This window comes from Delphinapterus leucas, chromosome 18 (genome assembly GCF_059928025.1).
Source record: "Delphinapterus leucas isolate spDelLeu-1000000601 "Yukka" chromosome 18, BTC_Dleu_Yukka2, whole genome shotgun sequence".
NCBI classification, from domain to species: Eukaryota; Metazoa; Chordata; class Mammalia; order Artiodactyla; family Monodontidae; genus Delphinapterus; species Delphinapterus leucas.
The window spans coordinates 30,215,491-30,792,206 of record NC_143146.1 but is presented as its reverse complement, the minus strand read 5'-3'; the positions used below and the strand labels follow the sequence as shown (position 1 = coordinate 30,792,206).

The 576,716-nt window shown below is 38.9% G+C and overlaps 3 protein-coding genes and 1 pseudogene across 16 annotated transcripts; 1 reads left to right on the top strand and 3 right to left on the bottom strand.

Moving 5' to 3' along the window:
• Positions 1-240,881: 240,881 nt before the first annotated feature.
• TBC1D4 (TBC1 domain family member 4) lies at positions 240,882-487,910 on the bottom strand. 9 transcript variants are annotated; one of them, XM_089899442.1, is made up of 21 exons: positions 487,880-487,910; positions 478,275-478,333; positions 411,648-411,709; positions 320,244-320,831; positions 318,709-318,798; positions 315,266-315,370; positions 307,593-307,725; positions 303,510-303,601; positions 303,117-303,227; positions 297,462-297,581; positions 289,957-290,031; positions 288,407-288,633; positions 269,018-269,178; positions 266,737-266,946; positions 262,949-263,107; positions 259,137-259,295; positions 256,554-256,798; positions 250,574-250,733; positions 248,434-248,603; positions 245,088-245,264; positions 240,882-242,934 (listed from the first exon to the last, which is right to left on the bottom strand). In XM_089899442.1, the coding sequence occupies exons 4-21, from the start codon at positions 320,784-320,786 to the stop codon at positions 242,701-242,703; spliced, it is 3,171 nt and encodes a 1,056-aa protein (XP_089755568.1). In that variant the 5' UTR covers positions 320,787-320,831; positions 411,648-411,709; positions 478,275-478,333; positions 487,880-487,910; the 3' UTR covers positions 240,882-242,700. The 9 variants fall into 9 exon arrangements, with proteins under 9 accessions (XP_089755568.1, XP_089755566.1, XP_022432742.1 ...); XM_089899440.1 differs by lacking the exon at positions 487,880-487,910 and adding an exon at positions 482,784-482,810; XM_022577034.3 differs by lacking the exons at positions 411,648-411,709; positions 478,275-478,333; positions 487,880-487,910 and adding exons at positions 275,266-275,289; positions 286,459-286,623; positions 453,121-453,624.
• On the bottom strand, positions 455,711-456,083 carry LOC149746840 (MORF4 family-associated protein 1-like; annotated as a pseudogene).
• Positions 487,911-493,259: 5,349 nt separating the features above from the next.
• Positions 493,260-506,828, bottom strand: COMMD6 (COMM domain containing 6). 3 transcript variants are annotated; one of them, XM_022577038.3, is made up of 4 exons: positions 506,643-506,828; positions 506,543-506,554; positions 495,797-495,949; positions 493,260-493,475 (listed from the first exon to the last, which is right to left on the bottom strand). In XM_022577038.3, the coding sequence occupies exons 1-4, from the start codon at positions 506,826-506,828 to the stop codon at positions 493,425-493,427; spliced, it is 402 nt and encodes a 133-aa protein (XP_022432746.2). In that variant the 3' UTR covers positions 493,260-493,424. The 3 variants fall into 3 exon arrangements, with proteins under 3 accessions (XP_022432746.2, XP_089755573.1, XP_022432744.2); XM_089899447.1 differs by lacking the exon at positions 493,260-493,475 and adding an exon at positions 493,482-494,661; XM_022577036.3 differs by lacking the exon at positions 493,260-493,475 and adding an exon at positions 494,668-494,855.
• Positions 506,829-513,917: 7,089 nt separating this feature from the next.
• UCHL3 (ubiquitin C-terminal hydrolase L3) lies at positions 513,918-557,794 on the top strand. 4 transcript variants are annotated; one of them, XM_030762626.2, is made up of 9 exons: positions 514,045-514,066; positions 525,092-525,220; positions 528,037-528,193; positions 528,542-528,627; positions 530,461-530,508; positions 547,185-547,376; positions 552,122-552,197; positions 556,785-556,843; positions 557,584-557,794. In XM_030762626.2, exons 2-9 carry the CDS (start codon positions 525,146-525,148, stop codon positions 557,665-557,667), a joined length of 777 nt encoding a protein of 258 aa, XP_030618486.2. In that variant the 5' UTR covers positions 514,045-514,066; positions 525,092-525,145; the 3' UTR covers positions 557,668-557,794. The 4 variants fall into 4 exon arrangements, with proteins under 4 accessions (XP_089755571.1, XP_030618486.2, XP_089755572.1 ...); XM_089899446.1 differs by lacking the exon at positions 514,045-514,066 and adding an exon at positions 514,073-514,719; XM_089899445.1 differs by lacking the exons at positions 514,045-514,066; positions 552,122-552,197; positions 556,785-556,843; positions 557,584-557,794 and adding exons at positions 513,918-513,939; positions 551,415-552,115.
• Positions 557,795-576,716: the final 18,922 nt, after the last annotated feature.

Below are 576,716 nucleotides of genomic sequence, written 5' to 3'. Positions count from 1 at the left end.
CCTAAAGACTCAAAAGAGAATTCCATAGTTCTGGAAAATGAAGAGAAAATCCTGGAAGGATGGATTCAGAGAGAGGGAGTCTCACATTCCAGGTATGTCCAAATATCTGACCAAACCACAAACCATACATGTAAAGGGCAGACTCAAAGAAGCCTAGAACTAGAACTAGTCAGAGAACTGAACTGAGATTTGAACTGTTGTCCAAGACACAGTATTACAGTATTATAGTTTGAGTCCAGCCAAGTTTAATGTTCCATTAAAAAAAAAAAAAAAAAACACATAACTCTCTTTGGAGGTAACAGAATCCATAGTGTCTACTACATAATGTTTGCAATGTTCCGTGTACAACCGCAAATTACTCAACACTAAAATGTGATCCATTCTCAAGAGAAAAGATAGTCAATAGAAACATACCACAAGATGATCCTGAAGTAGTATTCAGCAGATAACAATTTTAAAGCAGCTGTTATAAGTATGCTCAATGACATAAAGGAAAATATAATCAAGAAAGAAATAAGAACTATAAAAAATCAAATAAAAATTTTATAACTGAAAACATAATATATAAAACTTTAAAAATTCATTGGATTGGCTTAACAAGAAATTTGAGAGGACAGAGGAAAATGTCAGCAAATTGACAATAAAGATATAGAAATTATCCAATCTAAAAATTAGAAAAATAGATTTTAAAAATGAAGAGATTTGAAGAATAATATAAAATGATCTAATATATGTGTAAATGGAGTCCCAGAAGGAGATAAGAGAGAGATGGAACAAAAAAACCTACATAAACATAAACGGATGGGGGCTTCCCTGGTGGCGCAGTGGTTGAGAGTCTGCCTGCCAATGCAGGGGACACGGGTTCGTGCCCCGGTCCGGGAAGATCCCACATGCCGCGGAGCAGCTAGGCCCGTGAGCCATGGCCACTGAGCCTGCGCGTCAGGAGCCTGTGCTCCGCAACGGGAGAGGCCGCAACAGTGAGAGGCCTGCGTACCGCTAAAAAAAAAAAGAAGAAAAAAAGAAAGAAAGAAACAGATGGAAGAAAGACGTATCAGTGGAAATTGTCTGTTTGTTCTAATTTCTGCACTTCAAATTACCACAATCTTAGCAGCTTACAACAACACACATTATTATCTCACAGTTTCATCAAGTCAAAAGTCTAAGCAGGCTCAACTGGATTCTTTGCTCAGAGTCTCAAAAAGCCATAATTAAGGTGTCACCCAGGCTAGGGTCTTATCTGGAGGCTCTAGGGAGAGCCTGCTACCAAGCTCATTCAGGTGGCTGGCTGAATTTTGTTTCTTGCAATTGTAAGAAACGTGTTCTGCCTGGCTGTCAGCTGGAGGTCATGTTCAGCAATGCACAGCCTCTCTCAGATTCTTCCATGTGATTTCCCTCCATCTCAGCAAAGGGGAACCTTCCTTAAGTCAAGGCTCCCTCATGCTTCAAATCTCTGTGACTTCTGCGGATCCGCCAGAGAAAGCTATCTGCATTGATCAGCTAATGATTAGATTAGGCCCAATCCAATTATCTCCCTTTTCCCATATAATGCCACATAATCATGAAAATGATATCTCATCATATCCATAGTTAGTGTCTAAGAATTAGACAGTAAATCTTTGGGGACCATCTTGGGATTCTTCCTGCCACAAATAGTAACTAAAAGAAAGCTGGGTTGATTATATTAATATCAGATTGAGTTTAGACACAAAAAGAAAATTTTAATAATACTAATAAATGGGTCAATTTAAAAAGGGAAGTAACAGTCATGTATGAATATACACCTAATAACAGAGCTTTAAAATATATAAAGCAAAAATTGACAGAATTAAAGGGAAAAATAGGCAAGACCAAAGCATATCTGGTGATTTTAATGCCTCTTTCTCAAAAACTGATAAAACAACTAGGCAAAATTTAGCAAAATATAAAAAACATGAACAACACCATCAAAACCTTGACCTGTTATTTAAGAGAGCACTACTCTTAGGAACTTCAAAATACACATAATTTTAAAGAGTACCCATAGTACATTAACCAAGCTATACCATATGTTAAGCTATAGAGCAAGTTTAACTTTAAGGGGATTGCAGTCATATGTTTGTATGTTCTCAGCACAAGAGAATTAAATTAAAAATCAATAGGAAGAAAATATATAATATAAACAGAATTTGGAAATTAAACAACAGACTACTAAATAATCCATGGATCAAAGAAGAAATCACAATGGAAATAAATTTTAAAAAAACTTTGAATAGAATGATAGTGAAAATACATATCAAAATCTATGTATCTCAAAGAAAATATAAAGTTTTAAACATTTATATTAGAAAATAAGAAAGGTCAAAAAAAACTAAGACTTAAAATTCTACCTGCAAAAGAAGAACAACATAAAAAGGAAATCATCAAGAGCAGAAATAAATGAAATAGGAAATAGACAAATGACACAGACAATTTTAAAATCCCAAAGCTGTTTTCTGGAAAGATAAACAAAAATATTTTTTTAAAAAGCCCTCATTAAACTGATTACAACAAAAGGATACAAATCACCAATATCAGGAATGAAAGAACAGTTATCACTACAGATTCTACAATCATTGAAAAGAAAAAAAGAGGATACTATGAAACACTTTACACTAAAAAATTCAATAATTTAAGTAGAATGAACTGGCCTCCTCCCATGCACAGAAACAATCTACAGCCATACACAGAACAATTCCCTCTGAAAGAAATCCAGAAACTAGCTGAGCAGCAACTTCTACAGAACTGATGAATGAAAAAAAAAAAACCACACTGAAATGGGTAGAAAAGGCTGAGACACACTCTTGCCATAAACCCCACCTGGCACAGCAACATACAATCAGCAGGGAACTTACAGTTCCCACCTTCCCTTTGCAGAGTGAAGGGTTGGGACCCAACATCTAGTGCCCCAACTTTTAAGACTCCCGCCTAGGGGAGTTTTGATATATTGTATTTTCATGATCATGCATTATGGTCTAATTTCCATTGTAACTTCTTTTACTAATAATCAATTTCTAAACATCTGGGGGATTTTCTAATCACATTTACATTATTAATACCTACTTTATACTATGGTTAGAGAATATGCTCTGTATTATTTCAGTCCTTTGGAAATCATTGCCTTAACTATTGTCCAGCATAGGGTATATTTTGTAAATTTTCCACTGACATTGGAAAATAATACACATTCTGAATTTGTTGAGTATAAAGTCCTATATATATTCTATATATTTCAATTTCTTAGTTGTAAAATGTAAATCTTCTGTATCTTTAATGACATTTTCTGTCCTCTTTTGTCCATAACTCAAAGGTACGTTAGGTCTCCATCCCTGATTGTAAATGTGCTTATCTTTCCATTTTTGTTAACACTTTTTTTAATATATTTTGAATTTTGTTACTGACTGAATACAAATTTAGGACTTTTGTATCTTCTGGTGGAATTGAAACTAAGGACTATGAAAGCGTCTTGCCTCAAATTATATTCTATCTTATATTAATATAGATGTATTAGCTTTTGGAGGTTAGTGTTTGAATTGTATTTTTTCCATCTTTTACTTTCAACCTATTTTTGCGTCAACTTATTTTCAGATTGTTTCCTATAAAGAACATACACTTGGGTTTTGAGGGGTTTTTAAAATTATTCAGGTTGATAATTGCTTAACTAGTTGCTTAGTCTATTTACATTTATACAGTTAAGAAAATATCAATAGTTGAGATTATGCCTAGAACCTTACTATTTATTTTCTACTTTTTCTGTTTTCTTCTTTGTTGCTTTATTCTTCTTGTTTTCTTTTTGATGAATCAAGTACTTTTTATTACTCTCTTTTACTTCTCTTAGTTATACATTCTTGTATTATTATTTAGTGGTTACCCTAGTGTTTACTATGCACATGCTTCACTCATTACATTTTATATTAACTAAACTTCCTAAACAATGTAAGGAACTTACAAGCATTTAATTCCACTTATATTTTTCTGCCCTTTTCCTTATTTATTTATTTATTTTTTGGGTGTATCTTACTTCTAACATTTGTTAGAACCCTACAAGACATTACTATTGTTGTTGTTTTAAAAGGTCAATATTATATTATCTCTACCCACACATGTATCTTTCAATTGCATTTTATTGTTTTATTGCTTTATTCCTCCCTACAATTTCTGACAGAGATCACTTTTCTTCAGTCCAAACTTCTGTGAATCTTTTTTTACTACAGGTGTGCTGGCATCAACTTGTCTAATATTTTCCTTGTTTTAAACAGTTTATTTAGCCTTCAATTTTGAATGATATTTCCACAATTCATATGATTCCAGGTCGGCACTCTGTCCTTTCAGCTTTATAAAGACGACAAGCCACTGTCCTCTGATTCTCATACTATCTGCAACAAAGTTGGTCATCAAGTTTATTACTGACATTTTTCGGGTAACATGTCTTATTTTCCCTGCCTACTTTTCAGATCTGTCTTTGGTCTCCAGCAATTTGACAAATTTAGCTTTTATAAAAGCTCTTAATATGAAGATGTTAAAACAATTTTATAAAAGTTTATCTAATTGTAATACCTGTAACCAATCTTCCCAAGAGATAGGAAAAGGAAAAATGTAGACTTCAAACTCAGTTAATCCCATTATCCCAACTCAGCAAGAGAATTCTTAACTATTAAGAACAATACTCCTAAATCTCAATTTTAGAAGATCTAAAAATATTGCGATATTTGGAAAAATAATTCCCTTGAGGAAAATACTAGAAATTTCTGAATCCTTTCCATTATCAATGTCATCCTCAATCCATACCTTCGCAAAAGTAGCAATTGTGTTTTAATCAGACACAAAGGCAATTGATCCTCATTATTCATGGATTCTGTATTTTTTTAATTTGCCTATTCATTAAAACTTATTTATGACCTCAAAATCAATACTCATTATGTTTTCATTATCACTTATGGGCATGTGCAGAGTAGAGAAAAATTTGAGTCATCCAGTGTATACATTTCCAATTGAGGTCAATTTTTTTGCCTTGTTTCAGCTCTCAGACTGTAAACAGGTTATCATTTTCTTGGTCTACTTAGTGCAAGGGTTTTTGCCAGGTTTTTTGCATTTTTGTGCTTTTTGTTGGTTATTGTGCTATTTGCAGTCATTTTAAAAAATTGGAAACAACAAAATATCTTTGTAAAGTAAAATTACCAAAATCCAATTACCCACAGATAATGGTATACATCTTTCCAAGTTTCTTCTGGGCATGTAGATTTTTTTTCCAAAAATGTTATGTGAGAGAGACATTGCTTTGGGAAAGATCCCCTTAGTTCTCCTTACTTGCTGCAAGTAATAAATCTTCCTTCTCCCCCCCCTCAAAAAATAATAATAACGTTATATGATATATTCAGTGCTTCAGCCTCTTTCTAAAAGGGAATCTTACCATGTCTAAGAATAAAGTTCTACATTATCAATTTGAAAAAAATAAAAAGATCCTCAAGCATAGTGCTTAAGTACTGTCTTGTGTTCCTAAAGACACAAAAGCTAGGATGTGTCTAATGGAGAAATATATGTGATAGATAAGCTTCATTCAGGCATGAGATTAGTGCTTCAGGCTATGAGTTCAGTGTTAGTGAATCAACAAAATATATTAAATAAGGTGTCTTTAAACAGAAACATACATAAAACGAGATTACATGTTGATTGGTTGACAAAATATTGTGTCCAGAAGCTCACAGGAACCTAATTCTGTATTTCCCCTAGGAGCAGTGATTCACTACTCACTAATTCAGTGCTCATAATGACTTTATGGAATATAACCACCATGAATAACAAGAACTAACTATAAATAGAAAAGTTTTAAGACCAGTAGGAAAACTGAACATCAAGTAGAATATGGATATTCACAGATTTAAAACACTCTCTAGTTATGAAGAGAAGTTCAACTGGTGAAGTTCAACTATTAATAATATAATCTGCAAGAACACACAACTGGGCAATTTTCTGAAGAATAAAATGCAATTAAACTACATCTGTAACTTATTTTTGGAGGAAGGGAACTTTCTTTACCTATTTAACACATTTCTCAACTGAAATATATTCTCTCTCAAAATGGCAGCAACCACCTGAACTTGCTATTCCTATCTTTCAGTGCTTATTGCCATAGACTGAGGTTACTTACAAGTGATGTGAGTATCTATGACACCAGCCCATGAAGTAGAGGTTACTTTTTATATGGTCATATTAGGTGACAGTCATTCTACACTGTTCTAGATCTTTTGGGATAGCGTAGGAAAGAGGTTCAGAGCATGTCCTCTGAGGCCAGACCTCTGAGCTGGAGTGTAGCTCTGCCACTTACTAGCTGTGCGACATTGGACATACTATTTAAATTATGTGTCCTTGAGTTTCCTCATTTATAAATGGTGATGAAAATAATACAACCTCAAAGAGTTAGGAAGAGAAATAATTAACATTTCTAAAGCACTTAGAAGAGTGTACAACATAAATGATAAAAATGGTTCAACTATCATTATTATTATTATTAGCAGCCCTGTGTACAAATAAAGATTCACTAGATGGAGATGTGAGTGGCTGAGTTATCTTACTGAAGAAGGTGTAAGTGACTTGGAAGGAGGAGTTTGGTCCACCCTGTGGGACTGTGTCTTTCTCCAGTTCCTGCTCAGCATGTGTATTATAATAGTATGTCTTAGATGTAGACATTGATTGACTATTGATCAAATCTATGGATGATATAAAAACAGAAAGAATTCAGTCAGAAATCATTTTCACTTATAATACATATATTTTTTGCTACCAAAGTTACTTTCATAAAACTTGAACCTGATTTTACAATTTCCCCCTCAAAACCTCTCATGATTTCCAATGCACATAGAACATTTCAAACTCTTTATTGCAATTTGTCTCCAACCAAAGATATCCTGATTTATCTTTCCTCATATCAAGAGAAAAATATGAGAGTAAATATTTCTACCATATTCCATACAAGGTGCACAGCTAGAGTACTGGTTTCAGGTCTAGATAATACACTACCAAAACATCATCAACAAATATAAGTTTGAACAACAACAAAAGCAGGAAGAAACGATTCAGCACCATGTCCTTATGACCAATTCAAGGAGCAGTCTCAAAACAGATCATTTAATGGGAAAGGAGGGGTAGAAGAGCCATGTGTCTTTGGCTGATGTCCAGAAGGAATGAACTGAAGAGTTCTGACCCACCCTGTGTGAAGGGGGAGGAGAGTGACAACAAAAGAAGGTGAATTTCCATTCAACAAAAGACAACTTTATAGCAGTTATACTGGGTTGGCCAAAAAGTTCGTTCAGGTTTTTCCGGAACGTCCTATGGAAAACCCGAAGGAGCTTTTTAGCCAACCCAAACCTATCTGAAAATATAGAAGGCTAACTCAAAGTCTATGATTTTTACAATGTGCTAAAAAAGTTACCTAGCCTCTGAGAACTGTGTTCGTCTTTGAGCAGTTCTGATGAATGAAGTGGGAACTGGGAGAATATGTAAACTAGGAGCAATAGTTTAAAACCAAATTCTAAATCGTACCTTTCATGGATAATCACGATTATGTAGTGTTCATGGGCATAGTCTCCAAACATTTTCCAGACAGTAAAGAGGAAATTAAAAATACATGAAGAATTTTATACATCTTAAGACTCCTTCCTTTTGCAAACTAAAAAGGTTTCCAGGCTCTCCATATTACACAAGTGAGTTGTTCCTTCTAAGTTTAAAACTCATGCAAACACTGCAATAGTCTGTAATCAAAAATCAAAGGTCACTTTAAATCTCATTCTTTATCAAAAACCAAGTTTAAAAGATTAAAAATTGATAGAATATTTTGGCCTTCACAATTCTATTATATTCATCTTAGAAAAGAAATCCTAACTGACATTCAGTTAAATCTCTGGGCTCAAAAATTTTCCTTTTCTCGGGGGCTACACTGGGTCTTTGTTGCTGCACTCTGGCTTTCTCTAGTTGCGGCAAGCGGGGTCTGCCCTTCGTTGTGGTGCACGAGCTTCTTATTGCAGTGGCTTCTCTTGCTGCAGAGCACAGACTCTAGGCACGGGCTTCAGTAGTTTTGGTGCACAGGCTTAGTTGCTCCACCGCATGTGGGATCTTCCTGGACCAGGGATCTGCCTGCACTGGCAGGCAGATTCTTAAGCACTGCACCACCAGCGAAGTCCAATAATCTTTTTTTTTTAACTTTTTATTTTATGTTGGAGTATAGTTGATTAACAGTGCTGTGTTAGCCTCAGGTATACAGCAGTTATTCAGTTATACCTATACATGTATCTATCCTTTTTCATATTCTTTTCCCATTTAGGTTGTTACAAAATATTGAGTAGAGTTCCCTGTGCTATACAGTAGGTCCTTGTTGGTTATCCACCTTAAATACAGCAGTGTGTACATGAAAGATGGACAATCTTAATGAATGCTAAGGGAAAGGAAATACAATACTGAATAACTCCTAGGAAAAGGTATATTGAATTTCTGTTACTCTCAAAGCCAAAGAAATATGAACTCATCTTATGTAAGCATAAGTGAAGAATGGATGAGGCTTCATCATATTATGTTTGCTAAATGAATTCATTTTCCTGAGTACACATTTTGTGCCAGATGCTATGTATGCCAAGACAGGCCTTCTTGCCTCTAAGGCACACACAGTCTAACAGAAAATAAAATAAACTACAGTACAATGGGTCAAGTGTTTTAAGTCATGGCATCGGACACTTGTTTGCAGGAGGTTAATGGGTGATTGGGAAGTGAAAAAGTGAGGCTGGACTATTTTTTTCCTGGTGTTTGCTGAGGACTTAAAGTTGTGAAATGAATTAGCAGAACAAAGAGAAAGGAAGACTTAAGTGGGATAAAGGAGATGGTTTGAAGGCTGCATGGGAGGAGCTAATGAAAGGAGTAACAGAGAAGTTACAGGAAGAAGAGAATTGATGGAGGATGACACAGACACTGTGACTTATCAAGTCCTGGTTAGAGTATGAAAATATAATGTTTTAATAATTAAAATTATTTCTAATAAGGTCCTGATGAATTTTTATTGCCTTCCATCACATTACTGAAATCTTGAGATAAAATAAGCCATCCAGAGAATGCTTATGAAAAGATCAAATAAAAAATTAAAAATTATTGAGGAAATAACTCAAAATGCATGAGAAGCTCAATGTAAAAATATCTATAACAATATATTAAATAAGAATGCATTTGAGGGCTTCCCAGGTGGTGCAGTGGCTAAGAATCCGCCTGCCAATGCAGGGGACACGGGTTCGAGCCCTGGTCCAGGAAGATCCCATATGCCGCAGAACCAAGCCCGTGTGCCACAACTACCGAGCCTGAGGTCTAGAGACCGCCAGCCACAGCTACTGAGCCCGTGTGCCACAACTACTGAGGCCCGCGCACCGAGAGCTCAGGCTCCACAACAAGAGAAGCCACCAAAATGAGAAGCCCGCGCACTGCAACAAGAGTAGACCCTGCTCACCGCAACTAGAGAAAGCCCACATGGATCAACGAACACCCAACACAGTCAAAAATACATAAATAATAATTTTTTTTTAAAAAAGAAGGCATTTGAGGCCAAAATTGAAAAGAGGAATGGCTAATTATAATAAAGCCACATGATGAAATATTATGCAACCACTGAAATTTTCACGGAGATTTTTTTTTTAAAACATCTTTACTAGAGTATAATTGCTTTACAATGGTGTGTTAGTTTCTGCTTTATAACAAAGTGAATCAGTTATACATATACATATGTTCCCGTATCTCTTCCCTCCTCTATCTCTCTCCCTCACACCCTCACTATCCCACACCTCTAGGTGGTCACAAAGCACCGAGCTGATCTCCCTGGGCTATGCGGCTGCTTCCCACTAGCTATCTACTTTACATTTGGTAGTGTATATATGTCCATGCCACTCTCTCACTTTGTCCCAGCTTACCCTCCCCCCTCCCCGTATCCTCAAGTCCATTCTCTACTAGGTCTCTTTATTCCCATCTTAGCCCTAGGTTCTTCATGACCTTTTTTGTTTTACATTCCATATATATGTGTTAGCATACGGTATTTATTTTTCTTTCTGACTTACTTCACTCTGTAGGACAGACTCTAGGTCTATCCACCTCACTACAAATAACTCAATTTCGTTTCTTTGTACGGCTGAGTAATATTCCATTGTCTATATGTGCCACATCTTCTTTATCCATTCATATGTTAATGGACACTTAGGTTGCTTCCATGTCCTGGCTATTGCAAACAGAGCTGCAATGAATATGTGGTACATGATTCTTTTTAAATTATGGTTTTCTCAGGGTATATAACCAGTAGTGGGATTGCTGGGTCGTATGGCATTTCTATTTTTAGTTTTCTAAGGAACTTCCATACTGTTCTCCATAGTGGCTGTATCAATTTACATTCCCACCAACAGTGCAAGAGGGTTCCTTTTTCTCCACACCTTCTCCAGCATTTATTTTTTGTAGATTTTTTGATGATGGCCATTCTGACCAGTGTGAGATGACATCTCATTGTAGTTTTGATTTGCATTTCTCTGAGGATTAATGATCTTGAGCATTCCTTCATGTGTTTGTTGGCAGTCTGTATATCTTCTTTGGAGAAATGTTTATTGAGGTCTTCTGCCCATGTTTGGATTGGGTTGTTTTTTTCATATTGAGCTGCATGAGCTGTTTGTAAATTCTGGAGATTAAACCTTTGTCAGTTGCTTCATTTGCAAATATTTTCTCCCATTCTAAGGGCTGTCTTTTCATCTTGTTTATGGTTTCCTTTGCTGTGCAAAACATTTTAAGTTTCATTAGGTCCCATTTGTTTATTTTTGTTTTTATTTCCATTTCTCTAGGAAGTGGGCCAAAAAGGATCTTGCTGTGATTTATGTCATAGAGTGTTCTGCCTATGTTTTCCTCTAAGAGTTTGATGGTGTCTGGCCTTACATGTAGGTCTTTAATCCATTTTGAGTTTATGGTTGTGTATGGTGTTAGGGAGTGTTCTACTTTCATTCTTTTATATGTAGCTGTCCAGTTTTCTTAGCACCACTTATTGAAGAGGCTGTCTTTTCTCCATTGCATATTGTTGCCTCCTTATCAAACATAAGGTGACCATATGACTGTGGGTTTATCTCTGGGCTTTCAATCCTGTTCCCTTGATCTATATTTCTGTTTTTGTGCAAGTACCGTACTGTCTTGATTACTGTAGCTTTGTAGTATACTGTGAAGTCAGGAAGCCCGATTCCTCCACCTCCATTTTTCTTTCTCAAGATTGCTTTGGCTATTTGGGGTCTTTTGTGTTTCCATACAAATTGTGAGATATTTTTGTTCTAGTTCTGTGAAAAATGCCAGTGGTAGTTTGATAAGGATTGCACTGAATCTGTAGATTGCTTTGGGGAGTAGAGGCATTTTCACAATGTTGATTCTTCCAATCCAAGAACATGGTATATCTCTCCATCTGTTTGTATCGTCTTTAATTTCTTTCATCAGTGTCTTACAGTTTTCTGCATACAGGTTTTTGTCTACTTAGGTAGGTTTATTCCTAGATATTTTATTCTTTTTGTTGCAATGGTAAATGAGAGTATTTTCTTAATTTCACTTTCAGATTTTTCATCATTAGTGTATAGGAATGCAAGAGATTTCTGTGCATTAATTTTGTATCCTGCTACTTTATCAAATTCATTGATTAGCTCTAGTAGTTTTCTGGTAGCATCTTCAGGATTCTCTATGTATAGTATCATGTCATCTGCAAACAGTAACAGCTTTACTTCTTCTTTTCCGATTTGGATTCCTTTTACTTCTTTTTCTTCTCTGATTGCTGTGGCTAAAACTTCCAAAACTATGTTGAATAATAGTGGTGAGAGTGGGCAAACTTGTCTTGTTCCGGATCTTAGTGGAAATGGTTTCAGTTTTTCACGACTGAGGACAATGCTGGCTGTGGGTTTGTCATATATGGCCTTCATTATATTGAGGAAAGTTCCCTCTATGCCTACCTTCTGCAGGGTTTTTATCAGCAACGGGTGTCGAATTTTGTCGAAAGCTTTCTCTGCATCTACTGAGATGATCATATGGTTTTTCTCCTACAGTTTATTAATATGCTGTATCACACTGATTGATTTGCATATATTGAAGAATCCTTGCATTCCTGGGATAAACTCCACTTGATCATGGGGCATGATCCTTTTAATGTGCTGCTGTATTCTGTTTGCTAGTATTTTGTTGAGGATTTTTGCATCTATGTTCATCAGTGTTATTGGCCTGTAGTTTTCTTTCTTTGCGACATCTTTGACTGGTTTTGGTATCAGGGTGATGGTGGCCTCATAGAATGAGTTAGGGAGTGTTCCTCCCTCTGCTATATTTTGGAAGAGTTTGAGAAGGATAGGTGTTAGCTATTCTCTAATTGTTTGATAGAATTCCCCTGTGAAGCAACCTGGTCCTGGACTTTTGTTTGTTGGAAGATTTTTAATCACAGTTTCCATTTCAGTGCTTATGATTGGTCTGTTCATATTTTCTATTTCTTCCTGGTTCAGTCTTGGAAGGTGTGCATTTCTAAGAATTTGTCTATTTCTTTCAGGTTGTTCATTTTATTGGCATATTGCTGCTTGTAGTAATCTCTCATGATCCTTTGTATTTCTGCAATGTCAGGTGTTACTAATCCTTTTTCATTTCTAAATCTATGGATTTGAGTCTTCTCCCTTTTTTTCTTGATGAGTCTGGCTAATAGTTTATCGATTTTGTGTATCTTCTCAAAGAACCAGCTTTTAATTTTATTCATCTTTGCTATTGTTTCCTTCCTTTCTTTTTCATTTATTTCTGATCTGATCTTTATGATTTCTTTCCTTCTGCTAACTTTCAGGTTTTTTAGTTCTTCTTTCTCTAATTGTTTTAGGTGTAAGTTTAGTTTGTTTACTTGAGATGTTTCTTGTTTCTTAAGGTAGGATGGTATTGCTATAAACTTCCCTCTTAGAACTGCAATTGCTGCATCCCATAGGTTTCGGGTCATCGTGTTTTCATTGTCATTTGTTTCTAGGTATTTTTTTTATTTCCTCTTTGATTTCTTCAGTGATCTCTTGGTTATTAATTAGTGTATTGTTTAGCTTCCATATTTTTGTATTTTTGACAGAATTCTTTCCTATAATTGATATCTAGTCTCATAGCATTGTGGTCGGAAAAGACACTTGATAAAATTTCAATTTTCTTAAATTTACCAAGGCTTGATTTGTGACCCAAGATATGATCTATGCCAGAGAATGTTTCATGAGCACTTGAGAAGAATGTGTATTCTGTTGTTTCTGGATGGAATGTCCTATAAATATCAATTAAGTCCACCTTGTTTAATGTATCCTTTAAAGCTTGTGTTTCCTTATTTATTTTCATTTTGGATGTTCTGTCCACTGGTGAAAGTGGGGTGTTAAAGTCCCCTACTCTTATTGTGTTACTGTCGATTTCCCCTTTTATGGCTGTTACTATTTGCCTTATGTATTGAGGTGCTCCTATGTTTGGTTCATAAATATTTACAATTGTTATATCTTCTTCTTGGATTGATCCCTTGATCATTATGTAGTGTCCTTGTCTCTTGCAATAGTCTTTGTTTTAAAGTCTATTTTGTCTGATATGAGAATTGCTACTCCAACTTTCTTTTGGTTTCCATTTGCATGGAATATCTTTTTCCATCCCCTCACTTTCAGTCTGTATGTGTCCCTAGGTCTGAAGTGGGTCTCTTGTAGACAGCATATATACGGGTCTTGTTTTTGTACCCATTCAGCCAGTGTGTGTTTTTGGTTGAAGCATTTAATACATTTACATTTAAGGTAATTATTGATATGTATGCTCCTATTACCATTTTCTTAATTGTTTTCGGTTTATTATTGTGTTTCCCTTCTCTTCTGTTTCCTGCCTAGAAAAGTTCCTTTAGCATTTGCTGTAAAGCTGGTTTGGTGGTGCTGAATTCTCTTAGCTTTTGCTTGTCTGTAAAGCTTTTAATTTCTCCATCAAATCTGAATGAGATCCTTGCTGGGTAGAGTAATCTTGGTTGTAGGTTTTTCTCCTTCATCACTTTAAATATGTCCTGCCACTCCCTTCTGGCTTGCATATTTCTGCTGAAAGATCAGCTGTTAACCTTATGGGGATTCCCTTGTATGTTATTTGTTTTTCCCTTGCTGATTTTAATATTTTTTCTTTGTATTTAATTTTTGATAGTTTGATTAATATGTGTCTTGGAGTGTTTCTTCTTGGATTCATCCTGTATGGGACTCTCTGTGCTTCCTGGACTTGATTAACTATTTCCTTTCCCATAATAAGGAAGGTTTCAACTATAATCTCTTCAAATATTTTCTCAGTCCCTTTCTTCTTCTCTTCTTCTTCCGGGACCCCAATAATTCAAATGTTGGTGTGTTTACTGTTGTCCCAGAGGTCTCTGAGACTGTCCTGAATTCTTTTCATTCTTTTTTCTTTATTCTGCTCTGCAGTAGTTATCTCCACTATTTTATCTTCCAAGTCACTTATCCTTTCTTCTGCCTCAGTTATTCTGCTATTGATCCCTTCTAGAGAATTTTTAGTTTTATTTATTGTATTGTTCTTCACTGTTTGTTTGCTCTTTAGTTTTTCCAGGTCCTTGTTAAACGTTTCTTGTATTTTCTCCATTCACTTTCCAAGATTTTGGAACATCTTTACTATCATTATTCTGAATTCTTTTTTAGGTAGACAGCCTATTTCCTCTTCATTTGTTAGGTCTGGTGGGTTTTTGCTTTGCTCCTTCACCTGCTGTGTTTCTCTGTCTTCTCATTATGCTTAACTTACTGTGTTTGGGGTCTCCTTTTCGCAAGCTGCAGGTTTGTAGTTCCCTTGTCTTTTCTGTCTGTCCCCAGTGCCTAAGGTTGGTTAAGTGGGTTGTGTAGGCTTCCTGGTGGAGGGGACTAGTGCCTGTGTTCTGGTGGATGAGGCTGGATATTTTCTTTCTGGTGGGCAGGTCCACATCTGGTGGTGTGTTCTGGGGTGTCTTTGGCCTTATTATGATTTTAGGCAGCCTCTGTTCTCATGGATGGGGTTGTGTTCTTGTTTTGCTAGTTGTTTGGCATAGGGTGTCCAGCACTGTAGCTTGCCGGTCATTGAGTGGAGCTGGGTCTTTGCACTGTGATGAAGATCTTTGGGAGATTTTTGCTGTTTGATATTACATGGAGCTGAGAGTTCTCTTCTGGACCAGTGTGCTGAACTTGGATCTTCCACCTCAGTGGCACAGCCCTGATGCCTGGCTGGAGCACCAAGAGCCTGTCATTCACTCGTCTCAGAATAAAAGGGAGAAAAAAAAGAAAATAAGAAGAAGATAAAATAAAAAATTATTTTAAGAAAGTAATAAAAAATTAAAATAAAGAAAGAAGAGAGTAACCAAACCAAAAAACAAATCCACCAATGATAAGAAGTGCTAAAAACTATAATACAAAAAAAAAACCAAACAGATAAAACCCTAGGACAAATGGTAAAAGGAAAGCTATACAGACAAAATTACACAGAGAAGCATACAGATACACACTCACAAAAAGAGAAAAGGGAAAAATATATATATATTGTTGCTCCCAATGTCCATATCCTCAATTTGGGATGATTCACTGTCTCTTCAGGTATTCCACAGATGCAGGTACATCAAGTTCAGTGTGGAGATTTAATCCACTGCTCCTGAGGCTGCTGGGAGAGATTTCCCTTTCTCTTCTTTGTTCTCACAGGTCCCGGGGTTCAGCTTTGGATTTGGACCCAACCCTGCGTGTAGGTCACCTGAGGGAATCTCTTCTTCGCTCAGACAGGACAGGGTTAAATGAGCAGCTGATTCGGGGGTCTGGCTCACTCAGGCCGGGGGGGGGGGGAGGGGTACAAATGCGGGGCGAGCCTGCGGCGGCAGAGGCCAGCATGACGTTACACCAGCCTGAGGCGCGCTGTGCGTTCTCACGGGGAAGTTGTCCCTGGATCACGGGACCCTGGCAGTGGCGGGCTGCACAGGCTCCCAGGAGGGGAGGTGTGGAGAGTGACTTGTGATTGCACACAGGCTTCTTGGTGGCGGCAGCAGAGCCTTAGCGTCTCATGCCCGTCTCTGGGGCCCGCGCTGTTAGCCGCGGCTTCCGCACGTCTCTGGAGCTCCTTTAAGCAGCGCTCTTAATCCCCTCTCCTCGCACACCAGGAAACAAAGAGGGAAGATAAAGTCTCTTGCCTCTTAGGCAGATGCAGACATTTTCCCAGACACCCTCCCGGCTAGCTGTGCCGCACTAGCCCCTTCAGGTTGTGTTCACACTCATGGAGATTTTTATACTATAACAAGCATTTTTACTGTATTTGTGGGAGGGGGAGGTATACTGCATAAGATATAGAGAGGGAAAGAAGAGAGAGACAGGGAGAAAAAGAGAGAAGGGGGAAAGCAGTAAAAGCAGATGGAAGATGCAGAAGAGGAGGAAGCATGAAGAAAACAGTGCTACGTTAGATATAAAATACACCAAAAATCTTAAGCCGTAATCTTTAGTTAGTTATTTTTGTAGTGGAACTACAGACAACCGATACCTACAGGCAATCTGAAACAATTTCATTTTAGACCTATTATTTTAATATATGATCCTTATTCAGCTGCCTAATGATAAACAAGAGTTATTCCCATGTTTTCCTGCATATGTTCTTGGTAACAATCATTCTGGAGAAATATTAATAGGTGTTGCACACACCAAAAAGAAAGTTTTATGGTACGAGAAGCTTGAGAAATACTAGGTTACACTGGCTTCTTCAATGCAGCAAGAATTCTCAGAAACTTATGGTAATGGGCTTCATGAATCTCCAATAAGGTATAAATTTGACAGCATTTCACAAATACTTGACCACTGAATAACCTGGTGTGTTTGAATTCTTTCATGGAGCTAATTTTCTGCCAAATATATGTGCAGGAATTTTTCACTCTTAAGGATGGTATTTACTTTTAAGTAACAAAACAAAATTACTGGAAGCATTAACAGCATACATTTCTGTGATAACCAAGGTGACAACAGGTTAATGAATAATTTCAGAGCCTTCCTCTGCTATCTTCTCTGACAAAAAGTTCCTTCCAGTTCTCTCTTCCTGGGGATTAGCTGAATATACTTGTCAACATTTTCAATTCCCTTGCCCTCCAACTAGACCAACCTACACCATTATTTCAGCTCCGAATCCTTCCTTGAACTTCATATTCGGGTATCTGACTCCTTCCTAGAGAGCATTTTCTCAATACCTTATGGTCCTCACAATATGATGAACTCGACCAACCTTCTGTCTTTTGTATCTTAATGTTAAAACAGCTACCTACCCAGTTATCCAAGCCAGAATCTAGTGCCCTGCTCTCACTCTGACAGTGTGTGCCCTGATGACCAACTGGTTCCCTCTGCTTACTCTTAGTTTCTGCTCCTACATTACTGGGCCTCTGAGACACCAGATCAAAACCTATCTGTCTCTAATTCTTCTTGATGAATTCTCAACCAATTATTGCAAGACTGCCAGGATCGTTTGCTTAGATTTTCTTACTTCAAACTTGAGGAAAAAAATAAATTGGTTCAATTCATTTTTTTAATGTCACCACATAGATTGCTGCTCCATCCATGAATCTATGAGGCAGATTTAGACACTTCTGACTGAAGCACTTATGGCAGTGGGGCCAAGGTCACATCTAGGTAGCTAGAAGAAAAAAAAAAAGTGGCATTGGAATGGCAGATATTCAGATGGGTGGCTTATCCAATGCAACGTGGCCAGCTAGGCAGCAAGGGCTATGAATTCCTGAACTGGAATGTTAGAATTTCTAAATCAAAATAAAGAAGCCCCCAAAATAACATTTCACTACCTAAACTGAGATAGAAGTTAAGTCAAAGAAACGTTCTGGTAGAAGCTCAGTAATTTATCATGATGTGAGAGGATGAGAGCAGAGAATGGGAAAGATAAGATCTACTCTACTTCTGCTATTAAAGATTATTTAATATCTCTTGTGCCAACTGAGTAATCCAAGACATACAAAAGAGGGAAGTTGACCAGATATGACAGGTCTCTTCCCTGATGCAGTGGTTAGTAGCACCAGGAAGAAAACTGCTTGCAGTCACACCAAGTCCCTGGACGTGAAGCTGCGCTGACAAGAAGTCTGTGTAAAGAAATTTACCTGCATACTTTGACATCAACAAATATTAGAAAAAAATACAGAAAAATTAAAAGTCCCCTGCTGGGCATATCTATGATCTACTCCCTTGCTGTCTATTTCTCCCTTTTAGAGCTGTGTTGTCCAAAAAGGTAGCCACTTGGGCTTCCCTGGTGGCGCAGTGGTTGAGAGTCTGTCTGCCGACGCCGGGGACACGGGTTCGTGCCCCGGTCCGGGAAAATCCCACATGCCGCGGAGCGGCTGGGCCCGTGAGCCATGGCCGCTGAGCCTGTGCGTCCGGAGCCTGTGCTCCGCAATGGGAGAGGCCACAACAGTGAGAGGCCTGCGTACCGCCAAAACAAAAACAAAAACAAAAAGGTAGCCACTAGCCACATGTGCCATTTAAATTTAAATTTAACTAATTTAAATTAAATTAAAAATTCGATTCCTTGGTTGCACCAGCTATATTTCAAGAGCCCAAATGTCACAGGTAGCTAGTGTCTACCATACTGGACAATGCATTTCTTTCTTTGAGCGTTAATTGACAGTAATAGATAGCAAGTAATAACATCAAGTTATTTTGAGGAATTTCAAAAGTTCCTCTGGAAAATATATTTGTGAGAATCAGAAAAACACCTAAAAGAAAAAGATTAAAGTGGGGGAATTTGCCCTGATATAGTATGAAAATATATGTAAAGCTGCTATAATTATAACAGCCTGGGAGATGTCAAAAGGAATAGAAAAACAGATCAATGCACAATTTGACAGTACAGAAATACGTCTAAATACACATGGGAATTTTAAAATCATAAAATGTGTCACTTCAAGTCACTGATATTGGAACAACTAGATATAAATTTTGGACTAAAATAAAATAATTATTAGCTATTTATTTCACATCAATAAAGAAAATATTCCATATAAGATTTAAGATCTAACTGCATTTAAAATAGCTTAGTAATCTTGAGATGAAAAAGACTTTCTAAGGAGGACATGAAAGCAGGAATAATAGGCATAATTATAGATATAAAACAGGAAAAAAACCTGAGGTAAAAACCTGCACTTGCAAGTTAAAATGGCTTGCTGTGTAGCATGCATAGTAATGACAAAAGGCCATCATCTAGAAATGGCTTTAACATTTTCTGAATTCCAAGGATAAGGAGAGAATTCTGAAAGGAATCCATGCAGGAAAAAAAAGAAAAAAAAAAAACAAAAACAGCTTCCCAAAGAAAAGAATACATTCTATTTAAGATTTCTTTGAGCAGTAACAAAAATTGACTGTATAATTAAGCGATAAAAATAACTTCAAATTCTGAAAAGTAGAAACAGTATAGGTTGCTTTGACCATGATGCAATAAAAGTAGAAAAAGATTTTAAAGTACAAATTTTTAAACCCAATCAAATAGAAATTTTAGGAAATAAAACTACACTGTTCTAAATAATTTGTAGGGCAAAGACAACTTCAAAGCTCTAATTACAGACTATTTAGAAAATAAGGAGACTAACAGGGAACTTCTTGCTCCTGACAGATGATGAACTAGCTTGAGCTGCGGGGGTTCCTCAAAAAAACAAAACAAAACAAAACAAAATTAACAAGTAAATAAATAGTAATGAAAGGAGAGCTCGAATGCATCCAAAGAACTAATCTGCAAGAGCCCCTTGTAGAGAAACAAAGGAATAATCTCCTGGAATCTTTTACCTGAACAAAGAGGAGCCCATCTCTGTTTATTTTCTTACTCACCAAAAGACACAGAAGCTAATGCTCAGGTTCACCACACTTCTTTTCATATTACAGAAAGATAGTTATAGCCCTAGGAGAAACTGAGCTCACTAGACTATGAGTATATGACAAACAGTATTTTACAAAGCTACCCACATCTATATGTTCAACCATTTCCCTACACTCTTCTTGCAACGTAATTGACATCCCTCTCTCCAAGATATATGGCCTATGTTCTTCCCTTTTGAATTTGGGCAAACTCACGCCTGCCTCAAACAGAGGAGTAGAGCAGAGGTGATGCTATACGACTTCCAGCCAGGCCTCCAGCCAAAACCTACATCAACTACCAGAAATGTGAGAGACTGCAATTCACATAATTCCAGTCCCCAACCTTCAAGTCTTCCCAGCTGAGGGCCCAGACACCATGGAGCAGAAACAAGCCACCTCTGCTATATGCTGTCTGAATTCCTGAACCAAAGAAACCATGAGAGACAAAAAAAAAAAAAAGATTACTGCTTTTTAAATTCTCCAAGTTTTAGAGTAATTTGTCATGAATTTGTTATGCGGCAATAGATTACTAACTTTGTAGTGCATTCACGACAAAGAAGAGCTCTATTGCATAAAGCAGAATTAAGAGACAGAATAAACTTCTCAAAGAAATAGGGCAGGTTATAAATAATATGAAACAAACCAGAAGTCAAAAAGAAGAACCGGGCTTCCCTGGTGGCGCAGTGGTTGAGAGTCCGCCTGCTGATGAAGGGGACACGGGTTCGTGCCCTGGTCCGGGAAGATCCCGGAGCCTGTGCTCCGCAACAGGAGAGGCCACAACAGTGAGAGGCCCACGTACCGCAAATAAAAACAAAAAAAAAACAAAAAAAAAAGGAGAACCAAGTGGAAATATTGGATATTGAAAATAAAACAGTTGAAATACCGAATATAATAATGAAAGAAATTAAAGAATATATAAAGACTAAGAAGGGATAAAGAAATGAAAATTAAGAGATATGGGGAATAGAATAAGATGCCAATATACAGATAACAGAAATCCCAGAAAATAAAAAAAAAAAAGATGGGAGAAATATTGAAAGCTGATTATGATATATTTCCCTGAATTACAGAACGATTAAAGATCTTAAATCCAAAAATCTATAGAATGCAAAATTGATAGTTAAGGGGAAAAAATACTATATACATGTTATAGCAAAATTTAGGAACATCAGATTCACAGATAATGGATGATTTTTTGCTTTTTTGTGTTCTTCATTGGTTTCCTGTGTTAAGTTTGTGATTAGAAAATAATGCAAAATACTTGGGAAGGTTAGGTATCACTTTCTCCAGAAATCCTTCCCTATCCAGCTCCTCCGAGGACAGATTAAATGTCCCTATTTTGGGATTCTATAATATCCTATTCACATCTCAGAAGTTGTTCTTACCATGCTGTGTCTATCCCCACCTATTAGCTTGTTGAGTGGTGGTTATTAACTAGAGTGACACATCAAAACCCCAGGGAAGTCATTTTGTTATTGATGACGGAGTTTCTTAATCTACTTGCTCTGGTCCCACTGCAGGGCTTCTAAACCTGAGTCTCTAGGAGTGGAATACAGGTTTTTAAAAACACACCAAGATTTACATTCATCAAAACCACCAGTATAGCAGGAAGGGACCATATGTTTACCTCTGTGTCCTATGACTTTACAGTGTCTGGTATGTAGGATATGATCTGAAAATGTCTGTTGAATGAACACATGGAACATAGATGCACATTATTTTCAACATGTACAAGCTAATGACATGTGTCTCCAAACCCACAGCAATTCGTTTTGCTGTATGATAATTCAATGTCATTTATTAATCCTAACATTGTCATCTGCATTGTCTCATGCTCTTACGTATTTTGTCAGGGGTCAAGCTTTATTTCACTATTAACATACTGTTGAGGACCTTGGTCTCGAATGGACATTTTCCTTCTAATGCTAGATATTGGACAGCTTAAACTGACATCTCTCATGTACCTTTGCATTCCAGATTTAGCTATGATACAAAGTTGCTTTATTCCACTGACTAGATTTTTCACCTTCCCCCAGAGTAATCTGATGCAAGTTTCTGCTTTAAAAAAGGCACTAATTTAGACCTCATAAATAGAAAAGGGATTAAAATTGTTGAATGTATCAAGAAGCAAATAGCTTGTCCTTCCTTAGAATTTCAAACAAGAATAGTAAATACTGTCATTAAATGTGGAAGTTTCTATAAAACAACCGTTCATTTTCCACTATTCCTTCTGAGAAGAATCCACATATGTGTCTCCACCCACAGTGATTATTTTAGTTTTGAAATGGTTAGGAAAATCTGAACAATCCCTTGGCAGTTTTAATACCTTACACCTGTGTAACATCTTCCAATTTTTTAGAGCATTTTCATGTACGTTATTTCATCAGGACATTACAAAACACTATGAGGTTTATACAGCATTATTACTGTTCCTACTTTACAGATGAAGAGCTAGCTTGAGATTCCAACCTGATAAGTAATTGACTCAGACACTTGAAGCAGAGCTGGAATGAGGACCAGATCATATGCCTCCCTACATGGTGCTCTCTCCATCATGCTATGGTGTTTCCAGTAGATTCTGCCCAAAGAAGCAATAGAACATGGGCAGTTACTTATTTAATTGTCCTGTACTCTCAAGTTCGCTACTCACTTCTTTCAGTTGGAATTTTGGGAAGAAGCACATCCTCAATCATGTGAAATGGTCAAAGAGACTAGATAAAGGACACAATATAATATCAAGAAAAGAGACTCTTCATATTCTCTTGTGATGTGCTCCCTATGTGATATATTCATGTGAAGAAGTTTCTTTTTTCCAAAATTTAAAAAAATATTTACAATTTTAAAAGCCAATTAACATATTTAAAAGCACAGTCAGCTCTAGACAGTATAGACAGATAGGAAACACTTGCTGTATGCCACGAACTTTGATGTTTTCCATAAATCCCACTTAATCGTCACTTCAGTCCTACATCATTTATGCTATCCCAGCTTTCATAAGAGGTAAATGCAGAGTCTATGCTCTGTGCCAGCAATAAGCATGGAAACATGTTAAACTACGTTTAATAATATGCAAAAACTGGGTTTCATAAAAGTGAACTGTCCATGATTCAGTTGGGAGGTGAGGGCGTGCACAGCTGACTGGTATGGAAACTTGTAGGAAGTTAACGCCCAGAGGAAGCATATAAAGCAGATGTGGAAATTCACAGAGGAGTTCATGGCAGGACTTTGCGCTGTGAAAATGGGAAAAAAAAGTTTTCCACTTACCTAATTCACAGGACTGTTACAGGAATGAATAAACAGACTCACAGACTTAGAAAACAAACTTAAGGTTACCAAAGGGGAAAGGAGGGGGAGGGAGGGATAAATTGGGAGTTGACATATACACATATACACACTACTATATCACACTACTATATTTAAAATAGATAACCAACCAGGACCTACTGTATAGCACAGGGAACCATGCTCAATATTCTGTAACAACCTAAACGGGAAAAGAATTTGAAAAAGAATAGACACATGTTTATGTATAATTGAATCACCTTGCTGCACACCTGAAACTAACACAACATTGTTAATCAACTATACTCCAATATAAAATAAAACTTGTTAAAAAGTGTCAATGAAACACTGAACCGTTTAGGTGAGAACAACTGAGCCACCCCAACAAGACAAAAGAAAAGTTAAAGATTCAACTAAATTCTAAATTTCTGTATAAAAATCTGTGTATCTGACTAGATAGGCAAGAAGGACAGGTTAATGACCCTTTCAGAGCTCTCCTATTCCTGCACTTGGAGTTTTTAAATTTTAGAAATTCAGGCTTAATTTTAATCCTTAAAAGAAATTCCAACAGAGGAGGAAGGAACAGCTGATTCCCTCTGGTTCAGTGGGCTACTTTTCCATTCGATTTTATCTTTTCCGAGCAGCCGTTAGTAGCGTTCCAGGACTGTGACGTCGGATAACATGCCATGCAGATTCTGTACCACATTGGTGGGCCAGCAGTTCATCCAGCCTCCTACCCCCATAGAGCTGAGCCCAAAACGGAACTCTTGTCAGCCTCAAAACCTCCCGCTGACTCATTCTTGGATTTTCTCTAGGAGACCACAGAGCAGAACAAGAAATGCCTGGGGGTAAGAAGGCTGCACGCTCATTCCAGACCAGCTCAGACAGCTGGGTCTCCACCGGGTCTGGGCCTATGCATGGGAGAGAAACAGCAGAACTCCCACAGTAAATGATGTCCTCTCCTCTCAGATCCAAGGTGAATCCAATAGTAATAGCTACGGTTTCTACCTTAGCCAGCTGCTCCAGCTGAACTTGGAGCTCTGGGGCTAACGTAGTGTGGAAATCCAGATTGAAACTGCCTTCCCTCCCCATCTCATGAGCCATGGATTTCAGCAGAAGGTACACGATACTTCACTACTGGAAATGGAATTAAAGTAGAAAGCACACATTCATTCCATAGTCATTTACTGAGTACATACCATGAGCCAGGCACTGTGCTCGTACTAATTATTTTATAGATTTACATCAGTAACTTGAATTGTTTCAACCTCATAATATACGTTAAATCATGCACGGGCAGCTGAGGTACAGTAAGAAAGAGTCATCACTCTGAAAACATACTGCCATTCAGAAAATGACCATCTAACTGCAAATGGGACAGTTCTTACATCACAAACTGGAGGGAAAAGAGCAAGAGGACGCTTGGTCTTTGCTGCTAGTGTTGATTCATTCATATTCTCTCTTGTTAAAGGGTTAATCAATGATTTGACATTCCAAATAAGTTAAAACTTTATTTTAAAAAAAGATAATCTCTAAATACTAAGACTTTAAAATCCTCATTCCCAGATTTACACAAAACCTTTTTTTTTTAACAGCATACTGTTAGATGGTAAATTAGCAGAAGACATGTCTGCAAACCATGAAAGAGTTGACAATATATTTTTGTTTACTATAACCAGGCTGACTTAAAAGAAGGTAGATCTTCCCCAGTTAAACCAAATAGAGATAAACTTGAAAAGATAGTGCTGAATAAATATACAGATTAATAAGAAGTCTAAGATCTTAATCTATCATACATATTCCTCCATTATGAATGATTTCATTTGCTTTTTAAATAGATAAATACAAAAACAGCATTTTCCCTTGGCAAGAGAGTAACTGTTTTGTATTATTTACCTAGACTGCATCTGTGTTTCTAAAAAGAACAGTAAATACATTTCTGGAGCAAGACATGTTTCTGTGATAATGTGAGTAATGCTCCTTAAACACTTGGGAGATTATTAGAATGCCTTCCAGAAGCTGCTATTGAACTCAGTTAGTTTAGCAGGAACACAAGAAAAAGATGAAGAGACACTCTCAGCATTTTTTACTAAACTATTAGTAGAATGATGTGATTGGAAGTCCTTCAAGAGGGTGACTGCCAGAAGGTGAGGGCCAGGACTCTGCCCAGGCATTCAGAAGGCAATCTGGTTCCAAGCCAGACTGAAAACTACATAGAATGAAAACTACATACCCAGAATGCCTTCCTCAGGAGGCCCCTCTGAATAAACAATCCAGTCTGGGTGACACCACCCACCCCAAATACTGGGCTAACTTTCAGCCTCCCTAAGAACTTAGATTCACAATATGGGAGCTGCAGAGTCTTCCAACTGGTGTTCAAAACTTAATTAGGGAGCACTTCGCAAGAGTGTCAAAGAGAAAGAAACTAGCTGATTAGATTAGGTCTTGTATACACTCCCTCCCAAGCCAGGCTAGACCTGGGAAAATCATGGTTCAAAGCAACAGTCTTCTTGGATCTCTCAGATACCCTAGAACCGTGTGGTGCTGGTGGTGGTAGCATATATGCACTCATCCTTCTAAGTCATCCTTCTGAATCTAAGAGAGATTCATTCATTCATTCAACAATGTTTATTGAGCTGCTATGATGTCCCTACATGGACCTTATATTCAAATGTGGAGGCAGGGAGACAGACAAATAAGTGACAAACTAATAAATACCCCAATAATGATAATTTGGTTGATATCATGGAAGTGTTATGAAGAGAATGAGAGTGCTGCTAATCTGAATGTGGGTGGTCAGAGATTTTACTGAGAATTACCACTTAAGAGAGATATTATATGAATCATTTGTTAGTTCTAGTTACTCAGGTCTTCAAAGAATTTTTCCTAAGTCACCAAATCATGAGATGTATTTTTAAACTTCGACATTACACACACAAGCATTTCATTAATTTTTTCATCAGTTCTTTTAGCAAAAGTTAAAAAATGACTTCCAGATTTTCCATTTACAAAAATTTTCTAAGAATCTCTAGGTATTTGACAATATTTGCCTCCCTTCCTCCACTTACTTGAAATATTTCTTCTAATGATGGCCAACAGGCACACGAAAAGATGCTCAAAATCGCTAGTTATTAGAGAAATGCAAATCAAAACTACAACGAGGTACTACCTCACATCAGTCAGAATGGCCATCATCAAAAAAAAAATCTACAAACAGTAAATGCTGGCAAGGGTGTGGAGAAAAGGGAACCCTCCTACACTATTGGTGGGAATATAAGCTGGTGCAGCCACTATGGAAAACAATATGAAGGTTCCTCAAAAAACTAAAAAGAGAGTTGCCATATGATCCAGCAATCCCACTACTGGGCATATATCCAGACAAAACTATAATTCAAAAAGACACATGCACCCCTATGTTCATAGCAGCACTATTCACAATAGCCAAGACATGGAAACAACCTAAATGTCCACTGACAGATGAATGCATAAAGAAGATGAGGTACGTATATAAAATGGAGTAGTATTCAGCCATAAAAAAGAATGTAATAATGCCATTTGCAGCAACATGAATGGACCTAGAGATTATCATACTAGGTGAAGTAAGTCAGATTGAGAAAGACAAATACCATGATATCACTTATATGTGGAATCTAAAATATGACACAAATGAACTTTCTACAAAACAGGCTCACAGACATAGAGAACAGACTTGTGGTTGCCAAGGTGGCTGGATTTGGAGTTTGGGACTAGCAGATGCAAATTATTATATATAGAATGGATGAACAACAAGGTCCTACTGTACAGCACTGGGAACTATATTCAGTATCCTGTGATAAACCATGATGGAAAAGAATATGGGGATTCCCTGGTGGCACAGTGGTTAAGAATCTGCCTGCCAATGCAGGGGAAACGGGTTGGAGCCCTGATCTGGGAAGATCCCACATGCCACGGAGCAACTAAGCCCGTGCATCACAACTACTGAGTCTGCGCTCTAGAGCCCGCGAGCCACAACTACTGAGCCCTCACACCACAACTACTGAAGCCCACACTCCTACAGCCCATGCTCCACAACAAGAGAAGCCACCACAACGAGAAGCCCGCGCACCGCAACGAAAGAGTAGCTCCCGCTCACCACAACTAGAGAAAGCCTGCATGCAACAACGAAGACCCAACGCAACCAAAAATAAAATAACTTAAAAAAAAGAATATGAAAAAGAATGTATATATATATATATATGTATAACTGAATCACTTTGCTGTACAGCAGAAATTAACACATTGTAAATCAATTATGCCTGAATAAAATAAATTTTTTAAAAATATTTCTTCTACTGAGATCTCCACAGATTCTCTCTGACCCTTTAACCTGGTGCTTGTTGATATGTTTCCAGGATTGACTATAATAAATAAAGTTTCTCTCTGTCCCCTAGACTTTTTCCTACAGTTCGATTCCCAGATCTGTGACATTAGAATTTCGTCACTTTGAAATCCAGCTTATCCCCAAGTTCAACATTTCTAAAACTAAATATATCACCCTATCCCTCCACCTTCCCTCCAAACCAAATATTCCAGCTTTATTTCATTGTTCTGTTAAGGGTATCACCATCATCTCTTTCCTTGAGATTTAGAACTTCTGTGTCACCTCTGAGGAAGAATCGCATTTTGTGGTGTTGTTTTGTGTGTGTGTGTGAAATTATTCCATTAAAAACACATTTAATATTTTCTCATATAGACTTATACTTAGAGAAATGCTTTTAAATGACATTTTAACCTTAAAAGAATTTTCAGATCTCATTTATCAGTTGCTTAGTTATGACTAGATCAATAAAATTATATTCAGCAAGTCAATGTCAAAGGTAGTTGAACAGATTCAGACTCCAATGGCAATCACAGCTTACTCATCTAAGAAAACAAACACAATTCTCTAGAGTAAACATTCTAACAAATGTATTGTTGGGGTTTCTTTAAACAGTCAATCTGAAGTTTATAAAACATCAGGCTCTGGACCTAGTGAAACCAATTTTTGACTATTACAGGAAAACCCTATGCCCTTTTTAGTGAACAGATTCACAGAAATTCAACTTTAGAATGACAAGATAAAGTACCTGTAGCTTAAATTGGGGTGGGTACTGTGTTTAGCTTCTAATTCTATATGGGTACATATGCATAGTACCTATTCAGTTACTGGCAAAAAAATGTGGTTTTTTGATACTTTTTCAAGTGACTCAGTTGAAATTTGATCAAATCACTACATTGACCGTGGGACTTTTCCGCACAGATTTGCTAAGGGGAAAGCTTTGCTCAAGCTATCTAAACTCAAGATTCAAACGTGGATGCTTAAAAATGTCTCTATTCCTTCTTTAACACACACAAGTGTTCCCCCATCCACTCACCCATATCCACACAGCTCCAGTTAATATTCTTCCCTCCCCTGAAGTCAATACGGCATTCAAGATGTCATTTTGTTTTTATTTTGTTCAACTTATCTTTTTTTTTAACCAATCAAGAAATTCTCTAAGTTTTACACGCGCACACACGCAAGTCTCCAAGAAAAATAAATTTCAGAAGTCACATGTTAAATCTTCCTCTTGGAAGAATACGATGCTCATTAAGAAGTCTGAAGAATGTACTTCAGAGAGAATCTGTTTAACATCACTTAAACTCCTTAGACAATAGCAGTCTTTTTTCATAAAGCACCTTTAAGATATCAAAGAACAAGAACCCTAAGGAAAACCCCTTGGAAAACCTTTTCACTGAGGTTTCGATTGTTTTACTTTCTTATCCTTCCTTCCCAGAACTTCTCCTCCATCACCTTCTCATCATGGCTAACCACCCTCCCTCACCCCAGAAATGAACCTCTTATCCAGTTCCCCTATTTCGAGATGTTTGGCAGCTTTCCACAATAGCTAACGTTTCATGCAAAGCTAAGAAAAGAGAATGAAGAAAAATAGCACGCCCTCACACCAGAGGCATGACATTCCTGGAGAACCAAGTACATTACGGCATCCCTCATACCACACATTTCACAGGGCGTGGTACACTTGTCATCTTGAGGGCAGGATTATATTCATCTTACAAATTCAATTGCTTAATAATTTTATGCTCTAAAAGGTTTATTCAGTTAGTGATAAGAGTATAATGTTAAATGCGGATTTGTACTTAATTAGTTGCTAGGCCAAATAAGTTACAAACATTGTTCTTGCCTTCAAAAAGCTTACAGTCTGTGAGACAGAGAAAAACATAGACTCTACAGAATAATATAAGCATCCAGCTATCAACTAAAATCATATCTTATTTAACCCACATATACTTTGCACAAAACAGTGCAGGCATAATAAAGCATAATTATGCCATTATTGAAACCATGAGGCTAAAAAATCTAGTAAAGAGAAAGTCAGATTCTTAAAAGATATAAGAGGCATAAAATATACCATAAGGGAAGCAGAAATATAATACAGAGTGTGGCAGACATTCTAAGGAGGCTACCATGATCCTTAAGGTATTCATGCCTTTGTGTAATTCCTTCCCCCTGAGAGTAGAAACGACCTGTGGCTTGCTTCTAACCACTGGAAAGTGGCAACGTTGACTGGATGTGCATTATTACATGAGAGCATAGACCCCATTTACTGGAGTCCCCCTCTCTCAGTTGCCTGCTTTCAAGAAGCAATCTGCCATGATTCCTACAACTACAAGGAATGAATTCTGCCAACAAAGGGAGCCTGGAAACAGATCCATTCCCAGTTAACTCTCTAGATGAGAACCCAACTCATACAGGCTGACACCTTAATAATATCTTTATGAGACCCTAAGCAGAGGATGAGCTAAGTTGTGCTGGAACTCCTGATCTACAGAAACTGTAAGATAGTATATGCCTACTGTTTTAGGCCACCAAGATTGTGGTAATTTGTTCAGCAAAAGATAAGCAACACACGGAGGTTCAAAGGGAATAATATATAATTATAAACAGTAGGACAGTTTTCACTGAGGAGGTAGCAGTGTTACAGATGTTATGGATGTTAAGGAATGATTCTGATTTGAACACTTAGAGAGTAAGGCAACAAAAGTCTCAAATTCAGGGAGCTATTAAATTTAACTAAAAATGTTAAATTAATAAAAGTATGGTATGTCAATAAGAAACAGCTCATACTTAATGGTGATAACTCAAAGATTTCCCACTAAGATTAAGTACAAGGCAAAATGTCCCCTTTCAACATCCATTCCACTTGAACATTCGACTGTAACTCCTTCCTAATGCAATATGGCTAGAAAACATAAGGTATCCGTATTGCAAAGGAAGACATGAATCAGTCTTCTTTTCATGATCATCTATGTAGAAAATCCAAAAGAATCAGCAAAAAAATTCCTGGAACGAATAAGCCATTTATAGCAAGATTTCAAGATACAAGGTAAATCTATAAAAGTCAATTTCTTTCCTATATACCAACAACGAACAAGTGGAATTTGACATTTAAAACACAATAACATTTATATTCACACCTAAAAATTGAAACACTTAGAAATAAAGCAAAATACATATAAGATATATATGAGGAGCTATAAAATTCATGAATGAAATCAAAGAAGAACTAAATAAATGGAGAGAGAGTGCATGTTCCTGGACTGCATGACTCAGACTCAATACTGTCAAAATGTCATTTCTTCCAAACTTGATCTGTAGATTCAATTCACTCCCAGTCAAAACAACAGCAAGGGCTTCCCTGGTGGCGCAGCGGTTGAGAGTCCGCCTGCCGATGCAGGGGACACGGGTTTGTGCCCCAGTCCGGGAGGATCCCACATACCGCGGAGCGGCTAGGCCCGTGAGCCATGGCTGCTGAGCCTGCGCGTCTGGAGCCTCTGCTCTGCAACGGGAGAGGCCACAACAGTGAGAGGGCCGTGTACCGCAAAAAAAAAACAAAAAAAAGCAAGTTTTTTTTTTTTTTAACAAAAGGGAAAAATAAGTCATTTATTGATTTTATGGGTCTTTTATATTCTTTTGAGACTTTTTTTCTTAACATCTTTACTGGAGTATAACTGCTTTACAGTGTTGTGTCAGTTTACGCTGTATAACAAAATGAATCAGCTATATGTATACATATAGTCCCATATCCCCTCCCTTTTGCATCTCCGTCCCACCCTCCCTATCCCACCTCTCTAGGTGGTCACAAAGCACCGAGCTGATCTCCTTGTGCAACGCAGCTGCTTCTCACTAGCTATCGATTTTATATTCGGTAGTGTATATATGGCAGTGCTACTCTCTCACTTCATTCCAGCTTACCCTTCGCCCTCCCCATGACCTCAAGTCCATTCTCTACATCTGCGTCTTTATTCCCATCCTGGCCCTAGGTTCTTCAGAACCATTTTGTTGTTTTATTTTTAAATTCCATATATATGTTAGCACAGAGTATTTGTTTTTCTCTTTCTGACTTATTTCACTCTGTATGACAGACTCTAGGTCCATCCACCTCACTACAAATAACTCAATTTTGTTTCTTTGTACGACTGAGTAATATTCCATTGCATATATGTGCCACATCTTCTTTATCCATTCATCTGTCGACGGACACTTAGGTAGCTTCCATGTCCTGGCTATTGTAAATAGAGCTGCAATGAACATTGTGGTACATGACTCTTTTTGAATTATGGTTTTCTCAGGGTGTAGGACCAGTAGTGGGATTGCTGGATCATATGGTAGTTCTATTTTTAGTTTTTTAAGGAACCTCGATACTGTTCTCCATAGTGGCTGTATCAATTTACATTCCCACCAACAGTGCAAGAGGGTTCCCTTTTCTCCACACCCTCTCCAGCATTTATTGTTTGTAGACTTTTTGATGATGGCCATTCTGACTGGTGTGAGGTGATACCTCATTATAGTTTTGATTTGCATTTCCCTAGTGATTAGTGATGTTGAGCATTCTCTCATGTGTTTCTTGGCAATCTGTATATCTTCTTTGGAGAAATGTCTATTTAGAAATATTTGCTCATTTTTGGATTGGGTTGTTTGTTTTTTGGATATTGAGCTGCATGAGCTGCTGGTATATTTTGCGGTTTAATCCTTTGTCAGTTGCTTCGCTTGCAAATATTTTCTCCCATTCTGAGGGTTATCTTTTCATCTTGTTTATGGTCTCCTTTATGGTGAAAAAGCTTTTAAGATTCATTAGGTCCCATTTGTTTATTTTTATTTCCTTTTCTCTAAGAGGTTGATCAAAAAGGATCTTGCTGTGATTTATGTCATAGAGTGTTCTGCCTATGCTTTCCTCTAAGAGTTTTATAGTGTCTGCCCTTACATTTAGGTCTTTAACCCATTTTAAGTTTATTTTTGTGTATGCTGTTAGGGAGTGTTCTAATTTCACTGTAGCTGTCCAGTTTTCCCAGCACCACTTATTGAAAAGTCTGTCTTTTCTCCATTGTATATTCTTGCCTCCTTTATGAAAGATAAGGTGACCATACGTGTGTGGGTTTATCTCTGGGCTTTCTATCCTGTTCCATTGATCTATATTTCTGTTTTTGTGCCAGTACCATACTGTCTTGATTACTGCAGCTTTGTAATATAGTCTGAGGTCAGCGAGCCTGATACTTCCAGTTCTGTTTTTCTTTCTCAAGATTGCTTTGGTTATTCAGGGTCTTTTGTGTTTCCATACAAACTGTGAAATTTTTTGCTCTAGTTCTGTGAAAAATGCCGTTGGTAGTTTGATAGGGATTGCATTGAACCTGTAGTTTGCTTCAGTTAGTATACTCATTTTCACAATGTTGATTCTTCCAATCCAAGAACATGGTATATCTGTCCATCTGTTTGTATCGTCTTTAATTTTTTTCATCAGTGTTTTATAGTTTTCTGCATACAGGTCTTTTGTCTCCTTAGGTAGGTTTATTCCTAGGTATTTTATTCTTTGTTGCAGTGGTAAATGGGAGTGTTTCTTTAATTTCACTTTCAGATTTTTCATCATTAGTGTATAGGAATGCAAGAGATTTCTGTGTATTAATTTTGCATCCTGCTACTTTACCAAATTCATTGATTAGCTCTAGTAGTTTTCTGGTAGCATCTTTAGGATTCTCTATGTGTAATATCATGTCATCTGCAAACAGTGACAGTTTTACTTCTCTTTGCTAATTTGGATTCCTTTAATTTCTTTTTATTCTCTGATTGCTATGGCTAAAACTTCCAAAACTATGTTGAATAAGAGTGGTGAGAGTGGGCCTCCTTGTCCTCTTCCTGATCACAGAGGAAATGCTTTCAGTTTTTCACCAATGAGAACGATGTTGGCTGTGGTTCTGTCATATATGGCTTTTATTACGTTGAGGTAGGTTCCCTCTATGACTACTTTCTGGAGAGTTTTTATCATAAATGGGTGTTGAATTTTGTCCGTTTTTCTGCAACTATTGAGATTAACATATGGTTTTTCTCCTTCAATTTGTTAATATGGTACATCACATTGATTGATTTGCGCATGTTGAAGAATCCTTGCATTCCTGGGATCAACCCCACTTGATCATGGTGTATGATCCTTTTAATGTGCTGGTTGGATTCTGTTTGCTAGTATTTTGTTGAGGATTTTTGTATCTATGTTCATCAGTGATATTAGCCTGTAGTTTTTTTTTTTTTGTGACATCTGTGTCTGGTTTTGGTATCAGGGTGTTGATGGCCTCGTAGAATGAGTTTGGGAGCATTCCTCCCTCTGCTATATTCTGGAAGAGTTTGAGAAGGATTGGTGTTAGCTCTTCTCTAAATGTTTGATATAATTCGCCTGTGAAGCCATCTGGTCTTGGGCTTTTGTTTGTTGGAAGATTTTTAACCACAGTTTCAATTTCAGTGCTTGTGATTGATCTGCTTATATTTTCTATTTCTTCCTGGTTCAGTCTCGGAAGGTTGTGCTTTTCTAAGAATGTGTCCATTTCTTCCAGGTTGTCCATTTTATTGGCATATAGTTGCTTGTAGTAATCTCTCATGATCCTATGTATTTCTGCAGTGCCAGTTGTTACTTCTCCTTTTTCATTTCTAATTCTCTTGATTTTTCTCCTTTTTTTTCTTGATGAGGTTGGCTAATGGTTTATCAGTTTTATTTATCTTCTCAAAGAACCAGGTTTTAGTTTTATTGATCTTTGCTACTGTCTCCTTCATGTCTTTTTCATTTATTTCTGATCTGATCTTCATGATTTCTTTCCTTCTGCTAATTTTGGGTGTTTTCTTTTGTTGGTGTCCTTCTCTAATTGCTTTAGGTGTAATGTTAGGTTGTTTATTTGAGATTTTTTCTTGTTTCTTGAGGTAGGATTCTATTGCTATATACTTCCCTCATAGAACTGTTTTTGCTGCATCCCATAGGTTTTCGGTCGTCGTGTTTTCATTGTCATTTGTTTCTAGGTATTTTTTGTTTTCCTCTTTGATTTCTTCAGTGATCTCTTGGTTATTTAGTAGTGTATTGTTTAGCCTCCACGTGTTTGTATTTTTTACAGTTTTTTTTCCCTGTAACTGATATCTAGTCTCATAGTGTTGTGGTCAGAAAACATACATGTTATGATTTTAATTTTCTTAAATTTACCAAGGCTTGATTTGTGACCCAAGATATGATCCTGGAGAATGTTCCATGAGCACTTGAGAAGAAAGTGTATTCTGTTGTTTTTCGATGAAATATCTTATAAATATCAATTAGTCCATCTTGTTTAATGTGTCATTTAAAGCTTGTGTTTCCTTATATATTTTCATTTTGGATGATATGTCCATCCAAGGTTGGTTCAGTGGGTTGTGTAGGTTTCCTGGTGGAGGGCACTGGTGCCTGTGTTCTGGTGGGTGGGGCTGGATCTTATCTTTCTGGTGGGCAGGGCCAGGTCTGGTGGTGTGTTTTGGGGTGTCTGTGAACTTAGTATGATTTTAGGCAGCCTCTCTGCCAATGGGTGGGGCTGTGTTCGTGTCTTGCTAGTTGTTTGGCATGAGGCATCCAGCACTGGAATTTGCTGGCCATTGGGTGGAGCTGGGTCTTAGCACTGAGATGGAGATCTCTGGATAGCTCTCACCAATTGATATTACGTGGGGCCAGGAGCTTTCTGGTGTTCCAATGTCCTGAACTTGGCTCTCCCACCTCAGAGGCTCAGGCCTGACACCAGGCCAGAGCACCAAGACCCTGTCAGCCACACGGCTCAGAAGAAAAGCGAGAAAAAGGGAACGAAAAAAATAATAAATTTTTTTAAATTTAATTATTAAAAAAATTTTAATTACTAAAATAAAAAAGTAATAATAATTTTTTAAAAAGGGAGCAAGCAAACCAATAAACAAATCCACCAATATAACAAGTGCTAAATACTATACTAAAATAAACATAAAAATCAGAAACAAGTCAGTTGCAGACAGCAAACCCCAAGTCTACAGTTGCTCCCAAAGTCCACTGCCTCAATTTGGGATGATTCGTTGTTTATTCAGATATTCCACAGATGCAGCGTACATCAACTTGATTATGGGGACTTAATCCGCTGCTCCTGAGGCTGCTGGGAGAGATTTCCCTTTCTCTTCTTTGTTCGCACAGCTCCTGGGGTTCAGCTTTTGTTTTGGCCCAGCCTCTGCGTGTAGGTCGCCCTCAGGGTTCTGTTTCTGCCCGGACAGGACGGGGTTAAAGGAGCAGCTGATTTGGGGGCTCTGGCTCACTCAGGCCGGGGGGTAGGGAGGGATACGGATGCGGCGCGAACCTGCGGTGCCAGAGGCCAGTGTGACGTTGCACCAGCCTGAGGTGAGCTGTGCGTTCTCCCGGGGAAGTTCTCCCTGGATCACAGGACCCTGGCAGTGGCGGGCTGCACAGGCTCCCGGGGGTGTGTGGATAGTGATCTGCGCTTGCACACAGGATTCTCGGTGGCAGAGGCAGCAGCGTTAGAGTTTCATGCCCGTCTCTGGTGTCTGAGCTGTGAGCTGTGGCTCGCGCCTGTCTCTGGAGCTCATTTAGGCGGTCATCTGGCTTCTTTGGGCAGACGCGGAAGGAATCCCCTCTCCTCTCACACCCCGAAAAAATGGTCTCTTGCCTCTTAGGCAGGTCCAGACTTTTTCCCAGACTCCCTCCCGGCTAGCCGTGGTGCACTAGCCCCCTTCAGGCTGTGTTCACGCCGCCAGTCCTCTCCTTGGGATCCGACCTCCAAAGCCCAAGCCTCAGCTCCCAGCCCCGCCCGCCCCGGCGGGTGAGCAGACAAGCCTCTCGGGCTGGGGAGTGCTGGTCGGCACTGATCCTCTGTGCGGGAATCTCCCCGCTTTGCCCTCCGCACCCCAGTTGCTGCGCTCTCCTCCATGGCTCCGAAGCTTACCCCGCTCCATGGCTCCGAAGCTTCCCCCGTTCGCCACCTGCAGTCTCTGCCCACGAAGGGGCTTCTAGTGTGTGGAAACCTTTCCTCCTTCACAGCTCCCTCCCACTGGTGCAGGTCCCATCCCTATTCTTTTGTCTCTGTTTTTTCTTTTTTCTTCTGCCCTACCCAGGTGTGTGGGGAGTTTCTTGTCTTTTGGGAGGTCTGAGGTCTTCTGCCAGCATTCAGTAGGTGTTCTGTAGGGGGTGTTCCACGTGTAGATGTATTTCTGATGTATCTGTGGGACGGAAGGTGATCTCCACATCTTACTCCTCCTCCATCTTGTACGTTCCAGCAAGTTATTTTATGAATATGAACAAACTGATTCTAATGTTTATATGGTAACACAAAAGACCCAGAATAGTCAACACAATATTGAAGGAGAGCAAAGCTAGAGGACTGATACTACCCAACTTCAAGACTAACTATAAACCTACAGTAATCAAGACAGTTCGTTATTGGTCAAACCATGAAAAGACATGCAGGAAACTTAAATGCATATTACTAAGTGAAAGAAGCCAATCTGAGAATGTGCCATATTGTATGATTTTTACCTATAATGACATTCTGGAAAAGATGAAACTATGGGGACAATAAAAAGGATCAGTGGTTGCCTGGGGACAGGGAATAGATAAATAGGCAAAGCACAGAGAATTTTTAGGGCAGTAAAAATACTCTGCATTATATTATAATGATGGATATATGTCATTATATATTTGTCCAAAACCGTAGAATGCATAACATCAAGAGTAAACCCTAAGGTAAAACTATGGATTTTGAGTGATTATGATGTGCTGATGTAGGTTTATCTTTGGTAACAAAATGTACCATTCTGGTGAGCGATGTTGATAAAGGTGGAGGCTATATAGTGTGGCAACAGAGGGTACGTGGGAAATCTCTATACCTTCCTTCAATTTTATTAGAAATCTAAAACTGCTGTAAGAAATAAAGTCTTCTTTTAAAAAAATAAGAAACAGCCATAGCCCGGGCTGCCTAGAGTAAAGGTATACCCCTGGAAGAAGTAACCAATATTCTCCACAGGGTAACCCTAATTATTACACTGAAGAGTTTGTAATTTATTTGAAGAGTAAATAGGGAGTCACTGACGATTTTTGAACTGGCAATGATGTGACCAGAATGTCTTCAGAGAAGATGATTCTGGAAATACAAAGCCTAAACATTATGTTGGAGAAAGGAGAAAGCCCACAGGAATCTAGAGCAAGTGAGTGAAGAAAAGGTTGGGTTAGAGGAGTGAGAAGGAGGAAGTGTAGTGGAAGAAGTTTCCAGAAACATGCACAAGTGGAAGTGAAAGAGCCTAGCAGCTGCTCAGCATGAAAGAGCAGAGTTGACTCGAAGGTTTCAAACCTAAGTTTCTTAGGTAAAAAAAGATCAGATAAAAAAAGATCCATGAATGGTGACAGGAAAGGAAGGCAGAGGAGCTATTAAACTACATGATGGCACTGCTGCCAGGCATTTTTATCAATGTGCCTTGATGAAAGAGTCTCATCCAAACGTCCAAGTACCTCACCGAAAATGTCTCACAACAAAGCAAAATAGTTCTAGGTGGCACTTCTGGAAATAAGAGTGAATCAAATACTGTTATCAGCTACGTCCATACCATGTCCCGTAATATTTAATATGCATGACTTTGGATAAAATATGAGTTGGAGTTAATAATTTTGTTATCATTATACTACATTTCTCTAATGTATATGCAATGTGAATTTTTAAAAATATAATGAGTAGGGCTTCCCTGGTGGTGCAGTGGTTAAGAATCCACCTGCCAGTGCAGGGGACACGGGTTGGAGCCCTGGTCTGGAAAGATCCTACATGCCGTTGAGCAACTAAGCCCGTGTGCCACAACTATTGAGCCTGCGCTCCAGAGCCCGGGAACCACAACTACTGAGCCCGCACGCCGCAACTACTGAAGCCCACGTGCCTAGAGCCTGTGCTCCACGACAAGAGAAGCCACCACAATGAGAAGCCTGCGTACCACAGTGAAGAGTAGCCCCCGCTCGCCGCAGCTAGAGAAAGCCCATGCGCAGCAACAAAGACCCAACACAGCCAAAATAAATAAATTTAAAAATTAAAAAAAATATATATATATGTGTATATATATATATATATATATATATATAATATGAGCTACCAGACACCTATCTTCAATCATGGGTGAAAAAAATTGAGTTTCCAATTTTCAGCACGCTAATTACAGGTCACCAGATTACAGGTAATTCAGAAAAGCTACAAAATCCAACATCTCTATTTCCTCCATCACAGACATTGAAACCACTGTGACAATGCTGTCATTCTCCTTTTTGAGACCAAGGCAGAATGGCAGGCTCTAAATAATGCATAAGCTACTAACATTCCTGCTCATATCCCTTTCAAAAAATGGTGAAGTGTCTCTTTTATAGTCCACAAAGAATTGAAATCATATGGTGAATCCTGATAATTGCTTTCAGGAGGAGCGCTTGGCAGGAGCTGCAGGTTCTTCAGTTCGCCCATGGTGGGAACACAGACTGCCACTGCATACAGATGAGGACAGCAGACAGCGCCCAGAGAACCTCCTGGCTGCAGAATTTTCCCAGGGCTGGACGAATCCACACCAGGTTAAAATCCTGCCTCTACCTCTTCCTCACCAATTGGCATTTCCCTCACCCACTTCATTCCTGTCCTGTGAAGTCAGGTTAGTAGTTTACACAAGTCAGCAGTGCTCTTGGAGAAATGGACAACTCTTTCCTTTACCTCTGAATACAGATCCCAGGCTAAGTAGATGGAAAACAGAAAAAAAAGTAGAATCAATGTATCAATTAGCACTAGCTCTCAACTACTGGCTGCACAGACACACAATGACATTTCAATGTTTCCCTGAGAGTCGGACCAGAGAAGATCTACGGACAGGGATGAAGCGCTGGGGGGAAACAGCCACTGCCCAAGTGTAATGTGTCCCGCCCCTTTGCTCTCTTCTGTCTCTGGATCCTCCCTAGGCTTTTAACTTTCTGGACAATTTTTTCCAGATCACACTAACCAAAATATCTCACTGTGGTCCCTGAATTCATAGTAACTCTAAGAGCAAGATCCTCCACTATGAGATTTCTTATAGTGTTGCTTTGTTTTTCCATTTATTGGGTGTATATGACTTACTTTCTCTACCAGGTAAAGGCCATAAGATAGAGAATGTATTATCTCCTGGTTACCACCTAGATTCCTTCCTGGTCACAGTACTAGGAACATAAGAGATTTTCAATAAATATTAGTGAAACAAATAAAAATTAATTTTAGAAAAACCGCTCTCCTTGGAGGAAGAGATTAGTAAGATGTACAGGGTTTCCCAGAGAGTAACCATGTTATTGTACTCTTACATCAAGAGAGGTCGATGTAATTCCTATTAGGGGAAGAGGAGTAAGCTGGGAATTAGGGGCTGAAAACTTCACGCTGCCCATGGTGCATTCACTGCTAGGGCCAAATGTTTCAATTTAGCCTAAGACCATAGAAAGTTTACTATTCAATAGAGATTTACATGTTAAAGATTATAAAGACAAATCAATTTATCAAGGCATATTATTTTATTATTTGCATGACTTTCTTTTGGAAATGTATTTTCTAGTCATTTCTCTTCCTAGTCACCTAGCACAGCTTAGTCTCTTGTCTCATAGCCCTGGGTGCTAACATATTGGTTGGCTGATATCACACATGCAGCGGTAAATGATCCTGAAGTCTACTTTGTGTGTGAAGAAACAGGCACAAAAGGGCCAAATATTTTGCCCGTGGCCTCATAACGTAACAGCAGACGTCACAAACTGAGTCTTGTTCTTCTGCGACATACATATATTTAGTCTTCAGTCAACACGTACTACAGAGGTGTGAAGTACGTTACAGACCTGCTTTTGAGATCCTACACCTACCTGATTTGGGGCAACTCACTTTATCTCTCTACCATCCAGTTTTGACATTAAAAAAGAGGACAATTCCTAATAGGCAGACATATTATAATTGGAGATACGTCTAAAACAGTGGTTCTCAAACTTCAGAGTCCATTAGCGTCACCTGCAGGCTTGTTAAAAGACAGGTTTCTGGGTTCCACCCCTCAATATTCTGATTTTGTAGCTCAGGAGTGGAGGCCAAGAATCTGAATTTCTAATAAGTTGATGAGGTGACGCTGATGCCGAGGGTCTAGGGACCACACTTCGAAAAGCTTTGGTCTAAAGCAACTAACATAGATACTCAATTATCAGTTGCTATTATTATTTCTGAAGCATAGAAAGCAGTTTAATGAAATACTTGATGATGGAGAAGACGTTGAATATCCACAGATGATATAACCAAGAGCACACAAGTCCTGCCAACTCAGAGCACAGATGGAAGGTCTTCTCAGCCACAGCAACTCTGAGAGCTTTAAGAAGGAAGTACTGCTCTTTAGTTTTTATGCTAGAAGAAAAAAATCCCTTCATTTTACAAATATCTTTTAGACATTTTTTAACGGCTCATACAATACACTGCATGGAAATGATTTACTTGCCTCTCTTCTTCCCCTTCATGTGTGACCTCTTCCTCTGAATGTGGTGAAACATTAATGGCCAAGGAGTTGAATGATTAACATTAATGGGAGTTGCCTGTGTTAATCCCTTGTGCATAACTGGAACAATGAATTTTATCTGTTAAACCTTTCCAGATTTAGCCCTTACATATGTGATATAATGTAATGTCAGAAAAATTCTGTAAATGTGTTTTATGTAAAAGTGAACACATGGAAGTTGGGCTCTTGGCTCGTAAATACTACTGAATATCTAATAGGTATAATTTTAAACAATGTATGCACACATGTAGGGGCAATTCAAGAAAAAGAACTGCCTAGTGACACAAAAATGTCTTCTGAAATTGCATAGTAAAGAAAAGCAATTATTGAACCAGATGTAAGTTTGAAATTTGGGGTCATACCTGCGTTGCCTACTTCTATTAATTCTCCCAGTCAAAACTCAGAAGAAGCAAAGATAGTACAAATATTCCTATTTTTCCACCCTTCATATCTGAGACTCATTCATTCTGTCCCTCAACTTCTCTCTCTCAATTGTCCCCTCTTTTCCATTTCCACTTCTCCAGTTCAGAGGCTCATTATTTCTCACCTAGATTATTTCAATAACCACTTAATTCTTCATTGTTCTATTCAAGGACATCTTATACCTAATGCCATATAATTTTTTTCTTATCATGTCAACCCTCTATCCATAAGGCAATCACTTGCATTGCCTAATGAATAAAAGTCTAAACTCAGCCTGGCAATCAAACTTCCATGATTTGGCCCCAGCCCCATTTTCCAGTGTTTCACTGATCTTTTTACATTCATCTGACTCTAGCCATATTGAACAACCAATGACTTCCGGCAAATCTTGGGCTTTCATTTTCTATGTTGTTCACCGCATTATGCCTGTGTCTTTAAATAATAAAAAAAATTAGTGTTTCATTATTTATGAAACAATATCATAAGGATGGTCTCAATTCATCCTCAAAGAATTAAATAGAGCTAAAAACTAGGCATTTTCCTTTCCATTTAACAGAAGAGTAAATAGAGACTTAAAGAGATTATATATTGATAGAAATAGCCCAGCAGAACTATAGCAGCAATAATTCTAAAACAAAATCAAACCAAACACACACACACACGCACACACACACACACACTTGGGTATTATTCCAGCCTTGGACAAGCTCATCTTGTAGATCATAATAAGGAAAGAAGTAGCAAGACCTACACATCAAAAGTGTTCCTCTGGGAATGTGTCTTGATAGAACATGAATCAATTCAATGATAATTACATTTAAGGCAGAGTGATGTAGAATGAATCCCAATAGCCTGAATATGGATCGTCTATGGCGCTACCAAGTAGACCTAATGAAAAGTTCATGACTAATGGGTTATTTATTCATTTCAAACTTAGGGAGTCTTTCACTCCCAGCAAATAGAATCTCCCCTCCTTTTCCTTTCCTAAGCTTCTTTTCTTTGGCTTTTATATCCTCTTACCCCTCAAAAAGGAACTGAAAAGTTTGTGATAATGCTAGCTGTCTTCTCACTGTTTAATGTTGTTGTCAATGAAGGGTAAACTTATTTAATCACAAAGGAATAGGTATACGTGAGGTTTTAACCTATCGAATCTAAAAAAATAGAGTTTGACTGCAGGACCAACTATGTCAAAATTATCTGGAACTTTGCTGAAAATGCATATATAAATCAGAATCTTGAAATGTGGGTCCCAGGACTACACTTTTCAGGCACTTTGAATGATTCTATGCCCTCTAATCTTTAAGAAATAATAGAGATCTTCTACTTATATCAACAGTGGAATAGTTCATGTGAAATTAAACCTTCTGCCATGGACAACCATACAAGATGTATAAAATGTAAAAGACTAAACATCTGTATAAAGGCACATGAGAGTGACCAGAGAAGGCTGGCTTGAAGAATATCTAGGAGAGAAGAGGTGGGCATTGAGGTAAACCCCACACTCACTATTATTTTTCCTTTGATAAATTTGTTAATTCCTAGCATGGTACATAGAAACCAAACAGAAAGTTATAGCCTCGAGCTTATGGCAGTCACGCTGGGCCTGGAGGTAAAAATTTGAATTCAAAATCCTCAAGGCAGCCTGGAGTTGGGAAGCCAAAATCCAACAGAAAGGAGAACCATAGAGAAGGAGCCAATGTTCAGCTTGATTTTTGGCCTTTTAGATATTGGCAGAACAAAGTAAGAGGTAGAAAAAGCTAGCATAAAGCTGCTAAGATCTTTAAAAGCTAGGCAGAATTTCACATCTTCACAGAGCTTGGAAGTCAAAATATGAGTTTCAGGGGCTTTGAAAGTAGGGGGTTACGGTAAACTTCCCAGGGTTTCAGATAAGACCACAGAAAGACAACAGACGAGTAGTGGGAGAAAATCAAAAAGAGATCTGCCTGAAAATCAGTCCCAGTTCATCTCATTATAGATTGGATGACTGGTATTTACCCTTACTGCCTTCTGGAAAAAAAATTAATTCTCTCAGAAGGAAGATGATATTATTAAGAGACTTCAACTTTTATGTATAATGTCAAGCATGTAATCCAAAATTTCCAAATATGACTGGAATTAGGGTCAAATGACACACACACACACACAAAAAGAACCATAATGGTAACAGACCTACAGTGATGCAGGTATTGGAGTGATCGTAAGAGGACATTAGAATAACTGATTTGTATGCTCAAAAAAAATAGTTTAAGTTATAGAAAACTTCAAAAAGAACTGAATCTATAAAAATAATAAATTAATTACCAAGAACTGAAATTAAGAAATTAATAGAAGAGTTTAATACCTAATTAGACACAGCAGAGGGAATGTTAGTGAACTGGAAGAAAGGTCATAATAAAATATCCAGACTGAAGCACAGATGGATCCTAAATAGAAAAAAAAATAGTATGCAAGGAACATACAAGACTAGGTAAAGAGATCTAACATAAGAAGATAAGAGGAGAAGAGAAAAAATGTGACATAAGCAGTCTTCAAAGAGATAATGACCTGAAAAAAAAAAAAGATCCAGCAGACGGGAAAAAAAAAAAAGACACATTCCCTTCAAAGGAGCAGCAACAAGGTCTAAAGCTAACCTAACAGAAATGATGGAAGCCAGGAAACAATGGATATAAATATTTAAAGTGCTGAAAGAAGATAACTACCAATCTAGAATTCTATGTTCAGTGAAAATATCCTTAAACAGTGAAGACTAAGTTGGGATGTTTTTAGACAAAAACAGAGAAAAGTCATTGCCAGCAGGTGTGCCCTAAAATAAATAAATCTTCAGGCAAAAGGATAGCAGTTATAAATATGGTAATTAAAAAAAATGAAAATCTTTGGGAAAAGTTAAAATGTTGGTAAATCTAAATGAATATTCACTGTTTAAAACAGCAATGATAATTTTTCTGGGGTTTAAAATATATGTACGTTAAAATAAATGACAACAATTGCACAAAATTTGTCAGGAACGAAAGTGCTAACTTATTGCATACATACTTAGTCAAGTATACAAGTTTCAGTCTCTAGGGTAACAACTAATTGAATATACACCTAACAGGCTAATATAGTGAGGGAAATGGAATAAAAGAAGACAGGAAGAGAGAGGGAAAAAAAAAGAATATATTGGTCAAATAGGAAAGATAAATAATAAACATGTGGGTTTAAACTCAGTAATTAGATTAATTATAAATGAACTAAATGCCACAATTAAAAGACAAAGATTATTAGACTGGATAAAATAACAAAATGTATGCTGCTTACTGGAGACACTTTAAATATAAAGATACATAAAAGTTGAAAATAAAATGATGGCAAAACATATACCATACAAACACAAACCAAGAGAACGCTGGTACTGCTATATTAATATTAGAAAAAACAGTCTTTAAGACAACTAGTGGTACATTTCATACCAATAAAAAGTATTAATTCTATAGGAAAAAAGAACAATTTTTCAGTGTGTGTCTAGCAGCACATTCTCAAAATATACACAGCAAAAACTGATGGATTTAAAGGAGAAATAGACAAATCTACAATCATAGTTGAAGAATTTCAACAATATCTCTCAGTAACTGAAATAAAAGCAGACAAAAATTGGTAGCAATAAATATGAACATGATTAACAAATCTGACTTAATTGGTATATATAGAACCCAACACCTGAGGAATACACATTCTTTTCAAACACAGTCAGAACATTTACCTAAACTGACCATGTACTGAGCCATAAACCAATTCTAAAAAAAACATTTAAAGGCTTGAATTCACACAGAGCATGTTTTCTAAACACAGTGGAATTAAGCTAGAAATCAATATTTTAAAAAAGATAATTAGAAGGTCCAGAGACAGAAAATAAGCAAAAGACTTCTAATTAGCCAATGGATAAAAGAAGAAATCATGATGAAAATTATTAAATGCTCTGTATTAAATGAAATTGAAGCTATGATATAGCAAGTTATAGGATACAGCTAAACTCATAGTTAGAGGGAAATGTATAGCCTTAAATGAGCATATTAAAAAAGAAAAAAAAAGGCTTAAAATTAACGATCTAAGTGTCCATCACTAGATGCTAAAAAATAACAGTATATTAAATCTGAAGAAAGTAGGGAGAATAATAAAGAGCAGAATTTAATAAAATAAAGTGTACAATGGGGAGAATTTTTTAAATTCCTTCTTTAAAAAGATTAATAAAATTAATAAAAGACTAATAAACCTTACCAAGCCTGACAGAGAAACAGGGAGAGAGGAAAGAAGGAAGGAAGGGAGGGAGGGAGCGAAGAAGGAAGGGAAGAAAGGAGGAATGAAGAAGAAAAAGAAAACACAAATTACCACTATCAAGTATTTTAAAAATGGACTCTTATCCTAAAGATATTAGAAAGATACAGAGGATGAACAACTTTAAGACAATAAATTTGAAAATTTAGTTGATATGATCAAATTCCTTAGAAAATACAACTTAAACTGAAAGAGGAAAAACAGAACATCTGAATAATTTTCTATTAAAGAAATTAAATCTGTAATTAATTTTTTTCCACAGTAAAATATCAGGATGGCAGATGGCTTTACCACTAACTTCATTTAAACATTTAAAAAAAGAAATAACACCAATCTTACCAAATTCAATCACTGAAATTCACTACGTTAACAGAATAAAGAAAAAAATGTTATATGGTCATCTTCACAGTTGAAAAAAAAGGGGGGGCATTTAATTAAAATCCACTCCACTTCATGATAAAAATCCTTCAAAAACTAGGCATAGACATGGTTTTTCTCAATATATAAAAAGTATCTACAAAAAACCCAGAGAAAACATATTTAATTGTAAAATATTAGAAGATTCCCCCCTGCAATCAGGAAAGAAACAAAGGTGTTCCTCGGTATCATTTCTTCTTTCATTATATAGGAGTCCTTGCCAATGAAATAAGGCAAGAAAAAGATAAAATTATAAGCACTGGAAAGCAAGAAATAAAGGTATCATTATTCACAGACAAGACTGTGATGAAGAAAATCCAAAACAATCTATAGAAAAATTACTAGAATTAGGCAGTGAATTTAATAATGTGAGATGCACAATCAATATATAGCAAAAACAGCTGTATTTCTATATAACAATTTACAATATCAAAAACGTAAAATACTTGAGAATAAATGGAATTACATTTCTTAAGTTCTCTCTACACAAACACACACACATACCCCTTTGCTGAGAGAAATTAAATTAAATTAAATTATGAATTGGAAAGCTCAATATATAAACATAACAACTCTCCTCCAAATTGACTGATTGATTCAAAGCAATCCCAATCAAAATCTTAGCAGGATTAAAGCATCTGCTTTATAGAACAACTGCTGGTACCAATGGCTGTAGGTAAGGATTCCTGAAAAATAGAGCTTTAAACTCTGGAGATTTGCATGCCGGAAACTATTGGGCAGTGCTCTCAGGAAAAACTCTCAGGAGTAAATGCCACAATATGGGGCAGAGGAAGAGGTTCAATCGCAATGCAGTTGCACCAGACCCTCAGTCAATCCTAAAGGGAGTTCTGGATCCAGCATGCCCATTCATAATCCTCCTAATTGTGGCAAGATGGCTACGCCTTTCACCCCTGCAAAGACCAGTCATTGGATACAGGCTGCCCCTATGGAAGGGGGTGTATCCTTGGGTTAGACAGCTTCCTTTGTTCCAGAACAATTCTTGAGGAGAGCCTTAGATATAAGCCCTCAGCAGCCAACATTCCAGGCATTTGGGGTAATAAGTGCCTCAGTCCTAAAGGGGGATCATCCGGGGGCACACCACAGCATCCACTACAGTACTTTACATGCACCATTTCATTTGTTTCTTACAACAACTCTGGAAGGAAGGTGCTGTTATTATCAAGTGGCAGATGCAGAAAATAAGGGTAACAGTTAAACAACTTATTCAGCATTGTCATATTTTGCTATCAATAAAACCTGTACTATTTACCACTCATTATGCTAGGGTTAAATTGATGAATGCATACATCCTTTTAATCAAATTTACTAAAGAAAAAAAATTTTGTCCTCACATCTGGAGAGTTAAATTTATGTAGAAGAAACTGTTATTTATCTGAAAAGTACTTAGATATTCTACTACTTTGAATGTCTTCTACCTAATGCTTTTAAATTATTCTACACCCATGGAAGGGTTTTCTCCATCAGCAGATGTTTTAATAAGCAATTGAGATTACATTGTTCAGGCCCTTTAATTATACATTAAGACAAGGCATTTATTAAACATCCACTATGATCATCGCCTTACTGTTCTAAGCACTGAGGGGACAGGGGCTGAGCATGGGAATTAAAAGATAAACCCATACCAAACCAATAAAAAAAAAATCTTGCCTCTTAGATCTGTTTATCCTTCTCAGCCAAGTAAGCAATAAAACTAAAATTGCAGTAGTCCTCACAGCATGAGGCCTCCTGAAAGATGAGGTTATTTGTGAAAAACAGCATTTAAATTTGATTTAAACTTCATTATTACAGGGATTCTAATGAATGCTAGTTATCCTAAGACAATGCAGGAAATTAGATTACTTGCTCTTCTTTGAATTATAACCAGTCACCCCATTTTACAGTTTTCAGGCATCAATAGCCTTTTTTGTATATTATTTTATTCATGCTATTGAGATAAAATTTACATTCAGCAAACTCTACATATTTGAAGTGTACAATTTGATAAGTTTTCACACACGTATACACCTGTGAAACCATCCTAAAAATCAAGACAATGAACATAATAACCATCCATAAGATTTTCCTCTTGTTGCTTGTAGTCCGTCTTCCCACCCCTCATACATGCACCCCATGCCAACATGAGACTTCCCCATTTTGGTGGGGGTATCAGTCCTTCTGTTGCTGAGTAGTAGTCTATTTTAAGAATATACCACTATTTGTTAATCCATTCACCTGCTGATAGACATTTGGATTGTTTCCTCTTTGGGATGGATACAAATGAAGCTGTCCAAGTCTTTATTTGGACATGGACTTTTAGTAGTCTGGGGTAAATATTAGGAGTGGAAGGACAGGATCATATGGTAGGTGTATGCTTAACTACTAAAGAAATTGACAAACTTTTCCCAAAGTAGTTGTGCCCTTTTATATTCTCTCTAGCAGGAGGGGTATATTCTTTAGCACTTACTCCTCTCATCCTATTGAGATAGGAAGGCAGCACCAGAGATATTCACCCTAGAAAGATTCTTCTTCCTCCACCAGGACTTCTGCCCCATGGCCAGACCACCACAAGCCAATATGGCTTGTCTGTGTAACTCCCCACTCGGCCTTGCCTCCTCCACAGTGGAACACTTCATGCCCCAAGTCTCACACCCTCAGGTTCTGTACTTACTACTCACTCCTGCTAACAAGGAAAATGCCCCTCCCTCTTGAGAAAGTGTACTTTACTGGCTCTTTTAGAACTGAATACATGTTTATAAAATATTTACAATAGTTCTAGGAATATATGCTTTGGATTTTTATATCCTTCTCCAAACCAATGGATATGTATCCTTGTTTATGTGGCAAAATATTTAATAAGGCATGATACCTAAAACTACATATAGCTCTCTAGTAGACTCTGGTCCATACCCAACCCAGTGGGATCACAGCCTCCCTTGCCTTAGACACTTCATTTTGTTCATGTAGCCTAAGATACCCCTAGCGTTCTTGGTAACCAACTCATATCATTACTGACTAGCTGTAAACACTTTGGGCAGTTGCATAGAGATTTTTTTCACATGAATTACTGCCAGGCAAATTCTCCCCTTGTACTTCCACAGTTTTTTAACTTCAGTGCGCAACTTGATATTTAGTTCTACTAAATTTCCTCTTTCTCATTTTTGCTCATCACTCATCCATCAAAAAACCATTTGAATCCTGATTGTCTTCCAAAATGTTAGCTATTTCTCATCAGTTCTTATTGCTCATGAATATGATTAACTTGCCTTCTATCTCATCAACACTGCCGATAACATTTTTGAACAAAGCATAGTCACAGATGGGACCCTACAGCCTGCCACTAGAGACCTTAGTCCAGGTTGATCTCAACCGGTTTTTTAACACCATAATCCAGGGATCAGCAAACAAGCGCCTATGGACCAAACTGGACCTGCCATCTGTTTCTGTCAAGAAAGTTTTATTGGAACCTCTGCCACTCATTCATGTATGTCCACCTATGGCTGCTTTCATGCTACAACGGCAGAGGTGACTGGTTGCAACAGTGACCATGGGCCACGAAGCCTAAAATACTTACTCTCTGGCTCTTTCTAGCAAAAGTTTGCTGACCATGGCTCTAAGTGACAACCAGGTATAAATACAGCTTAATGGTGCAATCATCCTCTGTTTAGTCATATGAACGTTGTGCAAATGTCATCTTGCTAAAATAAAAATAACTTTTATTTAAAGCATTCTCTTGGTCCACAGAATCTCATAGCACCATCCAGAAAGGAAATGCAATTATTTCTGTTTGGGTCTTCCCAGGTCACTCCCCAGGCTTCTAGTGATTATCGCTCCCTCTCCTCAGCTGACAGTTTTCCTGCTTAAGATCTCATTCTAGAACATGGCTAGGAATCCTCAAGCTATAGTTTTTAAATTTCTTTTGGCCAATTTTTTTGGAAGTTGAGCCTACCCTACTTTTCTGCAATATCTACCATTCTCCATGATAATATACAGGGGTTCCACACTTAGATAGGGAAGCCAATGCATTTAGCTATTGTAATACCAGAGCAAAGTAACTACTGTGTTGCTTCTGTATTTAATACCGAAGTATTTGTAGAAAAATCAACGTTTTATCTTTCATAATGATTTCTTTAACATTATGAAATTTAAGCAATCAACTAAATAGTGCATTTATTGCAGATATAAATTTTTCTAAATGTTATGAAACAAGAAGACAAAAAGATAAATTTATAAATGTGTAGAGTAAACATATGTTATCATTTTTACATAAATTATTAGCTTCCCCTGGCTCTGATGCCTCTCTCTCTCTCATTACCCCCTCTAACCCAGGAGGCTCTCAGAGTTGTCATCTCTAACGTAGGTCTGACTGGGTATCAGAAGCTTTGAGCTGAGCTGACTCCCGACAGAGAGGTTTCAGAACTGCTTCCTCCCAACAGGACCTCTGGCCTGCAAAGTGGGGTCATGTTGCCCTAATCACTATCCATCTTCCCACCAGCCCATGGGGACTGGCCTTGGTTTAGTCTACATTTTCCCCAAAAGAAATATCTACCCGTTTCAGAGAATTTCTCCTACCAGCTCTGTGCTTACCGTTTCCCATATTTTTGGAGTCAGGGACTGGGCTGGGGAGAGCTGAGGGCCTGGGGTTGTGGCCAGAGCTCAGAGGAGGAAGAGTATGAGAGTGTGACAAGGAGGCGACATGAGAGGAAGGTTGGAGAAAGCAGTCAAAGGGTGAAGGAAGCTGCTGACCAATGATTGGAAAAATGGTATTACACCAAGCAAAGTTCTTTTACTGGGGCACTTAAAAACAGTAAGGTACAGTATATGGAGACCTTTATTAGGTACTTTAAAATAGCAAGCTATATGGGAACTTTAAGAAACAATCATGAAATAGCTAAAGACAGTATCATTCTGGGCCTCTTTCTCCATTCTGCTACCTCATTTCAGGCCTTCGTCTCTCACCTGGATGAACGCAGTGACCTCTGAAGCCACCTGCTTCTGCTACCCTGCCCCACGAAGCTCTTTCTCAATGCTTTGAATCCTCTCCAGGCTCCTCAACATCCACAAGGACAATCCCAGGCTTCCTAATGCGTCGCCCTCAGTGTTACCTTCTACCACTTCTCCCCATGGACCCAATTACTCCAAGCATAACACACTGCATATCCTTGAGCAAAGGATGTCCCTGTGTCTGTGTACTTACTTCTTCTTTCTGGAATGACCCTCACCCACTTTTCCATCAGAATCACTGCTGTTGACCCTCCAAGTAAATCATCATTTAATTTGTTAAGTAGTTCCTAACTACTACTCAATATAGCTCTTCAAGGCTACATTGGAATATTATTGTATTCTAATAATATTCCACACAAGGGTTTTAATGGGACTTTTAACACCTTATTATAGCTACTCATTTGTGTATGTTTCCCCGAACTCCTTGAGGTAAGGGCCATTCTTTCTTCAGCTTTGTGTCTCTAACTGCTATCACAGTGCCTTTCACATGGCCAGAGCTGAGTAGTACTTAATGACTGAGGAAATGCATGGGTGAACTCATTCAAAACAGCCTGGTCCATTCTCATAAACTCTCTATCCATGTTAAACTCCAATTATGTTTTAATCATATTTATTTGATCCTTTCTGTAGTTGAATGTGGTCAGATCATCTGTAATTTCTATACCTGCAATTTGCAACTTCTTTAATTTCATAATTCTAAATCCATTTTAAATGGATCTTTTCTCCTTGTTTACCTCAAGTCAAACAAATTAAAGTCAAAAGATGGCTCTGCTTGCTTTCACATCCATCAATGCCTCCCTTCCCACTGGGGCTAGTTCTGCTTCACAGCCATTCCCCTGCACACATGACTGCATCGTCCCCAAGGGTCCCTTCTTGATTAGTCACGTGCCCATCATCACATGTGTGCCTGTCACTGCTGACTGCCCCCACTCTCTGTTCCATTTCGTCTTCCTCCTTCTCGTGTTTCTTTGTCTGCCCCACAAGACCCTTCTCTCTGCATCACATGGCAACATGAGAAGGAGCTGAGAGTCAGAAAACCTAGAGCACAGACCCAGCTCCCACAGTAACCAACAGAGTAACTTACAGTAACAAGAGCACCCATCACTGCTGTTGAAGCAGCTGAAGTTTACTGTATTAGACGTTTCCCTTGTGTTCTGATTGAACTGTCAAACCACCCTGCAAGGTATGTACAAATATATCCATTTTAAAGGCAAGGAAACTGAAACTTAATTTCCCATGGTCACATGTCATGTAAGCTGTGAATTCCAGTGAGGTAGTTTGGAGGAAGCCAGGCAGATGAGTGTTCAACTCCTGACTCTGCCATCTATTAGCTGGCCCACTGCCAGCCAATTCATCATTTTAAGTAGTAACTTTGTATTTATTAAAATGTGGATAATACTACCAACCTTGTAGCACTGTGTGTGATTTTTTAAACTAGATGTTGAATTCTTTTCTTTAATTAATTATTTATTTGGCTGCGTTGGGTCTTAGTTTTGGCATGCGGGATCTTTCATTACAGCGCGCAGTCTCAGCAGTTGCGGCGGGCGGGCTTAGTTGCCCCATGGCATGTGGGATCTTAGTTCCCCAACCAGGGATCAAACCCGCATCTCCTGCATTGGAAGGCAGATTCTTAAGCCCTGGACCACCAGGGAAGTCCCATGTGTGTGACTGATAAGTGAGAATTTTGTAGTGTAAACAGCATGGCAACTGGCACACAGTACATGCTCAATAGATGGTAACTCAATGTGACACAATGATGCCAGGCTTCAAGCCTGGTTATAAAGTCTTTGTCCCTAGGACCATGATGTCCTGCCTCTTAGGCAATTAATTTCTCCATTAAGTACGGATTAAATAAGATGGCTCTAAGAATTGCAAAGACCTGGCTTTTTCTACCTTAGACACTTGCTAAGATAGGCTTGTTATTTAACCTCTGAACTTAAGTTTCTTCATCTATGAAACTGCGGGAGGGTGAATCTTCCTTGGAATTTTTGAGGGTCTGATTACATAAAGCAGAATATTTTGAGAAGTGCCATAGGTAAAGGAATCTCTCCATAGGCATTAACTGATTAGGACTCCCTCAACACCACCACTTCAGAAATGTTTAAAGTTTAATAGGGTAAATAAGAAAAATAAAAGCTATAAAGAAAAAAAGTATAAATTTCTGATGTTTGAGACCCTAGACATCAACAGGTAGTGTGAGAAGACAGCCAAGCACTCGGTGAGGCCCTCAGATAACACTGTGTGATTATACTTGGTTTCCAACTCATGGAGCCAGACCTAAGAGAGCATCTGTTCCTATGTTTTGAAAACTAGTGGGTTCCTTTTCTTACCTAGAGAGTAGATCTCTATTAAGTAGGGAAAAAATGTTCCCTATCAAAAAATAAAATAAATCAACTGCAGCATGCTGGAAATAGGGTCCAACATAAACTGTGTGCAGTTACACTGACTGCATTGTGACTGTGCTTGGACAGAATTCTGTGCTCCTGAGCAATCTCACACCACAGAAATATCATAGGATTGTTGAATGGTTAAATATCTTATTGAATGTGATTGGTGTTATAATGATGAGATCCACTGAAGATTTGCTCTGAGAATGGGTGAGAAGTTGGGGCTAAGGCATACATAAAGACCTACATAGCCTGTATTTCATTCTATGCCCTGTCTTGTTCATGTTGGACCCAGATATAAATAAAGCTGACCTGATACTGGTCACATTTCTACATTATTCTGGAAATTTCCTATACTCAGAAAAACTGTAGTTACTTATGAAAAAGCCCTGGAACTACTGATTCCGGCCAAACACTGGGAACAAACCCAGGGTCCTACAGGTGCCTGGCTGCAGGGGCATTATTCCAATGATCCAGTTATGAGGTTTGATTTATTTACCCCTAAAGAAATAGGGAGATGTGTGTGGTACCGAACGCTAGATAAAAATTCAGTGCAGAGTCAGATCAACATTGAAGCCCTCCCTCCAGTTCTGCCTGGCAGTGGACTCCCTCTCTTCCAAGCCCAACTCTTCCATCTGGCTTTTGGAGCCCATCCCCTCCCATCAGCTTTCCTGCATCAGTGATGTTTCATCTCACGTACATCAATCCTGCAGTCTTTATTGTTCCTCTCTCTTTGTCTGTAAGAAGATTCTCAGGTCCTGCTGACACCTTGAGTTTGCCTCCCATTTCCTTTCTTTGAGGGCCATTAATCTCAAGAGCAGCTGGTTCTCTACTGCTTCTACCTCCTCATCATACATTCACTGAAGCCTCTTCTAATATCATTTCTATTTCCAGTATTCTATGGAAAATGCTCTCCCCAAATGCAAACAATGATCTCCTAAATGTTATCTCCTGCTCTGTCTTCTCAGCCATCAAACTATTGAAATTTGGCCCCTTGCCACACCCACCTTCTTGGACCATTTATCCTCTGCTTTGGGACACTGATTTCTGTTGATTCTCTACTACTCGTAACCATTCATATTTTACTCTTCTGTTTCTCTGCCTAGCCTTTAGTGCCAGTATTACCAGCACTCTATCCTCAGCCTTCTTCTAATTATTTTCCTTGACTATGATGATGAATATCATCATAGTCAACTTGGTTGCAACAACTTGGTTGCAACAATCAAGACAGTTGCACAATACCTGACACTAAGCATTCAATAAGTAACAGCAATTTTAACAAATCTTTTCCACTTAGGTTCCTGCCATACTTGGTCATAAAATCTATGCTCCAATACACAGATTTTATGCTTCCCAACAACAACCTGGTATCTCCTGAGACATTATTTTCCTCGTGGAATGTCTTGCCTCCTCCCGCAAGGACTCCTTACAGCCTTCGAAAACCTGTTTAAATATTATCTTCTCCTTTCTCAATATCCCATCAAAATTTTACTCTGGGCCCACAGAGCACAGAGTTACCTCCATTCACTAATTACTTTATGTCTTCAATAACAACGTAGCCTGTCAAAAAGCCAGGGTTCCATGTGATTCAGTCTCCACATGAAGTACATTCAAAGGGCAGTCCAGCAATCAAACTATTTAAAATATAATTCCAATTTGTATTTACATTTCTCTATTTGTACTCACTATCCAATTTATAACCCAAAATAAAATTTCTCAAGTTATTTTGCCATTTCTTAGTTCCTTCTCATTATCTCCAACTTCTCTAGAACAATTCAAATGCTAAACCTTCCAAAATTCTCCCATTCACCCAGTACCCATGGAGTTTCTTGCTTTACCTTCTAGACTGAATTAGCCTCTTATTTTATTGTGGGTTTTTTAATGCCAGTCTTCAGATACTCCTGATTCTGCATCTCCCAAAAGGTACCGGTGGATGATACAAATGTAGGGCAAAGAGAAAACTAACACTGACATATGAAGAAATCACATCCCAATTTTAATTGTATGGTTTTCTCTCCTTAGTTTAAAATGGTGCTTAGAGGGAGATTATACATCATTTGCATCCTTGTAGCATCAAAGTGCCCATAATTTATGCATTTATTTATAGAACACGTAGTATACATCATACAGTGATAGAAACTGAGATACTAGGAGAAAAAGAAGGAGGAGCAGAAACAGAAGGAACAGGATCAAGAAGGATACTGTTCTTGAAGAGCTTATGATAAGTGACCAAGAGTAATATACCTAGCACATTAGAGATGCTCAAAAGTTATTGGCTGAACTGACTGCACTCCCCCAGCTACTCATTTACATATAGAAACTATTCTCTATTGTGCAGCAAACTGGCATATAAAATTTCATAAGTAACTTATTGAAGTTGTCCTCAACCTAAGTAACATAATTGGCTGTGAGAGTTCTGAAAAGTAATTTACAATAATAACAGTTAAATGTTCAAGGATTTTTTAAATTTTTAAGATAAATTAAATGGTTATTTCTGTAACATGATCACTTCTACCCATTTGCTTATAATATACATTCTTAGCTGAAACAGAATAACAGAATTAAAATCAGTGTGTTGGAAACTGCTCATAAACCTGGGTACATCCATGTGAGTGTATCTTACATGTGACCACCATTCCCACATGTGTTCACAGTGAAAAAAGAATGATAATAAGAACTGATAGTCTAATAAAGTCCCCATATTTACTACTCATCCTAACAGACCAGCGAAAAAAGAGCAATCTCAAAATGACTAAGAGACTCTGGCATTCTCATCCTTTCTGTTCATGTTTTCCCTCATCCTTTCCTCTCCCTCTAATATCATTTTAATCCTTTCACAAACTCCAGTTCTTTCCAAATTCTTCATTCCCATTTGAACTCTTTTTTCTTTTAATGTTCCTCTTCCATCCTTTTATAGTTTCCTCTTCTTTGCCATGTTTTTCTCTGCTCCCTGCTCTCCCCTCCCGCCCCCACATCCCTGCTTGGTGAATGGAGGAGCTGTGGCTGAGAAGGCTAGGCAGGAAGGGGCAGAGTGGAACGAAGCTGATGAGCTGTATGAATGTCATTCACAAGAGCTTGTTAGCTTTAACTTACAACCACACAGGCACTTTTGGGGGAGGTGACACGGAAGAGATTTAATCCAAGGGGAGATTAAGCACACACTGACTAACTGGTCAAGGCCCATCTGGATCTCATTTTTCTTGGAAAGACACTTCGGATGTCACGAATTAAAGCCCATGGTTCTCTTCATCCAATCTCAATCAGTTTCTCCTGTATGATGATTGGAATGCCCTCTTCACTCTACCTTTTCAAAAGTTCTTCCTTTACCATCTTTCAAAATTTCCTGAAATCTCCGCATTATCTTAAGAAATTCTCCCTCAACTTTGAAGGAGTGGAGGCCATTTGTCCTAATATTCAACTTTCAATCCATTATTCCCCATTCTAAATGTGCTTATACCTTGTCCTTATAGATAATATAAATACTTAAATAAAAACTAAATATGCTTACAACAAACCTTGAGGTCCTGGGGAAGGCAAGTTATTTCATTGACTAAAAATTTACATCTCAACTTTTTTCATTAGTAAGGTTTTAAAATCCCTTTCACCTAAAATTTTTCTTCAACCTCATGGATACTATGAGTCTCTTGAACACTCCATTTTCCTGACCTCATCTTCTTCCCTCTCCAAGCACAGCCACTTGGGCTAATCTTCTAACACCTTCAATGGGGTCCTTTCATCCAAATCAACTCTAAACTCCTCAACCCTCATCTTAACTAATCATCTCTCTTCTCCACTCTCCTACCCAGACTACTAAGTGTACCTGTTCTGTTCAGAAAGGGAGGTCACCTGACAGTAATTTCAGGGATGGGGGGCATAACCATAATCCATAGTGGCTTAAATATTATGTGGTTCTTCAGCACCACTTGCTAAACTTATATCTGTCAATACTAATTTCTAATCCCTCAAGCAGTTATTTCAAACCTTCATCTTTCTTCTCAAGAACCAATCAACTGATTTCATAGTAGACACCCATCTCATTATTAGCTTAGAGGTTCACTAGAAAAAAGACGAATCCTCAGATCTATTTACATTCATTCCCATTCTAACAGCCCTCCCTCCAGGCTCAGAGAAAGAAGCATCTTTTCAGAGCACTCAAGCTTTACTCCCTCAAATTTTCTTATCATCCATTTTTCTCTCAGCCTATGTACATTCTAAAAACAAATTTTTAAATATATATTGGGTAACTGAATTGGTCTGATCACTAATCCAAAATTCCCCCTACCCTTTCTTTATTTTTCCCTTCCATTCCCAGTCAACTTTCTTGAAAATTTCCTAGAAAAATGGACTATACTTACTCTTCAATTTCCAGCCTCCTATTTAAAACACTTCACTAAAACTAGGCTGAACATGGTCAATGTTTACCTTCATCTAGTAATATACAGAGATACTTGAAAACTCAAATAGCATTATAAGACTTTTAACTAACACACACACACACACACACACACACACACACACACACACGTCTTCTGTCTTCTTCATCTTCCACGGGGCAACCATCTTCCAATTTTACTTTTGGAATTTAGTTCAAAACTTCTAAATAATATACATATGGTGCCGTCTCTTTATTACTTTCAGACAGTATTTGTTAAATTGCTATTATGAGAGTTTACATTCTCCTCTTCACCCTATCTTTTTACACAGTTATATCACAAATTTTGGTTATTTTCATTTCAGTGTTTATAATTCTATGGTTATGCAAGTTGTTATTTCATATTGAGCCAAGTAACAAACTAAACTAGATCTCCTTTCTTGAACAATTTTTTTTCTTTTTTCTTCAATTTAAAAAATGTCTAATGTTTTCATTTGCTCAGTTTCTCTGTATCTTGGGCTACATCTCACAATCTTACCGTCTCTGTAAGAAGGCTCCTCAGATTTTCTCATCATAAAACTTTACATTTTTTCATAAGTTCTTGTTTCTTCTGAGAATTCCTCTGAGAGCTCTCAGTCTTCTTCCTCCAATCTGGACTACTTGTTCCACAATGGACTAGTTCACTATATAGCAGTTGATCTGCAACTTCTCATCTTCTTTGTACTAAATAGAATTGTCTCTTTCCAGCATCCCATGTCATTCTTTTTCTTGACTTTCTCATTTTCACAAAAGATATATTTCAATATATGAGAACAGACTTGAGAAAGGGTACTTGGGAGGTAAATTTTAAGATTTTATTATCTGAAAATGTCTTTATAAGTTGGCTTTGTGCAAAATTTTAGGTGCTCAGTATTCTGAAAACACTGCATTTTTTAATCAAATGGTATGTTGAAAGGACCAATGACATTATAAGTCCTCACCCAATACAAAGGAAATTTTTTTCCTATGGAAACTAAAACTCTTTCCTTATGGAACTGTAAATGGAAATGAAGGATTAAGGACTTCTGAAAAGACATTCCTCCATAATAGCAATGAAAACACTGGCAAAAGTTGTCAAAATTCAACTTTTCCAGAAGTCTGAAAAACTAACCAAAGGCTTGTAACAATCCAATGAGAGTTTGTTCAAGAAAAATGATTGAATCTCAGTAATAACAATGACCTTTATGGCATTTTAATGTGTTCTAATCCTATCCCCCTCTTTGCAGCTCTGTGATATCCTTCAAAACCAACCACTCCATGATCATGGTAAAGCAAGCAGCCTAGCAGTCACTAGTGGGTAGAATAGGTTTAGAGATCCCTCCAAATACCATATTCAGAGAACTGTCATTATTTGACATGTCTGTCAATTACCTGAAAAATTCATTCTCAGAGTTTGTTCTTATTTGACCTGACTCAGACCTCATTCAGTGCCTACAGCCTTTTCTATGGCGCATTTGTCAAAAACAATCAACAGCAATTGCTTAACCTCGCAGCTGCCTGAGGGAACATTACCAGTTGGGGTAAATAAGAGCTTGGCAAAGAAACGTAAAGGAAAAATCTGGGGAATGAGATGTTCAAGCTTTGAACATCACATCTCCATTTTATTACTGGAAATCTAGAAGGCCATGGATATGTGTAGGGCTGTACACAGGCACAGGGTTGTACATATATCCAGGAAAGACCTGAGAAGGTCCTAAATTGATCTTGAAGCACTGCAAAAGCAAAAAAAGTGAAAGCAAATGCAGAGGTGTAAACTGCCTGACTGAGCAATGACGGAACGTCCCAAAACACATCCAGAGCCCTTTGTAAAGGTTGGGTGTCTTATTGATCCAAGGCATTTAAGAAAATCTCTGTTCAATCATTAGTTGACTACAGAATTAGCTCAGGAAATTTACTAAATAAAGAAACAGCAACAAAAACAAACCTTAGGAGAGAGGAAGAATTTGTTCTCCCAAGTTGTCAAATTATATTACTTTAAAAGTCTAGTTTTCAACAGAAAATGATGAGACATGCAAAATACAACAAAGTTTGGCCCACACAGAAAAGAAACATCAATATAAACTACCTTAAGGATTTTCAGATGACTGACTCAGTAGACAAAGACATTAAATCAACAATTTAAAACATATTCAAAGAACTAAAGGAAATCTTACTTTAAAAAAAAAACCTAAAGGAACAATAAATTAAATAAATAAATAAAGTATGAGAACAATGTCTCAGCAAGTATAGAATACCAATAAAAAGACTGAAATTATAAAAAAGAGACAAATAGAAATTCTGGAATACAAAGTAAAATAAATTTACTAGAGGGGCCCAACATCAGATTTGAGCCAGCAGAAGGAAGAATTAGCAAACTTGAAATGACATTACCTAGTCTAAGGAACAGAAAAAAATAAGAGTGAAAAAATTAACAGATCTTCAGAGACCTGCGGAATACCATTCAAGCATACCAACATATGCATAATGTGAGCCCCAAGAGGGCAGGTGAGAAAAGGCAGAAAGAATATTTGAGAAAAAAATGGTCAAAATCTTCCCAAATTTGATGAAAGGCATTAACCTACACATCCTAGAAGCTCAACAAACTTCAAATTGGATAAATTCCAAGAGATTCACACCTTAAATCATAATCATAATAACATGAGGACTGGGGAAGGAAACCAAGATAAACAGAAAATAAAATTATGTACTATTGAAATTAAGTTGAGAATAATCAACTCCATTTAAACGGAAGTCTCCTAATACCTGTTTAATGGACCTTCCTGATTTACCTCAAGTCCTACAGTGCATCCACCTTAGTGTTGCTGGTGTGAACTAACAACATAATTAATCATCTCCCTCTCCTGCTCAAAATTCCTTATGAGGCTACAAGGTATGTTGTAAGTTACTTTGTGTGGTATATGAAGTTCATCAAGATGTGGTGTCTGTCTACCTAATTCCTCTTCTTTTAGCTCAAATCCCCTCTTGTTATAATCCAGCCAGATTAATATACACGAAGTCAGAGAACTGCAAATATCCGCACAACTTTCACACCTTTGCACGTGGTTTTCTCTGTAAAATATCCTTCCCCCTTTTCCCCTCCTGGAAAACCACCATTTTACCTCCAAAATCCATTTCAGATCAGATGTCCTGTCTGAAGTGAAGGGAGTTAATCACTCCTTCTCCTCTGCTCTCTGTACCTGGTACGTGAAGTCATCACACTCTACAGTAATTATTTCCTTATGTGAAATTCTCACTCCTTTAAAATTATATATCATGTGTTCAACAGACAGTCTTTCAAATAATTTATTCTTTCAAACATTTACTGAGCAACATCTCTGTTCTAAATATGAAATGCTAAAAAAACAAAATGCCTCATGCCTCTAAGGAAAACAAGGCCACATCGTTATTTAATCTTAGATGATTTTATGTCATGTATCTATACTCTAAGCACCTTGGGGGTAAGAACCATGTCATATACATTACTCTAGAATTGTCAGCACTTAACAGAGTCTTGCATATTGTGGACATTTGATTTTGCCATAGTCTATGAACTGGTCTTCTATCTTCAGTTTTGCTCTGATCCCCACCCCCAAACTATTCTTCGTAAGAAACTCAAAATAATATTTCTAAAATATAAGGCTAGGGAATTCCCTGGCGGTCCAGTGGTTAAGACTCAGCGCTTTCACTGCTGTGGGCCTGGGTTCAATCCCTGGTCAGGGAACTAAGATCCCACAAGATGCACATCCAAAATTAATAATAATAATAAAAATAAAATACAAGGCTATATAAATCATACCCTGGCTTAAAATATTTAATTACTCCCCTTTGCCTTTAGGACAAAATTTGTCTTGCCCGTTAGACTATAAGCTCATTAACAAAACTTACATCTTCCTCTTGTAACCCCAGTAAACAGCCTGGAACCCCAATATTTGATAATAAATGTACTGGTTGGATTTGTTTAAATACTGGTTGAAATTAATGGATGAAACTTAGGATTGACTATGTTTTATTCAAAGACATTTTAATTTCCCTGTTTTTGGAGTAATTAGGACATGACTTGTATTCTATCTAGCTTCTTCATATTTATGTTACCAATATCCTGGACACATCGTTCTCACTTGACAGGAACCATGACTTATTTACAGTGTGTTAGATTGAGCACACTAACATGCTCAAATACACAGCAACTGTTCACAATTTTGTTACACTTAGGTCAATTGCCTAGTTTTTGAAAAGCAGACAATAACAAAAAACAGATTTTCTAATGTCATATTTTTTGTTTAAGAACATTTGCAGTTTTACAGTTCCCTGGAATCTGATTAATATTTCACAAATAACTAAGGACATACATCTTTCTCTAAAGAGCTTAAAAGTAACTGTCATTCTTCTTTATCAAAGGAGGGTACTGAGACAGAGAGGGTGAGTTATATAACCAACGTCACAAATATAATCATGAGGTGCAGTTGGTAGTGACACAAACAGAGTCAGATAACGATCCACAGAACACACGAGGAAGGCCAGGAATACTAAACTGGGAATAATGATGGGGATATTAGACAGATAATTCTACAAACCAACATGCCTCATCCTAAACAACAAAATCCCTGACCACACAAGGCAGAGACCAAATCAGGAATAAGAGAAGCAAAATCTGAAACCACACGTAAAATAACTGTCTTCTCACTGAGGTTTTAAAATCAGAAGAATCCTATGAACAAAACCCAAAGATCAGGAACTTCCCTGGCAGTCTAGTGGTTAGGATTTTGCCTTCCAATGCAGAGGGTGTGGGTTCAATCCCTGGTTGGGGGGCTAAAATCCCACATGCCTCGCAGCCAAAAAACCAAAACATGAAACAGAAGCAGTATTGTAACAAATTCAATAAAGACTTTAAAAATGGTCCACATAAAAACAAAAACAAAGATCATGCTCCTAACAGAGTCTTTCCCAATAGACCATGTTCATCAGGAAATGACATCTCTATTTTCTCAAGATAACCAATATTACATAGGTCTAACCTAGTCCATTTAGTCCTGTATAATATCCAGACTCTTCCATTTTTGATTCTGAAGAGATGGCCTGGTAGTCAATCTCACAGTCCATCAATAAAGTTCTAGATTTAAAATTCTTTTTAAAAGTGTATGGTCTTACACTACAATAAAAGAATCTGTATTCCTTTATTTCCCTACATGGATTTAGGTTTCCAAAGTCTCTTTATCCTCTGCTCTTCAAGGACCTAATCAGCTCTATTGCCCTGGTGGTTGGTCACAGCCTTGATAGCCCTGACCTGGGGAGGAGCTGGTCCTTCTCAGTTAACTCTAAAACTTCAGGAAATCTACACTGTTGTGCAGGGGCTTATGTTGAATTTACGAGAAAGACCAAATAGTGCTAAAGATCACTGAGCTTTTAAAGGTATTTCTATCTGGCCTGGCAACTAAGAAAATCATCCTTTAAACCATGTCTTATAGAACCACAGAGAACAAATATAAAGAAGCAAGCCCTACAGATAGAGTCCAAGGCGGAAAAAAGGAGCGGGGAGGGTGAATTCTGTTCAGCTATACTAATTCTTCTTTCTAAAAAAATGATGAGTGGGAAGAAGCTGATGGAGTCTCTCTTTCCCACTAACCTGCCCTATTGGCTATGTCAGTGGTCAATATGCAAGCCACTGGAAATATGTGGATCTGTCAGTGCTACTTGAGAGTTGAGTGTGCAGCAGGGGAGAATATCATATATTTCATATTGTGACTAACAGTGATTCTAGCAACAACATTCACATTACTGTAAGCAGCCCCATCATGTGTACATTCCATAACCTGAGCTAAGTGAATCCTACTCTTAAGGACTCTTACTTTTAGCACCTTTTATCTTCAGAATGCAATCCCTACCAAGGTATATATATACAATGGAATATTACTCAGCCATAAAAAAGAACGATAATGCCATTTGCAGTAACATGGATGGGCCTAGAAATTATCATACTAAAGCAGAGTAAGTCAGAAAGAGAAAGACAAATACCATATGATATCACTTATATGTGGAATCTAAGATACAACACAAATGAACATATCTATGAAACAGAAACAGATTCACAGATATGGAGAACAGATATATGGTTGCCATGGAGAAGCGGGGGTAGGGAGAGGAAGGATTGGGAGTTTGGGATTAGCAGATGCAAACTATTATATAGAGGATGGATAAAGAGCAAGGTCCTACTATATAGCCCTGGGAACTATATTCAATATCCTGTGATAAACCATAAAGGAAAAGAATGTGAAAAAGAATATATATATGTATAACTGGATCACTTTGCTGTACAGGAGAAACTGACACAACATTTTAAGTCAACTACACTTCAATAAAATTAAAAAAAAAAAAAGAAAGTAATCCCTGCCCTGCCTGTCTTCTTCTGAAATTCTCTATCAGTTAACCATTTGACTGTTTCTCTTTCATTACATCTATGCATCTCACTCAAGAGAACATTTGATTATAATTGTTGAATCACCTTTGCACTCAACAAACTATAAAACCTTCCAGGTGTGTCTCTAACGTGGGGTCAGTAACTCTTCAACACTGCCAAGGCAGCAAATCTTCACACCCTCTCGTTCCCACTTTGGAGCAGGAAGTATTCCAGCTTTCAAGAGGGCCCATGGATGGCAGGGGGCGGGGGCAGATATGGAGGAGGCCAGCCCTCTTTAACAGAATAGAACATGGTTAATACACTTTGGTTTGAAAAGGCTTACCAGAAATGTCTCTCCTACCCTGCTTAACATCCCTTTCATATCGTCACACAGCTTGAGAGCCTGCAAACTAGATTTGTTTGGGTTAGTAGCATTTGCTTTCAAGATACCAACACTCCCAGGAGGCTCATTCAATTGTTTTATTCCTAAACTCAAGCTGAGATCAACCCTTACACATAAAACATGAACATGGATGTGGGAAGAAGAGAACGGATTTTGTAGCAAACAAGACCTCATCGTAGAGTGTTTAAAAAATAAGGACTTTAGACAGCCAGTGGTCAGCAACAGGACAATGGGAACAAGAGTTGGAGGGGGCAAGAAAGACTGACCACATTATGTGCCAGTATTAGCTCATTTTGTCCCAAAACAACAATATAAGGTGTTATTTTATTATGTATCTTTTTTTCACAAATGGAAAAATGGAGCTCAGAAAGGTTGTCACTTTTCCAAAATCTCCTAATGACAGATCTCCATCTAGGACTAGGATTCAGGTGTGTCTGGCTCCAGAATCTGTGCCCTTGAGTGCGCGTCACCTGGAACTGGCCCCAGTGGGAAGGGCCGACAGGGCTCTGGAGTCAGGGTAGGAGCAAGGACCACCAAGTCTGTGCTCTCTCTCACGTTTTCCCCTATTTCCCTGGAGAGCTAAAGTCTAATCTCAGCTATATTGTCTTTAATTGCTTCCTAGGACCAACAGGTCAGTGTACTTGGGGAAATGACACTTTTTAATATCTTACTCTGATAGAGTATAATCAATTTGGCATAAGCAAAGTAACAAAATTTTTGAAGATTCTGGGTTCCAGTTTTTTTTTTTTCCAGTCCCTCACCCATCTGCTACCCAATGGACCACAGAATCAGAAGAGTTCAAATCCCTGCTTCATCATTTACCAGCTCCTCAGCCTCTCTAGGCCTTAGCATCCTCATCTTAAAACGGGGTCAATGAAAATTTCTGTTTCTTAGGATGGAGGTGATGATTCAATGAGTTGGCATATGTAAGACACATCTGGCAGAGAGCACTTGGTAAAGGTCAGCTATAGGTTACCTTACCTGAAAACCATTTTTAGGCTCTAAAAATTTAGAATTTTTCATCTCCGTATATGTATAAAGAACATATTTTTTTACAAAACTATTTTAACAGCTCATTTAACATAATAATAAATAAGCCAGAATTCTAGAGACAAAAGGAAATTAAGTCTTTTATCAAAGATTTTTTTCCCTCAATGGACTGAAAATTAAGCAGTGAAAGCTGTATTATTTTTTGTAGTTACTTTCTCAAATTTAGATGTATTCTTAGGATTATAGCGACCTGTCATCTAAATACTGCAGTTTGGCTTAGACTGTCCAAGTTCAGTAAATCTAGACATTAAAGAGTGCTATATAAATTACTCTTGATTGATCCACAAAGGTATTTCTGCAACTTACGTCTTCTTAAAATCAGTTCCATTCTTTAGCACCATTCCATTAAATTTTAGTATGTAGTTAATGCTTTTTTCTTCCAAATATAAGCTAAGAAATAACATGATTAAAGCAGCATTTTTGATCTGGCAGTCTTCAATTTTGCAGTTAAGAATGTGTTCAACAAGCCAGAGATGTACAATTCCCTAAGCAGGTGAAAAAATGTGATTGTGAGGGCTGAGATGACAGTTTTCGTACCATTTTCAATGCATGTCCTGTGAATCTCTTTTACACTTGGTAATATGTTTTTATATATTTCTAGAGAAAATTAAATAAGCAGTTCTATGTTTAGTTTTCCAGTTATCATAAGATACATAGAAGAGAATACGGAAACTAAAGGCCAAGGAGATACTTATCTAAGTGAAAAGCACTAAGATTTCAAGGATGATTATGATCCTTAACAACTTTTGTCATCATTATGAGTGTCTGTCCAAACAGTGATGAACTCACTCTCCACAATGGACACTGAGTAGGACCTTGTGTTCATGTTTAAAGTGAGTAAGTTCATTCATGTAGAGCTTGTCGGTCACATCGTTTGCAAATATTTTCTCCCATTCCATAAGTTGATTTTTGTTGATGGAGAGAATATAAATACCTCATGAGGTTGATGTGTGGGTTAAATGACACAACACATTACTAATGTACTTCGCACAATGTTAGACACAGAGCCATCACTAAAAACATGCTAGTAGTTGTTCCAGTTCTTGTAACTGTTTACAGAGGACAACGTCATGAGTAGATAATCAGTCATCTAGCCAAATTTGAAACCCAGAATCCCATTTCACAGTAATTTTCAATCACAAGAAACTGAGATATCAGGTAGACCCTAAAAGTGTAATACAATTTAATTCGTGTGGTATCAACACATCCATAGAGCATAGACTAGTACCTAAGTCTCTAGATTACATTTAGCGGTGGTTCTAAGCATTCAGTAACACAAAGTAAAGAGCAACTATTGCATTTGCTCCTAAGATGATGGTCTAAAGAATGCAAATGGACATAGCTATATTTTAGATAGACTAGACATACTCTCGGTATTTTGAATGCACAGATCTGGTACAGTTTCCTCTGTATTAAGACCTTATCGAGTTTGCAAACATCTGTCTGTAAACTTTAAAAATTGGTAACCAGGAAACTGCAATTATTTTACAAACCCTAAGACAGGCTTTCAGCCAATGTCCTTCTACAACCGTGGATGGTTAGCACGCCAATCCCCAAAGCCTGAATACAAGCCATAAACTGAAATGCCAGGCACTAACCTGGGACTAGCAGTGATGTATCAACAGCCCTAGCCCTGGGTAGATTTCTAGCCTTAATATTCTGAGCTTGTTGTAAAAGCAGCAGCAAGAAATCTGTCACTGGGGTGTTCTAGGTCAGGTTCTCTGAAAGGGTGACGATTAATGTAAATGTATCGGTCAGAAGAGGCAATTGCTTTCTTCTGGCACTGCTTCTGAAATACACGGTAAGACACTCAACAGAAATATGGAGAGAAAACATGGAAACTAAAACGACCCTGAATTTCTTCCTGGAAGAGGGGCTAAATGATGTTGCTCATCAGATTTCAAACCAGAGAAATTTTTAACTGGATAAAGTCAGTCACCATCTGGCTACCTTGGGCCAGAGCTCAGCCAAACCACAAGACAATGCAATAATCTTCCTGCCAAGACCTAAGTAACTGAGGACAAGTGTTCTCCTTAACACCATAGAAGTCAAAAGGCTAGGCCTTGGAAATAATTAAAACAGTGCTTTCTGTGCTGTCTATAAGAAGTGGTGCCAAGATGGACCTTCATCTAATTATGGCAAGAGGGGGAAAAAACAACTCTGACTTCTCTAGAGTAATCAACCGAGTTTTGGAAATAATTCACTATAGATCAAGATTAAATGATGATGGATGATTTACCTTACTGAAGTATATTTTATTCAATATTTTATTATTCCCTTTTATATTTTTTATTATACTATTTAATAAACACTTAAGTAGCATTTACTTTGCCAAGCATACTTCTGAGCACTTTACAAATATTAGCTCATTTCCTCCTCGTAATAACCTTATGAAATAGATACAGTTATCAACCTCATTTTGCAGCTTGAGGATGTTGGCAGCTATGTGCCTTGAGTTTCTAAAAGAGTTCCTAAAACTGGTGAAATAAAGATATTCAAGAAGACTCCAGATTTCTCTAAAAATGACATTTTAAAACACCAATAAGTAAACAGTAGTCTTATCAGCATGAAACAGGCCTAAGAATCTGAAGATAAAAGTATAAAATATTCCTCCAAAAAAGCCCTTATAAAGCCAAGCCCTGGTTATTTTAATGGTACATATTGCAACTAAAATATAGTTGAGCTAGACTGAAATGCCAGTGGCTTTCAGACTCACTCTCCACTTCTCACCACCTTCTGGAGTTCTTGCTCTCTCACTCTCTCCTTGTCTTTGTTATCTCCTTCTCTGCCTCACTTCTCTTTGACTCCCTCAAAGAAAGCCCCCTCCCTCTGATAAACTGCAGGGGCTAATGAAGAGACTGGTGAAGAGGGGCACCCAATAGGAAAAGATTTACTTCAAAGGCACAGCACATCAAAGTGACTTGCCAGGAAGCCATGGATCTTGCTGAGTTTGGCTGGCCCCCTTCTCCCCTCACCTCCTTGCTCAAACTTCCACTTTGGGACTATGATGGAAGGGATTTCATAGCTCCAGCTGCCTCCTTCAGCACCATCTGGGGAGAGCGAGGGGTTCATACCAGGTGTCACGTCTTTTGATTAAGTAAGTGCTCTCAATAGATATCACTGAATAATATGATCACCTAATTCTCCTGGGGTTTCTTTCTCCTTCTTGAAGTATTTGACAGGAGTTTTCAAATTAGGTAGCATAAATGCAATGAGGATCAGTGTCAGTGTGCCCTGGTGCACTGAGTGACAGAAGTCATAAGGATGCAGCCTCTGTGGCGTCATCAACAGTATACCATTGGAGCTGCTACAACACATGTTACAGGAAAGGAAACAAATGAACTTGATAGCACCTATCACACTACAAAACCAAATGAAGACTTCATCTTCAGAACTGGGCCGTGTTAACAATACAACAAATATCCAGATGGCAACAGAAAGATTCTGATTGTCACACAGATTATTTCAAACATATTGGTTGATGCTGTCACATCAGTGAAGCATTTGGATGCTTTTGTCACTTTTCATCCATGTCTTAGCTGTGCTTTAGCTACAACCTCAGAGTTGCTTATGAGTCTCTCTTCCTCCTTAATATCAAGGCCCACTGCACATTTCCCTCTGCATTCTTTCTACTTCCCAGCCCAAGCCCTGCCCAGAAGAAGGACGAGTGAATATTGCCTGACTGAATGATGATGAATAACACAGAATGTAAATGAAGTCTTTTCTGTGTAAATTTTTCAAGGCCTCAGGTTGATCTGGAAGATTTGGCTTTAGCATGCATTGCCCAATTGCAGCAAAATGTGTACCCCAAAAGCCCATTTTATTTCAGGCTTTGGAGAATTTTTGCTATTTGTTTTGCATCTTATCTTTCTATGAACGTGGACTTGAATTATAAACGGTTGATGACAATAAAAATCTATATTACCTTCTACACCGTCTACCAACTATGTAATTCTACAGTACAAACAGGGTGATAGAAAAGAACTTGGAGACAAAATATCTTTTTCATCTCTTTAAAGATTGAAAAATACGATTGACTCATGCCCAATGTCACGTTTAAGAAACTTAGAAAAATTCAACATTAGACTTATAGTGCTGTCATCAGTGTTACACCTGCTGCTAAAACCCGTATTTTTCTAAACCTCCTACAGCTTTTGATTTGCTGGGCTATCTGCAATAGAGATTTAGTTTCCAACGTGTTCAGAAACTGTAATAAACCACTGTTATTTTCAGCTGAAAAGCCCAGAAGCCAGTGCAGGCTCTGTTTCTTTTCCTTTGCCTCTGAAGACAAAAAAAAAAAAAAAAATGCTAATCAAATTATATGGTTATGTTATTTGATGTAGAAAAAGCATTTGATAAAATCTAACACCATCATGATAGAAACTCTCAACAAGTTGGGAACAGAGAGGTGTTAGCCTCCACTTGATAAACAACATCAACAAAAACCTATAGCTAATGTCATACTTCACGGTGAAAGGCTGAATGCTTGCCTTATAACATCAACAACAAGGCAAGGATGTCTGACGTCTACTTTCACCACTCTTACTCAGTATACTACTGGAAATTCTGGACACTGCAATAAGGTCAAAAAATAAATGCATAAATAAGAGGCATACAAATTGGAAAGGAAGAAATAAAACTGTCTCCATCTGCATATGGCATGGTTATCTACATAGAGTGTCCCAAGTAGTCTACAGAAAAGATCCTCGAACAAATGAGTTCACAAGATTAAAGGATACCAAATCAACACAAAATCAATCACATTTCCAAGTACTAACAATAGACATGCAGAACCAAAATTAAAATCACAAATGCCATTTACAATTTCCACAAAAAGGAAATAAAATACTTAGGTATACTCAAAGCACAGCAGGTACAGAAACAATATGCTGAAAATCACAAAATAGTGATGAAATAAATCAATGCCATAAAGAAATACAAATCAAATACTACAAAATCAAAGTTTACAAAAGTTAAAAGCTAAGAGGTAAAAGAGATAAAGAGCAAAATGTAGACTTATAATCTAAATTTCCCAGTAATCATCTCAGTAAAATGACCTTTAACGCAAGCAAATATTTGAGCAAAAAGAACACTAGTGTCAGAGTTTAATAATATTTGGATATTAATCTTGGCCTTGGGAATCCCAGTTATGTGCTCAGTGATTCACTGCAAGAATTATACACATTCAGCTTCCCCCTCTGTAACTAGGGGATAATTGCACCTACCTCACAAACATATCGGAAGATTGAATTACGAAGTAAACATAAGAACAGCTGGCACAGGGCCACTCAGGAAGGCTGCGATATGTTCAGTCCATGGTAGCTGTAATTTTATTGATGATACTTTGAGGCACCAAACAGTTATCAGTCTCCAAGTGGGGGGAACATCTTATTTTCACCACCAGGAAGGTATGAGGAGTGAAGAAAGGTGGAAATTGCCATTTACTGAACATTTACTATTTGCTAGGCATTGTCCAGTACCAAGAGTTTTACAGGTGTTCAAACATTCCATCCTCAGGCAATACAGTGAGGAAGGTACTGTTAACTGCATTTTAGTGACAGGAAAACTGAGTTTAAGTACCTTGCTGCAGATCATTTTGCTGACCACTAATAGAACCAGGATGAGAACATATCTCAGTGGGCTCCCTTATCCACATCCCTTTACTCCAGTTCCCCCATGACAAGAACGACTGCCAGCACCCCTGCTCCCCGTTTAACCGAAAAGATCCCCTGCAATCTCCCCCTCCAGCTCCTATTTTAGCTACAGGGGCCTGTGTATTTCACAGCCTATTTTCATGGAACTGAAAGTTGGTGCCTTTGAGCTCTAATGAATTCTTTTTTTAAATATTTATTTATTTTATTTATTTATTTGGCTGCACCGGGTCTTAGCTGTAGCACGCGGGATCTTTGTTGCTGCATGCAGGATCTTTAGTTGCAGCATGTGAACTCTTAGTTGTGGCATGTGGGATCCAGTTCCCTGACCAGGGATTGAACCCAGGCCCCCTGCATTGGGAGCGTGGAGTCTTAGCCCCTAGACCACCAGGGAAGTCCCCTCAGGTCTAATGAATTCTTAATGCTTCCTTGAGCAAATTCCTTCTTTCCTTTTGTAAAATTTGAATTAGCTTCTGTGAGTGTTATCGGGAGTGACTGAAAAATTCTAGCTAAGTTTTACAATGTGCAAACCTTTATGGCTTGTGTATATACTGTAAGAATAATATTCAATACATAAATAAGGTCATTACCAGGGGATTAACCTTAAATCTTATCATTAAAACTCAGCAAAGGCGTTTGAACTCTAGTGGGCATCTCACAGATGAACGGAATAGAGAAAGAGAGAAAAGCAAAGTAACAGGTCGGAAAAGATGGAAAGGAAAACTTCGGAGGATTCCAAATTGAAACGGGGCCTGCTGAGCAAGACTGTCAATGGTGACTTTTACTCCACGTGACGTGTCATCATTATCATCACCCCACTACTCAGATCTCCCCTCTATGTTCTCATCTGCTGTATGCTTTAGCTTTATCAATGCATACATGGTTTAAGTTATCCGCATTTCCTTCACGTCTGTCAATTTTGAAATTTTTCTCTCTGAGATGGTTGGAGCGTAGACCATACTGACGAAGAGTGTGGGCTCTGGAGTCCCTATCTCAGTTCTGTTTCTTATTAAATAGATAACCTTGGTGGAGTTATTTAACTTCTCTGTGCTTTAGTCTCCTTAACTATAAAAATAGATTCTAATAATAACATCTACCTCATTAGATTATTACGAGAATTAAATGAGACAAGGAAACACCTCCAAAGACATGGCCCAGGACCCTGGGATACTCCCAATGCCTAATATGTGTCACCAACATTGGCATCAGTATCAATTTGTGAGCTCAAAATTGCACTGACACAAGTATATTTTATACAGAATAGGATCGTATGTGATGTTTGATGGTATTAATGATACAAGATGATGACGCTACAAGAACCAACCAAATGGAGAAAATGTTTCAAGAGAAATTGTTTGAAGTATATAATTGGAAGACAGTTCACAATAGTCCTCTGTACATAATAAGAGCTACAGGCAAAGCCTGTCCCTTACGTTTTCAGTTTTTGTATACTGTATCCCTTTTCTTTTTCCTTTTTTTGTCTCAATTTATAAAATAATTCATCTTATTTTAGCAAGTATTCCAAATCACCCCACAGGAAATAAAAGAGGAATAAGAAAAAGCGACGCAACAGCACATTCTTTAATATTTTTACTTTGTTTGGTATCTTATTTTTCCCCCAAATGTGATATAATTCTATATCTGAAAAGAGGTATTCTTGGTGATTTCAGGCTCTGCAAAAGAATGAAAAAAACCCTCCCACTAATTTCTGGCAGTTTATTTTACATACATATGGGGAAGTTCATTTGCCTTGAACTTTTTTTCAGACCCTGATGAGGCTGCTATTGATTTAGTACTCTACTAGAATACAAACCTGCAAAACACATAACATGGGAAAAGCTAATTATGGTAATAAGAATCAAGCATGCATAATTCCATTAAAAAGTCACTGCTCTTCGTAAATCATAACACTTTTCTTCTTTTTTTTTAACAACTCCTCTGCTCATTAGGAGAAAATAACCTGTTAGTGTTAAGTGGACTATAAACGCACTGTTTACACTGAAAGTGGAAAAAAGCTAACGTAACGTTTCATGTCAAAATGATTATTGCTATTGGTGTTGCCTTACTGTATTACTTCAGAAGAGCGTGTAATAAAATCCAAACTTTGCACGAGCTGAGTCATTATCTGAGTCTCCATTACAGAAGAACATCCCGCTCACTGTTCTTTGTGGGTAGACGTTTGAGTCCAGGCTCACGTAAGTTATCAAAAGTTACCTTACTAGCCCTTACTACCTATAAGGGGCAGGTGTCTTCTAATGATATTCAACTCAAGACAAAGTTAATTTTTTTTTTTATTTCTCCAGAGAACAAACAAGGAACGATAATGCAAAATGTTTTCTATGGAAGTTCAAACGGATTCCAGGGTTTCAGAGGTAGAACAGATAGCTGAATTTTTTTTTTTTTAAACATTATTTGAGTATAATTGCTTTACAACAGTGTGTTAGTTTCTGCTTTATAACAAAGTGAAACAGTTACACATATACATATGTCCCCATATCTCTTCCTTCTTGCATCTCCCTCCCTCCCACCCTCCCTATCCCACCCCTCTAGGTGGTCACAAAGCACCGAGATGATCTGTGTTACGCGGCTGCTTCCCACTAGCTAGCTATTTTACGTTTGGGAGGATATATACATCCATGCCACTCTCTCACTTTGTCCCAGCTTACCCTTCCCCCTCCCTGTATCCTCAAGTCCATTTTCTAGTAGGTTTGCATCTTTATTCCCGTCCTGCCCCTAGGTACTTCTGACCACATTTTTGTTGTTGTTTTTAAGATTCCATATATGTGTTAGCATACGGTATTTCTTTTTCTCTTTCTGACTTATTTCACTCTGTACGACAGTCTCTAGGTCCATCCACCTCACTACAAATAACTCACTTTCGTTCCTTTTTATGGCTGAGTAATATTCCACTGTATATATATGCCACATCTTCTTTATCCATTCATCTGTCGATGAACACTTACGTTGCTTCCATGTCCTGGCTATTGTAAATAGAGCTGCAATTAACATTTTGGTATCTGACTCTTTGAATTATGATTTTCAAAGGGTATATGCCCAGTAGTGGGATTGCTGGGTTGTATGGTAGTTCTATTTTCACTTTTTTAATGAATCTCCACACTGTTCTCCATAGTGACTGTATCAATTTACATTCCCACCAGCAGTGCAAGAGGGTTCCCTTTTCTCCACACCCTCTCCAGCATTTATTGTTTGCAGATTTTTTGATGATGGCCATTCTGACCAGTGTGAGATGATATCGCATTGTAGTTTTGATTTGCACTTCTCTAATGATTAATGATGTTGAGCATTCTTTCATGCCTTTGTTGGCAATCTGTATACCTTCTCTGGAGAAATGTCTATTGAGGTCTTCTGCCCATTTCTCGATTGGGTTGTTTGTTTTTGTGATATTGAGCTGCATGAGTTGCTAGTATGTTTTGGAGATTAATCCTTTGTCAGTTGCTTCATTTGCAAATATTTTCTCCCATTCTGAGTGTTGTCTTTTCATCTTGTTTATGGTTTCCTTTGCTGTGCAAAAGCTATTAAGTTTCATTAGGTCCCATTTGTTTATTTTTGTTTTTATTTCCTTTTCTCTAGGAGGTGGTCCAAAAAGGATCTTGCTGGGATGTATGTCATAGAGTGTACTGCCTATGTTTTCATCAAAGAGTTTGATGGTGTCTGGCCCGACATTTACGTCTTTAATCCATTTTGAGTTTATTTTTGTGTATGGTGCTAAGGAGTGTTCTAATTTCATTCTTTTACATGTAGCTGTCCAGTTTTCCCAGCACCACTTACTGAAGAGGCTGTCTTTTCTCCACTGTATATTCTTGCCTCCTTTATCAAAGATAAGGTGGCCATATATGCATGGGTTGATCTCTGGGCTTTCTAGCCTGTTCCACTGATCTATATTTCTGTTTTTGTGCCAGTACCATACTAACTTGATAATTTTAGCTGTGTAGTATAGTCTGAAGTCAGGGAGACTGATTCATCCAGCTCCGTTTTTCTTTCCCAAGATTGCCTTGGCTACTTGGGGTCTTTTGTGTTTCCATACAAACTGTGAAATCTTTTGTTCTAGTTCTGTGAAAAGTGCCAGTGGTAGTTTGGTAGTGATTGCATCGAATCTGTGGACTGCTTTAAGTAGTAGAGTCATTTTCACAAGGTTGATTCCTCCAATCCAAGAACATGGTATATCTCTCCACCTATTTGTATCATCTTTAATTTCTTTCATCAGTGTCTTATAATTTTCTGTATAGACGTCTTTTGTCTCCTTAGGTAGGTTTACTCCTAGATACTGGATTCTTTTTGTTGCAATGGTAAATGGGAGTGCTTTCTTAATTTCACTTTCAGATTTTTCATCATTAGTGTACAGGAATGCAAGAGACTTCTGTGCATTAATTTTGTATCCTGCTACTTTACCAACTTAATTGATTAGCTCTAGTAGTTTTCTGGTAGCATCTTTCGGATTTTCTATGTATGGTATCATGTCATCTGCAAACAGTGACAGCTTTACTTCTTCTTTTCCAGTTTGGATTTCTTTTATTTTTCTTCTCTGATTGCTGTGGCTAAAACTTCCAAAACTATGTTGAATAATAGTTGTGAGAGTGGGCAACCTTGTCTTTTTCCTGATCTTAGTAGAAATGGTTTCACTTTTTCACCACTGAGGACAAATGTTGGCTGTGGGCTTGTCATATATGGCCTTTATTATGTTGAGGTAAGTTCCTCAATGCCTACTTTCTGGAGGATTTTTATCATGAATGGGTACTGAATTTTGTCAAAAGCTGTCTCTGCATCTACTGAGATGATCATATGGTTTTTATCCTTCAACTTTTTAATATGAGGTATCACACTGATTGATTTGCATATATTGGAGTATCCTTGCATCCCTGGAATAAACCCCACTTGATCAGAGTGTATGATCCTTTTAATGTGCTGTTGGATTCTGTTTGCTAGTATTTTGTTGAGGATTTTTGCATCTATGTTCATCAGTGATATTAGCCTGTAGTATTCTTTCTTTGTGACATCTTTGTCTGGTTTTGGTATCAGAGTGATGGTGGCCTTGTAGAATGAGTTTCGGCGTGTTCTCCCTCTGCTATATTTTGGAGGAGTTTGAGAAGAATAGGTGTTAGCTCTTCTCTAAATGTGTGATAGAATTCGCCTGTGAAGCCATCTGGCCCTGGGCTTTTGTTTGTTGGAAGATTTTTAATTAGAGTTTCAATTTCAGTGCTTGTAATTGGACTGTTCATATTTTCTATTTCTTCCTGGTTCAGTCTCGGAAGGTTGTGATTTCTAAGACTTTGTCCATTTCTTCCAGTTTGCCCATTTTATTGGCATATAGTTGCTTGTAATAATCTCTCATGATCCTTTGTATTTCTGCAGTGTCAGTTGCTACTCTCCCTTTTCATTTCTAATTCTATTGATTTGAGTCTTCTCCCTTTTTTTCTTGATAAGTCTGGCTAATGCTTTATCAATTTTGTTTATCTTCTCAAAGAACCAGCTTTTAGTTTTATTCATCTTTGCTATCATTTCCTTCATTTCTTTTTCATTTATATCTGATCTGATCTTTCTTTCTTTCTTTCTTTCTGCTAACTTTCGGGTTTTTTGTTCTTCTTTCTCTAATCGCTTTAGGTGTAAGGTTAGGTTGTTTGAGATGTTTCTTGTTTCTTAAGGTAGGACTGTATTGCTATAAACTTCCCTCTTAGAACTGATCTTGCTGCATCCCATAGGTGTGAGGTTGTTGTGTTTTCACTGTCATTTGTTTCCAGGTATTTTTCGATTTCCTCTTTGATTTCTTCACTGATCTCTGGGTTATTAAGTAGTGTGTTGTTTAGCCTCCATGTGCTTGCATTTCTTACAGATTTTTTCCTGTAATTGATATCTAGTCTCATAGCATTGTGGTCGGAAAAGATACTCTTACGATTACAATTTTCTTCAATATACCAAGGTTTGATTTGTGACCTAAGATATGATCTATCCTGGAGAATGTTCCATGAGTACTTGAGAAGAATGTGCATTCTTTTGCTTTTGCATGGAATGTCCTATAAATATTAAGTCGATATTTTTTAGTGTCTCATTTAAAGCTTGTGTTTCTTTATTTTCATTTTGGATGATGTGTCCATTGGTGAAAGTGGGGTCTTAAAATCCCCTACTATGACTGTGTTACTGTCGATTTCCCCTTTTATGGCTGTTACTATTTGCCTTATATACTGAGGTGCTCCTATGTTGGGTGCATAAATATTTACAGTTGTTATATCTTCTTCTTGGATTGATCCCTTGATTGTTATGTGGTGTCCTTCTCTGTCTCTTGTAATAGGCTTTGTTTTAAAGTCTATTTTGTCTGATATGAGAATTGCTACTCCGGCGTTCTTTTGTTTTCCATTTGCATGGAATATCTTTTTCCATCCCCTCACTTTCAGTCTGTATGTGTCCCTAGGTCTGAAGTGGGTGTCTTGTAGACAGCATATATACGGGTCTTGTTTTTGTACCCATTCAGCCAGTGTGTGTTTTTGGTTGAAGCATTTAATCCATTTACATTTAAGGTAATTATTGATATGTATGCTCCTATTACCATTTTCTTAACTGTTTTCGGTTTATTATTGTGTTTCCCTTGTCTTGTGTTTCCTGCCTAGAAAAGTTCCTTTAGCATTTGTTGTAAAGCTGGTTTGGTGGTGCTGAATTCTCTTAGATTTTGCTTGTCTGTAAAGCTTTTAATTTCTCCATCAAATCTGAATGAGATCCTTGTTGGGTAGAGTAATATTGGTTGTAGGTTTTTCTCCTTCATCACTTTAAATATGTCCTGCCACTCCCTTCTGGCTTGCAGACTTTCTGCTGAAAGGTCACCCATTAACCTTATGGGGATTCCCTTCTGTGTTGGTTTTTTTTTTTTTTTTTTTTTGCTTGCTGCTTTTAATATTTGTTCTTTGTATTTAATTTTTAATAGTTTCATTCATATGTGTCTTGGCATGTCTCTCCATGGATTTATCCTGTATGGGACTCTCTGTGCTTCCTGGACTTGAATAACTATTTCCTTTCCCAAAGTAGGGAAGTTTTCAACTATAATCTCTTCAAATATTTTCTCAGTGCCTTTATTTTTCTCTTCTTCTTCTGGGACCCCTATCATTCGAATGTTGGTGCTTTTAATGTTGTCCCAGAGGTCTCTGAGACTGTCCTCAATTCTTTTCATTCTTTTTTCTTTATTCTGCTCTGTGGTAGTTATTTCCACTATTTTATCTTCCAGGTCACTTATCCGTTCCTCTGCCTCAGTTATTCTACTATTGATCCCTTCTAGAGAAATTTTAATTTCATTTATTTTGTTGTTCATCATTGTTTGTTTGCTCTTTAATTGTTCTAGGTCCTTGTTAAATGTTTCTTGTATTTTCTCCATTCTATTTCCGAGATTTGGGAACATCTGTACTATCATTATTCTGAATTCTTTTTCAGGTAGACTGCTTATTTCCTCTTCATTTGTTAGGTCTGGTGTGTTTTTGCCTACCTCCTTCATCTTCTGTGTGTTTCTCTGTCTCATTTTGCTTAACTTACTGCGTTTGGGGTCTTCTTTTCACAGGTTGCAGGTTCATAGTTCCTGTTGTTTTTGGTGTCTGTCCCCAGTGGCTAAGGTTGGTTCAGTGGGTTGTGTAGGCTTCCTGGTGGAGGGGACTAGTGCCTGTGTTATGGTGGATGAGGCTGGATCTTGTCTTTCTGGTGGGTAGGTCCATGTCTGGTGGCGTGTTTTAGGGTGTCTGTGGCCTTATTATTATTTTAGGCAGCCTCTATTCTCATGGATGGGGTTGTGTTCCTGTCTTGCTAGTTGTTTGGCATAGGGTGTCCTGCACCGTAGCTTGTTGGTCGTTGAGTGGAGCTGGGTCTTTGCGTTGAGATGGAGATCTCTGGGAGATTTTCACCGTTTGATATCATGTGGAGCTGGGAGGTCTCTTGTGGACCAGTGTCCTGAACTTGGCTCTCCCACCTCAGTGGCACAGCCCTGACACCTGACTGGAGCACCAAGAGCCTGTCCTCTGCATGGCTCAGAATAAAACAGAGAAAAAAAGAAAGAAAGAAAATAAAGTAAAATAAAATAAGGTTATTAAAATTAAAAAAATAATTAAGAAAAAAACTTTTTTAAGTAATAAAAAATAATAATAACAAATGGAAAGACAGAACCCTAGGACAAATGGTAAAAGCAAAGCTATACAGACAAAAATCACAAACTGAAGCATACACATACACACTTAAAAAAAGAGAAAAAGGGAAAAATATATATATATCGTTGCTCCCAAAGTCCACCTCCTCAAATTGGGATGATTCGTTGTCTATTCATGTATTCCACAGATGCAGGGTACATCAAGCTGATTTTGGAGCTTTAATCCTCTGCTCCTGAGGCTGCTGGGAGAGATTTCCCTTTCTCTTCTTTGTTCACACAGCTCCCGGGGTTCAGCTTTGGATTTGGACCCGCCTCTATGTGTAGGTTGCCTGAGGGCGTCTGCTCTTCACTCAGAGAGGACGGGGTTAAAGGAGCAGCTGATTCAGGGGCTCTGGCTCACTCAGGCCGGGGGGAGGGAAGGGTGCAGAATGCGGGGCGAGCCTGCGGTGACAAGAGGCCGGCAGGACGTTGCACCAGCCTGAGGCGCCCGACGTGTGTTCTCCCGGGGACGTTGTCCCTGGATCACGGGACCCTGGCAGTTGTGGGCTGCACAGGCTCCCAGGAGGGGAGGTGTGGAGAGTGACCTGTGTTCGCACATAGGCTTCTTGGTGGTGGCAACAGCAGCCTTAGCGTCTCATGCCCGTCTCTGGGGTCCGCGCTGATAGCCATGGCTCGCACCCGTCTCTGGAGCTCCTTTATGCAGCACTCTTAATCCCCTCTCCTCGCACACCAGGAAACAAAGAGGCAAGAAAAAGTCTCTTGTCTCTTCGGCATGTCAGGACTTTTCCCTGGACTCCCTCCCAGCTAGCCGTGGTGCACTAACACCCTGCAGGCTGTGTTCACACCGCCAACCCCAGTCCTCTCCCTGTGCTCCGACCGAAGCCCGAGCCTCAGCTCCCAGCCCCGCCTGCCCCGGCCGGCGGGTGAGCAGACAAGCCTCTCGGGCTGGTGAGTGCCGGTCGGCACTGATCCTCTGTGTAGGAATCTCTCTGCTTTGCCCTCTGCACCGCTGTTGCTGCGCTCTCCTCCGCGGCTCCGAAGCTTCCCCCCTCCGCCACTCGTAGTCTCCTCCCGTGAAGGGGCTTCCTAGTGTGTGGAAACCCTTCCTCCCTCACAGCTCCCTCCCACTGGTGCGAGGGTCCCGTTCCTATTCTTTTGTCTCTGTTATTTTTTTCTTTTGCCCTACCCAGGTACGTGGGGAGTTTCTTGCCTTTTGCGAAGTCTGAGGTCTTCTGCCAGCATTCAGTAGATGTTCTGTAGCAAATGTTCCGCATGTAGATGTATTTCTGATGTATTTATGGGGTGGAAGGTGATCTCCATGTCTTACTCTTCCGCCATCTTGAAGCTCCTCTGAATTCTTCTATTTTAAACTTTCTAACGAAAGAATCTCCAAAAAGAGATGTTTCCAGTAAGAAGTCTACTGGCTCAAAAGGTAACCTATTCTACTTACGAATAATCCTAACTGTTAGAAAGTTCTTTGCTTGTCTGATCAGCTCTGTTGCTCTTATCTGTTGGAACAAGTTCTTCTATATAAACATAGATTAGGACCAGGTAGACACAGACTAATGATATGAAATAAATGGAAAAGTTAAACAAATTGAACAAATACCACAAGAGAGGTAGGACATATTTATTGTGCCATAAAAATATGGAAAAATTGTCTACATTTCTATTATCGAAGAGACACAAATTAGTACAATAAATTCCTATTTTTATCTATCAAGTGGACAGATATTCCAGAAAAGTAATAAATGTTGGACAGTTGGATGAAGAATAAGGAGTGGGGAATACAATGACAATGGAGTGTAAATTGTTATGTTTTCAGATGCCCATTTCTGCAATAAGTGTCAAGAGCTTCAAACGTATGCTAACCTTTGACCTCAAAGTTCCACTTCTATTAATGGACTCAGAAAAAAAGTATACAATACTGTTCATTAAAGCATTATTTCAATATAAAATGAGAAATTATATAAATATTAATAATATTTTTGTGACCTTGTTTAATTCAAGAGAATTCAAGGGATTCTCAGGATCAACGATGGTTTATACTAGATGCCTGAAGCTCTCCTGTCAGCTTGTTTAAAAGTCACTTTTGTGGAATTAGTCAAAGCAGGTCCAGAAACTCACAGAAGAAGGAAGTAAGAAGTCTTGAACTGTCATTCTGTATTATCATCCTTCAAACTGGAATCTTTATGAAATTCTGAGTCTTCATAAGAGCAGTAACCCTAACCTGTTTCCCCCTTACTCACAAGAACCACCATCATTCGAGCCTCTTTATGAAGATCTTCAAAATTAGTTTCCAATAAAATAAACAATTAAGAAATCTTACATATTATTGTTACCTAAGTAGCTGAAATTCCCCTTTAACATTTTAATGTGGCCTGCTCTGCAATTTTAATAGGACCAGTCTACTAAAGGTAGTTATGTTGGCATTACTTTAAATTACATTAACATTCTTAAATACTATATACTTTGCTTTTTCTTTATTCATAACTTAAGCTTTCCAAAAATGATTTAAGGAAAAAGTGTGGTGTTAACTACGATTTCTTTCAAATCCATTAAGCAGGAAATAGATGTCCATTGAATAGAATATAGGTCCTAAATGTGTGGGAATATAGAGTTTATATGACTGAATGTAGGTTACCTTAATTGTAAAGGTCCATAAATCTTCTTTATTTTGGTTTGCTCATGGTAAATAACACAATCATGGTAGAAGTCACGCAATCATAAAATTTCTTACAGGAAGCACCTACTACTGAAATCACTGTACTACTTAATTAAAACTAGGGATCTCAAATGAGAAAAATTGCTTGCTGAGTACAAAGTGCACACTGTTCCTTCACTGAGTCACCTGTATGAATGAAAATACCCACATATTACATTAAAAGCAATGTAAATAAAATAGAGCTAAAAATCAATACAAGCAAAACTGAAGGGACTAGAAAAACTGTGCTTCTGTGATAGTGACTAGATTTTTAATAACCTGGGGTAGGAAAAAAATAGGTATTTCTTTACAGGAGGCAGGGAAGAAATAAGACAGGAAAGCCAAAGGCTATGCTGAGCCAGTGAAATTGTCCATTATTTAAACTATAGGTGGTGACACTCACATAAACTGGTGTAGCAAGATGCATCTAAAAGCAAGTGATGTGAGGAATTTAGTGTGAAATACACTGTGGGATTCTGTAGTTGAAGGGAGGGTACAGGTGTGCTATAACTTAGGAGAATGTGGTACTGGAAATGCTAACCTTGAAAGAAGGCAAATTAAAGGCTAAGTGCATTGGATCTATCATTTCAGCCCTGTTTACAGATTATTAACAACTAGGCAGGAAATGTGGGGAATTAAGATTCTTAAAGTAGAAAGAGAAGGAAATGATGGCAGGGGAAAGGAAAAGAAAAAGGAAATGAAATAGAAGAGGAAAGTAGATGCAGGGTAAGGGGAAGACAAAAAAGGAAAAAGCAGGGGAGAAATGAAGACTATATTGAGGTGACATATCTAGGAGAGAGGTAAAAGAAGTAAGATCCAGTGTTGCCAAAATGCTGAAACTATATTAAACAAAATCTCCAAAAAAGTCTTCATGCTTCCAGACAAAACTGTAAAATCAGTGATGATGGTCTTGATCATGCCCACTCTAAGCCTGTATTTTAGGGATCACAAGTATTTTCTTAAAGGGCCTGATAATAAATGTCCTTGGCTTAGAAACTACTCAACTCTGCCGTTCTGGCATAAAAGCAGCCATAGACACTGTGTAAACAAATAGGTGTGGCTGTGTTCCAATAAAATTTTATTTACAAAAGCAGGCAGGCAGGACATATTTGTCCAACCAGCCCATAGTGTTCCAATCTTACTATATTGTATTGCTCCCTTTAACACTGCCTGCTAAGCTTTGCCCCATCACCCAATGCCTCACTGACTCAGCATGTTTTACAATTATGCTCCCTGTCTTCAAAACTTACCTTCCAATCTCTTCTCGCATTATAGTAAGTCTTTCTGTATCTTTTAGGTAGCAACCAACCACCATAATAAAATTTCCCTGCTTAAAATCTCAGGAGAGGAAGAGTACTACAGTCTAGAGGGCACCACAAGATCCTTCTATCACTAGATACATGCGTCCCAAGTAAACTGTGCTTGGCTCCTATCCAACATCTACATTGTTCTTTATTCAATCTTCCAAGAATTGAGTATCTGTTATGCACTTTAACCTATAAACAAAGATAATTTTAAAAAATAATTCTTGACTTTAGGTTACTTGACATAGGATAGAGATTACTATCATACCCACTACCTTCTTATCTTCTCCCACCCATCAAGTCATTAGAAAGCCATTAGTAACCTCAATAGTGGGAAAATCAACCTGAAATGGGGAGATTAGAACTAGGAAATACTAACAGAGAAGTTACGTTAGGACCAAAGACTTGATAATTTAGCAATTACTTCTCCCCATAAGGGTTTCATTTCTGGTGGCCCTTCACTTCTAGACCATGTTGGGTAGTAGGCATCAAAGAAGCTCTGGCCCAATAAGGCAGAAGAGAAGAAAACCAATTTATCAGACAAAAGACTGTCTTTACTCTTTCTTCTTTATGTCATTTTGCAAAGAACTTCCAAACAGAAATGGTTCATGACTGCCAATACTTGCTACCAAACTATAGTAAAAATTTTGTTAAAACAAAAAAGATTCAAGAGTCTGCTTATGGCTATGGAACACTATAGTGCATCAGATTAACCTTCCCACCAGGAAGTTATGTAAGGATAAAATGTAAGAACATCAGCTTGAAGGCAACAAATGGCTACCATGGCAGCAAGGACAGCCATGATGGTAGGTGCTCCAACCTGCCTTCAAGAGAGAACAGGAAACAACTTAAATGTCCATTGACAGATGAATGGTAAAGAAGATATGGTGTATATATATATATATATATATATATATATATATATATACACACACACACACACACACGCACACACACATACACACAATGGAATATTACTCAGCCATAAAAAACGAACGAAATAATGCCATTTGCAGCAACATGGATGGACCTAGAGATTATCATACTAAGTGAAATAAGTCAGAAAGAGAAAGACAATTATCATATGATATCACTGATATGCAGAATCTAAAATACGACACAAATGAACATATCTACTAAACGAAAGCAGACTCACAGATATATAGGACAGACTGTTGATTACCAAGGGGGAGGAGGTTGGGGGAGAGAAGAATTGGGAGCTTGGGATCAGCAGATACAAACTATTACATACATAATGGATAAACAACAAGGTCCTACTGTAGAGCACAGGGAACTATATTCTATCCTGTGATAAACCATAATGGAAAAGTATATGAAAAAGGATATATATATATATATATGTGTGTGTGTGTGTGTGTGTGTGTTTGTATAACTGAGTCACTTTATTGTACAGCAGAAATTAAACACAACATTGTAAATCAACTATACTTCAAAAAATATTTTTTAATGAAAAAAAATCCATTTAAAAAAAAAGAACACAGAGCAAAGATTGCAGTCAGCTAACAGCATCCACATGCCGCAATTTGGAATTCAGTGAAGTACTCATGCTGAGGCCACATCCTCTACAGGCTACTCCTGCCCAACATGGAACTCTCCTAATGAGTCCTCCTTACCCTGCAGCTCCTTACCAGCCTAGCTGAGCCCACCTGAGAGATGTACTGGTCTGAGACTCTTCCTACCCAATCCTGCTCTTTCCTTCCTCTGCTCTCAGAGGCATCAGATCTGCATCGCAGTCTCTCTGCCCATTCCTGCTCTCTCTACCCTATGATTCACATTTACCAACCTCAGAAACGATGACCCTTCCTCAGTAGTGCAGCCACATTCCACAGGAGCCTAAGAAATGGTATTTTAATCAAATACTTTGCTTTGCACATAACCAACAGCTTGTATAAAATAGGGAACTGCTTCTTACCACGTGAACCTTTGGAGTGTCTCGCCAGCAAAATGGCTGCAGTTTTCTATTAGTGAACATGTTTTTCCTGAATGGAAATGCATAATTTAGGTTTAATAAGACTTTTCAACATAGGCTACACATACGAATGTGTATTTTCTCCTTTCCTTGTGTTTACAGCATGAGATAAGCTGTAGACCAATTTTAGGTAGCTATTTTATATGCAAATAGAGGTTATTTTTGCATGTTTTCGGTTTTATAGGAGACAGGCAAGAGAATTTCAAGTAATGCAGTTTTCCACTCTAGTCAGAGAATTGACTTTTCTATCTTCTGCTTTCTGCAGGCATCTTTATCTCTTGACAGCTGATGAAAAAATATTTAAACATTAAAGCCTTGAGAAATCAATACAATTTTGTAAACAATTTCATTATTTTAAAGTGCAATGAGCTCATTTTGGCTTTTTCAGCATGAGTCTAGATGATCAGTTGACCTCTCCCTCCATTCAAAAGCAAGAAGCATCTTCCACATGGATAATTCCCAGGCTCCCCACATGGACAGATGGGAAAATGCTCCTATGGTAATGGTAACTCAGGTCAATTATGGCACCTGCCTCTGTCCTCATAGAATGGGGCTGAGGAGTTCATTTACTGGCTGGCGTTAATGACCATGAGAAGAGTTGAGAAGAGGATTCTGACATGAACAGACTAGAGTTCCCAGAGCTGGGGATTTGTTTTTGGCAAGATGAACAGATTTGGAGGGACCCATAGACCCAGAGAGCATGCTGTTGATCCAACGATTCTCCAGCAGGGACCAAATCTGCCTTGGCCAGTGGCACACTGAAGGAGCCAACAGCCATTAGGCTGAGGCTCAGGTAAGCAGGTGGTTTCTGTCAATGGCTGGCCTACAAGTGGACAAAACGGAGCATGAAGGAGGGAAAAAAGGCAATAGGTAGAGGTTTGAGGCAGTCTATATGGATGTGGTGTGGCAACAGGAAGCAGAAATTGGAGTTCAGCAAGACTCCTGTCCTGAGATGACTGAACAGAGGCAGTACCCCAATCAAGAGGAAAAGAAGTTCTAAGATCAGTCACCAAGACTGAGCAAACTCTACTTACAGAACTGTCATAAAGGGCCATAGGAGAATCACCAGCAATTATTATGGGCTACTTACTCAGGACTCTTCAAATCCCCCCTGAAGAGTACCTGGTCTGACGGGGGCAGGGTGGTCAAGAGAGTTGCTCGAATTCCGACCTGTGAATTCTAGGGGATTCTGTAACAGGAAGCCAGACAGAAGGTGTAGTTGGAGGGACTATGGGGCATTGGAAAAGAATGTTTCCTGATCTACCTCACTCATCATCTGGAACAGAATATCAACTCCTAGAGCTGTTAAAATGACTGAATGCAAAATGGTTAGCTCGGAGTTAGAGCTCCAACTCTAAGGAAACAGCCCTTTCAGCTACTCGTGGAATTGTACGATGACCAAGGACATTCTCTAAACTTGGGAGCCTTCAACAGGTTGTAAACATTGTGGCAATAACAATAGCTGACATTCACTGAGTACTTATTATGGACCAGTCACTGTCTTGGTTCTTTACATTTATTATCCCATTTAATCCTCTCAACCCTATGAGATGGGTAGTAGTATTAACTCCACTTTACAGATACAGAGAGCAAAAAACAGAGAAATTAAGTGACTTGTCCAAGGTTACACATTAGCAAGTAGCATAGCAGGATATTAACACAGGTTCAGGAGCCCCGCTAATAGTTTAGTTACACATAACACCATACTTCCACCATGGGGGGAAAAACAGAGAAAACTATGTAAGAGCAAAACTGGTCCATTCAATCTCTATTTGGAATACCAGTGGTAAACCACAATGAGACACTAGTGAAAGTAGTCAAGCCATGGCAGCACATTTTAATATAAGTTTTTCCAGTAATCATTTCCCTGGCTTTGCTCCTGGCACGGAGCTCTGTCAGCACAGCCGTGGGAGGAGCAGGGAGTTTATGGCCAGGGACTTTTTATTACCCAGCATGAGCAATGGTGGTATTTGGCCAGCATCATTTCTGGTTTGTGGTCCTCTGTGGTACACAGACACAAGCAGCAGCTGGATCATTTTTCCCCTGATCTCTAAATTCCAGGATGGCAGAATTCCACATATTAGATCATTTTACAACTTACTGACAGAAACTTTAAATATCAGCCTATGCCCCCCCAAGGATCTGGAAGATTTAATATGATTTCCAAAGGCATCCACTTAAAAGGACTTTTGATGGTAATTCACTAAAATAAAATAAAACTGAAAGAATATTTTAAGCAGCCTGACACTCATGATAGATCCATGGTGTATTTAATACACTTTGATGTAATTCTTTTTACTTCTGCATAAGTAATTCATGCTCGTTTTAGACAAAGTAGATCTAAAAAATCACCTAAAATATTACCAACCAGAGATGATCATTATACTTTATTGTTTAGCCTTCCAAAATTCTGTCCTAGTCATTTAATATTCAGTAAAAATAGAAATATACTTATTATATTTCTACTGTGTAACTGCCTCTCTCATTTAGCTATATTCTGAATATCTTCCCATGTCCTATATAAAATTATACTTTTAGGACTAAAATATTTTTATTTTGTTTTATGGATGCCCATAATTTATTTATCAGTCCTCCACTGTTGAGTATTTGGGTTGTTTCCAATTTCCTTTATTTATTTTTAAAAGCACATCTTACATTTAGGAAATTAACATTTAACCTATTATGCAGAAATGTCATTATTCAGTTTCTAGTTTGCCTTTTAACTTTATCATGGGTTTGCATTCAGAAGTTCGTTTTTAATTTTTGTTTAGTAGAAATGCACGAGCATTTCAGTTGTGAATTCTGCCTTTTTGTGCCACGCTGAGAAAGCCTTTCGAAAACAAAGAACATTCCTCCTTCCCCTCGATATGTTTCTGAAGGAGTGGATACTAATATAATCTTGGAAAATCACATATCAAAAACCGCCAGATAGCTTGATTTCTAAAAGCATACTAAGATGAATCTTCTTTGTGGGAGAAAAGGGCCCTTGTACGTTACAAAAACTCAAAGCGGAAGACATTGGAGTTCCTTCTGCGAAAAAAGGGGTTTAGATTACATTTCTATAAAAGTTAATAAAACTACGGGAATCTTTTATCATGTTATCCTAAAGACATGGAAATATTATCTCCAGTATAGGTGTCCAGGCTGGACCACCTGAGACTAACAAGCATATCCATTCCCTACACCAGCTGTGAGAACTGGCTTCAAGTCTTCCATTCTCTTCTCCACATCTAAGGTATCTCTGAGGGCGCTGCACCTTCCCACCAGCTTATTATAATTCTTAATTGACTACCTCATCTATTTCTTCAGAGGATGTGAGGGGTATTTTTACATCATGGAGTACACTGGTCAAAAAAGAGAAAATAAGTGCCACGGCACTACTCCTACTAATAGTACTACATTTCCAAACCATGTAATTTGACTACAGAGATTTTTTAAGTAGCAGCTAAGAAATCTGACATGTCATGTGCAAACTTCAAAGGCTTGACAAGACTCTTTTCATGCTTTTTCTTTCACTTATTTCATTTCTAAAGCAATTTTTTGAGGTCCTACAACGCTTCCACGGTTAAACTTTAATAACTTTAAAATCTATTCATTATTCCATGGCCACCTTTAAGACAACAGTCAGTGATATCACTAACCTCCCACTGTAAGAGGTTTTTCCCCTGGGAAGAATCTGTTCATTACAGTAGTTAACAACTACTCAGTTATCAAGGAACCCTAACACAAAGCATGGGACAAGTTAACGGTGTAACAAATCAGTCGTTAAGCTAAATGGTCAGTTTGTATAGTACAGTATTAGTGCTTTACTGAATCCAACTTAAAGATTTACAGCAGTTACACTTTATTCCAGGTACAAGATATACAAATGAAATACAGAGGGGTACAGTTTTGTTTTATGCTGCTTTCATTAAGAACCCAATTGCATGGCAAAATCAGTTAGTATATATCTCGTTCTATGTGACAGCCAATTTTCCTCTGAGATTGGAAACTCTTAGAGCTTTTTAATCCTTGATCTTACTCTGGGAGTACAAGGGGTGGGAGTTACAGCATGTTTTTAAATTGTTTAAAGCTTCGGTGGTAACAAGCTCTTATCCCTGACTCCTGAGCAGTGGATCATCTCTGGATGGACGGTCCATAGCCTTGAATCTACGTCTACTTTGATGATGAAATCTGTCTGGGACATCATACTTCTTGGCCCAAAATGCTAAGGTATTATTTTTTCCTAGTGAACATCTTTTCAGAAAAAATATGTAGCAATATAAACACAGCTATCACCAAATAACCTGTGACACAATCAACTTGACCATGTAAAGGCCCAAAGCTAATGACATCATCATTTATTTCACAAATATTTCTTTCCATCCGTATTATATGTCAAATACTTTCAAAGATCTAGGCATAGAGCAGGTATCAGTCCTCATGAAGTTTATATTCTTATGGAAAAGGCAGATTTCAAAAGCAAATAAATACATTAAGATAATTTTGCAAGTAATATGTGCTATAAAGAAAATAAAATGTTCTCAGGAAGAGTGTTCGGTGAAAGGCAATTGTTAATGTAAAGAGTGCAAACTCTGTTATTTGGAGAACTGTAGAAAATCAATCAATCAAGGGTCCCGTAGGTAAAAACAAAGATAAATCAGTATTTAACTGAACATTTAGATAACATCCTTTCATATACTTTCAAAGTCCTGTCTGCTGCTTTTAGTTTCTCTTAGCAAACATTCTTTCTCTTCAGAAGAGCTACCGCAAAAGATTAAAGCTTAGAGTTTAGGGATAGTATGTGCTTAGGATTCCTGCTCAGTGCCCCGTACTATGTACAAAACGCTTTTTATAGCAGTAAAGACAATGATGAGAAAGGTCAGAATAGCTGGGGTTTTGGAAAAATTGCTTGGTTCAGATCTACAAAAAGCTTTTAAATCAATCCGCTAGAGGATAACGCATTTTGTTATTCTATAAGGGTGTAAGTGTAAAAGTTCTCCAGTGTACAGACTAATTCTGGACTTCAGCATAATATCATTTAATATATTTATGTTCTACAGTTGCTTGCAAAACCACAAACTAACTTTGAATGTGTTTAGTAGGACTGAAATACCACACAATAAACTATTAGACTTTGTGTGTGAAATAACATCTGACAATCCTCACTTTCCAGGCTGGGTACTTACAAACCAGCAACGAAACATAAAAGATTTTCAGAAAGCCTGTGTTCAAAAAGTACACATACTATTTGAAATATTTTAAGCATGAATTCTTCCAGTATGAATTATTTCATTTTCATATTGTGATTAGCAAGGTAAAACTTTGCCTTGACAATATAAAGACTGTTTACATAAGACATGTATAGCTCAGATCATATGGTATATTTACATAAATGTAAATAACATCATTTTAAGTTCCTTTGTTTCTTGCTCCACTGGTACTTTTCCCAAATACAGACTGACAGTGTTCCGACACTAATTAATCCATTTGTAAAAACAGGCAGAGCAAAACAAAGCCCATTGTCCTTGCCCTCTTGGAACTCATTGAAAATTAAATGAGAATTTCCTATCATAGTTCTCCTGCCCTTGGCAGAGGAAGGGAGATGTATCAATCAGAGACCCAGCAGGAAACAAGTGGCAAGCTCTAAAAGGTGGTTCAACAGAGTGTAATGAAGGGGACATTTTACAAAGACGAAGGCAGTTAAAGGAGACCACCAAGGGGTGGTGAAGCAACCTGAAGCCTGCAACAGCAGGAACAATTTCCACTAGGTTTGAAAAGGCAAAGGGAGTGTATTAGTCTCCTATTGCTACCAAAAACAAAACAACACAAACAAATAAGTGAAAGTCAGAACAAACTTAGTGGCTTAAAACAACAGAAATATTTTCTCTTCTAGTTTTGGAGTTCGGATGTCCAAAACAAGTCTTACTGGGCTAAAACCAAGGTGTTAAGTGGGTCCCTCCTCCTCTGCAAGCACTAGGAGAGGATCTATTTCCTCGCCCTGTCCAGGCATCTAGAGCTGAATTCCTTGCATTACTAGGCTCGCGGTTCCTACCTTCATCTTCAAAGCCAGCAGTGTAACACCTATTCTGACTTTGCTTCCACCTGGCTTTTTTCTCATCTGTGTGTAGTCAAATCTCCCTTTATCTTCCTCTTCTAAAGATACTTATCTCCCTTTATCTTCCTCTTCTAAAGATACTTGTCATCACTTTTAGGGCCCACCTAGATAATCCAGGATAATCTTTCCATCTGAAGATCTTCAACTTAATCACAACTGCAAAGACCGTTTTTTCATACAAGGTAATATTCATGAGTTCTAGGGATTAGGATGTGGATATCACTGGGGGCCATTATTCAGCCAATCACAGGGAAGGGTCTGGAGCTGTTGCTGGAATCCAGGGCAAACCGTAGCAGTAGGAAAAGGCTGTCTGACAGGAGATGTGGCTTAGAACCACTCTCACATGTGGTAGTAGAATGCAACCACTACCAAGAGATGACCAAACACAAGAGAGTCCAGTAAACAAGTACCCCAACCTCTCTCTTGTCCCACCCTCCAACTTCTGCCAGTGCCTCTCAACTGGAAACCCAACTGGAAAGTAGAGGGCAAGGAAAGCCAGACAATGTGCTCCATAAAGTTCAGCCTGCTAGAGTTCAGAGGAGGGTAGAGAAGGCTAAAGAGTGGATCTCAAGAATTAAATGGAGAATATCCAGCAAGGATAAGGTCCAGGAAGAAGGTGACAACAGTTCTGAGGCCATGTGTAAAGAACGAGAACTCCTGCAAGGGACACAGGAGGTATGGGCCAGATTACCATGGCTAAAAATGCCCCAACCAAGCAGCCTGAATTCAGAGAAGTAAGGTTCAATTCAGGACCCACCATAAAGGCTCACCTGGAAATTGAGAAATCATTCTAGACTTAAAATAATTCAAGTACCTCTGCAAGACTCATTCCAAGGTTTTGGAACCTTAGCCAGGTTTTTCAATGAGAGGTTTACAAAAGGAAGAAAAGAATGTATTTGTTTTAATTTGGTGGGAAGAATCCAATAACTCTCACCTTGGTTTAGATTAATGATGACATAAAAGTCAACCTTGTCTTTAGAGTCTCCTCTTTTTCTCTAGAAGACACTTAATGCTGAAATTGAGGTAGATGCACTTAGAGAAAAGCAAAACTTGGCTCCATTTGACATCTCACTGACTTTAAGGCCAGTAATCAACTTGCCTGTGTCAGGGACTGATTTAGTGTTATTTCTAGGCTAAAATCTCCACAGAGAATTTAATCCATGCTCCCCAGAGTTTTGAATCTCATGCGGACTGGACGTGGTGCTTTGTATTTCACTGACCAAAATATTAAGACCCAAAATAAGAGTGCTAACTCTCTGAGCAAAGCCCAAGAAGCAAAAATATTATGATAAAAATGTATATCATAGGGCTTCCCTGGTGGCGCAGTGGATGAGAGTCCGCCTACTAATGCAGGGGACACGAGTTCATGCCCCGGTCCGGGAAGATCCCACATGCCGCGGAGCAGCTGGGCCCACGAGCTATGGCCGCTGAGCCTGCGCGTCTGGAGTGTGTGCTCCGCAACAGGAGAGGCCACAACAGTAAGAGGCCCGCGTACCGCCAAAAAAAAAAAAAAAAAAAAAAAAGGAAAGGAGGGCTTACCTGGTGGCACAGTGGTTGAGAGTCTGCCTGCCAATGCAGGGGACACGGGTTTGTGCCCCCATTCAGGAAGATCCCACATGCCGTGGAGCGACTAGGCCCGTGAGCCATGGCCGCTGAGCCTGCGCATCCGGAGCCTGTGCTCTGCAAAGGGAGAGGCCACAACAGTGAAAGGCCTGCGTACCACAAAAAAATATATATATATATATCATAAACAAATTAAATATTTACATTTTGAAGAATAATAATCATTGCAATCTCTTGTAGGTAGTAGAAATTCTAAAGACTACCTTACCTTATTCCCACTTTAGAAGTTAATACAAAATATCCTTTAATAAAAGAGCGGACAAATGTAACGTAAAACTCGCTCAAAACAAAATGGCTGCAATATAAGACTTGGTCTATAGGCTCAAAATACATGCTATTTAATCAGAAGAGTTCCAAAAGACCTTGATTTTTATTCTTTCCAAGTTGAACATAGTGTAACTCTTACATAGAGAATCATAACCACAGTGGGGTCCTCCTAACCCAAAGCCTACATGAAGAATGCTGCTGCTATGGCTGCCAGAGGCCTGAGAACCACAGACACGATGGGATGCTCAGCTGGCAACACAGTAAGACTCTTCTCTCACCTTCTTCTGCCACACTTGATTGTCTTGTCTGATTCCCTCTTACACAGAGAGGGGCCTGGAAACTAATTACCAGTGGCTCAAGATTTGAGAGTAGATGAAGAACAAGAGAAAGATTCAATAATGAAAATGAAGAAACTGAGGTTTGGGGACGGAGCTGTGAAGGAGGAAAAGTTTCCACACACTAGGAAGCCCCTTCACTGGCGGAGACAAGGCGGGGGGGGGGCGGGGGGGAGCAGCTTCAGAGCCACGGAGGAGGGCACAGCAACAGGGGTGCAAAGGGCAAAACAGAGAGATTCACGCACAGAGGATCAGGGCCGACCGGCACTCACCAGCCCAAGAGGCTTGTCTGCTCACCCGCTGGAGTGTGCGGAGGCTGGGAGCTGAGGCTCGGGCTTCGGTCGGAGCGCAGGGAGAGGACTGGGGTTGGCTGCGTGAAGACAGCCTGAAGGGGGCTAGTGCACCACAGCTAGCCTGGAGGGAGTCCGGGGAAAAGTCTGGACCTCCCGAAGAGGCAAGAGACCACTGTTTCAGGGTGCGCGAGGAGAGGGGATTCAGAGCGCCGCCTAAATGAGCTCCAGGGATGGGCGAGAGCTGCGGCTGTCAGCACACACCCCAGAGACAGGCATGAGACGCTAAGGCTGCTGCTGCCGCCACCAAGAAGCCTGTGTGCGAACAAAGGTCGCTCTCCACACCTCCCCTCGCGGGAGCCTGTGGAGCCCACCATTGCCAGGGTCCTGTAATCCAGGGACAACTTCCCCGGGAGAACACACAGTGCACTTCAGGCTGGTGCAACTTCACGCTGGCCTCTGCCGCCGCAGGCTCACCCCACATCTGTACCCCTCCCTCCCCCCGGCCTGAGTGAGCCAGAGCACCAGAAATAGCTGCTCCTTTAACCCCATCGTGTCTGAGTGAACAACAGATGCCCTCAGATGACCTACACACAGAGGCGGAGTCAAATCCAAAGCTGAACCCCAGGAGTTGTGTGAACAAAGAAGAGAAAGGGAAATCTCTCCCAGCAGCCTCAGGAGCAGCGGATCAAATCTCCACAATCAACTAGATGCACCCTGCATCTGTGGAATACCTGAAGAGACAACATATCATCCCAAAATTGAGGAGGCGGACTTTGGGAACAACTGTAGACTTGGGGTTTGCTTTCTGCATCTAATTTGTTTCTGGTTTTATGTTAAACTTGAGTTAGCATTTAGATTTGATTATCATTCATAGATTTGTTTATTGATTTGGTTGCTCTCTTCTTTTTTTTAATATATAGATTTTTTTTTCCTTTTTCTCTTTTTGTAAGTGTGTATGTGTATGCTTCTTTGTGTGAGTTTGTATCGCTTTGCTTTTACCATTTGCCCTAAGGTTCTGTCTCTCCACTTTTTTTTGTTGTGGTTTTTTTTTTTGTATAGATTTTAGCACTTGTTATCATTGGTGGATTTGTTTTTTGGTTTGGTTGCTCTCTTCTTTCTTACTTTTTTTTTAAATTAATTTTTAATTTTTTTATTTTCAAAATTTTTTACTAACGTTATTTTATTTTATATTATTTTTATTTAATATTATTTTTCTTTCTTTCTTTCTTTTTTTCTCTCTTTTCTTCTGAGCCGTGTGGCTGACAGGGTCTTCGTGCACCAACCGGGTGTCAGGCCTGTGCCTCTGAAGTGGGAGAGTCAAGCTCAGGACACTGGTCCACCAGAGACCTCCCAGCTCCATGTAATATCAAACAGCAAAAGCTCTCCAAGAGATCTCCATCTCAATGCTAAAACCAAGTTCAACTCAACGACCAGAAAACTACAGCACTGGACACCCTATGACAAACATGTAGCAAGACAGGAGCACAAACCCACCCATTAGCAGAAAGGCTGCCAAAAATCATAATAAGATCACAGACACCCCAAAACACACCACTGGACGCAGTCCTGCCCACCAGAAAGACAAGATCCAGCCTAATCCACCAGACAACAGTCACCATACCCCTCCACCAGGAAGCCTACACAACCCGCTGAAACAATCTTAGCCACTGGGGGCAGACATCAAAGATAATGGGAACTACAAACCTGCAGCCTGCGAAAAGGAGACCCCAAACACAGTAAGTTAAGCAACGTGAGAAAACAGATAAACACACAGCAGAGGAAGGAGCAAGGCAAAAACCCACCAGATCTAACAAATGAAGAGGAAATAGGCAGTCTACCTGAAAAAGAATTCAGAATAATGATAGTAAATATGATCCAAAATCTTGGAAACTGGCTGGAGAAAATACAAGAAACGTTTAACAAGTACCTAGAAGAACTAAAGAGCAAACAAACCATGATGAACAACAAAATAAATGAAATTAAAAATTCTCTAGAAATAATCAATAGCAGAATAACTGAGGGAGAAGAACGGATAAGTGAACTGGAAGATAAAATAGTGGAAATAACTACAGCAGAGCAGAATAAAGAAAAAGAATAAAAAGAACTGAGGACAGTCTCAGGGACCTCTGGGACAACATTCAATGCACTAACACTCAAATTATAAGGGACCCAGAAGAAGAAGAGAAAAAGAAAGGGACTGAGAAAATACTTGAATAGATTATAGTTGAAAATTTCCCTAACATGGGAAAGGAAATAGTCACTCAACTCCAGGAAGCGCAGAGAGTCCCATACAGGATAAATCCAAGGAGAAACATGCATAGACACATATTACACAAACTATCAAAAATTAAATACAAAGAAAAAAATTTTAAAGCAGCAAGAGAAAAACAACAAATAACATACAAGGGAATCCCATTAAGATTAACAGCTGATCTTTCAGCAGAAACTCTGCAAGCCAGAAGGGAGTGGCAGGACATATTAAAAGTGATGAAGGGGAAAAAACTACAACCAAGATTATTCTACCCAGCAAGGATCTCATTCACATTCGATGGAGAAATTAAAACCTTTACAGATAAGCAAAATCTAAGAGAATTCAGCACCACCAAACCAGCTTTACAACAAATGCTAAAGGAACCTCTCTAGGCAAGAAACACAAGAGAAGGAAAACACCTACAATAATAAACCCAGAACAATTAAGAAAATGGTAGTAGAAACATACATATCAATAGCTACCTTAAATGTAAATGGATTAAATGCTCCAATCAAAATACACAGACTGGCTGAATGGATACAGAAACAAGACCCATATATATGCTGTCTACAAGAGACCCACTTCAGACCTAGGGACACATTCATGCTGAAAGTAAGGGGATGGAAAAAGATATTCCATGCAAATGGAAACCAAAAGAAAGTTGGAGTAGCAATTCTCACATCAGACAAAATAGACTTTAAAACAAAGACTATTACAAGAGACAAAGAAGGACACTACATAATGATCAATGGGTCAATCCAAAAAGATATAACAATTCTAAATATTTATGCACCCAACATAGGAGCACCTCAATACATAAGACAAATGCTAACAGCCATAAAAGGGGAAATGGACAGTAACACAACCATAGTAGGGGACTTTACCCCACTTTCACCAATGGACAGATTATCCAAAATGAAAATAAATAAGGAAACACAAGCTTTAAATGATACGTTACATGAGATGGACTTAATTGATATTTATAGGACATTCCATCCAAAAACAACAGAATAGGGGTTTCCCTGGTGACGCAGTGGTTGAGAGTCCGCCTGCCGATGCAGCGGACACGGGTTCGTGCCCGAGTCCCGGAGGATCCCACGTGCCATGGAGCGGCTGGACCCGTGAGCCATGGCCACTGAGCCTGCGTGTCCAGAGCCTGTGATCCACAACGGGAGAGGCCACAGCAGTGAGAGGCCTGCGTACCGCAAAAAACCAACAACAACAAAAACAAACAGAATACACGTTTTTCTCAACTGCTCATGGAACATTCTCCAGGATAGATCATATCTTGGGTCACAAATCAAGCCTTGGTAAATATAAGAAAACTGAAATCGTATCAAGTATCTTTTCCGACCACAATGCTATGAGACCAGATATCAATTACAGGAAAAAATCTGTAAAAAATACAAACACATGGAGGCGAAAAAATACACCACTAAATGAGCAAGAGATCACTGAAGAAATCAAAGAGGAACTCAAAAAATACCTAGAAACAAATGACAATGAAAACATGACAACCCAAAACCTATGGGATGCAGCAAGATCAGTTTTAAGAGGGAAGTTTATAGTAATACAATCCTACCTCAAGAAACAAGAAACATCTCAAATAAAAAACCTAAATATATACCTAAAGCAATTAGAGAAAGAAGCCCAAAAAAAAACCAAAGTTAGCAGAAGGAAAGAAATCATAAAGATCAGATCAGAAATAAATGAAAAAGAAATGAAGGAAACAATAGCAAAGATGAATAAAACTAAAAGCTGGTTCTTTGAGAATATAAACAACATTGATAAACCATGAGCCAGACTCATCAAGAAAAGAAGGGAGAACATTCAAATCAACAGAATTAGAAATGAAAAAGGAGAAGTAACAACTGACACTGCAGAAATACAAAAGATCATGAGAGATTACTACAAGCAACTATATGCCAATAAAATGGACAACCTGGAAGAAATGGACACATTCTTAGAAAACCTACCAAGACTGAATCAGGAAGAAATAGAAAATATGAACAGACCAATCTCAAGCACTGAAATTGAGACTGTGATTAAAAATCTTCCAACAAACAAAAGCCCAGGACCAGATGGCTTCAAGGGGAATTATATCAAACACTTAGAGAAGAGCTAACACCTTTCCTTCTCAAACTCTTCCAAAATATAGCAGAGGGAGAAAAACTCCCAAACTCATTCTACGAGGCCACCATAACCCTGATACCAAAACCAGACAAAGATGTCACAGAGAAAGAAAACTACAGGCCAATATCACTGATGAACACAGATGCAAAAATCCTCCACAAAATACTCACAAACAGAATCCAACAGCACATTAAAAAGATCATACACCTCGATCAAGTGGCGTTTACCCCAGGAATGCAAGGATTCTTCAATATATGCAAATTAATCAATGTGATACACCATATTAACAAGCTGCACGAGAAAAAGCAAATTATCATCTCAATAGATGCAGAAAAATCTTTTGACAAAATTGAACACCGATTTATGATAAAAACCCTCCAGAAAGTAGGCATAGAGGGAACTTACCTCAACATAATAAAGGCCATATATGACAAACCCACAGCCAACATCGTTCTCAATGGTGAAAAACTGAAAACTACTAGACCTAATCAATGAATTTGGTAAAGTTTCAGGATACAAAATTAATGCACAGGAATCTCTTGCGTTGCTGTACATTAACGATGAAAAATCTGAAAGAGAAATTAAGGAAAAACTCCCATTTACTATCGCAACAAAAAGAATAAAATACCTAGGAATAAACCTACCTAAGGAGACAAAAGACCTGTATGCAGAAAACTATAAGACACTGATGAAAAATATTAAATATGATACAAACAGATGGAGAGATATACCATGTTCTTGGATTGGAAGAATCAACATTGTGAAAATGACTATACCACCAAAAGCAATCTACAGATTCAATGCAATCCCTATCAAACTACCAATGGTAGTTTTCACAGAACTACAACAAAAAATTTCACAATTTGTATGGAAACACAAAAGATCACATACAGCCAAAGCAATCTTGAGAAAGAGAAACAGAGATGGAAGAATCAGGCTCCTGACTTCAGACTATACTACAAAGCTACAGTCATCAAGACAGTATGGTACTGGCACAAAGACAGAAATATAGATCAAGGGAACAGGATAGAAAGCCCAGAGATAAACCCATGCACATACTGTCACTTTATTTTTGATACAGAAGGCAAGAATATACAATGGAGAAAAGACAGCCTCTTCAATAAGTGGTGCTGGGAAAACTGGACAGCTACATATAAAAGAATGAGAGTAGAACACTCCCTAACACCATACACAAAAATAAACTCAACATGGATTAAAGACCTAAATGTAAGGCCAGACACTATAAAACTCTTAGAGGAAAACGTAGGCAGAACACTCTATGACATACATCCCAGCAAGATCCTTTTTGGACCACCTCCTAAAGAAATAGAAATAAAAACAAAAATAAACAAATGGGACCTAATGAAACTTAAAAGCTTTTGCACAGCAAAGGAAACCATCAACAAGACGAAAACACCACCCTCAGAATGGGAGAAAATATTTGCAAACAAAGGGACTGACAAAGGATTAATCTCCAAAATTCACAAGCAGCTCATGCAGCTCAATATCAAACAAACAAACAACCCAATCCAAAAATGGGCAGAAGACCTAATTAGATATTTCTCCCAAGAAGATATACAGATTGCCAACAAACACATGAAAGGATGCTCAACATCACTAATCATTAGATAAATGCAAATCAAAACTACAATGAGGTATCACATCACACCAGTCAGAATGGCCATCATCAAAAAATCTACGAACAATAAATGCTGGATAAGGTGTGGAGAAAAGAGAACCCTCTTGCACTGTTGGTGGGAATTTAAATTGATAGAGCCACTATGGAGAACAGTATGGAGGTTTCTTAAAAAACTAAAAATAGAACTACCATATGACCCAGCAATCCCACTACTGGTCCTATACCCTGAGAAAACCATAATTCAACAAGAGTCACGTACCACAATGTTCACTGCAGCTCTATTTACAATAGCCAGGACATGGAAGCAACCTAAGTGTCCATCGACATATGAATGGATAAAGAAGATGTGGCACATATATACAATGGAATATTACTCAGCCATAAAAAGAAATGAAATTTGAGTTATTTGTAGTGAGGTGGATGGACCTAGAGTCTGTCATACAGAGTGAAATAAGTCAGAAAGAGAAAAACAAATACCGTATGCTAATACATATATATGAGATCTAAAAAGAAAAAAAAAAGGTTCTGAAGTACCTAGGGGCAGGACAGGAATAAAGACGCAGGTGTAGAAAATGGACTTGAGGACACGGGGAGGGGGGAAGGGGAAGCTGGGACGAAGTGAGAGAGTGGCATGGACATATATACACTACTAAATGTAAAATAGCTAGTGGGAAGCAGCCGCATAGCTCAGGGAGATCAGCTGGGTGCTCTGTGACCACCTAGAGGGGTGGGATAGGGAGGGTGGGAGGGAGACGCAAGAGGGAGGAGATATGGGCATATATGGATATGTATGGCTGATTCATTTTGTTATAAAGCAGAAACTAACACACCACTGTAGAGCAATTACACTCCAATAAAGATGTTAAAAAATAATAATAAATTTTTTTTTAAATGGAGGAATCTGTGAATTCATAGTAGTGTGAATAAAGAGCTTCTTTTCTCTCACTCAAAAAAACGAGAAAAAAAGAAAGAAATTGAGGTGGAAAAAGCCAGATTTTTCCAAAGAAGGAAGATGTATTGGGGGATACTGAAGCCTCACCAAGAGCAGAGACATCCATCCTATTTATAAATAAGAGAATAAAATGGCATCATTAAGTTCCTTATAGACTTGACACACAAGGGTACACAAATTTTTCTGTTAATGAGATGCCTCACCTCATTATCCTCAGCAGTACCAGTTTTACAACCAGAATATCACAACTCTTTATGTAAACACTGTAGGGCCATTCCAGAGACAGGCAACTGTGATTCTTCTTTCATTCCTTTTTGAGAGCTCATGGATGGGTGGCCCTGTGATCAAGTCATGAATCTAATAGGAATGGCAATGTATTGTATTCCAAGATACTATCTTCAATCAAACAGTTACAATGAATTAAAGAAAAGGATGGGTTAGATGAAGAAATGATCTTTACATATGTTTCTTGCTGATTTTGAGCTACTACTTGTTGTTTGACTTTATCAACTTGTAAAACCTAGAAATGAAAAGAGATCCATAAAGAAAATAGAAATAGATGCCTCAAGCCAGAGGGATGCTAATGGGGATTCATTCACCACAAAATTTTCAATCAGACTGATAAAGATTCAAGCAGAACTTTTCCCAAAAAACAAACACAGAAGAGATCAAGGGGATCTGGTGCAAATTCTCCTATGGGCAACAATTCAGTCTTTACTTACCTGCCCCAGTATTTTTCATTTTGAAGGGTAGAGAAGCAACATCGCCATAGAAGGGAGCTGCAGTAGATGTGTGGACTGAGCAGAGTCAGTGGCCAAAATAACTCCCAAAATGTATCACATTCACTTCTGTAAAGCCACAAATTTGCTTTTCTAAAACCACTAGAATCACTATGTGCGCATGAGATGTGTGTCAACAACTGGTTTCATTAAAATTGTTGTACTACTTGAAGTATGCCTTTAGGATACTAAATATAGTGCCTGTGTCTCTTCTGATGGACAGTTTCTGATAGTTCTCTCACAAAACACAATATGTATTTGCCCAACATGATGGCAGATTTCATGCCTAGAACTGCGTGAAGGAACACTATTTGTGTCTTCTTCCAAACAGTTCCAAGTCCATATTGAGGACACAGATTAACCTGTTGTTTTTTTCTTTTATAAACAGTATTCTAAAGACACAAGGTAGAGTAGCTACTTTTTAGCAGTAAGAACTGCTTTTGTCTTTTCTAGCTCCTTAATATGCATGTTGAGAAATCTTCCCAAGAGTTCAAGAAATTTGGGGGCCCTTCCCACGGCAAAATTGTGAACCATGAAAATTTCTGCTGACTTTGCCATATAAGCCTCACCTTTATTTTTTAACAAAAAGAAAATATCAACACACACACACTCACACATACACACACAACAAACTTTGGGTTAAGTGGAAAACACTGACTTAGGTGAGAATAATTTCTAAAAGGTTCATGATTAAATAAACACTGATGAATAAACTTTAAGTTCCAAAAAGTACTCACTAGTTTTCATAAATTCTCAAATATATAAATGATACGTTATAGCACTTATTGTAGAAACTAAACAGATCACTAGGTAATTTCACTGAAAAAAAGTCTCAGGGACATCCAAATCAAAATCTACTCTTTCTCTCTTCAAATGTCTCCCAAGTACAGTTATATGCATCTAACTGGATGGATGGACAGACCAAGTGTCTTCGCAAGAAGTCACCTTAAAGACTTTTGATTCGAGATGGCCATCTGAATCCACCTCTTTAATTCTACTTCCTCTACAGGTTCCCATTCAAGCATCCAAAGAAATATACTCAGCAATCATTGCTGGAAATTAGGTAGGAGTGCCACCCACATACTAGAAAGTTTTAAGGACTTCACTAAGAACAAGATTGAGGCATAAACCTACCAAACTACGGCCACTAGAAGGGATGAAAAACCTGTGCGGGGAGTAATTGAAAGAATCTTCCATCATAACTTAATTAACCCTTTCTTCATCCCCCAACTCAAAACAGAAGAGGAAGAGAGTTATCAGCTTTTAGAAGGCAGAGATAATCTAATCAGTCACAGTAAATCTCAGGAAGTGGCCAGATTCCAGAATCTGAAGCATCTGAAGCCTCTCTGGCTCCCACCCAGCATGAGCAAAATGGTAAGTTGAGCAACTGGGGACACTACTGTTCCTAATATGGGTCCATTCCCCTGTTGGAGAAGGCAATTACCTTCAAGAGAGTGAGAAAGCGTCCTCAGACAATGAGAGAAACAAGGGAGAATTTTGCCTTTGTGATTCTACCTTCGTAGGTGATATAACTGTTCTGCTTACATACCAATGGATTTCATATTTATCTTTAAAACCCCAAAATGTCAACAGGCTTTATCTAAATGTAAGTTAGGTTTTATCATTCTGCTTGATACTTGAATCTTCAATGTAGCAATTGCTTTTACATTTTTGTGACAATTTCTATTTCATTTTCTCTCATACAAGTTTTATTATACACATATTAGATATATATCCTTCATGTCTCTTTTCCTGAATATCCATTTTTGAGTCTGTCTTCTAATAAAGCAATTTGGTTTTCATAAAAGGTAATCTACAATTCATTGTTGCACTTTTAATTAGACAAACACACAGAGAAATTTTTCCTGGTCTTACACAGCTCCCTTTTTGTGTTGTCAGCTATTTTAGGAGAGCAATGTCCTCTTAAATCTCACTGAGAAAATAAAGTACTGTAAATGTTTGTTCTTATTTATTTATTTATAAATGATTATTTACCCAAAATTTATCAGATAGACCCCGTGTTTTAAATGATAAAATCTGTATTTTGCCTGTTGGTTTTCCTGTTTGACCATCCTTACCAGAGGCCTATGTAGATGAAAAGAGAAAATGAGATGTACTGATTTTTACCCTCCATAATATAGATTCATTAGTATGCTCCTTCGTTATTAAATAAAGATAAGTGAACTAAATATTTACCTCAAAATCATAGAAAAGGAACCCTAGAAAACTAGAATGATGTTATTAATAAAGATTAAAAGCTGAACTAAATTAATTAGAAAATCAATAAACCCAATTAATCAAAGAGCTGTTACTTTTGTGTGTGTGTGTGTGTGTGTGGTACGCAGGCCTCTCACTGTTGTGGCCTCTCCCGTTGCGGAGCACAGGCTCCGGACGCGCAGGCTCAGCGGCCATGGCTCACGGGCCCAGCCGCTCCGCGGCATGTGGGATCTTCCCGGACCGGGGCACGAACCCGTGTCCCCTGCATCGGCAGGCGGACTCTCAACCACTGCGCCACCAGGGAAGCCCAAAGAGCTGTTACTTTGAAGCAAACAAACAATACAGTAGATAAAGCCTTGGTAAGGCTAACTGAGCAAAAGTGAGAAAACAGAAGTATAACCAAATTATTTTATTTTTGAAATACATTTAAATTTTCTCTCAATATATTTGAAAATAAAGAGTCTTCTAGGAAAATATGAAACACCAAAACTGACTAATCAAACAGATAGTAATTCAGAACAGTCCAATAACCACAGAAGATATTTTTTAAGTTGCCAAAGAAATATCACCTCCCCTACATCTGTGCATCTAACTTAGATATTTTAATGGTTTAAAAATCTGACCCTTCCTGCAGTATTACTGTTCTGAAGCATAGAAAAACAAAAGAAAACAAAGATAATTACAATTGTTTTCATATATTTGACTAGCTAAGCCTGCTACCAAAAACCAACAAAACAACCATAACACTACAGAGCAACCTCATTTGCGAATACATAGTAAATATTTCCAAAATACTGTCAATTGAGTCTAGCAGCAAGGTAGGTGTATTGACTGATAAATGAATAGTTTCACTGATAGTATAAAAGATATACATTCTCCTTGTAAAAACCATACCATTCAAGAAAAGCAAAAATCACTTGAATTTCCGTTATCAAGATATAACCACTACTAACATTTGGATAAACATTCCTCCATTTTCTCTCTCTCTCTCGCTCTCTCTCTCTCTCTCTATGTACCTATAGGTCAATGTAAACAACTCTGTGTGAAGGGAATCATTATGTGTGTACATAATATATGTAACCTGAGAATTTTACTCAACAGTATATCATGGACATTCATCCATGTCAATAAATATAGATCTACACCATCTGTACTAGTCACCTACTATTCGACTATATTTATGTACCATAATTTATTTAACCAGTTTAATGGATGTTTGGGTTATTTCCAATTTGGTGCTATTATGAATAGCTCTATGATATATTCCTTGGGCATAAATCTCTCCCCATTTTGTGATTACTCTCTAAAAGTAAGGTTGCTGGATCACATAGCATACATATCTAATATTTTTCTACTACCAGACTGCCTTCTAGAAAGCTATACCTATTTATCGTTCTATTAACTATGCTTGAGAGAGCAATTGCCTCACACCCTCACCAGCACAAGGTATTGTCAGTTATTTGGTAACAGACAGTGATTTGAGAAGGCCAGCTGTGTAGTGAATTTACCCATCATTTTTGACATTTATTTATTCAACAAATAATATATTAAATGTCTGTAGGTGCCAGAAGCTGAGCTAGGCCTAGGCACTGGTTACTGTCAATAATCAGCAAGAGAGATGTGGTCACTGGCCTCAAAAAACATTTTCTGAGAGGGGTGGGGAAGACACTAAACTAACAAATAAGTAACTAAAGAAAATAATCACACATTGAGATTAGTGGTCTGCAGGAAATAAAGATATTTTAAGAACTGGAGAAGAACCTACTTTGGTTAGGAGAGTTAGAAATTGCATCTCTGAAAAAGTGATACTTAACCTGAGGTAAGAAATATGGGGCAAAATAGGTTCTAGGCAGAGGGAACTGTAAAGGGCGAAGATTCCAAGGCAGGAAGGAAAGTGTATTCAAGGAAGGCAGGAAGTCAGCCTAGCTAGAGAGCAGCAGAATGAAGAGAGACGTCAGGGGTGGCAGGAACCAGCCAGGCACAGCCTTGAAGACCACAGTAAAGATTCTGAGTTATCTTCTAAGTACTGTGGGAAGATGTTGAAGGGCTTTAAATATGCTATCATCAAATTTACCTTGTATAAAGTCTCACTGTCAACTTTGTGAAGATTAGTTGAGTGATTCCCGGCTTATACAGTTGAGTCAATAGTGATGCTACTCACGGAAACGGGGACGCCTGGGTGACAAGAAGTTTGAGGGTAGATGAATATCCAGGGTTCCATTTTGCACATATGAAGGTAGAGATGCCTGTGAAACATCTAAGTGGAGATGCAACATTGGCAGCTGCATGTGTAAGTCTGGAGCTCAGATTTTTGAAAAGCTGATGTATATTTGGGAGTTTCCAGCATATGGTTGGTATTTAAATCACACAGTTGGATAGGCCTATCTAGGGAAAGAGTGTACATTGAGAAGAGATTAAGAAAAGTTTTTAAATTAAAAAAAATTTTTTAAAGGCACACCAGAATGTAAAAATATTGTCAAAGATAAAACATCAGCTAATAAACTGACAATTTTTTTAACTTAAAAAAATATTTTTTACAATATGTACACCAGCATTACAAGGAATTAGTACTTATTAGCAAATACCCAGTGCCATGTTTCATACTAAAAAAAAGCACACATCACATGGTTAAGTTTTTCATCTTTTAGATTTTACTACTTCAAACTTTGGATGAATTGGAGCTGCATCCTCCTGAGGTTACCTGGGACCAAGGAGACAATGAGAAGGCTGTCCCCGCCTCATGATGTAGGCTGAGTGCTCCTTATAGGGAGGCCAGCGTGGACACAGAAGGGAACTGAGAATGTGCCAGTGATGGTGGACTACCTCTCATTTTCTTCTACCCCAAGAAAAGCATGCAAACATTCTACCTAACCATGACCCCCAGTAGCAGTGGTGTGAGAAGAATTCATACTTCCTACTGTGGAACTGGGATCATCCTTCCTCAGGAAGAAGATAAAGCACTGGGCATCATAGCACAGCATCTAGCCCTTTCATTCCTGTAAGTTTCTTACAGAGAGTGCCAGCCACTGGTAAACAACAGTCTTCACTGATGTGGCCCCTTGTAAGTTAGGAAAGTTTCCTTATTGGTATTATTTTTTCCTCACTGGCATATAACTGGGAAAAGAGAGCTCCAGGGGGATTCCTGATAAGCATTAGTCTGTATTATAAAAAGATGTAACTACAGGTGATGTTACCTGTACAAGCAACTCTAGACATTGGAATACAGCAAATTACAACATTCCAGCCAAAACAACATTTAGCTAATGATCAATTCCTATTACACTGGGTCAAATACAAGCCCCAAAGAATGGAAGATAAATTTATCTTTCAGTGACCTGTGTAAATCCCTTGATGGAGGGACAGGGATGTGAAATATCACTAAAAAAAAAAAATCAATATCTTTATTGATTAATCAAGCTACTGTGATTTATTGGGCACTCATTCATTTGTTTGTTACAGTCATCTCATCCATTGCCTCTGGCTGTGATAAATGGTCTGGATTCTTCTTTGGGAAAGAGAGAAGCTTTTTAGCCGTTGTTCTTGCAGTGTGGGCCTTCCAGAGGCCTGCGTATCTGCTTCCATGGCAAGTTAAAGCCTACAGATTGCTGTGGAGTGCGGTCTTGAAAATATCAGACTCCCACAATATAAGGAGCCCAAAGAGCAGTGCACACAGACATCAACTCTGGATTCTTCCAAAGTGGAAACAGGAAGCCAAAGCAGAAGCAAGCTTGATATCCAGGATGTATGAGACTTACTGAGCTGGTGAGGAGTTACTGCCTCAGAACCGGCCTGGCGTGTGAGTGAGTGAGTGAGTGTGTGTGAGAGAGAGAGATACAAATATTATATACTTTTGTCTCTCAGGTCCCTTTTAACTGCATTCAGTAAACATAATCCTCCTTCGCCTCTGGATAAAAAAGTCTGCTGTAAGGCATTATTGCTCACTCTTGGGTAATAGGTAAACTCTGATTACTTTAAGCCAATGCAGTGGCAAATGCAGTGATAAGAATGTCCAGTTCAAGATATCAAAATTCCAGACCTGACTTAGTATTATGTCTGCTCTCTTTCATGGTACTTTCTGTAATTTCATCCAACAGACTTCTGCCCCTACTTAACTCCCAGCTGCTGTTTCATGAGCTGAAGCAGGAGGGAGTGAGAATGGTTCAGTTCTTCCCAGCGTAGGAGTCTTTCCATGCTCTGGGCCCGCCAGATGGTGAAAGCTACATCCCCAAGTGGTACTCGGCAGACTGATGACGGTGACATTTTCTCTCCAGGGGTGCTTCCATTGGTTCTTCAGAAGTTCCCTGCTAGATCCTGCTGGCCTACAGTTACTCTGCCCCTGGCCACATAAAGATCTATTCCAAGAGGCCTCTTGGGCTCCTTTCTAAGGCCCTGGCTATGCTTCAGAATGCTTTCTGCTAATGTTCCCTCATTCTTCCTGGTGGCCTACTGGACCCAAGATGCACTTAGGCCAGCTCTCTCTCCCACGGGGCTCACACTTAGGCCACAGGAAACACCCAGGCCTCCCTCCCCTTACAAGTGCTGCGAGTGCAGGTCAATCTCAAGAGAACATCTAAGGTGAACAACAATCCTACTTTGCCCAAGACTAGTTTGGTTTTACTACTGAAAGTGCCAGGAATAAGGAAACTTCACAGGCCTGAGAAAACTGAGGCCTTGGCAGCAGAGTTTTCTTGGCTTCACCTCCACTTCTCACCCTCTGATTACCTCTTACAGTCAGACCCACCCAAGGCTCTGTGATCTACTTGAGCTTTCTTGGTCCTGAGCCTGGCACTAGCCCCTTGTGTCAACCACAAAGCATGGCTTTCAAAGTTCACAGGGGATCCTCTTGAAGACCCTCTTGTTTTACTGACAACAGAAGGTAGCATCCCCTTCCACTAACCCAGGAGGGCACACCTCACACACCCACAAAGAGAGGCCACCAGGGGCCCAGAGAGGCTCTCAATTTATAAGATTACCCTAGTTGGTGAACTGATGGGTTGAAAACATCTTTCTGGGAATTTATTTCCAATTAAGTGGAAAGTTTACATCTTATTTAATTTGTATGACACAGATTCACTCTTTCAAATTCAGGAAGACATAAGCAACATACACCTCTAGGGTTCACCTGTCATCCCTTCCTGAAAAACGTCTCCTGCTCTCCAAAGCTGTACTTTCTCCTTTCCAGCTATCTATCAGTGGAAATGGACACCCCTTGAGGACCGAGTGTGGATCACTAAGTCTTCATCCAAAGTGCCCCCTCACTTGGCACAGAATGACTCAGCAGACCCCAGGGAGTCATCATGGCACCAGGGTAACTAGAATGACTACAGTGAGAGTGGCTGGACTTGGTGCTTGAGACAAAACAGGCACCAGAACATAACTGGGAGAGACACTGCTTGTATGGATAACAATTTGGTGCCATCTAGAGTTTCATAAATAATTTTTTCTCCACAGACCAAGGATTCCCATCCCTTCCCATCTCACATCATTACTAAGCTCAGTTGAAGTGGAAAAAAAAAAAAAAAGCTTCGTTCAGCCACTCTTTTTCTCATGCGGCAGGCAAAATAGCTCTACTATAACTGTAGTGATACTTGGGTCTCTGGGACTAACTTGCAAATTCCCTTAAAATTCTACCATTACTCAAAGGCTAAACTATTTCTCACAGCCATTTTGATTCTAGAGACTTGAGGCCTTTTGCTATCCGGACCCAGATTCACACTAGAGATTCAATTTGAAACTTCCCCTGTAGCTACACAAACCCTCAAACTGCAGCATTCTCTGGACACCCCTCATGAAATTCTTCAACCTCTCCTATCCTAGGCTCATAGCCAGATTCCCACATTTCATGACTTTCTCCCTTCAACCTGCACATCTGTTCCTGCTTTAGGATTTTTTTCTAATAGGCTGATTGCTCAAATACTGCCAATCAGAAACAACATTTCCTTATTCTTCCCAAGTCCTGTTTGTTTCTGCAGAGAAAAACCTTCAAGTGTTCCAACTACCTACTTTAGCATCATTATCAAGGGCTCCCACTGACCTCTCCAAGATTGTCACACCCTCCCTCAGGACACCAGTACTCCAGAAATCGTATTTGGGTACATAGGTCTTCCTAGGCAGCACTAACATAAAACCACAAAATATCAGGAATTAAAATACACTCCAGTTCATCGGGTTGCAGCCAGATGAAGATAATCTCAATTTCACACATGACTTTATGAAGGTTGTAATATGCAAAAGAGCTGCTGCCAGAGTTCATATGCATAGCAGGCAGTATAATGATGCATTTTCCTCAACCATCATTAACACAAGCGTATGCCATAGTGATCCCAGCCGCCTCCTCTACTGGGCGGGACAAAGAACAAGAATGTCAAGGTCATTTCACAATGTATACAAATGTCGAATCACTACATTGTACACATGAAACTGATATAATATGTCGAATATACTTCAATTAAAACATTTTTAAATAAAAATAAAAACCAGTAAAATAAGATTAAAAAAAAAGAATCTCAAGGTGTCTGTCTGCTGAATGCCAAACATCCCAATTTGTGCAATAAGAAAGAAAAGGAACTCTGACAAAAGGCTCTAAGTTAAAGAACAGGGAGTTACAGAAGTTGGGCCCTAGGTGCTACTGTTCAGTGATGGCTTCTGAGTAGAAATGCCTCCACTAAGTAAAAGGGGGGTGGGGGGAGGGCCGGGGGGCGGGGCTTCAGCCCACTGTGCCTGCTGGTCTATTTAGTCCAGTCTCTTATTTCCCTAGAGAGGGCTTCTTTGACCATCCACCACCCCTGTTCCATTCCATACATGTTCCTCTATGTTTCTTATATGTTCTTATAACAACGCTTGTCACAGGAGCTACTGCACTTTGTAATACCTGCTCGTTTAACACTAGTTTACCTGACTCAGGTATGACCAGTGAGCACGCAGACCATGTCTGCCTTAGCTGCTGCCCCATCCCTGGGGCTCTGCATACTTCCTGACAAATGGCACAAGGGCAATACTACTTGATGGATGGATGGATGAAAGGATGAATGAATGAAGGAATGAAACTATGAATGAGCTGATTACCATCACAGATGTTCAGGGTGCTTGAACTAAATTTTTGCTTCACTATGATCATTTGATTCTGAAGGTATGTAAGTAAATAATATGCCACTGAATTGATATAATTATCCCTCATATGTGGATTCTTCAAACTTACCTATCCCATAAGGGAAAATAAATATAAAACACTAATCTAATTATTGTGATGAATAAATCTTAACACCTATGAATAGTTTACAAATATTCACTTTGCTCCATACCAACCTAGTAATTTGAAGTTAAATTTGGATGGGTATTGTTCTTTTTAACTAAATTTTCCATTTATTTAATTTTAAAAATATACTCCAGGGACTTCCCTGGTGGTGCAGTGGTTAAGAATCCACCTGCCAGTGCAGGGGATACGGGTTGGATCCCTGGTCCGGGAAAATCCCACATGCCACAGAACAACTAAGCCTGCATGCCACAACTACTGAAGCCCACGCACCTAGAACTCGTGCTCCGCAACTACAGAAGCCACTGCAATTAGAAGCCCGCACACCACAATGAAGAGTAGATCGCCTCGCCGCAACTAGAGAAAGCCCACACGAAGCAACGAAGACCCAACACAGCCAAAAATAAATAAATACATTAAAAAAAATACAATTGAATCAACATTTAAATATATATATATATACTCCAGTAAGAACCATAAGTGAAGACTAAGTTGCAACTACTCAGTATATATATTTTTTTAACATCTTTATTGGAGTATAACTGCTTTACAATGGTGTGTTAGTTTCTGCTTTATAACAAAGTGAAACAGCTATACATATACATATATCCCCAAATCTCCTCCCTCTTTCCTCTCCCTCCCACCCTCCCTATCCCACCCCTCTAGGTGGTCAGAAAGCACCGAGCTGCTGTCCCTGTGCTCTGCGGCTGCTCACCACTAGCTATCGATTTTACATTTGGTAGTGTATGTATGTCCATACCACTCCCTCACTTCATCCCAGCTTACCCTTTCCCCTCCCCGTATCCTCAAGCCCATTCTCTACATCTGCGCCTTTATTCCTGTCCTGCCCCTAGTTTTTTCAGAACCATTTTTTACTTTTTTTAGATTCCATATATATGTCTTAGCATATGGTATTTTTCTCTTTCTGACTTATACTTCACTCTGTATGACAGACTCTAGGTCCATCCACCTCACTACAAATTAACTCAATTTCGTTTCTTTCTATAGGTGAGTAATATTCCATTGTATATGTGTGCCACATCTTTATCCATTCATCTGTTGATGGACACTTACGTTGCTTCCATGTCCTGGCTACTGTAAATAGAGCTGCAATGAACATTGTGGTACATGACTCTTGTTGAATTATGGTTTTCTCAGGGTATATGCCCAGTAGTGGGATTGCTGGGTCATATGGTAGTTCTATTTTTAGTTTTTTTAAGGAACCTCCATACTGTTCTCCATAGTGGCTCTATCAATTTACATTCCCACCAATAGTGAAAGAGGGTTCTCTTTTCTCCACACCTTCTCCAGCATTCATTGTTTGTAGATTTTTTGATGATGGCCATTGTGACTGGTGTGAGGTGATACCTCATTGTAGTTTTGATTTGCATTTCTCTAATGATTAGTGGTGCTGAGCATCCTTTCATGTACTTGTTGTCAATCTGTATATCTTCTTTGCAGAAATGTCTAATTAGACATTTTTGGATTGGGTTGTTTGTTTTTTTGATATTGAGCTGCATGAGCTGCTTATACATTTTGGAGGTTAATTCTTTGTCAGTTGCTTTGCTGACAAATATATTTTCTCCCATTCTGAGGGTTGTCTTTTCGTCTTGTTTATGTTTTCCTTTGCTGTGCAAAAGCTTTTAAGTTTCATTAGGTCCCATTTGTTTTTGTTTTTACTTCCATTTCTCTAGGAGGTGGGCCAAAAAGGATCTTGCTATGATTTATGTCATAGAGTGTTCTGCCTATGCTTTCCTCTAAGAGTTTTATAGTGTCTGGCCTTACATTTAGGTCTTTAATCTATTTTGACTTTATTTTTGTGCATGGTGATAGGGAGTGTTCTAATTTCATTCTTTTACACGTAGCTGTCCAGTTTTCCCAGCACCACTTACTGAAGAGGCTGTATTTTCTCCATTGTATATTCTTGCCTCCTTTATCAAAGACAAGGTGACCATATGTGCAGGGGCTTTTCTCTGGGCTTTCTATCCTGTTCCATTGATCTACATTTCTGCTTTTGTGACAGTGCCATACTGTCTTGATTACTGTAGCTTTGTAGTATAATCTCTGAATAAGATCCTTGCTGGATAGAGTAATCTTGGTTGTAGGTTTTTCCTTTTCATCCCTTTAAATATGTCCTGCCACTCCCTTCTGGCTTGCAGAGTTTCTGCTGAAAGATCAGCTGTTAACCTCATGGGAATTCCCTCCTATGTTATTTGTTGTTTTTCCCGTGCTGCTTTTAGTATTTTTTCTTTGTATTTAATTTTTGATAGTTTGATTAATATGGGTCTTGGTGTGTTTCTCCTTGGATTTATCCTGTATGGGACTCTCCACGCTTCCTGGATTTGACTGTTTCCTTTCCCATATTAGGGACGTTTTCAACTATGATCTTTTCAAATATTTTCTCAGTCCCTTTCTTTTTCTCTTCTTCTTCTGGGACCCCTATCATTCAAATGTTGGTGCGTTTAATGTTGTCCCAGACGTCTCTGACACTGTCCTCAATTATTTTCATTCTTTTTTCTTTATTCTGCTCTGCAGTAGTTATTTCCACTATTTTATCTTCCAGGTCACTTATCCTGGAAGATAACTTTCTCTGCCTCAGTTATTCTGCTATTGATTCCTTCTAGAGATTTTTAAATTTCATTTACTGTGTTGTTCATCATTGTTTGTTTGCTCTTTAGTTCTTCCAGTTCCTTGTTAAATGTTTCTTGTATTTTCTCCATTTTGTTTCCAAGATTTTGGATCATCTTTACTATCATTACTCTGAATTCTTTTTCAGGTAAACTGCCTATTTCCTCTTCATTTGTTTGGTCTGGTGGGTTTCTGCCTTGCTCCTTAATCTGCTGTGTGTTTCTCTGTCCTCTCATTTTGCTTAACTTACTGTGTTTGGGGTCTCCTTTTCACAGGCTGCAGGTTCATAGTTCCTGTTGTTTATGGTGTCTGCCCCCAGTGGGTGAGGTTAGTGCAGTGGGTTGTGCAGGCTTCCTGGTGGGGAATAGTGCCTGTGTTCTGGTGGATGAGGCTGGATCTTGTCTTTCTGGTGGGCAGGACTGCATCCAGTGGTGTGTTTTGGGGTGTCTGTGACCTTGTTATGATTTTAGGCAGCCTCTCTGCTAATGGGTGGGGTTGTGTTCCTGTCTTGCTAGTTGTTTGGCATAGAGCCAGGTAGCTGGAAACACAGCCTATGCTCACTGCCAGAGTAACTCAACCTACTAACAGGACAAAAATGCTCCCAGAGACTGAACATGTTTCAAAATGGGTAAACATTCTTCAACAGTCGTTTTTAGTGTCTTTTTCTATCTAATCTCTCTCCCCAGTCTTTCAGGAGAGCTGAGGAAAATGTATCTCTGAGGCATTTGCATGTTTGTTCACTCTAGATCCTGTCAAAGTGACAGGAGCAGCCAGTATTAATTTGAACTGGTCTTATGAAGACATATTTTCTCCCTGCTTTTGGCTTAGAAAAGCACTACTTTCCTTTAGTGGATGCATGATGTGTTAAATAACCTATAGCAGATGGTGTAATAACATCAGCCTCACTTGAAGAATTCTGCACGTGTTAAAAGTCATCATAAAGACATTTGCTCTCATGCTTCCTTCCCATCTACTCTAGCCAATGGCTAACAGAGTCTCCTCAGGGTTCTGAAGTCAGTGGCTATTGACATTCCTCAGTCAACCGAAATGTCACCCATGATTGGAATGAACACTGTTTAAAGACAAGAAACGTGAAGTTCATCTCCCAGGAGAAAGTCATTATTGACATTTCTTTCTGGATTGGCTTCTCCATGCAGGTCCAAGAATGCTCTCAAAATGTTCTTCCATGACCCTTTTCAGTGCCCAAGTGTATGGCTTAAAGGACCATCCAGCCTCGATCTGAAAGAACTTCCAATATATGGCAGGGAAGTGTTGAAAGATTTTCCTCAGAGACATGGCTTAAGGACATGAATCAGTGAGTGTGTATGACTTGGAGAACTGCACCTAAAATATGCCCCCACTGGGATGGTAGAATTTATTTTTATTATTAACTGTAATAATTATCTGTATTCATAGCTTTGTGAAATTATTAAAAGTTGCATTTAGTGGCTATCTCATGATTTAGTAAGAAAGGTCTTTTATTAACTTAATTTAATTTGTATCATTATTCTAAAAGCCACAGAGCAACCAGCCCAGAATCAGTACATGTCTGACCAAAATCATTAGGTCAGCACAATCAACTTTCATCTTGATCTCAATCTAATGGGAAATGATACTGGGTGTAACATTCCATCTGATGTTGAGAGGGAGTCTGTGCACTGAACGTAACCCATCTGTCTGAAAGCCTCCAGTCTCCACAGCGAAGATCATGACGGGCACTCAGAACTCTGGAAAACTCTCATGCCCAACACGCAGAGCCTGGCCGAAATTAAGCACCTGGACACCATTAACTGACCATAGGACAGTCACATCATGCCAGTTTCAGCATACTCAGGCCATCTCTCCTTCCCAAGACTCTAATCACCAGATGGCTCATTCCTTCGTTGTCTTCTCCTCAAACTTCCCAAAGCTTCTCCCCATCCTCATTCTCTGCAATGACCTTGCTTCTGATTTCACTGTTAATTGAAGCAATTTGAAGATAAACGCCACGAAGTCCCATCATCATATCCAATCACCCTCCTGCATTTGGGCCCAGATCTGCTGCTCTTGCTCCTGTTTCTGTGATTTTCCCAGACCCCTAAAGTCAGCCAACCAACGTATATGCCGAATTCCATACTCATTTACCCAAGATTATCACTCTAGCATTTCTCCCCTCTTTCTCTTGCATCATCAATTCATCACTCTCACTGATTTTCCCCATTAGCATACAAAATACTATTATTCTTTCACTGTAAAATAAAGAAAAGAACCCTCTCACGATCCCACTTTACCCTCCAGCTACTGCCCATTTCTTTCCTCCTCTTTATACCACATTCCTTCAATTGGTTGTCGAACTTGTTGCCTCTAATTCTCCTGTTTGCTCTTAAGCCTACTGTAATCAGGCTTTTGCTCCTAAGACTTCACGAAAACGAATGTACTTATTACTGTCACCTGTGTTCTATTCTATTGCCGAGATCTTTGGGGATCATCCTTACCAATAAATGAGCCATTTCTGTGACTTGAGAAACACTGAAAGAATCCATCACGCATCTTGATAAACTGAAACTTACGTTTCTGGATCCTATGCTCTACCTATGATGCAAGATCTTTCTTCAATTGCAATTTCCTGAACAAACATATTACACAGATTAGCAGGTATACAGGTCAATGAATATCACCCTGAATAACAGAAAATTGACATTCTGTGCCTGTTCGTGCAAATATACAATGAAGGGATTGGTGGGGCATGTCAGTCAGACTACATGTTAGCATGTAAACCTCTTCCTGCCATATGGGGCAGTCGTCAAAAAGGCAACATTAATTTATGTGAACAGATTTGTGTCATTGTCTCTCTAAGGAAAAGGGGTCAGAAAAAAATACTGTTTTTGTTCAAAAATATTCCCCTCCCCTAGCCAGGCCTATAATTGACTACACTGCTAAGCATTCATCTCTAAGGGTTAAAACATTGCTGTCCAATGAGATAATCAGTTACCTAGCCAACACATTAACAGAGAGTTTTTTAAGGTAATTAATAAGCGACTGACACCCACTAATACATATCAGCGAGTGGGGCTCAGAGGGGGAAAAAAGAGTTTGGGAGAGAGGAAAAACCCTAGTGGGATGAGGCCATGGTAAGGAGTGAGGGGGAAATTGTCACTTGGCAAGAAGGTTCGGCTGGCCATGGCATCTGAGGAGCACACACCATCAAGGGATGTGAAGAAAAAAACATAGCAAGAAGGGGTAGAAGGATATCTGACACTCTCAGCTTTCTTCACACATTTGCCCAAGAGTAATCCTGCCTTTAAGATGCCTGACCTTCCATTTTTGCCTCTGTCATATTTTTAAACTCCAAATAGATTAAGTTCTGATAGAAATTCTTGTCCCCAGAACCCTTGCAATGCCTTTTTTGAAAAAAACTAAAGTAGGTTATATTTGTTGACTCAAGATTGGCTTCCAAACATCCTTTTCCCATTTAAATGTATATTGCTTAAATTTTAAATGTGTCCTTCCTCCCCTCTTTTGGTCTCTCAGTCTGGCATCCATTTATTTTGCTCAAACATTGCCTTTCTTTACATGGCGATGTGAAAATTCTCCACCTTCAACTTATCTTCTCTAGCTTAACACTTCCCATTCACGTTTATTTTTTTTTTCTTTTTCCCAAATTACCTGTACTGCTTAAGCAAATGGTTTTAATAAAGCCAATGTATTCTTAATTTCTGGTATATGGATCACTCTCATCTCAGCTGGTAATGGAGATGACTCCTAAAAACATTAGGTGGAGGAATTGGGGCCAACCCTGGAACAGGACAGAGATTTATCTTCTCAGGACTGCAGTTCCCACCCTGAACCTCAGTAGAAGGGGTAGAGCTGGGATCTTAGAGTGTTAAAGCCAGAGGGAAATTGAGCAATTACTGTCACAGACCAACCACCTCCACATGCGGATAACAAGATGGATGGCCAGAGAGATGAAGAGATTTTTCCAGAGTTTTAAAACTCAACTCTCACAGAAGTTGTTCCTGGGGAATTTTCTTGGGTCAGAGACCCCAGGAAAAGATTATAAGACAAGAATTTATGTACAAATGATAGAGCAAAGTAATGTTCCCAGGAGAAGTGGTGAGGTTAGTAACTAAGGTCTGGCTGGTGAGGGGCAGGAAGCATCAGAATCTCCCAGAGCCTTCTGACTCTCTATACATGTGCAGGCAAAGCAGCTCCAGAAGCCCACGGGCAGTGGGAACAGGCCGTTAGAAGCGAAAGCTCACAGGAGCTGAGGCCAGGGCACTCAGAAGGAAAAATGATCCCAGAGAGCCGGGCAAAGCATCAACAATGTCTGCTCTAGGCATTGTCTTCAACTCCACAAGTGTCATCCTCAGCCTATCACAACTGGATGGGAGGTTATTTTCCCCTTTTGTACCTTCACAGGGCTTTTGCAATTACCTTCTAGGATTCTGCATTTAAGATATCACACTCAGATTTCACCTTGATCATTTTATTTCCCTGCTGTGGCTCCCTGTTGCTTAGAGATTCAAGTCCAAACACTTCAACCTGATATTCAAGGTTCCCAAAAATATCCTAACTCCACTTAAAGCCTACCTTCCACAAATGAGGAAAAATGTTGTGTTTGAAGCAAAGTATTAGCCATCTCGCTTACATTTAACCTTTCTGCCTCCATCCTTTTCTCAAACCAAGCAACCTCCCAGCACTGCCTTAATCAGCAAATCCCCATCAATCTAAATCAATCTCGCAAAATCCCACTTGAGAGTAGGTATTTTGCATAATCCTTTCTGATCACATTTACTTGAAATAATACCTCTCTCCTCTGAGTTACCATTACTAGTTTTGTCTGAACTATGCATCTGGCAACACTATTCTGTGAAATCTTTCCTTTGGAGTTCTTTAGCAGTTTTATTTTTAATTAATAGACTTTATTTTTTAGAGTATTTTTAGGTTTACAGAAAAATGCGTAGAAAGTAGAGAGTTCCCATATGTTCCCTGTCTTATCTGCCTTCAGTTTCCCTTATTATTAACATATAGCATTTGTGTGGTATTACATGTGTCACAGCTGTGGAACCAGTAATGATCCATAACTATTTGTTTACATTAGGTTTCACTCTTTGTGTTGTCCAGTTCTATGAATTTTGACAACTGCATAATGTCATGTGTCCACCATTATATTTTCATACAGAAGAGTTTCACGGCCCTAAAAATCCCCTGTGCTTCACCTGTTCACCACTCCCCACCCTCTCCCTGAACTCCTGGCAACCACTGATCTTTTTACTGTTTCCGTAGTTTTGCCTTTTCAAGAAATGCCTTCTTAAGCTATTTTTAAATATCTCACTACTGCTCAAAAGTTCATGCACTTGTGCCTTACCTCCCCAAACAGATGGGAAATTTCTCCTTATATTCCCATTAGCATTTACTAGAGAAAGAATCATGTACCTGTAGACCTTAGTAAGTATGCACTGATTTTATTTGAATGAACTTGGAATCGTCTTCCTTTTTTCTTTAGGAAAGTTATTAAAATACCTAAGTCTTGAAGTGGAGAATTGGCTTCCAGTATGAGGCAGAAAAAGGTTGTTAAAGATTAAGAAAAGTAATCCTACCAAAGAAAATCAACTCAAAAAAAAAAAGAAAAGTAGTCAGATGTAAATAAATACACTAAAGCCAATATATTTCCCAGCTGACAGAAATAAATTGATTCAAAATATAACAGGAAAAAATGTGAATAATATTAATAAGGAATGTCAATATCTTAAGAAAACTGTAACTGATATTTTATGGAGAGACATGAAAAAAAGATTTAAATAATGATGAGTAAGCCATATTCATGGATGGAAAGATTCAGCAATATAAAGAAGTCAATAATTCCAAAACTAGCTTAAGGCTTACTTTTTAGTACTTGGCAACATACTTCTCAAGTTCATCTGAAAAAAATAAATGATACGAATACCCAAAAGAGACTGTTAAAGAAAAACAAGGAGGATCTTCCCTGACAGGTATGAAAACATATTAATGATAAAGGTAAAAATTTTAGAATCTAAAATGACTGTAGCCTTTATGTTTTCTAAATGTGTCAAAAACTAAAATACGTTTCATAATTTTTTAAATCATAAAGGAAATTAATGCATAGCCTAAAGAGAAGAGATAGAATCTAGAAAATAGAAATAAAGAATCATGGAGTAAATAAAGGATACTTACTAACAGATACATTAATACTAAGACTAGGGTATAGTGACTAAAAACCCTTTATGAAGAGGGTTATTAAATACTTTGATTTTTTTGCATTGCTGTGCAAAAAAAAATCACTAAAAGTCTCCAGTAAAATATGTACATAGACCCATACAATCATGCCACAAGGAAAGAATCCTAAAGACTTGAGGAACAGATGATGTATCAGCCGTGTTTCAGTGCAGGGAACAGTAAACACTTTGGATATTTCTAGAAGAAGGGAATTTAAGAAAGAATATTAGATGTCTTTAAAATCTTCAGAATGGCTGAAGAAACGGGAATCAGGAAGCTACAATAAGGCTTTCACCTTGAAGGTCATATACTAGTGTAACCAGGCCCCAAATTCTACTCTGCCGAGACCTTTGCTGCTAACATCATAAGTGCCTGACACCCATGAAGCTGGCGACTAGACCATGGAATGTGGAATCTGGGCTCTCCCAACATCCACACATGCTGGAGGCCACAAGTCCACCAGCCCCGCTACAGAAAGGTGGCATCAGCTCCCACTTCCACCTTGCAAAACTCATGCTTGTGTATCTAACTGGTACAACCCAATTCACATTTAGGAACGAGGGAAAAAGACAGATTTTAGCTTCCCAACCACTCTGAACAGACAAAGGGTAAAACGGAGATTGCAAGAGCCTTTGTAAGCATACAAGACATACAAGCTAGAGAAGAAATATGAATGGTACATTTTTATGGAAAAAGAATGTTCAATTTTACTTCTCATTAAAGAAATATAAATTAAAACCAAAATAAAGTATGATTTTCTTCTAACATTTTAACGATAGGTTCTGAGAAGAGTACAGTGAGATGAAAATTCTCATGCACTACAAAAGAAGAGTAAATAGATACAATCCACCTGGACAGCAATTTGGCAATAGGCACCTAGATCCTTAAACATGATTCCATCCTTTGATACAGTAATCTACATTAAGGAATCTATCAAGAAATAATGTGGTCTCCAATTTGTAATTGGAAATATTAATGAACATGATTCCATCCTTTGACACAGTAATCTACATTTAGGAATCGATCAAGAAATAATGTGGTCTCCAATTTGTAATCGGAAATATTGGCAATCAGAGAAAATAGGCAGCTACATTTATAAATGTGAAAGATTAAAAAATAACTAGTGCCCAACAGAAAGGGAAATATTTAAACAAGTTGTATTACCTCTATGCAACAGATTCTTATAAAGCTTTGTAATGATGGTGGAAAATGCTCCTATTAAGTAAAAACAAGTAGGACATGAAATTATTTATAAAATATGGAGCTAACTTTTCTAACTATTTACAAACTTGATGTAACAGAGAGAAGGGACTGGAAGAAAACACATAAACATGCTAACACTCTATCTCTGATGGAGGAGGGATGGGGATGATCAAACTTAATCTTCATCTTGTCGGTGTTCTGCATTTTCCAAATATTCTACAGTGAAACTACATTTTCTTTAGCACTATTGAAAACAAACCAAAAATTATCATTAAAAACAGAAAGTAATCGTTTAAGAAAATTAAATTTTTTGTCTTTCTTTGTCTCTAGTTTGAAAATGTTTAAATTTTTCTTTTTGTAGATTAAGGATTTCCTCTCAATCTACAATTAAGACTTAACATGCCCTTGATTTTGGGAAGCTGTATTTTTAACATGTCACAAAGGGGTAGGTGGGGTGAGAGGGGACTGAAAGTGGGCAAAAATACTGCCTGAAGTTCAAAGCTGTGAGGGACTTCCCTGGTGGCACAGTGGTTAAGAATCCGCCTGCAAATGCAGGGGACATGGGGTCAAGCCCTGGTCCGGGAAGATCCCACATGGTCCGGGAAGATCCCACATGCTGCGGAGCAACTAAGTCTGTGCACCACAACTACTGAGCCTGCACCACAACTACTGAAGCCTGTGCTCCGCAACAAGAGGAGCCACCGCAATGAGACGCCCACGCACCACAATGAAGAGTAGTCCCCGCTCACCGCAACAAGAGAAAGCCCACGCGCAGCAACGAAGACCCAATGCAGCCAAAAATAAATAAATAAGTAAATTTATTTAAAAAAAAAAAAGTCCACAGCTGTGAAACTTCCCAGCCTCCTCAGCTAAGACTGCAGTCAGCAAACCCACTGGACACATTTGTTTTCACATCTATTTCACCAGTTTAAATCCTGTAAAGAATTGAGAATCTTAGAAGAAAGAAAAAATAATGAGAGTTCGCCATTTGTAAGATAATATTTGCCTCTTACAGCGAAACCTCATGAAGATATGAATCTACCAGATGTCACATTTTGTGTGATCTCCTTAAGAAACAAGTTTTAGAAAATGGTGAATAGGAATCCTTCCAGTTTCAGAGCCAATTTCACAAGAACTGAGTGGATCAGGGCTGTCAGATGAGAACCATGAAAAAAAGTGAATAAAGAGTATTGCTTTATGCAAAAAGAATGTCAACACTAGAAGCCCCGCAGTCAACCCCACCCCCCATGGTTATCCAGGGTCACTTCCTTCTTCCCCACAGGCCTCTTCACTCTTCAAGTGTCCACAGTGCCCTCTGCTGTTCTGGATCTCCCCTGCACCACACCAACAAGTAACCGCACAGACCCACTCCCCAATTTCTGACTCTTCACAACTCATCAGGCAAACAGTATCCAGCTGGCTTCCTTCAGCTTTCCAAGTGCATGCTGTGGTGTGGGATCCTCACCCAGGAAATCGCAAGAAAACTTTGTCTTCAACCGTATCTTCATCTAAACCCAAGGTCTTGATTGCCTTTTCCAGACCATTTCTAGGTTTCTGGCCTCCTTTTGTTACTTTACATGGTAATTAATTCACGTAACCAAAAGTTATATCCCATTAGTTTCATTTTTTGTCGTTTTGTTAAGCATCTTTTAAGAACTGCCTGTGTTATACATTCCAGAGAATCCTAGCTTTAGCTGAGGCAAAGTTTCAATAAACACATGGACTGGACTCTTGTTATCAACCTAGGAACAAGATGTTAGAGCATTTGCTCTAACATTGGCCCTGGCGTGGGTTCTGCTTGGGAGTCTGAGGACTGTGTGTAGTTTGGCTGACAGTTTTCTCTCATAAAAAGCTGAGATGCTTGCTTCCATGTATAGTACTACAACTGTAAAAACAAAATGCAGTTTTCCAAAACTCCATTTTTCTCATTTTCTAACATACTCTTGAATTAAACCATCATAGTTTATCGATCAGAATTGCTCTACCTGCTTATGTACAATTGTAACTATATACTGCTTCATTAATGGAACCTAAAACGATGGTGTAGTCTCACTGGAACAAAAGTACCCTCGTTGTGTGAATTTTACCTCAATAATAAGTCTCTGTGCACCAAACTGATTAGATTTCTTGTAAAAGACTACCTGCCGTTGCAAATCCAAGATAATAGATGGTTGACATGTGACACTAATGGTAGCCAATAAAACAGCTACAGGAAAATTTTCCCAAATGCTTTGTAAATTGATTATCTATAATATCCTATGATAAACTGACCTATAATGTCATCTGATGGCTATTTATTTAGGCAGAAATTCAGTGTAGGGAATTTGAGAAAGAAAATCCCAGCACTGCAGTGATGATGGTGATGCATTTCACAGCCTTCTGGAATGGCAGATATGAGTGTGATTTACTTTGTCTTTGCCCATTTGCCCTAAAACAAGACTTCTACTAGTATTAGTCTGGGCAAGAGATAAAGCTACTCTGAGTAGCAATTTGATAGGTTCTCTAGCAGTGCCTCAAAAATAAAATCAGCTTACTGATTGCCCTATTTCATTAACAGGAATAGCATCAGCCCAGGCTTCCAGGGTCAAAATGAGTTATCTTCAAGCTGTCCTTTTCAGGTACCTCACAGTCCAGTGATCACCAAGACCTGTTCTTTCCTCTCATTGTCTCTCTCACATAGCCCTTCCTTTGAAGCCTCACAACCTACGTACAGTTTCAGTCATTATTCCTCATTCTCAATACTGCAGCCCTCCTTCACTTGGCCTGTCTGCCTCTAGATTTCCCCTCCATTCCGCCTTATGAATCCCACACGAATCTTCTGTGAGGGGTCATTCCCCTATTCGTAATGCTTCAGTGAGTATCTCTTGCCAAGAACAGCAGTTTTCCTATTGTTTTTCCACTTTGACATATGTTCCTGCCATACAAGCTGGAGTGTAAGTAGGATATGTAGTCTGTCTCCAGGCACCCAGCTCTTTACGAACTATCTTCTCTCTGTGCCTCCAGCCAGAACTGGTTCCTCGCCCTGTGCATTCCTATTTAGTTTCATTCACCTTAACCGCATCATTCATATATATCGAAAATATCTGTATATGTATTACAGTAGGCAGACTGAGACAATGTCCTCCAATGATTCCTGCTTCCCGCTATTCATGACTTTAATTCCCTTTCCTTGCGTGTGGGCTAGACATAGTGACTTGCTTCTAATAACAGAATACATCAGAAGCTTGACTCAGTTATAAAAGACTGTGACCACTGTCTTGCTGGCAGGCTCTCTCTATTGCCTTCTCAGCTTGCACACTTTGATGGAGTGGGACGGCCCATTGAAGAAGGCAGGGCACCGTGGGTGGCCTGAGTCTACACTCCAGCAAGGAACTGAAGGAAGCCTTCAATCCAAAGCCCTGAAAGAATTGAATTCTGCCAACAACCATGTGAGTGAGCCTGGAAGTGGATCCTTCTTCCCAAGTCAAGCCTTCAGATGCCACCAAGCTTTGGCTGACACCTTGATTTCAGCCTTGTGTGGGACCCTGAGGCTTAGACCCAGCTAAACTATGCCTGGATTCCTGACCCACAGAAACTGAGAGAACTGTTTTAAGCTGCTAGGTTTCAGGGTAAGCTGTTGCACAAAAATAAATAAAATATATGTATCTTACCTCACCTGCTTAACTGTGGCCTCGCCCAGGCAGAAACTGAATGGTAAAGCTAGGTGTGAGCACAGTACCCAACGTAAATGTTAATGCACAGTAAATGCTAATGTGCGTTAAATGCTAATTGGCAGGGTGACTGAACAAATGATTTACTAAGCCAATTTTCCCAATTGTTTTAGAAAGTAAATATTATTTAACTTTTTCTAAACCTGTGAATTACATATAAAGTTTATAACTATCCTTTAATTTTGGACGCTATATTTTGACTTTTGCCTGTTTCTCTACTCCTTTGGATTTCTTTTTCTGTTTTTAGCAGAGATGTGTTCAGGTCATCTCACCATCTACTTAACTAAAGGAATGCATAATTCACAGAATGATAATAGCAAACTTACATTCATTTTTGAAAGATTATACCAAACAAATACAAGTTTCTTTGATAAAATAAATGTGCTTAAATGGTAAAAGGAATAGAGATGTCATCTATATCAGTTAGGAGGCTTTAAGCTGCAAATAACAACAACAACAAAGAAATAGAACTTGTGATTCACAACAAGGATGTATTTATTTCATACGTTATAAGTCTGTTGGCTTCAGGATTGAAAATTTAAGTAGGTCATCAAGGACCCAGTATTTTCCCATCTTTCTACCCTGCTCTACTCAGAATAGCTCACTCATGGTTGCAAGGTGGCTGCCATTATTCCAGTAATCACCTCACATCCAGACCCAAGAGTATCCAGTGGAAGAAAAGCATAATCTCTTCCTGTGTGTCTCTTTTTTAACCGCAAAGAAACCATCCCCAGAAGCACCCAACAGACTTCCCTCTGCATCTCAGTGACCAAAATTGGGTCACATAACCAGAAGCATCCAACAGACTTCCCTCTGCATCTCAGTGACCAAAATTGGGTCACATAACATGTTCTAAATTAAACCCTGCTGAGGGAACTAAGATCACCATCATCGCTAGGGAAGGGCTAGACTCCTAAAGAAAATTGGGATTTCAACCAGCAATAAAGAAGGGAGATGTCTGTTTACACCCACAAGAGATGACATAAAGTAGTGCATAATTCATTACAAAAATGTGCTTATATGGATTCAGCAAAAGAGGCGACTATTATCACCTTGAGTGGTTTGGTATTATGATAAAAGACTCACAAATCAGGATTAAAACCATTACCCATCTACAAAAGTTGTCAACCTTTTAATAATCTTATTAAACTTTGCAACTATAGTAACTACCATCAGTTCTCTTCTTAGTCATTTAGTTCTTATTTGTGAACAATATTATGGTCTTAAATTAATTTTTTCCAAACACCATACTAATGGATTTATAAAAATTCATAAGGTTGTAATCAATTTTGAAACTTATCTTTTCCCAGGAACCCAGGGTGACAGATAAATTACTCTCCTGTTGATTACATATGCTCTTAATTACCTAGGCTTATACCTGGTTCAAACAAAAGAACAGAACGGGCTTCCAGAAACCAATGGTGCAGCTAAAAGCTTTCTGGGAGAGGAAATACACTGTGGGATCAGATAAGTAGTCAAGTTCATTAACTTGTCTAGTTGCTATACTGAGAGGCAGTAGATCACGGTTGTTAAGGATGCAGAATTTGGAATCAGATCTAGATTTAAATCTCAACCCTACATCGTGTTAAGGATACATGGTCTAACCTCTGTAAGCCAAAATTTCTCCATCTTTAAAGTGAGGGTCATCAAACCAACCTCATGAGGTTATTATGAAAGTTAAATTAAGGGACTTCCCTGGCCAAAAAAAAAAAAATAAATAAGAAAGTTAAATTAAATAATGTCTGTAAAACACTTAACAGTAAGTTAGGGTGGAGCTTCCATAGAGAAGGGCAAACACACACCTACACATACACACACACACACACACACAAACACACACACACACAAACACAAAGCCAGAGTGATTTCAGCAGTAGTTCCCCCAACAGGAGAAGCAGCAGCAGTGAGGAAGTAGGATGTGTAGGTTGGAGCAGGTATCCACTGGTGAACTTATAAGAGATTAAACAATTTAACTGCTGTTTTGATCAATTTTACCAGATGATTCAATTTAGTCAAGCTACAGTTTAGTCTTTCTTTTCCGATTGAACTCGCCAACTGTTTATTTAAACTTACTATATTAACTGGTTCTTTTACAATTTGCACAGATTCAGCCTATGAGGATTAAGAAGTGTAAGGGGGAGAACACGTTTAGGCTTCCGAATGTTCCTCAGACTCTTCCAGTCCCTCACACTCAGGGAAAAGATTTTGTTTGTTTCCCCTGAGCTCTTAACTCCTTTTGCAGCTATACTTCTTTTATTACTCGAGATAAATTTAAAGAAAATTGGTGAAATGGCTATCCTTGAATTCCCAACAAGTCAACGACAAAGAAAGAGGTCTGAACCTGTTCCAAGGAAACTGTCCTGGTTAAAATCAAGTGAAAGGTTAGTATTTCACTCAATGTTTCCACATTTATTACCCCATTTTCCTTCTCAACATAAAATGCATTTGAAGACAACAAAATATTCAACGTATGTTCTTATTTTATCACCTCAGAAAAATATTTGGGAAAAATAAGTGCTCCCTATGATTTATAATTAAGCATAGTTTATTTTCATAAAATAAGGTATATATTTCAGCTTGCTTATGAACCCAATTTATATTAGTAGCTTATAACCAACACAAGAGTTATAGAAGTTGGAATTAAATATCTTACCTGGAGTGTTTTTATATACTGGTTCTATATATTGAATGTATGTTTTATTCTATTTTTTTTTATCTCCTTGCCTACAAAAGCTTTAAAACTGCATCTGCAAAACTGGATATAATGTAAACCAAAGATTTTAATGACAGACCTTACTAATTCTCTGCAGGTACACAGATGGCTTAGTCCTCAAAACATAATTCTTTTAATATATGTAACCGAGATGGCAGAATAAAAACAAGTCAGCCACTGAAATCCTGATGAGATTAGAAGAAGGGTCAATTCAATTCTGTACATCAACAAGAGGGTCAACTGTTTACATTTTTGGTACAAATAAGAGAAATGCCGACTAACAAGTCATGCACCTATAAATTGTTTCCTTCTTTTAGGTGCTGTACTTTGCCGCCTTAATTGCTTTGTGTTTTCTGTCTCGAAGGAACAGCCATCAGAGACAAGCCTCTCTTAATGTTCTGAATAGGATCAATTGCATTCCCAGCACTCAATAAATAAATAAAGGAATAATTTGCCAGTGAATGGCACCTGCAGGCTAGAATTCTTCCTTGTACAGTATAAAGCTTGCTGCAGAATTCACATCATCTTAAATCTTAGTTTGGCAGTATCTGTGATCTTAAGAAAAGTTTCATTTTCTTAAATCTTAACCTCAGAAGTTAATTCCTTCTTGTTGTCCCAGATAACAGCCAAAGCTGACTAAATCGTGTAGTACACAAATTGAGTATAATGCCTGATGTTTCAGAAAGTGTAGGAGAATCCCTAAGGGGTACTCAAGTCTTCTTGCATGTTATATGCCAGTAACCAGATTAAATCTCAAAGAGAAACCTTGTTTTGGTATAAATGATCACCTCAATATCTGTTACATTTGTGTCAAAGCTACCTGTTTCCATTTTGTTTTTGAGACAACCTGAAATTTTTGTAATGGCTTCCATCATTGAACAAATAATTTAGAAAGCCTAGTATGTGACAGGCAATATTGTAGGAGCTGAAGAAACACGCCAGAGGAAGGCCCTTGTGTTCTTACAGAGATCGTATCCTACAGAGAAGACGACAGGCAGTAAACAAGTAAATAAATAAGGGAGCCAATTTCTGGAGGTGGTAAGTGCTATGCAGAGAACAAAACAGTGCAGTGACAGAAGAGAGTTGGGGGAAGTGCTTTTGATTGGGCTGCAGAGCTAAGACCTAGATGATGATGAAGGACCTGGCCCATCAAAGACCAAGAGGAGGAATATCTCATGCAGATGGAAGGGCCCAAGGTAGGAATGTGGTGTCTGCTGGAGGAAAGCTGGAAGGAAAGCCACTGTGCCCAGAGCACAGTGGGGAAGCTAGGGGAAGAGACTGGAAAGGTGCTCAAGCTTCATAATCTTCAATCCGCAGCTCCACGGAAATCAGAATTCCAACAGCATTGCTGTACTGCCATAGCAGCATTCACTGAATGCAGTGTGTGACTATTATAGACTGAATTGTGTCCTCCCACCCCAGATTCATATATTGAAGCCCTAACCCCCAGAATGACCATTTGGAGATAGGGCCTCTAAGGAGACAACTAAAGTTAAATGAGGTCCTAATTCAATACGACCAGTGTCCTTATAAAAAGAGGAAGAGACAACAGAGAGCTCTCTCTCCCTCTCTCTCCCTCTTTCCCTCTCTCACTCCTCCCTCCACCCCTTCTCTCTCTGGCTGCCTGTAGGCACACAGAGAAAAAAGGCCATGTGAGGAGATGGAGAAAAGGCACCTGTCTGCAAGCCAGAAGGAGAGGCCTCACCATAAACATAGCCTGCTGGCACCTTGGTCTTAAAAGGGCAGCCTCCAGAACTGTGAGAAAATTAATTTCTGTTGTATAAGCCATCCAGTCCACGATATTTTGTTGTGGCAGCTCAACACTAACACAGTTACTATATTTCAAACAAATTTCACAAAAGAGATATTTTTCCCCATATTTATCCAGAAACACACTTGATTCTCTTAGAACCAAACGATTTTAGTGACAGAAGGATCCTTAGCAAACTCTCAGTCGACTCATTTTACAAATAAAGAAAGGAAAGATTTAAAATGAAATGATTAAAAGTAGATCAAATTATTTTCCCTCATGTAACCACAAAACCCCCATGGTCCACCTGTGCTACTGGTTTGTGACCAGCTATGTTCTGACCTCTGATATAGCCTTTCTCCAAGACAACAAAACGAATCATGAATTCAGGGAAAAACTAAACTGCACAATCACCTCTACAGTAAAAAAAAAAAAAAAAAAATGATAACCAAACTAAATTTAAAAGGGTAATAGCAGACCAAATAATTGCACTACATATAACACATTAAAGTCTCTTTAACATATAGAAAATATAAATATATAGAAAACAGAAAAACTTCAAACATTAAAGGAGGGAAAGATATTACAGATATTCAAATACAAATAGAAAATATGCGTGTGTGTGTGTGTGTGTATATATATATATATATATGAAGATACTTCTCCAAAATGAAGAAATGAAAAATTAAAACAAATTCAAGAAATCATTTATGCTGATAGTAGTAGCAACAATTTTAGAACATAGTGGTATGATTTTGGTGAAACTGATACAGTGAATCAATGCTGGTGAAATGAATTAAGACAGTCCCTTCGTGGAAAACAAAATTACAACAAGTAGCAGAAGACTTAAAGATGTTTGTAACCTGAGTTAAATTATTTTTTCTCAGAATTTCAATAGAAGCAAAATGATAAAAGCACACAGCTCATCACAGAATTATCTGTTAAATTAAAAAAAATACCTAAACCTACCTACATTCTTAATATTACACAAATGTTTTAAGGAAATTATTATACATCAGAATGATAAAATATTATATGGTCACTGAAAGTTATAACTTTTAGGCTTTTTGAGAAACTTGGAAACAATATAGCATGGTTGAAAACACAAATGTTGAAATCAGATGAACCAGGACAAGAACTGAATTGTCTCTGCCCCACACAAATTATGTGAACTAAATCTGCTCAACTGTAAAATGAAAGTAACAGGGGCACAGTGCACATTAATTGAACCCTTGGTGTGCCAAGTAATGTCATAAACGTATTACAGTCGACCCTCGTTATTCAGGAGATTCCATATTTACAATCCTACTGTTCCATAACATTTATTTGTAGCCCCAAAATTAGCACTCCGGTGTTTTCAAAATCATTCGCAGACACGCGCAGAGCAGCGAAAATGTAAGGTCCCTAAAATTTGTGGTTCAGCCTTCCTGTTCAGCTCTGACACAGAGTAAGCAGAGGATGGAGATGATGAGGGGGCAGTGGGGGGTGGGCAAGAAGCTTGGGCTCTGGGGCCAGTGGGAGGGATTTGAGTCTCAGTTGTAGCACCTGTTAGTGGGGTGACCTCAGGTAAGTCCAGGCAAGTCATTTAGATCTGGACCATTTTCTCTTTTGAAAATTATTTTTAAAATATAGAATCTACCAAGATGAGTTGTTTTTAGGATTTAAGATCATATATATATATATGATCTATGTGAGAGAAGTGTGTGTGTGTGTGTGTGTGTGTGTGTGTGTATTTACATATTTCCCCTAGGGGGATGGTTCAGTATTCACGAATTTAGTGTTCCTGGGACTTTATAGGATCCAATTACCACAAATAACGGGAGTCACATGTTTGTGTATTGACTCCTGTAATCCGCAAACAAATCCTCTAAAACAACATTGAGATAAAAACCGGAGGAAACAGCTACCTCCCCAAAGGCTGCAAGTAGGTAAAGGAAGAGGTGCAATGATTGAAGTGGGCACCTAGGAGCTGGAGGAGAGCCCTTGGAGTAGGTGCTCAGCAGGGGCTGCCACCCAGGTGCTACTGCCTCTGTTCACCTAAGGCAGGTACCGGGGATGGCAACAGATGGAGGCTGGGGAATTACCACAGTTGGAATTAACTGCCACTACGGTGGCCATACTGTCAACAGAAGAAAGTAAGAAATCCCTTCTTCCTGCTTCTTTTCTGTCCATTCCAACTGCCCTCCAGTCTTCCTACTGGCAGAACCTCTAAGCAAACTGGCAAAGGAGTCTGGGAAATGCAATCTGCAGAATCCCAGCTCCAGAATCTCAGAGAAGAGTAAAAAGGTAGGCGTGGAGCTGAACGACTTATGAGCACATTTATTAGCATGGGTTCCTCAGAAACCAGAGCCCGAAGCAAAACCTGATATGCTGCTATGTTCTTACAACATTCGATCCTAGGAAAACACGGAGGGAAAAGGAGGATAAGGCAGGACAAGAGGGAGAGGAAACAGCAGTGTGTCAGCAACCTGGCCACCACTTGGGATCACGTGCAACAGGTCGCTCCATCTCCTGGAACTATCTTCCAAGAAGCGTATGAGCTGCTGGGTCTCAGAAGGGAAAAAGGAGTAGAATTTAATCTGCTTTCTCCTCTCCTGCATCGGTTAAGTATTGGCCACATGAGCGCAAACTCCCCCCATTCCATGTTGCCCAAGCACGGGGCAGAGTGGGCCTTGCAGAGTCTCATTCCTCAAGGGTGTAAAAAATTAATAAACAGAAACCTGAATTAAATAGAGTTGGGAGGTCAGAAGGGGGCGCTCTTGTGACCTGCGAATGCAGTCCGGCACAACAGGAAGAAGAAAGACTCCTCTTATTTCCTGACAACACAGCCAAGGAAAAGCCATGAACTCTTTGTTTACTAGAGCCCTCCCAACTTTCTTCCCCCCTCAATAAAAGAGTTTTCCTTCCCCTGACGTGTGGGACTTGGGCACTATGGTTGCAAATGCTGAACTGTAATTCTCTACTGATCCCAAATAAACCCATTTTTTGCTGGATAAATAACTGGCAATTTGTTTTCAGTTAACAAGGGCAACAGGGAAAAACCAAGGCTGCAGGGGACAGGTGGATGGTGCAGGGAAGGGAAAAGGCACCACTGGGTTGCACTCAAGCCAAATCACGTGCTTCAGATGTGGCTGTGTAGAGTCACACACTGTGCCCTTACAGTAGCTGGGGTAAACCAAGTGGCCAGAGGCTCAGAAGACAGTTGAAGAACCCAAGGTGGTGCAGAAGAAGTACCTGACAAGGAGGGGTATTCACACAGGTGTATGCACTGCAGCATTTGGGTATATCCAACATCAGGTAGGGCTAGAGGATGCATATAATTCACAATCCAAACCAGACTTTTGGCTAAGCTGGACAGGGCTCAGGGATAATTGCCATAAACCAGGGTTGCCCCAGACAAACTGGAAAGTCTGATTTCTCTAGGTATAGCTAGCAGAACAACGTAAAAACTGAATTTTTGTTTAGATGAGGCATAGGAAACGTTTTTAAATAAGCATATTATTTTTTCTATGAATTTTTAAATTTTAACATTAAGCTTAATTTTGAAAAATAATCATTAGGCAGATAAAATTATGGAGATGATAGGCCACATTTATACTATTCTGTATTTCTGGACAACCTTGGCCCTTATATTAGGAACAATACAAATGTTTTCCAGCTGTGAGTATAATTCACCTTCTCTCACCTCCTAGTGATCATTGCCTCTCAGCTCTTATTGTACTGAAGTGATAGCTGTTTCTGAATCAGCCAAAGAGAAAACTAGCATCTCTGTTCAAAGCGTTCCTCTTAATAACATTCACTTTTTTGCCTTCGCTAAGTACTAAGCACAAATGATCCCAAGCAGAGAGCCTCACAGTGCAAAAGGCATGTCTACTGTTAAGGGGGAAAAGGCATTCTGACACCTGTTAAGATGGTCAGGAAGACCTTCTCGGGACTATTGCAATGGGGTTATTGCCACGGAGGAGAGAGATCAGGCTCATCTCTGACTACGACAAGGACAAGTGGGGATACATAGCCAGGGAGCAGAGTGAAGGGGTCAGTGGATGGAAAATTACAAAGAGAAGACATCGAAAGTAGGGAGATTTTTGCTAAATTTACTTAACACTATTCTTGCCGAGAACAGACCAGTGTGACCAGATAGCAAAGGTGATCAGAAAGCAAGGGTAGGGGTACTCTCTTCAAAGTGACTCAGCCGGATTCCTGCTAAGATCAGTCCTGGAAAGGACAGATGTGGAAATCCAAGGTCAAAATCCAGTCAAGAATGCTTAGAGGGGCTTCCCTGGTGGCGCAGTGGTTGAGAGTCCACCTGCCGATGCAGGGGACACGGGTTTGTGCCCCGGTTCGGGAAGATCCCACATGCTGCGGAGCAGCTGGGCCCGTGAGCCATGGCCGCTGAGCCTGCGCATCCGGAGCCTGTGCTCCGCAGTGGGAGAGGCCACAACAGTGAGAGGCCCACATGCCGCAAAAAAAAAGAAAAAAAAAAAAAAAAGAATGCTTAGAGGAGACTAACCAAAGCTTGGTCAAGGAAAGAATCCTTGTCACTAAGAAGGTAATTAATGAAGAGAAGCAACATGGAAAACCCTCCTCTCCGTGTACTACAGGCATGGGTCCTAGTATCCACTTTCACTAAGTGGGTGACCCCATCTTTATCAATAGTATTCCATCCTTACATTCGTTGTTTTAAAGGCCACGATTTGCCTTGCATATTTTCATGGGCACGTATTTCTGATATGATTTCAGGGAGCACAAGTCCCTTTTTAAGGGCAAGAAGAATGGGCTATGCTGGAGCATTAATGGATTTCAGCGGGAAGCCTACCGCCCAGCACTCCGCCCGCACAGCGCTCAGTTGGGCACCACTCAGGAGCCCAGATGCAAGCTTTAGACAACCATCTCCAGGCAGCACCATCTGCTTCCACGGGAATCTCCCCACGCGTTTGGTTGACAGCTTCAGGGTGGCCTTGAGATTGGCCATGCGGGGAGGATGCTGCTGGGAGGCAGCCAAACTTTTCTCAGCACTTGAGAGCTCGTTCCCTATCATCTACCAGAGTTAGCGTTTGATTAGACTTTTTTCTTTGAGCACAATAGCAGACTGTTGGGTTCTCCTTAGCAGGAACTAAGCAGAAAGTAAAACTGAGCTCAATTACCTCTCCTTACTATTGGGAGAATCGTGTTTCTTCCTTACAACAGCCAAACGCAACGTTTCTCAAAGGGTGTGTTGCAGACCTCAAGTTTGCACAAAATGCTCCAAGAATAAAAGGGTCCAAAAGCCAAATAAGCTTGAAAATGCTGTACACCACACCTCCTTCTTAGAGATTCACCATGCACATTCCGTCATAATGCCCCTACGGTTAAAAGCAATCACTTTAACATGGTTTAATCCAGTATTTCCCAAATTTAGAACACAGAATTTCAACTGAATTCAGCTCTGTGGCAACGTGTAAATTGTGTAACTCGCTCCCAGAAGAGGGATCATCAGAATACAGCAAGGCACAATCAATCATCAGAAGAGCTTTGTAGCCTCGGGGCAGCCAGCATGAGCTGCATGAGAGAGGACAAATGTCTTCCATTTCTTTTATTTTCTGTGGTTGTCAGAATATGGCGTGTATTTTATGAGATGGGCAGAATGCATTTATTCTTCTTTTCCTCCATTCGAGAAATATTCACCATGACCCTGCTGACCCCAGCATAGAGCCAGGTACTAGGGATACAGAAGCAATACAAGTCACATAGGCACGGCTTACACTCCAACCAGAAAGACACACATTAAAGAAGCATTTATAATGAAATGCAATGAGTGCCACCCTAGAATCAGCATTTGACCCTGGGTGTTTTCTTTAGAAGTCTTCTTAATTAGTGAGAGCTCACCTAGTCTGGGGACCAGGTAAGGCCTCTCACCAGGAAGCCTCTTCCAGCCCAATGAGGCAGTGGCAGCAAACAAATCCATCCGATGGTGGCACAGAACAAGGGGGAAAGGCACTGAGAGCAAAGACTAGCAAATGGTTAAAGAGGAGGTACTGATCATAAGTGCTTCTGTGAACTCAAAACACAATTCATGACAGCCCACCACTGTGTCTAACAACTCAACAAAACCGTACAACACGAGAGTAGACAACCTCAAGGACAGAGACCATTTCAAATCACTTTCGTATTCCTTTAATCACTTAACTGTGCCAGGCACAGAGTAGACACATTATGAATTTTAAACAAAAAATAATACTGTATTTCACAGAGGTACTTAGTAATAATGCTATATTCACACAACAGGCATTCAATAACTATTTTTATGAATGCACAAAACTCCACTTATTTATTTGTACAGATTATGACCAAGCCAGCTATAAGAACAATGGACCTGCCATCCCTGAGACATTCCCCAGCACCCAGCTACAGTGAAACCCTTGATATTTAAAACCCAAATTCATTCCCTGTGTCATCCAGAACGTTTTACTTCATAAAAGAAACATTTCATTTCCACACATCAAGGATCATTTGCAGTTTTACAATTTTAAAAAGTTCTTTTAAAGAGAGAGCCCAGATTTTTAAAAATTGAGACAGTAAAAGAAAATAGTATGCCAAGCAATTTGCTAGGGTCTATACGTTTATTTAATTTGTGCGCCCCTTGAGAGTGATGGCAAAGTTTACTCAAATTGCTTCCTGTAACCCTAGTACCTGGTGCTGGGCAGGGTAAATATTTGTTGAATGGAGGAAAAGGAGAATAAATGAATTCTGCCCATCTCACAACATAGTGCTCAAGATAAACCCATGAATAAGATACCACATTCCCACACGTTTTCAGGAAAACATCACCTTGAACTCCTCCCAAGATCACCCAGTCTTAGAGAGGTGGGTGGAGATGGCTGCTCTGTGATGAACAGTGCTCCTAACTTCTTTTAAACTGCCTCTTGGATAATGGTTTATTTCACGTTGCTATTCTACATGAATGCAGCATTAATAAGCACATCCATCTCATCTTGTCCAATTTCTAGTTAACTACGTATTTGAGTTCTTGGCAAGGATCTGTAGAAGTCTAAGTTAAATGCATACAGCATGTTGACTAATATCTCTCCTTTTCTTACCTTGAGTTGCGTCAGCTGCTCTGACTCTCCTTATATACATGAGTGCACTCATGTGTACACACACCACTTCTCACTGTTTTAATTTAGGCAAATTCCTTCGATACTTTGATTCTAAACCTTAAAATTGACTATGGGGAATTATAAAACACAGAAACAAAAGCAACCCAGCAACTAAGGTAGGTATCCTGCCACACTGCTAGTTACCTCTCCAGGTTTTACTTAAATCTTCTCCTTACTTTACTAATTAAGGCCTCTTGGCCTTATTTATATAGCAGGGTATCTCCTTCCTACTACATCGGATATGAGGTTACTTATCCTGCATGTCCAATGGGATTGTCCCTCGAGTATCACATCCTCTGTTCTAGAGATGCCTGAGATGGCAACCACTTCAGCCATTAAAAGGTTTAAACCCCTGGGCTTCCCTGGTGGCGCAGTGGTTGAGAGTCCACCTGCCGATGCAGGGGACACGGGTTCGTGCCCCGGTCCGGGAAGATCCCACATGCCGTGGAGCGGCTGGGCCCGTGAGCCATGGCTGCTGGGCCTGCGCGTCTGGAGCCTGTGCTCCTCAACAGGAGAGGCCACAACAGTGAGAGGCCCGCCTACCGCAAAAAAAAAAAAAAGATTTAACCCTTTAGCTAAGAAAGTGGGGCTTTTATTTCCAGAAATTGAAGTTTGCATCTCAAGCTTCAGGGTTTTTTGAATGTCTCAGTTAGGGATGGATATTTAGCAGGTACAGTAGAATTCTTGCAAATAATGTACACCAATTAATTCTGGTGAGTACTGAATAAAAGAAACCTGGTTTGACTTTCTTAAAAATCTATGCAAACAACGATGTCGGGGGAGGGGGACAGAAATTAAATGAGCATCTTATACCTGTGCCTATTTCAACTATCTCGAAACAGAGTTTCAACTATCTCAAACTGCCTGGTATGAGTACAATCTACTTTCTCTCTTCTGTATGAAAGAGAAGTGTTAATGAATACTGAAATGTCTCTCAAAGTCAGGCAGCAAAAAAGAGGAAAAAATCAAGATCAGGAAAATTCTCATCAAGATTTTTTGCTCCCTGAAAAACTGAGGGCTGACATTCAGTATGAAAGGCCGGCTTTGAAAAAGGAGAGGTTTGTTTTTTTTTTTTCCTACACATCTTTGTATCATTGCTCCAGACCGGGAGATGGGGTCTTTCCTCACTCTCCTTGATATGGAGGCACAAATGAACAGAGGGGCAGGAGTCTCCCTGACCCTCCCTTTGCGGGTGGACAGTAATTCCCCTCTTTGGAGGAGATTTGGTTCTGTGAAATCTATACATCGAGGAGGACAAGGCAAAAATCCAGGTTGTTTCCTGCAAATTCAAAGTGTTCTGTGTCTTCTGTTAAAAGATACCGATTGGGTAGAGGCTGCAGTCGTCTGCAGCCACCTCCCGCTGGGTGACTGATGTCACGGCAGTGTGCGTGGCCTGGTGGGCTGATAGGCAGGCTCGTCGCTGGGGATGAGACCACAGCTCTCACCCCGCAGCGCCTCAGAACAGGATGGATTCGTGGGTAGAAAAAATCGACAGCTACAGGAAAAGGACTGATGGTTGAGACAAATCAATAATGACTTTAAGAAAATTAAATCCTGGCTGAAAAGGGGTGAAAAGCACCTTTGAAAGCGCTAAGGCTCTAAGTAGCAAGAGAGGGAGCTAAATTTAGGAGCCCTCAGTGGGTTTTTGGTGTTGTTTTTTTATTTTTTTCCCCCAGTCGCCCAGCGCTTTGATTCCATCTGGCCATTCTCTAACTCCTTATCAGCTCATTATCTCCCATGACAGGCTCCTGGGCCTTCACTGTAATATAAACAATTGCTCAGAGAAGAGAGGTAAATGGGGGTGGACCTGGGTTATCTTTTATTTGTATCTATGGGCTTTGAAAGAATTACTAAATCAAAGTCTGGGGTTCTGTCAGGGACACACACACACACACACACACACGCACGCACGCACGCACATTAGCTCAGAGACATCTTTACAAAAGAAGGAAGGACACACAGTGTAATCACGATTGAGGATTTTCCCTTCCACATCTGTGACCATCCAGTCACCAAACGTTTCTCCATTGGCCCCCAAATGCCGATTTTTGAGACATGCACGATAAGTGACTAAAAGACAAATTCTGAGAAATACTCAACACTTAACTCCCTCCCCAGCTGACATGTAAAAGCCCCTTAATAACATCTTAAGTTGATTTCCATGCTATTTAAACCCAGCCTCACAAATTAAAGTCTTTGTTTTTATCAGCGCATTGAAGATCCTGAGAGAGATAAATATCTTTTGATTGGAAAAATTTCTCCAGTGTTCCATCGAGCTTCTCAGAATAGGAAATGATGTAACTCCCAGCGGCACGGGATCAGAAACACTGCACTCACAGAGATGCTCAGAACGCTCAGGTTTGTCCTTGCCCCTGTGCACAGTTCTGCTGGCTCCATCTGTAGGGGAGGCATGGGGGCTTGCACTGTGAGAACGGCTCTTTCAAAGAGAGGCCACTGACCCCACTGGGTCTCTGCTCCCAGGTGTTGTACACTAAGGTAAACCCCTCAAACGGCACACACTGGTCACCAGTGGGGACTCCTGTTTTCTCTTTGCATCTTACAAGGCACGTCCTTTCATACTACCCAGTTGATGAACAAGGCAATCCTGTGAAGTAGGCAGCGCAGGTATTTCGCTCACCACATAATTTAGATATTTTTTTAAATGCCGAATGATTTGCCCAAGGCACGACAGCTACAGAAAGAGGCAGAGTTTGTGTGAGAACTCAGGCTCTGATACTTGGTCCAGTGTGGCTTTGGCTACAGGCTTGCTTCCCACCATCCTTTGCAAGAGGAGGCTTGGACTATTCTCAGGACACGGAAAGAGAATAAACTTTAAAATCATCCCCAGGAGAGAGAGACAGATGGACCCAATTTTGCTCTCTTCCTGAGAGAGTTCAGCGGCCATAACAAAAGCTCTGTTCAGATCAAAACTTAAGCACTCATCATGTCGTAGGCTGAATAATGGCCTCCCAAATATGTCCATGTCCTAATGCTTGGAACCTGTGAATGTTTCCTTTCCTGACAAAGGAGTCTTTGGAGATGTGACTAAGAATCTCGAGATGGGGAGAGTATCCTGGTATATCCAGGTGGACCCAATGGATTGACTTGCTTTTGAATAGAAATTAAATGAACATCTTATATCTGTACATAGATCACATATCTTGGAACGGAGAGTGGCACTGCGTGGTTCAAGCAAACTCTCTTATTTGTTCTGTATAAAAGAGAAGTGTTAATGAATACTGGAATGTATTCACAAGGGTCCTTATAGGAGGGGGGCACAAAGCTCAGAGAAAGCAGAGCAGGCAATGTAACCATGGAAGCAGAGCCTGGAAAGATGAGAGAGAAAAAGAGATTGGAAAATGCTACACTGCTGCCTTTGAAAATAGAGGAAGGAGGGGGCTGTGAGCCAATGAATTCAGGCAGCCTCAAGACGGTGGAAAAGGCAAGAAAGTGGATTCTCCCCTAGAGCCTCCAGAACAAATGCTACCCTGCCAACATCTTGACTTTAGTCCAGTAAGATCTCTGTCAAACTTGTGACCTGCAGAACTCTAATATAATAAATTAGTGTGGTATTAAGCCATGAAATCTGTAGTAACTTGTGGCAGAAGCAACAGGAAACGAATATATATCACATATCAACTTTCTCTCTCAGTATCCACAAAACGTGTTTCCGTGAAACTGAAACTGAACCCACAACTTGCCGTCTTGACCCACTGAAATTTGAAAATAACTGCCAAAGGCAATGATTTTGGCTTATAAAAATAATAGCGAATATTTATTGCTTAGTATGTGCCACACAATGTTCTACAACCTGTGTGTGTGTGTGTGTGTGTGTGTGTGATCTCACTGAATCCTCACTATAACCCAAATTACTTAAACCTTCTGTGCCTCACTTCCCCACAATGTAAAATGGGTACAAAAGCACCTTTTTCATATTCTCTGTCATGGTGACCAGCCTCGCAACATGGCCCGCAGTGATCACTTGCAATACTGTGATTTATAATATGAAATGTGTATTTGGTCTTTGTCCCCTTTCCTGGCACAAAGTGCCCAAAATACTTGGAATTTCCTAAGTGATTAGAGCAATAAAGTCATCTTTTTTATAATACTTGGGTTTTGTCCCCAGTTCCTATAATAGCTTGAGAATGATAAAAAGTGACTCATGTTAGTCATTAACAAGCGCCTTTCAACCACATCTGAGTTTATGTTAATGAGGTGACTTCTGGAAAGCCCTTAAGGATGGGAGCTGGTTGCCAGAGGAAGCATATTGATTACAGGGTGGAAGATTTCAGGCCTCCCCACTCCTGCCCACCTCCAGAGAGGGTGCTTGAAGTTGAACAGATCACTCATGGCCAATGCTTTTATCACTGTGCCTATATAAAAGCCTCCATAAAAATCCAAAAGGGCAAGGTTCAGAGAGCTTCCAGATCGGCAAACATGTGGAAATGCTGGGAGGGTGGTACCCAGAGAGGGCCTAAGAGCTCTGCATCCCTTCCCACATACCTTGCTCTGTGCCTCTCTTCCATCTGACTGTTCCTGAGTTACAGCCCTTACTAAACTACTAACTAGTAAGAAAGTGTTTTCCTGAGTTCTAGCAAATTAGTGGAACTCAAGAAGGGGGTGGTAGAAACCTCCAACTTATAGCCAGTCTGTCAGAAGCACAGGTAACAACCTGAACTCGCAAATGGCATGGTAAGAACTGAGGCCTCCTGCCACCAACCAGCACTAACTTATCTAGCGTGTGAGTGAATCACCACGGAAGCTGATCCTTCAGCCCTGGTCAGGCCTTCAGATGACCGTCACCCTAAACAAGATCCTGACTATAACCTCACGAGAGACCCTGAAACTAGAACCACCAGGCTAAGCTTCCCCCAAATGCCTGACTCTCAGTAACTGTGTGAGACAATCAATATCTGTTCCTGCTTTAAGCTCCTAAATTTTGCAGTCATTTGTTACACAGCAATAGATAATACAGTTGTTATGAAAATAAAATTAGTTAATGTTCTAACTAATACACAGGATACTTCAAGTAGTACATGGCATATAGTAGGCATTATTTAAGTGTTCGTAAAATTAAGTGTTTCATTAAAAACATGGATACCATGAACTGGATCTTGGTAGGTGACGGGATTACAAAGATGATAAAATACACGTTCCCTGTCCACAGTAGCTCAAATTGCGGGTTGGGGGGTTAAACATATGCACAATTGATGTGTTCTGCACAGCACACCTGCAAGTATTTGAGAAACAGTCAAATGTATGGACGACTTAATAAGCCATTAAAATTTATATATTTCAGTAAATTTATATCAACGTAAAATGTTTCAACAATTAAAATGAATGTGTCAAGTGGTTTATTTTTCTGTAATTGTTTTTCTCCCACTTCCACTTACTTGTCCCCTTAAATTATATACCAAATAACTTACGAATAGGTCATGTCTCCATGTAATAATAACTTGCAGTTGGTGTTTTCAAGGAGCTTTGAATATTAAAATTGCCATTGTTAATTTATACTATTAATTTCTGCACTCTCCATCTTTAGACCACATGTTGAAGTCTTTAAGAAAACATCCTAAAGCACTCAAAAGGTAAAAGAAGGAATATTTTTAAAGGAAGTTAAATGTGTTCCTTATTTTCTCCTTATCTTATGAGTCATTCGAAAGTGAATCTACCATACCAGGCGTTATCAAAGTAATGGTGGAAAACAGGACTATTTTTTGTGAAACATGAATCAAAATTAACCGAATGAGTAAATGAGGCAGAAACACATCCACATATCTCTGCTCTTTTTGAGCCAAGATATCCAGCAATTTAGAACACTGATCAATGCAGTAATGTTTCCACAGGTTTTGTTTTATTTTTTTAGCATCTGCCACTGAGATTCGCATTACTTTTTTGCAGATTCTGCCCTTGACAGAGCCAAAGTCAAAATATTATTTTTGCTGCTAAAGAGTACATATTGAACATTTATTTTAGCATGTGGAAATGCTCAAAGGAGGGAAAAAAAGAACACCTGTGACTCTACAAGGACAATCTCCGGTTTCATGGAACACTGAGAATGTTGGAGCTGTCGGCTCTTATAATCCCTGCCTGAAGTTAATTTGATTTCTCCATTCAAGTTAAAATGAATTGCATAACTGAGCAGCCGAATACTTTCCATCTTATTAAACCAATGAGTACGTTATACACTGTGCCCTTCCAGTCATCCTAACTGAGCTCTCCACTCACGGCCCAGAGGTTTTAATTGCATAACCAGCTGTTATTGTCACTTGAGGCCCTGTGTGGAGTAATTAGTGAGAAGACACTAAGTCAACCCAAGAGAACTCTGGTAGAATTACATTCTGCCCACAGATGTGCAAATCATCAGGGTGTGTGTGTGTGTGTGTGTGTGTGTCTGTGTGTGTGTGTGTGTGTGTGTGTGTGTGTGTACACAGTGATAGAGAGACAGCTTTGGCCTCCAAAACCCCCTATATAGCTTCGAAGGTGTGTGTTTGGGAATGGAGACAATTCATTCCTGGCCAGAAAAAGTCGACCCACTCAAGTGAGTGCTCCAAGTGATGAAGCAGTTCACATGCAACAGCAAACAGGAGGACAACAGAACTGTGGAAAGGTCAAGGGTATGTGAGAACAGCAGGAAATTGAGTCTGGTTGAAGGCAGGCAAGGGCTGAATCTACGGAGTGGTTCCAGTGGGACTGTGATGGGCTTATATGTGAAGCTAAGAAGACTGGATCCCAACTTGGATATAAAAGCAAGGCATGAGAGTGTGAGAGTGTGAGAGTGTGTGTGTGTGAGAGAGAGTGAGTGAGTGACAGAGAGAGAGAGAGAGAAAGAGAATGTGTGTGTGTGTTGGTGGGCATATCAGATTTGTTTCTTGGAAAGATAACATTGGCAATGGGAAGAAGAGAGATGAGGATGTACTATGAGAAGTAATGAAGTCTTGAGCCAAATAAATAACTGGGAATGTTATTTAACTAAATAAAAAGAAACTTTACTTAAACCCATTTGTGAGTAATGAAAATAAATAGCTCTAATTAAACTAAATAAACTGGAACAATTAGGAAGGGATGGAAGGAGGGACGGAGGGAGGAAGAAAGGAGTATGAATGGAGAAGAACAGAATGAAGAGAATTTAGAAAATTCAAAATCAAACATATCTGGTGGTCAACTTTTTGTAAGAATGAGTGAAAAGACACAAAAATGGTACCTTGATAATTAGTCTGAGACTCAGTCTAAGAGAATGGTGAAGATGTCTTAAGGAGATGTAGTTGGATATATGTAGTCTGCAATTGAAAATGTGGTTCTAGAGCTTAGGAGAGAGGTCATGGTTGAAGATAAAAGATTTAGCAGTCATCAGAAAACAGAAAGCTAGATTTATTAAACACTAATTGGGAGGAAAATTTTCCTCTACCTTTCTAGGTTCTGGCTGCTCTAATAATTAAATTGACACAAGACAGATTAACGGGAGAAAATCAAATTTTAGTTTTGTCCATACAAGAACTCCAAAGTTGTGAGGCCCAGAGACATGACCAAAGCAGGCAGCTTTTATACCTTTTAGACAAAGAAACATTTGTGAAGAACTGACAAGACAAAGTCTGGACTTGGGGTAGTAAATTAGGGAATAAGTAACAAAGATTGCTCATGCAGCCTTCTCGGCCCTAAATTCTCTAACCTCTGATGATAAGGATGCCTTCTACCCTCCTAGCACAGGGAGGGTATCTTCACAAGGGAAATTTATTTCCTGATTTCAGGGAGACAGAAGGGGGACAGAGTGTCCATCTTGCAACAGCTGTTTCTTAAGTAACTTTCATTCAAAATAATAACTAGGCTACCTTGGCATATTTTGGGGTGGCCTTCCCTCAGTCCCAACACATGCATTCCTTTCCAGGAACTCTGCTATGTACTTTACAAATGTGGTCTCATTTAATTTAAAAAAAAAACTCAATAAAAAAATTACCTTTTACAAATGAAGGACCAAGATTCAGAAGGATATGTAACTTCCTCAAAATCATAAGGTTAGCAAGTGATTAAGCTAGAATACAAAATCAGGAGATATTCAGCTTAATTTCTGCTGAATCCATCTAAGTACTTTAGAAGACCCCATTCTTTCAGGATGAATGGCTGTTAGTTAAAGCAGGGAATTATTTTTAAAAATTGTTGCACATAAACCTTAAATATTTCATTTTAACTTGAAATATACGTTTGTGTGTGTGTATGTATACACACACGCACACACACACACACACCAGTCTTTAGATGCTGGGCCAATTTCTCTTCTCTCAGCATGGGTGCACTGATGGAGAAATGCACCTCTATCAATCACATGTATCAATCACATCCATCCTCCACTGTCTATGATTTCTAGTTTGTATTTCTTAAAGAAGAAAGAGAATGTAAAGACATTTGTAAGGCAATATGAGTGCAGACGGTTTTCCTAGTATATTGTTACACTGCCCACACCTATTTTGACAGCAATTTTTAGGAACTCACTTTTATTAAATCTTTCCAAAGTATTCAACTTAATTTTCATAAGAACCACAACTTTTCTTTTTTGTACTCAAAGCTTAACAGTTTGTTCAATATTTAAATAAATATGTCACATAGCAAATACAACTGAAATTAACTGGCTTGGAAATAAACACAGGTCTCTGAGTAAGAAAGCAACCATTAGAAGCAGAAATGTGCTAACATGCATGAAAATAGTGGCCTGCAGGATACAAGGAATGCTCAGTATTACCGGGGCATATGGCAATGAGAGCGTCGATCAACCTGGTGAGGAAGCTCAGCAAAGATTTGTTACAAGTGCTCCGACTCTAGCCTTGTGTCATGAGAATTAATATTTGGAATGATAATCCTAAATTACAAACATTTTGATCACATGAATCATGGTGTATTTTAAAAAAAAGAACAGGACCTGGTTTCTGCCCTATGGGGAATTTAAAATCTAGTCATTGAACTGAAAGACCCTTAATCATAAAAGAAATATGCAAACTCCTATTTGTTGAATACTTGTGAATACTCCCAGGCACTACTCTAAGCGCTATGCGTATGTTATTTCATAAGTTAGGTACTAGTAAGACCTTCACTTGTCATGCAAGGAAAGTGAAGCACAGAGAGGTTAAATAATTTCCAGAAGGTGACCCACTGGGTAAGTGATGGATAAAACTCAAATCCAGGCTGCCCCAGGCTATTACCTAAGCTATTAGCCACCATCATATATCAATAACCTACCATGTGCCAGGACCTGGACTATGCCATTCATATATTTTATCTAACTTCAATCCTCAGATAACATTTAAAAATATATATTGGGGCTTCCCTGGTGGTGCAGTGGTTAAGAATCCGCCTACCAATGCAGGGGACACGGGTTCGTGCCCTGGTCCAGGAAGATCCCACATGCCGCGGAGCAACTAAGCCTGTGCTCTAGAGCCCGTGAGCCACAACTACTGAGCCCGCATGCTGCAACTACTGAAGTCCACGTGCCTAGAGCCCATGCTCCACAACAAAAGAAGCCACCGCAATGAGAAGCCTGTGCACTGCAACGAAGAGTAGCCCCCGCTCGCCGCAACTAGAGAAAGCCCCCACGCATCAACAAAGACCCAATGCAGCCCAAAAAAATAAACAGAAATATATATATATATATATATAAATCAATAGCCCCATTTTACAACATATGTCATGTCACAGAGATATGAAATGGCAGAGCTAGAATTCAAATACAGATAATTTAACTTCGGTTTTCATGTTCTTTACTCTGTGCATAACTGTCTCACAGTATCATTTATAAATCAGTATGTACTAATCTGTACAGAAAATCCCTGAAGACAGCAGAGAAGCTAATAATACATATTACATAGCAAATATATATAAATATAATATAAATATATTTTAAAAATATATATATAACTCAAAAAACCAGTTGGTATGCTTCAAAGAATCATGGGGTGCCGTAACACTCAAATTAATTACCCTTGCTCTAAATAATAGAAAATGACAATATTGATTCTTCCAATCTAAGAACATGGTATATCTTTCCATCTGTTTCTGTCATCTTCAATTTCTTTCATCAGCATCTTATAGTTTTCAGAGTACAGGTCTTTTCTCTCCTCAGGTAGGTTTATTCCTAGTTATCTTATTCCTTTTGATATGATGGTAAATGGGATTGTTTCTTGAAATTCTCCTTCTGATCTTTCATTGTAGGTGTATAGAAATGCAACAGATTTCTCTGTATTAATTTTGTAACCTGCAACTTTATCAAATTCACTGATGCTCTAGTAGTTTTCTGGTAGCATCTTTAGGGTTTTCTATGTATAGTATCATGTCATCTTCAAACAGTGACAGTTTAACTTCTCCTTTTCCCTTTTGGATTCCTTTTATTTCTTTTTCTTCTCTGACTGCCGTAGCTAGGACTTCCAAAACTATGTTGAATAAAAGTGGCGAGAGTGGACATTCTCGTCTTGTTCCTGATCTTAGAGGAAATGCTTTTAGCTTTTCACTGTTGAGTATGATGTTAGCTGTAGGTTTGTCCTATATGGCATTTCTTATGTTGAGGTATGTTCCCCCTATGCCCACTTTCTGGAGGGTTTTTATCATAAATGGGTGTTGAATTTTGTCAAAAGCTTTTTCTGCATCTATTGAGATGATCTTATGGTTTTTATTCTTCAATCTGTTGATGTGATATATCACATTGATTGATTTGTAGATACTGAAAAATCCTTCCATCCCTGGTATAAATCCCACTTGATCATAGTGTATGATCCTTTTAATGTACTGCTGGATTCGGATTGCTAGTATTTTGTTGAGGACTTTTGCATCTATGTTCATCAGTGATGTTGACCTGTAATTTTCTTTTTTTGTGTATGATGTCTTTGTCTTGTTTTGGTACCAGAGTGATGGTGGCCTCACAGAATGAGTTTGGGAGTTTTCCTTCCTCTGCAATTTTTTGGAACAGTTTCAGAAGGATAGGTCTTAGCTCTTCTCTAAATGTTTGATAGAATTTGCCTGTGAAGCCATCTGGTCCTGGACTTTTGTTTGTTGGGAGTTGTTTTTTTTGTGTGTGGTACGCGGGCCTCTCACTGTTGTGGCCTTTCCCATTAGCGGAGCACAGGCTCTGGACACGCAGGCTCAGCGGCCATGGCTCACGGACCCAGCCGCTCCATGGTATGTGGGATTTTCCTGGACCAGGGCACGAATCCGTGTCCCCTGCATTGGCAGGTGGACTCTCAACCACTGCGCCACCAGGGAAGCCCTGTTGGGAGTTTTTTAATCACAGTTTCAATTTCAGTACTTGTGATTGGTCTGTTCATATTTTCTAATTCTTCCTGGTTCAGTCTTGGGAGATTGTACCTTTCTAAGAATTTGTCCATTTCTTCCAGATTGTCCATTTTATTGACAAACAGTTGCTTGTAGTATTCTCTTATGATCCTTTGTATTTCTGTGGTGTCAGCTGTAACTTCTCCCTTTTCATTTCTAATTCTACTGATTTGAGTCTTCGCCCTTTTTTTCTTGATGAGTCGGGCTAAAGGTTTATCAAGTTTGTTTACCTTTTCAGAGAACCAGCTTTCAGTTTCACTGATCTTTGCTATTGTTTTCTTTGGCTCTATTTCATTTATTTCTGCTCTGGTCTTTATGATTTCTTTCCTTCTACTAACTTTAGGTTTTGCTTGTTCTTCTTTCTCTAGTTGCTTCAGACGTAAGGTTAGGTTGTTTATTTGAGGTTTTTCTTGTTTCCTGAGGTAAGATTGTCTTGCTATAAACTTCCCTCTTAAAACTGCTTTTGCTGCATCCCACAGGTTTTGAATCATTGTGCTTTTGCTTTCATTTGTCTCTAGGTATTTCTTGATGTCCTCTTTGATTTCTTCAGTGATCCATTTGTTGTTTAGTACCATATTGTTTAGCCTCCATGTGTTTGTGTTTTTTTACAGTTTTTTTCTTGTAGTTTATTTCTAATCTCATAGCATTGTGGTCAGAAAAGATGCTTGATATAATTTCAATTTTCTTAAATTTACCAAGGCTCACTTTGCGGCCCAGCATGTGGTCAATCCTGGAGAAGGTCCCATGTGCACATGAGAAGAATGTATATTCTGCTGCTTTTGGATGGAATGTTCTAAAAATATCAATTAAGTCCATCTGGTCTATTGTGTCATTTAAGGCTTGTGTTTCCTTATTGATTTTCTGTCTGGATGATCGGCCCACTGATGAAAGTGGGGTGCTAAAGTCCCCCACTATTATTGTGTTACTGTCAACTTCTCCCTTTATGGCTGTTAGTATTTGCCTTATATATTGAGATGTTCCTATGTTGGGTGCATATATATTTATAATTGTTATATATTCTTCTTGGATTGATCCCTTGATCATTATGTAGTGTCAAGGCAATCTACAGATTCAGTGCAATCCCTATCAAATTACCAATGGCATTTTTCACAGAACTAGAATAAAAAAAAAAGGTTAAAATTTGTATGGAGATACAAAAGACCCCAAATAACCAAAGCAATCTTGAGAAAGAAAAATGGAGCTGGAGGAATCAGGCTCCCTGACTTCAGATGATACTACAAAGCTATAGTCATCAAAACAGTATGGTACTGGCACAAAAATAGAAATATAGATCCATGGAACAGGATAGAAAGCCCAGAAATAAACCCATGTACCTATGGTCAACTGATCTACAAGAAAGCAGGCAAGACTATACAATGGAGGAAAGACAGTCTCTTCAATAAATGTTGCTGGGAAAACTGGACAGCTACATGTAAAAAAAATGAAATTAGGACATTATTTAACACTATACACAAAAACAAATTCAAAACGGGTTAAAGACCTAAATGTGAGACCGGACACTACAAAACTCTTAGAGAAAAACATAGGCAGAACACTCTCTGACATAAATCACAGCAATATCTTTTTTGATCCATCTCCCAGAGTAATGGAAATAAAAACAAAAATAAACAAATGGGACCTTATTAAACTCAAAAGCTTTTGCGCAGCAAAGGAAACCATAAACAAAATGAAAAGACAACCCACAGAATGGGAAAAAATATTTGCAAATGATGTGACTGACAAGGGATTATTCTCAAAAATTTACGAACAGCTCATGGGGCTTCATATCATCAAAACAAAAAATCCAATCAAAAAATGGGCAGAAGGCCTAAATAGACATTTCTCCAAATAAGACATACAGATGGCCAAGAGGCACATGAAAAGATGTTCAGCATTGCTCATTATTAGAGAAATGCAAATCAAAACTATAATGAGGTTTCACCTCACACCAGTCAGAATGGCTATCATCAAAAAAATCCACAAATGATAAATGCTGGAGAGGGTGTGGATAGAAGGGAACCCTCCTACACTGTTGGTGGAAATGTAAATTGGTGCAGTCACTATGGAGAACAGTATGTTTCCTTAAGAAACTAAAAACAGAGCTACCCAATCCCACTCCTGAGCATATATCCAGAGAAAAACATGGTCCGAAATGATACATGCACCGCAATGTTCACTGCAGTGCTGTTTACAACAACCAAGACATGGAAGCAACCTAAATGTCCATTGACAGAAGAATGGATAAAGAAGATGTGGTACATATATACATATATACAATGGAATAGTATTCAGCCATTAACAAGAATGAAATAATGTCATTTGCAGTAACATGGGTGGACCTAGACATTGTCATACTGAGTGAAGTAAGTCAGACAGAGAAAGAGAAGTACGAAACGATATCGCTTATATGCAGAATCTTTAAAAAATGATACAAATAAACTTATTTACAAAACAGAAACAGACTCTCAGACTTAGAGAACGAACTTACAGTTACCAGGGGGAAAAGGGGGGAGGGATAGTTAGAGAGTTTGGGATTGACATGTACACACTGGTATATTTAAAATGGATAACCAACAAGGACCTACTGTATAGCACAGGGAACTCTGCTCAATATTCTGTAACAACCTAATAGGGAAAAAAATTTGAAAAACAACAGATACATGTGTGTGTATATATATATATATATATATATATATATATATAAAAAACTGAATCACTTTGTTGTACACCTGAAACTAACACAACATTGTTAATCAACTGTACTCCAGTATAAAATAAAAGGTTAAAACAAAAACAAAACAACAACAAGAAAATAAAAAACAGAATAAAACAACTGGGGAGTAAAGGAACTGGGAGTGACATCATCTGGTATGAGTTTTTGAAAGGGAACTTTGGCTTCATAGATGGACAGGAGAAAGAAGATATGGGGAAAATGTATAGGAACCACTGAGGCAGTTTAGACAAGGTGGCAGTTTGGATGGAGAAGTGGGAGTCAGGGTGGGGAGAAGTGGCCAGGTATGGGAGGGAAGGAGGGAGGGAGGGAGGGAGGGAGGGAGGGAGGGAGGGAGGGAGGGAGGGAGGAAGGAAGGAAGGAAGGAAGGAAGGAAGGAAGGAAGGAAGGAAGGAGGATGATTTTCTCACAAAGAAAATAAGATAAATGTAGACAATTTTTTGAGATGATTATAGAAAAAAATTCAAAATTTAGAAAATTGAAATGAAAAAGTAAAATTTTTTCCTAAGTCCATTATTAGATATAATCTCTGTTAACATTTTTATATATTATCTTCCAAATTTTTGAGAGCTTGTGGGCACAGAGGAATTTCTCCTCTAATTTTTTTAATGTAATTGGCAATAACGTAATTGAATAATTAGGGAACTTCATTATATTATGAGGGGGAGTGTTTTTGTGACGTTGTGCTTTGTGCGTCATCCTTATGGGTGACTAATGTGATGAGAATTTGAAATACATTCTTATAGAGACGGGAAGCACATCTTGGCTTTCTTCCTGTCTCTCTCTGGATGCTGCTGCTGCTGCTGATTTTCTTTGGCACATTCCTCCTCCTCTAACAATTAAATGCTAATTTGCCTCAGGGCTCTGCACAGCGAACTCAACTCTTTTTACTCTATATTTTCTCCAAGGTGACCCGATTCACTCCTGCAGTTTCCATATTACCTGTTATCTGATATTTCCCTCATCTGTATTTCTAGTCCATTCCTCTCTTCTGAGCTCAAGATCTGATATTTACAAACATCTCCTTGACATCTCTAGCTGGCGAAGTAAAATCCATCTCAAAGCCAAATCTTACAGTGCCCCTTACATCCATTCCCCTTCTTGTCTTTCCTCACTCACACAGTTCATTAAGCCTGAGCTTTAAGAGGCATTTGTGGCATGGCCCTTTCATTCCTATACCATAGCCAATCCATCTCAAAATCTATACCTAATGTATTCAACTCTGTCTACTTCTCTCCAGCTCTATCTTTGTTCAAGTAACCAGCATGTCTCAGTCTAGCAGGCAATAGCTTTATGTCACATAATTTTCCAGATAGAAACTGAAATAATCTAAAATAAAAACGGATCAAGTCATTCCGTTGCTTAAAACCTTACCATGGATTCCTGCTGCACCTGGACTAAAATCCAACTCCCTAACACAATTGATATTGTTTTGTATGATCAGGCCCTCCTATTCTCCAACCTCATTTCACTCTATACTCAGTTCACTCCTCTTAAGACACCTTCTTCCAGTTCCTCAGATACAGTGGACCTTCTCTGGGGAAGGAAAAAAAAAAAAAACACAATGTGATATTATCAAAAGCTGAACAGTGATTTCCGGTCTGAACAAAAAGTCATAGACTTGTTTCTCTCTTTTCCCATGAGACACTATAAACCTGGAAATAATGCAAGGAGAACTCTGAAAGGTGGTAAGAAGGCAATCTTGCTTGGAACCCCAAGACTGGAGGGACAACATGGAGGCAGGGTGCTGTGTACCCCTCCTCCCACCCCAACACAATTTGTAAGTCACCAGACCCAGAACACTTAGACCTCCTACCCAGCACCAAAAGCCAGCCAAGGTAGGCTCCTTTCTCCCCTGAAATCAATGGGAGCCGCTCTGACATCACACAAAACCAGAAGAACCAGCAAGAGAGATCCATCAGGAGCCCAGTTAACAGCAGGTGGCCTGAGGAACCCCTCTCCTTTGCCATTTGGCCTAAGACTCCCCTTCCCCACTAAAGATACCAGAGATACCCAGGGATGCTGAAAGAGGAGCCAGGCACAGCAAGTAAGGAGGTCAAGGAGGCCCCTTTGACCCCACAGTCCTGAGACTCCTCCCGGCGCTGGAATAGCCCAGCCTGGGGAAACTCCTCCATCCCCTCAGCAAGCACCAGGGGGAGCTCCAGCAGCAAAAGATTAATCAAGCTGACTGAAATAATCGTTCAACAGCTCTGAAAATTAAGCTGTCGTTTTAACAACAGCCTCCCCCCCTGCCCCAAAAGGAGTCTAGGGTCTGCATGTTAAACATCATGACAGCCTGGTAAAGTAAAACATTTAATTAGGACCCTGAAACTCCTAACACAATAGACAAAATTTCCAAGATACAACTGCATTCCTTGGCTCATGGCCCCTTCTTCCATCTTCAAAGCAAGGAGCATAGAAACTTCCAAATTCTGACTCTCCAGCTTCTGCTTCTGTCATCACATCCCTTTCTAAAACTCTTTGCCTCCCTCTGGTAAGAAACTTTGTTATACTGCACCCACTGAATAATACAGGATGTTCTTCCTATCTCAAGAGTCTTAACTTAATCACATCTTCAAAGCATCTTACTTATTTATAGGTTTCAAGGATTCGGACATAGATATCTTTGGAGGGTGGCGTGTGAGAAACAGTCTGCTTTCCACACCAACAGACTGTGATCAGCCATTCCGTATATCATAATACTCAAAGCAGCCACTATGAAAACCATACAAAGAGATATATTCAAAAACACAATAAATAGATATAAAAAGATACACTGAGAAACACTATAAGTAAGCCAGGATGATATCCTAAAAAATGTTCAAGTAATCTACAAGACAAAAACAAGAGGGCGAGAAACAAAAAACAACATTACAATGGCAGATTTAAGCACTCACTTATCAATTTTACCTTATACACAAATGGCCTAAATGCACCAACTGAAAGACAGTAATTGGCAGAGTGCATTTTTAAAATGACCAACAAATGCTGTTTGAAAGAAACTTACTTCAAATTCAATGACAGGTATATTGAAAATAAAAGGATGGAAAATTTTATATAAAATACACAGAATCATGCAAACATTAAATTTAAAAAGCAGTAGCTATATTAATATTTGATAAAGTAGACTTCAGAGCAAAAAAAATTACTAGAGACAAAGACATAATAATACAAGTATCAATACAACAGAAAGATATAAGTATCCTAAATATATACTCACAAAATAACAAAGTCTCAAATTACAGGAGCCAAAAACTGATAGACTTACTAGACAGAAAATTGGCAAAGATATAGGACATCTGAACAACACAACCAGCCAACAGAACCTAATCAACATATATAGAACACTCTACTCAAAAACAGCAGAACACATATTTTTTTCATCTAGACCATACCCTAGGTAATAAAACAAACTCAAGAAAAAATATTTAATTAAACAACATACTTCTAAATAAGCCATGAATCAAAGAGGAAGTCTCAAAGACAAAAACAAAGAAAACTGCAGACTAACAAATCTCATAAACATAGATGCAGAAATCCTTAACAAAATAATAGCAGACCAAATCCAACAATGTACAAAATAATTGTACACCATGACCAAGTGGGGTTTATTCTAGATATGCTACGCTGGTTCAACATTTGAAAATCAGTCAGTGTAATCCATAACAATCTAATGAAGCAAAATCATAAGGTCATATCAACTGATACAGGAAAAGCATTTGACAAAATCTAACACCTACTCATGATAAAACCTTCGGCAAGTAAGGAATATAGTGCTATTACTTCAACCTGATAAAGCCACCTACAAAAAGACTAAAGGTAACATCACACTTAATGGTGAAAGACTGAATGCTTTCCCAACAGGTCTGGGAGCAAAACAAGAATGCCCACTCTCACCACCCTTATTCTAGGTAGTACTGAAAGTTCTAGCCACTGCAGTAAGGCAAGAGGAAGAAATAAAAGGCATGCAAATGAGAAAGGAAGAAATAAAACTGTTTCCATTTGCAGATGACATGACTGTTTGTGGAGAAAACCTAAAAAATACTACAAAAAAAGAAAAACTCCTAGAACTAACAAATGATTACAGCAAGTTCACAGTATACAAGATGAACACACAAAGTCAATCACATTTCTATGTACTATCCTTGAACATGTAGGAAAAAAATTAAAACACAATACCATTTACTACCTCTCTAAAGAATATGAAATACTTAGATAAACTTAACTGTACAGACTAACACATTACAAAATGGGAATGAAAGAAATTTTAAAAGATCTAAATAAATGGAGAGATATACCATATTCAAGGACTGGAAGACAGCAAAGTTGTCAATTCTTTCAAAATTGATCCAAAGGCTTAATACAATGGCTATCAAAATTCCAGCAAGGTTTTTTGTAGCCATAGACATGCTTATTCTAAAATTTATATAAAAAGCCACAGGCCCCAGACAAGCTAACCAATCTGTAATCGTGATAAAAGAAGTATAAAGTAGGAGGAAATTACCTAATTGCAGTGGCCTGATTATTAGCCCCCAGAATATATGTCCATGTCTTAATTCCTTATACCTGTGAATATTATTTTATATGATGAAAGGGTAAATATTATTTTATACGGCAAAACATGTGATTAAGTTAAAAATTTTGAGAGGAAGAGCTCATCCTAGATTATCTGGATGGGCCCTAATTACAATTACACATATCCCTATAAGAGAGAGGCAAGGGGAGTTTGGGACAGACACACAGAGGAGAAGACATATACAGAGGAAAAGGTGATGTGAAGACAGAGTCAGAGACTGAAGTGATGTAGCTACTGTACAAGGAAACTGAGAATTGCCAATAGTCACCAGAAGCTGAAAGAGGCAAGGAAGAATTCTTCCCTAGAGCCTCCAGAGAGAGCACAGCCCTGCCTACACTATGATTTCAGACTCTGGCCTCCAAAACTGTGAAAGAATACATTTCTGTTGTTTTTAGCCACCAAGTGTTTTGTAATGTGTTACAGTGGCCCTATGAAATTAATACATGACATTAAGATTTATTATATGGCTATATTAATCAAGACAGAATGATGTGGACAGAAGGACAGAGACATAGATCAGTGGAACATAGAGAATCCATAAATAGATTCATACAAATATGCTCAACTGATTTTGGACAAAGGTGTAAAAACAATTCAATGGAGGAAGGAGAGCCTTTTTAAGAAATGGTGCCAGAGCATAGGAACTTTGACCTAAACCTCACACCATAGACAAAAATTAACTCAAAGTGGATCATGGGCTTAAATGTAAAATATAAACTACAGAACTTTTAGACAAATGAATAAGAGAAAATCTTTGGGATCTAGGGCTAGGCAAAGAGTTCTCAGACCTGACATCAAAAACACTATCCATAAAAGATATGTTTTTTAATCATAAAATCGATAAACTGAATTTCATCAAAATTACCAACTTTTGATCTGTGATGACCAACGTAAAGGGGATAAGAAGATAAGCTACAGACTCAGAGAATACATATCCAACAAAGGACTAATATCTAGAATATAAAGAACTCTAAAAGTTCAATGATTTTTAAAAATCCAATTAGAAAAGGGGTCATAGTCATGAACAGACATTAAACTGAAGAAAATATATAGCTGACATATAAGCACATCAAAATATATCAATAACATAAGCAATCAGGGAAATACAAATTAAAACAAAAGAGACACCACTATACACCTATGAGAAAGGCTAAAATAAAAATGGTGTTGGCACCACATGCTTTTGAGGATGAGGAGAACAGATCATTCATACACTGCTAGTGGGAACGTAAAATGGTACAGCCTCTTTAGAAAACAGTTCGCAGTTTCTTACCAATCTAAACATACAATTACCATATGACCAAGCAACTGCACCCTTCGACTTCTATTCATAAAAAGTGAAAACCTGTAGTACACCAAAACCTGTACATGAAAGTTCATAGAAGCTTTCTTCAGAATAGCCAAAAGCTGAAAATAGCCCAGATGCCCTTCAAGAGGTGCATGGTTAAACTGTGGATTCCAAGGAATACTACTCAGCAGGAAAAAAAAAAAAAACAGAACTATTGATATACACAAAAACTTTGATCAATCTCCAGGGGTTCGGTTGCAGTGAAAAAAGCCAATTTCAAAAAGTTATGCACTGTATGATTCTATTGTATTTATATAACATTTTAAAATGAATATTTCAGAAATGGAGAACAAACTAATGATTGCCAAGGGTTAGGGGTGGGAAGGGGGTAACACCAAGGGGACAGGAGGGAGGGAGGTATGGCGATAAAAGGGCAACATTTGGAACTGTCAAATAAAGAGATTATAAAATAAATAGAAATTGGTTAAAAAGAAGGCATGCTGCATAATGTAACTTCAGTAAGTATTCTTAAGTGATTTGTCAATCGACACAGATAAACTTTACTAGACTGTGAGAGTCACCCATCATTTTGCTTTGCAGGCAAAGAGTGAATTCACATTGATTAAATTCCTTCTAATATATGTGTTTGCTCTCAAATAAAATAACTGTTTTGAAGGATATTCTTCTGAAACTCTCATAGCATTTACTATGGGAATATTAATACTGTATATGCACTTTGCTATATGATTTTTTAAGATTTTATTTAGAATCAAATCTAATAAAATGTCTTTCATTTCTGTTCCTCCAACCTACACAATTGTTCTTGCAAATCTGAGAACACTTATAACAGCTAGGAACCTATTTCTTCTCACACTTGACAGGGGGAATACTTGTTCACACATCCCCTTATGTGTTTTTGAAATTACTAAATGAACATCAATTATGTCTATGTCTTGAGTTATATCAATCTGAACAAAAATATACTGCCTTTATTGACATCATTACTGCAGAGTTGTAAATTAATCTGCCACTACTGTCACAACTTTATATATAGATGAGTGCCAACTGAGAAATTAATTTAACCATGCAGTCCTCTAAAATAGTAGAATTTTAAGTCTTCTACTAAACGAAATTTTCGCTTTCTAATACAAAAGCAATAAATTCTCATTACAGAAGATACAAATAAAAATTAAAGTAGAAAGAAATCCAGAAATTTTTCTACCCATAGAAAGTCACCACTAATGCACTGGTCTCTATAATTCAAGACTGTTTTATACCTATATGTACATGTATCCATAATTATTTTAATAACAATTTGATAATATTTTGTATACTATTTGATAAGTTGTTGCAAATAACAATATATTATAAAATATCTTTCCATGCAAAGAGAAGCATTTACATGCCATCTCCTTAACTTTTTATACAGTATTCCATTACATAATGCATCTTTCATTTAACCAATCCCCAATGGTTGGACATTTAGGTTTTTTCATTAATTTGCTATGGTTAACAGAACTAGAGCTAGATATTGTACTCATTTCCTTAGGATAAATTCCTGAAAATGGAATTGCTTTATAACTTGTTGACAAAATAACTAACAGAAAGAGTGTAGCAATTTATAATATTACCAATGATTTTTCAAAAGGCCAGGGATGGAGAACAACTCTGTCTTTACCTTCATTGTATAATTACCATCACTAAATATAGTGTTAGATTGCCAATATGCAGGCTAGAAATAGCATATTGTTTTTATTTTCTTTAATTATTGATAAAGTTGAACATTATTTTCCCCTATGTATTGGATTTTTCAATACTTTTGTGATTGTGTTCTTAAACAACTTAATGACTTTAAGTGTTTTATATAATGAAGACATTAATCCTTTGTCATATGTTATGCATATTTACCTTTTAATTTTTATTTCTAGCATTTGGATATTTATTGGATATACAGATATTTTTCTGTTTTGTGCTGTCAAGTCTGTCAGATTTCTCTTTGGATTTCTTCTTCGGATGAGGCATGTTCTTCCTTGTTTCTAGATTATTTGAATGCTCTCATATAAAATCAGGAATTGGAAGCAACACTGAGACACCATATAGTTCAACCCCATCATTTTACAGTTGAGAAAAATATGACCCGTAAGTTATTTCATGAACGTCCTATGGCCATGCCATTAATTTCTACTACTGCCAGAACTAGAATCTAAGTCTTTTGTCCCTCCAGCTATTGGAGAACTAAGCAGATGATCCCTTTTCCTTCTGAAAGAGCAGGAATGAGATGCTTTGACTGTCAAAAACGGGGCTGGGGATGGGGGATCCATCTCCATGCTCGCCTCCCATACTCTCTACCCCAACTCAGGCTCTGCTTTCAAATCCTCTGAATGGTGCCTGATTCACAGAGACCCGAGGTGGCCATGAAAGAGCCCATGGAAAAAGAAAGATACAATCTTCTGATGGCCACCGAGTTGTGCAGAATGCTGCAGAGCTGTAAAGAATGTGGAGTTTTGCAGAGGACCACTGCAGCTTCCTCAGTTTAAAAAAAAAGACACCTTGGCTGGGAGATGATCACCAGGTATTTACCTTAATGTCTGATAAACGTGGTCCATGTCTGATGGATTGGGCAATAGGAAGAAGGGGGATTTATAATGGATGAATCGCAGTGATTCTTGGCAACTGGCAGAACTCTGATGTGTTTCCTTGGCCAACACATGCTTATTTGGGTCTGGGAAACTACTTCTCTCAGATTTCAAACCACTGAACTTCCTTAAGTTTGGCCTATAAGGAAATGTGTCCAAGTCCTCATGCTTTCCATCAGGACAGCCTGATAATATTAAATCTGCAGTTCTTTGCTTGGGATTCAAGGACTAGCAGAGGCCAACCATCCTCTGTTGCCCTTGCCAACCAGCTACAGGGTGAGTGCCAAGTGAAGATTACATGGTATATTAAAATCAATACACACATTAAACACCGAGCACAGTCCTATTCTTCAACCTGCACCTGTCTACCTCGTCAGGCAGCACTGGTGATTAAGACTTATTTAATCTGCATTGGAGCAACTCTTTCAGTGAAGGCAGAATGCATTTGCAGATAAACGTGGCATGAACAGTAAACTGCTGAATCCTTTGCTCACTGAAATCATCTAACGAGGACGATATCGTTGTTTCCACGCTCTTCTGAGAAGAAAGCTCAGAAGGTCAGGGCAGGGGCACCACGTGCTTATCAGGACTAGAGACCACTGTCCAAGAACTTGACTTTAAAGTGCTCCGTTATCCAGCCAGAGAAAGAAATTCTCCAAGATACTATGGGGAGGGAAAGTGGTTTTGCTGTGACCCGGTTAAAAACTGAGGCAGAATGAAAGGCAGACACAGGGAGTAGAGAAAGGGCTGACCTGGCCACGAGTTACTGGAAAGAAAGGGGGAGCCAGACACCAAATAATATTTTCAGATGAAACAGAATAAATCAGAAACTTTCTTATTCATTCATGCTACTTGCTATGGGGTATTTTTAAACGACTTACTCTCTGAACCAAACTAAAATTATTTTCCCTCTTCCCCTCCCCTTAAAAAAAAATTACGTTGACAAAAATCCTTCTCTGAAGCATCCTTGCACATCTAATTGTGGCACACACCACTTAGTGCTGTGATCGGAACCATTTTAAGAAGGAAGATTCTTTTTGCTCAGTAGGGGAGGGACGAAAAGGTCTGGTTTTCCAGGAAAATATAGATTGCCAAATGAATGTGACTTGAAATAAAATCAGCTTTAGCTCTGCTGGAAGCTGACCCTCTGACCTCTGGCCTCCCAGCCCTCCACCACCGCACCCACAGGCCTCCATTTCATGTTTCACCCTGGCGGATCCCCAGGATACCAGACTACAGATCTCCCTCCCATTAGCTGCAGGGATCCAGAATATCCATGGCAACCGGTCTCTAACCCCAGGGAGAAGGCAGCAGAATTGAAAGGCTCCATTCTGTTTCTACATCTACAGCTCAGTGAATTGACAGCTTGGTGGTTCCCTTAGTTCCATTAGATTAGGAGGCACTTTTCTCCCTTCCTTTGTGTCATCTTTTTACCTGGGTAGGTCTTGGCCAAGGTTAAGGAATTTTTCAAATGCGTGTCCCCCCTGTCTTCCAGCTACTTCTGCACCTAGCCTGAAGCCTGCTCCTTAAACCTTCCTGGCTGGCCAGCATTTTTCTAAATAAAACACGATGTAGTCCTGCCATTGGTCTTTTTGCCTTCCTATAAAAACGTCCCACATTTGGTGTGTGCGTTGTGCAAATTACAACAGATATCTGATTTTGAGCAAACCGACTCCTTTGTGAGACAAGATCTTATAAAAAACAGCGGAGAGATAATAAATACTACAATTTTATCATGAAATTAAGTTGTAGCATCAAATAACTATAATCATGTCTAAGTGATTGTTTGTGCCACAGATATTTAGACGGAATAACAGATTGCACAGTACTCTCGCTGTTTGCCAGTGGAGTCTGAATAACTAATTTGCACTCCATGCCCTGTGGAATGGCAGCTGAGTCCCCAGTGGATATGGGGAGAACTTGACAGAAACAAACCATTTGGTCTGCAGAAGAATCAAAACGAGGCAGAAATGTTACGTACAGTACACAATCTAGAGTCGTACGTTGCATCCACAGTTGCCTAGTAGGATTATAAAAGGAAGTCTATCTGCCAGTCAGCACTTCTTAACCCTTTTGAGTAAGGAGACCCCTTATAAACCCAATAAGAGCTATAGATTCTCCTCCCGGGGGATGTATGTATGTGTGAAATGGGAAGTTACATGGCATTCCCTGCTGCTCAGAGTTTTGGCAGAAGCCTCAAAGGATGAGTAGGTAGTTGGCATCAAGAACCCCACACATCCTAAATGGAGAAGTCATTCCCTAAAACAGTAACTACTGAAGTACAGGGACACCTGGAAGTACACCACGGCTTCTAAAGAAGTACACAGCCACAGATGGTTTTAGGAAATTAATTTCTAGATTTTATATGTATATATGTATATAGATTTCTACACTATCCCTTCTCTACTTCTTCACAAGAAAAGCAAATATGTCACCCATCTCTAACTCAACTCTGGTGTATCGTTTGGATTGTGAACAACTCCATGATCCCAAAGACACAATATAAGTATATATTCATGTCTGTTAAGTTGCTGTTCACCATGCCCCAGGTTTGAGTCTCAGCAGCATATTTTACATGACTTCTAGAATGAAAAGGTGGAAAATTCCAAGTTTACTGATAACAGGTGAATATTATATTTTTGAGTTAAAGGAATATAAATTAGAGTATTGTATTTTCGTGAACTTGTATTCAGATTGTTAATTTTTTTGACTTGTGCCAAAAGATTATTGAACACTCTAAATATCTCTTCGATTTTTACTGCTTTGTCATTCATTAACCTCTTCTCTCCTCAATGACTCCCTGCTACCCTGTACTTTTTATCTGGATTTACTTAATAGAAAGGCATTGTACATTTCACTGCAATAATGCAATTAAGAGTTGTAATGAATCTTTTGTAACCCCACACTCACTCATGACCCAATACTTTCTTTTATCGTCATTGCTGATTTCCACTAAATCCTCAAAACTGAAGGACAAAGAACAAAGATGAGGAGGAGGTAGAGGAAGAGGAGGAGAAGAAAAAGAAGAAGAAAGGTCTCATCTCTTTTTAGAAAGCACATGTCTGATACAAGTTCACTTTCATGGTTAGGATGTATTTATCAGAACTTGTAATATTTTTATGGTTTGATCAAGTGAGTATTAATAAATTGTTATGATAACACACTTTAGAAGAAATTTTCTAAAGTACCTTATAATCACAGGAAATTAAAATTTTAAATTTAAATATGCATTTTTATTGAAGGAAAATAATGAGAATAAAAGACTGGAAAGCTTCAAAACATATTACATGAGGAAAAATTCTTTAGGTGAAGTGAAATGGGAAAAAGGAGTTCAAGGGGGAAAACAGAACAATGTAAAATCTCTGTTAAAAAAAAGTTATCCATTTTATTTGTGGGGGGTGGCGTGAGAGTGGGTCATCTTGATTTATTTAAAAGACGGTAGAGGGCATCTAATTACTATGTATCCACTAGGTACATTTAAAAGAATAATGTAATGGTTTTATTTTAAAATACTGATACTTACAATAAGTAAAAAATTACATCCTTTGGTACAGTTTAAATTTATGATTAAAAAGTTTAGATAGCAACATAAAAATATGGAAGGAGCACACAGCTGAATTTTCAAAATAAGTTTAAGTGGTCTGTAAGTCAAAAAGTTGGCAGATCAGTGGCCTAAAATGTGTGAACAGTGGTGCCAGAGTCCACTCATGAACAGCCGTCAGGCTATCGGAGAGAAAGTGAAGAGACTGAGGGTTTCCTTGGAGAGATTTCAGTATGACAGGCTTCATTCTCCTCACCCGCACAAGGGAGACTAGAGGACTTGCCTCACCTGAGCAAGAAAGAAGTTGTGGCTCCAACTACAGCAGAGAGAAGAGAATGGGCAGTGTTGGAATGGCCATACTTCCAGAACTTGGCGAGGCAAATGCTGTGTGAATTCTCTACGGGCCAGAGGTACGCCTCACGGGAGAGTTGAGCTGCATCATCCTGAGAGAAATTCTCCCAAGAAACCCTGCAAGAGCAACACAGAGGGGCCAATCTGAGGAACCGGGGGCCCTGGGGGCTGGGGGTGATAGTGATGATCAGATGTGACCGCCAGAGCAGGTGAGCCTGAAGGCGAGCAAACTGCAACTTGGCAACCAGCCACGAGGAGGCCTCTAAAAACACACAAAAGAGCCCTATGAAAAAAGGGTCAACTTCTGATATCTGTCACAGCTGGAGAACATCAACACCAAATAAAAAATGAATCCGAGGTAAAATCTTTTTTTTTTTTTAGTTACATCTTTCCTTCCCTGGAGAGTCTTCAAAAACAGCTGGCCATTAAGTGAAGAAATAGAGAACAAACTACTCCTTCCTCCCACTGGAAGTTTCCAAGATTCATTTAAAAATTCAATAGAAAGATTCAAAAAAGATTCCAGTCTTTTATTCTCATTATACCTTCCCTTATTACATTTAATATGTAAAAAATGCATATTAACATTTATTAATTTTTGCCATCATAAGGTCCTGTGTATTTAGAACATTTCTTCTGAGGGGTGTTATCGTAATTATCAATACTCACTGATAAAAGCATAACCACAGGAGTGGAGAGAAACAAATTGGAGTTTGGTGTTATATGATTAATAAACTAGACTGGATATTTTATTATCTAAACATGACCAGAAGAAATCTTGAGTCCTAACCAAATTTTCTTCTGGCGAGTGGAGAATAAGAATGAGTCCAAGTGAACAGGGTAATGATGAGAAACTTTCCTCTTCCACCCTACTGAATCTAGTACATCCTTGTTCCATAAACCAGTAGTACATGCTTCCATCAGCAGGAAAAGACTTACAAGAACCCACTACATCCACACTCACTCGGGAGGCAGGCAGTGATGAGGAAAAAGGCTCTTTGTGAGGGAAGAGACAGAACTAAAAGAAAGTTGAGTTGACTTACTATTTATCTGAAGGAGACATTAGAACGGGAAGAGAATAAGTTAATTTAATTGCCTAGTTTACATTTTAAATTTTTCTACCACCAGTAGGAGAATTGGCAGAAAGACAACTGAGCACAATTGAATCACTTACTAAAAATAAGGAAAGCTACACTTTCGCACATCTAGGTTATACTTCTAACTTTCTACAAGCACGTAGAGCATGATCGGAGAACTGAAAGTGATGAGGTCATTGAAGAATATGTAAAGAGAAAAAGGGATGGACAGGAGACACAAATGCACCAACATCTAAGGGGCTGCCCCCAAAAAAGAGCCCACAGGAAGAGTGAGATTAAGCAATCAGAAAGGAGAAGCGGGAGAGTAAAGTCATGGATGCCGAGGAAAAAATTTCTAGACAAGAATGGTCTACATTCTCAAATGCTGGCCAAAGTCCAAGTACTATATGAACTGAAAAATGTCCTCTGGGCTTAGTAACAGAAAATAGTCAGTGGCGGGACTTCCCTGGTGGCACAGTGATTAGGAATCCTCCTGCCAATGCAGGGGACACGGGTTCAATCTCTGGTCCGGGAGGATCCCACATGCCACGGAGCAACTAAGCCCGAGCGCCACAACTACTGAGCCTGCGCTCTAGAGCCCGTGCACCACAACTACTGAGCCTGTGAGCCACAACTACTGAAGCCCGCACACCTAGAGCCCATGCTCCACAACAAGAGAAGCCACCGCAATGAGAAGCCCGAGCACCGCAACGAAGAGTAGTCCCCGCTCACAGCAACTAGAGAAAGCTCGCGTGCAGCAACGAAGACCCAACGCAACCAAAAATAAATAAAATTATTAAAAACATGAAAGAAAATAGTCAGTGGCCTTGGCAAGAGCAGTCTGACTAGTGTGGCGGAGGCAGAAACTAGATCTAAGAGATTGATTAAAAAAAAAAAAGTCTAGCAATAGAGATGCTTAGGTATAGACAGCTTTTTCAAAAAGTCTGGCAATAAAGAGGATGTGGTAGATAGATTGCATTTGGAATTATTCACTTCCCTTACAACAGGAGGATTATGCATCCCTAACCCATTAACTTGTAATTTTCAGTGCTTCCCTATAGGAGGTGGGTATCTCTCCATCCTGTTGACGCTGGGCCTAGTCGTTTGGTTGGCTTTGGGCAATGAAATGTGAGTAGAGTGGGAGGGCAACAGTTAAAATAGGAAATTTGCCAGAGAAGATTTCATTTTTTCTTAAATAGGAAAAAGTAAGGCATGTTTAAATACGTATAGAAAAAAAAACAGTATGAAGAAAAAACTTAAAGATACAGAAGAGATGGGATCAGCAATGAAGTAAGAATCTTGAGAAGACAGAAAGAGATCGACCTGTAATACAAATGAAGATGACTTGCCTATTGGTGGAGGGCCACCTCTCCCATTAACAAGAAGGAGGAAAGGATGGATGTGAAGTTAAGACTGCAGGTTAAGAGCTGGCAGACAGTCAAGATGGCATCTAATTTCTCCATGAAGTGACTTGATGAGGGAAAGGGGAAGGAAAGACAGAGCAGGAGGGTAAAAGGGAAGTGGTATTTGGGGGGCATGGAGGACATTTTTAAAGATACCCTAGAGAACCAGAAAGAGAAGAAAAGACAGTGAGCGTTATGGAGGACCAAACTGAGGTTGGTGATCATAAAATTTTGTGGCTATAATATTTACTGTGAGGTGATTTTTCCCAGCTCCGCTCAGCACACAGAGGTACCAGCGGTGGAGGCAAAGCTGGGGCTCTACTAGGCACATGGGATGGAAGGTTAACCAGGGAGGGACTGAGGATATTGCTAAGAAAATATTAAATCCAGTCTATCACAAATGTCGGATTTTTACACTCGCCCTTTAGTTTTCCTATTGTACCAGCTGCCTTAGTGTATACTGAACGCTTTATTCTTTGCAACAACCTTGGGATTATTACTTTATCATTACTTTACATAGATAAGGAAATTGAAACTCAGAGATATTACATAATTTGGCTAAGATCACCCAGCAAGCAAGTGACAGTGCTGGAATTTAAACCCATGTTGTATGATTCCAGGTTCAGTAGACATTTTCCCCACCACAGCATTGTCATTGCTCCTTTCTTTCTCCTTCCTTCCTCCCTTCCTTCCATCTGAGCTTCTAGAAAACCGCTCAGTTTAAGATTAAAGTTGCCCATAATAAAGATTTTTCTAGGGAATCCAAGTTGTGGATGAAAATGTAAAGCTTTCAGCTACAATTTCTAACTTCCTCCCTAAACTGTATGAAGCTAATCAATAAAGACCTCCAGCCATGCAGACTTTTAAAACAGCAGCCTGGCTGTCATCCCATTCCCTTCCCTCCCTCTCACCCCTCTTTTTTACCCTTGTAAGTTTCCTCACTGAAGAAAGAGAGGATACAATGAACTGCCCTTAGAAGATGACTCTGAGCTGCCTGCTTCTGCTAGGTCCCCTTAAATGAAAGAATAGGGTCAGGCTGCAGTGTCAGAAACTCCAGATGACAGCAGCCAGGGCTGTTGTGCATTGCGTGATTTCAGGGACACCACTCAAATGTATATCCTATGTGAATGATGCTCCCTGCAAGGATGGAACATGCAACCGTGCTACCAACCTCCCTTGGTGTGAACTTGTCACATGGCCAATGCTCAGTTGCTGACACGGTACATGGGAGATTTCCCAGATTGGTCAGTTTGAAAATATTCTAACCCTCAAACTCTGGAATCTCTATGTCTTTTTTTTTTTTCCTTCTCACTCTACAGATTTTTCTCTCATAACCTTTATCGGACACAAAGTCCATTACCTCTCTCCTGCTTTGCTAGCCATGGAGGTTTGGACATATTTCCCATACTTAAATTATTCTAAGAAGAAGATAGAGACTGCTGGTTGCCTTCCAATATTCAGTCCTTCTTTCTTTCTTAATAATAAGGTTGGGCTCCACTTTAGTAACAACAGAATGCTGATATTTTAGCTGAGCACAATGGCTCCCAGAACTGCCCCCTCAGTTTTTCTTGCAGATAGGTGTGGTCACATAACTAAGTTCTGGCCAATGAGATACAAGTAGAAGTACTGTAGGCAACTTTTCATAAGTATACTTAGGGTTTCCCTGGTGGCGCAGTGGTTAAGAATCCACCTGCCAATGCAGGGGACACGGGTTCGAGCCCTGGTCCAGGAAGATCCCACATGCTGTGGAGCAACTAAGCCTGTGCACCACAACTACTGAGCCTGAGCTCTAGAGCCCAGGAGCCACAACTACTGAGCCCGTGTGCCACAACTACTAAAGCCCACATGCCTAGAGCCCATGCTCTGCAACAAGAGAAGCCACCGTGATGAGAAGCCTGCGCACCACAACAAAGAGTAGCCCCTGCTCGCCACAACTAGAGAAAGCCCATGTGCAGCAATGAAGACCCAACACAGCCAAAAATAAAGTAAGAAACAGATTTACTATAAAAAAAAAAGTATACTTAAAGGAAGTGATGCAGAATGTCCTCATTTTTCCTCCTGCCTGGAATGTGAAGATGACGTCTAGATCTCCAGCAGCCACCTAGGACCCTGAGGTAAACTCAAGGATGGAAGAAGCCATTTTCGTAATACGGTGGTGCCAAAAAGTCTTGGTCCCTAGAGGTTTCATGAAACTGCCTACCTGAGAATTCCTTTGTACAAGAGAAAAATATCCTTGTGTGTTGAACCCACTGTATTTCAAATCTCTGTTACTTGCAGGTGAACACAACTTCTAAGTGGTATAGAAGATAGATGAATTTAAAGGTAGATTTCTCATTTATACTAAACAGATCTTTTTTCTACAGCTAAGATATTTTATGAATGACTCAAATTCTTTTAAAATACAGAACAACAACAATAAAAAAAAAACCAAAGACAGCATATCCAGAGGGGAAAGCATTTTCAGGTCATCTTATCTAATAAATGCTCTCCACACAAATACCCTGACACTGCTTGGGCTGTTTTATCCTTCCTCTGACTCCTCCCAGCCTTAAATTAAAGCTTACGTTGAAATTTGATAATTGTTTCATTTATTGAAACTTAGGATGGACAATTCAATGTCCAAAATAAACTGAGATGGAAAATATTTCTCTGCAAGGATTGGCCATCCTTTCAGTTGATTCTGAACTGTCATTTTCTCATCTTTGAGTAAGGCACTCAACCCAGATGTTTACCTCTTTGACAATGTATAAAGAAACTATATTTTCCAAGTTATAAAGTGGGTTCATCATGGGCATCAGCATTAAGAATAATCAATCAATCAATAAGTCAGTCTGTCAGTCAGTCTAGGTATTAAATGATGGATTTCCCAAAGCAAACCTGTGTCAGGGCTCCCCTAGACATAATGCCCAGGAAACAAACGAGCATAACACAACATTTTCACAATCTGATCACAATATAAACCACACTAGCCTCCCATTTTTCCTGCAAGCCTAGGATGGTACAGGTTCCCCTTCCTGTACCTTTCCCCTACCTTTCCCCCTCTAGCCAGAAACACTCCCTGGAGCCTATAAAACTGCTGAAGAATACTCACGGAGGACATACACTTCCTCCCCCACGGACCATACCAAATGTTTTGATCGAGAATAGCAGAGCCTCTCACTGATGAGCATCACAGCTGCCCTTCAACCCCATCTTTCCTTCCTAAGAGCTCTCACATCACATCGACCAGTTACCGCTTCTCCTCCCATTGTCAATATTGCAGTCCTTAAACGTAAACATCTCCAGGCTCCTGCCTCTCCATCTCAGTACTAAAATACCATGTTCCTAAGTTATTTTTCTAGGTGTAAACTTGAAAAGGGTCCCTGTTGTCTAAATCCAAACACTTTAATCTGCCATTAAAGGCTCCTCATGGTTTGATACCCATGTCTCCAAATTTACCTCTCGCATTCTCCTAGATACAGCGAGGCTTTGGTCAAACTGATCTCTTTCCCTCCAAACTGTTTCTACCACTGTGACTGAAGTCATGATTTGCCCTTGCCTAGAAATCCTAAAAAAAAAAAAAGAAATTTTTACTTATTTACTATGTTGAAAACATTTGCTACACTGGGAAGCACTACATAAATGAAAGAAAGGTTTTACTTTGTTTTGTTTGGGATATATTGCTGTCTAGCGAGAAAAGCATGGAACATCCCAACCTACCACATTGGAGTACACATGCTCTAACTGCTTGTTTAACTGCCTGGCTGCTCAACTAGGCTGCAATCGCCAGTCTAGTTGAGGGCAGAGATTCTGACCACCTATTTATTGTTGAATTCCTACCACCTGACAGAGTGTTTGACATACTGGGTGAATGAATAAATGCTGAACGTCTGTAACTGCTTAGTAAGTTGCAGAAGCAGAAGCCAACCTAAATCTTTGACATCATTTCCTTGGGTCTGTTTCTTTACCTGTAAAATAAGAAACCGTTTTCATACAACAAATAGAACTTCTGCATCCAACCTCTACGCTTCTCCCTGAGACTTCCTCATAACACAGTATCTTTGTCCTCCAGATAAATGATGGTAATGCAGAATAAAATACTGAGGTTATAAAACATTTAATGCAGCCCCTGGTGTACACTAGGCACTAAATAGTATTGGGGGAAGGAATGAAGGCGAGGAAGGAACAAGTGAAAATAAGAAGACAAGATCAACTAAGGCAGAAAGGAAGATATAACAGAGACTACTGGTTGCTGCCAATACCTATTCTTCCCTTGATCCATAAGTATAAAATTCTTAGCTGTGTATGTGGCTGGCCGTAGGAAAGACTTATTTTCTGGCTTCCTTGCAGCTGGATATAACCATGCATCTAAGCAGTGGCTGATACATAAAAACAAGTTTTGTGGGCCAGCTCCCTGGAAACTTTTCAAAACAAACAAAAACAACACTAGAATATATCCTTTGCTAATCATTCCTCATCCCCTCCTTCAAAGTGCTGCAGGGGGAGTGGCGTCACCTTCCTAGACTACATCCCAGGGATGCCAGCAAGGTGAACTGGAGAGAAACTGGCTCCCTAGGGACTCTGTGAAGCAAAGCCATTGTAACAGACCTAGATCACTTACCACCGGCCTTTTTCATGAGAGGAAAATAAACTTCTACCTTGTTTGAGAGTCACAGTTAAACCTACATTCTAACTAACAGAATCAAGAAGAAAGGGATAAGGGCAGAAACAAGTGAAGGAAAATAGGCAGTGATGGAACTTCCCTGGTGGTCCAGTGGTTAGGACTCTGCGCTCCCAATGCAGGTGGCTGGGTTTGATACCTGTTCAGGGAACTAGATCCCACATGCTGCAACTAAGAGTTCTCATGCCGCAACTAAAGATCCCATGTGCCGCAACTAAGACGCGACGCAGCCAAATAAATAAATAAATATTTTTTAAAAAGAGAGAAAATAGGCAGTGAGGCAAATTATGATCCCTGCCTTCAAGGAACGTATCATCCAGAGGCATAAACACTCGAGAACCCACAACTACCCATTTTATGGTTGCATTCTGAGGTCAAAAAGAGAGAGTAGCTTGCTTCCTCTCTCAAAATTAGCCCTAGCAAAAGTCTTAGAGAGGAACGGAATTATTAAGCTACCATTATCAAAAACTGTGAGAAGTACTGAAGAAACTGAAAATTGACTTGAAATTGGAGAGGAGAAGTGAGTGACCAGAGGATAAGCTAGAAGAAAGCTCTTAAATTCTGCTTTTATCTCTCCCAAGCCTTGCCCAGGGACAGTCTTTGCCTGGTGCTTTACTGCAGAAATTGGTCCCAACACAGGTCTCAGGGTAACATCAGCTTAAAGCAAACACCATATATGCCTGGAATGTCAATGAAGGTAAGTGGGAGCGGATCAGCTGCTCTGGAGCTTTCTTCACTCCTCAGTCCTCTCCTCACTAGGGCACCGCCCAACTGCTTCCGCCCAGGGCTGCTCCTCTGAGTATCTGAAGATGAAAACTTAACCCAAAACTCAGGTAAAATGTCTTCGGTGGTGACTAGGTGGAATCTAGGGCTAGGACGTGAGTGCACAAAGCAAAATTGATATCTGAGGAGCAAACTTACTATAGGGACAACAAAAGGAACAATATCTGATGCAGAATTGCAGGAATGACAAAGAATTTAAAATAACCATGGCTACATATATACACTACCAAATGCAAAATCGATGGCTAGTGAGAAGCAGCCACATAGCACAGGGAGATCAGCTTGGTGCTTTGTGACCACCTAGAGGGGTGGGATAGGGAGGGTGGTAGGGAGACGCAAGAGGGAAGGGATATGGGGATATACATATGCATATAGCTGATTCACTTTGTTATACAGCAGCAACTAACAAACCATTATAAAGCAATTATACTCCAATAAAGATGTTAAAAAAATAACCGTGGCTTTAAATATCTTTGAGACAATAAAAGAAGGCATTAGTAACATGAAACATCAACAGAAAGTCATAAGAAAAGGAGCCCACTGGAAATATTATGTATGAAAAAATACAAGAGTTGGAATTTTTAAACAGAGCAATAAGATAAACAGTAGGATGGAAAGTGCTGCAGTACAAATTTGTGAGCTGCAAGGTTAAACTGAGAAACTCTCCCAGAAGGCAACAGGAAAAGATAAGAAAATATGTACCAAAAGAAAGCTGGCTCACCATCTTAATTATCTGGCAAAATGTTTATCTAATGTTATACAGAAAGTGTGACCCAAGTTAGATCGATTTGGTCCACCAAGTCTATCCTCTGAACCTCTATGTTATAAGCTCCTTTGCGTAAGGCTTCCAAAAGTAGGCAAAGATGAGAGAAGAATAAATATAGCTCTAACATGTGCCTCTTTTCTTCTGCACTTTCAGGCAAAATCTCAGGGTACAGTCAGGCATTAGGACGTTTCTATACAGGGAGGTTGGCAACATGAACTCCTAGTAATTTCTGGATCATACCGCCTAAAATTCCATTTGGGCAATATCTCAGAGACTACCATTATTAGGCAATGTTCTCTTTGCTGTCTGTCTGATGAGAATAAGGAGAATAAGTGAGGGAATATCCTTCTTCCCTCTCCAGCCATTGTGCATACAGATACACCCTTAAAGAGGGATGCTATACAAGAGTGAGCTATCCAAGGTCAGGGGCAAAGCCTGGCTCATAGAAAACAGTCATACTGTGAGTTAAACTCAACCACAGTGCACACAGAAAAGTCATTATATCACAAAGCACCACTGGGATGTAAAATACACCTCTCAATTTAAAAATTAAGTATAAAAGATAAATTGACTCAAATATTAAAAAAACAAGAACTGTTGCAGTAATGTGATAGAAAGATATCTGATAACATGACTATGAAAACAGAGGATACAATTTGATTCAAAGTATAGTTGTAGACTACTCCATCGTTTCCATGACAATCCATCTGAAGCATTTATTTTTCAAATTGAAACGAAAATTAAACTTAGTTATAAAATAAATCAACAAGGAGATATTTGACAGAGGAACCAGGATGGCGGAGTAGAAGGATGTGCTCTCACTCCCTCTGTGAGAACACCAGAATCACAACTAGCTGCTGGCCAATCATGGACAGGAAGACCCTGGAACTCACCAAAAAAGATACCCCACATCCAAAGACAAAGGAGAAGCCACAATGAGATGGTAGGAGGGGCGCAATCACAGCAGTCCTAGTGGGATTTGAATGCAGGACCTGGACAGGACTGGGGGAAACAGAGACTCCACTCTTGGAGGGCACACACAAAGTAGTGTGCGCATCAGGACCCAAGGGAAGGAGCAGTGACCCCAGGGGAGACTGAACCAGGCCTACCTGCTAGTGTTGGAGGGTCTCCTACAGAGGCCGGGGGTGGTTGTGGCTCACCATGGGGACAAGGACACTGGCAGCAGAAGTTCTGGGAAGTACTCCTTGGCATGAGCCCTCCCAGAGTCTGTCATTAGCCCCACCAAAGAGCCCAGGTAGGCTCCAGTGCTGCACTGCCTCAGGCCAAACAACCAACAGGGAGGGAACCCAGCCCCACCCAACATCAGACAAGCAGATTAAAGTTTTACTGAGCTCTGCCCACCAGAGCAACAGCTTTACCCACCACCGGTCCCTCCCATCAGGAAACTTAAACAAGCCTCTTACATAGCCTCATCCACCAGAGGGCAGACAGCAGAAGCAAGAAGAACTACAATCCTGCAGCCTGTGGAACAAAAACCACATTCACAGAAAGACAGACAAGATGCAAAGGCAGAGGGCTATGTACCAGATGAAGGAACAAGAAAAAAACCCAGAAAAACAACTAAATGAAGTGGATAGGCAACCTTCCAGAGAAAGATTTCAGAATAACGATAGTGAATATGATCCAGGACCTCAGAAAAAGAATGGAGGCAAAGATGGAGAAGATGCAAGAAATGTTTAACAAAGACCTAGAAGAATTAAAGAACAAACAAACAGAGATGAACTATACAATAACTGAAACGAAAACTACACTAGAAGGAATCAACAGCAGAATAACTGAGGCAGAAGAACGGATAAGTGACCTGGAAGACAGAATGGTGGAATTCACTGCCGCGGAACAAAATAAAGAAAAAAGAATGAAAAGAAATGAAGACAGCCTAAGAGATCTCTGGGACAACAGTAAAAGCAACAACATTCGCATTATAGGGGTCCCAGAAGAAGAGAGAGAGAAAGGACCCGAGAAAATACTGGAAGAGATTATAGTCGAAAACTTCCCTAACACAGGAAAGGAAATAGCCACCCAAGTCCAGGAAGCACAGCGAGTCCCATACAGGATAAACCCAAGGAGAAACATGCCAAGACACATAGTAATCAAATTGGCAAAAATTAAAGACAAAGAAAATTTATTGAAAGCAGCAAGGGAAAGATGACAAATAACATACAAGAGAACTCCCATAAGGTTAACAGCTGATTTCTCAGCAGAAACTCTACAAGCCAGAACGGAGTGGCAAGATATACTTAAAGTGATGAAAGGGAAGAACATACAACCAAGATTACTCTAACCAGCAAGGATCTCATTCAGATTCGATGGAGAAATCAAAAGCTTTACAGACAAGCAAAAGCTAAGAGAATTCAGCACCACCAAACCAGCTCTACAACAAATGCTAAAGGAACTTCTCTAAGTCAGAAACACCAGAGAAAAAAAGGCCTAAAAAACAAACCCAAAACAATTAAGAAAATGGTCACAGGAACACACGTATCAATAACTACCTTAAACATGAATGGATTAAATGCTCCCACCAAGACACAGGCTTGCTAAATGCATAAAAAACAAGACCCATATATATGCTGTCTACAAGAGACCCACTTCAGACCTAGTGACACATACAGACTGAAAGTGAGGGAATGGAAAAAGATATTCCATGCAAATGGAAATCAAAAGAAAGCTGGAGTAGCAATACTCATATCAGATAAAATAGGCTTGACAATAAAGAATGTTACAAGAGACAAGGAAGGACACTACATAATGATCAAGAGATCAATCCACGAAGAAGATATAACAATTATAAATATATATGCACCCAACATAGGAGCATCTCAATACATAAGGCAACTGCTAACAGCTATAAAAGAGGAAATCGACAGTAACACAATAATAGTGGGAGACTTTAACACCTCACTTACACCAATGGACAGATCATCCAAAATGAAAATAAATAAGGAAACAGAAGCTTTAAATGACACAATAGACCAGATAGATTTAATTGATATTTATAGGACATTCCATCCAAAAACAGCAGATTACACTTTCTTCTCAAGTGTGCATGGAACATTCTCCAGGATACATCACATCTTGGGTCACAAATCAAGCCTCAGTAAATTTAAGAAAACTGAAATCATATCAGGCATCTTTTCTGAACACAATGCTATGAGACTAGAAATTAATTACAGGGAAAAAAACATAAAAAACACAAACACATGGAGGCTAAGCAATACGTTACTAAATAACCAAGAGATCACTGAAGAAATCAAAGAGGAAACCAAAAAATACCTAGAGACAAATGACAATGAAACACGATGATCCAAAACCTATGGGATGCAGCAAAAGCAGTTCTAAGAGGGAAGTTTATAGCTATACAAGCCTACCTCAAGAAACAAGAAAAATCTCAAATAAACAATCTAACCTTACACCTAAAGGAACTAGAGAAAGAAGAACAAACAAAACCCAAAGTTAGCAGAAGGAAAGAAATCATAAAGATCAGAGCGGAAATAAATGAAATAGAAACAAAGAAAACAATAGCAAAGATCAATAAAACTAAAAGCTGGTTCTTTGAGAAGATAAACAAAATTGATAAACCATTAGCCACACTCATCAAGAAAAAGAGGGAGAGGACTCAAATCAGTAAAACTAGAAATGAAAAAGGAGAAGTTACAACAGACACCGCAGAAATACAAAGCATCCTAAGAGACTACTACAAGCAACTCTACGCCAATAAAATGCACAACCTGGAAGAAATGGACAAATTCTTAGAAAGGTATATAACCTTCCAAGACTGAACCAGGAAGAAATACAAAATATGAACAGACCAATCACAAATAATGAAGTTGAAACTGTGATTAATACTCTTCCAACAAACAAAAGTCCAGGACCAGATGGCTTCACAGGCGAATTCTATCAAACATTTAGAGAAGAGCTAACACCCATCCTTCTCAAACTCTTCCAAAAAACTGCAGAGGAAGGAACATTCCCAAACTCATTCTATGAGGCCACCATCACCCTGATACCAAAACCAGACAAAGATACTACAAAAAAGGAAAATTACAGACCAATATCACTGATGAATATAGATGCAAAAATCCTGAATAAAATACTAGCAAACAGAATCCAACAACACATTAAAAGGATCATACACCATGATCAAGTGGGATTTGTCCCAGGGATGCAAGGATTCTTCAATATACACAAATCAATCAATGTGATACACCATACTAACAAACTGAAGAATAAAAACCATATAATCATCTCAATAGATGCAGAAAAAGCTTTTGACAAAATTCAACACCCATTTATGATAAAAACTCTGCAGAAAGTGGGCATAGAGGGAACCTACCTCAACATAATAAAGGCCATATATGACAAACCCACAGCAAATATCATTCTCAATGGTGAAAAACTGAAAGCATCTTCTCTAACATCAGGAACAAGACAAGGATGTCCACTCTCACCACTATTATTCAACATAGTTTTGAAAGTCCTAGCCACGCCAATCAGAGAATAAAAAGAAATAACAGGAATACAAACTGGAAAAGAAGAAGGAAGTAAAACTGTCACTGTCTGCAGATGACATGATACTATAAATAGAGAATCGTAAAAATGCCACCAGAAAACTACTAGAGCTAATCAATGAATTTCATAAAGTTATAGGATACGAAATTAATGCACAGAAATCTCTTGCATTCCTATACACTAATGATGAAAAATCTGAAAGAGAAATTAAGGAAACACTCCCATTTACCATCGCAACAAAAAGAATAAAATACCTAGGAATAAACCTACCTAGCGAGACAAAAGGCCTGTATGCAGAAAACTATAAGACACTGATGAAAGAAATTAAAGATAATACCAACAGATGGAGAGATATACCATGTTCTTGGAATGGAAGAATCAATATTGTGAAAATGACTATACTACCCAAAGCAATCAACAGATTCAATGCAATCTCTATCAAATTACCAATGGCATTTTCTACAGAACTAGAACAAAAAATGTGAAAATTTGTATGGAGACACAAAAGACCCCGAAGAGCCAAAGCAGTCTTGAGGGAAAAAAATGGAGCAGGAGGATTCAGTCTCCCTGACTTCAGACTATACTACAAAGCTATAGTAATCAAGACAATATGGTACTGGCACAAAAACAGAAATACAGATCAATGGAACAAGAGAGAAAGCCCACAGATAAACCCACACACCTATGGTCAACTAATCTATGACAAAGGAGGCAAGGATATACAATGGAGAAAAGACAGTCTCTTCAATAAGTGGTGCTGGGAAAACTGGACAGCTACATGTAAAAGAATGAAATTAGAACACTCCCTAACACCATACACAAAAATAAACTCAAAATGGATTCAAGACCTAAATGTAAGACCAGACACCATAAAACTCTTAGAGGAAAACATACGAAGAACACTCTTTGACATAAATCACAGCAAGATCTTTTTTGATCCACCTCCTAGAGTAATGGAAATAAAAACAAAAATAAACAAATGAGACCTAATGATACTTAACAGCTTTTGCACAGCAAAGGAAACTATTAACAAGACGAAAAGACAACCTTCAGAATGGGAAAAAAATATTTGCAAACCAATTAACGGACAAAGGATTAATCTCCAAAATATATAAACAGCTCATGCAGCTCAATATTAAAGAAACAAACAACCCAATCCAAAAATGGGCAGAAGACCTAAACAGACATTTCTCCAAAGAAGACATACAGATGGCCAAGAAGCACATGAAAAGATGCTCAACATCACTAATTATCAAAGAAATGCAAATCAGAACTACAATGACGTATCACCTCACACCAGTTAGAATGGCCATCATCAGAAAATCTACAAACAACAAATGCTGGAGAGGGTGTGTAGAAACGGGAACCCTTTTGCACTGTTGGTGGGAATGTAAATTGATACAGCCACTATGGAGCACAGTATGGAGGTTCCTTAAAAAACTAAAAATAGAATTACCATACAATCCAGCAATCCCACTATTGGGCATATAACCAGAGAAAACCATAATTCGAAAAGACACATGCACCCCAATGTTCACTGCAGCACTCTTTACAATAGCCAGGTCATGGAAGCAACCTAAATGCCCACTGACAGACGAATGTATAAAGAAGTTGTGGTACATATATACAATGGAATATTACTCAGCCATAAAAAGGAACGAAATTGGGTCATTTGTCAAGATGTGGATGGATCTAGAGACTGTCATACAGCATAAAGTAAGTCAGAAAGAGAAAAACAAATATCGTATATTAATGCATGTATGTGGAACCCAGAAAAATGGTATAGATAAACCAGTTTGCAGGGCAGAAGTTGAGATACAGATGTAGAGAACAAACGTATGGACACCAAGGGGGGAAAGCCGTGGGGGTGTGGGGATGGTGGTGTGATGAACTGGGCAATTGGGATTGACATGTATACACTGATGTGTATAAACTTGATGACTAATAAGAACCTGCTGTATAAAAAAAATATAAAATAAAATTCAAAAAAAAACTAATAAAGAGAAAAAAATACTGAGATATTCAACAAAATGGATGAATGTTAAAAGCAATATGCTAAGTGAAAGAAGTCAAACACAAAATATTATATACTATGATTCCAAGTATATGATGTTTGAGAAAAGACGAAACTATAGGGATAAAAACAGATGAATGATTGCCAGAGGCTAAAGTGGGGAGAGAAGATTAACTGCAAAGGGATCCATGGAAACTTTTCAGCGCCACTGGATATTTTATATTTTGATTTTGGTAGTAGTTGCATAACTATGTACAATTTTCAAAATTCATCCAACTGTACACTTTAAAAGGATGACCTTTATCATACGTATAATATACCTTAACAAACCTGATTTTAAAAAGAGAAAAAACAAAAGCAATAGTAAAATAAATCAACAAGCGCTTCGGAATTTCAACTTTCAAATATACTGTAATTTTCACACCTCAGAAACATGAGAAAATATTTCTGCTCACTTTTCAAACACTGGTCAAACAGTAACTGAGGAAAATCTACTTTAAAAAAAAAAATCACCGCTTAAAATTTCCAAGATCCACACAAGTTTCAATGGCTGGACATCTGTTTTCAAAAACATCAAAGGTTTGACTAACATCTTTCAAATATACCTGTCACTTGAGCACAGTTTATGGAAACATTTGTATGAGTTTGGGGACCTTTTCCTACACTAGCAATAATATTTTGTGTTTTCCTCTGCTGTCATCGAAGCAATTTGGTTCTGAAAAAGGGCTTCTCCTGCATAGGACCCAGTTTCTTCTTCTGCTTGATCCTGCAGTAAAGTCATCACACTCTTGTTTTTATGATGCCACAGTCTGTTACCATAAAAATGACTGCAGTGTCATAAATTTTGCATTTCAACTTTACAGCAGGATCAGAGGAAAAGATGATGAGGTTGTTTGAAGGGAATTATACAAGTGCTTCTGGTAATTAGCTGGAGGGACACAAAAAGAGCAAATTTTACAGGGAGAATGAAAACGGATATATAAGTCCAAGTCCCTTAATTTAAGCCACAAAACTGCCTAGCAGGCAACCCATGAAGGTTTTAACATACGACCTCCAACCTCTTTTATCAGTAATTACTGTGTGACCATGGCAATAGCAGTGAACTTCCATGCCCCTCATGAGCTGAAGCTTCTGTTCTTTGAATTAAACACATATACCTTGGACCAGAGTTTGAATTTGCGAGACAGTCACCAAACTTTTGAAGAGAATGGCTTGAAATGTTGCACTTAGAGCTTTTTCCTACCTAACTATTTTTAACCTCACTTTTAGCAGGAATTTCATATCACTTTTTAGCAGGAATCTTATGTCATTTTGGAAAAAGTAAATGGAAAATAATTGGTGATTGAACTGAAAAATAAAATTTTGAAGATCAAAGGTAAAACATTCCTCTCAGATTCATGAATCCTCAAAAGCAATCGTTCTGCATTTTGCTCTCTCTGGTGCATGGCACCAAGCCCCCTTTGCACGATATCATTATTTTGATTCTTATCTCCTTATATTTGTGTAGGGATAATAGAATATTCTTCACAGGGCTTGTGAGAGAGACAGACAAGAGTTAACCGAAGAACCTAGCATATAATACAAGTTCAGGACCTATAAGTACCTTCCTGACTCAACTTAGTCCTCCTTAAGTCATGACAGTCTAGTTTCTGAAGTGCTCTCTAATAGCTTCATTGTTTATTCTGGTTTGGCCTCCATCTTAATATAAGTAACAACTTGAACTTTCATGACCACACCTTCATTGTTTTTCTCCATCTCTTCTATTTTCAGGCTCATCCTTCCCGACTTGACCATTAAATACTGGAGTTCCCCAAGGCTCTGGAATGTTCCTCAAAATCCTCACCTCTTCTCTATACAATTCCCCCACCCCAATCTCATCCAAATCCGCAGCTTCAAATACCACCTCTATATTGATAATTCGTAACTGCATTCCTAGCCCAGACCTCTCCCTTTAGCTCATGACTCATCCACACAGATATGTCTCGCATGGTGTGCCCATTTGCATGATTCAAACGTATCACAAACTCAACTTTCCAAAACAGAATTTGGCCTCCTCCCCTAAACTTGGCCTTGTCCTAGGGGTCTCTATGTCGGCAAATGGCACTGTGATACAAGCCGGAAACCTTGACCCTTTTTGTGCTGCACACCTTATCCTACCATTCTGCAGTACCTGTCCATTTATCTCCCACCAAGCTCTCAAATCCATCTATTTGACAATTTTACCATGCACACCACCTTACCTCATGCTGGCACCATTGCAATAGTATCCTAACTGGTCTTCCACATCCATTCTAATACCCCCTGTAATCTTTTCTCTATGCTGCAGCCAGAGCAATCTTTTCAAAATCCAAATTGAAACATATTATCTTCCTGCTTAAAACCCTCCCACATTCTCTTGAAATAAAAGTCCAGTCATGAATAGGGCCTCCCCAGACTTTGCCTCTTTCTCCTATTTCAGCCACTGGGACTTCTTCAGGTCTCCACATGCACCTGTTTCCTTTCACCTTTGCATATGCTGTTCCCTCTTCTGAAATGCTCTTCCACCCTCTGTACCCTCCATACTTTCACCTCATTTATCCTCATTCATCCTTAATTATCACTTCCCCTGGTAAGCCTTCCCTGACTCCCGGTTTGGAAGTCAGCTAATTACCCTATTACTGTCTTTCACAGAATCCCATTCCTCTCCTTCAAAGCACATAAGTCAAAGTACAATTACACAATTATTAGAATAGCCATTTAATTAATTATAGTTATTTACAGTAACTATAAGCGACATGAAAACAGGCAAGATACCTATTTTTGTTTCCATTGCCTCCTCAGCTCTTGGCACATACCATATGCTCAAGATAGTTTTAAACTTATGACTGGCATTCTGCTTGCAGTTCACTGAGATGTTATCACAAGTGACATTGCAAAAATTATTTTTTTAATATTTATTTATCTATTTATTTGGCTGTGCCGGGTGTTAGTTGCGGCATGCGGGATCTTTAGTTGCGGCATGCAAACTCTTAGTTGAAGCATGCAGGATCTTTAGTTGCGGCATGTGGGATCTAGTTCCCTGACCAGGGATGGAACCCAGGCCCCCTGCATTGGGAGTGCAGAGTCTTAGCCACTGGACCACCAGGGAAGTCCCACAAAAGTTATTTTTTAAAAAATAGGTAAACATACACCTATCAGCCATTCCACACCATTCACTGCTAGGTAATTTTCATACCAGCTTTACTCACAATAGCAAAAAGAAAAAGAAGCACAGAACTAGAAACAATTCATTGCAGAGCAACAGGTGAAGAGATAAAATGTGAAATATATAATACTATTCCGCAAAAATATATGCTCAAAACTATCTTTTATGCTCAAAAGATGTTTTTTAAAAAATTAACTATTGATACACATAACAACGTAACGAACCTCAGAATCTTTACGCTGAGTTAAAGAAGCCAGATACAAAAAGTACGTATATGCTGTATGATGCTACTTTTATGAAGTTCTAGAAAATGCAAACTAAACTATAAGGACAAAAAACAAAGAACGGTTGCTTGGGGACAGGGGAAACAGAGAGATAACTGCAAAGCAGCACAAGACAACTTTTGGGGGTTAAACAAAATGTCTGTTATCTTGATTGCGGTGACCCTTTCATGTGTGTTTACATATGTCAAAAACCATCAATTGTACTCTTTAACCATATGCAATTTATTGTTTGTCCATTATACCTTAATAAAGTTGTAAAAATAATATAAATTCAATAGAAACCATTAAGAACTGAACACAACTGGTTCAGACTCAACATAAGTATATATATTAAAAATATCAGGGCTTCCCACGTGGCGCAGTGGTTGAGAGTCCGCCTGCCGATGCAGGGGACGTGGGTTCATGCCCTGGTCCGGGAGGATCCCACATGCCGAGGAGCGGCTAGGCCCGTGAGCAAGGGCCACTGAGCCTGCGCATCCGGAGCCTGTGCTCCGCAACGGGAGAGGCCACAACAGTGAGAGGCCAGCGTACTGCAAAAAAAAAAAAAAAAAAAAATCAAAGGCAAGGTGTGAAAAAGGGGATATAAATTCCAGGAGTTTGCTAACTATTACCTCATTATTATTTTTTTTACCTCATTATTTAATCATCCAACAAATATTTAATATTTCTAATAGAAACCAGGGAAATAAAACAACTAAGAAATCCTAGAATGTGTAACTAGAAAGCAACTCTAAAAATAATATTTCTTCTCATAAGTTTTGGGTAAATTTAAGATAGCAAACAAAATACTTCTACTTAGATATTTATTTGCTGGGGGTTACTGGAGAATATCATGACGTGAATCCAAGAATCTTTGAGAATATATTGTATATAATGGCCTTGCAAAATGACATGACCAGAATCTAAAATAAATCAGGAGAAGCATAATTTTTTAGAGGCAGTTTATTTCTAACAATAACAATAGTAAACAACTCTCCCACTGTTTTTCTTTCCTTTAGTTTTCACTGGAGTTTAGCAATCTATGGTTAAGTAAAAGCTCTAAACATTTTTGCTACTGGCAAAATTTTATATCCTGTTAGTTCTGTGATACAGAGGAGTCAGCCATTTCAAATTTTTGCAGACTAAATAGAATATTAATGGCCCTAATGATTTTTAAATACTATTTGCAAGGTTGTTTAAAATGACTGTGTCATAGGAATGATCAATAAGATAATGAATGTGAAAGTACTCTGTACATAGCAAAGGGCTACCTGAGCATAAGGGAAAAGATAAAAATATTTTTTAAATCATTTGTCATTTGAAAGAATAGAATGGATGGTAAACAATCATCACTTACTCAAACAGAGGAAGCATTAAAAACCAAAACCAGATAAGCCTAGGTCACTTAAGAAGAGGGAAGCCCAGAGTCAGCGGTCTTAAAACAAAGAGAGATGATTTCCCAAATAGGAAAATAAACCTTTCTGAAAGCATTCCACTTTTTCAAAGGGCCAGAACAAAATGTTCTCTTGTTATCTTCAATGCAAGACTCCAAAATCTAGAACAAAATGTTTTCATGGAACAGTTCCACAGGAACAAATAGTTTCTGAGTTAAATAAGTCTCGGTCATTCAGAGTTAATTTAAAAGGCTATTCGAGCAATTTTCATAAACTCTAATATGATAATAATATGAAAGAGAAGACAACAGGAAGAGAGAAGAATACGTAGTCTTTTCCAAACTTACCTGACAACAATTATTTTTGTCTCGAGGACTGTTCTAGGTCTGTGGAAGGATTTTAGTCTCAAACGGATAAGAAATGAAGGATAAGAAATGGAGAACTGCGCGCAGGAAAAGGAACCTTACAGGCTGACAGTCTGACTTCCTGTAAATGCCCGCTTTACGTAAGATGGAAGCACCTTCCAACCAATGGGCAGCCGCCAAGAATCTCTCGCCATCTTGGAGCCAATGAACTTGCTGGGTGGACCCCCGGGGGCCGTTCCTCTTTCGCTCTCCATAAGGGTAAACGCAACCTGCCCTAACCCCTCGTGGGACTCCCGGCTGCTCGCTAAATCTGCGTGTCCCCAATTAATTGGGATTACTCTGCTATTCCCAAATAAACTGTATATTTGGTACCTCGAGCTTGCCTGGTCTAACATGGTCAGTCCTTAACTAGAAACACCATGAATTAATCAATACAGATGATTTAGGAATTCAGGAACCCTGATGAAGATCATAGTATATCGATCTTGCAAAAACATAGTGTAACTTTGACCATGTTGGTTTGAGTGACTAAGACTACTGATTACCAGTGCGTTGCATAACAGAAGCATTGCAGAAAGCATCTGGTTACAGAGAAACAAAGGAGAAGCTTGTGTCTAAACAGAAGAGCTACTTATGGGAATAAGAGTTGCTATTATGTTGGCCAAATAACTTCTATTCAGTGAAATCCACCTTGTGTGAAAATTGACAGCTCCAATTAAAGCAAATTCCAAAGCCCAGGAAGTGATGAGAATTCAAGTACCCAGTAAGAGCCCCAGGTAAATGCTTCTCAAACACATACTCCCGTAGCCCTGGCCACCTGCATGAGTTCTCTGTGAAATCTGTCCTGCCTAGTCCCTGGTTGCCTTGTGCAAAGTGGCTGGTTCCTCTACCCATCAACCACTTTCCTGAGCGTTCCTCCCCTTCTTCTGTAGCCTGGGAAATCAAAGTCACTTTCTAAACACCATGCTGGAATGCAGAGACTGTAGGAAGTTATCCTCAGGCACAGGGCTTCTATGTACAGCTGAGGCACATGTGCACTGCGCACAGACCTCTGGTCAGAGGAACAAATGCGACCCAAAATCCAGTCTGTGTTATACTCACCAAGCCCTGTGCCCTGGCATTATACTGCCTCCGTCTGGAGAAAAAAAGACTTTGACTTTTGCAAAAAGGCACTGATCAGCTGGCCAAGTTTGTTTCTACCTCTGCCCCCATGCACATTTTCTACTCCTCACACAAACACCCTATCAGCTTATAGCACCCTGCTCAGGACCAAAAGCCTTGATGCCTTGCTCAGTTATTTCTACACGACTGCCTGAGACGCGCCTTGTGGCTCTGGTGACATGAATAAAGGGCTTCTCTACAGGGTACCTGAACTGGTTAGCCTGGAGAGGCAAGAAAGGCTTTTTCTCTATCCTCCTCTTTCCCTGGGTAAAAGCAACAGAAAGACTTCAGAAAAGGGAACAGGACTGCCGAAAAGAGGAAATACAGCCAGGTATATTTCAAAAATAAAATCCCTGTTACAGAACCTAACCCAGTCTCTGGGTGGAGCATTCCTGGGCCAAGTGTCCATTCTTTTGGTCACTCAACACAGCCAGGGAGAGGCGGGTGGAGCTACAGGATGCACCCAGGGCTGACTGCTGGCAGTGGGAAGAGGGGTATCTGTTCTTAAAGAAAGTGAACACGGTCTGAGCAGACCCACCATAAGAAATCTACTACTAGGGCTCTCTAGCCTTGAGAATAATAACAATTGTTATGTGAGTTAAATAGCCCTGCTTCTTTTAACTGTTCACACTGAAATTTATATCCCAACTCCTTGAACTATAATTTTCATGTGTACCTTAGTTGAGTTTAAACTCTCCTTTTATATATATGTATAGCTGATTCACTTTGTTATACAGCAGAAACTAACACACCATTGTAAAGCAATTATACTCTAATAAAGGTGTTTAAAAAAATGAAGTCTCCTTTTAGGGGTGGGTGAAACTGGGAGCTTTCTAAGCACTTTGGTAAAGATATATGTGGCAGAATGATGGTGATTCGTCATGGTTTATGCCTGTTTTCAGTTCCTAACAGCAAGCACACCTTTTAAGATATTTTCACATTGATATCCGTGTAGCCCGCAATAGGAATCCATAAAGGAAAAAAATAAGCACACCCATCAAAAGGAGGCTAGCTTAACAGAGGCGTGATTCCCTCCACTTCCTGCCCCCATTTCTCTACCAGTTCTTATTCCCACCTACACGAGGGAATGATCTGGTCAAACCTGTGACTCTCACAATAATATTCAGGGAGATAAAAACAAACAAACAAAACAAAAGATTCCGTTAGATACTGACAAAGTAATCAGCTTTACTCTTTCCCAGGAAAATTAAAGGACTATGGTGCTATAGGTCCCTTTTTTATGATGCTTTCTATCCCTAATATGCATGGTAAAGGTAGTGCAGAAGGCTTTGACTGAAGGACGGTGAGAGATCGGAATGGCTAGAAAGAAAGAAGAGAGAGAGAAAACATCTCCTGCGCTTACCAAGAACCCCATGCGCCGAGGCCAGCAGTGAATCCCCCCAACCTTCTGAAAATGTCATTTGGTGACAGACAGTGAAGGAAAGTGAGACTTTACAAGGCGTGAGGGCGAAGCTCGGACAACACAAATTAAATCAGAAAGGCGGCGGGCAACACAGACTGGCTCCTTTGGAATTCCACTTCCTGTTCATTCCAAGAGAATTCCCAATGCTTATTTCTTCCATGTTAGGATTTGTTTAGCCCTCATTTCTAAGGCCCACTCTGCATGTCAGGAAAATTTTCATTCATCTCCGGGACATCCGGCTATTGAGAGGTTTCACTCTAGAAAAAGAAAGCACACACTGCGACCCATGTAGGAGCAGGACACCGCTGACCTCCTTCTCCTGGAATTCTCAGGAGATTTCTTCCCAGCTCTGTACAAACCATTTGCAGCTGGGTATTTTCCTACTTGTGAAACAATATTGTCTTCCCAGCAGAACAAGACCTATTTGATGAATGGTGGCAGAGGGCTAAGGTGGAAGTGGGTTTTGATTGCCTTGATTGCAAGAATCCCGGTGTTTAAAAATGACCTAGATGGCTTAACCCCTTCTTATCTGTGCTACAGTAAATGATATAACAACAAAAATATTATGTATATATTCTGACACAAAGGAGAAGATAAAAATAGGTGTTTCTCTCAGTGTGTTTGAAGCACTGCGACCATATTTAGTCACTCTTTAAAAACTATCTTATTACAGAAATAATTCATTAATACATCATAGCAAAAAAAGATTCAAGCAATACAGAAGCATAGAGAGTGAAAGGTACAAGTCCATTTTTCACCCCTCACCCACTGCTGTTTCCTCCCCAAAGGTAACTGTAAGGCCAACTGGCCCGAGGCAGGGGAACACAATCAGATTCACAGGTTGCATCAGACCGGAACTCTCCGGACCACCCAGTTCCAGGAACTGACCTGGGGACTTTGCACCCTGCCCAGCCTTCCCGCCTTTCGAGGGGCGGGACTAACGGTCCCCCAGGATACCGGAAAAGACCACCAAATAAGGAATACCCTTTGCCCTCCCAGATTCACCACACCCCTTTCCCTTCTTCCCCTATAAAATCTTGCCCAACCCTCGCCCGGGCGCGACTTCTCTGGCACCTTTCTCTTGGACCAGTGCACCTCGCCCGGGAGCGCTCCCTAATAGAGCTCACTTGAAGCTTTCCTCTGTTTCGCGGTGCCGTTTGTTAAGATCCGACCTTACAGTAACCAAATTTACAGTTTGCTGTGTCTGCTTGTTTTTCTATATGTCGGCATAAATAACAGAATGTTTCCTAAACAATTTTTTCTGCCTCTTGCTTTTTTCACTTAACTACATCTTTTAGGTCTCTCCGTGTTAGTGTCTACAGGTCTGCCTCATTCTCTTTAATGCCTGCATAGCTGTGGTTCGATACAGCAGAAGATTATAATCGTGTGTCCCCACGGCTAAAGAGAACTTTGAAAAAGGAGCGTACAATTTGCCTGGATTTACAGTAACGTTTTGAAAAATTAAATAGGAGCTTGCAGAGGCATGCTTAAATTGCTAGTCACTGAAAAAACGTTCAGCAAAACGAACCACAGAACTCTGCTCCAGGAAGGCAGCCTGGCACAGGCCTTGCCTCACGTCTGCCTGGGATTGGAGGGAGGGAGCTCTTTGGGCAGCAAGTCTTTGCAATACCTCCTCAAAACACATCGAGTTCAAATAATTTCCAATCCTGCCAATGCTTTCCATATAACCTGTATCATCCCGTGACCCTGCGAGTGCCTCACACAAAGAGAAGGCTGTTGGGGGAAAAAAATGAAAATGAGAAATAGAAGAGCAACATTGATTTATTAAGTTGATTTTTCTGACAGTGCTTACTTGCTTTCCATAAATCCTGGAATGGCTGGGCAATCTTTCGTTAAATTAGATGGGTTTTTTTTTTCCAGGGAATGAACCTGGGCCCTCGGCAGTGAAAGCGTGCAGTCCTAGCCACTGGACCACCAGGGAATTCCCAGGTTAGGTGTTCTTGATTGGGTTACTCATCTCACGACAACACTGGTCTCTATTTTCCTCTGTGAATTATCACTTTCTTGCTCTGAGCAAGTGAAAGATTCTTTAACCTTTTTAGTAACCAAGCTTCAGTTATGGCAGCAGAAATGCATCCTAAGGGGTTTTCTAGTGAAAACTTCCTTTTTCAGAAATCAACATGACAGCCTGAAGTTTAAGGACAAAAAAGAAAAAGAGAAAAACTAATTGCATCCTGTAACACCCTAGGATCCTACACTTGTAAAAGAAAGTGTATTTTAGCTTCTCCCCAGGAGCTAAGAACATGGTCATTTCATGTTAGCTTGTAATGAATTAGCACAACTCTTTGATCAATGGCATCAAAGGCCATTGACAGCGCCAATCATACAGATGTTAGAAAATTTTGCATTGATTTAATACCTGAAATTAACCTTTAACCATTCTATCTCCCTTCCATTGCTCTTGCAGACTTGGATAACATTCACATCCTGAATCTCCAGAGCCTCCTCTACAGAAGGGATTGGGATCCACTGGAGGGTCTAGTTTTCTACGGCTACTGGATTTGAACCACTGCAAGTTCCAACGGGTAACTTTACAGTCCCAAAAAAAAAAATCTTTCTGCAAGGAAATATCAGAACTCAAGTGGTCATTGCCTTTGAGATGGCCTTATTTATAGAATTTTCCAGTTTCGCATCTCTTGCAATCCACTTTGGTTACTCCAGGCCAATGGCTGATGCTGGCAGCCAGGTCTCGCAGCCAAGATTGAGTCTGAATGCAGCTCAGGCTCCCCTTCACATTCCTTTCGTTCAAGTAACTTTTCCAGGGCTACGCAGTCAGGCCAATTATCTTAGAAACAGGCAATTATAACCACATTCACAGCTCCCTAAAAGGGTGAGTGCCTTCCAGTAACAATTTCTCATGAAAGAAAACAGTAATTGAAGGATTGGCAAGGCTACTGCAACAGACCAAGACCTCTGGAAAGACATTAAATAGCGCGCGCGCGCACACACACACACACACACACACACTCCACTAGATTTCCTACCAGAGGAAATCCATTCAAATCCACTAAATATTTTCTGGGGGAAGAATACAGGCAATAGAAAGCAAAATAGATGAAGCTATGGCTGGCCTTCTGGGTTCTGGTCATGCACTGCTCCTTAATGCCTATATCTGTTCATCTCTTGCTTATACTGTTGAATGTAAGTCACAACATAAAACATTTGCAAAAGACTATTCCTGAAATAATGCATGTGAAAGTACTTTAGAAAAGGTAAGTCATTCTATGAATTTAAGGTAAATTCAGACCTTTTGGAAGCTAATTCACATCTTCATCAATAGAGCTCAGTACCCGCTCAACCCAGGCGTGGTGCTTTGAGGCAACCAAATCTACTTATCTAGATATATCGCTCTAAGTCGATAACAGCCCCCAGACCTCAATCTTGACTGAATACAGCACACACGCGAACACGCACACACAGCCTGTGTGCACATATTCAAAGCCACACACACAATACTTTGGCTCCGTTGTCCAAAGGCTTTTTTCCCAGGACTAGGTGGTAAATTCTTTGAGAAGAAAGCAATTACTCATCTCAGTACTCCCAACAACACAGACTATAAGACTTCACACATCACTGCAGTCAGTACCTAGTTGTGGAACTGATTAACCATCAGATGTGCTTGATAGTTTTTTAGATATTGCACCTCTGAAACGCCTTATAAGCATATGCCTTGAGAAGAGTGGTAAAAACACTGCCCACAAACGTTTGCTTTTGCCCAAAGGAAAGAAATATCAATATATAGAATTATTTTTATTCATTTATGTATTTCTCTTCTTTGGAAAGAAGTAAATGTTTGTGGAATATATACACATAGAGACACACACATAGCAGGTATATGTGGGTAGCAGGGCCACTCATTCCATTTGGTTCTGGAAAACAACAAAAACCTTTCTGGGAGAGAAAGGGGACATCTGACCTTGCTGCTTTGTTTCTCCTGCATTCAACCGGAGTATCAGGACTGAGGGGAGACAAAACGTAATTGAGCTGGGATTCTGGGGAAGCATTTTGTAAGTGAATAAAAGGCCATAGTGATGAGTTCAGTGGCAGAGGGGGTTTCCAACCACATCTCCAGAGAATGTGAAGTGAACCCAAACAGAAAGGCTTCCTTTCTCGAAATGCATAAAATGCTAGGTTTGCCTCTTGCCCGCACGGGTAACGGCGGTTTTCGGTTCGGACAGCAGAGCCCAGCCCGGTGTCTCGGCTCCCCGGGCGGCTGAGTGGGGACTGAGCGCCATCTACCGGCGGCAGGTGCAAGGCACGCCTCACATCCCTTTGTCAAGAGGGCTTCGGGAACCCACTGCTCCAAAGTTACGATCCAAAGACAAATGCGGAAGTGCATACGCTTTACATCCCTTACCCATTTCCTTCTCCAAATATCCTTGGAAAGAAGACGCAAAGGAAAAGAAATAGAAACGTTCCCTTAGAAAAGCAAGGCGTTGGCAGGATTTGGTTTCTCTGGGGGAGGGGAGAAAAGGGGGCTGGCTCCTGCCTCCGTAAAAAAGGGTCGGCGAGGCCTTAAAAGAGGCTTAAAACCCATGCCGGGCGTCATCCCCTCCATCCACTCAGCTTGGCTAGCTAAAGAGGTAGCTGGTTAACAGAGAGGGCTCAGAGGTGACCTGGATCAAAGGGACAGTGGGCCAGGGCTGCAGGCAGATGGGCCAGGGGCTGCAATTGTGAGCCTTGTCAAACCCTGGACGAGAGGAGGGTTCACTCCGAAGCGGAACACAAAAGCCCCACCTTCTTCTGGAACACAGCCCCCCGTGAGCGGATCTCCGCAGAGGAGCCTATTTTCAGACCCCAGAGTAGTTTCATCTTGGCGGCCCTTCCTTGATTTCCGACCCCGACCCCGGGTGGGACTTCTCCACCACAAGCAGGGCCCCCCCACCCCGTCTCTAACTCAAGCGCCATTACAGAACCCTCACTTCCAAGGAGTCCAGAGACCCACACAATTCTCCATTTCAAAGGGCTGACATAAGCAAAGCCACAATTCACTATGAGACCCGAATTAGGAGCAGTGGCGGCAGATCAGCAGAGGTGAGGTGAGCAAGGGAGCTCACACGTTGTCTTCAGTCTGCTCTTCCGGCCACACTCCTTCCTCCGGGAGAGCTGAAGCCAGCCCCCCTCACCCACCCGGCTCTTCAGCAAAATCCCTCTGAATAAATCTCAGAAGTTAGCACATCTTTGACTCCACAGAAGGGGTGGCCATCTCAAAATGGACACAAATGGTCACATACATCAGGACACATCTCTGTCCTTCCCGCTGGGCCACTTTTCCATTTTATCAACATCACTACACACACATCCATGCTTACACGTTGGTTCATTAAGTGAACCTACTAGAGGTGACTGTTTTTTGTTTTTTTTTTTTTTAGGAAACTAAAAAAAGCGTTTTAGAGAACCCAAAAAGATGTTTTTAAAGGATGTGATGACTTTTTCTAAAAATGAGGCAAGAGACACTGCATTAGGTTGCTTTCATTTTGCCAAATACTCTTAAAATAAGAGTCATCCCAAGAAATAAAGCAGAGAAGTGCACTGCTGATACATTTTTCAGCCTTATAAAACTTAGCAGAAGGGGCCATACAATCGAATCGCTTGGGTTAGGGTTTTAAATTACTTTTACCCAGGAACAATCTCTTTGTGAAAGAATCAAGCAGGGATGATTTTAAGAATGGTGGCTACAACAGAAAGTTCTAGCATGTCTAGGACATTAAGAATGTGAAACAGGGGACAGGGATTTGAGCCCAGGTACGGGAAGATCCCACGGGCCATGGAGCATCTAAGCCCGTGCGCCACAACCACTGAGCCTGCGCTCTAGAGCCTGCGAGCCACAACTACTGAAGCCCGTGCGCCTAGAGCCCGTGCTCCGCAACAAGAGAAGCCACTGCAATGAGAAGCCCACACACTGCAACGAAGAGTAGCCCCTGCTCGCAGCAACTAGAGAAAACCCATGCACAGCAACAAAGACCCAACACAGCCAAAAATAAATATAAATAAATTTATATTAAAAAAAGTTCTACAATAGACTGAGAAATAAAAGGGGCGTTGTAAGAGCACAAAACAGAAAAAAAAATGTGAAAAACACCTACTCTTTATATGACACCATGTCTCTTCCTTCTTTCAAAAACTGCAATGTTTAAGACCCTTTTTATTAGGAAACTAAATCCGAGCTACCTCTAGTAGGTTCACTTAATGAAGCAACAGGTCTGTATGTGGCTATGTGTGTAGTGATGTTGATAAATGGGGAGGGGGGCCAGCAGGGAGGGCAGAGATGGGTGCTGATGTATGTAACCATTCGGGGTGTTTTTGTGTTGACCATACCTCTCTTGTTAAAGCTGCAGCTCCTCCTGGAGGGAAAGACTTTGCTTTTCTTCCTACTCCATGGTTCAGGCCCTAAAATAGTGGTTTATGGAAAGTATTCATCCAAGACTTGCTCCAGCCAGCTCAGCCTGCCTGATTTCTAAGCAAATCCATAACTCAGGGAAAGCATAAAAACCACCTTGCTGGCTCACTGAGGCACTTAAGCGACCATCTCAGACTCAGAAGCAGGTAGCTCAAGAGCAAGACCAGAACAACTGTGTTCTCTTGTCCCCCTCTTAGAACCTGGATCCCCACGAAGTTCCTTCCTGTGGCCCCAGCGCCCCCTCTACCAGCACCACCTCCCGTCTATGTCGACCGACCCATAGATAAGCTCCTGCTCTGGGCCTTGTGCCTAGATTCTGGCCAGCATCTCCAGCCTGAATCTCTATCACTCCTGAGCATGAGTTTTATCTCGAGCTCCTGGATCACGGACCTCCGTTCTTGAATGATGAGTAGCCATCTGCTTGCCTGGGCTGCTAAATACGAAATGCTCTTGTCTCTCTGACTCGGACCTCTGGCTGCCTTCATCTCATCTTGATCTCCATGTGTGTAAATGATTTGCTGATTTGACCTGATCATCTGTGGTTCTTTGCACATCTCTGTATGCCCAAGTACCCAGCACACAAAAGAGATACATGTACAGTAAATGTGGAAAAACAAATGAGCGAATCAATAAATAGATGACAGTTGTATTACCCAATTGGCGTCAGCCCCTGGGCAGCCCTCCAGATCAATTCATCTCAACAGGTACATAGTGTGCCTGGTCCCAGGGTCCATGGCCCCTGCCCTCCTCGTGTAGATACAAATCTAATCTAACAGTGTTCGAAGTCTTCCTCCCCAGAGCCTGTGGGCAGCTATTGACCCAGGTTCTGGGTCTTTCGGAAGTACCATCCAATCACGAGAAGAAGCCATACCTCTGGTGCGTTCCCAAGTTGTGGCAGACGTGGTGAGAGACAGGTTGGGACCCAGCATCCCCTTAGACCACCATTTGATTTAGCTACCACTTATAGAGTACTTACTCTTTTGTGCAAGACATTCATTTAATCCTTATAATAAGCCTAAAAACTGAGATGCAGCGATGTTATTACCTGTCCAAGGTCACAGAGTGGCAGGGCTGGGCATTGACCTTCAGCAGGCTGACTCCAAAGCCCATGTTCTTATCCTCTATGCTACCCTGACTCTCCATTCTGTGACCATCCTATAGCTAGTCTAGTCACCCTAGCAAGAAGACAAAGGTAATTTGACGCAAGCCAAATTGTGAGAAAACTCGAACTAGTCTCTTCATCTATTCTGGCCCCAACGAAGTACTATGTAACTCAAAAATGGGTCTCGACCACGGCAGTGTTTCCGAGGTAAGACGAAGGCAGTAGGCATTCAGAAGAAGGGCAGATTTTCTTCAAGAAATAGAATTTAAAGGATATGATGTCTTGGTTGGGGAGGAGGTATGAGAAAAAGCAGAGCCTAGAATGTCTCCAATATTCTTAGTACTGTTGATTGGGTAAATGATGGCACTTTTAATAAAGATTAGGAATAAGAGTGGGTTTTGACAGAGCAGCAGTAGAGGTGATGACTTAACTTTTATATGATCTGAAAAACACAGACAATTAAGACATGCTTTTCCCCAGGATCACAAAGAGTGTAAAAATAGCACCTTTACAACATTGTGAAACAATCTGAAAACACTTCAGACCCACAGAAATGTCCATTTATCTAGAATCTGATTATGTTCTGCACACACTTTCACATGTGATTTCACCCTTTCAAACTTACACATGGACGTGATTACCCCTCCAATGTCAGGGCCATCCTTCTGTCCAGGGCAGCCCGGGAGGCAGAGGCCCATCTGCCTTCCAGATTCTGTTCATCTCCCCAGGAGGCCTCCAGGAGACCAGGCTGTGACTGAGGAATACCTAGCCGGCAGGCCCCAGGTGTAGAAAGCATGCACAGATGCCATCTTAACCTCACCCAGGATGGGTACGGCCAGCTGGGCCCTGCTCAGAGGGATTCAGGATAGAGATGAAAAAATTGATTTAAAGCAGGAGTAAGGAATTTGGAGCAAAGGCATCACAAGGTCTAATATTAGAAAGATGTATGCGATGCTCCTCAAAGACTTCAGCTGGCAGTCAGGGGAAGTGACAAATGGTACAGAAGCATTAGAAAACTATTAGGGGGCAGAGGGCAACTCAGAAATCCCTTTCTTAGAAAAGACATTTCATTGTAGTGCAGACAATCCACAACAGACCCACTTCCATGTTTGGTATCATGCATTCACATTCAGCCAGTTTTCCACAGACTCACACACAATTCTTTGCCATCACCAGCCCCCTTGCTTTCCCTACTCCAGCCTCATCAGAGACTCATGTGAAATCTAGACCCACACTTCCTATTACAAACAACCTGTGGCCACTGCAGTGTGCTGTCAGCAGGACCTACACTGTGTTTACTCTAATTTCAGGGCAGCCAATCAAAAGTGTCTCCGTTATAAGTACATGGGAGGATAGGGTTGCCAAAAATAAAAATACAGGAAGCCCAGTTAAATCTGAATTTCAAATAAACCAGGAATTTTTTTTTTTTTAGTATTAAGAACATCTCGTGCAATACTTGGACATATGTACACTAAAAAATTATTTGTTGTTAGTATGAAATTCAAATTAACCTGGTATTCTATATTTTATCTGGGAACCCAGTAGATCTCCAAATTGTTTGGATTTTGACAGCTTTAGGACTGGGGAGAAAAAAATCCCCTACAATGTACAAGAGACAATAAATAAATAAATAAATAACCTACTGCTGAATATAATTTTATAAAGGACTGGGAAATCAAGAGTCCATAGGAGAGAAAATAGATAAATAAGCAAGCTACTGCTGAATATAATTTTATAAAGGACTGGGAAATCATCTCCACTCAAACCCTGCCAGAATCTTCTCCTCTCTCTGTTTTCCTAATCTTAATTAAAGACACTACCAATCACCCAATCTGAAATTCTGGGAGCCAACCCAGACTCTGCCCTTGCCTTTAGCCTCCACACTCACTGGACTACAAATCCACCTCCTAACTAGCTTTCGAATTCACCCCCTCCTTCTGCTGCACGGCTCAAGCTTCTTAGCTGAAATATTGCCGTAGTCGTCTAAGGGGATCTCCACCTCCATCTGACCCTATTAAAGTGAGCCTAGAGACACAGATCCATCTAAAATCCAAATCTAATTGAGTCGTTTTGCTTAAAGCTCTGTAACAGCTAACTCCTTGCTCAGGAACTGGCTCACACAGGCTGGGGAGAGCCACTTCTGTTTGTCTCCTCAACTCTGCATTCAACGACACCATGTTGGTAGCTTGAAACCGATCAAGGTGGGAATAGTCACACCACAGGAAACTGGCCAACACCACAAATCAAGGCTTTTTTTCAACTGGAGAGTGGTTGTTAAACGTTTACCATCCCAGTCCTGCCTAGGTCAGTTAGGACGTACTCGGCTACAAGACACAGAAAATGCAACCAATGATACCTAAACTACCAGTGCATCTCAAAATGTACGTGGCCCCAGACTAGCAGCATTGGGAACTTGTTAGAAATAAAAATTCTCAGGGCTTACCTTAGTTAGACCTTTTGAATCAGAAATGGAAATGCAGGGATTGGGCCCAGCAATCTGGGTATAAACAAGCACTCAGCTGATCTGATGCCCACCCACAGTTGAAAGCTATTGACAAACACGAGCTCACAAACTTTAATGTTCACGTACGTTAACAGGAGAGCTTGTTGAAGTGCAGCTTCTGATTCAGCAGGTCTAGACTAGGGCCTGAGATTCTGCATTTTTAACAAGCTGCCTGGTGATGCCAATACTACTGGTTCACCAGCCACAGTTTTAAAGTAGCGAGGGCTTAAACCACAAAGACGTTCGTCATTTATCTGATAAGAAGACGAGAGCAGGCCATGCAGGACTGGTTCAGTGGCTCAAAGACACCATCATGCCCCTTTTCTCTCTATCGATTCAAGTGGTGCGCTGATAAATGTTAACAACTAGCTGGGCTGGGGGCACCTACTGATTTGCAGCATTTGGATTGCAGCATTTGCCAATTTCCATGATATAAATACTCCCACAATAGTTAATTTCAATCTACCAATGTGATGTTAACTAGCTTGAAAATTTAACAGTCATATCTCATAAGCCAGCTCTCACTGGATGTAGAGCTGTGATCCCAGGGTTAAGGGACGGGTACCACTGGTGGGGATGGCAGTGCTCTGAGCATGGGAGTCTGCAGCTTTGCAGATTCATGGCAAGTAAGCAATATTTTATCAAAGGCCTATGGATGAACAGCAAACCTTATTACTGGTTTAAGTCATCCTAGACAGATGAGGACTATCTGGTATTTGGAAATTCTGCATTAATATATGAAGAGGTGAGGTGCAGAATACCTATGGGAGGTGAGTACGGTTGATGGGGCTTGGGGCAGGCCACCCCAGTATATGCCAAGGTGGCATATTGATTATTTTGAATTAAAGTTACTTGAGAAACAGCCAGTACAAGAATAACACTCTGACCCTCCTTCGTTCCCCTGAAAGTGGGAAACAAAGCTCCCATGGGAAGGTACCCTGTTTATGCCAGGAGGATGGAGGGCATCCTTATCACCGTATATAGTATATAGGGAATGTGAAGCCAATAAAGCTGTATAAATAAACTTTGTTACATCTTCATTAATTTGTTACCCTCCAAGCCCCTTTGTTTTCACAGATAATTGATTCTTTATCTAAAAAGTTACATAAACAGGGACTTCCCTGAGGGTCCAGTGGTAAAGAATCCGCCTTCCAATGCAGGGGACGCTGGTTGGATCCCTGGTGGGAGAACTAAGATCCCACATGCTGCAGGGCAACTAAGCCCACGTGCCACAACTACTGAGCTCGCACCCCTCAACTAGAGCCCGGTGCCGCAAACTACAGAGCCCGCGCACCACAACTAGAAAGAAGTCCAAGCCTGCAGCGAAAAGACCACGCGCCACAACGAAAGATCCCACATACCACAACTAAGACCCAATGCTGCCAAAAATAAAATAAATAAATAAATAACAAAATGCAGTGATTTCATGTTTTAAAAAAAAAATGTTACATAAACAGCCCGCTTTGGTCACTTCTTAGGTCTCATACTTACGGGGCCTCCGTACATATGCATGTTGTTTGTTTTCCTCCTATGAATCTGTCTTGTCAATTTGATTATTAGAGCAGCTAAAAGAACCTAGAAGGATAGAGGAAAGTTTTCCTCCCCTCCCTGGTCCATATATGAAGGCACTGCACGAATGTATACTGAGTACCCACTAGGTACCAGGCACAATGCAGTAGTGACCAGACAGCTCGAATCCCATTCTTTAAAGTGCTCACCACCTACAGGTAGAGCAGACACTCCAATGGAAAAATAAGGAAGTTTTCAATGTGAAAGTACAGACGTAATGTAAAGAAAAAGCACAAGAAGGTGAGCTCCGTGAGGGCAGGAATTTTTGTCCTTTTTGCTCACAGCTTCCACCTCCCACTGCCTAGCATATAACGCTCAACAGTTACCTGTTGAAAAGCATGAAGGCGCACCACCCTTGCCTGCAGCGTGGCAGCATCAGCATTCACACCAGAGAGGGCCAGGAACTGCTCACTGGAATGAGCAGCCCAGGATGCACTACTGCCAGAGTGCATCTGTGAAGCCACACAAGTCAAGCGATGGTATCTGCTGCCCTGCAAGGCTGTACGATTGATCCAGGAAGAAATCCCATCAAATTGATGCTAAGGCTTAGATGGGACAGAAGTTAAGAAGCAAGATACCCAGGCCTGGCAGAGGGCTCTGAGTCCCCGTGTTTCTTGGCACTTCACTAATTCACAAGAAATTAGTCGGCGACAAAAAAAAAAAAAAAAAAAAAAGGCCACTTGGCCCTCTGGGTATGGTTTTCCCAGGGTTTTGACTTCCTCTGGTGAGTGGGTTTCTTTCCTTTTAATCTTCAGCTTTTTTCCCTCCTACTCTCATGAGCTAGCCCCAAACTTCATGTTCTAACACACTCTATTAGTCTGCCAGGGCTTCCGTAACATAACAGACTGGCTGGCTTAGACAACAGAAGTTTATTTTCTCATAGTTCTGAAGACTGGGAAGTCCAAGATCAAGGAGACAGCGGGGTGATATCTGGTGAGAGCTCTCCCCTTGTGTTGCAGACGGCTGCCTTCTCGCTACGTGCTCACATGGTCCTTCCTTCGTGTGTGCACGTGGGGAGAGGGGGAGCAAGTTCTCCGGCGTGTTAGTACGAGGACACCAGTTCTACTGGATCAGTGCCCCATCTTCATGACTTCATTTAACCTCAGTTACTTCCTTAGAGATCGCACATTCAAATACAGCTGCATTGGGGGTTAGGGCTTCGACACGTGACGCAGGGAGATGGGGACACAATTCAATCCATAGCACATAACTTTTGTTCAATTTAAGTTAGTTGGAAAAAGAAAAAGGGTTCAAATCTAAATCCTGAGAATGAATGAGGAGCTCTGAAAAGTGTAGGTGAGGGGGACGTAAAGCGTGAATACACAACTGGAAACTCATTAGCTAATAGAAGCCTCTGTCAGCTACAAATTCCACCCCACCTGAGACTCCAGGGGAACTCAGAGCTTCTTTAAATTCGTAACACTTTAAATGAGTCCTATGTACAAGTCTTCTTCCTAATTTTAATAAACAGGTTAGGCCGAGGTTCAAAACAATTGGAGTCACATATCAGGCAAAGAACATTAGCCTCCTTTGAGGAGGTGGGAACTCAAGCCCCTTTTCCCGCACTGGCATCAGCTATCCCCAGTACAAGCTGCAAAGGGCTGGAAAGGGAGGCCACCATCTCCTCTCCTCTGCTAGAGCTGAAGACTAGGTACAGCCCACTCCTTCACGCCACCCCAGCCAAGGGGAAGTCAACATGATCATAACAACAGTACAAATTGCATTTTCTTATTCTGCCCCCATCCTCCATGAGAGGAATTTCAACCTCTTCCAAAGGTCCCTGTCCGCCCCCTGCAGAACGGTTTCTAAGAGTTCCTAGGGGATAACTTGAACCCAGACTTGTTCCTTCCATAGAAATCCTTGTGGTGCAATGCTAATAAAGGGGTGAAATGCCCCTGAAGAAACCAGGGCACCTCAAATGCACCCTGTAGCCTCCAGAGCCTTCACCGCCCACGTTGCTGCTTTTAACCTGCCCGCACTGGCATTTGCTGGGGCTGCGGCTGCCATTCGGCACCTCCCAGAACTAGAGAGAATCTTTCCCCACCTGGGTCTCTGTGCTACAGCACTAGACCCCAAGACTTTCTCAGTGAGTGTTGTCCTACATCTAGCTTGTGTGTCTTGATTCTTGCTGCCCTCAAAGTAGGTCCTTTCCTCAAAGGCTGCTTGTTTTTCCAATACATAGGAAACTCGGGATCACCTTACCAGCTCTCAATATGAGGTCAGCTATACTCAGGTGAGGTGAACACAACTTGAGTTAAGCTGACTTCCTTTCTACCAAGGAATCCAGAAAGAAAGCGTTGGGAACGGAAATGTCAACTGAAATGACAGAAGGTAATTGGTCAGAAAAAATAAGTTCAAACTAGACACAAAGAGAGCACTTCCAAAATGTAAGGATCTCCAAAAATTCACTCCTTCGTAAAAGCTACAAGAACACTAGCAAAAGTGGTCAAAATCACCTTTTACTGAACTCTGGGAATTAACCAAAGGCTTGCAACAATCCAAGGAGCATGTTTTCAAAGTAAAACTCAGCTGCCTCTCATTATGAACAGCAGGCTTCATGGCATTTTAACTTGTTCTATGCCCATCACATTCTCCCAGGTCTGTGGTAGCTTTCAAAACCAGCAGTCCCACAACCATGGTAGTAGTGAATATCAACTAGTAACTACCTAACAACGTAAAAGAAAATTCTGCGGGATGAGACATCCATAGGGGACTTTACAACATTCAGATACATTCCTGGAGATCAAGAAAGCCCTGCACACATGTAGGTCCATGTGTCGACCAGAAAGACCTGAAAGGGCCCTCTCTCTCATTCTGGCTGACCTCCAGGCTCTGCACAAGCAGGAAGCAAAGGCCAAGGCACAGTTGTAAACTACTGAGTATTGAAGGCATACCTGTAACGAGCTTCCTATTGCTGTTGTAACAAATTACCACACACTTAGTAGCTTAAAACAAAACAAATGTATTATGTTATATTTCTGGAGGTCAGGAGTCTTAAATGGGTTTCACTGGGCTAAAATCACAGTGTTGGCACTGCTTTCTTCTTTCTGGAAGTTCTAAGGGGACAGTCCATTTTCCTTCCTTTTTCATCTTCTACAGGCTGTCCATATTCCTTATGACCTCATACTACTCTAACCTCCGCTTCTGACTCTCCTGCCTCCTCCTTTCCTTTTAAAGACCTTATAAAGTAACAGTATGAAAAGCTGTATACCAACAAATTAGATAACCTAGATGAAATAAAATACTCCTAGAAAAACATACACTACCAAAACTAACTCAAGAAGAAATTAAAATATGAATAAAACTGTCACAAGTTGAAGAGATTGAGTCAGTAATTTAAAACTTCGCACAAAAGAATAAATCCCAGTACCAGATTGTTTCACTAGTTAATTCTATAAGACATTTAAAGAAGAAAACCAAGGCTTCACAAACCCTTCCAAAAAAATAGAAGAGGGAAATGTTCCCAACTCATCCTATACACTAATACCAAACCCAGACAAAGATATCACATAAAACTACATACCAATATCCCTTATGAATACAGACGTAAAAATTGTCAACTAAATAGTGTAAACCAAATCCAGAAATATATAAAAAGCATTATACACCATGACCTGGGATTCATTCCAAGAATGCAAGGTTGGTTTAACATCTGAAAAATCAATATAATATATTAATAATACACAGAAAAAATAAAGGACAAAGGTCACATGGTTTTACAATAGATGCAGAAAAAGCATTTAACAAAATCCAACATCCTTTCATGATAAAAATTCAATGAACTAAAAATTTATTTAGAAGAGAATTTATTTAATTGAATAAAGGATTCTATTAAAATAATATATAAGTATCAACAGCTTCTTAGCTGATCTTCATAAATGGTGATGAAAGCCTGAACACTTTCCCCATAAAATCTGGAGAAGACGAGGATACCCGCTCTCACTCTTATTTAATACTTCTAACTCAACATTTTTACTAAAGGTAAAATGGGGGAAAAGGTAAAAAGGCAAAGGAGAAAAAAGGCATCCAAATTGTAAAGGAGGAAGTAAAACTATCTCTATTCACAAATGACATGATCTTATAGATAAAAAATCCTAAGGAGTCCATGAAATACTATTAGAGCCAATAAACAATTTCAGCAAGGTTGTAGGATACAGGATCAATACACAAAAATCAATTATCTTTTAAACACTAGCAATGAACAATCCAAAAATGAAATTAAGAAAAATATTCCATTCACAATAGCATCAAAAACTATAAAATACTTAGGAAAAATTCAACCAAAAAAATTCAAGACTTGTACACTGAAAACTACAAAACGGGGAAATGGGGAATGGCTATTAATGGGTAAGGAGTTTCTTCTTGGGCTTATGAAAATATTCTGCAATTAGATAGTGGTGATGATTGCATAACTTTGTGAATATACTAAAAACCACTGAAGTGTACATTTAAAAGGCCTAATTTATGGTAATATGAATTATATCTCAATAAAATGTTATTTTTTTAAATAGGGGCAAAAAAAGCAGTAAGAACTATACTCATTCTACACATATTTAGAGCACCTGTTAAGTGACAAGGGACTTCTACATAAGAATAGCCTGAGCACTGGGCAAAAATGTAGATTCCAAAGAAGAGTCACAGGGAGAGACCAGAACCCACATATGTAATAGATCTTTATGCAATTTTTATGTACACTGCTATTAGAGAACAATTCGTATACAAAAAAATATAAAATGCAAAAGGCACTGTCCCTGCCCTCAGGGAGGTTATCAAATAGTATTGGATAATGTGTCCCCAGTCGTGGGATTCTCTCATTAGTCATGGCCTTTGGAGTCACCAGGGGTAATTTACGCGAAGATCAAGCTGAGAGATTAGATATTTAATTATCCTCAAGGTGCTCCACAAGAGAAGAAAGCCTAGTTCATAGGGTACATTACTGACCAAAATTTACTTAGGTTGGGCTTCCCTGGTGGCGCAGCGGTTGAGAGTCCGCCTGCTGATGCAGGGGATGTGGGTTCGTGCCCCAGTCCGGGAAAATCCCACATGCCACGGAGCGGCTGGGCCCGTGAGCCATGGCCGCTGAGCCTGCGCGTCCGGAGCCACAACAGTGAGAGGCCCGCGTACCGAAAAAAAAAAAAAATTTACTTAGGTCACAAGGAACCCTATCCCCCAGCAAAATATTTCACACTTGTCTCCCAGTTTCTGGCACCTCTGCATAATTATAGTTATTGGGAGAACAGGTTATCAGAAGAGGAGGATTCAAAAACTTCACCTCAAGTTCAGAAATGACTGTCTTCTGCAGTCCTTGACTATCTTTTCTCTGTAAGTGTTTGGAATCTCATGACGTTTAGTATAAAACACTGAACATCTCAGCTCCAAAGGCACGACATAGGCCCCTTCTTCAGGTACAGAATCAATGTGCAAAAAGAAATTTGTTTTTAGCATCTACATATCTACAAGGGTAAGGAATGTAGATCTTTATGTCACATACAACTTAGGTAAAGGCACACATTCTACGAAACCGAGGAGTCCAGGCTACCTCCAAATGGCACAGTTTAACAGATGAAGAAACACAGAGAATTACGACATTGCTTAATGCAAAATGACAAGAAACTTTTTGAATGTCTAATTTTTGAAGATAAAGGGAGTGAACTTTTCCCCAGAGTTGATTTGACGTGTCTTTAAGTGGAAAGTCCATTACATTTCCCCATTTTCCTCTGTTTCAGTCTCCTCAACAGATACAACATAAGTATAATTACCAGCTCCCAGAGTCCCCTTCCATCTGCAGAGGCCAAGTCTGTGAGGAGAAGTTGGCCTTGTAGTTATAGGAGAGATGTACCATGGACCACAAGGCACAGGGCAATGAGAACTGGATTTGGATTCTGAAGTCCTGAATTGGAATTCTGAGTAGTTATTGGCTTTTTGGGTGTTTATGACTATGCAAAACTGCAAAACTTCCCTAAGGGTCCTGGGCCTCCACTTACTTATCTGTAAAATGGAGCTCTTCTAAGGATTTTTCCGAGAATAAGAGGATTTAGTGGCTGCTGTGGTGCACTGCCCAGATCTGCCCCCGCTTTCCCTTAAGATCAAAGCACTTATTAGTTTCCTCAGCCGCTGAGAGTGTGGGATTGACAGCTCACCCAGAGATTGTCCTGGGCTGAAGACAGCTGCTCTTGGACATACCTCCTGGGGAGAGGCGGGGGGCGGGGAGGAAGCAACCTGCATCCATTATGAAAAGACTGCATTCAAGTCCAAATCCCTGCAACTCTGCAGAGCCATCCCGGCGCCAGAGCCAGGCATGCGGATGGGGTGGGAGGGTCAGCAGAGGCCTTGTCCTAACTGCATCGCAGCCCAGCTTCTCTCTCTGCTGGGGTTTCCTTTTTTTATTCCCTCAATTAGCTGCCTGCTGGCCAACCTCAGAGTCTACTTCCAGAAATCCTGCATAAAAGGAGATAATGTAAATGAGTTGCATTTTGCAAACTGTGGAGTACTACTCACATGTTTCACGTGGTAACCCCAGCCTGTGGGTGCGTTAGAGTAAATTGGTAACAAAATAGCTGCATTGCACCCCCAACGGCTAAGGGGACCAAACTCCCACTCTCTTCACCACCCCTCCCACCATCACTTTCCTCTAACCACTAAGCCAGGAGCACAGACTTCCCAGAGGCATGCATCAGCTGTTGAGCGCTTCCAGAGCCGTCTGGGCGGCTGTGAGCTCCGCTTCCTCCATGACAGTCTCCAGAGCTGCTGCCTCCACTGCTGCTCTTTTGTTTTTTAATTGATTTTTTTAAATAAATTTACTTATTTATTTATTTTTGGCTGCGTTGGGTCTTCACTGCAGTGCGCAGGCTTCTCACTGCAGTGGTTTCTCTTGTTGCAGAGCACAGGCTCTAGGCACGTGGGCTTCAGTAGTTGTGGCACGCGGGCTCAGTAGCTGTGGCGCATGGGCTTAGCTGCTCTGCATGTGGGATCTTCCTGGACCAGGGCTCAAACCCATGTCCCCTGTATTGGCAGGCGGATTCTTAACCACTGCGCCACCAGGGAAGTCACCCCACTCCTCTTTTAGTCAGCCACATTCCCCATAGGATCGCAAGCACAAGTTCAAATCTTATTTTTTCCCCTTTGGGTTGTGTCGTTCCCTTTAATGATGAGCAAACTCTCAAGAGGAAGAGGAAGAGTGGATGCTGTGAGGGAAGAAGCCGCGCAAAGTTGTGAAGAAAGAAGGTACATAAATTTTTTCTTTACAGGAATGTAATCTAGTGCATAGGAGACAATCTGAAGGGCCGGCCCATTCTTTGATGGATGGATCCTGATCTAGTGGTGGGATGTAGGCTAAGGTCCACATTCGGTTGCCTGGGAGACAGGCAATGTGTCCCACAGACAGAAGGAGACTCGTGAGGGAGTATAGACAGGAAAGGCTGGAAAAGGACATGGTGGTCGTAGGATTGCTGAGGGACTTAAAGGCCAGTCCAAGGGGTTAGAATTTGCACCACAGACCCGTTGTTCTCAAACTGATGTCTCATGGAACTAATCCCGTGAGTCTCACTGGGGAGACAAACCTCTAGGGGTGCAGCCAGAAGTGTTCTATGGCCAAATAAGTATGGGAAATAGGAACCAGAATAAGCAACATCTCCTCAAGCATATTCGAGGCTCACAGAAGTCCCGTGTTGAAAACTACCACCTCCACAGCTAATTTGTTTTACTTTGTTTTCCTCACTGCTTTCAAATCTATGAAGCCTTTATTTTGGTTCAAGGCAATTACCACATTCTCTAAGAGCACACTTCGGGAAAAGCTGTCATAAGTTAGGCTTTAGTAACTGAAGACATTTGAAAGAGGACACTGACACAACTAATCCAATCGGGAAATTAATTTGAAGTTCAGGTCCTACTGGAGAAGAGAAGGAAGAGAGAAACCAATAAAGAGGTTTGGGCAAAAGGTGAGATAAAGGGGTACAGATCCAGATTGAGGGGGCTTTAGCGAGAATGGAAAAGAGTAAAAATTAGTAGAAACTATTGGTTGGAGTCAGCAGAAATTGTTTACTGACTGAATTTAGGAAGACACCAAGGGGAAAAAAGGAAATAAGGCTTAGCACCTGGTTTCCGGTTAAAAGCAAAATTTCATGGCTGAGAGAAACAGGCACGCCAGAAGGGGCAAGGTAATGGATTGGATTTCAGATGTGGACATTTTATTTCCATGTTCTCTGGGAAGTTGTTTCTCTTGTTCTACTCTGTATTCCCAAAGAGGGCTTACCCGTGGTAAGCTTTCAATTAATGTGATTGAATAAGTCAGAAGGACTCCAACAGGGAACATTAGTAAAATATGTAAGAAAAAAACGTGGGACTTCTGTGCCTAAGAATAGTACTGAGTCTGTGCAAGAGGTTACAGATAAACCAAAACTGAGTCACCTTAGTCTTGCACATCATTTCACTCTAAATCCACATGCAAAATGGGAAATTGGGGGTCCTGGTAGCCAGAAAAAGCAATGATGGAGAATGGAGCATCCCTTTTCAAACACTGAGTTACATTTTAAAAGAAGACAAATGGGGAGACAGAAACATCAAAGGAGATAAAAGTAATAATCACGGGCTTCCCTGGTGACGCAGTGGTTGAGAGTCCGCCTGCCGATACAGGGGACACGGGTTCGTGCCCCGGTCCGGGAAGATCCCACATGCCGCGGAGCGGCTGGGCCCGTGAGCCATGGCCGCTGAGGCCGTGCGTCCGGAGCCTGTGCTCCGCAACGGGAGAGGCCACAACAGTGAGAGGCCCGTGTACCGCAAATAATAATAATAATAATAATAATAATCACTAGGGTATAGGAAGGGATAGAAAAAACTAAGATTAGTGACTGAAATTATATCAAAGAAAAAAAGAAAAGAAATGACTAAAACAAAAACTCTAAACGTAGATTGGATTTTTAAATATACTTGATATGTTTAAATTCTTAAAGCTTATTTTTTTAATGTGAAAAATACTCTCAACCTCAAGAAAGAGGAGGAGAAAAACAGAGCTTTAAAAATTGCATGCTTCAGGCTTGTGTAAATCTATTGTCTGCCAGCATGAGACACGGTATTTACTTCAAGCCATATTCAGCCATGTACGGTATTTCAAAACTGCCACCTAGTAATTTAAAATGACAGGAAAAATAATATAATGGATGCATGCCTGATTTCTCCTTCTCCCATCCCACAATAAGGGTGATGGGTCTGAAGGCTCCTGATTATTCTCTCAACAGAAGCAGCAAAGACTTTGAAAAGAGCAAGGTTGGATTTGATTTCTACTTGGATGTTTCCTTCGATGACCTGGGACTCACTGATTCATTCCCCGAGAAGCGAAGGAACACACTCTGAGGATGTTAGCACGGGGAAGGCTGTGGCCCAATGAGAACCGCTCTTCTAGAATGCCCCATACACTCCACTGAAAGGACATCTAAGAGTCTCTTTTGCTCACTTCCAAGTCTTAGACAATGTTTCCTGACAAGTCAGAACCAATCTTTCCCATCTTTTGTACCCACCCTCTACACTAGAAAAGACCTTCTGAAGGGGAGGGAGTCTTTGGAGAAAGCCAGAAATATTCTGAACCTCTGCTCTCTTGAGTTAAGAAAGAGGACTAGAGAAGGGGGAAGGGCAAGGACATTTAAATAAAAGGATTCGGGAGGAAAAAGAACCTGAGCTGTAGCTCCCCAGGTATAGTTCAGGGAAAGAGCACACCTCGGAGAAAAGTTCCCCACCTATGCAGTGAAGAGTGGAAATACTAGAGGACATCCCTAGACATGGGAGAGCTGGAGACCACCCCTTGAGTTTTATAAGATATAAGAGTTCAAACCCTAATCGAACATAGTTTTGGTCAGAGAGATTGAGTCAGGGGGCCTAGGTTGAAGCTGAAACAAGAAGTGTTTATCAGAGTGTAGCCTCAAGTCCATGGGGAAAGAAGAACAAACCTCAAAATGTCCTGACTCTGACTGGGTCAAGTCTGAGGAGACTGAAAAATCACTAAATGTGACTGAAGTTCCCAGGAGGCTCTGGACTGACTTCTACTTTACATTCATACTGGACGTTCAGGGCACCAAAATAAAATCTTATAGACAGTAATATTTTATTTTTGCATATTGAGGTTGGTGACTATAACATTTGTACCAGTGCAGGGATAGGGAAGCTAGCCCCTGGACTGCTTAGAAACCTGAGATGCTTTTCTATGGATAGACATGGAGCTTGTTCAGTTAAGACTGAACTAAAGATATTCAACAATAAGAGGGAAGAGATACGGGAACATATGTATAACTGATTCACTTTGTTATAAAGCAGAAACTAACACGCCATTGTAAAGCAATTATACTCCAAGAAAGATGTTAAAAAAATAAATAAAAATAACCATTGGAAAAATCTGGTCCCTTTAGGAACTGAACCATCCCTCAGAACTGTAAGAGCCGTTGGCTAATGCTCATTGCATGGTTGTGAACTAACACAAAATGCCTGCAGCATAAAATGTAAATAACAGCTGATTATTTTCATAGATTATTTCTTTCTCATCCATCTTGGCTGCTATATCACAAACAAATGAGTTATTTTCAGAAAATAGGGACATCTGGAAAACAGATATTCCAAGAACTCAATCTATTGATGGAGTTTCAATCAGAAGTGTAAATCATACATAAATTCAACAACTGTTCACTGAGCATTTTATGTGCTAGATGCTGGTCTAGGCACCAGAGACAGAGTAGTGACAAGTGGATTAATCCCCTGCTTTCCTGATGTTTATGCTCAGGGAGAGAGACAGATATAACTTCCCCGCAAATAAATAAGTATATAATATGATAGTACTATGAAGAAAAAAAGAGCAAGGTAAAGGGACACAGAGCAACATATGTTAGGTGAGTATTCAGGGAAGACTTTGGTACAGAATCATGAATAAGATGAAGAAACAATCTACTGGCTATCAGGGAAAGAGTGTTCCAGACAGAGGGAAGAGTGGGTTCAAAAACCCAGAATATGCTTGGCCTATTTGAAGAGCAGCAGGGAAGCCCTGGGGAAGGAACAAATGAACAAGAGTAGAGCATGGTAGGAATTGAGGACACAGAGATAGGTGGCAACAAGGTTCGGTAGGTCATGGTCAGGACTTTTGGACCTTATTCTAAAGAGATGGGAATCCACTGGAGAGATGGGAATCCACTGGAGAGACGAAGAGAAGCATGGAATGATCTGACTTTACTGCTATATTGAAAATGGACTAAAAACGTCACAAATGGAAGCAAGGACACTACCGAGGAGTTTTTGCACAGCATGTGGGATTAGTATGAAGGAAAGAGAGGAGTCAAAAATAACTCCCAAACTTTTGGCCTGCAGTTGTCATTTATTAAAGACTAAGGGAAAAGCAGTTTGGCAGGAGAGTCAAGAATCTGGAAATGTTAAGTAGACATTGGATATTTGAGTCTAGAATTCAGGAAAGAGGTTAGTGCTGAACATATTATATTCGTGCAAGTCATCAGCATATGGATGGTATTTAAAGTCATGTTCTTTTAGGACTTCCCCAAGAGTACATTTGTCTTGAAGGACTTCCAAATGTACAAGAAAAATGTTGTCAATTTTCAGACTAAAATTCAAACTCATAGAATACATATTTTTTAATCTTTAACATCTGTTAAAAAAGAATACCATCTACATATGAAAAAATTGTTTCCATCATGACAGATGGTGCTCCAGTTAGCTTAGGTCAAAAATCTATATTTATTAAAATTTTAAAAAGATAGACTGACATTTCTCTTTTTATCACTTTGTTCCATTGTATGATACATACTGAAAATAACTGTGCTCATTTTTCTGAAGCAGACTATACAAAAAGTGTCACACAGGAGGCCCCCTTTCTGGGCAAGATGGCAGCGCCCAGGTGGCTCTGAGGGCTGCGGTGAGGTGAGCTGGAGTCAGGCCCAGAGAGGGGCGAGCCTGCCATGCCCAGGACTTGGACCCCAGGCCGGTCTCCTGTCTTACGGGGAACAGTGAGAACTGCCACACTGGTTTCTACAGCAGCTGCACCATTTTGCATTCCCATCAGCTGTGCACCAGGTTCCTGTTTCTGCAGATTGGAGGGCAGACAGCAGAAGCAAGAAGAACTACAATCCTGCAGCCTGTGGAACAAAAACCACATTCACAGAAAGACAGACAAGATGAAAAGGCAGAGGGTTATGTACCAGATGAAGGCAAGATAAAATCCCAGAAAAACAACTAGATGAAGTGGAGATAGGCAATCTTGCAGGAAAAAAATTCAGAATAATGGTAGTGAAGATGATCCAGGACCTCGGAAAAGAATGGAGGCAAAGATCGAGAAGATGCAAGAAATGTTTAACAAAGATCTAGAAGAACTAAAGAACAAACAAACAGAGATTAACAATACAATAACTGAAATGAAAAATACACTAGAAGGGATCAATAGCAGAATAACTGAGGCAGAAGAACGGATAAGTGACCTGAAAGACAGAATGGTGGAATTCACTGCCATGGAACAGAATAAAGAAAAAAGAATGAAAAGAAATGAAGACAGCCTAAGAGCCCTCTGGGACAACATTAAATGCAACAACATTCACATTTTAGGGGTCCCAGAAGGAGAAGAGAGAGAGAAAGGACCTGAGAAAATATTGGAAGAGATTATAGTCGACAAGTTCCCTAACATGGGAAAGGAAATAGCCACCCAAGTCCAGGAAGCACAGCGAGTCCCATACAGGATAAACCCAGGAGAAACACACCGAGACACACAGTAATCAAACTGGCAAAAATTGAAGAAAAAGAAAAATTATTGAAAGCAGCAAGGGAAAAGTGACAAATAATATACAAGGGAACTCCCATAAGGTTAACAGCTGATTTCTCAGCAGAAACTCTACAAGCCAGAAGGGATGGCATGATATACTTAAAAGTATATCATGATATACTTAAAGTGATGAAAGGGAAGAACCTATAACCAAGATTACTCTACCCAGCAAGGATCTCATCAGATTCAACGGAGAAATCAAAAGCTTTACAGACAAGCAAAAGCTAAGACAATTCAGCACCACCAAACCAGCTCTACAACAAATGCTAAAGGAACTTCCCTAAGAGGGGAAATACAAGAGAAGAAAAGGACATACAAAAACAAACCCAAAACAATTAAGAAAATGGTAATAGGAACATACATATCGATAATTACCTTAAACGTGAATGGATTAAATGCTCAACCAAAAGAAACAGGCTTGCTGAATGGATACAAAAACAAAACCCATATATATGCTGTATACAAGAGACCCACTTCAGACCTAGGGACACATACAGACTGAGTGAGGGGATGGAAAAAGATATTCCATGCAAATGGAAATCAAAAGAAAGCCGGAGTAGTAATACTCGTATGAGATAAAATAGACTTTAAAATAAAGAATGTTACAAGAGACAAGGAAGGATATGACATAATGCTTAAGGGATCAATCCAAGAAGAAAATATAACAATTATAAATATATATGCGTCCAACATAGGAGCACCTCAATACATAAGGCAACTGCTCTCAACTATAAAAGAGGAAATCGACAGTAACACAATAATAGTGGGAGACTTTAACACCCCACTTACACCAATGAACAGATCATCCAAACAGAAAATTAATAAGGAAACACAAGCTTTAAATGACACAACAGACCAGATAGATTTAATTGATATTTATAGGACATTCCATCCAAAAACAGCAGATTACACTTTCTTCTAAAGTGCGCATGGAACATTCTCCAGCATAGATCACATCTTGGGTCACAAACCAAGCCTCAGTAAATTTAAGAAAACTGAAATCATATCAGGCATCTTTTCTGACCACAGTGCTAGGATTTTAGAATTCAATTACGGGGAAAAAACGTAAAAAACACAAACACATGGAGGCTAAACAATACGTTACTAAATAACCAAGAGATCACTGAAGAAATCAAAGAGGAAATCAAAAAATACCTAGAGACAAATGACAGTGAAAACATGACGAACCAAACCTATGGGATGCAGTGAAAACAGTTCTAAGAGGGAAGTTTATAGCAATACAATCCTACCTCAAGAAACAAGAAAAAACTCAAATAAACAATCTAACGTTACACCTAAAGGAACAAGAGAAAGAAGAACAAACAAAACCCAAAGTTAGCAGAAGGAAAGAAATCATAAAGATCAGAGCAGAAATAAATGAAATAGGAACAAAGAAAACAATAGCAAAGATCAATAAAACTAAAAGCTGGTTCTTTGAGAAGATAAACAAAATTGATAAACCATTAGCCAGACTCATCAAGAAAAAGGAGAGGACTTAAATCAATAAAACTAGAAATGAAAAAGGAGAAGTTACAACAGACACCACAGAAATACAAAGCATCCTAAGAGATTACTACAAGCAATTCTATGCCAATAAAATGCACAACCTGGAAGAAATGGACAAATTCTTAGAAAGGTATAACCTTCCAAGACTGAACAAGGAAGAATGAGAAAATATGAACAGACCAATCACAAGTAATGAAATTGAAACTGTGATTTAAAATCTTCCTACAGGGCTTCCCTGGTGGCGCAGCGGTTGCGAGTCCGCCTGCCGATGCAGGGCACATGGGTTCGTGCCCCAGTCTGGGAAGATCCCACATGCCGCAGAGCGGCAGGGCCTGTGAGCCATGGCCACTGAGCATGCACGTCCGGAGCCTGTGCTCCACTACGGGAGAGGCCACAACAGTGAGAGGCCCGCATACCGCAAAAAAAAAAAAAAAAAAAAAATCTTCCAACAAACAAAAGCCCAGGACCAGATGGCTTCACAGGTGAATTCTATCAAACATTTGGAGAAGAACTAACACCCACCCTTCTCAAACTCTTCCAAAAAACTGCAGAGGAAGGAAAACTCCCAAACTCATTCTGAGGCCACCATCACCCTGATACCAAAACCAGACAAAGATACTACAAAAAAAGAAAATTACAGGCCAATATCACTGATGAATACAGATGCAAAAATCCTCAACAAAATAGTAGCAAACAGAATCCAACAACACATTAAAAGGATCATACACCATGATCAAGTGGGATTTATCCCAGGGATGCAAGGATTCTTCAATATACTCAAATCAATCAATGTGATACACCATATTAACAAACTGAAAAATAAAAACCATATAATCATCTCAATAGATGCAGGAAAAGCTTTTGAAAAAATTCAACACCCATTTATGATAAAAACTGTCCAGAAAGTGGGCATAGAGGGAACCTCCCTCAACATAATAAAGGCCATATAGGACAAACCCACAGCAAACATCATTCTCAATGGTGAAAAACTGAAAGCACTTCCTCTAAGATCAGGAACAAGACAAGGTCTTCCAGTCTCACTGCTATTATTCAACATAGCTTGGGAAGTCCTAGCCACGGCAATCAGAGAAGAAAAAGAAATAACAGGAATACAAACTGGAAAAGAAGGAAGTAAAACTGTCACTGTTTGCAGATGACATGATACTATACATAGAGGATCCTAAAGATGCCACCAGAAAACTACTAGAGCTAATCAATGAATTTGGTAAAGTTGCAGCATACAAAGTTAATGCACAGAAATCTCTTGCATTCCTATACACTAATGATGAAAAATCTGGAAGAGAAATTAAGGAAACACTCCCATTTACCATCGCAACAAAAAGAATAAAATACCTAGGAATAAACCTATCTGGGAGACACAAGATCTGTACGCAGAAAACTATAAGACACTGATGAAAGAAATTAAAGATGATACCAACAGATGGAGAAATATACCATGTTCTTGGATTGGAAGAATCAATATTGTGAAAATGACTACACTACCCAAATCAATCTACAGATTCAATGCAATCCCTACCAAATTACCAATGGCATTTTTTACAGAACTAGAACAAAAAATCTTAAAATTTGTATGGAGACACAAAAGACCCCGAAGAGCCAAAGCAGTCTTGAGGGAAAAAAACCGAGCTGGAGGAATCAGACTCCCTGACTTCAGACTATACTACAAAGCTACAGTAATCAAGTCAATATGGTACTGGCACAAAAACAGAAATACAGATCAATGGAACAAGAGAGAAAGCCCACAGATAAACCCACGCCCATATGGTCAACTAATCTATGACAAAGGAGGCAAGGATATACAATGGAGAAAAGACAGTCTCTTCAATAAGTGGTGCTGGGAAAACTGGACAGCTACACGTAAAAGAATGGGATTAGAACACTCCCTAACACCATACACAAAAATAAACTCAAAATGGATTCAAGACCTAAATGCAAGACCGGACACTATAAAACTCTCAGAGGAAAACATAGGAAGAACACTCTTTGACATAAATCACAGCAAGATCTTTTTTGATCCACCTCCTAGAGTAATGGAAATAAAAACAAAAATAAACAAATGGGACCTAATGAAACCTCAAAGCTTTTGCACAGCAAAGGAAACCATAAACAAGATGAAAAGACAACCTTCAGAATGGGAGAAAATATTTGCAAACGAATCAACGGACAAAGGATTAATCTCCAAAATATATAAACAACTCATGCAGCTCAATTAAAAAACAAACAACCCAATCCAAAAATGGGCAGAAGACATAAACAGACATTTCTCCAAAGAAGACATACAGATGGCCAAGAAGCACATGTACAGCTGCTCAACATCGCTAATTATTAGAGAAATGCCAATCAAAACAATGAGGTATCACCTCACACCAGTCAGAATGGGCATCATGAAAAAATCTACAAACAAAAAACGCTGGAGAGGGTGTGGAGAAAAGGGAACCCTCTTGCACTGTTGGTGGGAATGTAGATTGATACAGCCACAATGGAGAACAGTATGGAGGTTCTTTAAAGAACTAAAAATAGAATTACCATATGACCCAGCAATCCCACTACTGGGCATATACCCAGAGAAAGCCATAATTCAAAAGGACACATGCACTCCAATGTTCATTGCTGCACTATTTACAATAGCCAGGTCATGGAAGCAACCTAAATGCCCATCAACAGACGAAAGGATAAACGAGATGTGGTATATACATACAATGGACTATTACTCAGCCATAAAAAGGAATGAAATTGGGTCATTTGTAGAGATGTGGATGCATCTAGGGACTGTCATACAGAGTGAAGTAAGTCAGAAAGAGAAAAACAAATATCGTATATTAATGCATGTACGTGGAACCTCGAAAATGGTACAGATGAACCGGTTTGCAGGGCAGCAATTGAGACACAGAAGTAGAGAAAAAAAGTATGGATTGAGAAACAGAAGTAGAGAAAAAAACGTATGGACACCAAGGGGAGAAAGTGGCGGTGGGTGGTGTGGGGTTGTGATGAATTGGGAGATTGGGATTGACATGTATACACTGATATGTATAAGATAGATGACTAATAAGAACCTGCTGTATGTAAAGAAAAAAAGTTCTGTTATTCAAAGTATCTTTCAAGATGTATGCAATATGTTTGATTTTCCTTTTATTTGAATTCTTGGGTCAAATTTTACTTTTAAATGCTTTGAATAAATATGAATTGATTCTGCTGGAAAAAAAAGTGTCACATATAAAGTTGTTAAAAATCATTCAGTAAATATGTACAAATGATTAATCATTGTCAGTTAATAGAATTGTTAAAACAAATAGCAGGCAGTAGATTAAATGATCTTGTGTTCTTGGCCAATGCTGTTTGTTCAAGTTATAGAAGCACTTTAGAAAAATTTATTGTATTCTTAACTCCTATTCAAGATTTTCCTGTCCAAGGGAACACTTGCCAAATATTCAATAATCAAAGGTAAAGAGGCAATGTGATTTGTGGTTACCGATAGATATCACACTGCATATAAATGAGCTAAATCTGAAGCACCAATGAAAGGAAAGGCTTATTTGTGACCTAGCTAGACAAGTGCAAAAACTTATATTAAAGTTGAAATGTTTCATATTACATATAAGTAACGATATTCCATATTTTCCTAACATGAATCAATATGCAGAAGCTTTTGTGATTAGCAGTGTTATGTAAATTCATTGTGAAAACTACAAGAAAAATTTGAAGAACACTTTGTTGATATTGATAAATTTAGAGTTCCTTTTCAATTTATATAACATCCCCTTTGAATTCAATGTTAACAATGCTGCACTGACACAAGAGTTAGTGAATTTACTTAACCTGGACAGATGTCATTTCAAAAGTCCTATTTGTCTTCAAAGTTAAATAGATGCCTCTAAAAAAGATGAATCAATTTTTTAAAATGTGAATGTGAATGTAAGACAACAGCTGCTTTTCAGTACTCAATTTAGTTACTGGAAATTTTTAAATACATTTGGAAATACCTGGATATGTGAACTTAATTTCTGACTACGTACTTTATGAAATCTGAACCCAGATCAAGTATTGCCAATGAAAATTCTGCATTTAACACTCAAATTGAGATGCGTTGTAAATGTAAAATCCATATCAGATGTCAAAGAGTTGGTGAGAAATAGAGAATGTAAAATATTTCATTAATACTTTTTATACTGATTACAGGTTGAAATAATATTTTGGTCATACTGAGTTAAATAAAATATATTATCAAATGTAAGTTTACCTATTTGTTTTTAAATTTTTAAGTGTGACTACCAGAAAATTTTAAATAACACATGTGGCCTGCATTATATTTTTATGGGACGGCACTGGTCTGGGATACGGGAAGCAGTGACTGTGCTTGCACATTGGAGGGTGAGAGCCAGAGAGAATGTTGCTATGTAACCAATATGTATTGGATGTGAAAAATCTAAATAGGAACCTCTCCAAGCTTGAGTATATATTACAAGTGTTATATTTGAGAAGTCATTTATTTTAATCCAGTAAGATATTCATTTTCTGTTAAGACCTTAAGCAGGAAGTGGTTCTTCCATCCAAAAAGATCAAACTCATCCGCTGGGCTTAAACACAGTGAATTTGGCAGAGACGTTGCTGATGACAAAGAAGAGATTTTGAGCATTCAGATTCAAGGGACCTACAGCATATCCTCAATACTTCACAGTGAAGCAGGCAACAAGCCTTTACAAAGAGTTTCATAAAGAAGTCGACTTACTTGAACTTAGTGTACAGGCAGACCTCGTTTTATTGTGCTTGACTTGACTGCACTTTGCAGAAACTGTTTTTCAGAAATTGAAGGTCTGTGTCAAGCAAGTCTCCTAGAGAATCCAGCTTGTGGCCTGTTTCCATCAGGATGTGCTACAGCTTCCTCTCCCATCCTCACAAATCAGGAAAGAACCAACATCATGACATCAACACTTGGACTGTACATACTGACTCTGAAGAATAATACATGAAAGAGATGACCTGGAAGATGTATTGTTGGAGGAAGTCACTGAGAGGATGTGACCACCAGTTGACCCGTGAGCTGGAGCCGGCTGATCCCAGGCTCCTTACCACCTCCTTGTCCTTGGAAGACACATCTTTCCCCGAACTAGGAGCCACATGACGGATTCAGGCTTCAGTGAGCAGTGTGTTGTTGAGACCATCTGCATGGTGTGTACATGACTGAACCCCATTAAGGCCTCTGCATAAACTCTTAAGATTCTGTGGATGCGAGTGGAAGATCTTTGTCTTGAGGCCGCCCGGGACAAGCCTGGCATGTAAGTTCCCTTGCTTATTAAACATGTCGCCTACCAATCAAAAATGGTCTGCCTTTTCTCCATCTCTCCCTGCCCTCTGTACAGAGTTCAGTTTCAAATTTCACCCAGGGAACTCCTGAGGTTGTGAACCAACATATATTTATATTCCCAATGTCCTCAATAGATTTTAAAAAGAAAAGGCCTGAGAATAAGGTACCAGCCTTGACCCTATCGTGGATGGGTGTTACTTTACCTCTCTTTCTTTTCTTTTCTCATTTTATGAAATTGATGGTTCTCGGCCAGAGGATCCTATCAGAATCCACTAAGAAGTTTTTCTAAATATACGTTCCCATCTCTGGGGGATTCTTACCTGCCATGACTCGGGGGAGACAGGGGGTGGTGAGGAAGAAGGAGTTCGTCACTGTGGTTTTGAAAAGACTCCCAGGCTGAGTCCCACTGGCTGCTCTACTTGAGCACCTCCCCCCCTCCCCCTGGTCCTCAGCCAACTAAAACAATCCCTGATTCTATGACTCAATGAATCATGAAATTATCTAATAGATACGGCATAATACAAAGCATCTCTCGACCACTGAACTCGGTGACATCTGACTGCAAACAGCCTATGGAGGACAATGAAATCCCTGTGACTGAGCGCTCCCACTGCCCCCCCTCCCCCCAAATACCCTTAACATCCTCCCCTTAACTTGTTCAAATCAGTTTCACATTCAAACTAGAGCCAAATTAGAAAATTAAACCTAGCAGACAGAAATGTGCTAAACATTTGCAGAATAAGCACATGGAAAGTACAAAAATCAGTTTTTATTATGAAGTTTGTAAAAGCAACTCGCTTCCAATTTGGACTCTTCTTGCTAATGAAATCATTCTTCTCATCCTCCCAGCTGTGCAGGGAGCGTGAGTTATCACAGGCCCCGCTGTCAAGCGCCAGTCCCACTGAACTCAGAGGAGTCAGCGAGGGCTCTCTCCCCATACTGAACTGATCCAGGGGACCTGGAATTTTCCTCAACCAGAGCACATCCTGCGTATGTTGTCTGTCTCAAATATTTGGACATCAGTTACCATATATGACAGGGTGACTGACAAATGACAGTTCAACCAATGCATGGTTGAAACTGTTCCTCTATTCTGCTTTGCATTTAGAGCGTCAAGCGTTGCTCCAGGATTATTTTGTTTTGAAGATATGTTTTGAGATTACATCGACAACTAAAAATTGCATTTCTAAATAATAATGTGTGAAAGAGACTGCCTGAAAGATTTTGCCAGCCTTTCTGAAAAGATGCCAGTGGATGAGCCATCTCTCTTAGAAAATTTTAGATTGACAGTAAAAGGATATGTAAACACAAGTGGAGGCAACACTTTTGTTCATGTTCTGCACTAGAAGTTGTAAAATCGCTTTTCCATTTATATGCTTTATAAAAAAAATAGTATATTCCAAAACAGAGGACCATAATTTATATTCAGAGTACCATAACAACAACAAAAAATGATCCAATGTCACTAAATTGTCTTCATGGCTTGTCACCAGCAACTGCATTTCAGAAAGTAAGCAAATACTACAGGTGACTAGATCTTTTTACAAAGTTACCTGTAATTGAGCTTGAAGTGAAACAGAGGATGAAACCTATAGACAATGTCACATTTTATTGCCAAAGATATTCTAGCTCCGGCATAGTTGGTTGATACCTTTTACTCTAAAGTTATGGATTTATCTGCTTTGTGTAATTATTTTACTAACTTAATATTTTATTGTTCAAATGACATGCATTCTTTGAGGAAAATAAGAAAAAATAAAGTCATGCTTTGTAATCTTATTATCTAGAGATGGTCCTTGGTAACACTCTCAGCGGACTTTAAGAGTGCCTGTGTGTGTTGGGAAGAAATTTTAAAATAGCATTTATTCCCAAAACTCTTGCATCTATAGATGAACATAATAAGGCATCTTGGAGCAAATTTTCCTTTTTCAGGAAAGAGCCGCTTGACTGACCCTTCTTAGTTACTCAAAAGTAAGGGTAGCAGTCACCTGCTGCCTTGGAAAGATAGAGTAGAACCTTCTGGAAACTGACAGAGTCTTGCCCTCCCCATATCTTTTGATATGCAGAGTCATCATTTGTGGAGAAGGTGGACAAATCTGCATAAGGGTCTAGGAGCCTCTTGGGAGGGAAAGAATGTGAGCATGCTATTTTCCTTTTTCAAGTTCAAATGTTAGACTATTCGGGACAGTCTGGACAATGGCCTGATGGTAGGAAAGGCCCACAAGGGCTCCAAGGGGATCTCTCCAGGCAGGTAGGAGAAGTCTGGGGTAATTCATTCTCTCAAAGTGAGGGACTGAAATCTGGGGAAAGAGCTTGTCATCAGCACAGTGTGTGGCTGAGCCTAGAAGAGCCTCAAGACCCAACATATGAGTCCAATTAGATGCAAAACAGGTCACCTTGGGATTCTGAGTGTGGAGCCGCCTACGCAGATATCTGAAACTTCTAGCAAATGCTATCTCACTGCAGCAGGGGACAGAGAATCATATGATAGGACCCCTAGCAGAGTGTGTGACCCAGAGATGGAACTCATAAGGAATCGGGGAGGAAGGCAGCCAAGAAAGCACATGGACCCAGTCAACCAAACCAATGACTGCTAAAGATGAGGCCCAACACTGAACCAATCAGACTGTGCACAGACCCTTTTAGACTGAATAAGCCCCTGAGGTTCTTCAACAATTCGGGATGAGATAATCCTCAAAAAACTATGGAACTTTCTGCTAAAATAAAACTCTGGAATCCCAAAATGTTTTAAAGGTGAGAAGGATGTGACTCGATTTGTAATTCAAGCTGCTGAAGTGACCATACCAGCAACATGGGTGCACATATATATATATATATATATATATATATATATATGTATGTATGTATTTTAAAACAGAGCATCACATGAAACATAAATCCTTATAAATTGCTGACTTTCTCTCAGGTTTATTATATGTTGATTCAAATATTCATTCAATAAGCATTTATCGAACATTTATGATGCACCAGGCACTGCACAGTGTGTTAAGGCACTGCCTAGCCCTCAAGGGTTTCACAGATTCATAGGCAAGAACAATAAATTACGGCAAAATTTGATAAGTGCTTTCATTGAGAAATAAACAAAGCGTCACGGAAGGCCAGATTAATATTATATAGAAGTGATTTTATTTCCTTTTTCTCTGACCACTACCCAGTCTCCTTTTCTGCTTTGCCCATAAGCAGGGAAGCCACAGAAGGAATGAAAGTCGAGAAGGATATTCAGCACGTCAAACGGTCAAGTCAGATGAAAGCTGATGACATCAATGGATTTGGTACTTAGACCAAATCATTCAAAAAACATTTGTTTGGGGCTTCCCTGGTGGTGCAGTGGTTGAGAGTCCGCCTGCCGATGCAGGGGATGCGGGTTCGTGCCCTGGTCCAGGAAGATCCCACATGCCGCGGAGCGGCTGGGCCCGTGAGCCATGGCCGCTGAGCCTGCGCGTCCGGAGCCTGTGCACCGCAACGGGAGAGGCCACAACAGTGAGAGGCCCGCGTATCGCAAAAAAAAAAAAAAAAAAAAAAAAAAAAGTTCTTGATGCAAGAGGGAAGAGATATGGGAACATATGTATATGTATAACTGATTCACTTTGTTATAAAGCAGAAACTAACACACCATGTGAAGCAATTATACTCCAATCAAGATGTTAAAAAAAAATTACTTGATGGATACATTCATTCACCTAAATGTACCTGGTTGAAACTGCAGCCGCCCACTCAATTTCTCTTTAAAAATTCACAAATGTGTGTGGCAATGGCTGTAGGTTCACTGGCAGCTGATCTGTTTTTACAAAGTGAAGGAGTCGCCATCTAAAACCTATAAACTGTCACAGTCTGTCATCATTGCAGAGATGTGGCCATTATTTAAATTAAACTGTGAACGATTTTTTTTTTCTCTGTGATGGTTTTTTGGATGGTGATGTGCCATAAGCCCGCCACAATAAAGTGGCGTTAAGCATTCTCAACCCATTAGTCCTGCCCATAATAGATACAGCATACAGATGATATAAAAAAGATTTTGTCCCTGTTTATGCCTGCTAGGGGAAAAATATTAAAAAGCCTCACTTATTCCCAGCTATGATAATACATCCTTGGTGGGAAATCTCTCTTTGAATCAGGGTGAAAGTAATCTCTCACCTGTGTTTAGTATTCAAGAGTTCATAAAGCCTTAAAAGAGAAATAATGTCATTTAATTTCTACAATAATACTCTGCATTGGTAGAGCACGTACTCTCATCACTATTCTCTTTTTACATATGAGGAAACTGAGGCTTAGGAAATGTGTGGTGACTTACCCAAAGTTACAACACAGTTAGTAAATAATAGAACAGCCCAACTCCAGCTTCCACCTCCAGAGCTCCTCTCTACTAAAGCCTGCCCTTGAGTCTTTTCTTGCCTTTACCTCTTTTGCATAATGAATTCATTTGAGTGTTTCAAAAAGATGGGCAGTCAAGTTCAAGGGACAGAATCTTAGTGGTTCACACACTCCTCAAGCTGCGCATCAGAATTACCTGGGGAGCTTTTGACAATCCTGATTCCCGAGCCACAGCCCAGTTCAAATAAATCAGAATATCTGGGGATGGGAGTAGATGCCGGTACTCATTTTAACTCCCAAGAGATTACAAGGTACAGCCAAGTGCACTGTTTCCAAAAATCACTGGGCTGGGCTTCCCTGGTGGCGCAGTGGTTGAGAGTCTGCCTCCCAATGCAGGGGGCACGGGTTCGTGCCCCGGTCCAGGGAGATCCCACATGCCACGGAGCGGCTGGGCCCGTGAGCCATGGCCACTGAGCCTGTGCGTCCGGAGCCTGTGCTCCGCAACGGGAGAGGCCACAATAGTGAGAGGCCCGCGTACCACAAAAAAAAAAAAAAAATCACTGGGCTTTAGAAATCGCCTGAGAAGCTTGTCAAACAACAGATAGCCCACCCTACACCAGAAGATGTGATTTATTAGACAGAGGTAGAACTCAAGTACCTGAATTTTTTTAAAAAGCTTCTCCAGTCATTCTGATGCATGAAAAGTTTGAGAACGACTGCTTTAGGGGTTAAGAAGTTCAACTTTTGAGTTAGAAGGACCTGCATTTGACAGCTCTTGCCATTTACCAGTTGTGTGACTCTAGATCAGTAAGTGAACCTCTCAAAGCTTCAGTTTCCTCATCTATAAAAAGGAGGGAATAGTACTACTTTTCTTTTACAGTTGTCTTGATGATTAAATGAAATAATGCAGTGATTGTCAAATTGTGGTCCCTGGGCCAGTAGCCTCAGCATCCTTGAGGATATTGTCAGAAACACAAAAATTATCATCCCACCCATACCTACTGAATCAGAAACTCTGAAAGTGGGCTTCCCTGGTGGCGCAATGGTTAAGAATCCACCTGCCAATGCAGGGGACACAGGTTCGAGCCCTGGTCGGGGAAGATCCCACATGCCTCGGAGCAACTAAGCCCGTGCGCCACAACTACTGAGCCTGCGCGCTAGAGCCCGAGAGCCACAACTACTGAGCCCACAAGCCACAGCTACTGAAGCCCACACGCCTAGAGCCCGTGCTCCGCAGTAAGAGAAGCCACCACAATGAGAAGCCCGCACACCACAACAAAGAGTAGTCCCCACTCACTGCAGCTAAAGAAAGCTTGCGCACAGCAATGAAGACCCAACGCAGCCAAAAAGAAATAAAAAAAAATAAAGAAACTCTGAGAGTAAGGGTTTATCAGCATTCAACAAGAAACCTCCCCCAGGCGACTGTTATGCATGCTGAAGTCTGATCATCGATAAAATGCTTACAACACGGCTAGCACAGTACCTGGTACACAGGAAGTGCTAAAAGAATTAGATATTATGCTGTTATTGTCAACATCACGGTTGTCATCCACACTTGTGTGAAAGGTCGCCAAGCCATGGTCAAATAACTTCCACAAAAACAGCTGAAAATGAAATTACAACCAGCCAGAAAGAGTAAGGTCCATGTCAAGATTACTACTACAATTATCAGGACAAATGGTCTTTGTGCTCATGAACCACTCAACATTCCTAGTGAATTGCAACCACCTGACCATCTCATTTCTCTCTTTAAATACACATCAACTGTTTTAATTGCCCATAGTACAGAGTTTAAAAGCTGGCTTTCCCTTCCTCACCAAACTGTTATGTACAGCTCTCTCCCTCCCTATCCATGTCCCTGACTTTTTGTCAGAGTTCTGAATAAGTCATGCTCCTGTCTACCTCCTGATTCCTGATAATTGCCCTACTAAGAATCATTATATCTCTGGAAAAGAAAAGAATACAAAATAAATCAGAAATTAGTCCATTGTCAAAATAGGCCTACTGAGTTCCTACCATTTGCCTACTGTATCCCCAGTAAAGTGCTGGGGCTATGTGGGTTTAAAAAAAAAAAAAAAAAAAGACCTTAACTTAATAGAGTCTAGTGGGGGAAAAGACATCAAACGAACGGTCACAAATAATTAGATTGCTATGTGGATGCAAAATTCTAAAAGAGAGAAGCGCAAGGTGCTAAGGGGACTATACTGGGATCCATGACAAGGTCTTCAGGGGCAGCAGATGGTGGTGGGTGCAGGGCAAAACTCCTGAGAAATGATGTCTAACTTGAGATTGAAGATGTGACAAGAGCATGGGGTAGGAATGTTATAATCATCTCACACAGAGGGAATAACAAGGTCCAAAAGTGGAAAGGAGCATGGCGTATTCACAGATAGCCTGGCCAGGACAAGTCAGAGTTGATGAACATCCAACAACTCTAGTTTCTATCAGCAACAGAATGAAACGGGGTGACTTAAACCATTATTAGCTTTATTCTCTGTCTTTGTCTAAGAATCTAAGAAACTATTCTTAGCTCATATTGCCGAAACTTTGAGAGACTGACAAGTGAATCAGCCATGAACACAAATCCAAAGTCCTTGGAGTATTCTGGATTCCATTCGGATTCCAGATCTCATCAAAAATTAGGCAGAACAAATGGCAAAGAAATGTGATGAAAACTTAAAGGAAATTATTTTTGCCTTAAAGAAGGAAAGATGTAAACCAATTTTTTTTTTTGGCCATGCCGCGCAACTTGGGGGATCCAGATTGAACCCAACCCTGGCAGTGAAAGTGAAGAGTCCTAACCACTGGACCACCAGGCAATTCCCAAAAACCAATCTTATATTGGTCTTCTATATTTGAAAGGATTTTATATATAAGAAAATGATCTGTTTTTCTTCATCTCCACTGAGAACAGAGGAGGAAGAAATGTGTTTAAAGAGCAGTGTTAAAAATACAGGTCTAGGGCTTCCCTGGTGGTGCAGTGGTTGAGAGTCCGCCTGTCGATGCAGGGGACGCGGGTTCGTGCCCCGGTCCGGGAGGATCCCACATGCCGCGGAGCGGCTGGGCCCGTGAGCCATGGCCGCTGAGCCTGCGCGTCCGGAGCCTGTGCTCTGCGGCGGGAGGGGCCGCAGCGGTGAGAGGCCCGGTACCGCAAAAAAAATACAGGTCTAATATAAAATAATTTCTTGTCAATAAAGAGAACTAGGTTCTTTAGCTTTCTTTAGGGAGACTCCAGTAGTTTCCCTGAAGGCATCTCTAAGTAAAGCTAGATTTTCCTATACTGGAGATATTTTACTTGGAAGCAGAATAGTGATTTCTTCAAGTAGCTTACTGTCCTATGAAGCTCATTCCAAAGAAAGCAAAGATCGATGCAAATAAATTGAAACAATAGTGTCATCTAGTGGAAAGCTCAGTAATAACACTCAATATACCAATCTATGATTGAATAAATCCCTATATACTTTGAACTTTAAAACTAATTAATTTTTTTAAAACCTAGATGCAAACCTGTTTCAAGATTATGTTTTCCAATTCATGCCTCAGCCACATATCCTTAGGGGAAAAACAAGCCAACTGGTGACTAAACCCTCCAGAGGGACTCACAGATGATACCATAAGTAGTTTGCTAGTCACAGTTTAAAGGCTAAACCCCACAGAATAGGAATATTTTAATTAAATTCTTAACAGCCACACTCCTAATGCATGCCTTGGGTTTTCCAGATTTGGAGCCAAGCACACATCTCTGTAGCTGAGATAAAGGGTGATTGCTGATGTGAAGGAGCAGAAAGCTAAAATGACTGACAGGCCCTCTTGGCGGCCCTCCTACTAGTGCCTTCTAGGTGATGCCTCTCAGATGGCCTTTCCGAAAACATCCCATTGTTTCTGGTGGTTTTCCTCACCCCAGCTTTGCTGTTAATCAGAAGAACTTAGGTTCACAAGCTGCTCTAGATTGAAGGTTTGTGGTCCGCCAAAATTCCTAGGTTAGGTTGCAACCTAATCCCCAGTGTGATGGTATTTGGAGATGGAGCCTTGGGGATGTGATTAGGTCATGGGTGGAACGCTCATAAATAAGATTACTGCCTTATAAAAGAGACCCCAGAGCTCCCTTCCCCTTCTGCCATTTGAGGACATAGTACCACTCATCTGTGAACCAGGAGGTGGGCTCTCACCAGACACTGCATCTGCCAGCACCCTGATCTTGGACTTGCCGGCCTCCAGAACTGTGAGAAATAAATATTTGTTGTTTATAAGCCACCCAGTCTGTGGTATTTGTTACAGCAGCCCAAACAGACTAAGACACAAGCAGTGCCTCACGCCAGTAAAACATATGTGGGACATACAGGGTTCCTGTCGGAAGTGAAGGAGGTTAGGTATGTGACTTACTTGTAGAAAGGTGCCAGTTATCAGTGGATTGCCTTTGAGATCTAAACGTATCCTTTATTCTTTGCTTTGCAATAATGACACCGGATCCCATGTTTTTCTTTGCAGCTTGCACGATGATCAAATTCGAACTTTGTGAGTAGAGGGTGCTGGAAGGACACTAGAGTAGGAAGGGGATCTGCCTCCTGGTTCTATGGTACACCTCCGGGTCCGCTCCTGCAGTGGGTACAGCTTCTGCGGTGCCCCGCTCCTGCAGCGCTGGTTGGCCCCCGGTGCATGGCACCTCCCATGTATGGTATTCCTCCACAATCCCTAGGAGAGCTTCTCGGTGGAGTGCTACTGGCTTGGCAGTTTCCCATAAATGCCTTCCCTGGCACGCCCCTAGGGAGCTTTACAGGGAGCTCATCCAGGGAGTCTCAGCCCCACCTTCTCCAGTGAACTTGGATCTCAGTCCTGGGGCGAGGGGTTGAGGGTGACGACAGGCTTTTCCGGATGTGTTCCTTTCTTGTGTGCTCTCTCTCAGCCCTTAGTGGCTGCCCCTGTATCTGCTATTCTTCTATTCTTGACAGTTCTTTTTACTCCTTACTAGCCACTCCACATTACTCTAATTCTCTGTTCCACTTAATAAATGTCTATATTACATGGTCCCTATTCAAATTACTTGCGGTTTATGTCTCCTGATTGGACCCTGATTGATACACTGTATAATAAATGGTAGATAGGGGCATATCCAAGTTACGTGGGATCTGGAGTTTATATAATTTGGGGTACCCCTTCAAAAGAAATAATATGAAATTACTAATACATAATTAAGTACACAATCTTGGGAGGATCTCAGGCAAAAAAGGGACCCTGAAACACTGGCTTCACAGCAAATCCACCACTGAGTGGCTATTGTCTTCTTAAAGGAAAAATGTGTGGAATACGTGTGTCTCAAGATTACCTTCTTCCTCAGCATCTAGGTGTTCGGGAAGCAGAATTAGTTACCTGTACACTACAGAGGTAAAGTGTTTTGAGGAATTGCTCATAAAGGAATGCCAAAGCCTGCCCAATAGTCTCTGCCTTCATGCTTTTCACATGTCTGCCCACCCCCCAACTGTCTCTCTGTTGATCCTCTTCTGACTGTTCCAGTCTCAGTTAATACGTTCTTCCTCCATTCAGTTGCTTTGCTGCCTACCCTCCTGGGCACAAGGAATTGTTTCCTTACTTTTGCACAAACAAAGCTTAAAACATATCTTATGGGGTTTCCCTGGTGGTGCAGTGGTTGAAAGTCCGCCTGCCGATGCAGGGGATGCGGGTTCGTGCCCCGGTCCAGGAAGATCCCACATGCCGCGGAGCGGCTGGGCCCATGAGCCATGGCCGCTGAGCCTGCGCGTCCGGAGCCTGTGCTCCACAACGGGAGAGGCCACAACAGTGAGAGGCCAGTGTACCGCAAAAAAACAAACAAAAAAAACATGTCTTATTATGGGACTCACCAAACTGAAATGTAGGTATTTATCTGTGTCTCTCTCTCCAAGTACAGAGCACACATTAGACATTCCATAAATGTTATGTGAGTTGAATTAAATGAAATGATGCCAATTTCAAATGTTCAAAAGACATGCCTGAGATTAGTCACCACTCTTAAAATCAAACCTTGTGGGTGATTATTCCACCTATTCAAAGTTCTGACAACGAGATTATTCAAACAAAATGAGGTAGTGTTTCCCAATTTGAGTTCTATATTGCATAATGCATGTGTTGATCTAATAAAATAAATAAAATAAATTCCCCAAAACCAAAAGATGATGCGAATCTGATCTGAAGAGAAACTAGGTGTCAAGAGAATCAAACACATCTACAAGATGTTTTGAAATGACTTCCATTTAAATGAGATTAACACAGAAGTTACAGCCATCATCAGTTATTTTCCATCCTGTATTCTCCCAATAACAAGGAAGCCCATTTTCTAGCAAGTTTAGACGGTTCTGTTGTGGGAAAATGGCCTAACACTGTCTTTCTTTTTTTTCCCAACATTTTCTAATGATACTGCTTAATTACCTTATCAAACACCAGTGCTCCAAAATGCTGAGATTTTCTTCCAACCACTCACCAAATCATCCACCCAGTCAGCTAACAGGAACAGCGCCAAGCACAGGTCTAATCTCAGAAATCCCACATCTAATCTAATTGGTCCTTTCTTTTTCCACATTGTTTCTCAAAGTAAAGCAAAACTTATTTTCTACCTTACACCTACATGTCCCTAGAAATCCCTAAATAGATTCAGATCCGGTCAGGTAGCACAGCTCTCGTTTCAGTCACACACAAACATCTGGAATCAAGACAGATAAACCTGATTGATGGTCCATCTTGAATATATGCACTCAGACTGTTTCCATCGTTTCATTTCTCATCCATAAGCTCACTAGAACAAAATACTGTAGCTCTGGCTCTGTCCTAACAGTGATCAGCTTTTCTACTCAGAGCCGGAGGGTAAAGCTAGAGAAAGAGATGAGAAGCAGAGCGGGAGAACATGAAGACATTTCCTCCTCTTGACTTTCCCCCAAGCCCCCAGATTGCACAACCATGGGGATGGTACTTGGGGGATACAGATTTCTATCTAGGGTTTTTCTTAACCTTTAATAGAAATCCATTACAACGGAAATGGATATTTTCCTAATTCATTGTGAAGCTACAAGGAAAATAATAATTGTGAAGGGCTATAAGTTGGTTTAGATATGGGAATCAGTAAGAAGTCAACAGGCATTCACAGTCCCTCTCTGGCTTTATTTAAGGCCCTCTTCACACAACTTTTGAACGTTACAGGTCATCAGAGATCAGAAGAATCATGTCCTTCATCTTTCCTTATTCATCCTCCACACTTTTGACCCTCCTGATGTTTAAATATTCTTTGCTTGATGACTCATTCCTAAATTGCTTATCTCAGTAAAGCCAATATAAGAAGCATTCTCACCTTGAACAAATGCACAAGAATCCACACTGCAAGATTTTCTGAGACTTGGAGATGACATAATATAGATCAACGTGGGGATACTGCTCATTGACCCGAGGACATCTACAGTAGCATGGCCAAGTCATTGACAGGACAAATTCTGCAGTCAGAATATGCAGCATATGAGTCCCAACTTCACCACTTACTAGCTATGTAATTTTATTTTTTCATTTGTAAAATAGATAAAAATTGTACTCTACTTCATAGAAACGTTATAAAAATTAAATGAGATAATGCATGTAAAATGCATTGACACAGCTATCAACAGTGATAGTTATTATTATTAGTTATTATGGTTGTTGTTCTGTCAGAAGCCTTTCAGTCACTCTTTCAACTTTCGTATCATTGAGAACTGATGAATTTATGCCATTTTCAAGAGGCCAGATGGGCAAACCAGAAAGCTTTGCAGGGAGATGCTCTTAGGTGAGATTAACTATGATCTTTTTCTTATTTTCCTATGTTACTTTTTCATAGTACGCTTGTTCATGAATCAGGCACCCTTCAATGTCCTCTCATAGCTGTTCAGTGGTCACCTGCCACAAGGGCCGACTGTCACAGGAGTGGCAGGGGCAGCCCTCTGTAAAGATGGGACAAATGACAAACATCATATATTTTACAACTGCATTTAATAAAGCTGCATTTACAGCTCATGAATCTCTTCTCCTTCAGTGGTTTAGGGTTAGGAAAAGAGTATATTTTCAGATTTTATTTTTGTGGCTGTGGATGTTAAATATTTGAGATGGCACAGTTGGGGGTGAGGGGGTTGAGGATTGGGGTAAGAAGGGGTCCAGGGTGGCAAAAACAGCTTCATAGTTTGGGGGTGACATGACCACAACCATGACCTTCTCCTTGGGCTTCTGGAGAGAAGGATTTTTGCTTACTGGATGAGGATGGGAAAAAACTAAAAGAAGCAGAGAGGCCAGTGTGATCTATAAAATAGAGAACTGGAAAGCTTCTCAGGATGAGTGTTGGGGAAAGTTTTGGTAGACAGCTGAGAATGAAAGATTCCAGCTGTGGCAGAGTCAAGAGAATTTAAGAAGTAGAGCTCTGGTTTATAAATTGGGTCTTTTTTTTTCTAGAAGTTTCTTTTACTTTGATGTAGAATTTGAGAGCTACAGGAAGGTGAGACTGGATGACACAGGGCTCTGGCTAATATTTGGGCTCTGGTCCAAAGTGGAAAATTATTACAATTTCAATAGAACTTATGTCTGTATATATTAAGCAAATTTTATCATTTTACCCATGGTACATATATTCTCTACTCTTTCCAGGGAAACATTGAACTAGATTAAAAAATTATTTTTCAGGTGTTGCCATATGATACGGGGGCCAAAACACATCTAAAATGCATGGAGCATAGAAATTCTGTTTAAAAAAAAAGATTTTAATTTACATTGCTTGCCTAGATAATCTACAGATATGCTTAATTCACCATACACTAGGAAGTGTAGTCTAAGCATTATTTTTACTTAATAATGAAGGAAATGCCAAATACAATCTTTAGGGCACAGATTTTAGGAAACAGGAAACAGTTGGTTATTGTAAGTTCATTTTTAGTAGGTAGTTCAATGACTGAAATCACATGATTTTACCTGAAGAATGTATGAAACTATATAAGTACGGAAAATGGTAGTAAAATTTGGTTCATTTTAGCAGCCATTTAAATATTATGCTTATATAGATTTGAGAGATTTCTAATGATGTATGTACATTATTATATTAACAATACCAGATACAGAATTGTATTTATGACTCTATGTCATAATGCATGGAAATGATGACAAAGGAAATATATCAATGTATTAACAATTATTTGTAGATGGTAGCAGTGATGTAAGTTTTCTTAAAATCTGCAGGGTTTTGTAATTCCGTATACTGACTATACTTAGAAAAAATAACAATAAAATTCATTATTTTAATCAGCAATATTCTAATGAAGTGCTGTGTACTAGAAGACACTGGTCAATTTCAGCCTGAAATTCTTTCAGTGTCATGTAGACAAAGGCAAATGACTATTACAATTCCATTCATTTAATTAAGAGGCTTTCCTGATCTCACAAGATTGGGTTAGGTGGTCCCCTATTTGCTCTAGTAATACTACCTCATCACATCTAGCTTGATACATATCCCACTATATTGTATTGCCTCTTCTTGTCTATCTTCTCTGTTAGAACATGATCTCAGAACTCAGCACACTGGCCTGCATACAGGAGGTTTTTGATAAATGTTTGTTGAGTGAATAAAAGAATGAAATTTGCTATTTACCTCACTATTGGATGTGTATGTTATTTATGAATAACAACATGCACTTCCCCACTGACAAAGGGAAGACAGATATAGCACAGTGACAATAGAAAAGGAGTTTATTATTGTAAAATCATAAAAAAATATACATATATGTTTCTCTGCCCCAGTTCCTGCACAGAGCTGCTAAAACTCTTGTGACTTCCTAAGTGATAAGAACACTAGGAACATCTTTTGTTCTGATATTTGGTCTTTGACCCTGTTCCTGACACTGAGCTCCTAAATCCTTTGGAATTTCCTAGGTGATAGGAGTGTCTTTTGTTCTAATGAGGTGACTCTTAGAGGGCTCTTGGATAGCTTCAGGATGGGAGCTTGTCACCAGAAAGACCAAGTCATCATTCGAAGCTTGGAACTTTCCACCCACCTTCCATCCCCTGGGGAGGGGGAGGGACTGGAGACTATAGTGATCCGTCACGCCTATGCAACGAAGCCTCCATAAAATGCCTAAAGTTTAGAGTTCAGAGAGCTTCTGGGTTGGTGAACACCTAGAGGTGCTGGGTCAGCGGTGCTCCCCAAAAGGACATGAAAGTGCCATGTCCCTTCCCACATACCTTGCCTACAAATCTCTTCCACCTGCGTGTTCATCTATATCCTTCATCATATCATTTTATAATAAACTGGTAAACATAAGTGTTTGCTTGAGTTCTGTGAGCCATTCTAGCAAATTACTGAGCCCAACGAGGGGATCAAGAAAGCCCTGATTTATAGCCAGTCAGTACAGGTGACAGACTGGGACTTGCAATTGTTGTCTGAAGTGGGGAATGTTTTGTGGGACTGAAGTCTTAGCCTGTGGGATCTGATGCTATCTCCAGGTAAAGAGTGTCCGAATGGAATTAAATCGTAGGATGCTCAGCTGGTATCATAGAATTGATTGCTGGATTTGTGGAAAACCCACAGACCTGGTGTCAGAAGTGTTGGGAGCATGGAAGTATTGTAAGAGTAAAGGAGAAACACGGGAATGTTTTCCTTATACAAGTGGGCCTTTCGATATTTACCAAGGTTTATTCATTCACAGAAGGATGACCAATATCACCCACATGACAGAAGTTGAGTATAGAGTCATGAAGGCAACAGTTAAGAGTTAAGCATTTATGTAAATACATTTGATGATATAGCCTTTATCTTTTCAAATTACAGGCTTTTAAAAATAAACTAGAACTTTAAAATGAAATTTATTTTCTTGGTTAAATTAGAAGAAAATATGTATCAGTCTTCTGTATATCTTTCACTATTCCAAGGAAACAAGACAAGACTATAGTAAAAAGGCAGTCAGGGGCTTCCCTGGTGGCGCAGTGGTTGAGAGTCCGCCTGCCGATGCAGGGAACACGGGTTCGTGCCCCGGTCTGGGAAGATCCCACATGCCGCGGAACGGCTAGGCCCGTGAGCCATGGCCGCTGAGCCCGCGCGTCCGGAGCCTGTGCTCCGCAAGGGGAGAGGCCACAACAGTGAGAGGCCCGCGTACCACAAAAAAAAAAAAAAAAAGTAAGTCAGTATGTGACAACACCAAGAATAAAGAGGGGAAAAATGACTTATTCATCTATTTTTTTAAAAACAAGTCTAACCATACAGTTTCAACTTGACTTGCAGTACTTACCAAAAAAAAAAAAAAACTTACTGGTAAAAAAATATTTACTTGGGTCATTGACTTTATGTTATTTTTTAGAAAGCCGTCTATGATATAGAGATGGATTATGACAGACCAAATAGCAAAACCAGAATTCTCTTTCCAGGTGCCTTAATTTAGCTGGAGTTTTGGAAAATCAATTACTGCAGAAATCATACAGCTGAGTGGAGCTTTAAGCTCTAGGTGAAGTCCATCATTTGTGGTGAGTTTGCTCACTGGCCTCAGGTCAACAAGTACTAAAGTGGAGGAGCCAGAACTCAGCCTGGTCACGTGCTGACAACCCCGTGCTCACGACACAGGTTAATACATTCGCCTTGACCACTCCGTGCCTCTCCTGAATAACCACCGCAGGTTTAAGGGTCTGGGAAGCCCTGCAGTGGAGAATTCTGTGTAATGTTGCTCAGTTGATTGTCTCCCAAACTTATTTGGCCATGGAACCAGTTTACCTTTTAACAGCTATAAACATTCTCCAGGAATAAATTTCAGGGACTCCTGAGATAGTCCAAGTATCTTGGCTACAAAACCACAGGAACTAGAGCTCACAGATGCTACCAGCAATTCATGTGGTTACGAACCCCCAAATGCACTGGGTGAAATCAGTTCTTCTATTTCACCTGCCATAGACACACATACTCTGGGGCTGGTGACAACTCAGCTCGATAAAATGCCTGCAAAAGCACAAAAGTTGACTCGTGCTATCAGCCTGTGCCACTCACAGGAAAAGGTAACTTGCACAGAGAAAGAGTGCACAGCTGTCATCCCTTCAAACAATCCTTCAAACAGGACTGGTGCCGTTTCTCAGGAAGTGGTGTTTTGCTGTGACAGGGATTTTCAAGGCAGAGGACTCTGCTCTTAATAAGTCTTGCCAACTTCCTCTAGGCTCAGAAAGAGCAGAGGAAGAGAAAAATACAGTTGTAAGCAAGTATATTTTCCAAATTTGCGCTTGTATTCTGGCTTGCAATCCTTTCATAGGAACAGCACGTAAAACATATTCTTTTGATTCTTTTAATATCTAGGAGAGTTTATTCAAAGGCATACAGGTTTGAAAATAAACTTAGCTTCAAAAGAAATGGGAAGAAAAATCAAGCATATTAACTCATTCATGTCACTGGGACATCCCTTCCTGCCTTGCCCTGTGACTTTAAAGATAAGTACTATTAAAGCACTAAAGAACGCTCTGATTCACAGGGAGATCAGCTTGGTGCTTTGTGTCCATCTAGAGGGGTGGGATGGGGGGGTGGGATAGGGAGGGTGGGAGGGAGACACAAGAGGGAGGAGATATGGGGACATATGTATATGTATAGCTGATTCACTTTGTTATAAAGCAGAAGCTAACACCATTGTAAAGAAATTATACTCCAATAAAGATGTTAAGAAAAAAAGAATGCTCTAATTACATAGCTTTAATAGAGTTATGAAACAGTAAATGGTGATTTCTCCCCATAATACCCAATTTAGTACAGAAAGACTAAGTTTGAGACCAGAGAGGACTCAAACAGAGTGATTGTTGGGCTAGACAAAATAGAATATAAATGTATAAGGAAAACTGAATATGCCCAAGTAATTCCTGCATTTCATTTTGTAAAGCCCCCTGAGATGTTCCTGAACACAGACTACAAGATGCGTGTTTAACTGAAATGATTATTTCTGAACAATAGCATGTTCTATTGAAAATAACATTTATGAATGTACAAATTAACTCGGTTTGAGAAGGGGACCAATATCAGACCACAGAAGACTTTTCCTTTGCAAAAGAAAACTTGAATATTAGCAATATTTGAACATCTCTTAGAAAAAATACTTTTTCCCTGTGTTTTCAAAAGCAGTAGTATTATTAAGAAAACCAATCTGCCCAACATCCAAGCTGCACATTCTAGGGTTATTTTCATATAATCAAAACAATCATCCAAAACATGTCACTAACCTTAGTGAGTTTGCTCTAGTTCAGGGCCTTGAAGGTTCAACAATTGATTTCATATTCATTCATAACAAATCACATATTCATTTCTCAGGAGTGGACTCCCAAAAACTCAGTCCTGAGACTGATGTGTAAAATCAGAAACCCAAAGAGATATTTATACACCTGTGTTCCTAGCAGCATTACTCACGATAGCCAAAGGCAGAAGCAACCCAGGTATCCACTGATAGATAAATGCGTAAACAAAATGTAGTATATGCATACAATGCAATACTAGCCTTAAAAAGGAAGGAAGTTCTGATGTATACTACAACATGGAAGATCCTTGACAACCTTATGCCAAATAAAATACGCCAGTCACAAAAAAACATACTGATTCCACTTATATGAGGTACTAGAGTAGCTGAATTCATACAGACCAAAAGTAGAATGGTTGCCAGTGGCTGAGAGGAGGGGGAATGTGAAATTATCATTTCAAAGGTACAGAGTTTCAGATTTGCAAGATGAGAAGATGGTGGTGATGGATGCACAAGGTGAATACTTCATGCCACTGAACTGTACACTTAAAAAGGATTGATGGTAAATTTTATGTTATGTGTATTTTACAATTTTAAAAATTCAGAATTCCTGTTTTTAATGTAGATAGAAAAACAGACTGTCGGGGACTCGAGTACTTGCGCTTTCATAACTAGCCTGGCCTCTATGACAGAGCATCACCCAATCGGAAATGGAAGGCTGCTTTGAGAACATACATTCAAACAAGGGGAGTACAGTGAACTGGATGTTTGGGGCCTCCGTCCAACACAGACACAACAATGTCACAACAGGGACAGACTTGTCAGACTATCCAAAACACTTGGATTTGTGGAGGCCAGGACTTGCTGTGTCCATTTTATCAATGAAGACAGCCTTGCCAGGGTTCTTGGCTAAGGTTCCCTCCACTGGACTGCCAAAACCTGCCTGGTTTTCTTTCTTCCGTGTTCCCAAGACCAATCAATCCTCTTCTGATTAACCTAGTCATTCTTCCGCTATGCAAATATATTCAATTAGATCACAGCTGAAGCTCTCAGATCCAGGTGCTATTCTGCCTAAAATAACCTTACAGATGAGAGCAAAGATTGCTGATTTTACTTTAAAGAATCTCATGTTTCCTTTATATGAGGTTTCAGGGGATACCTCCTCTGAATGCCCGGGTATTGACAGTTATAGACATTTATAGACATTTATAGACTATTTATAGTCAATAAAATATTTAGTTCAAAACAATTTTTTTCTGCTTTATATTGTTGGTATCTAGGAAAGTCAACACTTACCCTATTCTTAGGAGCCACCAGTTATGGTATGAAATGTTGATGGGAATTACCGAGCAATATGAGATAAAACACGGCTTGGGGAAAAGGGGACCAGGGTAAGAAAACAGAAATGAAGCATGAGATAAAGTAAGAAGGAAAAAGAGAAAATAACAGCACGTGTCTCATGGAGTATCTGTGTATAGAACAGATAATATTATTGAATGCCCAGCAGCTCCTAAATACCACAACACAACCCGTTGATAAAATACAGCTGAGTTTATTATCACGGTAAGAGAGAACACCAACTCTATAGAGCAGTGTTTGTAACTCAGGAGCAAAGTTTAAGGTAAGTATTTCAATGTGGAGCTTGATTAAGACTGGATAAAGATCAGGATATAATAGTTTAAGATTGGTGAAAGAGCAAGGTGAGAATTTTGAGGTCAGGGGTTCAAAGAGTCTTGGGGTATAAACTGCCTATTGAAATGTTTAAGGGTCTCTGCGGAAGTTCCTATAACGAACAACAAATTTATTTGTCTGGATAAGAGTCTCCCGGAACAGTAAAATTATGCCCGTGAAAACAATGCAATAGTAAAATCATGTTAATGTAGCCCATAAGCTGTGTGGGATACAGGGTCTCAGTTTTCAGTATTATATGTATATGTGTAATGTTTCATATGTAATATACTTTATCAACTGCTATATTACACAGCTCCAGGGAGCACCTTCCACATTCTAGCCTTGAAAACTGTGTTCCTGAATTAGGCAGTGTGAGCGCCCTATTATATTTGTAGCGTGTATTGTTATATTTAAGGTAAAGGAGATAAACAACAAGGGCTAGTGTACAGCATAGGGAACTCTACTCAATATTCTGTAATAACCTAAATGGGAAAAGAATCTGAAAAAGAATGGATATATGTATATGTATAACTGGATCACTTTGTTGTACACCTGAAACTAACACAACATTGTAAATCAACTATACTCCAATATAAAATTAAAATTTTAAAAATAAGGTAGAGAATAATATACTACATATGTTATAAATTATATATAGCATATAGCACATATTTATTATGATAAAAGGTAAAGCACCAGAGTCTTTTCACAATTTACGAAGTATCACTCAGTACATTCTGATTTTTTTTTTCTCATAAGAACTATGAATTTATCAGGTAAGAACTTAAGCTAGGAGAGAGACATTTTTGAGGTCTCAACATCTAGCAAAGTACCCCCCTCAATAGTAGGCCACCAAGAAACATAAAATGCTGAATAAAATTACACCTACCTCTCAATTTACCTAAAATCCGTTAACATTTTTCTTATGACAGAGTAATGATGACGTTAGTTTTTTAATATGCATAATCCCCTCTAGGGGGGCCTGAGCTCTCTGTGAAGGTCAGTAGTACCCCCGGGGTGGCCCACGCTATGATAGTACACCCTGGCTACAGGGCGGGCGGTCAGTTCATCCCCCAACACAGACCTAAGCGTGACCTGAAGGAGTGAGCCAGACGGAGTGCAGGAAGGAAGGAGCACTCCCAGACCCCCCAGGGCAAGAAGCAGCCGGGGCGAAGCAGAAAGATGGCAAGTTCAGGAACGGAAACGGAGCTTAACCATTTGACCTGAGCAGAGCACGAGGCAGGAGATCAAGCTGGACAGGCTACCTGGGACATACGAAAGGCCAAGTGGGTCGTCTCAAAGATTAGATGATCCTGGGAAGAAAGACGAGCCCTCGAAGGGTTTTAAACTGAGGATAAACTTGGTGAGATTCATGTTTTAGGAAGGTCCCTCTGCCTGAGGTGAGCGCAGTCCGGGTAAGCGATGACAACCCATATCTGGGCAGGCACCCTTTGCCAGGCCCTCTGGTGCTGCACTCACCTTGAAGTAAGGTTTGTAGTGAAGCAAATGTGGTTCCATCAGGTGGAACCCCAGGAAATTGACACAGTACTGCATGTCGTGGGTAGACTGGAGGGAGACCAGGTTACTAGAGTCACCAACGCTTCACTCCAAAAACTCCCACTCAACATCTCTTCTGTTGCTTTTTCCCTATGCTTCCAGCTGATTCCCTCTCTATCCTAGATCCTTCTCCTCTATTTGAGACATTCTGCTTGCGTTTCTCACTCATCAAAACAAACACCAAGTAGCTCAATGTCTGTGACTTGAGAGCCCCTAGAAATGGGGTTGGTCTCAGTTTAACCCACCAGAGCAAGGACATGAACAAGGTACCTGCAAAAGCGATGGGGATATTACAGGACCACGTTCTTCTGCCAGATGCGCAGCGAACCGAACGCTGAGATGCCGAGGTTTGCAGCAGAGAAGGGGTTTATCCGCGAGACAGCCAAGCGAGGAGACTGGAGAACAAACCTCAAATTCGCTTCCCAGAAAGTGAGGCGCTTGGGGTATTCAGGGATAAAGCTGAGGCCTGGGGAGCATGGAAAGCTGATTGGAGAGAAGGAAAAGCTGCGGTAATCGTCATTCTGAGCAGGCGCAGCAAAGCTGCCCGCGCTTCTGAACACGGGACGCACGCTCTGAGGGTGGAGTTTGGTGCCTTCTGACCTCAAGACTCCACCCATCCGGCACTCGCACATGCTCAGTTGGAGGATCATTGGCCCCACCCAGTCTTAAACAGCCCCGAGCTCTAACTGGACACAGCTGAATCCAGGTTCCTGAAGAACAGCTTGGGCAAACGTCTTATTGTTTAGGCTACGTGAGGCTTGGAGGACGTGCGAGTTTTTGTAAAAACAATTAAATTGAGCTTGATCAGTGTAGGCTGGTTAAGTTCATTACTCATTAGGCAAGTTGTAGTTTAAGGGATCTGATAACCACCCTCAGTTTCAGGGGGCTATGGACAAATATTTAGCAGACAAAACTAGCGGGTTTCGGTGACCAATTATATCAGAGAGAGAGCAATCCAGGCTGACTTGCTTCCCCAAGGCCACTGCTATAGACCAGGCTTTTACTAATTTTTTTGGCCTAGATTTTTTTTTTTTTTTTTTTTTGCGGTACGCAGGCCTCTTACTGTTGCGGCCTCTCCCATTGCGGAGCACAGGCTCCGGACGCGCAGGCTCAGAGACCATGGCTCACGGGCCCAGCCACTCCGCGGCATGTAGGATCTTCCCGGACCGGGGCACGAACCCGTGTTCCCTGCATCGGCAGGCGGACTCTCAACCACTGCGCCACCAGGGAAGCCCTGGCCTAGATTTTGATGGCGTTCACCTAACTGCAGTCTCCCAGTCCCTAGTTTCTCTCCAGTTGTATTAAGTGATTTGGAACAAATCTGAGCATGTCTCTCTCCAGGTTACTGGCCTTTAATGGCTCCCATTTCTCTCTAGGTGGAGTTCAAACTCCTTCACAAGGTCTGCTAAGACCTTCATGAAAAAGCCCTTGCTTTTCAGGAGCCTCTTCTCTCACCACTCCCCTATGGGAACACTAACTGTACTTTGGGATTAAGGAATGAGTTTTGATTTCAGAAAGACACCATCTCTCGTTCATCTATTGTTTAAACACAAACCTGCTCAACTTCTACTGGCTATTCTAGGCTCAGGGCAAGCACCACCTCTTCTGAGTATTTGTCACCTACTCCAAAGTGCTGCTAGGCCCTCCTGTCACCTTGAGTGTAATGAGTGGATTACTTTGCATACCTGCTGTAGTATAAACTCTCCTTTTTTCTGGTTAACCTCCTGCCACTAGACCACAAGCTCATTGTGGACAAGGACTGTATCTTCTCCACCTCTGAATACTCAGCATCTAGCTTGGCTTACACAAATTACTTGTTGAGTGAATGAATAAAAGGGGTGGAACCAAGACTCAGATCTAAAATATCTCACCTTAAACCCAGTGCTTTTCTCAATATATCAAAGCGAGTAAGAGTGATGCAACATGGTAGAGGACTAAATAATTCAGGTGGCAGATTTCCTATTTGTAATCCAGCCCAGGTGGGGTGGGAAATGCTGAAATGGTGATAAAATGGGTAAATTAACATGGATATTAAGAGACCATTCTACCTAAGCCTACACTGGCTCTTCAAACTACTACATATAGTACAAAATACTTAAAAGATTTAGTCCTAAAGTTAGCAAGAAGATACAGTATCCTTTTACTGAAATCCAAACATGCTTGAAAATATTCTGAAACATATTTTTATGTAAACACATTCATATCATATCCACCAATAAGTGCCTTTAATCCTTTTATTTGGGAGCTAACCCAATTTTAAAATTTTGTATTTTCTTATCCTCTTACTCCCTCTTGCTGTCTATGAGGGGGCATAAAAAACAAACGGGGTAGAATGCAGTACTGTCAGTGTGGTTGTCTTTTTTTACATTTATCAGCAAAAGGCTCCATTGGGAAAGAAGTTGAAAATTAGTACTGAATGACTGACCATGTACTTTCATAAATGTTTCTAAAAATTATCTTTGTTGTCTCTGATTCAAAGAATTATCAGTGTGCAAATTTTAAGTAGCAACAATCCAACCCGTGCAGATTTTATAAAGGACTCTAGCCAAGACCTTCTTCTCTTTTACTACGAACAAAAGTAAAACCAATAAGCCAAGGAAACTGCAGCAATGTATTTATTGGAAATGAACTAGACATTACATTAATAGGATGAAGATGTAACAATGCATGAAGCATAATCGTTGCAACATTTAAAAGATCACAAAAGAAAAATTCATTTTCAAAAGAAATATTGTATCCAAGACAACTTAAGCTCCGAACACCGTAATACAACTCTAACGCTGACTTTGAACACCCAGAATAAAATTTATTTTAAACGGAACAACTGAAAGGAAAAGTTTCTTTTCCCAACTTGAAGATTCCCTGGCTACCACCTGTGTATTACACATGAGGTAATTTTCATCACCAGACAGTAACCAGATAATATTTGTCATATTCCTCATAGGAAAATACCTCTCCTACAAATAGAGAAATTTGAGGGAAATTATCCCAGGTAATCCATCTGTGATGATACAAGTACTGCAAAAAGCAGTAACGAAAAATATTGTTTGGAAAGGCAAAAACGCTGTTATCAACTTTCCGAGGCACTATCATAGAATCATCTCTGAAATGGAGAAATTCCATGTGTAACTCAATTTTTAAGTTACTTTCCTTCCATTCACCCAGCATGCATGAATGTCTACGCATAATCTATCTGTAGACTGAGAAAGTCAGGCGTCCAAATGCAGAGTTGTAGGTTTCAGAAGGGCTTTCTCAGCTTTCAACAGCTTACTTAAAATATTCCACAGTTCTCATAAATTGTCACATGGAAGGGGAAAATGATTACAAGCTTATCAGACCTGTCAATTGGCAAAAAAAAAACAAAACAAAACACAACGTATCTCAACACAGTACATCATCTTTAGAAAACCAATCATAATTTCATTTCCTTATCCTCCATTTAAGGTAGAGAGAACTAAGGTAAGAGTGCCTACATTTTAGAGGGAAATGGCAAATCCTTATCACCAACTGTGGCACCAAGTAAAGGGGAGTTCATTCACAACTGTAGGAATAATTTGAATAAAAAGGTAGAAAGTAGATCTAGACAATTTAGGTCCTAAATTAAATTTTTGAGGACTGATATTTTTAGTTTAAGTAACAATGCTGGTCTAATTTACTAGAAAATTAGTAGTGTTCTCTTTCACTTTGAGCTGGGTGGGCAAACTCAGCCACAGTCTTGCTTTCTCCTTCCACACACCTAAAGTAATGCCTGACCAGACTCAAAATGTATGTAGATGCAACATGCTCGTTGGCACAAAGCAGGCAGCAGGGGACGGCCCCTACGTTCCTGAAAAACCCATAAGGAGCCTGACTGGCAATCATTTTCCTCATATACATGTATATATATATTAAAAATGTCAGTAGATTTTAAGACAGATGCACATAAAGCTACACAAATGTTTCCACCTCTCCAGCAATGAGTGAAACATGCTGTTCTTTGGAGAAAAAAATACATTCATTTTTTTCAAGTATATTTCAATATACAAAGATGTTCTAGCTTTGTTTCACTACAAAAACAAATGATTTCACATGGGTCCAAGGGGAATTTCATTTTAACTTCCCTTTGGTTTGGATTTCATGAAGTGTTGATTTTTTTTAAAAAACTGCTCTAAATATACATCTACTCCTTTATGTGAAAGCATGAACTCTTTATGTCCATTATATATATATGTACATAGTCAACAAGGACAGCAAAAAACAGTCTACATATGTACAATGGCTTAGAACTGGCATGCTCTAAGGAGAGCGAGGGTTACCGGCTCTGACTTGGGCTCGGAACCAGTTCAGTGGTTCTGTCAGCTCTGGGCCAGCAGCATGCACACTCCTTCTGTCGGTAACATCCTCAGAGCACTTCTGGCTGGGGTGGCACGTCTTCAGTTACGGCTTGTTTCCTGTCTTGGCTTTGCTGTTAGGGTTGCAGTTGAAGTCTCTCAGCAGCGGTTCGCAATTGGCCAGAGCGTCTGCTGGCAGCAGCTTCCGAATATGATTCACTGCCTTTTGATAAGCCATTTTCTCTTGTTCCAGGGTCCGGATCAAAGACTTCATTTTGGTCTCTCTGGTTAAAAGATTTTCCAGGTTGGATTCCAAGGTCTGGATTTTAGCATGAGCTATCTGTTTGGGGCAAGAAAAAAAAATCCTCCAAATCAAAAATTTGAAGGTTTTGGTTCTTCATCATAGCAGCAGCCAGACCTTACATATGTTAACTAATCATGTCATATTCCTTAATAAAACAGTATAAGAAGCAAATACTCTGAAACCTCCCATGAAATGGAGATTTCTTTAGGTTTCTCAAAAAATATAACTAGGGTACTAACAAAATACATCTCATTTCACTGAATACACCAAAAATGCAAAATTAAATCAACATCCCACAGTGGTGAGGTTCCTCACTCCACACACAGGTCTTCTCCTGGAGTGACTGGAATCTGACAGGGAGAAACAGGAGATTGCTGACTGCCCTGAAGTACTAAAAGAGGCTTTTTGCCCTCTGAGTGGAAATGCAGGGTTTCCTCAACACATACTTGGGACCCTATCAGTTTTAACGGGTGTCGGGTGTGCCCACGTAACTTGGGAACCCAGAGGTGATGAGAACATTGAACTGTGAGTGAAAAAGTCTGTAACCATTAATAAAAATCATTATAATATAAAGCAGGTGCAAACCCACTTTCCCTAAGAAGGAAATGCTCAATTAATCACCACTGAAACATCCTAGCAATAAGGGTCAATACCCCAACTGTTTTTCTTTCTGAAAATAGAGATTGTTGGCTCTTTTTTGGAACAGGAAAAGGCATAAAATTTTCTATGGGCCAGAGCTAACGTAGATGAAGCGAAGGAAGCCTGAGTTCCTTCTCTGGGAGCAACTACTCTAGAGACCCTCATTTCTCAGCTGTTTCTCTCCTAGCTATCTTTGTCAGAGGATTCACTGCACATCGAAGCAGAGTTTTAGTGTCCTCTAGTGTGGGGACATGCGCCGTGCTGGGGAAGTGGCGGGTAAGCAGAAACCAATGAGCCGTGGAACACTTAAGCTCTAACTCAGCACTTAAGCTCCACCTTCCCCAACCCCCAGCCCCCAGCCTCACCTTCTTACCTCCCCATCCTCTGGTCACACTGAAGCCCCACCCCTCAGGGCTTGGATACACAGCGCACTTCATACAGGTTGCAGGTGCATAATATTAATTTATACTAAATCGCTTATCACATTGGTAAGGGTTCATTGACAAATAGCTAATATTTTATATTCCAAAATAACTATAAACTCCTTGATGGCACAGATTATGCGTCACCAATTTTTTAATTCAATTCTCTCAAAAATGTCTCCTTTTCTTTCCATTTCTGTGAGTTTTACTCTAGACAGCTGTCATCATCCCCAGTCAGATTTCTGCAAATACTTGCTAGCTGGTCGCCCTACCTTCTCTCCCCACCTTCTCTCCCCATTCTAATCTGTCCTTATCAAGATTTCCAGATTGATCTTTCTAAAATATGGTTCAAAAACTTCGACAGATTTCCTTCTCAACATGATTAAAGCCGTGTTCTTCTGCTTGACCCTGAAAGTTATCTACAATTCTGTCTCCATCCTGTTTATCCCACTTCTTTCCAACGTAAATCTTTTTTTGTTTTTTTTTTTTTGCGGTACGTGGGCCTCTCACTGTTGTGGCCTCTTCCATTGCAGAGCACAGGCTCTGGACACGCAGGCTCAGCGGCCATGGCTCACGGGCCCAGCCGTTCCGCAGCATGTGGGATCTTCCCGGACCGGGGCACGAACCTGCATCCCCTAGCATCGGCAGGCGGACTCGCAACCACTGCGCCACCAGGGAAGCCCCAACGTAAATCTTAAACTGATGTTAAGCTTCCTCTACTGCTCTGCCACATCCTCCTTATTTAAACACCCACTACTCCTCATTCCTTTCTCCCACCAACCCTCCGGAGTCCAGCTCCAGGCCAAGTCCCCTAGAGCTTTCCCAGCTTCCTATAGTCAATCCCTCCTCCCTTGAACTGAAACCAAACATGTACAACACCCAGTAAGTATTGAACGAGATTCTTTCAGCTGCCATTTAACTATTTTGTGAGAGCAGATTTCCTCTCTCAATTGGTACTCAAATTGATATGTGCATTTGCAGCCCCCAGAGCACTTGGACACAGTCCGATACACAGGCCCACAGTCAGCAATGGTTCAATCCACACCACAGCTCTGTCCTTTCTGGTATGGTTCTGTGCAGGCAAGGAGGCATCCAAGTGCGTTTTTGATCAAATTGTTATCTCTTTACCTGTAATTTTTCTAGGAGGTCCATGTTTTGTCTTTTCAGTTGGCTGTTGGCCCTCTCCAACTTCTCCATGGGTTCGCTCTCCTCGCAGGGATAGGAAGATTCCTGGAGCTCATCCTGCAGCACGTGATACTCCACCTCATAGGCGTGTAACTGTTTAGAAATATCCATCTCAAAAACCTGCCATGAAAACACCGTGGGTTAGTCTGACCTTCGGGATGTGCACCAAGATACAGTCTGTGTATCTAGGGTACTTCAGGTAGATTTCCCAATACTTATTAATGAAGAATAGTATGACATATCAAAAGGAAGAATAACAAGTGTGACTGTCAAGTTAGGGACAAACAGATGATTTCTATACAATTGAAACATTCTCATGATAAGTCCAAGACTCTAGAAAAAGTTAATGCTCAAAGAAATTTTGCAACTAAAATATACATAATCTAGGAATGGTCTCCCAAAATGTAGCCCACCACATAAACAACATTAGTTACTGAGTAACTCTTCCCTGAGTTAGAGATCATCTTTGCTGGTTATAAGCACAATTGCGAAGGGTATTTCTATAATAATGAGACCAAAAGCCTTTCTAATTGTTTGTCAATGGGGCAGAAAGGTCTTATGCTAAATATTTTCATCTACTTGCTAATCCATGTGAGCCTCTTGGAAGTCACTAACATATCCTACCATAGAGAGAATCTTCTAAATTCAAAATCTTCAGAAACCCTGGGCACTGTACAGAGCTATTTATTTGGGGCTACCTCTGCTCTCCCATATCGCCACCCATTAGGAACAGTTTGCTTAGAAGTCAGAGGACAGGCAACTCCTCCTCAGTCTAAACTGGTGAGGGAAAGTGAGGCCACAGCTGCCATTTAAGCATCTGTATCTACACTAACAGTGTAGGGAGAAAAGAAACCTACAGTGAGAAAACTCTCACTTGCTTACTTACCCTCCTACTGTTAGAGATACTCAAATCTTAGAATTTAAATGATATTTCAAGACAACCTGGTTATTCCCCTCAAACAAGCATCATCTTTTCCCTATGCAGTGGGTATGAACACAAAGGACTACTACACAACCATTAAAAATGAGGGTATGGATCTACATTTATTGGCATGGAAAAATATCCAATACTCTGCAAATATTTTAAAAATCAGGTTATACAACAGCATGTATAGTAAGATTTCACTTAAGTAAAACTGTATACATATTTATTTGTGTATGTAATTAAAGAGAGATTATAAAAGGATGTTTAAAAGGCTTTAAATCTCAAGGTGTTGAGATCTGTAGTTACTTTTATTTTCTTCTTGGTGCTGTTCTGCATTATTTGTGTTTTTTACAGTGACCATAAATAAACTTTATTTATTTATTCATCAAAGCCTCCTTTAATATTAACAATTCATTGCATATTCAACTCTATTTGTTAGAAAATTATCTCTAATATCAAGTCCAAATCTATAGCCTATAAATTCTATCCATTAATCGTAGTAATAATCTCTAAAGCTAGGCAATTCCCTCATTAATTTTAGAAGAGAGGTGATCTGATTTCAAATCAGTTATCATCTCTCTCTAAAAGCACAATTGCTGCTTGCCAGTCCAAAAAGATATTTCTGAAAAATTAGTAAACAAGTGAATGTGTAAGTAAAATTTATATTTTTCAGTTTCCAGAGCTTTTTTTTTTTTTTTCTGTATGCGGGCCTCTCACTGTTGTGGCCTTTTCCGTTGCAGAACACAGGCTCCGGACGCTCAGGCTCAGCGGCCATGGCTCACGGGCCCAGCTGCTCCGCGGCATGTGGGATCTTTCTGGACCGGGGCACGAACCCGTGTCCCCTGCATCGGCAGGCGGACTCTCAACCACTGCGCCACCAGGGAAGCCCCAGAGCATTTTAACAAATAAAAACTGTTCATAGATATTTACAGAATAATCTGCTTGTGATTTCAATTCCACGTAGTGGAAAGAAAATTTTATGTGTAATAATACGAGTTTTTCTTACAGAGTGAATAATAGTGTACAAAATTCTTCAACTGAATTGGTTACATTTGCTCCTAAAAATGATGTTATTCCCATTTTGCAGGAGAGGAAGTTGAAACTCAGAGAGGTTGTAACTTGCCCAAAGTCACACAGCTAGTAGATAGCTGGACACCAGCACAAGATCTCAAACTCCTTTTCTCTTGCTCCAAACTGTCTTTTATCTGCTACCCTAAGGGCCTCTAGGAAAGTGGTAAATTTAAATGTTATCAATACTCATAAGGCATGACTGCTGTATCTACAAATCTGGTCTTAAGTGTATTCCTGTCATCTGAACAACAATATATAACTGCCACTTACCTGGTCCCTATGAAGAGCCAGGGACTAGATATACGGTGCGCTGATTACCCTCCATTTGCTTCCTAGATCCATTCTCTGCCCTCATCCATTCTCTGAACCCTGGGAGGCAGATCCCTGTGACCTGTTTTCCTTGTTGCAGGCTTCTGGTTAGGTATGGCCAATGGGAAAAGTCATCAGGAGATCAAAAGGGGTAGGGGAAAGAGGTCGGGTACTTCTTCCCTGCTCCTTCCCTGTCTGGCTCACCAAGAGCACAGCAACCTCCAGAGTTCTGGTACTCACTAGGCCTGGTAACATTGTTCTGTCATCCTTCTCCTGATGGGAGAAGCATCATGAGTATGAACAGTTTCCCTCTGTTACTAGTTCCTGGGTACCTAGACATCTGTGCCCAGTTCCCTTAACCCTGCCTACACCCCTGTAAATGGTACCTTCCTTTGAATCATTGGAGGTAGACTCTGTTTCCTGCAAGGGACCCTGACTGATACAGCAAGTCTCATTTAAACCACACAAAACCTCTTAGATCAGAATTGTCTCATTTTGGAGGTGAGAATACGAGGGTTCAGAAGATTAGGGTGATGTGTGCAAGCCAAACAACTAATAAAGATCTAGAAACTGATGTAAACCCAAGACTGTCTATTTCTAAAGTCTGTGCTCTTGTCACATATACTCCTTATATATTTTAAAACAGAATTAACAATATTACAGAGATGAGTCTCAGCTTACTTATTTATTAGGTACTCCTAACTCTGTCAGTTCTATCTTCAGTCTCACCATTGGTCTAAGTTGGAAGGTTCCTGAAAAACTCATGATGTAGCACTGAACCACCTTGCCCAGACACAGCCTCACAAACAATGTCACAAGGGAGAAATTACACAATAGTCTCGTTTCTAGATAAAATGTATTTGATCAAATCAAAAAGAAAAAATCCCTGTCAAGCAAAACTACATCTTTATGTTAAAACATTTAATAAATAGTAGAGAAACTGCTGTCTCATCTTATATCTTATTATTACCATTTAACTCATACCTGGGTGATAAGTTTTTCCATTTCAGAGGAATTCATATCAGGGAGCGTGCTTTTAAGGAATTCAACAATATTTTCAAAGTTTTCACATTCCATTATGAGTGCCTCTTGGTTGCTCAGCAGGCTGAGGGCAACCTTAAATATAACTTCAGTTCCCTGAAGAAAAATAATATCTGAAAAAAAGAGATATAATTTTCATGATCAAAATTATGCATCTACTATTGTAAAAAGTGACCTCTGTGTGTTAATGGGTTTTTTGGTGTGTGGTTTTTGTGTGTGTGTGTGTGTGTGTGTGTGTGTGTGTGTGTTGTTTTAATTACTGCAACAGAACCACAGAATATTTTGCAAAATAAAACTGGTCAAAATCACCTAGATTTGAAATAAATAATAATATGACTGGAACAAATAAACAGTTGTTTAAATATTCTTACTTATTTAGGAACCTCAGATAAGGGCAGGGTAAAAAGAAAAAGATAAATTATATATCTGTTTGTCCATGCATTTATAATTTTTACTGCCAAATTTAATGGACACTAGGTATACCTCAAAAACACTGAATCCATTGATATTTAGATTTTTCTTCACAAAGGGAATACAGAAACAAATCAACATAACCAATTAGGACTATTTAAACTCTCATGACCAGAATAAAAAACTAAATGGACCAGTTAATATGTGTGCAAGCCAAACAACTAATAAAAGAGCTAGAAACTGATGTAAACCCGAGACTGTCTAATTCTAAAGACTGTACTAGAGCAGCAATTTAAAAAAAAAAAAAAAACTTTAAAAGAAAAATCAAAACCAGTATATAACCTAAATCAGAAGAGAAAAGCTACCCTAACCCTGAACTTTGCTTCCTAACAAATACAAACATGCAATAGTTTTGAAAAGTACTAAATGCTTTTGTATGAGTGTTCCTCTCAATCCATGCCATTCCACAATCAATAATAAAGAGGGGGTCGTTAAAAATGAGGGAGCCGTGGAACAATTACTTCAAACATGGTCATTCTTCTTGCTCATGCATCTTTCCCTTTGCTGACGGTCTCTATTCTTCACTAAATTCTAAGAAAAGAATGGAGCACCTATCGTAGAGTTGACAGCATCATTCATATTCTCTTAGCAAAAAACAGACGACTGGGGAGATTTGTTTCCTGAATTCTGTTATCAAGCTTCCAAGGGTAAATCAAAGAGAGATACCCTAAGTAATTAGAGATACCTTAAATATTTTGATTTGATAAGCTATTTTCTGAGAAGCAAATATATAAATGAAAAGATTTATAGAAGACCCATAAATAGGAACCCAAGCTCCAAAGAAAACTTCCCTGGAGAAAAGCAATCGTGTATACTCAAGAAGAGAAATTTGGTAAACATTTGATTCCCTGCATCTCGGTTATACTCTTTTGCTGCACTTTGCCTATAAATTTTATTAGTGCTAATGCAGTGTTTAACCTTTAAAACCACAGCCCCCAATAAGAAAGACACTGTAGGGCTTCCCTGGCGGCGCGGTGGTTGAGAGTCTGCCTGCCAATGCAGGGGACACGGGTTTGTGCCCCGGTCCAGGAAGATCCCACATGCCGCGGAGCAGCTGGGCTGAGCCTGCACATCCGGAGCCTGTGCTCCACAACGGGAGAGGCCACAACAGTGAGAGGCCCGCATACCGCAAAAAAAAAAAAAAAAAAAAAAAAAACCCAAAATGCCATTAGAAACAACATTGGAACAGGTACTTCTGTTAACCCAGTTAGAGAACATGTTTCTCTGTGTTTTGAATCCAGGTTGAAGAGGACAGTGGGGAAGGAAAATAAAAAGAGGTAGTAAAGATGTGTTTAAAAATCTAAAAAATCATACAGAGTAAATCCTTAATTCATTATACTGTGATTTTTTAGGTATAAAAGGAAATAAGAACTCCATTACAGCTTACTCAAATATAGAAGCTCAATTCTTCTTTCGCTTTGAATTTCAATTTTATTTAAGACCAATATGGTTTCAAATTACTCTCAGAACAGAGCCAGACTTATTTACTAAATTCCACTAGCAATTTGCGATTCTGTGTAATGCTTGATAAAACAATTGGAGCACCTTATGGCTAGAAGTATATCCCTTGGAATAAATAACACTGTTTCACTGGATCATCAGCATCTCTTACCAAAAACTCTGGCTACAAATCCTAATGGAAATTGAGAGGCAAACAATGTGAGGAACCAGGGGGCAGCATAAAGACTGGGGCTGATTTCATTTTCTTCAAGATGATTGTAGAGATCTCTGTGATAGTCATGAAGGAGCCTGGACAGCTGGTACATTTGAATCTAAAGTTAATTTGGAGAAAAAAAATAAAATATTATGCATTTATCTGAGTGTACATAAAATACACTAACTTTAATTTTATAACTCTAATATTTAATAATTAATTCACAGATATTTGATAAATTTGAATCTAAAGTTAATTTGGAGAAGAAAAATAAAATACTATGCATTTATCTGAGTACATAAATACACTAACTTTAATTTTATTACTCTAATATTTAATAACTAATTCACATATATTTGAGAAATAAAAGTAGTATTTTTTAAACTTTTTAATTTATGTTGGAGTATAGTTGTTTAACAATGTTGCATTAGTTTCGGGTGTACAGCAAAGTGATTCAGTTATACATATACATGTATCTATTCTTTTTCAAATTCTTTTCCCATTTAGGTGGTTACATAATATTGAGCATAGATCCCTGTGCTATACAGTAGGTCCTTGTTGGGTATCTATTTTATTTTATTTTTAACATCTTTATTGGAGTAAAACTGCTTTACAATGGTGTGTTAGTTTCTGCTGTATGACAGAGTGAATCAGCTATATGTATACATATATCCCCATATATCCTCCCTCTTGTATCTCCTTCCCTCCCTCCCTATCCCACCCCTCTAGGCTGTCACCAAGCACTGAGCTGATCTCCCTGTGCTAGGCGGCTGCTTCCCACTAGCTATCTATTTTACATTGGTTAGTATATATAAGTCCATGCCACTCTCTCACTTCGTCCCAGCTTACCCTTCCCCCTCCCTGTGTCCTCAAGTCCATTCTCTACATCTGCATCTTTATTCCTGTCCTGCCCCTAGTTTCTTCAGAACCATTTTCTTTTTTTTTTTTTTAGATTCCATATATATGTGTTAGCAGACGGTATTTATTTTTCTCTTTCTGACTTACTTCACTCTGTATGACAGACTCTAGGTCCATCCACCTCACTACAAATAACTCAATTTCGTTTCTTTTTATGGCTGAGTAATATTCCATTGTATATATGTGTCCCACCTTCTTTATCCATTCATCTGTCGATGGACACCTAGGTTGCTTCCATGTCCTGGCTATTGTAAGTAGAGCTGCAATGAACATTGTGGTACATGACTCTTGTTGAATTACAGTTTTCTCAGGGTATTTGTCCAGTAGTGGGATTGCTGGGTCATATGGTAGTTCTGGTTTTAGTTTTTTAAGGAAACTCCATACTGTTCTCCATAGTGGCTCTATCAATTTACATTCCCACCAACAGTGCAAGAGGGTTCCCTTCTCTCCACCCTCTCCAGCATTTATTGTTTGTAGATTTTTTGATGATGGCCATTCTGACTGATGTGAGGTGATACCTCAATGTAGTTTTGATTTGCATTTCTCTAATGATTAGTGATGCTGAGTATCCTTTCATGTGTTTGTTGGCAATCTGTATATCTTCTTTGGAGAAATGTCTATTTAGGTCTTCTGCCCATTTTTGGATTGGGTTGTTTGTTTTGTTTTTGATATTGAGCTGCATGAGCTGCTTGCATATTTTGGAGATTAATCCTTTGTCAGTTGCTTCATTTGCAAATATTTTCTCCCATTCTCAGGGTTGTCTTTGCGTCCTGTTGATGGTTTCCTTTGCAGCAGTGTGTAGATGTCAATCCCAGACTCCCTAACTATCCCTTCCCCCCACCCTTCTCCTCTGGTAACCATAAGTTCATTCTCTAAGTCTGTGAGTCTGTTTCTGTTTTGTAAATAAGTTCATTTGTATCATTTCTTTTTAGCTATAGTGGCACAATGCGTTAGAATGCAGTACTTACACAGTACTGTTTTATTTTATTATTATGTTCACAAATCCAAGTTCATTTAACTGAGTTCATAAAGCAAGTCAGTGTAAGTCCATCTACAACTATGGAGCACATTTCTCTATCATGAGTGTTTTGGTATCACCATTCGTACACGGAAATGGTAATTTTTCCTCATGTAGGAAGGTATTGCTTTTGGAATTTAAATCAGAACTGCCCTGGCTCAGGACTCTCATGGAAGGCACATCCTAATTTCAGACCAATTCCAGAAAAGCTTCCATTCTAAGGAATCTACCACATCCAGTTCAGAAGCAAGAACTTCTCTCTTTGCTGAGCCCAGCATCGGATTTATGATGGAACTTGCCAGGCAGTCTGCACTGCTAAGATACTGTTAGGCTTCCAAGGTTATGGAGCCAAAAGCTCGAGCTGTGATTTCTAATATCCAAGGTATTCCAGCAGCATATTTTTCTTGACAGAGGAGATTAAAGCAAAAAGTGCAGTCTGGGGCTTCCCTGGTGGCGCAGTGGTTGAGAGTCCACCTGCCGATGCAGGGGACACGGGTTCGTGCCCCGGTCCGGGAAGATCCCACATGCCGTGGAGCGGCTGGGCCCGTGAGCCATGGCCGCTGAGCCTGCGCGTCCGGAGCCTGTGCTCCGCAACGGGAGAGGGCACAGCAGTGAGACGCCCGCGTATCGCAAAAAAAAAAAAAAAAAAAAAGTGCCGTCTGAATGTTTCTAGTACTGACAGAAGAAATTATTTTATTTGGCTACTGAGTTGATTACTCATATTTCAAAAAAGAAATTATAAGCAGCTTATAGTAACTTTTAAACTCTCATGCTTGGGGTAGCTAAAAGTAAAGCAGTAGTAAATAATAAACAAATCTGTGATTTGTGCTTTAATTTAAATTTTTATCTACACAGTAACAGATTGAGTAGTGGGTCCTTGATCAGTTATATCAGCTTCACTTTTTGGTGTGAAATACATCCAACATTTTATTAAATCTAGCAGAACTTCTTTCTCTAGAAGATATCATCCTTAAGTAGTTAGTTCTATAAAAATGCCTTAAAAATAGCCAATTATATTGTGAATTCAACAAACAACTGTTTTTCAGAGCACAAAACTAAAAATCAAAGTACTAGACATAAATATAGCAAACGTTTGATCTCTAGAGCACATATCTGTGCAAGCTATGGTTCCACAGAAGCTGTAAAAGGAAAGAATTAAAGAGCCACAGGAAGTCATAACTCTAAAATAAGAAGCGTAGCAGCAGTCAAACAAAGAGGCTTAAAACAATGAGATTAGAGGGCTTCCCTGGTGGCACAGGGGTTAAGAGTCTGCCTGCCAATGCAGGAGACATGTGTTCGAGCCCTGGTCCGAGAGGATCCCACATGCCAGGAGCAACTAGGCCCGTGCGCCACAACTACTGAGCCTGCACTCTAGAGCCCGCGAGCCACAACTACTGAGGCCCGCACACCTAGAGCCCTGCTCCACAGCTTCTCCGCAGTGAGGAACCCACGCACCACAGCGAGGAAGGGCCCCCGCTCACCACAACTAGAGAGGGCCCGCGCGCAGCAACGAAGACCCAGCGCTGCCAAAAAAATAAAAATAAATTTAAAAAAGAGAGAGAGAGATTATAATCTCATTAACTCATGTTGGAAAAAAATGATATATTTCCCTTAGGCCATTTACAATTTTAAAACTAGAAATACTGGGCTCTATCAATTAAAAAAATTGGTATTTTTGGTAGCTCAAAATTAAGAGAACTCTCATTAGCAGAATAAAAAGAAAGCCTAAAAAATAAAAAAAAAAAGAAAGCTGTTCAGCTATGATCTTAACACAGAAGCAATACTTTTTTTTTATAGAACCTTACTTTTTTTCTACATTCTAAACTAGAGGTTAAGAACATTTCTTCCATCAAGGTGTATTTACATTAAATTTCTTTTGACAAATAAAACACAATTTAGTCTTCATTCAAAGGAAACTTTCATAATAAGATGCCATTTGCTGAGAATAAATCATTCTTCAAATCTACCTTACACACAACATGAAAATCTTCCAGTGGAAGAGACAGAACTGGAGGAAGGGAGATGCAGAGTGTAGCAGAGAGAAGATGGAAAAAAGTAGAGACCAAAGACTTCAGATAAAAAGATATAATGCTTTACACTTAACACAGAAAATGGCAGACACAAAATGTGATGGGCCATAGTTAAAAGAGACCTCGACCCCCTCCCTTTACAGATAAGCTCAGTGCCTGCAGTGCCCAACCCCAAACCACACAGGTAATCAGAAATCCTATCAAGTGATCCCAAGCCTGCTGCCACTTCCACTTCTGAACACCATATTGATTGGATAAGAAACACTTTCTATTCTAGAAAGTAGAAAAGTGTTGCATCTCACTTTATAGATCAAAAAGTTCTACTTTCCCAGAATAAGGTCCCCAATCTCATGGTCTATAAGAACACTGCCCCCAAAGATTCTTAAACATCTTCACTTTCATAATTATAGACAGAAAATATTTCTTGGTAATTGTGGGTCATATTAAATCAATGTATAAATCCAGTTTATATGAATTTTTATGATGTCAAATGGATGAGGAATTTTTAAATTGAAAAATGATTGCATTTTTAAAGTGAAAGCTGTATCTACCCTTTTATTCATGAACCAAGACTACATGCTACTCACAAATACTTTTCATTCTTTGAAATTTTAATGATAGATCGCAAACTGTTATTTTTGAAAATCAGACCTATTGAACTCCTTACAAGGGCACCAATGCTTCCCACCCGATATGACACAGTAAACTGTTTAGAAATAAAGTAAAAAATAAAACCTTTCACAGTCATTACTATTTCACTTGTGGAATGTTTATAGACCTATGCATAGTTATCAACTAGGAATCACTGTATTTGATTTCTGTATCCTGGTGAACACCCTTCATATGAATTCACAGCTGAAACCCAACATTGAGAGCAAAGCCCTATTTCCCTGCCAAAACTTTCATATTGAAGAAGTAATGAAAAACGGAGCATTCCCTCTCCACTCATCCTTTCAAGAAAATACCACTTACTATAATATTCATAAAGTGAAAACAAAGTCCTTTTTTGTCCATGGATTGGTAAGACTGAAATACTAAATGTAAAAACTGATCATTGGGAATCAGGAAAAAGTATATTTTAAAAGCATTTAAAAAATATTTTAGTTCTTATCTAAAGCATAACATTATGACTAACTGGGCATCATGCCTATCTCATTTCAAAGGAGGAGAACCCGGACATTCTTCCCTTTAAAGCCTTCCTTTATATTCTTAATGACCAAAAGCTTTATATTGCAAGGTAGTGGCTGTTTAAGATAGCATATCTACAGAGAAAATTTAAACTTTTTGTTAGAAAACAATATGTTAAGGAAAGTGAAGTTTAAACTAGAGAGGAGAAATGTGTAAACAGGGAGTTTGAAATAGGTTGAATACAGCCGTGGCAGTGAATACCCTACTTAACTGAAAAATCTTAATGGTGCTTCTTCAGGGCATGATAAGAAAAGCAGACTGAAAAAGTACTGCTGACTCTGAACACTTTTTCCTCTATAAGGGCCTGTCTGACCTTAAGATAAAGCAGGGGAGACATGGAAAGTTCATGAAGAAGCATGATATAGATACCTGCCGTTTACACACTCAGAGAATAAAACATTATATTTTCAGATTTCAAACAAAATATCTATGATTTTTTTCAACTGACAAGGTAAGGAAAAGTGAATAAAGTTGACTTGATACTTTCTCCAGGTAACTCATAGACTTAGGAAACAGAGACTTAAGTACACACTAGAATGGCTTATTTATTTACTTCAGAAACTAAGGAAAAGTTACTCTGCATATGGATGTCGTACACTTAGAGGTTTAGAAACATCGCAAATCCCACACTGAAACCATGAACTAAAACACGCCTCTACATTTATCCAAGTTCCAAGACAACGGGCCCAAATTTCTTTAAATCTTAACTGTAATTTAGAAGAGGGCTCCCGCTAAGATTTCTGGTGAGAGTGTTACACATTCCTTGTGAAGATCTGCCACTCACCTGTAGTGACATCATGTCAGGTCGGTACTGCTTGCGAAAGCCCAGGTCATACATGAGGAATTTCAGCATTTCAAAGGCTTGTTCTTCACTCATGTGCAGAAGCAGGACTCCAGCCACAAAGCTGATCCCCTGACAGTAACCCACTTCTTTGTCCAGCAATGAGTAGGCTTTCAAGAGGTTAAAGAGAGAGAGCTGCCCTGCCCCAAGCTGTGCTGAAAAGTAAGGATGAGTAGGAAATGTCCTCCCTGCAGAAGAAAAGAAAAATATTTTTGAGATGACCTGATGCTTTGGAGACCAGAGTGAAATTGCAATTCAGTGATTTCCAGGAATAAATAAACGCTCTTTTCCAAACTACTGAATGCTGCTCGGAGCACCCCTCTAACTAACAGTCTCTCTCCCTCTAGCCAGTCCCAAGTCCTACCTGCCAGACCATCACCCCATCTCCATGTATATGATAGGGGAGCAAACATTCAATGCTAACCAGCGCTTCTTTTTAGGAAAAAAAATTCCACAAACAAATCAAAGACATATTCAGGAGAGATCCCAGGAGAACAGAATATAAAACTTATTCTGACTATAAATCAAGGCTAATTCTAAGTTCACATAAAAACTACCTGCTAACTGAAATCAGAATTCTACAGGAGGTATCATATGATTTAGAAAGAAATCTTAGTGGTCCATAGCAGACTCCTTTCTGCTTTTCTTGTATTATGACACTAGAGGGACTTCCTAGGGTTGCTTTGTTTTACATTCAGCCTATCATTCAGAAAATACTTTTTTCAAATATTTTTGGCTTTGTTTCTTAAACTACTTCCATGAGCCACGTAGACCTCTTTTCTTTTTTCAGTATATCCAAGAAGGTCAAGGATAGTGAAGGGTCAAGCTGATTTTAAATAAATTCCCCTCTAAAATTCACCTCTGTGTACAAAATTACCATAGAGACACTTCAGCAAGCTAGTCCCGGATTTTCTAAAAAGTTGGTACTAAACGCTGAAACAAACCCATCTTCACCACCAAAGCTGTGTACAGTGCTTCGGGACTTTCCTTGTGCCATGAAAATGAAGGGGATGTTAACTTCCTTGTGAAATGATTACTCATGTCAGTTAGAACTTGTAAGAAGGCCAGATTTTTAAATGTTTCCCACCAGATATGCTTAAAAGTGATTTTTCACCTAGGAACTGATAAGATTAATTCTGCAGAGCAAATAAGGGGAAGATATGAGAATATAACAAGAACACACTGAGGAAACACAGATGGCTACAAGCAAAGTCAAATAAGCAATTTTTAAAATTATCATTTTACTTTCTCACTTAAAATGCTTGCTACAGAAAACTATAAATATACCGTCCGTCCGTGACATTAGCTCCATTTTTTTCCGACCAGCCTTTTCCCTGTAATGTGATCTCACCATCTCCTTCTCTTTAAGGATATCTTGACTAGCTCTAAATACGACATCCCAATTTCTAGTCTCATCAATTTCCGGTCACAGAACCACCGATCTGCAGAGGCCCATAGTTCACTGTCCTTATTTAAGAGACAGGATTGAAACTCAGAAGCAAAGTAATTTGCTTAAAACTACTGTTCAGTGATAGAATCGGGACAAAAACTGAAGTTTTCAGTTTCTCTGTAAAATTCTCCATTTCAATTCTATTGGGCTCAAAAACTATTAACTGAGTTGGCCTTTTCCCAACAAAAGCTGTTTGTCATCCAAAAGGAGCAGAGGTCCGTTTTGGCCTGTGATTTTTATATATCCTAAAATAAGATGAGCCTGAATTAAAAGTAATCCCTTGTTTTCCCAAATGGGCTCAAATAACGTATCTGGCCACCTTAAATATATCAACCTTTAGGAATACAGATGAAATAATCCAAATGTCAATGTACAATATTTAATCCAGTAAGTTAGATATTTTAAAAGAATAAAATACATTAATCTAGAGAAAAATTAGAGACATATACTTTTTAAAATCACACCATTTTTACTTTCCATAAGTTATTTGAAATTCAGCGTTTAAAAGGATGACTTTATGATGCTGCCACTGGAAATGCACATAACATTAGGACAGCTAAGTTTTCTTTCATCCTATAAGGATGTATTCATGATTTCCACAACATAACCACATATTGTATTGATTCTTAAAGGCTTACTCCAAAGCTTGTTTTCAGCAATATGTCCAGGAATACTTAGTAGACCTTTGTTAAATTTTCTGGTGCCCCTTTAAACCTATTCTAACCTATTTCAAGACCAGTGTTGACCAAGCTAATAATTATCTATCCCAAACAAAAGTCAGTTGTTCGAAAAACAGGAACTGAGAGCACCCAATAATATGACCTTTACAATGATTCAAATACAAGATTTTTCAGAGGACAAGTCTGAGGATGAAAACTTCACTTTATATTCAAGCATTTAGGGTATCTTCAACCAGACATAAGGCCAACTTGCCCGCAGGAAAGGACAAAGCCAGAAACTCTGCAGACCAATAGTTTGTCTTTATCAAAACTAAAAACAAATAGAAAACCCCCAAAAACTCAACAAAAGGACCTATTATTTACTTTTGTAAATTATAATCAATATGGCAAACATACCTAAATCCACGAGAATAGCATGCTGCTGAACCGTGAGCTGCTTTAAAAGCTCTTTATAGGATGTGTCAGGAGGTTGTTGTTTATTAGGCAATCTGTGTCTTAGACGATACTGCAAAGCTAGGAACTGCCAGATTTCTCCTCGTCGACTTTTGGGAACACCTACAGTCAAAGAGATAAGAAAGCAAGGTCTTGAACACTGGAATGAAGGTGCTAAATCACAGTTGATTAACTATGTAATGCATGAAAATAGGCAGCTCTACTGTCCTGCGTTCCACCCTATAATCACACAGTACGATGTAGTGACAGAAGCATATTTTGAAAAGTTTAATCCTGTAGCTGGTGTCTTGCAAAAGAAAACCCTCAAATAACAAGGATAATAATGGCAATATTAACAAGAACAGCTGCCACCACTGATTGAGAGCCTAATACAACATTTATTGAGGACAGTTAGTTTCTGAGCATTGTAATTACAGAAACTGCACCTAATTTATTCACAGGTGCTCAGAAAACAACCTAATGAGGCAGGTAATTACTATTATCTACACTTTACAGATGGCGAAGCTGAGGCAGAAAGAAGCTAAGTAACTTGCCCAAGTTCTCACAGCTAGTGCAGTTTAGAACTCTAGTTTCAGAGGCCAAATTCTGAAATACTGAAATGTATTACTGCCTATTTTCACCTTTTATTTGGTTTGAAGCTGGTAATAAATGCTAATATTCATACTCTGATTTCTAAATAGCTGTCATTAAAAAGTAACTTTGTAAAAAAGAATTAAATAGCATTCTTATATGGTCCACAAGAAAATGAAATAATAAAAATGGTAAGTACAATATGAAGGCAGTGCTCCAGAACATCATTCAGCCTTTGAGAAGAAAATAGCTAGCATAATTGCTATATTCATGTATAATGAAACACTAACTCCAGTCTGCTTGAAAACCAAAACAAGCAATTTGAAGTATGCTAAAAGTATGTTTTTTTTTATGCCAAGGGACATGAAATACAGCACTGGGAGGGACAGAATTCAAATCTGTACAGTGCAGGCAACTTTATTTCACTGTTTTCAGTCCAAAAAGACTAGATATGGAATAGGTTCCTGAGCTCCAGCTGGGTAGAGAAAGGTATAATGGCACTGATCTCTTTGGGATGCAATGTAACAGTCTGCAGAAGCTCAAAGTATTATTGTCCAAAAGGCATAACTCAGGCTCACGAACATGAATTCTAAGGCCCTCTACAGGGTATACCTCCAAACCACCTTTTTATAGTTCCATCACCTCCCGTTCCCTGCCACACTAAGTGTATATACTAAGTATCTAGCTATACTCAGTGTAGGGCCATAAGAAGCTTATGGTGATTTTCACACTTCCAGTTTCTTGTTCCTACTGTTGCGTTTATGAAACTCCAAGCTCCTCCAGTTGATTGCCTAGTGTATCTCTACTTGTCTTTTTTTTTTTCTTGCGGTATGCGGGCCTCTCACTGTTGTGGCCTCTCCCGTTGCGGAGCACAGGCTCCCGCACCGGGGCACGAACCCATGTCCCCTGCATCGGCAGGCGGACTCTCAACCACTGCGCCACCAGGGAAGCCCTATTTGTCTTTTAAGGATGAGCCTGAATACCATTCTTCTGCAGAAACTCTCCCTAACATCTCTAGGAGTAAGAAGTCCCTTTCCATATGCTATATGACTCAGACTGCACCATTACCATATTGGATTACAGTTAGCACTATACTGTATGTTTGTCTAGTTTCCTCACTTAGATGGTGAGCTCCCTGAGAATAGTTAGCATACTTTCATCTCTGTATGATGAAGTCCAAGAATATACCTCTCTACTCATATATTTGTTGAATGAATGAATGAATGAATGATCTTGTGCAAAAAGTCATTTTTAGAGGGTAACTTTCATTAGCCCATTAAATGAATCATTGATAACAGGAGAGGGCTGTCTTGTTATCCATCCAGTAACAATTCTACAAAAAAGTAATTCACTTTAATTAAATATTTATTGAGCATCTAACATATAGCAGAGACTAGAGCATGGCACTGAGGATACCTCATCACTGAGAGATGAATAAATCCATTCTCAGGAAAATTAGTCTCATTCATTCATTCAATAAATAACTTATGCAAGATGCTCTCTTAGGTGCTAGGAGTATGGGGGGTGGAGTGAGAAAACATGAAACAGATATACACATAGATACAAAGTTATAAATTATCATAAGCACAATTAAAGGGAAAGAATCATGAGAAAGAATAATAAAACAAAACTAATTTACTGGGGGAGAGGGGCACTCTGAGGAAATGGTATTTGAACTGAGAGCTGAGAGATAATACGATTCTCCAGGCTGGGAGTGTAGGCAGCAATCACTTTGGGAAGAAGGATGTACGGAGGCCCTGAGAGGTGCAGAGAAAGAGAGGGACAAAGGAGGAGGGAGAAGAAGATGAGGTGGAAAGAAAAGGAGACGGGAAATGGGGAGAAGGTAGAGAGGATGGAAGAGGGAGGGTAGGGAGAGCTGGAGCATCCCTGCAAGAAATAGCCTGTGCCAGACTGGGACCCAAAGTAGTTAGCATCCCTGAAGCACAGGCTACAAGGCAGGGGAGGTTAAAAAGTGAGATGAGGGCCTCCCTGGGGGCGCAGTGGTTGAGAGTCCGCCTGCCGATACAGGGGACACGGGTTCGCGCTCCGGTCCGGGAGGATCCCACATGCCACGGAGCGGCTGGGCCCGTGAGCCATGGCCACTGAGCCTGCGCGTTCGGAGCCTGTGCTCCGCAACGGGAGAGGCCACAACAGTGAGGGGCCCGCGTACCGGGAAAAAAAAAAAAGTGAGATGAAAGATGAAGGAGAAATCATGGAGGGCCTTGGGCACAATGCTGAGAAGTTTAAACTCTGTTCTATAAGAAATGGGAAGATGAACACCCCCAAAACATGTTTGAGTCATACCAAAGAACAGTATGCTCTACATCTCACACATTCTATTAGCCACTATTTTGTCTCCCAAGTAATGCAGTCAGCGAAAATCTCTGGGATTTCCATATCTTCAAGGAAAAAAACCATGTATCAGGTTTGTAAGTGTAGCATCTTACAAAATTAATTTTAATTTAAACTTAATTGGGCAACAGTTTCACATTACCATAGTCTTTTAAAACAAGATTCATGATCAGGTTATTTTGGGTACTTTGGGATCTTTATTTATGCAGGTCATAGAGATTCTCATTTTAATACAGTTAATCTGAGTCACAGAAACTGCGTCTAAGCAATTCACATATTAGTTTTAATTTTAAATTTAAGACGTTTAAATATCAGCCATTTTATATGACAGAGCAGAAATGCAATATAAGGCTAAATAAAAGCGTTTTTCTAAAATAAATAAAAGAATGGATGGTAGGAAAACTAATTGCTAATAATATATATCTGTACAAACATGTACATGAATATACACATATATTTATATTATAAATAAACACTTCTGAGCAAATGACAAATGAGTCAAGTTTAAAAGCCTGAGATATTTTTACGGATATGATCAAAGATTTGTACTAATGCATGTGATCTTTCCTTGGCAAACAACAACACTGAGTTGAAACAGCTGGTGAAGAGGCAGGAAACTGTAGAAAAGGTGCCTGCTGTCTCCTCAGGGACAGAATATCTCCATTAGTACCACGTGCTTACCAATACAGTCACCAACTACAGGCAGAAACAAAGTCCTCTCCTTTTTTATAGGCAAAGCACGAAGAGAAAATTATGCCTAGGCTGCACGAATCAAAAAAATTTCTGAAGCTTTTCAAAAAAGAAAAAAGATTGATTGAGATGATCCAAGATACCTTCTTTAAGAGAAGTATGAATATCTTCCATATCACATCTGATTTTAGTTCTGCAGTTTAACAACTTCTTATCCCAGGTTATTAAGACCTCCTTCTGACATACTCCAACTTCTTCATAATCCAATTTAATTTTTCTGGACTGGAGTTCATCTCTGCTTGCTAAGGAAGACAGAATTTACATAAGACCTATATGCTTTTAAAACACAGTATTTGTAATGTTTCATTGCATTTGTAAAACCATACCAAATAACATTTGCTCAAAAAGAAGACTTAAAAAAAAAACTGAGGATACATGAAAGGTTTCTTAAATTTTGAGCCATTTCATGTAAAAAAAAAAACAAAAAACAAAAAACACAAGGAATAACTTCCTGAGGAGCTTTTACTCGGTGTGTTACAGATGATAAGTCTTCTAAGCATAAAAAACAAACCATGTTTGAAACATCAATTTTTTGACAAATGTAATAGATAACCACAGAAGTGACAGCTTGCATCATTTTAAACACCATTAAAATGTTAATATTTTATATATGACATATGAGCAAACAATGCCTCATGCTAACCTTGATTTGAGAAATATTTGACCATGATAACCTGATACATTTTTATAACTATTTCCAGAGTTACCAATACTGCCCTTAACAACAGTAGGTTATACATTCCTGTGTCCATTTTTAATAACCTTTAAGAGGAAAATTCATTTTTCTGAAGCTAACACTACTTTCATTTTTCAGAATAATACAGAATTTTCTCTCATTTGATGGTCTAAAATCTAAGCCCAGAGTTCATTAAAAGAAATGCTTATAAAACAAACCACTATCTGTATTTGGTCTTTATCTTGAAGAATCGATTCCAAAAGGGGAGAAGGGAGAAAAAAACATGTGAGTGTATTTCTTCTCTTTCATTAGGACCACACTGAACAGGAGCCTCTCAGAGTAATCTGTATCCATTCAAGCTCCAGGGCTCAACCACCTTACCTGCTGCAACACAAATCTTTGTCATGCATCCAAAGTCCTCGACAGCACAAAAACAATAGCAGAATGAGTATTACTCTTAACTTAGTGTTTGAAGCCATTTCAAAAGAATTAAAATATCTTACAATAGACTGCTATTCCAACAGGCCAGTAAAAATGTCTACTTAAAAGTCCAGATATAATCAAAAGAGAAATCGCACTACAAAAAATTCCTCCTAGATACCACTAGATGGCTTTCTAACAGTCTAGCTTTGCTTCTCGATATTTGCTTTATATTTCTCTATGATCATCAAGCAATTTTTTAAAAGTTAATAACAAATATCATTCTAAATATAATCCTAAATATAACTTTATTAATGATGTTTTTCCACAATGGACAAAGAATAAAATTTCCTCAGATTTTTTTTTTCTCCAACCTTCTCTAGATTATTCATTTAAAATAATAATAGTCATCTGCTATGTGCCAGTCATAGGCCCTGAGGATAAAGTGCTGAGTAAGAGCAGTTAAAACTTGCCCTGGTTAACTAGGCAAGAGCAAAGAACCATGAAGAAATGCTCATCCAGTAGATTAATTTTTTTTTTTTTTTGCAGTACGCGGGCCTCTCACTGTTGCAGCCCCTCCCGTTGCGGAGCACAGGCTCCGGACGCGCAGGCTCAGCGGCCATGGCTCACGGGCCCAGCCGCTCCGCGGCATGTGGGATCTTCCCGGACCGGGTCACGAACCCGCGTCCCCTACATCGGCAGGCGGACTCCCAACCACTGCGCCACCAGGGAAGCCCCCATTAGATACATTTTTAATGGGTTAAGCTATTTTTTGTGTTTGTTATTTAAGTACAGAAGTAAATATAGGACCGACAGAGGTTTCTGATCATATATTCTAAATGTCACCTCCTCTCTTATTCTGTCAATTTATGTAGTCATATATAATACACAGAATACACAGAGTCATTTGTATCATCCATTTCCTTATACTAACACATATAGTTGAGAAATACTATGGCGTACTGGGAAAAAGCCCAAGAACCATGATAAATAAACTGGAGTTTTAATACTTGTTCTGCCAGTACACCACTGTTGGACCTTAGGTTAATTTCCTTAGCCTCCCCAAGCCAGTCACTAACTCAGCTGCAGAATGAAGAATGGAGCTAAATAATCTCTAATCTCCAGTTCAAACAGTCTATGATTCTAAAATTATCCATTAATATTTAATATAATATTCTACTGTACATATTCCCAACTGTTAATGAAATACAATTTCATGCTTTAAATGTTTTAAGGAAATCATAACCATCTTTTTTCAACCTCTTTTTCTGTTTATGCATTAGTTCAAGATATACTCAACTACAAAAAACATAAATTCAATTCCTTTCAAAATCTATGGAAGCTTGAGTAGGCATACCATTTATCACATCAAACTTTTAAAAGCTATGTTAATAACAATTAATTGCATTTTTAACTTGAAAGAAAAGAAGATTCATTTCCTAAGGACGTTTAAAAATCGTATGTACTTTTCATTCTGCTAAGAACATAGCAATAATATATATAAGAATATAGCTGTTGGGCTTCCCTGGTGGCGCAGTGGTTGAGAGTCCACCTGCCAATGCAGGGGACACGGGTTCGTGCCCCGGTCTGGGAAGATCCCACATGCCGCGGAGCGGCTGGGCCCGTGAGCCATGGCCGCTGAGCCTGCGCGTCCGGAGCCTGTGCTCCGCAACGGGAGGGGCCACAACAGTGAGAGGCCCGGTACCGCAAAAAAAAAAAAAAGAATATAGCTGTGCCCTAGCAAACTAAGAAAATATTAAAAACTTAATTGAGCAATAGGTATAGTAAAAGGAATCTTAAGGCAGGTGATGAACACAGAAATGTGAATATCTGCCTGTACTAAAAAAAGGGTTTTTTTTGGAAGACAGCATAATAAAAGCAAGTCAGAGAAAAATCTAGATTATACATTTTCCAATAATCTTAAAAGTCAAAGGCCCACTTAAGCTAAATCTTTCATTTCATAAATGTGAAAAACAAGGCCCTTTTATGTTAATGATTTGCCCAAGATAATGGCATTAATAAATTTTTCAGATTTTGGTACCATCTGCACATCTCCCTGTCTATGATTCTATCAGCACTGGCGTAAATAACATTATTATTTTAAAGTCTGGAAAACACATTCTAAAGCATTTGGTATGCATAAACTTAGCAATAAAGCACTACAAATAGCACAATAGCTGTTATAAATTATCCATTTATAAATTTAATGATTTCAATATGATTTTTTAAATAGAAAATTCAAAAAACAGTAACAAAACATAGAAACCTTGATTTGATAATAGGTAATTGGTTGGAATGGATACAATATAATTTATTTGAAATAGGCATATTTATCATATTATGAATACAATTAGCCTGAAATTTGAAAATCATATTCGAAAAGAAGAGAATTTGCTTTTTCATATTTAAGGGTTTTTTTAAAGTAGTACATGATGATATTAAACTTTCAGTCATATTAAACACATTGACTTCATTATATACATTCTATTACCTTCTATTATTCTATCACCCAAATATACTCAAAGGATGTCTGATGTTTTAAATCTGCTAAACAAAAATGCAAATTTCTTAAGCTGGTCAGCTTCCCATGTCATAACCACCTCACGAAATAGCACTAAACAATTTTAATCAGTAGATATTCTGGTAAAAGTGTGTATACAGTCCGAGAATGAGTTTGAGTGTGTGTGTGGCGCGGGGGGAATAGTATTAACAAACGACACCTTTAGATTATAGTATCATATCATATGATATCATAGTCCTGTTTGAATGGCTAACCTTCAAGTTTCTGGTTTTCTTTTTCCATTCGAAGCAACAGGATTTGCTGGTGTATAGCTTTTCTCCACAAACTCCTCAGTTCCTCCGACTTTTTTCCTTCTTCAGCCTTTTCTGGGTCATCGTCACCAGACACGAATATAAGCAGCGGTTCCTCCTCCATGGGTGGGGCAAGAGGGGACAGTGGCAGCAGCTCACTCGTGTCCAGTCCATCTGCAGAGAAGAAAACAGTGAGAGGCATTCCTAAGTCGTAGCCCAGACTACAGAAGTTCTCTCTGGACTTGACGCTCTCTCCTCCTATATTCCACTTTTAAAGTTGTTCACAAAGCTGCTCTCCCAGTAACTGTCCGTTTCTGGAACTAATGATTTAAGTAAATTCGCTAGGCTGAATTCCCCTTCCAGATTTCCCTCTCCTAGTGAAACAAAAGTATATGTAATTTCACCACTTCTTCTTTCCGCACAAAATGACCTATAAGATAGGTGCTCTAAAATGACCTGGCCTTCCCCCACAGTTCAACACTTCTGCAATTTTTCTGGGTGTGTTCTCTGTGCAAAACAAAAAGATTACATCAGTAAGCATTAGTGACCTCCTAAGGTCTACACCTACCATCAGAATCTGTCAAGAGTAAAGCAGCTGAGCGGCTCTGGTCATGGCTCAGCTCAGCACTGCTCATTCCTGCAACACTATAACCCAATTTCCGGAGCTCATTCTCTCCCTCCATTCTAGACCATCTTTTTCACGGTTGCCAATTATTTTCCTATTAACAATCACGATTTTGTGTCTTAAAACATTTCAATGGATGCATATATTCCATAGAACAAAGTCCAAACTCCCGGGAATAGCACATAGACCGCTTCAGACTTTGACCTCAAGTAACCTTTCCAACTTCTTGTCTCCATCTGCCATCTGCTCTCATGATGCTGAATTTCTCATGACTCCCTGACCCACAAAGTTCTCTGCAATGACTCTAGAGCTTTTCTCGTCCCTTTTTCTGAAAGATGCTTCTCCCAGCAATGAGTTTAAAGAAATACGTAACTTTTGTGTAAAGCTTTCTTTGACCACCCCAGACAGAGTTAATTTTATCTGTAGAAATGTTTTTTCCTTGTTTTTTTTTTTCTTTATTAATTGACCTCGGCCCTTACCCTTATTATTTACTTTCTTAATAAATAATTTTTTTTAAAAAATCTTACTTTATGGATTGAATACTTAGCACATTTGAATTTTGGCTTTCTTGGTTTTAGAACTGCCCTTTAAATACCACACAATTTTGATTTGTAGGGCTCTGATCATATCTTCTTCCCTCTAGTTTCTAGGAATACAGTTTTCAGCCTCCAAACACATGAAATTTTTCAGTTGTCCTCTAATTCTTTCTCCCTTCCTCCCTCCCTCCCTCCCTCCCTCCCTCCTTTCCTCCCTTCCTTCCTTCTTTTTGCAGGGTGATCAGAGAATATAGTATAAATAACACGATTATCTGGAATTCATTTAAAAATCTTTATAGCCAAGTACATAAATATTTTTTACGACTGTTCCATGTGTGCTGAAAATGAATGAACTTTCTCTATAGGCGGCAAGGTTCTATACAAATATCAGATCAAGCTTGTTTAATTGTGTTTCTCAAATACTATCTACATTTAATTTCTCTATATTTAATTTTCAGAGAGGAATGTGTTAAAATCTCCCATGAGAGTTATTTATCTATTTCTCCCTCAGATTTTGCTTAGTGTTATTTTCTAGCTCTCCAAGCTATATAATTATGAGCGTTCTCACCATTGTTAAATCTTTTTGTTTATTGGTACATTTACTTTGCACCTTTGGGCATTTTGCTTTAATTTCTTCTAGGTCTGATTTGCAAAGAGAGCTGCCAGTGCTCTCTTTTGATTGATGTTTGCCTGGTGTATCTGCATCCACTTTTCTATTGTTAAATATTTCTATGTTACTTTGTTTTATGTGTGACTCTTGTAAAAGAATGTTGCTTTTCTAATAATAAAAAAATCTATGACTTCTTTTCTATCACTGTGCTAGTTCCCTATGCATTATGAAGCAGGCCCCAAAACACGTTTTGAAAATTCATTCATTCATCCATTCATCCATCCATTCAACATGATTTGCTGAATGTCTAATAGGTTCTAATGATATCTGACACATTAACCACTATATCGGATATAAAAAGGGAAGCTGTTTCTCTACTGTAATCACTTAAATCTCTTTGTACACAAAGCATCACATTCCATTCCCTAATTTACAATGCTAGTAAGGGGTAACTGTAGTAAGTATCACACGAACCCTGCTGCTGCATGGCCGAGGGAGATTTGTTCATGGGAGAGGCAACCCTAAGGAAGATGCGCTGCCGCCAGGAAATTCGGCGAGGAGTGACAGGGGTTCCTCCAACGTTCAGGGACTCATTGCTGCAGGTAGACGAGGTCCTTTTTCTCCCCTCTCCATCACTGTAGAAAGCACATAAATATATAACTTGCAAGGGGAACTGGATAACATGATCCTTCACAACAAAATGGCAGCACAAGCCATTCACAAGTTCTACCACGGGCAAGCGCAAGCCACAGGCAACATGGAGCGATGCATCACCAGGCACACTGGTCACCAAGGCCACCACATCCTGGGTCAGATGCAGTCCAGGCCACAGCCCAGTCATCAGAAGCTCACCTGTTTCTACTCATTCCATAGTAGCCAACCATTTCAGGTTCTAGCCTGAGCAAAGGAAGTACTTATACAGAGGAGCAAAGGTTGCTTGACTAATGAACTCATGCTTTCCTAAAATTGGCTAAAAACTAAAATCAGCAGTTATTCTAAACAACGTCAATGTTTCATAAAAGGCTCTTAAAGAGCTTTTCTTATAGCTCTTATAGGATGGCTGACAAGATAGCTTCCAGTTGCCTGTAACTGTTAAATCTGTCTCCAGAGTGTTAGCTACTAATAGCTGGATCGTGATAGAAAGTAACCAGAACAAAGGCAGAAGAGTCAACCTTGGGATTATTGTTAGGCGATATATTAAAGAAAAAAGCGCGGCCAAATGAGATTGGATAGGTTACATGTTAAAACATTAAGCAGATTTCTTTAGAGCAGGACTTCTTAGAGACTAAAATATGCTAGCATGCACTGTGATTCTCCAAAGGGATATATTATACAGAAATTCCCTAACTTACTTAAATTATTTGACCCCAGAATCAACTTCCTTAACTTTTTGGGGTGGTGAGGTAGGCAGCTGGGTATGTCACATCTTTCTACATTGCTGCTTTGGGAAACAAACATACAGAAATGCTGGTCTGCTCTAAGAATTTCATTTTCTAGGAAAGAGCACGCTAAATTCTGCTGGGGCTATCTGCAAGAAAAGGTCATTATTTTTAAAAAAGGTCATTATGACTCAAACTTAACTTTTGAGACCAATTACGTTAGCAGCCAAAATACCATGCAATAACTGTTGCTGCTCGTGGTGGGAATATTTTGCTCTTTTAAGTTTTAAAGTCTCTGAGCTTTCCTGAGAGAATGATGAAGACAACAATATTTACACGTGGTGATACCAACAAGTGAAGGTGTGCAACTTCTGATGGAACCAAGAAGTGTTAGTAGTTAGGGCAGAAAGGAAACTCAGCTAAAAAAGCCACAACCCCATGTACGTACTCAGAGGAACTCACTACGGCGAAGAAAATCAAAAGTCCGAAGAGCAATTCAGCCCTTACCTGTCATCTTTGTATTTACTTTGTGTATCCATACTCACCGTTATCAGGTAATTCAGTTATTTCTAATCTTGATCTATCTTTCTGGAACTACTGCTTCTAGATTAGCTATATTAAGTTTAAGAAAGAGACGTAGCTTTGAGCTGCTACACAGACAGCAAGTGACATGCTGGACCACGATACTTCAGAAAGCAGCTGATACACACATCCCAATACAGTAAAACGCACTTTGTTATGTATCCTGGATAAAGTTATAACCCTAGTATGTGTCCACAGTTCACAGCTCTGCCATACTGAATGAATATATCCACCTTCACTTCCCCTTTGGAAAGCATTAATTCAAGTATTTCGTTTTTGGGAACTACGATTCAAACGTTCTATATACAATAGTTACATCCTAAGAAACAAGCTTAACCTACCCTGTATCTTCGTTTGTGTAACACTATTTCACTGGCAGTTATGTGCTGAATGCCCAACTCAAGGATGGATTTCTAGCTCCTGCTGCAGCAACTGGCTATTAATAGTAAGCACTCAACAAATATCCATGGAATAAATTAATATTGTAAAACCATTAAAAACATTAACTCAGAAGGGTAAGTAAAATGGACAAAAAATATTGGCTAGGCTAACATGTCAGGAATAAATAAAAGATCTACCTTCTTTAAACCCTTTGTTGGTAGTCACAGCATTTTACGTTTTTCTTGCAAAAAGTTCTAATAGCTCTGTTTCCCAAAAGCACAGACTGAGGTGTCGATGGCACTGGTAGGTATTGACGATGACAGTACTGGTAATAAACAACATAAGGCATCTTTTTTCCAGATAGTGAAACAGCTATATAAGGGTATCTAATTTATAATTTAAGCCTAGAAAGCTAAGTGAAATACATATGTAGAAGCAACCATTTCAATGCCTCACAGGATAAGTGTTCAATAAATAGTAGTTTCTCTTGACTTTTTAGTACCTCTAACAACAAAAATAGAATAAACCAAACCTAAGGGTTCTGAAACATTTATATTTTAATGCTGGAATTAAAACATCTTTTCCAATTCCGTGTAAATGACATATCAAGCATTTGGGTAGTACTAAATTGCCTGTAAAATATACAGTTTTGGGGGAAATAGGCTATAAAATTGGTGCATGGTGTACCCTTACATTAGCCCAATATTACAGATTTGAAAATTTCATAACATCTAAAACTTTAAATCCTGTAATCTAAATAAATTGCCAAATGATACATTTTCTTCATATGTCTGGAATTTAATGGCCAGTAACAAGCCAAAAATTAGCTGTCAAAAATATAAGATAATGCTATACTAAAAGGAAGTACTTACATAACAGACCATTGACCCTTTATCATGTACTAGAAAACGACATCCTGAAAAAGCAGTTTGGTGGCCAAGATAAGGCAAAAGCTGCCCTGCTTCATCTAGTAAGAGAAATATGTCTTCCAAAGTCAGGGTCCAGATAAGGGTTTCAACAGTCAGTGCATATATGCAACTTACAGCAATTTACTTTTTGATTTACATTTAATCAGCAACCTGACATTCCTAAGGCAGTAATTTTAAGAATCAAAACCAAGTGAAACACTTCTGTGCATCAAAATTCTTACATCTCACGTTGGAAACTTTGCTGGGCTGAGGGGGGAAACTTTTTGTTTTGTTTTTTGCTTCTTTACTACCACATTAGTTTTCACTTCAACTTCTCCTTTAACTAATCCTAGGCAAGCAAAATGTCCACCTTTTGAGTAAAAATAAAACAAAACAACGTGTGGCATTTATTGTAGTAATAATAAAGCAAATACAAAAAGACATACTATGTGCCAGGCATTATTCAAAGCATTTTACAAGTATGAACTCATTTCAACCTCACAGCAACCCTATGGGGTAGATGGCACTACAACTCCCATTTTTAGTGAGGAAATTGAGGCAGAAAGAAGCTAAGTAATTTGCCCACAGTCTCTGGAATATAAGTAGAAGGGTCACAATTCAAACCCAGGCAGCCCAGAATACAGACACTTAGGCTCTGTACTTTACTATGTCAATGTAAATACTCTTCGCATTAGTTCAGACAAAGCTCTATTGGTTCATAAAAATAAAGCTGTCAGGACTCACAGGATCCCCCACATTTCTAGTGGAAAAAAATCAGTCTCTAATTAGCATTAAGTCTTTAGGTCAGTACTTCTCTTTCCATGTCTTAATGGAAGAATGTCATTTATTTTCGCAGAGAAATAATTTCAGAGTATTATTACATTACATGTTCATTTATGTAAATGCCTCACTTCGTTTTCTTTGCTTTTGAAATCATTGCATTCCAAAATGTAAACACTTTTTTATTTTTAAGTAGGAAGATCAAATCAAAAACACATTAATATATATACCAACATACATTGGTAAATTAATTATCTTTACATTTTTTAAATGATGAAGCAAATAAGAACCATTACCTTATTTTTTCAAATAATCTTTTCCCTCCTTCTTTTGTATTTTGGAATATCAATACATGCATTATAAAACTGTTTCCCAAGAGACATATCCAGGAAAAGTATTCTGTGCCAACGTTACCTCTATGAAAATTTGTTAAATTAAAAATTAATAACTAGGAAGGAAATACAACATAGAGAATGTCCATCTATTTTTGTATTGGTATATTCTACATATACTTTCTATTACCAGTCACCAATTAATCAAGAACCACAATCCACAAACAGAAATGAGAGCTTTATAAGGGAAGAAAAAAATCCTCTACTATGTGTATCTCGGTGTAAGCTGGGAGGCGCTTCCAAGTCCTTCTGGACACAGCATCTATCAAAAGCTACGGATATGATATGAACCTTCCCACAGAGCTTCAAGATAACTTTTTAATATATCCTTGACCAAGCAGTTATAGCCTTCAGCTATTACACTAACATTACACTTCTTATATTAACACAGAATTTTTAATGCATACTTACTTGCCTGCTTTAATAAAAATTAATTCCAATAACAATAGCACTGGACATGGCACAGAATGAAGGTGTTTTAGTGACCACGCACAGGGACTCAACTTTAAGAAGGATGCAGTCATGTTTTATTTCCCACCAGGGCAACACACACACTTTTCACAAAGGTAAATAAACTCTTAGGCCAGGACCAGTTTTACAAGGCATTGTTCTGCGGGGCAGAAGCCCCCATCTCCCAACCCCCTTATTAGCACCCATCTAAAACTACCAGTATCATGAAGTCCTAATAAATGTCTACAAGCTGATTGAATCTATATCTAAATCACAATGTATTACACTCAAGATAGAAACAAAACTTGATGAATGGCATAGCAACCATTTAACAGAAATCTGAAAAGGCTTTCTCTCTGTAAATACCTCAAGAAAGGTTACATGGAACAGCACAGTGTTGAAACTTGAGTTTCTTCCACAGGACCCATAGTACAATTTAACTCATAATTGCTTTAGGTGGACTAATAGTTTACCTAAGCCCTGGCTTCAGCTGGGTAAGAATCTGTCATCCTATGGAAAATCTTTACTAATTAAATACAACTGAGAATGAGCTCGTCTAGTGGAAACGAATATATAGCATCTGAGCTGAGTCAAAAGAGATAGATTAATCAACGGGTAAAACAAAAACAGAACAAAAACAAAGAATTTTATTTCCTAAACTCTACACTGAATGAAAAACAATTTAATTAAGTTTTTTTGCATTGGAATTTAAAATATATCTGGGTAGCTCATTTGCATACTCACATCCTTATAACCTAAGGTTATGAAAATGACATCAAGCAAGATATTAAAGCTCCTTGGGGCTCAGTCTAACCCTATCTAAAATAAGGAAATTATGGGCCAGATGACTCCTCAGATAATACACAGACCTAATTCTATGTTTGTAGTAGAACCTAGAAAGACACACAGTAAAGCCTAACATTTCTGTTGGGCTTTAAAATGTAGATAAGAAATTATTATTGAAATGGTCTTACACCCAACCATTAAAAAAATGTAAGTCAATTACAAGTCTCAAACAAGTCACTTTTTATCTTATCAATGTGGCCAAAATAATTTTTTTCCTTTGAATATCTCATTCTAGTCCAATCTTTGATGCTGGATTTTACTCCCACTAGAAAGAAATCTAAATGTCAGTGGCCCCAAACAGGAAGATGAGGATATCTGTTTTCCATTGGGCTTGTGATATGAGCAAAGCATAGAAACTAGAACAAAGTAAAGAATAATCATTTTCAGTTAACTTGTTCGTAGTGATTCTGGACATTTACCACAAAAAGCATACGGGTCAAGAGGAAGAAATGTCATCACAGATGTGGTCAGACTTCCATGATGAGGAAGTAGGTGTTTTCCTGTGTGCAGCCCAGTGGGAGGTCTGGAAGGCCTCGGCAGTGTCTCAAAGTAACCAGTGTGTCAGGAATTAAGATGAACAGAAGTAAACTAATAATTCTCTTCAGTGAAAACCAGATTCGATTTTATGAGTATGTTTCTTTTAGGGTTCTGCTTTCTGCATCTTCTTGGGATTTGAAATAAACTCCTCTAATATACATATGTACCTCCAAACCAGCAAATTAACTTCCATTAGTTCAAAATTTTAATTACTTTTTGATTGAAGGCCACAGCACAGTCCTAAAGAACTCAACATGGAATAGACTAGAAACAGGATTTCTATTTGCAATCAACCTTTTATATGATCATTCATGGCGTCACATTTCCCCTACTATAGACCCTTCACAGCATTGGAAGGATGGCATGCATTGAGGAGACAGCCAAAACTGATTTTTTTAAATCAATGGTGATAATCAGTTGGAAGAATTAATAAATTTTTAAGCAAAAATATTTAGGCCTCTAATCACCTTGATTCTAAAGCAGTGTGCCGTCTAGTACAACAGGAAAACAAGGAACAGCATTAACACAGAGAAAGAGAGATGTCCCAAACCAGGATTTAGAATAAAAAGGCATTCCCGTCAGACATGAATAAAGCACAGACAATTTCAATAATGCACCATAATGAGTGATTACACTATTTTTCTCAGTCAACATGAGAGAACTATAGAACCAAAACTACCATGAAGTACTTACCAGCAAAAATCTATTTTCTCATTGAAAAGTTTTATAAGCAGAAGTAATGACTATCATTTGACCAATGAATTTCAATATAAATATTTTGAAAATATAGGTTTAAAAGCTAAGAAGCAATAAGGAGGAACAAAGATGCTTGTTTATAAAATGATATATTATATTTGATAAATGGATGTTATATAAATATACCACCTCATCATACACAATGATATTTTAGCTACTACACAATGAAATAACATTAAATTTTTAAGAATTAATTTGAAGGTAAAACAAAACATATGTATACTCCCTTTCCTTTAGCATCTCAGTGCTGTGCAGATGAACCTACTACTCAATAAACCATGATATTAAAAAGATCTTGGCTTCTTTTTCTCAGCCTGCTTAAAAACAATAATCTACATGTTTTTAATAATTCCGAATTGTGGTCCTGGAGAAGAATGCCTAATCTGAATTTAAAATTTCAAATTAACATGCTCTTTAAATAGTATTTGTTAGCCTATGTGCTAACCTACCATATACCTTACTTGACTATGAATATTTAGAGATCCACTCTATGCATCTAATAAGATGTGAGTTACCCAAGTGAAAAGAAAATACCTGGTGTGGGAAGACACACAGTTAGCATCTCCCCACAACTAGGGCACCTGCCGGCCACTGGTAGGGGACTCTGATGCCCAAGGAGACAGGAGGAACCCCAAAGTGAACTGGTAGGACGAAGGGGAACTGAGGGGGGAGGAGAAGTGGAGGCCAGACAGGATCGACACCCCTGAAGCTGGGGAGATCAGAAGAGGCAGGTGGGAGAGACCCTCAGGGAAGAGCAGGAAAGGAGCGGAGGGCAATCGCCTCACCCACTCGGGCCAGGGAGCCTGCTAAGCTGCCAAGCTGGTACCCCCCATCCAAAGCCCCATCCAGGCCGCGTGGGTCCTGGGGGCATAGGAGGGAGGCCAGGGAGATCAGGAGAGGAGGCGGGAGGGGCCCTCCAGGAAGAACGGGAGAGGAGTGGAGAGGTTGATTGCCCCACCCACTCGGGCCAGGGGAGCCTGCTGAGCTCCCAGGCTGGTCCTCTGCCCTCCAAGCCTCCCCAGCCCGGCCGAATTGGTCCTGGGGGCTTAGAAGGGAGGCCAAGGAGATCAGGAGAGGCAGGTGGGAGGAGCCCACCGGGAGAAGCGGGAGAGGAGAGGAGGGCGTTTGCCCCGCCTACTCAAGCCCAGGAAGCCTGCTGGGCTCCCAGGTGAGGTCCCCTGCCCTCTGAGACCAGGGCTGGGGGGCACGCCTGGGCCCCTTCTGTTCCTTGAGCCTAAGCCCCACCCCCCACAGCTGCCAGGGCCTTTTCCAGCCCTGTGGGTCCTGAGCATTGGCCCTGCCCACCACTCAAACCTCTCCCTTGCTTAGGCCCCGACCTCCACAGCCAAGGTCTTCTCCCCGCTCCCCCACCCTTTTTTTCTTTTCCCTCCTCCTCTTTTTTGCTATTGTGGTACTGATGTACCTTCCGGTTGTTGATTCATCCATATTTTTATTTTTATATTCTTCCTAATGTATCTATCAGTTTCCCAGTCTAATTTTAGTTTTTACTTTGTTATTGTTCTTTTTTTTTTTTTTGCCACCCCAGGCAGCTTGCAGGATCTTGGTTCACGAGCCCAGGGTCGGGTGGAAGCTCCTGCAGTGGGTGCTCTGAGTCCGAACCACTGGACTAACAGAGAACCTAAGACCCCAGAAATATTCATCAGAGTGAGCTCTCATGGAGTTCCTCATCTCAGCACCAAGACCCACCTCTACCCAACAGCCTAAAAACTCCAGTGTTGGAAGCCTCAGGCCAAACAACCAGCAAAACAGGAACACAATCCCACTCATTAAAAAAAAAAAAAAAAAAAAAAAATTAGATGACAGAAAAATACGTCACAGATAAAGGAGCAAGGTAAAAACCTACAAGACCAAATAAATGAAGAGGAAATAGGCAATCTATCTGAAAAAGAATTCAGAGTAATGATAGTAAAAATGATCCAGAATCTCGGAAATAGAATGGAGTCATGGATTGAGAAAATACAAGAAATGTTTAACAAAGATCTAGAACTACAGAAGAAACAAACAGAGATGAACAACACAATAACTGCAATGAAAAATACACTAGAAGGAATCACTAACAGAATAACTGAGGCAGAAGAACGAATAAGTGAGCTATAAGACAAAATAGTGGAAATAATTGCCGAGGAGCAGAATAAAGAAAAAATAATGAAAAAACATTGAAGACAATCTCAGAGACCTCTAGGACAACACTAAACGCACCAACATCCAAATTATAGGGGTCCCAGAAGAAGAAGAGGAAAAGAAACGGTCTGAGAAAATATATGAAGAGAGTATAGATGAAAACACCCCTAACATGGGAAAGGAATAGTCACCCAAGTCCAGGAAGCACAGAGAGTCCCTTACAGGATAAACGCTAGGAAGAACACACCAAGACACATATTAATCAAAGTAACAAAAATTAAATTCAAAGAAAAAAATATTAAAAGCAGCAAGGGAAAACCAAAAAATAATATACAAAGGAATCCCCATAAGGTTATCAGCTGATTTTTCAGCAGAAACTCTGCAGGTCAGAAGGGAGTGGCAGGATATACTTAAAGTGATGAAAGAGAAAAACCTACAACCAAATTACTTTACCCAGCAAGGATCTCATTCGGATTCAATGGAGAAGTCAAAAGCTTTCCAGACAAGTAAAAGCTAAAAGAATTCAGCACCACCAAACCAGCTCTATAACAAATGCTAAAGGAACTTCTCTAGGCAGGAAGCACAAGAGAAGGAAAAGACCCACAAAAAACAAACCCAAAACAGTTAAGAAAATGGTAATAGGAACATACATATTGATAATAACCTTGAATGTAAATGGATTAGATGCCCCAAACAAAAGACACAGACTGGCTGAATGGATACAAAAATAAGACCCATACATATGGTGTCTACAAGACACCCACTTCAGACCTAGGGACACATACATACTGAAAGTGAAGGGATGGAAAAAGATATTCCATGCCGATGGAAATCAAAAGACAGCTGGAGTAGCAATACTTGTATTGGATAAAAGAGACTTTAAAATAAAGACAGCTACAAGAGATATGGAGGGGCACTATAAAATGATCAAGGGAATCAATCCAAGAAGAAGATATAACAATTATAAATGTTTATGCACCCAACACAGGAGCACCTCAATACATAAGGCAAATGCTAACAACCATGAAAGGAGAAATCGACAGTAACACAATAATAGTAGGGGACTTTAACACCCCACTTACACCGATGGACAGATCATCCAAACAGAAAGTAAATAAAGAAACACAAGCTTTACATGACACAATAGACCAGATAGATATAACTGATATTTATAGAACGTTCCACCCAAATGTGACAGAATACACTTTCTTCTCAAGTGCACATGGAACATTCTCCAGGATGGATCACATCTTGGGTCACATATCAAGCCTTGGAAAATTTAAGAAAATTGAAATCGGATCAAGCATCTTTTCTAACCACAATGCTATGAGATTGGAGATCAATTACAGGAAAAAAACTGTAAAAAATACAAATACATGGAGGCTAAACAGTGTGCTACTAAATAACCAAGAGATCACTGAAGAAATCAAAGAAGAAATTTTAAAATACATAGAAACAAATGACAATGAAAACACGATAACCCAAAACCTATGGGGCACAGCAAAAGCAGTTCTAAGAGGGAAGTTTATAGCAATACAATCTCACCTCAAGAAACAAGAAAAATCGCAAATAAACAATCCAACCCTACACTGAAAACAACTGGAGTAAGAAGAACAAAGAAAACCCAAAGTCAGTAGAAGGAAAGAAATCATAAAGATCAGAGCAGAAAAAAGTGAAACAGAAATGAAGAAAACAGTAGCAAAGATCAATAAAATGAAAAGCTGGTTCTTTGAGAAGATAAACAAAATTGATAAACCCTCAGCCATACTTATCAAGAAAAAAAGGGAGAGGGCACAAATCAATAAAATTAGAAATGAAAAAGGAGAAATCACAACTGACACTGCAGAAAGACAAATGATTATAAGAGACTACTACAAACAACTCTATGCCAATAAAATGGACAACAACAAAGAAATGGACAAATTCTTGGAAAGGTACAATTTTCCAAAACTGAACCAGGAAGAATTAGAAAATACAAACAGACCTATCACAAGTAATGAAACTGAAGCTGTAAATAAAAATCTTCCAACAAACAGAAGTCCATGACCAGATGGCTTCACAGGCAAATTCAATCAAACATTGAGAGAACAGCTAACACCGATCCTTCTCAAACTCTTCCAAAAAACTGCAGAGGGAGAAACACTCGCAAATTCATTCTATGAAGCCACCATCACACTGATACCAAAACCAGAAAAAGATATCACAAAAAAAGAAAATTATACAACAGTATCACTGATGAACATAGATGCAAAAATCCTGAACAAGATACTAGCAAACAGAATCCAACAGCACATTAAAAGGATCAGACACCATGATCTAGTGGGATTTACCCCAGAGATGCATGGATTCTTCAATATATGCAAATCAATCAATATGATACACCACATTAACAAATTAAGGAATAAAAACTATATGATCATCCCAATAGATGCAGAAAAAGCTGTCGACAAAATTCAACACCCATTTATGATGAAAACTCTCCAGAAAATGAGCATAGAGGGAACCTCCCTCAACATAATAAAGGCCATATAGGGCAAACCCACAGCAAACATCCTAGTCAATGGTGAAAACCTGAAAGCATTTCCTCTAAGATCAGGAAACAAGACAAGGATGTCCACTCTCTCCACTCTTATTCAACATAGTTTTGGAAGTCCTAGCCACAGCAATCAGAGAAGAAAAAGAAATAAAAAGAATACAGGGCTTCCCTGGTGGCACAGTGGTTAAGAATCCGCCTGCCAATGCAGGGGTCATGGGTTCGAGCCCTGGTCCGGGAAGATGCCACAGGCTGTGGAGTAACTAAGCCCGTGTGCCACAATTACTGAGCCTGTGCTCTAGAGCCCACAAGCCACAACTACTGAGCCCGTGTGCTGCAACTACTGAAGCCTGTGTGCCTAGAGCCTGTGCTCCACAACAAGAGAAGCTACCACAATGAGAAGCCTGCGTGCCACAACTAGAGAAAGACTGCGCACAGCAAGAAAGACCCAACGTAGCCAAAAATAAAAATAAATTTAAAAAAAAATTACAAATTGGAAAAGAAGAAGTAAAACTGTCACTGTTTGCCGATAACATGATATTATACATAATAAATCCTAAAGATGCCACCAGAAAACTACTAGAACTAATCAATGAATTTGGTAAGGTTGCAGGAGACAAAATTAATGCACAGAAATCTGTGGCATTCCTATACACCAAAAATGAAAAATCAGAATGAGAAATTAAGGAAACACTCCCACTTAACACTGAAACAAAAAGAATAAAATACCTAGGAATAAACCTGCCTAAGGAGGAGAAAGACTTGTACTCAGAAAACTATAAAACACTGACGAAAGAAATCAAAGATGACATAAACAGATGGAGAAATATACCATGTTCTTGGATTGGAAGAATCAATATTGTGAAAATGACTATACTACCCAAAGCAATCTATAGATTCATTGCGATCCCTATCAAACTACCAATGGCATCCTTCACAGAATTAGAACAAAAAATTTAACAATTTGTATGGAAACACAAAGGACCCCGAATAGCCAACGCAATCTTGAGAAAGAAAAACGGAGTTGGAGGAATCAGGCTCCCTGACTTCAAACTATACCATAAAGCTACAGTAATCAAGACAATATGGTACTGGCACAAAAACAGAAATACAGATCAATGGTACAGGATAGAATGCCCAGAGATAAACCCATGCATACATGGGCACCTAATTTATGACAAAGGAGGCAAGAACATACAATGGAGAAAAGACAGCCTCTTCAATAAGTGGTGCTGGGAAAACTGGACAGCTACATGTAAAAGAATGAAATTAGAACACTACCTAACACCATACATAAAAATAAACTCCAAATGGATTAAAGACTTAAATGTAAGACCAGACACTATAAAACTCTTAGAGGAAAACATAGGAAAAACACCCTTTGACATAAGCCACAGCAAGATCTTTTTTGACCCACCTCCTAAAGTAACGGAAATAAAAACAAAAATAAAGAAATGGGAGTTAATGAAACTTAAAAGCTTTTGCACAGCAAAGGAAACCATAAACAAGACAAAAAGACAACCCTCAGAATGGGAGAAAATATTTGCAAATGAAACAACAGACAAAGGATTAATCTCCAAAATACACAAACAGCTTATGGAGCTCAATATCTAAAAAACAAACAATCCAGTTAAAAAATGGGTGGAAGACCTAAGCAGACATTTCACCAAGGAAGACATACAGATGGCCAAGAGGCACATGAAAACATGCTCAACATCACTAATTATTTGAGAAATACAAATCAAAACTACAATGAGGTATCACCTCATACTGGTCAGAATGGCCATTATCAAAAAATCTAGAAACAATAAATGCTGGAAAGGGTGTGGAGAAAAGGGAACCCTCCTGCACTGTTGGTGGGAATGCAAATTGATACAGCCACTATGGAAAACAGTATGGAGGTTCCTTAAAAAACTAAAAATAGAACTATCATATGACCCAGCAATCCCAGTACTGGGCATATACCCTGAGAAAACCATAATTCAAAAAGACACATGTACCACAATGCTCACTGCAGCTCTATTTACAATAGCCAGGACGTGGAAGCAACCTAAGTGTCCATCGACATTTGAATGGATAAAGATGTGGCACGTATATACAATGGAATATTACTCAGCCATAAAAAGAAACGAAACTGAGTTATTTGTAGTGAGGTGGATGGACTTAGAGTCTGTCATACAGAGTGAAGTAAGTCAGAAAGAGAAAAACAAATACCATATGCTAACGCATATATATGGAATCTAAAAAAAAAAAAATGGTACTGATGAATCTAGTGGCAGGGCAGGAATAAAGAGGTAGACATAGAGAATGGACTTGAGGACATGGGGTGGGAGGGCAAAGCTGGGGCAAAGTGATAGTAGCATCCACATGTACACACTACCAAATGTAAAATAGTTGGCTGGTGGGAAGCAGCAGCACAGCACAGGGAGATCGGCTGGGTGCTTTGCGATGACCTAGAGGGGTGGGATAGGGAGGGTGGGAGGGAGGCTCAAGGGGGAAGGGATATGGGGACATGTGTGTGCATATTGCTGCTTCACTTTGTTGTGCAACAGAAACTAAAACAGTATTGTGAAGCAATTATACTGCAATAAAGATCTATTAAAGAAAAAAGAAAATTACATACCTTACTTGACTATGAATATTTAGAGATCCACTCTATGCATCTAATAAGATATGAGTTACCCAAGTGAAAAGAAAATTATATTTCATAGTTTTATGGACCTTCTTTCTATTCTGAATAGTTCTAGATATCATGGTAATTGTGTGCATATGATGTTTTCTCTGAAACCAGTAATAATGAGAGATGTAGAGTTCAGAAATTACTGACATAAAACCACACTCTTGAATATCCTCATTCTTAGGAAATTCACACTAAAGTATTCAGAGTAAAAGGACATGATATCTGCAACCTACTCACAAATGGCTTAGAATAAAAAAATATATGCATATATATATGTATGTATGTACGTATACATGTACAGACTGATAAAGCAAATGTTAAAAATTGATGAATCTGGAGAAAGAGTTAGCAGTTCTCCATAATATTTTTGCAACTCTCCTGTAAATTTGGAATCGTTTCACAATACCAATTTTTAAAAAACTCTCTCCAAGATTCTAACTAGTAAATTTATGTCTAAGTGACTTACTAATTGAAATAAACCTATTAAGAGTGAATTTTGTCCAATAATTTTACTACTGTGTAGATAGTCATCAATAATGCATGGGTATGTACCACTATAGGCATATATAATAATATCCAGGGAGAGTACACTTTAAAAACCAAAAGACTAGAAATAACCCATTCATTTGTCCACTGGCAAATGAATGCACTGTGATATAGTAAATGAAATACTATCCAGCAATAAAAATGAATGAACTGAAGTGCACATAAAAATAGGAATGAATCTCATAAATTAATTTAGGTGAAGGAAGCCAGATATAAAAGAATTTATGCTGTATCATTCCATTTATAGAAAGTTTAAAACCAGGCAACACTAAACTGTGGTATTTGAGGTCAGGATGTGGGGTAGAGATTGGGTGGGAAAATGCGAGGAGCTGAAGGTGTGCTGGTAGCATTCCATGTATTGACTGGGTTGGGGTGATGTGGGATGTTCACTCTGTGATAATCCATGGAGCTGGATGCTTACGATTAGCGTACTTTTTTTTTCCGGTATAGTTTTTAGTGATTAGCGTACTTTTTAATGAAAAATGTAAAGTGTCTTTTTGGCTTATTGATTCTATGCTGTCAAATTACAAAACAGCATACAAAAAGTAAACAAAAACATGCCAAAAAGTGCTCTCTGATTTTTAGAACTTCTCAGAGCCAAGAGAACACTACAAAGTACAGAAAATACGATGATTTTTAATGATCCTATAAATTTAAAAGTTCTCCACATGTTTAAATATAGCATTTCAAATAAGATCACTGCAAAGGAGCACATTTTTTTTCAATACGAAACTAAATACTTGGGCTTCCCTGGTGGCGCAGTGGTTGAGAGTCCGCCTGCCGATGCAGGGGACACGGGTTCGTGCCCCGGTCCGGGAGGATCCCGCGTGCCGCGGAGCGGCTGGACCCGTGAGCCATGGCCGCTGAGCCTGCGCGTCCGGAGCTTGTGCTCCGCAATGGGAGAGGCCACAGCAGTGAGAGGCCAGCGTACCGCAAGAAAACAAAACAAAACAAAAACAAAAAAAAAACAACAAAAAAAACTAAATATTTATCCTCTGACTTCAATATCCTCCTATTAGAATGAGGTACAGAAGGCTTAAGGGAAGCTAGGCACAAGAATGATACATACATCTAGGCAGAAACTACCAAAGATGAACATATAACCATACATTAAGAACTATAAATAATCTTTTTTTTAAAAGTCACTGCTTTTGTACTATATAACCTATTCACAGCTAGTCTTTGACCTTCTTATGGCTGTTCCTAATTGTCACCTCAGGCATGGTTCTATTTCTGGAAGGAAACAGGGATTCTCCAGATGCTCACTTTAACATAAACAGGAAATTGCAGATGGGTGTCATTGAAAGCACTGTATTCTTAATAAGTAGTACTATGGAGATGAGGCAAACTGACATTTTTATATGTGTACATCCTCAGTTCTCTAAATTCATTGCATATTCCATATACATTATGCTATTTTTATGGCTATCTTCCTTTAAATCTTCTCCCATAAGGTTGTCGCTGAAAAACTCTTTAAAATCGTCTTCATCAACTTTCTTCGCTAGCAATTCAATGTTTCAACATAATTTTGTACTAATTCAGAGGAAGGTTCAGATTCAAAATTTTATTAATCCAATATTAATCATCTTTCTTGGGATAAAAAAATGGACACACATGGACAAAAGTTATTCAGGGATAATTCAAGGGTTATTCTAATTTAACTAGTTACTGTGGGTTACCTAATTATATGCTAACTTTTTGGATTCCCTAAGTCTAAAAGAAAGGAGGCCAAAAGAATACCCAAGAAGATTTTAGTGGCACACAGGCTAGTTGATAGCATGTATTCCCCTCCCTGACTGCAAAAATTGCCAATTATCGAACAATAGAAACAACCCAAATATCCATCAGCAAGAGAGTGGATCAATTCTGGTGTATTAAATGGAATACTATACAGCAATAAAAAGGAATGGCTCAAGCTACACATAAAAATAGGAATGAGGGCTTCCCTGGTGGCACAGTGGTTGAGAGTCCGCCTGCCGATGCAGGGGACACGGGTTCGTGCCCCGGTCCGGGAAGATCCCACATGCCACGGAGCGGCTGGGCCCATGAGCCATGGCTGCTGGGCCTGCGCATCCGGAGCCTGTGCTCCGCAACGGGAGAGGCCACAACAGGGAGAGGCCCGTGTACCGCAAAAAAAAAAAAAAAAAAGGAATGAATCTCAGAAGCTTCTAAGCCAACAACAACCCCTTGAGAAGAGTTCCCAAGTTAATCCACCACTTTCCAAAGGCTAGAATATCCCACTGAGAATTTGCATGATCAGTAAGATTTTATAATTTCAAAAAATTTTAAAGGCAATTCTTAAAAAAATCACTATATTTAATTTTGTGTAGCTATAAGAGCAAGGAATAAGATTGAATAGGCTACACGTTTTCAATTCTGGGGACAAAAAACAAAGCAAAATCAAATATCTACAAGATTCAAGAGCCCCCTCATGTTGTCTGAAAGAGTTGCCATCGACATGATCCTATACCCGTTATGTGTCTTACACTGAGATTCAGAAAAGAAGGTCTATGTCATTGAAAAAATCAGAGAAACATCTAGGAAATATTCTATATACTTAAAAATAAAGATATATCATATCCATTACTTTAGTATAGTTGTTTAAATCAGTGGCTTTTGGGTTCCATAAGATATGTCCAGAGAAGCTAAGAAAAAAAGGCATGATCAGGGGAGGTTTGCTTAGTATGTGTTAGCACCAGGTCTTGCCCCAAACAAAACAAGGCTTAGACTCTGGGGCCAAAGGCAAAGAAACACACAAATAGTACAAAAAAAAATAATCCCTAAAGTAAGATAATCATGTCATCAAAAAGCTCTGAAACACTGGTTTTAAAAGTTTTCTTCAAATTAATTGGAAATGAAACCAATATATTAGAAACAGGTTACAACAAGCACAACATACGGATGCATTCATGTCACTCTAAAGTTAACTAGCCACTTCTTAGTAACATATCAGTATATCACTGCAGAAAATGTTGCTTTGCAAACAAAGGACACTGATCTCACCTGATTTCATTTTCATACTGTGGGGACAGTCTACCTGAATTCTGGTAAAAGCTTTTCAGGAAAGAGGGGGCAGTGACGGAAGGGGCAGAGAAGGAAGTGTGAAGACTTGGAAGACTGGAGGAAGAATTACTCTCCTTGTGCATGCGCCGAACTGATGAAAAGATGCTGGGTACAGAAAATACAGCAAATTCGTCTTAATTTACATTTTGGCACAATCTTCATTCACTATGAAATAGCATATACACAGGTTCTCGCTATTAATGTAATCAGGGCTGAATTTATATGGAAAAAAACTTATATGCATGCAGTTCTCTATTAGATGACTATGACCTAGTTCATTGTCCACAAACCGAATTCCTCATCTATGCAGCGTGTCTAAGCATATGTGTTTGTCTCTAAAAAGCTCTTAACAATTTTAGGACAAAAAGTGTTTGTTTTGACACGCAAAAGATACTTCAAGGGGGAAAAGTAGGAAAGCACAAATAATTACAGGAAACAAGTTCCAGAAGGAAAAACTGATTATCAGTAGTTCAAAGACTTAATTATTTTAAAGATATAAACCCTTCTAAAAATTTAAGAACAACATGTTTGGTTGTTGGAAGTCATCATAATCATAATACCTTTGGCTTAACAAACGTTAATGTCCACGTTCTTTTCTTGCAGCCTGTGGAATTGTGCAGCCATGGTTTTATCTGAATCCCTAAATCTACAAAGTTTTTTTTCCAGAAGATTCTTTTCATAGCAAGTTTTTACCATGATATAAATAGCATCTTTTCATATTGACAGAAATTCTTTGAGCATATACTTTATGAAATGTGGAAAACATAAGGAAAAACAGACATCATTAATAGTTTAAAATAATTAATGTTTTAAATTCTTGAAAATAATTTTTCCTGGAAAAAGAGACTTAATGTCTTGGGTAAATATAAATGATCATTAAAAATTTTCATATATACATGAATACTTAATCCTTTTTCATAAAAGAAAATCTGAGGATAATTAGTTCTATTAATTTACTTTATTTTTATATATCCTAAATATTTTATTTTTTAATATCAAATTATTCAAAAAACAACAATCAGCATTCAATTGCATCCTTAAAAGAAATGCTGGTAAATTTGATAACAACTAATATAAAAATTAATCTTCTTTTTACTTAGAGTTCTGTTTGTTTGGTTTTTTTTCTCTCTGACTGGAACCCCTATCAGACCGTTTCCTGAACCAAACTCATAGGTAACAAAGAAAAACAAAATTAGTTCTAGGATATAAATTCTGATTTGTACTACACGGTAAGAAGTATAATCATTCTACAATTCCAAATTTACCCCCTTTATTATCTCTTACCAAATGCCAAATGATTTCGTTAAATATTTTTTAAATACCATGCAAGATAGTTTCTAACGGATACCTCCTGTCAATTATGGTATATGTATTCTTCTTTGTAAACATCATTTTCTTCTAGATAAAATTTTTAACAATTTTCACATTTGGCTTTAATTTATTATGAAATAAAACACAGCCAATTTTTATCTCATGTATAAAAGTAATGTAGGTGATTTTTTTAACCCCTGTGCTTACAGGAAGTTCTGCTATGTTATTTGCAAATTTGCTGACTGTTTCATGAAAGCCATCGTCAAAGAGACACTGAGGAACATGCGTTGTCAGAGGTTTTTCAGACAAAACAACTGCCTGATATCTTGTTTTCTCCATTTTTCTGGGGAAAAAAATATATATATTTCCATCCAAAATGCTTTAACTCTTCTCTTTCCGGGTGCCTTAAAGCTTGCCTGTTTCCCTTAGTAACGAAGGTTTTTATAATTCCATTTATTTTTCTGAAAACTAAATGTTGGCTACAGCATGAAGTCACAATAACTCTTGACTCCACGGTGGTCAGAAGAGAGTGACAGGAGAATTTTGTTCCAGCTTCTGGAGAGAGGTTTGGACTCACCTGCACTGTTCGCTGGAGCTATGCCTCAGAAGAGGGGAGCGAAGCCCGTGAGCCTTCCCATCCTGTAAATTCAGCTTTCTCTTCGTGCTGGAAGGTGGGTGGCTGAACGTGTGGGCCCGTCTTCGAAACTGCGGGGAGTCGGAATCCTCTTCAGGGAACGTCTGCCAAGCTGAGGACAGTGGGGAAGCTGGTGGGGTCCCTGGCGGGGAGTCTCCTGGGGAGCAGTCCTGAAACGCAAGAAGCCAGGCCTTTCTTTCCTACACCGATCATGGCAGACCTGCTCAGAAGCAGAGCTCAACCGTGACAGGGTGCCTCTTCTTCCTCCTGAGTCATGACAAACTGTTGGAGGTTTTTTTTGTTTTTTGTTTTTTTTACTCAATCCATGCTGAAGGCTGATCACTATCGCCACAACCCATTTCTTCTGATAAGCAGCTGTAAGACAGCATCCGTAAAGGTAGGCCAGAAAGTGAAAGGGGTGATAAGAAGAGGTATTCTTTCCCCTAACCCTTTGTGGTAAAATGCTCTACAGCTACTGTACTGCTCTCACTGTTGCCAGAAAGATGAAAAGAGATCCTGACTGAAAGAGGGTGGAGTCTGTATTTACGTATCTACTGATTTCCGTGACATATCGGTTGCATGTTTCCTGTACTGTCAAAACAATATCACAACGCTTAAATGTCCAAGTCTCATGGCAAAGATTTCAAGAAAATAAAATAAAGCCTGTTAAGTATCTTCCCTCACCATGGATGCTTCTATCTAACTACGTGTTCCCTGAGGTAAAAAATTTTTTAAAAGACATGAAAAACAGGAAATGAATGAAAAGTGAGCTATGCCAGAATGCCTCTCATATTGCATGGGTAGACATCATAAATCTTTCAATTTAGACAAGTATGCTGTTTATACTTTCCAGAACAGGCTCCACTGTTGAAATGTTTAGCTTGATAAACTTTGGTTAGGGCTAATCGACTCATAACTGGACTAAGTCCTCAATTCTACCAACACAAAGTTTAGTGAACATATTTTAATATTTTTCCATTAAAAAAAATAGGTTGCATTTGCCTCAGGTTACATGTTACAGGAAACAGGAAACCAAACCTACTGAGAATTGTCTATGAGATAAAGAAGAGCCTAATGTTGCAGTTAAAAGGGTTAAATATGGGGGAGGGGGAAGTAGTAAGAGGAGAGAACAAAAGATAAAAAGATCACTGTATAAGTGCAATAATCATACGGCTCCTTTTTCTATGGCCTTGGATCAACAGTTGCTCAAATATTGTCCCCCAAAGTATACTATCTCCAAACAGTAAAAAGCCTGACAGAGCAGAGTCAGACAGCAAGGGATGTGTTCTGTCCCAGCAAGAGAAATCCTCAGCTGAATAAAGAGCAACATGCTAATAGCCAGAATCTTCTTTAAAATAATAAAGGCTCAAATAGTTACTTTTTAGAAGTCATAAAGAGCTCATAACAAAATAACTAAGCACGCATATCATCATATTAGTGTTGGTTTTTACCAAGTTGCAATAGTAGGCAAAAAGGGAGCTCTGCTTAGATACCTTCTCTGAAGCAACACTGTTGGATCGTTCAAAGCTGTCCACACTTCCAAGCCGACCTCTCATTCTGTTCGCTCCCTGAGTGAAGAGAATAAAATTCAATCGTTCATAGGGTTTGAATTTTTACTTGAAAACTATAAAAGGCAGTTGCCTCTTCATGTTAGCATTACATTGATCCTTTTGGGGTTCGCTCAAATTTGTTGGCAGTATTAACAGCCATTCCAGCATGGCAAAGAGAACTGTCTGCAATCTACTTCCGTTACTTCTAAATCATCCATTAGATAACCAGATATTCAGACCAAGCTTACTGAAGTGACTTTGGTTACAAAGTCAAACATTATTCACCCATAACATCAGTGAGAGTCCCATGAACTTGGTGTCACATACAGATAAACACCCATGTGGAAAGTACAGCACAAAAAACCACAACAGTTATAAAAGAAAATGGTTTAATACATACAACCTCCCTACAACCTAGATCATAATTTACATTATAGGATTATAATAAACACAGGTTTAAAAAAGAAAACTGCATCCTAAAATGTATGGATTTAGCTTCATTCATTATTCCATAATGCAAAACTACTTCAATAAAGTCTCTCTAGAAGACTAGATAAAAGTTTGCTTCAATATTCGTGAATTGGTTCTCAATTTTCTTTTCTCACAATTCTTTGGTGATGATCTAAGTAAAGAACCAAAGGGATCATCTCATCTATTTCTCTCTATACTTCATGTAGGGAGAAACTGAAGTCAAGTATTGAAGGAAAGAAGATGGAAAGGCTGGATAGGAACCACATCACATAGAAGGTCTTAAGAGACAAAATACAGACTAAGATGTTCTGTATAACTCTAAAACACATGGGAAAGTTCTAAAAAGAATAACTAGAAATACATCAAGTCAGTGTGACAGTGACTCTCCACAATGAAAAAATGCACAATATTTTTATAGCACTTTACAATTTTAAAGTGTGTCTCCAAACGTTTCTTGGGTTTAATTGGGAGGGGGGGTTAAGTTTCATTTTATTTTATTATTATTTTTTTCTTTTTGCGGTACGCAGGCCTCTCACTGCTGTGGCCTCTCCCGTCGCGGAGCACAGGCTCCGGACGCACAGGCTCAGCGGCCATGGCCTACGGGTCCAGCCGCTCCACGGCACGTGGGATCCTCCCGGACCGGGCCACGAACCCGCGCCCCCCCCATCGGCAGGCGGACCCTCAACCACTGCGCCACCAGGGAAGCCCTCATTTTAATTTTTAATCAAAGTGATACCTACACAAAGTTTCAAAAGTCAAACTGTGCTACCAAACTTATGATGTTAAGTGGCAATCACCAGCCCCCTCCTTCACATGCTGAATCCCATTCCCCAAAAGCAAACACTTGAAATTACTTATATCAATGCTTCTGTTATTCAGCTTACATTCCTTTTCCTTAATCTTTCCATTTTAGGCACTATCCATTGACTTCCTACTCTGGAAGATGAGACTTTAGGATTCTTACTTCATTACCCATCTCCACACACACTTCTCTCTTCCCCTCTTCTCTCAGTAGAGTTATACCACGCGTCAGTTAAACCAATATTTTGTGCTTAGATTTTTACGACCTTGTAAATACTGTTTGCACCTGAGCTACATATTTTACTACTAATACAACTCACATCTTGTACAATTTGTTCTTCATGGAGTTAACAACTACCTCAGTAATCACCAGTTTATTACTACTAATTTATTTATCATTAATCTATTACCAATAAATCTCAATATGGTCAAACATTACATAATCCATTAACTGCATATTTTTCTCTTTGAGCTACCCATTTTGGAGATCTCTGTCTTCCTGCCCCAGTCTGGCCTGGTAGCAATTTAGGTTTGCTGAATAGATGTTTCCAGTATTATCCTTCACCATCAACCTAGAAATATCCTTTGATGCTATTCTATGTTGGAATTTCTGCTTCCTTGAGCCCATGTCTTCCTCTTTTTTAGTTTACTTCGTCATTTTGGTGGGACATATACTCCAGGTGCTTTCTGAGAACAGGAGACTGGGAAGTAAATTATTTTTTCATTTACATGTCTGTAAGTGTCTTTGTTCTATGCTTATATTTTATTAATAGTTAGGCTGAATATACAATTCTGCCTGGAAACGTGCCTTCAGAATATGTAAACATTGCTCAACTGTCTTTCGGTACAGAAGTCGAATGTCATTGTGATTCCTGAGCTGTATGTGTGCCCTGCTATTTCTCTCTGGAACAGAATCTAAGTCAGTCTTTCTATTGTGCATCTTCAGAGCCCATTACATTTTGAAACATGTCCATCAGCTCTAAGAAAACTTTTAAATGATTTCTTTGAAAATTTCTGCATGCATTTTCTTTCTGGAATGCCTACCATTTGGCTTTTGGATCTCCAGATAACTTTTAACCTCGTTCTCTTATTTTCTATTTCTTTGTCATTTTGCTTTACTTTCCGGAATTTTTTTTCAACACTAGTTTCCTAGCCTTCTACTGAATTTTTCTTTTTATGTCCACAGTCAGAAAGTTGTAAGAGTTCTTTCCTGTTCTCCATGGACTCTTATATTTATGGTATCCTACCTTGTTTCACAGAAGCAATGTTTATTCTTATCTATGTATATCAATTATAGTTTTCTATTTCTGGTGGCTCCCTAAATAACAACTATATCAATCATAAAACAAACAGCTGCATCTATGCTACTGAATGCTTACCATGTGCCATGTACTATGTTAAACATTTTACCATGCATTACCCCCTTCATCCCCACAACAATTCTAATGAAGTAGGCATAGTTTTTTGGCTCAACTTTACAGATAAGGAGACTGAAGTTCTTACAGATTAGGTTGCCAATGTTTACACAGTTAAAGGACAGAGCAGCAATTTGAATTCAGGGAGTACAACTTTAAAGTGAGGTTCTTGAGCTCTCACTCAATACTACCTCCTGAAGATAGAGCTTTGTGAAAAGTAGAATTACAAATAAAACCAATTAACCTACATTGGTTAAGGGTTATTTTGCAAATGTCCCAGAACTTGATGAAGGCTCTTTCAGTTCTTCAGTTCTATACTATAACCTGACATACTTCCAGCAATAAACCATACATTTACCTGATAAATTATTGGGTTCGTGTGTGTGGAAAAGAAAAATGGGCCATGTTGCTTTCTGCTATTTTTTAGCTGCTACTTACATGCCAACCTGCCTGGTTATCTCAAACAGGTTATTTGGTCACAATAGAGAAAGCAGTCAGATGGATATCAAACAACTTCCATCATTAGAAAAACACTTAAATGACACATATTACTCATAGGAGTGTTTTATCCATGAGTTTTTCTTACACAGAAAGAAAAATAAACCTACTTTAAAATTATACTCTACCAAAATCATTAATTCACACACTTCAACAAGTGAGGACAATGGCTATTACTCTGAAGAGAAAGTGAAATGAGGACTTACTCTTCTTTTTTTATAAATTTATTTATTTTTGGCTGTGTTGGGTCTTCGCGGCTGTGTGCAGGCTTTCTCTAGCTATGGTGAGCGGGGGCTACTCTTCATTGGGGTGCGCGGGTTTCTCACTGCGGTGGCTTCTCTTGTTGCGGAGCATGGGCTCTAGGCGCACGGGCTTCAGTAGTTGTGGCTCGAGGGCTCTAGAGTGCAGGCTCAGTAGTTGTGGTGCACAGGATTAGTTGCTCCACAGCATGTGGCATCTTCCAGGATCAGGGCTCGAACCCGTGTCTCCTGCATTCGCAGGCAGATTCTTGATCACTGCACCACCAGGGAAGTCCCTTGATGACCGTTTTCTAATGACTTACACTTTATATTAGTGAATATTTCTCTTTTAGAACTATAAACATATATTAATAAATATATTAGGAAATGGTCCTCTTTTGGAAAGCTTCAATTTAAGAAAAAGCAACAGGGACTTCCCTGGTGGTGCAGTGGTTAAGAATCCACCTGCAAATGCAGGCGACACAGGTTCGAGCCCTGGTCTGGGAAGATCCCACATGCTGTAGAGCAACTAAGCCCATGTGCCACAACTACTGAGCCTACAAGCCATGTCTACTGAAGCCTGCATGCCTAGAGCCCATGCTCCGCAATGAGAAGCCTGCACACAGTAACAAAGAGTAGCCCCCGCTCACCACAACTGGAGAAAGCCTGCGCGCAGCAACGAAGACCCAACGCAGCCAAAGTAAATAAATTAATTAAAAAAAAAAAAAAGAAAAAGCAACAAACAACCAGAATACAAGACTCTGTCTTTTCACCTTTGCGCAGATAGCTTTTTCAGTTTAACTATATTATGATTTGGTAATGCATGTGTCAAGCCTTTTTGCCTTGGACCCACTTTTTAATTGCTAATGAGCTAAGCTTTAAAGCATTTTAAAAATGTATCCTATTTCATAAACAACTATAGTTAGTTAAATAAAATATTCTGACTTTTCAAAATAGCAGCAGTTATGAGCCAAACTATGACCGGAGTGTCAATTTTCTCCTATGTCACTCAGAGAGAAAAAAATAAACTGACAAGTTTCAGAAGTATGCAAAAACCCTTTACTATGTAACCTTTGATACAACATGGGTAGCTGCCAACCTTCTCAAGAAGTCCATTCTGCTGCATGTGGTACAAGTAAGACCTTGTTAGGTCTAAGACCTTGTTAGGTCACATAATTTGTGGTACTTACCAGCACTTTGGCACACAAAAGCTACAGTATCCACCTTGACCAAAACAGGTTGGCAGTGCCCTTGCTGAAAAGTCATTACAGCCATACAAAGCTATGTAAGCAGTACTTCAAAGTCAGCCATGCACGTACTGTGCAGAATGCCAAGGTACTCAGTGGGATAAAGAGCGTCACACTCTAAATACCCTTGTGTCCTTTTATAAATGACAGAGGTTTCAGAGCTTACCACTGCTGTATGTACCAGCTCATACCTACAGTGTGATATTTTCCTAATATACTGACATTACACCCTCACGGTAATATGACCTAAGCAGGTATGAGTATGCCCGTTTCACAAGTGGGGAAACAATGGCTTAGAAAAGGTAAATAGTTTGTAAATAAAGGTAAATAAATATAAAACCTGCTAGGGCCAGATCTGGAAATCGGATCCTCTGACCACCTACGTAAACGATCTTTCTACTAAAATTCTCACTGAAAACCATAGGAGAGAGGGAGAAAAGGAGGGAGGGAAGGAATGAGCGAGAAAGAAAGAACATAACTGATTTATAAATGTTGAAGATGAGGAGGTAGGAGAAGTTTATGAAAAGCTGCATTAACACACTTCCGACAAATCTTCTAGAGGCTCTTTTCCTAAATTGTTTTCTGCTAATAAAATAATAGCATTGTCAAATGACCATGCTCGCTGCAAGGCTTTTGTTAGAATTATCAAGAATCTCAATCATCAACAGAAATTACCCATAAAAGTATTTTGAGTTCTAGCAAAGAAATAAAAATAAGAACACCAGACATCACAAGTCACTGTGTCCCAATGCACTACTGCACTTGACTTTCTTGCTTTTAACACTTTTGAAGATAACAGGTAGTTATTTTGTAGACTGTATCTCAATGTGGGTTTGTTGATGTTTCCTCAAGATTAGTTCCAGGTACTGCTCCTTTGGCAGGAATAGCACAGAAGTGCCACTGTGTTCTTTGTATCAGTGGCACAGGATTTCAATTTGTCCCATTGCTGAAGATGTTCAATTTGATCATTTGATTAAGGTGGTGCCTGCCAGCTTTTTCCATTGTAAAGTTACTATTTTCCCCTTTGTAATTAATAGGTATTAATTCTACCCAGTAAACATCCTGATCATGATCAAATTTCCAATGTATTAATTTATTTTTCCTATCAGAATAGACTTCTAGTTTCCTATCTTATACAACAAGTCACTATCTGTTGCTATCATTTATTTTGATACTCATTGTCTCAGATGTCACCAGTGGAAGCCCTTCAAGGTTTTTTTGTCTTTGTGACATCCTGTTACCTTTCTTTGAGTATTTCCTTACTATCTAGAACACCACAATGCTCTGGGCTTACCTTCTACATTCCCTATAGTTCTGGAACTAGCCATTTCTCCCAGGATCATGGTTCCTTCTTAAAGAATGATATATAGAAACCAAAATCTGAGTGCCAGGGCTCCCCTGGTGGCGCAGTGGTTGAGAGTCCGCCTGCCAATGCAGGGGACACGGGTTCGTGCCCCGGTCCGGGAAGATCCCACATGCCGCGGAGCGGCTGGGCCCGTGAGCCATGGCCGCTGAGCCTGCGCGCCCAGAGCCTGTGCTCCGCAATGGGAGAGGCCGCAACAGTGAGAGGCCCGCGTACCGCAAAAAAATAAAAAATAAGAAAAAAATCTGAGTGCCAGACCTAAAATCTGGGTCATCCAACCAGGCTTAATTTATTATCTGGCACGTATAGGAAAACTGTTCTCAGCTCCTATCAGTGGACAAAGTCAGGGACCGTAGGTACACATTTACTGACACACGCATATATTAACACATATACATTACATAGAACATAATATATGTAATTCTATTGCTCAAAATAGAAAACCAAGATTCCATACTGCTACCTCTGAGTTGAATCCAACAACACAGAGCTCATTCTAATTTCCTCCCCTTTCATATTTGTAATTCCCTTCTCCCAGAATCCCACTATCCTTAAACATTTACATATTTGATCAGTTCCCTGTGTGTAACCCACCTCCACGATTGACACCTCACACTCTCCTCACGCCACTCAGGCTCCAGCCTCCCCACCCATGGGCACCATCCTTGTATTGGGCGCCTTGAATGCTTTCTCCCCTCCACTCTGGCTCTGAGCCATCCCTCTGCAGGATGTCCTCTTCACCGGCTCTCACTCCACTTCCAGAAACCAGGTTGCCCCCGTAGGCTGACACCCTCCTCACCGCACTCTGGTGTCCACATGCTGCACTGGGTCACCCCCATACAGAGCAACCCATACAGGCTCTGTCCCCCTGTGCTGAGCCACTGTGGCTTCCCTGCCTTACAGACCCAAGACATCTACATTGCTGTGTCTCGTCTAATAGCGTTAGGAGTGAATTGCTCAGGAAGGGGAAAATGAAGAGGAAGAGAAATAATTTTGCTTATTTTTAAACAGAATATATAAATTCACTGAATGGAATACACGCATGTCTGTTAACTTATACTAACTATTTTCAGCATTCCCTATCAGCTCCTAGGAATAAGTGAAAGAAGGGCTTCTTTATAACTTTATGTGGCAAATGATAAAAAGTTCTTAAAGGACTGGCCATCAATATTCTATTATTTCCCCTCTCCTATACATATATCTCAACTGCTCAAATCCAGATATCAGAGGCACCAGAATAAATCTAGATCTGAAAATGAGACTTTTGTTGAGAGATTATTTTAAATAACTGTTAACTAACTTAAAGTTATCTTAAATTTTTTTTAAAGGAAATGTTCGGTGAGCCAGTTGAGAATGAAGCAGTTAGAAAACACAGACATAATTAATACCTTAAAGAGCCTCAGTTTAATCTTACCCTTGAGAAGATATTTTCCAGGGAGCTAGTTAAGGATCTCTTAGCTTTATTTTTCAGAATGTCAAGTTTGAACCTTCCACTGCTCGTCGCATTTTCTGGGATTGTACTATTTGAAATAGTCTATGGAAAGAAAAACATACATTTTAGGTTGGAAATACTCAAGGTTAAATGAAGCTTTAAAGACAGGCTTATGGCTAAGCCACTAAAAAGCATGAGAATTCTTCTGTAGCTCTATTAAGAAGTAATAATTTAGGTTCCACATCGTGAACACACAGATTGTAAGCAAAAGAGATTAATTTTTAATATTGTAAGCAATAAAAAAGACAGAAATAAGATCTTTCCTTTATGTCTTTCCTTTCTGCTAATATATTCCTGCTGCATTTAACAAAAACTAAACTTGAGATGCCCATTTTTACTGCTGTTATTTTGATTAACAACTATAACCATCCCTTTCCAAGTTACATACTTTATATCCAAATTACCAAGGAAAACACAAAAAATTGGTTTCAAAGAACAAAGCATCTTCTAGTAAAGCTGGATTCTGCTAATGCCTTTGTTATAATTCCATTTTCATTTGTGAGTGAGTCATTTATCTTTTCAATCGACAAGTATTCACTGATAGTACTGAACTGTATGAGAATCTACAATGTGTCCACCATATGAGGTTCTCTAAATATTTTATCTTATATAGAGATAAAAAGCTACTATGTATATTACATGGTTCTTAGTGCCAGGAAGCTTCCAAGAGAGAAAACTCATCCTTTGCTTGGGGAGGAAATACGTTCACTTGTAGCAGTGACACAAAGCAACGCATAAGAATCAAATATGGAACCATGAGTTATGGGTCTCAATGGTCAGGAAGAAAAGGATACATGGGATTCAGACAGGCAGAAAAAAGGAGGTGAAGACTTTCCCAACACTGGGGATGGTGCCGGCAAAATCATAAAGGCTGGGATGCTCACGCGACAGGGTGTCAGTACAGGTGTTTGACTAAAACAGAGGGAAGTAGTGGAAAGTGGGAAAGTGAAGCTGGAGATAAAACCTTGAATGGTCTTAAGTGCTGGATAATTAGGAAGAATCACTGACCACAATTTACAAGCAGAGGGACATCACTGTGAAACTAATGTTTTGGGAAGATTTATGTGAAAGGACTGTTCAAAAATCACCTAAAGGACTGGGAAATCAGAGACTGGAAGATCAGATTGAAGGCTTCAGGACAGTCTACGCAGGAGGCAATAGAGGTCCATACTGGAGCTGGCTCCATGTGGTCATCTAAGGAGTTACTGATAAAAGAAACATGATCACAATCAAAAAGGAAAGAAAACAATAGATAGAGATGTGAGCTGGACTGGGCTCGGGCTGTGTATAAGGACTGGGTTGACTCATCATTCTAAGGCTTTGAGATGAATGACACAACGAAAATAGGGAAATCGTATTGGCACTTAGCACAATGCCTGACATAGCAGCTACTCAGTGAATACCAGGTGAATAAATGGAAGGAAGAAAGGAAAAGAGGGAGCAAGGGAGGGAAAGAGAGAGAGGCAGGGAGGAACTTAAGTATACTGACAGGAAAACATACACAATTTGTTAAAATCTCCTCTGTGATCTTGACCGCCCTCCATCATATAGAAAATGCATATCACTCCTCACATACTGCCTTCAGCCTTCTGGTCAACATGACTATCACCACCAACGACTGATTTAATCAAAGCCATGAACAGATTTTAGTCTTTATGTTTCTTTTTTTTTTTTTAACAAGATCTACTTTATTTTTTTTTACATCTTTATTGGATTATAATTGCTTTACAATGGTGTGTTAGTTTCTGCTTTATAACAAAGTGAATCAGTTATACATATACATATGTTCCCATATCTCTTCCCTCTTGCATCTCCCTCCCTCCCACCCTCCCTATCCCACCCCTCCAGGCGGTCACAAAGCACCGAGCTGATCTCCCTGTGCTATGCGGCTGCTTCCCACTAGCTATCTACCTTACATTTGGTAGTGTATATATGTCCATGCCTCTCTCTCGCTTTGTCCCAGCTTACCCTTCCCGTTCCCCATATCCTCAAGTCCATTCTCTAGTAGGTCTGTGTCTTTATTCCTGTCTTACCCCTAGGTTCTTCATGACATTTTTTTTTCTTAAATTCCATATATATGTGTTAGTGTACGGTATTTGTCTTTCTCTTTCTGACTTACTTCACTCTGTATGACAGACTCCTTATGTTTCTTGACCTTCCTATGTCATTGGACATTGTTGATCTTCTTGCTTGAACTCTTCTCCTACCTTGGTCATTCACCATAATAAATCTTTCTACCTCATTATTCCCTTTCAGTCTTTATCACTGGCTCCATTTTAATTCACTCATTGCCTGAAATGTGGGTGCTCCTCAGAACACCCTCCTTCGACTTCAAATCTGTGACAAAGTTCATAGTCTTCCACATTTATAATGTCAGCTCAAATTTTATGAGCACCAAATCCATTATTCTAATTAAATCTCACACTTCCAAAATTGAATTCTTATTTCTTATTTCCATCTTTCGCCCCGCTCTTGCCTTCTTTCTGTATTCCCTAGCTATTACATCTAATTCCTCCAAATCTGAAACCTTGAAGTGTCTCCCAGCAAGCCCCTCTCTCTTCCTAAACATATCTATCCAATCAGTCACTAAGTCCTAAGGATCATGCCTCCCAAATTGCTCTTGACTCAGTCCCTCCCTCACATCTCCAGGGCTCCAGTTTACCCTCTCTCTGAGACAAAATACATTTTTCAAGACGGAATCATTCAATCTATTTGTGTCCCAGTGTTATCTCTTGTCTGGTACATACTTATAGCTCTGTGCCAATCACACCATATTCCATATTTTAATTCATTTGATTGCATGTTGGTTTCTTCTTACAGTTAGAGCTGTCATTATTCATCTCTGTTGCCTAGTACATAGTATGCACTTGATAAATGAATCACTTCTCAAGTATTCTATTACCAAGGTCTCCTAATTTGAGAATGTGACTTCAGTCCTAACACTGTCAACCCCCTTACCCAACCAGCCACACATCTGATCCTCTCACGCTCTTACCTGAAGTCCTTTAGTGACAAAGTCTGATCTAGCGCTTAAGGCTGTTCATCATCCCACTGCTGCCTAGCCTTCCAGCCTTATTTCCCCATAATTCCCATGCAAACCCTAAAAAAAACAGTATGTCCTTGAAGGGCTCCAAGCAGTAGGTCCACTCATGGTTACAAAGTTACCACTTAACTTTGCACTTAATGTTCCTTTCTTAAAACACAATTCCTTGGGAATGTAAATTGATACATCCACTATGGAGAACAGTATGGAGCTTTCTTAAAAAACTAAAAATAGAACTACCATACGACCTAGCAATCCCACTACTGGGCATATTATACCTGGAGAAAACCATAATTCAACAAGAGTCATGTACCACAATGTTCATTGCAGCTCTATTTACAATAGCCAGGACATGGAAGCAACCTAAGTGTCCGTCGACAGATGAATGGATAAAGAAGATGTGGCACACATATACAATGGAATATTAGCCATAAAAAGAAATGAAATTGAGTTATTTGTAGCAAGGTGGATGGACCTAGAGTCTGTCATACGGAGTGAAGTAAGTCAGAAAGAGAAAAACAAATACCATATGCTAACACATATATATGGACTCTAAAAAAAAAGTGGTTCTGAAGAGCCTGGGACAGGACAGGAATAAAGACGCAGATGTAGAGAATGGACTTGAGGACATGGGGAGGGGGAAGGGTAAGCTGGGGCGAAGGGAGAGAGTGACATGGACATATATACACTACCAAATGTAAAATCGATAGCTAGTGGGAAGCAGCCACATAGCACAGGGAGGTCAGTTTGGTGCTTTGTGACCACCTAAAGGGGTGGGATAGGGAGGGTGGAAGGGAGACCCAAGAGGGAAGAGATATGGGGATATGTGTATATGTATATGTATAGCTGATTTACTTTGTTATAAAGCAGAAACTAACACACCATTGTAAAGCAATTTTACTCCAATAAAGATGTTTAAAAAAAAACCCACACAATTCTTCAAAGATTAGAAATCTTTATCTCCCCTAAAACTCCAGCTCCACCCCCCACAAAAATCTCTTCCTCTTGAATTCTTTCATTCTTTCCTCTATCCTTACTCTTCATTCCAGCTCCAAAGCAAACATGTAGCTACTTCTGTGTTCACTGAACATTCTTTTAAAAAGCCATATTGTTATACATGTACTACAATGTTCACTGCCACACTATTTACAATAGCCAGGACATGGAAGCAACCTAAGTGTCCATCGACAGATGAATGGATAAAGAAGATGTGGCACATATAAACAGTGGAATATTACTCAGCCACAAAAATGAATGAAATTGAGTTATTTGTAGTGAGGTGGATGGACCTAGAGTCTGTCATACAGAGTGAAGTAGGTCAGAAAGAGAAAAACAAATAGTAAGCTAATGCACATATATGGAAGCTAAAAAAACAGTACTGATGAACCTAGTGTCAGGGTAGGAATAAAGATGCAGACGTAGAGAATGGACTTGAGGATGTGGCGGGGAAGGGGAAGCTGGGACGAAGTGAGAGAGTAGCACTGACATATATACACTACGAAATGTACAAAGGATGGCTAATGGGAAGGAGCCGCATAGCACAGGGAGACCAGCTGGATGCTTTGTGACGACCTAGAGGGGTGGGATGGGGAGGGTGGGAGAGAGGCTCAAGAGGGAGGGGATATGGGGATATATGTATACATATATGATTCACTTTGTTGTACAGCAGAAACTAACACAACATTGTAAAGCAATTATACTCCAATAAAGATATAAAAAAATAAAATAAAATAAAACTAATAGGAATTTTAAAAAGCCATCTTGTTGCCTCTATTATATGTATCTATTTATGTTTGCATTCCCTTTTGGATTATTTGAGCTCTTCTCTGTAGGCTACGTCATTATTCACGTCTTTTTTGTCACCATTATCACATAGCTTGATTTATAAAAGGTTCTCTAGAAGTGCTTGTACAATAAATAATTAAGGAATCACTTATCACACGATATGTGGTTTGTTCTGAATAGAGTGAGATTAAGACATAACCTGAATTAGTGTTATCAAGAGGTAAATATGTCATGATTTCTTTAGATGTTGCTGCCAGTGGTCTTGCTTTACGCACATGCAGCTGGGAACACATTCTAAACCACGTGCACAAAAATATCATCCCCTAGTTTGCAGCCAGGGTAGCCGTTTCCATGACATTACTGCTTCTTTGCATGTCTGCTCTTTACCACTCAAGGCTGTGTAAGTTTTTAATGAAATAAGATGTTCATACGAATTTGAAATAAAATAATGGATTAATATTACTAAAAATGTATGTTCATTCTAAATCATGAGCATTTATTATTACTGGTTTTCTACCAAAACTCACAATTTTTTTTACATTTTAAAATCATTACTATTTTATCTCAATGTCCCAATGTTTGCTACAATTTCCTATAAAACTTCTAAAATGCTGGGGGGGAAAAATGACTATTAGGACTTAGCCCTAAAGATGAGAAGACAAAGGAAAGAAACTCCTTTTACATCTTCTGTGATATTTTGACTGAATATATGAAAAAAACAAAAATAGGTCAATTAGAAAACATCTCACCGATGGGCCTTCCCCAATATGTATGTGTGTCCTCTGCTTGGCTTCGCACAGCTGCCTCAGATGTAAAATCACAAGTTCGTTTTCCTCCTGGTCATTGACTGCCTTCATTTTCTGTTGAACAGACAGACGGAGAGCACGTTATGGCAACACAGCTTTCATTGTTTTACTTTACCCTCATTTCGTTTTACCTGTCTGGCAGACAAACGTAAGTAAAGCTAAACATTTAGCCGCTCTTAGAAACAAAAGTAACAGTGGCATTGTAGTAACTAGCCAGTAGTACAATAGTATATCTATGTTTAACGTCAGATAGAGAAATGGAAAAAGGAACTCACAGAAACAGGGTCCAATTCTCATTCCTTATACCTTACTTGTGAGGACTATAAATAATGTTACCTGAACTCGTTCAAAGATGTCAGCTTGCTCGTTATCTGTCAGGGACGAGAGATGCCTCTGTATTACCAGCTTGGCTCTTGGCGGATAGAGACCTAAGGGAAATGATGGGGATTGGTGTTAAACAGATTCTAGCCACAGAGATCAAAATGTGTATGTATGTTTGTGTGTGTATATATATATATATGTCTATATATATATATATATGTATATATAAAATGCACTGCAGCTTGTCCCTTCACCAGCAGGCTCTGAAGTTAAATCTTTTCAAGGAGATGTGTTCCTGCCTATGACAGACCTTGGAACACTACAATAAAATGATTAAAACAAAAAGGAAAACCTCCTCACCAAAATCAATGGCCCTCGTCAGTAATCTTGAAGTCAGACTTATTAACAAAAAATGTCTACATGATACCAAATCAACAGCATAACCAGATACCATTGAATATACTAACAAACTTAGCCACCCTAGAAACTCATAGGTGAATACTAGCCTTGGCCAAAATCTCTAAGCTTAAAGCTTGACATTTAAAAAAGAAAGAATAGCTACTAATATTAAAAAGTAGAGCTAGAGCTTACACAGGAAGCTCTCCCCCTCATACAGGTCTTGGTAATAAAACCAAGGCATCATTAGTTTTTGTTTGTTTGTTCTTGCGGTACACAGGCCTCTCACTGCTGTGGCCTCTCCCGCTGCGGAGCACAGGCTCCGGACGCGCAGGCTCAGCGGCCATGGCTCACGGGCCCAGCCGCTCCGCGGCACGCGGGATCCTCCCGGACCGGGGCACGAACCCGTGTCCCCTGCATCGACAGGCGGACTCTCAACCACTGCGCCACAAGGGAAACCCGAGGGTCCTTATTTGAAGTAGGTAACTAAATCTATGGCCCAGGGAGTTTCTTTAGTCCTTTATTTCAGGGGAGGAATTGCAAACAGCTTATTTGCAAATTATGCATGCCCCCTACTCCGCCTTGCATCTGATTTGCCTTTCTTCTTCTCCCAGTTTAGAGTCACTGGTGAGTGAATCAACCGATCCTGAGAGGTAAGTATACTATTTAGCCCTCATGCACGTTATTGTAGGAAAACCCGACAGAGAGTAATTGCTCCACCTCTACAGTGCTCAACATCACTTTAGTTTCACATTCTGAGGATTGGTCCTTGAGAGATGGTCCCCTTAGACACTGTCTCCTGGATTCACTTTGGTCCCCCAACATGGCTGGTGCTTTTCTTCCTGGTCTAAATGACAAAGCTCCCTTGACATAGGGATAGATGATTAGGACTCAGTATCACATATGTATCTTTGCCCTTTCTTTTTTTTTCAGTAGAGAAAGAACTCCTTATTAATGCGGCCAAAGGTACTGACAGGTGAGTCAATGACATGAGTAAGTAATATGAAATACAAATATCTAGATACTTCTAAATATCTCTAAATATCTTTCTCACTTTCTCTTCCCATGAATTTGTGTTGAATCTGAATGTGGTCCTTTTTCCAGCTTTATACTTTGTACTTAAGCCTAACACAAGTTTAGAATTCACACTGTTATCTTACCCAGATGAAAACAACTCTTTGGGAAACACTGATGCCAAGGCTTCAAGACAGCTTGGTCCTGAAAATCCTGGCTTTCTGATATTCTTTCAGAGAGAACATCAAGTTGCTTTGGAAACAGATGGAACAAGTTCAAATCCTGGTTCTGCCTCTCCTAAGCGATAAGGATGTGGCCGTTATTACCCACTATGTGTCTCGGCGCCTGTTTCCTCATCAGTAAAATGAGGATTCAAAACACTACCCATCTTGTGGGATTTCAGTACGGATTAAGTGGGCTAATATATGGAAAACACAACAGGGCCGAGACACAGTAAGTCTTATGGGAGCATCTGCATTATTGCTATTCCTTTCATTCTTACTATCAGAACACTGCCCTATCTTACGGCTCTCTTCGCCCCGATGTCAAAGGCAAGGGTAAAACAATCATATCAGAAGGTGTTATCTAAGGCCTTAGGAAAAGAAGCCCGTGTGAATCTTTTCCAGTTCACATGAACCCTTCATTTGCTCCCTTCAGATATACGCATACCTTGAAGCTGGGGAATCTTAAGTTTCACTCCCTTCATGATCTTGGAAGAGACCCTACTATTTCTGGATGTATAATGTGTATTCTTTCTTTTTTTTTTCAATTAACTTATTTTATTTATTTATTTTTGGCTGCATCGGGTCTTCGTTGCTGCGTGCAGGCTTTCTCTAGTTGTAGAGAGCGTGGGCTACTCTTCGTTGCGGTGCACAGGCCTCTCATTGCGGTGGCTTCTCTTGTTGCGGAGCATGGGTTCTAGGCACGCGGGCTTCAGTAGTTGTGGCACGTGGGCTCAGCAGTTGTGGCTCGTGGGCTCTAGCGCGCAGGCTCAGTAGTTGTGGTACATGGGCTTAGTTGCTCCACGGCATGTAGGATCTTCTGGGAACAGGGTTCGAACCCGTGTCCCCTGCACTGGCAGGCGGATTCTTAAGCATTGCGCCACCAGGGAAGCCCCTGTATTCTCTGTCTTTACAAAGGTCTCTAAAACTATAAATTTTTTTTCAGAGGAGTGTTTTTTAATATGATTTGTGTAATTTTCTACTGGTGCTTTTATCTTTTTCTTATAGATAATAACAGTCTTTACAAATTCTGAACAGCAATCTGCTCTCTCCTCATTTGTTACTGATCATTTAACTTCCAAGTAAGCAGTTGTTGTTGTGTAAAAATATTAAGATTTTATGAAGTCAAATCTGTCAATGTCTTCTTTTGGTAGTTTCTGCATTTCTGTGTCTTAATAAAGGCTTTCTTGTTTAGGGACAAAATAACATTTTTATTTTATTTGAATGATTTTAGCATTTTGTTTGTTTGCATTGAGGACTTTGATCCACCTAGAATGTATTTTGAGTAGGATAAGTGGAAGTAATCTTTGTCTCTTTGGATAGCAAATTGATCCAACACCATTTCCTGAATCACTCAGCCTTTCCTCCTCAGATTTATAATATTCTCTTTACCATACACCAAAGAATGTTCCATTTTTGTAAAGTTTCCATGTATATTTGAAAATAAGGTGCATTCTGTAAAATTATAGTTATAAATTTTAAAATTTTGAACATTACATTTAAATAGTGCTTGTTCACACAGTTGAGTGGATGTTCAATAAATACGGCTGTCCATCAATTTTCCCATGTGCCTATGATTCTCCTGCCTACTGAACAGATATCTCCATGTGCACTGACGGTGGCTCGTCCATTCTCTGCTTTGTTCTGGAGTCCACACTCTCCCCATCGACTCCAACACCTATCGTACTGATTGCATTTACGTGCTCACAAGCCTGTCTCCCACTCAAGACTCTAAGCTTCCTGAAGGCATGGTCCACATCTCAACGATCTCCGCATCCCCAGTGCCAAGCACACTGCCTGGCACGTGCTAGATGCTTAAAAAGTGTTTACCAAATTGTGTATCTTCTCTGGCACAGTAGTTTTCAACCATTTTTACTAGTAAGAGACAAGGAGAAGAAAGGGAAACTGAGTCAGGGTCATCTCTTCCTCATGCTCTTCCCCCTCCTCAAAACACACTTTAAAAAAAAAACTTGCTTTATGACATCATGTCTATTATCTGTGTGATTTTCAAACGACCCTGAAAAGCCAAGCAAGTTTCATTCTTGTTCTAAACCTTTAGGAAAAAAAGAACACATCATCGAGTGAGAAAGGAAAAAAAGAAAGACTTAAACAGTCGATATTCTGGGATGGTTTTGCCTCTCTTCATTCATTCAACAAATATTTGGTCAGTTCCCACTTTGCACATAGCAGAGTCTTAGGAACTGTGGGAAATGCAAGCTCCTCCCTTGAGTCTGCCTTCGTAGAAAAAGTAACAAAGAAAAAAGAAAGAGGAAAAAAAGCCAAGCACCTAGGAGAGACTGACAGCACAAATTTGACTGGACATGAGAAATGATTCTTGGGGTTCTCGGTTCACCTCAAAACAAAGAAGCATTCAATGACAGTAGCGAATTTCTCACTTCCCCAATGCCAAAGCAAACTTGTCTTTGCCAAGCAAACTCGTCTTTGGCAAGGCCAACTTATACTGTACCTTCAATCCTTTCACAGAGCTTATGCAAAGAGTGCATAGGGCAGGCCTCGCACAGCTTAATCTGGGTCTTGGCACTCTGCAGGGCAGCAGCCGTGCTGAAAGCCTGTTTCAGAGTCAGCATTACCTCATCAACCTACAAGAAGAAACAAAATCCAGGTCTATAAAAGTTTGCTTTCATGGTAACACATTAAAAGCCCAACAGCAATGTGAGACTTTGTTGATGCTGACTAAATATTAATAATGGAATTTTGATGACCACAGAGCAGGTAGTGAGAAAATAATGTCTCAAAGTTAGACCTTCAATTAATTATACATAAAATTGAAAACTGGATGAAATAAGACCATTTTAATGTGCATAATACTGATCTGTTACTTGAATGCTATTTTTGAATCCCACTCAGTGCTATGCTATCACAGTTAAATGACAGTCAATCAGGTATTTGGTTTTTTGTTTTTTTTTTAAATTTTATTGGATTATAGTTGATTTACAATGTTGTGTTAGTTTCAGGTATACAGCAAAGTGATTCAGTTATACATATACATATATTCATTCTTTATCAGATTCTTTTCTCATATAGGTATCACAGAATAGAGTTCCCTGTGCTATACAGTAGGTCATTGTTGGTTATCTCAGGTCTTTGTTTAGTTAAAGTACTTTATCAGATAAAGATCTCTTTGGAAGTTTTGTCTGCAATACATAGGGAGCAACAAAATAGGTTTAACAAATCACTTGTGTTAATAGGTATCTTATTTACTTTATCCTTTTGGATCATTTTTAGTGCAACAACAAGCGAACATGTGTTTAACCAAAGTTCTAGGGGGAAATGAGCCCAATAAATAACGTTGGGGGAATTCTATGAAGACTACTGGTCTTTTTTCTATGGCTTCTATTTATTATCATTTGGCTTCTGATTTGTGACACTAAGAAGTTCTGCAGTCATGCTATCTTAATAGCTGGGTCTCATCACTAGGCCAGCAGCTTGAGAACTGCCAGGTAGTTTCTTCCTTGCTCTTCCAGTGACTCAGTCAAGAAGTTGGAATCTAGCATTCTCGTTTCCTGGTTGCTTCTTTGAGGCCAACTAATAGCTCATCCTCCAGGCATTGTCAAGCCGACTTCAGGCCAGGTCTCCTCCTCTGTGGCACAATCATCAGTGTAAAGTGTGGCTTTCCCATCCACTGTACAATTGAGATCAAAGTCTAAAACCTGCATGGGGAGCTATGAAGTACCAGGGCCTCATCCAAACTAGCTCTGATATTCAAAACCATTTACCATGCTTCATAAACCATGTTTTGTTTTGTTCTGTTTTTATTGCGGTAACATTGTTTTATGACATTAAGTAAGTTTCATGGGTGCAACATTTAATTCAACTTCTATATACATTACAGTGTGCTCACCACCAAAAGTCTTGTTTCCATCTGTCACCATACGATTGACCCCCTTTACCCATTTTGCTCTCCCTCCCACCCCGGTCCCCTCTGGTAACCACCAATCTGTTTTCTGCATCTATGTGTTTGTTTTTGTCTTTTATACTCTGCATATGAGTGAAATCATACCGTATTTGTCTTTCTCTAACTTATTTCAGTTATCATAAAACCCTCAAGGTCCAACCATGTTGTCATAAATGGCAAGATTTCATCTTTTTTGTGCCTGAAAAATATTCCATTGTGTGTGTATATACATATCACATCTTCTTTATCCATTAATCTGTCGATGGGCACTTAGGCTGTTACCATATCTTGGCTATTATAAATAATGCTGCAATGAACATGGGGGTGCACATATCTTTTCAAATTAGTGTTTTTATTCTCTTTAGATAAATACCCAGAAGTGGAATTGCTGGATCACCTGGTAGTTCTATTCTTAATTTTTTGAGGAACCTCCATACTGTTTTCCATAGTGGCGGCACCAATTCACATTCACACCAACACAGATGGCCAACAGGCACATGAAAATGTGCTCAAATTCACTAATTATTAGGGAAATGCCAAACCACAGGGAGATATCACCTCACACGTGTTAGCATGGTTATTACCAAAAAGACAAGAAATAACAAGTGTTGGAGAGGATGCAGAGGAAAAAGAACCCTCACACACATAAACCAGTTTTTAAAAAGACTCTTTAGGGCTTCCCTGGTGACACAGTGGTTAAGAATCCGCCTGCCAATGCAGGGGACATGGGTTCGAGCCCTGTTCCCAGAAGATCCCACATGCCGCGGAGCAGCTAAGCCCGTGGGCCACAACTACTGAGCCTGTGCTCTAGAGCTCACGAGCCATGACTACTGAGGCCGTGTGCCACAACTACTGAAGCCCGTGCTCCTAGAGCCCGTGCTCCGCAACAAGAGAAGCCACCGCAATGAGAAGCCTGCGCACCGCAACCAAGAGTAGCCCCCACTCACTGCAACTAGAGAAAGCCCCGCGCACCGCAACGAAGACCCAATGCGGCCAAAAATAAATAAATAAATAAAATAAATTTTTTAAAATTTAAAAAATAAAAAGACTCTTTATCCCCTTCCCCTATGGGCTGGTTTAAGAAAAAGCTACCATTTAAAGGACTCAATCTACTTCTGCTTTTAATGCATGAAGAACCTGGAATAAAAAGAAACTCTATTCATCTGATATTACTAAAAGGAGAGTTCAAGCACCAAGCAGCCAGTCATCATTCAGTTATGTTTTACTATATAACCATCTTTTTAAAAGGCTTATAATTTCACAACATTCCATGAACAAAAAATGAATTATTCACAATTTGTTCTTTTATAACATAATTAAAAACAAAGATTTCTAATTCTTAAAAATAAAAGCACGGGCTTCTCTGGTGGCACAGTGGTTGAGAGTCCGCCTGCCAATGCAGGGGACACGGGTTCGTGCCCCGGTCCGGGAAGATCCCACATGCCGCGGAGCGGCTGGGCCCGTGAGCCATGGCCGCTGAGCCTGCGCGTCCGGAGCCTGTGCTCCACAACGGGAGAGGCCACAGCAGTGAGAGGCCCGCGTACAGCAAAAATAAAAAATAAAAGCACTACATGCTTTAGCGCCTTTGCATTTTCATTTCTTCTGCCTTGTGATGTATTCAAAAGCAATTTCAATCACTTATGCAGATGTTTATTTCTGTTTTCTTGTTTCTCATTTATTTAAGGCACTGAAGGGGTCAGTCATCCGTTTAGCTTTCATGTAGATTTATTATTTGCTATTTGGTAATACTGTGTGGCTAAAGGTCCCCAATGGATATAATGAACTTTCATATTTTCTTATCTATTTCTAGATGAAACAAGAGATCAATTCAATGGTGACTGAAATGTGGCTACCAATTTCTCCTAGCCATAAATATTACTAAAAACTTTATTCGACTTCTAAAATTTTTAATGTTTTACTTTTTTTTAATCTACCACTTTTTCCAGACGGCCTATAAATTCTCATATGGAATCAGAGCAACTAAAAGTTAAATTAGCATACTATGAATAACTTAATTGTTTTAGTTTAGATACAGCAACAACAACAAAATCCTAAGCAGCGTTAAAAAGTTAAAAGTAAAGGAATGGTTAAAGATAAAGCAATCATACGGAACCAAAAAGAAAGTATTCTTAGTGTGACCATCAGGCAAAATTAAATTTCCAGAGAAAATTATGAGATGGAACAAAGAAAGCCAATTTGTGACATTAAGGTGAAAATCCATAATGAAGATAATGCTCATAAACACTTATATACCAAACTTAGGTGTTTTATAGTGTTTTAGAATAAGAATCACAGAATGTGTAAGGATGGACAGGGAGAAGGGTACGCTGGGACGAAGTGAGAGAGTGGCATGGACATATATACACTACCAAATGTAAAATAGAAAGCTAGTGGGAAGCAGCCGCATAGCACAGGGAGATCAGCTCGGTGCTTTGTGACCACCTGGAGGGGTGGGATAGGGAGGGTGGGAGGGAGACGCCAAGAGGGAGGGGATATGGGGTATATGTATATGTATAGCTGATTCACTTTGTTATAAAGCAGAAACTAACACACCATTGTAAAGCAATTATACTCCAATAAAGATGTTAAAAAAAGATTACCTAGTCTAATTCTCTGGAAAACTCTACACTCTTAACCCCATACAAATCGTGGGTCTCGGTACCCTGCGTTTTTGGGGCTTTTGTTTTGATTTGTTTTGTTGGTTATACTTTCCCTGGATACTGTTGTGTGCATCTGTGGATCTGTGAAGTTCCACTTTGTCTATAAATAGTAGTCACTTCCATTTTTTTTCACACCTTTTAAACCACTTTTGGAGAAAGCAGAAATGATATGTTCCAGAAATCTCAAGGGTTGATTAAACAAGTTTAAACCACCTGCCTTGGGATATTTTACAAAAGAGGGAAGGAAGGAAGGGAGGGAGGGACAAAGGGAGGGAGGGAGGGAGGAGCACAGAGCATCTAAACCTTGCACTGTAACCCTCCAGGGCCCATCAGAACTCTATTCTATACTGTTTATCAATTCATAGCAATTGCTACAAAGAAGCAACAGAAAATGCTAGCTGTATATTTTTTGCACTCAGAGAAGATAAATCAGCATGTGTGGTTTTGCAATATTTTGTCTTTCACAACAGCCAAGCCACATCAATCATAATACTGCTTACACCTGTAATATTTGACTGTTTGTTTTACTCTAACGTCAGCTGCATGAGCCACCCTCCTTTATACAGGAAATGTACATTTAATTTTTCCTCTATCTTGCAGTTCTGATGCCTCACCATTCATTTTATGTGCTTACAGATAAAAGTAGAGTAAACAGGATTTCAAAGATTCCAGTATAGGCCCATTCTTAAGAATAATGATGCCAAAATAAGATTCTCGGGCAGCTTCAATGTAACATGAAGACATTCTCAGCCAGTCTAGTCTGTTGCCTTAGTCACAGAGCTTCTTAAGGAGGAAAAATGCAGCGTGTTCCCAGACTTTCTACTCTGACTCCGTTTCGAAAACTCATTCTACATGCATGAGGGTAAAATGAAAATACTAAAAAATACAAACAAAACTTTTAAAAGAGATTGGAAATCAGAAGGTTTTACAGTTTTCCTCTTGGTGTCAGTTATCCGGTAATCAGAGATTAACCAGCACCTAGAAAATGGCTGCCTGAAGTTCTGAGTAACACACTCCATCACTCAAAATACACTTAACAAGCAAGCCCTGCTATCCTAGAAGCTACTGGTGGATACAACAACCATAAGGACGGTCCTAACCTTGTAGGATTCACAATCCAGTGGAGTAGAAAGTTATGTGAACAAATAAATAAGATAAGGGATTTGCAGGAACTGCCGGAGATCTATGAATAAGATGTGCTGACAGCACTGACAACAAAACAACCAAAGGACTCAATTCCTGAGAAAGGGTGTTAGAAAAGGCTTCCCTAGGAGGTGATCTTTTAACAGGATCCTAAAAAATACACAGTAGCAAAGAAGGGGAAGGGGATTAAAGTCACAGCAAAGCCAAGCCAGGCCTGCTTCCCATCCAATGAAGCAGCCGGAAAGAGAATACGAAAACAGATAGAGACATACACAATCTCTTTGTATAGCAGCCAGGTGGACCCTTGAGGCTGGCACGATCAAATCCCCCACCTGACCGTATGAAAGCAGCAAGCCCTGGCTCTGGTCTCCACTGACTGGCAGACCCCTCACTCCATGCAGCCAACAGTGACCTCAGAACTTCAGAGGCATTTCTGTGAGCCCCGCCTCTCATGTACTTCCTTCATCTCATGTGTCCTGTGCACGAACCATCTGCTGCTTCAGTAGCAAGCCAAATAAAAGCAACATCACACCAGTCATCAGAGCAGCTTCTGCAGTCTGGCCTGGAGACAGCTGAGGACACAGAATAGCACGTGTGAGGACACAGTCATGAAAGGGCAAGCTTTCTGGTGAGCGCTGGAGAAGAATGAGGAAGCCCCTTCTGCCACACTAGACAATCTAGATTTTGTCCGTTAATAAGGAGGCATAAGCTGGCCCCTAGTGAGAGGATTTTGTGAGAAAAAATATAAACATAGCATAAGGTAGTAAGTGGATAGATTAAACCAGTGGCAGGGAGACTGGTTAGGACACTAATGCAGTAGTCTTAGTAAAGGAGATGAATGCCCACACTTAATTCCCAACAGAGAGGAAAAGGAAGAGGGACGGATATAAGGGACATTTCTACCTTTGAGTTTATAGGATTTGGTGAACAAGTGGATCTCGATAGTGCAGGAGAATGCATTATGGTTTCTAAATTGGAAAGTTGCGTAAATGGAACTGCCAAAACAAGAAAATACGGGATATACAACAGGTTTTGCAAAGGTTGGAGAGCAAGGATCTGCAACGTGGTGGAAGAATCAGCCTTAGACAGGAGGACGGACAGAGGAGGGAAGGAGGAGAGGAGAGCTGGGCAGGGGATGGGTGAGGAGAGGGACAAGATTACCTGACATTCTCATTTTCTACCCAACTCTTACTTGGTTGGCATTTTCCAGGGTTGTGTCCTTGGTTCTCTTTGCCTTCTCTCTTTTCCTTCCCCCTGGGTGCTCATTCAGCCCCATGCCTTCAACTATTCTTTACATAACAACTCTCAAACTTCTATCCCGAGCCCTGAACTGAACCTATAATACAGTGGTCACCTGGATATCAACAGGTGGATTTTTCACTGGTATGGCTAACTATCTAGAGTGAGAACAAAACTCAAATGGATCTCTCTTGAGCAAGAAACTTGGCGATAGAATGCTATATTCCCTAGTCAGACAGTGTCTTTGTACCAATTCATTCCCATTTCTTCATTACTTCCTCATTATTCCTCAACTCTGTGTCCACACTGGGAATGTGAAAGACAAGAGTTAGCAGGAAGGAAGGCAACGTGCATACAGAAAATGAGGAGAATGCTGCCCGGCTTACTCTGTATATGTCTAAGTGGTGTGTGTTTCCCTGGGGAAAATCATTGTGGGAGGATTTTATGTCTGAGCAAATGCTCTGCTTCAAAGAATGGTAATGCATATATCTGAAGGTTTGTGTTAAAATGGTTAGGAGAGATAACACAAGTGGAAGAATATGTAAAACGTTTTAGGGGAAAACATCAACATATTTTTAGTCACTCAGATCTATTTCCAATTTTGCCTTACATATTTCTCCTTAAACTCTAACTGCTCCCATTTAAGGGTCGGGGGGAGGTATAAGAATGCTGCAAAGTAAAACTGACTTCTAAATTCCACAGAAAGAAATTGAAGGCTAAAATGCGACCATAAAGAAAGTATTTTTAAAATGAGGACAGGGGCTGATGGAATAAAAAGGAAAAAACAAAACCGTTCTCTACCCTGAGGAAATAAGCATTATCTACTCTGAGATGTTATAGCAGTTGAGAGAATGAGAGGTCTTCCCTATCTTCTTACATGAGCAATGGAAGGAGTAACAGCTCTTCTCCTATTATTAGGCTTTTCCTACCTTTTAAAAATACTCCTGGTAACATTTCCAGATTTGTTAAACTCAAGAAAATCGCCTAGGCTTAAAAATTACCAGGACAAGTTGTTTTTGTTTTTCTGTTGTGGTGCTTTTTCAAAGGGCAGAAACCTATTTCTAGACACGCTCTTCTTTTTCGACGGATGGCCATTCTGTGAGGCTTGGGTTCATCAGAGACGAGTCTCCCATCAGCCGGACATGTGGGCAGGAGCCCATGGACAGCAGTCACCCCACTTACCAGAGATTCGCTGGCACACTGGAACACGTAACAGATATACTGGCTCAGCCCGGGTTCCGGCAACTCCCGACAGATAAAGCCAAAGTGATCAACATGCTTTATACCCTAGAGAAGGAAGAAGGGCAGTGTTATGGGATTATGTCCTTTTAACCAACACTATAGAAATAGTTCTGTGCTTTCACACTTCCATGAATTTCTCCTTCACAGCACTGTGACAGGGGACATAATGCCAGAGCAAACTTATTCGGTGGTCTTTTGATACATAAAATAAAGGGTGAGACCAGCTCAGAGTTTTTTTTTTGTTTCTGGCAAACACTCTGTGACTCAGGGCCACAAGAGGAAAAATATGATGGCATGACCCGCTGTCTCTTGTAATAAAAACCTCTACTCAGTGTTTGCAAGTAATGGAGTTTTCAATTTATTGGTCATCTTTGAACGGGCAGTCTGATGATTCATTATAAACCCTGTTCTTGTTTATATGAGGCTAAGAATCATTAAAACTGACAATGTTCTAATTAAATGGCATGCCATTCCCTAAAGCATGCATTAAAAATACCAGAATGTTTGTCTATTGATAGACATTCAAGGAGCCACAACTGTTAGAAGATGAATACATTAAAGAAATTATTGCAGATGTCAACTACCCAGATTCACAAATCTGTACTTCCTGAACACAGGCTAAATAACCTCGGCTACACTTAATACAAAATTCTGAATCATCTGAGAATTTCGATCGCCCTGAATACATACACACCAATTAGTAGACAGCACCTTGTTATTTTAACAGAAAGCACAGTACTTTGAAAAGTCATGAAGACAAAAAATTTGAAGTTGTCCTGCAATCACCTGAATCCCAGAGAAAGGAAAACAGACTTTGGAATCAGACAGATTTGTGCTTCAATCTTGGTTCAACCAATCTACCAGGTATGAGATATTGTGCTGCGTTGCTAAAAAGTATCTCTGAGGTTCCATTTCTCATCATAAAATAATAGTAATGGCACCTATTCTAAGAAATTTTTCAGATTTAGAACTAAGAAATATCTTAGTTCCTGGCATGTTTGGTAAACAGTAACAACTATTCTTGTAATAATAAGCTCAACCTACCCAATGGCTATGGAAAAAGGAAATCAACTGTGATAAACAGTAAAAAAGTCAATAAGGAGGAATGAGGTTACAATCCATGAGGTGAAAGTAAATTCCATCTGATACAACTCATTCGTGATTAAAGAATATCTTTTACTAGCTTGGTACTAAATGGGAAAAATGCACAGGACCTCATTAGCTCAGCAAGTTTTCGGGCAGTGGTAATGTTTCCAGTAAAGAAAACCATTCCCTTATTCCTCATGCTTGCGAGGGACACAGCCCTACCGATTCTGAAGAAAGAAACATTTGTAGGTGTGCATGTGTTAAAAAGCACTCCTGTTCCCAAATGTGGCCACCCTCTATCAGTACAATTCTGTGGAAAGAAATAACAGGAGTTGGGCCACTCAGTGAGAAGCAGAAAGTTAACCTGACAATTATTCTGATCAAAGGCCTTTGCACAAATTTTCCTCATATTTTTGTTTGATTCTTCTTCTGAATTCTTAGAATACAAAGCTTGCTTTAAAAAAAAGGAAAAGCAAAAATCTTGTTTGAACTGCCAGATTTATACATTTGGTGTGGCTGGTTCTTTTTCTTTCTTTCTTTCTTTTTATTTTCCTTTATATGTTCAACGAGCATTGCTAGTTTTCTTTCTGGGAGAAACATTGCTAGTTTCTTTCTGGGAGGGGGGAGGGGGGAGAGGCACGGCCTTTTCAGATGACTCCTCTTGCTCTGGGGAACAGGAAGTACACTGGTTTGTACACCACTCTCTCCCCAACACTTGGCATAAGGCCCAACATGTAGAAGCATTCATTCAACATTTATTGAACACCTAAGCGTCAAGCTGTGTCTTAACACATCTTATTCTCTGATGCCCTAGAGCAGCGGTCCCCAACCTTTTTGGCACCACGGACCAGTTTCACGGAAGACAATTTTTCCATGGATGGGGGTGGAGGGGGCAAATATGGTTCAGGCGGTAATGCAAGCGATGGGAAGCAATGGGGAGCGGCAGATGAAACTTCACTCCCTCGCCCCCCCCACCCCCGCTCACCTCCTGCTGTGTGTCCCGGTTCCTAACAGGCCTTGGCCCGGGGGGTTGGGGACCCCTGGCCTACAGAATAAGACACCTGCCCTCACAGAGCTTATGATCACGCGGGGACCCCCAGGAAACATGTAATTACAAGAATGCTTAATAAATACTTCTTTTAGTTAAAGTGAATAATCTTTCTATCACATTTTTTGTCCTTTAAGTAGGAATTTAGAAATTTGCAATATATTCTTCCTCTAGTCAGATGCTGCCTCTCTAAACTACTAGAGTAGAAAATTTTTATGTTCACAATATAATTTTATGTCTCCATATAACAGAACAAATATTGAAACAAAATACTAGAAGTGAAACCACATCAGCTGAGGGGGAGGAGAGTAATTAACAAGATGTACAAAAGCTTATCATTTTCAAAGGGAAGAACATCGGGATATCATACCTATGGCAATGCTAACTCCAAAATTAAAACTTAAAAACAAGAAAAAGTCAGTCTATTTTTCAACATTAAAATATAGGAAAGGGCCTTGGCAAGATCCAGGTCCCTGAAGGTATACCTAAGGTACATTGCTAGGAAAGAAGTTACTGCTTCTCTATTCCAGGGACCTCCTCAGAGGCATCCTTGCATTTTTAACTTTCCCATATTCAGCTTTAGGTACTCCCTCTATTCCAACATCTTCGGAAATTCTTTCTAGGTTTGCCGTATATTTAGGTAGCTCTAACAATTATATAGATATTCTAAATTATTACTATGGTACTTGGGACACTACTTTATGCCTAATATGATCTTGAACACACATAGTTGTATAGATTATTTTTTAAACTTTCAAATACGTAATATGAAAATTAAAAATAAGTAAAAGGACAAAGATACATATCAAAACCTTCTTTTCAAACTTTAGCATTTACATTTATAAACTTGAAAGTACTAGTTCTTTTTTTTACCTACTACAGTATAAAGAGCAAACATGACTCAGTGATGCCCACAAGACCTACTGCTCAAGATTCTGAGGAACACTAACTGTGAAGATATTTTCTAAAGAACTCACCACCCCAAAACTTCCTTCCATCCCTTTGATGAAGTGACACCAGGAAACAGGGTTGATGAAAGTGAGGACAAGATTATGATAATGAGGAACCTGGACAGGATTTTCTTATTGGCAGGGACCCAAGCACATGAACACTCTTAGTTTAAGACAAATCTACTTAAGAAACGCTTTTAAGAAGAAAATCTGAAGGGGTTTAAGCCCAGTTATTTTGTTAATTTAGAAACAAGCTTTAATTGGTTTCTTCAAATACTATAATCTACTTCAATACATACCTGGGAACAAGAAGAGATATCTTTAAAATTCTTTTCAAGCACAAGTGATTTAGTGTCTGGACTGATAAGGTTAATCTCAAACCGTCCAACCTTAAAAATAAAAATATTCCAATTAATTTCAACTTATCAAGAACCTAACATATTACTTTACAGTTAAATATTTGACTAATAATACAGATTCAAATGCTGTATCCCAGACATACATATTCACACGTGTGTCAACATCCAATCCAACCAAATCTACAACCCCAATTATCAGCTGTCTGAAAACATTTCTTCCTTTCATCTAGAAATCATGAAAGTTAAGTTGGTCTTAATTTACAAGAAACCATTTTTTTTCCAAATTAGAAATCATTCTTTTCAAAAAAATGCAACCTTTCCACACCTTATGTTTTCTAAAAATACTAATTATTTAATTATAATTTATAATCATACTTTCTCACAAATGATCAACAGAAAGATATACTTGCAATTGGGCAGATAAATTTTAAAAATGTTTAAATAAACAACCATTTAGAAAAAAGTAACAACATGGACTCTGGCTAGCTAAGAAAAAGAACAAATCCAGTAGCCCAAACAAGAGAGGAAACTCAGTTAACATATCACCACAGAAAAGACTATAGACACTTTAATTACATGCCTAGAGTTACCAAGAACAAAACAGAACAAAACCACCATGAACTTCTGATCAAGCAAATATTACATACTGGGACTGTTTACCAAGGTACACTGTGCAACTTCCTTCTCAGGGACTCTTTGCAACGGGATAAAAGGGCAGTCACTCCTTTTTTCAAGAAAACTCAAATCTGAGGAAAACCCAAATTAATCTTCAAAGCTGAGGAGTAATTAAAGAATCTCTACAGGGCATTGTTAAGAATTAAGTTCTTTTAAGTGGAACTGGACATTTTTAAAAACTACTTTTTAGAATTAAGAATCATCTTTTACACTTATAATACAGCTTGCACCAAATCATTTCAATAACTGGTCTAATAAATTATCAGGCCTATGATGTTTCTTTAACCGTCTCTTTTGTATGACAGAGTAAATTGGTGTATTCTCATCTGAAAATACACCTATGAGTCTCTGGACTTTTCTTTTTTCTCTCTAGAAAATTCTTTCTCCTTCATGAAGATTCACACGCTCCCAGATTCACATCTTCAAACCCTTCATAAGACTGACTTTCTGCAGTCATTTAAAAAAATAACATTTATTTAAGAATCAACCTAAGGCAAATGCTGGTGATGCTAAGAGTAATCTATTCTTATTTCCCCAACAACTTTCCGTGATGTACTGAAAGTGCATCTCTCTTCCTCTCTCTTCCCTGCTCCCTTTTTTCTTACATTCCCCGTCTGCCTCTCACCCCTTCACAACTTTCCTTTGTTTGCTTTCTCCACCTGCCTTATCTGCTTCCCAAGGGATATGACAGAAAGGTTGGATGCTTGCAGAGTGAGGACCAAGGAAGAGCTGGCCGCCCGGCTGCTTCCGTCTAGCAAAGAATGGGGAAACACCCCGAGAGCACGCGGCCAGGGCAGCACCTGAAACAGCATCGTTCTGTTCTTCTCCGAATCCGAGGGCTGGACGTGGCTGGGCGCGCTGGCATGCCTCCTCCGCGGCTGCGTTTTCTGGCTGTTCTCCTGAACTTTCCTTTGCAGGACACCGGTGACGCTGCTGCACCGAGACCGGAACTCCTGCTGTTCATCAAAGCCACAGTCTTCCAAAATCCGCTCAGGGAAGCAGACTCGAGAGCTGGACGGCCCAGGCTGGCTGGGCGCCGCGGGGAAGACGGGGTGGGTGTCGTTGACGCCATCCCCTTCCTCGGACAGAACGTCGGCGGGGGAAGTGGGCGTCTGGGCCTCCGACACCGCCGGGTCCTCGCCGGCATCCGCGACGCGCGGCTCGCCCTGGACCCGCAGGCGCTGTCGCTCGTGCAGGCTGAACTTCTCAATGCAGTCGTCGATGAGGCTGGACGGCGCCTTCTTGTGGGTCACGGTCACCTTGCCACAGTACAAGACCTCGAACTTCTGTGAGTTGTAAAAGGCGTCCTCGTTGTCTTTGCTGGGTTTGGCATCCTCTTTCATGGCAGCTTTCGATAACTGCCTTATGCTGCTGATAACATCGGGAACCTGGAACAGAATTCAAAAATCCTCACTTCAGTTGAATATTTAGAGATCATATATGTTTACCTAGACCTGTTATTATCACAGAATGCACGCTCATCCTAAATGATAAAATAAAGAAAGTAATAGATCCTACATAAGATAAAGCATAAACTTAAATTACACTATCGGACATAGTGATTTAAGGATAAGATTGGAATTTTATACCACTTTTATACTTTCCCCTTTTAAATGTATTCGTTTCCTAAAAACAAAACCATGAGACTATACAGGCCACTGCAACCTTTAATAAATCATCATAACATAACCTTTGAGTACTTTAAAAATGTATTATAAGAGATCAAAAGGTTAAAAATTAACTTTAAATATAAAAAATAAAGTGTAACATGCTAAGGTTCCAACCACGACTGAGATAAATAAATTATTTAATTAAATTATTATGAGCCTCAGCTGAAAGGAACCAAAGCTTCAACAATGAGGCTAAAATCAACTTTCTGGATGAAGAGGTTAAAATCCAGACACCCCTCACCAGCATTTAGCCATCAGTGAAAATGCAAATATAGACCACAGGAAGATACTATTTCATTATCTATTAGAATGGCTAACATCAAAAAGTCCAGGGGCTTCCCTGGTGGCGCAGTGGTTGAGAGTCCGCTTGCCAATGCAAGGGACACGGGTTCGTGCCCCGGTCGGGGAAGATCCCACATGCCACGGAGCGACTGGGCCCGTGAGCCATGGCTGCTGAGCCTGCGCGTCCAGAGCTGTGCTCCGCAACAGGAGAGGCCACAACAGTGAGAGGCCCGCGTATTGCAAAAAAAAAAAAAAAAAAAAAAAGTCCAAGTGGGGCTTCCCTGGTGGCGCAGTGGTTAAGAATCCGCCTGCCAACTCAGGGGACATGGGTTCGAGCCCTGGTCCAGGAAGATCCCACATGCTGCAGAGCAACTAAGCCCATGCGCCACAACTACCGAGTCTGCGAGCCACGACTATGGAAGCCAGCGCGCCTACAGCCCGTGCTCCGCAACAAGAGAAGCCACTGCAGTGAGAAGCCCGCGCACCGCAACAAAGAGAAGCCCCCGCTTGCCGCAACTAGAGAAAGCCTGCACACGGCAACAAAGACCCAATGCGGCCAAAAATTAATTAATTAATTTGAAAGGCCAAGTACCCGCCAGGATGTGGAGCAACAGGAACTCTCATACACTGTGTGCAGAAATGTAAAATGGCACAGATACCTCAGGAGTTTGGCAGCTGCTTGGGAGTTAAACATAGATCTCACAACCCAGTCATTCCACTCCTAGAGATTTAGGTGAAAGCCCTGAAAACATATGTCCACAAAAAGACTTGTACACAGGGCTTCCCTGGTGGCACAGTAGTTGAGAGTCCGCCTGCCGATGCTGGGGACATGGGTTCGTGCCCCGGTCCGGGAAGATCCCACGTGCCGCGGAGCGCCTGGGCCCGTGAGCCATGGCCGCTGAGCCTGCGCGCCTGGAGCCTGTGCTCCACAACGGGAGAGGCCACAACAGTGAGAGGCCCGCGTACCGCAATAAAAAAAAAAAAAAAATTCATAGATGTCTTAGTCACGATACCCCAAAACTGGAAACAACCCAAATATTCATCGACAAGTGAATGCTCACTAATTGTCAGGGAAAACCACGATAAAATATCACCTTACACTTGACAGGATGATTATCATCAAAAAGACAAGATATAGCAAGTACTGGGGGAGGATGTGGGAAAAAGGAAACCCTTGTGCATTGTTGGTAGGAATGTAAATTGGTGCAGTCACTATGGAAAACAGTATGGAGGTTCCTAAAATATTAAAAATAGAACTACCATATCATCCAGCAATTCCACTTCTGGGTATATATTCAAGAGAAATAAAATCACTCTCTCGAAAAGATACCTGCACCCTCATGTTCATCACAGCATTATTCACAATAATCAAGACATGGAAACAATCTAAGTCCACCTAAGTGTCCGTCAAAAGACGAATGGATAAAGAAACTGTGATAAATATTATTTAGCCATAAAAAAGGAAATCCTCTCATCTGGTTTTCTGCAATAATCTTTTAATTGGTGTTCCTTGCCCCCTTCAATCTACTCTCAGAAGTAGAAAGGATCCTTTTTAAACTTGTCATGTTGCTCACCTGCAAATCCTCCAAGCTCCCCATTTCATTAAGAGTAAAAGACAAAAATCCCTACAATGTCCTACAGGGCCCTCGCCCTCTGCATTTGACATACATATAGATTAAATGTGCACTGTGGCTACACATCCTCCATGTGACCTTTAGACAGTCAACCTGGATTTCATCTTTTCCTTTTCACCTCGTTTCCTCTGACCTTACTCCTCCCAGCAACCCTCTCTCACTCACTCTGCTCCAGCCCCACTCGCTTCCTGGCTACTCTTTGAACATGCCAGGCAGACTCCTCCCTCAAGGTCTCTGAACTCCAAGTCCGCCCTCAGATAACTGGACGGCTCCCTCCTCATCTCGTTTAAATCCATGCTCTAACGTCACCTTGTGGCAGCATCCATCCCCTAAACCAAAACACACATACACATACACACAGAGACACACTCTGACACAGCCAGCATTCCCCTGGAATTTTCCCCCATTTTATTACTCTCTATAGCACTCACCTCTTTTAACATTCTGTGTAATTGATTTGCTAGAATGTAAGCCCTAGGAGGGTGGTGATTTCTGTCTCTTTTCCCACATTTTTTCCTTGTATCCCCAAAGCCTAGAGTAAGTCCTGGTACAAAGTAGATCCTCAATATGTGGACTGCAGGGAAAAGACATTTTTTGGTAATTTCTACCTTTGGAAAAGAGAGAACATCTTATAGGCAGGGTTGCTTCACATTCAGACGTACAAGGTATTTCTTCAAATATTCTAGCACCAATTCGAAAACCAGAATTTCTTCTCTTTCACATAATTCTTTGGGATATACTGCCAGAACATTCACAGTTTAAAAATCACAAGACTTTCAGCTTGCTAGTAGAGTATTTCCTATGAAAGAATAAAGTCCAAATGCTATAGTTTCAATGACTCACCCCGAACATTTGACATATCTCCAGGGAAGTCAGATGCTTTGTACTAACACATGATCAACAACCTTAGACCTCTGTCATTTTATTTTTGCCTTAGTGTCTGACAAGGGCCAAAGCTATGGAGACTGACCTAGACATTCAACCCTGAAAAAAGTACAATGATTCTAGTGGGTTAGGCAAAACCCTAAAACAGATGGCTCCCTCCTTCCTCACTAACCATATTTCATTAAATACTCTTCATCTGATTTTACAACACTAGTGCACCTAAATTTCCAAAGTGTCTCTATGGAGTGCAGAATAAGAAATATTATCTGTAGGATTTTTTTTGAACCTGCAGAATTTTGATCTTGTCACAAATATTTTAATGAGTATTAGGGTTAATTCCATCAAGACTGAAAATAAAGTCAGTTGGACCTTAGTTGTATCAATTCCTCTATATTATAAGTTTGTACTTTTTCTCATTGAGAGCTGTTATGTGAAGAACTGATCAGTGGCTGAATTCCTATAGTCTCACAGGACATCTCCCTGTGACCACAGGTAGAAGCTCAATAGCTAAATATAATTCAGTTAATGACCCAGTTCATAGAAGCAAAGCTTATCATCTTGACTAAACTGAGTAGGTAATTTAATCTTCCAATAATTTGAATTGTTAACTGCACCATAAAACATAGATTCTAGTTGCCTTTAATATCTTCTCTTAGGTCATGACTAAACGCAGCTTTCAATGACCTGCAAAGAGGCTGGCCTGTGAAACTGATCTAACAACATTCAGCTCTGTTTTTGCTTATAAGTGGAAGACACACATGTAATTAACATTATACAGCCCCTGCCTACACACTCAGAGCCCATACCAGAAGGGATACACTGATGAAGAAAGGACAGTAGAATATCCACAGTGGGAAAATGAGTTATCAGAGAACCATGAAAACTTTCTGAGACATTTATTTGAGATCAGTCAGAAGCAACACAAGAGAAACACAAAATCTCTATCCAGGGGCTTCCCTGGTGGTGCAGTGGTTGAGAATCTGCCTGCCAATGCAGGGGACACGGGTTCGAGCCCTGGTCTGGGAGGATCCCACATGCCACGGAGCAACTGGGCCCGTGAGCCACAACTACTGAGCCTGTGCGTCTGGAGCCTGTGCTCCGCAACAAGAGAGGCCGTGATAGTGAGAGGCCCGCACACTGCAATGCAGAGTGGACCCCGCTTGCCGCAACTAGAGAAAGCCCTCGCACAGAAACGAAGACCCAACACAGCCAAAAATAAAATAAATAAATAAATAAATAAATTTTTTAAAAAAATGCTTCCCTGAAACCAATTCAGGAGTTTGGGTTTAAAAAAAAAAAAAAAAAATCTCTATCCAGTACTTGCACATACACAAGACATTTTGGGAAAACACTATTCTCCTACAGGACAGTGTTAACTGACATATATTTAGATTTTGATTTAGATGTGTTTTTGAATGAATTTGACTCCTTGCATGTATCACATCTTTCAACGTCTTTTTTTCTCTTTACCGTTAATGCTATAAGCTCCTAAGTGAAAGACTGAGTTGTGATTTTGTGTCTTACTAGAGTTCTTCCATATGACCACTGGGAGAGAATTCTGTGCTCAGAAAAAACTGAGTGACAGTTGTCAGCAAACAAAAATATACAAATAGTGAACAACCACCTAGAACCCTGATGAAAGCTCTCCAGGATTGAGATGGGGTTAGTAAATTCCTGTTGATAACACAAGAGAGATCTGGCACTCCTCAGAATAGAGAGCTGAGGCTTTCCACTCTGCTCAGTGCTCATCCCAACTAGGAAGTGAATGTGTGTTGCAAGAATGTCTTCAGGTGCTAGGAGACACCTCAAGCTACACGCTCGGGGTTCGTCCTCTGGTTATTAGTACTCTGGCTACGAATAATGCCACTGCTTAGAATCTGCCTCCGTCTCACAGAGTCTGAGGAAAATTCAATGCCAATTCAGGGCAAAGTTTTTATTGTATGGCAGCATATAATTTTAACACAAAATAACAATAATGAAAAGGGAGTTAATAATCCCTCTACCCAGGAATTAAGAGATTTCTACTCTCTCCCCTGATCTGCCAGGAATTTGTGTCATTCTGCTTTCTAGAGTTTCCTTGCCAGTAAAGTAAGGGATGAGAAAGATGCTCAACAAGATCTCACCTAAATCCAAATTTCTATGGGTTTATTTTAGCATTGATGTCAATATAGGAACAAAATAATGTACATTAAAAGAAGATGGAAGGGGGCTTCCCTGGTGGCGCAGTGCTTGAGAGTCCGCCTGCCGATGCAGGGGACACGGTTTTGTGCCCCGGTCCAGGAGGATCCCACATGCCGCGGATCGGCTAGGCCCGTGAGCCACGGCCATTGAGCCTGCGCGTCCGGAGCCTGTGCTCTGCAATGGGAGAGGAGGCCACAACAGTGAGAGGCCCGCATACCGCAAAAAAAAAAAAATAATAATAATAAAATAATAAATAAATAAATAAAAGAAGATGGAAAATCATCTCTATTATTAAGCCAGAAATATTGTAAGTCGTCGACATTATTCACTTCCATTGACACACAATAACCAATTTCAACAAGCGATAAAATAAATGGGGCTTTTTTCAAATGCCTCATGATATTTAGAAAAAGCACAGGGCCACCTTTAGCTAGTATTCTGTCCTTACACCTTCAGTGATCTCACTAAAAGAATATAAGTTCAAGTATCAAAATTCAGACATTAAAGCAATTCCTCACTCTAGAGAAAAGAAAAATTGCCACTAGATTCCTGGATGTCAGGCTGTTGTTTCTCATTAATTAATTATCATAATTAGTTATCACATTCCAAGAAATCCAATGGTATTGTAAAAACTACACTTCACCTGACTTCACAAGGAAATAAATTCTACAAGTACCACACACTGATGTTTAAAGTCCTAAGCAAACCCAAGGGAAAGAAGTCTGGATACTGAAAAAGCACAGAGGAAAGATACCTTTGGTCAGGAAGCAAGCAGAAATTTGGAGTCGTCCTCCAAGAGCAGTGAATATGCCAAACTGATGTAATCCTTAGTATTAGCTCTCTGTCGACCTTAAGAAGTTCTCTTTCATTCCAGATAAGCCAGCAGTAATTTTGCTGCATTTGTTCAAGTCGATGTTATCACTGTGCAGCCAATTATAAAACTTCCCGGGAATAACCGTTATTGCTTCAAAAGTAAAGTATTTCCTGACTCTGCAATCAGGAAACACACTGATTGTTCAGGGCTAAAGAACAGACTCTCTAGCTTTCTTTAAAAAGAAGCATTTTAAATTTGAGCACCCCTGTCTTTCTTATGCTGCTTAAATAATCACGTGTCCAAGGCTTATTAATTATGAAGGCAGGAGAAAATTAATCTATAATACAATGTCTTCTTTCTTCATAGAGTTCATTGATAAACAGATGAACTTCAGCAAACATTTAAAAATGGATACAAATATGAATATGAAAATAAGCCTCTTAAGACATATTTAAAGCAAAAAATAATAACTGGGTAAATTCTTTCACAATGGACATGAGCTTGGCTGCTTGATTCATTATTAATCTTTTTATAATAATTATAGTAGGCACAGCAAGATTTTGATAAGCCCAAAAAAGAGGGAAAAGGTGTGAAAAAAAGTTGAGGAAAAAATACTAGGAAACATTTCAAGTAAATTGCAAAAACCCTGCCAAATGAGAAGAATTAATCATTTAAACTAGTCTCAATCAAAGAGAGACAGTAAGGAAAAGAAATGTATTTGCTTTGGAAGTAATACATGCCATTAGGGGACGGATAGATTTCCTTTCTAATTCTGTTTTACTTAAGAAACTATTAAGATCAGTTCAGCATTTTGAGAAAAGACTGATTTGATTTTGGAAGATATATACGTGCCATGAAATAGTTCATTTACATTAAGGAAAAAAATCACCATTATTTAAGAACCCATGAAGATGTTCCAGCCCCAGTTACTTTGGAAGAACACTCAGTCTGTGTTGTCATTTTTAAGGTGACGTTGTCTGACAATCTCAATAAGAAATAAAACTGATTTTTAAACCATTTTAACTTTTATCCAAAAGTACTTCAGTGATTCTTTAATATATAAACTATTATTTTAAAGTAAACCTTACACAGTAAAAAAGAGGTCTAATTATCACTAGGTCTAGAGTCAAAATCGACTGGAATAATGCAGTGGTCTTAAAATCACAGAATTTAAAAGTTAAAGGCACTCTTATGGAATCACCCGTCCCCACTATCTTGTTTTACAGATGGGGAAACAAACGGTTTACATTAAAAGTTCAACCATGGGGCTTCCCTGGTAGCACAGTGGTTAAGAATCCACCTGCCAATGCAGGGGACACGGGTTAGAGCTCTGGTCGGGGAAGGTCCCACGTGCTGCGGAGCAACTAAGCCCGTATGCCACAGTTACTGAGCCTGCGCTCTAGAGCCCATGAGCCACAACTACTGAGCCCACGAGCCACAACTGCTGAAGCCCATGCACCTAGAGCACATGCTCTGCAACAAGAGAAGCCACCGCAAGGACAAGCCCGCACACCACAAGGAAGAGTAGCCCCCGCTCACTGCAACTAGAGAAAGCCCGCATGCAACAAGACCCAACGCAGCCAAAAATAAATAAATAAATTTATAAAAGAAAATAAAAAGTTAAACCATGAAAGAATAATGAGATTACAAGTAACGAGACTCTTTGGCGCCAAAGAAAGCAAGAATATCTCTACTACTTACACTGCAGTCATACAATTGCTTGGGTTTGAGTCTTGGGCTTCAGCCAAGACAGTTTCCTCTCAGATTAGGCTTTGGTTCTTAGATATTCTCAGCCCCTTTGCTCCAAACTCATTTTTGGCTCAGCGCTTCTCTGTTGTTTCCTGGTGGCCTCTGAGTTAGTTCAAGCATCAGAGAGAGAAATTCCCTGAACTTCCTACCAAGTTCTCCTGTCCTATTCTGTCTCACTGCTCATATCTTTGAATTCCTTCTCCAAAAGATATGACTTGTGCCTTTATGACCGTTCAAAATTTGAAGAAGTGATCAGATGTAAAATAAACGAGGGTAACTCACAGGAAATCCGGGGCCTCATAATTTTGATTAAGAGAATGGAATGCCCTCAGTAGTGGCTGAGTTTAGTGCTACAGAGAAATAAGACAGAAGATGGGGTGGGTGAGAAGTTAGATGGCAAAGGACAGACAAGGACAGTCCTTTTCAATTCCCCTTTCAAAAGCAAACTCATTCTTTTAAAAGTGGATTACTCGGGACTTCCCTGGTGGTGCAGTGGTTAAGAATCCGCCTGCCAATGCAGGGGACACGGGTTCAAGCTCTGTTCTGGAAAGATCCCACATGCCACGGACCAACTAAGCCCGTGTGCCACAACTACTGAGCCTGCACTCTAGAGCCCACGAGCCACAACTATGGAGCCCATGAGCCACAACTACTGAAGCCCGCGCACCTAGAGTCCGTGCTCTGCAACAAGGAGAAGCCCACGCATCACAACAAAGAGTAGCCCCCGCTCGCTGCAACTAGAGAAAGCCTGCACACAGCAACAAAGACCCAATGCAGCCAAAAATAATTAATTAATTAATTTTTTAAAAAGTGGATTAGTCCACAGCATGGCATATTAGAAAAGTACATAACATGCAATTAGAGGTCTAGAGTTTAAAGCCCCATTCCGTTATCTATGATTATCTGTAGAAAAGACACCATATCCTGGTTTTTCATCTGCAAAATGGGAATCACAATGTTTATGTCAAAGGTAACCTGGGAAAATTAAACTAAAAGTGCAAATGTGCCTGACGCAGTGCTAGGACAGTGAAAACATTCAACAGTGTTTAATTAAATCTAAAATGTAAGTCTGACTTGTACTGTGTAAGGAGATGAAGGAAATGAGAAGCTGTTGCTAAATAAAAAAACATTGCCTTTGTGAAAGTTAAATTGTAGTAGGGGGTATAGAATTAATAAGTAAAACATAAAGGATTTGAGATAGTAAAAACTGCCAATGAGAAAAATAATGCCCATAAGGGGGGACAGAAAATTTGGAGGGGGTGGCAGAACAGTTGCAACTTTAGAGAAAGGTGTCTCTATAAAATATTTGAGTAAAAACCTGAAGTCAACAAGAAGGTGAGCCATACAGATATCTGAGGGAGGAACATTCCAGGCAGATAGCACACCAAGTACGGAGGCCATGAAGCAGAAATTCGCCTGGCATGTTCAGGGAACAGTGAGGAGTCCATGTGGCTGGATGCAAGTGAGGCAGCAGATTACTGAAGAGGCCACTGTGGGGAACAGGGGCGTCTAAATCATGCAGGACCTTGAAAGGACTCTGGCTTTTACTCTTGGTGAGACAGATAGCCATTGCAGAGTGCTGAGTTACATGTTTAAAGAATCCCTTTGCCTGCTGTATGGAGAACAGATGGCAAGGATAAGGGGGCAGAAGCCTACTGCACCCAGGATGAGGCAACGGTGGTTCACAGGAGGACAGCAAGGGACGGGGTAAGAAGAAGCAGGCTCCTGAATATAATTTTAAAGGCACAGTCAACATGATTTGGGGATAGATCTAACGTGCATTGTAAAAGCAGGAGAGGAGGCATGGATGAACTTTGTGGGTTTTGGCCAGAGGAACTAGAGTGAGGGATGGGGATGGCTTAAGAGAGTAGGAGCTTAGCTTTGGATTGTTAGTTTTGAGAAGCTTACAGACATCCAACGGGTGATGTCAGTAGGCAGTTGAGTACATGGAGCTCAGGGGTGAGGACAGAGCTGAGAAAGAAAAATTGGAAGATATTAGCATATAAATAGTATGTAAAGCCATGCAGTTAGAGGAGTCCATCAAAAAAGTGAGCACAGATGACACAGAGAGACAGAGCAAGAGGGAGAGAGACATGGTGAGCTAGGCAGAGAGAGAAATATCTCCAGGAACCAAGCCCTGAGGCGCACAATGACTATAGTTTAGGAGATGGAAAGATATGAGCAAAGGAAAATACATCAAGAGACACAGGTAAAACCAGAAAAGAATGGTATCCAGAAGCCAAGAAAGAAAGGTTTCCAAGAAGGAGGGGGTAAGCACTATGAGCTCATAGGTGACTTTGACAAGAAAAGTTTTGGTGGCACTTAGGGCAAAAGCCTTACTGGAGTAGGTTTGAAAGAAAATTTTAGGAACAAAATCCAAAACATTAGGTACAGACAAGCTTTTAGGGCTGTAGCTAGAGGTACAAGTGAGTCAAAAGAGGGTTCTCTTATAGATGGGAGAAATGACAGCTTCCAATAGAGAATTTCCAACAGTGAAGGGGAAATTGATGCTGTAGAGAAAGAGAGTAGAAAGAGAAAGAATTTCCAACAGTGAAGGGGAAATTGATGCTGTAGAGAAAGAGAGTAGCACTGCTAGCAAAATCTTTAAGTAGGCAAGAGGGGACAGTGGAAGACTTTGAACTGACCCAGGGCATGGAAAGTTCATCTCAAAAGGTGCAAGTGCAGGAAGACACAGTGGTGGGAGTTTGGAGAATTTGTCCTCTGACTGCTTTAATTTCTCAGTAAAACAGAAAGCATAATCATCAGCTGAGGTAAGGATGGGGAATAAGATCAAATGAGTATTGATCAGTAAACATTTAACTTAATTCAAGGCTGACTGTAGGCAAAATTGCGAGGTGATGGTATCTTGAGAGCCCTCCAGCTTCACTTTCTGTGTTCAGATGATGTGGAAATGTGACTTCTACAACTCCTTCATGGAGACATCGCATTTTAACCTAAGTTTTAACTTGAGAACTGAAGTATCTTAGATGAAACTCAGGAATCAACCAGAAATTAGAAGAGAGGTTTTTGCACCCTGAAATGAAACAATGCAGGTAAATGTTTTTTTCTGCCTAGGATGAGATTGGGAGCTAACCTTGTAAGTAACAGTTGTATAAGAAATGAATTGTGGAAAAAGTTCGCGCGTGGTAGGGAAAAAAAGTGTTCTGTACCTTACCAAAATAAGAATAACACAGTTTGATCATACAGTCAGTATTTGTGTCACTTGTGAAAAATAATTCTATATTTCTTTTTTTGGATATGGATATTTATACAGATATGACCAAAAAAGGTGAAGTAAGCAGAGTCACAAATGCAAGAAAATCAAACTTCTTATAAACATGTAATCAAGAAAGTTAATCTTTTACTTTCTAACTATAGAAACACGGAATAGGGGCAACTAAGAAAAAATCCTGAAAAGCTGTTATTTATTACCTTATGCTGGCACTATGAGACCCCCTTTCAAATGCAGCAATATCCCTCTACCCAACCACAAAGCACTTTCAATGTGAGATCAACCTACTACCTGTTTATTCAACAGAATGCTTTGTATTCATCAAATCAGTCCTATTATTTCCTTAATGCTCACATTTTAAAAAATATACAATTCAAAATCAGTAAGCCTCTAGCCAGGCTAACTAAGAAGAGAGGACACAAATTACTAATATTAGAAATGAAAGAGGGGACATTGCTACAGATCGCATGGAAATTAAAAGCATAATAAAAGAATACTATGAACTACTCCATGACCAGAAATTCGATATCCTAGATGAAATGGACCATTTCCTTGAATGCTACAATCTGCCAAAATGCATACAAGAATAAATAAATGATCTGAATAGGGCTAAATCGAATCAATAGTTAATAATCTTCTAAAACAGAAAGCACCAGGCTCAGATGGATACACTGGTGAATTCTGTCATTTAAGAACAAAATGATATCAATCCTCCATAATCTCTTTCAGAAGACAGAAGCAGAGAAAATACTTCCTAATTCATTCTATGAGGCCAGCATTACCTTAATATCAAAACAAGACAAAGACAGTATGAGAAAACTACAGACCAATATCTCTCATGAATATAGATGCAAAAATCCTTAACAAAATACTAGCATACCAAATCCAGAAAAGTATAAAATGAATTATATACCAGGACCAAGTAGGATCTATCCCAAGTATGTAAAGGTGGTTCAACATTCAAAAATCGATTAATGTAATCTATCACATCAACAGACTAAAAAAAAAAAAAAAAAATCACATGATCATATCAATAGAAGCAGAAAAAGCATTTGACAAAATCCATCACCCATGGTAAAAACTCTCAATAAACCAGGAATACAGGAATAGAGGGGAATTTCTTCAACAATCTAGAAAAAATCTACAGCTAGCATCATACTTAATGGTGAGAAACTCAAAGCTTTCCCACTGAGATCCAGTACACGGCAAGGATATACTCTCTCAACATTCTTTTTCAACATCATACTAGAAGTCCTTGCTAATAGGCAAGAAAAGGAAACTAAAGGTATACAGATTGGAAAGGAAGAAATAAAACTGTCTGTTCTGAGATGACATGATTGTCTGTAGAAAATCTGAAATAAAAATAAAGGAAATAAAAATTTACCAAAAAAACAGCCTCTAGGTCCATCCACATCTCTACAAATGACCCAATTTCATTCCTTTTTATGGCTGAGTAATATTCCATTGTATATATGTACCACATCTTCTTTATCCATTTCTCTGTCAATGGGCATTTAGGTTGCTTCCATGACCTGGCTATTGTAAACAGTACTGCAGTGAACATTGGGGTGCATGTGTCTTTTTGACACATCATCACCTGGAACACCTCCTGGAACTAATAAGTGATTATAGTAAGGTTGCATGATACAGGGTTAATATACAAAAGTCAATTGCCTTCTTACATGCCAGCAATGAACAAGTGAATTTTGAAATTAAAAACACAATACCATTTACATTAGCACCCCAAACGTGAATATTTAGGTAAAAAAAATCTAACAAAATATGTATAAGATCTATAAGAGACCTACAAGACTCTGATGAACATGATCAAAATAAAGCTAAATAAATGGAGAGATATTCCATGTTCATGAGTAGGAAGACTAGATATTGTCCAGATGTCAACTTGATCTATAAATTCAATGCAATCACAGTCAAATCCCAGCAAGTTGTTTTACAGACATTGACAAACTTATTCTACGGTGATATGGAGAGCCAAGCAACCCAGAATAGCCAACACAATATTAAAGGAGAAGAACAAAGTTGAAGGACTGATGCTATCTGATTTCAAGATTTACTATAAAGCTATGATAATCAAGACAGTGTGTTATTGGCAAAACAACAGACAAATAGATTCATGAAACCTAATGAAGAGCCCAGAAATAGTCTCACATAAATATAGTCAACTGATCTCTGACAGAGGAGTAAAGACAATATAATGGAGCAAAGACAGTCTCTTCAACAAACGGTTCTGGAACAACTGGACATCCACATGCCAAAAAAATTTACCTAGACACAGAAATTAAACCCTTTACAAAAATTAACTCAAAATCTAGAAAACCCAGATGACCTTGGGTATGGTGATGCCTTTTTAGATACAACACCAAAGACACAATCTATGAGTCAAAGCAATCTTGAGGGGAAAAAAAAGAGCTGGAGGAATCAGACTCCCTGACTTCAGACTATACTAAAAGTTACAGTAATCAAGACAATATGGTACTGCCACAAAAACAGAAATATAGATCAGTGGAACAGGATAGAAAGCCCAGAGATAAACCCAGGCACCCATGGTCAGCTAATCTATGACAAAGGAAGCAAGGATATACAATGGAGAAAAGATAGTCTCTTCTATAAGTGGTGCTGGGAAAACTGGACAGCTACATGTAAAAGAATGAAATTAGAGCACTCCCTAACACCATACACAAAAATAAACTCAAAATGGATTAGAGACCTAAATGTAATAAGACCGGACACCATAAAACTCTTAGACGAAAACATAGGAAGAACACTCTTTGACATAAATCACAGCATGATCTTTTTTGACCCACCTCCTAGAGTAATGGAAATAAAAACAAAAATAAACAAATGGGACCTAATGAAACTTAAAAGCTTTTGCACATAAACAAGACGAAAAGACAACCCTCAGAATGGGAGAAAATATTTGCAAACAAATCAACGGACAAAGGATTAATCTCCAAAATATATAAACAGCTCATGAAGCTCAATATGAAAGAAAAAACAACCCAATAAAAAAATGGACAGGAAAAAAAAATGGACAGAAGACCTAAATAGACATTTCTCCAAAGAAGGCATACTGAAGGCCAAGAGGCATATGAAAAGCTGCTCAACATCACTAATCATTAGAGAAATGCAAATCAAAACTACAATGAGGTATCACCTCACACCAGTCAGAATGGGCATCATCAGAAAATCTACAAACAACAAATGTTGGAGAGGGTGTGGAGCAACAGGAACTTTCATACATTGCTGGTGGGAATGAAAAATGGTTCAGTCATTTTGGAAGACAGTTTGGTGATTCCTTACAAAACTAAACATACTGGTTTTTTTTACAAAACTAAACATACTCACGATACTATCCAGCAATCTCATTCCTTGGTATTTACCCAAAGAAGTTGAAAACTTATACCCACAAAAAATACTGGCACACAGAGGTTTTAAGCAGGTTTATTCATAATTACCAAAACTTGGCAGTGACCAAGATGTCCTTCAGGAAGTGAATGAATAAATAAACTGTCATACATCCAGACACTGGAACATTAATCAGGGCTAAAAAGAAATGATCTATCAAGCTATGAAAAGACATGGAAGAAACCTAAATGCATATTACTAAGTGAAAGAAGCCAATCTGAAAAGGCTACATATTGTATGACTCCAATTATATGACATTCTGGAAAAGGCAAAACTATAGGGACAATAAAAAAGTTCAGTGGTTGCAGGGATGGGGATGGCAGAGGAAAAGCACAGAGAATTTTATGACAGTGAAAATACTCACTGTGATACTGTAATGATGGATCTATATAATTATAAATGTGTCAATACCCAAAATGTTCAAAACCAAGAGTGAACCCTAAGGTAAACTAGGGACTTCGGGTGATTATAATGTGTCAGTGTAGGCTTACGTTTGGTAACAAATGGACAATTCTGGAGAGTGATGCTGATAACGGAGGAGGCTATGCATGTGGCAAGGCAGGGGGTATACAGGAAATCTCTGTACCTTCCTCTCTATTTTGTTGTGGATGGACCTTAAATTGCTCTAAAGAAATAAACTCTTATTTTTAAAAGTATACAGTTCAAGGACTTCTCTGGTGGTGCAGTGGTTAAGAATCTGCCTGCCAATGCAGAGGACACGGGTTCAAGCCCTGGTCTGGGAAGATCCCACATGCCGTGGAGCAACTAAGCCCATGTGCCACAACTACTGAAGCCCACACACCCAGAGCCCATGCTCCACAACAAGAGAAGCCATCGCAGTGAGAAGCCCACGCACTGCAACGAAAAGTAGCCCCTGCTCACCACAACCAGAGAAAAGCCACTAAGCCCGTGTGCCACAACTACTGAACCCGTGTGCCACAACTACTGAAGGCTGCGCACCTAGAGCCTGTGCTCCGCAACAAGAGAAGCCACCACAATGAGAATTCCACGCACTGCAACAAAGAGTAGCCCCTGCTCACCACAACCAGAGAAGAGCCCGCGCGCAGCAACGAAGACCCAACACAGCCAAAATAAATACATAAATAAATAAAAACTTACTTTTAAAAAAAAGAAAGTATTCAGTTCAATACCATTTGTATTTACTCCAACAAACACTAGAGGGAGCTTTCCCACATGAACTAGTTTACCTAAGCAAAAAATTAAAAAAAAAAAAATCAAAAGGTTTTTTTATAAAACTGAAACAATGCCACTGTTCATAAAATATCATTACCACTGCTCCCATATTAGTCTTAGAACATTAACCACTGCTAAGTAAATTAACTGGAATTTTAACTGATTAGACAAGTTTGGCAATAAAATTAATAAGTTAATAAAATTAAACTGAAAAAATTAGAGTATATCAATATCAGCCCTTGATAACATTTAATCTGTTAGACATTTTCAAACAGGACATAATAAACATAATAAGAAAGATACATCTTGATTCTTCATCACGATATGTGAAAGTATGGTCATCGAAACAAAATGCTAAAACGGGACACTGGATAAGTAGTTTTAACTTATGAAACGTCTGAACTCTTGAGAAGAGAGCTTTTTGAGCAATGGTTGGTTGTGAAATGTAATGGGTCTCTGGGAAAGAGGCAAGAGACAGGAGGTTAAACCCAGAGGGACCTGGACGTGACAAGCTCAAGCTGAGATCAGGCGATAAAGCTGTAATGTTATCAAAAAGCAAAAACTGCCATGAGTTTCTCAGAAACCTATTTTTGTCCTGGCCTTCCGTATTATTTCAGATATTTATACCCCTACAGGAGTGGTGAATGAGCATCTTGCGAATGAGAATAATCCGACATTCTTGAACTTTTATTCAGCGGCATCAGTGACTTGTAGACATTATTAACCCCTAAATGTGTGAATGTCTCCCTTTTTCAAAGAAGAAAAGTCCTAACCGACCACTACCCAAGGATAAAAAGGAAAACATACATTTGCCGCTCTCCAAAACTAGGCTGGAAGGAAGGGCAATCACAAGGAAACAGATGCCAGATCTCTAATCTGACTTGCCCTTCCCGTGGGTGAAAGGAAAAGCTCGTCTCCACATAATGACTGCTCACCTTGGAGCGCCCTTCTGTGCCACCTCCAACCCTCACAGTGGAGGTAAAACTCCTGAAAACAACATGAGTCACAACGGACTGATGCTCCTGGTGAAATGAAAAATTAACACAATGAAATCTTTTATTTTTAAATACATTTACTTATTTATTTATTTTTGGCTGAATTGGGTCTTCGTTGCTGCGCGCGGGCTTTTCTCTAGTTGTGGCGAGCAGAGGCTGCTCTTCGTTGTGGCGCAGGGGCTTCTCGTTGCAGTGGCTTCTCTTGTTGTGGAGCATGGGCTCTACAGTGCAGGCTCAGTGGTTGTGGCTTGTGGGCTCAGTAGTTGTGGCACGCGGGCTTAGTTGCTCTGCCGCATGTGGGATCTTCCCGGACTGGGGCTCGAACCCGTGCCCCCTCCGTTGGCAGGTGGATTCTTAACCACTGTGCCACCAGGGAAGTCCTACAATGAAATCTTGCATCAAGACTTGCCTTTTGGGCCTGCATTCCTTCTTTCTGCTTGGGACATGGTGAATTTACCGAGAACAGTTTCTGATCAGAGAAAACTTTTTTTTCAGAGCTGATACAGGCTGTTTAAAGATATTCTTCTTTGTTCATTAAATATCAAATATATCCCCCCTCCCCTTCTTTGTGTGATCCGGCTAAATGATACCCAAGGAAAGCATATAATGATTTAGGTGATACAAACCACCCCAGTTTCCTGTTACCTTTGATTGAAGAAATCAATGAAATGCTTGAGCTTTTCAGACCTGGAGAAAGAACACATTCTGACTATGCACCTCACAGGCATCTGACTTAAAACCAGACTAATAAATATAGTACTCCCAAAGCAATAAACCTTTACCTTTGAGTTCTCTGAAATGTCACCAGATTGCTTGAAAGCCACCTGGATGAGTGCACTGTGTCATGACTAACCTTTGCCCAGCAGAAACACAGACTTATCCACCCTTGGACATGACCTGTGGACAGAGATCTTCTCTCCCCTTCAACAGAACTCAATCACATGACGCCATTACCTTTCAATTAATTGATCTTTCATAAATTTGTTAAGATTTCAAGTAAACAGTGGTAACTCAAAGCCTCTCACCACAAAAGTATTTTTACTTATCAAATTTCATGGATGTCAAACATTTAACTGCCAAATTTTAATTCCTTGAAGGAAACTCTCACTTTAGAATTTTAAGTATTGTTAAGTGTCACAACAGAATGTGTGGCACTGAAATATTTATCATGATGTAACAGCCTTAATTTTCTAATACCCCAAATGCTTCCTCATATCTATTTCCAAAGGATTAATAATTACAGCAATGCTTCAAGGCTGACATTATAATCAACTTGACTGGAGATAAAAGAAATTAAGGAAATCTGTTCAGTGGCAACTAATAATTGGCCTATATAGTGTGATAATGCGGCAAGGGTTAATTTTCATTAAAATTTTCCACAGGATCTATCTGAGCTGCGTCTTGCAAAAATGTATAACTTCGAAGTCAGAAAGCAAATTCAAAGCAAACCAGCAGTCCTCATATTTTTCATACATGGATGGCTTTCAAGAAAGAATAAGATGATTCTTATCATAAATCATTTATGAAGGACTTATCAGGTGAAACAGGCACTGTTTTATCTAAATAGCACCCCCGTTAATTTAGAAGAAATGGCTCTAGTGGACGCTGCCAATCCTTGCACCCTCCCCCAGCCCAATCTCCCCACCCCCACAAAGTAGGCCACAATGGAGGGCATGTAATCTCGATGGGACCAGTGACAGATATAGGGGTTGGCATGTGACCCAAGCCAAGTCAATCTGAGCAGCTCCCTAGTATTTTCCAAACAGAAGGAGAGACACAACTGCTTTCCATCTGAGGTCTCATGCTGTTGAGGAAGTTAGTCTGGTCCACAACAGGTGGACACATCCCTTCACTGGAGAAAGTCAGTCTAGAGTAACACAAAATGAAACCTAGAGGAAAACAATTAAAACCAAGATTTAGCGAAAGAGATTCCTGGGGTCTCTGGCTATAGACATCCTTGGAGATGTGACTAATGATCTCTTGGTGTCCTCCAATTCTGGGGTCACTCAGGATCCTTTCATATGGGTGAGGGGTTTTCACCCTTGCCTCTAAGAGTCCTGACTAGTATACAAGTCTATGAGAATATACATTGATGTTAAAAATCTGTTAAATATTATATATACCCTGTTGAACCCAATCATTGGGACTGAGTTCATCTGCTATGACTGAAACCCAAAACAGCAGGTGGTTACATAAAACAGAGGTTTATTTCCCTCTCATATAAAAGTCCAGTTGGCAGTGCAGGGCTGTTTTTTTTTGACATTGTGTCACTAAATATCAAAGACTCGGGTCCTTCTATTTTCTTGTTATGCCTTGGGGGTCTCAACCCCATTGTCCAAAATAGTGGCAACTGTATTCCAGGTAGTAGGACTAAATAAGAGAAAAAAAAGAGCAAGAGGTACACACGTACACACGTACATACAAATAATGGACACTCCCTTTCTTATGGAAGTTTTCCTAAGGAAGTTGCCCCCTCAAAAAAATCTACTTATACCCCACTGACCAGAACTAGAGGAATTTCTAGCAGCAAGAGAAGCTAAGAAATGTAATCCTGACTCTGGATGACCACATACCTAGGTTAAAATTCTATTACTAAAGAAGAAGGGAGAACAGAAATCAGGAATAATCTTCATTCTTGTCATAATTGTCAATGATTTATCAGAAAAAGGGCATCATTCAGAGCTCATCAAAAAAAAAAAAATGAAGGTTAGCTATGTCAGAGTATTTAAATCACGTAACGGTTCTAAATAGAAGGAACTTATGTCAAAGTTGCAGAAATATGTACTTAATAAAGAAAAGAGTAGACCAGGTGTTTCAAAAACTTCCCAGATTGAAGAAGCAGATAACCTTCTGATCAACCCCCAAAGACAGTCATGGGACTACAGCTTCTCACTCAAAGAAAACAAAGCACTGATGGCAATGCCAGTAAACTACATGGGCAGTCAACACTGAAATGTATACATATTTTTTCCTAATAAACCATGTTAGCTGGTGGTCTTTAAGTAAACTTTTATAGTTCTTTAGAGATAGCAATGGGGCAGCAACCCACAAATAACCACCTAAAGCTTATTTCAACCTGTAATATACATCTGCTTATATTATTCTGGTGCAGTTAAATAGCAGATTTCAAGGACTTAGCACAAAAAATGTAATATAACTCATTAATAATTTTTTACTGATCACATGTTGAAATTGTGTTTTGGATATCCTAGGCTAAAGTATACTATTAAAATTAATTTCACCTGTTTCTTTTTACTCCTTTTTTAAAAAAATCCCTGACTCAGCAAATTTTTATTGAACAAATGTTATGAGCAAGGAAGTGAAAACATCCACCTCAGAATGGGACTTGAACCCACATGCCGGGACTTGAACCCGGCCAAAACCCAGTCTTCCAGCTGAGATCACACACCTGGTTTCAGGACTTAATGAAGCTCAGGTTCTTGATGTCTCATCACAGAAAGAATTCAGTGAGAGACAAAGTGATGGGTAAGAAGTGGATTTATTTAGAGAGAATCACACTCCACAGACAGAGTGTGGGCCATCGCAGAAGGTGAGAAAGGCACCAGGGTATGGGGGTTGTCAGTTTTTATAGGAGAGGGTAATTTCATAGGCTAATGAGTGGGAGGAGTTTCTCAGCTATTTTGGGAAGGGGCAGGGATTTCCAGGAATTGGGACACCACCTACTTTTTGATCCTTATGGATCCTTGGAACGTCATGGCGCCTGTGGGTGTGTCATTTAGCTTGCTGATGTGTTACAGTGAGTGTATACTGAGGCTCAAGGTCTAGCGGAAGTCGACTTGTCCGTCATCTTGGACCCATTTGGTTTTAATCAGTTTATGTCATGTCCTTGGGCTACTATTCTTACAAAGATTGTGCCCTGCCCCCTTCCCTCCTGTTTCATTCCCCCCTCAGAGATTTTACTCCCATATTCTTATGGGAAGCAGAAGGGCTATGGTCCCTCTTCTGTAACTGCTTCAAGGCTGAGCAGGGGCGACGACCCTGCCTGTCAGGGAGTAAAAATCTCTGGATGCCTGATCTAGGGGCCCCAGGGTCAGGACAGCTCCTTGTTTTAAGTCAGTATAGGCTGGAATCCTCGCACAGTCATCATCTTGGTGTAGAACTGTTGTAACTGCTTCCATAGACTTTCTCTGAATCTCCTTGATGATGAAGCACTTTTTGTAACAGCATCAGAGTACAAAAATATCTATAAATGCCAAAAGACTTAAAAGGCATGGTTAAACATCTCATTACAGTGTAATCGATAAAGAAACTTGGTTACAATAACCAGGATTACGAATGATTACATTTAACTTAACATGCCAAATAATCCTTGTTAAATATTTCTCTCTAAGATCTCTCAGGGGCCCTCGAAAGTACCCCAAAGTTAGCTAGAACAAAAGAAACTTAATTAAAATTTGATATTTGGGAAGTTTGTCAAAAAATTTTAAAACACTTGGTCAAATAAGATCATAGGTCACTGTGAGACAATACTTATTTCTTAACCAAAGTTACAAAAGATCTCAAAAGCAAATACAGAACATTTAAAGGTAAAGAAACTCATCCTATCCATTATTAAAGGCAGCATTTCAAGAAAACTTTGGAGGGATAAACTAAATCCAGTCTTGTCCCAGCCCACTCCCAACAAAATTCATTTACCCAACTAAATTTAATCCAATCTTAGAAAATCTTGATCACGCACAACTTTTTTCAGTTTTTTTCTCATACCTCCCACCTTCTTTTACTAAAAACATACATCTTACTTTCCTTAAAAGTTTTTTTTCCACATTCAGTTACTTTTCTTGTTGACAAATTTATAACAGATAGAATAAGGTTTTATTTGACCTCTAGTAAACCTAGGTACAACAAAAGTATTACACTCAACATTGATGATTTTAAAGACATGTCTATATTAATCTAACCAACAAGTTTAAGCCACCTTCAATACCAGATATCTGTTTAGTATTGAATATTTCCCAGATGAGACGAAACTGAAATGTATTCTGGCCATATTATTTTCTACTTCTGAGTATTTACATAAGCGCTTAATTTTTTTTTCTTTTTAATTCATCTGTATTTGTTACAACTTTTAAAGCAGAATGTGACTTGAGCACTACGTCTCCCTTCACAAAACTTGCTCCAAGTCACTTTTCAAAGAGCTTTACAACATGCCTAGATAGGCTTATAATTTTGCTACTCTCAACAACACTTTTCTGTGGAAAACAAGCCCTATGTATGGAGAGTGACTCCCATCAAGTTGGTTCAGTTGAACATACTAATTTCTAGAGCCCTAGCACATGCAGTCCATAATGACAGGTGAGGGAAGATTTAAAAAGTAAATCCCAGAAGATGAAAGTTGCTTCAAGAAGTATTTTCTTTTAAACATCAAGGTATATACTTCACAACACTTCAGTGACAGAAGATTTGATCTACAAAAGAATCTGCTTGATAGCTAAACACTTCAGACCACGAAGTTAACATAGGTTACATACACCTTACAACTACTTCAGCGCTTCATTTTTTAAAAGCCACTTAAGTAGAGCTCTTCTATGAATTAATTTTTGGCAATACTGTACACCTACAACACACATATAGATCCATATGAACACACAAACACAGAGGCCTCATAGTTCCCATGCCAAACTTTCAGTCCTGAGTCAGGTACAACATAAAACCCATCAGTTACAAGGGGTTAGATTCAAATTTGGCTACTGACAGATGGAACAAATCAAGGTCACCTATCTAGATGGCTAAACCCTTTTTACTAGTGTTTATAGACAAGACACTTCTTAGGATTTCTATTTATCCTTGACAAGTCAAGCTCTAAATTTTTTTAAAGCTTATTTTAACTTTATTTTTTTAAACATCTTTATTGGAGCATAATTGTTTTACAATGGCATGTTAGTTTCTGCTTTATAACAAAGTGAATCAGCTATACATATACATATATCCCCATATCTCCTCCCTCTTGCCTCTCCCTGACACCCTCCCTAGCCCACCCCTCTAGGTGGTGAGCTGATCTCCCTGTGCTAGGCGGCTGCTTCCCACTAGCTATCTATTTTACATTTGGTAGTATATGTAAATCCATGCCACTCCCTCACTTAAGTTCTAAATTACTTTACCCTCTTTTTAAAACATTTGCATTTAAAAAGATGGCAGAGATAAGCATTCCTGAGAAGATGAGATAGGACACTTGCATCTCAAAGATACAGGCAAGTTCCTCCTAGGATGACTTTGTTTCTCCTTTAATACTTAAAAGCCTCTTAGGATAAATAGGGAAGGCTTTGGGAGTGGTAAAAGGATTAGTGGGCTTTGCATTATTTTTAGAGCCACACCTCTGGTCCTGTAGAGACTACATTTGTAGGACTTCCCTGGTGGTGCAGTGGTTAAGAATCTGCCTGCCAATGCAGGGGACACGGGTTCGAGCCCTGGTCCAGGAAGATCCCATATGCCGCGGAGCAACTAAGTCCGTGCACCACAAGTACTGAGCCCACTTGCCACAACTACTGAAGCCTGTGTGCCTAGAGCCCATGCTCTGCAACAAGAAGCCACTGCAGTGAGAAGCCCACGCACCACAACGAACTGTAGCCCCCCGCTCGCCGCAACTAGAGAAAGCCCGCGTGCAGCAATGAGGACCCAAAGCAGCCAAAACTAACTAAATAAATAAATTTAAAAATAAAAATTAAAAAAAAGACTACATTTGTAAAACAAGAACAGTTTTGCTTTCTTTTTCAAAGAATTGGGTGGTTACCTCAATGATATTGAAGGACTGACATACCCATTCACCTCCGTTGGAAAGTTTTACTTTTCCTCATTTAGCTTAAGGGAGAAGACCTCTTCCAAAATTCCTATCAGGCTCTGAATGTCAACTATGGTCAGTTTAGTCAGACCAGTGGCCTCCTATTTTGGTATTCTACTTACAAACATTTTTGAGGATCTTCCTCAGGTTTAAGAAATTTGTACCTTATATTGAGACATTATATAACACTTTTTACTTAATAATCACCGACTGGATATACTGGCCAAGCCTAGAACCTCAATATTCCACATTCCAGGGTCTACTAAGGTTTCTATTTTAGCTTCAGATTTTATCTGTTCCTTTTCGCTTTTTTTTAGAACCATTTGGTGATGAGGGTGGTTCCCTTGCCCCTCAAGAAACAGAGTGGCCCCTAACTTAGTTAATAAATCTCTTCCCATTAAAGGGATGGGAGAGTCAGTCACAAACAGAAGGGAATGTAAAAACAGCTGGCCATTGACCTTGCATAAAAAGGGTTCCAGGAAAGTGTGCCCATGTCTCTTCCCTGACAACTCCATTACGTATTCCTTATGACTGCTAAGGTTTCCAGTCCTTTGGGTTAGGACCAAGAAGGTTGCACCATTGTCCATAAGAAATTCTATCACATTGATTGGCCACATCAGTGACCACCTGAGGCTCAACATTAGTTATGTAGATGGTATCTCTCGCCTTCGGCCCCTTTAGTCTTCTGATTGCAAAACCATCAATGGCTGAGGGGCCCGGTCGCTCTCTGGAATCTGAGGCATTCCCTCTTCCAATGCCCTTGCTGTTTGGGAAGGGCACATCATTCATAATCTTCCCTCCAGTGCCCCTTTTGTCCACACTCAGTACACTGGACTTGTATGGGTACCCGTGGGCCTTGTGGTCTGCCAGGGCCAGATTGGCCCAGAAAAGCCGGCTTCCCCTTTGGTGGTCTCTGAGCACACAAAGCAATCATTTGGGCCTTCTGCATACTTCCCTGGGTGCGATCAGCCTTTTTCGACCATATCCCTATTCCTGAAAACCAAATAAGCCAATTGGAACAAATTATTCACTGGAGTCTGAGGACCAGCAGTTACTTTCTGAATTTTGTGCCTGATGTCTGGGGCAGACTAGGCTATGAAATGCATAGGTAAAACGGCCTGTACCTCAGAGGAGGAGGGTTCCACGTTCCTTTGGGATCCATGGCCCTGTAGGGTGGGTCAGTTAAAATGTCCTCTGTGTCCTTCCTAGAGTTATCCCTCCTGAGCTACACACACCTTAAATTCCTTTTTGGGTTCCACTGCCTAGATACAAAGCCATGAAAATTTGAGCATAGGGTACTTCACTCCATTTTAAATTTCCTAACTCATATGGTGGCCAAACTTGATTACATAATATAGTAAGCTTTTTCCTTTTAATTCCTGTTGTCCAAATCTTTCCCAGGCCCGAAGTATATGGCCCAGAGGGGTATTGTTTGGCATTGATGCAGCCTGACCCATTTCAGACAAGCCTGAGGTGACGTCTCTAACTCCCGAGCTATCCAAAATTCCACTCTTAAGTCAAAATCCACTGCGCAATTTAGTCAAGATTTGCACTTACAATTTTAGATGCTATCCCTTCCAAGGTAATCTCCCAACCAGGTGTTAGTGCCCTAAAAGTCACAAAGAAATGGCACAGAAGAGATCCCCAACAATGTTGACGATGAGCAAGAGTTGGTCTAGCTATAAGTTGGGAATTAAGGGGCAGCATTTGTAAGGGTCAGAGGGAAGGGAGTAAAAGCAATAAAAAGTACACCTTGGTGGTCACACAGGTCTTCTGGGGTTCACAGAAGGAAGAAAGAAATAGAACAGGAATGAATAAGAATGCAAGAATGTAGGAGAAAAACCTCAGAGTCAAGGAGAAGATTACAGAGATTAACAATTCTATCCTGGACCTGCTGTTGAATGTGCATAAGTATACGGGGTTGACCCGGTCAAAAATGAGCAGACATCGGCAGAGCATCCTCCCCAGTATGCCTGGTTCGTGGCATCCCATGGGCCTCTTTAGGACCAAGGCCTAACTTACGGATCCTTGGAACGTCATGGCGCCTGTGGGTGTGTCATTTAGCTTGCTGATGTGTTACAGTGAGTGTATACTGAGGCTCAAGGTCTAGTGGAAGTCGACTTGTCCGCCATCTTGGACCCATTTGGTTTTAATCAGTTTATGTCATGTCCTTGGGCTATGTTATTCTTTCAAAGGTTGTGCCCTGCCCCCCACCTCCTGTTTCAGAAGTATTTTTTTTTTTTAGATATATTAACATACAACATTATATTAGTTTCAGGTATACATCATAATGATTCGATATTTGCATATATTGTGAAATGATCCGGATATAAGTCTAGTTAACATCCATCACCATATATAACTTACAAAATGTTTTTCTCTTGTGATGAAAACTTTTAAGATCTACTCTTTTAACAACTTTCAATAATATAATACAGTGTTATTAACTACAATGTCCATACTATACATTACATCAACATGACATTTATCTTATAGCTGGAAGTTTGTACTTTTTAACCACCTTTTTGCTTCTGTTAAAGTGGTTTCTAGAACTTTTTAAATGACATATGTGACTCACATTATATTTCAATTAGACAGCACTGCTTTAGAATTCTATTCCCTATATACCCTTCAAGGGAAAGTTAAATGTTAGGAACTCTATCAAAAGCCTATCCTGAATTCTTTAAATAGAAACGATCTCCCTCCCACCCAAGGCATACAGTTGGCACTCAATAAACATTTCCTTAATAAACTGCTAGAACATTTTGTTTTTAACCTCATGGTACTTATGTTCTGACTTGCCTGTAATTTGTCTTCTTCCTTGTGTCTCCTACAAGATTCTAAAATTCCTTGCTTAAAACTCTCTTATTTCATTATCTATTTCCTAGATGCACAGTCTGTTCGCTTCCCTGAACTATTCTGTCTCATCTCCTGCTCTTAACCCATTTCTTAACTTATCTCCAGTGAGTTACTGTATTACTTCCTGGACAACCCTGCAGCACTGCTTCAAGTCAACCTGGCAGGAACTCTCCAGTTTCTTGAAAACTCTACTTCAATTTGGCAACATGAAGAGATGAATGGGAAAAAAACAAAAAACAAAAAACAGTGAAAAGACATGCTACTGCAAAAGATAAGAATATGAGCAAACATTTTTGAAAACTCAATTACAATAAAAATATTTCCTTACACAAATATCAGTTAAATGGTTTTCTTGTGAATAATCTACAAGTCTGTGGGCTGATTCAGGAAAAAAATTTTTGAGAGAGGTTATTCCTGCAATGTTTCTGAAATAAACAAACAAAAATAACTTATAATTATAAAAAAACAAAGCACACAAACAAACAAAAAAACTCAAGTTACGGTATGATTAAAAAAACCTAAGGACTAAATGAGAGAGTAACATTGACATATATACACTACCAAATGTAAAATGGATGGCTAATGGGAAGCAGCTGCATAGCACAGGGAGCTCAGCTCAGGGCTTTGTGATGACCTAGAGGGGTGGGATAGGGAGGGTGGGAGGGAGATGCAAAAGGGAGGGGATATGGGGAATATATATATACTTATAGCTGATTCACTTGTTGTACAACACAAACTAACACAACATTGTAAAGCAATTATACTCCAATAAAGATGTTTAAAAAAAACAACCTAAGGAAAAATCTTTCAGAAACCTCCTTGCCTTTCTTAAATACTCCTAAATATTTTGACGACCTATAAACACCAGATAAACACAAATGCTGTCTTTCAGCTTAGTGAACAGAATGTGAAGAACATAAGAGCATGACTAATAATCTGCCCTGAAAACTGCCTCTAGGGCATAACCGCCTCTCAGGCCTATCAGTAGAGATAAGATGCCCTCAGAGAACAGGAACAAGTGTGATGGAGGACAAAGCCACGCTGCTCTTCAGCCTGGGAGGCCCTTTGCCCACATTCCCCTCTGACTAACACAATTCCCTGTAGGAATATTTCCCTCCAGAGCCCTTTCCAACTGGTGCCTGACCCAGGAGCCCAGCAGCCTTAACACACCCTTCCAAATCAACCACAGCATCCACTGCTTCCGCACGAAGGGCACTTAACATATTATTTTTAGTTACCCAATGGCATCTGTCTCACAGATGTGTCTCATACCTTTTTCTCTGTCCATACAACAAAGCTTAGCACATATGGCTCACACTCAATATATGTCTGCAAAATGAGTGAACAAATGAATGAGCAAACAAATAAAGAGAAAACGGTGGTTCTGCCCACCTTCCTAGATCAGAATACTAAATAGGTTCTTGCCCGAACCCAGAGCATCTTCATTTGGGAAAATAGTACTAATCAAATTATGAATGCCACCTGAAAAGCAGGTGTCTACACCAAAAGGAAAACATGATAAGAGGCTTTGCATAGTCATCACTAATGCAAAACAGGAACAACCTATAAATGAATATTGGGGAATGTCAGCTCTTTATAAGTAATATTTGCTGTGGACTTATTCTGTGCACTTTCTAGAAAATAAAAGCTAACATTGATCGAGTACCTGTTATATATGCCAGGTGCTGTTCTACATACTTTATACATTTTATTTCCTTTAATCCTCACAACCATCCTTTGAGCTAATTCTATTATTATCCTCATTTTACGGATAAGAAATTGTCATAGATTCTGCAGATTTACATAACCACACACTAAATCACATTAACTGGATCAAGAAAGTGAAGATGACAATTTCCAACCTTGAGAGAAGGATAAGATCAAAGTAGTTTTCATAATAACAGGAAGCTGATATCAAACACTGGGTTTCCTTATCATTAGCTATATACACCACAAAGCTGCCATGGCCTGCTTTGATCTTAAACTATTTGCAGTGTTTTCATAAACATCATCACTCTTATTCTCTCTTACAAGGTTTATCCACAAATAACAGATGGAAAACAAAAAGATTAGGAAAGATTCCCTCTTACGAGAGCACCGGAATCACAACTAACTGCTGAACAATCATCAACAGGAAGACACTGGAACTCACCGAAAAAGATACCCCACATCCAAAGACAAAGGAGAAGCCACAGTGAGACGGTAGGAGGGGCGCAATCCCAATAAAATCAAATCCCATAACTGCTGGGTGGGTGACTCACAAACTGGAGAACACTTATACCACAGAAGTCCACCCACTGGGGTGAAGGTTCTGAGCCCCACGTCAGGCTTCCCAACCTGGGGGTCCGGCAATGGGAGGAGGAATTCTTGAGAAACAGACTTTGAAGGCTAGTGGGATTTGATTGTAGAACTTCAACAGGATTGGGGGAAACAGAAACTCCACTCCTGGAGGGCACACACAAAGTAGTGTGCGCATCGGGACCCAGGGGAAGGAGCAGTGACCCCATAGGAGACTGAACCAGACCTACCTGCTAGTGTTGGAGGGTCTCCTGCAGAGGCAGGGGTTGGCTATGTCTCTCCGTGAGGACAAGGACATTGGCAGGAGAAGTTCTGGGAAGTATTCCTTGGCATGAGCCCTTCCAGAGTCCCATTAGCCCCACGAAAGACCCCAGGTAGACTCCAGTGTTGGGTCACCTCAGGCTGAACACTCAAGAGGGAGGGAACCCAGCCCAACCCATCAGCGGACAAGGAGATTAAAGTTTTACTGAGTTCTGCCCACCAGAGCAACAGCCAGCTCTACCCACCACCAGTCCCTCCCATCAGGAAACTTGAAACTTGCACAAGCCTCTTAGATAGCCTCATCCACCAGAGGGCAGACAGCAGAAGCAAGAAGAACTACAGTCCTGCAACCTGTGGAACAAAAACCACATTCACAGAAAGATAGACAAGATGCAAAGGCAGAGGGCTATGTACCAGATGAAGGAACAAGATAAAACACTAGAAAAACAACTAAATGAAGTGGAGATAGACAACCTTCCAGAAAAAGAATTCAGAATAATGATAGTGAAGATGATCCAGGACCTCGGAAAAGAATGGAGACAAAGATCGAGAAGGTGCAAGAAATGTTTCAAAGACTTAGAAGAATTACAGAACAAACAAACAGAAGAATTAAAGGACAAACAGACAGAGATGAACAACATAATAACTGAAATGAAAAATACACTAGAAGGAATTAATAGCAGCATAACTGAGGCAGAGGAAAGCATAAGTGACCTGGAAGACAGAACGGTGGAATGCACTGCCGCGGAACAGAATAAAGAAAAAAGAATGAAAAGAAATGAAGACAGCCTAAGAGACCTCTGGGACAACATTAAACGCAACAACATTCATATTATAGGGGTCCCAGAAGGAGAAGAGAGAGAAAGGACCCGAGAGAATATTTGCAGAGATTATAGTCAAAAACTTCCCTAACATGGAAAAGGAAATAGCCACCCAAGTCGAGGAAGTGCAGAGAGTCCCAGGCAGGATAAACCCAAGGATAGACATGCTGAGACACATAGTAATCAAATTGTCAAAAATGAAAGACAAAGAAAAATTATTGAAAGCAGCAAGGGAAAAATGACAAGTAACATACACGGGAACTCCCATAAGATTAACAGCTAATTTCTCAGCAGAAACTCTACAAGCCAGAAGGGAGTGGCATGACATATTTAAAGTGATGAAAGGGAAGAACCTACAACCAAGATTACCCGGCAAGAATCTCATTCAGATTCGATGGAGAAATCAAAAGGTTTTACAGACAAGCAAAAGCTAAGAGAATTCGGCACCACCAAACCAGCTCGAAAACAAATGCTAAAGGAACTTCTCTAAGTGGGAAACACAAGAGAAGAACAGGACCTACAAAAACAAACCCAAAACAATTAAGAAAATGATAATAGGAACAAACATATCAATAATTACCTTAGACGTGAGTGGATTAAATGCTCCAAACAAAAGACACAAGCTCGCTGAAAGGATACAGAAACAAGACCTATATATATGCTGTCTACAAGAGACCCAATTCAGACCTAGGGACACATACAGAATGAAAGTGAGGGGATGGAAAAAGATATTCCATACAAATGGAAATCAAAAAAAGCTGGAGTAGCAACACTCATATGAGATAAAATAGACTTTAAAATAAGAAATGTTACAAGAGACAAGGAAGGACACTACATAATGATGAAGGGATCAATCCAAGAAGATATATCAATTATAAATATATATGCACCCAACATAGGAGCACCTCAATACATAAGGCAACTGCAAACAGCTATGAAAGAGGAAATCGACAGTAACACAATAATAGTGGGGGACTTTAACACCCCACTTTCACCAATGGACAGATCATCCAAACAGAAACTTAATAAGGAAACACAAGCGTTAAATGACACAATAGACCAGATAGAATTGATTGATATTTACAGGACATTCCATCCAAAAACAGCAGATTACACTTTCTTCTCAAGTGCGCACAGAACATTCTCCAAGATAGATCACATCTTGGGTCACAAATCAAGCCTCACTAAATTTAAGAAACATGAAATGAAATCAAGCATCTTTTCTGACCACAAGGCTGTGAGATTAGAAATGAATTACAGGGGAAAAAATGTACAAAACACAAACACATAGACGCTAAACAATACGTGATGAATAACCAAGAGATCACTGAAGAAATCAAAGAGGAAATCAAAAAATACCTAGAGACAAATGACAATGAAAACGTGATGATCCAAAACCTATGGGATGCAGCAAAAGCAGTTCTAAGAGGGAAGTTTATAGCAATACAATCCTACTTCTAGAAACAAGAAAAATCTCAAATAAACAATCTACCCTTACACCTAAAAGAACCAGTGAAAGAAGAACAACAACAACAAAAAAACGCAAACTTAGTAGAAGGAAACAAATCATAAAGATCAAAGCAGAAATAAATGAAATTGAAACAAAGAAAACAATAGCAAAGATTAATCAAACTAAAAGCTGGTTGTTTGAGAAGATAAACAAAATTGATAAACCATTAGCCAGACTCATCAAGGAAAAGAGGGAGAGGACACAAATCAATAAAATTAGAAATGAAAAAGGAGCAGTTACAACAGACACCATAGAAATACAAAGCATCCTAAGAGACTGCTACAAGCAACTCTGTGCCAATAAAATGCAAAACCTGGAAGAAATGGACAAATTCTTAGAAAGGTATAACCTTCCAAGACTGAACAAGTAAGAAATAGAAAATATGAGCAGACCAATCACAAGTAATAAAATTGAAACTGTGATTAATAATCTTGCAGCCAACAAAAGTCCAGAACCAGATGGCTACACAGGTGAAATCTATCAAACATTTAGAGAAGAGCTAACACCCATCCTTCTCAAACTCTTCCAAAAAATTGCAGAGGAAGGAACACTCCCAAACTCATTCTATGAGGCCACCATCACCCTGATACCAAAACCAGACAAAGATACTACAAAAAAAGAAAATTACAGACCAATATCACTGATGAATATAGATGCAAAAATCCTCAACAAAATACTAGCAAACAGAATCCAACAACACATTAAAAGGATCATACACCATGATCAAGTGGGACTTATCCCAGGGATGCAAGGATTCTTCAATACATGCAAATCAATCAATGTCATACACCATATTAACAAATTGAAGAAGGAAAACAATATGATCATCTCAATAGATGCAGAAAAAGCTTTTGACAAAATTCAACACCCATTTATGATAAAAACTGTCCAGAAAGTGGGCATAGAGGGAACCTCCCTCAACATAATGAAGGCCATACAGTACAAACCCACAGCAAACATCATTCTCAATGGTGAAAAACTGAAAGCATTTCCTCTAAGATCAGGAACAAGACAATGATGTCCACTCTTACCACTATTATTCAACATACTTTTGGAAGTCCTAGCCACAGCAATCAGAAAAGAAAAAGACATAAAAGGGATCCAAGTTGGAAAGGAAGAAGTAACACTGTCACTGCCTGCAGATGACATAATACTATACACAGAGAATCCTACAGATGCTACAAGAAAACTACTAGAGCTAATCAATGAATTTGGTAAACTTGGAGGATACAAAATTAATGCACAGAAATCTCTTGCATTCCTATACACTAATGATGAAAAATCTGAAAGTGAAATTAAAGAAACACTACCGTTTACCACTGCAACAAAAAGAATAAAATACCTAGGAATAAACCTACCTAGAGAGACAAAAGACCTGTATGCAGAAAACTATAACACTGATGAAAGAAATTAAAGATGATACCAACAGATGAAGAGATATTCCATGTTCTTGGATTGGAAGAATCAATATTGTAAAAATGACTATACTACCCAAAGCAATCTACAGATTCAATACAAACCCTATCAGATCACCAATGGCATTTTTTACAGAACTAGAACAAAAAAATCTTAAAATTTGTATGGAGACACAAAAGACCCCAAAGAGCCAAAGTGGTCTTGAGGGAAAAAAGTGGAGCTGGAGGACTCAGGCTCCCAGACTTCAGACTATACTACAAAGCTACAGTAATCAAGACAATATGGTCCTGGCACAAAAACAGAAATATAGATCAATGGAACAAGATAGAAAGCCCAGAGATAAACCCACGCACCTATGGTCAACTAATCTATGACAAAGGAGGCAAGCATGTATAATGGAGAAAGGACAGTCTCTTCAATAAGTGGTGCTTGGAGAACTGGATAGCTACATGTAAAAGAATGAAATTAGAACACTCCCTAACAGCATACACAAAAATAAACTCAAAATGGATTAGAAACCTAAATGTAATAAGACCGGACACTATAAAGCTCTTAGAAGAAAACATAGGAAGAACACTCCTTGACATAAATCACAGCAAGATCTTTTTTGATCCACCTCCTAGAGTAATGGAAATAAAAACAAAAATAAACAAATGGGACCCCATGAAACTTAAAAGTTTTTGCACAGCAAAGGAAACTACAAACAAGACGAAAAGACAACCCTCAGAATGGGAGAAAATATTTGCTAACGAATCAACAGACAAAGGATTAATCTCCAAAGTATATAAACAGCTCATGCAGCTCAATATTAAAAAAACAAACAACCCAATCAAAAAATGGGAAGAAGACCTAAATAGACATTTCTCCAAAGAAGACATACAGATGGCCAAGAAGCACGTGAAAAGCTGCTCAACATCGCTAATTATTAGAGAAATGCCAATCAAAACAATGAGGTATCACCTCACACCAGTCAGAATGGGCATCATCAGAAAATCTACAAACAACAAACGCTGGAGAGGGTGTGGAGAAAAGGGAACCCTCTTGCACTGTTGGTGGGAATGTAAATTGATACAGCCACTATGGAGCACAGTATGGAGGTTTCTTAAAAAACTAAAAATAGAATTACCATACAATCCAGCAATCCCACTACTGGGCATATACCCTGAGAAAACCATAATTCAAAAAGACACATGTACCACAATGTTCATTGCAGCACTATTTACAATAGCCAGGACATGGAAGCAACCTAAATGCCCATCAACAGATGAATGGATAAAGAAGATGTGGTACATATATAAGATGGAATATTACTCAGCCATAAAAAGGAACGAAATTGGGTCATTTGTAGAGATGTGGATGGATCTAGAGACTGTCATACAGAGTGAAGTAAGTCAGAAAGAGAAAAACAAATATCGTATATTAACGCATATATGTGGAACCTAGAAAAATGGTACAGATGAATTGGTTTGCAGGGCAGAAATTGAGACACAGATGCAGAGGAGAAACGTATGGATACCAAGGGGGGAAAGTGGCGTGGGGGTGGTGGTGTGATGAACTGGGAGATTGGGATTGACGTATATACACTAATATGTATAAAATGGATAACTAATAAGAACCTGCTGTATAAAAAAATAAATAAAATTCAAAAAAAAAGAAAAGATTAATAAAGTTTTTAATGCACAGCTGCATTATCAAATATCTAATATAAGTATCTACCAGGTCAAGCTACCAATAACATCATCTTAAACATGTAGATTCAAATGACTACATTGAAGTTTAGGGCAATGAATTTGGACCACAAACCACAACTACTATTTAGCATGTCTAAAAAGAATGCACTACAAGAACAGTTTTTACAAACGCTTTTTATATGGTTTCATATGTTTTTATAAAAATGACACCTGTACTTCCCTAGTGGTGTGGTGGTTAAGAATCCGCCTGCCAATTCAGGGGACACGGGTTCAAACCCTGGTCTGGGAAGGTCTCACATGCCGCAGAGCAACTAAGCCCGTGCACCACAACTACTGAGCCTGCACTCCAGAGCCTGCAAGCCACAGCTACTGAGCCCACGTGCTGCAACTACTGAAGCCCAAGTGCCTAGAGCCCGTGTTACGCAACAAGAATCCACCGCAATGAGAAGCCCATGCACTGCAATGAAGAGTAGCCCCCGCTCGCCGCAACTAGAGAAAGCCCGTGCAGAGCAACGAAGACCCAACGCAACCAAAAATAAATAAATAAGTAAATTTTTTAAAAAAATTACTTTCTGCTCTATTTTTTTTTAAATGACACCTGCTGTAAAATAAGAAAATGTGGGTTTATATAGCTTTATTGTTTATTCTTAATGATATATGCTCATTGTAAAATAAAATAATAAAGATAAATATAAATAAGAAAATACTCATCCAGAGATAACCACCACTGAAATTTTAGTGAACACCCTCTGGATATCTCTCATGCACAGATAATTAAAGCATAAAATTTTGAATAAACAGGATCATTCTAAACACAAAGACTTGTGACCCCCGCACACACACCCCTCCCCGCTTTCGGTTTGAAAACATGGCTTAAGCACTTTTCCATCTCAATAATTAGGGATCTTTATCATCGGTTTTTTTTTTTTTTTTTTGCGGTGCGTGGGCCTCTCACTGTTGTGGCCTCTCTCGTTGCGGCGCACAGGCTCCGGACGCGCAGGCCCAGCGGCCATGGCTCACGGGCCCAGCCACTCCGCAGCATGTGGGATCTTCCCGGACCGGGGCACGAACCCGTGTCCCCTGCATCGGCAGGCGGACTCTCAACCACTGCGCCACCAGGGAAGCCCTTTATCATCGTTTTTAAAGTGCTTTCTAGAACAGCAATTCTCATTCTTTAACACTGTTGAGAGACTTCAAAGAGCTTTTGTGTGTGTGGTTATGTTAATTAATATTTACCATTTTCGAAAATACAGGTGAGAAAATTTTAAATATTTATTAATTTGTTCATTTAAAATAACAACAAATCATTGCACATGAACTTGACGTATTTACTTTAAAGATAGTTTAGTTTTTCCAAACAAAATTTTGTGAGAAGATTGATATTGTTTAACATTTTTGCAAATCTCTTTGATGTCTGACAACAGAAGGCAGCTAGATTTTCTTATCTGTTTCTGTATTCAATCTGCTGCAATATGTTGTTTTGGTTCAAGTACAGAAAAAAAGCCTCCAGCCTCACATAAATATATATATAGGGAAAATGAAGGATTTTAAGACCTTGTCTAATAATTGTGTATAGTCTCTATTAACACTATCCCCAAATCCAACAAATGATAGTTTCTTAAAGATGTGCTGCAATGCAAAATCTAGAGCTATATCAGTGAACTTTCTGTACTCTGTTCCATTAAAAATCCATTTCTGGGCTTCCCTGGCGGCGCAGTGGTTGAGAGTCCACCTGCCAATGCAGGGGACACAGGTTCATGACCCGGTCCGGGAAGATCCCACATGCCGCGGGGCGGCTAGGCCCATGAGCCATGGCCGCTGAGCCTGCGCGTCCGGAGCCTGTGCTCCGCAGCGGGAGAGGCCACAGCAGTGAGAGGCCTGCGTACCGCAAAAAAAAAAAAAAAATCCATTTCTTTATCTCGCTCTTCAAATGGATCTTTTACCAATACATGACTTCATAACTCATACATTGGTGTTTTGGAAAATATTAGTTCACTGAGTTATATAAATGTTGACATTTGACACATTTTATTAAATATTATCAAAATATGCCTTCTGTTAATATCATCCACACAACTGCACAAATGCTTTTCCTCTAGACAACCATTGTATTTGAGTGTGCAGTTCCCGTTTTGTCACCTATATTACATATGTAAATATAAATTTGTTCTCAAGAGACAAAATTTAATAAATTGAATAATTTCTACTCATCCATCAAGGACATTCTCAAATGGACCTGGCCTTCTTTTTAACTGTGAATTCTTGGTGGTGACAAAATAGTGACCACTAGTAGAGTTTGGTGCCAGTACACTGATTCATGCTAAGGCATCAGCAGTTTTATCTACCATCGCTTTTAGACCAGCAGTACAAATGTCAACATAGTGAAAAAGACACATTACACCTTAACGTGATGAAAGTAGTTTTGCTGACCCACTGAAAGCATCTCAGGGAACCCAGAGCTCTACAGCCACATTTGAGAACCATGGTTAATAGAGTATTCTACGATGCCCACAGTAATAAAGTACTAAAACTTTAACCTATCTCCACTACATTCAATTATTTGTTAAACTTATAGACATACAGGTTATAATCAAAATTTAATGCCTTCCAAAATTGTTCAAACAGCCTCTAAAACCAGCTCTCCAATTTACTGGCTGTATGGTCTCATACAAACATATTATTGACTTCTCTAAAACTGTCATCTTTTTTCATATATAAAGTGGTTTAATGAGACTTGCTTCAAATGATTAAATGAGATAATACATATGTTTGGCCCATAAGTGCTCACTAAATGGTAGCCATTGCTGCTCACCATCTGTTCTGGGTTCAAATAGTTTGGATTTTTTTTTTTTAATGGACAGACTGAAATATTCCAGACTTTTCTTCTCATCCTAAAACAGGAAAGCAAGATGCTTACTTGAATCTTATCTTTAAGGCAGCTAGAACCATATGATGCATTGCCAGGGATGGAGATATTCCTCAAGGATGTAATGGTGGAATGAAGTGAAATGAATGAAAGCTTAAGGATGCTGCATGTGAACATCAAAGAGATTTACAAAAATACCATAAAATTACAGCAAACCTCAAGGTATATGAGTCAGCAATTGTCAACAGACAAAATCTCATCTTTCTCTGTGACTTGGTTTGTCGGAATCACTGTGTGTGACTGTGTGTGTGTGTGTTTGTGTATGGATAGATAGATAGAGCTTTTGCAAGTTCCTCTTTCCACATCTAATCACCTATCTGCATCTGTGCCTTCATACTCTGCCTTGTCTCCCATACTGTGAATGAACACTGTTAGTGAAGGCCACCCTACACACACACACACACACACACACACACACACACACACACACACAACTTGGACATCAGATGCCATCACCTCTTGCTCACTCCTGAAACCTTTGTCTTCTCACTTTTGACCTTCCTCCTACTAAGGTGGTCCCTGGAATGCTACACTTAACCACCTTTTAACTACAGCAATTAATATTTTTGTGGGTTTTAATATTTATATAATAAAATGTATATAGGACTTATTGTGTGGCAGCCCCTGTTCCAAACATTTGACAAGTACGAATCGATGCACATCCTTTGCTGTACTAGATACACCAGATAATATACTACCCACTGCCACCCACGTGGCTTGCTATGAACAGGCCAAGTCTACAAAATGTAGACATTTCAATACCTTACAAAGTACTTTTCAACTAATTTTAAGTTCACTTATAAAATTACCTTATGAGGACAACAGGACAAGTATAATTAACTTACAGAAGTAAACCCGAGTTTACTATCATCTCAGATGTGTTTATTTTGAGCTCAAATCATATTACCATATTACTTTCTTATTAGCCCAGATTTAGCAGGATCATGGTTTAGATTCCACAGATTTTAGGTCTTGCCAGGGCCCTTATGATCTTTGAGAAAATAAATAACATTATTAAACACAAGAGGTCATCAAAAGTATTGACATTCAAGAAAAGAGGAATGGTAATTTTGGCTGTTTATTAAATCATTTTGACAGATGTTTCAGATGTGATAGTTTCAAAAAAATAAGAGGGCTTCCCTGGTGGCACAGTGGTTAAGAATCTGCCTGCCAATGCAGAGGACACAGGTTCGAGCCCTGGTCCTGGCAGATCCTACATGCCGCGGAGCAAGTAAGCCCGTGTGCCACAAGTACTGAAGCCCGCGTGCCTAGAGCCCATGCTCCGCAACAAGAGAAGCCACCACAATGAGAGGCCCGCGCACCGCAACGAAGAGTAGCCCCCGCTCGCCGCAACTAGAGAAAACCCACGTACAGCAACGAGACCCAATGCAGCCAAAAATAAATAAAAAATAAAATAAGTAACTTTAAAAAAAAATTAAGAAATGCTTTAAAAAAATAAGAAAAATACAGAAAATAAGAGTGCTCAGCAAGAACCACCTACATGTCAAATACTTGCTAGAATATATACCTTATTACTAAATAACACAAATAATTATATTTCATATTTCAAATACAATAGAAGCCAGATTTGCCAACCAATCTTTTTAAAAAATTAAAAAGAATGTAGCTAGCTGTTTTGTTTGGTTCATGTTTTATTTCCCAGTATAAGTCAAATCAAATATGTTCTTGCCAGTGACCCTGAACCCTGGAAGCAACGCTACTGTGCTTTCACTACACAAACATAATGTAGACTTTGAGTTGAAGAGAAACAACAATAGAAACAGGACTATATCTAATTAATTTCATTCAACAAACAATATCAAGCAGTTACTATGTGCAAAACCCTTGCTAGATTTGGCAAAGCGTACAGTAGGTGGAAATATCACCGCATTCAAAAAGATTGCATCCAGTTATAAACCAATGTCACCTCGATTTTAAAGAATAAATTTTAAAAGATGATTATCTCAGGAGGAAAAAAAAAGATTACATTCAGTATAGAGGTTGCCAAGTGCACAAACAACCATTTACAGAGGAGAGGCACTAAATACAGAGATTTTGCATATAGAAGTGTACGAATTAAAAAATGACTTTATTGGGACTTCCCTGGCGGTCCAGTGGTTAAGACTTCGCCTTCCAGTGCAGGGGGTGTGGGTTCAATCCCTGGTCAGGGAGCTAAGATCCCACATGCCTCATGGCCAAAAAACCAAAACATAAAAAAGAAGCAATATTATAACAAATTCAATAAAGACTTTTTAAATGGTCCACATCCAAAAAAATCTTTCAAAAATGAATTTATCAAATTTTAATATGCTTTCTGAAAAAATTATTGCCATTCCTTTAAATATTAAAGTAGTCCTATGAGGGAAGTTTAAGGACAAAGTATAAGTTTTCTAAAATCCAAAGGGATGGGAACCCAGCAGGTACATGTACTGGTTTGTGTCTACCAAGCCATGGACAAAGTTAAGCCTGCAAAGGATTCATCTTCTGCTGTTTCTCCCCAGTGACTTCTCCCCATAGACGCTGTGGCTCTTAACTCTGTGGAATATCTAAACAGGAATTGTGTGTAAGAAGCTGACTCTACACTAGAAGGCCTCTTTCACACACACACTTTTTTTTTTTTTTGCGGTACACGGACCTCTCACTGTTGTGGCCTCTCCCGTTGAGGAGCACAGGCTCCGACGCGCAGGCTCAGCGGCCATGGCTCACGGGCCCAGCCGCTCTGCCGCATGTGGGATCCTCCCAGACCGGGGCACGAACCCGCGTCCCCCGCATCGGCAGGCGGACTCTTAACCACTGCTCCACCAGGAAAGCCCTTTCACACACTTTTTTAAGTGAGTAGTGAAGTTCACAAGTCATAATATGAAATGCATTCCCCCAACATTATAATAAGATATCTGTATACTACCAAAGGCTGTTTATATAAAGAGTCTTTGTATTACTTGATTAGTTACTAGAAATAGCAAACCTACAAACAGTTTAGGAAGTTCACAATTCACTAGAGAAAAAAAAAATGACACCTTGGTATGTATGATGGCTCCGGAACCAGTTAATTTTTGTGTTCCTTCCATTTTAATTGGTTGGCCTGTTTAAGCTTCCTCATTTATGTACAGGATCAAGTTGTTTTTGCAACCACTGGCTCTGGACTTTCCGACAGAGCACCTTGTTTGTCTTATGACCTACTATTAATGTAGTTCCTGCTTTCAAGCAATGTTTTCCACTGGGGTATTTCACATGCTGATAACCTAGGTAAGGGTAAATGCTTAATCCAGTTTCCTTCATTACAAACCACAAGCTTCAAATCTAACACCTCCCCCAGTGTAGAAAAACTTCAGTACAGACTCACAGGCCGGTCCCATTCATTATACTAAAACAATAAAGCACATTTTTCTTGCAGGCATGAATGTTGTTAATGGAGTTTATATCTCAACCTTTTACCATCTAAACAGCTGTTTTCAAAGGAGGGATAATAGAATTGACCTAAGAGCACTACCACCACTCAGAGGTCTGAAACCTTTTCAGATCTTGTTGACTGTTTTAAAAAAATAAAGTTCAAGTTCATCTGCAGAGACAAACTGTCTTGAAACAAGTTTTGAACAATTTGCCTTTGTCTCACCAGAGGAAAAAGCGAAGCGATTCTTAAAATAAAGACTAAAAGGGGATACTTCAAACATTTTTGCATTTCTTTCCCTAAAAGAGGCCTATTTGCTTCACAACACTGATTTCTATTCAGGGAAAATTTCACAAGTTTGTCATCTAATAGAATTAATTATCAATAAATAAACCCAACAACTAATATCTGACTGCAATTGCTACAATTCAGAAATATGAATACCAAAAAGAAAAAATTAAACAATGATGAAATGGACAAACGATCATAACATAGATTTTGGGAAAAAAACAAAACCAAGTAATCACATCCCTTACATTTATTTAGAGCATAAATGTAAGGCATTTAGAGCATAGAGTGTTCTGAGTACTTAGGTATTTTCTTTTCCTACAGTGTTAAAAAAATATTCTGGTCACAAAATAGACACATTTTCAGATGATAAAAGACTCAGAAGGTTGACCCATATAAGCGTTTTGGAAAAGCTATTTTAAAATATGCTTGAACAAAACAAAAGAGTACAATAAGAAACAGGAAGTCATGGGATGAAGGAAATAGTGACTCCAACCTTGAGTGCTGTGCCACAGGCATGGGTGCCATTAGTCCCACTGAACCAGGATAACAGAGGACTCTGGGTGAGGAGTATCTAGGAAAGGAAGAGCCTCCAGGTTGGTTAATACACTTGAAATGTTAGAAGAATTTAAGAATATAACTAAAGCAGAAAAGGCAAGAAAAAACTGGTAGAGACTGCAGGACAAAACAAAGCTGCAAAAGAAAAGACATATAATTATGGCACACTGACTTTCTGGTGAATATTTACAGAGTTACAATAGCATGACCTATTACTAATGAGCAAATTTTAAAGTCAGTCTAAAAACAAAGCATGAAATTAATTATGGGCACATCATGATGTAATGATATCAATTTTATCAACATAAAAAAGTGTAGATACCAGAAACTAGAAAGTGGAAGTAGAAAAAAAGAGATAAAAAAATGAAGGTAGTAGAATTGACATAGAAATCTTAAGAAATGCTGTCTAAAAAGCACTAATTTGAAAAGATACATGCACCCCAATGTTCATAGCAGCCTTATTTACAATTGCCAAGATATGGAAGCAATCTAAGAGTCCATCAACAGATGAATGGAAAAAGAAGATGTGATATATATATATATATATAGAGAGAGAGATAGATATACACACATATAGATACACACACACACACACACACACACACAATGGAATACTACTCAGTCATAAAAAGGAAGTACATTTTGCCATTCGCAGCAACATGGATGGACTTGGAGGGCTTTATGCTAAGTGAAATAAGTCATACAGAGACAGACAAATACTGTATTATATCATCTATACGTGGAATCTAAAAAATACAGGAAACTAGTGAATATAACAAAAAAGAAGCAGACTCACAGATACAGAAAACAAACTAGTGGTTACCAGTGGAGGGGGGCAGTAATATAGGGGTGGGGAGTGAGAAGTACAAACTATTGGGCTCAAGGATGTATTATATAACACGGGAAATATAGCCAATGTTTTGTAATAACTGTAAATTCAACGAAAATTAAATGAAAAGTAACCTTTAAAAATTATATTTAAAAAATTTAATTGTAAAAAAGAAATGCTGTTTATAGCTGATGGAAGAGGAAATGGAAATCATGGGTAGAAGACCTGAAAACAGAACTACATTGTGAGGAGAGAGCAAAAAGAGGTGGAGTAAGTCAGTCTACATCTTTGACAGGACCATTTCTTTCTCTTTGTTTCTTCTTTTTCTTTTGTTTTGTTTACTTTGGAATGTATCCATAAGTAAACCATGACCTTTTCCAGAAAACTTAGTCCAAGTGAAGAATATCATAATCTACCAAAGTTACCTAAACCAGAAAAACCTAGGAATTATCCCCTAGTGTAATGGATTTGAGATAGCTTCAAATTCTTTGTAGTTCTCCCACTGAAACGAAAGAGCTATCTGCCTCCCCTTGAATCAGGGCTTGCCCTTTAACAAACTGAATGCAACTGAAGCAACATTCTGGGATATTCAAGCTCTAGTACTAAGAAGACCTGGCTGCCTCTGCTTTCTCACTCTGAAAAAAAAGCCAGCAGCTATATAAGAAGTCAGACTGCCCTAAGACCACCATGCTGTGAGGAAGCCCAAGCCATCCATGTAAAAAGGTCATATGGAGGAAACGAGATGCTGAGCCAGGCTCCAGATATTTCAACCATTCAGCTGAGGCTCCAGACAGGAGAGTGAAGAAGCCACCATAGGAATTCCAGTCCCAAAAGATACCAGGTAGAGTAGAAATAAACTGTTCTCACCATGGAGAACCAAACTGCAGGGTGGTAAGTAAATAAATGTTGTTGCCATTTGAAGCCACTAAGTCTGGGGGTGGTTTGTTACACAATAAGCAATACAAAAATCAATATCTAAAAATGAGGTGGTGCCACAACAAAAACCTAAAATATGAGGCATTGGCTTTGGGAATGAGCACTGCGTAGACACCTCGAAGGAGACAGTTACTGGGAGCCAGAAGGGCACTGGGGAAACTGCTACTGAAGGCCAGAGAAAAGGGGACATGAGTCGTGTACTGGCCAAACAAGGAGTAAAACTGTCATTCGCAGTTATGTGCACAATATAAAATATCTAATGAGCTTGTGAATCGGGTTAAGGAGATTCTAGGCAAAAAATTAAATGTGCAACTGCCTTTTTTTAGCCTCCAGTGATAAAGTATGAGAGAAGCAAGATAAGCTAAGAAGAAACTGTTCAGTTTTCAAAGCAAAAATTAGAGGAAATACAAAGGATCCAGGACTTCACGGGTCCAACTGTAAAACTGCTTCTCATCTGCAGTCTTTCTCAGCAAAAGATTCTCAGAGTAAAAATTAGCTTCACAGTCTCTGGGCAAAGATCAAAGTAAGGCTCCGCCAGTAAAAACGGCAGCAGGATAAATATCAAGAAAGTAAGACTCTTTTTTAAAACCTCGAACATCTGAGGCCCTGGCTCCTAGGCTCCCTTAGCTAAACAAAGGGGCATCTAAGACTCTTAAAGTGCTGTCCCACAGCAACCTGACACCCCACCTAAAGTAGAGAAGGGCCAACCCAGCTCACAAATATTTCTGGGTGTGACTTTTGTCCAACAGACTAGACTGTAATTTGATACAGAGGAAGTCCTTAAAATTTGGGGAGCCATACCAGGTTGCTCTAAAATGAAATGTGACATTCCAAAATTAAAAGAGGCCTTTGGGCCCCCAAACTTCTATGGGTAGGAAGCAGACTGAAAAAGCTATTCTGGTGCAAACACAGTCCTTTCTCATTGGAGAGAAGGGATGGCACAGTGGATGGAGTCTACTGGGAACTACAGAAAGCCATTCCCAGTGAGAAATGGGCCCTAATCAAGGTATTCCCTGCCCCTAGAACAGGGGAAATTGGCTGGATTTCAGAATTGCCATGGACCAGTACCTGTTGCATAGTTCCATAACCCACTCCCACACATCTATTTTGAACAGAGTGCCTACTGTACTTATCTTGTCCCTGTTTTCCCATTTTATGTTGGAGGAGGAGACCAGATAACTTGTCCTTTTAGTTCACAGCTCTCTGCATCTGAGAAATCACACCCAATACACTTCATCTGCACCTAGACATGATTTAACGAATGAGATTCCAGTATTTGAGTCTGAGTCTGATGCTCTGATGGAATGAGACTGCAGGGCATCTTGGAAATGGGTAAGTGTATTTTTCCTGTGAAAGAACATAAATAATATGTGGCCACAGGGCAGATTGTGGTGGATTAAATATATGTTTATAAATTATTTGATGGGGGCTATTTCCCACGTCTTAAACCCTGCCTGGACTTGTGACTGCTCTGACCAACAGAATGCAGTAGAAATAATGTTCTGGGATTTCTGCACCCACGCATTAAGAAGGCCTTCAGCTTCTATTTTTGTACTCTGATGAAAAAACAGTCTCCATATAAGAAGTCAGACTATTATGAGACTGAATGCTATGATGAAGCTAAAACTGGCCATGTGGACATACCACAGCGAGATTCCTGGCCAGCCCCTAGATGACAGCAATCTCAGCTGAGGCACCAGACAGGGAAGAAGCCATGCTGAAAACTGCAGCTCTGTCAGATGCCACATAGAGTAGAGAGCTATCTTTACGAAGCCCTGCCCAAATTGCAGAATAGTGAGCAACTAAACAATAGCTATCAGTTTAAGCAATTAATTTGTAAGGTGATTTGTTATGCACCCGAGAAAGTCAAAACACCTAATTTCTCCCTCTCCCTTCACCGCCACCTACCACCAATACATACAAAACACCATTAATTTCTCTCTCTCTCTACCTCCCAAATATTGCTCTAACAAGTCCACCCTTCTCTTCACTCCCACTGTTTTTATTCAGTCTCAGCACTTTTTGAATGAACTACTCCAGCAACTTCCTAATATCCCTTCACCACTCACCACCACCCCGAACATCAATCATTCTCCAAATTACAGTCAAAGTTTCCCTTCTTGACGCAAATCTAATGTTACGGCCATGCTTAAGATCATCACTAGCTCTCCAGCACACACAGGAAATCCTGCAGCGTGGCATACCAACAAAGCCTTCCACGAGTTGGCTTCAGGCCACTTCTTCAGCTCCATGTCCCATCATCTCCCACAGGCGATGAGCACTCCAGAAAATAAATAAATCAAGTACGAAAAATCCAAGCATAGATTCTGGAATCTAGAGATATATGCCACCACTAATTAACCATGTGAACCTGGGCAACCACTTGAAACAGACTTTAGTTTCCTTTACATACACATTACTGTTAAACGAACTAGATGATCTCGCCCTCTCTTAGCCATCTCTAATATGCTGTAATTCTCAAAACGCTTTTTAGGAATTAGAAAAGAAAGAAAATGTGTTTCAAAGGGGGAGTTACACATACCATCCTTCTCCCTGGCCCCAAGCCCTACCCTTATGCCTGGTTGGGAGTTAGTCTCCAGGATCAGCTCCCCTTATCTGTTCTTAATCCCCCCCTTTACTTTCTCTCGAGTCATGTTATCTTCACAAACCCCAAGCTTCCTTCTCATGGTGGCTCCCCTGATGATGGGACAAGTGGAGTGGTGGAGGGTACCTGTTGGAATTTGCATACATGACTATTTATGAGTCATGTACTTCACAGGCAAGAATCACCTCTATAATTACTTTCAGTCAGTACATCGTACTAAATGATCTTGGCATTGGGCAGTTTTTCCATAGCTGAAAGTAAACTATAATCAGAAAGAACAATATTTTAACTTCAGAGACATAATCAATTCTTTTCTATCAAGAGTTATGTATGTATAAAGTTTAAAAATACAATACTCTGGCAATGAGAAAGTCAATAAGTAACAGTATTTGCAGATTAATCTACAATTTCTCACCCAAAGGATGAAGCACATTTATTTGCCAGATTAAGAAAGATGTTTTTGGTTTGGATTTTTACATTTTTTTAACTCCTGGAAAATAAAGGCAACAAATTCCAACTACTTTTAGAATATGTCTATCAAACTGTAAATCAAAAGAAAAACTACATTGTAAGGTCGATGAAGACGGACACTTTTTCAGTCCTGGAGACTAGTCTGCCAAATTAATGAATGAGTTAATTGAAAAGGGAACATTAAGCAATGAGGCATTACTCAAATCCTGAAAACCGGTGGACCTTTGCTCAAATGGACACTTCACATAAAAATGTGATTAGCACCTCCTGAAACATGTAGATCTTTAGCTGTTCTCCCATCTCTTATAAAGCTATTTAAACAAAGCTATGTGTATTCTGTAGGATGTGTAACAATCAGCCAAGGGTACCCCAAAGTCAAGGATATACATGGCATGCATTCTAGCAGAATCATTCTTACTTATAGATTGGAGGGAAGGGGTTAAATAATTTTACTAGTAAGCAATTTAAAACATTTTTATATCAAAAAACAAGATGTATTACAGATAGACTAAAATATGCATTAATTCTTAATATATACCGAAGCTTCAAAGTAATTTAGAGCTTGTAGCAGACTGCAAAGGTGTCACCCCCCCATTCTCCCCAGATGTACAGCTTCGCTTTCCTCTGCCCTTAAGCTTTGGTTGAGAAATTCAAAAAGACTAAACGAACATTTCACCATTCTTTCAATACAGAAAAGAGCCATTACATAATGACTGTGCTCTAATAAATGCTTCCATTCTCAGGTAATACTTCAAAGAAAATGATAAAATATTTAAAGGTGAACTTTCTGATCACATTCTCCATTTAAAAGGTCATTTGCCTACCTGACTCCACATATTTTATTTGGTACCTAAAACTTTTTTACTTTAAAAACCATTTTCCATGTGATCTTCCATTCCTCAGTAAACGCGTGCATGCGCACACACACACAAACAGTATTATGATCTGTGATGAAAAGATTTCTATAAATTATTTCATGTTTGAATTTTAATTCAAGTGAGCACAGAATAAAGGGTAAAATTTACAAAAAAAAAATGTAAAAGTGAGAGAGACACAGGAAGATTTTATACCTAAAAACACATACCGCCTAAGCACAAAAAGAGAGAAACAGAACTCACAGAGAGGTAAAGTTACACACACACAAGGCGTCTGAACTTCTGTCTCAGCCAAAATCAGAGGAAGCTGTGAAGCAAGACAGCCATCGGGCCCCGGGTGAATGAGGTCCACAGTCCAGTGTCACAGAATGTCTGGCATTCGCAGTCATGAGGAAGGAACACGCAGCCCCCATGCTCTAGGGCCCCTCTCTTAAGGACTGCTCCAGGCATGCAGGTCCAAAATAAACCAAACCGAAAGACTGAACTGCCTTTCACCCACTGGTGACGACCTACTTCTGTACCTGGCCAGGTTCATAGATCCAGGGTCAACACATTTTTTTTCCTTTGGCCGCGTGGCATGTGGGATCTTAGCTCCCCAACCAGGGATCAACCCGTGCCCCCTGCAGCGGATGCGTGGAGTCCTAACCACTGGACCGCCAGGGAAGTCCTGATCAACGCATTTTTAACGCCTCCTCTTCCACCACATCCTCAGCTTCACATCATGACTATTTTTCAGAGAAAAAAAAGTGTGGGTTCTTTTGGTGGGGAGACAGCAGGAAAATAATTATTAGTTCTAATTTCATAGGTAGTAATAAAACTATTTGCTAATAATTGGTTTTTCATCATTACTAAACAAAATGTTTGTCTTATAATCTTTATTATTTACATTGCTTAAAATACTTTCTGAAAGATTGTGAGGGTTTTGTGGAGGTATTTTTTGCATACTACCATATGGTCACGAAACTTACTAATTTTGATCTGGTAGATACCTTAAGGAATAAAGGCAAGTGTAAATAATTTTGTTAAACACACACTCCAACATTTTCAAAATTCACATGCCGCTCCAAAATAATTAATGCATAGACAAAGAAAATGATTTACTACTTACTATTATTTGTTTTTTCCCTAGTTATATTGAGATAAAATTTATATACAACACTGTATTCGTTTTAAATTTACAACATGATGTTTTTTTTTTTTTTTTTTTTTGCGGTACGCGGGCCTCTCACTGCTGTGGCCTCTCCCGTTGCGGAGCACAGGCTCCGGACACGCAGGCTCAGCGGCCATGGCTCACGGGCCTAGCTGCTCTGTGGCATGTGGGATCTTCCCAGACCGGGGCACGAACCCGTGTCCCCTGCATCGGCAGGCGGACTCTCAACCACTGCGCCACCAGGGAAGCCCCATGATGATTTGATTACTATTATATCTATATCTCTTATGATACAAATTTCAATTGCATTAGATTTTATCATAAGAACCTACACTTTTTCCTCTTCCTAGGTGTACTAGAGCATCATTATAAACGAGTACTTATATAGCCCAATATTTCATCTTTTTGTGTTTACTGTTAAATATTTTGTTTACTATTTAAAGAGCTCAAACAAATTGACAAGAAAAATACAGATTCAAGTGGTACAAAGGATATGAATGGATAATTCATTTTTATTGAAGTATAGTTGATTTACTATTATATTAGTTTCAGGTGTACAACATCGTGATTCAACATTTTTATAGATTATACTCCATTTAAAATTATTATAAAATAATGGCTAGATTTGCCTGTGCTGTACAATACATCTTTGTAACTTATTTATTTTATACATAGTAGCTTGTGCCTCTTTACCCCTACTCCTAGCTTGCCTCTTCCCCCTTCCCTCTCTCAACTGGTAATCACTAGTTTGTTCTCTGCATCTGTTGAGTCTGTTTCTGTTTTGTTATATTCATTGTTTTGCTTTACTTTTTAGATTCCACATATAAGTGATACCATACAGTATTTGTCTTTCTCTGTGTGACTTATTTCACTAAGCATAATACCCTCTAGGTCCGTCCATGTTGCACCAAATGGCAGAATTTCATTCTCTTTTATGGCTGACTAATATTCCATTTCATATATATACCACATCTTCTTTATCCATTCATCCGTTGATGGACACTTAGATTGCTTCCATATCTTGGCCATTGTAAACAATGCTGCTATGAACACTGGGGTGCATGTATCTTTTTGAATTAGTGTTTTCGTTTTCTTCAGATATATACCCAACAGTGGAATTGCTAGATCACACGGTTATTCTATGCTTAGTTTTTTGAGAAACCTCCATAATGTTTCCAGAGTGGCTGCACCAGTTTACATTCTCACCAAGAGTGTACTAAGGTTCCCTTTTCTCCACATCCTTGCCAGCATTTGTAAGTTGTGGTCTTTTTGACGATAGCCATTCTGACAGGTGTGAGGTGATATCTTATTGTGGTTTTGATTTGCATTTCTCTGATGATTAGTGATGTTGAGCATCTTTTCATGTCACTGTTGGCCATCTGTATATCTTCTTTGAAAGAATGTCTATTCAGGTCTTCTGCCCAGTTTTTAATCATGAACAGAAAATTCTTAAGAAAAGTAGTAAAATAGGGGCTTCCCTGGTGGCACAGTGGTTAAGAATCCACCTGCCAATGCAGGGGACACAGGTTCAAGCCCTGGTCCAGGAAGATCCCACATGCCGCGGAGCAACTAAACCCATGCACCACAATTACTGAGCCTGTGCTCTAGAGCCCGCGAGCCACAACTACTGAAGCCCGCATGCCTAGAGCCCCTGCTCTGCAACAAGAGAAGCCACCACAATAAGAAGCACGTGCACCACAATGAAGAGTAGCCCCCGCTCGCTGCAACTAGAGAAAGCCCACGGGCAGCAACGAAGACCCAATGCAGCCAAAAATAAATTAATTAAATAAATAAATTTATTTTTTAAAGAAAGAAGTAGTAAAATAAAGATAAGGGAGAGATGTTTAAATGGAAAAATAAAGAAATACAGATTAAATCAAGAAGATGCTAGTTTTGGAAAAGATTATAAAACAAAAGATTATACACAGTGCTGGAGAAGATCCAGTAAAACGAGGCATTGGTGCTATAACTGTAAATTAAAATAGGCTTTCAGTAAAACAATTGGATACAATATTTAATACCTTCATACAACCTGACTTTTTTTGTTTTCGTTTTTTAAGAAGATGTTGGGTGTAGGAGTTTATTAATTAATTAATTTATTTTTGCTGTGTTGGGTCTTCGTTTCTGTGCGAGGGCTTTCTCTAGTTGTGGCAAGTGGAGGCCACTCTTCATCACGGTGCGCAGGCTTCTCACTGTCGCAGCCTCTCTTGTTGCAGAGCACAGGCTCCAGACGCGCAGGCTCAGTAGTTGTGGCTCACAGGGCTAGTTGCTCCGCGGCATGTGGGATCCTCCCAGACCAGGGCTCGAACCCGTGTCCCCTGCATTAGCAGGCAGATTCTCAACCACTGTGCCACCAGGGAAGCCCCAACCTGTTTAACTTTTTAACTCCACTTTTAGGAATCTAGCCACCACCACCCCAAATTAAATATAGAAATATTTCTGAAAATTATTAAATTCTTCTTAAAAAATAAACCATTTTTAAATTTCTTTTTAAAAAATCCTTTTAGAACAGGGATATAAATAAATGATATAGCTGTTCATCAGAGCATTACTAATTATTAGAAACAATTTATATATGATATATATATATCCCACATGAAAGAATAGATGACGTATAGCTGATTCACTTTGTTATACAGCAGAAACTAACACAACATTGTAAAGCAATTATACTCCAATAAAGGTGTTAAAATAAGAAAATAAATAAAAAGTGAAAAGTAAAGAAAAAAAGAATAGTTAGATGAATTATAGCATATTCATTCTGAGAAATAATAAGCAATCATTAATTTCTTAAAAGATGACACAATAAGAAAAAGCAGAATACCACGCACATATGGACACCTTATCTTTGATAAAGGTGGCAGGAATGTACAGTGGAGAAAGGACAGCCTCTTCAATAAGTGGTGCTGGGAAAACTGGACAGCTACATGTAAAAGTATGAGATTAGATCACTCCCTAACACCATACACAAAAATAAGCTCAAAATGGATTAAAGACCTAAATGTAAGGCCAGAAACTATCAAACTCTTAGAGGAAAACATAGGTAGAACACTCTATGATATAAATCACAGCAAGATCCTTTCTGTTCCACCTACTAGAGTAATGAAAATAAAAACAAAAATAAACAAATGGGACCTAATGAAACTTCAAAGCTTTTGCACAGCAAAGGAAACCATAATCAAGACCAAAAGACAACCCTCAGAATGGGAGAAAATATTTGCAAATGAAGCAACTGACAAAGGATTAATCTCCAAAATTTACAAGAAGCTCATGCAGCTCAATAACAAAAAACAAACAACCCAATCCAAAAATGGGCAGAAGACCTAAACAGACATTTCTCCAAAGAAGATATACAGATTGCCAACAAACACATGAAAGAATGCTCAACATCACTAATCATTAGAGAAATGCAAATCAAACTACAATGAGATATCATCTCACATCAGTCAGAATGGCCATCATCGAAAAATCTAGAAACAATAAATGCTAGAGAGGGTGTGGAGAAAAGGGAACACTCCTGCACTGCTGGTGGGAATGTGAATTGGTTCAGCCACTATAGAGAACAGTATGGAGGTTCCCTAAAAAACTACAAATAGAACTACCATATGACCCAGCAATCCCACTACTGGGCATATACCCTGAGAAAACCATAATGCAAAAAGAGTCATGTACCAAAATGTTCATTGCAGCTCTATTTACAATAGCCCGGAGATGGAAACAACCTAAGTGCCCATCATCAGATGAATGGATAAAGAAGATGTGGCACATATATACAATGGAATATTACTCAGCCATAAAAAGAAATGAAATTGAGCTATTTGTAATGAGGTGGATAGACCTAGAGTCTGTCATACAGAGTGAAGTAAGTCAGAAAGAAAAAGACAAATACCTTATGCTAACACATATATATGGAATTTAAGGGGAAAAAATGTCATGAAGAACCTAGGGGTAAGACAGGAATAAAGACACAGACCTACTGGAGGACGGACTTGAGGATATGGGGAGGGGGAAGGGTGAGCTGTGACAGGGCGAGAGAGAGGCATGGACATATATACACTACCAAACCTAAGGTAGATAGCTAGTGGGAAGCAGCCGCATAGCAGAGGGAGATCAGCTCGGTGCTTTGTGACCACCTGGAGGGGTGGGATAGGGAGGGTGGGAGGGAGGGAGACGCAAGAGGGAAGAGATATGGGAACATATGTATATATATAACTGATTCACTTTGTTATAAAGCAGAAACTAACACACCATTGTAAAGCAATTATACTCCAATAAAGATGTTAAAAAAAAAAAAGAAAAAGTAGAATACAAAACTGTATACGTGGTATTATTACAATGTAAATTTTTTTTGTTTTATTTTAGAATAGTTTTAGATTTACAGAAAAGATGTCAAGGTAGTATAAAGAGTTTCCGTACAATTCAAACCCGATTTCTCCTATTGTTAACATCTTCCTTTAGCATAGTGCATTTATCACAATTAATGAGCCCATAATGATACATTATTATTAACTAAAGTCCATGTTTTATTCATATGTCCTTAGCTTTTCCCAAATGTCCTTTTCTGTTCCAGGATCTCATCCAGGAGACCACATCACATTTAGTTGTCATGTCTCCTTAAGTTCCCCCTGGCTGTGACAGTATCTCAAACTTTCCTTGTTATTGATGACCTTGATAGTTTGGAGGCATACTCACATGGCATTTTGTAAAATGTTTCTTATTTGGGACTTTCCTAATGTTTTTCTCATGATTAGACCAGACTGATGGGTTTGAGGGAGAAAGATCACAGAAGTCAAGTGCTCTTTCCATCAACACATTTTAAAAAGGCACGGAAAAAAGAAATATAACAAAATGTTAACAATAATTAATTTGAGTAATGAGGGTCTATGGGTAATTTTTTTTCTTCTCTCATTTACCTAAATCTTTTTTTCTTAGATGCTTCACTAAAAGCATTTTTATGACTATAAAAGGAAACACCTAAAGGGAAACCATGTAGTTAAAAATGGAACAACAGCAGAAATATGTCATCTTCTGTCCGGGTGGCTACACTTGCCTACCAGCTGCCGCTTCTCCTCCATGTCACCAGTAGCCGTGCAATTGATTTGACGGCTGTTGAATGACTCCTAGGTACTGGTGCATCTATTTAAGCTAGAGACTGAGAAGGGCAAACTATTTGGGGAGGGCTGTCATTCTTCCTGACATCTTTCTTACATATAGGCCAACATATAATACCCTTATGGATATGAAAAGGGTGAATTCAGCTCATTAAATTCTCATCTGTGTGGAGAAAAGATCATGAACTATTAGGTGAAAAAAAATCAAGTTGCAGAACAGTATAAATGGTAGATATAATTTTTATAAAAAGATACAATATATACATCTCCAGTCAAGCATATATATGCATTTTTTAGGTCTAGAAGGGTGTGCCTCAGTCTATAACTTCCTGAAGGAAAAGAGAATTAAAAGGGAAGTTGATTTTTTGTTTTTTTTACTTTTTATACATTTATATATTATATAAACTTTACCATAAGCATCTTTTATCTTTTTTTTTTTTTTTTTTTTTTTTGCGGTATGTGGGCCTCTCACTGTTGTGGCCTCTCCCGTTGCGGAGCACAGGCTCCGGACGCGCAGGCTCAGCGGCCATGGCTCAACGGGCCCAGCCGCTCCGCGGCATGTGGGATCTTCCCGGACCGGGGCACCAACCCGTGTCCCCTGCATCGGCAGGCGGACTCTCAACCACTGCGCCACCAGGGAAGCCCTATCATTTTTTAAAAGCGTTTTAAAATGTAGAGAAGCTTTAAGCCAAAAATTCATTTATTTAAAGAGTTAAACTGACCACTATATACAAAACTGGGCACAGCTCCAAAGAGTAAACCAAAAGAAGGAAGTTTCGATAAATTTCAAACATGACATACCAAGCTTACAATTCTTCATTTAACTTTCAAGAATGTAAATGCCATTTTTGTGTGTTTCGTTCCTTTTTCAAATTGAAATTAAATGTAGCTGTCTGTATTACTTGCACATCTCTCTCTCCCCAACTACCATTATTTTAAGAAGGATGTTCATGGCAAGCACTAACATCAGAGAGAGAGAGGTTTCTCAGCCATAATTTAATTAGTTCACTCAGGCCTTTCAAACAGCTGCAGTGTCTAAAAGCAGCCAACTGTTAGGGCAATATGCCCACATGTTCTTTCGCTTTTTAACAAGCTGATTTGATACACATACCTCAAGAGAATCTGTGAAGAAACTTATCCAAGAGTCCAACCCAGAAACCTAACGCTAATCATGTTCACAGCCACTCAGGGAGTGGACACTGTGTTCCTTACAATTTTATTCTCACATTTCTTATTATTTCCAAGGTCCTCAGATATCACCTGGACTTGAAGAATGGCAAAGCTATTCAAGTTCCTACCCAAATCAACTTCTCTGAGTTAAAGCGTTGCAAGTCTTTGTTAAAACACAAATAAACAGGCTATCTTAAACAGACAGCACATTTTATGCCTTTATACTTCATTTTTATCTCAGCACAATTTTATCAGACTAAACGTAGCGAAACACAGAGTACCAAGAAAATGGAACATTGGGAAGTAAGTGTTGATGAGGATGAGAGGATCTGGAAGGACTTGGCACGTGACAGTGGCCGGCGAAAAGCAACCCGCAAGGGGTTTCAGAAAAATGGTGGGCTCTGAGGGAATTCATCTTTTTAAGATACATAATTCTATTTACTAAGTTTTTCAAGGTTCTTAGGAGAATAGAATAAACAGAAGTGATTTATCAGAGGAACAGAGAGCTCAGGAAAGATCAGGCAGCTTGCCCCCATATCAGACTGGAAAGATCCTGCATGACAGGACACTGTCTCATACACGTGGTTTATTTACCCACAAGCAAGGTTAGGGTGGCTTAGGGTTAGAAAAGGAATCTAAGGATAAGAGGGACCTAAGGGAATCTAAGACTTCTGGGACATAGACCCAGCACTTATGGGACAATGAAGGATCTAATGCATTCATTCAGGTAGAGCTAGAATCCAAGCAACCTAGATCATCAACACCCTAAGAATACTGAAAACTTATCATGATAATTATATATCATTTCACAAAAGTTCTTGATAAACTAAGGCAGGTAATACAGCTGAATAGCTGACCAAAGCTTCAGACTTGTTTCTGATCTACATGTATAAGGAATGGAAACCATCCACCCAGGCTTCCACATGTCAACGCTGGCAAGAGAGTACTAGCTATAAATTCTAGCTCGCTCTCCTTCAAGCAGTCATTCATCCCTCTGCACATCTATTTATTCAACAAATGTTTATCTGGGTGTTAACCAATGCCAGGGCCTGTACTAGGTGCTAGATTTAGAAAGTTAATAAGCCACAGGCTCTTCCCTCAAGGATAATTAAATCTCCAGGAGGACATCCTGTTTTTGCCAGACTGATTCTTTCCAAATCTCTTCCTCAAATTGTCTGAAAGGTTACACTTCTGAATTCTAGAAAGATGGCCAAATTAAAGAGAATAAAATCTTTACAATCATAAAAAAAAGAGAGAGAAAGATGGCCGCAAGCAATGGAAGCATAGTTTTTGAATCTTTCCAAATCTCCACATAAAAACAGAACAACTGATATCAAGAGCAAAACCCATGGACAACATCCACAACAAAACTAGGTGACAAAATATCTTCTTGAATCCCAAAATACAAATCATCGGGTACAAATCACATGCAGCTACAAGACTTGCACGATCCCCATATCAATGAGGAGAGAAGGAAAGTGAAGCCATGGGGTAATTAAGGAGCCTGAGAACCAAAGCAAGCAACAGTCACTGTAAAGCCTGGCTGGCCAATGGGAGAACAGCAGCTGCAACCAAAAGGCTTCTGTCTACTCCAAAAACAGATGAGTGAGAGCGGCCCATGGCAAAGTTTAAGGGGCTAAACTATAGAAACTGTTCCCCGAGGACTCACACGCAAGATTGGAACCCAAAGTGACAGTAAACTGCTGGACATGGAATCAAACATCAGCAGAACAGGAAAAGGAAAGAGAAGGTCCGGATGAAAGTCAAATAAGCTACTGCATTTTGTAACAGCTGTATGAATATGTAATTTACATATCACAATTTTCGCCTTTTTAAAGCATTCAATTCATTGGTTTTTAGTATATTTACAAAGTCATGTAATCGTCGCCATTACCCAATTTTAGAACATTTTCAACACCCCAAAAAGAAACCTTGTACCTATCACCAGTCACATCTCCATACCCTCAACCTTCCTCCATCCATTCCAGTCCTGGGCACCACAAATCTATTTTCTCTACTTATAGTTTTGACTGTTTTGAACATTCTATATAAATGGTGTCATACAATATGGTCTTTTGTGACTGGCTTCTTCCACTGAGCACATTTTGAGATTCATCTATGCTGTAGCATGTATTAGTAATTCATAAACTTCATTCCTTTTCATTGCCAAATAATATTCCATTGTATGGGTATGCCACTTTTGTTTATCCGTTCATCACTTAATGAACATTTGGATTGTTTACACATTTTGGCTGCTATAATGCTGTTATGAACATTCATGTATAAGTCTTGTATACAGTATGTTTTCATTTCTCATGGGTGGACACCTAGTAGTGGAACTGTCAAGTCATATGGTGACTCTATGTTTAAACTTTTGAGGAATTCTCAACTGTTCCCCATAGTGGCTGCACTATTTTACATTGCTGCCAACAGATACAAAGATTCCGATGACTCCACTTCTTTCTCAGCACTTGTTATTGTCTGTCTTTTTCATCATTGCTGTTCTTGTAGGTGTCAAGTAGTAACCTGACATTTCCATAATGTTTTTGTTTTTTTTTTTTTGTTTTGCGGTACGCGGGCCTCTCACTGCTGTGGCCTCTCCCGTTGCGGAGCACAGGCTCCGGACGCGCAGGCTCAGCGGCCATGGCTCACGGGCCCAGCCGCTCCGCGGCATGTGGGATCCTCCCGGACCGGGGCACGAACCCGCATCCCCTGCATTGGCAGGCGGACTCCCAACCACTGCGCCACCAGGGAAGCCCTTCCATAATGTTTTGATTTGCATTTCTATAATGGCCAAAGATGTTGAGCATTTGGCAATTTGCATATCTCCTTGGGGAAAATATCATTCAAATACTTTGTTCATTTTTTTTTTTACCATCTTTATTGGAGTATAATTGCTTTAACATGGTGTGTGTTTCTGCTTTATAACAAAGTGAATCAGCTATACATATACATATATCCCCATATCCCCTCCCTCTTGCGTCTCCCTCCCACCCTCCCTATTCCACCCCTCTAGGTGGTCACAAAGCACCAAGCTGATCTCCCTGTGCGATGTGGCTGCTTCCCACTAGCTATCTATTTTACATTTGGTAGTGTATATATGTCCATGCCACTCTCTCACTTCTTCCCAGCTTACCCTCCCCCCTCCCCGTGTGCTCAAGTCCATTCTCTACGTTTGCGTCTTTATTCCTGTCCTGCCCCTAGGTTCATCAGAACCATTTTTTTGTTTTTTGGAGTTTTTTTAGATTCCATATATATGCATTAGCATATGGTATTTGTTTTTCTCTTTCTGACTTACTTCACTCTGTATGACAGTCTCGAGGTCCATCTACCTCACTACAAATAACTCAACTTCGTTTCTTTTTATGGCTGAGTAATATTCTATTGTAGATATGTGCTACATCTTCTTTACCCATTCATCTGTCAATGGACACTTAGGTTGCTTCTATGTCCTTCTCTTCATTTTTTAATTGGATGATTTGCTTTTATAATTGAGTTGTAATAGTTCTTTATATATCTGGTTACAAGTTCCTTTAGACATATGATTTGCAAATATTTTCTCTCATTCTATGTGTTGTCCTTTTGTTTTCTTGAAAGTAAAAGCATACAAGTTTTTAATTTTGATGAAGTCTAATTTAGTCTTCTCTTTTGACCTTTATATTTGGAGATCATATCTAAAAACCATTGACTAATCCAAAGTCATGAAGATTTGCTCCCACATTTTCTTCTAGGAGTTTTATAGTTTTCACTCTTACATTTAGATCCATTTTAAGTTAATTTTTGGATAGCGTGTGAAGTAAGCTGCAACTTCATCCTTTTGCTTATGGATATACAGTTTTCCCGGCACCATTTCTTGGAAAGGTAATTATTTCCCCATTGAATTGTCTTGGCACTCTCGTCAAAAGTTAATTTACAATAAGTATAAGGGTTTATTTCTTGACTTGGAATTCTATTCCATAGATTCGTACGTCTATCTTTATGTGAATACCACACTGTCTTGATTACTGCAGCTTTGTAGTAAATTTTGAAATTGATAAATGTGAGTCCTCCAACTTTGTAAATTTTTTTTAATGTTTTGAGTATTCTAGGTCTCTTGAATTTTAGGATCAGCTTGCCAATTTCTGTAAAAAAAAAAAAAAAAGCCACCTGGGATTCCAACAGGGATTGCATTGAATACATTGATCAACTTGAGGCTGCCATTTTAGCCATATTCATTCTTCCAATCTATGAACAAAGATGGATTGCCATTTATTAGACCTTCTTTATGTTTTTCAATGACATTTTATCATTTTTAGTGTATAAGTCTTGTACCTCTTTTGCTAAATTTATTCCTAAGTATTTTATTCTTTTTCATATTGCTGTAAATGTAATTACTTTCTTAATATCATTTTTAGCTTGTTTTATTGCCAAATGGAAATTTCAGGTCTTAATCATTTCACCCAGAGCAAAGTCTAGACTCTCTCTCTCTCTCACACACACACACACACACACACACAAACACATCCAAATATATTAAAATACCAGTTTTTCTGAAAGAACTACTGCTAGTTATCAGTCTTACTCTCAATAAAACTTTTATTCACAGTTATACTTTGAATCTATAAATGTGTGTACACATAATTATATACATATGTTTTTTTAAGGCTAGGAGTCTACAAACAAAATCTTACTAATGTTCATATCACAGTGATGGCTGGTTATAGGCAATTTTTTTCATCTTTGCTCAATTTGTTTTTAAATTTTTTCTATAATTAACATATACAATTTTTTTCTAATTTTAATTTTTTTATTAATTTTTAAAAGTGTGTTTTCACTTCTGTCCAGGAAGTTTGTCAACTGCCCCAATTTAAGACTAAGAAAATAATGACTGGGTTTACAATTATTTTGTTATTCCATTTCAGTAGTCTTGGCAAACATTTGATTCTTTTCCAGTGTGGATTTATTCAAAAATACTCATTAGGCTTTTTTTCCTTCAAAATACTCCGGTTGATAGGTAATTTAAAGTATTTGGGCCCTTCTTGAATTTTTACAAATTAGTTCATTCCAGTTTGAAGTGCACAGTTTGATTCAGATCGATCCTTAGTGAAGTTTCACAGTAAAATAAACAAAATCCTAAACATAACTTTAAGGAACAAAACTAAAAATCTCTTTAATAAATTAATATTCTGTTGCCTACAAAGACCTTCAGAGAGGTCGTGAATGTTCTCTGTAATCCCAGCTTCTCTTTATACATTTGTATAACTTCAATTGATAAATTTTACACCCCCTTTTCCAGATAGCTATAAAAGTTTCTTTTAATCTTAGGATGTTAAGATACTACTGTCAGGGACTTCCCTGGTGGCGCAGTGGTTAAGAATCCGCCTGCCAATGCAGAGGACACGGGTTCGAGCCCTGGTCTGGTAAGATTCCACATGCCATGGAGCAACTAAGCGCCACAACTACTGAGTCTGTGCTCAAGAGCCGGTGCTCCACAACAAAAGAAGCCATTGCAATGAGGAGCCCTCGCGCCACAACTAGAGAAAAGCCTGCGCACAGCAACAAAAACCCAATGCAGCCAAAAATAATAAGTAAATAAATTTTTTTTTTTAAAAAAAAGATACTACTGTCAGTTTATCCTTATTTTGCTCTGTCACCTCTGGGGGAAATGAATCTGAAAGCAAAACTTTTAAATGTTCTGATCCACTTCACAGAAGTTATAAAGAATTTACTCAAGGGCTTCCCTGGTGGCGCAGTGGTTGAGAGTCCGCCTGCCGATGCAGGGGACACGGGTTCGTGCCCCGGTCCAGGAAGATCCCACATGCCGCGGAGCGGCTGGGCCCGTGAGCCATGGCCGCTGAGCCTGCCTGTCCGGAGCCTGTGCTCCGCAACCGGAGAGGCCACAACAGTGAGAGGCCCGCATACCGCAAAAAAAAAAAAAAAAAAAAAAAAAAAAGAATTTACTCAGCTCCAAGATTTTAAAATTTGTTCCCCAAATTCATGCTCATTTACTTCATCCCGATTTGCCACAGATCTAAACTTCAGTTGCCTGTTTTGTACAAAGGAAATAAAAGCCCTCTCAGAATACTGTTGTGAGCTTTAAATAAGCTGATATACATAAAGCTCTTAACACAGTGAATAATCACTCAAAAAATGGTAGCTCTAATTAGTACTATTTAATATATTTTTCAAAGCTTTCCTATATTATCTCTCCCTTTCATACTCAAAGCCCTATGCTTTCAGTCTGTCTTCCTCATGGTCTGCCTAAACCACACCCACCGTAATGTGTATAGTAATCCAGGTGTGGACACACCTCAGTGTTACACACACGATAGGACAGTGTGTCTTCTTCTGTCTCCTTCTCCTCAGCTAACCCTTAACAATTGCATTGTGCCTTTGCACAAACCTAGTGCATTGTGCCCCAAATAAACTAGGAGCCAATGAAGATTAGAGTTCAAAACTATAAATAAACTTCACACGTGCTATATTTGCTTAAGAAGATGGGTCATAGCACACTACAAAGAAGAACGCCACTACATGATATGCAGATCTATATTTGGTTACCAAAAAATTAAACACCTGTTTTGTTTTTTCCGAACTATCACGTGGAAATTAATAGTGAAATTACCTACCTTAGAAATACTGAAAGGGGAAATTCACAACCTACATTCTAAGCATAGACATAAAATATTTTAACCAATCTCAAATACCAGACACTTCACACAGACTATGAAGTCAAGTGGCAAAGGCTATATCAAGCCACAGAGATAAAACCAAAAGTACCCTAACACAGTGCCACATATTTTACAAGCGATTTAAATATTCTTCACAGCTGTTCCTTTGCTTTACTGAGCCTAAAAGGCAAGCATATGGTAAATATGACAATTCAAATTCTAATGCAGGTAATTAGAGTGAAAAAATATACAATACCATTCTTTCCACCTTTGCCAGGCAATGTAATGAAATGGAACTAGTTACCACTTAGTAGGAAATACGAGGTCTTATGTAAAACCCAATTAATATTATCAATATTATAATTGATATAATTATATATCAATATATGATATACCAACAAAGTCTCCGCCCTATAAGGCCTTTAGGATCCCTCTCAAACCCACAAACATTTGGGGGAAAGGACTTTTCCCCAAATGCTTCAGAGGCAGGGCCTTTGACCGAAGTATTTGGAAAGAACAATCCTGGAGTTGTCGTATACAGCTGTAATAACAGCCCCAAGCACAGGATGCCTACAGTGTCTCTTAAGACCCTTAGGGCTCAAAAAGCACTACCTCTATTTGCAATATTAACTTTACTTCATCTTATGAATTTTCTGAAGGCTAAGGATGAATCAGTCAGCTTGCCTGGGTATATTCTCAGTTTTTCACGTGAGACAGGGAGGATTCTACACCTAAACCAGTGGACAATCCTGACTGAGTTCTGGATTTTGCTACTAAAATAGCTGACTTTATTAAATAAAGACTAGTTCACTCTGTAGAAAGTCTCAATAAAGAGCACCTAAATCGCCTTTTACATATGGAAACTCAAGGGCATGGCAGAGGAAGAATTCTCAATAAAGTGAACTAAGAGATGAACTGCCTACAAAATCAGACTGAGAAGCCCAGATCACATCCTATAAGCAGGAAGAGCCATCCGCTGAAAGATTTTTAGTATGCTGAAATGATGGAAGTACTTGAGAAACATTAATCTAACCAGGAGCTAGAGCAATCAAAGAGTGTGTGTGTGCGTGTGCGTGTGCGTGTGTGTGTGTGTGTGTGTGTGTCAGGGAGGAGAAAATAGAGGAAGGTAGACTACTTAAGACACTATATCAATAATCCAGATATGAGGTGATCCAGCTCTGGACTAAGGATTTGGAAGTGGAAAGGAAGAAATGCATACAAAGACCACTCAAAGTCAAAATGTGAAAAATGAATGCAAGCGTGGAGAGAAAGAAAATCAAAAATAAAGTATGAGGCTTGAGGAGAGGTCACTGAATTACTACCATAGATTAAAGGGGGTTGTCAGGAGAAATAATCATGACTTTAAGAGATGAATTGGTTTTAGACATACTGAGTTTGCAGTGATTAAGATATTCAGTCACAGACAGTCACCAGGTCATTAACTTGTCTGCAAAAACAAGTTTATCAAGCCATTTTTACAGAGGCATACCATCTGAGAGTACTTCTAACCTCAGCGTTATTTACCTTAATGCTTTAAACCGTGCTTATGAACACATAAATATTAAATAACAGATCACCAGATAAGGTTCTGGCAAACAGTGAAGTATCACGTTATTAAAACAAAATTGATTTTGTTGCTTGAATTCATTTTAGACTTTGGTTTTTCAAATATTTTTCTTACATTAGCTACCTTTTTCTTTCTGATTATTTTGTGGGGAAGATCACACAATTTGTTTGGATCAAGGATATAAAGCCAGGCTATATCAGAAGGAAAATTTCTTAGGTTAAAAAGTTTTACTTGATCACCTCCTGATATTTTATGGTTTGGTACGCAACCACCTGAACCAAAAATAACCTTAACTTTTGATTCGTGTTATTGCTGGCAACAACATGAAGCAATCCATCATGGAATAAAGAAAATGACATCTCACATAAATATCAAGCTCCTCCTTAACCATTTTTAAAAAAAAGCATAACTACTTTGTGAAATTCAAGGGTCAAGGGACTGAGTGATATGACTCACTAGGGATTTTACAAAATACTTTGATTTATAACTGAAATTAGGAAGCACATTACTTGTAGAACTCAAACTCATGGAGAAGTTTAACAAATACTTAGTATAAACCCTTGATCCACAAATCAAAATGGCTGCTCTCTGAAATAAATACCGTGGCATGTTTTCCTTTATTTTCTCCTACTGTAAGAAGTAAAATATGTACATATAAAAAGCAATCACTGGTTCATCAGTAGTGACAAATATACCATATTAAAGTAAAATGTTAACAATAAGGGAAGCTGAGCATGAGATATGTAGGAACTCTCTGTACTATCTCTGTAATTTTTTTGTAAATCTAAAACTACTCTAAAATTTACAGTTTCTTTTCAAAGAGTAATCATTGTACTTTTTTTGCTTTTTAATTAAAGGTCACATTTTGCTTAATCTCATAACCAAATATTCATTCAATACATATGTATTGAACAAATGGGTGCTCAGCTCTGTATGATTTACAAGGACGACTGAGACCTGAGGACTACGGAAGAAATCATATCCCTGTAATTTCCAACGACTCACACTCAAGGAGCTTAACGACTAGGAGAGAAGAAATAAGACCGAGGACACAAAGTGTAATACACAAAAGTCATAAAGCCACTTTTTCCCCCTTCCTCAAGCACTCCTGTACACCTATTCTGCCAGGCTAAATCTTCCTCTGGCCTTAAATCTAAGACAGGCCTCACAGCTGTGTGCCAGGTGTTGTTGGATAATAAAAAGGCCCTAAAATAGTCTCAGTTCAGTAATTAAATACCCAGTTCACGTAAAAACCAAACTCTGGACTTCATTCAAAAGTAGAGTGTCGCCCTCCCCTGGCTCAGGCCAGCTGCTTTTCTTTCACTTGACCAGCAGATCTCCCTAGCAACCCCTACTGGCTGATGTGCAGTTGCCTCTGACCCCCTCGGGGGAGGTCATGGGACAGAGAAAGTCTTAACTGCTCTGCAAATATCTGCCTGGTTTGCCATGCAGATGCCCAGAGGTGAGTGCTCCACTCACAGGGAGGGGGATCCCCACCCCATCCTTGACAAGCACCACCATACCTTCTCTGGATGGTCATTTACAATTCCATGGACTATCTCTGGCCCACTGTCAGTGGGAAAACAATTACTTCCCATCCACTGTTCTCTACTCTCTGTGATTGGCTACATGAGCCAGCTTCTTCCCCTTTAGATTGCTCTGGCATGACTGATACGTGGTCTCCTCTGGTCCCCAAGCTGCAGGGCACACATAGCAGGCTATCTTTCCTTTCTTTCTCTCTCCTTCCCTCCCTCCCTCCCTCCCTCTCACAAGCACAAATGGATATTATAACTATAATAACTCAAGGCACTTTTACAGTAATTCAAATTGGAATATGACCTTTACCTAAGGAACCCCTTTACTATGCAACTGAGTTTACAATTCCCTCAGCTGCAAATGATTTTACAATTGCTTAAGAAAGTTTCGCTGGAGCTTGTTTTGCTAGTCAAGCTCTGTTGCAACCTAAGAGGTGTTTTTAAGCAATCATCTGGCCTCTTTACAGTTCTGGCCTCTTCCCAGTCCAGTGCTGGAGAAAAAAGAAAAGAAAGCTGTTGAAGATTTTGCAACATTCTTACACCCTATTCCTTAGATTGCTACTTAAAAATGCATATATCTCATTAAGATCAGGGATTTTACCAACTTTTTAGTCTTAGTAGCCTATTAGCAGCGTTAAGAAAAAACAGACTAAAAGAAGGCAAATATCTTAGTTCAGATTAAGCACACCCCAAAGTTATATGTGAAAAGCTATTAAAAATAATATTAGGGCTTCCCTGGTGGCGCAGTGGTTGGGAGTCCGCCTGCCGATGCAGGGGACACGGGTTCGTGCTCCGGTCCGGGAAGATCCCGCATGCCGCGGAGCGGCTGGGCCCATGAGCCATGGCCGCTGAGCCTGCGCGTCCGGAGCCTGTGCTCCGCAACGGGAGAGGCCACAACAGTGAGAGGCCCGCGTACCGCAAAAATTAATAATAATAATATTAAATGAGGAAAAATATTCTTCCAAATACTCTAATAAGTATGTTTCTTACATTACAAAAGGACATGAATGAGAACCACATGGTAGTAAAAGGGTGAATAACAATTTACAGTCTGCTGAAGGATGAGGCTGAAGTGGGCTGTGGTCTCCCAGCCATGGCCACCTTGTGTGTGGTGGTACATTTGGGACTCACAAATTTCATTACATCCAAAAATCTTTACTGAGTGTTTACCATGTGCCTGATACCAGGTTACAGGCTATAGGGAATAGAAAAATAAATTCTATGATGCGGTGGCTCTCCTCAGGGGTGGTAAGATACATACAAATAACCACACAATACCAAATACGATAAGCACTAAAAGGCCATTATGCCACTGGCAGAGATTACATTTTCTGGAAGGATCAGAAGACCTCGTGCAGGAAGAGGCATTTTGCTAGGTTTTAAAGAAGAGCAGGATTTCACTAGTCAGAAATGGGAAGAACACTCCACTAACAAACACAAAGAAGGAGAAGAGGGGAAAATATATTTGAAGAACGGCATGTAACACATTTTAGCAGAAAGAGGATAGGCCAGAGAAGGGCAGAGAACCTGGGTCTGGAAAATTCCTCAGGAAGGAGTGAGCGATGAGTGCTGGGCAGAACGTTACAAAACAAAAGGGAAAGGAACTCCTCTTATTTGAAAGACACTTGACCCCAGAGAAGTTCCAGTCAATGAGGGCTGCCACTCTTCACCAGCTGTAGCCAGCCTTCCAACTACATGGCCCTTGCAAATTCAGAGAGCGGTGGAAGCAGTCATATATACGGTACGTAAATCCTAAGTACGGCGTTAGCATCCTAAGTTTTGGATTTTAATAGGTCTGAATTTCTTTTCAGAGTGCTGCTTCAGTGCATGATCAGAAAATTACATGAGTAGCCTTCCTTCTGTAGTTTGAAACTACCTGACTCTCAATGGAGATTTGGTGTGGCTAATAAGAAAGAAATTTACAAGTGCTAAAAGCAAGCTGAAATGCAGATAATTCTATTTTCAAGAAGAGAAGGAGGAATCTTAGCCAGATTGCTGTTAAAGCTTCCTGGAACATAATCAGAAATAACAAAGGTTTCAAACAACCCCACACCATTACGCCTTATGAGATACTTGTGAATTCTACCCAATGATAAAGTAATGTCACATCTAATACAGTGAAGTAAGCAGATGCCATGGGGACAAAGAAGAGAACAAGAAAACATAAAAGCAGGAAATCGTTCAGGAAGAAGGAGTGAACAACGTCTAGAGGAGAAACGTGGCACATACTAGAGCCGAACGAGGCCGTTAGGACACGGAACTTGAGTGACTACAAAACGCAAAGCAGTTAATAAAAGTAGGAATGACTTAAGCAGATTCACACACCTGGTTATTATTAAGAGCCCAACCTTAGATATTCTAACAGTCAAAAAATAAAAATCTCTCTTCATTCAAAATTTAGATGTTTACTTCTCAGCAGAAACCCCACCCACTTATCCAAAATGAAGCCCTGAGAAAATCTTGGCAAACCTACTGCACTGGCTTCCAAGTTTCTTTCAGAGAAGTGATGAGCCAGAGGAACAACTGGGTGCCACCAGCACAGCATGAGCATTTGAGGTGCTTCTGCAAATCTCACAACGGCACAAACGATATCTCAGAACAGCGACAATAAAACAAACCACTTGCTTCACAAAGTCTTTTCTGACCCTGCTTTTGGCCACATACGATCTCGCCATCCTTGGAATCACTGTAGTTGGTTTAGGTCTCTCTGACCCCATTTCCAGTCTCCTTAACTGTGGGATCTTATCCCTCAATCAAATTCACAAAAGTCCTCCAGGACTGGAGTTGGGTCCCACTCATCTCTGCAACCCCTGAGAGCCTGGAATAGAGCCTTCAGGGATTTCTTGTTGAATTGGAAACCCTGTTACTAAATATTTCTTTGGAGCATATTTATACATGCTTTCCTGTTACATAATGTTCTATAATAAGGACTGCAGAATAAGTATTTTTGCTAGGAACAATTACACTTCAAAGGAGCAGTAATGGTTATTCCATAGGTCGCGTGTAGAGTCTTGGAAGAAAAACATGATATGAAACAGCATATCATAGATGAGTCAAAGAAAGCTTCTCTAATAAATCTTGTTTTCAATGAAACAATTTTGGGTTTTTAAACAATGTGCCTCATTTTCCTTTTAAAAATTTTTAAAGAAAAACAAGTATGGAAGTACTTTGAAAGTGACAACTTTTTTAGCAAAAGAGAACCGTATTCTAAATCTGTACAAGATACATATTTGTTCTAAAGTTAATTATTGCAACTTAGCCTAATCACTGACATTGGGATGAATCAATTGCTTATGTTTTTTGTTCTTCCATTTCATCAAATGTTCTACAAAGACCTTTCCTGCCCCCTCCCCCATAGGTACATGGGGTACAAAGACTATGCACTAGAATGCACATTTACTGAACTAAGGACTGTTTTTAATGCCACCTATTGTAATACTCACAGACCTTATTTTAGGGGGTTAATACTGCTGACCCACATTGTGAACTACTGAGTAAAGATGAATCCTTCTGTCCCCTGACTTCACAGAGTTCCCTGGGATGCTATCTGAAAAATACAGTGTTCAGAAAAAAAAAGTCAAAATAATTCAGGCCTGACCTCAGAAAACCACTGCTTCTGGGACAGCTACAGGATGATATTAGAGTGTCCTTTTTTTCTCATAACCAAGATGAGAAGCTATAACAAACCACCCCAGATGCGATTTCATTTATCTCCATCATAAAATACCTTTGAGAAGCACATTACCTTTTTGTCAAGCAAAAATAAAGCAGAGAGAGGGTTTTCTTTTCAAATTGAGAAAATAAATAAATAAAAAGGCAGTAAAACTGTGAAAGGAAAGGAGGAGATTGAAAACCAAGTTGGAGGAGGAATAAACACAAGCGGATGAAGATATCAAGCAGTTCCAGACATTACTCTGCAAATTCTAGGTACTGAAGCCTGAGAAGGAAGGCTTCTCTGTGAGACTGTAAATGAAAACATCCATGACCTAGTAGCTCCACAGCTACTTCTGTTCACTACCCATTTTAAGGCCTTTCTAGTATAATTCCTTTGGGGGAGGTCTTTGCTCTATTTCTATACCACAGGTTTTATTCTCTCTCAATATAAATTAATTTTTAAAAATTATGAAAAATTGATCCAAGAAAATAGTCATTTAATGAATTTTAAATCTTTTAATTATATTGATTTTTTGCAACTGCTTTTTAAAAATTATTTTAGATAATGCTTAAGGCAAATCATTTTTTCAAAACTAATACAGTGATTGATTCCTATTACTAAATGATTTCACAGGAAGCATCATGCATACAGCTAACAACTGAGTGGAGGTTAAACTTTTTGTTATGTTTGGCTACTAGCTAACTCTGTGATTCTAGACATATTAGGATAAACACATATAAATCAAATAATTCTTTTCTTATTCACCTCAAATTTAAATTCATTTCCTAGCAACAACTGGTATGAGATTCTAGGAACTACTCAGCTACTGGCTCAACTTTTTACCTGATTTGGCAAATGTTTACACAGGCTTGGAAGCAGTCTTACTCAACCCAATGTCTAGTAATAACCACAAAAGGCTTTTGATGTCCAAAAACTACATGAAAGGGAAAACATCCCCACATCAAAAATCTTTAAATGAAAGTAGAAAGAGTGAGTATCTGCAAAGCACAAATTTTGAAGTACCATGTATATCAATATTATTAAAACAGATCTTTCAAAGCAGCCCATTAACCTCACACTGCTGTCACCCCACCCTGAAGCTTGAGGCTGGCTTCTTCTGTATTTAGACGTCACTGGGCACGTACCCTTAGTCCCACATTCACTCTCTCGAATTATTCATAAACATCGCTCTCCTCCAGACTTGAAGATCACGTAAGGGCTGGGACCACTGTTCCCACTCATCTTTGCATCCACTACAGCATTTACAATAGTGCTTTATTCACTGTTTAAGTGAAAAATCTTTACATTTCTGTTGCTTAGAGGAGCAAAATGAAAATGCTGAATTATTTTTCTCATATAATTAATTTTGTGAACTATTAATCAATTCCTGATGCACTTTGGGAAACACTCCCCTAATAGTTTAGCAATAAGAAGAAGGACTGAAATAAGGAATAGACTACAAGAGTATGAGCCATAAAAATAAAGTCAGGAAGCAAGTATTTAGTACTTAGTATTAAATAATATAAAACTTGGTTTTTAATACCTGGTGTTCTCTAGAGGTATAAAAACTTACAGGGGATGTTAAAATACAGGCTTTACTAATGGAGCGCTTCAATACTGTTTGTTTGTCTGTTTGTTTATTATAGTTTGGGAGGGTTTTTGTGGGGGGGCGAGAGCAAGGAATAAAGCAAGCAAAGCTCACACATTACAGTATAAATGCTTCATCTCAAGAGACAGATCTCAGACATGTATCTGTTTTGCACCACTCTACACTAAGGTCTGATGTTAACGACTGAATCAGACTGTTAAGGAGAAAAATTTGAAAATTTACCTGGGAAATTGTCATATGTATTATGTGCCTCTCCAGCATGTTTCTGCTCTACCCCTACTTTTTTTAATGGTATATATAATAACAAGTATTGGAAAGCTGGTATGGTGTTTGCTGATCTGAATCTATACTAGACTTTTCTAGAAAAACAACCAAGTAAGGGATCAGTGTATAATAGTCTCATTTAACTCTTATGAAGAAAAATAATACTCTTAGAAGCTAAATCACTCTCTGCACAGAATCAGGAACTGAACACAACAGAAACAAAACTATAATAGACAAGTGAGAAACAATTTTCTTCCAAAGTAATTCTGGAGACACAGTTCCCTGAATTAGCTCATTTGTTCATTCTGAAATGGAGTCACACAGCATATGAGGCAGTATTACAAAAGTCTTTGCCTTGTCTTTGCCAAGGAACAAAGCTTGCCACAAACATCCACCAGGCAGATTGAGGGAGAGGTAAATAGGAGGTCACAAGTTGTCACTGAGACCTTCATCACACTTTTCCTATGGCTCCCATATTTCCAACCATTACAGCTTTGGTCTTTAGTGGCTACCTTCCAGAGAAGTAATGATGATGGGAGCCCCACTGCCTAAACCCCCATGCATCCTGGAGATAAGAATAAATTAACTGTGGAAGCTGCCACTGCTGAATCACCCAACTATCACAAAATCTCTCATACCACATGTCCAGATTACCATTACACGGAGTCACAAGTGGTGACAATCCTAGCTTTGCATGAGAGGATTTTTGGTTTTTCATTCTTAAGCATCAGTGAGAAAGTAAAACCATCACACTATGTTTTCATACCATAAAATCACCTGCTAGAAAAGAATGAAGCCTGTAACAGACATCAGAACCCTATTCGTAGTTTGAGTATCAAGAAATGTCACAACAGTCACAGATGTAGAAAACAAACTTATGGTTACCAGGCGGTGAGGGGAGGGATAAATTGGAAGGTTGGGATTGACATATACACAGTACCATATGTAAAATAGATAACTAATAAGGACTTACTGTATAGCAGAGGGAACTCTACTCAATGCTCTGCAATAGCCTATATGGGAAAAGAATCTAAAAAAAGAGTGACTAGGGCTTCCCTGGTGGCGCAGTGGTTGAGAGTCCGCCTGCCGATGCAGGGGACACGGGCTCGTGCCCCGGTTCGGGAAGATACCACATGCCGCGGAGCGGCTGTACCCATGGGCCATGGCCGCTGAGCCTGCGCGTCCGGAGCCTGTGCTCTGCAGCGGGAGAGGCCACAGCAGTGAGAGGCCCGCGTACCACAAAAAATAATAAATAAATAAATAAATATTTAAAAAGAGTGAATATATGTATATGTATAACTGATTCACTCTGCTGTACACCTGAAACAAACACAACATTGTAAATCAACTATACTCCAATAAAAAAATTTTTTAAAAAAGGAAGGAAAGAAATATTGTAACAGCAATTTGCTCAAACTTAGCATTTTGTGTGCTTTTGCATATGTGTGGATGTATGCTTAGAAATGATATACAAATGCCTAAACTTAGAGGAAGAAAATGCAAAGAGGCATAAGACATTTACTCATATTGATGGTCATGTCCATTATCAAAGGTCATGGATGGAAAAGAGCAGATATGCATGCATCTTTATATTCTTTCACAGGTTCATCATTTACGATCACACGGAATGAAGAACACAAATAACAAATGTTGGTGAGAATGTGGAGAAAAGGGAACCCTCATGCACTGTTGGTGGGAATGTAAATTGGTGCAGCCACTGTGGAGAACAGTATGAAGCTTCCTCAAAAAGCTAAAAATAGAGCTACCATATAATCCAGCAATTCCACTCTTGGGCATATATCCAAAAAAAACACAAAAACAATATTTCAAAAAGATACATGCACCCCAATGTTCATAGCAGCACTGTTTACAATTGCCAAGGTATGGAAGCAACTTAAGTGTCCATCAACAGATGAATGGATAAAGAAGATTTAGTACATATATACAATAGAATACTACTTGGCCATAAAAAAGAACGAAATATTGCCATTTGCAGTAACATGGATGGACTTGGAAGGTATCATGCTAAGTGAAATAAGTCAGACAGAGAAAAGACAAATACTGTATGATATCACTTATACATGGAATATAAAAAATACAACAAACTAATGACTATAACTAAAAAGAAGCAGACTCACAGAGAACAAACTAGTGGTCACCAGTGGGGAGAGGGAAGAGGGGAGGGGCAAGATAGGGGTAAGGAATTAAGAGGTACAAACTACTATGTATAAAATAAATAAGCTACAAGGATACATTGTACAATACGGGGAATATAGCCGATATTTTATAATAACTATAAATGGAGTATAACCTTTAAAAACTGCAAGTCGCTATATTGTACGTCTGTAACTTATATTTTCTATCAACTATACTTCAATAAAAAAAAAAATTTAACATAAAAGCCAGGGCTTCCCTGGTGGCTCAGTGGTTAAGAATCTGCCTGCCAATGCAGGGGACACTGGTTCAAGCCCTGGTCCAGGAAGATCCCACAAGCCGCGGAGCAACTAAGCCCGTGCGCCACAACTACTGAGCCTGCACTCTACAGCCGGTGAGCCACAACTACTGAGCTCACATGCCACAACTACTGAAGCCCACACACCTAGAGCCCATGCTCCGCAACAAGAGAAACCACCATAATGAGAAGCCCGCGCACCGCAATGAAGAGCAGCCCCCGCTCGACACAACTGGAAAAAGCCTGCACACAGCAACGAAGACCCAACACAGTCATAAATAAATAAAATAAATACATTTATAAAAAAAAAAAAGACAAATACCCTTGACTATCCAAATCTATTCAGTTCCTTGGTGTGGATAAAGTACCTTTAGTTAACTAGGGATACCTGTATTCCAGACTGCTGGGAAAAAAACCTTCAAATACCAGCTCTCCACTGGCAGGCTCCCTCTTGCTACTGGCTGTAAATGTCCTGTTTTGGTTTTTTCACCTTATGACCAATGAAGAACCGGTTCCACTTCACTGTGCCCAAGAAGTTAAGCCGGTTTCTACAAAAACTGTACGTAAGACATAAAATCTAATGTTTCTTATTGTTTAATGGCCAATACTCATTTTCCAGTCCCATTTTTCAACTTAATAAAAGGTATATCATACAGAATATATCAGAAACTATAATAATGAAAAAATAAAGCAAACTGAAAAGTCTGGGGACAATTAAATTTTGATATATATTGTTAAGTATTGATTTTGTTTAAATTATCTGTCTGGTGATAAAAAATTCAGCTCTCAAAACCGAGGTATTGGCCTTCCCTGGTGGCGCAGTGGTTGAGAGTCCGCCTGCCGATGCAGGGGAAACGGGTCCTTCCCCGGGAAGATCCCACACGCCGCGGAGCAGCTGGGCCCGTGAGCCATGGGCGCTGAGCCTGCGCGTCCGGAGCCTGTGCTCCGCAACGGGAGAGGCCACAGCAGTGAGAGGCCCGCGTACCGCAAAAAAAAAAAAACTGAGGTATTATGTGACTTTTAGAGGAGGGCTCACTAACCATAAGTATGATATTCATGGCTGTAAATTTTAATTAATAGTAATCTAAGAGTATTCTGAGCAACCTAAAATATTAATTATTGTTTTACATATTCTGAAGAGGAACTATCTGATAACTGGAAAAGATGGTCTCAAGAGAATATATTCATACCAAATCAGAAACTGAGAAGATTATCATATTAAGTGAAGTAAGTCAGAAAGAGAAAGACAAATACCACATGATATCACTCACACGTGGAATCTAAAATATGACACAAATGAACTTACCTACGAAACAGACTCACAGACATAGAGAACAGACATGTGGTTGCCAAGGGGGAGAGCGGGTAGGGGAGGGATAGGTTGAGAGTTTGGAATTAGAAGATGCAAACTATGCAGGGCAGAAATAGAGACACAGATGTAGAGAACAAACATATGGACACCAAAGGGGGAAAGTGGCGGAGGTGGTGGTGGGATGAATTGCGAGACTGGGATTGACATGTATACACTAATATGTATAACTAATGAGAACCGGCTGTATAAAAAAATAAATTAAATTAAATTAAAAAATTAAAAAAGATGCAAACTATATATATAGAATGGATTAACAGCAAGGTCCTACTATATAGCACAGGGAACTGTATTCGATACCTGTGATAAACCATAATGGAAAAGAATATGAAAAAGAATATATATATGAAAAAAAGAATATATATATGTGTGTATGTATGTATAACTGATTCGCTTTGCTGTACAGCAGAAATGAACACTACATTGTAAATCAACTATATCTGAATAAAATAAAATCTTTTAAAAAGAAACTAAGGAAATCCCTTTTTTTTTTTACAAATAAGCCTAAGAGAAAATACTAAATTGAGTGGAGGAATTATCACATTAAAAAAATTAAGTGCTTCTTAAAGGGATTGACAGATGAACAAATGAAATGGTCAAGGGACAGATTTCAGATTTTCCGCCTTAACCCTTTCAAGGTGGAAAAATGCAATTCTAAAGCTACAGAGCAATTACAGATGTCACACCAGAATTCTACAATCCTGCATCTGCAGCTTCTAGCCACTATCCCCTGGTCACTTCTTTCATTAGGTAAAAATCTTAAACGCCAGATCGAGTGGGGAGGTACTATTGATACATAACAAAGGGAACACATTTTCACTACAAACCTCAACACTGATCATGCCACGAACACTGCCTCCTAAAACTCCAAAGTGAAAATGATTATACCACCCTTTTAATCAAATGTCAATAAATCAAGTCAAGTTATCCATGTTTACAGAAACTGGTTATTTAAAAAAGTCCTATGTTGCAATTTATTGTGACATTTAATATCTTTCCATAAAATTAATAGTCTCCATTGTAGAGGAACATCATTTATTGAAAGAAAAAAAATCAAGCCAAGCAAGAATCCTGTGTTCTAATCTCAAAGCTGTCTCTAAAGCTGCTGTGTGATCTTTAGCATTATATTTAACTCTCAGACAAAAGCTATTTTCATATCTGTAAAATTGAGATAAAGACATCTGTCATGACTACTTACCAGGCAGTTGTGAGCTTCATATGACATGATTTATACAAAAGTGCTTTAAAAATCATATCCAAACATATTAGCCACTACTTTCATCTCTTTCTAGAGTTGAAGCAGATTAAGACAGACTGTCAAAGAGAAATACTCGAATTTTAATGATGCTTGGGTTAAGTCCTAAATTGTTATCCCATGCCCATGTCTAAAGAAAACTGTATATGAGTAGAGCACATAGATTCAGGAAAACCACATTTGCACAGTAAGAATCTATAAAGTCAGTGAAGTATCTGATCAAAAAGAATCAATATCTTTTAACAGTTTATATTGGATGTTTTAAGTTACCATTAATATTTCATATCTATGACATCCTCAGGCTTGAAGATTTTTTCTTTCAGGTAACATAGCAAACAAAGTTAAATGTTTATAAATGTCTTACCCTACTCTTCAAAGTAAGTCAGTATGGAAATCAATAGCCCAGAGAAGATAAAGCAAACTTCCCCCTCCATAATCTCTATCACTGAAAGGAAATCTTACTTTCATCTGATGACAAGAAGACTCCAGTTCCACAGCTCAATTAATAAACCCAAGGTCCTAATGTGGTACAGAACTTCTGGGGTGTGTTTACAAAACAGCGATCCAGGGTTAACCCAGCGCTTTCAGGATCTTCTGGTCTGACCTTGCACATCTAAGGCTTCAAGGCTTGACAACTGTGGTGCTATCTGCCAGGACTTCCACGCCCAGACATTTATACTTCTGTCAGATAAGAAAGTCTATAACAATTTTTCTTCACAAGAAATCCTTGGTAAAATAAAATTAAAGTTATCCATTTAGATGATCCCCAAACACTTTTTAAATCTATTTATGGATAACTGCTCCTAAAAAGAAGAAGGAAAAAGAAAAAAGAAAATATCTGGGGCAAACCAGAAAAAATGGGGGAAGAAAACCGTATCATACTTGCTATAAACTAAATGTTGGTGCCCCCTCCAAATTCATATGTTGAAACCTAATCCCTCAACATGATGTATATTTGGGAGGTGATTAGGTCATGAGGGCTTGGCTCCCATGAATGAGATTAGTGCCCTGGGAGACCCCAGAGAGGTCCCTCACACTTTCTGCCATGGGAGGTTACAGTAAGAAGACAGCCACCTATGAACCAGGAAGTGGCAAACAATGAATCTACCACCACCCTGATCTTGGACTTAACAGCCCCCAAATTGCAAGAAAAAGATTTCTGTTGTTTATAAGCCACCCAGTCTATGGTATCCTTGTTATAGTAGCCTGAATGGCCTAAGACAACTGTGAAATGCAAAGACAAACTCAGAAAAACCATAGACCAAGAACCCACAGAACTTCAGAGAATGGGGGAGTCCTGAAGAACTTGAACAGAATGAATAGATTTTTAGATTAATTTTGTAATCTACACAATAAAGTATTCCCCAAAATACCCATATGGAAAAGGAGGAAACCTCAACTTAGCCCATACAGAATGCGCAATATTGGTTAAAGGTATTTCACTCTAAATCTCCAGACAACTGAGCAGGACAATTTATTCATTATTGTACGTAGCAAGCACCCTGGTGAACATGATAAAATTATGACAAATGCACATGACAGTGGAGAATCTGAGTTTACACAGAACATTCTCATAGTATCTGTAGCTATATCTCACCACAGATTTACTCTGTAACCAGAAATTACAAAATTTACTCTATAATCTGGATAAAGAGATGACAAAAATTACACTTTAAGTTGGAAGACATTCCTTTCTCACTCTGAAATGCACATGTCTTTAAAGGCTGAACACCTTCTATTCTGAAAATGGAGTTTAATTTAGCACTTTCACTGCTTCAAAATTAAATAAATGGGATTTTGTGAATTCTAAATTAAAGAGGCCATTTTTCAAAGAGTCTACATTGCTCCCTCACCTCACCTAAACACACACGCTAAAATATCTTTTCTTTCTTAGAGCCCCATCTTCTTTCCAGGTATAACCAAAGGATCACTACCTGAATTTAGGGAAGAGGTCGTTACAAGGGTTTTTCTTGCTGTGTTATTGTCTTACATCAGTTTAGTACCCCAGCTTATCAGGAGGAAGATGGAGAAATCACATCTTACCAAATGTTTACCATACATACAGATGGCTGTTTCTGTTTTGCATCCTGCATTCCTTTATGTCCCATTTGATCTGGGTGCATGCTAAGGCATAGCACCCCCCCCCTCTCTCCACCCACTCCTCCCTTTAATACGGTCACTGTGGTTCCATCCCTGGGTGTGATTGCTCAAACTTGTCTTCGCACACTACTCCCCACAATTCTGTTCCGTAACTGAGAAAATTCTTGCTGATCCTAATTCAAAAACAAGGTGAACCGAAGCCTGGTGGCTTAAAATGAGCTGGACTCAAACTTAGCTCCTGGGGAACCCTGGCAAATGAATACCCATAGCAAGCTTAAGCTAAGCTAATTCTGGGTGTGTCCCAGAGAGACTAAAAGTGAAACGAGGTTGTCATGGGCTTTGAAAAGCTTTCCTAAATACTTCTAAACAATCAATTATAAAAGATGGCCTAGAAATTATAACTGATGGAATTTGCTAGTTGATTTGTAGAAGCAAGGAATAATGTGTACAGATTATTATGAGCAATCTGAGTGTTGGTTTTGTTTCTACGCAATTTTCAGTCTTGAGAACTCTGAGGAAACAGATGTCATAAGTCTATCAAGCATATGGGTGGTAGGATTATAGGAAGATTTTTGGTACATTTTCTAAATTTTCTAAATGATCATCATTACTCTAATGATCAGAGTTAAGCAACAGCTGTAATGATAACAAAGGGAATTTTATGCTGCATTCTTGTTACCAAAGATCTTTATTAAGGAACTATTCACATATAATTAGCAGTAGGGAAATCCTTCCCTTGTTGTTCAGCAAATTAAACAAACAATTATTGAGAATCTACAGTGTGCTTGAATCTGTATTGGTACTAAGGGCTCAGACTATTTATATTCCAGGAACAGAATATAGTGGAAAACATAGACTTGTGCACATAGAAATTTCAAAATAATGTGCTAAGTATTAAGAAAGCAGTACTGAGAGCAACTGTGAAAAGAGAAAGGCAACTTGGTTCAGTCTAAGGGTTAAGAATAGACTTTTTAGAAGAATTGAATTAGCTTGAAGTGAGCCTATTACATGAGTAAAATGTCAACTGGAGTGGGAGAGAGAAAGATTCCAGGCAAATCCCATATTCTCTGGTGAAAAGTGGCACAAACCCGACGCAAACTGGCTTAAGCAAATAAAGAGAACTCATTTTCTTTGTTTAACAAGAAAGTGTCAGTACAGAATTGGCCTTATAGACAGCTGAAACCAGGGACCCTCCATCTCTTACCACCTTTGGCTTCCTTCCCTCTTGGCTGCAGGGGGCCCTTCCAGCCCTGTCATAGAAGAGGATGGGCTCACATGTGAAACAGCATGAAGAGAAGAGCTTTACCTGGTCTGGCCACCCCCAGAGCAAGCACTGTGGCCAAGGTGTAAGTGTGCTAACTGCCCAGAAGAGGTTCTCCAGCCCTGGGACCAGGAGGAACTGTGACTGCAAGCTTCACTACAACCAGAAGTTCTGAGGCATGGGTTTCCTGCAGCTGACTGTGGTCCTGAACAGACAAAACAATGATGACCATGACACAGCAGGAATGTCAACAACCACCCAGAGAAATGAAACATCATAGATGAGGCAGAGAAGAGTATTATGGATGACACCAAGGACAGAGTTACCAGCACTCGGCTAGCACTATATGGGAAGCTGAAGTTTGGCTGGGGGGAGGGCGGTGGTGTGGGCCTACACAGCCACTTTTAGATAAAAATGAAAATGGCACAGTAAGAGCAATTCACAAGGTGTCATTAAGACATAAACTGTTTACAAGTAAAGATGCAGAAAAGGCTAACTACTATTTTTGCGTCGGACATACTTTCTATATCCTCATAAACACACCATACGGTTGGTATTATCATCTTCCTTCTACGGATAAGTAAACTGAGATTGAAGACTTAGCCTGTAAAGGACACAGAGCAAGAAGTGGAGGAAGCAGTGAAAATCATGCCTGTGTATATTCCTTGCATGCTGCCTCTCATAAAGATCAGCACAAATAACTGAAAAAAAATAGAACGTACTTACATTTAATTGCCTCAAATCTCACCTACCATTCCATGCCATTCAGTAAATATGAGTACCTTGTATGCGTGAGTCCCTTTCCTTGCCATGCATTTTGCCACCATTCAACTGCATCTATCTCAGGGACTGGTGGCATTCCTCAGCCTAGTCTCTCCTACACGATGGAGAAGACAGGAAGCTACTCCTGTCCACTTACCCAGAACATGCTATGAACCATACTGCCCTATTATCTAGTACTGTACTTTTAAGTATATGTGGAAGTGGAAATTTTTAAAAGAACTTATAGATTCTTTGCACAATCTGTTCCCACTTCTGTCCTAATATTTTCATCAAAGCATGAAGACTATAGACAGCATAAGTCATAAAATAAAAACAATCCACGTTCCCTTGTTAAGGCATGAAAATGCAACATTTTTTCCTCTTTTACAAACACTGAGGTGTATAAGTGTAAGGTAAAGGCAATGAATGTTCTTTAATCCAGTAAATAAATTACCTGCAGGAGAGAGAGATATTTCCTAATGTATTTGACTCATATAGTATACCGTATATAATACTGTATTACACGGGCTCACACTACAAGGTAACAGAGACTCAATGGCGAATTGAAAAGCTTCAAACAGATAACTAAAAAATATTTAATATATAAGACTGCAAAACATTTTAATAATGCAGATTCAATCTAAAAAAGAATGTGAGATGTTGTATATTTTTAAATCTATAGAATGAAAAATTTCAGAGAACTTCACAGAACTAAAAATGGTTACTTTCATTACTTCTAGTTACATTTACCACATAAAGAGGAGAGAAAAAAACATACAAAATTACATCTAAAAAATATTCTGATATCAGTGATATAATCAAAACCTCTTCACATAGAGACATAACATGATTCTTTAATGACAACTCCAAAAGAAGATTTCATCAATTAAAAACTCTAACAGGGGTTTCTAATTTGATCTTTACAACCTTTAAATATGAGATTAAAATGCTAAGGCAAGCAATAAACTCTATGACAAGGACATCATGTTGTCTCTATACTTACTTTAAAAATGTGAGACTAAGTATCTCAATGCAACTAGTATAAACATGCCACAGAAAACAGCAATAGTATCTCATTCCTTATGCATTTGCCAATCCATGTGCAGTTGCCAAAATGACCCTCGACTTGGCTGGCATATCTGACATGTTCATTGGGGCTGAAGCTTTGGCCAGTCTGGCTGGGACTGAAGAGGTATCACGTGTGATCAGGAGACTACATGGTGAGGACTAAGAAAGCACCCAACTCATTTAGAAGGTTTGTTACATACACGGAGATTAAGCAAGTATGTCAATATTTGAGAATATAAACAGTTGAGGATAAGGAAAGACAGGTTTCCCACTGATGAAAAAGGGAGTAACAAATTAAAATGGGAATATAGAATAATCTGCGGTGTTGGGTTGGAATTGGAAGTATCAGTGTGAACGTATGGTTTTAATATCAATAAATATCTTTAATAATATTAAAAACTCATAGTTTTTAAGAAACAAGAAAAATATATAGGCACAGAAATAGATGTATATAAATGTGTATGCATGCTATGGACTGAATTGTGTCCCCTGAAAATTCACATGTTGAAGCCCTAAACCCCAAAGGGATGTTATTCGGAGATATGGCCCTTGGTAGGTTATTAAGTTCAGATGAGGCCATGAGGGTGAAGTCCTCATGATGGGATTTGTGCCCTTAAGAAAACAAAAGAGTTCTCTCTCCTTCCCTCTCTCTCTCTCTCTCTCTCTCTCTCTCTCTCTCTCCCACACACACACCCCTATCCACCATGTGAGGATATAACAAATCGGAAGGAGGGCTCTCTCCAGACACCATATCTACCAGCACCTGGATCTTGGACTTCCCAGCCTCCAGAACTCTGAAAAATAAATGTTTGTTGTTTAAGCCATCCAGTCAGTGGTATTCTGTCATAATAGCCTGAATTGACTAAGACAACACATACATACATATATTTTATAAGTCTGTCTGCTGAGAGATCCTAGAAGCTATGACACCCAGGAGCAATGAGCACACCAAATGTCCAGGTCTTGGTTTCTGAACACCATTCACCACCACAAGAATCTGGGTCTCCTTGAAGAAATGGCTGATTCCCAGGCTGGGGAGGGTAAATGAGCCTGAAACATGCCTTTGTGCCAGAATAAAGCACGCAAAGAATGATGGGGGCATCTAAAATGAGAGAGAAGTCAGTGTGAAGGAGTTGTAATGGCCAAATCTGAGACAAGCCAACCTCCAAAATAATAATGTCAGTAACAGATTATAGCCCATTGCGCAAAATAGAAATCCATGAATTCACACTGGTAGAAAAACAGAAAGATTAGATAGATAGATGATAGATAGATAGATAGATAGATAGATAGATAGATAGATAGAATATAGCTCTACTTGATACAGAATGCCAACTAATTCCTGAAGATAGAATGATGGAATAAAAAAAATTACCATTTCACAGCCATTATAGTAATAATGGATTCCGGTAAGAATCATCAATGAATGCTAATGGGTAAAAGTCTGAAAAGTTATCTCCTCACAATATATTTATGATTAATTGACAAGTACAAAATTCTTACTAACTTTATCCTAGAGAAACCTGGCAGGCACTACCTCAACCAAGTGATAAAAGTCAGCATCACCAGCTATGGGACAAATCAACATCTTGTGCCTCTGGATATGACGAAGGACACATGTCTGTGGTATTCCTTCCAAAAATGCATAAATTGAATCTAATCATGAGGAAATATCAGTCAAACCCAAATTGAGAGACATCCTACAGAATAACTGGCCTCTTCAAAAAGTGAACGATGCTTTGTAAAACTGTGAAGGTAATAAAAGAGAAGAAAAGATTAAGGAACTACTCCAGATTGAAGGAGACTAGAGAGACATTGGATATGGATCCTGGACCTATGAAGGGTATTATGGAGATCATGGATGAAATCTGAATGAAGTCTGTGGATTAAATGGTAATAATAGATCAATGTTAATTTTCTGATTTTGATGCTAGCACTTCTGTTCTATAGTGGTGTCTGTTTCTAGGAAAAACACACAAATATTAATTGGGTAGTAGAGCATCACATCTGCAACTTGCTCTCAAATAGTTCAAAAATTTCATTAAAATATTTTAAAATATATAAAGAGAGAATTATAAGGCAAATTTGGCAAAAAAAAGTTAACAAATGGGAAATCTGAGCAAAAGGAATATTAAAGTTCTTTGTAATTTTTTAATGTTTCTGTAAGTCTGAAATTATTTCAAAACAAATGAAAAGGTTTTTTAAAAGTAATTTTTTTAAACTCTACTTCAGTTGGCGAAAGTATACACATTCCTTAAGTCCAACAGGAATATTATTCCCTTGGGGTAAATTCCTTGAAGTTATATTCTCATTACAGTCAGTAAAAAATGTGGGGTTATTTCTAACTCTTCCACAAAACACCAACATGCAACTTTTCAGATTTGATACACTAAAAAGTTAAAAGTTCTCCAGTGGATAACAGACTCTCAGAGAATAGCTAACTCACCAGTAGCAGCTAATTCCTCTATAAAACTGAGCAGGCTGTTAGAGGTCCTGACCTAATCAGTGAGAAGTTGCTACTATTCCCTGTGAACTACTGGAAGATACCTTAACTCTTTCTGGTTGCTGGCAGAGGGCTGCCTAAAGTTCTCCACTTGTGCTACAAATCATTTATAAACCTGTTTTAAAAAATCTTTTCTAAACAATTTTAGAGAAAATATATCTGCAATTATCGTAATTTGGGGGAAATGATGTTAGCCTAGAATATATTCAAAAAAGCTAAACTAACATGGCAAAAAGAAAATCTGCACACTTTTCCATCACACCCCAATTTACTAATTTCATAAACTTTTTATCACTCTGCTTTATCCAATAATTAAAATGATGCTGAACTGTTCTTTCAAAAGACAACTTCCATCTACTGAATTTTCACAGTCAAGCTTTCCTCTTGAAGCTGTGCATAGTCTATTAAAATTTCCTGGGAACTACTGGAAACTTACAACTGATAAAGACTAAAGCAAATAAGCATCTCTATTAATTTGACCATTAAAGAAAACACATTCCAATTTATTTGAGCAATGCTTAAGTTCAGTTTTCTTTAGAAACATGCCTTTGAATATTAGCTGCTTTGAAATACCGACCTTAAGAAAGCCTAGTCACTTGTAACTGCCTAAAGATGGGAAAATGAAAAATGGCGCAAATCCAATCAACATCCTTCAAGGCACCTTTTTTTTTAGGAAGCGTAGCTATCAACCTTGCAGCTGAATTCTATAACAATGGTAGAGATCTAGGGACTTCCCTGGTGGTGCAGTGGTTAAGAATCCGCCTGCCAATGCAGGGGACACGGGTTCGAGCCCTGGTCCGGGAAAATCCCACATGCTGCGGAGCAACTAAGCCCGTGTGCCACAACTACTGAGCCATGCGCTGCAACTACTGAAGCCCGTGCGCTCCAGAGCCAGCATGCTGCAACCACTGAGCCTGCACACTGCAACTACTGAGGCCCGCGTGCCTAGAGCCCATGCTCCGCAACAAGAGAAGCCACCGCAATGAGAAGCCCACACATCCCAACGAAGAGTAGCCCCTGCTCGCCGCAACTAGAGAAAGCCCGCAAGCTGCAGCAAAGACCCAACGCAGCCAAAAAAAAAAAAACAAAACAAGACAATGGTAGATCTAACAGAGACACAGATGTAGAGAACAAACGTATGGATACCAAGGGGGAAGGAGGGGGTGGTATGAATTGGGAGATGGGGATTGACATGTATACACTATTGACACTATGTATAAAATAGATAACTAATGAGAACTTACTGTATAGCACAGGGAACTCTACTCAATGCTCTGTGGTGACCTAAATGAGAAGGAAATCCAAAAAGAGGGGATATATGTATACGTATAGCTGATTCATTTTGCTGTACAGTATAAACTAACACAATATTGTAAAGCAACTACACTCCAGTTAAAAAGAAAAGAATAAATGCTATCAACATGTCTGTTAAAAATTTTAAAAACTAAAAGGCAAGCACATGGAAGGCCATATAACACTGAAAGTTACAAACAGTAAAATATTTCAGAACACTTTTACAATGTTAAGCCTTTCATCCAAAAGCATGACATATCTCTTCACTTATTCTTTGTAACAGTTTAATGTCAACTTCATCCACTGCAGATAAACAGTGGCTAATCCAATTCCCTTAGATTCATATTTTAGAAAATGCAGAAGTAGTTTCATACAGCTATGTGCCTGTATAGTAAAAAGGGCATAAGATATGAGATAAAAATGTTTATGGTTTGAGGTAATTTGAGTGGAGAGCTACAGTTTTTAGTACCAAATGTTTAATACTCTATAGCATTTTGTGCACCATATATTTTGAGAGCAAAGAGCTTAGTTGCTGCAGCTATAGATAAGCTCAAGCAACATAACTATTAAAGCTTCTATTTGAAAGTTCTATAAATATATTTCCCATAGAGAAAATCTCTAGAAAAATAGCCTTGCTCTTCACCCAAGAGGTTTCCAGTTTCTTTTTTTTTTTTTTGCGTTATACGGGCCTTTCACTGCTGTGGCCCCTCCCGTCGCGGAGCACAGGCCCCAAATGTGCAGGCCCAGCGGCCATGGCTCACGGGCCCAACCGCTCCGCGGCATGTGGGATCCTCCCGGACCGGGGCACAAACCCGCGTCCCCTGCCTTGGCAGGCGGACTCCCAACCACTGCGCCACCAAGGGAAGCCCCGATTTCCAGTTTCTTGATGGAAACTTTAAGTGAAATTTGCCATATCTAAACATCTTCATGCTAAATTTTATATATAAATTTTAGCTCTTACAATATCTTATGTTGATTTGCATTCATTTAAGGCCAAGTACCGTGATAAAATTTATGTTTTTTATTTTTAACAGTTCATATTTAATACTTTGTCACCAGCCTGAATGTGCTACTCCTAACGCTGAAAGCCTAATATGCTTGATCTTTTAACCTCGTGTTCTTTCTCCAATGCAAATCATACTGCTCACTCAAAGGTAATACATTAATTATATGAAATTATAAGGTTGTCTAGTATGAAGAGTATTTAACAGAAATTATAAACCACTGCTATGTCTAAATCTTGGTATAAATAGATAAATACTTCACATGTGGGTGCTTAGAACCCATCCCTTAATCTATTCTTCTTTCTGTCAATTACTATTTCTGCTCTGTTGCCTGTTTAGGAAAACAAGTAAGTTTTTAAGAGAGTTTAATCAGTGTGATAGGCAGAATAACGCCTCCTCTCAAAGATGTCCATGTTCTAATCCTCACTACCTTACAGAGCAAAAAGGACTTTGCAGGTGTGATTAAGGATCTTGAGATAGATTATCCTGGATTATCCCAGTGAGACCAATGTAATCACAAGGGTCCTTATAAGGGAGGGAGAGATGCAAGGGAGTCAGAAAAGGAGACAGAAGACTAGAAACAGATGTCAAAGAGATAAGTTGCTGGAAGGGAGCCACACGCTGAGAAATGCAGGCAGCCTCCAGAAGCTGGAGAAGGCAAGGAAGAGATTCTCCCCTCCAGATTCTTCTGCCTCCAAAAGGAAAGCATCCCTGCCAGCACTTTAGTCTCTGAGACCTATTTCAGACTTCTGACTTCCAGAACTGTAAGACAATAAATTTGTGTTGTTTTAAGCCTTTAAGTTTGTGGTAATTTGTACCAGTAGCAATAGGAAACTAATAGTTATTTTTATTAATTACCTATACAGACTGTGTCAGTATGAAATTAAAGTTGTGTATATACAACAGTCAAAACCACTTAGAAAATAGTATACTAAATGTTAGAATTAATGTCTGACTTTCTGCGGAATACTGAGGACAGTACACAATCATTAGACAAGCATTTTTTGATCTACTATCGGTCAAACTCTAGTATTTAAAAGATGAACAGTATAAATATATCAAGGCAGAAATCATCTTCAATTTGTTCCAAAGAGTCATACAAGTGAATGAATATTTACAATAAGGTGATAAGCACTTTAACTGGGGAAAAGGAAAGGGCACTTCCATTGAGGGTGGAGGACACACAAATGAAATGGCTAAATCTTTAAGGGGGAATATGTCCCTTGAGAAGTTTGAGGCTAAGCTGAGCAAGGTCACATCGTGAAGTGGGCAGTAAGCCATGCACAAAACTGGACTTCATCTTTCAAGTAATGAGAAACCAGACAGGAGTTTTAAGTAGTGGAGTGACTGATGCAGTTAAATTTTAGAAGGAAAAAAGCACTGCGTGTGTTGTGAAGGATGTGAAGCCTGGCCTGAAAGCAAGAAATATACAATGAAGCCTGAACCTACGTTTATAACACCATATTTTAATATTCATTCACAAACATTCAGTGATCAAATGATCACCTTCTATCAACCAGGTGCTTTGCTAAATACCAGGTGATTAAAAAAAGAGACTAAAACATGATTAGTGCCTTTAAGATAATAAAAAAAAACTATAGCTTTATATATACAACAATATACAAAATGGATACAATGAAAGCAGCTATCTCTACTTTGGGTACTCATCTAGAAACAATATTTTCAGAAGTAGGCACCAATGGGGATATATGTATACATATAACTGATTCACTTTGTTATACAGCAGAAACTAACACAACATTGTAAAGCAATTATACTCAATAAAGATGTTGGGAAAAAAAAAAAGTAGGCACCAAATTCATGCCACAAGAAACCACAAATTAATATGGAGAAACAATTATGTGCATACTTTTCAAAAATGCAATCTAATCGATCTCAAAAATAAAAATGGAGGTAACTGTATTCTCACAAAAAATTCAAATAGCTCCCCGACACACAGGCACCCTAAAAGTATTCTTCTTTGCCATAACTCAGTAAGGTCTATGTACCACAGTGCACAGACAGCATTCAACATCGACTTTGTTGGAAAATTATGTAGTCATGGCAATTTGAACTAATTTAAAATTGCAAGTTTCAACAAGAACAGTTAAATCCAGAGACAGAGTGACAACTCTACAGCTTTCCCCAATCCTGCCAGTAAAAATCGATCATCATATTCTCTCTGCTCCCACTGCAATTTCCCCCCTAAATTACAGCAACCAACCGTCACAATCTGATCTGTGTTACAGTTTATGCATCTGTTCCACCCATAAGAAGACAAACGAGACTGTCTTACACCTCTTGTATCTAAGGGTGCAGTGTAGCTATACTCGATATTTCAGCGCAATCAATGTGTCAAAGAGAACTGAGCTAAATGTAGCTGATAATTATTAGTCAGAATTTCCATTTTAGGGATACTCAAATAATGATTTCAGAAAATACTTGGATACTCTATAAACTTCACAATATACACACTATGCGCACGTTTTCGGCGCTTCCTCAATTATATAATGAGTAACCTCCAAACAAAAATGTCAGGTCTTAAAGGAGAGGAAGTGGTACTTGGTTTTTGCCAAATGTCATTTCACATTTAACCTCTTAACACCTCAGTTTCTTCGTCTGTGAAACAGCGCTCATAATAAAACGCATCCACAGAATCATCTTAGAACTAAATAAAATGTTCAGTAGAGAATTTAGCACGTAATCAATGTCAATAAAAGGGAATCATTGTGGTTGTTATAATTAATGTTATTATAATGAAGATCTTGATGGGCATCAGTAATAAAATACAGCCATGCTAGAATACCCCAAAATAGAAGACACGTGTAATATCACTTATTTTTGGTCCTGGAATATAATGTAAAACTAACATTTAACTTTAAGTATGACTGATTTGGGGGGAAAAAATGAAGAGAGGATAGTGAAAGATGACAGAAAGAAAAAATAACCAGAAAACAGTGCAGGCTCCCTATCCTGCTGGCTCTGAGACCTGTTTTCTGGGGTTCTCGTCTCTGCTAAAAGCAGCACCACTCAGCCTGATGAAGAACGCTGTTACAGATAAAGTGCTGTGGGTAATCACTGCTCTGCTTAGTTTATGAAGTTCATCATAGCTCCTCTGGGCTTATGTAAGATAACTAGTTACTTCGGCTTAGAGGCCCCTAGTTGAAATGTGGGCAGATGGCAAAGAGAATACAGTGGCCACGGTGTGTCACTGACAAATAACTGTGTAACTACTTTGTTCCCTGTTGAGTTTAACCATCAAGAAATTAAAAGGCAAGTTTTGTCAAACAGTTTCTAAAGTTTACTAAAAGAACATGAAAATTAGATTATAGACACAAAGGCGGCTAGATTTGTCAGATGTCTGGTCTTTAACAAGATGACGTTTGCACTTTCCATTTTAATTTATAAAGTGTTTCAGTATTTTGGTTAGAATCATCTGAAAGTGCTAAAGACAGCATTACATTAAACAAAAACATAATTATATATAAATCAAAACACACTGCCAAGTGTGAGCAAGATCAAGTAAATGGTTGGAAAAGTTCTCATCATAATGTGTCCAAATTACAAGGGAGCTGGGTTTCCCTATCAGAGGCCAACAGATTACCTGTCAAACTCTGCCTTCCAGCCAGCGTTCCAAAGCTGAAATCACAACTGAGGCAGCAGAAGGACTTGTTCCTCTTTCTTTTTTCTGCATCAGTGATTCTCAACGAAGGGAAAAGGAAGAATGCTCATCAGAACCCCCAGGGAGGCTTTGTCCCTCACCGAGCAAAGATATTCCCTCTTCTACCTCATACCTGAAAGCACCGTTTTGTATTCGCCAGGGACCCCTGTCCCTACTCGGAATCATAGCCATCAGCAATCACAGAGACCAGGGAAGGTGAGGCTAAAGGTACAACATGTCTTCACCTGCCTCACCAAGCACTTCAGACCACCACCAACTCTGAAACCCAGATGGAGGGAATTAGAAGAACATAGACACATGACAAGGGGGTAACTTCTGAAGTTTGCTTAAAGCATTTTATAAGCAGATAAACTAGGAAAAAAACAAACACCTGAAAAAAGCAGTACCTGTTAGGGTAACAGAACAAAGGCAAAGTAACCACTGATTTTAGGCATTACCAAATGCTCAAGAAAGTAAAATAATATTTAGTTGCTAATAACAATATTTAGGGAGAGGTAGAATGTGGTGGTATAAATCAAATGGTGCTCCTTAGTTAAAAAAAAAAATACTGTGATCATCAATTTAGATAAGAGAATAATACAGTGCAAAAGAATAGGGAAAAAAGTGCATCAAGTGTTTAATAATTTCACGTTGTAAATAAGAAATCAATTTTTGTTCATTTCTTTATTTTATTGAACACCTTGATGACACAGAGAATCCTGGGTTTAAAAAAAAGCTATAGTGTAATCCCCAGCTTTTCTATAAACCAACTAAAGACTTACAACACAACTCAAAGGAGAAAAAATAAACAAAATCAAATGGTTCTAGGGTTGATCTAATTTCAAGTTCTGTATACGTATTATGTTAATACATTAACTTATAACGTGAATTAAGTATGACTTACAGGTTTTTACTTTATATTTCAGTATTGGAATGAAATTATATTAATGACAACCATTTACTAATTGCTTCCTATGAACAAGGAAATTTTCTAAGTCCTTTCTGTACTTGATGTCATTTAATCCTCACAAAACCTCTGTGAACAGAACAATCTTCTCTATTTTCCAAACAACACCCAAAAAGAAGCCACTTGCTCAAGGTCACAGACACTTAACCAATGAAAGAGCTAAGTGCTGGCATCAAGGTTCTGTGAATCCTAAAGTACATGCTTTTTCCTCATACTACACTGAAACTAGAATTTTCTGATATTTCTTTGATATGCATACATGAAAGAATATAACCACACAGATAATGCTATTTCTCAATTTTACATCTTTAGAGAATTTGAAAGAATCTACAGGTGTATATTGTACTTCTCTGTGTCCCATACAGCACATAGAATAATGCATAGCACTGTTCTGGAAAATGCTCAAGTTGTTACTGAATAATTAATATCTTCAAATGTGCAGAACAGAGCGCTTCCTTTTCCACTTGGCCCAGTGGACTTCTCGTGGAGATGTGAATATGAACTAGTTGTGGACCTTGGGCACATTATTTCCTCATTTGTACCAAAAGGCATAACAAGGGCATGTTGACAGATGACACAAAATTTTTCAAGCCTAAATAGAATTTACCACTACTTCCCAGAAAGTGTGAACAGATAAAAAGTTGTCAAGTATTGCTGCCATCCTACTATCATATTTACAATCTAGTTCAATGACTGCTAATTCAATAAGTCTGACTGAAAGCCTAGAAACTTTTATTTTTGAAAAGTTATTTCGGGTAATTCTGAGTCATAGCTGCTTTGAGAACCACTTCAGTAGGCTCTCATTAATATAATTATTGTCGATAATCAAATCTAGGATGCCATAGATAGTAAGACACATGCAGATTGCAGAGACACTAAAATGGAGAGAACATAGATATCTTAGAATTAATGAAATATACTTAAATTGAAGACTACTGCCTTTACTTTAAGATAACCCAGAACACTAGAGGGTGCCCAATTTAGTAGCACCGTGGTTATACTTGTATAATCTGAACAGCTCGTAGTTTTAAAAAATCAGAAATAACCCATATTCTGTTGTATTTTTATAATCAGATTTCATTGTTGTAACTATTTTTGCAGAAACACGCTATAATACATTGATTGCATGGATATTAACTGTTGTCAAAATAAATGATCCTTTATAATATCAAGACCAGTTGGTTGGTCTTTGAAAGATTTTTCCATACTCAAATTGTTCTTGGCCCAGGCGAGTTACTTCAGACAGTCACTTCAGTGATTGTTGTTTCATCTGTGAAGACAGGGGATTGGGGTATATTATTTCTAAAATTCCTTCTAGATTTAAAATTCTATTTCTACGTCATTGTTCTTAAGTTTTTCTGGTTTTCTTGTTTTTTTGGCCACACAGCATTTGGAATCTTAGTTCCCCAACCAGGGATCGAACCCACGCCCCCTGCATTGGAAGGCGCAGTCTTAACCATTGGACCACGAGGGAAGTCCCTTAAGTTGTTTCTTACATGTAATTGTCATGCCTCCAAACAATCAACTCCTTAAGGGTGAAGACCTTACATAACTTTCTCTGGGGTGTACACACACACACACACACACACACACACACAAACACACACCAGAAGTACCTGGTACAATCATCCTGGGCTGAGTCTCTGACAGGCAAGCACAGGCCTCTCCTTATCTGCTCTGGTCCACACCTGGGACCCTCCCCTCTCAAGACATGGAGGTACAAGTTCCTTCCTTCCCTTCCTGCCCAGAATTTTCCAGAACTCTTGCTCACAGCCTCAGTGGTAAGACAACAAATGCAAACATCTGGTGCCAGCCCCTAATTTCTACTCTTTAGCTCTTTCTACAATTTTCTAATTTCCTATGGTAGATCTTGTCTTTATTTTTAATTCTGATTGGAAAAACTAGAGTGGTATCTGTTCCCTGCACTGACACCGGACTAACGCAACATTCAATTTATATAGTTTGTGTATTCAAACAAAACTACATGAAATGTACCAGAGTTGGTTTACCTAGAATCATCACAATGTCAGGACACCACTATATCACCAGCTATTTAGTCTCAAAGGACTATGTTAAAACTACAAATTATCTGCAAGCCAGAAGGGGGTGGCAGGACATATTTAAAGTGATGAAAGAGAAAAACCTACAACCAAGATTACTCTACTCAGCAAGGATCTCATTCAGATTTGATGGAGAAATTAAAAGCTTTACAGACAAACAAAAGCTAAGAGAAATCAGCACCACCAAACCAGCTTTACAACAAATGCTAAAGGAACTTCTCTAGGCAGGAAACACAAGAGAAGGAAAAGACCTACAATAATAAACCCAAAACAATTAAGAAAATGGTAATAGGAACATACATATCGATAACTACCTTAAATGTAAATGGACTAAATGCTCCAACCAAAAGACATAGACTGGCTGAATGGATACAAAAACAAGACCTGTATGTATGCTGTCTACAAGAGACCCATTTCAGACCTAGGGATACAAACAGACTGAAAGTGAGGGGATGGAAAAAGATATTCCATGCAAATGGAAATCAAAAGAAAGCTGGAGTAGCAATTCTCATATCAGACAAAAGAGACTTTGAAACAAAGACTATGGGCTTCCCTGGTGGCGCAGTGGTTGACAGTCCGCCTGCCGATGCAGGGGACATGGGTTAGTGCCCCGGTCTGGGAAGATCCCACATGCCATAGAGCAGCTGGGCCCGTGAGCCATGGCCGCTGAGCCTGTGCGTCCAGAGCCTGTGCTCCGCAACAGGACAGGCCACAACAGTGAGAGGCCCGCATACCACAAAAAAAAAAAAAAGACCATTACAAAAGACAAAGAGGGACACTACATAATGATCAAGGGATCAATCCAAGAAAAAGATATAACAATTGTAAATATTTAGGCACCCAACATAGGAGCACCTCAATACATAGGGCAAATACTAACAGCCATAAAAGGGGAAATCGACAGTAACACAATCATAGTAGGGGACTTCAAAACCCCACTTTCACCAATGGACAGAACATCCAAAATGAAAATAAATAAGGAAACACACGCTTTAAATGATACATTAAACAAGATGGACTTAATTGATATTTATAGGACATTCCATCCAAAAACAACAGAATACATATTCTTCTCAAGTGCTCATGGAACATTCTCCAGGACAGATCATATCTTGGGTCACAAATCAAGCCTTGGTAAATTTAAGAAAATTGAAATCATATCAAGTATCTTTTCTGACCACAACGCTATGAGACTAGACATTAATTACAGGAAAAAATCTGTAAGAAATACAAACACATGGAGTCTAAACAACACACTACTTAATAACCAAGAGAACACTGAAGAAATCAAAGAGGAAATAAAAAAAATACCTAGAAACAAATGACAATGAAAACACAATGACCCAAAACCTATGGGATGTGGCAAAAGCAGTTCTAAGAGGGAAGTTTATAGCAATACAAGCCTACCTTAAGAAACAAGAAACATCCCAAATAAACAACCTAACCTTACACCTAAAGCAATTAGAGAAACAAGAACAAAAAAACCTCAAAGTTAGCAGAACGAAAGAAATCATAAACATCAGATCAGAAATAAATAAAAAAGAAATGAAGGAAATGATAGCAAAGATCAATAAAACTAAAAGCTGGTTCTTTGAGAAGATAAACAAAATTGATAAACAATTAGCCAGACTTACCAAGAAAAAAAGGGAGAAGACTCAAATCAATAGAATTAGAAGTGAAAAAGGAGGAGTAACAAGTGACACTGCAGAAATACAAAGGATCATGAGAGATTACTACAAGCAACTATATACTAATAAAATGGACAACCTGGAAGAAATGGACAAATTCTTAGAAATGCACAACCTTCTGAGACTGAACCACGAAAACATAGAAAATGTGAATAGACCAATCACAAGCACTGAAATTGAAACTGTGATTAAAAATCTCCAACAAACAAAAGCCCAGGTCCAGATGGCTTCACAGGCGAATTCTATCAAACATTTAGAGAAGAGCTAATACCTAGCCTTCTCAAACTCTTCCAAAATATAGCAGAGGGAGGAACACTCCCAAACTCATTCTACGAGGCCACCATCACTCTGATACCAAAACTAGATAAAGATGTCACAAAGAAAGAAAACTACAGGCCAATATTTCCGATGAACATAGATGCAAAAATCCTCAACAAAGTAATAGCAAACAGAATCCAACAGCCCATTAAAAGGATCATACACTACGATTAAGTGGGGTTTATCCCAGGAATGCAACAATTCTTCAATATATGCAAATCAATCAATGTGATACACCATATTAACAAATTGAAGGAGAAAAAGCATATGATCATCTCAATAGATGTAGACAAAGCTTTCGACAAAATTCGACACCCATTTATTATAAAAACCCTCCAGAAAGTAGGCATAGAGGGAACTTTCCTGAATATAATAAAGGCCATATATGAAAAGCCCACAGCCAACATCGTCCTCAAAGGTGAAAAACTGAAACCATTTCCACTAAGCTCAGGGACAAAACAAGGTTGCCCACTATCACCACTATTATTCAACATAGTTGTGGAAGTTTTAGCCACAGCAATCAGAGAAGAAAAAGAAATAAAAGGAATCCAATTTGGAAAAGAAGAAGTAAGCTGTCACTGTTTGCAGATGACATGATACTATATATAGAGAATCCTAAAGATTCTACCAGAAAACTACTAGAGCTAATCAATGAATCTGGTAAAGTAGCAGGATACAAAATTAATGCACAGAAATCTCTTGCATTCCTATACACTAATGATGAAAAATCTGAAAGTGAAATTAAGAAAACACTCCCATTTACCACTGCAACAAAAAGAATAAAATATCTAGGAATAAATGTACCTAAGGAGACAAAAGAACTGCATGCAGAAAATTATAAGACACTGATGAAAGAATTAAAGATGATACAAGTAGATGGAGAGATAAACCATGTTCTTGGATTGGAAGAATCAACATTGTGAAAATGACTCTACTATCCAAAGCAATCTACAGATTCAGTGCAATCCCTACCAAACTACCACTGGCATTTTTCACAGAACTAGGACAAAAAATTTCACAATTTGTATGGAAACACAAAAGACCCCGAAGAGCCAAAGCAATCTTGAGAAAGAAAAACAGAGCTGGAGGAATCAGGCTCCCGGACTTCAGACTATACTACAAAGCTACAGTAATCAAGACAGTATGGTACTGGCACAAAAACAGAAATACAGATCAATGGAACAGGATAGTAAGCCCAGAGATACACCCACACACATATGGTCACCTTATCTTTTATAAAGGAGGCAAGAACTTACAGTGGAGAAAAGACAGCTTCTTCAATAAGTGGTGCTGGGAAAACTGGACAGCAACATGTAAAAGAATGAAATTAGAACACCCCCAACACCATACACAAAAATAAACTCAAAATGGATTAAAGACCTAAATGTAAGGCCAGACACCATCAAACTCTTAGAAGAAAACCCAGGCAAAACACTCTATGACATAAATCACAGCAATATCCTTTTTGACCCACCTGCTAGAGAAATGGAAATAAAAACAAAAATAAACAGATGGGACCTAATGAAACTTAAAAGCTTTTGCACAGCAAAGGAAGCCATAAACAAGATGAAAAGACAACCCTCAGAATGGGAGAAAATATTTGCAAATGAAGCAACTGACAGAGGATTAATCTCCAAAACATACAAGCTACTCATGCAGCTCAATATCAAAAAAACAAACAACCCAATCCAAAAATGGGCAGAAGACCTAAATAGACATTTCTCCAAAGAAGATATACAGATTGCCAACAAACATATGAAAGAATGCTCAACATCAGTAATCATTAGAGAAACGCAAATCAAAACTACAATGAGATATCATCTCTCACCAGTCAGAATGGCCATCACCAAAAAATCTAGAAACAATAAATGCTGGAGAGGGTGTGGAGAAAAGGAAACCCTCTTGCACTGTTGGTGGGAATGTAAATTGATACAGCCACTATGGAGAACAGTATCGAGGTTCCTTAAAAAACTAAAAATAGAACTACCATACGACCCAGCAATCCCACTACTGGGCATATGCCCTGAGAAAACCATAATTCAAAAAGAGTCATGTACCAAAATGTTCATTGCAGCTCTATTTACAATACCCAGGACATGGAAGCAATTGAAGTGTCCATCAACAGATGAATGGATAAAGAATATGTGGCACATATATACAATGGAATATTACTCAGCCATAAAAAGGGAAGAAACTGAGTTATTTGTAGTGAGGTAGATGGACCTAGAGACTGTCATACAAAGTGAAGTAAGTCAGAAAGAGAAAAACAAATACCGTATGCTAACACATATATACAGAATCTAAAAAAAAAAGAAAGAAAAAGAAAATGGTCAGAAGAACCTAGGGGCAAGATGGGAATAAAGATGCAATCCTACTAGAGAATGGACTTGAGGATACGGTGATGGAGAAGTGTAAGCTGGGACAAAGTGAGAGAGTGGCATGGGCATATATACACTACCAAACGTAAAATAGATAGCTAGTGGGAAGCAGCCGCATAGCACAGGGAGATCAGCTCAGTGCTTTCTGACCACCTAGAGGGGTGGGTTAGGGAGGGTGGGAGGGAGGGAGATGCAAGAGGGAATAGATATGGGGACATATGTATATGTATAACTGATTCACTTTGTTATAAAGCAGAAACTGACACACCATTGTAAAGCAATTATACTCCAATAAAGATGTTAAAAAATTAAAAGAACTACAAATTATTTTTGACATAAATATATGTTAATATTATACGTGTTAATACTACATATCAATGAATTGGTGTCTAATTATATTCAGATAGTATATATAATTATATGTATTTAGTTCAAATGTACAAATGCATATGCAGAATTCTTATCAAAGATAAGAATTTCATAAGCTGTGATATGAGTGTCATTTTCACACTTTAGAAGTCATAACTGGAGCAACTTGTACAAAAGTTCACATATCTGTTATTTTAGAAGACTGATTTAGTTTGTTTTTAAGGTGAGGTAGTTTGATAAAGTTTATTAGTTACTAATCATGACCTGGGGAAGTGTTTTAGATCTACTGGAGAAAAGTGCCTGTTTATATTACTTTATTTTCTCATTACCAAAACACTCTTTTCTTCTGCAAAAAGCCTACTCATTTCACATGCTTTATGGTTTACATTTTAGCACTTCATCTATTTAGCCGTAAATAAAATACTTATTTTAATTAATATGTTCAATATAAAGTATAAACTGCTTTTTAAAAGCTAAGAAACCAAACTAATAAATGAATTCAGTAAAGTTTCAGGAAATAAAATCAGTTGCATTTACATATACTAACAACAAACTATCTGGAAATTAAGAAAGAAATCTCATTTACAACTGCATCAGAAAACATACTTAGGAATAAATTCAACCAAAGAGGTAAAAGACCTGTACAATAAAAACTATAAGATACTGATGGAAGAAATTGAAGAGGGCATAAATAAATGGAAAGATATTAACACGTTCTTGGACTGGGAAAATTAATATTGTTAAAATGTGCATACTATCCAAAGCAATCTACAGATTCAGTGGAACCCCTGTCAAGTTTCCAATGGCATTTTTCACAAAAAAAAAGGAAAAAAAATCCTAAAATTTGTATGAAACCACAAAAGACCCCAAATAGCCAGTGCAATCTTGAGAAAGAAGAACAAAGCTGGAGGCATTATGCTTCCAGATTTCAAACTATATTACAAAGCAATATTAATCAAAACAGTATGATACCAGAATAAAAACAGACACATAGACCAATGGAACAGAACAGAGTCCAGAAATAAACCCACACATATATGGTCAACTAATCTCTGACAAGAGCACCAAAAACATACAATGGAAAAAGGACAGTCTCTTCAATAAGTGGTACTGGGAAACTGGATATCCATATACAAGAGAATGAAACTGGACTTCTACCTTACATCACCCACATAAATTAACTCAAAATAAATTAAAGACTTAAATATGAAACCTAAAACTGTAAAACTCCTAGAAGAAAACAGAGGAAAACTCCTTGACATTGGCTTTGGCAACAATTTTTTTGGATATAACAACAAAATCACAGGTAACAAAAGCAAAAACAAACGAGTGGAACTATATCAAACTAAAACGGAAAGTGAAAAATCAACAAAATGAATATGCAACCTATAGAGTGAGAGAAAATATTTGCAAACCATATATCTGATGGGGGTTAATATCTCAAGTATACAAAAAACTGATACAACTCAATAGCAAAGAAACAAATCATTTGATTTTAAAATTGCAGAGTACCTGAATAGACACACACACACAAAGTAACTATTTAAGGTTATGGATGTGTTAATTAACTTGATTGAGGTATTCATTTCACAATGTGTACATACATTAAAGCATCACATTGTGAACTTTGAATATAGACAATTTTGTCAATTATACCTCAATAAAGCTGAAAAAAAATAAAAGAAATAAATTTTCACATAAATTCAATGTAACGTTGCATCTGACTTGAAAGAAAGAGGCCTGTATCCCAGGATATTCATTTATTCACTCAATAAACTTTTATTATGCATTTACTCCATGCCAGGCCCTGTACTAGGTAGTGGGAATACAACAATGATTAAAATAGTCTCTGTAGAGGAGAGTCACATAGTCTCAAAATAACGTCCCATAGCTTCTTTATTAATTGCAAAGAAAAACATTTACCTGTAGATGGAAAGATCTGGCAATACCACCTTAACCTAGTTATCAAATGCAGCATCACCAAAAACAGAACAAACGACATTTTAAGTGTCTATTGGTGCGATGAAATGGAAAGAACACAATCTCGCTTATCCAACATTCTTGTCATAATGTTTAACCTCACTCTAACAGGAAATACAATCAGACAAAACCAAACGGGGGGCATTCTATAAAAAAAAACTGGCCTGCACTCTTCAAAACTATCAATATTATGAAAGATAAAAGGCAGTAGGGGCTTTTCTAGATTAAAGAAGACTAAAAAGTCATGACAACCAAATGCAAGGCATGTTCCTTAATTGAATCTTGGATTGGGGAAAAGCAATAAAGGACATTTCTGGGAAAGCTGAAAAAATTTGAATACAGACTGTATATAGATAACTTAACTGATTCAATGTTAAATGTCTTAGCTGTAATAACAATAGGGTGGTTGTGAAATGGCTGAAAATGTCCTTATTATTAAAAGAAACATGCTGACATATCATGACTACAACTTACTTTCAAATGGTTCAGCATTTAATAAAGGAGATAATACAAATGTCCCAAAATGTTAAAATTGGTGAATTTACACGAAGGGAATACTTAATTTTTTGAAATGAAGTTTAGAGTAAAAAATATATAGACCATGCCCATCAGCTTATAGTCTGATGTCACTATATTACCATAGCCTTCAGTTTTCTCTTCTAAAAAAATTAAGCATTTTATTATATTAGAAAAAAGTGTTAATGATTATACCTAGTGCTTACAAATATGCAATGAAACTGGAATTCTCTTAAACTGCTAGTTGCACTGTAAATTAGCAAAACTTTAGGGAAATCAACTTAAAATAGGTGTATAGAACCAATAAAATCTACTCTAACCTTTTCATACTTACATTGTTGGTAATAAATTTAAATTTATCAAACATAAATAAGGAAATTTTTGCCTGTAAATATCCCCCAATTACTTCTAGGTTTGCCACACACCATCCACTGGCTGAAACAAGTAACCTCTGTAACCATGTGCAGTAGTTGTGTATCTTTGTGCACAGTGAGGTTTATACTTTATATCATCTATATACACCTCACTACATAAACATATAAAAAAGACTTCAGCCTTGAAACTATATTTCACTATTCACTTAAAACACACCCCTGGTCCAACCAGGCTCCCATCCCCTCTGGACCTGCTGACAGAGATCTTCTTAAGGCTTCCTGCCAACCTCACATTCTGCCTTTTTCTAGTCAAAAAAAAGTACCTGGACTATTTGGAGATCAAACAAGTAGAAGTCAATTATGTGTGATTCTGGTATACCTAAAATTTCTATCATCACCTCACAGAATAAGAGTGTGCCCTTAGCTTTTACTGAAGATTATTTCACAAAGAGTCATATTTAAAATGCTTCAGTATCCACTATAAAACTCCAGTCACTCGATGTCACATCAAGTCCCAAATGACAAATTTCATTTAGAACTGAGTGTTAAGAAAAACCGTTTCCACTGAGGAGCTGGTATTCTTCTCTTATCAGATGTACCTTATTGTTCTGCTGCTGGGAAGCCTAAGAATCAACCCTGACGTTGAATAAAAACAACATTAACATTTATAAATTACATACTAGCCTCCTTCTCCTTTCCTTGGTTCTGATCTTCCATTTCTATTTTATTAATAGTCTGTATTAGACACCATTTCCTAGCCCTTTTGAGAAAGAAGCCCAGTATAAATTTGGTAAATAAAGTTTTAAATTATAATACAACATAGCGATGAAAATGTTTTAGAGATAGGCAGAGGTGATGGCTACACCACACTGTGAATGTACTAAATGCTACTGAATTATACATTCTATTTAAAATAGTTCCCTTTATTTTCTATAAAGTTTACCTCAGTAAGAAAAGAGTACAGCATAATCCCAGCAAGCAGCATATGGTTAGCAGCCAAATAATCATATTACATTCTTCCCATCCTCACTGTGGTGTGTGGACAGAAAACTAATCTGTCCTCTGCCATCTGTATTGCTTCTCCCTTCCTTCTACTCCTTTATGTTCTAGTATCGTTTTCAACTGCTCAGTTTATGTTAAAAATCCTTAAACATTCTCTTGGGCCAGCAATTTCTGAACAAGCCTGATTTTTGGACTCAAGAGAATTCTTTTTTTCAAAGGATGTTTTTCACAGAATCCCAGCATATAAAAATCAAATAAAACCAGCTGCTCTGGTTGAAGACAGTTTGTGAGGGGTCTAAGACCTCCAGACACTACAGCCTTGGTGGTCTTCCTCAGCTTACAACCACAGGCCACAGAGAAAGCTGGAAGCAGACACTTTACGAGCAGAAAAAAGACTTTCATTTGACACTTCTAGAAAACCACAACTAAAATGTTATCTTACCTCCTGTGATCCAGATAATTACTTCACTCCTCCACTTCACCCACATATGAGGGATTGAAGTGTTTTAAGATACAGTTTAATCTCTACCAGTTTCTCTGGTGAAAATTGCTTGTGGCAATTTGTAACAACTTTTATGGAACAGTTAGGCAATGGAATGTCGATTAATATTTAATCATAATAATTGACAGTTTCCCAGAAAACTACGAAACAAAGATGATTTTTCTATAAACTACTTACTCATTTTTATTGTTTTTACTGCTACAGTTAATAAAGGTTTCAAAGGATACTTTCTCATTTTTAAATTGGTGTTTTAATTCAGCTTTGCCAGCCAATGTGACAAGTTCTAGAAAGGTATGCCCATAGTTTTATAAAGATATGCTCATATCATATGTTCATAGTTTCTGAACACATGGAGCTTTCATACATTAATTTGGGTATTTGGGTCATAAACTCCAAATGTCGTATCTTTACCTTCTATGGAGGAAGTACAAAAGTTAATCCAATTTCCCATTTCTGGGCAGACAATAGCATATACTGAGTAACTCCAGACATTATAAACTGATTATAAAACACCTGTAATAAATAGTGAGTTTATCTGGAAGAAAGTTTAAATGCAAACAGGTGCATACTAATGCAAGCAATTAAAAAACAAAAATACAGTCAAATCTCAAGTAGCTGGTGTAATAAAAGCAGTCAGGAGGAAAGCTACAAAAAACTGGTCAAAATATGGTATGAAAGAGGTTCACTTATTTAAAATTACATCCTGTATTTAAGAATTAATTTACAGGGCTTCCCTGGTGGCGCAGTGGTTGAGAGTCCGCCTGCTGATGCAGGGGACACGGGTTCGTGCCCCGGTCCGGGAAGATCCCACATGCAGCGGAGTGGCTGGGCCCGTGAGCCATGGCCACTGAGCCTGCGCGTCCGGAGCCTGTGCTCTGCAACGGGAGAGGCCACAACAGTGAGAGGTCCGCGTACCGCAAAAAAAAAAAAAAAAAAAAGTATTAATTTACAGATGTCATCTAAAAATACTCGGTGCTTTGTGACCGCCTGGAGGGGTGGGATAGGGAGGGTGGGAGGGAGGGAGACGCAAGAGGGAGGGGATATGGGAACATATGTATATGTATAACTGATTCACATTGTTATAAAGCAGAAACCAACACACCATTGTAAAGCAATTATACTACAATAAAGATGTAAAAAATAAAAAAAAAAAATAAATGAAAAAATATATATAAAGCTTATTCAAGTAGAACAGTTTAAAACACTAATCATTAATTGATATGCTTGACAAGAAATGGCCAAATGTCAAAACAGTCTTATTATCAGTTTCTCGGCTAAACACTCCTTTCAATATATATTACACATATATAATATACACTTTATATGTACATTATATATTATATTTATATTTAATATATTCATATTTTTACTAACATATTTGTTTTATATTTTTATGTATTAGAAATATATACTAAATTATAATATAAATAACATTTTGTATTAAGTATATTTATATATTTAATATAATATGCACAATATATAACAATATAGACTTAATATATACGTTACAAATAGGAAAAAAGTTGGACAAAGACAGTCCTAGCTGTATGCTTATAAGTAGCAGAAAAAAATTACTGATTCTTAATTATTGCATTTGATTATAGTAAAAATGTGCACATAATTGTTATTATTTTATAGAGTTATGTTTTATTTGTAGACACTCTGTAAGGCATTTTGCTTTTTCTCTAATAAGTAGGTTCTATTACCTCCATAATACAGACAAGAAAACTGAGCCTCAAACAAGTTAAGTAATTTATTCAAAGCCACATAACTAATGGCAGAGTAAAGTTCTAGAAATGTTAAAGAAATGATAACATAGTTCAATTTTGCATACACCTAATAAAATAAGCCATACTATACCTTCAGGGGGAATAGAAGGGTCTATAATGAGAATTTGGCTGGTTTCTAAACCCTTGGAATTTCTCATGTAACAGGAGTATCCTTGTTATTCACAGTGGGCCCTTAAGACCATACTTGATGCTTAGGACATGCATGCTTCCAAGGTGACTTGTGGTAAACCCCTTAGAGAGTTTATGCTGCAAGAAGACTCACCAGTAGGACCAACCATATAATTAGAGGGTGGGGCTTTGTGATATCAACCTGAGAGGGGAGGGGGCTGGAGACTGACTTCAATTACATGCCCAGTGAGTCAATCATCATGCCTATGTAGTGAAGACTCAAGGAAAACTGGACGCTGAGGTTTTGGGTGAGCTTCCCTGGTTGGCAATACTCTGTGTATTGTCACAAACTGATGTTCCAGGATGTAAATCAGAGTACTGAAGACATATCAGAAGAAGGTAAAGTTACCAATTTTATCCTTGCTCTTTGTAATATCCTGGCGGGGGAGGGGGCAGGAATGTAATATGATGTATCTGTTAAAAATTAAAGAAATATCAAAGGTGCTATCAAAAAGCCTAGCACTAAAGGGCTTGACAATTATTTCTGAAATTGTAAAGTAAAGGCAGGGGCAATATTAAAATGTGATACATACATAGTCTCCGGAATGTTGCTATTACATTAAATGAAGTACACCTCTAGAGGAAAGACAGCAATTCTGACAGCACAAAATAATGAAGAAAAACAAGGGAAACAAAGCACAAGAAATGAATGGCAACTGCAGTCACTATGATGTAAAGTAGCAGCTCAATAAATACAGGTTTAATGAACCCATAAAATGACAATTATGAAAATATTAGCATTAGCAAATTGCAATCTTCTCTACAGAAAAAAAAAAAGCAAATTTTCAGGAAAATTATTTTCAAGTGCATTAAAACTCTTATCAGCTTGCACAAGTTTTATTCTTCGTATCTCCAATGTACCTGGCACAAATTAGCCACAGTAAATGACTTCTGATTTCTAATTAAATCTGAATTACATTGCTTTATGAATAGTATAAATAAAATTTTTAGGTAGACTGTTTTTTGTTTCCAAATATCTTTAAGCATTGAGATGCATACTTAGAGTTAAGCTGGCTACAAGATCTTCTTGGCTATTTGAATCCAAATTCCCTAAGGATATCTAATAAACAAAACATTTCATATATCATAGCCTTTATTTTCAACACAATAATTAAATTATACAATTAAAACTCAAATTTGGATTTTTCACCAATTCATATTTTCCCTCCCAAATACTGCCAAATAATTGAGTTTCACTCAGACATATTTAAACCAAGTTATTTAATTTTCTTGAAACTATATTAATTATAAGTATAGCAATGTATATGCTTCAACTAGGGAGAAGAAACATTTTCTGTTTTAAAAGATGCTCATTTAATGATGTGAACAAGAAAAAATCACATGGGGATTCTGGAATTGCCAGCAATAAATAATGCAAAAATGAAAACGAAAGGAATATTTTGTGAAATACAATTATTTCTAAAAATGCATCATAAAATAAATCTCAATTGTGATTTTTTAAAGTATATAATCCACCATTCCAAAATGTAGCTTAATCTACTCATATTATTCAATAAGGTTCTTTCTAGTTTTTTTAAATTGATACAAATGTTAGCACACATGTTCCACTTTAAATTTTTATGACTTCTCCTACAGTATATAAAAATATTGTTCATGTGAAATTAAAGTGTCATGCAAAAATTGCTTCCAACTTTTAACTCCAAGATTTTAAGTAAATGATACTATCACTTCCAAAATTAAACAGATTTTATCCTGCTATATTTATTCAGCTTCTAAAGAAAACATAGAAGCTGCTAGACTTTATTAAGCAATAGACAGCTTCAAACTGGCAGACTGCTTTTCAACAGAATTTATGGGGTGGTATCTGGCATGTTAGCACAAGGCTGACGCCAGATTCAGACAAGACCTGACAAGAGCCTGCAAGTCCCCAGTCCTTTATCCCAGGGTTTACAATGATTTGACCTTTAAAGGTACCTTTAAAGGTACACACCTTTATAAGATATATTATGATCTGCAAAGTACTTTACATAATTACATTGGAAACGTGCTCAAATATAACCTTTTACATCTGTCAGATTCCTCTATCTATTCCCAAACTGTTACTTCAAATTTGAAAATTAAGTACTCTCTAGAAAAAATGCAAACATGAAAACCTGTTTTCCCTAATTAAATATATGGCTACTTTTTTATCTACTTCTGATTCTTTTCAGAAAATATGAATTGGTGAGGAATCCAAATTTAAGTTTTAAGTGTCTAATTTAGAGAAGTTAGAGAAAGTAAAGGCTGTTTCTATGTAACTAATCAAAAAGATCAAAATATCTGGTGTTCCCTCCCTCCTATCCTGTCTTTCAAATTACACTGGCTCACTGAAAACTGAAAGAGCTTTCTTAATCAACCTTCCCGTACATAAGTTAATGAATTAACCCTGGCTCTCAGTGCCTCTGTAAAACATGCATGTCCTGTGTGCCCAGAGCCCCCTGTCAACTAGTATTTAGGGGCCCACCCTCCATGCGGAAAGTTTTCTGTCCCCCTAGTTGAATGCTATGCTTATAAGTCAACTGTGTCTGTCCCTAGTCCTCTTTGTACTCATTATACAGCTATTATAATCATATTCAAGTAATTACAATGTAAACTGATAAGATATGAGTTCTAAATGAAAAAAAAACGTGTCTTAAAGGACTGAGACAAGTCACTAAAACAAAAAACTGCTGTCAAATCAAGTATAGAGGAAACAGCCATAAAGGAAAATGAGAAAAACTGTAGGATGACTTGGCAGTCAAACCAATTCACAAGTGTTTTTACATTCCGACTCCATTTTAAAGGACTCTTTAAAGTGTGATTTAGTCAAAAAATAGAAAAAAGACTCCACTCCCATTACATACCTATTTGCAAAGCAAGGGCCTTGACGGGGACCTACCTCAAAAGTTTAGCAAATGATTGGCTTTACTTTCCTTGACATATTCTTTTATGTAGAAATGTTCTACATCTTAACATGGATGGTGATCCCATGAGATATATATACCTCAACTTAAGACTTAAGTTAATTGACTGATTGTTAATTAATACCGACAGATCTTAAGGGTTAACCAGGGTTTCTTGACCTTAGCACTGTTGATATTTTGGACAAGATAATTCTTTGTTTGTGGGAGGAGGTCCTGTTCACTGTAGAATAGGTATCTGTAACACCCACAGCCCTAGTATGACAACCCAAAATGTCTCCAGACATTGCCAAATGCCCCCTGGGGGATAAAAACCCACTCCCCTCCCCAGCTGAGAACCACTAGGTTGAACTCCTGGTCTAACAGGGAGAATACAGTAAACTTTTCTTATGACTTCTCAAAGTCTGGATCAGAGTACAATCAGACCATGACTTAGTAATGAAAACTAGAATCCCTGACCTACAAGGATAGAGGAATTTAAAAGGCCTTTATTTGTCACAAGCAATATTTATCCAAGTTGCCTGATCACAAGAAGTACTTGGGATGCTTATAAACATGAATTCCAAGGTGTTTTCCCTAGAAATAAGGTAGGTCTGGGGTGAGGCCTAGAAATCTAAATTGTCTAACAAGCACCTCAGGTGATTATTTTTAAAAACATGCAAGTCAGAGAACAGTAACCTAAGACTGCTATGTTTAACGTGTATACCTTAGGTAGAAAATGTTTTGGCTATACTGCATGACAAGAATCCTGAACATTTCCAAAAGCATATTAAATAAGACTTTCTCCTTTTAGCTCATACCTAAAAAAATAAAATAACAATCTACTAAAGCTGAAACACTGGGCATAGAAGCTGTCTAATATTTTGAGAAAGACAGGCCAAACAAGTGACTGAGGACCCCCCTAGGGGCCCAGGAGACAGACACCATCTCTGGATTGCAAGACCTTGCCTTTCAAACCTAGGGCAGTAGAAAGAAAGCCCTGTGTAAACGTAAACTGGGATCCTGTTTCCAATAAAGCTTTTAGCCATTCTTTTGCCTCAACAATCTCCCTACTTACCTCCACCACTGCCCTATCTCTCATCACAATCTGTACCGCAACTCCCCCCTTTCCACAAGTCCTGCTAATGGCCAGCTAGCTCACTCGTTCTGGACACCTGCTCATGCGAGCGGAGCGGGCTCTCGGGCTGGGCATGCTCAGTGATGGGCTCCAGTCCCAGCCAGAAGCAGATCTTTTTTAAACCGCCTGAAGCAAGCACTGCCTTAGCTTCAAGGTCGTCTTCTTTTCACTAGTTCTTTGTGTTCAGTTCTCAACTGCTCTTCACACTTCTCTGCTTTTCCCTTCCCCCAACACTGACCAGATAACCTGTTCATTCCCACCTTCATCTGATCTCTGACCTATTACCTTGGCTTCATTTCTCTAACTGGGTTTCCCACACATTGTCTGGCTTTGCTTTCTATGGTTCCCTCATAAAGGTGTGTTTTTACGCCTGGTCACTCCAATTTAATCACAACACTGTCCTAACAATAATAATGGATTGCTATCACGTGAGCGTTTCCTCTGTTGCAGGTATTATGCTAAATGCTTTATGCGAATTGTTACATCTCACTTCCTTTTTATAATTCTGTAGGGCAGATACAAATATTATTCCTACTTTATAGAAGAGGGAAAGAGATTCAGATGAAGTAATTTGCTAGTTGTCCCAATTCCATGTGGTCTCTGCTCTGGCACTGCCTTCTTTCTTGCTTTTCTTCCTCCAAAATACATGCATTTTCTCCATCCCACTTCCCCATACCTCTCCTCTTCTGTATAAATATAACATCTTTTACCCAGTTCTCTACTGAGGACCTATATGCTTTCTCTGTGTTCTTTTTCTTAAAACAGTGGTAGTCCCACTCGCTGTCTTTAATTATTTAACATTTTTCCTGCGTGGCTTTTCTCTTCCCAAAGCAATATAAACCTCTAAGGCCCAGGTCGACTGTCACACTTCTTACACCCCTGGATATAGCACAGTCCTACTCAGAACAAACACTCTAAAACAACAACAAAAGTATATATTCTGTTGAAATCATTTCAACAAAGCATATAATGAATGCCGAATACGTATTTGTCATTACGTCAGATGCTAAAGACAGAAAAATGGCATTGTCTCTACCTGCAATGAGTTTACAGACTAGTGGTAGAGAAAGGCTTGCAAATGAACACTAAGAATAATGAGACAACTTCCATAATAAAGGAGTATGGGAGCCACAGAGGAAGAAGCAACCTTCACCTGGGGGCTGGGGGTTGACATCAAAGATTTTAGAGCAGAAATGACTTTAGTAGCATTTGTGATGATTAGAACCCCACAGCACCAGGATGGTGGATAAGAGGATATTCCCAACAAAAAGACCAGCGTGTGAACATAAAGATGTGAAAGGCCAGGTGGGCATGAGGAATAGTGAGAAGTTTCAAGAGGCTGGAAGGCAGAGCTGGAGTACAGGGTGGTGGGGAGGGGCGGGAAGGGGCAGAAGTGAAGCCATGTTAAGGAGTGTGGGTGTTCTCAGAGTAATCAGGTTAGACATCAAAAAGGAGAGAAACAAGAACTGAAGTATATGGTTGGACCAAAATTACCCCATTGATGACTAGAGTCTTACAGACGGGACACTAGTGCTGTGCCAGACTAAGCTGCACCCATTCGGAGTGTTTCCATGAGTAGTCAACATGATTTTTCATCCTCACCTTCAATACCATGCTGATTACTTAAGCCACTAGAGCTTACAAAAGAGAGCATCTAAAACTCTGCTGTATGGGAATTCCCTGGTGGTCCAGTTGTTAGGACTCTGCACTTCCACTGCTGGGGGCCAAGGTTCAATCCCTGGTCCAGGAACTAAGATCCTGCATGCCACATAGTGAGGCCAAAATATCAAATAAAATAAAATTCTGCTGTATGTTTGGGGGCCAGTAAGTGTCTGTACCACAAAAAGTAAGCAGCAAAGCAATCAGGAGCTCATTATCAGTTTACTACTACTTTTTTTAAACTTTTTTTACACCTCTTAGAATGTACAATGCACAATGGCCTAAAAGAAATGTATATGATAACTTAAAAGAAAAAACGTTTAGGGACTTCCCTTGGTGGCACAGTGGTTAAGAATCCGCCTGCCAATGCACCGGACACGGGTTCGAGCCCTGGTCCGGGAAGATCCCACATGCAGCGGAGCAACTAAGCCCGTGAGCCACAACTACTGAGCCTGTGCTCTAGAGCCCTCGAACCACAACTACTGAGCCCGCGTGCCACAACTACTGAAGCCAGTGTGCCTAGAGCCTGTGCTCCACAACAAGAGAAGCCACTACAATGAGAAGCCCACATACCACAACAAAGAGTAGCTCCCGCGCACAGCAATGAAGACCCAACGCAGCCATACATAAATAAATAAATTTATAAAAGAAAAGAAAGAAAGAAAAAAGGTTTAAAGACTATATATGTTTAATAGTTCCTCACCGCATTCCAGAAAGGACTCCAAGTGAAGGACTGTCTGTGGATTTCAATTACCACATGCTCTGGAGCTCCCATTTCCATATATAAAGGAGCTATAAATCTCTTTAATACTACAGCTTCAAAAAAGTACTAGGTGCTATAAACTTTGTAGTTCTACCAAGCTGTTCTTTTGAAGTGGCATGATTACATTTCTGAGCAACTTGGAAATCACCATGAAGTCATTTAAAGAAATATTTAACTTAATTAAACCAATAAATGCCACATTCTTTATAGAAATTTAAGAATGACAGAAAAACCACCATCATTAAAATTTCCTAATAACCAAGTTCTTCATTGCTGCATCTAGATAGATGTATTGACTTTAAAACTTCTCAGACAAATTAAGAGTCACATTTCATTAAGGGATATAAACATACAGAAAACCTTAAGTCTTAATTATCTGCCATTTTTCTCTAAACTCTAGAACCAGGCCCTGAAATTTCTGCATTCCTGGAGACTAACTGCTGATCTCACATCAGGGGATACGGAGAAGCCCAACAAATGTGTATTCTCTGAAGACCTTTCCGACATAATTAACACAAAATTATGCTACTATCCCTGTTTATCTGTTTCTGTAGAAACCTCTTATTCCCGGGCGCTAACTCGCTAATCTTACACTTGATTAGCCTCAACTAATATTTGCTAATGGCCATGGTGGAGCTGATAACAATGGTGGTGACAAGGAAATTTAAACACTCTGATAACTACAAGATTTTCATGCTTCCACTGTATAACACATAACCAAAAATCACCTCTAAAAATCCTACACTGATACCATTATTGTTTTTGCTTTTCTCCAATGGACGAATGTTTAAATATAAAAGTCAGTTCAATTAGGGATAGCAGATTGAAGCAGAGGAACAAACGCAAATGTGCCCAATGTCCTAAAGCTTAATATGACACCTAAGATAACTACCAAAGTGTATATCACCTCAAAAATAATAAATAAGCAAAGAGAATAGTGTTATATTTACGTCTTGCTTTCTTTCTGGGGAAGATAAGCAGAAACCTATCTCTTAGGAGGTAGAAGAGTTAATATGCTGCTTCCTTCCAGCACGACTAAATTTTCTCCTTTCACCACTCATAAACCTATGAGGGTAGAGGCTGGGGAAAAAAAGATGTGGCAAAGCAGAGATGAACTTCCCCCAAAATGCCTGAAGCGTCATTTTCCAAAGCCGAGAGAATCATTACCACCTTCCTCAAATTGCCTGGCTGCCAATGCAGCCCCAAATGGCCATAAATAAAACCTTAATTAAATTAATTAGAGCAATTGCTTCCTGCAGAGCATCTCTTTATTTGGGGCCCTGTGTCAGCCCTGGAGACAGTACTACCCTCCTTGGCTCACCCCCACCCCAGACATCTCACCTCCCTACTGCTTATAGCAAGGCTCCTAATTATGCTTCAGTATGTCCTTGACTGATTTCTTCTCCAAGACACCTTCTCACTGTTGACAAGAGACATCATCCACTGCTATTCTATTCTCTAACTTCGGCAGAGCATGAGTAATAATGTCCACACAATGACAAGAGACCACAACCTTTGACTGGAGGCTGATTGGCCACCTGATTTCTCCTGGGATTGCCCAGCTGCTGAAACGGAAAGTGATACTGTAACTGCTATTCAAGTAACAGGTGCTCTAATAACCATCAATCAAGCACCTAAGCATTTGGTAACTGTTAATATACTCATAATATCTCCAACATGCCAAGAGTCAAAGACAGTGTTTTGATTATCACTCTAGGAAGAAAACGTCATAACAATTTGACTAGAGGTAGTATCAAGAAGCAGTAGCATCCTGATGGCAGCTGAGGCATTTTAACAAGACTGTGCTGTGGCCACCCCTACTGTACATGCTGTTTCCTGGGCTTAAATTAACTGAAGCTGGTTCCTGGAGTTGTAATCAAACACCCTATACAGGGGGAGCGCTGCTCGTGTGAGGTGCAGGCGGGCGCCGGTGTGCATAGAGGCCACTGCTCGCTGGGCAGCTTCCAACTACCCACTGGCCAAGATAGCCGTGTGGCTGACAGAGTCTTGGTGCTCCAGCCCGGTGTCAGGGCTGTGACTCTGAGGTGGGAGAGCCAAGTTCAGGACACTGGTCCACCAGATAACTCCTGGCTCCACGTAATATCAAACGGCGAAAGCTCTCCCAGAGATCTCCATCTCAATGCCAAGACCCAGCTCCACTCAACGACCAGCAAGCTCCAGTGCTGGACACCCCATGCCAAACAACTAGCAAGACAGGAACACAACCCCATCCATTAGCAGACAGACTGCCTAAAATCATAATAAGTTCACACACACTCCAAAACACACCACTAGACGTGGTCCTGCCCACCAGAAAGACAAGATCCAGCCCCACACACTAGAACACAGGCACCAGTCCACTCCACCAGGAAGCCTACACAACCCACTGAACAAACCTTACCCGCTGGGAGCAGGCACCAAAAACAGCAAGAACTAGGAACCTGAAGCCTGTGAAAATGAGACCCCAAACACAGTAAGTTAAGTAAAATGAGAAGACAGAGAAACACACAGCAGATGAAGGAGCAAGGAAAAAACCCACCAGACCAAACAAATGAAGAGGAAATAGGCAGTCTACCTGAAAAAGAATTCAGAGTAATGACAGTAAAGATGATCCAAAATCTTGGAAACAGAATGGAGAAAATACAAAAAATGTTTAACAAGCATCTAGAAGAACTAAAGAACAAACAAACAATAATGAACAACACAATAAATGAAATTAAAAATTCTCTAGAAGGAATCAATAGCAGAATAACTGAGGCAGGAGAACAGATAAGTGACCTGGAAGATAAAATAGTGGAAATAACGACCACAGAGCAGAATAAAGAAAAAAGAATGAAAAGAATTGAGGACACTTTCCGAGATCTCTGGGACAACATTAAACACACCAACATTCAAATTATAGGGATCCCAGAAGAAGAAGAGAAAAAGAAAGGGACTGAGAAAATATTTGAGAGATTATAGTTGAAAACTTTCCTAGCATGGGAAAGGAAATAGTCAATCAAGTCCAGGAAGCACAGAGAGTACGATAGAGGATAAATCCAAGGAGAAACACTCCAAGACACATATTAATCAAACTATAAAAAATTAACTACAAAGAAAAAGTATTAAAAGCAGCAAGGGAAAAGCAACAAATAATATACAAGGGAATTCCCATAAAGTTAACAGCTGATCTTTCAGCAGAAACTCTGCAAGCCAGAAGGGTGTGGCAGGACATACTTAAAGTGATAAAAGGGAAAAATCTACAACCAAGATTACTCTACCCAGAAAGGATCTCATTCACATTCGACAGAGAAATTAAGACTTTTACAGACAAGCAAAAGCTAAGAGAATTCAGCACCACCAAATCAGCTTTACAACAAATGCTAAAGGAACTTCTCTAGGGAAGAAACACAAGAGAAGGAAAAGACATACAATAACAAACTGAAAACAATTAAGAAAATGGTAATAAGGACACACATATTGATAATTACCTTAAATGTAAATAGACTAAATGCTTCAACCAAAAGATACAGACTGGTGGAATGGATACAAAAACAAGACCTATATGTATGCTGCCTACAAGAGACCCACTTCAGACCTAGGAACACATACTGACTGAAAGTGAGGGGATGGAAAAAGATATTCCATGCAAATAGAAATCAAAGGAAAGCTGGAGTAGGAATTCTCATATCAGACAAATTAAACTTTAAAATAAAGAATATTACAAAACGTATGGACACCAGGGGAGAAAGCGGGAGGGTGTAGGCATTGTGGGGGTGGGGTGAATTGGGAGTTTGGGATTGACATATATACACTGATATGTATAAAACAGATAACTAAAAAGAACCTGCTGTATAAAAAATAAATAAAAATTTTTTTAAAAAGGCTATTACAAGAGACAAAGAAGGACACTACATAATGATCAAGGGATCAATCTAAGAAGAAGATATAGCAATTGTAAATATTTATGCACCCAACATAGGAGCACCTCAATACATAAGGCAAATACTAACAGCCATAAAATGGGAAATCGACAGTAACACAATCAAAGTGGGGGACTTTAACACCCCACTTTCACCAATGGACAGATCATCCAAAATGAAAATAAATAAGGAAACACAAGCTTTAAATGATACATTAAACAAGATGGACTTAATTGATATTTATAGGACATTCCTTCCAAAAACAACAGAATACACTTGCTTCTCAAGTGCTCATGGAACATTCTCCAGGATAGATCATATCTTGGGTCTCAAATCAAGCCTTGGTAAATTTAAGAAAATTGAAATCATATCAAGTATCTTTTCTGACCACAACGCTATGAGACTAGATATCAATTACAGGAAAAAAATCTGTAAAAACTACAAACACATGGAAGCTAAACAATACAGTACTTAATAACCAAGATATCACTGAAGAAATCAAAGAGGAAATCAAAAAATACCTAGAAACAAATGACAATGAGAACATGACGACCCAAAACCTATGGGATGCAGCAAAAGCAGTTCTAAGAGGGAAGTTTATAGCAACACAATTCTACCTCAAGAAACAAGAACCCTCTCAAATAAACAACCTAACCTTACACCTAAAGCAATTAGAGAAACAAGAACAAAAAAACCCCAAAGTTAGCAGAAGGAAAGAAATCATAAAGATCAGATCAGAAATAAATGAAAAAGAAATGAAGGAAATGATAGCAAAGATCAATAAAACTAAAAGCTGGTTCTTTGAGAAGATAAAGTTGATAAACCATTAGCCAGACTCATTAAGGAAAAAAAGGAAGAAAACTCAAATCAATAGAATTAGAAATGAAAAAGGAGAAGTAACAATTGACACTGCAGAAATACAAAGGATCACAAGAGATTACTACAAGCAACTATATGCCAATAAAATGGACAACCTGGAAGAAATGGACAAATTCTTAGAAGGGCACAACCTTCCGAGACTGAACCAGGAAGAAATAGAAAATATAAGCAGACCAATCACAGGCACTGAAATTGAGACTGTGATTAAAAATCTTCCAACAAACAAAAGTCCAGGACCAGATGGCTTCACAGGCGAATTATATCAAACATTTAGAGAAGAGCTAACACCTATCCTTCTCAAACTCTTCCAAAATACAGCAGAGGGAGGAACACTCACAAACTCATTCTATGAGGCCACCAACACCCTGATACCAAAACCAGACAAAGATGTCACAAAGAAAGAAAACTACAGGCCAGTGTCACTGATGAACACAGATGCAAAAATCCTCAACAAAATAGTAGCAAACAGAATCCAACAGCACATTAAAAGGATCATACACCATGATCAAGTGGGGTTTTAAAGGTGAGGACTATAGCACAGGAAACAGCGTTTCAGATAGCTCTGAGAAACTGCTCCAAAGAGGTGGAGAGGAAGGTCAATATATATGTGATTTTGGTGAAAGAGGATTCAACTCAGGTCTTTGAGGCTCTAAAACATATTCTTTCCATTACTAAATCACATTCTATCCCTGGAATTTACCTTTTCTCTTTACTTTTGTAATTTACTTTTGTTGTCATATCAAAATATACTTAAAAATCAGTATAGATCACTTAGGTGTTCATAATCTGGATTTCTGAGAAATAGTTTAATTTGACTGATATCCAATTACACTGGTAGCATTTCTCAAAATAAAGTCACTTAAAATCTTATATGTGGACCCTGACTTCCAGTGAGAGCGATAGCCATTTATGCTCTCGTTGCCCTGGTTATGTGGACACTGATTTCCCATGACAGTGATAGCCGTTGCCTTTGGTTGCCCTTGTTATCCCAGTAATCAAGGATTATTCAATATATGCAAATCAATGAATGTTATACACCATATTAACAAATTGAAGGAGAAAAAGCATATAATCATCTCAATAGATGCAGAAAAACCTTTCAGCAAAATTCAACACTGATTTATGATAAAAACCTGCCAGAAAGTAGGCATAGAGGGAACTTACCTCAACAAAATAAAGGCCATATATGACAAACCCACAGCCAACATCATTCTCAATGGTGAAAAACTGAAACCATTTCCACTAAGATCAGGAACAAAACAAGGTTGCCCACTCTCACCACTATTATTCAACATAGTTTTGGAAGTTTTAGCCAAGCAATCAGAAAAGAAAAAGAAATAAAAGGAATCCAAATCAGAAAAGAAGTAAAACTGTCACTGTTTGCAGATGACACGACACTATACATAGAGAATCCTACAGATGCTACCAGAAAACTACTAGAGCTAATCAATGAATTTGGCAAAGTAGCAGAATACAAAATTAATGCACAGTAATCTCTTGCATTCCTATACACGAATGATGAAACATCTGAAAAAAGAAATTAAGGGAACACTCCCATTTATCATTGCAACAAAAAGAATAAAATACCTAGGAATAAACCCACCTAGGGAGACAAAAGACCTGTATGCAGAAAACTATAAGACACTGATGAAAGAAATTAAAGGTGACACATACAGATGGAGAGATATACCATGTTCTTGGATTGGAAGAATCAACATTGTGAAAATGACTATACTACCCAAAGCAATCTACAGATTCAATGCAATCCCTATCAAACTACCAATGGCATTTTTCACAGAACTAGAACAAAAAATTTCACAATTTGTATGGAAACACAAAAGATCCCTAATAGCCAAAGCAATCCTGAGACAGAAAAACGGAGCTGAAGGAATCAGGCTCCCAGACTTCAAACTATACTACAAAGCTACAGTAATCAAGACAGTATGGTACTGGCACAAAAACAGAGAGATAGATCAATGGAACAGGATAGAAAGCCCAGAGATAAACCCACACACATATGGTCACCTTATTTTTGATAAAGGAGGCAAGAATATACAATGGAGAAAAGACATCCTCTTCAATAAGTGGTGCTGGGAAAACTGGACAGCTACATGTAAAAGAATGAAACTAGAACACTCCCTAATGCCATACACAAGAATAAACTCAAAATGGATTAAAGACCTAAATGTAAGGCCAGACACTATCAAACTCTTAGAGGAAAACATAGGCAGAGCACTCTACGACATAAATCACAGCAAGACCCTTTTAGACCCACCTCCTAGAGTAATGGAAATAAAAACAAAAATAAACAAATGGGACCTAATGAAACTTCATAGCTTTTGCACAGCAAAGGAAACCATAATCAAGACCAAAAGACAACCCTCAGAATGGGAGAAAACATTTGCAAATGAAGCAAGTGACAAAAGATTAATCTCCAAAATATACAAGCAGCTCATGCAGCTCAATATCAAAAAAAAACAAACAACCCAATCCAAAAATGGACAGAAGACCTAAATAGACATCTCTCCCCAGAAGATATACAGATTGGCAACAAACACAAGAAAGGATGCTCAACATCACTAATCACTAGAGAAATGCAAATCAAAACTATAATGAGGTATCACCTCACACCGGTCAGAATGACCATCATCAAAAAGTCTACAAACATGGGGCTTCCCTGGTGGCGCAGTGGTTGAGAGTCTGCCTGCCGATGCAGGGGACACGGGTTCGTGCCCCGGTCCGGGAAGATCCTACATGCCGCAGAGCAGCTGGGCCCGTGAGCCATGGCCGCTGAGCCTGCGCATCCGGAGCCTGTGCTCTGCAACGGGAGAGGCGACAACAGTGAGAGGCCTGCGTACCGCAAAAAAAAAAAAAAAAAAAAAGTCTACAAACAATAAATGCTGGAGAGGGTTTGGAGAAAAGGGAACCCTCTTGCACTGTTGGTGGGGATGTAAATTGATACAGCCACTATGGAGAACAGTATGGAGGTTCCTTAAAAAACTAAAAATATAATTACCCTATGACCCAGCAATCCGACTACTGGGCCTATACCCGGAGAAAACCATAATTCAAAAAGGGTCATGTACCACAATGTTCATTGCAGCACGATTTACAGTAGCCAGGACATGGAAGCAACCTAAGTGTCTATCGACAGATGAATGGATAAAGAAGATGCAGCACATATATACAATGGAATATTACTCAGCCATAAAAAGAAACGAAATTGAGTTATTTGTAGTGAGGTGGATGGACCTAGAGTCTGTCATACAGAGTGAAGTAAGTCAGAAAGAGAAAAACGAATACCTTATGCTAACACATATATATATGGAATCTAAAAGAAAACAAAACAGAAAACTGGTTCTGATGAACCTAGGGGCAGGACAGGAATAAAGACACAGACGTAGAGAATGGACTTGAGGTCATGGGGAGGGGGAAGGGTAAGCTGGGACGAAGTGAGAGAGTGGCACGGACATATATACACTACCAAATGTAAAATAGGTAGCTAGTGGGAAGCAGCCGCAGAGCACAGGGAGATCGACTCCGTGCTTTGTGACCACCTGGAGGGGTGGGATAGGGAGGGTGGGAGGCAGATGCAAGAGGGAGAGGATATGTGGATATATGTATACGTATAGCTGATTCACTCTGTTATACAGCAGAAAGTAACACACCATTGTAAAGCAATTATACTCCAATAAAGATGTTAAAAAAACAAAAAAACCTATACAGGAAGGGGCCTTACATTCCTTAATGCAGTGGTTCCCCAAATCTAAACTGCATATAAGTGCCAAGCTGGCTGCATCCCAGCTTCCAGTTTTTAAATAGATTTCCAGGTCCTACCCTAGAGATTCTGACGCAAGGTATCTGGGGAGGGGCCCAAGGATCTAGTAGATTGTATACTTTCTGAAACTCCCCACAGGTTCTTATGTGCAACTGGGTTGAAAAACACCCTCAGATCACCCTCCCCACCCGCTGCTGAGACTGATTTCATTAGCCCCAGTGTTGGTGAAAATGGTTGCCAGGGGTGTAAAAATCATAATTTCTGATGGAAGGGTGTAATCTCTCTTAGGAATATTCGGTCAGAAAAAGAAATCACTGCTAACATCCAGCCTTCTCATTTTACAAATGAGATTTTTGCCCTAAAACCTATTTCTCCCCCACTCCTCCAACTTGCCTTCCTCTTATCTGTAAATGGTAACAAACCCACCCATTATGAAAAAAAAAAAAAGTCAGCAAACGGGCACCATCCTTAATTGTCATCTCCCCAGTAAGCCTCCCTTGACTCATCTCTTACTCTTCACTATGAGTAGCAGAAAACACAACTCAACTCACGTAAACTGTAAACGTCTGCATGTAGGTGGTAATCTGGACTGTTCCTATCAGAGTTTAGTTTTTCTCCAGAGTGCCCTCCTCTGTTTCATCATCACTCTGGCAGTGAAATAACAATAACAGTTCCAGGCTTTAAATCTACACACAACAACCAAGGAGGAAACAACAACCAAGGCTCCTTTCTCAGGAGCCCCAAGAAAATTTCTCTCATCTTGCACTGGCAAAAACGGATACATTCCCTGGGACTACTGGGTCTCCAGGTACAAACTTATAAAACTGGCTTGCTGCAGGAATCCTGGAGAAATCAATGGCATTTCCCACTTTCAAGCTGGGGATGGGGCCAGCCTTTTGTAGCATATGGGCTGAGTGGCAGAGGGAGAGATAAATGAAGAAAATTTTAAGGTTTTATTAGTAAAAGAGAGCTGAAGAATCTACTACACAGCCCAATCAAAAGTTTCCTCCTTTTATTCTCTCATAGCACCATGTTCTTTTCCCTCACAGCCCCTATCATCTTTGAAATTGGACACTTGTGGACATGTAGCTAACATTTCCCTAATACTTTGAGATGGCAGCGTTCTAAATGCCTTATATAAATGGACTCACTTAACCTTCATAACAATGCTACCATCCCCATATTACAGATGAGGAGACCAAGGTACAAAGAGATGCAGGAGCTTCCCCAGGGCATGGAGCCCACAGCGGTAGAGCTTTGAGTCACAGTGATTACACTTCAGAGCCCAGGCACTCAACTACTACAATATGCTATTCTTTTTACTCACTTTTGCCTCACTCCTCCACAAAACTCTAAGGTACATGAAGCAGGGAATGTTTTTGTTTTATACATATCAGTCTCCAATGGAGTGCCAGGCACACAGGAAGCATTCAGTTCCCCTGATAAGTGAACAAATGAATAGATGGTTGAAAGAATGAGTGAATGAACAAATGAGGTAATGAACAAAGGAACAAATTGTAAAACCGTGACCCAGATTAACAGAGCATTTGTGTCACATGTTTAATTATGGAAGAGTATGGTCCAGAGCTTCAATTTCCTGTGTCCAGTCTGACTTCTCTAGTTGAAGGTCTGCTGTCTCTGTTCCACATGGTCACACCTGCAGAGTCAATAGTCTTTTCTTCTTTGCAAAGCTACCAACCAGCAAATGAAAACTCCAGCAGGAGACAGTCACTTCTTTTGAGATAGATTAATATGTGAACATGTCCAAAATAGAGAATGATTTGAGTAAAGGATGGGATTTTCATCCTCATTTAGCCTATCTGCATTAGACAAACACTTTGTTCGTTAAGAGTAAGAACCAAAAACTGAAAACATATACAAAGCCCTTTGTAGTATCAGATACTGAGGCAATTGAAACATTTTTTTAAATCAACAATTTTAATAAACCAATCAAAGTCTCCACTTGATTTATAGAGATCTGAGTATCTGCAGACCATTTGTTGTAATTTTCTTTCATGGTGACAGCATGACTTTTAAAAATAAATCATCTGGAAAATGTAAACAGCTAAGAAAAAATTACGGGACATACATGCCGGTTCCCACTGTCAATGTCCAGAATTAACTCCACTCTCAGCAGAAACATCATAGCCTAATCACAGCAAACAACGTCTCCAGAGAAACTACTAATTGGTACAATCACGTTCACACAAAAGCTATTAACCTGCCTGGTTCCTAAGTAAACAGGGGTAATGTGAACGGGATAAAGTAAATCCACTGCTGACAGACATCAACTTTCACGCTCAGTATGTATATTATAGCCTGTCCTTCTACAGAGTGACTTGCAAGTTTATCTTCCATTCCGGGAGTAAAAGAAAACAACCTGCTAAATAGGCAAACCTGCTATTAAACTATTTATATGTTTGCCTTTTGCCTTAATAAGCAGCTATATGTTTGGTCTTAAAAAATGCACCATCAGCAATATTTATGTCTTCAAGCTGAGCTTACTAATGGAAAGCTGGTTTTCAAAGATCATTTCCATCATTAAAAAAAGGGAGATGATGAACCAGAGATGCTCATTTAGTAAACACACTGCTCTATCAACGGAGCAAAAGGGTCTCCTACACCATGCAAGGGACCACACGTTGAAGAAAATGTGGAGATGCTCATGGATGGACAAGTTATGCCTGAAGGCAATGAGGGAATGGGGAGGAAATGCCCTTTTTGAGGACGAGAAGAGACAGAGGGCCTGTATTTATAAATGTAAATGACTGTGGCACTTTTTACTTTTTCCTGGAAAAATAAGGTTATCTTTCCTTGTGTTGTTTATTCTTTAAAGTCGAACCCCAACCCATGGGGTTACTGTCGAGCATGAATATTACCCTTATGTGTATCTTGGTACACGTCCCACTGGCCACTGAAAACTATAATCCAACCTATCAACTGCTCTAATTATAAATATTAGATAAAAAGAACACAAGGGAAGTAAAAATATATATACTCTGTCACAAGGTCATGCTGTTTAAGCAAACAAAAAAATCCAGAATACGAACCGTACATCTTAATATTGGTCAACAGTTCACCGTGAACACTGGCCATACTTTTTTTCTTTCCCATCCCTGGTCTCACCCTGGTGGATCTCTTCTCCATTTATTCATTTCCCTTTTTGATTTTAAAAAAATTTTTGAGATACCTCTTAGGCACTTCCAATAAGGTTTAAAAATCAGTGCCTAAGAAAATGGTCCATTGTAGATTTGGGCGTAAAAACTTACAGAAGCCATTTGAAGTATTTTGAAACTAAACAGCCTTCCAAATGAGATTGTATTTCCACAGAGAAGCCTAAATAACAACTGAACTGAAACTAAAAAATATCCAATTCTTGCAAGGATGTATTTACAACGCCACTCTTGCTGATCATCTTCCAGATGCGTGAATACTTGATTCACATTATTCAAAGAAAAGGCCGTGGAAACACCTATTCTTACGTTGGCAGCTTTACTAAACTTCCTGTGTTTTGATAGGGGAGGGAAAAGTCCATCTCAAATTAGTCTACAAAATTTTTTTCATAAACTACACAATTTACTTATTAAAGAAAAGTCTGCTTTATAACCCCGTTTAATATTGTAAGCAGTATGATGTCTCTACAATTATAAACATTCAAACAAAAAATGCTGTGCAACCAATACAATAAACACTTATTAAAATTAATGAAAGGCAACAAACAAGTATGAGAGCATATGCATATCGTTGCCAATAGACGAAGTTCTCACCAGTGGATTTAAATTCCTCGAGGGCAGTGACCAATTCCTACTCACTCAATTTGTTGGAATGGACCTTTACTATAGAACTAGGTCTGGGCATACAACTGTGAACAGACAAGATTGCTCTCCCTTTAGAACTTACATTCTAGAGGTGGTGACAGTACCCACAAAACGTGCTTTAAAAATTAATTTTAAGGGCTTCCCTGGTGGTGCAGTGGTTGAGAGTCCACCTGCCGATGCAGGGGACGCGGGTTCATGCCCCAGTCCGGGAAGATCCCACATGCCGCGGAGCGGCTGGGCCCGTGAGCCGTGGCCGCTGAGCCTGCGCGTCCGGAGCCTGTGCTTCGCAATGGGAGAGGCCACGACAGTGAGAGGCCCAAGTACCGCAAAAAAAAAAAAAAAAAAAAAAAAAATTAGTTTTAAATGTGTAGGTGCCAAAAGGAAAATAAATAAAAGGCTGAAATAGAAGTGAAAAATTGGGATACTTACCGACTTTATTAGATAGAGGATCACTGGAGGCCAATCTAAGGAAGTGACATTTGTGAGTTAAGCAAAGAACTGAAACCTGAGGAAAAAAACTAATCTAGAAAGGAATGGGAACCACACACACAAAGACTTTGAACTGATCTGAGCTGGGCTTGGTTAAGGATGGCTGAAACATAGGGAGCGTGCTGGAGACGGGCAGTCTGAAAGAAGACTGGAGAGACAAAGGGAGCAGAGTCGAGCAGAGTCACATGAGAAGGAATCTGCGTTATTACTCGGAGAGCAAAGGGAACCTGCTCTGGTTTGTGCTTTATAAGCACGACTCCTACTGCTCCACTGAAGAAGGGGTTGATAGGAGAGCAAGAGTAGAGCAGGGAGAATAGCTGAAAGGAGTCTAATAGTCCCAAAAAGACATGATGGGAGTTAGACCCAGGTGGTGGCAGTGGTCATGGAGAGACATGGACATATTAAAAACTAAGTTTTGGAGGCAGAATCAACATGATGACTTCCTTCAAGGACTGTAACTGGGAAGTGAAAAGTAGGACTCAAATATAATTCCTAGGTTATAAGCATCAACAACTACATATTCAAGTGCAGATGTCAAGAAAGCATTTAGATGCTGAAAGAAGCTGGTGCTCAGAGGAGAGGGCTGAGCTATAGAGATAAGTTTGGGAGCCATTAGCAAAAATTTACAAAGTGGCTTTTACAAAGTGCATGAGGTTTGGAAATCCAGATCTGCTGTTACTTGCTGGCTTGTGCCTTTGTAGGAAAATTACTGACTTAGTTTTCTCACCTATAAAATGGGGATAAGAAACACCTGTTTTTAACAGGATTGTCTAGAGCAGGGGTCAGCAATCATTTTCTATAAAAGACCAGATAATAAAGACTTGGGGCTTGGGGACCATAGGGTCTCTGTCAAAAATACTCAGTACTGTCATTGCAGCATGAAAGCAGCCATAGATAATAAGTAAACAGACGAGTGGGGTTGTGTTTCAAATAAAACTGTATTTACAAAATTAAAGGGCATAGTTTGCCAGCCCCTGGTCTAAAGCAGTGGTTATCAAAGTGTGGTCTTGGACCAGCAGCATCAGTATCACCTGGGAATTGTTAGAAATGCAAATTCTGGACCTCACCCCAGACTAAGTGAATCAGAAACTCTGGGGTGGGGATCCAGCAATCAGTATTAAAACAAACCCTACTGGTGATGCATGTTAAAGTCTGAGACCCTCTGGTCAAGAACATTAATAAATATATACTGCTTAGAGGTATTATTAATACATATCTATTATTTTTTTAACCTGGTTCGTAGAAGTTTAGAGTATAATTTCTAAAGGTAGAATCAAATGCTAGATAATTGTGGTGGATCAAGCAAAACAGAGATAACAAACTCTGTTAAACTACAAGGTGGACTTAGGTAAGAACAGTTGAGAAATTAAAGATTGTTTTTATATACTCTTTATTTCAAAGAACTCCTATACTTTCTCATATATTAAGGCAGATTTAATTTAGTCACGTTCACACTTCACTTATTAAAATGAACAATATAATTTCAAATATATATATTCAACCTCACTTCCAATAGAAGGGTTAACACCAATTAACTTCCAGACCCCAAATGGCATTTTAGCTATGGGTTAGTAGTCAACTTCTATAACTAACACACTTAGAATATAGAACAAGCAAATTTATCAAATGTCAGTTAATATTTTAACAGAAAAATTTGACCATTTGAATTTAGGATCAATAGGGGAAGTTAAAACATAAAGGGCTGTCAAGAAACTAAATATAATACCACCCACTTTCATATTGCTTTACTAGTACTATTAGAAACTAGGCAGAAATCTGGTTTCCTAGATCCAGCCTACGGAACCTTCCTCGAATTAGATAAAAGAATTATGGATGAATATAGAGGGGTCGTGCCTACTACCTACTACCACTAGGCTATATTCATGACAACTGGCCTTAGCAAAATTCCATATGAAAACTGAAATAAAATCAGTAAACAATGGTTAACGGCTTTGGGGGGCACCAACAGGAAGGGTTAAGGACCGGACAACAGATCGTTCCTCAGAAGAGGGAAGACCAGCTTCCAAAACTGAAAAGAAATTCAATCAAGCAGGCAGTGCACAATATTCAAAGAGTCAGAGAGTAGGGCTTCCCTGGTGGCGCAGTGGTTGAGAGTCCGCCTGCCGATGCAGGGGACACGGGTTCGTGCCTCGGTCTGGGAAGATCCCACATGCCGCGGAGCGGCTGGTCCCGTGAGCCACGGCCGGTCTTCAAAGTGAGCAACAGGATCAGACAGATACAACACAGAGTAATGGGGTATCCCACCAGGTATAAAGTACATGTCACTGGAAATCTAAGGAGAGGAAATATTTGTAGAACCAAGCGAGAAGGCCATCAGTTTAACTTCAGATAAACTCAGAAAAATCTCTCAAGCTGCCTAGCTAATGAGAATTAAATGGCTGAAACCAGACCAAGAGGTGAACTGAAAAAGCTGGGAGCTGTCTGGGGCCAGAAAACAGACTTGCTTATTTGTTTGTAAAAGCTTAAGCCATAAGGTATTTGTCCACACTGTATAATGAATTACTGAAAATGTATATGAAGATACAATTGTGAGATACAAAATACTACTTGATTTGCTCAACCAGAAGCACTGACTTGCAATCTGAAACTGATCATAAACTACTCACAAGTTATATAATACTGATAGTACAAAGTTCCACAGTTCTAAATTTGAGAATTTTAGAAATTCCTGTAAAAATTCACAACAGTGCCAAAGTGAAGACTGTCCAACTAGTTAAGGGCATCCACAAAATAAAGGAACTGAAGCAGCAAATTTAGGCTTCTATATTTAACCAGGAAGATCCCATTACTTGGAGATCCTCTTTCGAACCCAACCTCTTACAAGAAATGAAACTTGAAAGGGATCGGTAAGTTGAAAAAGAATAACTCCGTATCTTTTTCATAGGGCTGCAAAAGCCTGTGTTAAGATTATCTGAAATTAAACCAACCAAAATTTTAATCTCTTATTTTTTCCCTTTCTGTCATAGGATAATAGATGACTGGAATCATATTAAATAACACCTGAAAGTTTAAGCCAGGAGTTTTCCAAACTTATAGTTGTTCAGAATCCTTTTAAAGGTAAATTAAGGTGTTAACATAATTATTTTACTGTTACTTTATTTAAATATGTTCACAAAAATCTAGATATAAACTTTAGATGCTTACAGCTCTAGCTTTTAAAAAGCTTTTTTTTTTTTTTTGGAGCAAATTATAGCCACTTTATTCAGAAAGTCAAGAGTCTGAGAAGATGATGGACTAGTGTCCTTGAGAACCATCTTACCGGGGTCTGGGTGCTAGTTCATTTTACAGAACAAAGAAAGGGGGAGGTGAGGAGGTAAAATCTAAAAAGCTTTAAAACCAAAACCAATTTACAAAATACCCACAAACGCAAGCATAAAACTAGTAACAATTATACTAACAAGCTAAATTCAATGGGATGAAAGATGTTATTTTTCAAAGCACATGCCTACAGCACTGAATGCTACAGCACAGGTTCAGCATGCTAATTTTACTGTGGACCCCAAGATTGCTTTTTTATGAACATTTTTCTCTACTTGAACTCTTACAAAACCATACATCAGCCCATTAGGTCACTGGGCTTTATCTAACCTTAAAAATTTACATATTCTTTTCCCTTTAACCCAAGGTAATTAAAATAGCACAACTTGGTGCCAATATTTCTTGCTTTATTGTATGTTTTATAATGATGGTAAGATGCATTAGTTTTATAGTATAATTTTACACTTTATACTGTATAATTATATACTTTTACATTATAATACAGTTTATAATTTATACTTCGTACTTTGTTATACTTTACAATATTTGTATCCTTTATGAGTCACTAAAATATATTCAAATGCATGGTTGTACCTGTTCTTAAATATATACCCTAAAGATTTTTTATTCTAAAGTAGTTATAAAGGTTGCAAACAGACTCTCATAATTTACTTCCCTGCCACTCCTAAGGACACTACGTAAAAGATACACCAGAGTTCAGTTACACCAGCCTAACAAATCATACAGACTTTTTTTACTTTCCATTAAAACAAAAATACACACTGGCAAAACTATATCCAAGCATGCATTCAGCATTTCATTATTATTTTACAAATTTAATGAGCATATTTAACTGTGGAGATTTTTAATATAAAAGTGGGGGAAAGTGGACAAATACTGCATGATCTCACTTATATACAGAATCTACAAAGTCAAACTCAGAAATGCAGAGAGTAGAATAGTGGTTGCCAGGGGATGGGGGATGGGAGACATGGGGAGATGTTGGTCAAAGGGTACCAACTTTCAGTTATGCAGGATGAGAAAGTTTTAAAGATCTAATGTACAGACAGCATGGTGACTATAGTTAATAATACTATATTGTATACCTGAAATTTGCTAAAAGAGTAGATCTTAAGTTTTCTCACCATACACAGACAAAACGATAACCATGTGAGTTGATGGATATGTTAATTAGCTTGATTGTGGTAACCCTTTCATTTGATACGTATATCAAAACACCACATTGTAGCTTTAAATACATACAATTTTTTTTTTATAAATGTATTTATTTATTTTATTTTTGCCTGCATTGGGTCTTCGTTACTGCGTGCGGGCTTTCTCTAGTTGCGGCGAGCGGGGGCTACTCTTCGTTGCGGTGCGCGGGTTTCTCATTGCTGTGGCTTCTCCTGCTGCGGAGCACGGGCTCTAGGCACATGGGCTTCAGTAGCTGTGGCACGTGGGCTCAGCAGTTGTGGCTTGCGGGCTCTAGAGCGCAGGCTCAGTAGTTGTGGCACACGGGCTTAGTTGCTCTGCGGCATGTAGGATCTTCCCGGACCAGGGCTTGAACCCGTGTCCCCTGCCTTAGCAGGCGGATTCTTAACCACTGCACCACCAGGGAAGTCCCTACAATTTTTGTTCGTTAATTATACCTCAATAAAACTGGAAAACAACTATCTTAAAAAAAGAATGGGAAAAAGTGATAGAATAAAAGATCATATTACTAACAACTAAAAGCTAATTTTTCAACAATTGCATTCCAGAGCAGCAGATAAGAGAACTATCTACCCAGACTGGAATCAGCTTCTATCATTACAAGGCTTGTATCCTCGGGGAAATATTTAACCTTTCTTTACCTCAGTTTTCTCATCTGTAAATGTGTCAGAATCACCTGGTCGGCTTGTTAGAACAGACTGGTGGACCCCACCCTCAGTTTTTGATGATGTCAAGTTCCCTGATGATGTTCAGTAGTTGTGGCGCAGGGGCTTAGTTGCTCTGCGGCATGTGGGATCTTCCTAGACCGGGGCTCGAACCCATGTCCCCTGCATCGTCAGGTGGATTCTTAACCACTGTGCCACCAGGGAAGCCCAACATTAGAATATATTCCCTAAAAATTGTTTATTCCATCTGCAGAACTCAAAACTTTGGCTTGAAAGGTAAAGTTTTCATTCAACATATGGCTAGTCTTATCACGCCTGGCAGAATAATGTCTATCTGGAGAAGAAGATATGCAAAGCTATTAAGCTAGAAAATGACGAGTTTCTTAAAAATCTTCTGTAGTCACGTATTCCTCCTCCTCACACTCAGCCTGAACTTTCAAGTCTGAAAACAACTACAAAAATAACCAGGGGAACAGAAGTGGTCATATACCCAACCAGATGAACAAAATCACTGAGGGCAGTTCTCAAACTGTGGTCCCCAGGCCAGTAGTCTGAACATCATCAGGGAACTTGACATTTTTACATTTCCTCTAGATATTGTAGTCAAGATTCTACCACAGAGCCAGGGCAAATTAATCCACCTCAAATCAGAAGGGGAGAGAGGGGTTTCCCTGGTGGCACAGTGGTTAAGCATCCACTTGCCAATGCAGGGGACACAGGTTCGAGCCCTGGTCTGGGAAGATCCCACAAGCCGCGGAGCAACTAAGCCTGTGCGCCACAACTACTGAGCCTGCACTCTAGAGCCCGCGGGCCACAACAAGAGAAGCCACCACAATGAGAAGCCTGAGCACCTCAACGAAGAGTAGCCCCTGCTCGCCACAACTAGAGAAAGCCCGCGTGCAGCAACAAAGACCCAATGCAACCAAATATAAAAAAAAAAAAAAAATGACTACAGCAAACATGAGGAGAGATCTACCCAGAATAGCACAAAGTACTCAGAAAGCAAACAGAGAAGTGTGAACATTTCCAGATTTCTATTTCTCTGGTTTCCTTGCTAGTATACTCCCAGAGCCACTGACCCTTAACTCTGAGGAAGAAATGAAAATGACCTTTTTGAAGTATATCACTGAAAATTGGTCACCTGAGTAAAGCTCAGAAAATACTAAATATTTTAAGAGAAACAAACAAAAACAAACACAGACTTAGAGAACTTAGTGCTAAAAAAACGGGTGTCAAGTTCATTTTTTAATTTTAAGAACACAGTTTGTAAAAGCTCTTTGAAAGTACATTCTTTGGAGCTTCAAGAAATATATACATAAACAAAATCAATGAAAATTATAGCAATCATGTTTTTGTCTTTTTAGGACTAGTCATTCTATAATTATGAAGTATATGCTGTTGTCTAATGGAAATGATAAATAACACCTTTATTCTCTAACAATAGTTATAAACACTAACAATTCTTATTTTTTAATATGATAAAAATATATATAACATAAAACAAATTCTGCTTTTTAATAGGGAAATGGAGATAATGCGCTATATATATATATATATATATATATATATACACATAGCCTCTTTCTGAACGTAGTTTAAAGGTAAGTATTTGAGGAATATTAGTGACCTTCCCAAGATGTTAGGTAGAGAATCAGATATTCTTGGTTCTCCAACCAGTTTTAAGTCTACAACTCAATTTATGCCAGTGTGATTTGTTTTTTAAGTTATGTACAGTTAAGCACTTTTACTGTTTCAAATATCCAACTTTGGCTGAAATGTGCTAAGTCTGACATTCCTCCTATGCAAGACTACACGTCTTGAATAAATGGGAACCAATCTCTATTGGCATATATTTGATCTGAAACTGGTTCATTTGCTCCCAACCCATACCCCTCCTTGCACCTGGCAGAAATAGCTCTGTATCAGACCATTCTGGCTGAGCACTCCTTCTGGCTGACCCAGGCTGAGCATCCTTAGGTTGACTCTGACCCGGAAGGTGTGGAGCCACAGGGCACATCACTATGGCAACTCCCCACAACAGACCCAAGCTACTTGCGCAGTGCTCCCATCTCTGAGGTCACATGTAGATCCACACCCCCGCCCCCAAAAAGAAGATGTGTGAGTAGATATGTTGCAAGACATTATCGTTTTATATCTAGAAACCACAATCCTCCGTCTCAGTGGCTTGGCAGAAACACGAACTTTGCCAATTATCTATGGTCACCCATGTCCCTGTTTGCCCTAAACAGTCCAGTTTTATACCTGTTATGCTTGTGTCATTTTAATGATGCCCCCTTTCTTAATAAAAATTGTCCTGGATTAAACAATAAATTATATGGTCATCCTACAGACAGGCCCGTTTCAGAAAAGAGACAGGCATGACAGACAAAGCAGAGGCAAGTTTACTTGGGGATGTTTTCAGGCCTTTCTGCTCCAGGCCACCTTCCAATATTTTGTTCAGTGACTGTAGAAAATACTTAGGAGACTTAACAATAATCTTAAAGTCCAACTAAAAAATTCTCTACTTCAAACGTAGAACTCAGCAGCAAAGCAAACAGCAGGTCCTCTTCCTTCTCATCTCAAAGGTGCTCAGAATGATCCAGAGGTTCTACTCTATGCTAGGCATACTACTAGATGGTAATACTGTGATGAATCCATCCCTCTAACAAGTTCAATTGCAGAATCATCACTTCTGGGAGTTTTACTTATAAATTTTCCCCCCCACATTATCCTAACTCTCCCCACTATTTCAATAGGAAATGTGACAAACAGTACTCGGTATCTAATGACTGCACTTGTCCACTCAACAAATATTTACGCCCAAGATCAAACGTGGCAGCCCTTAGATCTCTGAAGCCAACCTTCAGATGTGTTTTGTTTAGCCCAGATAGGATTCTTATATGTTTAAAATATTTGCTGATATTTTAAAATGTGGACTCATACATAAAAATCCAGATTTCCATCTTCTCTTGAGAAATCCAAAGCTCCGGCAACGCTGGGCTTATATTCTGATAATGTAATTTCCAGTTGGAGCTAACAGCAGCTTGAGAAAGGACCTCTCTATCTAGTCCTCTATGGCCCTCACTCAACCTTCTTCCCCTCAGTTTGAGTTTGTAACCCCTGATTTACAGCTGGAGATAATCCTTAGGTAGACAACATCTGGCCTTTCAAATTAGTGATCCTCTGCCAGGGGCTCTCTAGGCTTGGAGCAAATAGGAATCTATATCTTTAGATCAAAGACTCAACTGGGAAATGGCAATAAACAGGAAAAGTTTGTTTTTTCTTTTATCAAAAAGCCATATGGCTTCCACTGCTCCTATAGGACCAAAGGGGGGAAATAAGCCTAAGCCTGTTATTATTTGTAAAGAGCGCATCCAGCCTCTAATATCTAAATACAAAATGAAAGTAAATAAAATGAGCTATTTTAATTGACCTTCCCATGAGTCCAGGGAAGACTCAACAGCCACTGTTGAGAATTTAAGGTGCCATAACCCATAAACAAACTTTGACCATCAATGAAATTAGCAATGATGTGTCATGCATCAGATCTGAAGAAAATAACCACCAAGAATCATAAAACATTCCTTAAAGTCCTGGAAAAATGCAACCACTTCCACCTTACTGAGAGAACCCAAAAATCTTAATACAATAAAGATGGTGATAACGTTCAGAATAAAGAACATGCTGCACTCCAATTTCAACCTAGGTGAAAGCTAAAAATAAATTTTTAACAAATAAGCATAAAATGAAATTCATTTTAATCATGGTTAGAATCCTGAGATCATCTGTGGTAAGGTATTTTACCATAACATAACAGCGGTAACATTAACTAAAATATTGGGAGTTCTGAGCCCTTAGGATATATTAAACTAGTTTACAAAGTAACTGATGGAATCTAAGACAATGAGCTTTATTTTCTTCAGCTCAGCTACAGGCCTTTTTGTGAAAAACTATTGGACAGTCTTTCAATTACAGATACTAGAATATATGAATTTTCAAAAATTAAAGTCTTATTTATAGGAAGTTTTTCTCATCTGACTATTAATTTCCCAGCTGCTAAAGAAACCCGCCACATAGTACACTGAGACTTTATTTATTTATATTTAGACAACACTATTTTCCCAAAGAATCTAAAGTACTTTGCCCAAACATTCAGTAACTATTATAAATAACAGCGTCTGGGGGGCTTTTGATATGGTAAACTCCTTACACATTTTTTAAAAAGGGGGAGGTGCTGTTTTTCAAGACACAATCACTGTAGTAAAGATTGTTCAGATAACTCTCCAGAGGAAAAAGGAAGTAAAACGCAGTTTGGTAACAGGCACCTTGATTTAGTAAACTCTGGAGAAATATTAGAAAAGAGATGTTCACCTCTTCTACAACACTGATTTTTAAATCACCCAGGTAGGTACTGATTCTGTCTCCATTTAGTGTGGAAAAAACTGCAAAAAAAAAAAAAAAGTCTTTCCACTCAAAATCTAAAGGCAGATTCGTATTTTGCTGACAATCTGACAACGTCTAGTAACTTCTCTCTAAGCCGGGCTCCAAAACAGCTTCCCAGATCCAAGATCTGCAGGTGCTGCTGTGACTAGGATGCGACTGTCCTAAGGGGCCAAGGTGCCGGACTCGGCCAAGACCGAGAGTGTGTGCGGGGGCCTCTAGGAACCCAACCCTCTCCCGCTTTCCCTCTTAAACACACACGTGCACGCACGCACACACTCGGCCAAGGCCGGGGATGCCATCTCCAGTCACACCCCAAGATATCGAGATCCTCCCGGGACGCGCGCTGCTCCCGCATTCTCCTAGGGCGCACCAGCTCCTCCACTGTCCCGAGACCACTCTCCGCCTCCCTCCCTCTTCCTCGGCCCTGCGGGGAAGGAACCGCCGCCAGAAGCAAGCTCCGGACTCGGGGTCCCAGGAGCGGGACCAGCCTGCGCTCAAGCGCGCCACATGGAAGGCGCGCGCCAGCAGCTGGACCAGAGTCGGTCTTTAACGTGGGGTCCCAGCGCCTGCAGCCCTGCCACTTCTCCCGGGTGTGATGGACCCTCCCCCGTGCCTCCGAGCCGCGGTCTTGCCTGATTCGGGTCTGTGGCGCGGAAAACGTGGCAGGCCATCTGCGACTCCGGGTCGTCTGGCTGCGCCTTGATCAGGTAAGCAAAGTAGGTGAGGTCGTGGCTGTTGTGGATGAAGCGCGAGATGTGCTGCGCCTTGTGCTCGAAGATGAACACTGCCGGGTTGGGCTGCGCGGCCGTAGGGCCACAGCCCCCAGCGGCACCGGCGCCCGGCGCGGGCACGCAGCGCAGGAGGGGCGCGCTGAGCACCAGGAACACCTCGCGGGGCGCCGGCGCCCCGCAGCCGCCCGCCTCGGGCTTCTGGCTGCGCCGGCGGATCTCGGCCATGAGCCAGGGCAGCATGGGCAGCGTGGTCCTGCGGTCCAGGCACGACCCTCCCACGTACCACAGCCGGAACCTCTTGTCTCCCGGCTTCCCCTGGCCAGGCTGCGCAGTGGCGCCCGGCTCGGGCTCCAGAGGGTGCGGGAACGGCTCATCCTGAAGGCAACTGGGGGGCTCCATAACTCGCGCCTCCCGAGGGCACGGAGGCGGCCGGATCGGCGCGCCGCGCCCCCAGTTCTCGCGTTGAAGGCGCCGCCGAAACTGTGCCAACAGCCGCGCTGGGCCCCTGCGCCCGCCTCGGCGCAACCCCGAACTCCGCGCTTTAGTGGCCCTGCCCCATGCGGCACTTCGGGCGCGGCTCCCAGGCTCTGGCGGCGGGCACCCGGGGAGCGCCCGGCAGCAGGACTGGCAGGAGAGGGCGGGTTAAATCGCTATCCTCCTTTCTCCGGATCGAGCCTGGGGCCGCACTTCCCCCTTCCTCGTCCGCGGCTCCGCTGGGTCAGAGGACAACGCCGAGGGCCCCGCGCCTCCGCCGGTCGCCGCCAGTTCCAGCGCTGCAGAGCCGTTGCGGCCGCCGCGCTCGCCCCGGGCGGGCACTGGGAGGCAGGGCGGGGGGAATGGGCTGTGCGCCGGAGAGGGTGACTTGGGGCGGAGCTGACTCCTACCAGGGTGACCAGCTGTCACCTGGAAGGTCGGGGCTCCCGGGCTTCGGCGCGATCGGTTCTCTGGGAGGGCCTGCGAGAACTATTTCGATGGAAAATAACAAAAACAAAACGTGGCCTCGCGGGGGCCGCTCCTCCTCCGGTCGCCGCAGCCCAGCTCGCTGCTCCTCCTCCAACTGTTCCCGTCCCTCCCTCGCTTCTTCCTTCCTTCCAGGCTGCTTCTTTAATCGGGCTGCCACCCCGCCTCCCGTCCGGCGGGCGGAGAGTGGTGCCTATAAAAGCTTATCTGTGAAGTCACCTCTTCGCCTCTTTCTCCGGCCGCGATCCCAGACCGCCCCTCCAACCCGCCCCTCGGGCAGCAATACTGCGCCCGGCGCCGGCACTGTCCGGACCAACTCATCATCTCCCGGGTCACCGATATCTCCGTCTTCCTCTGGGCGTCTCTGCTGCCCCCTGGAGAGGAGACCACTCTCAACGGGGCGCTGGGATTTTTTTTTTTTTAATTAATCATATTTGCTTGGTTTCAATTCCTTCTAAAGCCTGCATCATAATTTCTGAATCTTATTTCCTAATAATCTCCAAAAAAAACTCGTGTTTTAAATCACGAAATTACGATGAAATTTCTTTTCCATTTCAAAAGAAATTTATTTATGATTTTTTTATTAACACACATAGGTGCTTTGGTCATCTGCACAAAAAGAAAAAAAATTTTTAAGGCTTTTTAGGTCTTGGTTTTTCAAGGCAAATGAACACTTGTTACATGTTTGATTTTGACCTCAAATCCTAGGCAGATCTACTGCCCTGGTGACCTAGAAGGGACTTTATGGGCCCTGATATGCCTTTTCCTTTCTCCAGGCTCTCAAGGCTCTTGGTAGATTGTCTCTTTGACGCCATACTCTTAAACCTCTGTAATGTGTGAGGATATTACAATAGTAAAGCGCGCTCCATCATTCCCTATTCAAACTTCTTTGTCGTTTAGGGTCAGATAGGTTGTCTAAATAAACGCACCTGACAGGTTATACAATAAACACGAGACAATATGCCACAAAACATAGCTCTCCTCCTTTGTCTCACAGAGGTATTCAAGTTCCAAAACATGTGCCCACTGTCTTCCATCTCCAACTCTCTTTTGGTTTTTCCCAGTCTTATCCAAAGCAATCTCATTCCTACATTGCTTCACCAGCTACATCCAAGTAGTGCCTTCCACTGCACCTCTAAAGTTGGAAGTTTCTGACCCCAAGTCTTCACACGGGTGTTCCAAAGTTCCAGAAAACAATCAGGTCACATGATAACACCAAAATACAAGGCCATGCCCAACATTTCCAAAACACTGCAAAGTAACAAAAATAAACTGAAACGAGTTTTGATTAAGCCCTGTTTCCTTTATGAGAGTATTTCTCAAAAGAAAGTTATTTTTAGGAACCAAATACATTTGACAATCTACACCCATATCAAGGTCACCAGCCACTGACCCTAAGGGACATTGTTACATGGGAGTAAAAAACATACAAAAACTGAATAGAGAAAATGAGCGGTTTCAGTTTCTTCCAGGTATCCGCCCATCCTTACCAGCTGACCAGAGTCCATCAGCTGTGAAAGCCAACCCTCCTTCAAGACGATTTGCTTTTCTCTATCTGCCAAACCAGCTCCACCATCAAATCTGCCATCTTCGCAATCGCCTTGGCTTTCTCCTCCACCTTCTGGCACAACTCTGGCACTCGCTCATCAGCTTCCCCACTGGGATGCTGAAGGTGATTCAAGGCTTTCTCCTCCGAGGTCTCCACCTGCATTTCTATCTGCATGAGCATATTATCCATCTTCCACAACTTACTCCTGGTCCTCAGGTACACTCTCGTGGGAGAGCCACCATATCCTCCCGCACCCCACGGATGACTGGAAGCAGGAACTGCTCCAAATCTTCCTAGGGCCCCAAAACTTCCACTTCCCCGGTGCTTCTACCTTGTCCCGGTCCAAGGGGCGCATTTTTCCTGCCTCATCTTCAGAACCACACGACCCTCACGCCCTGCCCTGGGACAGCTGATCAGCAGTTACTGCTCGGGTCAAAAGCGACCCACACTCCTTGTCAATAGTGTTCCTGAACTATCTTTTTAAGAATATCTCTTTACGCCTTTTGCTTCACCACTGCTCAGGGAGGAAACAGCCTCACCTGTAAGGTTTACAGCCTCACATGTAAACTGCAGAGCGGTGAACAGAATCACGATCAAGTATTTTTAACTCCAATTTCCCTTTAAAATATAACATGGTATGACAAACATGAATCGTCATAGCTTTTAGTGCAGCCAATACATTTTATTCATTGTATTTACCCAGTTCAGAGCTAGTGTAGAGATTTCGCACCCTTTTTTATGTAGTAATATATATTTCCAGGGAACTCAAAAAACATTCTAGGGATAATTTAATCATTCTAATTTTAAAGCAGAAAGAGAAGTATTCTTTTTTCTTTTTAGCAAACTGGACTTTCATTCTTTTTACTCTTACTAAATTATAATTAAGAGTTAGGTAACAGGTAAACAAAAATAAGTGGGAAAGACCTTTAAAGTTCCCAATTTTCGGGCTTCCCTGGTGGCGCAGTGGTTGAGAGTCCGCCTGCTGATGCAGGGGACATGGGTTCGTACCCCGGTCCGGGAGGATCCCACATGCCGCGGAGCGGCTGGGCCAGTGAGCCATGGCCACTGAGCCTGCGCGTCCGGAGCCTATGCTCCACAACGGGAGAGGCCACAGCGGTGAGAGGCCCGCGTACCGCAAAAAAAAAACAAAAACAAACAAAAAAAAAAGTTCCCAATCTTCTCCAAAGGGCTCATAGGAAAAATGAAAACTCTCCCATTCTCTCTCTCTCTCTCATTTTTTTTCCTTTAATGGTATTCTCACTGTCTATAAAGCCTTGAGACTATTTTTTATCCTATATGTAATATCACTACAATCAATTCCCATTATTACCATGCAGAATTTCTGGGTGCACCCTGATGGCTCCCGTATAGATAGAATTTAAGCTCCAAGATAAAGACATTATTAATTGGTTAGATTCACTCATTCGGTTTACTCACACCACCACGTTTTTGTGCAAAGTAGAACCATGTCTTCAAGAAGCACTGAAGGGTTTCCCTGGTGGCACAGTGGTTAAGAACCTGCCTGCCAATGCGGGGGACACGGAGTGGTCTGGGAAGATCCCACATGCCGTGGAGCAACTAAGCCCGTGCTCCACAACTAATGAGCCTGCGCTCTAGAGCCCACGAGCCACAACTACTGAGCCCCTGCGCCTAGAACTTGTCCTCCGCAACAAGAGAAGCCACCACAATGCGAAGCCCACGCACCGCAACGAAGAGTAGCCCCCGATGGCTGCAGCCAGAGAAAACCCTCACGCAGCAACGAAGACCCAACACAGCCAAAAATAAATTAATTAATAAATTTTTTTTTTTTTTTTTTAAAAAGCAGTGAAAAGTTGTCCGAATGTGACTGAAACCTTGCAAAAACCTTGCCAGAAACTCCTATATAGATCCTATTTCCCTAGGCCACATATCTGAGATCTATAAAAAAGAAAGAAAAGAACAGAGATCTGGGGAAAGCATGGAAGTCTTGTGGGTTCTACCAAATCAACCAGCTTGGGAGCTAGGAATGAATCTGGAGCCCCAGCAGGCCATATCTTACTGGTGAAAGAAAGTGATGCAATAAACATCTACTTATTGACAGAAACACAGAAGAATTGTCTTTTATTACATGACATCCTAAGTGCGATTGCTTCCTGCTCTGGAACATCCTTAGCCCTCTCTTTGTAACCTTTTTGTGATGTTTTGCTTACTGTGCATTAATGAGCATTATTACTGTTTACCAATACCTGATCCTCTCTGCATCCTGACACACGGGAAGGCAGGCACGATCCTAAGACTTGTTTTAGAAGTGAAATGTGACCAGAGGTGACTTGGGTCATATCTTTGAGTAGAAGCATTTAATTGCCAATAATCAATGCCCCAGCCCTCTCGTGCTGTCCATCCCCACGCTTCCCCTTCAGTGGTCATTATGGAAACATCAGTATGGAGGTTCCTCATGATTGAAGCAGTCCAGAATGCTGCGCCAGTTCCTAGAGGACAGCTGTCCTGGAGACCCTCCCAGGCACACAGCACACTTCTTGTAGTGGGAAATAAACTTTTTTCTTTGTTAAGCCACTGGGATTGTGGAGTTGTCTGCTACCTTGTTGTAAATCTATCCTATCCTGTCCGATAAGGTTATTATACTACAGTATATATTGTATCTTATATAACTTGCTTTATTATCATTTAGACATTTGACTTATTGCATGAATGAACTATATGGTAAGCTATTAGTTTCTTATCATCATTGTATCACCTGCAGAAGCTTAGAGAATTGCATGCACATAAAAAAGTGTTCAATTATAGTTTGATTACTTGAATTTAGAAAAAGACAAGAGGATGATACAATTTTAAATGTTTGCCGGCTATTACACTGAATATGCAGGTCTATGATGTTTACTAAATGGTGGGGCAATAAATCATCCTCTGACCCCCAACCCTTCCACTCTCAACCCCACTGTTGCCCAAAAAAGGGCCAAAGAATATGCTCATGAAAAGCATTTCTAACAATCTGCAAGAAATATCTCCTGAATAGTCTTGTAGCCACCTCTACTATGATATCCAAAAGTAAACACTTATTTTTTTAAAAAGTGCTCCTCTAATATCCCAATATTATAATGCTGTTAGCATTAATTAGAAGTTTTAACATTCAAATCCTAGTTTAAAAACTATATACTACATGAGAAGTATAAGGGCCTGAGCTAGTGTATAAGACTGGAAAGGTTCACCTCAATCTCTTAGTTTGTCTCCTTGCTTCCAAGCACAAATGTACTCTCTCTTTTTTTCTCTTTCTATCTCTCTCTTCCATTCTGTACCCTCCCCCAATATCTACTTTTCTTCCCGCTTAAAAATCTTTAAATGAAGATACATTTCCTAAAGCTCAAAGCACGAATCTTTCTAGTCTTACATTTGCTGCTCTTCACTCCCCCACTCCCTCACCCAGACAACCTTTCCATTCCCAGATGCATTTCATGCTCAGGTCTTCATGGGGCTTCCTAAGCTTCTTCCTCTCCCCGATTGCTCTTGCTTCCTAATGCCCACAACTTGAATTTCCCCCATCTTTCACTATGGAAACATTTATCTATTATTCAAGACCCAAGTCAAGAATCATGTCTTCTGTGAAGTTGTTTCTTACTTCCCCAGTCAGTGTTAGTGGCCCTCTCTTCTTGGGTCTTTTTTTAAATACATTTCACTGTTATAGCTCTCATTACATTTATAATTACTGGGTAGTTTGTCTGTGTCCCCCACCACAAAGAGAGCATCTTGAGAGAAGGGATTATTTGTTTTGTGCTCTGTTTTCCTCCAGCAGAAAACACAATAGCTGACCCTTAATGGGGTCTTAATAAGTACTGAGTGAATGAATGAATTGAATTGAATAAATGGCAAATGAGAATTTAAGAAACTAAAGATTAAGAGGTTATTTTACTATCACAGAGGTGATACACCAAATGATTTAATTATATAATTTCATGTAAATGTACTAAATATATCCACTAGCTAATGATAAAATACTAGAAAATAATAGAATGCCTCTTCAAAATCATGGTGGAGTTCTGAGTGGAGATAGTAAACAGAGCACAAGCGTTTGTGACCGAATAACAATTTGAGATACTATCAGGGTTTTCCCCTTATTGTTCCTTGTTCCCCGTGACCTTCCCCCAGCCCAGGCAGCCAGGGCATTGCATCTTCACTGATCCAGGGAAATGACGACACAGCAGAACACAGATAACAAAAGAGTCCATTCTTAGCTTTCAGGTTTCAAAAGCTAAGAACCTTGCAAAGGGAAAAGATTTGGAATACTATGTGCTCTCAGTCAGTTTCTCTTGCTCTTCATACTAAAATAAAATAAAAGTTTCCCAAATTTGGGAGACGGAGACAAAGAGAGAGGAAATAAATAAAGGATAGCTGCTAGGAAACTAGATGTAAAATATATGATTTTCAAATTAGTAGAGTATTGATCTATCCAGTAGGAAAGGAAAGGGAATAAAAAGAAAAGAAAGGAAACAAAATTAAAGTGTGATAATTAGAAAACTTAAAATAGTATGGCTACAGTAACTCCATATAGTAACTATAATAAATGTAAGTTAGTTACTCTAACAGACCAAAAGATAAAGACTTAAAGATCCAGGAATGTGTTGTTTACAGAATCACTTTGAAAACAAAAGGATATGGCTTCCCTGGTGGCGCAGCGGTTAAGAATCCTCCTGCCAATGCAGGGGACACAGGTACGAGCCCAGTCTGGGAGGATCCCACATGCTGCAAAACAGCTAAGCCCATGCACCACAACTACTGAACCTGCGCTCTAGAGCCCATGAGCCACAACTACTGAACCCACGTGCTTAGAACCCGTGCTCCGCAACAAGACACTGGAATGAGAAGCCCACGCACTGCAATGAAGACTAGTCACCACTCACCGCAACTAGAGAAAGCCCTCAATGAGAAGCCCGCACACAGCAACAAAGACCCACTGAAGCCAAAAATAAATAAATAAAATTGTTTAAAAGAAAGGATATAGAAACATTGAAAATAAACTGAAAATATATCAGGCACACATGAATGAGAAGAAAATCAGGGTCGTGGTTTCAATGTTAGATTAAATAGAATTTAAGGCTAATGAAAGGGGTCATGAAGAAATATTTGCCAGCAAGTATTAAGAAGATGATTTTATTTTTAAACACATGCACACTAAATAAATTGCTCTCAGCCACATAAAACAGAAACTAAAATAATGACAGAAAAAATAAACAGCTGGTGACTTTAACAAATCATCCGCATATACTATAAGATTAAATAAATTAAATATAATCAAATTTATAAATTTTGATAACGTAATTAACAGTTTAAATATATGTAATGAATAAATGAGTAGAGAATACAAAATTTTTATAGAGCACCTGTGAAGAAAGCTAAAATTGACTATGCACTGTGTCACCCAGGAAACCCATAAATTCCAAAGAATTGCTACCATATACATGTTTTCTCATTATTATTCAAGGTAAACTAAGAATCAAAAACAGAGGTTTAAAAATCCACGTATCGGGAAAGTAAGAAACAGAGTATTGAATAATCCTGGCTAAAAAGAAAGTTATAAGAGAAAAGTTTAAAGATATGGAGTTAAGTTTAAAAAGGAATTCTGTCAAAACTTGTGGAATACAGATAAATGTATTGATTAAACTACACTTATCAAAATTAATTAAAGAACAAATAAAAACAAATAAACTAAGAATTTAACTAAAAAGAGAAAAAAATGACATGGAAAAACCCAAGGAAATAATAAGAAGGAATAAAGTTAAGTCCAGAAATCAGGAAGATAAAGAGTGGGAAAACAATAGAAAGGAACAGCAAGGAAGAATATTTTCATATCTATTGATTATCTATATTGTTTTGAAGGATTTGGTGATTATTATTTTTTGCCTATTTTTTAAACTAGGGCCAAATTATAGAATCTCTCCATATTAGGAATAGTAACATTTTTTCAGCATACATTTTCTATATTTCTCCCAGTTTCTCATTATTTTTTTGGACATAACAAAAAGAGAGAATACAGATTTTTTTTCAAACACTCATGGAATAGTCAAAGAAATTAACCGCACCTTGTCTTTTAACAATGTTTAAGGTGCCTTCACAAAAATTGAGGTAATTATTGATTTACTTCAGCGCACACCCCTAATATAGGTGCTACTTCTTAATACTCTTGACAGAATTATAAATTAAGAATTATAAAAGTGACATTTTTAAATTAGGAAATTGAGGCACAAACTAAGCAGGTAATGAGAGTAATGTTGTAGAAAATGAACACAATACATAGCAACTGATTGCTAATCAAATGCACAGTGCTTGGCACAAAGAAGGTGACTAATAAAATTCTGGTGAATGAACATGTTTAGAGCTCTGTTGAATGCCAAAGAACAGCATCAGTTACTTACAGAGGTTAAAAAAGTTTTATTTTTTAATTTTATTGTATTTATATTTTTATATAGCAGGTTCCTTTGCGTATTTTGTGTAACAGACTTTATGTGTCTTTGGCAACCGTTTTCTCACAGCCTTGAAGAAAACAATTCCTTGTCTTCTAATCCTCTTGATACTGTCTTTTGTAGAGCAGGAGTTTTTAATTTGAATGAAGTCCAGCTTACCAATTATTTTTTTCATAAATTGTCTTTTTTTTTAAACTTCATTTATTTTTTATACAGCAGGTTCTTATTAGTTACGTATTTTATACCTATTAGTGTATATATGTCAATCCCAATCTCCCAATTCATCCCACCCCTCGAACCCCCCCCCCCACTTTCCCCCCTTGGTGTCCATACGTTTGTTCTTTACATCTGTCTCTATTTCTGCCTTGCAAACAGGTTCATCTGTACCATTTTTCTAGATTCCATATATATGCGTTAATATACAAAATTTGTTTTTTTCTTTCTTACTTCACTCTGTATGACAGTCTCTAAGTCCATCCAATTTCGTTCCTTTTTATGTCTGAGTAATATTCCATTGTATATATGTACCACAACTTCTTTATCCATTCTTCTGTCGATGGGCATTTAGGTTTCTTCCATGACCTGGCTATCGTAAATAGTGCTGCAATGAACATTGGGGTGCATGTGTCTTTTTGAATTATGGTTTTCTCTGGGTATATGCCTAGTACTGGGATTGCTGGGTCATATGGTAATTCTATTTTTAGTTTTTTAAGGAACCTCCATATGTTCTCCATAAAGACTGTATCAATTCACATTCCCACCAACACTGCAAGAGGGTTCCCTTTTCTCCACACCCTCTCCAGCATTTGTTGTTTGTAGATTTTCTGACAATGCCCATTCCAACTAGTATGAGGTGATACCTCATTGTAGTCTTGATTTGCATTCCTATAATGATTAGTGACGTTGACCAGCTTTTCATGTGCCTCTTGGTCATCTGTATGTCTTCTTTGGAGAGTTGTCTGTTTAGGTCTTCTGTCCATTTTTTGATTGGGTTGGTCTTTTTTTTAAATATTGAGTTTCATGAGCTGTTTATATATTATGGAGATTAATCCCTTCTCCGTTGATTTGTTTGCAAATATTTTCTCCCATTCTCTGTGTTGTCTTTTCGTCTTGTTTATAGTTTCCTTTGCTGTGCAAAAGCTTTTAAGTTTCATTAGGTCCCATTTGTTTATTTTCGTTTTTATTTCTATTTCTCTAGGAGGTGGGTCAAAAAAGATCTTGCTGTGATTTATGTCAAAGATTGTTCTTCCTATGTTTTCCTCTAAGAGTTTTATATTGTCCGGTCTTACATTTACGCCTTTAATCCATTTTGAGTTTATTTTTGTGTATAGTGTTAGGGAGTGTTCTAATTTCATTCTTTTACATGTAGCTGTCCAATTTTCCCACCACCACTTCTTGAAGACATGGTCTTTTCTCCATTATATATCCTTGCTTCCTTTGTCATAGATTACTTGACCATAGGTCCGTGGGTTTATCTCTGGGCTTTCTCTCTTGTTCCATTGATCTATATTTCTGTTTTTGTGCCAGTACCATACTGTCTTGATTACTGTAGCTTTGTAGTATAGTCTGAAGTCAGGGAGTCTGATTCCTCCAGCTCGGTTTTTTTCCCTCAAGACTGCTTTGGCTATTCTGGGTCTTTTGTGTCTCCATACAAATTTTAAGATCTTTTGTTCTAGTTCTGTAAAAAATGCCATTGGTAATTTGATAGGGATTGCATTGAATCTGTAGATTGCTTTGGGTAGTATAGTCATTTTCACAATATTGATTCTTCCAATCCAAGAACGTGGTATATCTCTCCATCTGTTTGTTTCATCTTTAATTTCTTTCATCAGTGTCTTATACTTTTCTGCATACAGGTCTTTTGTCTCCCTAGGTAGCTTTATTCCTAGGTATTTTATTCTTTTTGTTGCAATGGTAAATGGGAGTGTTTACTTAATTTCCCTTTCAAATTTTTCATCATTAGTGTATAGGAGTGCAAGAGATTTCTGTTTATTAATTTTGTATCCTGCGACATTACTAAATTCATTGATTAGCTCTAGTAGTTTTCAGGTGGCATCTTTAGGATTCTCTATGTATAGTATCATGTCATCTGCAAACAGTGACAGTTTTACTTCTTCTTTTCCAATTTGTATTCATTTCTTTTTCTTCTCTGATTGCCATGGCTAGGACTTCCAAAACTATGTTGAATAATAGTGGTAAGAGTGGACATCATTGTCTTGTTCCTGATCTTACAAGAAATGCTTTCAGTTTTTCACCATTGAGAATGATGTTTGCTGTGGGTTTGTCATATATGGCCTTTATTATGTTGAGGGAGGTTCCCTCTATGCCCACTTTCTGGACAGTTTCTATCATAAATGGGTGTTTAATTTTGTCAAAAGCTTTTTCTGCATCTAGTGAGATGATCATATGGTTTTTATTCTTCAATTTGTTAATATGGTGTATCGCACTGATTGATTTGCGTATGTTGAGGAATCCTTGCATCCTTGGGGTAATTCCCACTTGATTATGGTGTATGATCCTTTTAATATGTTGTTGGATTCTGTTTGCTAGTATTTTGTTGAGGATTTTTGCATCTGTATTCATCAGTGATATTGGTCTGTAACTTTCTTTTTTTGTAGTATCTTTGTCTGGTTTTGGTATCAGGGTGATGGTGGCCTCATAGAATGAGTTTGGGAGTGTTCCTTCCTCTGAAATTTTTTGGAAGAGTTTGAGAAGGATGGGTGTTAGCTCTTCTCTAAATGTTCGATAGAATTCACCCATGAACCCATCTGGTCCTGGACTTTTGTTTGTTGGAAGATTTTTAATCACAGTTTCAATTTCATTACTTGTGATTGGTCTGTCCACATTTTCTATTTTTTCCTGGTTCAGTCTTGGAAGGTTATACCTTTCTAAGAATTTGTCCATTTCTTCCAGGTTGTCCATTTTATTGGCATACAGCTGCTTGTAGTAGTCTCTTAGGATGCTTTGTATTTCTGCGGTGTCTGTGGTAACTTCTCCTTTTTGATTTCTCATTTTATTGATTTGAGTCCTCTCCCTCTTTTTCTTGATGAGTCTGGCTAATGGTTTATCAATTTTGTTTCTCTTCTCAAAGAACCAGCTTTTAGTTTTATTGATCTTTGCTATTGTTTTCTTTGTTTCTATTTCATTTATTTCTGCTCTGATCTTTATGATTTATTTCCTTCTACTAACTTTGGGTTTTGTTTGTTCTTCTTTTTCTAGTTCCTTTAGGTGTAAGGTTAGATTGTTTATTTGAGATTTTTCTTGTTTCTTGAAGTAGGCTTGTATTGCTGTAAACTTCCCTTTAGGACTGCTTTTGCTGCATCCCATAGGTTTCGGATTGTCATGTCTTCATTGTCATTTGTCTCTAGGTATTCTTTGATTTCCTCTTTGATTTCTTCAGTGTTCTCTTGGTTATTTAGTAACGTATTGTTTAGTCTCCATGTGTTTGTATTTTTTACGTTTTTTTCCCTGTAATTGATTTCTAATCTCATAGTGTTGTGGTCAGAAAAGATGCTTGATATGACTTCAATTTTCTTAAATTTACTGAGGCTTGATTTGTGACCAAAGATGTGATGTATCCTGGAGAATGTTCCGTGTGCACTTGAGAAGAAAGTGTAATCTGCTGTTTTTGCATGGAATATCCTATAAATGTCAATTAAATCTATCTGGTCTATTGTGTCATTTAAAGCTTGTGTTTCCTTATTAATTTTCTGTTTGGATGATCTGTCCACTGGTGTAAGTGAGGTGTTAAAGTCCCCCACTATTATTGTGTTACTGTCGATTTCCTCTTTTAGAGCTGTTAGCAGTTGCCTTATATATTGAGGTGCTCCTATGTTGGATGCATATATATTTATTATTGTTATATCTTCTTCTTGGATTGATCCCTTGATCATTACGTTGTGTCCCTCCTTGGCTCTTGTAATATTCTTTATTTTAAAGTCTATTTTATCTGATATGAGTATTGCTACTCCAGCTTTCCTTTGATTTCTATTTGCATGGAATATCTTTTTCCATTCCTCACTTTCAGTCCGTATGTGTCCCTACGTCTGAAGTAGGTCTCTTGTAGACAGCATATATATGGTCCTGTTTACGTATCCATTCAGCGAGCCTGTGTCTTTTGGTTGGAGCATTTAATCTATTCACCTTTCAGGTAATTATCGATATGTATGTTCCTGTGACCATTTTCTTAATTGTTTTGGGTTTGTTTTTGTAGGTCCTTTTCTCCTCTTCTGTTTCCAACTTAGAGAAGTTCCTTTAGCATTTGTTATAGAGCTGGTTTGGTGGTGCTGAATTCTCTTAGCTTTTGCTTGTCTGTAAAGCTTTTGATTTCTCCATCGAATCTGAATGAGATTCTTGCCGGGTAATCTTGGTTGTAGGTTCTTCCCTTTCATCACTTTAAATATGTCATGCCACTCCCTTCTGGCTTGTAGAGTTTCTGCTGAGAAATTAGCTGTTAATCTTATGGGAGTTCCCGTGTATGTTACTTGTCATTTTTCCCTTGCTGCTTTCAATAATTTTTCTTTGTCTTTCATTTTTGACAATTTGATTACTATGTGTCTCAGCATGTCTATCCTTGGGTTTATCCTGCCTGGGACTCTCTGCACTTCCTCGACTTGGGTGGCTATTTCCTTTTCCATGTTAGGGAAGTTTTTGACTATAATCTCTGCAAATATTCTCTCGGGTCCTTTCTCTCTCTTCTCCTTCTGGGACCCCTATAATATGAATGTTGTTGCGTTTAATGTTGTCCCAGAGGTCTCTTAGGCTGTCTTCATTTCTTTTCATTCTTTTTTCTTTATTCTGTTCCATGGCAGTGAATTCCACCATTCTGTCTTCCAGGTCACTTATCCTTTCCTCTGCCTCAGTTATTCTGCTATTAATTCCTTCTAGTGTATTTTTCATTTCAGTTATTATATTGTCCATCTCTGTTTGTTTGTTCTTTAATTCTTCTGTTTGTTTGTTCTGTTAATTCTTCTAGGTCTTTGTTAAACATTTCTTGCATCTTCTTGATCTTTGTCTCCATTCTTTTCCAAGGTGCTGGATCATCTTCACTATCATTATTCTGAATTCTTTTTCTGGAAGGTTGCCTATCTCCACTTCATTTAGTTGTTTTTCTAGTGTTTTTTCTTGTTCCTTCATCTGGTACATAGCCCTCTGCCTTTGCATCTTGTCTATCTTTCTGTGAATGTGGTTTTTGTTCCACAGGCTGCAGGACTGTAGTTCTTCTTGCTTCTGCTATCTGCCCTCTGGTGGATGAGGCTATCTAAGAGGCTTGTGCAAGTTTCCTGATAGGAGGGACTGGTGGTGGGTAGAACTGGCTGTTGCTCTGGTGGGCAGCTCAGTAAAACTCCAATCTGCTTGTCTGCTAATGCGTGGGGCTGGGTTCCCTTCCTGTTGGTTGTTCGGCCTGAGGCGACCCATCACTGGAGCCTACCTGGGCTCTTTGGCGGGGCTAATGGTGGACTCTGTGAGGAATAATGCCAAGGAGTACTTCCCAGAACTTCTGCTGCCAGTGCCCTTGTCCTCATGGTAAGCTACAGCCACCACCACCACCCTCCCCCAGCCCCCGGCAGGAGACCCTCCCACACTAGCAGGTAGGTCTGGTTCAGTCTCCTATGGGGTCACTGCTCCTTCCCCTGGGTTCTGATGCACACACTACTTTGTGTGTGCCCTCCAATAGTGGAGTCTCTGTTTCCCCAGTCCTGTCGAAGTCCTGCAATCAAATCCCACTAGCCTTCAAAGTCTGATTCTCTCTGAATTCCTCCTCCCGTTGCTGGGCCCCCAGGTTGGGAAGCCTGACGTGGGGCTCAGAAACTTCATTCCAGTGGGTGGACTTCTGTGGTGTAAGTGTTCTCCAGTTTGTGAGTCACCCACCCAGCAGTTATGGGATTTGATTTTATTGTGATTGCACCCTTCCTACCATCTCATTGTGGCTTCTCCTTTGTCTTTGGATGTGGGGTATATTTTTGGGTGAGTTCCAGTGTCTTCCTGTCCTTGATTGTTCAGCAGTTAGGTGTGATTCTGATGCTCTTGCAAGACGGAGTGAGTGCATGTCCTTCTACTCCGCCATCTTGAACCAGTCTCTCCAGAGGTTAAAAATTTCTGCAGAGGAAGCAGCTTTTTGCTTTTTTCATAATTTTACAATACCCATTTTTGTCTTACTGCCTAATTCAGAAGTGCCTCGAGTGAAAAACTCTGAAAAACTCTGTTGTCATAAAACCTATTTGAGGATGTAAAGAAATAGGGTTAAAATGAACATTTATTTAATGCACAATTTCAGGCCAGACAGCTCCACATCAGCCAAGCATATGCAGTCAAGCACAAGTTATGAAATACTGTATATCTGAATGAAGATATTAGTATGGAGAGATTAAACACTTCCTGCACTATGCACTCCTTTATCACTAAGTGGAATTTCACATTTATGCTCTTCAGAATTATATGGATTTCAACTGATATTATTGACCATTTTCTCTTGAACCTAATGAAAATCTTTGCAACTGAAAGCAACAGTGATGCTGCAATAAAACTGTCCCCCTGTAAAAATTCTTCCTGTTTAATTACTATTTCTAATGGGCCCTAAGAAGCTTAAAAATAAATCTATTTTAAGTCTGTCATGGATGAATTATTCCACATTTTCCTTGCTGATTTTAAAATGCAACACTCAAGCCACTAACATAATAGAGATTAAAATGAACAAATATACATGTAATATTTTTCAAACCAATAATTATTTTGAATAGGTAATATATGTAGAGGGTAGAGAGTTTGAATGTTACAAAAAAAGGTAAATACAGCAAAATGTAAGTCTCCCTTCCACTCGTTTCCCCAGATACCCATTTTCTTTCTGGAAATAACCATTGTTATAAGTTTATTAGGCATGGATCTAAAAATGAAATAATAATAATAGCCACCATTTGTTGAATAATCACTCTCCACCAAGGTTCCTCACAAAAATGGTATGAGATAAGGACCGCTATTTTCCTCATTTTACAAATGATAAAACTGAGTCATACAAACATTAAGAATCTTTTATAGGGTCACACTTTGTAGGTGGAAGAATTTTGGTTCAAACAAGAGCTATTACTCATATTTGTACAGGCTGTACTCAAACAGATACTATACTAGAGAAAATAGCCGAACTAGAGTAATAGTTACTAGGATAATTGAGATTTGATAAAACTTTACAATGATGCCTTTAAAGGGTCTTTAACAGTTAAGAACTAATTTACTTACTTATGAAGTAATATTTATTGAAAACCTACTATGGTCGAGGCACTGGAAACATACTTGCCATCCTCACATGAGAAATGCAGGCAAGGGAAAAGCAACTACAGTATTATGCAGTATACAGAATTGGGATCATCCCATAACAAAACTCTAAAATATGTGATGTTGATTCCAAGACCATGTGGCAGATGAAAAGGAAAACTTTAGTAGAAATAGCAAGAAAATGATTGCAGGAGACTAGAAAAAAGATGAGGAAACTGCTACAGAAGCTAAAAGAATAGTGACCCGTGTCATATAATATAGTGGTAAAAGTATCACCTGCAGTGACTTGAAAGATAGTCCACCCGGTAACCTGATGGACTTTTGGATTTGAGCAGAGATTTCTAGGAAGAAAATTGAGAGTGTTTATACTAGCTGAAGTATGAGGAGCTTCAAGAAAGAGATGGGCTCTGAAAACAACTGACCAATATGTAAGCAAAATTTAAAGAGATTATAGAGGGGCTAGAATTTGCCAGTCTGGAATGTAAACTCTTATTTCCAGCTTCTCAAGGAAGTAAAAGATTTTCAAATTAAGATATGGCCTAAAGATAAAGGATAAAATCAAAACTATGGCCAGAAGATACTTTTCTAACACTTCTAAGGAATTTAAACTGGTGCTTTCTTGGGCTGAACAAAATGGCTTCTCAAAAGCTTAAAGATGTAGGTCCACAGAAGCCTGATCCGAAAGTAGCAGTAAATTAGTCTAAAAAGAGAAGACTGTCTTGAAAACAAGTGTGGCTTTGGCTTCTAGAGCATGGAGTGAACTTTCATCTGATATATAGAAGGCTCCCAAAGTTCTTAAGGGAATTATACTAGCAAAATTACTGCCAGCCTGGACTAATAGGGAACATGACTATTCAATCGTAAATAAGTTTCTGGGTTCCTAACTTTATACAGGCAGGAACAGGCTGAGAAAGTTGCTCAAAGGACATACAAGGAGATGAACTGGAATTGGACATTTGGAATTTTAAGTGTCTGTGGGATATCAGAGCAGAGAAATCAGAGGAGTTGAACATGTGGTTCAACTCACCAGGGAGACAGGACTTCCCTGGTGGCTCAGTGGTTAAGAATCCGCCTGCCAACGCAGGGGACACGGGTTTGAGCCCTGGTCCAGGAAGATCCCACATGCCGCGGAGCAACTAAGCCCGTGTGCCACAACTACTGAGCCTGAGCTCTAGAGCCTGCGAACCACAACTACTGAGCCCACGTGCGGCAACTCCTGAAGCCCATGTGCTTAGAGCCCGTACTCCGCAACAAGAGAAGCCACCGCAATGAGAAGCCCACACACTGCAACAAAGAGTAGTTCCCGCTCACTGCAACTAGAGAAAGCCCACGCACAGCAACGAAGACCCAACACAGCCGTAAATTAATTAATTAATTAATTAATTAAAATAAATAAAATTTAGGAGACAGATCTGGGCTAGAGATATAAATTTGAGAATCATTAGCACGTATGAAATACCAAATTACAAATGCAAACTTTCAGCTTTGGTTGAAATATAAGCAAAATCTTGGGACCCCAAGTGACAATGTTATTCAATGAGAATCTTTAACAGAAGCAGAAAATTGCTGACACAAGTGCTTTTGAGGATGCAGAGCACTGGGCTAGTTTTACAACACTATCATAAAAGTCAGGTTCCCAGAAAGAAAACAAATTCACCCTAGGTGGATTCAAATCAGACTTTAATGAAAGGAGTAACAAGGAGCGGGCAGAACTGAGGAGGACAGGGAATGCCAAGGCACTGAGAGCTTTGCAGCAGTGGGGAAACATTATTACACCTATGACTAAAAAGTCAAGAGTAGGAAACAGTGTTTTTTGTTTTGTTTTAAAATATTTATTATTTATTTATTTTGCCTGCATCGGGTCTTAGTTGAGGCACGCAGGATCTTTAGTTGCGGCATACCTGTGGGATCCAGTTCCCTGACCAGGGATCGAACCCGGGCCCCCTGCATTGGGAGCATGGAGGCTTAGCCACTGGACCACGAGGGAAGTCCCCAAGAAACAGCGTTAATGGAACCTAGAGGGAGGCACTGCCCAGCAGAACGTATAGTTGGGGAGGAACACAGCTACTGCCAGAGATATGGCACAGAGCACAGAGCAGGCAGGGAAGAAATGCCCTGACCTTGCTCTCCTCTTGTGCTATATCTCCAGCTGGTATACATGCCACTGGACAAGCCAAAGGGGCACAAGTGATATAGTCCTCAGAGGACAGTTTTCCAAGGCATAAGGCAAGGGAGAGAAGGGCAGAGTGTATCCAGACAAGCAAATGCAAAGTAAGTAGCACAGGTTTTAGGTAAAGGAGAAGATTTAATAACATTTATAATTCAGGTATCAAAAATGCAGAAGAATGTATAGCACTAGCCAGGTGGGGAGGAGGCCATGTTGAATTTATATATGCAGTTTCTGTGTCATAAATATGAATCTCTGGACAGTTTGCTGAGAAGGACAAAGAGAACCTTTTTTGTGATATTCTACTTGTAATTACAAAAGAATTATCATAATCATTGTCATAGTCATCATCATCTCCTCCAAAATGTAACATTAACTCAAGAAAATAGATACTACAAAGTTTGTTTTTCATGTTTGTTATGATAATGTATTTATGAATTACATCAGCATTGCATGAAACTGTATCTGTTAGAATGTTTGTTGTAAGAATTGACTCTACACACCTATGCTGTAATATGTTCCCAATCAGCATGAAATCGATTGCTAATAAGGATTCATTAACACATTTATTTTGGCTTTCTCCTTATAGACCTATTTAAACAAGATAATCTTTTTGATTCCAACAACTTCATGTCTAATCACAATGTCAAAGCATTTTTCTTACATGATATGGATGATAATTTCAGTCTGAAGAGCTGATGACATCAACCACAGAGCACTGACAATGAGAAGGAAAGATGCCTAGGAAGCCCGGAAGAACATCAACATTTAAGGGAAATGCAGACCAAAATGTAGCACGCAAAAAGACTAAGAAGGATAAACCAGAGACATCGGAAGAATGTGGTGTCATAGAAACCCAGTGAAAAAAGAAGTGGTCCACATTTTTACATGCTGCATACAGATCAAATAAGGTGAAGAATGAAATGGTTCCATTCCATTTTTAGCCACATGCACGTTATTGGTGACCACAGAGAACATACTTTTAGTAAGAGCAGAAGCAGAATAAATGAGAGATGCAGACATTAAAATGCTAAATATAGGCAACATTTTAGAGATGCTTGGCTCTAAAGAGAAGAATAAAGACTAGTAGCTGAAGGAGGGAGTGGGGGACAGGGGTCTGTTTTTCAGTTTGGTTCCATTTAGTTGGTTTTTAACTGGTAGAGAGTATTGAGCACAGTAAAATGCTAGCGGGGAGAAATGAATGGAGTGAGAGAAGCTGAATCTACAAAAGAGACAACAGTTAATCAACGAATGGAACATGAAATTTCTTTATAAGAAATGAGGTATTTAATCCAGAAACCAAGTGAAGAAACTGTCTGTAGATAGGAGGCACCATATCTCTTCCATCAAAAAGGCAAAAAATGAGGACATGAGTGTGGATGCAGTTCATTTGGTAGATGTGGGGTCAAGAATTTGAGAAAGTTCCATTAGATGATTTCTATTTTCTCTGTGAAATGAAGATGAGATCATCTGAGAAAAATAAAATAAAATCTGGGGAGTGGTAGATTGGAAGGACTGAGAAGAATGAAAAAGGTTTACGAATAGTCTCTTGTGTTCTGAAAGGATGCTTCAGAGAGAAGCTCCTTTAAGCAGCTGCCAGCCTCTGCAGTATGCGTGGTGGCTCGTGAAAAAGGTTGCCCAGCGTATATACTCCCTGTACAGGGCCTCAGGGCTGAATCAGGCGAACTCACCATCATCTGGCATCTTTCCCTGTTCCTCCCTCACTTGAAACTCTTAGCCACAGTCTTCAATATTTTTTCCCTCCTGTTTTCCTGGCACTGTTCCACCAGATTTCGTAGAGAGCTCCCTGGGAGTCCATGACCTTGGACAATTCTGCCTCCTAACCAGGAAAATGTTCCACGGTTCCACTTGAGGACACTTTTCGTAGCTCATTACAATTCTGAGACCTGCCTAGCCAGATACTGACCCTACCACCAAGGCACCCACTAACCTTCAAAGGAGCAAACTGGGTGTAAGGTCTAAGAAGGGGGCTAAGCCTACTTCATTGTCTATCCAGTCTCTTCACACAGAGCTTGAGTCATTTTGCCCTCAAGACCCTGCTCTGGCCTGCTTAAGTCCTAAGGACTTCATTCCCTCTACTCACCCAAGTACCTGATGATGGAAAGGATCTCTCCCTTTGAGAGGAGATCCTGCTTGAAATCTACCTTAATATGACCTTAGCCCATGGCCTCAACAAGGAAACTCTATTAGGTTATAACACAGAAAGCCTAACACGCCCCCCCAAAGAGAAAATAGTCATAAGATAGGCAGTTTTGTTACAACAGTCTGAAGAATTCCCAAATCTGTATAAGGATAAATAGTACAATATTCTGTTCAACACAAAAGTTGAAGACAAAAATGAATAAACTATATGTCCATTGTAGTCATTACCTAACCAATAAATGATGTGTATATAAAGTATTTTAGACAAACTCTAGGGAATTTTAAGTCAGTTCTCAACAAAATTTTAGAGGATGCAACACAAATTCTTGAATAACATGTAGCTTCGTAGAAAACTTTGCCAAATAACTGACTATCTAGTATTGAGATTATGTAAGGAAAACATTGAAAAAGGTGGCCTAGGGAATTTATTTTCAGCAAATGTGGAGGGAGAAGGTGAGAGAAACAAAAGTGATGGCTGAGAAATTAAAAGCACTCTGAGAAGCAGTGGGACCATCTCTGGATTATATAGTTACTAAATTTTCTCATCACTTTGCTCTCATGTATATGAAAAAAGTTATTTAGACCAGGCAGTGTTTTTTATGGTTATGGCTATAACTCTAGAGGAGAATTATTCATCTGTTTTGGATCATTAAACTCAATATGTGCATTTGATTAAATTCCACTCTTCTCTCAGCTACCCATTATGATACTCCCTGTTTTAAAGTAATTCTCCCTTGTTAAGAGTGATGCATTGCTTTCCTATTTAAAAAAGAAAAGAAAAGGCAGTGAGAGGCAGATCTCCGAAAGAGGCTATTTTTTCTTCTTACTTTGCAAAAACAGCAGCAGCAGAAGTCCTGGAACAGGGAAGCTAGAAAATCCATCTCTTTGGACCCTCCTCTCTCATAAAAAGTAAAGGGAAACTTATTTACAAAATAAGCAATAGAAAAATTTGGCCAAGTACCATGCAAAATTATTATCATTAAAAGGAGAATAAGAGGCAGAATAAAATCCCCACAAACCATGACAAAAACACTTCGAAAAGATATGGCAACCAAATGTGAAACTATAAAATCTAATATTTCAAAATAAGTTAAAAGAAATTAAGAAGTATAGAAGCTATGAAAGAATAACATAAATCAGCATTAGAGAAACTCAAAAATAGCAAAACCAGAATCTGGGGTTATAAAGCAAGGAAGCTGAGACCTTTGTTGAGTTTCTCTCTGCCATTTCTTTCATCTGGCCCTTCAAAGTTGAAGCCCAGTGAGCCCATTATGCTCAACCTGAGCCCATTATGCTCTAGGCTAACTCTGCCTTTGCCATGAGCCTCTGCAGTGCTGACATGCAATACAGCAGATTAAGCACATGGTAGCTTTCATTGAACAAAAGCCAGTGAGAAAGCAGAAGAAAGAGAGGCAACAACAAAGAAAAGGTAAAAGGTTGAGAAAAGTTATCTTGTGCAAACAAAGACTCAAAATTAGAGATTATTATGAAAAGAAAGAAATGCAGTTTGCGCAGCAAAAGGAAATGTCCACCGTGACAAATCAAAGCAAGTTCAAAAGTCCTCTGAGCCGAGAAATGACCATATTACAGACCTAAGTAAAGCAAAATACACTTAGCAAGGTGGTAAAAGTACAACCAGGCACCGAGTGAGGCTGTAAGCACTGGTCCTCCAGGGTTTGTACTTGTTGCTATAGCCCCTAACGACTCTTCCTTACAGGAATCGAGACTCCCTGCTGGTAGAGGTTGAAGTGCAAAAAGAAATCCTTATATATAAAACTGCCACCAAAAAATGATGCCGATGTCTAAATTGATCAAGGTGGCTACCTGTCTGAGTAAATAGCTGGCCATTTTGAAATCCATGATGGAGATCACAGAATAAAGGTTTCCAACACCCTAAAAAGCCAGCTGGATCTCACAGTTCAAGAAGGATGCCAAAGTACAGTGAACCTCGTTTGGTGTGATACCAACAGAAAGTTTTTGGATTAAGCCCTTTTTTTTTTTAAATTTATTTTTGGCTCTATTGGGTCTTCATTGCTGCATGAGAGCTTTCTCTAGTTGTGGCGAGTGGGGGCTACTATTCGTTGCAGTGGGCGGGCTTTGCATTGTGGTGGCTTCTCTTGTTGCTCTAGGTGCGTAGGCTTCAGTAGTTGCAGCACATGGGCTCAGTAGTTGTGGCTCACAGGCTCAGTAGTTGTGACACACGGGCCTACTTGCTCCGTGGCATGTGGGATCTTCCTGGACCAGGGCTCGAACCTGTGTCCCCTGCACTGGCAGGCGGATTCTTAACCACCGTGACACCAGGGAAGCCCTGAATTAAGCCTTTGAGAGGTGGAGCTTACTCCACTGCTATACGACTACAATATGAAAGCACCTGATATTTGAAAAAACAAGATTTTCTATGTTACCTCCTCTTTGATGTTCTGATATTGTTCTATATTTATCAATGGAATGCCTCTTCTGTAGCTCTTGCCTTTGTTCTAATCATTAAGATCAGGAGAAAACTCACTTGAACAAACAGGAACATGACACTAATTCTAGAAGTTATTATACCATCTTCGGTGGTTTTGAGCATGAGGTAGAGGAGATCTGACAATCGTTGTATGACTTTCAGCCAGTCTTCTGCTCTCTCTCTAGTTTAGAGAGTTTTAAGTATCTTGCAGTCTCTGCTCTTTGGAGTTAACGTGCCCGTGGCAAGCATTCATTGCAGCAGTGGGTACTTCACCATTTGGGCTTAGGAGTTTTCCTCGTATATAAATGTGCTTTATTTAGTGATACAAAAAGTTTATGTAGGAAAAAAAATGAGAGAACTCAGGAAATAATTTAAAAATTTTTAAGGAAGCATATATAAGAAACACAAGAACAAATAAAAACAACAAATAATGACAGAAATAGAAGATCAAAAGGAAGAAAATGTTAAAATTCAAAAAGTAATGAAGAGTTGAAAAGGATTTGAGAGAAAGTGACAGGTATAGAAAACAGTCAGAGAAGTTCCTACAGATGCATACCAGAAGTGCCCAAAGAAGAGAACCAAATCAATGGAACAGAACAAATATTAAAAGCCTATAATCCAACAAAATTTTCCTGAAGTAAAAAAAATAAACAAAAACTTGAACATACATCTTGAAAAGCACATTATGTACCTGGAAAAACTAATCCAAAATGACCAACATCAAGACTTATTTTAGTAAAACTAATGAATTTTAAAGAAAAACTTTAAGTATTCATTTTGTATCTAGACCAAAACACACAAATCATTTATAAGGGAAGTGATATCAAATTGTCATCAGATCTTTTTACAGCAACCCTTTATGACTGAAGACAATGGAGTAACATATGCAAAACACTCAAGGCAAGAAAATGTGAGCTAAGGGTTTTATATCCATGCAAACTGACATTTAAGTATAAGGAACATACAGAAACTGTTGTGAACATTCAAGATGTACAGAATCTCAGGCACGTACGCGTGCATGTAAGAATTCAGACTCCATCTTAAAGGGGGTAGTTACTACTCAGCTCTAGCCAATTATTGACACTGGAGAATGTACATGTAGTATTTTGGGGTCTTCCAGCTTTTTAAAAAGACTCAAATTAAAAGAAAAACTTTGTGGAAACCAAAAGGTCATTTCTGATGAACAATTAGATATGTGACTTTTAAACTGAGGCTAAAGAAAACCACCTATTTATTTATTTATGCATCCATTCATTCATTCAATACTCAGTTTTACTATTTGAAGTTTTAACAACTAGCACATAATTTATAATAAGGTATTTTAAAAAGATGATCACTTGATTTTATTATTTTACAACTTTATTCATGTTTCACATATACTAGAGTATAATTCCTATCTTCAGATGTACACCATGACTTGGGAGAGTTTTAATGTTTAGATTATTTATTCTGTTCACCTTACATATCCCTCAGTCTTATTGTCAATTTCTTTTTAAATGTTTTAAATGTTTTAGTCAAGTTAGTTTTTCCTAATGATTTGCATGTAAAACTACTTTTAGAAATTTGTTGGAGTCAAACAAGCTTCCTTTACTGCCTATTATGGAACAAACCGCTTACCAATTCATGTATCACAAATCAAAGTAAAAAAAGCACATTATCTGGCTCAAAGTATACTTTAATTATGGCAGTATGTATGATTGAGGCCAGCTATATGATAAGAATTGCTCTATGATGTATCTTGGTCTCCCATCTTGGAGAAGGAACAAATATATTTGTAAACTAAAGATACTAACATCTTTTGACTTTTTAATAAAACATGGTAAATTCTCAGGATATAAAAAATAAGTTATATGGAAATTTTCACACAAATAAAAAAGACAATGTTATAACAATCCCAAATATACACATCACCCAACTCCAACAATTATTAATAAATAGCTAATCTTTCCCTGATCAATATCTAAATGTTTATGGGTAGGAACAAACTCCTCAGCTGATTTGTAGTCACCCTATAGTACTGAAAACCACTGCCACAAAAAAACTTACCTCCTCAAGGGCATGATCAATTTCATTCACCTCAGTATCCTTGGTTCTTGGTATATGTGCTACAGAGGAGACACCAAGTATATAAATGATGAATGGTTAGATGTCTATACTAGAAAGCAAGGGGTTTTTCATGCCCAACTATGAGTGGTGTTTTTAGCAAGAAATAAAATATACTGTCTTTCCTCATCCCCCAAACTAAGCTGCTGCTTCTACAGCATGACAGGGTTTGCACATGTTGGAAGGAGACAGTAAACAGTCTGCTTCTCTAGGGCTTCCCATTTGCCCTGCCATTCATTTGGAAACTCCTATGGGCCAAACGTAATTATCTGTCTGAATTCCTCCAACCTGTTGCTTAGTCATCATGGCTTAGAATCTACAATCTGCCTACACCCTGCCGTTATGTTCTTGATAATAACAGTTCTTTAATAGCACATCTTAAATATTCCTTTGCCCTTTACCTTGGCACAGAAGTGTGAAACACAATGAGACATGTAAGTGCTTTTCTTTAACAAATGTTCTTCATATGCTGAAATAGTAACTAGCCAAAGATTAATAGCTATTTTCTCCTATGGTACTTGGAATTCAAGAGTGTAAATCAGGATCAAGTTAATCAAGCTATGCGATTTGTAATAGTCAGTATTTCTGTGTGCTATGAAATGGTGGTCAGATCAATAGCTAGCAGACCCCCTTATCAAATACAGGACTAGTAAAATCAGCACACTCATTTGAGAATGACAGGTGAAACAGTCAAATTCCATTTAAATGGTGGCACCTGAGATTCTTATTCAAATTTGAAAACCTTAATACTTAAACTCTGAAATTCTTCATCAGTACAGTAGAATGTATAGGCTAAATTTATACTAGCATCATTCATTTCATGAGAATTAATATTAATGAATTAGCACAAAAGCAAGTAGATTACTTCTTTAGGCAATATATAAGAAGCTATTTAGCAAGTTACCTCTATACTTTTTAGATGTGTTTAATTATCCCTGTGTGGAAAAGAGTTAACAGCACTCCTGCTTATACTTAAAAAGGCCAGCTGACAAGGTTGGCCCTTGGTTGGCATCTGGGAACTTGGATTCCAGGAGCGTTCCCACCATTGACTGATATGAGTGGCTCACTGTGCCTAAATTGTTTGTACAAACAATGTAGTTATGGAACCCACTGCATCCCTTCTGGGAGTCTGAAATTCGGGTACATGACAGGCAGGGGTGCCTATATGATAAGCTCCCAATAAAAAAATCTGGGTATTGAGTCTCTAGTGAGCTTTCTTGGTTGGCAACATTTCACACAATTTGTCACAACTTGTTGGGTGAGAGATTAAGCACATCCTGCATGACTCCCCCGGGAGAGGAATCTTGGAAGCTTGCATATGTTTACCCCAGATTTAGCCCCATGTGCCTTTCCTCTTTGCTGCTTACACTTTGTACCCTTTCACTGTAATTAACTATCGCCATCAGTGTGACTACATGCTGAGTCTGGTGAGTGCTCCTAATGAATGACCAAAACTGAGGGTGGTCCCAACACAATCCCCTAATCTACTTTTAAAAGAATCACTTAATTTGAGGATTAATAATGTGCACCTCAACATAAGATATAGCTTCTAAATGCATTACTAATGAAAACTTAAGGATTTCCTAAGCATTGTAAATCAAGAAATCTGTACAATTGATTGTAATTATACCTTGTTCTGATTTTGGTTACAATGGTGTAGTCAACCTTACAGACCATTAATAAGGAATTCTCTTCTAGTTGTTGTCATGACGTTGCCCAAGATCACATCTGACCCATTGTAGAGTACCCTCTGTATCAGACAGGACCCATAGACAAAATTCAGATCTCTTTTAACTAAATTAGGTGTATCTTGAACTATATGTTTTACTTTGATCTTACCATGCCTCTCATGAGTGGTTGGGGGTTGTTTTTCTGGTTTGTTTTGTTTTTTTAACTTTAGAAGATGAACAGTTATTTGCAACCCAATCTAAACCATTGTACAGGATAGTATTCTATGCGTATGTTTCTCTGCACTGAACTTGGCTATACTATTTTCCTACTCTTATTTTAATGTGTCCTAACTTCCCCAGTGTTTTTCTAACTCTCTTATTGCAGGTATTATTGCCAGACATTTCAAAAGTTTTCAGGTAAGCCATAAAGGAAGGAAGAAAAGGATTGAATATGTAACATGTCTAAAGAAAGAAGAGCGAAGAAAAGGGGCAAGCAGTTAATACTGGAAAATGAAAATTAGTCAATTTATCACTAAGCACTAGATGGACCGGCGGTCAGATGTACTTTGGCCTCCTGGACAGATACACCTCATCCATAAAGGTGGGCCCATTATAATTCCCCTTTCTCTGGTTTCAAGTTCATTAAGCGCCCTTCTGATTTGCATTTCTCAAGGAGTGTTAATATGTTTTCAGGGTCTACTATGTTTTACATATGGTGTTCAGTTTTCACAGCAACCCCAGGAGTTGTTATCCCTGTTTTACAGCTGAGGAAATAGCTGGTCACTTCTGCCTGGGGTTGCCCCTCTGGCCTTCAAATATCCACAGGCACTTTTATTCCCACACACAGAAAACACTACACATTTGTTCTGAGCACGTAATGTTTAGACTATGCGATGAACTTGGGGGTACCGATATCTCTTTGAATGAATTAATAGAAATTAATAGAAATGTATAAAACTGCTCACATCACTTATTTGTTAAATGTTTCATTTGGAACAAGAAAATAGTACCTGCAGTCAGTTGAAAATTTCACTGTAAAAAAAGCTTGTCTTAAAATTTTTATTACCTACCTCCAGCACTTCAGGATTTTAAGAACATTTTTCATTACTTATTTAGTTCAATATAAAACTTTAAATCACTGTATATTGAACAATCAATCAACCTGTAATTTTAAGCACTGTAATACTACTAAAGTTTGTTTGTTGCATCAAAAATGACCACAAGATAGGTAATACATAACAAAGTTTTTATATTTGGGAGATTCTTAAGGAATGTATATTATCAAATAAAAGTGGTATTTTGTTTCATTTCAAATATTATGTTAGTCTCTAATTTTAAGAGAGCCAGCAATTTTAATTGTAAAATAGTAATTCTGCCACTTACTGCCCATAAAAGGACAAATAAGACAGAAAGCTGACAAATTTCAAAAATCTTTATCAAAGTGCACGATCTCCATTTGATGCACAGTTGTCTCGATCATATCCAAATACAGGTCCATGTTGGAACCAAAAGTCAATATATCTGCCCACCCCCTACACACCCAACACACATTGGTGGTGCAGAGACAGGAGAACACAAGGAAGAATTCAATCTCATTTACTTATTTATTTACTTACTGGAAAGAGACGAACGGGAGACACAGCTGTCACTGGTCCACAGCAGTGATGAAATCCTGCCAGGAAGGCATGAAGACCTCCTGCCCAAAGTCACATAACTAACTCAATTTGTTCAGTCTTCAAAATGGGTAATAGGGGGACTTCCCTGGTGGTCCACTGGCTAAGACTCTGCACTCCCGATGCAGGGGGCCCGGGTTCAATCGCTGGTCAGGGAACTAGATCCCACATGCTGCAACTAAGAGTCTGCATGCCACAACTAAAGATCCCATGTGCCACAACTAAGACCTGGCACAGCCAAATAAATAAATATATATTTTTTAATGGATAAAAAATTCTCCACTCTACCACATTGTGTAATAGGCTGACCCGCTGACTTTTATTATTAGTTATTAAATATCTGACTCCCCCAATAGATTATAAGCCCTGTGAAAACTTTCTGTTCACCACTATATGCCAAGTGATTAGCAAAGTGTCTGACACTTCAGAGATGTTCAATAAATATTGGTTGAATGAACGAACAATATAACTACTATAGACTACTTAGCCATTATATTTTCAGTTTAAATTAATAAATAAATATTTTGAGTTATATACCCATCTTCACTGAATTTGGTCAGCATGAATCATTCCTCCTGAGGCAAGATCATTGGACAGATTGAGTTTCTTGAGATGTTGGAGTAGTAGACCCAACTACATCATCTAGCAAAATGCTATGTATCATAGGTTTACTGCATGTTTGTTTGTTTGTTATTACTTCAGAAGCACAGACGAATACTGGATTAATCATTTAATTGTAGTTCTTGGCTTGTGGCACCCTTTCATCATTGGTCTAAACCTAGCTCTCTTTTATTTTAATGTATTTTATGTGTTTATTTAATGATATAATAAACACCATGAACTTATTTCCCAACATGAATAATTGGACATTACCAGTAATTTACATCTACTGTGGATTCCTCTTCTATCCTGCCTCTAACTTCTCCCTGTCTTGAAACCTAGAGGTGACCAATCACCTTGGTTTTGCTTTTCATTCCCTTTATTTATTTATCTTTACGTTTTTACATACATATATTCAGTATTATGTTACTAAGATTAATTTATGATGTTGTGTATACTTTTTGCTCATTAATTTTCTCTCAGTACAATATTCCATTGTGAAAACATACCACTCTTTATTTATCTGTTCTCTTGTCCACAGTCATATGGGTTGTTGCCAGATGAGGGCAACTTCTGGATCGTGCCCTTAAAGCATCCCTTCTAGTGGAGTTTGTGTTTGAAGCCAGGAGTTGGTACAACCACCCTGAACTCGTTGAAGAAGCTGTACAGTAAGAATAGTAGAGTTATAAGATAGAAGTGTATGTCCTTGATGTCTTCAAGAAGAACAAACAGCTCGGACATGATAAATAATTTTGTCTAATTTAAACCATCATCATTTTGGGATTACTACCACAGCAGCTGATAACCTAACACATAATTTGTACCTAAAAGTGAGATGCTACTGGAATAAAACGTGTAACAGGAGGCACTGGCAGTCAGGCAACAGGTGGTGAGGATACTGTGGATGGGAACGGTGGTGACTCATGCTATGGCAAAACATCTGATAAAACTATCACCATATGATACTGAAGTTGCAGACCACGTGCTTATAGAGCCTATAGCTCTAAGGCAGTGTTTCTTAACATAGGTACTCTTGGCATTTGGGGTAGAATAACTTTTTGTTGGTCAAGAATACCCTAGGCATCGTAGGATGTACAGCTCCCCACCCATAAAATGCCAGCAGCATGAACTGAAAATGATTCAATGATCTTATCTACTAGCCCCAGGCAATATAACAATCAAGAACTTCCCCATACATTCCCTCATGCCCCTTAAAGGAGCTAGACTGCCCCCAGGTAAGAACCACTGCACTAGAGGAACTAACTAGAAAAAATGGCAGAACACTGATGTGTTGGCTCCTTCTTGCCACTTTTGGCAAAATTCTACAAGACAGAGAAGCTCAGGCTAGGTTTACGTGCGGAGATGGAGGGAACTTCCCTTTGGAAGAGAGGTTCTGTTTGTGGCTGGATGCAGAATGGTGGGACTTTGGGATTGTCTTCCCTTGGGAAGGATAAACATGTTCTGCAAGTGGAAGGAAGGATGCCTGTAGCTGGTGGACAAGGAGGAAGACTAGCAATGATGCCTGGCTTTCCTTAGAATCCCTTTTCTCCCTGTAGCATAGCAATAGAACTTTTAACTGGGCACACAGCTACCCCGCTAGACATTTTCTAGTCTCCTTGGCAGTTAGAAGTGGCTACACGAATAGGTTCTTCCAATGGGATGTGAGTAGAATGAGGTGTGTAACACTCAGGACGTGAGTTTATACGGAGAAGTATGCCCTTCCGTCTCCCTCCCTCTCTTCTGCTGGCTGGTATGTAGGCATGATGATAGAAACTGGAGCAGCCATGTTTTTCACAAGGTGGAAGCCATGCGTTAAGAATGGCTGGTCAACTACACAGAAGGAGCCTGGAGCCCTCTCTAGCCACCATACCAACTATCTTATTTAGCCCATCTCACCGGGAAGACACATGCACTCTCTTGCATCCATGATCTCATATATATTATCTTGCCCTGTTTGTTGTTAGCTGGTTCAAATTGTAAACTGAAGGAATAATAATATTAGCTGAGTTCAGGTCATCATTTTCACCAATCCTAAAACATGAGCTGGACTTTGTGGTGGGACCTATCTCAGCAGGAGAACTCCTTCTTTCAGAATTCTAAATTTCCCCCCAGTTTTACTGAGATATAATTGGTATATAACACTGTATTAATTTAATGTGCACAACATAATGATTTGATGTATGTATATACTGGGGAATGATTACCACAGTAAGTTAACATCCATCACCTCACATAGTTACATTTTTTTTCTTGTGGTGACAGCTTTTAAGATCCACTCTCTTAGCAACCTTCGAATATATAGTCCAGTATTGTTAACTATAGTCACCATGCTGTGCATCAGACTTCTAAGGGTTTTTTTTTAATTTTTAAAGTTTTTTTTCTTTCTGTTTTATTGAGCTATAACTGACATACAGTACTACATAAGTTTAAGTGTACAGCATAATGATTTGATGTACAAATATCATGAAAGACTTCTAAGTTTTAATGATCTCAAAATCTACAATACATAACCTATCTAGCACCCAGACCTTGGTTTCTAGTACCACTGTCTAATAAAAAGAATGAGGGTTCTTTGGGAGAAATGACTGATTCAAATACACAAGGTGAGCCTGGAGCATCTTGTAGTGATAAGTGTCAGAAAGCAGTGCTCAAAAATTTTTTTAAAGTTGGCGGGGGCGTGTCAAAGGGGCACAGCAGCCAAATGAAAGAGCTCCCAAGAGTCAAAGTTGGAATGACTTGAGGAAAAAGTGTATTCAATTGTAACCCCAAGTATAAAATAAATATCCATGAGTTTGTACTGTTACAGATAAATGAATGAGTACATTACTAATGGGGAGAAGAGATGAATCTCTCTCCCAGAATTCCAAATAAAATATGTAGATACTTCACCATAAAAGAAGGGGAACATAACTCCACATTCCTTAAGTATAGCCTGCAGGTAGTGACTTCCTTCCAAGAGTAAAGTATGGAAAAAAGCAGGTGGACAAGTAACTTTACAGTGGAGAAACAGTCATTACTTCAGCCAGGTTATCAACATCCTCATGAACACTCATAAATCATGTTGCTAGTAGGTACCCTTGATATGAAGTGAGGAAAATGCACTTTCTATCTGTGATACCCGTAACTCCAGTTCAGAAAAACATCAGAGAGATCCCAAATGAGGCACATCCTACAACATACCTGACCAGTTTGAGTACTCCTCAAAACTGCCAAGGTCAACAAAACTAAGGGAAGTCTGAGAAACTGTCGCAGACAAGAGAAGCTCAAGGAGACATGATGACTAAATGTAATATCATGTCCTAGATGGGATCCTGGAACAGAAAAATATATTAGGTATAAACCGAGGAAACCTAATGTATCAATAGTGGTTCATCAATTATAACAAAGGTACCATAAGATGTTAACAGGGGAAATGGTGTGGGGTATATGGGAACTTTCTGTACTATCTTTGCAATTTTTCTATAAATCTAAAACTTGAAAGAAACAAAGTTTATTTTTTAAAATCTAAAGTACAAAATAAATTTTTTAAATTATTTGAGGGACTTCCCTGGTGGCACAGTGGTTAAGAATCTGCCTGCCAAGGCAGGGGACATGGGTTCGATCCCTGGTCCGGGAAGATCCCACATGCCGTGGAGCAGCTAAGCCCGCGTGCCACAACTACTGAGCCCGCGTGCCACAACTACTGAAGCTTGCACACCTAGAGCCCGTGCTCCGCAACAAGAGAAGCCACTGCAGTGAGAAGCCCACGCACCACAACAAAGAGTAGCCCCCACTCGCCACAACTAGAGAAAGCCCACACGCAGCAACAAAGACCCAATGCAGCCAAAAATTTAAAAATAATAAAAAATAAATAAATAAATGAATAAGTAAGTAAATAAATAAATATTTGAAAAAACTTATTTGAAAAGATAATTCTGCTTAAGTACTTTTAAAAACGAAGCGCCAGCATGATGGAAATTTCAACGCCTTTAATTTAATGTGACTATCTTGCCTTCTTTCCACATAAATCTGATATGTATGTTAACCTGTCTTGGTAGCAGAATATCTGGAATTATTTGGGTTTTGCTTGATGAGCTTGGGGATAATCTATTTCTTTTTAGAAACTAAATGCTCATTAATACATTTTCCAACTTGAGAACCAAGTATTTTCCAAAAGTTTACATTTAAGTCAAGTGTTTGAAACTTGAAACACATTTTCCCACAGAAATGTTGTTACAAACAGTGGTTAATTCCCAGGCCAGCCAGGTGAAGCTCATTAAACTCATAATAAGCAAAATAGACATCTTCAGTGAAAACAGTGTAAAACTATATTATGAAAAAAACTTGCCTTTCAAATTCAAAAGATAAATTTAAACATGCAATTTAAATTTATTCTAATCAAATCCATCACCCAGTGTTTGAGCCAAGGGCTTTCTTTGGGCCTCTTTGCAACACTGCAAATGAGAAGGGGGCGGAAGATGGAGGGTGTTAAACTGGGGTGAGTGGGAGATGGAAAGACCATAAGCACAGTCTGCGAAGGCAAGTGTGCGCTTTTGACCCAGATTGGGTGGGCAGGTTTCTACTTTGATTTCTGGGGATACAATGAAGTTGGTACCCCAAAGGACAGAGAAAGGGATAGAAAGGGGACTTTGTCTTCTGCTAATCCTAAATCTTTAATGTGCTACTATGCAGAGGGTGGGTAATAGAGTAGTCTATGGGCAGCTGGTAAGGATGAATGACCAGTTGGCTAACTCTTCAAGCTGGTGGGACTTGAGTACATGGGTGGACAGCAGTAGGCAATGGACCCGCACTCCTCACGACAGTATGCTACCGAGCAGAGGACCAAGAAAGAAAGTGGATTCACATAGGAGATCTGCAGAAATGCTGACAGGGTGTGAAGAGGACTTAAATTCCCAACAGGGAGGCTCAGAAGAGGAAGCAAAGGTAAGTGGAAGAAATGAAGTTTCTTGCAGTGATACCAGCCAAAATATCAGACCCAGCTGCACTCAGGATTTCTATAGCACAGCGAGGCCTACGTTTGATGTATTTCAGGTTTGTCTATCCTGATTTGGAGACACACTATACCATTTGTTAAAATAAGGATACATTGTACCACAAAAAGAACTATAAGAACTTTTCAGAAGCATAATTAAAAAGCAAACATTTTTATCAAGTATTTCTTAAAAACAATGATACATATTTTCTTATAATGCATTATGGATTTGAAAAAAATTTTTTTAACTGCTCTTCCTCTCCCTCTCCAGATACCCTCTCCATCAATGCTTACAACATGGTAAACATCTTTCCTTAATTTTCCTAATTTTCCATTAAGAATTCAAATATATATAGAGTGCATTTTCCAGTTTTATGAAACAACAATATGTGTTGATAATAGCAAATGTATTGTTAATACATATTGATAACGGCAGGTATATGAAATGCTGTAACATAGATATGATGAATTTATTCAACCATTTCTTTATTGACAGTCACTGCTCCCTTTATTTTACTTTTCACCGCTTGGGGAAATGCTACAATAAAAATCTTCATACAAATATCTTGTGTTATTCAAGTTTATGCTCACTTGCTGCTGTTAAGGAACACTCTAAAAATCTCACCAGCTTACCACAAGAGTTTGTTTCTAGCTCACATCACTGTCTGGTGCAAGTCAGGCTGTTACTATGAGTTTGCCTCCAATCGTGATTCCGGGGCTCCATCTTATGGTTTCCCTATCTCAGATTTCTTCGTTTCCAGCAGTCAACACGGGAGAGAGCTTGGAAGACAAGGAAAGGTTTATGACAAAGACTGGATGTATGTTAGGACACTTCTGCCCAGATTCCACTGGCTACAACCCAATCATGAGGTCCCAACCTAATTGCAAGGGAGGCTGGGAAATGCAGTCTTCCTGTGTGCCCTAACAGGAACTGAATGAACATTTAGTCAATTTTGCAAATATTTTTATATACAGTAAGTCCCTACATATGAACGAGTTCCGTTCCGAGAGCGCATTCATTAAGTCCAATTTGTTTGTAAGTGCAACAAAGTTAGCCTAGGTACCCAACTAACACAGTCGGCTATATAGTACTGTACTGTAATAGGTTTATAATACTTTTCACACAAATAACATAAAAAAAACACAAAAAATAAAACATTTTTAATCTCACAGTGCAGTACCTTGAAAAGTACAGCAGTACAGTACAACAGCGGGCATACGGGGGCTGGCATCGAGGGAACAGGCAGGAAGAGTTACTGAGTGGAGGAGGGAGAGGAGGTGGGAGGTGGCAGAGCTGAAGGATCGTCAGCAACAGGAGACGGAGGGCAAGCTGCAATTTCACTCACACCTGACACTGATGGCACAGGTTCTGGCTCCTTGCTGGATTCAATTCTATCGACCCTCTTGAAAAAATGATCCAGTGATGTCTGGGTAGTAGCTACTTTTTTCTCATCATAGATGACATCCTGGGCTTGAAATCAAGACACTGTACTACTGTACTCTGTACCGTACAGTAAAGTCACAAAAGCACCACCACTTGTAGAGGATGCACGCACGTGACAACGTACACCAGACACGTGAACTAACTTACGTGACTGGACACGCGAATGCATGTTCGCATCTTTGAAAGTTCACAGCTTGAAGGTTCGTATGTAGGGGCCTTACTGTATTGGTGGCTTTACTCCAAAGGATATATTTCTGGACTGAAATTTCTGGGCTGTGAAATTCTATATAATGTGTGTATGTCTATCACTTCACAAAAAAGGCCATGACAACTCCTATTTCTGTCAGCAGAGTAGGAATATTCAGCACCTTTCTTGCTTTTCTAAATCTCCCTTCCAAAGGTACTAAAAGACTAGAAACTCCACTGACCAGATTCCTGTGTCAACAGGGTCCTGGTTTAACTTCCACCAATGAGAGGCACTCTCACTGAAACTAGAAAAGGTGAAGAAAGCAAGCAGCCTTTATTTCATTCTAACATGTTGACACTTGGCAGAAATGGCCTGTAGTTGCTTCCAGGTGACATCCTGCATTCTGCAGAGATTACTGGCAGGGGCTTTCCCTGAAGTTCCTGCATTACCGGATTTTCTAAAAGCCAGCAACGATTTCTCAAGACTTGTTCCCTCAGTCTTTCTGACAGTTTAGTGAACATCTCATTTCTTGTATAAAACCTCTTCCTACTTGAAATACTTAAAGCAATTTGTTTCCAGACTAAGTACTAACTTATACATCAACCTAGCATTTGTCTTTTATCTTTGTTTATGACCCATTTTTTCCCACATATAATTTTTTAATTCTTACATTTCAAATATATTTGTTTTACGTTATAGCTGTGGTGTTGCTGCTTCCCAAGCCTTAGTTAACATATTCTATAAAACGTCTAATTTCTATCTTTTATAGTTAAATCATTAATTCATCTGGAACTTACTTTTGCATGTGTTGAGACTGCTAGTATCATCTATTAAATCAATCCTGTTTTCTCACCCAACTGAAATATCATCTTTGTCCCAAATATCTTGATCTATTTCTAGGCCACCTAGTCTATTCCAGTGATCTGTTTATTTTCCTGAGCAATGCCATACAGTGTTGATTGCTGTGGTTTTATAAAATATTTTAACAACTGTTTTATAAATCTAAATTCAAAAGAGACCATCTAACACAATAACTTGTGTTACCAGGTTAACTCAGTTGTACATAAACTCATAATAAAATTTATTTTTCTATGTCTGTGCACATATTTGAACTTTCTACAAATATTAATAACAGAAACATCTGAATACTTGGCTAAAATAAGGGAGCAATGACCAATCCTAACCTGATTCCAAATGTTGGAGAAGGAGCAGCCTCACTCTTCTGATTGCTTTCATAAGTTAATGTTATAAAATTGAATTTGTAAAGTAACATTATCCTAATCAAATATTACTTTTGTCATTCATATATACTTTATATATAAGACTATAAAGGACTCTATGTAAGAGTTTGTTTAGAGAGGCGGAGTCAAGATGACTGTGTGGGAAGACGAAGAGTTAGCGTCTCCCCACAACTAGGGCACCTGCCGACCACTGGTGGGGGACTCTGATGCCCAAGAAGACGCGAGGAACCCCAAAGTGAACTGGTAGGATGAAGGGGGACTGCGGGGGGAGAAGAAGTGGAGGCCAGACAGGACGGGCACCCCTGAAGCTGGGGAGATCAGGAGAGGAGTGGAGAGGTTGATTGCCCCAGCCACTCAGACCAGGGGAGCCTGCTGAGCTCCCAGGCTGGTCCTCTGCCCTCCAAGGTCCCCTCCCACAACCAAATTGGTCCTGGGGGCATAGAAGGGAGGCTGGGGAGATCAGGAGAGGCAGGAGGCATGGGCTCTTGCAGGCTGGAGGAGCGGGAGAGGAGAGGAGGGCGTCTGCCCCGCCCACTCAAGCCCAGGAAGCCTGCTGGGCTCCCAGGTGAGGTCCCCTGCCCTCTGAGACCAGGGCTGGGGGGCACTCCTGGGCCCCTTCTGTTCCTTGAGCCTAAGCCCCACCCCCCATAGCCCCCAGGGCCTTTTCCAGCCCTGTGGGTCCTGAGCATTGGCCCCACCCACCACCCAAACCTCGCTCTTGCTTAGGCCCCGCCCTCCACAGCCAAGGCCTCCCCCCACTTCTTTTTTCTTTTCTTTTCCCTCCTCTCTTTTACTATTGTGGTACTGACGTACCTTCTGGTTGTTGATTCATATTTTTATATTCTTCCTAACATATCTGTTAGTTTCCCAGTCTAATTTTATTTTTTACTTTGTTACTGTTCTTTTTTTTTTTTTTCTTTTCTTTTCTTTTTTCCACCCCACGCACATTGAGGGATCTTGGTTCACGAGCCGGGGGGTTGGGCCAAAGCTCCTGCAGTGGGAGCTCCAAGTCTGAACCACTGGACTAACAGAAAGACCCCAGGGAATATTCAATGGAGTGAGGTCTCACGGAGTTCCTCATCTCAGCACCAAGACCCAGCTCTACCCAACAGCCTAAAAATTCCAGTGTTGGAAGCCTCAGGCCAAACAACCAGTAAGACAGGAACACAATCCCACTCATTAAAAAAAAAAAAAAAAAAAGAGACAGTAAAATAATATGTCACAGATGAAGGAGCAAGGTAAAAACCTACAAGACCAAATAAATGAACAGGAAATAGGCAACCTACCTGATAAAGAATTCAGAGTAATGATAGTAAGATGGTCCAGAATCTCGGAAACAGAATGGAGGCACAGATTGAGAACATAGAAGAAATGTTTAACAAAGATCTAGAAGAACTAAAGGACAAACAAACAGATGAACAGCACAATAACTGAAATAAAAATACACTAGAAGGAATCAATAACAGAGTAACTGAGGCAGAAGAACAAATAAGTGAGCTGGAAGACAAAACGGTGGAAATAACTGCCAAGGAGCAGAATAAAGAAAAAAGAATGAAAAGAATTGAAGACAATCTCAGAGACTTCTGGGACAACATTAAACTCATCAACATTCGAATTATAGGGGTCCCAGAAGAAGAATAGAAAAAGAAAGGGTCTAAGAAAATATTTGAAGAGATTATAGTCGAAAACTTCCCTAACATGGGAAAGGAAATAGCCACGCAAGTCCAGGAAAAAGAGACTCCCATACAGGATAAACCCTAGGAAAAACACACCAGGACACATATTAATCAAACTAACAAAAATTAAATTCAAGAAAAAAATATTAAAAGCAGCAAGGGAAAAACAAAAAATAACATACAAAGGAATCCCCATAAGGTTATCAGCTGATTTTTCAGCAGAAACTCTGCAGGCCAGAAGGGAGTGGCAGAATATACTTAAAGTGATGAAAGAGAAACCTACAACCAAGATTACTCTACCCAGCAAGGATCTCATTCAGTTTCGATGGAGAAGTCAAAAGCTTTTCAGACAAGCAAAAGCTAAGAGAATTCAGCACCACAAAACCAGCTTTACAACAAATGGTAAAGAAACTTCTCTAGGCAGGAAATGCAAGAAAAGAAAAGGACCCACAAAAACAAACCCAAAACAATTAAGAAAATGGTAATAGGAACATACGTATCGATAATAACCTTGAATGTAAATGGATTAAATGCCCCAACCAAAAGACACAGACTGGCTGAATGGATACAAAAAAAGACCTCTATATATGCTGTCTACAAGAGACCCACTTCAGACCTTGGAACACATACAGACTGAAAGTGAAGGGATGGAAAAAGACATTCCATGCAAATGGAAATCAAAAGAAAGCTGGAGTAGCAACACTCGTATCAGATAAAATAGACTTTAAAATAAAGACTGTTGGGGCTTCCTTGGTGGAACAGTGGTTAAAAATCCACCTGCCAATGCAGAGGACACGGGTTCGAGCCCTGGTCCGGGAAGATCCCACATGCTGTGTAGAAATTAAGCCCGTGTGCCACAACTACTGAGCCTGAGTGCCACAACTACTGAAGCCTGAGCGCCTAGAGCCTGGGCTCCGCAACAAGAGAAGCCACCGCAACAAGAAGCCCACACAACGAAGAGGAGCCCCCGCTCACCGCAACTAGAGAAAAGCCCACGTGCAGCAACGAAGACCCACCACAGCCAAAATTAAAATAAATAAAATAAATAATTTTTTTAAAAAAGTAATAAATAAATAAGCTACAAGGATACATTGTACAGCACAGCACAAGGAATATAGCCAATACTTTATAATAACCATAAATGGAGTATAATCTCTAAAAAGTTTGAATTACCATGTTGTACATCTGAAACTAATATAATATTGTAAATCAACTATACATCAATAAAAAAATGAATGCTAAAAAGGGAGAGTTTGTTTATAAAATGGGTAACATTACCAGTAATTTTTAAAACTATTGGTCTAATACATAAACTTGTGCTGCTTTTAATATCATTCAACTGTTTGTCTGATTTATTTTTCATTAAGATATAATTCACATACCACAGAGTTCTTCACCCTTTAAAGTTTCCAATTCAGTGGCTCTTAGTATATTCACAAAGTGTGCAGCGATCACCACTTTGTAATTCCTGTTTGTCTGATTTTCTTTTTTATTATTTAAAAAAATGGAAAATCAAAAGTATAATTTTCATTCAATAAATATCATTTGATCCTTAGGCAGTTTTGTTGCAGAAAGTAAAGTCCATGATTTTAGAATGATGGTAGCAATTCATCAACAAAGTAATCAGTTTTCACACAGTTTCAATAACTGCAGCAATTTCCTTGAACTGTCTGTAGAAATTCTGGAGAGAAAGGGGAAAAACAATATTAATTTTGCTTTTAGAGGCTATTTAAGTAGTTCTTTTAATTATATCTAACCAGCAGAGACTCTAGAACATATTAAGTTTGCATTTTAATGTTACTTCCTCAACCATTATTATTCGAAAGTTACTATAAGAAACAAACAGGTGTAATTTGGTGCAAGCAAAAATACTACTGTAGGGTTGGATAATTAGCTCATAAATAAGCTTTTTAAAAGAATCCAACAAAGTTCTTTGAGATCACAACAGAAAGATTTATTAAATGCCCAGCACTGTTCTCAACAATGAAGACTTTAAAAAAATGACAGATTGGTTCCCAGGCTCTGAACCACTTTTAATACAGTGAAAGACTGCATTTCAGGGTGATGGGGACTGTCTTGTCAGTTATACTAAGAGGGACCCAACACTGACAGTAGCTTACATGGTAGAAGCTTATTTCTCTTTCAATTAAAAACTAAGCTGGTATGGTAGTTCTCCTGTAGAAGGCATCAGATAAAACATCAGATAAAAAAGGGATCAAATTCTGTTTTCCTTTCTTATCCTCTACTTGCCGAGAAGTAGGAAGCAAATTTGATATACTCTAATGATTCACATCCTTGTATTTTCCCTCTTCTTTGGACTTAATTCTCTATTTTGCTACTTAAAATAGTATCTGTATTTTGTTTTAACTCATATGTAAGTTTATTATGGAACGAAGGAGGAAGTAACCATTTCTTAAAAAATATATACTCATGATCATAATTTCAGCTACTAGAAAGATAAAAGTCAAAAGCTCAAAGAATGCTCCTTGGCGCTCAGTCCTATAATGTGACTAACAGGCTGTTTGCCTGGTTAGCTGTAAGCCACGTAAAAACTACCTCTAAAAGAGTTGCCCCATTTGTGATCTTTTTACTATGAGAAAAAAATTTTAAGAGGTGGAATCAGGGAGCACAAATGTGACAAAGAAACATAAGAATTAGGCCAGTATTATGAATTACAAAAGGACTGAAACCTATATTCCTTTTTGAAGTAGATTTGGTCTTTATGTTCAGTTGAAAGCTACTCACATATCAGAATACACTACATTTATTTCCTTCCAACCAAGTCCTAATTTGCTTCCAAGACACCATTTAGCATTAAAAATAATGAATCTGTGACCCTTTTTTGTTCTACAGCAGACACAGCCGTTCTAAAAATAGGAATCAAAAGGAGAGAACATCCTTAAAATGTAATTTGTAAAACAGAACTACAATATAACCCACAAATCTCACTTCTGGGTATACATCCAAAGGAAATAAAATCACTACCTCAAAAAGTTATCTGCACTCCCACGTTCAATGCAGCATTACTCACAATAGCAAGGTATGGAAACAACCCAAGTGTCTGTTGACAGATGAATGGATAAAGAAAATGTGGTGTGTATATATACACAACAGTATACTATTCATCCTTTAAAAAGAAGGAAATCCTGCTATTTTTGACAACATGGGTGAACCTGGAAGACATTATGCTAAGTAAAATAAGCCAGACACAGAAGGACAATACTGCATGATCTCACTTATATGTGGAATCCAAAAAAATTGGAATTCATGGTAACAGAGAGTATGCTATAAGAAAGAATTCATATCTGTTCACTCACCAAAGGGATCAAAACAAACAAAAACAAAACTCTAAGGCCAGTTAAACTAGCCAAAGACAGAGCATTTCCCTGTATGTACATTGAAAAGAAAATGATTTCTCATCCACCCCCTTTCTTCCTTTCTTGCTTACAGAAAAGAGGTAGAATAATAATATATATAATATTGGATACTAAAAAGAATAATAATAATAATATATATAACATGATTCTATAAATAAACTACTGAGTTACTCTAATCCCTAGCAGATAAAATTAGCCATCAAGTACTAGTGGTCTGATCTACATTTTGTAAACATTATTAGTCAGAAAATTCAGGGTCAATGTTGCTCAAAGGTAAGATTCATTTAGCTTAATCACTCTTGAATATTAAGCCTAAGAAGAATAAAACAGTTAAATGCAAAGTAAATATCCTGCTAGAAAAGATGCAAATTTCTTAAACACACTCACAGATGAGTCCTTGAAAGTGATGGAGTGTCAGTATACAAATTCAGCATATTATATTGAAAATATTGAAAATAATTTATCAAATTCCCAAATAAAGCAAATCCAGATCTTTTGCATGTAAAGCACATCAAAACAATTGCAAATAAAAACAGTTAAAATTTTCTCTTAAAGAAGATTTTATGTATCTTTTTAAGCAGTAATTACAGAACAATGGCTAAAGTGAATGAGTTTTATCACAAACCTGAAACTGTGGAATTGTCATTTCGAAGGACTTGTTCTTTACTTGGCCTGAATGATCTGCCACTTTGAGCATCACTGCAACGTAAGGATACTTAAGTGATCTGCAGCTGTCTGAGCTCACAGCCATACCCAGCTTCCACTGAAAATCTATTAGCTGTAATGAAACAGTACACAATACATCAGTTATAATATTGCCCTGAATGAAGATATTTATTCAATTTTACTGCTCTCATATTCAAGTTTTAATTTCAAGGCCAGTCAGAATAAAAGAAAATATCTTCATTTTAATATTGTTAGGGGGATATAATAATCAAATGAACACAGAGAGAGGCAATAAGGGATATAAACAGGGTTGGAAAACACACTGTCATAATTACAAAAGGGAAAAAACAAAAACAAAAGTCTCCACCTGATGTGTTATGGAGGTAGATGTGGCAGTACTGGTTTTCTTTTCATTTTGCTCCTGTACTTAAGGGGACTCCAAACATTTTGGACCATCTCTTATCTCATTTTCCTGTTCCACATATGCCTTGCCCCATTCCACAACCCAAAAGTCCTAAAATGGAAGATGAGTTATATACCATCTTCATATTTGATTGAGGCATACATGGGAACCATACCAGTTTCTTTCCTCACCACAGTCCTTGACATGAAACCTTACACTATTGGGGAAGGTGGTTTTAGATTTCATCACTGTTGATGATGGATACCTGCCACGTGATGTGCTATGCAGTTTACATGTATTTAATGCCTCACTGAATCATCATAACATTATAGGCTATTATTTCCATTTTGCAGGTGACAAAACTGAATTTCAGAGAGCTTACATAATATGCACAAAGTCACGCATTTCTGGACTCATAACTGAAACCAAAGTCTGTTTGACTCCAATGATTACATGCTTATTGACTACTGGTTGCCTCAATACCTTCTAGCTAATTCTTTTCAGTGATTGTTCAGTGTTGCCATGGCATAAAACAGGACTGGATAAATGCAGCCCTTAATACTGAGTTTAAAACATAAGACAATAAATGGAGGAATTTTGTGTCTTGTTCCCAAAGCTTCGAAAGATATGTAGTACCTAGCAGGCACTCACAAAAAATACCTGTCTATTGACTGATACCTTTTGCTACCAAATGAATGCTTACTGGGCAAATAGCTTTACATATTAATAAAAAAATTTTTATAAAAGATGGGACTAGTGTAAGGACCAAAATTTCCTCCTGTCTTCATACTGACATTAGACGAACCAGCTACAGCATGAAGGCCAGGCTGGTCCCGATAAAAGGTTAACATCTTTGATAAGTAAAAAGACTGTACAGGTACTTCTTAAATTAAAGTTTCCCATACAAAAATAGAGAAAGGATAGTAGGTTAATAAGAAAAGAACTACAAACAGCTAATAAGCATATGGAAAGGAAATAGGGAAATGCAAATTTAAAACACAAAGAGATACCACTACACACCTACCAAAATGGCAAAATTTTAAGTCTGATGATTCTAAAACTGGCAAGAAAGGATGTATCACAGTGCTGTAGATGGAAGTCTAAACTGGGTCAATCTTTCGGAAAATTGGCTTTACTTAAACTGCAGTTACGCATATCCAGTGATCCGGTGATTCAATTATTAGGGATATAACCTAGAAAAACAGTATACTTGGGGCTTCCCTGGTGGCACAGTAGTTAAGAATCTACCTGCCAATACAAGGGACAGGGGTTCGAGCCCTGGTCCAGGAGGATCCCACATGCCACAGAGCAACTAAGCCCGTGCGCCATTAACTACTGAGCCTGTGCTCTAGAGCCTGCGTGCCACAACTACTGAAGCCCGTGCACCTAGAGCCCATGCCCTGAAACAAGAGAAGCCACTGCATTGAGAAGCCCGCGCACCACAATGAAGAGTAGCCCCTGTTGCAGCAACTAGAGAAAGCCTATGTGCAGCAACGAAGACCGAACACAGTCAAAATAAATAAATTTATTTTAAAAAGTTAAAAAAAAAAAAAAAAGAATCCACCTGCCAGTGCAGGGGACACGGGTTCGAGCCTTGATTGGGGAAGATCCCACATGCCACGGAGCAACTAAGCCTGTGCGCCACAACTACTGAGCCCATGTGCCACAACTACTAAAGCCCACCAGCCTAGAGCCTGTGCTCCGCAACAACAAAAGCCACTGCAATAAGAAGCCCACCCACCGCAACGAAGAGTAGCCCCTGCTCGCCGCAACTAAAGAAAGCCCATGCACAGCAATGAACACCCAAAGCTGCCAAAAATAAATAAATAAATATTTTAAAAAAGGAAAAACAGGATGCTTATGTGAGAATGTTCCTAGCAGCTATATTCAAAATAGCCCTAACCTATAAACAACCCAGATGTTCATCAGTAATAAAATGGACAAATGAAATGCTGTACAGCAATGAAAATGAATGAACTTCAGCTACACTTAACACCAAAAATCCTGAAAGAAACAAGTCAAAAAGTTATGTGATTCCATGCACTTAAACTTGAGAAACAGGAAACATAATACTGTTTAGTGATGCATACACAGATGGCAAAACTATAAAAAGAAGCAAGAATATGACTATCACAAAAGGATAATTATTACCTCTAGGGAGGAGGGCGGGAGAGATATGATTGGGAAGGGGCATGTGGTGGGCTTCTGGGGTACTGGTAATGTTCGATTTCTTGAGTTTTGATTGTAGTGACACAGATGTTCACCTTTAAATTACCCATTTTTTTGGTAACTATTTGAGGGGATGGAGGTTAACTAGATGTACTGTGGTAATCATTTTGCAGTATATGTATGTCAAGTCATTATGCAGAGCTGTATTTCAATTATATCTCAATAAAACTGGAAAAAGTAAAATTATTCATTAAACAGTCCAAATGTTCTGCACGTTTTGGTATAGATGTTATCTTGCACATATAGCAGGGGGAGGGGAGGATATGTCAGTGAGCTCCACATTTCTGGTTGAAAGGAAAAATTTATTTAGGGTAGGTGATCAAAGGAAAGCTTCAGAGGAGACAGAGCTCAGTTTTGAAGCATAACAGAACTGAAATTGAGAGGAAAAAAATTTGTTTTATTTATATATTCCATAAATACACACCTAGCAAAGAATAAGTGCTTAATAAATATTAAGCTGAACCAACTAGAGATAAAAGTAGTTCATATCTGGCTGAGGGATAGAGCACACTGTCTCAAAGTGAAAGGCTCTTATAAGGAAGTATGGAAAATAAGGCTGACAAGAGATCAAGAATCAAGAGGCCAGTAATTTTTTGCAAATTGTACAAGTTTTCAGAATACTCTCATTTACAGTTGACCCTTAAACGATGTGGGTTTGAACTGCAGGGGTCCACTTATACACAGATACTTTTCAATAGTAAATACTACAGTACTACACGGTCTGCAGTTGGTTGAATCCACATGTATGCAGAGGAACCTAGGATATGTGACAAGTAGGATGAAGCTGATCCTGTGAAGAACGGATCACTAGGTCTTGATGATCATCTACAGTTAAGGGAGGTATCAAAGACAACCATAAAATTTTGAGCCCAGATGACTGGGAGAATATATCATATATGAATCAGGACTTTCTATATTTTAAGCCCAGAAGTATTATCAAGAAGTGATAATTAACCTATATGAGAAAAGAATCTAAAAAAGAATGAATATATGTATAACTGAATCACTTTGCTGTACACCTGAAACTAACACAACATTGTAAATTAACTATACTCCAATACAATTTTTTAAAAAGTGATAAGGAATATCTAAATAGGAATGTTCAATAAGTGGATAAAAATTCAAGAACAGAATTCATGGGAGTTCATGATTAGAGATAGTTTTATATCAGTCCAATGGTGATATTCAAGAAAGTAACTTAACACTTTTTAAACATATTTGCCCCATACAACTCCTTGATGCAAGAAGTTCCATTTTTACTGTCCATAGTAAAATGGGAGATAAAACATTGCTTATTTGACTCTAAAAGTATGAAATAAAACTCTGGATTATCCAGAACATTTTAAGCAGAAAAGCAATTAAGGAACACAATGTTGGAATTCACTGACCATTACAATGGTGAAACTGGCAGGTGGGGAAATTGGGAGAGCTGCCATTTACTGTGCGAAGTTGGTATTCATGAGTACAAGATCTGGGATTAGGGTTATGGGATGAGAATTTCCCAAATTCTGAACTGAACATTTAAATGCAAATTATCAATAAAAGCAAACCTTCTAATAAGTGTGATTGAGCCTTAAATAGGAATTAACTACAGAGGAGATTTTAAAAAGAATAAAAAAAGAAAAAACAAAAAAATCAGAACAGGGCGAACATCACTATGGAGAATATTAAGAATGAAGTAAGAATGAAGTAGCCTCAAAATTCTTGTAGAATTAAGTAAATGATTTAAAAAGAAAAATGTACAGAGAAAAAAAGCTAGTAGTAAAAAAAATATAGGAATAACCAGAAGTAAAATGAATACAAAGAAGAAAAATAACCAGAAAACAAATATAGATTAAGAGGTAAACAAAGAAATTAGCTGTAGTCTGTCACACTAAAAATAGTTGATATGGTGGCTGAAGTTACTGTTAACATAAAAACATCACTATAAAAACCGTGTACAGGGGCTTCCCTGGTGGTGCAGTGGTTGAGAGTCCGCCTGCCAATGCAGGGGACACGGGTTTGTGCCCCGGTCCGGGAGGATCCCACATGCCGCGGAGCGGCTGGGCCCCGTGAGCCATGGCCGCTGAGCCTGCGCGTCCGGAGCCTGTGCTCCACAACGGGAGAGGCCACAACAGTGAGAGGCCCGTGTACTGCAGAAAAAAAAAAAAAACAACTGTCTACAAAGAAAATAATTTTTAAGACCATTTCAGTTTAAATTTAATTTTTATTTTTCAAAACATAACAGGAGAAAATTTAAAAAATAATCGTGTAAAACTCCATCATCTTAAAAACTATGTTCATATTCCTGTGTCCCCGTTTCTAGTCTTTGTATGCAATTTTTATAGCTACAGTCACAAAATACACACTTTTATGTTCTCTCCTTTTTTAAATGAAAGTTTTCAAATGGAAAGAATGTTAAGCATTCTGCACACATTAATCTCTCCCAAAGTACTACAAGGAAAAGACCGATTAAACTCATCCAAGGATACACTAATAGAGCTGGTATTCAAACCCAAATTTGTCTGATTCCATATTCCATGCCTTTTTCATTATACCTAGTTGCAACATGACTACCATTCAGAATTAAACCAAGTCCTAATAGGTCAAGAAAGTAGACAGGTCTGGGACAGGGCAAGAGTGTTTGGCATCTTCTAAATGCTAGGCCTGAACTGTCCAATATAGTAGCCACTAGCCAACTGTGACTATTTAAATTAATTTAAAATGAATAAAAGATTCAGTTCCTCAGTTGGACTAGCCACATACAAAGTGCTCAAGAGCCATGTGTGGCTAGTGCTACCATACTGGAGAGCGCCAACAGAGAACATTTCCATCATCGTAGAAAGTTCTACTGGACAGTGCTGTGCTAAACTCTGTGCTTCGTACTTTGTATCTGCAGATATTGATTATGGCATGAGTTCTTAGCAAATTTCTACTTGAAAATTCATATCAGCTCTAGCCTAAGTGGACAACTTTTGCTAAGTCATTAGCCTTTCTCTTCTTGCTTAACGGCACCTTCATCCATGCTTTGATTTTCTTCATAGCACTTAACGGTTTCTAAAATTATGTTAACTTATTCATCCCCTGTGTCCCCAAGGAAATGGCATTATGAATCCAGTTACTACTGAATCTATTAGAACATTATCTGATAGAAAGTGAATATTCAAATAAATATCTGTTGAATGGTTTAGAAGTTCTGGGGTATGTGGTAACTGGTCTCCAAAGATAGCCTCCAGCAATTAATTCCACCCGGCTCTGTAAGTACATGTCACTCTTCACATCAAGAAGTGGAGCTTATTTTCTCTCTGCACAAATCTGAGCTGTGCCTGTGATTGTTTTGACAAGTAGAATATGGCAGAAGAGGTGTTCTGGAATCTTTGAGCCTAGGCCTTAGAAGAACTGGAAGTGTGTCCTTCCTTCTTCATGGAATGCTGGCTCTTGGGACTCTCCTTCTTGGAACCCAGCCACCATGATGTGAGCACCCACATGAAGGAGAACCGAGTCACGCCAATGATCAGCTCTAGCTCAGCTCACAGCCCAAGTCATGACTAGCATGTGAGTGAGCCCTCTTCACTTCCACCCAGCTAAGGCTCCTAGATGACTGAAGGCTCCTAGATGACTGAAGCCCCAGCTGACATGATAAGGAGTAGAAACCACCACCCAGCTAAGCCCAGTTAACCCAAAGACTCATGAGAGACAATTAAACAACTGTTTTAAGTCACTACGTTTAGGGTGCTTTGTTATGCGGTGACAGATAACTAAAACAGAGCAAACACAACTAGCTGAAAATAGCTTTGTTAATAAACTTACTACGATATATGATTTATCAAAAATGAATTCTCAAAACTATACAATCTGAACTATATTGGTTTATAGAAATTGTAGCAAACACAAATAATCAAAACAATGTTTCATATTTGGTTAGTGTTAATACCACCAGTAAAAATAATCCAGAGAACGAAAGCGTCTCCCATTAAACACAATCGCTACTAGTAAGTGCACAGTACTACTGTCATGCAATACAAAACAAGTATCGGCTTTCCTCAAAATGGTTTTTAATCCTCATTTCTTTTCTGATGACCCCCATTTTCTAAGTGACTCAGGTTTGAAACTTCAGTCAACTTTGATTTTTCTCTCTCCCTTACACAAAACACATATGGATCGCTAGGTACTCAAGATTTTATTTCAGCCAATGCCACTGACATTTATTCCCTCCTTCCCAATCTCACTGTTACAGAGCCTTTTAAAAGGCTTGCCTTCAATTTTACTGCAGCCTCCTAATCAGTTTCTTGCCTAGAGTCTTCCTCAGTTCCAATCCACAGGATGGACTCTAAACGCTACTTATAAACTTACGAAATCTAGTATCACAGGTCAAAAACCTGTAATGTCTACTGCCTCAGGAACTAGTTAACCCTTCCCCTAGCACTTAAGTCATCTCACAGCATAGTCCCAAACAGCTTTCCCACTCGTGCTCAAGCTGGACCGCATCCTCTCTTTATTTCTATTTTTATTTTTTTGCGGTACACGGGCCTCTCACTGTTGTGGCCTCTCCCGTTGCGGAGCACAGGCTCCGGATGCGCAGGCTCAGCGGCCATGGCTCACGGGCCCAGCCGCTCCGCGGCATGTGGGATCTTCCCGTCGGATCTTTCCGGACCGGGGCACGAATCCGTGTCCCCTGCATTGGCAGGCGGACTCTCAACCACTGCGCCACCAGGGAAGCCCCGCATCCTCTCTTTAAATTATCTTTCAGTCTTCAAACCTTTGCTCATGCTGCTCATTCCTCTTGGAATACAACTCTCAAACACCTATTTAAAATTCAAAACTCCTCTCAGATTCTACTTGCTCTGTAAATTCTTTCCTGGTTTACTCAACTTTTCTATGAATGGTCACGTCACTTCTTACACCCCAGCACTTAGAACATTCTGACTTGAACAGTAGTCATCTGTGGATCTGTCTCCCTCCCCCACCATCTACTAGACCGTAAACTCCCTGAGGGGAGTTCATACATCCTTACATGACTTGTAGCACCCAACAGGACACACAGAAGAACAAAAACAGCCATACGTTTATGAACTATTACACAAACTGTACAAAAACTTAAGTCACTGTCTCATATACGGAAGAGGGAAAATGGCACTAGATATTGTGCGTCAATATACATATTTCTGTTGATTTATACCATAAAACTGGCAAGCAGGAAAACAATAAAATGTGGCAACAACAGGAACAATCATTCATCTATGATAAGGAGTTCTAACTAGACATCTATAAAGAAGAACCACGAATTACTTCAAAACAGTGATTATCAGCATCAGAATGTGAAGTAATGAATAACCTTAGACCTTCTGGTGCTGGACAAGGTAGCACGATGGTTTGTTAAATTTAACAAGTTCAGACTCTGAAGTTAGACAGACCTGAGTTTGAATCTCAGCTCTGCTACCTTCTACCCATGTGGCTTTGGGCAAGTTACTATGTCTCTATGCCCCAATATTCAGTTAAATATTTACGAAACAATAGTATGTTCTAGGCACTGGGGCTATAAAAAATAAAACAAAGGGTTCCTGACCTCAGGAACTTACGTTCTAGTAGGGAAGACAGACAATAAGCAAATATATATACAGTGTCATTGTACTAAGTGTTATAAAAAGAATTTTTTTAAATGCAGGTAAGGGGACACAGTGACCAGGAAGGCTATTTAGACAGAGCCTGGGGGAGACCTCTGTGAGGAGGTAGGTTTTGAATAGAAAGACACCTGAGTAAAGTGAAGGAAAAAGCCACAAGAATAACTGGAGAAACGAGCATTCTGGACAGAGGGAGACGCATGCCTGGCCTGCGCAGGGAACAACAATGAGGCCCGCATGGCTGGAGTGGCGTGAGCTAGGAAGAGAGGTAAGAGACAAAGAAACACTTTTTGAAGGGCCTTTAGGTCAAGGAAAATACTTAAGACATTTTTCTAGTGAGACAGTACTCTCTTAAATGGCTTCGAGCAGGGAAAAGACCTGGTCTAACTTAGACCGCAAAAGTCTCCTCCAGATTGATGAACAGGGCATTAAGTTTAAGAAGGAAAACAAAAAGACTCAATTGGGAGACCATTACGGTATCTACACAAGAGGGTGGTGCTTGGGACTCAGGTGGCAGCAAGGCGAGGTAAATTTAGAGAATATTTTTAAAGGTAGAGAAAACAGTATTCTGATGGATTGTATGCGGGGTCTGCACTCTCACGGGAGGTGTGGTCCCAGTTAGCCTCGCTGATTCTTATATTGGTGAGAAATATTTAAAGAAAGAAAGAAGGTATTATGGCTCAAGGAATTTAAACTAGTGTTAGCCCTAAAAATTAGCTATATCTGGTACATGTAAAAAGCATATACTACAAACAGAAATGACTTACTGCTAGGTCAAGGTTTCTCCCCCTACAAGACTGCTGAATACACGTAATCATTTTGTCTAGCAATATAATATTTAAAAGACACATCATGAACTATGAATAAAAAGGTTCAATTTAAGAGTTCCTGGAGGTAAAACTCACAAAAGTGTGAGGTCCCCCTAATGACTGGGGTGTAGGTGGGTGCCTGAGATTTTAACTCGGCCTTGTCCACGCTGAGCCTCCAGTAATTCATCAATTATGGTTTAGGTTTTCCTACCCCTAGCACTGGTTTTCACGGAGGTTTCTGTTCTGGTTAAGTTGTGCTTCTCTGTATTCACCTGTCTCTCCAATTTGGGAGACAGGAGTTTGCCCTGTGACCTCACTTTTCTGACTTATCCAAGAAGAACTGTTCATTTTTCAGTCTATTCAGCTTTTCATTTATTTTAAGGCACACGTTGGGCTTTATAAGAAGGCGGCAGGAGGGTCAGAATCAGAGAAGGCAATATGATGATGCTGGCAGAAAGAGAAGTGATGACAGAAGCAGAGGCTGGAAGGATGTGCTTTGAAGATGGAAGTAGATGCCATTGCTAAGGAACACAGGCAGCCTCTAGAAGCTGAAACAGACAAGGAAGCAGATTCTCCCTTAAAACCTCCAAAAGGAACACAGCCCTGCTGGCACCTTGGCTTTAGTCCCACAAGACTAATTTTGGACTTCTGATCTCCAGCACTATAAGAATAAATTTGTGTTGTTTTAAACACACCTCCCCCTACACACACCCCCAAAAGGTTCAACTTTTAAAACCCTATAATTTACTATAATTCAGTTTCAGGATACCTTACGCAAACATATGACTTAATGTAAGTATAATAAATGGATAAGATGATTTCTGAGAGACTGAGTCCAAGTTATTGAGCAGTAACTCAGAGCAAAGCCAGACAGGGGAGTGACTGCTATCTGAGTTTCCCCCTATCTCCCAGGAATCCTCAAAAACAAAAAGATCAGCTGGAGACAGATGTCAGAGAGCAGTCAAAGGGCATCTCTCAGCTCCCGTGTTCTCATTATTTATACCAGCCCTTTCTTATACTTTGTGGTCCTGGGTAACTCCTGTATTTCAAATACTCTAGTTTTAGTACTCTTCTTCTGGGAAGTGTTATAAGCTATTTGCCTAAAAACAGTTTATTAGCTGAAACAGGACAGGAACACTCAGAACAAAGAGACAGTCCTAAGACATACTTTAAAAATCAAATTCTTATTCCAAGCATAAAAAAAAAACAGACACTGAAAGGTTAAAGGGTAAACTCTCCCTCTTCCACAAACTGCTTTTTAAAGACTTAAGAAAATGTTTGCGCAGCTATCTTTGGAAATTTTGATAATTTCTTCTCTCTATGTATTACATCCCCAAATACTATGTACCTAGTATCGAATCAACGGCGCTTAATCAAGGAAGAACAATATTTGGTCTGTACTCTTCGGGCTGGAGTGGGTGGGGAAGATTAAATTACAATGACAGTGGCTACTACCTCAGAAGCCAAGTGGAAGGAGCAATGCAGGGTGGCGGGAGGAAAGGCACGGGCTCACGGACATGGGCCTTGGTTTGGGGTTGAGCTGGGGAAGGTTCACGGTGGCAGCGTCCCGCGGCTGCCAGAGGCGGGCGGAGGACCAGGTGCAGCCGCCCGCCACTTGTCCAGCCGAGGCCGGCGGAGGCCGCGAGGGATGGCCACTCACTCACCTGGTTGGTGACCTGAAATGGAAGCAGAAAACATAATTTAGGGAACGATCTTTCTTGCGCCGGAGCCCACTGCCCCGGCTCCTTCCAGGCCAGGTCTTACCTTGGCCTTAGCATCCAGCTGTGGCTCGCTACACCCCTCCATAGCAGCGCCCCGGAATCCCTCCACCGACTCAGGTGGAAGCTCCCGGGACCACCACCTCTTCCGCTTCCTCTTCCCGCCCCTCGCGGCCCGTCGCACGCAGCGGACGTGGGGGGAGGAGGGCAGAAATATCTTTGTATACCTCATCCTTAATCTCAATTAGACATCAGTTTTATGTAGCCGATCAGTAACAACGGATACACTGTAGGGGAAAAGGTCCGAAAACTGGCGGATACCTTGTGAAGGGAAGGATATATTATCTTTTAGGTGCCGTCGCCCCCTACTTATGCCATGGACGTGGACTCTTCCTGCCTGCAGCCCAAGGAGCCCTTTGAGCGAGCGCAGACTTGCAGCTGCGCAGACTTGTTAGAAATTGATGTTAACTGAGTTTGAAAGCTGTGGGACAATCCCTCCTCCTTCCCCACAGATGTTTGTCCTGCGAGGGAGATGCCAATGGGACGTTTAGTTTTATGATTAACTTCTGTCACTCGGATTCATTTCACTGGCCTAGCTTGGAGGTGGGGTGGGCATGCTTTTTGTTACCCTCCTTCGTGGAGGATAACACGAAGTGCTGGGAGCTTTATAGTCACATAGGCCTGAATCTAAAACCCTCTGCCACTCAGGTGTACGCCTTGAGTAAAGGCAGACTTTCTGGAGATCGGCTTTCTAATCTGTAACACTCAGGCTGTAGATATTTGTCTCACAAGGCTTTATGAAAGGTTCTGTGAGATCCCATACGTAAAGCACATAGCAAAGTTCCTGAACATAGCGAGTACTCAATAAATACCAGCTCCTATTATCATCGTCATGATAGTCAGGCCTCAAAAGAAGCCTATAAGTTATCTAGATCACAAATTATCTCCATTTTAAAGTTGAGAAAATGGAAATTCAGGAATGTTAAGCAATATCAGCTAACTAATAGATAAAACTTCAAACTCTGGTTTTAATTTACGGTCTGCAATCTAATTTCAGAGAACTCCAGAGGGGTTTAGCGCTCCCAGTGTACCTGCTGAAATCCTTTTCCAGCTGCCTTGTGCTAATTGAATGTTCTATTTATACTCCAGGCTACTGAAAAATATGGATGATTGTGTGTGTGTTTGTGTGTGTTGCAGGGGTGTTGGGGGAAGTAGTGGTGGAAATCCACGGGCAGCCTGAGCAACGATGCAGAACGGAGAATAAGCATGATCACTGATGCTAGAATCATAGAGGTTTTAGAGCTTAAAGCAGAGTACGTACCACAGATGTTAGATTTGGGGCCAAATCTGACGGACCTACATATTTAAAACAAAACAAAGCAAGTAAGACAAACTCTATCAGAAACTGAATGGCAATGCATTTAGATAGGTTTTATATGTTCCATATTGTCACTGTCCCACATTCTTCTTTCAGCTCATCTGGCCGAGTCACACATTCACCTGAAAGCTGCACGACATACTTTTTAACCTTTGGCTTAAGGGGAACTTATAGAGTCTCATTTTAAAAATGAGACCTAAATAGATTAAGGGCCTGGCTTATAGAAACACAACAATATTATGTTAGTCGTGATTTCTGATCAGGTGCGGACAATTTTTCATCCATACTGTGGACAGATGAGACCAAATTGTGTTAAGTTTCGATGTGTCCTTTTTTTTTTTAAGTTAATTTTTATTTATTTATTTATGTATTTATTTTTGGCTGTGTTGGGTCTTTGCTGCCACGCACGGGCTGTCTCTAGTTGCTATTAGTGGGGGCTCCTCTTCGTTGCGATGCGCGGACTTCTCACTGCGGTGGCTTCTCTTGTTGCAGAAGCACGGGCTCTAGGCTCACGGGCTTCCGTAGTTGTGGCTTGTGGGCTTAGTTGCTCCAAGGTACGTGGGATCTTCCCCGACCAGGGATCGAACCCTGGTCCCCCGCATTGGCAGGCAGATTCTTAACCACTGCGCCACCAGGGAAGTCCCGATATGTTCTTAAGTATTGCAAAAAGGCTATGTTTTAGGACGGTTATTTGGCAATGCAACAAAGGCTAAAGGCAGATACAGCATGAAGACAGCTGGAGGTATTCCTATTATGACAAGTAATATAAGACAGAGTAATCATGATGGTGTGCCATGAATGAGTTACAGGTGTGTAGCGAAATTGACACCCCCCCCCCCCATAGCCCTAAGGAAAGCCAGGTGAGGCCTCATCCTAGAAGATTCCCTGAGCTGGTTATGACTGCAATGACAACCTTATTTGATTAAGTCAGGTGTTGTACAAATACCGAATTTCATCAATTGTTAGATGCATATTTTTTCGCATTTGACTGCTGAGAAATCATACTGCACATTGCATCAGATGGCTGCTTACAGTAGCGGGTAGGCAGGCAGCAGGTGTGACTCAGTTGTTTTTGCAGGTGTATACGTGAACTTGGTTACAGCTGTTCAACACTTTTACTGAATCACGGGTATTGCTGGCTGTGTACATACTATGTTTAAATGCCATGTGAAATGCCTTTAAAAAGACTATGCTGTTGAGCAGCTAAGCCCGTGCGCCACAACTACTGAGCCTGCGCTCTAGAGCCCGCGAGCCACAACTACTGAGCCCACGTGCCACAACTACTGAAGCCTGCGCGCCTAGAGCCCGTGGTCGGCAACAAGAGAAGCCACCGCAATGAGAAGCCTGCGCATCGCAACGAAGAGTAGCCCCCGCTCGCTGCAACTAGAGAAAGTCTGCACACAACAACAAAGACCCAACGCAGCCAAACTAAATAAATAAATAGATAGATAGATAAATAAATAAATGTTCCTTTTTAAAAAAAAAGATTATGCTGTGATTTGGCATAAAAAAAGTTACCAGGAATGGAACCAGGCATGGAAAGAGAACAGTGTGTTGTAAACTTAGATCAGTAAGGCAAATATGGGTTATTGGAGGAACGACCAAAATTCCATGTGTTCTTACAAATCAACCAAATTACAATTCCTAAAAAGGTGGATATACTTGAGTAGATAAAACAAAAGTGTTGCTTATTTCAGTTCAAGGTTGGAGAAGTTGCCAGATCCCTCAGAATATAAGAAAGAAATTTATAAAAATGAGAGAGCAGTTTTTGAGTCTCAAATACTTTCGTTAAGACATCAAACATCAGTTTGTCAAAAACTTCCCAGTGTGTTTGAATAGAAGCTGCTGAATTTGCAACAGTTGCTGAAAAAAATGAAACTATGAGTTTAGTCATGTAGTAAATAACATTTTTTGGAGGTTCAACTGCATGTTTTTATTTGGTTATTAGAATTTGGGGCAGCTGTATCAATTATCTGACGACTACTTTGAATTTGAGTATGAAAAATTTTGGTAGATATAGCAATTAGGTGTTGCTGTGTAAAAAAGTCCTGCCCCCCCACAAATTCCCAATGTCATATTACAAACAAACATTTATTTAGCTTACATGTCTTGGGGGTTAGCAGTGAGTTGGCCAGTGGAGGCTGGGCTCAGCTGAGGTGTTTCTGCTATGTTCCACGTGTCCTTACTCTCTTCCTGGAACCAGGAGGCTGGCCCAAGCTCATTCTTCTCCAGGTGATGACACAAGTACAAACAGCAAGCAGAAACTTATTCAGGCCTGGATTTCGAACTGGCATACAATTATTTCTGCCCCATTTCATTGACCAAAACAAATCACATGGCTGAACTCAATGTCAAGGAGTGGGTAAATATACAGTTAATTCTCATTATAAAGCTACCACGAATGCTGAGTTAGTAAATACTGAACCATTGCTCCTAGTGGAAACAGGTTAGGTTCCTGTGAGCCTCTGGTCACATTTTAATCAACAAATCAACACATTTTTTATGTGTATTTTTGTTGAAAGTCCCCACATTTAATCTATATTGTTGATTCGTAAACACTGATCCCAGGGCTAACAGCACTGTAACTCATGCCTGAAGGAACTTACCTAATACATGTATTTTCTCTATAAGGCACATCACAGTCTTCCTGTGTGTAGGAACACAAAACAGCACATGAGCACAATGCTTGGGGCCATTTTATACAGTGAAATCATCAACAAAAAGCACACAAATGCCTAAAAAATGTGGCACTAAATAGACTGCACAAAGGACACATTTCCAATACAAGACCTTGAACAAGAAGGCAGAGCACAGACTTGCTTGACCTCAGCTGGGAACTCAATTTTTTTGCCACTCTGAGCATGTCTGTGAATGACCTTGAAAGTGACATGGGTACTGATTTGGGGGTTACAAATAAATGTTAGCAAGTAGATAAATTCAAAACGCAGAACCCATGAATAATGAGGATTGACACTACTTTGCCCCTAGTGGAAAAAACTTCAGTGTTATATGGCAAAGGGTATAGATAAAGGAAGAATTAAAACATAGGGATCTGGGCTTCCCTGGTGGTGCAGTGGTTGAGAGTCCGCCTGCTGATGCAGGGGACACGGGTTCGTGCCCCGGTCCGGGAGAATCCCGCATGCCGCGGAGCGGCTAGGCCCGTGAGCCATGGCCGCTGAGCCTGCGTGTCCGGAGCCTGTGCTCTGCAACGGGAGAGGCCACAACAGTGAGAGGCCCGCGTACCGCAAAAAAACAAACAAAAAGAAACATAGGGACCTTATACATATGTATAACTGAATCATTTTGATGCACACCAGAAAAACATTGTAAATCAACTCTACTTCAAGTAAAAAATTAAAAAACAAAACAAAAAGGGAGCCAATAATGCAGAATCTTGGGCCCCATCTTAGACTTATTGAATCAAAATCTGCATTTCAGATTCCCTAGGTATTTGTATGTACATCCAAGTTTAAGAAGTACTGGACTCAATACCATGGTGGGTATATGCATGCCAGAGGCTGAGAATTAAACCCTACAAAGATCAGAGGCTACTACATACATAAAGTTTTTTTTTTCTTTAAGTTATTTATTTATTTATTTTGGCGGCATTAGGTCTTCATTGCTGTGCGTGGGCTTCCTCTAGTTGCGGTGAGTGGGTTTCTCATTGTGGTGGCTTCTCTTGTTGCGGAGCACGGGCTCTAGGCGCGCAGGCTTCAGTAGTTGTGGCACACAGGCTTAGCTGCTCTGCAGCATGTGGGATCTTCCCGGACCAGGGATTGAACCCGTGTCCCCTGCGTTGGCAGGCAGATTCTTAACCACTGCACCACCAGGGAAGTCCCTCATAAGGCTTTTATGGGTCCAAAGGTCTAGCCCATAATGGGACAACCTCTCTAAGATGAAGGATAAGCTATTGTACCCTGCAATTCCTATCAACAGGGAAGAGGCAGAGCACTTGGTGGGTTTCTGGCTTTTGGATGCAGCATACATCACATTTGGGAATACAGGTGCAACACGTTTATTGGGTGATATGGATGGCTGCCAGTTTGAGTAGATCCCTGAGCAAGAGAGTCCTCTGCAGCAAGTCCATGCTGGAATGCAGGCTACCTTCTGTTTGGCCCTATATCTCAGCAGATCCAATGGTGCTAGAGAGGTCCACGCTGTGTGGAGTCCTAGGGAAGCCCTAACAGGAGAGTCACAGTGCAGGACCTCAAGGTTCTGGACCAACGCCATTCCTCTGACAGTAAGTCATTTGAAAAACAACCCCTGGCATGCCACTAAGAGCCTGGCTGTGCAACTGAAGTGATTATGCAACTATGGCTTCCCATGATGAGCTGGACATTTCAGATGTACCACCTCACAGTTGGGTGGTATTGCAACAATCTCTCAGGTAGATAAGGAGAATGGGGAATCTTGGAAATTCCTTGGAAGTTGAATAGTGGCCAGAAGAACATGAGGGGGAGAGTTGGAAGTTCCCCAAGAAAGGCAAGCTCAGTGTAATTATCTTTTCCTCACTCCCTAACTGCTCCTCTCCCTGCATTCCCTCTCTTGGGTGCAGCAGTAACACGCACTCTACCCCAGGTCAGATCTCCGGAGTCGTCATTGACAGTGCGGGCTCAGCAGTAGGATACCCCCTTCAAACAGTATCTCTTTAATCTATGCCTGCCCCTCCTGCCCCTCCGTCACTGCTACTGCCTTAATTAAGTCTCTCATCATTCCACTCTGGCAAATTTTCCACATTATTGAAAATGGGGTTTATGCATATCTGATTATTCCATTCACTCCTCAAATATTTGTTGAGCATCTACTATGTATCAGGCACTGGGTTAGGCTTTGGGGAAAACGATGTGAGGAATTCAAAAATGACATTGCTGCAGGCCTTATGGAATTCACAGCCTGATGGAAAAGAGAGATGAAAATTCTCCTTAAAATGCTTCAGCGGTTCCCCGCTGTTTTCAGTATGAAGCCCAGATATCTTGACCCGTTAGTCCCTTCCTATCTCTCCAAAACTGTCTCTAACCACTGCCCTTCAGTCTTGCAGGCTCTGCAGCCACAGTGCACACTTTCCCTTCTTCCGAGCACCCTCCTCTCTGACTGGCTACCATCGACGTTTTTAAGGGCTCACTCCAGCTGTCCACTTCCTCCAGGAAGCCTTCTGGACACTCCCTTTCCCCGTTAGCTGCCCTTTTGTGTAGTTTCAGCAACCTCATGCTACCACTATCACACGTGTATCACACTTCATTGTGATTCTTCGTTCTTTTGTCCACCTCTTCTACCCTACTGTAAGCTTAGCTTTGCGTACCCAACACTTAGTTACAGCGTCTGATTCATTAACAGGTACTTGACATTTTTTCTACACGGAACTGCGTAGGTATATAGAAATGTTCCCCACTCTGTAACAGCAGACAAGGCCGACATATCACTTCTGCACCCTGGCAAAGGAGCTTCCGAGCACGACTGGCGTCCCCTGGGTGCGGGGCTTCCTGACTGGCAGCGCCCAGGTCCCTCCCTCGACGAACAGGACTCAGCGGCGCGCCCCCTAGCGTCTCCGGCTGATGATACAGGCATGGGAGGGCGCCGGAGAGCACGCGGTCCCAGACCCGCGCTTGGCGCATGCGTGGCACTGGAGCAGTCTCGTCGGTTCGGAAGAGTCCAAGCGCGAGGGGAGAGAGCTGAGATTCTTTTCCCTTCTGCAATAGGAAGCTGACTCCTATTCTTTTCCTCTCCGATTGTATCTTAATTTAAAGTGAAAACCTTGACTTGTGGTTCTGTAGCGAGCGATAAAGGAGCTAGGGTGTTGTTAGACTTTTCTTCGTCTCTCGGCACCCCTCCCTCGGGGCGCAGGGTTGGACGGGTCCAGGTCAGGAGCAAGGGGGCGGAAGCGGCGGCGGCTGTCAGAGCTGGAGAGGGGCCGGGCGGAGTGGCAATGGAGAGTCAACGCTGGCTGCCGCTGGAGGCCAATCCCGAGGTGAGCGTGGCTCGGGTCTTGGCCTGAGGCCGCGGGCGGGGGCGGAGGGCACCGGGCTGCCGCCTCTAGTCCCGGGCAGTTTGTCGCTAAATAGTGTTCTCTGTTTCGTTTTCAGGTCACCAACCAGGTGAGTGAGGTGTCTTGTCGCTTGGGACCCTGGCCGCCTACACCCCTGCACTCCCCAGGAGTCTGGGATTTAACTCCGTGAGGGTCCTTCTTGCTCACCTTCAGACGGGCGTGCCCTGTTTGCGGCCGCTTCCCTTCCACCTGGGTCCTGGAGATGCTCCCAGCTGTCTCTGGTCCCATTCCCCGTCATCAGCATTTCCTGGGTTTTTTGGGTCAGAGGTTTTGAGGGACGTTCACCCTGTATTCCAGTTCCTCTTCTCTCTTCGTTTTGCCTCCTGCTAGTGCCGAATCCATGATTGTCCCAGCCCTGTACCTTCTAGGTGACTAATTTGCCTGCAACACCCGACTCCAAGCTTTGTAAAGGCTCCCACTCAGTCCTTGTAATCTCATCCGCCACTTGCACCATGAAATCATCTTCCAGTCATCTTCTCTCGTCCGATCAAGTCACTTCTCTTCTCCGCCACGCCCCCTTTCTCTTCCAGTTTCTTAAAAGTGGAATTTAGTTGCTTTTATACCATAGGAAAGCTCAATTCCCACGTCATCCTTTGCCAGCTACAACCCTTTAAGTTCGTTTGGGTGTTGGAGGTTCGGGATGGGGAAGGAAGAGGGAACATCTCGCAGCCTCTCGATCAAAAGGACAATAAGTGCTACCAGGTATAAACTTTTTATTTGCTCAGGTGTATTTTGTCTTCTCCTGTTTTTCATTCTCAACAGCAAGTTTACTTTTTACTGCCCTCTTAGTTTATCATACTTCTCCCCTCCCCAATAATCTTCCTTCTCATCACCAAGGAATAATGATTCATCCTGTACTTCATTGGTTTCCGGTTTTGAAAGCTTGTAGAAAATTCCTTATATAAAGAAAGCAGATAGAAGTGCTTTATTTTAATGTTGTCAGCAAACTATTTTTTTATTCAGGTTTATTACATGCTATTGAAATGATTATTACTGCCTCAATTCTTGTCTCTTTAGTAATCTAGTAATTTAGTAATGAACAAAGCTTGGAACACAGCATATATCTTTCATGTTATTATTAAGGTGGCATTTCCTATCAATATTAATTTTCTTTTGTTTTACCCTCTTTGACATTCGTTGTTCATTTTTTTGCCTAAAACATTTTGACGGCTTTGTAAAGAAAAAAATTTTCCTTCTGAAGAAGTCAGTATTTACAACTTCTGATTTAGTGCCCTAGGAAGGAAGCATATTTCTCTCAGACCTAATTCCAGATACTTTTATAACTTTAGTTAAAAATCAATTTACCATATATCTGGGCTCTGTTCTATTCTATTGATCTATGTGTTTGTTTTGATTACTGTAGTTTTATTACTGTGGTCTTGAAATTAAATAGTATGAATTCTCAAACTTCATTCCTTTTCAAAATTGTTTAGGCTGTTTTAGTTTCTTTGCCTATCGATATAAATTTTAGAATCAGCTTGTCAACCTACACAAAAAATTTTGGTATGATTTTGATGACTAGGCCTATAGATATATTTTGGGGAAAATTAATATCATAACCATATTGAGTCTTGCAATCCATGAAGATGGTACCTCTCATCATTTACCTGGGTCTTTGATTTCTTTCAACAGTGGTCTGTTGTTTTAGCATGTCGATCTTGCACATTTTTATGTTTGTTTATACCTAAGTATTTAATGATTTTTGGTGCTATTGTAAATGATGGTGTTTTAAAATTTCATTTTCTAGTTGTCCATTGCTATGTATAGAAGTATAATTTATTTTTACGTGTTAACTTTGTCCTGCTGCTGTGCTAAATTCACTTACTCTAGTGGCTTTTTTTGGTAGATGCTTCGGGATTTTCTATACAGACAGTCATATTCTCTGTGGTTAGACTGTGTTATTTTTCCCTTTTCAATCTGTATGCTTTTTATTTATTTTTCTTGTTGAACTAGTTAGGACCTTTAATACAAAATTGAGTAGGATGGAGAGAGAGAGGACATCTTTGTCTTGTTCTGGAACTTAGAGGGAAAACATTTGATTTTTGATCATTAGATATGTTAGGTGTAGGGTTTTGGTAGATGCTTTTTTATCAGGTTAAGGAAGTTCCCTTCTTTTCCGAGTTTGCTGAGAGATTTTATCATGGATCACTGTTGAATTTTCTTAAATGACTTTCCTGTATCTCTTGAAATGATCGTTTAAGGAAGAAATAATACTAATCCTACATAAACATAGAAGAGGGGGGCACTTCTCAACTCATTTTATGGCCAGCATTACCAGACAAGCCGTAATAAGAAAAACTGCAGACTCTCCCTCACGAACATGGATGTAAAAATCCTCTACAAAATATTTGCAAAGAGAATGCAGCAGTATATAAAAAGGATAGTGTATCTTGATGAAGGGCCATTTATTCTGTTATTGCAAAGCTGGTTCACTATTCTAAAGTCAATCAGTGTAATTAACTGTATCAACAGACTAAAAAATACAATCGTTTTTAGATGATACCATTATTATTTTTAATGAGATGTAAGCTTATATAATTGGAAACATATTCTAAACCTACGTTCTAATTGGAAACCTTTGTTCCTAAGTAATCTTGGTAGACTATAAAACACATTCACTTATTCACATCAATTAAATAATATTTGAGGGGCACCTTTTGGAATACCAGATATCTGCGCAGGAGCTGGTTATATTTGGTGATGAAAACATTTATGGTTTTCTGCTTTTCAGTCCATTGGGAAGACAGACAATAAACAAGTAAGCAAACAAATAGTTAGCAATTATTATAAGTGCAGTGGAGAAAATTAATGGTACAGTGATGAAGACCATCAGGGAAAACATACTAGGTTAGATGGTCACAGGAGGCCATTCTGTGGTGACATAAACAGAGAAAAGATATTATTAGTATATGATTGTCCACTATTTCTGGCATGCTTTGGTGTGGTTAAGTTTGTTTTAAATTTATTTTTTTAATTAAAAAATTTTTTATGTTAGTTTCTGCTTTATAACAAAGTGAGTCAGCTATACATATACATATATCCCCATATCTCTTCCCTCTTGTGTCTCCCTCCCTCCTACTCTCCCTATCCCACCCCTTTAAATTTATTTTTTAAAGAAGTAATGTACATTTAGTGGGAGAATGGACAAGTATCTAAGAAGTAATCAGTTTAACCAAAATTTTTGTAGTTGTTTCTTTATTCTCTTTATGTTAGTGGCAGAACTGAGACTCGAAAATGAATGGAAATTTAATTAACTCACTCAGAATTTGGAAAATTTATAAATTAAGCCACAGATTAATCCCAACAACAATACCCATCCCCACCTTTTCTTCTTTCCTCAATTGAATGGAATCATAGGCCTTTTACTTACCTTGATTTCACTCTGTTACCATTTGTTGGTTGCATGTGTCATTATACTCAGTATGAGCAAACACTGTTTAATGCTCTAACAATGCCTAGTTGGTGTAAGAATGATTAACACATGTCTACTATATGAAGATTGTTAGTAACTGTTAGACGTTAACTAGTAACCATATGTCTCAGTAGATGTGGTAAGTAGTGATTTCTTTTGTTGGTTTATATTGCTGTCACTGCCTTCTCAGGATATTTTGTCTTGCTATAGGTAGGACTTACTTAGAATAAAATCAGTTAAATGATAGAAAAAATTATTTTAAAAATTGAAGCTCCATTTTATTTACATATGCATTTAAGGGGTAATAGCAGCTTGTAGCTGATGGAAAGTTACAGGTAATTAAGCATCAGGAATTATAACATTTTTTTTAAAAGAACATTTTGTGATGTGGGCAATCATAGAATTTCTTTTTATGACCACACTAGATTTTCATCTTGATTATGTTTTGTGATTTGAGTATTGCACAGCCACATTATGTAATTTTAAATATTGTGTTTTAGAACCACCCATTTCTGATGTGGAAATTCCCTAGAAATATTCCTAATTATGGATTTTATTGAATAGGCAAAATATTTTCTGGCTGAAGGAAAAGAAATTTACAACTAAATTGTATTTCGTTGCTTAGTGTTGGAAAAAGATTTAGAAGTCATGTGCTAAATTATTGCCATGAACATACAAATATTCATTAGTTAGTGTTTCCCACCTTGGGAAAAACACCCTTGTTACCCTGACCTCCTCTACTACCTCCTCTCTGTTTCCCTTCTTTGTAAATTTTCACAAAGCATTGTCCATAGACGCTCTTGCTACTTTCTTATCAGCGTTTTTTTTTTCCTGTATTCACTCGCATCTAGTTTGCTTCTATCCTCACCATTTCACAGTAACTACTTTTCTCAAGTTTACTAATCACGACTTTGCCAGATCCAGTGTTCACTTTTCTGTCACCATTTTTTTGATCTCTCAGCAACATTTGGTAGAGTAGCCCACTCCATTCCTCTTGAAACATCTTTTCTTGGCTGCTGTGATAATTCTGGTTTTCCTCCTATTTCTCTGACTGCTTCTTAGATTTGCCTTTGCTGGATCATTTCCCTTCCAATTACTAAGGAGTTCCTCAGAACTTTGTCCTACACTGCTAATCTTTTTATATTTTCTGTTGTATAGCATTAGTACTGTCAGTTGTCACCTATTCTGTGTGACAGATCCTGTGTTCCTCCAAGTCCTGACTTCTCTACAGAATTGGAAACTACTATATTCAGCTACCGCTCTTACAGTATATCTCCATTTGGATGTCTTATAGATATCTCAAATTTAACATGGCTGAAAAAGAAATCTGGCTTTACATCCTCTCATTTCTCCTGCAAATCCGCTTCCCCAGTCTTTTAAGGGTACCACCATTTATACAGTGCCCAAGTCAATGTCATTAATTCTTCACAGCTATGATAGTTTGGAGAGGCCATTCTTGTACTGATTTAATTTCTTGGGTTTGAATCTCTGCTCTGAGACCACAGGCAGTTACCTAGCCTCTTTGTACCTCAGTTTCTTAGTTTCTCATAACCCCTCCTAATCCTGTAAAATTGTTGTAAGGATTAAATAAATTGCTACATGTAAATTATGTATAACAATGTATAGGACAAAGCATGCACTCTGTGAAGTTAGCTGATTTTAATACTTTTCTTGACCTAACCTCTCAGATCCAATGATCTGCAACTCCGGTAGACTCTTCTTTCAGAATCTCTCCCAAATCTGGCCATTCTATTCATTTCTACCACTATGTCCCAAGCCACCATCATCCTTTGTTTGGACAACTGCAGTAGCTTCCTAACTAGTTTTTCTGCTTCTCCCTTTACCTCCCTAAAATATATTCTCAATATACACCCAAGGAGATTTTATAAAAATGCAAATCACGTCTGTGTTTCCCTGCTTAAAACACTCAAAACACAAAACAGCCTTCCATTGCTTGTCCTTAGAATGCACTTCAGGCTGCTTACTATGGCCTGATGGGGAGGTACTGCCTGCCTCCCACTTTTGCTGGCCTGCAGTCTTTGAATGCCCGTCCTGTTCCTGCTTCAGTCTTTGTACTAGCTCATCCTTTGCTTGAATCATTCTGATCTGGGTTGTTTCATGGCTGGTTCTTGTCATTTGTGTCTTAACTTAAAGTCCTCTCCTCAGTGAGTCTTTCCTGATTATGCAGGTAATGTTCCTTCCTTTTCCCACCACCGGCCCTGAAGCTACACTGACATCATGTCTTGTTTTCTTTTTTTCATAATACTTAACCACCTTGTGAAATTATCTTGTTTATGTGTTTACTTGTTTATTGTGTGTATCATACCACTAGAATGTAAGTTCTGTGAGAACAAGGACAAGTCTGAAGTACTAAGAATGGTGCCTGGTCCATAGGGGGCTCTCAACAAATAGTTATTGAATGGAAGAATGAATAAATTTTATATAGCTCCTTTCATGCTCCAGAAAATGTTTCTTAAAATTATCTTTAATGTGGTCATGAATCTTTTGCTTGAATACTTCAGTGAGCAGTATTCTATCTCATAAAGTGATTTAGTTTTTTATTATCATGAGAATAATGTATAATTAGAAGAATTATATTTCTTTATATTGAAACAAAATCTGCTTTCCTGTAACTTCCTCCAGTTGTCTGTCATCCTCCCATTGAAACCATACAGAGTAAATCTAATTGCTTCTTCATGATATTACTAGAAATATTGGGGGAAAAGGATTATAATAATTTAAGTTTTCTTCGAACATGCCCAGATTCTCCAGCTGTGATGTCTTCCAAAACCTTATCATTCCTGGTGACCTTTCTTTGAGCCTGATTGTTTGTTGTCATCCTTCATAAAATAGGCCTGCCAGAGCTGATATCATATTCCACTCTGAATAATCTGTGTTGAAATAGTGTGTTACTAAATTGTCCTGAGTAATACAACTTTTAAAGCAGATCAGCATTGCATCACTTACATTGACAATTGTGTAGTCCATATTGAGCCTGCAGTAAAGTAAACTTTTTTACTTGGTCCCTACATAAAATGTTTTTAGTATTTCCCCATTCTGTACTTAAGTAATTTCATTTTTGTTTGTTTACTAAATAGCTATTAAAATTCATTTGGCTGGTTTCCAGAGTTTAAAAACCATTGTTTTCTCATTTAACTATTAGTTATTTTCCTAGTTCTGCATCTAGCAGTTACTACTAGTATACTTTTACTAGTAGTGATATCAAGCATTTATTAGATAAGTATAATTTCTGTCATAACCCAAATCATTAGTAAATTAGTAACAAGGCAGAATCTATTGCTGTCCTGAGCTGGCCATTAAAGACCAGAGCAAGTGACTTAAGAACAAATTTGAAAGGAAGGTAGATTTAATTTTTCTTTTTTTTATATATATTTATGTAATCAGAGTTTTTGTTACTTGACTATCACCTAAAGAATGAGGAGGAATTCATTAAAAATGAGGGGGAGGGCTTCCCTGGTGGCGCAGTGGTTGAGAGTCTGCCTGCTAATGCAGGGGACACGGGTTCGAGCCCTGGTCTGGGAAGATCCTACATGCCGCAGATCAGCTAGGCCCGTGAGCCACAACTACTGAGCCTGCATGTCTGGAGCCTGTGCTCCGCAACAAGAGAGGCCACGATAGTGAGAGGCCCGCGCACCGCAATGAAGAGTGGCCCCTGCTTGCCACAACTGGAGAAAGCCCTCACACAGAAACGAAGACCCAACACAGCCATAAATAAATAAATAAATAAATAAATTTTTAAAAATGAGGGGGAGAGGCTAACATTTTTTCAGATATAAGTCCAGTTTGTGTGCAATAGCAAGGTAAGTGATGGTTATCGACCCTTTGAGAACTTGAAGAGTTCATTGTGGCTAAAATTAGAGAACAAAGTACAAAAAGCTACTTTAAGCAGTGAGAGACAAGTAAATAAGCACCAGAACATCCAGAGCTTTGCATGTGGGTTCTGGCAGCATGACCTTGAAAAGTCACAGAACCTCCCAGGCTCAGTTTTCTCACTGGTGAAAGGATGTAATAATAAAACCTCCTTTGCAGTAAAGGTGAAGTGCATTAAAGTTCCTAGCATAGTTTCTGATACAAGATACTATTTTTAAATATTTACAAATAAATTAAAATATTCTGTATCTGGTGGAAATTTTCTCTTTGGACCATTGAAAAGGATAAGTTAACCAAGGATCTTTTTTGGGCACATATTCTAATTTACTAATTGTTTTTCTTGATAGGCCAAACGTTAGTGTGGCATTATAAAAATTTAGTGAGCTAGTCAGTCAGAATTTTTTGTTAGTTTATTACCCAATGTTTAAAAAAGCCTGAAGACAGATATTAAAGGTTATAAATCCCTTTATTATATTTGGTGCAAACAGAATGCTTCTAATTGTGTAGAGAAGGCTTTGCAAGTGCCTGTACTATATAGAATACTTTTCTTTGTAAGCTGGAGAGATTTTTTGGGAATAGTTTTAAAACTGGCATTATGTTTTATCCCAGTTTTGTAAATTTAAAGAAAATACATGCATATCAGTTCTGTAGATTTGTATCTTTGAAACTACATCTATTGTAAAAATAACACTTTTTAAAAACACTGGAAGATAAAAAGTTGAGTTCCATACCATCCAAGCTAACTATTAATATTTAATATTTTAGAGAATTTCTTTTTAATCTTTCTCTATTTGACTATGATCATCACAAATGCACGTAGGTTCTTCTTTTTCCTTTAATTATAAAAGTAGGATACCTTCGTTATTTAAAAAAAAGTGAGAGGTAAAAGTTGGAGACTTTCTTCCTCACCTTTTCTCCGAAGCCCAGAGGTAGTTACTAGGCATAGCCTCTTTTATTCTTTCTATGCATATGATGACTTCCTGTGTGAGTCTGACCCATAACAATCTGGAGTCAGAGGTTGCATCGGTGTACTTAATAGATATTAGTTAAATTGAATGTCTTTTTATCAATCTTATTTGATTGGCTATATGAGTAAAAAGTTGAGGAAAAGTATGATTCCAGTTAAATTTTAATCATTTTTTTATATTTAATTTAATCTTCTATTTAATCATTGATGTGTTCTCAGTTTGATACTAATCACTCTCGCTACAACTGCTTTGGAGCTTGGTAATTTTTATACTCTTTAGCTTTGGCTGACATGGAACAAGTTTACAACTTCAAGGTAATCTGCCAGTTTCCTCCAGACTGTTTTTTCACTAAGATGTTTAACTGTTACTTTCAGTTTGCAGCACAGATGTAAAAATTACTCTGTTACATGTACCTCTTGTTTTATAACTTTATAGCAATATGGCTATTGGGGGTACATAATATTAACAAATAAATTTAAATTCTTTTATCAGGGTTTATGATACTTTTCCTTGACAGTATGCCTTTTAGAGCTGTCAGTCCTGTGCAGGTAGTATTTGGAGTATATGGAGCTGATAAATGCCTGGTTTTAGATTAGAAGCCAAATGTATCTTTCCTACCTCTTTAACTTGGCACAAATAAAAAGTATATGTAAAATATTCATTATAAACATAGCTTAACAGACATGTGTAGACATACAGATGGCTAGATTATCTATTAAGATAGAGATACAATCTTCAACAAATTTCTTGCAAGTTCAGCAAATAGAACTTGAGTGTCTATGGTTTGGCCAGTACAGTGCTAGGCAGTGGGATTAAAAAGATGAATAAGACACAGTTCCTTCCTTTGGCTTTGCAGTCAGTTTTAGTCCTTTTTTAGTTTCTAGATAGAATTGAATATTGAGGAGGGCATAGACTAAGAATTTCAGAGAAAGTGGAGAAGGGAGAGGGAAGTAGTTTGAAATACTTCATTGAACTTTATTAAAGTCTGGAATCATTAATAGGAATCAGATGAAAAATAGGTATTAACTAGAGAAGGCCATTGATTTCTGTGGCCCCAGACTGTTGCAGAGCATGTGACTTGATGAATCTATGGATGTTGAGCACATTCTGCCAAGATAAGTTTTTTAATTCAGAGTATTTCTTATTAAATGTATCTAAGACCTTATTTTTGACCAACCATACTATCAGTAAGTAGCGTTTTTTCTACAGGCAGAGAATTGGAGGGATGTGGAGAGTGGTCCTTTAATCAGGAATGTCTTGTCTTGTAGAACCTGACTGTGAGATGAATAACACTGTTTATGTAATAGGGCATGGCTTCCATTGGTTTTGCAAGATCTCATTTGATGATCTAAGTATGTGTGATCGTTCTTCAGGGAGAAATACCCAAGGCACCTTTTTATTTTTAAATCTCAGTTAATGTTGGAGCTTCCCTGGTGGCGCGGTGGTTGAGAGTCCGCCTGCCGATGCAGCGGACACGGGTTCGTGCCCCGGTCCGGGAGGATCCCATATGCCGCGGAGCGGCTGGGCCCGTGAACCGTGGCCGCTGAGCCTGCGCGTCCGGAGCCTGTGCTCCGCAACGGGAGAGGCCACAACAGTGAGAGGCCCGCGTACCACAAAAAAACAAACAAACAAAAAAACAAACAACAACAACAAAAAAACAACTTAAAGATAATGTTAGACCAGTAGATACTATAATGTATTCTCAAAGTAAGGTATAATGATGCATTTTTAGTATGTTTTTTGTTTCCTCTACTCCTTTATTATTTCTATCATGTAAAATTTATTTTGTGATGGTGAACTTTTTAAAACCATCAATTTCCTTCAGTACAGGCATTTATTGAGTTTATTGTGAAATTGACATCATTCTTATTATTATGTTCTTTTTTCCTTTTCTCTCTGCAATAGATTAGGGTCTGATATTTTATTTCCCTATGAATTCTTAAGAGTTTGAAAAAACCACTGCTCTTTTGTTACAGTTTTTTTTTTTTGCTAGATGTAGGGGAGACAGTGAAGCTGAGTAGGTTTCATTGTGTACTGAAAGTCAGGAAGCCAAGCAGGTTACTTTATTTTTTATATAATTATTTTTAAAAATATTTATTTATTTATTATTTATTTATTTTGGCTGCACCTGGACTTAGCTGCAGCATGTGGACTCTTAGTTGCGGCATGCGTGCGGGATCTAGTTCCCTGATCAGGGATTGAACCGGGCCCCCTGCATTGGGAGCGCAGAGTCTTACCCCCTGGACCACCAGGGAAGTCCCAGGTTACTTTTTATATCAAGCATTTCCTGGTGTTCCCACAAGTTGCTTGGACTTTTTTGACCTTATACACTCTTTGTTCATTGATAAAACTTGTGATATCAACCTATCATCTATCTTTAAACCTCAGTCATCATTTTTGATAATTAGGATAGACTATGCTGATTTACTACCAAAATAATTCTTTATGTACTAGAACTTAGATGCATTTCCTTAAAAATCCAATGTTGGGAATGAGTTTAAGATACCAATCAAGCCACTTGTATGTGTTCGGTGAAGTCCTGACTTACTATGTTCAATCCCAAAGTAATGGATTTTGAAAAACGGAGTTTTGCTTAATATGTTGTAAATTTTAAATGTTTGTTAACTGATTTAAATAAATTGCTATCTCTTCCTACCTTATTCATGGAAGACCTGCTTTACTTCATTCTTATTGAACATCAGTAATATTTGTACCTTCCATTCCCTTTTATGTATCAGATATACAGTATATACACATTATTTCCCTGTTAACACTAAACTGGTTTTTTTCCCCTTTTTACCAGTTTCTCAAACAATTAGGTCTACATCCTAACTGGCAGTTTGTTGATGTATATGGAATGGACCCTGAACTCCTTAGCATGGTACCAAGACCAGTGTGTGCAGTGTTGCTTCTCTTCCCTATTACAGAAAAGGTAATTGTTAAGTAAGATATAGTTTCCAGTAAATGCAGAATTCTCTTTCAATGTTGAATTAAACCTATGCTGTTGAATTAAACCTATGAATTAAGAACAGATGACTCCCTTCTTGCATAAAATGAGGAAATCTAGACAGTGGGGACATCCTAAAAATCTAGTTTTATTAAAGAGATGTATTTAGATTTTGATTTGTAGATTGACAGAGAAGCCCTGAGTCTTTTAAACTCTGGTAGTTTTCTTTTTTTTTTTTATAAAATATGGTTAGTTTGTCTCAACTGTTTTGATGTGACATTTAATCACAATTTCATGTGTATACTTTAGAATTGTTAAGTACTAGGATATTCTTAAATCTGTCTTAGAAAATATATGAATAAAGAATATTCAAAATTTTAATATATAAAATATGTAAATGTTTTCAATATATAAGTAAAGAAATCTTTGTTTTAAGGAGGTAGATGTAACTAATGACATGGGTTACATTATTTTCAGAATAAACTTGATTTGGGTGCGAATCGTTAAGCTTAAATACAATTTAATTGGCAGATTTAGGATATGTTGGGGATTATAAACAGCTATTCTTAGTTCTCTGTATCTAAATTCAAATCTCCATATTTCAGGCCTTCTAGAATGATATCTTATAGCTATGTGCATTATGGAGCCATTTTAAAACAGTTTTGAGTCTATATCTTTCTGATTTTTATTTTTAAACTTAGAAATAATAGGATGAACTCCACATTGTAAAAAATGAAGTAAATGGGAAGATGTGAGGAATGAGTATTTATACTTATATAAGTAGAAAATATAGTGGCATCTGCCACTTTCTGATATCTCTTACAATTTGGTCGGTCCCTATTTCAGCTCATAAGTGACATAATAAAAATCACTCAAAGGATATCTAGTGGATGGTTTAGGAAATATGAAGTGTTTCAATCTTCTAAGTTCTAATTTAGAAACTGATTATGTAGTTGTGAATGGCTTCAGCATACTAATAGCAAAAGAATTGTTATGGATACATCATTATCTTTTAAATAAAGTCAGTTACAGTGTTTTAAATGTGCTTTACGCTATTAATTTATTTCTCTCTGATATTTTTGTTGTCTTTAATTATAGCAGACCACAGTGAAAACACAGTCACTTTCCTTTTTCCTATACTTGCTCTGAATCATTTTAGGATTTTTTTTCTAAACCTTAAATCTTGAGAAGTTATCAAACTTTTTGATGACTTTATGGTAAGTTTTTGATAACTTCAAACTCTTTTGCTTTGTCACCAAGGAACATTGATGTTAAGCAACAACAATAACAAACTAAACTCTAGGACTGTACAAAACATTTCAGCTCAAGACCTTACTGCATTGAACTTTTCAGTTTTTATCAGTTGAACTTATATGAATGAATTAATGGTTCAGAATTTATTCTGAAAATATTTACAAATTTGATTTTGGATATATGTATATGTATAACTGGTTCACTTTGCTGTACAGCAGAAACTAACACAACATTGTAAATCAACTATACTCTAATAAAAAATAGTAAAAAATTAAAAAAATAAAAATTTGATTTAGGAGCACATTTATAAAAATTATTTTTTCAGGCACAGCTACGTTTGTTGTTAAAAGCAGTTCCTTAATTATGGGTTTTAAATAGACATCATTTGTTTCTTTTATCACAGGGGTCAGCAGACTTTTTCTGTGAAGGGTCAGCTAGCAAATATTTTCAACTTTGCAGGCCTGATAGTCTCTATTATAACTATTCAACTTTGCCTTTTAGTATGAAAACAGCCATAGACAATACAAAAATAAAACTTTACTTACGAAACCAGGCAGTGGGCCAGGTTTGGCCTGTAGCCTGTGGGCTGTAGTAGGGCTCCCTACTCTATTGGAATCTGAAAATTATAGGAAAACAATAAAATCATCTTCCTACTCTCTTCCTTCTCCTCACTTTTGTTTTTAAATTTATTTAATTAAATAATTTATTTATTTTGGCCGCATAGGCTCTTAGTTGTGGCATGCGGGATCTAGTTCCTTGACCAGGGATCGAACCTGGGCCCCCTGCATTGGGAGCACGGAGTCTTACCCACTGGACCACCAGGGAAGTCCCCATCCTCACTCAGTTTTTTAAATATTTATTTTATTCAGGTATAGTTGATTTACAATGTTGTGTTAATTTCTCTCCCCACCCATTTTTTAACCTCATTATTTTTAATGCTTTTTACAATTGGAAAAATGAGGCACAGAGACATTAAGTAACTTGTTGGAGTTGCACAGCTAATAATGGCAGAGCCAGGTTGTGGGTTAAGGCAATCAGATGTAGAGCCCACACTTTTGACATTATTGTACCATATTGTTTTTACAATCAGTTGTTATAGATAATGGTGAATGTTATGAATACCATATACTTATAAATATAGTGTGAATTTTGTTAATATAATATGATGTAACAGTATAGAAATGTGAAAAATAGAAAGTAAAAATCCTCTAGTAATCTCTTATCCCAGATCTCTTATCTCTTATCTGTTAAGTTTTTCTATATCTTTTAACACTTTTCAATGCATATACAAAGGAAATATTTTTAAAACATAAATGAGAATCATATTAATATATACTGGCCTGTAACCACTCTATAATCATGGACAGATTTCTAAGTCAGAATATGTAAATCTTTTATTCTTTTTAAAATGTTTTGTAGTATTGCATTCACATATGCCATGTTAACCAAATTCCCATTGATGTATATTTAGAGTTTTTCCATATTTATATTTAAGTCCTTTTTAATATATTATTTTCACATGTAGACTATTGATTTTTTTTTGATAGTATGAAATATTCAGAACAGAAGAAGAGGAAAAAATAAAATCTCAGGGACAAGATGTTACATCATCAGTATATTTCATGAAGCAAACCATCAGCAATGCCTGTGGAACAATTGGACTAATCCATGCTATTGCCAACAATAAAGACAAGATGCACTTTGGTAAATAATTTTTCATTACTGCTATCTTCCTCCTGCTTAAGTTATAAGTTAACTTACTGAGCAGTAGGTGGTGTTCTAGTTCTTTCTTTCGACGTATCAAATAAAGCTTTTCCTCCCTTCTTTCTTTTATAATGGGAATGTATATACTGTTAGGGGAAATATTAATCCTCCCCAGGTTTAACAAACAAATAACTTAAGCCCTATCATTTATCCCAATATTCTTATATTCCTAACTTACCAGTAAAAGGGTTTTACCTGAGAAATAGTTAGCATGCTTCTAGTATTTTCATATCTCAGTCTCTTTGAGATAGCAAGCCTTTTCAATTTTATCATCTTTAATATTCTCAGAATCTGGATCAACCTTGAAAAAATTCCTGGAGGAGTCTGCATCAATGAGCCCTGAAGAACGAGCCAGATACCTGGAGAACTATGACGTCGGTACCTTTTTCTGTCTTGATCTCATGTGTGGGCAAAATTCTCTGGGATTGTAGATTCTTTTGGGGGGTTTGTCTTGAAACCATATATTATGCAATTATGGATTTTTGTTGTATCCATTAAAACAGGCCTCTTGTACTTTTGTAACATTATCTGAAATATCCATAAATGTTGATAAATTGCCACTTCTTTTCTATGTCCAGAGCTGAATGAGAGAAAAAAGGCAATTTGATTTAACAATTTATAAAATATCTTATGATTGACTGTTCCTTACCATTCCCTCCCTATAATAAATATATGCTTGGCAATACCCTGTGTGTCTTTCACTGGGAATTTGGAACAAGGCTGAAGACCAATGGAAAAAGCAAAGGTTTAAAGGTAGATGTTAGAATATTCTCTAGCTATTTTATCAGTGTAATATTTTTGCATGTGTGAGGACACAGGCCACATAGTCTTAAGACGTTTTAAATGATTGTACCTTTTCATAGAATTTAGATTGGAATTTACATTTTATTCTATTTGAAATCTATTTTTCTTTTGAAGGCTTTTTACCTTTTAATGACATTATTAAGTAGATTGTAAGTTCTTTGAAATTAGAAACAGTATAGTGTACAAATTATTTGGCTAGAACAATGTGTTAGGCAGAGTTTGTGCCCAATAAATCCATTGACTTGATTATGTTGTTTTAGCATTCTAATATACTTTGATTATTTTAAGTTGTATTTTCTTTAAAAAACCTGCTGATCTCATAAAACGTCTTTATTTTACGTAAAAATAAAATGAACAACATAAAAGTCACCAGTAATCCCACCAATGAGAGGTAGCCACCATTTATATTTTTAATAGGGAATATATAATTGTATGCACAATATTTTAAAACAAAAATTTGATCACACTGTAATATTGTTTTATAACTTGCTTTTTTCACGTAACTTATCACAAACATATTACATACCAGTAAGTATATATTTGACATCATTTAATGGCTGCCTAGCTTTCCATAGTGTAGTATTTTATTTAACCAATAAATTATTGTCAGAAATTTAATGTTTTTCCCTTTTTTTCACCATTTGAAAAAATACTACAAGGTATATCATTGTAGCTAAGTCTTTGCAAGTATCATTAGTGATATATAATTATGTACAGTTATATGTAAATATATAAACTCCTAGAAGAGAAATTGCTGGACGAAATAGTTTGCATGTTTTTAAAGCTTTGATACTTATTGCCAAATTGCCATTCATAAAGGTACTTTCACCCGTAGTTTACTTTGACTGTTTCTCTTCATCTTTGTTAATAGTGCCTATTATAAGAGCATTTTTTTTTTTTTTAAGTTCAGGAACCTAAAATCTCTAGCTTCTCTTAAATGCATGCCTTTTGCTCCACATTTCTAAAGTGCTGACTGAAGCTGCATGATTAAGCATAAATACAGCCAGAGCTGCAGAATAGCATGTAACCTGGAGAAACAGATGAGCTAAGCTTCTTCAGTCTTTATCTGTGAGATGCTTACTTTATTCTAGTCTCAGTTGAATAAAGTGTTAAATGTTAGTTCCAGCAATTAAATAAGGTAAATGACTCCCACTTACCCCTGGCAATTACAAATAAGCAGATACTCAGTTTCCTAAAGTTTCAGAGATTTGAGGGCTGGAAAGCACAGCAATTCATTTGCTTACTCAGAAATCATTCTTAAATATTCAGTGTTAAACTGTTCCAAAAATCTCCTCCAATTTGTTTCTTAACAAGGCTTTAGATGTTAAAATTTAGCGTTGTTTTCATTTAAAAAGTTGGATATAGTCATTTGTTCCTGTTAATACTTTATATTCTTATTACAGGCCATTCGAGTTACTCATGAGACCAGTGCCCATGAAGGTCAGACTGAGGTATTTCACATTTTTCAAAACTTTTCCTGCCACTTGTAAATTTAACCACAGTTCTATTGTATGACATGTAGTTGTAGAAAATTATTGGGATTTTTTTTCCTTTGAGGGAATTTGCTTACGTAAAAGTAATCATAAAGTAGCCCAAGAACATGTTTTGACAAACTGTTAATATGCACTTTGATAACAGCCATCTCAGTTTGTCTAATCATTTAGACAGATTGCAGATTGTGTGCTGTTTGCTTTGGCTAACGGGTGGTCTTCGTGTTCCCCATCAGGTTCCTTTGACTTGCAAGTATTTTGAGAAAAGTACCTGCCCTGTAGTAAAGGTAGATAGCCAGTATGGTTTTCAAGAGCCTTTATCATGCTCAGCTTCTAGCAAAAAGCTGTAACATTCTCTTTACTCAGGAAATCTGTTCTGGGGCAATGTGATGGTCTTCACCATCTTTACTCTGTTAGCTAGTTATTTCTTCAGATCAGTCACCTCTCCTCTCCTTCTCTTGTCTCTTTTTTCATTCTCTTTTTCATGAGGGATTCCCTCCCTCCATTTCTCCTTTTTCCTCCCTCCAACCTCACCCTCCCACTCTTGGGGGAAGTTTGTCAGAAGGTATTTCAGTCAAAATGAATAGAATTTAATTAAAATCATTTGGTGTATTTATAACACATTTAAGTGTTAATACCAGAGAATTATAGATTTTCTTCTTTCTTATCCTATGCGTGACTTGCAACCATACTTTTTCATGTACAAAGATGACATTGCCTTTATGCTTTAAAAATACTTGAAAAGGGGCTTCCCTGGTGGCACAGTTGTTGAGAGTCCGCCTGCCGATGCAGGGGACACGGGTTCGTGCCCCAGTCCGGGAAGATCCCACATGCCGCAGAGCGGCTGGACCCGTGAGCCATGGCTGCTGAGCCTGCGCGTCCAGAGCCTGTGCTCCGCAGCGGGAGAGGCTACAACAGTGAGAGGCCTGAGTACCACAAAAAAAAAAAAAAAAAAAAACTTGAAAAAATACTGATTTAAAAGTATTGAACTTAAATATTCCCACTATCTTCAAAAAAATTTTTTTAAGGAGAAAACAATTTGATACTATGATATAACTGCAGTTTTTCATAGCTCTGACTGGTAACTGTGAATGTTTATAATAAAACCACTTAGGAATTTAAATATTAATTCTGCATGTAATTGTATCATACTTTCTTGGTTGCTCTCAGGTTCTGCTTTCAGATGTGTGTACCATTGCTTTTTGACTAAGTTTACATAACAGACGCGCACACACACAGTGGCATGTCTAAGTGGTTTCGACACCATATTGGAAATGAATGGGATGATCTGTTTTTTGTATTGCTTTTTACGATCTTGAGCATGTTCTTAATCTTCACTATGTTTTGCTTTTTTTTGTTTACAAATTTGTAGTGTTAAAATTAGCAGTGATGGGCTTCCCTGGTGGCGCAGTGGTTGAAAGTCTGCCTGCCGATGCAGGGGACACGGGTTCGTGCCCCAGTCTGGGAAGATCCCACATGCCGCGGAGCGGCTGGGCCCATGAGCCATGGCCGCTGAGCCTGCGCGTCCGGAGCCTGTGCTCCGCAACGGGAGAGGCCACAACAGTGAGAGGCCCGCGTACCGAAAAAAAAAAAAAAAATTAGCAGTGATGGTGAAGATCAGCATGAAATTATTGTAAAATATGAAAACCGTTAATTGTAGTAAAGCAGTTAAATGCTTTAATACCTGTTTACTTAAAAAAATTGTCTTTATGGTGCCTCCTCTTGCCTCCCTTTTGGCCTTTATCCAAATTATGGCTTTTAATACCTCCTTTTAGATGATGTTCACATCTCTTCTCTAGACCTAAACTCCTTCCCGATGTAGACTCTTTTATTTTATATGATTCCTACTAGTTGCATTTTAGCTATTTGTTTTCATATTCTTTTTCATTTATTTAAGATGTATATTTTTTTAACATCATAACAGCTCTGAAATTAGGGTGTATCTTACAGTTGATTTTGTAATTTACTTGGTGGTATTACCTTCTTTAGTTGTACATAAAATGATGCATCTTAAAACCACCGGTGCCTTAGATTTGCTGAAATGTGGTGTCATATCTCCCTTACTGTGGATTGGTGTTCGATTCCTGTGGGTATGCCCCAGAGTATCTAACACCATTCCTTGTGCATAGGCACAACACATAATTATTAATTCACCAGAATTAGCTCAAAACTAACCTTAGTGGTGTAAAAACTACCAAAAAAGGCTAAATCTTGGTGTTCTGTAGTCCCCTGAGTAAACCAAACATACTATTAGCCACTGTTCCTCAATAGGGCACTATTAACATTTTGGGACGAGTTCAGCTCTTTGCTGTATGGGCTGTTTTGTGCATTCCAGGGTGGAATATAGATTATTATATTCTAGCCACTGTATGTTAGTGACTCCCAGTCACTGAGAGAACAAAAACCCACACCATACATTTCCAAATTCAGTATCAACCACCTTCAAACTCCTGCACCAGGGACAGGTTTTGCGATCACTTTATTTCTGGTTCATCTACCGTCTGTGGACTTAAGAGTCTTTGACATATTATTATCTCCATTGCTCTCTGTATTCCAGCACACTATTTTTTGTCAGTTCCTATGACACACCTCAGTCTTTCCCATTTGTATTTGTTTGGTTTTGCTGCCATAGCAAAATACCACAAATTGGATGACTTAAACAGCAGAAATTGATTTTCTCACAGTTCTGGAGGCTAGAAGTCAATATCAGGGTGCCATCAGGGTTGGTTTCTGGTGAGGCCTCTCTTCCTCACTTGTAGACGGGTGTCTTTTCACTGTGTCCTCACATGGCTTTTCTTCTTTGTGCACTTGCAGAGAGAGAGAAGTCTCTAGTGTCTCTTCCTCTTCTTATAAGGACACCAGCCCTGTTGGATTAGGGCCCATCCTTATGACCTCATTTAATCTTAATTACTTCTTAAACGCTCTGTCTCCAAACACAGTCACATTGGGGATTAGGGCTTCAGTATATGAATACTTGGAGAACATCGTTCAGTCCATAGTACCATCTTTGTGCTTTGTAAGGGCCCAGTTCTTGTCCAGGTATACCCTTTCACTTTACATAGTTGGTACCTTCTCATCCTTTAGGTTTCACCTTAAAAGTCATTTTTCAGAGAGGTTTTCTTTCATTACCGTTAAGTAGGGCCACCTCAGTGAATTTTCTGTTATAAAATCCTTTTTATTTTCTTCTGGGCATTTTTTAATCTACAATATGTTTTTTTGTTTGTTTATTCCATTTATTTCATAGAATAGGGGTCCCATGAGGATGTGGGTCTTTTTTGTCATATTTACCTTGAATCCCCAGGACAGTGCTTGGCATTGGACAGTATATAGGCATTTATGAAAAAGTGCATAGTATAAAAGTAAGGAGCACAGGATGTAGGTTTGTATACTGACTCTACTATTTAGTAGCTTAGGCAAGATACTTTCCTTAGCATAAAATGAAAAGAATAGCATCTACCTTATGGGATTGCTGTGAAGATTAATGAGTTAATCATATAAAGTGCTTAAAATAATGCCTGGTATTTAATGGGCCCTCAGTAAATACTAGGTGGTGATTTTGTTTTACCAGGCTTTCAGAAAAATGAATATGAATGGCAGAGGATGAGCTGAAGCAGTAGGGTGAAGCCAGATCAAGGGGTGGCTTGAATTTTATAAACAATGGGGAGCCACCAAAGATGGCATGTTTAGTGTTCGGCATATTGAGTTTAAGGTGAGTAATGGGTCGTCTGTGTAGAAGTTGGATATGGAGTCTAAAGCTCTAGGGCAATATCTGGAGTTTTGTATTTGGTCGGAGAGTAGTTAGAACCTTGAGAATTCTACAGAGGGAGAATAGTGGTGAACCACAATGAATCCCTGGGGCACATAGGTGTTAAAGGAGTGGGTGGAAGAAGAGGAGCCAGTAATAACAGTGTAATAACAACTGACATCATTGATACTCTCTGTCAGAACGCTTTCATGGGAATGGAGTAGGCAGGAGCCTTATTGCATGCAGAGACTTGTAGACTAAATGAGAGATCAGTAAGATGAGCCACCAAAACACAGTAGCCTCTTTAGAAGATTGGCCGTAAATGCAGTGAAGGAGTAGTTGTTTACTTGTATGTTCTGAATTCCACCATGATTGTCTGGCCGACTCTGGCTAATCCAGAAATTTGGACGGTAGCCCCACCTCACTTATGCTTCACTAACCTACGCTGAAAGTTACTGCTTTCATGTTTCACTTAAGCTTGGGAAGATAGAAGAACAACAATGGGATATAAGGAAATTAAATTAAAAGTGTTTTTTTAAATTGTGAACAAATACAGTGATACAATAATGGAAACAGTATGCAAATCAAACGTAAAGGCAAGAAAAGAAAAATCCAAAAGAATATTTTATTTGCCTTCAGACTCTAGTTTTACTTCATCAATACTTATCTAAAAAGCCATTCTAAAGTTTGTGATTTGCCCATATTAATTTAGGAGCCATCCCAGATATGAGTAGAGATCTCCTGATGATTTATTGTTTATTTAACTTTTTACAAAAAGAATAAATTTATTATATTGCTCAGGAACCTCCATACAAATTTATAGTAATAATGAAGAATAATAGAAACTGACACAATTGTTCTATGTATGTATTAAACAAACATGCCAGTATGGAAAATGTAGCAAAAAATGCTTTTAGTAGTTATGTTTTTTTTTTTTAACTTCAAATCTTTTTTTAGCTAATTTTAGAACAGTCGAAATCAAACATCTTTGTGGGATTTTTTTCTTAATATTTTATCATGAGTATTTTCTTCATCAAAACCTCTTTATAAATAATTCCATATGGCACTGTACTCTAATGTGAATGAACCATAATTTACTTTCCAGTAACCTTAACTTTTGATATTTAGATTGTTTTCAGTTTTTCAAGTTAAACGCATAACTTCATTGAATATCTTTGTTTATTCATATATTCATTCTAGGTTCTTTCTTTAAGATCATTTCCTATAGGTAGAATTACCTTGAGTCAAAGGGATGAACATTTTTCAAGTTCTTGTTACATAATATGAAATTATTGTCTGTCTTTCATTTGATTAACCTAGTAATCTGTTTGAGCACCTACTATGCCAGGTATGGTGCTAGGAACTATATATACAGAGATAAATAAGATGCAGTTTGTGTCTTCGAGGATCTCTTACTTCAATGGAGATAGCTTCAAAAATAGCCATTGCCGGTGTTGAATTCTATTTTTAAATTTTGGCTTGTTTGATAGAGGGAAATAATGTGGTTGATTGCTAAGACCATTCAAAGATCTGTTGTAAAAGTTTATGAAATGAATTTCAATCATGAAATTAATTTACAAGTGAAATGTGTAATCTACTTTGGTTAGTGTTGTCCTATAAGAGAAGGTGTTTTTGACTATTGGGAAAGCAGTGGGTAAGTTCTGATTTCAAGTATGTGTTCATGTATATGTATACACAATTTTAAATAAATTGTGTATGTGTGTATGTATATGTATGTGTCTAGTTGGCTTTTTTGGCCCAATCAGTGCAGAATGTCAGTGATGGAGGAGGAAATAGTGTCAAGTTTTATCTTTATTAGTTGTATAAGTATAGTTTGCATGGCTTCATTTTGCTCTGAAGTATAGTTTTTCATTATTTTGATTATGTTAGAATTACAAGGAGTTAAGATGCTCTCACATTTATTTTCCTTCTTTAGGGATTTATTTTCTTCTTTCCTTGACTCTGAAAGAAACTGAAGATATTAGGAAGAAACTTAGTTCTTATAGAATGTACAATTTAAGGTCCCGATTGTTTTGGGAGAATAGATGGGAGCTGTAAATGAAACTCAGATGCAAGTACCATGCATTTTAAGCTGTATAGTCCAGTTTTGTCAAGAAATCTGAAATTGCATCTTTCTGATCTTTCTTTTTGTTTTCCATTTATTTTCCATATCCCATTTTCTCTATTCCATTCCAACAAGATGTAAGGGAAATCCTTTTGGGGAAGACTTCATTTTATGTCATTCTTAAAACTGAGAAATGCTCTGGAACTTCTGTCCTAACTCCTTACACTTTTGCCTTTTTCTCTCCTTCTGTTATCATTTTTTCTGTATATCATTCCCTGAATAGAAGCTGGTTTAAAGCGTATGTGTGGAGTTGAATGGGAGAGCTGAGTTTGAAGGAAGTACAAATTAGGATTAGTCATAGTGGGGGAAATATTATTGAAATGGTTCTTTTTTTGATCCTTTGTTTTCAAGCGTGATATTGTGTCTCCTTACATGTAATCAGTTCTTCTTTATCTAATATCACTTGAAAATGAATGATGGTTAAATGGATTAAATTAGTTGTTGAAAGGGTCAGAATGTAGTTATTACTCTGTCCTGTTTACACTTTTTTCCCTTTCTTAGGTTAACAAATATTTTGTCCTAAATGAATCAAAATAGTCTGTTTTTTATTCTTTCTGCATCATCTTCTTGTTCTTCTTCTTTTCTCCAATGTCAGGGTTTTGGAAAAGGAGATCTATAACTATTATTATTTTAAAGTAAATTCTTACATTGAACTCATCAGTTGACTCTTCCAGACCTGACTAGATGTAATTCTTCTCTCTAAAAATGTCTCCAGCAATAAAAATAGAGTTGAGGTTGTAATGATATTTGAGGATGGTGGATTTTTCTGTTTGTTTCGTTTTAACCACAACTTTCCAAAACAAAGGGTTAAGATTTAAGATTCTTTTCGTTTGTAGTCAATGAGAATCTTATTGGAGCTACTCTCAAATTGTAAAAAAAAATAATAAAGAATTTCTGGGACTTAGTTTTTGGCCAGCTTAACAATGGTAAGCTTGAGTTTAATGTAAAGTATAGAGATATAGGTCATTATCTTAATAGGGATTTTGGAGAATTGTTAACGGAAGTGAGAAAATACAGTTGTGAAACCAGTAAGAGAAAAGAGTGTTTAAAGAATATCTAGAAATCTGTGGGTATCTTGATTTATTAGGTGAGCAAAATGAAGAAATTTGCCATTTTCCATGGAATATATAGTGGTATTTTGTGTATTTCGGTATCTAGCTCATGTTTCACTCTGACTTCTTTGCCAACTGAACATGGATACTTTGTAGGAAAGTTTGCATCTTTTGCATGAATCTGGTTTTACTTTCCTGTTTTAAATTTGGACCTCAAATTTAGTGTAATTCAATGTATTATACTGAAATTTATTCAAATCTACAGGAGTCCATTTGGAATTAATTTATAATTTTGACTTTAAACTTTTAAAGTTTTATATATGTGTACATATCCTCATGCATGTATGCCTACATTTATAATTTTACTTCTTTTCATGGCATTTGGAAGCCCTAGAGAAATTCCTAATTTTTTTCCTTTCCATGTGCCATTTTTTTAGACTCAGTGGTACCTCTAAAGTTTGAAAGGACATGTCCTATTCTGGAAATAAATTTAATTGTAATGATTAAGTATATATTTTATCAGCAGGTCAATAAAAGGAATGATTTTGTAGGTATTTAAGACAAAAGAGTCTCACCATGAGATACCTGGGGTTGCTGGAAACATTGGGAATCACTTTGGGGTGTTACAGTATCAGTCTTGATTATTCTTAAGTGTCATTTATGGGTGAATGCAATGGAAATTGACATGCTTATCAATTGCCAAGTATTCTCATCTTCTTAAATTCTCACTGCTTTTAAAAGTATGTCTGTCATCTTATTATAATGATGGTTACCATTTACTGAACGCATCTTATGTGGTAGGCATTATACTAAGCACTGTGTGTACCCTACTCTAATCTTCTCAATTCCTTAAGATAGATGTTATCCCATTTTACAGACTGGAAGACAAAGAAGTTACTAACTTGTCCAAAGTCACACAGCTAGTAAGTACTGTCCATGCTCTTAAGGCAACAAAATGTATAGATAAATAAAAATTGCTAAAACAAACAAGCTCTTAGTCAACAGTAGATTTTTCCTTATAATAAACATAAAGTCTTACCCATAAACCAGCCACAGTCTTTTGGTAATTATGTTATCTGTATTTTGGAAAACAGTAATTATTTTAAGTACCTACCAGCCAATGATCCCTTTATATTTAGGAAATTACATGGTTATAATGATATTTTTCTTAGTAACAGGATGCCCTTTTAGATGGGAAAACATTTTGGGTGTAAGCCAAAATCTACTTGCTTTATTTTAACATTTTAGAATAATTTAGATTTAAGCACTTAGGGTAAACTGCCAAACACTTGATTTCTTAATAAAGAAGTACTACTAGTCTGACCCTCTGCCCCCTTTGTTAAAAGGTCTGTATCATTTCTTTTTAGCCTTTACAACATTTCTAATTCTTTGGTTATTATTAAGTACTCTAAAGAGTAATCTATTTTTTGTACACCCAGAGAATGTATATTAACTGAAGGAAAAGTAATTTGGCTTTTTAGACCGACACACTCTTTCCACCTTTTTTTTTTTTAATTATTTATTTTTGGCTGTGTTGGGTCTTCGTTTCTGTGCGAGGGCTTTCTCTAGTTGCGGCAAGCGGGGGCTGCTCCTCATTGCGGTGCGCTGGCCTCTCACTATCGCGGCCTCTCTTGTTGCGGAGCACAGGCTCCAGACGCGCAGGCTTAGTAGTTGTGGCTCACGGGCCTAGTTGCTCCACAGCATGTGAGATCCTCCCAGACCAGGGCTCGAACCCGTGTCCCCTGCATTGGCAGGCAGACTCTCAACCACTGCGCCACCAGGGAAGCCCCTCTTTCCACCTTTTTATTAAAGGTTTGAAAATTTTTTTTTTTTAGGCTTCATGACATTTCTAATTTTGTGGTTATTAAACAGTTTAAAGGGTAGTTGACTCATTTTTTCATATACAAAGTGACATACACATTAACTGTGAAGGAAAAGTAATTTGGCCTTCTGGGACCCAGGTATTTTGGTTTCTTTCTGAACTAGTTATAACTTTGAAGAGAGAAAAATTTGAACTGTTGATTGTTTTGGGAATACAGCTAGAGATAGTAATAGGTTTGCCTCTATGAATTAGGTAGTTGACAGTTGATGGGTGGGTGGCTTTGTGTGAGATGAAAACACTGAAATTGGAGCCAGGAGTCATGGGTTCTGCCTCTGCTTTGAGAGTCACTAGTTATATGACTGTGGGCAAGCCAACTAAGTCCTTGTGCCTCTAAAAGACCCCGACACTGTTCTGATGCTCATGGGCTGTGTCCAAATGGCTCACCCTGTATTTTTTTTTTTTTAACTCAAGAGGATTTAAGTCAGAATCAGAATGCTTAAAAATCTCAAAATGAATGTCTATACCTAATTCCTTTATGCAAAAAATATTTGTTAAACTCCTTAGAGTACTTTCTGAAGAGCAAATCATTTAATTCCTAGGGTTTTTGAAAAGCCTGTTCTGTTTTTTTCAAAACTGTAATGAAGAGATAGGTTATATTGCAGTGGTGTATGTGAAGTCAAATTATACCGTTGCAGACCCACGCGGTAAGCAGAGGGGGCACGGGTTCAGTGTTAATGTCCTGGCAGACAGTGATGTCATTAATAATTCTAATGAAATACATAACTTTTGACAACTACCAGAACTGAAAAACTGAGGAAGTGAGTTCTTTATTCAGATGCTCTAGAAAGTGGGCTCTTTATTAAAATCTTCTGAAAGACTCAAGAATAAGCTGTAGATATTTGATCCTTTCCAGTTAGTATGGAAAGGAAATTGGCTATTTATTCTGAAGATTCTACTCACAGTTTAAATTTTCATATTTGAAAGCAAAGCTAACTTAGTTACTTCGGCAGCTAATATTATGACACTGTAAAAGTTGGTGAATTTGTCTTTAACATTTGTAATTCTAAGAGAAAGCCTAGGAATATTAAGATTCCATAGTAATGTTCTTCATACCAGTCTTTTCATCTCTTAAAATAATATTACTTGAAAGTCCTTTACTGAAACTAACACAATATTGTAAAGCAATTATACTCCAATAAAGATGTTAAAAAAAAAAAGAAAGTCCTTCCCTGAATTATCATATAAACTTTTATTGGAATTGAAAATATATGTGATGTACACAGTTATGTCTATATTATGAATTAAATTATCTTTACAAATTGTACAGTTGGAAAAGATGTGTATATATTGTGTTCCTTTAGCTTTAGGAGGTAGAAATAAACATGACTAGAGTAAAAATTTAGAATTACTGGTTCTAATGTTTAACAACTCAACATATTCATTTACTTATGGAAAACAATACTTAGTATACTAGCAATATGATAGTGGATAAAAGGTTTTTCTAAGAGCATTACAAGGTAGTTACAAGTAAGACAGTCATAATGTAGTAACGTACTGTCCTGTATTTGATATTGTAAAACAGTTGCCAAATAGAAACACATGCACACACACATGAACTTTGATGTATGGAATTCATTCAGGAGGGTGTGCTTTTGAACATATCCTTTCTTTTTTTCATTCCTTCCTCTTATATATGGAAAACATGATGAGCAAAAAGAGGGCTAAAATTACCCATAGATAATCTGATAATGTTTGGGCAAAAATTGTATCTTCATCTTTAAATAGAAATGATCATAATTTCTACCTTAGTACGACCATTGTGAGACTCTATAGCATCCACAGTTTAGAACATTTGGTATGTAATAGTAAGCACTCAATGCTAGCTATTATTATTGTTGACTGATGAACATATAAAGATACCTGTGTGAATGTATTTACCACAGCATAGTTTATAAATGTAGAAAACTAGAAACAAACTAAAGATGCCATAATATGTTTATGGTGCATCTATTTAAGGAATAATATGTTGTCGTGAAAAATAATGTAGATATATACTTATTGAGGTGGATAGATGCCCAAAATATATGGAAAGTGAAAGCAGCGTGAAGAATATGATTTTTTTTCCCTGTAAAAAATGTTAAAAATTTTAACAAATTGCTAAAGGTCAAGTATAGGCTGGTATGATACTATAAAATCCCTATAAGCAGTGCCAAAGGGGAGCTCACATCCACTCTCCACAGACCTCACTGGGTGCCTATAAGCTTAAACTAGGGACAAGGCAAGAGAGAGGCCCAAGGTGCAGGCCTGGGGGCAGGAAGCAGCTTCTACTTTGGGAAGGGCCTGGATTCTTCTCCCCTATGGAATAAAACCTAACAATGCTGGGACAGAAAACCCTCCCTGGAGAAGGGAACAGACAAAACTACCCCTTCAGGGGAGGTATAGGAAACTCCTATGAGAGAAATCAATGGAGGAGGGAAGGATCCCGTGGAAAGCCTTGTCCTTGATATCCAGGTACAAACAACCTACTTATGGTGGAGGCTGAACCATGTCAACAAAGAATGCCTTCACCCTCCCACCATTAGACCAGCCAGCACCAACAAACAAGTGTCAAATGTGTGGGGTAGGCCAAGAGCATGAAGAGAGACCTTCTCTGAGACATAGACTCTGAGAAAAATCCTAAAGCTATGAGTGGAACAAGAACGTTGAAAAAGAAAGCATTCAGCAACCCAGCTCCTACCCTAAGCACACAGTAATGCGAGGCAGATTTTAAGCTGGTAGATTACTGAGGATAACCATAGCAAAAACAAACCAAACAGCACAACTTCTAACTAGATTGACTCAACTCCACACACTAAAGCCCTAGCAGAAGAGGAGGCATGCCCATTCCCAGACATAAATACATTTGTCTCAGTGTCTCTGCTCCTACACAGGATGTGTGCCTTTTAAACAAAAATTATAAGATGAAGTAAACAAGAAAAATAACACACTGTCACAAGACAAAGGAATCAACAGAATCAAACTCAGATATGATCCAGGTGTTGGAACTGTCAGATGCAACTTAAAATAACTGTGATTAATATGTTAAAGGCTCAAGTAGAAAAGGTAGACAACAGATACCAACAGATGGGGAATATCAACAGAGAGTTGGAAGCTCTAAGAAAGAATCGAATGGAAATCTAGTAATTAAAAACACAGTACCAGAGGTGAAGAATGCCTTTAATGGATTTGCCAGTAGACTTGCAAATGTTGAGGAAAGAATCAGGAAATGTGAAGATAAATTGCTAGAAATTTACCCAATCTGAATCACAAAAATAAAAAATCATGGGAAGAAACCCCACAAACCCCCCTAGATCACCCAAGAGCTGTGGGTCAATTTCAGATGATCTAATATGTGCAGGTAGAATCGAAGGAAAAGAGAGGGACTTCCTTCGTGGTCCACTGGTTAAGACTCCGTGCTCCCAGTGCAGGGGCCTCGGGTTCGATCGTTGGTCAGGGAACCAGATCCCACATGCTGCAACTAAAGATCCTGCATGCTGCAACTAAAGGATCCCGTGTGCCACAACTAAAGATCCCACATGCCTCAACGAAGATCCCACACGCAGGATCCCTTCGTTGCTACGAAGATACCATGTGCTGCAACTAAGACCTGGCGCAGCCATAAATAAATATTTTTTAAAAAAAAGAAGAAAAAGGTTTTTAAAATGAATTCAATGGAACAAAAATATTTTTCAAAAATAAAGGAGAAATAAAGTCTTTTAGACAAACAAAAACTGAGAGAATTCATTACAAGCTTACCTGCACTACAACTTGAATCTACACAAAGAATTGGTGAGCACTGGAAATGGAACAAGTGAAGGTAAATATAAAATAAATTTTGTTTTTTAAATTGTTCTAAAGAATGATTAAGTGCTCATGGATAGACCATATTATGGATCAGAAAATCTTAAAAAAAATTTTAAAAATTTAAATTATACAAAGAATATTTTCTAACTATAATGGAATTAAATTAAGAATTAATAACAGTAAAAAGTATCTGGAAAATCCCCATATATTTAGGAATTAAACAATACACTTCTAAATAGCTTGTTGGATCAAAGAGGAAGTCTCAGAGAACATGAGAAAACATTAAAAAAAATTTTTTTAATTGAAGTATAGTTGATTTACAATGCTGTGTTAGTTTCTGGTGTACAGAAAAGTGATTCAGTTATATATGTATATTCTTTTTCATATTCTTTTCCATTATGGTTTATTACAGGATATTGAATTTAGTTCCCTGTGCTATACAGTAGGACATTGTGTTTTATCTATTTTTTATATAGTAGTTTGTATCTCCAATTCTGAACTCCTAATTTATCCCTCCCCTAACCCCCCTTCCCCTTTGGTAACCATAAATTTGTTTTCTGGAAAACATTTTGAATTGAATGAAAAATTATTAAATATATCCAAATTTACAAGTTGCAGCTAAAGCAGGGATTAGAGAAAAATCTGTAACATTAAATGCTTATAGTAGAAAAGAAAAGGCAGGGGTTAGAGAAAAATCTATAGCACTAAATGCTTATAGTAGAAAAGAAAAAAGGCTTCAAGTCAGTGATCTAAGTTTTTACCTAAAGGTAGCAAAAAAAAAAAAAAAAAAAAGACCAAATTATCCCTAAAGCACGCACAAGGAAGAAATAATTAAAAGTGAAAATCAGCGAAATTCGTTATTGTTCTAGAGGTCCTATAGCCAATGCAGTAAGGTGAGAAAAAGAAACAAATGGCATATGGATTGGAAAGGAAGAAATACAGATGTCTGTATTCACAGAGAGCATGATTTTTTTATGTAAAAAAACTGTATATTAAAAAATGGGGGGAGGGAACTGTGTGTTAATGTCATAAAAGAAAAAGGCTGTTGGAAATGCTCCAGGTTAAAGGATACTGAAGAGACATGACAAAAAAATTCAATACCTGCTCCCAGATTAGATCCTGAGGGGAAATGCTACAAAGGACGTGAATGGATCAACTGACAAAATTAAAATATGGTTGGAAGGTTAGAAGTCTAACGTGACATCCAACCTACACACATCGTAACACAGCCCATATCTATATGAAATTATGAAGGTGATAACTGCTGTTATAAAAGAGAATTTTCTTTTCTAATTAATTATTTTTGGCTGCATTGGGTCTTCATTTCTGTGCACGGTCTTTCTCTAGTTGCAGTGAGCGGGGGCAACTCTTCTTTGCAGTGCACGGGCTTCTCATTGCAGTGGCTTCTCTTGTTGCAAAGCACGGGTTCTAGATGCGTGGGTTTCAGTAGTTGTGGCATGTGTGCTCAGTAGTTGTGGCTCGCAGGCTTAGTTGCTCCACGGCATGTGAGATCTTCCCGGACCAGGGCTTGAACCTGTGTCCCCTGCATTGGCAGGCGGATTCTTAACCACTGCGCCACCAGGGAGGCCCCTGGTTCACGGATTCGTAACCACTGTGCCACCAGGGAAGTCCAAGAGAATTTTCTTAGTCTTAAGAAATACTGAAGTATTTAGGGGTAAAGGACCATGATATATATAACTTATCCTCAAATGGTTCAGGAAGAAAAAAAAAACAACTATGTAGAGAGACAGGAAGAGAGCAAGAGAGTGTAAGTACAGATGATAAAGCAAATCAGAATAAAATGTCATAGGTAAATCTAGGTGTTTCCTGTACTCTTTTTATTTTTGTAACTCCTTGTAATTTGAAATTTTTTTTTAAGTTTTAAAAAACATTCTTCAAAAATGGCAAAAGAAGAGAGCCATCATATTTGAAGTTAGAAATCACTTTTCTCCCAGTAAGCACTGTGAGGGATGAGGTAATGTCTGCTTCCAGAACAAAGATAAGTTTGCTTACTGCTTATTATAATACATCAGTTTCCCCAAGCCCAGTGTTCCTCTCCTATAATGCAGCCCATTGTGCGTGCAGCCATCCATCTGGGCCCTCTGTGTTGCCCTCATGTGAACTGACACTAACATAGTGATGATCGTGCTCCTTGCTGGGCTATGAGTAAAGTCCTTTGTCTCTGACACAGCGTCTCATGTCTTCTGCCAGCACCTAAGAACAAGTAACGGGATAACTTTTTAGATGGGAGGGGTAAAGTCAGATCCCAGACCTGATAGTCTAGTCCTCTGAACATGTCATCCTCATTCCTATTTTTGTCTTTTTTCTCACGCTGAATTCTTTGCTAGGAATACCTTTCCCATTTTGCCTGCCCAAACCTTATATGTTCTTTCAATGTATGCCTTTAGTTGTACTTCTGGTTTAGTAATCTCTCCTTCCCTAGATTCTTAGAAAATTTTTGTTTTCTCCACTACTCATTAGTCATTTCTTCCTCTCTTCCTTTACTCCATTTTCTTTCTCCATCCATTTTCCTTTTCCTCTTCCCCACTCTTCTGTCTTTCTCTTATTTAAATGTAATCAGATTGAATATGACAAACATGTTAGACTATGTGAGAGCAGACACTTTATTATATACACCTTTGTTCCCATATAGAGCAAAGTATAGGTTTCATTTATGTATTTCTAATTGACTGATTCTTACTATGAGCAGCTAAACTGTTCACAAACATGTTTTTAAAACCCTTTATTTTAGGTTATTGTATTATTTTACATAGATCAGAAGTACTAAGTAGGATCATAGGATTTTCAGGGTTGAAAGGGTCTTAGAAATCATTCAAGGAAAACCCCTTTATTTTCCTAAAGAAAATAGGCCATGGTTAGTGAAATCCATTATCACTAAGCAAGGACTTATATCACTATTTTTTTTTTACTTCTCACTATGGTTGTTAGTGATTATAATTTTATCATACTGCTTTAAACTCAGTTTCATGTGCTGGTGTTATTTATTGGAGGCGACAATTGTAAAATTATCATTTGGATTACCATTAATAAGTTAGTGTTTATTAGCATGTGCATTTTGTGGAAAACTCTTAGGTCAGATTCACCTTTTGTGGTACAATAGTGTTCAAAAATGTGACTCCCAAAAATCTAATTTTAAGAGGATTACTCCTCTGCTCATTGGAATCTGGTCTAATAAATTAGTATTAAAATCTTTTTCTTGGCCACTTAGGCTGTACACCACAGTTATTAAGATCATTGGATTCTAGAACTAGATTTCCTATATTTGAATCCCAGCCCTGCCACTTCCTGGCAGTGTGACCTGGGTTATGTTACTTAACCTCTCTGTGCTCTGATTTCTTATTTGTAAAATGGAGATAATTACAGTAACTATCTCATGGGTTACTGGGAGACTAAATGAATTAATACGTGTAAAGTGCTTAAAAGAGTGCCTGGCACAAAATAAGTGATACATATTTTAACTGTTTTTTTCTTTTACTAAAAGATGGCTAATAATCCATGATAGTTTCCATTTAACTTTTCAGCCTAAGTAAGAGGATAGTTTATGCATGGCATCAGCTTCTGAGGGATTTGTTTCACTCCTCTATATTTTGAAGTTGTTTTTTTCCTTAGTGTTTATTACTGCTAAGGAATTCTTTTTACTAGTGCCTGTTACCATACAGTTTTCTTTTACACATAATTCTTTGTATGTTTTGTATGTGTTACGTGTTTTGTGTGTGTGTGTGTTCTTTTTTTTTTAAACAGTTTGATGTAATAATTCCACCTTAGTGACTTTTAAATAATTCCATGAGTCTGCGCTATACAAATGAGGGTAGTTTAGATGTGCACTTAACAGAAGCTATGGAATATAACCTGATACTTTGGTTATATATTTCCACCTCACGTACCTTTAACTAATATTCATTTCTAAATTATGATTGATTAAAAATACTAGACCATATAAATCCAAGTATGACCATATGGTGCTTTTAAGAATAACTGATCTCCCAGTAACGTGGTCTCAGTAAAATGTTCTCTTTTTTAATTATGTAGTCCTCTTCGCCATCCTCATCACAGCCTCATTCTAGCCACTGCAGAGCGAAGGCCTCATCATGGTGTCACCATGCATCCCTGCCCTGGGCCAAACGTAACCATGTAGGCCCTGCAAAGGCTACCAGTCCATCTCTCCGTCTTCGTCGCTGGCGACCCTTCTTACGCCTACCATCTTTGGGTCTCCATTCTGTTGTAAGTGTAGTCAATCTTCCATCTCTTCTTCCAGTGACAGGGGCAGTCCATTTTTTCCCTTAAACTTCTTCAGTCTTCAAAGTGCTTTTCTCTTGGTTCATCAACCATTAGCTTTTTCTCCCCCAGTAAGACTGCAAGCATACCTCTATGTTTTGCAGTCCAGCTTGACTCTCACCAGTGCCTTGGTGAACATCCATCTTTCCACTCCATATAACACCAACAGGTGCCTGCCTTTTGATGAGTGCTGATCGACATTCATGATAATGTTTAAGTTCCTGTCAGTTGTTAAAGTGAATATGTATTCTCTTACCCTTCATCTTTCCAATTTCATTTAGTTGACTCAGGTCAACAAATGCTGTGTACTGTCTGAGTTCTTTGCCATCTCTTACTTTATTTTTTTTCACGTTTCTGAACATGACTTTAGTCTCTTGTCATGCTTTGGGGTTATTTTACTTACTCTATCCTTAATCTAAGCCTCCATGGTGTAGGGTGTTTCATCTAAGCTATTTTATTCCCTGAGATGGCTCAGGTACTTGGTTTAATCTTGATCCAATCTTCCCTGCCTATTCAGTTTCTAAAGATCTTTTCTCAAGTAGGAGGTGACGATTTTTCTCCTTGTGAATTGATATAGACTTCCCACAAATTTTATAATTTCTCCTTTTTAAGTTGATAATATTAGCAAACTGTTAAAAAGTACATTTGTTCTTGTAATTGTGCTAATTACCTAATTACCTTAAATGTTGAGGTTGATGATGCAATTCTAATAATTCTCATAATTGAAATAAGATGCAGGATGGCAACTATAGTTCTTTTCTTTCTGATGTTTTAGAAAATTAATGGTAATGGCTATAGCTTGGCAGAGCCTACCTAGAAATGCTACATCTGAAAGATTTGGTGTATGCCACACGTTTATAAGAAACTCGACACTTCAGTAAATCATCGTGACTTTTGAAGCCAGAGGAAGTCTGATTACACATACTTTCATGCTTAAAAAAATTAAAAGTTGGTGTCAGACATTCTTTCCTTCCCCTTATTTACTCTTCTAGAGCTATTCTCAAACTATGAGGTGGAGTCTTGGCACTTTTCCTTAAACATCTGCTTCCACCAAATATCAGTATAGTCATCAAAATAGCCTTTCGTCCGCAAACTGGTATCAACAAACCGGTGTCTCTCTATTTCATTATCCTCATTGGGTCACAACATGCGTTTGTCATATTTATCCATCTGATATTTATTGCTTCCCTACTGTGCCATACGCTGGCACAGTAGGAGATGCAAGTGAATTAGATGATCAGAGTAAAACCGTCATTTTCTAAATTCTGACTTGGGCACAGTTGATTCCAAATAGGAATAAATTCCTTTGTACTTAAAAAATATTCTAAGTATAAGTGAACATGTCATAAAAATTGGCATTCTCCGTTTTATGTTTTTATGTAATATTGATCTTTTCCCCATGTTAATTCCATTGCTTTATAGCTTCATAAGTGTTTTCATAGCCTAGTGGTTAAGAACATGGATTCTAGAATGACATTGCCTGGATTTGAAACCAGATTCTATCACTTACTAGCTTTGTGACCCAGAGCATGTTACTTAACACTTCTGTGCCTCAATTTTCTTGAGAGTACAATGGGTATAACTATATTACCTACCTCATATGGTTTATATAACAATTAATTGGTCAATTCTTATAAAGCACTTAGAACAGTGCCTGGTATATATTTAGCGCCACAATTATAAATTAAATTTAAACTGTTTTTTATAATTTGAAATTTTTATTTAGCATTTAGTTAATTTCTATCTAATTGATTTGTCACATCGTTTTTTTAATCCTTCAAGGTAATAAGTATGTTCTAAATTAAGAAACTTTGTAAAAAATAAGATATAAAAATGTAGGTAAAAATTATCTAATCTGTAGCTTCTGGTTTTTGCCTTTTGTTAGTTATTGGTCACTTTTTGAAACAGAAGACATACTGGAATTTGCTTTTTTTTTTGGCGGTACGCGGGCCTCTCACTGTTGTGGCCTCTCCTGTTGCGGAGCACAGGCTCCCGACGCGCAGGCCCTGCGGCCATGGCTCACGAGCCCAGCCACTCCGCAGCACGTGGGATCTTCCTGGACCGGGGCACGAACCCGTGTCCTCTGCACAGGCAGGCAGACTCTCAACCACTGCGCCACCAGGGAAGCCCTGGAATTTGCTTTTTATGTATTGTTCTTGTTTTCAGTGGAATAATGTTTAAGCAATTGCATAATTATAGATTTCAGACTCTGACTAATTGAAGTTGACCAAAGGAAAAGGCTTGTAATAGGTGCTGAGGTCTTGTGGAAGGTTTAGAAATTTTGAGCATTTATAATAGTTGGAAGGATTTTCATGCCCTCTTCGGTGTTTTGTATTTTTAGTATGCACTTTTGGATAAAAGGTACAATGACTCACAATTTTGAGTCACTAGATTTAGTGACTTCTTACATTTGTAATAATGTAGTCTTATAATAACACATAATGTTTATATGACACTTAACAGTTTACAAAGTAGTTTCATGCATTTCCTTTAAACCTCAAAACAGATAAGAAACCCAGTACTCATAGGGGTTGGGTACGTATTCAGGTCTCTGGTCTGGTTGTATTACTTTTATCTCTAGCATGGTTGTATTTACTGACAAAATGTAAAAACCAGAAGCTATTAGAGGTATTATTCTTAAGAAGAGATGGTGTTAAAATAAGTAATAATTTTAAAGACATAGTAGCTCAAAAGATTTTAAATATACTTTATATCCTATTGGAGAATTATCTTAAAATAAGTAAATCAAGCCCCTTTCCTAGTTGGATAAGGAATTTTTTGTAGTGTTCTTGTTATAGAATTGAATTTATAGTTTGTTGAATTGCCTAGATTTTACCTTGAAAAATTGGGTTCTCTCTGGTCGTTGGTGAAATGGGGGTATTGGATTGAGTGATCACTAAAATCTTTGATTCTCTGACCAGTAAAATAAGGGAACTCATTATGACTGTCTTTAAGTGTTTGAAGAAATATCATGTTCAAGAGGGATTAGACTTTTTTAAGATGATGGAAAATATTAGGAAACATTTTTTGCCTCAGTATGAGGGATAATTCTAACAAAACTGTCAAAATGGAATGGACTGCCTGAAAACCTAGTGGCAGTTCCCTGTTGTTTGCTGGGATACCACAAGATGGGGCTACAATAGAGAGCAGTCTAGCATTGGAGCAACAGTAAAACTACGTAACTGTGATTCCTACCAACTGTGAAATTCTTTAGTTCTAAGTTGAATTTAGGAAGAGCTAGTTTGCCACAGCAATTTATGTTGCGTTGTTGCCGTTCGTAATTCGAGGGCAATAATCCCTGAAGAATAATATGAGGTTAGATGAGTCACTATCTGTAAATGCTTTAGAGGCATCCAGTAAATCCAAGATAGTAATGTTTGTTCTGTTCCTTTCAATTTCTGCATCTGAAAACTTCGTATTACTTAAAGCTTAAAATTATATAATTACTTGAGGGTGAAAAAATAGAAATTTTAGAGTTGATACTGTTGTGTTACTTACTGGATATTAAATAATATGAGATATAACTTGATTATGCCTCTTTAAAACTTTTGCCTCTAAAATCTGTACTTACATTTAACAGTGATTATATTTCATTTCAAACCATTTAGATTTGGTATATAGCTAACACATATTAGTGTTATCTGTGTAGTTACTATATATTGTAAACAGTGCCAGTTTATCATGTATTGACTTGCATAAGTTATTTGAATGTCTAAGAAATGTAGCACAAGTTGCTCATGGAAATTGAATTTGGCAAGCTAAAAAAACCTAGGTATAGTTTTAATATCAAATAGTTCACTGAGAAAACAAGAGAAAAATTGTAGGCTAAGTTAAATTTTACTTTAACTTGTTCAAGTTACTTTAACTTGTTCCCTTTTTCTCCTTTAATCTTTTGGGCTATTTTCCTGCTTCTCTTCGTTTTTTTTTTTTTTTTGCGGTACGCGGGCTTCTCACTGCTGTGGCCTCTCCCGCTGCGGAGCACAGGCTCCGGACACGCAGGCTCAGCGGCCATGGCTCATGGGCCTAGCATGTGAGATCTTCCCGGACCAGGGCACGAACCCGCGTCCCCTGCATCAGCAGGCGGACTCTCAACCACTGCGCCACCAGGGAAGCCCTTCTCTTCATTTTTAAACCTTTTGAATCTAGGATGAATAAAAATACTTATTTTATTCTAAGTCTATATTGCATTTTTCAAAAAATGAGATTAAGGTTACATCATTAAGGGAAGAACTCACTTTCTTGATGTCCTAAAATTTAACTTGCAAAGAGTTTTTTTAAACTCTGTTTATGCTATTATTAAACTTCTAAAAACTTTATTATTTCAAATTTCAGAAATTAGACAAATTAGTTCATGCATTCATTTCATTCAGCAAGTATACACTGTATACCTACTATGTACCAGGTGTTGTGCTAGGTGCTGGGCTTCCAGAGTGAACAAAACTTTAGGTTAAAATCAATTGAGATTAAGAAAGGTGTGCCTTGAGTCAGTGTTTTCCTTGTTGATGGGCAAGCACATTTGTTATAAATGTAGGCATGTTCACTCTGTCCACTATATCAAAGATTAAGCCTTGAATTATATTGGATAAATATTTTTTCATGTCATTTGATATTATATGTATGTGTTTACATGTAGTTGATTGATTTGTTTGACTACTAATATATATAATATGTATTTTCCCCTCCTATTCCAGGCACCAAATATAGATGAAAAAGTAGATCTTCATTTTATTGCATTAGTTCATGTAGATGGGCATCTCTATGAATTAGGTAAGAACTATTTTAATTTATCCTGGGGAAAGAAATAGTAAATGGGGAAATCTGTATTTATGATAAACATGACTGTTGATATTTATTGTGTTTACCTAAATTAATTGATTACCATATAACATTGAGTTGGCATAATGGAAGTTTTCCATTTAAAAATTTTTATTAGAAAAAATAAATATGTTTTTGATGTTCAAGTAACTTATAATTCAAGAATTCCTGCATACCACCTTTGCATTTTAGCAAAGCAGGAAAATGCTTTGCTAAATCATTTAGGAGACTCCTGTAAATCACTTCAGCAGTCTTTACTAAATTTTTGAGTTGGTTATCATCAACATCTTGGATGAACGATCTTGATCCTGAAACTAGTTTTAAAACATAGCGTATTATTCATAATGACTAGTTTTTGTATTCAATAATGAGTATTACTAGTTTTCAGGCTTTTGTACTATCCCTTTGTATCACATCAGATTTTTAAAAAGACTTTACAGGGGTCTATGTTTTCTGGCAACAGTTCCCTAAGGCATGTGTCAAAGTAGCCATGATTAATTACTTGGTATTTTGGCCTATTCCTGCACTTACCTTTTAAAAGTTTAACTATAGGTGGACTACTTTAGTTTGTATTTGGAGGAGAGGATATTTTCATTGATAATTAAAGGATAATTAGAGGATAATTTTAGAGGATAATAACTCGAGGATAGTTTAAATTGATTCATTCAGGCAGAAGAAACTTTTATGATTCTTTCAAAATTGGTAGATAGTACTTATGAGTCCTTTTTGTCTTTCTCTCTGAGACCTTCTTTGATTAAAAAAGGCCGAATAAAGAAACAAAAAAGTGAAATCCTTTTCAATTTCTAGATACCATGATTTTTAGTTCTCTTTCTTCTCATTTGCTGTAAATATTAACTTTTCACTTTCATTTTCCTTAAAGACTGAAGAGTTCCAAAAGGACTCTGATTGTGACTGTAAATGTGGTCCATAAAATTTAGATGGATTTTATATTTGGAATATGGCAACAGAATCATACACTTCATTAAAAAGAAGTGGCTCTATTAAAGGGGACAAGAAAAGGAATGTACATCCCTGTGGGTCATCTACAATAGTAGAGTGATTTGAGTAGGAATCAAATAGTGTCGTCGGAGTATATAACAGACCTGCAGAGCACTTTGGAGCATATGCTTTGCTAATTCAGTCTCTAGAATCTACATAAAGATAAAATGTAATAGGGATTGGGGATTTCAAATGTCTGATTGCTGGAAGCTAGTTTCTGCTCTGAATTCTGAATAATAAAGAGTAACTAGTAGAAGTGGAAGTAAAGAGTGTGCTGAGACTTACAGACACATTCTGTTGGCTTCAAGAAAGTAGATTTAGGAAAGGCCAGAGGAGTGATAAATATCCATAACAAGAGACTATAAAAGTAATGGTGACTTTCAGAATGGGAGACTTCATAATAGAGCAAACAATAACATCTAAAAGATATTCAGAAGAAAAACATCTCTGATCATCTCATGGGAAGGAATGAGTTGTCTAAAAACCTCAGTTTGACTGATTAGCTAGCTTTCTGAGCTCAGAGACTAAAAGGGCAGTAGAAGGAAAGATGTGTATCCGGGATAGGCTACATATGCAGAATGGTTCTTTTTTGTAGCATGCCAAGATCAGCACCAAAGTATTTTAAAATTGGTTTGAACTAAGAACATCAGAAAAGAAAGGCAGAACTACTGAGGTCTTGTTTGGTTCAAGTATTCTTTAGCAGGAAGAATGATCGATGTTGCTGATAGAGAATTAGAGCCCTTTGAGGATTACATTCTCTAAATGAGTTTAAAGAATTTCAGAGTTCTAAAGAATAGCTGGAATCTTTGAGATGTTAGAGAGGACAGGGATGAATGCAAGACAAATGAAGATGGGCAGCTGCTGACTCATTGCAAGGGGAATTGGTGGTAGCCCTGACGCAAATTCCTAATAAAGTTAAAAGGAATGTTGAGCAAGAGGAGTATTGAGTTAGTGCATAGAAAACAGTGGGTAAGAGAGCAGCATATGGTTTTTAAGAAAAAAGTCATTTCTGGGCTTCCCTGATGGCACAGTGGTTGAGAGTCCGCCTGCCGATGCAGGGGACACGGGTTCGTGCCCTGGTCCGGGAGGATCCCACATGCCGCAGAGTGGCTTGGCCTGTGAGCCATGGCGCGTCCAGAGCCTGTGCTCCGCAGCGGGAGAGGCCACAACAGTGAGAGGCCCGCGTACCGCAAAAAAAAAAAAAGTCATTTCTAAATATCCTTATTTTAAAAAACAAGGCTATATAATTATAGACGTGGTGCAAGGTAATTTCTACAGGACAATTGTATAACAAAGGGTAGTGGTAGTCTTTAATGTATTCATTCTACACCTAATTGTAAGGTTAGCTGATGAAAGGGACTGAGTTATTCATCTTTCTATTCTCACCTCTTGTCCTTAGGGACAAGTTCTTGGCATATGTCCTTTTGATGTGTCCCTGTCATTCTTTTGAGCACTTTCTAATTTTCTAGTAGAAAAACATTTCCTGGTTCATCCTTTGTTTTCCGTGCCCCAGCCCTGTGTTCAGCCACTTCTCCAAGGAGCCCTGGTTCCTTTTATTGGAAAATGATGATTAGAACCAAGACCTGGGTGCTAAGTGTATTCATTGCTATTAAGATATCATTACTTCTAGGCTTTCTCAGAGGACAGAGCTAGGAAGTATTTGTCTGTATTATATACATAGACACATGTATGTGAATATCGATATACATGCACACACAATTACATCTGTTTTTCTATATATTAAAAAACATTTATTTACATCCACATTTATAATTCTAACCTAATAATATACAGTTTATTCTAGTGTTATCCATATTTGTGACTTCTTTTCTGAACATGGGAAATCTAGCTCTCATTATCCTTCATTTCTTTTCCGATTTACGCATTCCCCTGGTATATAAACAAGCTCTCGACCACCCCAGCCCAAAGCTCTGTTCCAGACACACTGCTTCCCGCCTCGAGCTGGCCCACTGATCCTGGCCTGGTCCCAGACAAAGAGCAACAGCTCGCCAAAGTGTGTAGCTACCTTCTTCCTGGCATTGTGCAAACTCCACCTGCCTCAGCCTCCTTGAACTCTGCTCTTTTCCCTCAGTCTCCTAAGTGAGGCTGCTGTAGGCTGCTTGGGTTTTCCTTTCCGGCACTGGCAGATAAGTGGATATTACTGTTAGGCTTACTAACAGTTCTGGGCTACCTGTTTCCCAGTCTATAAAACAATGGTTTCAGATATCTTGTCCAGGTCTTTAGTTGTTTCCGGTCGAAGGCCTAGTCCAGTACATTATTTCATTCTGGCTAGAGGTGGAAGTTACCTAATGTTATTCCTTGGCTTCCCACAATGAAGATAATCTAGCTTTCCTTTGTCACCCTCTTTACCTACCTCTCCCTCCCAATCACAAAATACATGGTTTACTTTCTCCTGTTCTTCCAGTGTTGTTATAGTTGTTTATATTCTTATGACTACAGAAATACTATTCTCAGATGAGCCATAGTCAATGTACTTTTCTTTTCAACTTTTTTATTTCTTCAGATTTCATAATTGTCCTGTTTTGCTTTTTGGTTTGGTTAATTTTCACTCATATTTTCTTTAAAAGTAGTATCTTTTAGTCCAGGTCTATCACTATGTATACATATTGATTCAAAACTTTTTATTATGTTTAGAAGCCATGAAATTACAGAGGGAGTTGTGTTTTATGGCTTGAACTTGATGTGCCACTTATAAAACATCTGAAATTATAGGCTTGTATAGAGAGTATCAGTTAACTTTGGGTTAGCAGGAGTTTATATAATTCTGGACTTTTTCGTTTTTCATAGTATTGAAAAAGTACTAGTTTATTCAAGGTGATACTGATTACTTTTGGTGGTCAGTAAAATAATCCTAGGTGATTTAGATTGTTGCTCTGTACTCCTACCTTGGTACACAATTAGTAGTAGTAATATATAAACCTTGTAGTGGCTTCCTTTCATTGGTATAAACATGTCAGTCTTACTTAGGAGCCTTCATCAGAAGGCTTTAAAGTGAAGAAAGAAATTTTTTATATTTCTGATGGTCATAACTTTTGAAAAGCTGACATTAATTTTGCATATTCTTTTTAGGAAATTAAAGCCAATAGTATATATTTCTAATAATGTCTGTTTATGAAGATAATATAGGCTTTCAAACATGGAAACAAGGTTCTAAATAACTATTGGTGTTAAAAATATTCGTAGGTAGCATACTTAAAGTGTTTGTTTTAGGATATATTATTTTATCTTTTAACTTTTGCCTCACTGTGGGAAGAGGAAAATGGATGTTGAAAGTACATTATCCTGTCATTCTTAATTAAGGAGGACTAAAGAGATAGGATAACTAAATAGAATATGTGATTCTTGATTAGATCCCACATAAAACAAAACAACATGGATAAAGGATATTTCTGGGTGAATTGGAAAAATTTGTACGTGAAATACATGTTGTTAATTGTTTATAGTATTAAAAAGAAAGAAAGAAAGTACATTATCCTATACAAACAACTAACCATTCACCTGTTCATGTATTTTCCACAGATGGACGGAAACCATTTCCAATTAACCATGGGGAAACTAGTGATGAAACTTTATTAGAGGTAACAATAAAACTTGTTGGCCCACCTTCAGTGTCATTAATGTTCTTGTTATCTTTAAAACATCTCTAAAGATAACTGGTATAGGACTTCCCTGGCAGTCCAGTGGTTAAGACTCCACACTTCCACTGCAGGGGGCAAAGGTTTGATCCCTGGTCAGGGAATTAAGATCCCGCATGCCACGTGGCATGGCAAAAATAAATAAAAGATAACTGGTATAACATTTTTCTGTATTTCTCCTTATCCTGGCTCTCTTGAGAAAATCCAAAAAGAAAAATTTGAACTAGCGTTAAAAATCTACAGCAAATAAAGAGGTTTGCAGAGCTCTTTGTGTGAACAGGTATCAAATTTGAAAAAGACAAGAATAGTATTGAAAGAGATGCACATCATATCCCATATTTCATTAAATCCAAGATACTATCATTTATATCTTGATCTTAGAGATTTTTAAATTTACAAACAAATTTTATGGCTTAGAATCAATAAAATATGTAATTTTCATGTTAAAAGTTTCTTAAAAGCATTTTAAGAAAGAACACTTAGCGGATCTTATACTTTCGTACTAATCAAATTAAACCACCAGCCATTCACTCTTCTAGTGTCCTTTAAGTTATTTTTTATTTGAGAAAAGAAGTCTGCAGTGTAAAATTAGTATGGATTAGGAAAACGTGAAACATTTATTTATCAGTTTTAAGTAAAACACGTTTTTAAATTGAAAGATTATGTATCTTTTTTCCCTATAGGATGCCATAGAAGTTTGCAAGAAGTTTATGGAACGTGACCCTGATGAACTGAGATTCAATGCCATTGCTCTTTCTGCAGCTTAGCTTGTCCAGAATGGAAACACCAAATACTGTATTATTTGCAACAAAATTAAATTTCTTCTGCCATACACTAACTCAAAAATTTTGATATTTTCATTAACTTGACTGATTAAACTTTATGTGAACTAAGCTTTGGCTTAATCTGTGTTTTATATTATTTTTGCCTCAAATTAAAGCTGCAGTTCTTCCGTTTCTTTCTTATGAAGGATTTACCTTATTGGATGACTAGCTGTATCTTTCTTACTCTCTTTGAATTTCATGGGAGATTCTGTATTGGGACACAGGCACAATTTCCATCTGCATAGTATGAACATATATCATATATTTATTTAGCAAACATTTGGTTAGCATCTACTTTTAATGAGCTGAACACTGTTCTAGGCGCTGGAGTTACAGCAGTGAACACTGTGGGCAAGTTTCTTAGTCACGGAGCTTATGTTCTTGTGAGAATAGACAGATGATAAGCACATTAATAAGATACATACCAATAATGACCGCTATGCAGAAATTAAAGTCGGATTTGTGTTAGAGAGTGACTGAGTGGATACTTTAGATTTTTGTGGTTAGGGAAGGCTTCTGTGAGAGGTAACTTTGAAGTTGAGATCTGAATAGCGAAAAGTAGCCAGTCATAGAAATGGGAGAAGAGGGGAGAGTGGTGGGGAGAATAGAGGGAATAATTAATGCAGAGTCCCTAAAGTAGGCAAGTCTCACTGTGTTGTAGGACCAGAAAAAAAGGTTCATATGACCAGAGCGTTGAAAATAATGGGAAGATAACAAGAGATGAGGTCAGAGCAGGAGGGCTTAGTGATACAGGAATATGGGAAAAGGAATTTGGATTTATTGCAGGTGTGATGGTAAGCCATTGGAGTGTTTTAAGCAGGAGAGTGACCTGATTTGGTTTATAATTTTATATCACTGACGACTCTGTGGATAATATATTGGGGAGGGGGATAAGAATAGGGGTAGAGAGACGTGAGGAACCCACTGCTTTAGTTAAGAGACAGTGATGGCTAGGGTCTTAAAATTAGTAGTAATTTAGATTGAGGTGTGTGAGTGAATTTGGGGTGTGTTTTGAAAAAGAAGGGGCTTCAGTTAAGTCTTAAAGGATAAGGTGGAAGGCAGTGGAAAGGTGGAAGAGTATTTGAAGAGTTAACGTCAAAACACGGTGTGATGGTCCATCTTTTCAGGAGACTATTGGTTACACAGGTGTATACATTTAGCAAAACTCATTGAAATCTTACTTCACTATATATACATTTTACCCCCCCAAAACAAAACAACAATAAAAAAAAACAAAAAAAACAGAGCAGAGATGGGGTGGAATGAGTATAGCAGAAGACCAGATTGGTCCAGAATGAAGTTCTGAACCCATAGAATTGAATGTAGATGTTTTATACGTGCTTCACTGAGTTAGGGTGGATTCCTGAGGCTGCAACATGAAATGAATGGTATTTTAAGAATCTAAAAAAAGAGGGACTTCCTTGGTGGTCCAGTGGTTAAGACTCTGTTCTCCCAACGCAGGGGGCGTGGGTTCGATCCCTGGTCAGGGAACTAAGATCCTGCGTGCCACATGGCACAGCCAAAAAAAAAAAGAATCTAAAAAAGTGGATATATATATATATATGTATAACTGATTCACTTTGCTGTACAGCAGAAACTAACAGAACATTGTAAACCAGCTATACTCCACTAAAAATTAATTTTAAAAAAGAAATGGTCAGTAACTTGATGCAGGTGTTAACACTTTGGTAATTATTTTGCAATATATAAATGCATTAAATAAATTGTACACCTTAAAAAAAAGTTGAATAAATTAGCTGTTTGTTATTTAAAGTGTGGTTACATCATTATTACTTGGGGAACTTGTTAGAAATGAAGAATTTCAGACCCCACCCTTTACCTACTGAATCAGAATCTGTGTTTTCAGCAAGATCCCTGAGTGATTCATATTAAGTCTGGGAAGCACTGGATTAGAAAAAATAGACTATGATGAGGTCACTTTGGACCTATCTGAAGAGGGCCTGAATGAAGTGTTGGCAATAGGGATGAAGAAATAATCTGAAACAATGCTGTAAATGGATAGTATATAGAGATGGTGCTTTGGCATGCCAATAACAACAACAAAGTGTGCGCGTTTTTTGTTACATTGTTTGCATTTTGTCCTCAAATTTATCTTGTGTATCATCTTAAATATTTTAAACATTCCTAAGCAGTTTTCTGCCTGTTGCCTTGCTGGATTTCTCCTACATAATTTCTTTCTTTTTTTTTTTTTTATAAATTTATTTATTTTTGTCTGCATTGGGTCTTTGTTGCTGCACACGGGCTTTCTCTAGTTGCGGCGAGCGGGGGCTACTCTTCGTTGCGGTGCATTGGCTTCTCATTGCGGCGGCTTCTCTCGTTGCGGAGCACGGGCTCTAGGCGCGCAGGCTCAGTAGTTGTGGCGCCCGGGCTTAGTTGCTCCACGGCGTGTGGGATCTTCCCGGACCAGGGCTCGAACCCATGTCCCCCGCATTGGCAGGCGGATTCTTAACCACTGCGCCACCAGGGAAGTCCCATAATTTCTTAATAGATTCTTAATCAGTGACATGTTAGCAAGAATTTACATAGTTTCTCAAAGTTTTCTAGGTTGAGTACTATTAAAAAAAAATTTTTTTTATTGAGGTATATTTGATTTACAATATTAGTTTTAGGTGTACAACATAGTGATTCAAAATTGTTATGGATTGTACTCCATTTAAAATTATTATAAAATATTGGCCATATTTCATGTGCTGTACAATATATCCTTGTCGGTTATTTATTTTACACATAGTAGTTTGTATCTCTTAATCCTATACCCCTATTTTGCCCTTCCTCCCTTCCCTCTCCCTACTCCCCACTGGTAACCACTAGTTTGTTCTGTATATCTGTGAGTGTATTTCTGTTTTGTTATATTCATGCCTTTGTTTTATTTTTTTAGATTCCACATATAAGTGATAATGAACAGTATTTGTTTTTCTCTGCCTGACATTTCACTAAGCATAATGCCCTCTAGGTCTATCCATGTTGTTGCAAATGGCAAAATGTCACTCTTTATGGCTGGGTAATATCCCATTGTATATATACCACATCTTCTTTATCCATTAATCTGTTGATATACACTTTGGTTGCTTTCATATCTTGGCAATTGTAAATAATGCTGCTATGAACATTGGGGTTCATTTATCTTTTGAATTAGTGTCTTTGTTTTCTTCAGGAAAACTACACCCAGGAATGCAGTTGCTGGGTCATACGGCAGTTCTATTTTTAGTTTTTTGAGGAGCCTCCATACTATTTTCCCAAGTGTCTGCACCAATTTACATTTCCCACCAAGTATATGAGGGTTTCTTTTTCTCCACATCCTCACTAACATAGATTATTTGTGGTCTTTTTGATGATAGCCATTCTAAGAGACATGAGGTGATACCTCATTGTGGTTTTGATTTGCATTTCCCTGATGATAAGCAACGTTGAGCATCTTTTCATGTGCCTGTTGTCCATTTGTATGTCAAGTTCTGGGTCATTTCTGTATGTTGCTGTTAAGGACCATAATATGTTTTGGGGAAATGGGACTGACTAAAATGAAACTTTAAATTTTTTCTTGGTGGACTTTTGAGAGCTGACTAAACATCACCTTTCAGCAGGCGTAATTATTTGCTTTAAATTATTGAAACAGAGGACCATTTATAAACTCTATAATATTTAACCCCTAATATATTGTGTTCATTTGTGACTAAAACAGAAATTATCTGTATTTTATGGTGAATCAAACTTTAATATATCTTAAATGCAAATGATCTTTAATTCTGTAAAAGTTATTTAAACAAAGATCTGATTTAAATTTAATTTCCATCTTAGATTTGTGTACAGTATTTATTAGGTAAGCTTTATAATTGGGTTGTGTATAACATAAACCTGCTTATTTCATGTAATGAAAATATAGTTTAAGAGGTTTTTAGCCATTAATGTTTTTTTAAATAAATTTATTTTATTTTATTTATTTTTGGCTGCGTTGGGTCTTCGTTGCTGCGTGTGAGATATTCTCTGGTTGTAGCGAGCGGGGGCTACTCTTCATTGTGGTGCACAGTCGTCTCGTTGCGGTGGCTTCTCTTGTTGCGGAGCACGGGCTCTAGGCATGCGGGCTCAGTGGTTGTGGCACATGGGTTCAGTAGTTGTGGCTCACAGGCTCTAGAGCGCAGGCTCAGTAGTTGTGGCGCACAGGCTTAGTTGCCCCGCAGCATGTGGGATCTTTCCGGACCGGGGCTCGAACCCATGTCCCCTGCACCACTGTGCCACCAGGGAAGCCCCTAGCCATTAATGTTTGACTACTACTATAGTTTTCAAAAGAAGCATCTATAGGCTTAAGATTCCTATATTGATGCTTATAAGAAAATTGCAAAGAGGCATATTTTCATTATTTTTTAAAAACTTCTATTTATAGAAATTTATTTCTTTTAGGGAAAGTTTACATACATGTATATAGGTGTATTTACACCCACGCATGCATATATATATATGCATGTGTGGGTGTATATACATTATCTGGAAATTAATAAGTATATATGTGTATATATGTATGTACATACGCATATATGTGCATGCATATATATGTACATACACATTCATACCTTGAATAGGAAAATAACTTTGGTCTAAATTCTCTGCATATTATTAAAATCCCTGACTGAAGTTAAAGTAAAACCAGTTTGAAAAGTGTGTAATCATTGTGAAGGTTTTTAGAGATAATTTAGATGGATTTGTACGCATATAAAGTTTAATAATGTTTTAATCTTACAGAATTCTCTGGCAAGGTCTTAAAATGAGGTTCCTTGTGCTCTCAACAGAATTACTACCAAAAACCAAGTGTGGAATACACTGAGTTTTCAGATAGCAGAAAATAATTTTTGTCACTGCCTTTGTTCCTTTTGATTTCAAATTTTGACCGCTTACAAGCATACACTATTGTGATTTGGAAGATTCAGTGTCCTAAGGGCATTTTTTTTCTTGGTGCCAATGGTGTCAGTAGATGAGACCAGTCCACCATGCCTTAGTTTCACATAAATTCTTACTTGTTTTGCTTTTCTATAAAAGTTATTCTAAACCTTTCTCTTGATTTCTTCGTTTAGGATAGTGGTTCTGAACCTGTCTGTTGCTTCCACCTGATAGGTGAGAGTCCCCAGTATGACATTACTACAGTCCAAGCCTAGATATTATAAGGGAGGCTATGTAGACAACAAGGGCTATATAGATTATGAGCATTAATTTCTTGTCTAATTGATAGGATGGTTGGAAATCCCTGGTTTAGAGGCACTGAATGTACATAATCCATACTAAAAGCTATTTTGCAAAATGAATTATTTAAAATAATTTAAAATGCATAGAAATATGTAATAAAGCTGTTCTAATCTATGAGACAGATATGAGTGTAAATTGAATTAAAATAAAAATCCGTATGGTCAAGAATAAATCCCAAATGATATGAGTGACACATTTTAGTTCATTTAAAACTCTGCCCTTTATCAACAGGTCAACATAGTTGGTATTTAAATAACAGTAATTATGCTAATAACATTATGCTAAAACATAAACATTGTTTATGTTGCATTGCCTACTGAGAGTTTGAAGAATTGAAGAATGACAAACGATGGCTTTTGAATTTTCCTTAGGGCTCAGTAGTAGGAAGTTATTTTCCTTTATTCTGCCCTGAATACTAAGTATTTGAAGGCAGACATTCCTCCCATCCTCCACCACCGCTGGTAGAAGTATACACATTTGATAATAGTGTATACAGTTAATGGGAATGTTACATTGTTTATATATATATATTTTTACCACTGAAACCAAAACATATTTCATGGTCTGGGTATAATTTAAAAGAAACACGAAGAACTGATTTCTTTTATAAACAAAATGCACATGCCTTAAATAGTTCTTCATTTTAATATGATAATATTTGCTCTCATAGCTGTATTCTGGTATGGCTTAATAATCAGCTACATACGAAGTATTTGAGATAACAGTACAGTAGTACTGATTTTATTTTAAGAACCTTAGAAAATGTGACTTGTGGGCAAAATAAACACAGAAAGAATGTTTAAAGGGAACTATTCACCTTACTGTTTTAGTTTTTACTATGCTTTTTTCCATTTTCAGAACCCATGTATCTCATTTGCTACAAGTATTCCAGTGGAGGCTCTTAATTTCCCAAGGCTAGTAGCCGTCTACTGTTTACTTACTGTGCATGGAATGCCTAGAGAAAGTGACTTCTATAGCTAAATTAATAAAGCATAGGAGAGAAAATGCTTAGGCCAATTTATTCATATCCCTCCAATATTAATTCTGTAGTTTATAGCTATGTAGATATTAAGAATTTGTTGAGCAGTTAACCTGGTTTAAAATGGGATCCAGTTATTCTCAAACTTTTCCATCTCAGGAACCCGTTAACACTCTTAAAAATTATTGAGGAGCCCAGAGAACCTTTATAGGTTATATTTGTCGATCTGTAAGTATTAAAAATTTATGCAAATTTTAAGAATTTTTATGAATTCATTTAAAAGTAAAAATAAACCCATTACAAGTTAAAAAATAACATTTTAATTAAAATAACTTTTAAGATTTAGTGAGAAGAGTAGCACTGTTTCACATTTAACAAAATGCAAAATCTCTTCAATATCTGACTTATTGAAGACAGCTAGAGTCTCCTTTCTGATAATGAAAAGTGCTTGCTGAAGTTGGCAATTTAGGGAGTCGGTGGTGATCTATGTCAAAACAATTTGAAGACAGTCATTGGAGGACAAAGTCAGTGTCTTTTGCACAGCATTTTATCCTCAGAGTCTGGTACAGTGCTTGGTACATAGTAGGGCCCAGATGATATTCAGTAGGTGATTGAACTATACTGCGTTGGGTTGAGATGTGAATAGAGGGTGAAGATACGGATTCAGGGAGCACAGACACCACCTTCAAGCCACTTGGTTGAGAACAGGAGAGAAATTAGGTCATAACTGGATTCAGAGCAGGATCAGAAAGGTTTTTTAAAAGAGTGTTTCTTTGTGAGGAAACAAAAACAAAAACAGTGGAGAGAAACTGAGGACACAGGAAAGAAAAGGGATGACAGGGGGACCTACGGAGGGTGGGGATGGGTAAGATATGTATCATCTAGCAAAGCATTTCATACTTTAATGAGCATATGAGATCCTAGATCTAGTTAAAATGCAGATTCTGAAACTGTGTATTTCTAACTAGCACCCAGGCTGCTGGTCTGAGGACCTCACTATGAGTAGGGAGATTCTAGAACCCAGCTGAAGAGGTGAACCTTGGAGGAGGAGTAGATACCTCTTCCATTGAATTGGGAGATCTTGGCTGATGGAACTTTTTTTTTTTTTTTTTTTGCGGTACGCGGGCCTCTCACTGTTGTGGCCTCTCCCGTTGCGGAGCACAGGCTCCGGACGCGCAGGCTCAGCGGCCATGGCTCACGGGCCCAGCCACTCCGCGGCATGTGGGATCTTCCCGGACCGGGGCACGAACCCGTGGCCCCTGCATCGGCAGGCGGACTCTCAACCACTGCGCCACCAGGGAAGCCCCTGATGGAACTTTTTAAGAGAGAATTTTTTTTCTCTAATATCCAGTTAGTACCCTTTTCCTTTCTAAATACCCTTTCTAGTAATTTAGAATTTCAGTGTTCCCACAATGCTTGATTGATAGCATGATACTGAGGTTATGACATAAGATATAGTGATTTTACTATTTTAAAAAAGAGACATTATTAGGATCACTAACAATTGTCTAAATGTCATCGCTTCATAAACAGAGCTCAGACTTTGGCGTTAGACATGGTTTGATTCTTGGCTCTGACTCTGAGTGGTTTTGGGCTATTAACACCTTAAGTAAAAGTACTTTCATGCAGGTTGTTTTGTGAGAATTACAGATGTAGTACATAAAAGCCAGCACACAAAAAGTGGTGTCTATCATTACCACAATCACTCCACAAGTGCAATAAGCTATATTGAATGTAATTTCAAACTTTGTTTCATGAATCATCAGATTCATCTAATTTTTTAAAATAATTTAAATAAGAAGGTGGAATGAACAGATCACATTTCATTTCTATGCACAAGAGAACTGTGCATATTTCTTCTAGAATTCGGACATGGTTTAACTTAAAAAAAGATCTCAAAATAGCTCAAGTTAGCAGACATGCAATTTTAGCAAGGATGATTGGAATTTCGGCCTTTCCTGTAATACTATTATATCCAAGCAATCCAAGCATACTGCTCATTAGAAAACATTTTTATCTGAATCTTTTACTCTTGGGGGCCAAGAATGCTGTTTTTCTTTTTTATAGCTATGTTTATGGAATGCAAATCACCCTGAGCAATTATTTTGACATTTCAAGTTATTATAACTACTCATTCTTCATTTATAGCTATTTGAATTTTGACAAATTTCAATACAGTGACAAAACAAGGTCAGGTACATTCAATATAAGGTTATGGTGTACACTATTTTAATTTGTTAGATCTACTATGAAGAAAATGAGGATATACAATATTTCACTTTTTACAGTTGGACTTCCTATACTAAGAACAGACCTCTGAGCTCTGGGAATTTTGAGGCAACTGATCATTGCCCAGTGTCTGGGTATGTGTGGGCTTGCTGTATCTCAGGGAGGGAGTCAGCAGCACAGAAGGTAATAGTCCCTTGACTACTTCTATACTGTTGCTTTGAAAACAGCAAGGCAGAATGTCCTCATTTGGCTTTCTTAAGGAAACACATGCAGACGGCAGAGAGGAACTCAGTAGAAGGTTAAGAAATAAATACTGCAATTGAGATAAAAATTAAGTCAATATTCCAGACTATTCCCAGGCACATTTTACCTGAACTTTTATTGCCAGTAGTCACAGTATTGCAAATAATTAGCTCTGTCTTATCTATTTTATAATCATTGTTGATCTCTTGCACTGGTAGAATATGTGCAGGTGGCGGGAGATATTAATATAGCATAAAGCATATTGTAATTTGTAGCGTGCTTTCACATACAAGGTGATGAGGGCATGCAGAAATGTCAGCCAAGCTACTTGAAGCCAGTTGTAGTTTAGGTTTGCGGGCCCAGTGTTATTAAGATCCTGCTGGACTTTGCTTTGAAAAGTTTTTCTCATTCTTCTTCTAAATCTTGTAATTGTTAAGTACTACCGTCATAATTCATGCTCCTATTCTAATCATGCTTTTAAGAGCTTTAAGGATTCTAAGCCCAGGGATCCCTTCAAAAAGACCTGACTAGGGTTTCCCTGGTGGCGCAGTGGTTGAGAGTCCGCCTGCCGATGCAGGGGACACGGGTTTGTGCCCTGGTCCAGGAAGATCCCACGTGCCGCGGAGCGGCTGGGCCCGTGGGCCATGGCCGCTGAGCCTGCTCGTCCGGAGCCTGTTCTCCGCGGCGGGAGAGGCCGCAGCGGTGAGAGGCCCGCGTACCAAAAAAAAAAAAAAAAAAGGACCTGACTAGAAATGGATGCTTATGGTGGGTGCCATGCTGATTTACAACAACTATCCTAACCTGACATTAGATCTATTCAACAGATACAGCAATAAACATGGAGTATACTGATGTCTGATTCTGTAAAATTTAGTTATGCACATGAAGAGTTTCTTTTCTCTACTGCATTGGCTGATTATATCAGGATACCAATTAAAAGAAGATCTGAAAATTAATAACCTCTGCTTTTGATTTAACACCCAATAAACTTTTCTCTGGCCATAATGGCTTAAAGAACTGAGCACTTCCTTGGCAAAGAATTTTTCTGGCATGAAATATTACTGTAAAAATTTTTTTGTTGTATAACAAAATGAAACGTTAATTTTACATTGCACTTATTTTGCAAATGATATGAAATTTCTACAAGCCACTAGAAGAGCAAAAATAATTTTAAGTGTCTCTAAAATTTGAATTAAAGTAAAAATATTCTTAGTATTTTATCGGGTACATATTTGTGTTTGACTTTTTTGGGACAAGCACTTGTGTATCTTGGTATCTCTGCTAGCTAGTATAGTGCCTTGGAGACTCAGCAAATGTTTGTTGTTGCTCAATAAATATATGCTGATTAGTTAATTTTCATTTTTCCCCATGTTAATGGTTTAGCTCTCCTAGTCATGAATTTTTATGCAGATATAAATTTGGAGATTAAAAGAAATTCTGGAAGGACTATTCCTATTAAGGTAAAAATTTTCTCTAATTTCTAAGCCAGAACCAGAAAAGTCAAAGCATTTTTTGAATAATTAAATTGGTAATTTATTGTAGGTGTTGTCAAATAAAATTTTTCTTTCAAAATGGTGAAAACCTAGGCTATTGAAGCGTATCAATTTAGGTTTGTTTTTTGTCTTTTTTTAGAAGGAAGTTAAGAGCGGCTTTATTATTAACAGTAAAGTAGACACCAGGATAATACAAAACATAAAAAACAGAAACAGAGAGGAACATTACATAATAACAAAAGAGTCTATCCATCCAGAAGACATAGCAATCCTAAATGCTTGCACCAAAAAATAGACTTCAAAATATGAAAAGCAAAAAATGATGAAATTGAAAGCAGAAATAGACACATCAAGGCCCCTTAATTTAGATTTATTTTTAAATATGTTATAGGAAGATAAAAATTATTGAAAATTTGGCCATGGTATAATTATTGATAAGACTTTAGAAAGTGAAATGATGGGTAAATAACATTCTTCTGGCCTATTCCACCACTAGGAGAATAAAGTCAGTTCATAAATGCATATGATACCCAGGTGTCTCTTGGGTATTCCTGAATCTTTGATCTTTTGGAGTTACATCTCCTTTAATTTTCAAATAGAATACCTTGAATGACTATTCTAGCTTCGCCAAATATCTCCAAGGATTTTTAAGAGCACATGTATCTCCAGCCTTCTCTGGTTCAATTGTATGCTTCTGCTGAATTGTCAATTTCTGTTTTAGTCTTTCAACTATGACAGACACTGATCTTTCCCAGGTAGCACTTTGCCTCATGTAGGACATTACCGTACCCTTCAAAGCACCACTAACATAAAGCTGTGTATCCAACTTTACCAAAGGTCTCCATACTTCAGGAGAGAATTAGAATATAACAATGTCCACCACTACCTTAAATCTATACTTTGAATATAACTGTATCTCAAATCTAAGGCAAAAGAGTTAAACCTTTTGCAGGTATATCCAGCTTCCTAGCTATTCTGCCCTACATCAGAGTCCACCCTGTACTTGTTTGTTGGAGAAAACACCTTTCATAAATATTTCACAGGGCCAACTTCCATCCTACTTTAAGAATATTCCACTCACTACCTACAGGAATTGGTTTCTCTCTAGGACTCATTAGACATCCTTAGACACAAGAATGCACACAAGGGGACTTCCCTGGTGACGCAGTGGTTAAGCATCCGCCTGCCAATGCAGGGGACACAGGTTCAAGCCCTAGTCCGGGAAGATCCCACACGCCGCAGAGCAACTAAGCCTGTGCGCCACAGCTACTGAGCCTGTGCTCTAGAGCCCGCGAGCCACAACTACTGAGCCCACGTGCCACAACTACTGAAGCCCACGTGCCTAGAGCCTGTGCTCCACAACAAGAGAAGCCACCGCAATGAGAAGCCCACACACCGCAATGAAGAGTGGCCCCTGCTCACCGCAACTAGAGAAAGCTCACGTGCAGCAATGAAGACCCAATGCAGCCAAAAATAAATAAATAAATAAATTTTAAAAAATTGCTGTTGTTTAAAATAAATAAATAAACAAACTGACCCATACATTCAAGGAAATCCCTTTGCTTTGTTTCATAAAGAACCTTCTGAAGGAGGTGGGACCAAAGCTGGCCTCTTCTGTGGTTACTTCCAGTCCTTGAGGGAACACCTGACTCTCCTCTGTGTAGACTATTTCATGGCTGTGCTGGAACTCTGAATAGACAAAGGCTTCAGTTCTTTCTTTTTTCTTTTTCTTTTTTTAAAGGTAGAATATTTATTTATTTATTTAGGCTGTGCTGGGTCTTAGTTGCAGCACTTGGGATCTTCATTGCACATGCGGACTTCTTAGTTGTGGCATGTGGACTCTTAGTTGCAGCATGCATGTGAGATCTAGTTCCCCGACCAGGAATGAACCCCGGGCTCCCTGCATTGGGAACGCAGAGTCTTACCCACTGGACCACCAAGGAAGTCCCAAGGGGTTCATTTCATAGCTGTTTTGTAAGGTCTCTTCACTCTGCATGATGGTGAGCATGAGATGTGCTAGAGATCACTCTGATCTCACTACTGATGCCCAGACAACTACTAGGGCTAAATCTAGGAGCACAACTTAGGTCTCTTATTCCCCAGGCCAGTCCATTTTGTAGTTTTGGTAACCTTTCCTTTTTGAAGCTAATATTTTTTCGATATCCACCCACTATTCACAGAATAGGAAGAATGAAGGGGTTATTTTTAAAAATGTAGTTTGAATTTTTAGAAGTTTCTTATAATATATAGGTGTTTCCTCTCTGCAAAAATAAAATGAAATCTTTTATACTTCAAAATATAAATAAAAGTGGCTATTACAATTCTAAGTTAATAACACAGTAAATGCTGTGCTTAATTTTTCTTCCTGTTTTTTTTTAGCAGAACAAGTTGAACAGACAGTAATGTTGTTGGTCTTTTCAAGTAAACTTAATGAGAGGTCAGGTAGAACTTCTGTGCCAAAACATAAAAACACTAAGAAAGAAAATGTTTTAGAGAAAACAGGGCTTGACTATTCTTATCTTTGATTATTATTACTAAATATATCCTTTTAGGGAAAATACAGAGTTCATTTTACTCATTTCACTAGGTTGCAGGAAGACAAATTTAGTAAACAGACATTCTCTCTTTCTTCTTACCCAGAAGCCCCAATAGTTTATTTTAAAGATAATTTTAGGGTAAGTCCTTTTGATCTTACTGCTATCACTTAGAGAATTATAGTGTGGTTTTGCAAATCTGGCTAGAATGCAGGACCTTAACAACAAAAAAACCCCAACAAAAACCAAAGTCTTAGATTCTCTGTTAAATCATTTGAGTTCAACGATAGGAAACTCTTGTACATGCCGAAAAAATGAAACAAAACAAAAAACCCCAAAGCCTTCAGATCTTTACAGTAGGAAGAAAATAACCAACTACTCTTCAAATTATGGGGTTGGTCCCATGTTTTGAAAGTTACCATCTCTACTGGTCTCTTAATGAGCTGTCTGTGCACACAGGGGAAAGGTCAATAAGAACCAAGGGCTTCTATCTAGACTATCCCATCTCCTCTAGCAGATTCAGAAGACGTGTTTAGGACCCCTGCCTTTATCCACTGGGCAAAACACTCATTATCATCATCTTAAGGCTGTACTGAAAACTTCCTCAGTATTTGTCTGCCTTTTGGGGGAGTGATATAATACAGGATTCACCTAGAATATTTTCCCTTTCTGCTTCCTGCACATCTACATTCCTCCCTCTTACCTTCATTTCTTAAATATTGTCCGTAACATTGTGGCTACTTTTTACTCCCTGGCTTCCATTTCCAAATCTAGGGTTAAACTTACCTTTCTGAATATCATTATGTAAGTACTGACAACATCCGTAATCCTTTAATTACCAACACTGAAGGATGTATTTTTGTGGGCAAAGATGGGATAATCAGAATTTTATCATTATATATTTATTTATTTTTTCTGTTTACGTGAACTTTTATTTTTTTCCAGTTTTATTGAGACATATAACATATATTGACATATAACATTGTGTAAGCTTAAGGTGTACAACATGATGATTTGATGCACGTGTAATTGCGAAATGATTACCACAATAAGGTTAGTTAACAATTCCATCACCTTACATAATTACCATTTCTTCTTTTTTGGGGGTTATAACACTTAAGTTATACTCTTGGTAACTTTCAAGTATATAATAAAGTATTGTTAACTATAGTTACCATGTTGTACATTAGATCCCCAGAACTTATTCATCTTAAATCTGGAAGTTTGTATCCTTTGACCATCTTTCCATTTCCACCATTCCCTGCCCCTGGCAATCACCATTCTCGTCTCTATTACTATGAGTTTGGTATTTTAAGATTTTTTATATATATATATATATATATATATATATATATATATATGTATAACATATGTGTATATTTTCTTTATCCATTTATCCATTGATAGACACTTTGGTTATTTCCATGGCTTGGCTATTGTGAACGTTGCTGCAATGGATATGGGGTTGCAGATACCTCTTCAAGATACTGACTTCATTTCCTTCAAATATACATTCAGAAATGGAATTACTGGATTACATGATAGTTCAATTTTTAATTTTTTGAGGAATCGCCATACTATTTTCCGTATTAGCTGTATCAATTTACATTCCCACCAACAGTGCACAGGGTTCCCTTTTCCCAGCATTCTTGCCAACACTTATCTCTTGTCTGATGATAGCCATTCTAACAGGTGTAGGATGATATCTCATTGTGATTTTGATATGCATCTCCCTGATGATTAGTGACACTGAGCATCTTTTCATGTGCCTGTTGGCCATTTGTATGTCTTCTTTAGAAAAATGTCTATTTTTTAAATCAGATTTTTGTGTGTGCTGTTGAGTTGTATGAATTCCTTATATATTTCAAATATTAACCTCTTATCAAATAGATGGTTTGCAAATACTTTTTCCATCTTCATTCTGTAGATTACCTTTTCATTTGGTTGATTGTTTCCTTTGCTGTGCAGAAGATTTTTAGTTTGATGTAGTCCCCCTCACTTATTTTTGCTTTTGTTGCCTGTACTTCCGGTGTCATCCAAAAATCATTGTCAAGACCAGTGTCAAGCAGCTTTCTCCCTATTTTTTTTCTAGGAGTTTTATGGTTTCAAGTATTACAATTAATTTATTTCCTGTTAGTTTCTGTCAACGGTATAAATTAAGGGTCCAATATCATTCTTTAGCATGTGAATATCCGGTTTTCCCAACACCATTTACTGAAGAGACTATACTTTCCTAATATGTATTCTTGGCTCCCATGTCAAATATTAGTTGACTATATATTTATGAGTTTACTTCTGGGCTCTTGACTCTCTTTCATTGGTCTATGTGTCTGTATTCATGCTAGTATCATACTATTTAGATTACTATAGCTTTGTAATATAATTTGAAATCAGAAAGTGTGATGCCTCCAGTTTTGCTCTTCTTCCTCAAGATTGCTTTGACTATGCGGGGTCTTTTGTGGTTCTGTATACATTTGTTGATTGTTTTCTCTATTGCTGTGGAAAATGCCATTGGGATTTTAATAGGGATTGCACTGAATCTATAGATGACTTTGGGTAACGTGGACATTTTAACAATATTAATTCTTCTAATCCATGAACACTAGATATCTTTTCATTTTGAATTTGTGTCTTCTTTAATTTCTTTCATCAGTCTCTTGTAATTTTCAGTATACAGATCTTTAACCTCCTTGGTTAAATCTATTTCTAAGTATTTTATTGTTTTAAAATAGAATTATTTTCTTTCTTTTTCAGGTAGTTTGTTGTTAGTGTATAGAAATGCAAATAATTTTTGTATGTTGATTTTGTATCCACAACTTTACTGAATTCTTTTATTAGTTATAAGCTTTTTGGTGGATTCTTTAGAATTTTCTCTATACAAGATCCTATCATCTGCAAACAGAGAAAATGTCATTATATTTTTTCATCTACCTTCTAGGAGTGATTCTTCCTGTTAATAAATGTGTTTTATAAGCATGAGAAATATACCGGCCATTCAGATGTTGGCTATCTGAATCCATGAGGGTTGACATTTTTATGAGCCATATTCAACCAGAGTATAAAACTCAGTTATTTTATTAGAAGTGTTTCCACTGTACCTGTCTCTTCTTGCAATTCTTTCCAGCCACAAAGTCCCTTCATTCTTATAATCTTTGCCCCAGGCATCATCCAGCCCAGTGCTTCCCTGCCCCTTCCTCTTTCGTAACACAGAGTAACTCCTTTCCCACAATTCACCTAACTCCTCTCTACTCTACCCCACACACTTGTTTAAAAAAACTTGGGCACCTCTACTGAACCAAAGCACTAATCAATGAAGCCAGTCTCTCCCTGTAGAGCAGTGGTTCTCAACTGGTGGTGATTTGGCCCCCAGGAGACATTTGGCAATGTCTGGAGACATTTTTGATTGCCACAGCTACAAGGGCGCTACTAGCATCTAGTGGGTGGAGGCCAGGGATGCTGCTAATATCCTACAATGCACAAGACAATCCCTTATGACAAAGAATTATCCAGCCCAGATTGTCAGTAGTATACCTGTTGAGAAATCCTACTGTAAAGAAATTCTTATATTACCTTCAGTAATCATTGGTATTTTCTACTCTGCTCCTATTAATGTTTTATTACTTCTGTGCATTAAGAGTTATATATTTTATACCCATACGCACACCAGTCAGTAATCAATTGTTGAACACCAGATACGTGGCAGGCAGAGTTAGGCACTCCTAAGTTGCTCATAGTTCTATGAGGAAGACAGACAGTATAATACCTCGTGATTGAAGGGGCTTTGATTACATAAAGAAAAGGTACCTGGGCTTCCCTGGTGGAGCAGTGGTTAAGAATACGCCTGCCAATGCAGGGGACATGGGTTCGAGCCCTGATCCGGGAAGATCCCATATGCCACAGAGCAACTAAGCCCATGCGCCACAACTACTGAGCCTGTACCCTAGAGCCACAACTACTGAAGCCCACGTGCCTAGAGCCTGTGCTCCACAACAAGAGAAGCCACCGCAATGAGAAGCCCGCACACTGCAATGAAGAGTAGCCCCCGCTCACTGCAACTAGGGAAAGCCCACGCACAGCAAGACTCAACACAGCCAATAAATAAATAAATCAATTAAAAAAAAAAAAAGAGGGGGTACCTAATGTAGCCCAGGATGATCTGCAAAGTTATTCTGAAGGATTCTGAGAAGGAAGAGGCCTGAATTGAGCCTGGAAGAATACGTAGGAGAAAGCCAGGCAAAGAAAGGGAGAGAAGCACCTTTCTCACAAAGGGAAAAATATGGGTCAAGACACATGGTTGTAGAAGAAGGCAGCAGCAAGTACTGAAGGATGTCAATGTGCTGGCAACGATCAGATGGCCCTTAAGCTGGCAACTGGGAGTCCTTGAAGGAGAAGCTAATTGGGTAGAATGATAAGATTTAATTTTAGAAAGGTCGTACAATTTCTGAAATCAGGCTGAGAGCTAATGAGGGCCTGAACTAAAGTGGAAATGAGGATGAGTAAGAGGGGCCAATTGGAGTGATATTGAGGAGACAGAAAGGACAGGACTGGGGATGGGGTGGACATGGAGGTAAGAGATGTGGAAGTCCAGCATGACCCCCAAATTTCAGGTGTGGTACCATTTACAAGTCAGGGAAGGCAAGGGGAAATTTGTGGGATGAGATAGAAAGTCAATTTTGGACGCATCTTTGTGTCATACAAATGTTTTCATTTATAAAAGTAGTATACATGTCTCTTACCAAAAAATTGTAGAAGAGAGAGAAGTATGAAATGTCCATCCAACCAGTGTTAAACTTTGGATGGAGCTTCGTTTTGTTTTGTTTTGTTTTGTTTTGGCTGTGCTGCGTGGCTTGCGGGATCTCAGTTCCCTGACCAGGGACTGAACCCCAGCCACATCAGTGAAAGCCCGCAATCCTAACCACTAGGCCACCAGGGAACTCCCATTTTTTGGGAGGGAGTGGAGTTTTTTCCAATTTGTTCTATGTGGAAAATTATGCATTTAAAAAATACAATCAGTGGGATGAATTGGGAGATTGGGATTGACATATACACACAAATATATATAAAATAGATAACTAATGAGAACCTGCTGTAGAGCACAGGGAACTCTACTTCACTTTGCTGTACAGTAGAAAGTAACACAACATTGTAAAACAACTATACCCAATAAAAAAAAATGCAATCACCAAATTGGGGTGCTTTATAGATGTTTTTTTCCCCACTTCGTAATATATTTTTAAACATCTCTCTGTGTCATTGAACATCCTTTTACATTTTTATTGACTGCACAATATCTCACTCTATGGAAGAACCATAATTTACTCCACCATCTCTATTGTTTAGATTGCTTCGAGATTCTCATTTCTAGCAAATCATGTGTAATGCCATCACAGGTTGAGTCTTCCAGAAACTGACAGAAATGCCACTTGAAACATAAGATATTTATTAGGGATTGACCCCAGGGAAGTGAAGAGGGAAGGAACAGCAATGGGCAAGGGAGAAGTTGAACTATGACAGAGGCTGACTGCTTCAACAGACCTCATATCTACAGAAAGGGCCCATCAGAGTTGTCCTGAATTGGGTGGAAATGACTGGGCTTTTATAACCTCAAGTCACTCAGTCACCAGACAAGGGCTGCTCTGGCAGGGCCATGACCTCAGGTGAGGCTGCACTCTGTGGCTGAGGTAGACTTCCAAAGGGAGGTTTGGCCAGGGCATCTCTGTGTCCACTGCAGATGCTCATTGTGTGCATATATCTTCACTCATATCCTTAGGATAAATTCCCAGAAGTAGGATTGCTGCAGTAGAACGTGGGCATTTTAAAAACTTTGAATATTTACTGCCAAATTACCTTCCAGAAAGATGGGTCACTTTCTCCTACCAAGAGTTCAGTTCATCACTAATATATAAGAACGTGACAATTGTACTGTTTTATGTTTTTAAATATTGAAAGGCACCTCAAATTCTTTGGGAAAATAAATAATATCTGTGATGTTTTGTTATTGTGAATTTCATTTTTAACTCCTAAGGCAGATTACCTTTCTCTATAGAGCTGTATAAATCTTTCCAAAAGGATAAAACACTCTAATGACTGATGGTAAGACACAAAGAACCGGATTTCGGTCTCGTGAGTTGCAAATCTGCAACACTAAAGTGACAGAAATGGCTGGTGCTTGAGCTGACTTGAAACAGAATTTGCAGTACCCTATAGCTCTTTCCCTGTGAGTATTTGAGCAAATAAATGAAATTCCCACTTATTAGGAAA

Excerpts from the sequence above, each read along its gene's own strand:
- UCHL3 (XM_030762626.2), top strand. The coding sequence starts at position 525,146 with ATGGACCCTGAACTCCTTAGCATGGTACCAAGACCAGTGTGTGCAGTG. Across the intron at positions 547,377-552,121 it reads CTTTGGGTCTCCATTCTGTT|GCACCAAATATAGATGAAAA; the intron begins GTAAGTGTAGTC and ends CTCCTATTCCAG. Across the intron at positions 552,198-556,784 it reads TGGGCATCTCTATGAATTAG|ATGGACGGAAACCATTTCCA; the intron begins GTAAGAACTATT and ends TATTTTCCACAG.
- COMMD6 (XM_089899447.1), bottom strand. The coding sequence starts at position 506,828 with ATGAGGTATACAAAGATATTTCTGCCCTCCTCCCCCCACGTCCGCTGC. Across the intron at positions 494,662-495,796 it reads TGACAATTCCACAGTTTCAG|AACGGCTGTGTCTGCTGTAG; the intron begins GTTTGTGATAAA and ends TCCTATTTTTAG.
- TBC1D4 (XM_022577034.3), bottom strand. The coding sequence starts at position 453,618 with ATGGAGCCCCCCAGTTGCCTTCAGGATGAGCCGTTCCCGCACCCTCTG. Across the intron at positions 288,634-289,956 it reads ACAGTGTTGCTTCAGAGAAG|GACTGCTCCCCAGGAGACTC; the intron begins GTATCTAAGCAG and ends CTTGCGTTTCAG. Across the intron at positions 250,734-256,553 it reads CTGACATGATGTCACTACAG|ATTCAAATGTACCAGCTGTC; the intron begins GTGAGTGGCAGA and ends AATTAACTTTAG.